Source organism: Triturus cristatus, chromosome 1_2, assembly GCF_964204655.1.
Source record: "Triturus cristatus chromosome 1_2, aTriCri1.1, whole genome shotgun sequence".
Lineage (NCBI taxonomy): Eukaryota > Metazoa > Chordata > Amphibia > Caudata > Salamandridae > Triturus > Triturus cristatus.
In genome coordinates this window covers 922,497,534-923,074,249 of record NC_140580.1, presented here as the reverse complement: position 1 = coordinate 923,074,249, position 576,716 = coordinate 922,497,534, and the positions used below count along the sequence as shown (strand labels likewise).

General features: G+C 46.1%; 4 protein-coding genes across 8 annotated transcripts; 2 read left to right on the top strand and 2 right to left on the bottom strand.

The window, feature by feature from the left end:
- Positions 1-5,096: 5,096 nt before the first annotated feature.
- Positions 5,097-22,914, bottom strand: RBP7 (retinol binding protein 7). Its single transcript, XM_085609793.1, has 4 exons — positions 22,528-22,914; positions 14,968-15,146; positions 13,728-13,829; positions 5,097-5,408 (listed from the first exon to the last, which is right to left on the bottom strand). The coding sequence occupies exons 1-4, from the start codon at positions 22,610-22,612 to the stop codon at positions 5,358-5,360; spliced, it is 417 nt and encodes a 138-aa protein (XP_085465919.1). The 5' UTR covers positions 22,613-22,914; the 3' UTR covers positions 5,097-5,357.
- Positions 22,915-159,813: 136,899 nt separating this feature from the next.
- On the bottom strand, positions 159,814-420,257 carry NMNAT1 (nicotinamide nucleotide adenylyltransferase 1). Of its 4 annotated transcripts, XM_085609794.1 has the most exons (7): positions 420,105-420,208; positions 339,403-339,452; positions 339,186-339,257; positions 298,380-298,541; positions 248,109-248,292; positions 233,369-233,505; positions 159,814-161,390 (listed from the first exon to the last, which is right to left on the bottom strand). In XM_085609794.1, exons 3-7 carry the CDS (start codon positions 339,226-339,228, stop codon positions 160,993-160,995), a joined length of 924 nt encoding a protein of 307 aa, XP_085465920.1. In that variant the 5' UTR covers positions 339,229-339,257; positions 339,403-339,452; positions 420,105-420,208; the 3' UTR covers positions 159,814-160,992. The 4 variants fall into 4 exon arrangements, with proteins under 4 accessions (XP_085465920.1, XP_085465921.1, XP_085465922.1 ...); XM_085609795.1 differs by lacking the exon at positions 339,403-339,452 and having other exon boundaries at positions 420,105-420,213; XM_085609796.1 differs by lacking the exons at positions 339,186-339,257; positions 339,403-339,452 and having other exon boundaries at positions 420,105-420,257.
- Positions 298,984-356,800, top strand: LOC146868336 (uncharacterized). 2 transcript variants are annotated; one of them, XM_085609800.1, is made up of 7 exons: positions 298,984-299,040; positions 299,249-299,383; positions 301,294-301,356; positions 305,724-305,803; positions 307,382-307,512; positions 337,169-337,235; positions 355,216-356,800. In XM_085609800.1, exons 2-7 carry the CDS (start codon positions 299,259-299,261, stop codon positions 355,344-355,346), a joined length of 597 nt encoding a protein of 198 aa, XP_085465926.1. In that variant the 5' UTR covers positions 298,984-299,040; positions 299,249-299,258; the 3' UTR covers positions 355,347-356,800. The 2 variants fall into 2 exon arrangements, with proteins under 2 accessions (XP_085465926.1, XP_085465924.1); XM_085609798.1 differs by lacking the exon at positions 298,984-299,040 and adding an exon at positions 299,043-299,147.
- Positions 420,258-420,304: 47 nt separating the features above from the next.
- LZIC (leucine zipper and CTNNBIP1 domain containing) lies at positions 420,305-538,899 on the top strand. Its single transcript, XM_085609802.1, has 7 exons — positions 420,305-420,426; positions 484,218-484,327; positions 514,496-514,631; positions 517,714-517,812; positions 536,254-536,349; positions 536,443-536,524; positions 537,021-538,899. The coding sequence occupies exons 2-7, from the start codon at positions 484,227-484,229 to the stop codon at positions 537,077-537,079; spliced, it is 573 nt and encodes a 190-aa protein (XP_085465928.1). The 5' UTR covers positions 420,305-420,426; positions 484,218-484,226; the 3' UTR covers positions 537,080-538,899.
- Positions 538,900-576,716: the final 37,817 nt, after the last annotated feature.

Sequence of the window (576,716 nt, the reverse complement as noted above, 5' to 3'; positions counted from 1 at the left end):
TGCAGGGTCTTTTAGGGTCACATACAGGTATTATTCATGCGTCAAGTGATGGGGCGTTGAAAAGGATCCAGCTTATTTGAATAAAGATGTCCACTAGCCATTGAAGGCAGTTATCATAAATGAACAGATTCCCCAAAAGCTCCAAATACACCCCATAATTGCAGATGCACCAATCCAGGTGTATTTACCTTGTCACCTTATGCAGTGTGACAGTTTAGTTGTGATTAGGCTCCTTTTCACTCGAAAGAATGAGTGCCTGGCATGAAGCTAGATTAAACCTGCAAAACAATTGTTCCAAAATATTTTTCCTTTATGCAGTGTAAACCATTCTAGACTCACTTGCTTCATCAGTTGCAAAACAGCATTCTCTACTATGAATAAAGTGGCAGTAGACTACTCATTTGAAAGAGTCCACTCTCCCCCTTACTGTTGCCTCATCTAGTATGAATCAGCATAATAATGCTTACTGAAGCACCCAGCGCCAGATCAAGACAAACATAGCAGCTTAATGAAATAGGCCCTTTTTAAGTCATGCCTAAGAAGTGCATGCACAGTCTAATTGAGACATGACGTATTTACTTTGTGGTCTTACGTTCTTCCCATTGGCTTTTTGTTGGTTACTAATATGGTCTTTCCGAAATGCTTGCTGGATACTGGTGAATCCTACCTCTCCTTTTAGTCTTTGGTTTCCTTCCACAGAGCAGGGACCAAATACTGTATCTTTACACTTTGGTTGTTTACCTTAGTTTAGGGGACTATTTTTCCTTTCTTTCCTGTTAGTGTTACCGCTGCATGAGCACTGCCTTTTCCCCAGGTAATTTCACTTTCCGCACTTCACTGAGGCCCTCCATCAACAGTGTCCCCCTCCCTTTATTGGTCTCTAGTCCTCACAGCCATCCTTCGGCATGTGACTATTACAGGCAAAAAGCAGCCAGACAGATACAAGAGTCAATAACAGAAGGAGACCGCTATGTTGGATGAGATGTGCATCATTCAAATATTAGGCACTTTCAAGTATTTCACTATCAAAATTGTGTGGTTTTTGTTACTGGTCTTCAATTTCTTATTTTGCAACCATTTCTTTATTTAAAAAAAAAAAAAAAAAAGAATATCCTCCCACTTATTTCATAAAATGCCATAGAACTATTTCGTACCCAACATGAAACTACTCTTGTTGCTTACATTCGCTTTTTCACTTGTCACTTCAATTTTTTTTTCCTTTATAACATTTATTTCTTTGCAGTTTTTAAATTGTATTCTGCATGTAGACAAAGAAGTACTACTTAATAAGATGTACACTGCCTTTACGTTGAGATTAAGTTGTAAATGCCTGCTGTTTTCTTCTTGTCACTGTCATCTTTTTCTGAAGTGGTAACCTGGCAGGAGACACTGGCAGTGCAGACAGCTGTATGGAAACCCATGCAAGAGGTCCTCGCCTTTAGGAGGTGCATTTCATGCCTCGTTTTCAGTATCTTTGGGTCACCTTTTTGTTTGGCTAATAGCAGCATGATAGTGTTTGAGGAAAGTTTTTGTACTTCCATGTATCCACTACAGCAGTGGAAGGTGGATCTCTGTGCCACAGACGCCTGGGGCACGGTAGGACAAGAGTATGGTTGCCTGTAGTGTAGTGTGGACAGTTGAACACCCACCATAAGTATTAATATGTTTCGACTGACCATTTCCTTGCCAAAAAAATAAATTAACGCCAAATTTCAGTCTGGTAGTTCCTTACACAAAGGCAATCTAATTGCATCAATAGATCAGATCAAAGGAATGGTATATAGATCAGATCAAATGAATGGTATATGTATACTGATCTGAAGTAAACACTTTGGTAACATTTCCAGACTGCCAACCAACAAGGTGTTTTACGGTTTACTCTTAAAGCTGCTGGAATCGACGATTGCGTTTTTCAGTAAAAAGGGGCTCAATCAAGAGTGACCTTACAATGTGAAAGCCTTGGCTTATTGTAGAGGCCACTATTGGTATGCCAGAGAGTGTCTAGATCTAGGGCCTGATGCTTTTTGTAGACACTAGTCAAGTACCATATTGAATTAAATTGCAAGTTGATGCTGTATATTTTACAGGCTACTTAAACACAATGTCAGCTTCTGAGTCAAGCCAAAGTATTTCAATTTTGATGTATTGCAGTTATTGCATCTTGTTCACGGGCAGATGTAATCCACGTCTCGTGACACTGCCACTGTCTGGGAAAACTACATCATTCCTATCTTGTTAACAGGAACAGGCTGTGGACAACCAGAATGGAACCCACAGGCCATCCCTCTGCTTCGCTTATGGATACAAGGCATGTATCACGATAGTCACATACAGAAACATGCACAGCATACAATTGGATGGAATTAGGTAACAAAACATGGTATAAATCTGACTGCACTGGCAACACGCTCCGCTAATGCCAAATATCACATTTAGTGAGAGAGTGAAATCCTTTAATTTACTGAGTAGTGAGGCAAGATCTTTAAACGAGACCTTTTATTTCCGTGCCAGCTCCCCTTATGCAGTGTACAGACCCTGTACCAAGGTTAGGACTGACTATTAGAGCAATCCTAGAATTGGCACACAGCAGGCTAGGATTCTTAATGTTTTTACGTTCACATGTTTAAACTGTCTGCCCCCATACAGAGCACTATGTATAATGTTTCTTTCTACAGCTTACATTCGCTGATTGCTTGCTATCTCAGTTAGACTTCTATCACTATACTCCTAATATCCTGCATGAAAAATTGACATACTTGCTCAAAGTGATCGTATTCTTACCTTCAATCCTCTGCACACCTTCCATTATTAACATAGCCGCCTCGGTCTCATGCTTGCCTGCCTCAATTCGTTTAGCTGGAATTGGCTTCTACCTAATTTCATGGATCATAATCCCTCTTCTTCAAAACCCTATCCCTTTAATCTAACATTACCGAACCACCACCAGCCTATCAGTCTCACTAACCATTCACCTGAAGCCACATAGCCCCTACTAATGTTCACATCTACCTGGTATTAATAGATCACAAAGTTAATTAAATAAACATATGGAGTTTATCTTGAGAGCACATGACTAATCGCAATAACAAACGTTAACCACTAATCTTGGTTTGCTTAGAGTAGCATGCTACCCACGGTCAGGGGTAGTAAGCACTATATAAATACAGTTACAATACGGGGAGGACCAGTTTGACAACCTGCATAGGTTCACAAATTGCCAATTAAAGCTATAGTGGTCATGTTTCCTCATGTTCGAGCATGCTTTATCAGGTGAGAGCCTTGTAGCGATTGAATAGGACCGCTCTATTCATTGTACAAGGCAGCATGCGGAAAACAAGGTTGTTGTTACTACTTCCTAAACTCAATAGTCCCGTTTATGTAATACAAAAGCTCTCTGCATGTGACACCTATGTAAAGTGGTCTGAAGATGTTCTATGATCAAGGAAAGGACCAGCAATTTTCTACTTGAGCATAAAAAAAAAAACATCCATCTATCAGGCCTGTGCTATAATTTGTATGTGCAACGCAAGAGCATAAATCCATTCTACCCAACATCCCCATTCTAAGTTTAAAGGGGTCCCATCATCCCTTGACCGTCATCTGGTACCAAAAATCTTAAGGACAACAGAGGAGACCTGGACAGCTAGATCAGCTTTGCACCCTTGCCAGAAATATCTGCCTCACTGACAGACTAAGAGGCAAAACAGTAAAACCCTTCAGCCTCAGGTTAGCATTGTAGTAGATAGCATCTAATGTTAGGCCAAAGTACCCGAATTGTTTGGATAGAGCCTAACTTACACCGTAATTACACTTGCAGTCTTACCTTCTTCTCCGACTGTATCAGCACCTTCTGATTTTTCTTCCACTTCAGGATTTTAAATGCCCTCTCAAAACCAGTACCATCAATATACTATACATAAGAAGCCCTCACAGCTAGACTGTTGCATATCACTGTCACCAACAGCCTGTACCATTTCATGGAGTTCCTTTACCTGCACTTTATGGTACAGTTCGAGTGGTCTCAATTGGATAACGAGAGGATCGCGTCATGAGAAAGTTCTGTGGAACTATAGTTCTGGAATGAAACACTTGTCAGGAAGAAATCTATTGGAATGCATTTTATACTGAAATAAAATTCCATCTGAGCATATCTAAAAAGGATTGTATTGTTAATTATGCTGAGATAGATAGATATCTATCTATTTTGAGGAATGAATTGGGAATTAAAGGGGGACCACTCTTGTACACTGCTAGTTGGAAAATGTGTCCTTGCCTGGAAAACCTAGGCGATCCGAACAACTAGATATTTGAGGCAGCCAAACATTGATAGCCAAACAGCACCTGATAATGTTGGATGAGAAGTGATTTATGTATGAACTGAAGTGTGCTGTTTATTGCCATCCATGAAGGCTGCTGTCCAGCAGCACTCTACCTCCAACAACTCCAGCTTCAGGGACTCCCTCCCAGGCCTACTTACCCCAACCATCTCCCAGATCGTAGCCTGTTGCAATGAAGGGTTTCACGTCTGCAAAGTGTTCGATCCTGTTTAAGAGCCATGTTCATGGTATGTTCTAGTGGAATGGATTGAGGATTATATGGGTTTCCAGTTATTCTGTCAGGGTCCTGTGTAGTGGATGGCAGTGTCTGATCTCTTAATACAACAATTTCTCTTCCTTAGTGCAGTCACATCTTTACACTGGCAGTGAGGATGGGAGAGAATACTCTTTAGCCCTCCCCACCGAGGAGGTAACTGAAATCTAATTTTCTGGCAACTCAGTTGTGGGCCCTCAAATGGGTGGTCTACTAGCTTCAGTGGGACTGTCCAGATCTTCAATGATCCTACTGTTGAAGCATCCTAAAGGGAAAGAGGGGAGGGGGGGGGGGGGGAGAAGGCAGACCCTTCAATAGCAACAAACCCTAGGGAAAGGGAAAGGTATGCAATTCTAACAAACTCTCAAGCTGCCTACACTGCAATACGTTCTATCCAAATGTGTGCAAAGCACAGGTGTATCCCGATGCCAATGTGTATATAGATAGCTATTGTACATCTTGAAATAAGACAGTTACTTACACTCAGAATGAACCCATAACAGACATTCAAATTCTCTTTGGTGTTTATTTTCAACAGATTTGTTGGCCAGGCCAGTTCAAACCTCAGCCAAGGCAGACCATAGATATATGATGCGCTAGTCTGCAGTCTCATCCGTCCGGCCATCAGCAAGGTATGGGTTCCTTCAGACGTGGCAGGCATGTTCGTTGTGCACTTTCAGTGTGCTGGAACATCTCAACCTGGTGATACCAGAATAACAGTTCAGAGTTCATACGCAGGCTTTAAAAAAAACCTTGAAGCCAAGGCATCACACTTTCTGGAACACCTGCTTGCACACTTGATCCTCGCAGCGCAGTTCCTGCATAGTGAATGAAAGACAAATTCCAGTAAGAGGATGGATAACAAAGTTGAAGTTTACACACCAAGCATCAACTGCCGATTGACTGGACCAGACTGAAGCCCTGCCCTGTAGACTTCTGAGATCTGCCACTTTCACTTAAAGCTGCCCCTCACCGCTGTGAAGTTCCATCCCACAGCTAGGTTAGAACTCGAAATGCTTCACGCTGCAGATATGCTGGAATAATTCCTTCGCAGAGCTGATCATACCCATAGGCTGTCCAGTGCTTTACAGAAGGAATAACATAATAGAAACATTCATTGTTCTGAAGGGCAAGATTATATGACATTGACACGCACAACTATAGAGGTCTCATCAAGACTTCAGAGAAATGTCCACATTAACAGAAATTCAGGAAGTAAGGCAACAATTAATTCTGGACATGGCAATGAAATTAATTTTCTATGGGAAGGCTTTATTTTTCTTATTTCTGGGGAAATAAAGTTCCGGAACTGCAAAGAGCTTCCTTGGCAGGGTTCCGAAAATAGTATTTGAGGATCACCCTTTCCAGGAGAAGAGAGCCTTCCGATACCGGTCCTAGGATGCTTGGTTCCAGTCCAGGGAGAACCTCACCCGGCAGTTTTGGGTTGACTGTTCCCATGAGGCACAGGGTCAAGAATGATTTGCATATGGGTTCAAACTGGAATGGCATGATGAGCAAATAAACGATGGATTTAGGCCCAGATCTCTGTACTGGGGTGAATGTATGACATTGTTCTGCATTCTGTCCATCAATTGTTCTTTTTGCTACTGTCACAACCTAGGCATCGGATTGCATTAAAGTCATTGATATAAGTGTTTGCTTTGCAATACTTACGGAAGCATATGCTTCCAAAGAACCCGCACACCAAGAGCTATAGGTCAATTTCCTCCTTGGCTGCATAATCTTACAATATATGTACCCACATAGTATTTAGTCACCATAACCTAAAATATTAATCCTCTATATTCAGCCGTTTAACTAGCATTCATGACCAGATTATACAACCATTACTGCAAAATACTTTAATATATTTAATGAAGTACAGAGTAGTGAAGCAGCCATAGTGTCCCAATAGCATCACAATGCATGCAACAAATCATTCAGAACCAACGACTTGTACTAAATTTAAAGCTGTCCTTGTAATTCTCTCAAAGTTGTGGCGTGTGACACAGGCGTGGGTAGGGGCTGGTATCAGATACAGCAGTACAGGCATAGGGAGGGGAGGAATTGTACACTTTCCCAAGAGACCCGTTCTTCAGAAATCCGAAATCCCTGAAAAAAGTATCCATTTGTCCCACTTGGTGCTATGTAAAGAGGTAGAAAAACATTGTAGCGATAATCGCCTCAGATTATGCCAGGCTTCATGTGAGATCAGACTCCAGCAAGGCTGCAAACATGCAACTTTGATGGCACAGGACTCGGAACATAGCAGGATTCAGAGTATTGCAAATCTCTGAACATCCACAGGCTGTGTGGACGTAGAGACTCCTTTTATAAATGTGTTTAGGCTAGAAGTATTACCACAGTAAGGCTCTAAATATGCCAGTACTTTCATTATTATGAAGTTCTCAGGAAAGTTTGTGAGCAATAACTGGATTTCATAAAGTATAACTGGAAAGAAAAAAAAAAAAAAGAAATTCTACTTGGTCCAGTGGCTAGGTCACCAACCAAGGATGAAGAAGAGCGCCACTACTCATCCCCAACCGAGGATGAAGAAGAGCGCCACTACTCATCCCCAACCGAGGATCAAGAAGAGCGCCACTACTCATCCCCAACCGAGGATCAAGAAGAGCGCCACTACTCATCCCCAACCGAGGATCAAGAAGAGCGCCACTACTCATCCCCAACCGAGGATCAAGAAGAGCGCCACTACTCATCCCCAACCGAGGATCAAGAAGAGCGCCACTACTCATCCCCAACCGAGGATCAAGAAGAGCGCCACTACTCATCCCCAACCGAGGATCAAGAAGAGCGCCACTACTCATCCCCAACCGAGGATCAAGAAGAGCGCCACTACTCCTCCCCAACCGAGGATCAAGAAGAGCGCCACTACTCATCCCCAACCGAGGATCAAGAAGAGCGCCACTACTCATCCCCAAGCGCCACTACTCATCCCCAACCGAGGATCAAGAAGAGCGCCACTACTCATCCCCAACCGAGGATCAAGAAGAGCGCATACAAGTTTAGCTTCCACCAGCATACGTTTTTCAATATTCAAAGAGTCTGGCATAAAGGAGCTGGAAGTAGGTGCAAGCAGTCATTCCTGGGCTAGATTGCCTGGCTAGTTGGGGATACTCTTGGAAACTTGTGGGTAGGCACAAATCTCTCCAACGTCTTCCCACCCTAAAAATGTTCCGAAATTTGCTACTCCCAGGTGAAAGAGTAACTTGAGGCTTTATTAGCAGACAGTCCCCTTGTTATAACATGCAGACCGGTTGTCTTTAACCCGAAAACAACGTCCTTGGCTCTAGGCCAACAATAAAGGACAAATCCATATTCTTCAGCATGATAAAAAATAATCTTAATACAGAAAGACGGTCAAAGATTAGTCACATTGAAGCAAAGCCAAACCATAAACGTTTTCCACTATAGCACCCCCCAAAAAAGATAGGAAAGGTTTGTGCAATCTTGTGATAAACTGCCCAGCATAGAGTACGCTTCTACATTTTTGGTGCACACTTGGGTGGAGAACGCCTCAAGCTGCTTTGTATACACTTGAGATTCCTTTGTTTGAGGAGTGTCCGTGAGAAGAGGCGGGATACTGGCCTCCACTCAATGAGCAAAATAGTAGGGGGAAAGTGTCACCCACATCTAGGTGGAAGGGCGTTGTTTGAATTTGGCAGAGCATATCTGGAACTTGGAACCAGCAATTCCATTTGTCTTTATGTACAGCATTGTATTGGTATGTCGAAAGACAGAACGGATCGACACTTTACGGGGCATAGTAGGTAATTTACATTCAACAGTATAAAATAAATTAATTTCAGACCTGTTAAACGTTTATTTACAACAAAGTCGGTCATTTAGTCCTCTAGAGTTTAAAACACACGGGTTTGTTAACCAACTTTCCGACATAATTCCCCTTCGCCCACTTTCTGATCTCAGCCACGCATCATGTTTGTCCATCTAGGCACTTAAGCGGTTAGAGCATTCAGCGGTTTCTCAAAGATCGCTGGTCTTAAAAAAATCCCAGTGCTCCTAAATTCAGAGAAGTCTTCGTAATGGTAGGGATTGAAAATTGGCCACACGGTGGCAGCACTATTTATTGAAAGCCCTGGTACTACACTGGATATGGTGTGTGATCTTTTCAAGAATTAAAACACACGTATCCACTGTGCTACAGATGGGAGGCTCGTTTTCCACTATGCTACAATTAATCTTTTGGCTCCACCTGTAATTTATCCCCACCTTCCTAAATAGTGGGCCCTATATGTAGCAGGATAAAGTCCAAGCTCTAGTGAATCAGTATTCTTATAATTTTACCTATATGGCCCAACACTTCCTTTCAGTAGATCTGGACCGATTTACACTGCCACCATATACTGCATCGGCCTCGTGTTCTTGCCAAATCACCGATTGAGGTGCCTGGGTAAGTAGATTGTGCTGTTTTAGGAGTCAGAAGCCATCTCATCCTAATCTTGTATGGTTTCTTTAGGTTGGAGGATCCCATGATATCAGGGAAGGCTATTTCAACCATTTTTTCCATTGGGTCTCTGGAACTCCCACCCTGTTCCCCATACGTTTAAGATTCCTTTTTTACGCTCACCACCAGTGTAAAGTATGGTGTAAGTGGTCCATAGGAACCCTTTCATAGTCTCCACTCTAGCACTTTTCAAGTGGCATTAATGGTGTCATGGCTGTTATTCTGTTAGTTCATTGGCAGTGAGAAATACAGTGGTTACCTTACATACATACAGTAAAAGCAGCTGCCTCGGCACTTTTCTCCTGTATGCTACCGGAAGACTTGGCCAGGTTTGGGAGATACATGGCCGTGCTTCGACTCGGGCTTATGGTGGAAGAGGGGCCAGGCAACACGAAAGTCAATCTGGTTCATCAAACCATTAAGTCTCCAGACGTCATTTTTAACTATTAAACTATAGAACCTGTACTAAACTTGCAAAAGATCGCATTGGCAAATCTCTTGCCGTTTATGTTTTTAATAATGTTGTATGTAAATGCATTTTATAGGGTTCTTTTAACTCTTTTAAATTGTTTGTAAATCATATTGCAAATGGTTTTAAGTAACTGTGCAATAAATAAAAATTCATTCATTCATTCAGTGGTTACCTTGGGTAGATCTAGTTTTGGAGAGACATACACCACAGGTCTTTGCCAGTTTAATTGTAGAATGCTCAACAAGGTTGACGGTACCTACATCTGCCAGAACAGTGTGAGGTGTGCCCATACAGTTCTATGACCCTAGTTTAAAAAATCCTTTAGGGGTTATAAAGGGATCTCTCCCATGAGTTTCAGGGCATTGATCATTGGGACTCTCACCCAGAGTAAGGGTACATCTGGGTGGGCTCACCCTGGTCAGGAGCTCTATTGTGGGGATCATGTATATAAAAAGATCTAGGTAACAACCCAAATCTATGACTATTATTGGTTACTATGATAAGATTAAAAACAGAACGGCACAGATTTGTACCGTGGTGGATGCTAGGAGACTTCTAATGGCCCTTGCGTCGTTGGTCTGGCCTTCAAACCTCACCTGTGGGATTAGCCCCCCTTAATCATGACCAGAAAGAGTTCCTAAATATGGTCTAAATACAACTGAGGCAGTGGTTGCCATTTTCTAGGTGTAATTGCAGACTGGGACTTTTGGCTAATGTAGGACTACAGAGCCGATCCCACTGTACACCCTATGGGGCAATAATCCAACCTTTCCTGGAGGGACAGTATTCCAACAAAATGTGTGGTAGGGAGAGTATGCATGTGGTTTATAAAAGGATATTATGGGTTAATCACAATATGATTAAGAAATTTTATATCTGCGCCCCCCCCCTTGGTGGTCGCACCAGACGAGACTATGTCCCCTTGACTTTGATGTTCCTGGTCGCTTTGCGGGATTGATGACCGCTCATCTCCCGGCCCCCTGCCCCCTTCTTCACACGAATATCTGTGTAATTGGCTGAGTTGTCGCTGTTGTCCCCCGCCCATGAGAGAGCAAGTCCCTATTCATGGAGTTCTTTTGCCTGGTATAAGTTTCTTTTTGTTGTTTTCTTTATAAAATAGTTAATAAGAAACCTTTCTGTAGTACTAGGTTCAGTTGTGGGCGGCTGCAGCCGTTATGCGTGCGGCTCGCTCCGACTCTTGTGACTGCTGTATTATTGTCTTACATTAGCGGCCGGCCCATGCGGTTGTAGGCCCATGACTGAATATTCGATGTGTAAATAAAGGTTTTAAAAAAAAAAAAAAAAATTTGGGTAAAGACCTTGGCAAATATTTTGGCCTAGGATTCAGAAGTGGAATGGGCCAATGGGATTTACAATCCTCTAGGTCTTTCCCCAGTTTCAGAAAGTGTAATTTCTGCTTCACTGCGATTCCAGAGGCTCCGTTGAAATAATTAAACTAGGTTGTCAGAGGGCAGATTAGCAAACCTTAATTTTCTCTAGAAAGTCACTGGAAGACAACCCCACGACAGGGTCTTATTCGAACTCATTCCATTTATAGCCGACAGTACCTCCTGTGACTCAATGGTGTTATTCATTTCTAGTCTTCACTTCTGGAAGAGCTTTGCATCTAGAGCATGGCTTAACAATTGTGATCTCATCCTTCCTTTCTCAGCTGTGTTGAAGGATTGGTACACCCTGGTAAATACCTTCCTTGTGCAGTCATCCATTACTGTTTTTCAATCTTGGGCCCGGATTTTGTTTAGGGTAATTAGCGCTAAAGCGTACATAGCAACTTCACCACTAGAAGTATACCAATTTTGCTAAACGTCTCATGGACATTGTTTAAGCGGCTTAGAGTATATCCCACTTCTTAGAATCTGTAGTTGGCCTTTGACTATGGCCATGTCTTTAGCCATCTCTTGTGATATTGTGGTCTTATGCTCATGCCCAGTTTCTTCTAGTTGTAGGAGTAGCTTAAGCTCTGTTAGACTTTCACCTAGACTGGCTCTTATGGTTATTGCCATGTACCTTACCATGGCTTAAATACATCAAATGATTATGGATTTGTATCCAAGATTTAGTTTACAGCCATATAATTGGAATTGCCCGACAAATCACATTTATTGGGTCTCTAAAAAGATGCATGCATGTCCTCCCTGTTCAGTGTGCGTTGGGTTTTACCTCCTCATTCAGTTGCCAAAAATGAAAGTTTGGGTTGTGTCCCCTACCATCTGAGCTTTAAGGAGCCTTTCAATGGGAGGTTATGGTCTCTTCTACTGTACATGGTTTTTTATCTGTGGTATAAATGTCTCCAGGCATAGCTTTGTGTGATGGAGGTTGGGCACATCAATCTAAACTTGGTCCCGGACCTGCTTTAGGTCCCCTTGTATAATTAGGGTGCTACTTGCCAGACCTGTAGACTGCTCCCTTCTGGGACCTGGCTGTGGCTCTACTAGGGTTTTTGCTGCTGCCTCGTATGGTTAGGTCCCCCTCCCTCCATTTTACCCTCACTTTGGGCAATGGCTACTGGGTAGTCCCATACACAGCACCACCTGTTCTGCAAGCTAGTCCATGGAGAAACCAACATGCCCCTCCATACAGTAGGTGCTTCGCATGTGGAGGTAAGGGGGGCAAAGGACTCCATGGTCAGAAGCACAAGCGCCATCCTCCCCACCCCCCCCCAGTCCATGCCAGCTGATCACCAAATCGTGTCTCATCCTCCATTTGATCTTTCCAGCACAGCCGGTGGCCCTGGTGTCCAGGCCCAAAATGTCTATGAGCCATTATCCAACACATTCTCCAGTCAAGCAGCCCTCTACTCCTCAAACACACTGGGACCTATTACCCACATACCACCTTCCGAGGGTCTTCCTGCTGCCATCTAGGAGCGGAGTCGGATTCCATCCTTAAAAAAGTTGCATGGTTGCCCATCCGTACTGCTTTGAGACTTTAGCTTATGGGACTGAAGTATGGTTGTGTAATAATGCATAAAAGGCCCTTCAGATCATAAGGAACTTCTTTAGTGTGCTTGGCTGCTTAATATGGGGGTAGAGTGCTGAAGAGTGGGGATGTTTGGATAAGCTCAGTTTTATCCTGGTGGGTTCCGTCTAAGTCTTCATGTGTTTAATGTAGCGTTTGAATATATGTTGGGCTGCAAGATTTGGCATCATGGCAGTTTGGCATAAAACGCTGAAGGTGGCTTCTGTACATTGGGTTTCTGAATAAAGACTTCTTTATAATAAGCCCCTCTCTCCAGTGTTTTTACGTATCTACTCTTGAGGGAAGTGGTGGATGACCAAAGGAGCCACACATGAGCGAGTGGAAGTCTGCCAGCGGCTATGCGCGTCTGGTGAGAGCAGAAGAGAACATAGTCATGGAGCTCCCCGGTTGTCAAGGGCTAGAAGGCTGCAGAGATGCCAAGTGATGTCATAAATTGACCACAGTAACTGAGGCAGTGAATATGATATTCTGTGTTGATTAGAACAGAAGGCCCCAATGATGGCCTAAGGGTGAAGTGAAGGACACTGCATACTAAGGTGCTGCGACAGAAGTCTTGGACTGTTCCTGAGCTAGTTTAAGAGGTTTAATTGAGTGGGTTCTTTCTGTATATATAATAGTTTCTGAATTTATAAATATGAAGCCTTTTTTAGAATCTTTGTTTGTCCATTTATTGACAAGTTTCTCAATGCTGCAAGATCCTTTGAGAAGATTGGATGCTAGAATTTCAGAAGCCGGGGTTTTCCGAATGCAAGAACCGGTTGCAATAAAGCACTTTCCATCACAACTGTTTCCTATCGTTATCCTAACCACTCAAAGTTAGAACTTGGCGCACTATGACCGGTGTCGGGTCCGGCCTCGTGGAAAGCCAGTTAAACATACTGGGCCCTGAAGCCTATTCCAGGATATATTTGATGATTTATTTGGAATTGTCTTTGGACTGGACAGCCTGCCAGGCACTAGGGACCACTGTGTGCATTTTGTGCCTTTAGGGCCAGAACGCACACACAGACACGCACACCCACAAAAGATAACTTGGTTGGGGTTTGTTGCATTTTTGAGGAGTGCAGTTAACTAACCTCACGAGCTACAGGCCACAGATTCAAGGTAGATTTGGCAAGAGAGCAGTATCTACCACCAGTCAAGCAGCACAGTGGCTTCTCCATTCCCCACACAGCCCCTTACCAGGTGCAGCTTATCCCCTTCAAGCCAATGAGTCCAGCCACGGTTCTTCTTCTCGCCCTTCTGCACACAGGTCAAGCGGTCATTGTCCCAGGAGACTGTACTCTGTGCAGAGTAGAGAGGGGGGGAAAAGAGCATACAGTTTCTCAATGTTTCCACTTTAAGAATTTCAGTAGGTAGAAACACTCCTCTGGAGATGCAAGTGAACTTAACATCAATAGGAGGTGTGGACTGTTACCGCCATTACTACACCCCCCCTTCCACCCCTCCTCCCCCTGGCGAACTCCTCCTCATACAATCACAAGCACCTCCATTTCAGATTCAGTTACCTTCAATGAGGATTTGTTTAAGGTTTTACATTTTAATACACAGGAGGAGGAGAGAGGACTGAGGGCATGCATTCTTGGAAGTTTTACAAAGCAAACTGTTTCTTCTGGCAGTTGGGTAAATGCAGGGAGATACTGGAACCAAAGCTCCGCTGTGTGTGGTTGTAGGAGTCTACAGGCAAGGCTAACGTGCTCTCCATAGACAATGAAAACCCTCAGGCATTATCTGCCCCTCTTCAAACCACTCCCCGCTATGGGTGTATGAAAGCCCACAACAACAAATGATAAGATTATGTAAATGTGGACTTGCCAAGGTAGTAAGTCTTACCGAGAGGTTCTGCACCCCACCCAGGAACAACACTAGAGACCTCTGGCTTCAGCTACAGAATCATGCTGAAACTTGTTTTATCTAGAGAAAAGATGAAATATGCAAGCCCTCTGGAACTAAGCCACAGAAAGCCAGGGTTTAATATAGACATTTGAATGTATGAGCCCATTGTTATTTCCTACAATTCACTGAAAACTCAGAACTGTAAAACTTGTCTAAGGAACAGACTGCCATCATAGGGCACACATTTGTTTGCTACCATCTTTAACGTGCTTGCTTTAAGAATTAAGTGTTTGAGTATCTGTATTGTCAATTTCTTACAGGGAACTGGTTGACACCCCGTGCTTTGCCATGTGTGGTTCGTTAAATTCACTTTCAGCCTCAAAATAGCTGGTACCAAGCACAGCCATAACCGAGGTTACCGAGCGAACAAGGTCAGAGGTCGCCAGTCTTGGCTTTGGTGAACCTAAAGTTGTAAACCGGGAGGAATCCAGCTTTCTAGAGAGTGGAAGGCTTCCAACTACGGCACCCACAGGCGGCATATCGAACACCCATCCAGGCTCTTTACAAGTTGATTTAATAATCATACCGTGCATTTCCTGTTGTCCAAGCCTTTTGTGTCCTCTTCAAACTCTTTGCCCACTGTGAACTCGACCAGGTAGTTCCGGAGTGAGCTCAGCGTGCGCATGGTGAAGCAGTCTCCGTTCTGTTCAATCACCTTCTGGGGCTTCAGCAGTTTGGCGATTTTACGTGTGGCAAAATCCACATCTAGAGAAATAACAAGTTCCAAATGCAAGTCAGTGGCCTACAAATAGCTGGAGTGTATCGCTGGAAGACAGCGCAAACATTGGCCCAGGGTTCGCATGCCCTAAAAGCTTACATTTGAGACGGGCCAGATAGTAAAGATGGGTCCATTTGCTCATGGCTCTGCAGTGTCTGAGAAAGTAAACGTAAGATAACAGGGAGAAACGTGCAACAGACCAACAAGCCACAGCAACGCTGACATTCAGGGGGAGGGGGGGGGGGGGGGTCAAGGAAAAGAAACCCTACTTCCAAGCCCATCCAAAGGTCATCACCACCACTACCTTTAAGATACTTTTGAACCCAAAATCAAAGCCCTTCAGAGGTCACAGGCATCCCAGGCACCCCCACCAACCTCCTTTATCTGCCTCTGGCTACAGGACATTCAAAAGGACTCTGAACTGTCTGGGAGGGAGTGGTTGATACGGTCTGAGAGGCTGCAAGCTAAAACCCTCTACCGGCTCTTGCCATCATCTCCAGAGGACAATTGTTTGGGTCACAGATCTCCACTACAGGGCAGGGTCCACCACACAAGAGGTGCTTCTCTACAGAATCCTACCCCTTTCTAAACTCTTGAAAAATCTCCATCAACACCCACCCACCCATTACTATTTACACTGGTCATTATCTCAAAGCTGTTCAACCCCCACTTGTGCCCCCAAACTAGCCAGGACTGGAGTTAAAAGTACTTATTCCAGTCAAAGTCATGTTAAGTTTGACGTAAATGGAACGGGGAGTTGGTGCCAGTCAATATCTTAACCACCATCCTTTAAATGCCTTCCAGTTGGCCGTAGAGCCTTGGATCCATGGAACATGGCATGCGAGTATCAAAGTCCCTATGAAAACGAAATTCTGTAGAACACCAAATTCAGGGAGTTTAGCAAAGTGGCACTTGTATTTCAAGAAGGAGTAGTTTAAACTGTTGCTAGAGAAGGCCCAATGATCCAGTTAAACATAAAATAAAGCCTGGAGGAGTTTAAGAACTTTCTACTCAGCAAACAAACATCAGAACAGACTATCAAGAGAAACGCCCCTTAAAGGAATTGAGAAACTGAGACAGGGCTGTCAAATCTATGCTCCGAGGTACTCCAGTGTGACGGCGCAAGGATTCCAGCATGCAATAGTGTTCTTCCGCAGAGAACCCCAGCCAGGTGTCGCCTGTTTTGCAGTCAGCTCAGCAGGAATCAAAGGCAGTTTCCCGGAGCCTTTAAAGGTGGCGTGTCCGAGTCCTAGCCCTCTAGCCCACCACTTACTTGTCAATAGTACAGCATACCCAGAAAACAAAATAAGCTATAAATGCATTACTACCTTGCTAATGGCTTGTAATCTGGTATTACCGAGAACACTTTCACGTTAAGAGGTGCTTGTTTTTGTCTGTCACGGGAGAAGGTAGTTTGTTTATTTTCAGATCTGCAAGTTGGAATAGTTCTGATTTTAAGGTCTAGCAAGAGACCGCTTCTTTAGCAACTCACTGGCCAAATACGGTATGAGGTCACTTATGGAGCGAGGCACCCTGGTCTAGCTACAGACACCTTTAGCACTCGACCCGAGCTCACGCGATTATCAAGAATAGAGGGGTTTCTGGTCTGCGACCAAAGCACCAGCAATAATCTCACTATGAACAGCAACAGAGGTTACAATGGCATTGAAGCAACTACAGCTTCAGTAATTACAAAAACAGCGACATTTACAACCACAGAATTAACCCCAGCACCCACAACACCAGGAGCAACATCTGAAGCACAGCAGGAACCATGGCTTCCACCATAGCTGGACTGCAGTAGTGACCACAGCTTCCATCAAGGTAGGTACAACAGCAGCAAAACATTCATCACCACAGCAAAAGATGCAAGCAGACGAACAACAAGACAAGAGAATGGAATGCCTGAATGAATCTCAACCATTAATAATTACTCTGGACTGCTTTACATAAAGGCCATTGCACCAAGAGAACATTAAAACCAACACTGCAAATCTGGGGTTACTTCAGAGGCAAACCGAAGAGTTACAGCCTAGATGTGCTTCGTCCTCGAGGTACAGCTCAAGTTTTAGTTGACAGAGTACAGGCACCAAGTATGAATATCCTTTGGGCTTCGAGCATCTCACAGAAGAAAAAGAACAAGTACTGGTAATGCCAATAGGTCTGGCTTTAATGTGCATATTAACAGAAGCATGAACATCTTCGGGCAACCCTGACCTGCCTTTGCAATCTGACTGACAGTGGATAGGACGGGACGAAGGGGAGTAGGGCCCGAATGTAGAGGTGCGACTGCTTGGAAGGTGGGAGCGCCCTCCCGAGATAATGCATTCTGCTGATCAAAGGAGTAGGAGGGGAAAAGTGGAATGAGGGGGGGGCGGAATACAAGTTTGGAGTTCAGTGAGCCAAAAACACCACCTGTATATCAACTTCCCCTGACATACTGTTAGGGCTTTGGTACTATGACTGCATAATGTTACTCCATTTCACTTTGTAGGACCATATTGCTCAATGTAACCGTGGATTGTATGGCTATCACTGAAAGCAAACTCCCTGTAGGTTTGAAAATGACAATAAAATCTGTTCAAAACAAACATCTTTGTACAACCTGCCTCATCAGGTCTCTGTTTGTGCAATGTTTATATTTTTCAAGTGTGTGGTTCCATGCAGCAGTCTGCATATTGCCACGGCACAAAGTTTGTGTATCTGAGCAGGCAGCGTGGTGTTTGCCAATTAAAACAAGACCAACTGGTTTTGCTAATGCTTGATTTTATTAGAAGAGAAGCTAATTGGGGACAGGATTTGTCCAGGGCCCACTATGATATATGGGAGTCTGCAGTCACTGTATAAAAGCCAGTCTCGAGTTTCCTTATTACAGGAGACTTGTGACATCCCTAGTCACCTGTGATAAAGAAATAGTGTAGCTGCTCTACTGTTATATGGCATTACAATTGAGTTCAGAAGTCAATGCCTTCTACCAGCACCAGCAGCCGAGGTGAAAGACAGGCCTCCGAACACAGTTTAAGCTGCACTTTAAAGACTAAAACCAAACAAGGCCTTTTCTGCGACAGCGGCTTTTAGATGTACAGCGATAAGTAGCAAGGATATATTCATTGCTACATATAGTCTACGCTTTTGGTTATTATAGGAAAACAGAATCTCACTGTGCGTTTCTACACATTTAAAGCAGAAGTTTAGTCTCTTCCGACTAACGATAACATGGTACGTATAATTTTGCACTGGAGATTCTAACTGGGTTCTTCATGTTTTGTATGAAAGAGCACCACACCAAGGATTTAAATGGTGTGTGCCTAGGGTTATGGTGCGACTATAAGGAATAAAGTATCCCTACTATACATTATAAGGATATTGCAAGTAACTTTGGAGTTCAATAACCTTATAAATAGGGCTCCTGGTTTTATGGTATTTATTTTGTCATTTCCGTCTATTTATCCATATTTATTTTATCAACTTTATCTGTATTTATCCATATTTATTATGGGATTTGTGAAAAAAGTAAAGCTGAACTGGTAAATTTCCACATGTATTTAACCAATAAATATGCAGTCATGGTTGAATGCCTGTCAGGTTTGAGTAATATATACACCCGCAGAAGATAAATCAGTGCACTCATATGAAAATTTCAGTATTAGCCTTGTGCATATCTACTTCTGTTTAAGCCTCTTTACTCGCATGTCTTTTCACCCCCTTACCTATCAATCCACACAGTTATTGGCCTAGCAGCTCCTGGAGGGAGTGCTGCGGGGCGGTGCGGGGGTAGTAAACTCCGTCAAAAGGAGGAGGGACAATGGGCTTTTGAGGAGGTCCAGACGTACATGCCCTAATATACTGTGAAAAATAGAGTACGAAGTGCCTCAGTGGGTCATGGAACATAAATGAAGGGGATGTATGATGAGAGGTTGGTCGGAATTCCTCAGTGGAGGGGAATTCCTCCTTTCGAAACTAGAGCCCTCACACACCCAGCAAGCTAGGTGGCATGCTTCATTATATGGGCCTGCTCCTCGTCGGGTCGGCACTGCAATACCCGACAGGCACCCCTAAAGGGGCTCTTTAGCGGAGATCTTTTGTTGCTTGCCGTATAGGTACTGTGGGTGTAAGGGGCCTAGTGTGTGTAGATGTGGAAGTGTAAAGTGCAGGGTAAAACCGGGTGGGATTCCTCTAAACTTTATTCAGGGAGGACCCCAGCCTGGTTAAAAAGAACAAAGGAGAGGCGACAATCTGGCTATAATGTGTTGGAAATGCGCTCTACTCCTAGGTGGTCTTAGGAGTAGAGCGCATTTCCGACACAGCCATCTACACACACTAGGCCCCTTACACCCACGGCGCCTATACGGCAGGGAACGAAAGATCTCCGCTAAAGAGCCCCTTTATGGGTGCCCGTCAGGTCATTTATGTTCCATGACCCACTGAGAACTCCGTACTCTATTTTTCACAGGGTAGTAAACTCCGGCATACCGCCAAACCGAGGTAAGTACGTATATAAATAAATCAAACAAATTACATTGCGCACGCTGCAACGCCAAATTGCGATGCAGCATGCGTAATGTAATTAGTTTTATTTATGTACGTACCTCGGTTCGGCCGTATGCCGGATTTACTACCCACCACCCTGCCCTTCCCTCGCCCCACAGCACTCCCTCCAGGAGCTGCTACTGGTCATAGCAAAGTGTATTTAGAATCACTCAAAAAGCACCCAATTTTCGTTTTTATCCACATTTAAAAAAAAAATACAGACAAGAAAATAAATGGTTTTCTGTCTCTTTTTATCTGCAAAAATGGGAAATACGGAGCCTTTCTTATAAAGGAACCCTGCGTTCGGCCTTGTTCCTCCCTCATGACTTGTAATATCCTCATGTACAACAGGGGTACACTATTCCATATATGCATGGCCACTGGAATTAAGCAGCAGCAGAGCTGCAGGGTTAAATACATTATGCTGCAATAAAAGACAAATTATGCTGCAAAACGCGGCACATTTCTTTTTAAATCTTACTTCATTCTTTGGTAATTTGTACACGTGGTAATACTGTCTGGGTTAACATTTCACCCCGTTAGTACCAATTTAACAAGCAAATACATAAATAAGCAACTGAAAGATGACTGGTTAACCTTTGCACAGGTTCTTCCAACAAGCGTGACACATTGCCACATTTTATTAACTTTTGATCCATATGAGCTAGAATGTTTTTAGCTTAAAATATACAAATTATGCAGCAGGTGATCGATTATGTGGCATATCCTTAATTATGTGAAAAAATCCATTGTTTTGCATAAACCCAGAGACCCTGCTTATATGTTACTAACCTGCCCCTTGTCAGCAGCCAACATTTTCGATCTGTATTTTGCAGATCCCTAGAGCACGGTTAGTTGGCACTGGACACCTGAAGTTTGCAAAAAAAAATAAAACCTCTGCAGGAGACCCAATAACCCCAGGGACCCATCTCACAGGGGTAGGAAACTACAACTTGCACTCAATACCTGCAGCACGGACTTTAACTTGAGATGCCATCACATTGGCGTGGCGACAGGTAACCTTCAGAAGTCTTTCCGTGTTGCCCAGGTCCATGCTCGAGTAACTGCTTTAGTAAAACTTTTCCTCAACATCCTATCACGTGCAGTTTTGCTTATGCCATTATAAAACCAGGACCACAAGCACCAGAACAAGAAAACCCTGAACTTGAGCAGCTAGTCCCACACGGATTTGGACATTAGCCAGCTATGCTGCTGGTTACTCATCTCTGCAGCAAGTGCACTACTCACCAGGGGCTAGGAGCGCATGGGCCGTCAAAAGCAGGGAGGATTCACCACTGGAGTGGGGGATGGGGGCAGACACTCTTGGAGAGTCATTTTTTTGTTTATTTATTTTTTTAGGAGGGGACCAACTAGAGGACTGATACTCAGAGTACGGCCTGGGGGCCCCATGCCCACCTCCTGACCTTTACATGGGGCTCCCCAGGTCAGCAGCCTGTTAACTCGACTCACCAGTACCATTAAAATGATGTTAAATAAACAGGCAAGCATTTATTTAAGGGGTAAGCTAAAGAAAGGAAGTGACTAGGGTGTCCTGCTGTTGCACCTCTTAACTTAAGGAACACCTTTATTTTTAAACACATCTGGCAGCAAATGTGTACACATTTTATAAAGTCTCTTCAAAAATCATAAAGTGTATTTCATTAACATGCAGGACCATTTCTCCTTAGTACATCAGATTGTATCAGTGCATTGAGAAGTATTGGTTTGTTTTAAGTGATAGTTTCCCCAACATGAAATTAAAAAAGTAGAAGTGTGGCTCAATGATTGGAGCGGCAGACCCTGATGCAGAGGTCTAGCCCGGGACCAGGGTTCAATTCCTCGCCTCGGCAGGCGGGTCTTGGGCTCAAAATTCCATGGACCTGATAATTCTCGCCTCGGTGCCATTCCAATCATGGAGTCCCACTCTGGGCAATAGCTTGCTTAATCTCCACAACGGCCCCCACAACGCTAAGGATGCCTGGCCTCCACCTTGGGGGTGCCCAGGAGTGGACGCCTCACAGGGAAAGCCAGGATGGGTTCCACAGCGGTATTCGTACAAGCGCCTTGAGACCCTTGCAGGTGAGTAGTGCGCTATACAAGTATCAATTTACATTTTTTTACAAAAACATTCATTCCCCCCCCCCCCCCCACCACCACCCTGACAACGCCAAAACTGAGCTAAATTAAGTCAGTTATGTGCATCCTCTGGGTGGCCTGTGGTCCTATGATACATGAACAACATTATAATTTATTAAATCAAACACTGGAGAGGATTTTGCAAAGCACACATCCTGAAGTCACATGTTAAGCTCTTCCTTTGTGTGATTATGAAGAAAAAGAAGGGAAAGCTGAAACCATTGCCATGGATCATATAATTTGGTAAAGTAGAGAAGCCGAGATATATCCCAGATTTTCTGGTTATTTAAATCCAATTAAAACGCCCAGAAGGTATTGGGTTGCTTCCCCTGGAAACAGTGTCCAGGTGACAGGAGAAATTGTCATTGTGTGGTAAATATCCCAGGTTGTCTTTTCATGTGTGAGTAAATTTACTTAGTACTATAATTTAAGTTGCATTCTGGGACTCGTAGTTTCACTTTCTTTCCCGCAAGACTACGAGTACCAAAACTCTAACCAGATATAAAAATAGGACATGCTTTTGAACTGGGGGAATTTATGGTCTATGGGCTGGAGAGAACTCTGAGCGTTAGACTCTGGCCGGAGACCCTAAGAGAGTTCTCGTTCCTGCTGGGCGAGGGGGTTGGGGGGGGGGGGGGGGGGGTGGTTGGGGGGAGTTGGTTAAAAACTGCAGATACAAAGACGGATGAGAGCCATACTCACCCAGCCGCTGCATATACGGCTCGAAATTGTCGTTGCTGACCATGTTCCATGTGCCGTTGAAGTCGGGTCGTGTCGGAGGAGCCATGCTCGGGGGCGGGGCAGCGCTCAGTGTCCCACCAGGGTCCAAAAAAAGTTCCTGCTGTTCGTGAGCCGCCGCTGCTTAGTGTGAGCTTTTATTAATGGCCGGGGGCGGGGCTATGGCGAGCCTGTCCAAGGACAGGTCACGTAACGGGGAGGCGGGTCAGAGGGATGTGGCAAGCTGGGGTATGTCACAATTGGCCCAGGAAAAAGGGAATCTGGCAAAGCACGCAGGAGCATGCGGCTAGGGCACACACAGCACGAGAGGTGTTAGACTGCCTAGAACCCGCCCCAGCACGTTCGGTACACCGCGCCCTGGCACCGTTTATGGCGCCTGCACTAAAGTTTCAGCGTTGTTATGTTTCTCTTTAATTATGTATCCGATCAACTCCCTTTAAGGGAATGGAAAAGAGAGATGGACCGGTAGGTGCAGGTAGGCGATAGGAGCACGTGTGCATTTTCCCCTCGCTTTATCCAGTGCAGGTTGGAAATTTCAGACTTTGGCAATTGCTGCCTTAGACATTCCAAACCACAAACGTGTTTATACGCGACTTTTGAAGGTGGGCTGCTGCATAGGGCCAGTGTACTCTTCCTGTAATTTATTTATTTATTTATTTATTTATTTAATGCGTTTTTATATAGCGCGGACTTTACCCGAAGGTGTCAGAGCGCTTCACAATAGGAGCAGAAATGATACATAAGGAGAAAAATTACAAGTGACATGTTACAAAATCAAACGTTACGGTCCATGAGGCAATAGTGACATTAATGCAAGTATCAGGAGCAAACAACATACAAGAGGTAGCAAACGATACGTTACAAAAGAAAAAAAAAGTGACGTGTGCAGGTTACAAGAGCATACAAAGTACACAGAGGTCAATAAATGGCAGACACTCAAAACACTAAAACAAAAGTTACGTTACATGAGGCAGTGGTGGCCGTTGTGCAAGTATCAAAAGCAACCCAAAATACAAGAGGTAGCAAACGATATGTTACAAAAGGAAAAGTGACGTCTGCATGTTATACAAGAGTGCAAAGTACAAGTAGAGGTATAATACTGCACTAAATGGCAGACACTCAACACACAAAAACACACTGGGAATGCACTTCTATAGGCATGGAGAACAGAATTTCCTAAAACGGAAGGACTTCCTTCAGAAGATAGAGCACGTAGATTAAATTTGGAAGTGTCTTTGAAGGAGGAGAGCTTTGAGGTCAGTTTTGAAGGCCTGGAAAGAGGTGGTGGTCCGGAGATGAGGCGGAAGCGAGTTCCAGATTCTCACCACGTTGCCTGAAAAGGATTGGGCCATCGATCTTTCCTTCTTGAAAGTGGGAGGTTCAAGCAATACATTTTCTGCATTACGTGAAGGTCTGGAGCCTCCAGAGAGTTTCAGTTTATTCGCCAGGTAGCGAGGGGAGGAGGAATGCAAGGCTTTGTGAGTGATACAGGCAGTCTTGTAGATAGATCTTGCCTCTATGGGAAGCCAACGGAGGGTGGATAAAATGGGTGTGATGTGGTCGCTTCTTTTGGCCCCATAAATGAAACGAGCTGCTGAATGGAGAACAGACTTCAGAGGGGACAGGTGGGTTTTGGGGAGGCCAGTAAGAAGAGAATTGCAGTAGTCCAATCTGGAGAGAACCAGCGATTGGACCAGGATTTTAAGGTCGTGCTCCGGGAAGAAGCGACGAATCCCCCAAAGAAGGCGCAGTTGGTATCGAGCAGACTTTGCAATGGAATCGATGTGGGAGAGTAGATTGAGTTTTTTGTCGAGTATGACACCAAGGGATTTTGCGCTCTCGACAATGATGGGTTTATTGTTCAGTAGATTAGTCTGATCCATCCATGATTGCACTGGGGGAGGAGAAAGTGAGGAGGAGAGGAGGAGGAATTCAGTTTTGGAGGGATTCAGGATCAGTTGATGAGTTAACATCCAGTTTTGAATGGAGTCCAGAGTAGAGCTTAGGAAGGAGAGATCGTGAGTGGAGGCCACCTTAAGGTAGATTTGAGTGTCGTCCGCATATAGATGATATTGGATCCCGGATTTACTCAGGAGATTTCCCAACGGCTCTAAATAGAGATTGAATAGTGTGGGTGCAAGTATAGAGCCTTGAGGGACACCTTGACTGACCGCTAAAGGAGATGAAAGACTGTTCGCTATTTTGATCATTTGGGATCTATCAGAGAGGAAGGAGGCAAACCATTTGAGCACAGTGCCCTCCATGCCCATTCTCTGTTGAAGAGTGTTAAGGACAGTGTTGTGATTGACAGTGTCAAAGGCTGCAGAAAGGTCAAGAAGAATTAGAAGACAAGACTCCCCTGAATCGAGTATCCGCAGCGCGTCATCAATCACTAGCAGCAGGGTTGTTTCAGTGCTGCAGTTTTGAATGAAGCCGGACTGGAAATTGTCAAGAAGATCATTGTCCTTGATATGGCGAGAGAGTTGTTTCGCTACACATTTTTCTGTGATTTTCGCAAGAAAGGGTAGGTTAGTGATGGGACGGTAGTTGTTGGGGTCGTTCGCATCAGCGGTGGGTTTTTTAAGCAGAGGGGTGACCTGTCCAGTTTTGAAGGAAACAGGAAGGGAGCCTTGACTGAGGGAGAGGTTGACCAGAGTGGTCCAATAGGAAAGAGAATGGGTATAGAAGTCAATGGCAATGGCACTAGGGATGGGGTCAAGAGAATGGTTAGAGGGCTTTGTATCAAGGATGCATTTAAGGAGGGCATCCTCAGAGATGGGGTCAAATTTTTGCCAAATGGTTAAGGATTTGCGCTCCTCTGTAGGGGTAGGATGAATGACCTGATCTACAAGTGATTTCACCTTTTTGTCAAAGAATATAGCGAATTCCGCAGCTTTCTTTGTGGAGTTCTCCAATTTGGAGGTTGGGGGAGAGCTGTTAGGGTTCTTGAGGAGGTCGAATAGTTTTTTGGGTCTATTTTTGGCTGAGTCAAGGAGGGATTTGAAGTGCGACGCTTTTCCAAGGAAGATGTGCTTGTGGTACTTGGATCTTGCTGAACGAAGCGTGGCCAAGTTTTCGGTGGAGGGCGCTTGTCTCCATTGTTTCTCAAGGACTCTTAGGTACTTCCTTTCTTCATAGAGGGATTTGTTGAACCAAGGTGCTGAGGGAGTGGGCCTTTTCTTTTTGCTTTGGAGAGGAGCGACATTATTGATTTCGACTGTAAGGACTGTAAGGCATTGGGAGGTGAGTTCGTTAACATCTAGGTCCGGGTCAAGCCTTGGAAGTGATAGCAAGGCAGAATCACAGAGGGTACTGAGGTCAATATTTTTAGTGTCACGGAACCAGGAAGTAGCCCTCTTAGGCTGGCCAAGAGTTATAGAGTGTGATAGGTGAAGAGAGAATGGGATGAGGAGGTGGTCAGACCAGTCTACATGAATAGGGGTAGCGATGGTCAGCAAGCCTGCTTTAGAAATAACAAGGTCCAGGGTTGAGCCTTTAGAGTGTGTTGTTTCAGTGCAGTGTTGGATAAGATCGTTTGCAGAGAGGAAGGTGGCCAGCGAATTCGCAGAGGTGTCTTGAGGCGAGCCCCAGTGGACATTGAAGTCACCCACGAAGATCTGATTGTCACTTTGCGAGTATTCGGGTTGCGCGCATTTTGATCACAGATTGAAGTACCGTGCTGCGATCTTTAAGTGTTGTTAACTTTAAATCGAAGAAATTATGTACGTTGTATGCGATTAATATTATAGGGTACTATACATAAACTAAATACAAATACTGCATTATTAGAGTTGGAGTATGGCTTTACACCCGCCACATACATCAGTGAGTGAGTATTGAAGTACCAGTCTGCCTCCAACTTTACAGGGGCACGGGTAACCAGTATTTTGCTTTGAATGAGACATCTGGACACCTAGCTTGCCCCTTGCCTGTGGCCTCCAGTTCCTGCTTGTTCCAGACTGATCTAGTGACACCGCAGCTGCCCGGGTTGTCCCGCTGGGGTTCTCCTGATCAGGTTTTCCCATTTAGCGTCCTTCCTACGAACAGAAGCCCGCCCACCCGAGACCTACCTAATACAGGCTGCAGCACGACCACACCGCTGGCGCGCCATGATCCCTGGCCCTCCTCTCGAAGATACACCAACACAGAGCTCGAAGCTGAACGCCGCCACAAACACTGCCTCCGCGCTGACCCGCGCTCCATGGTAGGACCTTTCACCTGCACCCACTGCCACTTCACCTGCCACTGCATACACACCAGCCCATCGACCAGCCTCACCCCGAACACAGCACCACCTGAACAAAAAAATCAACTTGCATGTGCCCTTCCCAACTCACGCTCACAGTGCAAGCATTCCACTGAATTATGGGACCTCGTCACCACACTCACACCCGACATAGTCTTCCTCAGTCCCACATCTGCCCCAGACATTGCCACAGCAATGCCCAATGGTTATTAAAACACTCACCAGGACCACACCGACAAGCCGGGAGGAGGAAGAGCTATCATCCACAAAGGGACCATACAGTGTACCACCATCACCCCCATGGAACATCTCCACTTTAAGCTCCACATGGCAGACAAGCCAACCATTGGAGGCACCCTTACATACTGACAGCAGGCCCGCGCTCCACCTTCTGCAACACCATTGTAGACTTTATTGCGCCCCTAGCCTTAGACTCCAAGGACTGAATCTTACTCAGCAACCTACACTTCCACAATGATGACCCCAACAACAAAAACACTGCACACTTCCTCGACAGTATGAGCAGCCTCAGATTGACCCAGTTCATCCATGACCTTACACACTCCCCAGGACACATGCTGGACCTAATTTTCACCTCCAGCAACCACGTCAAATACAGCCATGTCACAGAACTCACATGGACTGATCACTCCATCGTCCACTTCAGTATCTCCAGTACCCGCACAGCCACCCCCAACATGACCAACACTCCCCACCGGAGGTGGAACAAAATCTCAGAGACCATCTGGGCGAATGCCCTCAACACCTCCAACCAGGAACAGGGAGTGAAAAACCTCAATGCCTGGATGATCAATGGCACTGACTGCATCGTCCCCATGAAGAGCAACATCCGGAAAAAAATCTTCCAAAAAGACCAGCTGGTACACCCAAGAACTCAGAACAGCGAAATGAGACAAGAAACAGTTGGAGAGGAGATAGCGCACTAGCAAGGACACGTCTGATACCACCGCCTGCTGAGGGCAACAAAGAAGACAGCCCTTGCCGCGTGCATCAAACCCAGCACCAACACCACCAGGGAACTTTTCAACATCCAACATGGCTGCCAGCGAAAACAACTTCACACCTTCACAGGAGCTGTACGACAACCTCCCCCACTTCTTCCACAACAAGATCGCAACCATATACAGAAACTTTAAACCCCAGCCCAGACCTATGGACTTTCTCAACAGACATGCCACCACCATAATCAACAAGGAACACACACTGATCATCTGGAATATCCTCTTCACCCAGAACACCACCTCCACCATGGAATTCATCCACTCAAGAGCTCCCACAGACCCATGTCCACACCACATCTTCAAACTCGAAAACCAAAGGATCGGCCAGGAACTCACCACCTCTATCGTCACTGCAACATTTCCTGACACCTGGAAAACATGCCAAAGTCAGACGACTATTCAAAAAACCCTCCATCGACCTCAGCGAACTCCCTGCTCCTATTCCCAGAAAAGGTACTGGAAAAGATCAATAATCAACTCATGACACACCTGGAGCAGAACCAGCTACTCAACGCCTCCCAATCCAGCTTCCATACCAATCACAGCACCGAACCCACCCTGATTGCAGCCACCGACCACATACAAACCCTCCTCGACCAAAGAGAAACTGCTGCTTTGATACTCCTCGACCTCTTGGCAGCCTTCAACACCATATCCCACCACAGACTGATCAAAAGACTCCACCACATCGGCATCCAAGGGTACGCACTCCGATGGATCACCACCTTCCTCATTGGAAGAACCTAGAAGATCCACCTACCACCTTTCACCTCTGAACCCAAGGAGATCATCTGCAGTGTCTCCCAGGGCTCATCAATCAGCCCCATCCTCTTCAAGGCATATATGACCCTGCTGACCAACATCGTCAGATCTCATGTTCTCAACATAATTTCCTATGCAGACGACACCCAACTCTTACTCACCAACGATCCCACCACCAACAGAAACAACTTCTACAGATGCATGACAAACGTTACAGACTGCATGAAGAACAACTACCAGCAGCTGAACACAGACAAGACGGAAGTACTAATCATTGGCAACAGCAGCAATACATGGAAAGACTCCTGGTGGCTATCGGACCTAGGACTCCCTCCAACCACTCAAGAAACCTTGGAATCATCATTGAGAACAAGCTCACCATGAAATCACAGATCATCTCCTTCATCTGCTTCCTCACTCTGTACAAGCTATGTAAGATCTTCAGGTGACTACCCCTACACACGACGTGCACTGTGACACAAGCCTTCATCACCAGCCAACTGGACTACGACAATGCCCTTTACCTACGAATTGCCACACACCTCCTACAGAGACTTCGGACCATTCAGGACGCCACAGCCAGACTCATCCTAGGCCTTCCCCGACGATTCCACATCACACCCCGCCTCAGGAAACTCCACTGATTCCCCATCCAGAAGAGATGCCAGTTCAAGATGCTAACCCACTCATACAAGGCTGTACACAACCAAGGACCTGCCTTCATAACCACCGCCTGAACTTCCACCAACCGTCAAGAAGACTACGCTTCAGCTACCTTTAACTTACCCGTACTCTCCGCATCTACCAAAGCAGAAGTGGAGGACGATCCTTCTCCCAGATCGCAGCAAAGGCGTGGAACAGCCTCCACCCCATGCACCTCTGGACTATCACCTCACTTCTAGAATTCCGATTGGCCCTCAAGACCTGGCTGTTCGAATAAGCCTCTGGGACCTGCAAGCGCTTAGATACCCTATCAGTTGATCAGCTGATTGATTGATGATGTAGCAGGTGACTGTAAAGTAATGACGTCTGCTCATTTTGAGTGTTCTCTACTAATTCTTGAACCACGATGTGAGTGCCAGATAGAGAATACCTAGTGCACAACTTTAATAGAATTAAATGAGTGGCGTGGTCTAGAAATAGTTAATTTTGAAAAACTCATGCGAAACATTATTTTACATGTAAAAAAGACTTCCCTCCCTAGAAAAGGGGTAGTGGTGCCTAGTATACTACGCATCCTGAACAAGGAAATAAATAAACTAGTCCGTGAGCAATATCTAGATAGAGTTATGGAACGAGAAAAAGAAATTTCTAGACTAAAAAGAAAGAGATGCAGACTAAAGGCGAAAATAAAAAAGGAGAAGGAAGATACAGTTTGGATCAACTTGAGGGAATCAGTTGTTCATGGTAGGATTAGAGAATTTTGGGCAATAATTGGGAAGGGATGTGGTACTAGAATAAGCCCTTGCCCCATCCTCATAGCTGAAGAGGTATGGATCACTTATATTCGGGACCTCTATGCAGGGAATGGTATTACAGGTGAAGATATTGTCCTAGATGCAACGCCCGAAGGACTCATTAATTATCCCACAGAGGAAGCAATTGAGATGGCTATAAAAAATATGCGTGCCTCTGGGGCAATGGGTCCTGACGAACTCCCTATGACACTCCTGAAGCAGGATCCTTTAAGGTGGAGTAAAATCCTGTATCCATTGTTTAAAGCCTGTTTCTTGTCTAAAACGGTACCTGCCTCCTGGAGGGGAAGTATCTTGGTCCCTATTTTTAAGAAGGGAACCAGGGATAGCCCCAGCAATTATCGTTTGATAGCCCTCCTCGACTCTATCGGAAAGGTCTTTGCGAAATGTCTTTTAAATTTCCTCTCCGACTGGGTCGAGGAGAATAATATCTTGCCTCTTGAACAAACTGGCTTCCGTAGGGGGCATGGTACTTTAGATAACCTCACCGCTCTCCATGTGGTTACTGATAAATACGTGCAGGTGAGAGGGGGGGTGGTGTATACGGCTTTTATTGATTTCTCCACAGCGTTCGATAAAGTAGATCGTAGAACGCTGTGGAGAAAATTGGCAGCTCTTGGTGTTCCAGCTTATCTATTGGAGCTTGTTCGGACTCTCCATACAGAGACTTGGTGTAGTGTCTTGCAAGGGGGCGAAAGGGGGCTCTCCCATCAAATTTCGTCCTTGAATGGCCTTAAACAAGGCTGTTTGTTGGCTCCCCTTTTGTTCTCCTTATATACTGTAGACCTACCCGCCGCCTTGTCTGCCAGTGAGGGTATTGCTCCGGTGATGGGGGGGACCCCAATATCCTGCTTGATGTATGCCGATGACGTCCTTATTCTAGACTTGACTCCTAAAGGACTTACAAATCGGCTACATGCCCTTCATGTTTTTGCTGCTGCCCATTGCATGAAGATTAATATATCTAAAAGTAAAGTTATGTGCATAGCCGGTAAGAAGAAGTGCCGATCTGTAAATTTTGGATGGTATATCGGCGGCCAAAAACTGGAGGTTGTTAACTCCTATACCTTCCTGGGGAAAATTATCACGGCTAACTTGAGTGAGAGGCCCCATATTGAGCATAGTTCACGCAAAGCCCTCGCCCATGGCAAAGGTTTAAACTCCCTCTATCAGGCTACGGGGAAAAGGCACTTTTCGTGTTTACTGGAGGTGTACAGGTCTAAAATCCCCGCAACGATACTGTATGGTATAGAACTTATAGAGGTGAAATATTGGGACTTTTGCCATAAGATTGAGGGGAAACTCTTAAGATCCCTATCTTCTCTGAATACTGCGTGCTCTTTGGCCGCTTGTAGGCTCGATTTCGGTCTCAGGAGCAGTTGGGTACAGGGACTATGTGCCCTAGTAAAATGGGTGGCCTGCCTGGCTAGAGCTGAACTAGGGACGATGAGAGCTCTCCTCAGAAGTGAATTACTGGGTAATTTCAAAGAGTTTTCACAACTTGTAAGGAATTTTAGAAAAGCCGTAACCCTTCTAAAATTAGATGAAAACACCTTGTTTTTGTATTCTCCCTTACAGTTAAAACTCGTATTAAAACAGGCCTCGTGGGAACTATGTTTTCAGTCTGATAAGAAGTTAATCTGTGAAAAAAGGGATGTAGACCTTCTCCTTAATTCTTATGTGATGAAGTTGGCCCAACCCTATGTCACATGGAACTTGCCGCATGGTATTCGTAGATTCTGGTTTCTTTTACGTTACGACCTAGTACCTTTAAATCTACTTTTATCCAAATGGTACGGTTCTTCTCCTATGTGCAATTTATGTAAACTGAGTACCCAGGATTGTATGCATGTTTTATTGACCTGCCCTGCGCTCCGTATATTGCGTCTCAGATGGTTAAAACCTATTTGTATCCGTCTGGGCATTTCCACTTTGAACGGCTTTCTCCAAGCACTTTATTGGCCTCCTAATGAAATGTTCTGTTTCTATATTTTTAACTTTTTTAAAGGTTTTTTAGCTATTTATTAACATGCCTCTGGAGATGTTTGACATTGCTTCCTGCTGTAGATCTGTCATTGTATGTTATTTTTGTACTTAAATATGTTTCTCAAATGTCATAATCTTGATATGTACTTGTCTTCTGCTTTTATCATTGTAAACTTCTATGTGGCCCTCTTTTGAGAGCCAAAACATAATAAATAAATTGAATTAGTGCACAGCGCATTTTTATAGTATGTTAGATGTGTTTACTACAAGTTAGTTACACTTGTCCCTGGAGAAAGTCAAATTGAATCTGTGTCATTTTACACAATATTTCAAAATATGGTATGTGATAAATATTACCTTCACACCCTCCCAATATAGTGGGAGCCATCTCAAAATACAGTTGCCCCCCCAGTGTTTTAAGTGGGCTGAGAAAGGTAGTACAGGGGTCTCTCAGTGGAACGTGCCAAAGTGGTGTAAAATAAATTGATGCCCCCTTCCCCACATAATGTGAAGATGGGCCCCTGAGTCTTACATATCTCACAGATTTTCATTGGCTTTTGGGGTGGAATGTAGCCAGCCTGTAGGATTGGGGGGCCCCTAAAAGGGTGGGAACCCGACTGCACCACGTTGCGTGGCACCCCTGGAGCGTGGCCGGAGAAGCATAATAAGAAGCTCCTATCTGAAGCTTGGCCCTAACTAGTTGTGGCTTCTAATACATGTGGCTTCAAATAATTTCTGGTCCTGGTGGTCCTCGTCTTCCTAATAATCCAGGACTTGGTTGCTTCCTCCTGATGATCCTGCTTCTGGTTGTCCTTTTGTACCTCATTCTCATTGCCTTCAGCATCCTGCATCTGTGACTTGTGGTGCGCTTGGATCTTCAGGAATTGTAAGTCATAGGCGTCCTTCTGATCTGCCCCAGTGTCCTCCTCCTGATGTTCTCCTTTGTCCTGTTTCTCGGGGTGGTCCTAAAGTTCTCCTTTGTCATAGTCCCCGTGGTGGTCCAGATTCTCTTTTCCCTCCTTTTCCTTCTGGTCTTCCTTTTCATTCTCACGGCCTAAGAAGTGTTACTAGAAATCCATTACAAAAGGCGTGACCTATATCAAGAAGGTCGTGGCTTAAAACATTTAAACCAAAATTCTGTATTTCCCATAGAGTGCCACCTGACTGTGAGCTTTCTTATTGTATCCAGACACATCATGTAATAACAGACATGCACCTAAATCAAGCCAGATCTATTGCCTTTGCCTATGCTTATTAACAGTATATTTCTATAATATAACATTTGTCATTTACAGATCTTAAGATATACAGTTTGTCGTCTAAAAGAGAGAAATACAGTAGAATATGCAACAATACAATCATGTGTTACGGTGTCATAATTTTCTTTGTGACATTTCAAGTTCTACAGTTGGTGAAATGCATAGTTCTCCCTGATAGGCATTCCAGGCCCCTCACTTCTTATCCCACTTCTTAGGGCATCCTCTGGTTTTGTAGACTTCTTTTTCGGCTACCATACATTTGGCCATTTCTGCCACCCAACCAATTAGCAACGGTTTGTCTGCAGCCCCCCATTTCATAGCAATGGCTCTCTTAACCAGGGTGTACCCCAGAGTGGTGAATTGTTGCTCTATGTCTGTGAGATCATTTGCCTCCCAAACGTTCAGGATTCCCAGTGGGGGTGTCAGCACAAGTGGTTTTCCCAGTGCCTCTTGCATTTTACTCGTAACCCGTGCCCAGATGTGCCGTATGTAGGGGCAGTCCCATAATATATGATCCTTATTTTTTTATTTTATTTTTTTGTTTTTTTTTTAAACCGTTTATAACAAATCTCGAGAATATACAGGTATGGGCCTACAACCTTCCGGCCGGCCGCTAGGATGACATGAGCATATATCATACGTTCATAAAACACTTGGTGTTGCAGAGGAGCATAATCAGAAGGTATCGATGCCGTAAGCCATATCAGTCAGACCCCACAATACGGTTTCATTTTATATAAACAACAAGAAAAAATCACACCCACAAGGCAACCCGCAATCGTCAGTAGCAGCACGTGCTCCCCGAATGGGGGACCCCAAGTAGCCACAGGAGTCTAAAGAGGGGAAGGGAAACAGAGCAAGGACTGGGGGAACCCTGTGCCCGGAGCTGGGGGAAGGAGTCAGCTAAGGGGACGGGGCCGGTGAGGCAGCAGGCAGCAGTGGTGGCGCGCAGATACCCCCACGATAGGCATTCCAGGGGCCCCATACTTTCACCCATGTCCCAGGCTTACCCCTCGCCACATACACCACCTTTTCTCGAAACATGCACCAGTCCATGTGTTCTGTCCAGGCCGACACCGCCGGGGGCTTCTGGGATCCCCACAGTTGAGCAATATCACGCTTAGCTACCATATATCCCAGAGTCACCCACCACATCTGCGGAGCCGTGTAGTCAGTCGGTTCCCACACATTCAACAGGCACCTCCTCGCTTCAGGCAGCAGCGCGACACGCGTAACCACTCGCAGGACCTCGTGCACACCACGCCAAAATCGCTCCACCTTCGGACATTCCCACAAAATATGCATAAAGGTCGCCAAAGCACCACACCCACGCTTACACAGCCCATCCTCAGCATAGCCCATACGCAGAAGCCTTGGCCCCGTCATGTAGACCCGGTGGAGTATCTTAAGCTGGACGAAGCGAAGGCGAGCCGGTATGGCCACCTCCTTCGGAGAGGCCACCGCGGAGGTCCAGTCCTCGTCGTCCAACTCCAGCCCATCGGCAACCCAAGCCTCTCGGAGGCCGGTTAGTAAGCCCGAGCGGTCATTAATCAGCTTTTTGTAAATAAGGGAGATCGTGCTGTCTGGGACATGGCCATCTAGCACTCTGTCCTCCAGAGGGGAAGACTCCGGGATGGAGGCAACGTCTGGGAAGACGGAGCCCAGTGCATGACGGACCTGCAGGTACCGAAAGTATTCACTGTCCTGCAGCTGAAACTCCGTCTGCAGCATCTCGAATGTTTTAAATCCCCCCCTCGTCCAGAGATCCCCGACTTTACTGATGCCTATCATGTCCCACTTCTCGAAGCCCTTCGAGGTCCACAGGGAGCCCAACCTCTCAGATGCGTACAGCGGTGACGCCCGGGTCAAACGGTCCTTCCACCCCATAGCTGCATTAGCCGCGTGCCATACTCGCACCATGACACGCGTAGGTCCCGTCAGGCGAGCGTCGCGCGCGCCAGAGTAGAGCGCTCGATTGTAGTCGCCACCGGGCAGTAGCATCTTGTCCATTTCAAAAGCCGGGTTCAAGGCGGGCCCGTAGAGGCCATGGTTGATTGCAGCTAACTGGGAGGCCCAGTAATACCGTTTAATATCCGGGAGGGCAATCCCCCCGTCATACCATGGGAGCGTCAACTTCGCCAGGGCAATACGCGGCCTCCCGTCCCAGAACAGGCGGCGCTGTAGACTCTCCACCTCACGGAAGTAACGCGCCGGGACTAAATCCATAGTGTTCTGGAGAGCGTACAGGAAGCGTGGCAATGACATCATTTTAAACAGCGCCGCCCGGCCGTGCGGCGAAAGCGGCAGGCGCCGCCAGCGCGCGACGTCCTCCTTCAAGCGCTGGAGGGGGGGAAGCAAGTTCCGCTCATAGCGGGCTTCCGGGTCCAGAGTAATGTAGACACCCAGGTACCTAAACCCCTGAGCGGCAATCTGGATCGGACAGCCCCGCGGGAGGACGGGAGCCTCCCCGGAGAGCACATACACACATGATTTAGCCCAGTTGATGACAAGGCCTGAGTTGCGGCCAAATGAACGTAAAACATCAACCAGGACTATTAGTGATTTACGTGGGGAGGCTAGGTACAAAAGGATGTCATCAGCGTATAGGGACACGCGGTCCTCGTACTCGGGGGTCCAACGGAGACCACGGATGGAAGGCTCCCACCGCAGCCACTCCGCCAGGGGCTCCAAGGCCAGCGCAAACAGGAGCGGCGACAAGGGGCAGCCCTGCCGCGTGCCCCGGCCCAGCTCGAATGGGGCCGATACTCTTCCGTTTACCGCCACCTGCGCCAATGGGCCCGAATACAACAATTTGACCCAACTGATGAAACCCGGGCCAAATCCAAACTTCGCCAGCATCGCCCAAATGTATGGCCACTCAAGCGTGTCAAACGCCATGGTGGCGTCTAAGGACGCCAGTATGGCCGGCTCCCGCACGAATGGAACACGTGCGAGCACCCCGTGCAAGCGCCGCAGATTAAGGGCTGTGTTGCGATGGGGAATAAAGCCGGACTGGTCTTGATGGACCAGATCGCCCACCACGCCGACCAGCCGATTGGCCAGCACCTTGGCAAGAATTTTGGGCTCCGCATTTAAGAGCGAGATAGGCCGATAGGATGTAACCCGGTCCCGAGGTCTCCCTTCCTTGTGGATCACCACGATTGTAGCCAGACGCTGGTCCAGCGGGAGGGAGCCCAACGAGTGGGCCGCTAGGAACATCGCGCGAAGGTGGGGTGCCAATGCATCCGGTCGCAACTTATACAACTCGATAGGGATGCCATTCGGGCCCATGGCCTTGCCAGAAGCGACCGAGCGTATGGCGAGGGCAATTTCGTCGGAGGTGGGAGCGGCATCCAACGACACCCTGTCCTCCTCCGAAAGGGAAGGGAGCGCGATATCCCTAAGCAGGGCATGGGAATCCTCCTCCGAGCAGGGAGAAACCGGGGAATACACTTCACGGAAATAATCCGCGAAACAGGAGACAATTTCTTCTGGCTCGGTTACACTCACTCCATCCATCCTCTCAATCAGCGGGACCACACGATTCGCTCTCTCCTTTTTATCCAACCACGCGAGCAGTTTACCAGCCTTATCACCCACATCATACAGTCGCCCCTGTTGCTCCCTACTGAGGCCCCTGGCCGCCTCCGTGACGAGGGCCCTGTAGGCCGCCTGCTTAAGCTGTAGGACATGTAGCGCAGCATCTGTCACCCCACCCTCTAGATCACCCTCCAATTCGACAATTTCGGCCTCCACCCGGGTCACCTCCTCCCGCTCGCGGCTCCGGGCATGGGAAATAAGGGATAGGGCCTCCCCTCTGAGAACTGTCTTGAAGGCTTCCCACAGGGAGATAGCCGAAGAGACAGACCCCACATTCTCATCAAAGTATCGCTGTAAGGATTTAATCAAGTCAGCGCGAATGATGGGGTCGCGCAGGTACCAGGCATTGATTGGAGCTACCCTGCCCTCACCCCTCGGGAAGACATCAATGTGTAACAGGAGCGGGGAGTGATCTGAAATACCCCGCGCCAAATGGCGCACCTCTCCTACCCTCCCAACATAGGCCGCCGGGACAAGGACATAATCAAGCCGTGAGAGGCTACCATGGGCCCCCGAGTGGAAAGTGTACTGCAGCTGCGTGGGATGTTTTAAGCGCCAGCAGTCCACCAATCCCAGTGTATCCAAGAGGCCGGACAGCCACGCCTGTGCCCGGGGGAGGTCCCTAGGGGGTGACGATCCACAGTCCCAGAAACCACCGCATTGAAGTCCCCCCCAACCACCAGAAGCCCCCCCGGAAGGCCAAGGAGAAGGCGCCCCAAGTCTGCAAAAGTGGTCGACTGTAGTCCCGGTGGGACGTATACTGATACAAAGACAACTACTTTGCCCTCCATTCTCCCCACCAAGACAGTGTAGCGTCCCCTATCATCATGAAGCACCTCATCAATTTCCAACGGGAGCGAGTTCTTCACCATGATGCCCACACCCCGTGAGCCCGACGTGAAGCCCGAGTGGGCCACTAAACGGTAGCCACGCCGATTCATGGCACAAAAAGAATTACCAATAAGGTGTGTCTCCTGCAAAAAGACTACATCGGGTGAGATTCGTTTCAAATACTGCAGGACCACACCTCGTTTGATCCTATCCCCAGTCCATTAACGTTCCAAGACAACAAAGTCAAGTCCCTACCCCCCATCACACACAAAAACCATCATTCGTCCCCCGAAGAGCACCTTAAGACCAATACAAAAAAGGGTTTGCCTTGTGGTAAAAACGAAGAACACCCCACCACAACCCACCCACCCCAACAGAACTCCCCCCTCCCTGCACCCCTGCATGAGCCCAAACAGCCCCCCCAAAGTGCAGTGTGCCTGTCGCCCCATAGATGGTTAAACTAACTAAGCCCCCAGAGGAGGAGGGAGAACCCCCAAGAGACCCCACACGACCTCCACAGGAGGGGAACTTACTCGAACAGACGAACAGTCCAAAGTGACATCAATTTTGTCCAGAGCGAGGCCTAATATTAGTCCCTCAGTCCTGATCCGGCGAGCCCTCTCCCCCAACCGCTCCCCCCCCCGCCCCCCCCGAGCCCGATCCCCAGGCAAAGTATCCAGCCAGTCCCCAGCCGCTTCGGGACGATCAAAAAAGTGCGTGCGGCCATCCACCTCCACCCGCAACTTAGCTGGGAAAAGCATCGCATACTTGAGGTTAAGGTCTCTTAGACGACGTTTGACTCCGAGAAAGCTCAGTCTCTGTTTTTGGACCGCTGGAGTGAAATCAGGATAAAAATTAATGTCCATGTTGTCGAGTCTGACCGGTCCCTGTAGTCTGGAGGATTGCAGAATAGCATCTCTGTCCCGAAAGTTGAAAATCCGGGCGATGAGAGGCCTCGGAGGGGCTCCGGTCTTAGGCCTTCCCCCGGGAACCCTGTGGGCCCGTTCCACCGCGAAGAATTTACTCAGCCCCCGGGGCTGGAGATGAGTGAAAATCAAGTCCTCCACGAATAGGTCCGCCGCCGCCTCCTCACGTCCCTCAGGCACCCCGATAATGCGGACATTGTTCCTCCGGGCCCGACCCTCGGAATCCTCCAAGCGGCGGTCCATCAGCGCACTCGCCTGGCCAAGCCGGCGCACCTCCTTGTGGAGGGTCGCCACATCTGTCGTGAGGCCCGATGTGGTGTGGGCCAAAGAATCGACCCGATCATTGGTCTTGGATAGATCGGCCCTCACCAAGCCAACATCCACGAGGACCGAGTCTATCTTCTGCGCCAGTGTATCAAAACGCTGGCTCACCGAGGCCTTCATCTCGGCGATAGCACCCATGACATCCCGCAGGGTCAGATCCGCGGGCAGGGCAGGAGCATCAGTCGGGCCCTCAGGGGACCTACGCGGCACTTCAGGAGATCCCTTCTGGAGGGTGTAGCGGTCCATGCTGTTAGACTGCTGGGCTGCGCCACGTCGGGTCGATTTCACCTTTGCCCGGTCACCATCTTGCTTTGTGGACATGGTTCCAGTCCCCCGATCGTGCCAATCACGTCGCAAAGGGCAGGCAAGCCGGTTCACGGGCTCCGGGGGGGAGCCACCACAGACCCGCGGGGTGGATCACAGCCGGCGGGCCGGCAGGGTACCCCAACGAGGCCACACCACCTCACAGTGCCCCGCAACCCAACCTCGCCAAGACAGCAAGGAGGGTGCAAAAGCGAAAGTGAAAGTGCGGGGTACGCGAGTCGCCGAGCCCTGCCCGCCGCTGTTGTTCACTTTGTCTCCGGATAGCCCCACAGATCTAATCCGGGGTTCGGCGTGGAGAAGGCCGCAAGCCTCGATCGATGTTTCCGCCGGTGTCCGAGGTCCAATTTGGAAGCGGAAAACGGGTGCCGCCTCAGCTCGGGCTCACCAAAACAGTCCCCTCATCTAGGTCAGGATATTTTCAGGATATGTGTAGGAGGTCACGGAGGTCCTCGGGAGCCTCGCACCTACGCGGCCATCTTGGTTGCGCGCTAGGCTCCTCCACCTATATGATCCTTATTAACAGTATAAAATAAATAAGTAACAATGATTTTGTTGTGAACAATTACAATTAAAAATGTATAAATTCTGAAATATGAGACTGAATGAAATATTGCTAAGGTCTGTGAAAAGGTAGTGATTTTTGGAGTGCTCAATCTCTCCTGTCCTCCCCTTCACACCACTTTTTCTCAGCAGTCTCTGGCTATGTCAAACACTTACAGCTTTTCTCTCCCACACTTTCTGAAATCCTCCATCTGCATATCTCACACCTCATCTCTTTAACCTTCAGCATCTTCTTTACAACTCCTGCATGCACATCTTGCATTCCCTTCACTTCACCATCACCCCACACACAACATACCCACTCACCTTTAAATACTATGTTTTTTACTGAAGTCCTTTCAATATTTCGACACCTTTGCACCTCCTTCGCCTACTTTTGCATGGGATCACAATTACAGTTGCCACTTGTGACTGTTGCTGTGTGCCCTCTACAGAGAGGAGGGGGATTGGATGACCATGTGTTTTGAGCACCTCTATGACCCCCTGATAGGCTCTGTGAGAAAGTTGCACTGCCATCTCCATCAGTGCGGATGTGTCAGAGCACGCACCCACAACCTGAACCCACAGAGACGCCTAATGCCTGAAACAAAAAATACAGAAACACAACATCCTGTAAAAACCAAACACTTACTGAAAGCAAGCTTAAGTAAAAGGCGTGAAATGCTAACATAAACTCCATTGCTGACATTGCCTTAACAGTTTTTACAGTCATTGTTCAGAAATGGACCAGAGTTTGTTCCTGTAAAGCTAGGATCATGAATATAGCGCCTGGTAGGGACCAGTTTCAAGTTCAAGTATTAATTACTGCAGAGTCTGAGAATTAGAGGGAGCTGCCCAACTTATAACCCTGTCTCAGTCCTTTTCCTGGCTGTCCTCTTCACCTTCTTCCTCCTTCTCCCGATCTTTATGTTTAGGGGTTCCTGGTCCTACCCCTCTGCCTCACCATCCTCTTTGTCCTCCTCGTTCCCCTTCCTCATCCGCCTGGTCCTCCACGTTGCCTTGCCTGCTCCAACACACCTGCCGCACCCCTGCTGCACCCCCTCTTTCATCTAAAGCCAGCAGGGCCTGACCTCGAAGGAGGGCCAGACTGGTTTGTCTCAATGTCTTTCTTGCAGCTGTGCCCAGCAGTGGTATAGCAAGGCTGGCATGGGCCCTGGTGCGATCAACAAAACATGGGCCCACTAATCAATGTTTGGTCGGTGAAGGCACATAATTGGGTTGCAGTAAGCACCACTCCCTCCTGGTCCCCAATGCTACTGCACCTTCTGCACGGTTGTTTCTATGCAGGTGAAGCACGCTGTGAACTTTGGATGTGCAGAGGTGCATTTCTTGTTTACAAGGTGACAAGATAACTGGGAGACTTGTGCTGCTAAACACAGTTCAGGGACACATTCCGCTTTATTAATCTTAAAAAGGAGTGTGAGCGCCTACAGTGCAGCAGCTCAGAGTCAGCAAAGGAGAGACCTCCATAGTAGCAGTAACCAGAGGATGCATATGGCCTATCTACCCTGCATTCTTGTGATTAATATTATGAGTATTTTTTTTTACAGTCTGTCAAATTATTACTGTGAGAAGGCCTGATAGCGACTCGACTGAACCACATTTTTAGGTCTGGCGTTTCACAGTGCACATGTCAAAGAGGCCTATTGCTTACAGTACACATACACAAGAGTTTGTGTCTGTCTCTTTTAGCCATTGGCTTTTCTCGAGCAGCCTTTGGCTTGAGACTTGATTCATCTTGTTTTGGCTCAGTCTAATGGAGTATTCATATCTCATGAAATGCTATCGGCTGTTTGGGTGTATCCTTCTTAAGTGCTTGCTTCCCTCGAACTGCACGAGGGACTATTTTACAACTATAGTAGGGTGTATCTTTCAACCCTCTGTTGAGTGCTTGTCTTTAACTACATGAGAGTCTGCTTTACAACAGTAGCCTTCTGTCTGCTCATGCTGGCTGTTTGCTGTTTTCCTCACTCTAATGTACTAATGCTGCACACTAAACACCGATCTGTTCGAGGATTCAAGGTTGTTCCTTGGAGAGTTTTTCTACTTGTTGCTTACAGGTTGGTTGGCTGGGTCTCCTCTATGGGATAGATTAGAGCAGCCCATAGGAGAGAAAGGAGTTTTGAAACAATAGTCCAAGAGGGATGAAGCATTGCCGCATGGGTGTTTTTCCCAGCTTGGAGGCGGGGGGGGGGGGGGGGGGGGGTTACTGAGGGACATTAGGATGAAAGGAATGCATTAGGACAAAGACCATGGATAGGGTGCAAGATGTGGGACAGTTTAGGAAGAATGGTGAAGGTTTTGAATGAAGGGGTTTGTTGTTTGGGCAATGCTGGAATGAAGGAGAATCCAGTTGGATTCCAATCCAACAGCTATTACTGAGCTGGCCCCCAGTGAAATATGCTGAATTTGTGCCGGTGTAAGTGGTCAACACCGGTACACAATGCAGCAGTACCCATACATCTGTTTTCTGTTCATCCATCACTTTTTTGTATATTTTAGTGTGTCGCTGTAAGTGGTAAGGGTGTGGCCAGGCGATGGTTCCATGCAAACTTTGCCACTGGAATTCAGCTATACTTGGCTGATGAGCACTAACTAGGGTGAACTCGGTACTGGGTTGCTGGTATTCCAGTTCTGGGAGGACCTGGCCTGGTAATTTGAACTGGAGGTTCCTATTGGAGCAGGGTCAAGTCTGATTTGCAAATGGCTGGGTCCAAACTGAGGTGGCATGGTGTACAGAATAACGATGACACCCGCAGCACCGCCGAACACCTGCACTTCCAGATCCACACCGACCCCAACACCACCCTCAGAGGAACCCTCATCTACAGACCCCCCGGACCCCGACCACAGTTCAGCGACTCCATCACCGACTTCGGCAGCACACACGCCCTCGCCTCCACAGACTACATCCTACTCGGGGACCTGAACTTCCACCTCGAGAACAACAACGACATCAACTCCACCATCCTGATCGGCAACCTAGCCATCCTCGGACTCAGACAACTCATTACAACACCCACCCACTCCGCCGGCCACACGCTCGACCCCATCTTCTCCGCAAGTTCCCACGTCTCCTTCAACCACACCACTGAACTCCACTGGTCCGACCATCACTGCATCCACTTCACCTTCCGGAAACCCACCACGCACCACCGCACCCAACAGATGCCTCGCCGCTGCTGGAGCAAAGTCACCAAAGAACAGCTAACCACCACCCTCGCCCAGAGCCCCCCGCCGACCCCACCGACCCCAACACCGCCGCCAGCAACCTCAGACAGTGGATCGACGACTGCTCCAACACCCTCGCCCCGGTCAAGAAACCCTCCAACAGCCACACCAGCAAGAAAGCCAGCTGGTTCACTGAAGACCTTCAGGCCTCCAAGCAAACCTTCCGGAAGCTAGAGATGAACTGGCTCCGAGAACGAACACCGGACAGCTACGCAGCCCACAAGAACGCCACCCGCAGACACCATCACCTCATCAGAGCCGCCAAAAGAGCCTCCTTCAAAGACCGCCTAGACAACAACGCACACAACAGCAAAGAGCTCTTCAACCTTGTGAAGGAACTCTCCAATCCCAGCTCCAACACCAACGACATCCCACCATCGCAGGACCTGTGCGACTCACTGGCCACCTTCTTCCATCGCAAAATCGCAGACATCCACGACAGCTTCAACGCCACGACCGCCCCGACAACCACTGAGACCTCCGCCCCCACAACCACCAACCACCTGCTCTCCTGAACCAACATTAACGACGACGACACCATCAAGATCATGAACACCATCCACTCCGGATCTCCGTCAGACCCATGCCCTCACCACGTCTTCAACAAAGCCAGCACCACCATCGCACCCCATATCCGGAAAGCCATCAACATTTCCTTCGAGACAGCTACCTTCCCGGAGAGCTGGAAGCACGCCGAGATCAACGCCTTACTCAAGAAAACCAAGGCGGGCCCCAAGGATCTCAAGAACTTCCGGCCCATCTCCCGGCTCCCGTTCCTGGCAAAGGTCAGCGAGAAGACCGTCAACAAACAATTGACCCGCTACCTCGAGGAGAACAGCATCCTGGACCCGTCCCAGTACGGGTTCCGCAGCAACCACAGCACCGAAACTGCCCTCATCGCCGCCACGATGACATTAGGACCCTGCTTGACAACGGAGAAACCGCAGCCCTCATGCTCCTGGACCTATCAGCTGCCTTCGACATGGTCTGCCACCACACACTATGCACACGCCTCCACGACGCCAGTATCCAAGAGAAGGCCCTGGACTGGACCACCTCCTTCCTCTCCGGCAGAACACAGAGCGTCTGCCTCCCCCCCCCCCCCCTTCTGCTCCGAAGCCACCGAGACCATCTGCGGCGTACCCCAGGGCTCATCCCTCAGCCCAACGCTGTTCAACATCTACATGGCACCGCTCGCCCACATCGCCCGACTGCACGACCTCAACATCATCTCTTACGCCAATGACACCCAGCTGATCCTCTCCCTCACCAAGGACCCCCACACCGCCAAAACCAACCTCCATGAAGGAATGAAGGCTGTCACCGAATGGATGAGGAACAGCCGACTGTAACTGAACTCGGACAAGACGGAGGTCCTCATCCTCGGTCCCACCTCCTCGGCCTGGAACGACTCCTGGTGGCCGACTGCACTAGGAACAGCAATAACACACACCGACCTCGCATGCAACCTGGGGGTCATCCTTGACTCCACCCTCTCTATGACTAAGCAGGTCAACTCCGTCTCTTCCTCCTGCTTCAACACCCTCCGCATGCTCCGCAAGATCTACAAGTGGATCCCCACCGACACAAGAGGAACGGTCACCCAGGCCCTCGTCAGCAGCAGGTTGGACTACGGAAACGCCCACTACGCAGGAGCCTCGGCCAAACTCCTGAATGGGCTTCAACGCATCCAGAACGCTTCTGCGCGCCTGATCCTCGACATCCCTCACCGCAGCCACATCACACCCCACCTGAGAGACCTGCACTGGCTCCCCGTCAACAAGAGGATCACCTTCAAGCTCCTTACCCACGCACACAAGGCGCTCCACAACACCGGACCAGTGTACCTCAACAGACGACTCAGCTTCTACACCCCCACCCGCCAGCTCCGCTCCGCCAACCTCGCCCTCGCCACAGTTCCCCGCATTCGAAGAGCGACCTCCATCGGCAGATCGTTCCCCTACCTCACCGCCAAGACCTGGAACACCCTCCCCATCCACCTTCGGCAGACCCAAGACCTGCTGTTCTTCAGAAGACTCCTGACGACCTGGCTTTTCGAGCAGTAGCAGCACCTCCTACCTCCGGCGCCTTGAGACCATCACGGGTAAGTAGTGCACCTTACAAATGCTATGATTGATTGATTGATTGATTGATTGATGAACTGGGCTGGGCCCATGTAATTACCAGTGGCTGAAATTAATTCAAACATTCTATCCATCACTTTTTTGTGTACTTAAGTGTCTTGCCCTAAGTGGTAGCGGTATGCCCAGATGTGGATCCCATCCACACTGTCACTGGAAATCAAGCTATATTTGCCTGATGAGCCCTAACAATGGCAAAACTGGTCCAGGGTTGCTTGTGTTCTGGTTCAGGCAGGACCAGGCCTGTCCTTTAAGGCTGGACTGCTCCCATTGAAGCAGGGTCACAACAGATTTTCATATGGCTTGGTCCAAACTGAGGTGGCATGGTGTGCAAAATAATGATAGACTGGGATGCGCCCGAGTAATTACCAGTGGCTGAGATGAATTCAAGAATTCCATCCATCGCTTTTTTGTACACTTCTTGGTGCAGCAACGTGCAGTTGACTAGGAGCAAGTATAGATGTTCAGTGGGAGCTATCTGCAGCCTAACTAGATGCCAATACAATGAAGGGGGGAAACAAAAGCACACATCTTGTTTTCACTTCACAAGTACTTAAAGAGAAACTAGGATTTGGGGGCAAGCTTTTGACTGTGTTCACTTCCTGTATATAAGAGATATGCATGCAGTGTGAGAATATCAGATGCATTGGTCTTTACGAGTATTTACTTAAATAACAATTTTACATACTCATTTTTTAAATTAATTCTAACACTGCTCATCCAAAAGTAGGGTGTCAGAGCACTTTTCATGACGAACGCACAATAAACATTGACAATAAATCATCCAAGTGTGAACAAGAAGTGTAAATCAATGTACAGGATGTTCCATTAGAGAACGAGGGTTTCAATGAGGTGTAGGGGTCACACATCATCTTTACTAGTGGGGATTATATGTTAAGAGCACACGACGGGGATATTCACAAAGTCAGGATATAAAAGTAACAGTGCTTGAGGTTGTCTGTACTATTAAGACGTTATTACTACCCAGGGAAACCTCACAATAACAGATTGAAAACCCCCCAATTAGGTTCTAAACCCATGTCTTGCACTTTGCAGGCAGGTCCTTGATGCTGGTTCGTAGCTCGCTGTGTTATATTAGAACGACTGCAATTCATGAACAGCAAGTAAACCGAGGATCTCTGTGTCAAAAGCAGTAAATCACTTATCTATATAAACTAAAAATCTCTCATCTGCATGTTACACGATGTGCTTTGCAGCAGATACATTAACCCTTTATGCTACTCATGAGTCAGAACTGTGACAAGACAGAACACAGATCTCTCTGGCAAGTGCATTATCCACCAGAGTTATCTTGCCATAATTATTGTACACTGATATTTACAGGGCACACAAAACTCTCTGCAGCAGGTGCCTAAACCCATGAGATATTTTAAAATGCAGCCTTTGCATCCAATTGAGCAAGGACCGATTTACTGTCTCGTTTCTCCTTGTCGCCAATGTATGTGTGGGAGAGTTTGAAAAACATGAATGTATTAAGTTGACTGGCACACTGCATTTCATGACTCCGCTCCTCGTGACCCTACCCCCTTTTTTGTTCCCCCACCTTGACCCCCAATTTATGGGTTCCCTGAGTAACGTTTTTCTCGTTCCAGCGCTGGGTTTGGGTGACGTTGGTGCTTGGTAGGGGCGGAGGGCGTTGGGTGAGTGGATGTCAGGGTGGCGTTAAAGGCGGTTGGAGCCAAGGTTACAGTGTTTGTATGAGCGAGGTCGGAGAAATGAGAAAGCGAGCGTTCTCACTGCGCTAATCTCTGCCCTCTGATCGCCAGGCCTCTCGCCCGATGCACCTTGGCACACTTGGCTGTCTGGGTAGGGAATGGGCACACAGGGAGAGGGAGTTGGTATGAAGCATTTGTAATCGCTGCCGTTATTTCTGGAACAAATGTCACTGGGTTGAGAGTGAGTGTGGCTGGCAGTGAGTGACCGTCCACCATCGGTGCCTCCGCGGGATCCCAGAACCCACCGCGCCGATTCCGGCAACTACATTATACATGCATTAATGTTAGGATATATTGGGACATTCTGAACAGCAGGGTATGAGTATGTTTTATGTCCCAAATGTACCCAAGAACCACGCGTTGCACTGCCCTCTACACAGACCGACGGCTGTTCCAAGACGTTCGGATCTACGGCAGGTGCCTCCAGAGGCTTCTGAGCGCTAGAGCCGTCAAGGTAGAGGCATTGACAGCTGCGGAGGGAGGCGGCATGCGCTTAAACCCGTGCATATCATTGGTGAGACGCTGCAGTCACACAGGGGGCTGTGCTGTCGACCAGCTGTCCCCACACAGGGAGGGCTGGAAAGATTCCCCAGTGACTGAGATCGGCGAAGATACAGAAAACAATGTATGGATATCATTGCTTTTGTAGAGTGCCTTCTACCCCCTCTTATAGTGTCGAACACTATGTGTGACATTGGATACACTAATACATTTCATTTTGGCCATACAAGTGGATTGTTTAATGGATCTAGTGGGGCGCGTGCAGGGTCCAGAGAGGGGGTGTTGTTAGGGTGCCGAATCCCGTTTGGCCCAGAATGTCTAAACGAGGTGGCGCTCGAGCATGCCACCAGGGCCTCCATTTGCCTCCAGGAAGAAGGAGATTTCGGGCTATTTTTCGGGGTGTCAGACTAGCTTGTCTGAACAGAGCAGTTTCCGGGTGTTTCCAGCACGGGAGGTAGTTTAGCTGACACTCCTGGGGCGCGGTCAAGGACGCCTGCCTCGGCCTCGTGTTTGTTCAGTCTTACACTGAACCTGCTAGTTTAGGCCAGGTTTCCGGCGACATGCTGTGAGGTGTCAAGTTTCCACGGGTTTCACCGGAAGTCCTTTCCCGCGGTGCATGATATTTTTTAATCTTGTGCTGTATTTCACCAGGACCCTGTGGAGCAATACGAGGGAGTTTTGTCTGTTTGGTTCTCACCCTGGCCCGGGCCAGTCTGCTCGCTGGTGCTGTACTAGTAACTGTGGCGTGTCTAGTGTGCGACCTGTGCAAATTAAAATATGTACTGATCTAGCAAGGAGTGGCACGAGGAGACACGGGAGAGTCTGGAAACAGAGGAGTGAGTTTGCGCTGCAGCAAGTTATTCAGGAAAGGGCTCGACTGACTAGATTGAACCGAAAACTATGTTCTTGTCGTCTCTTTTGGGCGTGGTGGGGGTCTGTTCTCCGGGGGAGTGGCCACTTGAAGGGGGAGCTTTCCAAGCATCACCTGCCATCAATACCCCTGCTTTAGGCTCAGCTCATGCAGAGGTGGTTTATTTTTTACCATTTAATACCTCATCAACTAACTTTCAGACAGCTTTAGCTCTACTTCCAGTGCAACAGTTTAAGCAATACTTACATAAATAGTGAAAGTAAGCTTTGGGCCTGCCTCTTGATTTTTTTTGATAGTTTTATTGACTATTTTCATTCTTTGCTCCTGATTCAATGTCTTTCCTCCACATTAATGTTTTCCTTACACCCTTGTAGCATTAAGGTCTTAGTTGTAGTTTTGGTTGGTTCAGTGCAGTGGTGCTGGAACAGTTTTCAGAGGGGGTGCTGTCATCAATTACATCACCAAACTCATAGGGACTGTGAAAAACCCAAGCGTGGCACAAAGAAGTCTAGCAAATGAGGCACGCCCATTCAGCAGGAGAGCAGTAAGGATGTGGTACGTAGTCGGTGGTGTATATAGGAGCAGGCTGTCACATCCATATAGCATAGCATCGTTTTTTATACACCGCACATTTTCCCAAATTTCCACAGACCTTCAGTTCTAGTGATAAAACTATAGAGCTCACAAAAGACAGTGTGTTGAAATAAAGCTTCAGCGACTGTCCTTTGCACATTAAGTAAAGTGACCATGATTTATTTGGATCCCACTAAAAATCTTTGTTTCCATCACACATCAGAATTACAGAAACCGTTCTTCATTTGTGCTTTCTTACCTCTTACGTCTTTTGAGATATGTGTACAATACATTTACATGCATTTTAGCTTTTATTGTGTTTGAACAAATGTGACACCCTGCAGCCTTTTCTTTCACACTCCTTGTGCTCCAGCAAGATTGCCACATAGTTCACTCTACAGTCAGAAAAAGAAAGGTAAATATCAATCTATAACCAGCCGAATAAAGTTGGTTTGACTGACTGACTGACATGTGAAACGAACAAGCAGCAAGTTGTCAGATGACGTAGGCTGGACATTTGACTTCTGGCTTTGAACGCACAGCAAATATAAAAAGATAAAGACAAAATTACAAGGCATCTTTATTGCTCTTTCACATTCCGAATGTTAGCATGGTTATTTCAGGGGCTGCTGCAGCCCCCCCCCGCACCGCTACTTTCAGCACCCATGGTTCAGTGTATCCTTTCACAGCTGAAGTCAGGTAACTATTTCGCTTTGTGCTTTTCAGGTCCAGCCTGGGCAGCGCAAGCGTTGCTCTGCCAGGCATGCTGTATTGGAGTATGGATTTAAAGCCCCGCCCACTCTCTGCCCATATTTGTTATTGGCTTATGTCGTTGTCCTTCGTAAATGCTGGCTTATGGTTCCTTAATAGGCTTGTTAGTCCCTCCTTAGTACCGTCTTGTTTTCATTTGTAACCTCCCTTGAGGACTGGCTATTTTACTTCGGTTGTTACACGGGATGTCTTATCTAGTCTGTAAGCACTATTTTGTTTAATGAGTTTCTCTTACTGCAGGCACTACATGCTTTCCTGCAACATTCTGCGCGCCACGCGTGCTTTCACAGGGAGCTTTTACAAAAAAAAAGCATTTGTTTGTCAACTTGACAAACAAATGCTTTTTTTGGTAAAATCGCCCCATACCGTGCTTTCACTTTAATAGTGGCCGCAAACCTTTCTTTAGAGATGGCTCGTTAAAAGAAAGGAGCGTGGCCTCAATTAACGTGACAGCGCAGCATGGGGTGCTTGTAAACAACAAGCATTAGCAATGCAATTGGTCTCGCATTTTAGAAACTTTTACCTATTGATATTGTAAATGAAAATGCCTTTTATTATTGCAGGTTCTTTAAACGAATAAATAAAAGGCATTGTCATTTATAATGCCAATTGCTCAAAATCTCACAATTACAAGACCAATAGCATTGCAAATGCTTTTTTTTCTTGGTATGTGTGATTGAACACTCAATGGATGTCCATGTCCTGCCCCCTCTCTCTTTCTCTCCCTCCCTCACATAACTCTCTCTCTTTCCCTCTCCTTTTTCTCTTCCCACCCTCCAGTCAACCTCTGTTGCCCTACCCCGATTGCTTCTATATTATCCTCGTCTCCCTCCCTGCCACCCTAACACTGAGCACAGCAGGGGCTCCGTGGCCCTCTCTTCTCCCAGGCCCACCTGCTTCTCTTTCTCCTTCACCCCCCCCCCCCCTCCCCTCCCACCGCCTTTGCTCATCGGACTCTGTTATTGTCTTTCCCTGTTCTTGTGAAATGATGCTGGCATTGGCAAAGGAAATATTGGTGGGCGGCCATCTTGAAACAGTGTTTTCTGTCCTTCGAGATAGCTGTCAGATTGTGTTTACGAGCAATGTGGCAGATGTTTTGGAAGTATAGAAAATAACATTCCAAGATGACTTACGATAGCAGTAGAGCTACCAGCTCACATGCTGCCTCCGTGTGCCACACAATTTCAGAATACTTCAAACGACCACACAGTGAAGAGCTGATATGACACATTGAGCACAGGGTGCACTATAAGCCCCTATGCAGAGCACGTTTGTTTTAGGATAGTTAGCTTCAAAAAGCTGTTTTCTTCAAAGGGCAATGACATGAATTAGAATGTTCAAGTTTTGTTTACTTTTCATGAGTAAATAGTTGATAAAACAATAGACAGTGACGAGGGACAGTGGTTTGATGCATTTTGTGGCTCCAGAGTTTACAGCATAATTAAGACCTCAATATATTTGCCACATGATTCGAAGATTTCACACAAATGTTCCTGGCTCAAAAGAATGAAAATAATACTGCCAGGGAACGTGTAGCATAATCCTAGAACCCCACAATGGCAGAGCCCTGCAGAAAGGTTTTAGAGGCTGTCATGAAGATGAAACTCAAATTTCACTCGGAACTGTGAAAGGTATTCCATTTTCACAGTTACCTGTGAAATATGGGTTTTTTATACCAATGCATTGTGTCCAATTAATTCACCCAAGCATGCAAAGTAAATATAGCCATATAAGGAACATATGTATGTGTGCAGATGAATTTGGGTATGTGTGCTTTATATTGTAATTACTGGCATGGACCAGCCTTCTTTTTTATTTCTGGTGATGTGTATGTGATATGATTTGTAAGACTACGCAGGCACTAAGTGGTTAAACTTTAACCCAGACAGTTACTGTACTCAACATAGAGGGAGACTACAAGGTCACGTCTGGTGTTTGTTGAGCAGTCTGCATTGGTGAGCTTGGGCCAAAGCCAGATGGGGCTGGCATCAGGACAGTAGGAGGGAGGGCGGGAGTTAGTTGAAGGGTCATGTCTAGCTGTGTCACTATGAGTTGGAATCTGTGTTAGAGGAAATAATTTATTAATGATTACACGTAGACATGTTTATTACGTAATTGCATAGGTTCCAGATCATCAGTCGTGAGTCTTTTATCTCAACACTGGTGTCAGAACCACTTTCAGAGGGCCATGGGGCAAGCAGCTGTTACTGGATCCAACCATGGCGATTGTGGCCTTTACCTCCTGCTGTTCCGGGGCCTGACTTACTAAGGGTCTTGAGTAACTGGGCCAAGTACTACCCCTTTCAGCCCTTGACTCTCAGCGGTTGCCAGTGTAGAGCAGTCAAAGGCTGTCTCAGGGGAGGCAGATGTCAGGCATACTCAGGCGCACGGCTCAAATTATAAACGTAACTGCAATAAGCTGATTGTTCAGTCAAATACTTGATTCTATTAAACATGTAGTATTTTAATATAAGCACAACAAGCATAGAAAGGGTATGCTAAATAATATCCACAGTGTCTTAAGATCAGTAGCAGCGTCGTCCTGGGCAGTATCCTTGAATCCCTCTTTCCCTTCTAGCCGGGCTGGTTATTCCACATTCGATAATGGAGGCAACTTTCCGTTGTGGCACATGCTAGTCCCCACTCAACAAAGACTAAGTTTGGCCTTAAGAGTTCACTTTAGAAGCACTATGTGCAAAGTTCATGGAAGTCCCTGGCAGGCTTGACGCAATGCTGAGTGCTGGAGGAGATGCAGAGTGCTGGAGGACTAGGACATGTCTTTGCGGGCTCCGATCTCACAATGTGATAGATTGCGATTTTGTGGATCACAATTCGCATGACCTTGCCCAGAGAAAGCCTATGTTCAGGCGAAACGCATTGGCCGCGCTTGCTGAAAAGGAATGCAATAAAAAAGAAAAAAACACTATCAGTGACTGACTTGCCTTGTTTTCTCTAGTCCTATGTCTAAATCATTGTTTTTTTACACTTTGATCTTTTGTTGCCTCTCTTCTATGTTTTAAAGTGTCTAATGTGCCCTTTTTCACCAGCTTGGTCCCGAGCTGCCTTCAGCAGCAGCGCTGTTTGACGCTTTCAAGGCATTCGATCTGTTGAATAGGCATACATGTTCACGGTCCTCCGGCGAATGGGGTTCCCGCAGAGCCATCTCCGCTGGATCCAATTATTATATAGCGGACCGGTTGCGAGAATATGGGTGAATGACATTACAACGGATGCTTTGAGTATCAATAGGGGAACTCGGCAAGGTTGTCCCCTATCACTGTTGTTGTTCACGTTAGCTCTTGAGCCCCAGGCATGCAAAATATGGCAGTTCCAAGCTGCTGCCGCACTTTAATTCTGGACGCGGCCTATAGGTATATCACTATATGCCGACGACCTGGCTCTGTATGTTTGCAACTCAGAAGAAAACCCAATGCCCTTGCTAAGGGAATACATCCAATTCGAGAGGTACTCTGGATTTTGTATGAATTGGTCCAAGTCGGCAGTCATCCCGCTCACGCCCTGTCCCACGCAGTTCCGTTTTGAATTTCCACTGCTTTAGCAATCAGACCCGGTTAAATATTTATGAATCTGGATGCATAGAGACCCAGAGCTGGTGGTCCGGGAAAATTATAGAAGCGCTCTCACTAAGTTAAAGCATCAGGTGGTCTGCTGGATTGACTACCATTGTCTTTGGCAAACTGCAGAGCGATCCAAACAAATGATAATTTTGCTGCGTTTCTTGTACCTATTCCTTACCATCCCTATTCCTCTTATGCAGCTATTTTTTCGACAATTACAATCTGAGCTTAATACACTCACTTGGGCAGGCAACCAAGCGAAAATTAGTTGGAAAGAGCTATCACGCCCCTATGCCCAAGGGGGATTCGGAGCTCCAGACCTACAATTATATTATTTGTGCGCCCAAGCACACTATGCACACTATTGGTTGCACCCGCATAACTACCTCCCACACGTTGTGATTGAAAATGACACTACGCATCCCACCCCTCCTGCAGCCCTCATTCCACAAGCGAACACTGGGGTAGCCAGGGCAGAGATAAACCTGGTTTAAAGCACTATAGCAGCCTGGCGAACACTGGGGAGACAAGCCCAAAAGCTCCCACTCTACCCCCCGGCGCACCGGCTAGCACAATACCCAAATATATCTGTAAAACAGAAGCCGAGGACAATTTTGGCTGAAATTGGCTTGGGCACCATGGACGACCTGTTCCATGAAGAACAATTTGTTAATCCCCCAGTTATTGCCCAGGACACTACGAATATTCCCCTGACTATCTTCACCTACTTAAGACTGCGCCTGGCAATTAAAAACCTATATCATAATTTCTTCGGGAGCCCCCAATACTTTACACCCTGCAGACACTGCTGCAAGCACCCACACGTGGCCGCCTCATCACAAAAGGTTACATTACAACACAGCAAGAGCAATACAGGCAAGTTGAAAAAGCGATGGATAAGTGGAATATCATGTTAGACACACCAATATCAGTTTAAGATTGGGTTTTCTGCTGCTCACTAACTAAGATACTCACACCTAACTGTAACCTGCGCATTATCCATTTTAAATTTCTGCAGCAAACATACTACACCCCAAGGCAATTGCATAAATATGGCTTTTGTGTGAACCATACATGCACGAGCTGTGCAACTGCACAAGCAGACTTTTTGCATGTAGCGTGGGCATGTCCTACAAAAAAGAAAAATTGGAGTGAGGTGCTGAAGGTACTGCAGGGTATGCTGTCAGAATCACTAACCAACACTCCGCAACTCTGTCTACTGGGATTGTTAAAGGTTAAGTCATTGTTATTCCGTCGCTCTTCTACTGGCCAACCGACGAGTTGCGATGAAATGGGGTAGCAGGAAAGCTCCCACTGTTAAGGACTGGATAACCGACTTGATATATTGCAAAGAGAAGTTAACAACATATGCAGAGGAACTACCAACAGCCTTGCGACCAAAAGACATTTGCGCGCCTCTGAGGCAATATTTACAAGCACAGTATGTGGTCTAGGAAGAGAAGGTGGGTTGGGGCCGATTGCATGCTGCCTGCTGGTATGATATGTATGGTGTATGTGGGCAGGTTCGGTACAGAATGCTACTGCCTTACGTTCTCAAGATGTATCATAATATACAGTGAATGTAATAGTGGTGCAGAGGTATGCATTATTGAAATGTGTTAATAATTAAAAAAAAGCTGCAAATAAAAAAAAAAAACACTTGGCATGAAAGTTGAAGGGAAAATAAGTGTCTAATGTATGGCCAGTTGGTAGCTCGTCATTTTGAGGTGGGCAACTTGGCTTTATAATTGGTGATTACTTCAGGTGGTGCAGTGATAGGTCCCCTGGCTGCCAATATTTATTTACATTTTTCTTCTAACACTCTTCAGTCCAGATAATGTTCTTGGGCTGTTTCTTGGAGGGAGCTCTGTCAGTGGTGCTACAATAGAGTCATACTCTTTGACAAACCTCCTGTAGTATGCTGTCTGGCCAAGAAAGGCCATTGACTGGTTTTGGGAGGCTCTCACACCAGAATTGTCTGGGTCTTGGCCTGGAGAGGCTGTACATTTCCTCCACCTACGCGGAAGCCCAGGTACACAACAGTCCCTTGCCCTATTTAACACTTCCGTGCCTCAATTGGCAGGCCTGACTGCTGCAGGGACTTAAGAACTTCCTTCAGGTGGGTCAGGCGATCTTGCCAGGTGGTGCTACTTACACCACTGTCATCTAAATATGCTTCCAGCCCAGATGGAACCCGTTACACCAACCTTTGGAAGGTGGCTGGGGTATTCTTTAATCCAAAGGGCTTCACTGTAAACTGGAAATGGCTCTTGGTTGTGGAGAATGCAGACCTCTCCTTGTCTCCTTCTGTTAGTGCCCTGAGGTAAGGTCAAAAGTGCTCATGCATTTGTAATCTCCAATTTTGTCTATGAGCTTATCAGCTCTTGGGACGGAGTGGACAACATTCTTGGTTAGTGCACGGAGTCCCCTGTAGTCCACACAGAACCTCAGGTCTGGCTTCCCACTTTCTGAATTAGGTTTAGGCACCTGCACCACTGGTCAGGGCCACAGACTACTGGAGCGCTCAATTACACCCAAATCCAGCATCTTAGCAGCCTCAGCTTTGATGCTGGTCAGACAATCAGTAGAACTGTCTTTTAACAAGATATTATGGAAACACCTCTAGGTATAACCTTGTGTTGAAGAGACCAAACCAGAAAACAGTTCCCACAACTTTCCACAGTCCTTCTGCTGTTGCTTTGTCAGTTTAGTGGAGAGCACTACTCCATCCACTAAGCCACCATTGGCATTATGTGGCAGGAAGTCTGGGTGAGGCTCACTTTCCTCCTTCTCTCCTCCGTCTGTCACCATGAACCTCATCATATTAGCCCTATCATGATCAGGTTTTAACCTGTTTACATGGATCACCCTGTGAGAGTGTCTGGGGGTGGCCCGGTCTACTAAGAAGGTGACCTCCAGCTTCCGCTCCAGTATTTCGTAGAGCCCAGTCTCCTTGTCCTGGATGACCCTGGGAGCCATAGGCTCTACTACTAACACCTGGCGGGTACACAACTTAGGTAGATTTCTGATCATACCAGTGCTTCACAAGCTCCTCGCTGGCCTCCAAACTTTTATTTGCCTTCTCCATGTATTCTGCCTTGCTTGATCACAGGCCCAGTACATAGTCCTGTATAGGTATGGTGGGTAATAAGGCTTAGGAGGCTTGTACGGTTCATTTATGATGGTTTTATTTAAGATAATAAAAGAATAGGGATAAGTAGACTGTATGAACTTTGGCTTGTTGTTATAGTCTCTCCTTAGGGCAACAAGATATAGTAATAAGCAGTTATCCCCCTTGGATATGTCGCCTGATAGGCTGTCTGCAGTTCTCCGATTAGCAAAGGCCCCAAGTATTGTCCCCACCAAACTGCTGCCCAGGCAGCAGGGCTAAACATTCAAAATTTTAATAAAAAAAATAATCAGGATCATCCCCTCATACATACTTCTGTAACACAACGAAAGGTAGGGCTGCATGTCCCTGCAATTAACCCATTACATTTGCCAATTTACTGATTCCTGCATCTTAAGTTTGGGACACCTTTTCCGTCTCTAAAAATGAACTCTGAGTGGCCTTAGGGAAGGATTGTTGTATGACGAATGATGGGGAAAGCGCACTCATACGTTCAAAATCTGAATCTGAATCTGATTCGTGGGTGGGGGCGTGGCCGAGCCGAGCCGCAAGATGGCCGCCGTGTAACGGGGCTCTGCCGGCTGAACACAGAATCCGTAGGCCCATCCGAACACACCTCCTTGTCTGGGCAGCTAAAGTTGCGGCGGGAGGAGCTGGCGATCCGGAGACCCGGCGAAGGCAATCGCGGCTGAAATTGGTGGCGTACTTCCAGAGATCCGACCCTGCGCTGCGCCGGCGGCCCGCCCACGTCATTCCTGACGGCCTTTGCCGCTACGTGAGTCCCCGGTCACGGGCCTGCGGCCTGGCGCGGGGGCCGTGACCGCCGTGGAGACCTCTGGGGGTGCAGCGGAGACATCCTGGGCAGCCTGATCGCGGCTGCGAGACACCAGAAAGGCGGTGAGCGGACTGTCCCCGGTGGTTGGCGCTAAGCGGAGAGAACCTGCGAGGCGCACTGATGGGACCTGGGCGATGAGGCTGCGCCCGTGACGGTGGTCTCTGCTGGCGCTCCCGCCGAAGTGTAGAGACCTGCCGGCGGCGCCCGCGGTGGCGGAGACTGACTGGCCGGTGTTGTGAGGTAATACTCGGCTGCCCGCCCTCCACCATACCCCCCCCGGAAGAGGTGCGCTGCTGGTTGCTGGGATTGGAGAGACAGCAGCCCGGGGGGGGGGGAAACAACACAAAGCCTTACCTGGGGCAGCTGCCTGCATTAGCTGAAGACCAAGTGCACGTTTTTTCGGCGGTGGATCTAACACACACCAGCAGTTGGAGTAGGCTGGCGGCCTGCTGGGCCTGGCAGTTTGACTGACGCTGCAATCGCGACGGGGGCTGCGGGGGCTGCCGGTGGAGGCGTGGCTGCGGAGCCTGCGGGGCCTGCCTGTATAGGGGTGAGCCGGAGCCCGGGGTGAGACCCCTCCGGGAGAGACTTCCCCTGCTGGAAAATGGGAAAGCCGGATGCCAAACAGCCGAGGCTGCAATTCGAAAGGAGAACTACCCGGAATGTTGAAGTGGAACCGGCATCGGAAACGGTGGTACCTGAGACACAGATGGAACCCACGCAAGAGGATGATATTAAAAGTATGTTTCGCGATCTCAAGGGCTGCCTGAGGGAGATTGACAGCAAATTAGACTCCATGGCACAGCGAATGGAGGGCATATCGCACACAGTCGACCAGCATGAGGAGAGATTAACGGCAGCGGAGACGCGGATTGCGGAATGCAAGGAGAGCCACAGCGACACTCGGGAAAGGCTGCTCCGTATGGACAAGGTCCTGGAGGTGATACGTGGGCGCAACGAGGATTTGGAAGCTCGGTCCCGCAGAAATAACGTCCGTATTATTGGGATTGCGGAGTCCACAAACATTGGTAATATGGAACAGTTCGTTGAGGGTATGTTCCGCGAATTGTTTGGAGCAGAGCTGTCGACAATGTTCCTGGTCGAGCGCGCGCACCGAACACTGGGCCCGCGCCCGGTGCCGGGGGCGCCACCGCGACCGATCCTGGCCCGAGTTCTGAATTACCGCGACCGCGACACCATACTGCGGCTATCCCGAGAAAAAGGCGAGCTCACTTTTCAAAACATGGCTGTTTCCCTATACCCTGACTTTACGCAAGCTGTACAAGCTGCACGGCGCGAATTCATTCCGGCAAAGAAGATCTTCCAAAAAGTGGGGACCAGATACGCCATGCTGTACCCTGCAAAGTTGAAAATCCATCACAAAGGGAAGCCACTGATTTTCACGGAGGCGAAGGAAGCGTTGAAGTTTGCAAAAAAAGCAGAACGGTCGCGCGGGGAGCTTCGTGATGATCGTGTGCCCCCCCCGGCGGACCAGCTCAGCGATGTTGAATGAAACACCAAACATTTCTGGAGACTATGAACTCCTGAAACACTGTGAGATGCCCTGGACCTTTGCTGATAAGTATATACTGCTCTCCTTGTTGACCATGTCCTGTTCACTGGGGTGGGCGAGGGATGGGGGGGCTGACGACGAAGGCAGTGAAGCGCGGGTCAGGGATAGCCTTGACCCAAGGATGAGCTCCACTGCTGCACTGGGTGATACGTCAGAAACAGCATGCTATGTTTAGTCTGCGTATGACTATGGGAGGCGGGAAATGTTCGGCCACCCTATCGACTTTAGATGGGGTAGTAAGCCGGTAACCCCACGCCCTCGAAGGGATGATTCCCATGCTAATGCTACAGCAGGACTGTTTTTGGGTTAGTTCTGGGAGGGGGAACATATCTCAACCTGATTGGGGGGTTGGAGTGGGAGGAGGGGGGTATGGTTTGTTTTGGTTTGTATTCTTGAACTGCAGCATGTTAATGCACAACTACATGATGACACGGTAATATCCCCAGCCACGCACATATTGCTGTCAAGTGCGAGACGATATACGCAAGGCCTTTTGCCGTGTGCCCCACCCCTTACACCTCACACCAATACACCGCTGCGTACGACCCATCACCACATACATCACTGACCGGACTGCGCTGCCTGACATGGAACATTCGTGGTCTTAATGACCATCGCAAGATCCGATTGACTCACGCGCACTTAACCAGGCACCACATAGACATATGTCTTTTGCAGGAAACCCACCTGCTGCAGAAAACTGGGGAAAGGCTACGCCATGCCAGATGGGGTGAGGTACACACTTCCGGATGCTCCAACTACTCTCGGGGGGTGGCCATATTAATTCGTAGGGGCCTGCCCTGGCAAACATTTAAAGTGCACGCTGATCCGGAGGGGCGGTATCTAATATTGTTGGGGAAACTGTTTCACAAGCAGATAATACTCATTAACACTTATGGCCCTAACACAGATGACCCAAGTTTTTTTAGGACCGTGTGGCTTAAAGCACAATCATTGGGCGAGGGAGAGTACATATGGGGAGGAGACTTCAATGCTGTGCTTTCGCTGGAGCACGATAGGGAGGGGGCCGCGCGCACACATCACCCACGTACGGCGGATTTTCTCCAAGGCCTAATGGAGGAATGCAATTTGCTAGATTCGTGGCGGATACTGCACCCTGAGGGGAGGGAGGGCACCTGCTTCACCCCACACAGTAAAGCATGGTCCAGATTGGATTTTTGGCTCCTAACCCCGCATATACACGCTTGGACATCCGAGGTCCACCACAGAGCGCGCACACTATCTGACCACTCCCTGGTTGAACTGGTGCTCCAGGTCCCAAAACCATATATCACACCATTCACGTGGAAATTGCCGGCGCAGGCCCTGTTGGATCAGGTATTTCACGAGGAGGTACACCAACACATACTTGACTACTTCGACCTAAACGCGAATTCGGTAGCGTCTGTGGGCACCCTATGGGAGGCGTTCAAGGTGGTTATCAGAGGCCACTGCATAGCGGGGCAAGCCAGAGTGCTGAAGGACATCCGAAATACACTCAGGAGGCTGGAGGACCGCTTACACGCCCTAGAAACACAGTATTGCTCTGACCCCTCGGTGGCGGTACTGGCGGACACGCGCACCACACTAACGGAGTACCAAACTGAGGCGGACAGGGAACTCAAATTTTTACATAAACATGCGACGGCGCGCCGTTATGGAGAGGGGGATCGCTCGGGCAAAACGCTAGCCCATGTGTTGCGATCACAGAGAGCTTCCTCTTACATCCCCTCAGTCGAAACATCGCGGGGAGAAAACGCGTGCACACCTCCGGAGATCCTGGAGGCCTTTCGGTCCTTTTACAAGGACCTGTACCGCTCCCGGGGAGTGCCCACAACGGGTGATCTCTCCGATTACCTGGACACGATTCAGCTGATTTGGTTCAACGCGCACCAAAAGGGATACTTTGATCGCCCCTTCACAGTAGACGATGTCAAGGAAGCAATTGGGTCCCTAGCAGCCGGCAAAGCGCCAGAGCCGGACGGCCTGCCAGCGCAGTTCTACAAAGAATACACTGACCTCCTGGCCCCCCGGCTACTGGCGGTGTATGCTGAGGCAGTTGAGGCGGGTATACTCCCAGAGACAATGAGAGAGGCTGTGATTATTGCCCTCCTAAAACCGGATAAAGAAGCCCAGAAGTGCGATTCCTACCGGCCACTGTCCTTAATTAACACTGATGTGAAAATCTTCGCTAAAATGCTCGCCCTGCGGCTACAGCCGGTGCTGCCGCTCATGATCCGGCCGGATCAGTCGGGATTTGTGCCTGGCCGCACAACGGCCCACAACTTACGAACCCTCTTTGGGGTACTACACTACTTGGCCCCTCACGTCCGGGCCGCGGTGGTGCTCTTGGACGCCACAAAAGCGTTCGATTCCCTGGAATGGGGGTTCCTATTCCCTTTGCTACAGCGAATGGGGATAAGTGAAGCCTTTATCCGATATGTTAAACTGCTCTACACCACCATCACTGCCCGAGTGCCGGTTAATGGGCTTGTCTCTGAGCCCTTTGCCATTGGCAGAGGCACGCGACAGGGGTGCCCCCTATCTCCCTTATTATTCGCGATTGCCACCGAGCCTTTAGCGGCCCGGATTAGACAGCACCATGCGGACAGAGGCATCGGGTTTTCATCCCGGGCACTGACCGTCTCGATGTACGCAGATGATATTACACTCTACGTAATTGACCCGCAGGATAATCTGTCCCCCATGACGAGGGAATTGATAAATTATGGCCTGCTGTCGGGAGTGACCATAAAATGGGAGAAATCGATCATTCTGCCTCTGACAGCTGGAACGCCACGCTTCACTCCAGATTGCCCGCTGGAGTGGGCGACCGGTCCGATACGCTACTTGGGTGTATGGATCAGCACGGACATGCAAACATTATGGACAGAGAACTATGGGCGGGCGCTACGGTGGATAGAGGAAAGGGTCGGCCGTTGGAAGCACTTGCCCTTGTCACTGGCGGGTAGGATAGCTGTGGCCAAAATGGTCATCCTGCCCAAACTGCTATATTTATTTGTTAACGTCCCACTCCCCCTGACTACGCGTTTTCTGAGCAAGGTACGCTCGCTAATGATCGAACTGGCATGGGGGGGAAGCAACCGAGGGTGGCCTGGGAGACCCTTACTCTACCACAGAAACAGGGTGGTATGGCGGCGCCGGATTTCGCGCTGTATGCTTATTGTGCACAGGCGCAATTCCTGCACTATTGGACGCATCCCACGCCGTTTCAGCCGCATGTGGCGGTGGAGGCGGATAGGGTGGCCGTGTTACCGTTCAACACTGCCCTATATGCGCCGCACAGGAGGAGGTGCAACAACATTGACACGGTGCATGCACTTAAGTGGGCCTGGGACGGGCTACGCCGCCGGGCCAAGCTGGACCTACTCTACACTAAATCGGTGCCCCTGCGTCTGAACCCTATGTGGCCCCCGCTGCAGCACATGAAAACCGGAGAACGCGCGGCGTTGCGTGGCCTTCACACGGCGGGGGACATCTTCCCTGACGACATTTTCATCACGATGGAGCAAATGTGCACGACAGAGGCCCCGACGATGCTCGATACCCTGCTGTACTATCAGCTTCGGCATTCGTGTCAAAAACAATTTCCCACGTTTACGGCGCCGCCGCCGAGCTTACTGGCCCTAGAGAATGTACTGAAGGTGGACTCGGGGCGCAAACTAATTTCCCGATTATATGGGCGCATGCAAAGCGACCATCCAATAGTGGTCCCAGCGGCGCGTAGAACGTGGATCACTGAACTGGGTACTGAAATCACTGATGATCACTGGGACATCTGCTGTAAAATGCTTGAGACCCTGTCCCCTAATTATCGGCTCCGGCTGATACATTTCAAATATATACACATGACATATCGCACCCCTAGCAGGCTCCATCGTATCGGCTTGAGAGACACGGACAACTGCTGGAGATGCAATGCACGCTGAGCTACTTTCTTGCATATGGCATGGGAATGTCCCATGCTGTCCTCCTTTTGGGCCGAGGTCATGGAACTAGTGTGTATAATCACTGGACTACATATTCCACGCACTCCGCAGACTGCACTATTGGGGATCTTACACATGGTGAAGCCTAACCACCGTAGACTGCCGGCCATGCTCATTTTGCTTGCCAAACGACAAGTCGCGATGCACTGGGGGGCTACCACCTCACCCACCATTAGGGAATGGATCAAAAGTGCTGTGTATTGCCAGACGCAACTCACTTTATATTGGGAGCTCATGCCGGCACGTTCGCGGCCACGGGATATATGGGAACCATTCACACAGTGGTTAGCTCACACAGCGCTTCAAACACTGTAGCACAATGCTTTCTACTGCATATGGCTGGGGGGAGCGGGACACCAAGTGGACCATGGGGCACCGCGATTGATGCTTGTGGTGCGGGAGATGATCGAGGTGGAGGGGGGGCTAAGACGAAGTACTTGTATGACTATTACCGAGCGCTGACGGGTAGAGACCGGTCGGTCCTATGGATAGCTTTGAGAAGTTGGGGAAATGTGTCGCCAAGAATGTATCCTATGTTAACTGCAGTTCATTGTGGTTGTTTTGTTGATGAAAATGCAAATAAAAAGAATTTAAAAAAAAGAATCTGATTCGTGGGTGCAGTCGAGTAAATCCCCCTGAGTAGGGATAAACTCAGGTAAAGTCACGTTCTAGCTGAGAGCGTGTAACTCGAATTGCACTCCAATAAAGAAATTGATTCTGCGAGGGTAAAGGTTGAACATTTATTCTTGTAGATCATTCAAGTGAACATTTCTTCGGTTCAATACATTAGAAGGTTACTAACGAGTGTATTTCACATCATAAGTCGATATCTCACCATCGTAGCTCAATATAGCCCAATGCATTTCGGGCCAATTTGGCCCTTCATCAGGGGCGGCTCTAAAATGAGAGGATACAAGGAATCAGCCATACTGAAAACATTTCAGGATTTCTACAAATACTTCAAAACTGTACATGCGAAAGTGAAACAAAAAATTGGTGTATACCAAGTGTGTGATGTTGTAAAGATGGGTAGGTAACCCGAGTGAAAGTGGGAACTGAAAGGTGAATGCATTATCAGAAAAAGCGATCGTGTTTGCCACTGTTACTGCGGGTATCAAAAGTATACATAGCGAAATGATCCCAAAAATGCTGATAAAGAGGGGTGAAGTGTGCTTCAGAAAAGGCGTGTGGAATCCAAGAAATAAAAAAAAATCCAAGAAATATATAAAAAAATCATGCAGGGTGCCAAGCGCCATAAACAACACAGTATGCCAAATAAATACGAGAATCTGAGAAGTTAATTAAGCAAGCTAGGATACGGAAAACACCACCGGTGAAACGAGGTGAGTCAGAAGAACTGAAGACTATGAGGAATGCGAAATGTGGAGTCAGACACTTACGTGACGAAAGTTGAGCAGGTCGGTGAGCTCTGTAGATTGAGAAGGGTTTGCGGCATATTAGGGAATGCTCAAAGTGTCTAGCTTTTAAATGTGTTCGATACTAGCCGTAGCGAATCGAATGGGGTTGGAGACCCATCAACCAATGGTGAGTACTGACGTAAAAAAATTAAAACCAATCAGTGTGCGGGTAGCTAAAGAGGAAAGTGATACGTCAAGAGAGACTACGATCCAATCACCGTGCAGTGAAACGAGCCGGATGTAAAACGCGTGTGGCTGAGTAAACGTGTGTGTACGGAAGTGGAAGGGATACGGAAGTGAAAGGGAACGCCCATGCGGACTGCGAAGAAAGCAGGCTCGTGATGCGAATGGTAGTGTACATGGAGAGTGTAAAGGAGCGGCGGAAAAAAAAGAAGAGATAGTAGTTCAACGGGCTTAACGCATATGGAGTAATCGTGAGGATAGATCCATGAAATAAAGCTGTATCCAAAAGTACGGACAACAGCGTGTGGGATGTGTGTTAGAAATGCCAGAAATCACATGCATAAGAAGCGAAAAAGAGCAATAGCCATGGTATAAGGAGAGAAAAGGTGTGTAATAACATGTGATAAGTCCAGTGTAAGAAATCAAATATATGTGGCTAGTATACACAGTGGAAACTGTTCTATTTGTCACATCAGGGGACATAAGGTTATAAGAGCCCAGGTCTATAGGGAGCGAACCCATGAGGTTAAACATGGAAAACATAAGAGAATGTTAACAATACTGTATTGAAATCAGTGGATGTTTACAAAAAACAACCTAGATCATAACGTTCGTTAAGCCCTTTTGGGTGAATTGAATCCAATTTGTTGATCCAGAATACTTCACGTTGTAGCAGGAATTGAGTGTTATTGCTTCCTTTGATCAATGGTACTTGTTCTAGAATAAGAAAACGGAGTTGTCAAATGTTATGTTGGAAGAGATGAAAATGATTTGCAATTGGTGATCTTATCTGTGAAGTACGTATATTACTTTTGTGTTCGTTAAGTCTGATACGTAGTTTCCTCTCTGTTTTCCCGACGTAGACAAGTCCACAAGGACATTTCAGCATGTAAATCACATTTTGTGTGTTGCAGGTAGCAGTGACCATCAATCTGATTGGGTATCCTTTATGGGGATGTGAGATGCTGTTGCCTTTGATAATTGAATTGCAAGGATCATCCCCTCATACATACTTCTGTAACACAACGAAAGGTAGGGCTGCATGTCCCTGCAATTAACCCATTACATTTGCCAATTTACTGATTCCTGCATCTTAAGTTTGGGACACCTTTTCCGTCTCTAAAAATGAACTCTGAGTGGCCTTAGGGAAGGATTCCCGGCCCTCACTTGCCACTATCATGAATTTCTCTAGCACTTTCTCTAAGCACTGTTGATAGCTTGGCATGTTTGCCATGCCAGCCTCCATTTCCTACTAGTGACACCATTTCGTGGCGGGATGGTTGGAAATAAGGCTTATGATGGCTTTATTAATGATGAAAGAAAAAGAATAGGGATAGGTAGATTATATGAACTTTAGCTTGTTTATGGTGTCTGTTAGACCTGGCACCTTGGCATGGGTCTCCCTTCCATTTTTTCTTGTTGCCTCAAGTGTTTTTGCTGGTGTTAGATGCTTTGGACACTGTGCCACTGCTATCCAGTGCCACAGTGCAAGTGCTCCCTGTTGTAAATTCATGTATGGATTAGTGATTCCATGATTGGCTGGTTTGGCTTACCTGTCAGACCCTAGTACAGTGTACCAGGAGTGCACAGGGCTGGTAATCCAAATGCTGCTAGTGAGCTTGCAGCACTGGTTGTGCCACCCACAGAAGCAGCCTGTTAAAATGTGTCTAAGGCTTGGCATTGCAGGACCTGTGTGCAGTCTGGTACTGCCATGCTGACTGGGCAAGTGCACCCACTTGCCAGTCCCTAAACCTACCATTTTCTTCATATCAGACACCCCTATGGTAGGACCAAGGACAGGGCGCATTGTAAGTCTCAGGGACAACAGACTTCACCAACCAGCTCCCCAAGAGTTCTTTGGAAGTGCCTGCTGTTTTGCGAGGCTTTCTGAGGGACTGCGAGTCGCAAGGAGCTTGGAAGCGCAACTCACGAGCAAGAAGCGTCTCGCCGAACTGCCGCTGTCGCTTCACAACGACAAAGCACCTCGCATCGCCGGAGAAGGTGATCGACGTCTCATCAGACGCCGCCTTATCACCGGGAAGCATGTCGCAGGGCCTGTCGCGGCCCAGAAGAATCGTTGAGTCATCGCAGGGTCCCTAAAGCACCTAGCATAGCCAGAGAAGAGGATCGACGTCGCATCAGACACTGGCGCATCACTGGGAAGCGTGTCGCAGGGGCTGTCGCGGCTCGCATCGTTGTCACAGCGTCTCGCATCACCGGAGAAGAGCATCGATGTCACAGCAGATGCCGCCGCATCACCGAGAAGCGCGTCGCAGGTCCTGTTGCGGTCCGCATCGTGTTGCATCAAGGAAAAGACACCATCTTTGTTTCATTGCACCGGATCTTCATCACATCACGGCGTTGCGTGCCGCATCGCCACGGAAGCGCAGTAAGGAACCGACGCATGACCTCCCCTCACAGAGAAGAACCGACGCATCACCGTTCTTGCGTGTAAGGAACCGACGCATCACCTCCTCTGCAACACTTTCGTTGTATAGCGTTTCGCAACTTAAGGTACATTCAACTCAAAGTGTTGCATTGTAACATCTGAAGAGAACTAAGCTAATTCTACCATTTTAAGTACAGTATTGTGGATTTTTGTTGTTTATGGTCTTGTGATAAGTCTATATAAAGAATACTTATTTTTGATATAAAACTTGTGTGGTGTCCATCTGTAGTGTTGTCACTTGGTTACTGTGTGTGTTCACAAATGCTTTACACGCTGCCTCTGAGATAAGCCTGTCTGCTCTTGCCAAGCTACCAAGGGGGTGAGCAGGGGTTATTTTAGGAGTGTACCCCCTTACCCTGACTAGACGCAAGGGCCCCTACTTGGACAAAGGTACCTACCTCTGCCAACTAGAGACCTCCAAATCTAACATTGGTGGTCAGCGGTGAGGATTTGGACTTGCATTTGTGACTCATATACAGTGATTGGTGAACACTACTAGTGAGTGCAGACCAAAACGCGACCACATACTTTTGGTAGATTGTTTTTTCTGGGACTTTCTATTTTTGCAAAGAACTGCTAAGTTTAACCATCATGAGTAAAGCAGCATCCATAGCATCTGTTGATTATGATTGGGAAGAGGAGAAACTCCAATGCTACAATGTCAAGTAGCTGAAGCACTTTTGCAGGAGATTCAAAGTTGCAATGACCGGTCTCTCCAAGAAAGATGAGTACCAGAAGGCACTAAGGGCCTGGGTTGCAGCAAGGAGTACCCCTGAGGATGTGGAAGGGGTTGAGAATGCAGAGGATCAGCTGGGTGGGCCATTGGGTCCAGGGGGGAGGAGAGTAACTTCCCCAATAGGTAGCAGTGTTTCTGCCAAAGGCCTGTCTCCAGAGGAGTTGGAGGACAGGGAGAGGTGTAGGGTGCATGAGATGGAGTTGACCAAGCTCAAGTTAAGTGGGCAGTTAGAATTGGGGTTGCAAACTTGGCCCTGGAAGAAAAGAGGATGCAGTTTGAGCATGAGAAAAGTTTGAGGGAGATGGAATTGAAAGTCAGGAGCTTAGAGATTACTCCCTCTGGTGGCAGCACACCGTCAATGCCTGTGGAAGCTAGAGTGTATATTCCCAAAGATGTGGTAAAAGAGTTTTACAAGAATGATGACATTGGGCAGTGGTTTAAGGCCTATGAGGTAGCCACGTCTTCCTACCGGATCCCTGAGAAGGATTGGGGAGTGGGGTTGTGGGGGCGGTTCCTTAGTGAGGGGCGGGATACACTGTTAGACTTGCCCTCTGAATGCCATAATTCTTACAGCCACATGAAGGAAGCATTGATGTCCTGGTATGGGTTGACTCCTGAATTGTAAAGACAGAAATTTAGAAATTGCAAGAAGGTGGAGTCAAGTACCTGGGCAGAGCATTGGATGGTTGGGTGAAGGATAGCAAAGTGAATGATGTTTAGGGGCTCTTTGATTTAATTGCATGGGAGCACTTGTCAAGTAATTGTTTTCCAGAGCTACGTCAGAACCTGATTGATAATAGGCTGACTAATCCTAGGAAGCTTGCTGAGGAGGCAAACCGCTGGGTGAGTCCCCGGGTCCACAAGGGTCACGTGGGAGACTCAGCCAAGGGTGGGCAGGGTCCCCAGCAGAAGAGTGGGGGGGACAAGGGTAAACAGAGGGAGTTCCATAAAGGGCCCCAAAGTAATTCCCAAGGGAACCAAGGAAAAGGTTCCCAGCCTCCCCCTGAGAAGAAGCACGGGGCCCGACAGGTAACCCTGTTCCTAAAGGACCCCTGAAGTGCTACAAGTGTGGAGGGATGGTCCATTAGTCTAATGATCCCTGGTGCCCACAGTTTGGAAAGACAGCACCCACTGGTGCTCCGCCCCAGCAGATGGCGAGTGTAGCCCTGGGGGAGGAGAGGGGTGTCCAAGGTGGGTGGGGGCCAGCAGAGTTGTCCCTTGTCTCTTTAGGAGACTGTGAGGTGGTCCCCAGGATCCAATTGCCTGATAACACTAAGAAGTACAAGCAGTGGGTGACCATCAATGGCCATAGAGTGGAGGGTCGTAGAGACACAGGAGCCAGTGTGACAGCTGTCAAGTGTCACCTGGTGCCTCAAGAGCAGGTTGTCCCCAATGCATTCTAACCAGTTGTTGCCGCTGACAACACAGAGAGCCACTGCAAGGTGGCTCAGGATCCCTTTGAGTGGGGGGGTCTCTGGTAATCTTCAGGTAGCTGTGAGGCCCGCCATACATGTTGACTGTTTGTTAGGGAACGATTTGGAGAGCTCACCTTGGGCGAAGGTGGAGCGGAGTGCTCATTTGGAGATGTTGCGTCTGCCTGACTGGGCGTGTGTCACCACACGGTCCATGGCAGCCAGTAAGGGTTCTCAAGAGGACCTGGAGCCTGAGAGGGAGACCCAGGTGCCTGCCTTAAAGAGAAGAGGCAGGGGGCACGGGAAACCAGCCCCCGAAGTTCCCACGGTCCAGGAGGAGGTAGACCATGAGGGGGATGTCCTGGAGCCTACCGGGGAACAGGTAGCTGAACTGGGGGACCTGCCTGACCCATTGGCAGCAAGAAGGAGGACCCTCCAGGGAAGAGTTCTGCAAGGAGCAGAAAGAATGCCCTTCTCTTGTGGGTTTGCGGCAGCAGGCTGCAAGCCAGGCAGCAGGTGATCAGTCTGTTTCACATTGGATCTACTGGGAGAATGGTCTCCTGTATAGTGAGCCTAAGGTTGCTGAGCCTGGGTCAGCCCGTGTGCTGGTGGTACCCCAGCGCTTCAGAGCCTTCCTACTGGGGCTGGCTCATGATGTGCCTTTGGCAGGACATTTGGGGCAGGACAAGACCTTTGAGAGGCTTGTCACCCTCTTTTATTGGCCCAAAATGCGCAAGAGTTCAGACACTCATTGCAGGACATGTCAGACTTGCCAGGCAAGTGGAAAGAGTGGGTGGAAGCAAAAGACTCCTCACCAGCCCTTCCCTGTGGTCAGCACCCCCTTTGAACGGGTGGGGATTGACATTGTGGGGCCACTGGACTCCAAGACAGCCATGGGCAACAGGTTCATCCTGGTCTTGGTGGACCATGCCACCCGGTACCCGGAAGCCATACCTCTGAGGACAGTGACGGCCCCCGTGGTGGGACGGGTACTGATGGGAATTTTCTCTCGAGTAGGATTCCCTAGAGAGGTAGTGTCTGACCGAGGTACAAACTTCATTTCCAAGTATATGAAGTCCCTGTGGCAGGAGTGTGGGGTAACCTACAAGTTTACCACTCCTTACCACCCCAAGGAAATGGGTTGGTTGAAAGGTTCAACCGAACCCTAAAAGGCATGATTATGGGTCTTGAGGAACCTATGAGGCGTAAGTGGGACGTCCTCTTACCATGCCTGCTGTTTGCATACCGTGAGGTGCCACAGAAATCTCTAGAGTTCAGTCCCTTTGAGCTTCTCTATGGTCATCCAGTGAGAGGACCTCTGAGTCTGGTCAAGGAAGGCTGGGAGCAATCTCCCAGGAAACCTCCCCAGGATGTATATAGCTACATGCTGGCCTTCAGGAACCAGACTAGGCGTTTCAGGCAACTCGCTGAGGCGAATCTGGAAACCAGCCAGGAGGAGATGAAGCAGTGGTACGACCAGAATGCCACTCTGGTAGAGCTTCAGCCTGGTCAGAAAGTGTGGGTCATGGCCCCCGTGAAGCCGTGTGTGCTCCAGGATAAGTGGACCGGACTATTTGAGGTGGTGGAGCGCAAGAGTCCGGTTACCTACTTGGTGGACTTGCGGTCTCCCAGGAACTCCTTGCGGGTCTTGCATGTCAACCGCCTGAAGCCCCACTTGGAGAGGTCCGAAGTGGGCATGCTCTTAGCGACAGATGCTGGAATGGAGGAGGAGACTGAGCATCTCTTCCTTACTTCCTATTGGCGACAGAGCAAGATGGGTCAGTGGATGGTGTAAACCTCTCTTCCACCCTGACCCCTGAGCAACAGAATGATTGTCGCCAGTTGCTGGCACAGTTTTCTGATCTGTTCTCCCTGATCCCCAGTGTCACGGATTGGTGCATCCATGATGTGGACACTGGAGATAGTCCTCCTGTGAAGCACAAAACTTAGAGGGTTGACTGACCGGGTGAGAGCTTGCATCAAGGAGGATGTCTCCAAAATGCTTGCGTTAGGGGTGATTGAGTCCTCTAACAGTCCTTGGGCCAGCCCAGGTGGTCTTGGTCCCAAAGGCTGCCGCACCGGCTGCCACGCCAAACTCCAATTCTGTGTGGACTACCGAGGGCTCAATTCAGTCACGAGGACTGACACGCATCCCATCCCCAGAGCTGATGAGCTCATAGATCGGTTAGGGGCTGCCCGGTACCTCAGCACGTTTGACTTAACGTCTGGGTACTGGCGAGTCGCTTTGACTGATGGGGCAAGAGAGAGGTCAGCATTCTCCACACCAGATGGGCACTACCACTTCCGGATGATGCCCTTGGGGATGAAGAATGCCCCTGCCACCTTTCAGAGGTTGGTCAACCAGGTGTTGGCTGGACTGGACTGGAAGAGTTCAGTGCAGCCTACCTGGATGACATTGCAGTATTCAGCGCCAGTTGGGAAGAACATCTGCGCCACCTCTGGGAAGTGTTGATGTCGCTGCGGAGGGCAGGCCTCGCGATCAAGGCAAGCAAGTGTCAGATCGGGCAGGGTTCCGTGGTGTGCTTGGGACACCAGGTTGGGAGCGTCCACGTGGCGCCCCTACAGCCCAAGATTGAAACCATCCTGGCTGGTTTGGTTTACCTGTCAGACCTTAGTACAGTGCACCAGGAGTGCCCAGGGCTGGTAATCCAAATGCTGTTAGTGGGCTTGCAGCACTGGTTGTGCCACCCACAGAAGCAGCCTGTTAAAGTGTGTCTAAGGCTTGCCATTGCAGAGCCTGTGTGCAGTCTGGTACTGCCATGCTGACTGGGCAAGTGCACCTAGGACACCGGCTGCAAATTGCACACAGCCGTGGCATCCCGGCGATCCATTAGCCTTGGATTTATTCCAGTTTCCTGAACCTTTTACCTCGCGACAAGGTATCGTGCCGAACCTTGACAAAACTGATCAGGGTCGTAGCCCTGCAACCGTTCTTGCCTTCCCTTGATTGTTACCCCTAACCGATTTCTGCTGGATGATTTATTCCTGACGCCCAGCCTAATTCTAATTCGACCACTCAGCGGTTGTTTTCAACTCCCCATTCCCACTTCTTCTGCGCCAGTACCTAATTTGACGCGCATCACCACTCCCCGAATAGGCCACCCAGGTCCTGAAGATGATCCTAATTTAATAGGATCGAAACGCCGTCGACCCTTGCCCACCAGCCTAAACGTTTTAGGCGCACCTTGAATTTTGGTTCTTTAACACAATGAAAATTATGAATTATGTATCTGAAGTAATCTATGTGTGAACTTTTTAATCTTGTATATATATTGTATCTTCTCTTGCGCCGTACGCTGTGGTTGTTTCACGTTGTCACTTGCGCCGTCACTTCTTTGTCACGAGCACTATGTGTACTTTTCTTTAGGGTTGCCTTGGCATGTATGCCTAACAGTGCTGTAACAACTGTTATGTGTATTTTCTGATCTTCTAAAAAAATATATGATGCCCAAGGGCACATTGAACAAATATCTTGAAGCCTCTCGTCTTGTGTTCTTGAATTGTAACGTCTTGTACATACAAATATAAACAGTCTTAATAAATCCGGCTGAGATATTGTTGTATTTATATTGTTAGTGGGCTTGCAGCACTGGTTGTGCCACCCACAGAAGCAGCCTGTTAAAGTGTGTCTAAGGCTTGCCATTGCAGAGCCTGTGTGCAGTCTGGTACTGCCATGCTGACTGGGCAAGTGCACCCACTTGCCAGTCCCTAAACCTTCCCTTTTCTTCATATCAGACACCCCCTATGGTAGGCATTGTAAGTATAAGGTGGGACATGCCCTGGTGTGTGTGGCATGTCCTAATAGTGAATTACAGCCATAGGCCAGAATAGGCAGTTTTATTATTACATCTTATAATCCTAACTGACTCAGGGAACATGGTAGAAATTCAAGTTTAGTATGCCTGAACTCAGAATGATAAAATACATCTTTTATTGAAGTTGGTTTTAACATTCTTTGTTTGAAAATACCACTTTTAGAAAGTCGGTATTTTCTTGTGTAACCATCCAAGCCTGCCTCTGCTAGGTTGTGTATTCCTTGTCTTGAGTTTGAGTGACAGGGGCTGGGGGATTCCAGGAGACAGGGTGAGTCAGCACAGGGCTGAATAGAGAGATCTGCATGCAGACGGGTGGGAGGAGTTGCACCTGGGACCTGAATAGGGCTGTGCCTTCCTTCCACAATGCTGGCTCCACCTCCTGTGGTGCGTCTGATGTCTCTGCCCTGCACTCTGAAAGGAAAGAAGGAGTCTTGTCAACAAAGTGCTCCAGGACTGACCAGAACAGGTTTGGACTAGGCAAAGGCCTCTCTGCCTTGAGAGAACAAAGACAAACTGAGTATACATATTGGGACCCAAACCCAAGAACTGTAGATCACTTTGGGAAACAAGAAGAAACCTTTGCTGAGGAGAGGAACCAGAGAGACTGAGGAGAGACTATCCCTAAGCTTGAAGGATTGGCCTTCAGTGGTTGCCTGACTGCCAAAGAGAGGAGAAGGAACTTTGTGTATACTTTATTTAACTTGTGAAGTATCTCCAAGGGCTTGAGAAAAGAGATTGCCTCCTGCTGAAGTCTCAGGGACAACAGTCTTCACCAACCAGCTCCCCAAGAGTTCTTTGGAGGTGCCTACTGTTTTGAGAGGCTTTCTGAGGGTCTGCGTGTCACAAGGAGCTGGAAGCACGACTCATGAGCAAGAAGCATGTCGCCGAACTGCCGCTGTTGCTTCACAACGAGAAAGCGCCTCGCATCGCCGGAGAAGAGGATCGACGTCGCATCAGAAGCCGCCGCATCACCGGAAAGCGTGTTGCAGGGCCTGTCACGGCCCAGAAGAACTGTTGAGTCATCGCAGGGTCCCTGAAGCACCTCGCATCGCCAGAGAAGAGGATCGTCGTCGCAGCAGATGTCGCAGCATCACTGGGAAGCGTGTCGCAGGGCCTGTCGTGGCTCGCATCGCTGTCACAGCGTCTCGCATCACCAGAGAAGAGGATTGACGTTGCAGCAGACGCCACCACATCACCAAGAAGCGTGTCACAGGGCCTGTCGCGGTCTGCATCATGTCGCATCAAGGAACAGACGCCATCTTTGTTTCATTGCACCGGATCTTCATCGCATCACGGCTGGCATGGCGCATCGCCACGGAAGCGCAATAAGGAACCGACGCATCACCTCCCCTGGCAGAGAAGAATCGACGCATCCCCTACGCAGCAGTAGGGACCCGACGCATCACCGTTCTTGCGTGTAAGGAACCGACGCATCACCTCCCCTGCAACACTTTCGTTGCATAGCGTTACAGATCTTAAGGTACATTGAACTCAAAGTGTCGCATTGTAACATCTGAAGAGAACTAAGCTAATTCTACCATTTTAAGCACAGTATTATGGATTTCTGTCGTTTATGGTCTTGTGATAAGTCTATATAAATAATACTTACTTTTGATATAAAACTTGTGTGGTGTTCATATGTAGTGTTGTCACTTGTTTACTGTATGTGTTCACAAATGCTTTACACACTGCCTCTGAGATAAGCCTGCCTGCTCGTGCCAAGCTACCAAGAGGATGAGCAGGGGTTAGTTTAGGAGTGTACCCCCTTAACCTGACTAGACACAAGGGCCCCTACTTGGACAAAGGTACCTACCTCTGCCAACTAGAGACCCCCAAATCTAACAGCGTCTCTTTAGGGCAACAAGGTATAGTAATGGCTCCTCTCTTCTTTCTTTTCCAGGTCCTGGTTGATGTTCGCCTCGAGAGCCCCTCAAGAAATAGAAAATATGCAGGTAAGTTTCATGTTTATGATAAATTAACTTTCACCACACTATGGAGTGGGATAAGCTTGCATTTTTTCAGTTATCACCGTGACATGGGTTTGTTTGACCTTAGTGCTCCCTTAACGATCAATCGTCCTTTGCATCGCGCATTGGTCTACTCTCTTTTAGATTAAGGTTTCTACTAAGTAATTCCTAGGGCCCAAATAATGGTGCTCACAAAATGTTATGACCACTTTTCCCCGGTCTTTACTTCCAGTGCTCATAGGTCAGAATTAGGAGTGCTCCAAATTCTAAGTTAGGAGGTTTGGGAGCGGGAGTCGTTTTCCCCATTTTAGCCAACTGGTCTCTGGTTGATGTAAATGAATGCCTTTTGATCTTTTGACTCCAGCTTAGGTGACCATTTGCTCACCTTTAAGGATAACTTCCATCCCCTCCCCTCACCCTGTGTTCCCAGACTTCCCCCTCCCCTCACCAATGTCCTGCTTTGGTTTTGTCTGGGAAGTGCTCCCAACCCTCTCTCACCTTTTAGGCAAATAGCAGGTACGGTAGAAGAACATCCCACCTTCATCTGAGGTTGTCAGGCAATCCCATAAGCATGCCTTTCAATGTTTTATTGAATGTCTCAACTAAACCATTGGTCTGGGGTTGATAAACATGTATGTTACCCCACACTTATCCCACATAGCCTTAAGCTATACGGACATGAAGTTTAGCCCCCTGTCAGAGATTTCTTCTCTAAGAAACCCCACTCTGATGAACACACCAAGTAAGGCTCTGGCCACTGAAGGCACAGTCACAGTAATTAAGGGTATTGCTTCTGGATATCTCATGCATTGTCCACTAGCACTAGAACAAAGCTATTGCCATAAGCAGTAGGAGGATCTAGGGGGCTAATAATATCAATCCCAACCCTCTTAAAGGGAGTACCACCGAGGGTTGCGGACCTAAGGTAGCCTTGGATTGTTCCTCTGCCTTGCCACTGGCTTGGTACATGGTGTAGAAGTGACAGAACCCATTTACTTTCTCTTGCATCTGGTGCTAGTAAAAGTGGCTGAACAACCTGTCCCAGGTCTTGGTCTGCCCAGCAAAGGGTGTTTCATGATCTAGATTCTGGAGAAATGCCATGTTTTGTTGGGGGACCATCAGTCTACTGGTTGTACTAGGTTTGAGGTCCCTTGCCCCCCTGTGTAAGACATCATTCTCTCACTAGACGCTGTGGGCACCACTGATATCCCCCTGCTCTTGGGGATCATTCTCCCCGAAGACCCTGTGGGTACCATTGATTTCCGCTGCTCTTGGGCTACAGCCTTCTTCCTAAGGCCCTCAAGAGTAGGACAGGTCCTCTGTTCTTGACAAAGCTCCCCCTGGAGGGTCCTCTGGCCGCTTGCAGCTCTCTCTATCTGAGGGGTGCTTCCCCTTCAGGCTCCAGGTCCTTCCCCTGAGGGTCAGACTCCTTCTTGGCCATGAGAATCTCTGGGTGGTTTCCCCAACTTCTTGCTCTTTCCCTTGAAGGATGAAGGGGCCTGGTGAATTATTCCAGGGTCCCTTGACATGCTGTTTGGGTCATGGTGGCCAAACACACACCCACCCACTCAGGAAGATATAGCATTTCTGCTTGAGTCTTCTTTTCCACATCTGACCAAGCAGAGGTTTCAAGATCAATTCCCAGCAAACACTCCACTGGGATGGCATGGGGCACAACTACCTTCTTCCTGCAAGTAATACCTTCCAACTCAAAGTTAAACATTGTCATTGGGTGGAACTTTACTTGACTGTCAACATGAACTATTCTGGTAAAAGATCTGGGATTATCTGCTCTGGGGAAACCAACTTCTTCACCACAGTGGTCATGCTACCTACTGTATCTCTTAATCCTTTACTTTAATGTTGTTGATACTTAGCTATTGTCTTTACTTCACCATGCCGGGAGGTAAAGCAGCCAGGGTCTCAACATCCACCAAACCCACTGATACTAAGGCAGAGGTTGGGACCATGGAGTCATGGGAAGGGGGTCACGCATTCCGGGCCTCACTTCTGTCTGGACTCTCGAAAAAGAAAATCCTTCTCTGGACGGTTCATTTTGAAATTAAAATACTAGTAGTTGCAATGCCATTCAGGGAGTGTTCGTTCTCTTGTGCTGTGAAACCAGAACTGATCAGACAGCTAAACAAGGTTTCCTTCCAGGATGCCTGCTTGCCTGAAATGAATGGAAATATGTGCTACAAGTTAATCTGAAAATGTAAAGGGCAATTTGTAGCTGTAAAGAATTCTTGGGAGCCGGTACTGGCTTCCATTGATGGAATCACTGGCAGCTTTCTTATGAGCTGTGAAGTGCGTGCTTCTAATTGTGACTATATTTACATAGCGCATACTATCCCGGAGGAGATGTTGAAGGCCACCAAGAAGCAAGAAAAAAAGGGAAAGCCATGGTAGGGTGGGCAGGCTGAAAAAGAAATGGTGGTGAAATGTGTTGGAAGAATAGGAGTGTTTTATACCCAGAGAAGTGCCCAAACACCTGGTAAAAAGCATTACAGATTGCTGCTGTAAACTGTCACTCACCTGGCAGGTACATTGTAAATTCCTATTCTGACTTTCCTGTAGCTGACTTTATCAGCAGATCAGTAGCCCTGATGCATTTTATGGGAGCTGACAATAAAAAACAAGTTGCTTACCTGTACACTGTGGTTCTCCAGTATTGATATCCTTCATAGATTCACATGCTTGAATCTTCCCCGTCGTTGTGGTGGGAGTCTCACGGTAATAAAAAAATATAGCAGTATAAAAAAACTGCATACAAAACCAATACAAATGCATCATTTGGTAACCCATCACCATTATTATATGGTCCAAAAGTCAGCCAATGAGATGCCAGCCCTGAGCTCACAATCCCCAGCAGAGCCACCATACCTCAGATTTCCAGCACCAGTGTGAGCCAAGGATAGTATCATGAGGTAAAAGTGGTCTACCTTACAAAACGGGGAGGTGGGCGGGCTGCATGTGAATCAATGAAAGATATCAGTACTGGAGAACCACAGTGTACAGGTAAGTAACTTTATTTTTCCTCCAGCATTGAATCTTTCATAGATTCACATGCTTGAATCAGAATAGAAAGCAGTATCATATCCATGAAAAGCGTTCTTCTAGCTTACATAGTGGATTGTGTGTTTCAGAATGTCTATAATAACAAAGACTACATATATACATATGAAATATCATGAGAAAAACGCAAACATCTCATGTATTACTTCACAAACAAAAGCAATCTTTTAAAATAGAAAATACCTTAAAGAAACAGTCAGCGCAGCAGAGCCTGTCCCACCGCTAAATCTCCTTTCCATGCTGTGTCCAGACAGTAGTGCCTGGTGAATGTATGGACATTTGCGAACATTGCCGCTCTGCAAGTGTCTGGGAGCGATACTCCCGCGAACAATGCGGCAGAGGTAGCCATCTTTCTTGTCAAATGTGCTCTAACTTTTGCAGTTAGAGGCCTTCCAGCTTTGTCATGACGGAATGCGATTGCTGAGGATATCCACCTGGAAATACCATTTCTGGATAATGCCAAACCCTTCCTGGGAGTGGCAAAAGCTATTAACAGTTGATTTGACTTTCTGAAAGATTTTGTTCTGTCAATATAAAATCTTAAGCATCTTCTGACATCCAGTGTGTGAAGAGACCTTTCTGCCATAGATGTCGGAATTTTAAAATATGTAGGTAGTATCATAGGTTCGTTCAGATGGAATGACGTCAGCACTTTCGGGATGATTTTGGATTCGTTCTCAGTACTACTTTGTCCTTCTTGAACTTCATAAAAGGTTCTGATATGGAAAAAGCTTGAATCTCACTGACTCTTCTGGCTGATGTCAGAGTCAGGAGTAGAGCCACCTTCCATGATACAAATTTCAGATCAGCTTTATGAATGGGTTGGAAAGGAGGCTTCATCATCTGTGCAAGGACTGTGTTAAGTTGCCAAGGTACTGACGGACTTTTTACTGGATGGAACACTCTGAAAAGACCCTTCCTAAACACTTTTATTAGGTCTTGCCTGGCGTTAGTAGCGCTCATGCGCTGTCTCGCTATGCGAGGGCCTTTTAGAATTAATACACATTCCACGCATATGGACGGACAGAAGATGTGCACGCGCTTATCAGCGTCACCCTGCTGCTGGCATGGCAGTGCCCCCTCCTGGCTGGCACCATCGTCTCGTCTTAACTGTTTTTTTTTTTACATTCAGAGCAGCACTTCCCACTTAGTGTGGCTCCCGATTCACGCCACCGCCGCGCTTAAATGTAATAGAGCCCTTCACTCGTGGCACACACTTCAGGGAGGCAATGTTCTTTTAATTTATGCACAAGCTTTGCGCCATGTTATTTTTATTTATTTAAACTTTTAGGGAAGCTCAACACAACGTCCTGCACACGGCTTCCACGCTTCTGGCACACGATTTGCACAATGTTATTTTTATTTATTTTTCATAAACATTTTGGGAAGGCTCAGCCCGGGGCCTGCTTTATGGCCCCCGCGCTTTCTGTGCTCTTTCGCCCCCTGCTCAGTGCTGCTCGCCTCAAGGTCTCCACATTCTTCACCCAGACTCGGGAACGCCCAGGTGGGGCACCAGGATACCGTCCGCCTGGGCCGTTTTCTATAGCTGGAAATTTAGGCTCTCACTAATGCCTACATTAATCTTTCTCCGACTTGGCTCCTTACAGGAATGTATGTTGCGCTAAATTCGAAAGATCATTCAAACATGGTTGCCTCTCGCTCCTCTCTGGAGTACATCTTCTTTACGAAGCTCTACGGCTGGAGCACAGTAGATTCAGAAGTCTTAGCCACCTAAAGACCATAACAATGTCCCTATTTTAATGGTATACACCCCCTGTTACACTCAGCACCACGGCTTCATGGTGCACCATTTCCGATTCCACATGAGTGGGCAATTTGAACTTACTTCCTAGCAGGCTTTTTATGTGCGAGAAAGATCGGCAGAGCTGGGTGGTGAAAAGACAACAATCTGAAAATGCCTGGCTGCAGGAGCCGCAGCGGAGGCAAGGTGAGGACAGAACTACAGTTGTTAAATTAGAAAGGACTGATGTTGCAATGGATTTTCCACGTAAGTATTGTTGCTGTATTGGATCAGATCTCTTTAATTGTACCTTAGCTGGCATAGTGCAATGACATGCCATCCCTGCATTTGATCGGAAGGCAAACATGCACCACTGCTGCCATGGAAGGGTTGCGTGTGATCTCGCTGGTATCATAGACCATGCCGCTTCCTACCCGCCCTCCATATTGCTTCCCCCACCCGTGCCTTCTGTGTTGATTCTGCCCCCAGTCCTCCGTGTTGCTTTGCTTCACCCCTATTATGCTTTATTCCCCACCTGCAGCCTTCGTGTTCCTTCTCCTCACAGGAGTCCTCTGTGTTACTACCACCTAAAAACAGCTTTTTCTTTTATGGTATTTTGTTGGTGTTGAAAGCAGGCCTGGGCCCTTCTGTTGAGGACCAAAAGCACCGGTAGCAGCATGCAAGGAAAGCCCAAAGCATTGCACTGGGGTGTAGGAAAACACTACATTAAGGGCAGTTCACAGGAACCCTAGTGCTGACCTGTGCATGCTAATGGGATTGTCCAGCTTTCCGGCAGCTGCACCTTAACCCTGTGTGATGGCTCCCACCTGCTGGCACTGCATCTGCTGATGTAATAAAGATGTTCATACACCTAAGTGGAATGCTTTCCACTGTAAAGGAGTCGGTGCAGAAAAATGTGTAGCTCTACTTCAGAGCTTCGAAGCGCATAGCACGTTATTGAATAACTTTTGCCAGTGTCGGTAACCAGTCTGCTGATATGCACCTTGTGGCAAATATTATAGCAACGATGTTACATTGTGCAAGATCTAAGATGTAGCTCTGGAGAGTATATCACCTTGGCATTGACATATAAGTCTAAACACGTTCAATATTGGCAACTATTTATATACATTTATAGTTCTAGGCAGCCTGTGGAAGAACGTGCCTCATTAAAAGCTTATATGAGTGAATGTGACAACGGTAAAACAGCACTTCAAGCCAAATTGCGTTGGAATACTAAAGTCCTACCCACATGGCGGTACACATAGTGCATAGCGCTATGATGTCACTGCCTCAGTCCCCCTTACCATATTAGAAGTCAGACTCACTGCAGTGTTCGGCACTCGAACATGGCCGTTGCTCAGGCCCGCTAGGGCAGCCGAAGGCCGCCTGCAGCTCTGTAGATAGTGAAGGGCTGCGAGTTCAGGGAGTCCTCAACAGACAAACACCTAGGTGTGGTCGTGGCTGGCTTGGTCTGAGAAAAGAATGCAGTTTCCCTACTCACATGTCTACAATAACATTGCCATACATGGATTAATAATGTGCATGACATACCTGGTGTGGCTATTTTGGAATTATAGCTAGAAATAAATGCAGTCTCTGCATGCATAGGTTTAAAATAACCACATCTTTTATTTATTATGAAAAGAAAAACAAAACACCTTGGTGACTTCGGACCTGATTGGTGTGAGAAAAGATTGCAGTCTCCCACTCACAACTGCCTAGTAGAAAAATACCTTGTTGAGTTCAGGTCTGGCTTGCAGGAAGGATGTGTCTGAATCTGAGGTGGGCACAAAAAAAATCCAAACCGCAAACACACACTCACCTCTTCTTCTTTTGAAATCTTCTGCGTACACAAACACATCCTCTTTGTGCATCCATAACCTTATCGCCCCTTCTTTATCTTTTTCTCACACACTTTTTCTCCTACTCTATCTACAGTTCATTCACCACTTCACACACAAACTACCTATCCCTCTCATTCTTGCTTTCTATTTATTTTACACAGCTCTCACCCTTGTCTATTCACCATACCACATAATTCCACTACACAAATACACTACAAACCACACAATTCCACAACTAAGAATTCCAATGTAAACCACATAATTCCACCACAAACAACACATACATCCCACTCCATTACAAACAAAAAAAAATAGTAAAAAACAATGCCAGAAACTCGAACTTTCACAAATGTGAGACCAATTGCATTGTAAATGCTTGTTTAACCAGTGCCGCTGCCTGAACAGCAGGACTGTGGACAGAGATGCTGCAGAAGGAATATCGGATTTGCATGTCGCTCAGCATAGAGGACGTAAGATGGCACCTCTAACGTAGCATCGTGGGTTAACCGCTCATTGCTGAGATCCTTGTGCAAGTCAGTCTTTTGAATCTCCCTGCGGCGACTCAGCCTTTCATCCTTCCGAGGAGGAGTGATGCAGCGGTAATTTCATGGTAATTTCTCAATGCAAAACCTCATTTACCTCTAATTTACCGCTGTACAGGTACTGGACCCTTGCCACTGTATATTACCTTCAGGAGACTTTACATAAACATGAAAAATCAAAAACGCCTTTAACCCTTTCGATGCGTTTTTCAGCCAACGGCCATCGCGAGCACTACCTCTGTAGTGCTGCGCATGTCCGTTGGCCGACGCGGCCCCGCCCACGCACGGAAACGCCCGCACCACCGCGGGGGATTTTACGCCGCGGTTAAAGGTTAATATTTAAGACAATAAAGAGAGTTGTGAGTATTTTTAAAGGGTTTTATTTTCTAGTTAAAAGCTAAAGTTCTCTGACCCTTTATTCATTAGTCAAATATCAGTCAGGTTACAGAATTGAAAATAGGAAAATAGAATTAATAATAATAATCATCTGGCATTTGTAAAGCACGCAGCTACCTACCAACGGAGGTGTCCCAGCACTGTACTTATACCGCAGAGGAACCCATCCTGGTTTTCCCTGTGAAGTGTCCACTCCTGGGCACCCCCAAGGTGCAGCCAGGCATCCCCTGCGCTGTGGGGGCCATTGTGAAGATTAAGCAAGCTATTGCCCAGAATTGCAGAGTGGGACCCATGATTAGAATAGGCACCGAGGCGAGAAATATCAGGTCCGAGGAAATTAAGCCCAAGACCTGCCGAAGCGGGAATTGAACCCTGGTCCTGGGTCAGACCTCTGCATCAGGGTCTGCCGCTCTAACCATTGAGCCACACTTCTCCACTAATACAGAACATATTACAGCCTGCATATAAAGCATCATATGTAGAAAAGAAAATGTGGCGCAAAATGTCAGTCAAAACTCTTAAAGAGTTTCTAAGAAAAGAGTGAGTCTTGCAAGGCTAATCAATAATTAATAAATGGCAAAAATCTCCCATAAAGAGAAATAAATGCATAGGACAAATGCATCTTTTCAAAAGCAATTAGTCAAAGCATGAAATGTAAAGTTTAGCACCTAAAATCTAAACCTGTTCTGATCCTCTCGGCTCTCTCTCTGCCTCGCTGTGCTGTTCATCTGTCTTTCAGTCTCAGGAGTTGCAAAATAGCCCCCACAGACGCAGCCCCTCCTTCTCTCTCAGTGGCTTCCAGTTATCTGTCTAGAGTCCTGCCTGGCGTTCAGGACCAAATGAGCAAAAAGCCACCCCTCCCACTTGTAAGCCATATTTCAAGCAAAAGTCAACATGCTTGGTCCTCGTAGCTGGTCCAATCAGAACTTCAAGTCACATCGTCTTCCCATGGGCTGACTGGATACGTCATTAATCAGGCGTGTTCCTCATTACATGACTTCACATCCTTTTACATTTTAAAACAATTACATTTTCTGTAACAAAAAGTATTAATTATGAGGAAACAGAAAATACATTTTATAAGAAAAATGTGTGCTCTGCAGTTTTTCTCTTCACTCCACTGTTTAAACAGGCTACAAAAAATTAAAAAAAATATGCAACATAGTGAAGGTCGAAGAGACGGAAACAGGCGAGCGTGATTTATCAACAAAGCCCTTTCATTGAAAGTTGGGAGAGCACAGAACACACATTCCATTTTCCTTCTCTCAAGGCTAAAGAGGCCACAGTGAGCCTTCGGAAGGAAACTAATCACAAGCTTTTTCTACACTGCAAAAATGCGTGTTAATTCAGCACAAATATGCTAGTTCAAGACACATTTTCTAAATTAATCTAAATTAAATATATCAAAACACAAGAAAAGAAGCTATTACAGCACAACCATTTAACCTCATTAGTTTATGAAACCAAGAACTGTATTGGTCATAGATTAGAGTAATCCCATAATGCAGTATTGGATCTCTGCACAGTGAGGACGATGAAGAAACACCAATCGGTTCAAAATAATCCAATCAAATCATCATCTTGTATCCTTTATTAAAGTCCAAAAATTAAAACTCCCAGCACACGATTAGCCGACACGTTTTTCGTCTGTTACACAGACTTTTTCAAGGCATAAATTGGGAATGTAGACGAGTTCTAGTGTATAGACAAAACATCACTGTAGCACGTCAAATAAGACTGGGACCAGGATCCAAAATAAGAATACAGTGATGTACAAGATCAGAAATCCAAGATGTGTGAATCAACGCCAGCACTGGCATTCGGCCATTGGGTGCAATCCCACGACCACAGGGCTACACTCTACCCTGAGCTGGCCTAACTCAATTGTACCAATCCTTACGTGTAGAAGGCGAAGACAAGTACAATTCTGAGCTGATAAGTCGGCAATGGTAACAGTCCTCGTGGTAAGGTAAGGCACGTTTTCTCGCCACTACGGATACGACTGCGGTTGTGGAGAAGACGGAATTGATACGAGGGCTCAACTTATCAGGGTTGTCCCTTACAGTGTCCAGGTGATATTTATCCACGAGGACCATTACCATTGCCGACATATAGGCTCAGAATTGTACTTGTCTTCGCCTTCTCCTTTTATAAGGAGATATAAAATCTCTTTCTTTAGAATGGATAGATGTTGATGTTTTCTGGGAATTGGAGGTCGAGTTGGTGGTTTTTGAATGAATTATAGGGTGTGACCCTGATGTCCAACACCCATCTGTCTGATGTTATTGACAACCATTGCTGGTAAAACTGAGAGAGGTAGTGGTTCTGATGAGGCTTGATGGTTGACGAGGTGGTTGACGCCCTGAGAATGCCACTGTCTCCTACAGTTGTCCTGAGAATTTCCTCTGGCTGATGTTTTCCTTCTGTTCGTCTGTTGCTGGTAAGACGTATTTGACAATCGAAACTGCTGTTGGTTGGAAAATTGTCGATACCCTTGTTGCTGGTAGTGCTGGAGCAGGATTTTCTGATGAAAATCTATTGGGTTTTTAAGCTCTGGTTTGTCTATTTGTCATAATTAAAATTACTAATTATTAATCACTAATTATTTGTTTTGTGTATATGTTTAAACTTACCAATATGAGCTAATGAGAAGAAAACCGACACGAGGGAATGCTTTCGTATTGCTATTTAATAAATGTGCATGTTTTATTAAATAAACGTTGCTGAGTGCTGTTTATTTTAAAGCACGAAACGCTTTTGAACTAATGCTTTTCTGTGTTGCAAAAGCTAGATAATTACATACACATAAGGGTATTAGTGGGGTTAACACTGTTTAATCACTATGCTGTGGTAACGTTGTTTTTGTCTCTTTTAATTAAGATGGTCCATTTTGGCCTAGCATAAAATGTCCGCCGTTTGCAGCCTGGCCTCGAGTGAGAGATTTGTGATGAGAGGGCCTTGCTGAATATGGTTGAATCATCTGACCACAGTCTTCGCCCGGTTAAAATTTTCCGTGAGGACAGCAGTAGTGCTGGGCAAGTCTCCAAGAACCAAGAAATATCTGAATAACCTTGGAGGACAAAGGAGCCATAAAGAATGAACTGAATGGACTCTGAAGTCATCATGTTAGTTCTGAGGAAATGTGGATGTTGAAAGATACATTTTTTAGTTCCTGTTCTGTCTTTTTATTTTTGTGATTTTTCCTGAGCGGAGATTTTCCAATGTAGCAATGCTACATCCTTTCCTGCTCGCTCTGCTCAGCGGTTCGGCGGACGTGTAGAACATTTAATGTTTCTATAATATTGCAAGTTTCATTATAAATATTGTTAGCCTAGAGAGGGTGGAAGGCCACTTTGCCACTTCTTCCCAAACCTGCGTTGGTGAGGATCGATGCTGTGAGGACGGTGACTCGGGAGACTTCTACTGAGAGACTTGTCCTGATGACCCATTCTGACATTTAGCTAGAATAGGTAATTATGAGAAAAATGATTTACTCTGATTAATTTTTTGACTAATTTTAGATAAAGAATCATAATCTTAAATACGGTGTTGGTGATTATTTCTTGTCAATTATTGAGTACTCTATTTGATTATTGATGTATAGATTGTTTAGATTATGACTCAGGACAATTACAATAACTAGGTCTTTTCGACCTCAGTGTAGATGTGGGGTGTTTAGGAGTTTTCTTTCCACAGGTTCAGTGTTGGTGGAGTATTTGAGTGTATGTTAGTGAAATGGGCCCTAGTGTATGGTGAGTGTATGTGCGTGTAACTGTGGAATTACTCTATCCGTGGAAGTAGGGAGATTTTGTACACCCCAATCTGCATCAATTTCCTGGTAGCAGAGGATGGTTATTGATGATTGTCTTGATCTGATTAGATTGCTTGTACATTAGCTTATTGATTATTGATTGATGTTGGTATATGTACTAATACTATATGTTGGAGTCGTCATGTTGAGTTATATGTAGTGCTTCTGGAACTTGGGAGCTAGTAGCAGTTCCGTAGTAGGGCAGAGGGAAGTATATGCTGCTCTCGGGAAAGACGGGATTGTAGGAAAAACGTGTGACAATCGAAGTTGCGCGTCACATTGTCTGGGTTCGGAATCAGTGACATTGTCGTATGTTACTATTAGAAATAATTCTGGTATATAAGGAGTGCGTATGGTAGTGAAGGTTATCTGTGAAACTCTGGTCTTAAGTCCCAGGGATCCGTAAGGTTCGCCGTTAAAGCTTATCGCGGGAGAAGTAATAGGTATTCTCTGAGCTTGTTTGAGAAACTGGGCAGAGGTAAGCTGCTTGGTTAATGTGTGTTATAATTTTGTAGTGGAGCAGATTGTTCGCTGTTCTCGGGAAAAGCAGGATTCTGTGTGTATGTACTATATATTTTCTTGTATGAATGTGCGTGAATGCTCATATATTTAGTTGATTGTAAGACTCTTTGGACAAGTCCTAGAGGAAACAATTAATGAATGTATGTTAGAAGGGCAGAGTAGAGGGATGTGCTACTGTGTCAACGGGATCTTTGTGAAATAGATTTTCTTTACTATTCTGTGGTTAGCGAAGCAGACAATGGAGATGTTTATATGTTGTAACTAATAGATTTTGTAAAAATTTGACACGGAGTCTACTGAGAAATTTTGTAAAGGAGGGGTAGACGAGTGACAAGAGACAGGAGACAGAAGCGACTGCAGCGACTGCTGACGTCAAACAGACCGCGCTCTGATTGGATATTAGATCAGAATAGTGCTCGCGCTGAGATTGGTGCGTTGGTGTGAGCCGCGCAAGGATTGGAAGAGCTATTCTAGTGACGTAAACGCTTCAGGATTGGTGCGTTAGTGTGAGTCGCGCTGTTATTGGTTAAAAAAATCATATTGTGCAGTTGTATTACGGAAGGGATTAGAGAGTTTTGGTAAACGTTAATATGTATTACCAAGAAGAGAAAAAGAAAAAATCTTTGTTCAGAAAGATTAAAAATTGGTTCGACAAGGATAAGGATGTTAAAACGAGAGAGGGTGAATTGTTACCTCCATCGAAAACGCCTGCATCCTTCATGGCTGCGAGATATGGGTATCATACCTGTATATGGTTGGAGAATTGGGTTAGGTATACCAAGGAAGATGGAGTTTTAGCATTTCCAGAACATGGTTCATTTAATCTGGCCGTGTTGAAAAATTTATGGGAAAAGATGTTATGTCTTGACCCAAGACCAAGGCCGACACAGTTTGAGGCTTTAGTGGAATGGGAAGAGGAAGTACATGAGCGAGAGAAACAGAGGTCTGGAGGACACTATAGGTACATGTTCGGGAGGAGACATGGTCGTGAAACTCATCATGATCGAATGACAAGATGGCGAGATGCTAGTATGTCAGAGGGATTATATCCTATGAGAACCGTTGAAGAGGGAACAGAAAGGGTTCCTGAGGCAGAAGTGAGAAGATATGGAGTTAATGAATATGAGGATGAGGTTTTAAATGACATGATTTACAAAAGACCACCTCCATATAGACCGGAACCAGAAGAGAGTACACCAGTTGTTTCTCCGATAAGAGATACAGTGCGTATCATTGAGACAGAAAATGTGACACCTGAGTTAAGAAGTGGTAATCCTTTCAGGGAAAGAGAGAATAGAAGCAGTGGCGAAAATACGAGAGAATTAGCCAGAACTACATCGGAGTTGACTGAAAAGATTAAAAAGCTGGCAAAGAATCTAGACGCTGTTACGGTGCCCGTAACCATAGGTCCGGTTATGCCTGTTTCTGATAAGCAGAGGACGGGTGAGAATGGTTTGGTGATTCCATATGTTGGGAATAGATTGACAAGTTTGGCTGGTCCTTCAGGAGATTCAGGAAAAAGGGCAGGAAAATTCAGACATGACACATGTAGTGAAGGATTAGATTTACAGTCTAATTCAGGACTGGATGCTGGTGAAGCTAGTTGTTCAGGGATGCCAATTTTAGAACCGCAGAAGAAAGTGGTTCCAGTGAGAAAATCTACTGAAATAACGGCTGAAGATTTGAATGAATGGATGAAAGTTCTTCAAAAGAGGGATAAAGATTCACAAGCAATTGATGTTGCTAGGTTACGTGTAGAATTAGAAGAGCTTGTTGCAGGGACAGTTCCAACAGAAATTCTAAAAAATCATCATGATGGTGAATTGTTGTTTATGTGTAAAAATATCACCTGGAGAGCGAGAAATACACATGACAGATTAAGAGCAATAGCAAATGACTATGGAGTTGACATTGATAAAGTGAAAGTTTTGCAGAAGTCTTACAGGATGGATTTCACAGATAAAGATATTGAAAATTTGAATGGTACTGGTAGAACAGGACAGATTAAAGAGATGATCGCTTTATTGCGAAAATGGGGTGATGTTGAGAAGTGGAAGGATAGGTGGTACAAAAAGAGAGAAGAATCAGGGGATAGGACTTATTCAGCATTTCCTGTGAGAGAAAAAGAGAAACCAGTGGATACTTATCCTATGAGAGAAATACCTGGAGGAGGATATGTACATGTTCCATGGACCAGACAGGATATTTTATCATTTACGAATGATTTCCCTCGATTGAGAGAAAAGCCCGTCGAGTGGTATAGGCAGGTAGACAAGTTTGTGAAATTGTCAAAAGTGCTGTGGATTGACCTGAATAGTCTGTTTGATATAATTGTTCCAGCAGACTTGTGGGCTGAGTGTAAAATAGTTGTGAGTTGGCCTACTGAGGAATATCCAAGAGATCAGAGAACAGGAGCACCAGATCCAGAAGTAATGAGAAAGTATGAGCAGGTGATCGTATACCTGAAAAATAAAGTACCTCCAAAAGAGACAGACTGGGTTAAAATAGATCGAACACATCAGGAAGCAAAAGAATCAGTTCATGCTTTTTACGAGAGGCTGATACTGGCATTTAAACAATTCAGTGGAGATGAACACCTGGGTGACAAGGATTTGAGTCATTTTGTATACAGATTTGTATATGGCCTGAGACCTGAGATTAGTGAAAGAATTCGTGAGCATACTGTGGATTGGCAGAGTAAGAAAATAGATGAGATTCTGAGACATGCAAAATACTTCAGTGATGAGATTGAAGCAAAACAGAGAAAGCTGAAAGAGAAAGCAATGTGGGCACAAGTGAAAGTTGCGGAAAGACAGGAAGCACAGTTGGTGGAACAGGCGAATAATGCAGGAAATAATGCAGGGAATAGACCTAGGTATGCAGGGAAAGGAAAGGGGAATCTTGAGGAAGCTAAAAAAAAGTTCCCATGTCACAACTGTGGCCAACTGGGACATTGGAGATCTGAGTGTACCAATCCACCATTAGTGAATAATGAGGGAAAATCCTTAAATCAACAGGTGCAGAACGAGGGGAATAATCAACAGCAGCAACAACAGAAAGTTGTGAGACAGCAGAGTCAAGAGCCAAAACCGCCCTTGCCGCAGAATAGAGGATCACAAAAGTATAATCCGGATTCGGGATTCTACAATGATGAGCAGGTAAACAAACCAAGGCGTTCTAACCAGGTACAACAGTACTTGTTAACCCCTTCGCTGCTGCGGACATTCCGCTGCAGCGCTGGGGGGGGCAGGGGGGCAGCGCGGTGGGCCTGTGCTCATGACGGAGCCGCTCCGTCATGAGCCACAGTTGAGCTGTGCTCATGACGGAACGGTTCCGTCATGACTCCGCCCATTTGCGTTGTCCCCCCGCACAGGCGGGGAAACAGCGCCGCGCAGGCGGAGCGGCCGCCAACGGGAGTGTCATGACTGAACCGTTCCGTCATGAGCACACGCCAACCGTGGCTCATGACGGAACGGTTCCGTCATGAGCAGGGAAGGGGTTAAAGAATGAAGGGAGTGAGTCTGAGGGTGATTATTGACGGTGCCGAAGAGAGGAGGAAGAGTGCATACTTGGTGCAACTCTAGAAATAGACCAGGCAGGACCATTTGTGGATGGAAAAATAAATGAAGAAGGTGTTACTTTTTTGGTAGACACAGGTGCGACAAGATCAACTGTCAGGTCAACAGATATTAGAAATCTTCCTCTCTTGGATGAAGCAATCCAAGTAGTTGGTGTAGCCAATACACAAATAAGGACACGTCTTACTGAACCAGTAAGAGTACAAATAGGGAAATTTTCAGACATGCACAGATTTATCGTCTGTGACACAAGTCCAGTGAACCTGTTAGGTAGGGATCTACTTTGTAAAATGAATTGTACAATTTTTTGTACACCGGATGGAATAGCTTTTGAAACACCAGATGAGGATGTTTTGTACCGAATGACTAGAAAATAGAGAGAGTGAGTTAATTGGTGCATATGCTGTGTTTGATCCGGAGGATTTGCCTCAAGAACTGAGAGACACAGTGAAAAGGACAGTTTGGGATTTTACTGGAGAGGATGTGGGATTGATGAATAATGTAGATCCTGTGAAAATTTCAGTGAAAGAGGGAATTACTTATCCTAACATTCCTCAGTACAAAATGACAACAGAAATAATTGAGGGAATAACTCCTATAATTGAGAAAATGATTCAGCAGGGAGTTCTGAGAGAACTACTGAGTAGTCCGTGTAATTCACCGATAATGGGGCTAAAGAAGCCTAATGGGAAGTTCAGGATTGTACAAGATTTGAGAAAAGTTAATCAAATTGTGGTGGCATGTTGTCCTATTGTGCCAAATCCATCAGTGATTTTGTATCAGATTCCACATGCTGCTGAGTGGTATACAGTGATTGATTTGTGTCATGCTTTCTTTTCAATTCCATTGCATCATGACAGCCAGCCGATTTTTGCATTTAGATTTGGCCAGCGTATTTTAGCATGGTGTCGTATCCCACAGGGGTATACAGAGAGTCCTTCGATATTCAATCAGTTATTGAAAAAGTCATTGGAGAGTTTGATCATGCTTGAAAACTCAGTACTAGTGCAGTATATTGAAGACCTACTTGTGGCATCAAAGACACGTGAAGCTTGTGAAGTAGATACTATAGCTTTACTGAATCATCTGGCAGATGGAGGGTTAAAAGTATCTCCAGCCAAATTGCAATTCTGCAAGAAAGAGGTGCATTATCTTGGACACAATATTGAGAAAGGTCTGAGAAAAGTGACTGATGACAGGATCAAAATTATCAGGGAAATGAAGGCCCCAAAGACCCAGAGGGAAGTAAGAATGTTTCTGGGTATGGTGGGTTATTGTCGTCAGTGGATAATTAATTTCTCGCTGATAGCAAAGCCACTGATTAAGCTGACTAAAAGTGAGATGACAGACCCATTAGAACTAGATGGAGAACAAATGGCAGCATTTGAAGAGTTGAAAAGCAGAATGTGTGAAGCCCCTGCTTTGGGTATGCCAGATTATGAAAAGGAATTTGAATTGTACTGCAGTGAGAGAAATGGATGTGCACTTTCAGTGTTAATTCAGAAGCATGGATTACTGAGAAGGCCTATTGCGTACTTCTCATCGACACTTGACCCTGTAGCTGTAGGTTTACCAGGTTGTCTGAAATCTGTGGCTGCAACATGCAGAAGCCTAGAACAGAGTGAGGGAATCATAATGGGATATCCTGTAAGGGTATTCGTACCTCATAATGTGGCAATTCTTTTGACAAGAAGCAGAACTCAGTACATGTCACATAGTCGGTTGACTAAATATGAGAAAGTCATTCTGGGAGCATCAAATGTGACTTTGGAGAGATGTGTGAATGTGAATCCAGCGACATTGTTGCCGGATATTGAAAATGTGGGTGTGAAAACAGAAGATGATCACAATTGTTTGGATGTGCTTGATTACTGTACAAAACCGAGACCAGACATAAGGGATCTTCCCTTGCATGAGAGTGATCATGTGTTGTTTGTGGATGGATCATGCCTGAGGAATGATGAGGGTGTGCTATGTGCAGCATATGCAGTGTGTAAGGTTTCAGAAGTAATGGAAGCATCATCATTGAAAGGAGTGAAATCTGCGCAAGTTGCTGAATTAGTGGCTTTGACAAAAGCTTGTGAAATTGGGAAAGATTTGAGAGTGACTGTGATGACTGATAGTCAGTATGGATTTGGAGTTGTGCATGACTTTGGCCAACTTTGGCTACAAAGAGGTTTCTTGACGTTGAGTGGGACTCCAATAAAGAATGCTGAAGTGATTGGGAAATTACTTGAGGCGATACAGCTGCCTAAAGAATTAGCAGTTGTGAAATGTGCTGCTCATGGACAAGGAGATGATTTTGTGACAGTTGGCAACCGATATGCAAATGACATTGCTCAATATTGCGCCAAGAATAACCAATCAATTAATCGGGAAAGAGAAGGTGAAATGTCTTTTTGTTCTGTGATGTTTACTAATGTCTTAGAGACGTGGGATGAAGTGAAACAGTTGCAGGATGAGGCAGAAGAGGAAGAAAAGAAAGATTGGATCAAGGCAGGTTGTGCCCCAAGAGAGACAGATCATGTTTGGGTCTATAGAGATGGCAGACCAGTAATGCCGAACTCCATACTGTCAGCAATGGCAAGGATGTATCATGGCCAGGGACATTTGGGAAGGGATGCGATGATCAGGTCTTTTAAACAAACCTGGTACAATGCAAAGTTCAGGACAATTGCAGAAAGTATCTGTCAAAGATGTTTGATTTGCCAGCAATTTAACACTAGGAAAAAGACAGTGGTGAGTCTGGGAACAATAGGCAGAGAAGGAGGTCCTTTTACAAGAATGCAGATTGATTTCATTGAAATGCCCCAAGTGAACAGACTGAGGTATGTACTAGTGGTAGTCTGTTTGTTTTCAAGATGGTTTGAGGCCTATCCGACTAGGAGAAATGATGGAGTAACAGTGGCAAAGTTACTGTTAAGAGAGTTGATTCCTAGGTACGGATTTCCGGTAACGATTGAGTCTGATAGAGGTGGACACTTCTATAATGAACTCATGAGTTTGATTTGTGAAGCATTAAGCATACAGCAGAAGCTACATTGTGCATACAGACCAGAGGCTTCTGGTGTTGTTGAGCAGATAAATGGCACAATCAAGAACAGGATTGGTAAGATGTGTTTAGCCACTGGTATGAAATGGCCGGATGTCTTGCCTCTAGTGCTAATGACTATTAGATCTACTCCAGATAGAACTACTGGTTTAAGTCCGCACGAAATCATAATGGGACGTGCAATGCGACATGCATATGTACCTGTCAATAAGTTGATGACAATAACTGATGACATGATTTTGGATTACTGTAAAGGCCTGGCTGACGCAGTTCATTCTGTGTTTCACCAGATTGGAGAAGAAGCTACCACACTTGAGAAGAAGCAAGCTCATGATCTGAGTCCAGGAGACTGGGTGAGGATTAAAGTTCACATAAGAAGAAATTGCTTGGTTCCAAGGTGGGGAAGACCAAGACAAGTCATTCTAACTACGACAACTGCAGTGAAGTGTGCTGGTGTGAAAAACTGGGTACATGCGAGTCATACTCTGAGAGTTCCAAACCCAAAGGATGGGACTGGTAGAGAGTATTTTGAAGAGTCAGATTCCAGTGATGATGAAGACCCAGAACCAGTGAGAAAAAATCAAAGTTCAGGAAAAGAAGCAGAAAAGGCTTCAAGAGAACCATTGAGAATCTCAGAAAGGAGATCAGATTCTGTAAGAGAGCCTGAAGTTCCAAAAAGCAGTGGAGGAAAAAGAAAAGAAAAGAGCAGTTCCACAGAAATTACTCCTGAATCAGGGGAGGAGGAGATTGAAGAACCACTTGAGATTATACCTGAAGAAGTAGGGTCAGAAGAAGATAGAGAGGGACAGATTGCGGAAGACCCCCGAGGAGGTGTAGGGAACATTCTTGACAAGCTAGGTGAAGGGACAAGTAGACAGCAAGAAGATTGCGTGTCGGAGACCCGAGGAGGGACAGAAGTAGGGAAGTCTCAAATAGTGGTGAAAAAGACTGTGGAGCAAAAGAAAACTGCTGAAGAACAAGAGGCATTTGAAACAGAATCGGATGAATGTGAGAATGGAAAATCAGAGGGTCGAGTTCTGAGAAAGAGAACTTGGATTGGAGAAAGAAATAATACAGAAACGAGACCGAAAAAGGTTGTAAGAGGAGATTTTTGGCCTAACAACAGAGTAAAGAGGCTGAGATACAGACTAATAAGAGGAAATACATCGAAAGCTGAACAAGTGAATGAAGTGTCGAGTCAAAACGAAGTAAAGAGGAAGGAGCAAAAGGAGTCAAGAGAACCTGAGGAGATAAAGAGAATTAGAAGACCCAACCAAAAGTACAGATCACCGGAATGGTCTTATGTGGCACTGTCTGAAGAAGGAGAAGAAGAAACAGTGAATCGAGACAATCCGGAGGGGATCTTGAGAAAAGTGGTTGAGGAAAAGGAAGAATCTGTTGGAATCTTAAAAGTTATCCTGACTGACATTGGAGAAGAATCGGATGCACAGGATGTTGTTGATGATCTGATACAATTTGATGTTGCTGAAGAAGAAGGAGTGAAAAGTGATGAATATCCAAATTGAGTGAACAAAAGAAATCACTTGGAGAAAAGTGAGAAGGAAAGTCTGAAATTCAGCTGTCTGAAGTAATCCAAAGTTCGAGAAAATTTCAGTAGTGGAGTAGTAGAGGCTAAGTCAAAAGACAAGGTCAAAGTAGTAAAATGGCTAACATAGAGAATAATCAAAGTAGATGTGCCTTCTTAAGAAGATGGTGTAGAATGTGCTGCTGCTGTACTGGATTATTAATGCTACTATGGGGTGTTTTAGCTTTATTAGTTACATTTAGAGTTTCAATTGGTACATTTGAAATAAATACTGAAAATGAGACTAATGTGGAGAAGAGTTCGCAAAAAGTAGTTCCAACTAGAATTAGTAATACTTACATGCATAAAGATAGGTCAATTAATGATTTTTCTAGTAATGTTTTTTCAAAGTTGCTATACGAATATGTGAAAACAATGGAAGTTAGGGATTGCTATGTTTGTATGCAATTACCTGCATCTGTTTCAGAGGGTGTTACTTATCACCATTTACCAGCTACGTATGGAATTTCTTGTAGTGTATTAAGTAGTGTTTTTCATTTGCTAGGGAAAATAGATTATAAGATGTCTAACAAAGATAGTATTTTTGGGCACTTGCCAATGAACAAAGAGCTGAATCCAGCTAAAGAAGCTAACATTTTTGGTGAGATTTTTATTGAGAAAGAAGAATTAACATTAGATTACATTTTTAAGAATAATTTAACTTGTAGTTTGGAAGAAGAGGAGAAAGCTTTCCTAAACATGGTGGAGGAAAGGAGATTGAGTATGCATGAAAAGGCAGGGAAATACAAAGTGAGTGAGACAATTTGGGACATTGAGATGGGAAAAGAATTGAGAAATGGAGCTAGTCCAACTTTAGCTTTAGATGCACCACAGAAAGGTAAGCTGTGCATTACAAGAGGGAAATCCCAATATGATACATATTTTGTTGGGACTAGTGAGTGTCATGATACATACTTCATTGCAACAGGATGGGGTTTTAGAGGAGGAGAGGATCCAATTTTCTCAGGAGTGTATTATGTTTGTGGGAACAAGGCTTATTACAAGTTGCCTGACCATTGGTATGGCACGTGTTATGTGGGTCTGGTTTTTCCAAAGATCTCTCATATAGATAGAATAGAAGATGTAGAACATATTAATTTACTAATGCGCTTCAAGAGGGAAACTTGGTCTGAAATAGTGGGTGACATTTTTGGAGCTTTAATTCCAGCAGTAGGAATTTCTTTGAATGCTTATGGGATTCGGAAACTGTCAACAGTGGTGGATCGCTTATCGACAAATACCGCTGGAGGGTTTCTTTTGGTGAATACGGAACTAATTGCCGTACGTGCCATGTCTATGCAAAATAGACTTGCTCTTGATATTCTATTGGCTAAGGAGGGTGGAGTTTGTGGAATGCTGAAAGTTCAACATTGTTGCACTTACATTCCAGACGAAAGCAAAGACCTGAAGGTCTATATCAAAAATATTACTGATTTGCATGAAGAATTAGTACCACTTGAAGCTGAAAGTATTTGGACTAAAATAGCTAATAAAATAGTTGCTGTTAAGAGTTTTATTGCAAAAATAGGTAGTACTATTATAGGTAAGATATTGTTTCCTTTAACTTGTATAATTGTTGCTTTATTGATATTGAGATTGGTGTGTTTGTGTTGTAAAAACAGGGGAGGGAAAAAGAAATTAATTAAAAGAAACAATGAAAAGAGAAATAAAAGGTTGAAAAGAGAACCACAAGAAATTGAATTAGAAGAATTAAGGGAGAGTGTCTACTTAGAAACAAAGAGGGATGATGAAAGAGTGTCTGGTGTGTAGTGTTGTGTAAGGAGAAAAAGACATTTCCAATTTCTCCTAAAATGGGACTAAATTTCACTAAATTATTATTATTTTTTTGGGGGTTATTTGGTGATAAAATCACCAAAGGGGGGATTGCTGGAGCAGGATTTTCTGATGAAAATCTATTGGGTTTTTAAGCTCTGGTTTGTCTATTTGTCATAATTAAAATTACTAATTATTAATCACTAATTATTTGTTTTGTGTATATGTTTAAACTTACCAATATGAGCTAATGAGAAGAAAACCGACACGAGGGAATGCTTTCGTATTGCTATTTAATAAATGTGCATGTTTTATTAAATAAACGTTGCTGAGTGCTGTTTATTTTAAAGCACGAAACGCTTTTGAACTAATGCTTTTCTGTGTTGCAAAAGCTAGATAATTACATACACATAAGGGTATTAGTGGGGTTAACACTGTTTAATCACTATGCTGTGGTAACGTTGTTTTTGTCTCTTTTAATTAAGATGGTCCATTTTGGCCTAGCATAAAATGTCCGCCGTTTGCAGCCTGGCCTCGATTGAGAGATTTGTGATGAGAGGGCCTTGCTGAATATGGTTGAATCATCTGACCACAGTCTTCGCCTGGTTAAAATTTTCCGTGAGGACAGCAGTAGTGCTGGGCAAGTCTCCAAGAACCAAGAAATATCTGAATAACCTTGGAGGACAAAGGAGCCATAAAGAATGAACTGAATGGACTCTGAAGTCATCATGTTAGTTCCGAGGAAATGTGGATGTTGAAAGATAAATTTTTTAGTTCCTGTTCTGTCTTTTTATTTTTGTGATTTTTCCTGAGCGGAGATTTTCCAATGTAGCAATGCTACATCCTTTCCTGCTCGCTCTGCTCAGCGGTTCGGCGGACGTGTAGAACATTTAATGTTTCTATAATATTGCAAGTTTCATTATAAATATTGTTAGCCTAGAGAGGGTGGGAGGCCACTTTGCCACTTCTTCCCAAACCTGCGTTGGTGAGGATCGATGCTGTGAGGACGGTGACTCGGGAGACTTCTACTGAGAGACTTGTCCTGATGACCCATTCTGACATTTAGCTAGAATAGGTAATTATGAGAAAAATGATTTACTCTGATTAATTTTTTGACTAATTTTAGATAAAGAATCATAATCTTAAATACGGTGTTGGTGATTATTTCTTGTCAATTATTGAGTACTCTATTTGATTATTGATGTATAGATTGTTTAGATTATGACTCAGGACAATTACAATAACTAGGTCTTTTCGACCTCAGTGTAGATGTGGGGTGTTTAGGAGTTTTCTTTCCACAGGTTCAGTGTTGGTGGAGTATTTGAGTGTATGTTAGTGAAATGGGCCCTAGTGTATGGTGAGTGTATGTGCGTGTAACTGTGAAATTACTCTATCCGTGGAAGTAGGGAGATTTTGTACACCCCAATCTGCATCAGTAGGACTGGTACCTCTAAGATTGAAAAGACGGCCTATGTTGGTAATGGCGTCTTCTTACTCTGCCTCGAAAAGACTGAAACCTTTGTTGTTGAAGAGTCCCTAAAGCATGTGCTGTGTCTGTATCGGTTTTAATCCCCTGAAGGCCATCATCCACGTGCTTGCCAAAGAGATTTTCTCCATCGAATGGCATGTCAATAATCTTGGCTTGGATTTCCAGCCGGAACGAGGTGGCCTTAAGCCAGCCCTGTCTGCGAAGGGGGACAGCCCCTGCCATCTGTCTAAAAGCCACCGCAGAAATGTCCATGGCTATGTCGATCATTTCAGATGCTGTCCTGGCCCCATCCTGAAGAATTTGTGTGGCCTCTTTCTTCTTATCCTCAGGAAGATGAGATAAAAAAGGCACTAAATCAGACCACATTTGTCTGTCATACCTGCTAACTATGGCCAGCGCATTTGAGGCTTTGATGGATGCGGCCGCCATCACAGCAAAACATTTTCCTGCGCCATCTAGTTTTCTCCCTTCTTTGTCTGGTGGAGGAAAACATGAAGCTGCCAGGTTCCTAGAGCGCCTCTGTGCCGCTTGCATGACAACTAATTCCGCTCTGGGGTGATGTATCAGACATGCCAGAGATGGTTCTGGAACTTTATATTTCTTTTCTATTCTCGGGACTGATGATAGAAGCTGGACTTTTCATGATTTTTAAGACTTCCTCCCATATATAGTTCACTATAGGGAACGACTTTCTAGCGGAATCTTTGAAGTCATATAAGAAACAGTCTGCCTGTTTCACCGGAAGAGGAAGATCAAACCTTTTTGAGGCGCTCTCCATTAGCTCGTGGAATCCTCCGATATCTTCGGGCGGAGAATTTGCTGCTGAAGGCGAAGGAGATGACTGTGCAATATATTGATCCCACTCTTCGTCCGCAGGCTCATGCTGTGTCAACTCTCCTTCTTCTGGCTGTTCTTCTAGATCGCTCTCAAAATAGTCATCTCTGATGGCTATTACTGGTGGAGGGCGCGTTTTCTGTGAGGATTGCGGTGGTGCTGCCTTCTCAGGAGTGGGTCACGTTGCGTTTTGCTTGGGGTGTCAGGCAAAGGGGCATTAGTTTCTGGAAAGCGCCTATAGTAGTCCGTTATCAAGTGCCTCAGATCCGTGACCAATGAAAGTGGCACTGACATTTACTCTTCTCTGGCAAATGGAGGGTTGTCCTCCTCCTAGTCATAAGTGTCTTGAAAAGATTCATATCTTCTTGAACTTGAAAGAGGATGGTCTTTAAAAGAGAATTCCTCCTGTACCAATTCGGATTTGTCATGATACTCCTCCTCATCCGTGTCTTGACTTTTTATCTTAAGTTGAGAGGAACTGTACGCAACTCCAAAGGAACCTTTCTCCTCTGATTCCTGCATTTCCAAAAGATGGGATGGAGGAAGCGGTGAAACTTTGCTCCAAGATGTCAATTCTGATGAAAACTTTCCTGCTTCAGGCATAACCAAGGACCTTTTCCTTTCCATCGATGAGCCCGTCGATGGTGGAAACCTCTTTATAGAAACAGTCATCAATGATCTTTGCGAAGTTGGTGACTTGAATGCCATCGTCGACGGAACCGTCGTCAACGAGGTCATCGTCGAAGTCGTCGTTGGGGTCTTTGTCGTGCCTGCCGTCAACAAAGCTGTCGTCATTGGAGTTGCCGTCGAAGACACTGCCGTCGTCGTCTTCGTTGGCATAACCGTCGACGATACCGTCACTCTCATCGACGGAGTTGTTGTCGACGGATCCGTCGACGGGGTCTTTTTCGCCGTAGACTTCTTTTTTTTTTTTTTTAAACATTTCTATTCGTTTTCAAAGGAAAAAGCAAACATTACACCATATGCGCAGCCCCATGGGCAATATAGGTAAACAGGAGGAAGGCAATATACATTGCAATTACAGCCAGTAACAACTTGAGGCCCTCCCAGGGCCGGCTACCGGTAAATGTTCTGATCCGGAACAAACCCCTTTCTGGCCTTCCCTCCCTCCCCTTTTTAGTCAAAGCATCATATGGCTCGGTTTGTCTCCGCACTTGTTATGGTCCAAGAACAAGGCCCAGTAGATGGCTCCCAACATCCCTCCCTCCCCTCCAGCTCCCAAACACCCCAATGAATTCCCCCCACCCCATCCACCCCCCCAGGCATGCCGTTGGCCCATTAAAACATTCAATCTGTCTTCTAACGCACCTGCTTCGTACATCAGGGGACCTGCCACACAGCGCCCAACTTAATGCAGTCCAATAGCCCTGAGGGAATCACTGTTCGACCCTCTCCAGTTCTGTCGCCTTCTAACCCAGTCAGGCATCAATTGCTTCCATCAGCCCATTCGCCCTCCCCTCCACCTGGCCCTCCCCCTTCATCTTCAACCAGGTGTTTGACCAGCTCCACCAGTGCCACCCACGCCCGGGCCATTTCTAGTGACTTCTCGCTCCCATTGCGCCTGGCTAGGCATACTCTGCAATTCCCCTCACTCTCTGCCCACTTCTCAAGTTCCCTGCGCCAGTGCATGAGGATAGGCCCCTTCTGAGTCTTACAATGGGTGGTAAGTTCTCGCTTCGCAAGGATCAGCCCCAGATCAATGAACTTGCTGGTAATTTTAGTCTTAGCAGTGTGGGGAAACCAGTGCAACAAGCAAACCCCCGGTGTCATAGCTATCTCTCTGTCCGTCACAGTCGCCAGGGTAGTCGACATCCCTCGCCAGTAGTCCTCTAAATACGGGCAGTTCCAGAACATGTGAAGAAACCCCGCCCCCCCAGCATACAGCGGGGACACACAGACGATGCCCCAAAATAGTCGTTTATCCTGCTGGGCGTTATGTACGCCCTATGCAAGACGTAGAATTGGATCAGCTGGAAGCGCACGTTGCGGGAGCACTTCCATGCCCTCTCAACAACCTCCCCCCAGGGTTTCTCTTCAATAGGCACTCCCAAGTCTGCCTCCCACTTAAGTCACAACGCTGTCAGGGGTTGACGAAAGTCTTGTGTATTCCGCCGGTAGAGGCAAGTCACTGCTTTAATTGTCCCCGCGGCCATTACTATGTATTGGCAAGTGTGAGATGTACTAGGCTCCACCATCCCCCGCCAGTGCTTCCTGACTGCTGCTGTGAGGGCCGCATGAAATAGAAAGTCTCCCCTCAGGAGATCATGGCATTCCATGAGATCATTAAAAGGAAGGAGGTTACCATCCTCATACAGGTCACCGTGAGTGAGGACCCCTGCTTCCTCCCAGGACCGCAGTTTGCTCCAGTCGCCCACATGGGGCAGCACCTGATACATCCCCAACGCGATCTCTGGCGCTTATGGGACCCGGACGCGTGACCTCCTCACCAGCCTCGTCCAGCATCGCTGCACCGCCCGCAAATCTGGCGGCACTGCCCCATCTCGCAGCGGGACCCGCAGCAGAACGCATGACAACATTCGCCAACTCGGATCTGACCCATCCAAATCCCCCAGCTGCCTGATGTGACCCGCCACCCATTTCGTAAACCACTGGAGCTGCGCAGCATGGTAATAGGCCTCTAGATCCGGTAACGCAAACATCCCCTCCATTCTGGGCCGCTGCATAGTGAACAGGGCAACCCTCCTTCTCCCGGTCCCCCATAAGAACCCTGTAATCATGGTGTTGAGCTGCGCAAAGAATTTACTCGGTATCCATACAGGGAGTGTCCCGAAGTAATAGATGAACCTCGGTAGAGTGATCATCTTCACCAGGGCAACCCTGCCCGCTACTGTTAGGGGAAGAGTTCCCCAGAAGTCAAAACAAGTCTTAGCACTGCGCATCGCTCGCCCCACATTACCTTCTAGGAGGTCCCCATAGTCATGGTAAATCTGGGCCCCCAGATAAGGAAAGCAGCGGGCTTCCCGCGGGACTCCCCCTACACTTTGCAGGTCTGACCTGCCTGGGCTGGTGGGGAACAAGCACGACTTGGCCCAGTTCACACAAAGCCCCGATACTCTTCCCAATGTCTCCAGCAAGTCCCGCGTTCCCCGAAGCGCCCCCGCTGAGTCGGCCAGGAACATAAGCAGGTCATCAGCTTACAACGCTATGTGCTGCACCTGCCTGTCCACCAACAATCCAGAATAATATCTCCCAGTCCCTCTGGCCACCTCGCAGGCAGCCGAGGTCAGGCCCCCATCCTGACCAGGGCAGTGGAAGCAGTGGAAGCACTGTACAACAGTGCAGTCCATTGGACAAAGGTATCCCCCAGGCCAAATTCCCGCAAAACATAAAAAAGGTAGGACCATTCAAAGGCCTTTTCGATGTCAACTGCAAAGATGCAGGCCTCTTCCTTATCGTAAGTGTTGGACCCCAGGGCGTGCATGAGTCTGCGTATATTCATAGCTGTGTTTCTGGTTGGTTCGCCGTAGACTTCTTGTGAGGAGTGTGAGGCACTGAAGAAGCCTTCTTAGAACACCTTCAGGAGGTTGTAGCTCCAGTCCCTTGTCCTTTGACTTACTGACCTTCAGTTTTTAGAGTCAGATTTAGAAACAGAAGACTCTAATTTTCTTTTTGGGGTGGAATGAGCCTCTTCCTCCTCAGAACCAGATTCAGATTTTGAATTATTTTTCTGAAGCCATAGAAGCAAACGTGCCTCTCTGTGCTTAAGAGTTTTGGAAGAGAAAGTCCTGCAATGCTTTCACTCCCTAGGGACATGTTTAGGATGTAAGCAATATAAGCAATCTTTGTGGGGATCTTCAGAGAAGAGTCTGGCCTTCCAACAAGATCTACATGGTCTGAAAAGCCTCTTTTTAGAGCCTTCAGACATTTTGGCAAATGAAGAAAATCACAATACCTCTATTCCAGAGAAAAGAAAGAGATGAAAGCCAGGTCCAAAGTTCACGACAGAGAGAAAAACTGAGCAGAGCTCAGGGAGACTCCTGCTCACACGACGGTTAGAAATCAGAGGTATGGTGGCTGTGCTGGGGATTGTGATCTCATTGGCTGACATTTGGACCATATAATATTGGTGATGGGTTACCAAAGTATGATGTATTTGTATTGTTTTTTCATGCAGTTTTTCTTTTATACTGCTATATTTTTTTATTACCGTGAGACTCTCACCATGACTACGGGGAAGATTCAAGCATGTGAATCTATGAAAGATTCAATGCTGGAGAAGTTAAAATGTTGGGGGACTTCAGTTTCATATTCAAATTAATTTTCACAGAAAGTATCAATGTAGTGAAAGACCTTACTAGAAAAGGTGTTCCTGAATGGACAACTGAGCTCTGAAGTGATTGCTTTTAATTGTATTTACATAGTGCTTACTATCACTGAGGAGGTGTTGAAGGGATACAAAGAGTGTTGAAGGGATGTACAAAAATTGCATTGCGTATGGTCTGGGTTTTACTAAAAATTATATTTGGAAGCACCATTTTATCTTAAAAGGGTTTGCACATTTTGTAGCAGTACATCTTGTACTGTATGTAATGCAAGTATACTAATGACTTACATATTTACAGTGCTTTCTGTCACAGGCTGTGAAGTGGGAGCACAAAAAATACACAAATCACTATTCTCCATTCACCAACCACGATTTAATTCTGTGGCTCTCTAATTACACATAGACCGTTTAAGGTGGATTAACTACTTGAGGTTTAAAAATGTACTATATTGCATTCCCTATTGAGAGGCACTTTTTATTTATTTTTCATTTAAGCTGACCTTTAATTTATATGTAGCTACCTGACGGTAAAGAACCTAAAAACATACAGAATATTTTGTTTTTAGCCAAACCTTGGACCCACCCAAGCGGTCACCCTCTCAAGGCCCTCCAGCCTCTCCCTAAACATGACTGAAGTCAACAAAATAATATAACCAGAGTCAGTTTTTGCTAAAATAGAAGCGTCAATTTTTATTATGTTAAAAATAAAACTTTTTAGAAAAACAATGTGAAAGAAGATTAAGGGACCCCTTACTTCCATGGTATTAAAGAAAGCATCATACTTAGACCTTACAGTTCATCATTAATGATTGTAAATGCTATGTTTTGATTATGATGAATGATGTTCAGCAACCTCCAGTTCCATGCAGCTGTAAAAGCCAAGCCATCAGCATCCCATGAAATATAGAATGGTTGTCCACGGATGCCGTGTACTCAAGTTGCAGCCCATGCATTACAGCCATTATACCCAGGGACACTGGGATTATGCGATTGTGCAACTGCAGCAATTTTCACATATTATAGACTTGCCACATAGTCAATCATCTGCCACATAAGCTGCTGATTTTAACAAAAAAATGTGTTTATAGCTCAACCGGTTTACTAGTTACTAAAAGGCAGCAACATGTTGCTGCGCAGTAAGGGCCCTTTGCAAAGTTGGACTGGTCACTGTTTTATTGCTTATTGCTATATTTTGGTGTTAAACTGATATTTATGAGGTGCAATCACAGATTGACTGTCTCTCAGGAGAAAAACAAGCACCCTCATCACTTTACTTCAGAAAAGTGTTATCATCCAAATAAGTTTTGCCCAAATATGTTTTATTTGTGGAAAAGTACCATTGTGAATTTTTGGGTAATTCTTTTTGGAGACTTTTTGTTTGAACTGTGTAGTAAGCCTCCTATACCAAACCACAGTCACCCACAAACCTTTGGTTTGCTAAACACTGTTTAATATTGTTTCCCCACCATAAAAATTATTTGTCATGGGAATTGGGGACTTTTATGGTTGTCGGATGAGGAATGCCAGGTTCTAGAACTTTTTGTCAGTAGGGGGTCCTTACGCCTAAAAAGGTTTGACAGGTGGATCTCATCATCAAAAAGTTTGAAGACCTCTGTACTAAGGTGATGTCAGTATACCCTTTGACTTTTCCTGGGCAAACTTCCATCCTAATCCCTACACCAGCAATCCTTGAAGACTGCCCACCTCTGAGGGGAGTCTTATTGGGGCAAGCAGCGTCTCCTTTCTTGTGCCCAGACTGATAATAGTCATAGAACACCCCAGTCTTTGATCGGTCAATATTATTTCCCTGCTGCCACCCGCCCCCTTGGATGGGTCATGGGACTCCCCCTCTTTGGCAGACTTTTGGAGCCCTTTAAAGGACTCTCGTTTGTCCTTGGTGCTCCCTTCTTTCCCCTTTTGGGAGGTCTAACTCCCTTTCTTAGGATCAACCCCTGGCAATTCTTGGTCACTAGAGTGTGTACCCACTCATTATGTTATCTTACTCAGCTGACTGAGGCTGGTTGGTCAGCTAAGAATCTATTAGATGCTGGGGTAGCATATGAAGAACAATTGGGTAAAATGTGCTCCTTTACAGTTAAATTGTACACCCCATCACGTCTTAGCTTAATTGCCCTTCAACCAACCTTCTAGTGCCTTTATATGCCTATAAAGTCTACCCAAGATTGCTGTGCATCTTTGTGAGTGTCCCTACATTTTTCGGCATTCTTCTTGGATTAGACCAGATGTTTCAAGTAGGCCTCCTCTATGTGGGGGTAGGACTCTGCTACTTCTACCTCAAGGGAAGCCTATCCCTCGCAGTGAATGGAATCAGTTCCTACAATAAGAATCTTCAGTGTTGGGTGACCACCTTCCTATTTCTTAGAACTCTCTCAAAGGAGGCAAACGATTTATCTAGGTTGTCCCCAACCCCATAACTATGCACAGTCTCTTTAGGAAGATGAGATTCGTGCAACCCCCCCCCTTTGTGGATACCTGTTTGCTGACACCATCTCTCTTGAGCTCCAGGCTCAGTTTGACCCTCTTCTCTTCAAAGGCAATCTCTTTTACTCCAAAGCCAGTATGACCATTTTGACATTTAGCTCTTTGTGGGCCTTGTAAGACTGGCTGGGCTTCCTTCACGGCAATTGTCCTCTTCATCCATGTCCTCCAATAAAGTGATATTGTTTCCTACTCCCCCCCCCCCCTCACCCCATGGCTTATTTTGTTTCAGAAGTATCCCTGAGTAAATAGGCTTAATCCCGGGCCCTTAGTATCTCTGTTGCCTGTCTTGAGGTTCTTTTATTTGCAGAGAGCCTTCACTACTCGGAGGAACAAGTTGTACAGGTTAGCCAGGTTTGGCTCCATGGTTCCCTTAAACCTTTAAGTAAAGCAAGAACTGGCATTGAATGTAGAAAAAAATATAAAATGACCCAATCAATGACTTAATCTATAAAAATCAAAAACAACGTTTGCCTTATATCAATTTAGGGACATTTCATTTTGTAGCTTACTAGCTGATTGGTACTGCTAAACACAAGTTCTGGATCCCACCGCTGAAATACCAATGTCAAAAAGTGGATTATTCGTTTGGGTGGTTGGGAAACCTCACCAAGTAATGTCACTTTTTTCTGTATCATGTCCAGTTAAGTTACTTTGATTAAAAACTTAGCTCACCTCTGGCTAGCTTTGGCACATAGCAGTCAGCCTGAACTCAACCGAAAACAAGTGTAATTAGGTTAAAGGTACCCACTAAAGAAAATTGCAAGTCCTTGTCATAAGAGGTTTATTCATGACAATTGCGAATCCAAGTACACGTTTAAAGCACGATATTGATTAACATTTCATATGCAGATGAATCTCCTGAAGGTATCTTTGGTCCCTCTGTAGCAAGTGCACTAGGGGCTTTAGGCTTTTTCAACGCACCACACACTATTCCTACTCAAAATAATCTAAAAAAAAAAACACACAAAACAAGTAAGCAAACAATAACCAATCCTAGAGACGTTATGCCAAAGGTCAACCAATTGCAGCACAACTTTGACAGCAACCGACCAATGATAGCTTGACTCTGTGGTGACTTAACAGTCCTAACTCCTCAGCTGAGTAACGAATCACACCGTGTTTTCTCCATAAATGGAAAAACATGGCATAAGCTTTTAACCGATTGAGTGCTAAAGACATGGCGGCGCTGTCCTCAGCAATGGTGCTCAGATGCTGAGGACGGCCCCAGCACGTCCTGGAACCCACCCACTTGGGAAGCGCTGGCTCTTTTCCAGCGGGCCCCCCTGCCACATGCCCCAAATAGGGATAGCATCAGAAGCGCTTCTGCTCACACCCCCTCCCCAGGTGCAATAATGACGTCAGTGTACCCACAGCATGCCAAAGTCCTCATAAGGAACCAGGACAAGCTGGAAGCCATTTGCTTCCAGTGCGTTGTGCGTCCATGACCTTTCTCCTCTAGGTCCGCTTGCTGGGGGAGGGATCAGAGTTGAAGAGACACACCGGGAGAAAGGAAAGAGTTTTTTCTTTCCTCCAGTGTCTCTCTTCAGTTAATTCCTGCTGTAGGATCGCAGCAGGGACCGAGATCGCACAGCAGGATTGCGCCTAGTAGACACTAGGGATGTCTTTTTGGTGCAGGGAGCAGCGCCTTGATCAGGTGTTGCTCCCCCAAAATATTTAGCGGGATGTTTTGGCTGTTCCTGTCCTCCCGAAGGCAGATTGGCTGGATTTTTGTTGGGGGTGGGATGGAAACCCAATAGACACCAGGGATTTGAAATGAATGCATGTATGCTGGAGCAACATGACTCTGTGTGTGTGTGTAGTGTCTTGCTGCTTGTCACTACACACACACTGTTAGCCAAACACCAGTCAACACACTCCGCCAGTCCACACACTCCACCAGCAGTTAGGTGTGATTGCTGTCAGTTATAATTTATTATATAGAATTAAATCATCTGTTTGCTCTTACAGATTGTTTTATAGTTTGTTAATTCTGAAGTATAGGCAGTTCAGGCTTGTGACTTCCCACGGAGAGAACCATTGTTTTTCTTCATATTAATTGACCCAGGTTCCCAGGGTTCAAGGGCTGTCCCTTCCATATTTGTGATGTCAGTCCTGTGAGCATATGAAAACGATGGGGCCTTCAATTGCGCAGTTTGTTGATGTAAATGTTGTAATGTGTTGGGCCCATGGCTGGCAGTGTGAATGGTTTTGTGTGTGATGTATGAAAGGTGTGTGAATGGCCTGAAAAGCAGGTGGTGCCTTCTTGTGGCTTTACAGCTCACGAGCCGAGTCACTGATTGTCTTACAAAATGTAAATTACCTTATTAACTGTGATATCTACATTTTCATGAAATCTTTTGTAAATAACATTTACATTTTTAACTTTTTTCTTACCCTCCTGCCAATTCCAACCAGTGTGTGTATGTACTTGAGCAGTCGATGGCTGTGCACAAATATTTGTCTTTTCTGACTTTCATTGCTAGGGTGTACATTGTCTCTAGGGAAAACCTACCAACCCTGGATATGTTTGTAAACCAGACACCAGGGGACTCCAGGGTGGTGTGCCTCAAATGGAGCTCACAATGTTTCCTTACCCAAATGTCTTTGCAAACCTCAAACATGGGCTAAAAACATGCATTTCCTTCATATTTTTGTTAGTCACAGTACTGGAATCTGCGGGGAGCCACACATTTCCTATCACTCAGCATTCCCACATGTCAACCAATAAAGATGGTACCTCACCAGTGTGGGTGGGAATGGGGCCCGCTGAAGGAAGGGGCCCAAGCCGCAATGTGCCAACATCAACAAAAGGAGTAGCTGCGGTTTCTGGGCTCGGGCATGGTGGCCATCTAGGGAAACCTTCCGAACCCAGACATTTCTGAAAACTAGAAACCTAGCGGAGTCCAGTGTGTGTGCCTCGCATGGATCCCACAAAGTTTTCTTACCCACAATGCCCTGTAAACCACAAACTTTGCCACAAATTGTCAATTTTTGTTGCATTTCATTGACGTAAGCTTCCGAAATCAGCAGGAATCCACAAAATTCCTACCACCCAGCGTTTTCCCACTTGTCCTGATAAAATGCTGCCTCACTTGTGTGGCTGGCCTGATCTCCTATTGACCTTAATTTGATCCATTCCTGTTGCGGGCACTAGGACCAGACACACAAATGGGGCAGCATTTTCATCCGTAGCGTAGAAGGTAATGGACTGGCCTACGTGAAACGGGGTTACCACCTTCGGTAAGAAGGAAACTCAAGATCAAAGGAGAGACTAAACACAAGCACCTGAGAAAGAGGTGCAGACAGGGTCCACATGTTAGTCTGTACACCAATGCCACAAACTCGTTTGACAAGTGGAGGCACGTTCAGCTGGCAGAATGACATTCCTGACTTCAGGCAGAAGGTTGAAATGTGTCAACTTTTACCACTTAATCTTCACTCAAGAAGTTGAAGCATATACAGGTTCAGGTGCCGAACCCTGCCCTGCTGGTGCCACAGAAGACCCTCCCAAAGAGCCAGCCTGATTAGCAGACTGATGCTCAACAGCTCGAGATACCAGACTCCCCATGCCCAATCCAGAGCCACAAGGGTGACTTGGGCCCAGTCATTTCTGATCTTGAGAGCTCTGGGCAGGAGTGGTATTGGCAGAAGGGCTCACAGGAGGTAAGAGCGCCACTCGAGACAAAAAGCATCTTGGAGCGAGTGCAGTCTTGGAAACTTCAGTACACTAAACTGCTAACATTGCACATTCTTGGCGGTGATGAACAGATCTAACCTTAGCTTTCCCTACACCTGAAAGAAACTTGGCACCGGATTGAGACCCCATTTGTGATCTACTAGGCATCAACGGCTAGGTTTGTCCGCCCACAGATCCAAGTTGTACACCAGGGAAATGTCCTGACATGCCAACTATGTCCAAAGGTGCAGGGCCTCTTAACAAGGGTCTATGACCCCACCCCGCTAGGTGAACACCCGAAGGGCACTGCAAAGGCCAAAGGGGAGCATGGAAAACTGGAAGTGCTTTTGGCCCACCGTGAACTGCAGGTAACCTCAGTGGGTAGGCAGGCAGGATGGGAAAATATTCATCCGGCAACCATCCACTCTGTCTGATCAACATCAGACAGAACTTGCGCAAGCTGAGCATTTTGAATTTCTCCCTTTTTCAGAAAGAAATTGAGATGGGGCAGGTCTAGGATAGTATGGGAGCATGGCCTCAAAAGGCATGCAGTGTTCACTGACCGCAGTGTTACGATGGCAGAAGAGAACATCCTCTTCCCAAAAGTATCCAGTCTTTTGGATTCACTCTCCGGTGGGGTTGTAGGGAATGCACCAGAATTTACTTTGAAGGTGGATGCTTGGACCACCAAGTTCTCCGGGGTCAGTTGTTGGGTGAGGAAACTGGTGTCTTCTGGGTAGATCGATGGCAGCGAGCAGCTGTTCTATGCACGGGAATCCCTGTACAGGGCTTGAACCATGTAGGAAGTCTGTGAGGGCTTCATTAAGGGGGGGGAAGAGGACCAGATTGGATAATTTCCTGCTAACGTACCTCTGTCAAGACGTTCGTCTTGACACTCACTGAGGGCAAATAAAGGTCCAGTACCTCAGCTGCCCTCCTCACCATCACTGCAAATGAGACACGCTCCTCCGTAGTCACAGTAGGGGGGAGAGACCAAGCCAGTTTCTGAGGAGGTGTCCGGTCCGCTTGCATCCACCAGATCCTCATACCAACTGTCCTCAGGGTCTTCTAAGGGTTTATTCAAGAGGGTCCACTGGCCCCTACCTTTCATCACCCAATTCAGATCCATAAGAATAAGGCACTGGTTCCCATCTGGGGAGTTTACCCATCTGGGGGGGTCTGTCATCAGACGATGCCCATCGGGCTCGGTATCAGTCAGGAATGACATTGTGGATGGTGCCACCACTAAGCATCGCAGGCGCCGGGGAAGGCTGAGGTTACTTGACCAGTGCCACTCAAGATCTGACAATAGATTCCTAAGTGCCCGACTAGCACCAAGGAAAAACATGCCTGCGGAAGACCAGTAGGGCCCCTCATGGACCCATGGGGGCCCGACAGCTCTCCAGAGGGGTCAGCTGCCTAAAAATGAGAAACATGGCCTCAAAATTCTTTACGCTGGGGGTCGCTTCAGCTCCTAGAAACTCAGGGAGCTGCAGAGAGGGTCCAGGCGCAGCCTCCACCAGAGCTAGGCCCCAAATACCACCGGCCCTGCGCATTGTCTGAAGATGTAGGCGGTGAAGTCGAAGACCTCTTTAACTTCTTTTTCTTCTTATGGGACTTAACCGGACTTACCCGATGACTTTGAATGTGATGAGGAATTCTGGGAGTAGCTTCTCGAACGATCTTGGGACCTTCCTCACATCTGAGACCTGGACCGTCATGGAGTTGACCACTGTCATGGGGAGAGAAGCTTGAGGGACCTCTCTCTCAGAGCCTTGGGATGCATGGTGCGGCAGTCCTTGCACGTCTTGGGAGATGTGGTTACGCTCCAGACACGAGAGGCAAACCAAGTCCAGATCCATCAACGAAATCTGCCGATCATAGACTGTGCACGGTTTGTAAGCTGCTTTCCTGGTGGACATCCCTATCGCACTAGGAGACAAAGTCTGGAAAAAACCTTTGAGAAAAGGAAAAAAAAATTAAACTGTCATCAAAAAAATTACTGGGGGTTTATCTTCTCTAACTCTGTGCTGACTAGCATGGAAAGAAAATAACTCCCGTCAACACTCTAGGATGGCGCTTATACAGGGACCGCGCATGTCACTTTCGGTGTGGGTGATGCCAGCAACACAACCTGCCGTTGTGCAGGGGTACTGCATGTCAAAAGTTTCCGGATTCAGTCTGACACCTAGGGAATATTCTACGAGAAGTTTTCTTCAAAACAACAAGAACATCATCAATGGAAATAAACAAACATGTCTTCGCTTAACTGTGTGCTGCAGAAATAAAGAATAGTGAACATGCAGAAGGAGATATCCATTTTGAAAAAGGTGTTGAGCCCCGAGGCCTTGTGAGTATAATCCAGAAAAGGCACTCTAACAAGTCATAGCAAATTGATTTCAAATGTAATATCACCATGTCAGAGTGTACGTGTAAATTAAGGGAAAAGTCCAAATTCTGCACGTAGTTAATTATGCACAAATTTATAAATGAACAAAAATGGCCAGAGCTGTCGACTTTGGGAATCAAGTTCGGGCCTCTGCGTTGGTTCAGCATCCTGTGATTCTGGGCAAATCACTTAATCTTCCCGTGCCTACCAAAAATGAACGTGTCCTAGTGTGTAACGTAAAAGGTGCTCATGTAAAGTGCCCCAATACCTTCCAGTCGAGTTTGCGCTATGTAAATCTGCAAAAAATAGGGCACAGATCGCTCAAGTTATCAGCTAATTTCAGGTTTTTAGTTCAATTTAAAGTTGTAATATGAGCGCCCTCTCTTGACCATTGATCAAAACAATCTTACAACTATTGTTAACTGACATTTATAAAAGTTACAGTTTCTGTCGAACAATCAGATTTGGTGTAGTGAAATAATTGTTCAATTATTTTAAAAATACAAATAGACCCTTGAGACATAGAGCTTTATTTGGTATTTTGTTACATTCGAGACTCGACCAATAAATCCATCTGGGTTAATTAGGGCGTAATTCCAGTTCTCTGTCACCTGGACATATGTAAATCACAAATTAAGTAGCCACTTTCAAAAGAACCAAAAAGAATAATTTTCACAGTTTGGTTCATCATTATTATTGAACTTTTTTGATAGCAATACAAGCATAGTAACGCATAATAAGTTTCCGTTTACTTCATACCGAAGGGAGCATCGCTGCACATCTGTGACCATTTACCCCTCTCCCTATCGCTGTTAAGTAATAATGCAAACCGGGTGCATTGGCATTTACTGCTCTGCCCACAGATAAATACTCCATGTACCAGCGGTAAGATTTAAGATTGCATCCTGCCGCTTCTTGTCTGTAGAACTGGTTGGAGCCAGGCACACAAAATACCTTAAGTAGATGGTCCATCTTGTGACAACTAACAAGCCCATTACCATCGACAACGATAAATGTGATTGTTGGCAAGATGTGAGCTTAAATGGGTTTGAGATTAACAGTAAGTGTTTAAGTACCCAGAATAATGTGCTGCATGGGTAAATACTTATAAGGTCCCAAAGGTGAGACCTATTGGCTATGCCAATACTTGTTCCTTCAGTAGTCCTCCTATGCACAACCATTGTTGCAGGGATTCTGCACATATACAGAACTATGCACAGGAAATCAGGAGTTTGGTGTATTATGGTGTACCAAAAACATGCCTCAGTGCCCAGAACCCCTATCCGGCTAGCTATAGTATCCCATTCGTTCTCCGTACTACAGCGGAGCTACAAATGATTGGATATCCTAGAACAAGCGACTCGGGGCCTCTCAGAATTCGTGGGAACAAATCACTCTTTCGCTTAGATACTCATACCTGTTCACAATGTGAGTAACCAGAGACACTGTATAGTTTAAAACGTTTATTTCAACTAACATGCTCTGTAATGCAGTACACGTGCTAACACTAGCAAAGAAATGCATAGAAACAATATAATCAGCATGGTTACAATTCCATATAATACGAACGGGGATAGCATATTATAATGACAGTGGATTAAGCCTTATAGTGCTGTACCACCCTCCCCGTGCTACAAGCTATGTTTATTATATCAGTGTGAGACCTCTGGGCTTGGACAGCGGAACCCCCTACCTCAAGTCTTAGATGATAGGATTTACATCTCCGGACAAGCACAGCTCTTCCTCTGGAAAGGTTTTCTCCAAGTGTTGTTAACTTGCATCCCTTGCAATATTAAAAGCACCCAGAAAGTCAGAAGCGCAGTTGTGTTTCATGTTATGTCTATATATGTGTGGGACGGACCAAAGCCGATTAACCAGTGGAGTTTGTTTCTGGCCTTGAACACGAAGTACAGACGAGAACTCAGAGCACAACAGAAATAGTGAAAGGCAGACAGTTCCCAAGTGAAGCAGCACGGGAACCAAGGCATGTAGTGCCGTGTGCATAAGCGGCAAGATGACGGGGATGCAACGCACAAACTAATGCTAACTTAGCAGCGTCTGCTGGCACCCCCAAACCCTCACAATACCCTCCCCTTGGGCAGTCCTAGGCACAGTGATCGAAGCAGAACACAGAGTTCAAAAAGTCTGCGCAACAAGAGCTTATGCGACTTGGAAGTGAAGAATGTCAATAGGGTGAGAAATATGGTATAGTTCTGTTCGTTAAAAAAAAAATATATCATTGTCATCGTCTGAAAATGTAGATGCCATCCAGTTAAGTAATTCAAAGGAGCAAACATGCTCATTAACGATGGGTGCTTCCAGCACCATCGGTGGGCAACTTGCATGGTACTCGATGTAACTTTGTTGCAGGAAATCACATGCTGCTGCACCGATGTCCCACTGAGCTAGTACTCCTAGCGCAGCCGCAAATGCCATCAAACCCATACCGGAACAGTCCTGCTCATGAGACACTAGTTGGCCCATCAGTAAGGCAAAGTCCGGGTCAGGAGACGCTGTATTTGTGAGGCAGAGATCCAAAGCCCATTGAAAAAGACATTTCATGCAGGAGAAAACTGGTTGCACGCAAGTGTACCATGGAAATCGGAAAGACAGATTATAAGCCACGCCTAGAGTGGCCAGTGGCAAGGTACCGTATCACTGAAGCATGCGGCTATGAAGCAGCTGCAGCCGGGCAGGGTTGTGTACAACCACAAGAAGGGGCAGCCATTTCGGAGCAGGCAAATCACTAGGAAGACCCCGGCAGTTAAAGCGAGTATTAGTGGCAACCCGCCGAAGGCGCTGGAAAAAATAGAATGAATGAAAGCCGGGATCACACCAAAAATAGTTTGAAAAGATGTTACCAGGCCAGAGCCCACAGTTTAAAAAAAAATAGCCACCCCGTTGTATGCGAAGCATTGAAGATAGAATGAATTAGCTCACCAAAATGTTATGGGAGGTCAGAGTTTAAAAGTGCTTGAACTTCTGTTCTTGTATTTGCCACCTGCAGGACATAGGTCTCACGGGCAGAAGTGAGAGAAACTTCTTTCTGGGACAATAAAGCTCTTATTTGGCTCAGCTTGTCGAACTCTGCCTTCAAGGTCGGAATGGAAGGCCAAATTGAGATATTCGGGACTCCCACGAGGTGGAGCAAACAGCACATTTTTGCAGCAAACTACACGTTGTGACACAGTCATAATGTATGGTATGCCTATTAACATGCCACAGCATTTTTCATTATTCAGAAGTAAATAACTACTGTTCGACAACAGTGTGAATGTTGGTTTAATCGAGGGAATGGGCTTTCCCTTTAAAATGCTCGCTAAATTAGGCGCCTCTAAATTACAGGCGTCGTGCAATTGTATATTTTTGCACACAAGGGAGTGTCCAATGGAAGAATCGCAAGATTCACCAGTCAAATACACCTCTGTGTCACCACGCAAACATCTAAACGTGAAGGGGAGTGACCAAACTTCACAAAGGAACAAGTTTCCTAATGGTTCATAGTGACCTAGGGGAAAATGTTTCATACATGATGTAAATTTAAATAAGGAGAACAGCAGTGTTATAACCCCATGAACGAGCCAAAACAGCAGAGTTTGTTTCCGCTACTGTGAATGGTAAAGGGTCTAATATTTTGTTTTGTAAAAGGGTATAGGTTGCATCTTTCATGGACATAGACTGTTGTCTGTCAGTCAAATTAAAAGGTAAAAACAAAGATGACGAGTTTACATAGTACTATGGCATGCGAACCAGTTTAAGCGTCTGCAAGGTCAATGCTAACTGCATAATAGAGCGCAATTGGTTCTATCATGATATAATACAGATACATCATCCTGTACAATATCAACAACAAAAGAAACAATATTGTCCAAGGTGTATATCCTGGAAGAAAGGGTATTAATACTGTTGTCTACTACAGCAAGAACTTTTTCAAGATTAGCTTGGTCTATAGCCCTTAAACGTGAAGCGGCTTCAATTTGAGACAATTTCGAAATTTCATTGTAAACAGCATATATCCATCGTTTAGGCCTAGGGCCAATCTGGCCTTTTATGAAATCTGCTAAATCCACATCATTCGATAACATTGACAAATACTGTTTAACAGAAGAGAAGGTAGAGAGTTGCAATCAATTTTGACATAATTTACCAACAGAATACGTTGCAACAGAATGTGTAGTCAAAAATCGTGTATCAGGCCTGTACTGTTTGTAACCTGGAGCCCTGTCCTGGAAATGCATTTGGCATGTATCTGCACTGGTCTGCCAAACCAACCACCCCATAGAGTCAAATTCAAAGTTCTTTATTTCGGTTCAAGATAAAACCATAAAAGATACATCATAAATATACACATACAATTGTATAATATAAATGCAACAATAGTGATACAATTACTGTACCACAAGAATACTTTTAAAATATTTAAATATATTAAAAGCTAGACAGAGTTTAAAAAGAATTTATACTGTATGCATAAATCATGTTCATTAGTCTAATATAGGCATATGTACCATTATTTAAAAATCTCAATAGTATTTCCACGTAGTCATTCAAGCTCAAATACTTTACAGTACAATAGTAAGTTCATAATTTGTTTTTAGCATCATAAGCCATAAAGTGCATGTGCATAACTTAAAAAGGCCATAGATAGAAAAACGCAAGTACTCAAAACATTATCTTTACAGTCTTAAACCAACTTTGGCCCTTAAAAGACTCACATTGAATAAGAATCTACTGACACTAAAGACAATTTTTTGAAATGTGGCTGTTTTTAATATTCTTCCTGACTCTAGGCAAGCTCTAATGTTCACATTGCGGCAAATGGGTTTAATCCATTTATTCCTTGTTTTGCCATATGCCGGGCAGAAGAATAATATGTGTAGATCATTCTCCTTCAACGCATTTTGACATAGTTCACAAAATTCATTGCTGTTCCTACCACAGTTTGTAGCCCATTTTGATGTGTTCAAATTAATTTGTAACACGTCATATCTGAACTTCATATACAAGGCTTTAGCTAGTTGTGGACGTATCTCATCCAAAAAGGATTCAAAACTCGCTACCTCCTTAAAAAGAAGAAACTTGGCTGGTACTGTGCTATTATCTGTACTATATAACACATTATTTTGAATATAAGCCCAAAAAGTGGATTTTAACAATTGTTTACTAAAAGTGGTCAACTGTGTCGGAGTTTCCCAAAAATGACTCGGGCCCAGTTTCTCAAACCAAGAAAAAACATGTTTGAGCCACGGGATACTCCTGCCCTTGTCAACCTCTAAGATCTCCTGTAGACCATCCTTATAATAAGTCAATTTAGGAGTTGACCAGAGCCGTGCCCAGAATAATAAGGGTCTTAATATTGCATGATGATCTGTTCGTTTGACGTTTAAATCCATGAAAACAGGAATTAAAGGTGTTCGCTCTGGTAAGCTTAACACTCTTCTGAAGAATTTGTTTTCTCCTAATTCAAAACACTTTTTGCAATGGGGCCCCCATATTTCAGCGCCATAAAGAGAAGCTGATTGCACTTTATGTTTAAAGACCTCCAGAGCAGGAGTCAACGCCTTCGAGATACTACTCCCATGCTTCTTTATTATTGGTACTGAGTTTTGGAGTTGAATAATCTTGTTTTTTTCTAACTGTTGCTTCCAAGACAACTTTGTGTCCAAGGTTATACCCAAGTAATTAAAATGATGTAGATACTTTTTTAAAAGACTTATGTGGATTTATTGCCATTTACTTTGTTTTGCTGGAGTTTATTTCAAGGCCCTTTTTTTACAGTAGGTGTTAAAAGAATCCAATAGAGATTGTAGACCTTTAGGGGTTTGCGATATTAATATGGTGTCATCGTCAAATAAAAGTGCTGGCACCGGATTCCCTCCCAGCTTGGGCGAGTCATGTGTGTGCTGGCACCGGATTCCCTCCCAGCTTGGGCGAGTCATGTGTGCACCCAAGCAAATAACTTGGGATATCATTAACGTATACTGAAAATAGGGTAGGCGCCAGTACACACCCCTGGCGTACACCTCTTTTTACCGGGATAGCTTTAGTTAGTTCACCCCTCGGGCCCCATCTTACTTTGGCAAAAAAAACCTCATGCAATCTTATTATTTGCATGAGTAGTTCATCAGGTACACCTTGATGTTTCAATGATTTCCAAAGTAGGTTCTGTGGTATGAGGTCCAAGGCGGCCTTTAAGTCTAAAAAAGCAATATACAGATGGCCCTTTTTTATATTTATGTATTTCCAGCATAAACATAAAAATCTAAAAACCTGATTGATTGTGCTTGATTTTATTCTAAAACCCGCCTGGAATTTTGAGAGCACACTGTTCTCATCAAGCCAATCATTTAATCTCATTAAAATCTGCCTAGCATTTTTTTTTTTTTGTAAAAGATCAATTAAACTAATTGGTCGGTAATTTGCAGGGTCACTACGATTGCCTTTTTTGAAAATCATAACAATTTCTGCTCCTTTCCATGATTCAGGTATTGGCGAACCTGCAACTATTGCATTACATAAACAATTTATATATGGGCCCCAAAACAGTACAATCGTGCCTCAGCAGATCTCCTGGAATTTTGTCGGGCCTGGAGCTTTCCCTGGCTTAACTGCATTTATTGCCAGCAGTGTCTCTTCCAAACTGAAGTGAAGGTGATTACTATTACGATTAAATACAGGTGTTACAGTAGGGAGTGTTTCTACCACTTGTACATCCGCATAAAGGCAGGAAAAATGGTCCTGCCAAGTTTTAGCATCAAGGAAGAGATCCTTGTCATCCCTACCTGTCTTATTGCTCTTTGCTATTAAACGCCAAAAACCTGCTTGATCTTTGGACTTGGCTGCTTCAATTAAATCTGTCCAAATATTGTCATCCCAGGTTGTTTTTTTTGCATGGGCAAGGGTTTGCTTATATTTAGTTCTTTTCTCCATTGTAGCCATTATATCATTCTCTTTTATTGACAATATGAGGTCACCCTTTACTTCACGACACTCTCTATTGTACCATTGGTTAGCTCCTATTTTTATACCTTTTACACTATGTTCCCTTGGTAGACTACTCACAACCTGTACTAAAGCATCCAGCAAAGCATGATGTGCAGCCAATATTGAAAACTCTTCTCCTGGTGAATCTAAATGGAGCGAAACAAGATCTGCAAACATTCCCTAGTATATGCGGCCATTTTAAGGCCCGGCGGTTGTTACTAACTAGATTATCATCAGTGGAGGTGTTGATATCCTCATTATCCACAGTAGTACCAAGGAAGAGATCAGATATTAATGACAAATGTAAGGGACGGTGATCACTATCGGTTCTATTGTCAGGTCATATACGTTTGGCTAAAACTCAACAGATTCCAATATATAGTCTATGCTACTCTTGTAATTGCCTCTACAAAAGGTAGAAGCATTTGGTCTATGCGAAGGTAAGCGGCCATTACAAGCTCTAAGGCCTTGTGCTGTTATTAATTTAATAATTTGTGCAACTGCTGTGGTAAGGCACTATCGGACTACTTTCTAGAGCGGGAATATTATTTGCTATATCTTCCTCTTCTAAGAGATTATCGAAACCCACCACTGGTTCAAATTTACAGTTAAAATCCCCCCCTAAAATTACCATTGCACCAGGCTCTGTTAAATTAAAAAATGAATCAAGTTGTTCTATTATTAAAGATTCTTTCGTGGCTGGACTTGGCCTATTGTAGATATTAATTAGATATATTACTTTTTATCCTGTGTTTTAATTTTTACATCAATCAAATCCTGAGACGGTACGTACAGCTCAGTTGATTCAATTTTAAGGGTAATTCTAATCCATATGATAAGACCCCCTGAAGGCCTACCTCTCGCTGACGGAATAGCATTTACACTGAAGGTCTTAAACCCGACCTTATGGGGGGCTTCTAGTGCCCAAGTCTCTTGTAAGAGGCAAATATCACTTTATTCTATGTATTCCAACCATTCTGTGTCCCTAAGGTCCGCTATATTCCAGGAAGGGAGTCGTGCTTTTTTCTGAATATTTACTCCTGTATTTGTCATGTTTAGCCTATGTAAGTTATTCATTAGATCAAAAGAAGCTTTTGAGGACCTGGGTAATAACCCTTGCTGCTCCGCCGCCTCAGATTGCACATCCAACTCCGATGTCTTGCAAGAGATTGACCCCCCCTGTATCTCCTCTAGATGCTCTATATTTAGAAGACGCATCTGTTCCACACTACAATTTATCTCAATGGTTGCAGGAAAGAATGTTTCATCAGCTACAGGAGTTGGTTGTCAATCCAAGGCATCCAAAGCAGATAGTGCCTGGAACCTATTTGGGGATAATACTGAAACTTTATCATGAACAAGTGTCCCGGGGTATGGTTTATAGAAATACCCCAAGGGGAGAGCACAAATAAAAATATTTTGAGAAAAGGTCTCCTCTTGCATATTTAGTAATGTTCGAACCATCTGAGGACGGCGAAAATGTACTATTATACAATTGCCGTCTATCTTCTTAGTGGAATCACCAACCCACTCTACTCTGTGGACCATCAAAATTTCATGTTTTGTGGACTAAAGTCTTTATGCTTTGTCAACCAGTCAACGGTCTTATTTTGCAGGATAGACCAGGATTCGCTCTGTCCCTTTTTTAAGGCCGGAAACCCCTGCTAAAATTAATACGTAGGGACATGAGGCAGGTGGTAATCTTAAAACATCAGTACTTGCATTCAAACTTATACCTTGTGAATCTTTTATTCCATCATACCTAATCTTTTTATGGGCGAGTTTGAAACTCTATGTTTGGGATCCATGACATGTTTTCCCTTTGTTCTATCATCCCTATTCTGCACTTTTTCCCGTGTGCTTCTTTCTCTGTTACCTTAATCGGTTTTGCCACAGGAATATCCTTTGTCCTACTGCTCGTTCCAACTGAGCTAAGACTCCAGGAGCCCTCTAAATGTCTTGAATCACCCTCCCTTTCTATGACGTCAGGGTAAGTATTGTCTATTCTACCTCTCAGATTTCCTACAACAGTATGTAGCTGGTCAATCTTTTTATCCAATAAGCCACATTTTTTGTCTATTAAATCATTTATCTGTGTTAACATAGACCCGAATGCTGATTCTAGTAACACAGTAAATATGCGATCATGATCCCCAGAACTTTCTTTCACTATTGTGGGGATAAGGCCGGGATCGGCTTCTGTCTGTGTACTAGTAGTTTTTGTCAGCATTATAGTTTGTTCCTCTACGTAGGGGCTTATCTGAGACTTGGACCTTGGACTACCAGCTTTCTTAGTTTTTAAGAGGCCCGTAGCACGCTTCTGCTTTGATCGAGGGACTTTCCCTTAAGACACTTCTATTGTTTTTGGGGCTCGAGATCTAGTTCCTATACCCAAACTATTATGGTCATCTGATACTGAGTTTGAGGATATAGGGGATGCGTTCGGCAGAACAGGTGTCGTTGGTCCTCTTTGGACTATTATTCTAGGGCTTAAGGGAATCTGTTGAGCAGATTTGTTCGGCTCTATGGAGTTTGCGTCTTTGTGCGTTGTAAATTGCATAGGATCAAGTGACAACCGCCTTTCTGTGAGTTGGATTTCGTGTGTCAACAGGGATTCTGCTCTAGTTAAAAAGGCGTCTAAAGTGCCTACAGCACCTTTGCGCTTACTCATGTTCCTTGACTATATAAACAACATTAAAACAACAAAAGGCAAAAAGGGAAGCTTTTTAAGTACTAGACAAACACTGCGGGGATATGATACTGTATAATCAATCTTACCAAACAGTTATATCATAACCCCAATTTCACAGAGGGGTGGCCCAGCCCAGCCTCTTCCAGTCGCTGCGGGAGGTGGGTGTGTCTTTTATCGCGACTCGAGACGCATGTGCAGCGTCAGGGTGGTCCGAGGCTGCTGGGAAATGTGGTTCCAGCCGTTGCCCTCACAGGAATGCTTTCGGCAGTTCCTGGCAGCAAAACCACTTTCCAAACTTCCCCGTGCTGCGGGAGGTGGGTGTGTCTTATCGTGCCTCCGGGCGTGTGTGCAGCATCAGGGTGGCACGAAGCTGCTGGGAAATGTGATTCCAGCCATTGGCCTCACGGCGCATGTATGGCAGTGATGGCCATTTCCCTCACAGCAGAAGGTCTCAGGTAGGTGCCATTGCCCTCACAGCAATGCTTTCGGCGGTTCCTGGCAGCAAAACTGCTTTCCAAACTTCTCCGCGCTGCGAGAGGTGGGTGTGTCTTGCATCGCGCCTCCGGGCGCGTGTGCAGCGTCAGGGTGGCACGAGGCTGCTGGGAAATGTGGTTCCAGCCGTTGCCCTCATGATGCGTGTATGGCAGTGGTGGCCGTTTCCCTCACGGCAGAAGGTCTCCGGTAGGTGCCGTTCCCCTCACGGCAATGCTTTTGGCAGTTCCTGGCAGCAAAACCGCTTTCCAAACTTCCCATAGAGTCAATATGAGATAATAAATGTTGCATTTGTAAATAGAGACTGCAACTCCTCAAATGTTTAATTGGTAGTAACATTCCAGTCTGGATATTCTGCAAGGGAAGGAAAAGCAGGAGTCTTCAGTTGTTTAGCCCTAGCTAAACCCAGACAAGTAGTCTGATAGATAGAATCGTTCAAGAACAGTATTTGTGTTGGTATAAGTCCTGCACGATACAAAGCTTCTGTGCCCTGCACCTGCCAGGTTTTGGAACCCCAAACTGATGTTAAATCAACTGTATTTTTCCAATGATCATAGCCACCCACCACCAATTTAAGGATAAAGGAATCAAAGTATAACAATTTAGTGTGGGTAAGCATAACTTTCGTATTTGATTTAAAATGTAATTTAAAATAGTAAGATTCAGGGTTTGAGTAATCAAAACTCGTAAAATATGTAAATGTATTCAACAGGGTCTTTGAACTCCCACTTGGTGGGGCGGGACAGTGTTCCCATTGTGTGTAATTGAATACAGCTCGAAAAGTAGTTGCTTTTAGCAAATAATCGTGGCCATAATGCTGATAGCAAAATAAGTCAGCATAATTTGCAGAATTCAAATACAAGTCTTCAGCATCAAATGCTGCATAGTATTTTAAATCTGAAAACAGAGATTGTATTGCTCGCTTATATTTAACCACATCACCCATGGAGACACAAAGTACATTTGGAAAATTAACAATCTGTCGGACCATGAATTTGAAATGGGACTGTATCCCAAACTATGCCATCCGTAACTGGCCAGGCTGTAATGTGGACGAAAGTCAGGTCCCTCTTCATGATGTGCGATGAAAAATGCGGGGCCAAAGTTCCATCTACCAGTTCTACAGCAGAGCGTTCTTTAAGGTAGTGTTCATTGATCAAAAGAAAAAAATACTGTCACAGATCTAATGGATATGAATAGGGAAATAAGGATGAGCACCAGCCAAATATATATCCACGGGGGAACCAAATAAGTGCGTTTAAACCAGGAGATAAAAATAGCAAATTTTGATGGGGTCAAAGTCGCTGTTGAATGAGAGTGAAAGGAAAAACGTGACTCTTTCCTGGCTGCAGCATTCAACTCAGGCAAAGATTCACTGGTAGGGTAAGTATATTCTGGTTCCTCATTAGCAGATGAGGATTGTTGGACCAGCAAAGGATTAGCAACAGAGTCCATCTCTATGGCAGTGTCAGGATGTCCTGGAATAGTGGCATACGATGAAGCTGGAGGCAAACCATTCAGAATCGGCCAGATGGTGTAGCTTGACATGGTCAATTGAGACATATCTGTTGTCTTTGCGTCCTGGAAGTGGAGGTAAAATAACTGTACAAGTTCCCTGCACGCCCAGCACTGGAACCGGAGCTCAATAGGATGGATCAAATTCTTTTTTGTTCTCCATCTTCTCTCTGACCAGTTCTCCAACTTTAGGCAGCCAGCCGATCGCTGGAATCAGCAGTGCCCCATCCGCGGCTGCAGGTAAGTGGTCTTTTGCTAGACTGTCGCTTGTGTCTTGTAGGGCCTGTAATACAGTACAATGTTTATCTACGTCAAAAGGGACGGCAGCATCCACCAAGTCTAGACCATCAAGGTCTGGCACAAACATTTTCATGCCAAAGAGCAATTCGTAAGGGGTCCGCCCACCCAGAGGTCTTCTAGGGAGATTATTAAGTGCACGTTGTATGCTACACAAATGGGCGAGCCTGTTCCTGCCAGTGCCTAGGACTCTAGCTGTTAAGGATTGCTTTAAGTCACGGTTCCTTCGTTTTACAACGGAATTGCCCTCAGGCCGGTATGGAGACGAAATTTGACCTGCACACCCAAAGACCTCATGGATTATTTGTACGCCTTAGAGGCGAACGCCGGACCCTGGTCCGAATGTAAGGTGCCCACTGCAAAAATTCCCACAAAGACATGCAAATCCCTGACTACAGGTTGAGCATCAGCGCTGTGTTGTGCCCAGACCCATAGAAAACGTGTGCACGAATCAACTGCAACTAAAATGTATTTATATGCAGTATTAGAAGAAAACGGACCGCAGTGATCCAAATAAACACATGCAAAAGGTCTATTGGATATGCATAACGGTGTTTGTGGTGGCCGGGTCATAGTAGACAGCTTGATTTGCTGACAAATGCCACAAGAAAGTGTGTGTTTGTTTATATAAGCCATGCCACCAGTAACGTTGTTGCAAGATACTGACTGTAGCAGACACACCAGCATGCGCCGAGGCCATGCCCTCGTGTGCCGCGATTATCAGTGTAAGCCTGTGGTCCGGGTTGGGAATCAACCTCTCACCAATGTTATTAATTATCACTAAGGCTCCCGGTTTTCCGTTTAAATGGATTTTTACACATAAATACAGACGGAATTTTTTTTTTTTCCGTCTGTATTTATAAATAGAAGCGGGAAAATACAACCAAATTGGATTCCGAGAATTCTTCGGCAATCCGTGCTCCAGCCCAGGGTTGGCTGTCATGCCCCTCTTCCTGATTGTGGTGTATGCCTGCCCACATTAACACCTGCTGGGCCATTAATCTCTGGCAGGCACCTGGTTAACACTTAAATGGTCTTTTAAAGACCCATGAAGTACTGGGGTGCAGCTGCGATAAGCTCATGTTTGTGTGTGCCTGGGAAGCTCTCTCAGCCCGGGCTGACACACAAGGGATGTGGGAGGGGGGAGGGGGGTGCTGAAGCCCTTTGAGAACACTCAAAAATTAGGTGCCCAGGTCTGAGCCCAGCAGCCTTGAAGAGGAACGCCAATTTCACCAGGGCATTCATTTGCGCACCTTGAGGCAAAGCCTGTGCCCTACAATCGTGGCTGGTGGCGCCAGGGGCAATCTGCTGCTACCCACCTAGTAACTCCCCGGGCAGCTGCCTCGTAGTGCCTTACAGCAGCATTGCTCTGGAAGCGCAGTGCTGACAGGCACACGTGTTTGCTGCCAGCATTGCACACTTTCACTGATGCCAGTAGTGAGCAGTGGTGCACACAATTACGTGTTCTCTCCTAATTCAGAGTTTAAATGACATTAAAGTTACGTAAATGTGCCCTCTTGGGTTCATGGGCGCAGAGGTCGAAGCTGCTGATATGAGGGGCCCCCTCTGCTTGGCTCGAGGGGCCCTTGCACTAGTGACAGGCCCCTCACCTTGTGAATGTTCAGCCTTTGTTTTCTGAAAGCAGAGACAACCAACGGTGTCAAATATGAAGGCGATGAACTGAAAGCGCCTTTCAGCACATCTAACCTGGGCCAAAGTGGGAACACATGTTATGTGAGTGCTCTGTGCCCCAGAGGGCAGGTGCTTTCCACGCTCGTGTGCAAGTAGCTAAGGATTTCAGAGGCGAAACTACAGTCACGTCGTGTCCTCTACAGGCCACCGTAGTTGGCAGAGGCGCAACTAACGCCAAATTTCGGGGGGGGGGGCTAATTTCAGGCCACTGAAAGTGCACAGGTGCACTTGTCTAAATTCTAAATGTGTTTACATTTAATAATCATGGCTAATGGCAGTGTTTGCAATATTGTAAAGCAGCAGCAGCTCACTAATACTGTAAGTAATCTGTGGCAAAGTTTTCAGATGACTGTATTGTGTTTCCTTAATTTGGCGCATATATACATGTAGCTAAACCTATAACAACCGTGTGCACTGTCTATTTAAATAAATGTGGAAACATACTAGCTGCAATGTGTTTTTTTGCTAGCGACAAAAATAAATACAGATATATACAGATAAAATGACAAAAAAATAAATATGGATAAATACAGACGGAAATGTTAAAAAAATAAATACCATAAAACCGGGAGCCCTAATTATCACATAGTGAACGTTATCAGGGTTTAAATGATAAGAGTATTTGGAAGGGAATCCTTTCGTTATAATTACCTCCCTTCTTTGTAGCAGTTATAGCTGCCAAGATGTCATCATCAATCTTACTCATGGATCTTGTAACCGCTGCTACTAAGCACGTGTCCATTGCTGACTTAGCTGCTTCATCCACTAAGCTGTTACCAACCGCGTGTACTCCTACACGTTGGTGGCCAAGAGTATGAATTACCTGTGTGAGCGTCAGGCGTTCCGTTAGCTCTGCCACTCGAACCCATAGCATCTTATGCTTAATTGTCTTGCCTTTGGAATCACGGTAGTCATTTTGAGACCAAAAGAATAAATTGTCATTGAAGTATGGCACAGTAATAGGAATCGCTTACAAAGTAGTCACGTTAGGATCTGCAAACTCCAGTGCGAGCACCAAAGCACGCAGCTCAGCCAATTGGGTGGTACAGTCGCCGAGCGCCTGTGTGTTAACCACACAGGACTTAAACTCGCCGTTCACTATGGAACCAGCCACAATCGCACAGGCTGCAGAATAAGAATGTTTAGATCTAATAGCCGGTTGCGCCGGACCGTCGGTGTAAATGATACAACGGAATTCCTCGAGGGGGAGCATAGACAGAGGAGCTGAATGAACAAATTCATATTGCAGCGACTCCTGAGTCTGTAATGAGGTATCATAGATAAATGTGACATCCAGGGATGTCAACGATGTAGCCCATTGTATCCACCGTGGATGTAAAGCTTTGGAATTAGGAACACTCGCCTTTGTCACTGCAGGATATGGTGTTACCACCAACATGTGTTTTCCTTGCGCCAGGGCACGTTCTTTTAGAATCGCCATCTGGACCGCTATCAAGACTTTTTCGACAGAGGAAAACCTCAGTTCTGCTGAAGTGTACAAGTGCACCTTGTAAGCAATAGGGACTGTGTCTCCTTTATTAAACGTCAAGTATGTGAAACCCACCGCACCTGGGACGATTCGTATCACCAGGTTAGTATGGTTGTCACGGGTTAACAAGAGTTAACCCGTTAGCTCGTGACTTTCTTTCCTTGCCGTGAGGGGAACGGCTGAGTTCTTGCATCGCCACTTCACTCCCAGTTTGCCAGCCTTCAGCCTAAGGCCGTGAGGGGAACGATACCGCCAGCAAATCAACCACCAACTACAATCCCCAGAGGCCTTAGCACTCCCAGCTCGAAGGGCGTCAGCTGAGGGCAGGAAGCCCTCTTAAGCCCGGTGTGCCTCCCGCAGCGCGGGACGCGCGCGGGCAGCGCCCGGGCGAAGCCCGGGCCAAGGGCGGGCCCGTCCTTGCCCGTCATCGCCAGAAAGAGGCAGGGCTGGGCCCCTCCTCCAACGTTGCCGGTACGCAGGTGCCCTTTAGATACTGCTGATCAGCTGTTGTTGGCGAAAAGGCCGCCTAGCTGTGTCGCCCATTTGCTAAATCATTTATTATGGGGAAAAGGATTCCAGCTGCGCCCAGAAGAAATGGTAAGCAGAAACTACCTGTATCAACTCCTTCTACACCATTGCCAAGCCTGACAGCCATAGACAAAATGTTACAGAAGACTATCGGCGTTGTCGCTACGGCTATTCAGAACACTGAAAGGCGCCTATCACTTCCACCAAGTCTGCCCCTATTTATGCCCCAAGAAAACTCATTGGAGTCCCTGCTTGCTACATCCTATGTGGGGCTCCCGGGTGCAGATATTAACGAGAACCGTACAATCGTAGATACAGCTTCTCATGGACATTTGTCTATGGACACCAGGCTTTCGTCAACTCCCACTATGTTAAGGCCAAGTATGATTAGGGACTCTAACTTCTTGTCACCCCCAGTTAACAATCAGTCAAATTTAGAGGGGATAGAATTAAGCCCCAACTTTGATGCATTGGTCATAGATGGGGATAAAAGCACCAGTGTATCGATGCGAACTAGGGGGCAGAAAGCTAAGAGGCAAAAAGCCAAGAGTAAACGAAAACATACAGAGCCAGCACTGAATAAACACAAGGGTGGGTATAATCAATTATGGAGGACTGCCGCTCCCACAGAGCAAAATAAGGATAAGGCGGATGGTCAACTTGGCGAGGCGGATTCCCCAACTATAGAAGCCAATATGGTGCCAGAGAATAAGGGTTTTGGGGGAGACTGGAGACATTGATAACTACCCTTTTAGGACCAATAAATCAACAAGTCCTGAATATAGAAAAGAGGCTGAGAGCATTAGATGATCATGTAATAAAATTGGGTACAGGGCATAATCAGAAAACTACATCAAACCTGGGGGTAACCATTGCAGATAAACCACAAACAATTGTGGATAATACGAACAATAAAGCCCATACTAACGCCCCCCTGCCATCACCTAAACCAAGTACAAGTAAAATTTCATCAAATGCGGAATCCTCAGCTAAACGGGTACTTAACTCAAAAACAACCAAGGCTGCCATCCTTGAAGGTACGGATCAAATTGCTCCCAAAACTAAAAAGGCACAATTTAGACAAGATAATACCGATGCGCGAAATTGTCCAACTTCCCCTTCAGCTAACCCGGCTCAACCTATACTAACTAATACAAGACAGATCCCGGCTCGTATTAGTTTACCCCCAGAGTGTGGAGCCTATGTATTGGTTTTAGTTAATGTGCCTCAATTAAGGAAGGACCAAGAGGAAAATTTTACAACTCTTAAAAATAGAACCCTCCACTGGCTATCTAGAAATTGCCATTTTCCGATGGAAGGTGCAGGGGAGATTATTCATACCCAAAGAGTGGGCTGGGTTGGCCCGTTGAGAAAAAAGTTCGAGGGGGACTGTATAATTATAAATTTTAGGTCCCCGCAATGGGCACATTCCACGCTCGCAAAAGCCCCACAGCCCTCACCATGGGAATATAATACTACTCTCCTTCCTCTTGGATACTTCTATAGGCACCTAATAGATCCTAACCCTAATTTTGGGATCAATTTTTTAGGTTATCGATCGGACTCAAATTTTAATATTAGAAATAATAGTCGTCCGTACCAGGATCAAAACCCTAACTTTAGGATTGGCCACCCATTTTTTCCCATCGTGCCCCAGTATACCCCAAGGGAGAGGCCCCATGTAGGGACTAATCAAAACTTTAACATGACCCAGAATGAGCCAAGGTACATGTATAATATCCCAACTTACAATCGATTTGAACACGCCTTCTCAAACCTAGAAGATCAGGACTGACTGGGGAATAGTGTAAGCAATACTGAATGCGTAGAGGTAGCTGATGCTATTGGGGAACACCCAGACTCAACACAAATTAATATTACCCAGTCTATGGCAGCACAGGATGTTATCGCTCTATCCTCAGTTATATGTGAGGATACAACAACTTTGCTAACTCAATCCAAGCAGAGCACAAGGGATAAGCTTTTAGGTTCCCCTAGTGGTTCTGATTTGTCAATCCTTAGCTGGAACGTTGCCGGCTTAGAATCAAGATTGTCTGACCCTCAATGGGTCCAGCTATTGGATGGCAAAGACATTATCATGTTTCAAGAGACTTGGGCTGTGGGGAACCTGCACTTAGAGGGCTACCATTGTTTTAGCGTGACTGCATCCAAGCCTGCTTTTGGCCGTGCAGTGGGAGGACTTTTCATTGGAATCAGGATATTGGCGGGTGGTACCATTAGGGATTTGTCAGAAGGGAACCCAAATATTCAGGTTCTTGAATATAAGAGAAAGACTAAGATCTATTTAATTAATTTTTATAATAATGATTTTTATTCTGTACCGAATAGGAACTATACAGCACTTTCCAAAACTTTACTGCACCTTGAAACAAATATAGGTCTAGAAGAGAACTCAGGGATCCTAATCGGGGGAGATTTTAATGCGAAAATCATAAAGAAATATCGGCATGAGGATAAAAATTATTTGGATCAAGCATAACGAAGGGGTATCGAATTAGTTAATATGCTAAGTGAACATATTCTTAGCAATGCCCTGGAAGTAAGCCAAACCCCCAGGATGGCTTGTGCCCCCACGTTTAGAGGGAGGGACTCTTGTTCAACCATTGATTTTATTTTTACATCCCCCTATCTAACAGACCGTGTAATAGATTATAAAGTGGTAGAGACACTATTTGGAGATCATAATCCCCTTACAATTATTTTATACTTAGGCCCCAGTCCGGTATATGTTAATTTAAACGGAGCAAGAGATATTATACCATCTGGTGATGGCCTCCGTTTAAAATGGAGGGGAATTGACTGTGGAGCCATACTCAATAGTGTTAAAAAAGATCACTTTGAATTAATTAATTCCGGTTTATTACTTGATGGGAATTGTCATAGAATAATCACAGACTTTGGCAAACTGTGCCTGGTAATAAAAACTTATTTGTCTGTCCCACTACCTACGAAAGGAAAAGACCCAAGGTGGTTTGACTCTGCTTGCTCTATAGCAAATAGGGAATTACGCAGGGCACTAACCACCAAGCCAAGGAACCCAGTAGAGGTACAGTCAGCTAGGAAACATTATAAATTAAAAATAGCTGAAAGGAAGGCCGCACTATTGATGGAACAGTGGGAATTGTTGGTTGGAAGTGCCAACCTGAAGACTAGTGGCCCATTTTGGTCTGCTGTTAGAAAAATGCGCAATTTGGGCAAACATTTATCCCCAATCAGCTGTAACATAACTAGCAGCACCTGGGAGGCTCATTTTTCTAAAATATATGCTGCCCCGACCAAGGATGTAATTACCCCAGACCTGGGACAGCTGCGCAATTTGCAGATTGATCTTCATGAGGTAGAAGTAGCCATTAGAGAGAGCCTTGGCAACAAGGCCCCAGGCCCAGATGGATTCCCTATAGACGTTATAAAGCATAGCCCAGATTTATGGGCACCAATCCTTCTCAATGTTTTTAACAGCCTGTCAAAAGCGCCTATTCCTAAGACGTGGACCTCCAGTATCATAGTCCCAATTTACAAAAAGGGTGACAGATCAGATCCAGCAAACTACCGCCCAATCTCGCTCTTGGACAATACTTTAAAAATACTCGGGCGAGTTATTTATAACAGGGTGGTAGAGTGGACTGAAGATTCAGATTTACTGGACCAGTGTCAGATGGGATTCAGGAGCAGGGTGGGCACGGTCGAGCAATGCTTGAATTTAAAACTGACAATTGACAAGTATAACGTTGCTCGATCGTCTCCCATATACCTCGCTTTTATGGATCTTTCAGCTGCTTTTGATTTAGTCAACAGATCTAAATTGTGGACCATGCTTCTTAACTATGGTTTGGATGAGGCCCTCGTACACTTCCTGGCTTACCTTCATACTGATCTTAATGCACAAGTCAGGATTGGGAGGGGCAGCGAAGTATCCGGACCCATAAAGATCGGTAGGGGGGTCAGACAGGGGTGCGTTTTAGCACCCCTGCGGTTTATCATTTACATTAATGGTATAGCGAAAGCATTAAAACAAGTCACTAAAGATGTCCCAATTATTCAGGGGCATCCTTTGCCAGTATTACTATACGTAGATGATGCGGTCCTTATGGGCCGCACCCCAAATGCCCTCCGTTTGCTTGTGGAAACTTTTGTCCACCATATGGAGGGCCTAGATCTGCGTGTAAATTTAAAAAAATCTTTTATCATGTCATGTGGGCCTGGGAAACGGAAGTTCAATACTATACATATAGGGTCAGATAAACTAGATTCTGTAAATTCTTTCCCATACTTAGGGTTGGTTTTCGCTGCGAACGGCTCATGGAGTGGGCACCTTGCCCATGCCATGGGCAAACTCTCGAAAGCCACCAATTCAATATTGAGCTTCTCAAGCCCAAAGAAATTAGGTGCCATTAGAGCCATTTTAAATTTTTTTAGATTACAGTGCATTCCCGTTGCCACTTATGGGGCTGAGGTTTGGGAAAAAGTCCCGGTATTCAGCGCGAAGAGAGTCGCTTTTGTAGGAAATTATTGGGCGGCCCAATCTCTTCCTCTGAATTTATTTGCCACAAAGAGTTAAACCTCCCCTATGTCTGTGATTTTATCAGATCTAGACCTGCTCTATTCTGGTTGAGGATTTGGAGGAATAACTCAGCCACTTTAACGCAAGATATAATTAAAGACTGCCTCAAATGTGATCACGGCTTATCAATCCCCTAGCTCGCTGGAGTCCAAAAAATATTGGGTACCGTGAACAGAGGCGATCTTTTCTCCGACCCATCCAGAATTGAACCTAAAGATAAGGCAGAGGTCAAACAAGCACTATATGCACTTTTTGATACAGAGAGAATGGAAAGGGAAATATCTAAACCTACCATTGCCAGATATATGGAGAATGACTCGCGTAAGCAACCATTTCCACTTTATCTTACCCTTCCCATGTCTAACTGGGAAAGGTCCCTGTTATTCCGTTTAAGGGCAGGTTCTGTGAAATTTTTATTGGGTTTCCCGTTGGGCTACCATCACTCAACAGAATACAATCCTTGCCCGTGTGATGGTATCAGTACACAGAATGATTTGCATTTCCTATTCTTCTGTAAATTTTATTTCAAATATATTAATTGGCTTTTAACACCTTATTTCAGGAAACAAAGACCCCTTTCATTGGGGGTGTCCCGTTTAATGTTATTCTCCCTGGATACGGATGAACTCATTTTTCGCACCAGCACGTTTTTGAGACTTAGAACACGTGCACGTAAAATGATGGAAAACCCCTGAATGACAGCTGTATTGGTTTTTAATAATTATGTAATTGTATTTTGAAATATTGTGATAATGAACTGTTCTTATGTGTGTACTTTTATGAAATTCGAATAAAGGTCTTTTGATTGATTGATTGATTGACTGCAGTATATTTGTATGTCCCGGAAGCCAGCATGCTTTCGCAAATGTTGGTTGTATCAAAGCATAAAGAGACTTGATACGCTGGGCATACTCTGGTACGCAAGTGCGACCAAAGTTCAAGAAACCCAGCAAAGATTGTAATTTTTTCAGGGTTGTAGGAGGACGCAAACGTGCGCACTTCTCTAGGAAGTGCGGTGCCAAACGGCGTCCTTCACTATTGAGCTCATAGCCCAAGAACAACACTGCGAATTCAGCAATGTGTGATTTTGCCAAATTAAATTTGTAACCGTAGTCCGCAAACTCCACAATGATATGGTCCACGCGACAAAAATGCAGATATAATTCGTTGTCCGTAAGATAAATGTCATCTACATACGAATATGCATCAGGGTCCATTGTGTCTAACAATGAGACTCGGCGAAAACACCCGGGCTGTTCTTATAGCCCATCGCCAATCTTGTAAAATGTTTTTGTTTGCCGCCAGACATGTTGTGGCTAAAAAAGCCATTGGATATGTCTAGTGTCGTTTTATATATTTTCCGAACCAGACTGTCCACTAGGGCTGAATTATGGGTATTCTGTACCGCATTCGTCCGACAATGAGAGTTCAAATGTCGGTAATCCAAAATTATGCGGTACGACCCGTCTGGCTTGGTCACGGTAAAAAGAGGGTTATTCATCGGTGACACGCATGTCTCAATTACCCCTTGATACTCTAATTGGTCTAGTATTTCCGCTACAGAAGTCTTTGCTTCCCTATGGATGGGATATTGGGCCTGTGGCATGGACCGCAATGGAATCTCGTGATGGGGAGATGTTGTATCCCAACCCACCTGAGTACGGTATAAAGCCGGCGCAAGCGCCGATGCCCACTGTTCTGCAAAATGTTGCGCATGCTCCTTTGGGACACTGTGTGAAAAACTAGGGAAGATTACCTCCTCCCCTCTCGGAGCTGCTAGAACAAAAGGCGGGGGCCAGTCTGCCTCTGCTAACAGGATGTCATATGAAGAAGTCAGATTTTCCCCCCAAAAAACGTTGATAATGCGTTTTATGCCACCTTCAATGAGAATACTAATGTCATATAGTCTGTCAGGGGGAGCCACTCAGGTGTCCGCTGTTTCAACTGTGATGAAAGTATCAGTTGCTGTCGCCTCCAGAAATGGACGCAGTGCTTGCGCACTACTGTAACCTCCGCTGCGCTATCTAGCAGCGTTACTGCCCAGGTTTGATTCCGGAGCTGGGTCCTCACCATCCGTGGCATACCTCGCAGTTAAAGCGGCCACTTTTTTTCTTTTGAAAAGGGGGGCACTGATGAGGAAAGTCTTCTTGTTTTCCCTTTCCGTCACCAGCCTGTGGCTGCTCACGTCCCTGCGGAGCACCTCGACTGCACTTCTGGCGATCACCTCCACCGGCATATGAGCCTGATGCTTCCTGTGAAGAACGAGGAGAACACGTATTAGGAACCTGAAATCGATCAGGAGATTTAATTCTCGCGCGGTCACGCAGTTCATAAGTGCGTTCTGTGACCGAAGGTGTAGGGGACGGTGCCCTCCCCCTTGCTTTTGTTGCGTTTTCCCCTGTTTGTTATTCTTCCAATTCTTTTTAGGGAATTGTGGACGGCCTCCTTGATCATTTTGAGACGTCCGCTGTGCCTGTGGTTGTGCAGGCACTTTAGCAAAAGGCTTAACACCCAAACTATTACGCCCAACTGTTTTATATGCCTGGGCAATAATCTTAGGTAATTCGCGGGGCTTGTCCACATCTGGGACAAGCGCCAAAGCTTTAGACACCTGAAAGTTGACTGCATCACCCTTAACATTAGCAAGGATTAGATCAGCAACCACGTCATACGCTCCAACTAACCTCATCCCCACTTCAACTGCCGCATCCTGTCCGTGTTCATCTTGAACACGTTTTATTACAGAGGGGAGTACTGTCATGGATGGTGTGCCAAAACACTTTGCATAAACTGCTGAAAATATTTTACCCCAACTCTCACAATCCGTGACTTCGGGTACTAAGTCTTTCTGCAAACTAATTATCAAAATTTGGTGCTTATCCACAGGAGTGGTATGTGGAAAGACTGCTTCCAGCTGGTCAAATTTGTCAGCAAGCCAATAAGGTAAATCCTCCTTATTTGGGGAGGCTTGCCCATAACTGAATTAACCATTACGGGGCTAATAGTAACATCGCCAGCACCAGCTGGTTGCTGTGTGTCATACGTCCATCCAGCAGCATCTCCCCTCTTTTTCATCCCGAAGGCAAACTGAGATTTAAGATGCTGCATCGATTAGAGAGCATTGAACGCCATAACCATAAGGCACCAATACCCGCTTCCATTGATCCCTGTGCTCCGGGCTGCGGTCATCTACACAAAGCTAGACATGAGGGGGGCATATCATTTGGTCCGAATGCAGTTCTTTCTAAATGAGGTCCTCAGAAAATACCTAGAGCTCTTTGTCGTGGTCTATATAGATGACATCCTCATATATTCCACGACAGAGGAAGAACATGTGGTACATGTGCGCCTGGTATTGCCAGCACTGCGGCACCACCGTGTGTTCTGCAAAATCCCAAAATGTGAGTTTCATGTGACCACAGTGGAATTTTTAGGGGTTATGCTCACTCCCTCTGGGCAAGTCATGGCAGAGAGAAAGGTGAAGGCCATCGTTGACTGGCCCTGTCCTCGCAACGTAAAGGAAATCCAGAGTCTGCTGGGGTTCGCAAACTTCTACCGAAGATTTATACGACGATTCTCAGACATGGTTGCGCCCCTCACCAGATTGACCCGGAAAAAGACCCCGTTCCTGTGGACCGCAGAAACACAAAAGGTGTTCGATCTCCTAAAACAGTCATTCACGTCCGCTCCGATTCTTACTCATGGCAACCTGGATCTACCATTTATCGTTGAGGCCGACGCTTCCGATGTAGCAGTGGGAGCAGTGCTCTCTCAACAGCATGAAACCACTGGGTGTCTTCACCCCCATTGCATTCATATCCCGGAAGTTGAACGCTGCAGAACAGAACCACACGATCGCAGAAAAAGAACTCTTAGCGATCAGGGATGCCTTCCTGGAGTGGAGGCATTGGTTGATGGGGGCGGTGCATCGGGTAACAGTCTACTCAGACCACCGTAATCTCCCGTTCATGCGGGCTGCTCGCCATCTCACACCTCGTCAGCTTCGGTGGATGTTATTCTTCGCGGAATGGATGAATGCACGTTCCTGTTTCAGGAGTGTGTCTCCCTTTTGCACTCAAAAATAAATGTTCAATTCTTTTATCGCATGTCCAAATAAACAAGTTGAACGTTGGATTATCACAAGTTTCTTCTTTTTATTGGACTTTGCAAAGATATTTCAGTCATATATTTGCTTTTATAAATTCCGTATGTAAGCTTGAATAACAAATGTATTCCAGTTGCCTGGTTGCCCAATGCATTTCGGGCTATAGGAGCCCTTCATCAGGGGTCAAACTGTAAAAAAGGAGACAAGGAATCAGCCTAGTACTTGATGTGGAGTGTATAAAATATACACAGATGGTGACTGTTACGTGGCTACCGTGCTAAATCGAGCTGTGATAACTGTGCTCCATAGTGGTCACGTATATCGTTCGCAACTGGAATAAATTTGTAATTCAAGCTTACATATGGAATTTATAAAAGCAAATATATGACTGAAATATCTTTGCAAAGTCAAATAAAAAGAAGAAACTTGTGATAATCCAACGTTCAACTTGTTTATTTGGACATGCGATAAAAGAATTGAATATTTATTTTTGAGTGCAAAAGGGAGACACACTCCTGAAACAGGAACGTGCATTCATCCATTTTCATATCCCTACTCAGGGGGATTTACCCAATTGCACCTACGACCCCTCAGCAAGCCAGTTGGCCAAGCTGCTGCGAGTCAACATCGTTCAGCTTGATTATTTTTTTTAATAAAGTATTTTATTGAGTTTTTCCAACCAACGTACCAATAAATCACTGTTACATACAGTAGCATCTTATATAAGACCCAACCATCAATGCGCATATCAGGAGAAACCAGTTCTTCAACAATCGTTCAGCTTCATGGCCTTCCTAAAGTCATCGTTTCGGACAGAGGGCCCAATTCACTGCGAGTTTCTGGAGAACGTGGTGCTCTGAACTACAGATAACGTCTTCACTTTCTACGAGCTTCCACCCGCAGACCGATGGTCAAACCGAAAGGCTAAACCAAACCCTTAAACAGTTCCTTAGCTGTTACGTTGATACTAATACTGATGCGTGGGTGGACTGGTTGCGGGTGGCGGAGATTGCATACAACAGTGCCAAACACTCCTCCACACAGCTCACCCCATTCTACAGCACATATGGGTTTTACCCTCGGTTCACTTCCTTAATTGTCCCTAGCACTAACACCAGTCACCCAGACTTACGCAAAAGATTACAGCTTATGCGCAAAACACTGCTGACCACGCGTAACAACCTGCTCAAGGCTAAAGAAAGATATAAAGCTCAAGCCGATAAACATCGCAGACCGGGTCCTTTGTACAAAAGAGGGGGTTGGGTTTGGTTGTCAACACAATACATAAGATTCAAAAGGTACAGCGTGTTTAACCCCAAGTTCATTGGCCTTTACAGAGTGGTTAAGCTTATAAATCCAGTGGCAGTGAAAGTGAAGCTGCCAACCGATTTCCGGATACATCCGGTGTTTCACGTGTCCATCTTGAAACCCTCACATGGCCCGGTGAAGAAAAAGCCCAATCCTTTTTGGGTACAGGGAGAACTAGAGTATGAGGTCCGGAGTATTCTTGATGCCAAAAGAATACGGGGCAAACTGTGGTACTTGGTGGCCTGGAAAGGCTATGGTCCTGAGGAAAATTCCTGGGAACCGGTTAGGGCGGTGCACGCGCCTAGATTAGTGGCCAGGTTCCATCGTTTACACCCTGAGAAACCCACGGGCAGTTAGTGTTCCCGGGGAGGGGGGATGTACTGTCAGGATCATGAACGCCGGTACACTGCCTGCCCTCTTTGCTCGGACCGTGTGCGACACCCGCGTCACAAAACTACACCTACCGGCATGCAATGCGAGTCGTGCATCACGTGACTCTGACGCCTCGCCGGAAAAAGAATAAATTCGGCGGAAGCCTGAAAGCGCCGCCGATTTTTCTCTACCCGGGATGCATATTTGGGATTCCTCCTACGAACCTACAGGCCAAGACAGGCGGTAAGAGTGCTAGCGCACACATCTCCGAGCCGCCATTGTAGCCATCCAAACGGAGATTAGTTCTCTGTTCATCTCCACGGACTCCCCTGTTGGACGAGACACGCTGTTTCAACCCGGTCTCTTGAGGGGAGTTTAGGTGCCTGACGAGGCGCTTGGGTTGCTCGTTCCCTGTTGGAGAAACCGAGAATTACATTCCGGTTTCATGCAGGGAAAGTAAGCCCCCGCGATAATCCAGGCATTTGACATATGAACATACTATATATTTATGGAAAGCCCCGATTTGTGGACATTGTTTGTTAAAGACTCTCTGAGACATTGCAGGGGCTAAAATCAAGCCGTGTTTTCTTATTGTTTGACATTTCTTTTTTGAAGCGTGTACTTGCTGGCGAGATGCTAGGATCATGTGATTGCTAACATTCCTGGGCGCTCCACTCTAATGGTTTAAGAAGTTAAGCTTTGTTTGTCCAGGGTCCAAAGTACACCTCTGATTTGTGTGATTTGGTTGTTCTTTCTTTATATTTTTTAGTCCCTTCAGAAGAGAGATCGGATAGAGGGGTCACATCTTGGCATCACAGTGTACGAGACACATGACCTTGAAAGGTGTTCTGCAATATGTCATCACCCTCTGCTGTCTTCTGAAGTCATCGTTTTACTTTTCTTTGTTTCAGGTAGGGGTTGTAGTGTAAAGGAATAGGTGGTAAAGTGATAAATGACGGGGGTAAGGGAAAGCAGACCGAAGAAGACTTACGTTGTTTTGTCTCCTTCACAGATCTCCCTCCCTGCAGTTCCTACCCTTTCCTTCCCCCGTTCAATTACCCCAACAGTCTGAGTGTATGACGCTATTCCAGACTAGGGGTGGTTCAGAGGTGGGCCCCCTTTGAGCAGCAGCACGACCCCGAGGAATTGGACAGAGAATCCTGACACTGTGCAACTCCAGGTGCTCCCGCCTGGATGTTGCGGTTCACATACTGAACCAATGCTCTATACACACGGATTAGTGTAGTGTGCATGAGACGGAGGGCCACTACATCGCTCATTAATGCCGTGGATGCGGTGTAAAACCCAACACGGGCCAAGTGGCCCCATCAATCGACAACGGGCCAGACATGACAGGTGTCAGGGGTACGGGAACGGCGCCATCAAACCAAATGCGATGTTGCCATGCCGTCAACGGAACTTCTAGAGTTCACAGCAGGAAGGGCGGAATGGCTGTATTTATGCCATAAATTATCCGCCCCCTCAATTGCTGGAAATGTCACCCAGGAATAAAACACCTCATATGTGTAGACTGGGTCGGCTTGGACCACAAAGATCAGATTGACACCAGCATCTGGCACTCCACATGCTTGCAAATGCTGCCTGACCACCAAACGGCCTTGATGTCAACTTCCATATAGAAACTCAAAAAAGAAAACACTAAGGAAAAAGGCAGCAAGAAAATGTTGGGTCGTAATTCAAAATACGAACGATACCTTTTGTAAATTTCAAGCTTGAATCACCTATAAAAGCGACAATATAGGCAGGTAAACCGTCACCAATGTTTTCCTGAAACAGAGGCGAGGGGTTTGTGAACAAAGTACTGAGAACTACTAATGTGCCTCGTAAATAAGTACCAGACCAAACGTTAGGTGCGCCATGTTGCAGGGATTCTGCACATATACAGAACTATGCACAGGAAACCAGGACTTTGGTGTATTGTGGTGTACCAAAAACACGCCTCAGTGCTCAGAACCCCTATCCGGCTAGCTATAGTATCCCCTTCGTTCTCCGTACTACAGCAGAGCTACCAATGATTGGATATCCGAGAACATGCGACTCAGGGCCTCTCAGAATTTGTGGGAACAAGACACTCTTTCGCTTGGATACTCATACCTATTCACGATGTGAGTAATCAGAGACACTGTATAGTTTAAAATATTTATTTCAACTAACATGCTCTGTTATGTAGTACACGTGCTAACACTAGCAAAGAATTGCATAAAAACAATATAATCAGCATGGTTACAATTCCTTATAATACGAACGGGGATAGCATATTATAATGACTGTGGATGAAGCCTTATGGTGCTGTACCACCCTCCCCGTGCTACAAGCTATGTTTATTATATCAGTGGAAGACCTCTGGGCTTGGACAGCGGAACCCCCTACCTCAAGTCTTAGATGATAGGATTTACATCTCCGGACAAGCACAGCTCTTCCTCTGGAAATGTTTTCTCCAAGTGTTGTTAACTTGCATCCCGTGCAATATTAAAAGCACCCAGAAAGTAAGAAGCGCAGCTGTGTTCCATGTTATGTCTATATGTGTGTGGGACAGACCAAAGCCGATTAACCAGTGGAGTTGTTTTCTGGCCTTGAACACGAAGTACAGACGAGATCTCAGAGCACAACAGAAATAGTGAAAGGCAGACAGTTCCCAAGTTAAGCAGCCCAAGCAAAAGTGTTTACGGGAACCAAGGCTTGTCAGCCAGATGGTGGTGATTCAACGCACAAACTAATGCTAACTTAGCAACGTCCACTGGCACCCCCAAACCCTCAAAACACCATTTCATTCATCCTGTGCCCCTTTCTGTCAATTTGGTTCTTCTATTTCCTTATGCTCTGTATGTATTTTCCTTATAATTGCCCATTCTTTGTCTCGGTCTCTGTCTGCCAATGCTCAGTCTATTGGTTCCCTTTCCTTCTTTCTGTAATGCTCCTCTTGGGGGCAAGAAGGTGCAGCATGTTGCAGTGGGAAAGTCAATGTGACTAATTTACAGCTCTCACTGCTAGATACAGTATGGTGTGGACAAATACTGCCATAATCTGAAAACCTACCTCTACATAGTTCTCTTTCTTGGCAGAGAGAGGGTGGATAAAGTTGTAGTAATTTGGGGGTGTAGTGGCCGAGCTCTGCGAGTCCTGCAGCTGAAATAAGAAGGAGTTGCTGAAAGTGTAGAAATGAGATGTATTAGCATAGTTGTGAATGGGTCTGAGACAATGGATATCATGAGGAGCTCTAGGTCATAATTGAAGGGCACTAACAACTGTGGATCAGTGCTTGAATGGAAAAAGTTTCTGCTGGTCAGGATCTTCCTCTCTTCCAAACCATTCTTCTATTGTAAGTGTTCTTCTAGCACCCTTTGCTCTTCATCACCCATAGCAACCCCTGACTAGTCCCACTCCCCTTTTGCTCTCTTCTGTCCCTTCCCTTTTCCTCCTGTAAGCCCTTCCTTTTGTTTTCTTATCTCTCAGCCTCTCCTCAGTACTCCTCTTGCCCCCTGCCTGCTCTCCACCCTGCCCTCCAGCCAGGGATGTAGCTAGGTCCGTGAGACTCACGTGGTACGAGTCTCGCATTTCCCGACAAAAAAAAGCCAGTGGGCTGCAGGGTGGAAAGGTGACGTGACAAAGGTTCGGGATAGTCTGCTTCTCTGAGGAACAGGGTCAGTACAGATTTGCTTTAGGTGGGCATCTGTCGAGTTTAGCACGGTGAGCGAAAAGACAATAGGTTGGAATGGTATGTAGTGATTGCCAACGGTTATACTATTTGCAAGTAATAATTTTCTCCCCTTGTAGGTGCTTGATTACTAGTAGTATGCTGGAAACCGGAGAGTGGAACAGCAAACTTTCCTTAAGGAAGATTCGTACATTTACCCGAGGTCAGAAGGAAGCAAGTAACCGAGATATGGTATGGGATCCATGTGTAAAAAGTTGTGGATTGTTCTTCTCATGTCTCTATGATCACATAACTTCACTGATGTATGAAGTGAAATGAAATGATACGAGTGACAGTTGCAGATGTGATTGTGCCTACGACATTTGTAGAAGGAATGTATATTTCAGATCCTGGCTGTTTATGGTGCCAAACCATCTGTAGAAATTCTACTTGAGATGGAGACTGGGTCTGTTTATTGATCATTGTGATGCTTCATCAGCTGTAGGTCTTTACCTCATACCATAATTCATAATTCGAAGTGATCTTAAGTATTTCTATTTTGCCGGGAGGCAATTCCTCAGTTTGCCAGCTACTCATACGGAGAATTATATATTTGCTCTCAAGGGGGAACTGGATCACCAAACGTGCCAGTGTTGAGAAAAGTCTTCTGGTCTGGGAGTATCTTAGAAGCTTCTTTTGGAAGAAGCATGGGTCCTGGCAGTGTATGAGCCTGTGGACATTGCACCCAGAGTGTGGCAATATACCCCAGTTCTAACTAGGCAGGCCCCATCCATTTGCCACTTCCGGAGAGAAAGAAAGATCACATTCCCCTTCTTGAGCTCTCCTGGCAGTATCTCACTTCTCTCCCTCACTTCTGAGGTCCATCCTCCTCTGCTTCCATCGCAAGATTCTCACACTTTCCAGCAGTGCCTTCCTTTCCTATTGCCCAACAAGGCCAGCTTGTTACACTGCTAATGAATGAATGACTACCCACCAACGCTATCTTCTTAAAATGTCCAACCCCGCAGGTATCAAAACTGACTGGCAGAGAGGAATGAAAATTCAAAGCCCATATTGTCCCAGCCTCTAGCCGAAGTTGCTAAAAGAAGTTCCAATTTTAATAAGAGTACAGATAAGTAACAAAAGTCTTCCATCAAATAAATCCTAGACTATTAGGAACAAAGACACTCTGTAGAAGGGTGAAAACGATAATCTCTGCATTTCTAGGCTTAAAAAAAGGGGAGGCAATCTGGGTATATAAACACAATGTCAAAGCACAAACCAGGCCAACTTTTCTTAAAACAAATCAAAACAGGAACACGCATTTCAAAGCCAACAGGTATAACATATGCGAGAACTGTTGGCTTTGGCAATGTGTTTTAACCATTATGTACACCAGTGTGGTTGCTGTTCAGCATGGCTAAAAGTTAGTGGAATGGAGTGGGGTGGGGTAGATTGTCATAGAATGGAGTGCGGAGAGAGTAGGGTAGATTGGAGTGGGGTAGATTGAGTGGGGTGGATTGAATTGGGGTAAAGTGGAGTAGACTACAGTGGGGTAGATAGGAGTAGAGTGGAGCTGAATATATTGGGGTATATTGGAGTGGGGTAGACTGGAGTGGGGTAGATTGGATTATAGTAGGGTAGAATGGAATGTAGTGGGGTAGATTGGGGTGGGATGGAGTGGGGTAGATTGGAGTGGGGTAGACTGGAGTGAAGTAGACTGATTTGGGGTAGATAGGGTGGATTGAAGTAAATCGGGGTGAAGTAAGGTAGACTGGTGTGGAGTGGGATAGATTAGAGTGGGGTAGGGATTAGTGGGCTATATGGGGGTAGACTGGAGTGGAGCGGGTAAATTGGGGAAGAGTGGAGTGCAGTGGATTGAGTAGACTGGAGTGGGGCAGATGAGGGCGGAATGCAGCAGAGTAGAGTACATTGGAGTGGGATTAATTGGGTGGATTATAGTACGGTAGATTGGCGTGAAGTGGGGTAAACTGCAGTGAGATAGAGGTGGCGTAGATTGGAGTGGAGCATGATTGGAGTGGGGTTGACTGGATGGGGTAGATTGAAGTAGGGTAGTTTGGGGTGGAGTAGGTCAGAATGGGGTAGAGTAGAGTTAGATAGAATGGTATGGGGTCGATTGGGAAGGGGTGGGGTAGACTTGGTTAGGGTTGGGGTGGATTGGGGCAGGCCAGAGAGGAGTAGATTGGAATGGGTTAAGATTGGAGTGGGGCTGACTGAATGGGGTAGATTGGAGTAGGATAGTTTGGGGTGGAGTAGGTTGAAGTGGGATGGAGTGGGGTGGAGTGGGATGGAGTGGGTTATACTAGAGTGGGGTAATTTGGGTGGCATGTGGTAGACTAAAGTGTGGTAGAGTGGAATGGACTGGTAGAGTGGAGTGGAGTTGACTAGGTGGGTTGGAGTGGAGTAGGATAGACTGGAGTGGAGTCGAGACTGGAGTGGGATAGATAGGGGTAGAGTGGGGTGAGGTAGATTGGGTGGATCAGAGTAGAGTAGACTGGAACGGAGTGGTGTAGATCGGAACGGAGTAGGGTAGATTGGAGTGTGATATGGAGAGGGGTAGATTGAAAAGAGATAATTGGAGCGGGGTAGATTAAAGTGACGTGGGGAATTTTGGAATGGAGTGGGTTGGATTGGAGAAGGGTGGATTGGGGTGCAATTGTGTGGGTTAGATTGGAGTGGCGTGGATTGGGTTAGATTGGAGTGGGGTATATTTGGGTGGAGTGGGGTAGAGTGGACTGGGGTAGATTTGGGGGAGTGGAGTGTGATAGACTGGATTGGAGTGCGGTAGATTGGAGTGGGTTGATTGTAGTGGAGTGGGGTAGACTGAAGTGGAGTGGGGTAGATTGTAGTGGAGAGGAGTTGGATAGATTGCAGTGGAGTTTGGAGTGGGGTACTGTCGCCGTCCAAGTGTCCTCAGAGTCGCACGATGCTGTAAGGGGTCCACCTCCCGATAACCCCTTGGTCTGATAGATATATAACAGACACAGAAGGGTGATCAGGCGAGGTAAGGAAAGGAAGGGGACAGCTGGGAGGGAGATCTGAAAGAGAAAGAACAACATGCAATGGTTACATCAGCCCCTATCTCTCTCGCTATCACCCCGCTCTTCCCTAGCTCCCCCTTTTACCTGTAAAAGAAAGAATGCTCTCGGGGAACAGGAGACTGGAAAGACCTGCTCGCAAGGCAACTGGAACCCTACAGACAAGATACTAATCAGCAGAGGTCGTAGTATGCAAGCACCCTCGTAACTCCCCTCAGCTACAGGACCTACCATGAACTCAGGATTCTTCTCAGTACAGGGGGGAAGGACGTATGCCAGGAGTCACCTTTCCACCCCTGTATGGAGTACAAACGAACACACATAAAATGCAGCAGGGCAAGGAACAGGATACTTCTCCTGGTCGCCCCCACGGGTTCTTAAGACGAACCTCAGTCACACTGTTATACTACCAGCAGGCAGAGTTCACTCCCTCAACACAACGCGGAATATCGCTTTCCGAAAGTTAAAGCCCTCCGCCCTGTTGTTTGTCAATTGAGAGCAATGACCGGAGTTAACACCGGACCTAGGTGAGTGCGACCCCGCACGCCGCAGTACGGCTTCCAACGGGGCCACGGAACTTTAGGACTGGGAGAAACAAAGACAAGCTCCCCTTCGCGAGGAGTGCTGGACCAAAACCAACACGGAGAATGGCGACCCCGCACGCCTCAATGTGGCATCCAACGGGGCCACTGTAATCGGACCCTGAAAGACAAGACGAACCTCGCCTTGCTTCAGCAACAACAACCAAAGAATGTCTGGACGACAGAAGCCAGCAAAGAATCACAGTTTTGGTGCAGAGCACCCCTACCCGAAACGCTGTTCTCTGCTTGCACTTCCGACCTGGATACAAAATAACCGGCACCTGACTGCAGCCGGATGTTTCCTTTTCTTCGCCGGAGCGTCCAGCGTGCTGACGTCACGCACGTCAGCACGCATTGCCTCATGGGAATGGTAGTTCCCGTCATGTCCGCCGACCGCGGGTGGTTCCCGCTTGGACTGGCAGTGCTCTCTGGCGCACCCTGTGAGCCACAACAGTACATCCCTCCCCCGAAGAGCACTGACATAAACAAGCCTTTTTCGGATATTTCTTGTGGAATTGAGCCACCAGTGCAGGAGCGTGGACACTGGAAGCTGGTTCCCAGGAGTTTTCCTCCTCCCCATATCCCTTCCAGGCCAGCAAGTACCACAACCTGGAGCGATGTATCTTGGAATCCAAAACCCCTCTCACCTCGTACTCTGCTTCGCTATTTACAATGACTGGAGCAGGGGCTTTATTGGGCTTCACCAGCGCTGGCTTCACTAGGGACACATGAAAAGCCGGATGAATGCGCAAGGAGGAGGGCAAAGAAAGTTTAACCACTACCGGAGTCACCAATTTCACCACCCGATAGGGACCTATGTACTTGGGGTTGAATACGCTATAGCGTTTGAACCGGATGTTTTTTGTGGATAACCACACATAATCTCCCACTTTATATACAGGTCCCTGCCGTCTGCGTTTGTCGGCGGAAGCTTTGTATCTGTGCTTGGCCTCTCGCAGATTGTTTCTTGCCTTCTGTAAAGTGGTGTGAATGCGCTCTATTCTACTCTGCGCTTCTGGAACCTTAGTTGGTTGTATTGGATTAAGGAAGGGCGAAAACCAAGGATGGAACCCATATGTGCAGTAATATGGTGTGAGTTTGGTGGATGCATGTGATGCGCTGTTATACGCCACTTCAGCTAACCATAGTAAGTCCACCCAATCGTTTTTTGAAGCGCTGGAGTAACACCTTAAGTATTGCTTAAGGGTTTGATTGACCCTTTCGGTCTGTCCATCCGTTTGCGGGTGAAAACTAGTGGAAATGTTGGATTCTATCCCTAACGATGAACACCAGGTCTTCCAGAAGTTTGCTGTGAATTGGCTTCCGCGGTCTGAGACAATCCTCCGGGGCAGGCCGTGTAGGCGGACCACGTTCACTAGTAGTATATGTGCCAACTGTCCTGACGTGGGTATTTTCTCACAGGCTACGAAGTGTGCCATCTTTGTTAAATAGTCCACTATGACCGTGATAACGGTACATCCCTTGTTGCTAGGCATTCCCACGATGAAGTCCACCGAAATGTTTTCCCACGGGAGATTAGGTGTGGGGAGCGGTTGTAGCAAACCTGCTGGTTTGGAATGGGAGGCCTTCATTTGACTGCATACTCTGCACTCCTTCACCCAAGTGCCCACATCCTCCCGTACCGAAGGCCACCAGAATTGCCTTAGGACCCTATCAAGGGTTTTCTCTCGGCCGTTGTGACCTGCGCAGGGTAGAATATGACACCATTTGAATGCTTGAAGACGTAAGGCCCGAATGGGCAGAAGTATCTGCTTTCCCCGTATCGGTATGTCATGAATCAAGCTCCAGCTGGGATTGCTTCTCAGCCAGGTTTTCCATCGGTTTGTCTGGACGTTCCGGGATACACTTCTCAAGAACGGATCTGTACACGTCGCCCCTATCACGTGTTCAGGGCTGATGATGGCTCCTTTAGGTGAAGTAGGGAGAGCGGCCTGGGAAGCTTGCCGGGATAAAGCATCTGCTTTTTTGTTTTCCTTTCCAGGCCTATAAGTAACAAGGAAGTTATATCCCGCAAAAAAGAGAGTCCACCTTAGTTGACGGGGGGTTAGGTGTCTCGCTGCCGTCATGAACTGTAAGTTCCTGTGGTCGGTATATACCGTAACCACGTGTCTGGCACCCATGAGATGATGCCTCCATTCACTGAAGGCGTCTTTGATGGCGAGTAGTTCTTTTTCGGCGATGTTGTAATTGCACTCCGCGGAATTCAATTTTCGTGACATGTATGCCACTGGATGCAGTTGCCCTGTTTCGACATGCCTCTGTGATAACACCGCTCCCAATGCTGTGTCGGAGGCATCGGCCTCCACGATAAATGGATATTCAGGGTGAGCATGAGCCAACACCGGGGCCGTAGAAAACGCCTCTTTTAGCTCATCGAAACCCTTTTGGGCCCCAGCGGTCCACTGGAACACCGCCTTCTTGCGCAATAGCTGAGTGAGAGGGGTTGCCAAGTCTGAGAAGTGGTGGATAAAGCGACGATAGAAGTTGGCAAACCCCAAAAAACACTGTACATCTCTGAGGTTGTGGGGAGTAGGCCAGTGTTTAACTGCCAATACCTTCCTTTCTGACATTTCCTGCCCCCAGGGTGTGAGGTTCACCCCTAGAAACTCCACAGACGTCACCCCAAACTCGCACTTACTGATTTTGCAAAATAAGTGGTGTTTTCTTAGAGTTTGAAGGATGGTTTTCACATGTTGCGTATGTTCCCTGGTGTCCTGGGAGTAGATTAAAATGTCATCGATGTACACTATGACAAAGTGGTCCAGATATTCACGGAGCACATCGTTTAGGAAGAATTGAAAGGCCGCGGGGGCATTGCATAGCCCGAAGGGCATAACCAAGTACTCATAGAGTCCGAATCTGGTTTTAAACGCAGTCTTCCATTCGTCCCCTCTCCTCATACGGACTAAATGGTATGCCCCCTTCAGATCTAATCGCGTGTAGATCGCTGCCTCTTTTACCTGCTCCAACAGAACGTTGATTAGTGGTAGCGGATACCGGTTCTTCACGGTAATGGCATTTAACGCCCTGTAGTCCACGCACGCGCGAAGTTCGCCATTGGCTTTAGGAATGAAGAAGAGAGGCGACGCTGCTGGGGATTTTGACACTCTTATAAACCCCAGGCCCAAATATTTATCCAAATACTCCCTGAGGTACTTATGTTCTGGCTCCGTTAGGGCATACACCCGTCCCGCGGGAACGACCGCCCCAGGTATCAGGTCTATTTGACAATCGTACGCCCTGTGGGGAGGCAGGACTTCGGCGTTGTCCTCGTTGAAAACATCGTTGTATTCTTTATAGACCTCGGGTAATGTTACTGCTTGTTCGACTGCGGTCGCCACCTGGTAACAAGTTGCCAATGACATGGCAGGGTTTCTTGCGGAAACGTTGCAGTTCGCTAGACAGTAGTCGGAGGTAAACTGCAGGGTTTTTTCGAGCCAATTTATGAGAGGGTTGTGGAGGCACAACCAAGGCAACCCTAGTATTACTCCGTAATGGGGTGCTGGAATAACGTTAAAGGAAATCAACTCCTGGTGCGCCGTCCCCTGTTTTACCGATAAAGGTCCTGTATGGTATCTCACCGGTCCTGAATCCAACATTTTTCCATCAACCGCAAACACCATCTCCGGCATGCTTTTCTCCTGTAACGTTATTCCGAGCCTTACCACCTGATCTTGGTCCATAAAACACCCCGTGGCCCCAGAATCCAATAATGCCCGGACTGGCAACCACCTGTCTTGCACCAAGATGAGCACGTCCACATAAAAATGGCTTCTTTCCTTGGTCTTCAAGTCTTCCAACGAAGGGATGTACAGTGCGCTCAAAGGATTCCCTTCATCCTCCTTTAAGCTGGAGCGTTTCCCGCCTCCGAGAGGGTGGTTCTTGTAACCGCAGCTTTCTGATCCGATCGTGGAGTTTTGGGCCGCAGACTGCATTCGCGAATGAAATGCCCCTTCCGTCCGCAATACAAGCATAGGCCTTTCTTCCGCCTATACTCTCGTTCTTCGGAGGTGAGCGGGGAACGGACGGCTCCAATTTCCATAGGCTCGGTTTTTGAGGAACCAGGGTGGTTCGCTGCCCTAGTAGGTTCCACGGTAGGCACCGGTCTCTCCCGCCGTCTGTGGTCCCCTTTTCTCATGCTTAGGCGATGATCCAACCTTAACACCAAACTGATGAGTGCGTCACAGGTGACCGGTTGTGGGTCGATCTGCGCCACCACATCCTTCAAGTCTTCGCTTAGCCCTTGATGGAAAAGAGCCGCTTGCTTCTCTTCTGGCCACTCGGTTTCAGTGATCAGTCTCCTAAAATCGTTAATATAGGAGATAACATCCCTATTGCCTTGTCGCAATTCTAGCAGATCTCTGTCGGCTGAGAGCGTGGCGGCTCGACGGTTGAATGTTTTCTCGAATTCTTCCAGAAATGCATTCCAATCATATAGGAGCTGATCGTCTCTTCTCACCAGCGGGACTGCCCATTGAGCTGCGTCCCCAGATAAATACGAGAGAAGAAAGGCTACCTTTGAATGGTTTGTGTTAAACGCCCTAGCCCTACAGGTAAAATGTAACATCACTTGCGTGAGAAAGACTTGCAACTTCCCGCCTTCCCCGCTGAACCTTTCAGGAGTAGCTAATTGCACTGGCGTGGGAATCTCCACAACAACGGGAGCCGTAGGGGTGGCGCGGGGTAAGCCTGCATCAAAGGGATTGCGTTCCAAGCGATCTACCTGCGCCTGTAGTGTTGCTGTTTCTGTTCTAGAGGCAGCTACCTCAGCCTGCAACAAGGCCAACGCAGCTATAACATCCTCAAAGGTGGCCATCCCACCGTGCGACTGGGAGGACAGTTATCCGTGGGCCGGTTATTCTGTCGCCGTCCAAGTGTCCTCAGAGTCGCACGATGCTGTAAGGGGTCCACCTCCCGATAACCCCTTGGTCTGATAGATATATAACAGACACAGAAGGGTGATCAGGCGAGGGAAGGAAAGGAAGGGGACAGCTGGGAGGGAGATCTGAAAGAGAAAGAACAACATGCAATGGTTACATCAGCCCCTATCTCTCTCGCTATCACCCCGCTCTTCCCTAGCTCCTCCTTTTACCTGTAAAAGAAAGAATGCTCTCGGGGAACAGGAGACTGGAAAGACCTGCTCGCAAGGCAACTGGAACCCTACAGACAAGATACTAATCAGCAGAGGTCGTAGTATGCAAGCACCCTCGTAACTCCCCTCAGCTACAGGACCTACCATGAACTCAGGATTCTTCTCAGTACAGGGGGGAAGGACGTATGCCAGGAGTCACCTTTCCACCCCTGTATGGAGTACAAACGAACACACATAAAATGCAGCAGGGCAAGGAACAGGATACTTCTCCTGGTCGCCCCCACGGGTTCTCAAGACGAACCTCAGTCACACTGTTATACTACCAGCAGGCAGAGTTCACTCCCTCAACACAACGCGGAATATCGCTTTCCGAAAGTTAAAGCCCTCCGCCCTGTTGTTTGTCAATTGAGAGCAATGACCGGAGTTAACACCGGACCTAGGTGAGTGCGACCCCGCACGCCGCAGTACGGCTTCCAACGGGGCCACGGAACTTTAGGACTGGGACAAACAAAGACAAGCTCCCCTTCGCGAGGAGTGCTGGACCAAAACCAACACGGAGAATGGCGACCCCGCACGCCTCAATGCGGCATCCAACGGGGCCACTGTAATCGGACCCTGAAAGACAAGACGAACCTCGCCTTGCTTCAGCAACAACAACCAAAGAATGTCTGGACGACAGAAGCCAGCAAAGAATCACAGTTTTGGTGCAGAGCACCCCTACCCGAAACGCTGTTCTCTGCTTGCACTTCCGACCTGGATACAAAATAACCGGCACCTGACTGCAGCCGGATGTTTCCTTTTCTTCGCCGGAGCGTCCAGCGTGCTGACGTCACGCACGTCAGCACGCATTGCCTCATGGGAATGGTAGTTCCCGTCATGTCCGCCGACCGCGGGTGGTTCCCGCTTGGACTGGCAGTGCTCTCTGGCGCACCCTGTGAGCCACAACAGGTACATTGGAATGGACTGGGGTAAATTAGACTGAGGTAGATTCTAGTAGAGCTGGGTAGACTGGAGAAGAGTGGGATAGATTTGAGGGCGTGCAGTAGATTGGGGTGGAGTGGGGTAGATTTGAGTGGAGTACAATAGATTGGGGTGGAATGGGGTAGACTGGAGTGGAGTGGGGTTGACTGGGTTATATTGAAGTGGAGGAGTGTGGAAGATTGGATTGTACTGGAGTAGACCGAATTAGAATGGGGTAGTTTGCAGTGGGGTGGGTAAACTGAGATAGGGTAGATTGAAGTGGGGTAGCCTGGAGTGGAGTAGATTGGAGTGGGGTGAAGTAGGGCAGATTGGTGTACACTGGAGTGGGCTAGATTAGAGTGGAGTGAAATAAGTGGTGTGAAGTGGAGTGGCGTGTAGATTGGAGTGACATGGAATCGCATGGTGCAGATTGGAGTAGCATGGAGTCGTGTGCCTTAGAGTGGAGGGTTTTAGAGTGGCCCGTTGTGCCTTGAATGAGTGGCATAAATTGGAGTGTTGTGGAGTCGCGTGTCGTAGAGTGTCTTAGATTGGGGGGGGGAGCAGAGTCGAGTGTCATGTTGTAAAGTGGAGCGAAGTGTCGTAGAATGGAGTGGCATAGAGTGGAGTGGCGTAGTGTCACGTATGCATGGTGTTGTAGTGCAGTGCCATCACACACAACACATTTTCAATTGAAATTACCATTTACATTTGCGCCGAAATACGGTTTTACTGCACACAAAATATAATGTCTGCAAATGTCATCACCTACGGTACTGAAGTGTTTTGATCGTATTTACATATTTGTTTTCACCACACTTCAGAATTAGAAAAAAAATGTGCTTCATTTGTAGGAATTCTGATAAATTCCGAAACATCAGCACAGTTTTTTTTGTTGTGTGCTAGAAACTAGAAAAACATTCTACGCTCTCTCCTCTTATTATTATGAAATCTGTTTATTGGCATTTCGTTAATATAGACATAGCACATGGTACATATGAAGTATCACACAGGCAATGAGTCAGTCACTCTGATTATACTCCACCAGTCGTGAGCATGGCGAACAACAGGATCAAGCGCCGCCCCCATGTGCTAAGCAAGATAAATCTTGTGGGTCTCCGGACCACCGCCCTTATCTAAACAGTTCCATGAAACAATAAAAAGAAAGAGGCAAAACAACAGAGGCCCCAGCACAACAGCAGCAGGTTCGGTCTTTTACCATATGATCCCCAAGGTACCTCCCCCGGCCCGACCCCCACCACCCGCTCCCCACCCTCCGGTACAAACAGTTCCATTAATGGCAATTTTCAGTGTCCGCACACGCCCCCGGTTCAGCAAGGGCCTCCGCAACAGTCCCCATGTTGGACCCCCGGGCCTCACCTCTGTTCCCCCCCTCCTCAGGGAGTGCCTCCACAGTGCTTGTCCCACAGAGCCCCAGGGCGTCCCCATCCAGCTGCATCAGGGTCTGCAAATGTGTGCCCCACTGGTTCGCTATGGGCGTGCACCTGAGGCCCAACGTTTCTTCCCGCAAAAGGGCCGTACCCTCCGCCCCCGCCCACACCAGCAGGGAACTCCGCCATGCTTGCGCTCGGGGGGGCTCAGCTGCCTTCCAGCGCTTGGTGAGCAACCGCTTTGCCACCACCAAACCCAGGTCGAAGAAACGAGAGGCAAACTTCGTGGGAGGGAGTTCTACGAAACAGGTGCAGCAAGCAGGCCGGCCATTCCCGCGGCGCCAGTGGGCCGGGGCATTTACTTAACGCTCCATGCACCGTCCGCCAATAGGATTCTAGCGCCGGACAACTCCACAACATGTGCACCGGCCCAGCATCCAGAGCCCTGCAGTCTGCATCCGCGCGATGGAAATATCGATTTATAGAGTCAGAAGTGAGATATGCTCTGTGTAGTATCAAATATTGAATTTGGCGAAACCGCAAGTTTCTGGGAACCCGCATTGGCCCCCGTAGCGCATCACTCCATTCCTTGTCAGCCATGGGGCGATCCAAGTCCGCTTCCCATTTACGGCGCAAAGGAGCCAGGTCGGTCGCCACCTGTGTACGCAGGGAGGCCGCGAACCAACGGATCATGTGACTTCCCCGTCCCATGACATGGAGGTATTGTACACGAGGTGCTGCGCCGGTTCCTCCTGAAGAGCTCCCCACCGGCTCGTCAATGTCGTGATCAGCGAGCGGTGACGGAGGAATTGGCCGACTGGTAACCCCGTCTCCTCCTCCAATTGGGCGAATGGGATAATCGCACCATCGCGGTAGAGGTCCCCCAATGTGCAGATGTCCGACGCGTGCCATTCCGTAAGCTCCGTCGAGCGTAGTATCCCCTGCCCACTAGGAGAACCCTCAATCGGCATGGCGGGGGCGTAAGGGACACTCGACCGGGTCAAGTAAAGGGCACGCCAATAGCATTTGTAGGCCACTGCCACAAGGAGGGGACCCGGCTTGACCACTCTGGCCGTCGGGTGGAACGACGCAATGATATCCGCCAGGGGGAGAGGTGGCTCCGCGGACGCCGTATCATCCCTCTCCCTATCGGCCAACCACCTGGCTACCCACTGCAGCTGCGCTGCTAGGTAAGAGTGCGCAAAGCACGGCATCGCGAGTCCCCCTTGACCCGTAGGAAGGTATAACTTAGATAGTGCCACTCTGTGGCGCGCAGTACCCCACACAAAGTCCTGGAGTGAGCGCTCCAGGGTGGCAAAGAAGGATGCCGGGATGTAGATCGACAAGTTAGCAAAATAGTAGAGGAGCCTGGGCAGAGCCACCATTTTGACCAAGGCAATGCGTTCTGTGACCGCGAGAGGGAGGGTACCCCAGAAACGCATCTGTGCCCTAATCGCCGTTACCGCCCTGCCCAGGTTGCCCTCCACCAGGTCAGCTGGTTGCCTATACACTTGGATGCCCAGGTAACGGAAAGTGTCCGGCTGCCACTTGACAGGCACACCCCCCAGATGATACTGGGGATCCAGAGCATCAGCGCAGAACGGGTAAAGGCACGATTTGGCCGCATTCACCCGCAACCCGGAGAGCGCAGCAAATTCCGTTAGGACTCGCTCCAGGTCTCCGGAGATGTGCGCAACGTCTTTAATGAAGACCAGGAGGTCATCCGCATATAAGGAGACCTGGTGCGTTGCGTCGCCCATGGGAATACCGTCCGTCAAAACCTTCCGTAGGGTGGCCGCTAAAGGCTCTATGGCAAGCGCAAAAAGGATAGGCGAAAGAGGGCACCCCTGCCTGGTACCGCGGCCAACTGAAATGGCATCAGAAATGTATGGGCCAGTTCTCACCCAAACCACAGGATTCTTATAAAGAAGCTCCGCCATTTGGAGGAACCCGAGGCCTAGTCCATAGTGCGACAACGCTGCCACCAGATACCCCCATTCAAGGCAATCGAAGGCCTTTTCAAGGTCCAATACTAAACAGCCCGCTCGCGGCCAATGCTGTGCGCCATGTGCGGAACGTGGAAGAACCGACGGAGGTTAAGTGAGGTGCTGCGCTTCGGCACAAACCCATTCTGGTCTCTGTGCACCAGCACAGGTACAGTGGGGGCCAGCCGTTCCGCCAGGACTTTGGCCAGAATTTTATAATCGGTGTTGAGGAGGGCAAGGGGGCGATAGGACCCCAGATTAGTAGGGTCATGTCCTGGCTTGGGTAAAGAGATCAGGTAGGCCTCTCTCATGTAGGCGGGCAGGGTAGCCTCCTCAAGGGCCGTGAGATATAACGCGTGCAGTCTGGGCACCAGGGACTCTCGATATGCCTTATAGTACTCCGCTGGGAGACCATCCGGTCCAGGCGCCTGGCCAGAAGCCAGTGAGGCCACCGTTTCCCCTATCTCCTCCATCGTGAGGGGACCTTCTAATGTTTCCTGGTGGGCATCCGGAACCGTGGGCAGGCAGGCGGTCTCTAGAAACTGATTCAGATCCTGTGCCTGTCGGCGCCCCGTTGAAGTGTACAGGGCCTTCTAATGCGCTGTGAGTATCTGATGGATCTCCTGTTGCGTATGTACCAGTGTCCCATCCGATCCACGGATAGAGGCTATTGGTGCGTAGCCCGACTCCTGCCTGATCAACCAGGCCAGCAACCGCCTCGCCCTATCAGATGTAGCATGGACCCGAGCCGAATGTGCGGCGTAGTTGTGGCACCGCAATCTCTCCAGCAGCTCAGCGTGGCGCGCCCGGAGCCGCGCCAGCCGGGCCGAGTCCCGACCCCCTCCCTCACCATGGCGCTCACACGACAACAGCCGCGATTCTAAAGCGGTAAGCAGCAACGTAAGCTGCTTACGAATATTCCCTGTCGCCCCTAGGCAATGTCCCCGTATGGTGGATTTGTGCGCGTCCCATTCCGTCAGCACGCTCCCTGCTGTACCCTCGTTTAGATCAAAGAACTGCTCGACCGCTGTGCCGAGCGAAGCACGAAACTCCGCATCCTCAAGAGCGGCCGGCTGCAGACGCCATGTGGGAATGGGGGGCCTCCCCAGGTCCCAACAGAGACGCAGCCGAAGAGGGTTGTGGTCCGAGTGGGTCCGGCCCAGGTATTCCGCCTGAACTATCAATGGGTCCAGCGAAGGAGAGCCCACCACCCTGTCAAGGCGGACGTGAAGGTCATGTACCGCCGAATAATATGAATAGAGTCGGTCAGTGGGGTGTAAGGTACGCCATACATCATGCAGGGCCCATCGCGACTGCCAGTCAGTAAGGCTCCTCGCGTTCGAGACTGCCTGTGTGCTACGGAGCGCCGGGTATGACCTATCAAGGCTCATGTCTAACACCGCGTTAAAGTCCCCACCCAGTAACCAGGGAAGACCCACATACGGGGTTAAGGCCACCGAAAGTTGATCTAGAAACGACGGCTGGTCGACGTTCGGGGCATAGATGGATCCCAGAAGCATAGAGTGCCCGTTGAGCCTCCCCCGAACCAGTGTGTATCGCCCAGCAGGATCGATCACTACTTCGGAGCATGTGAAGGGTGTACCCGCCCGTACCCAAATCAACGTACCCCGAGCATGCGCAGAATATGTGGTCCCAAAAAGTTGCCCCCTCTACCGAGCGCGCAATTTATCCAATTCTGGCCGTGTCATGTGTGTCTCCTGGAGAAGGGCCACTGCCACCCCATGCCGCTGCAAGTAGGCAAAAACAGAGTATCAGCGGGCCGGCGTGTGCATGCCTCTAATGTTCCATGTGACTATCGCAGTGTCAGCCATCAGTGTTGAGTGAGGACAACGCGAGGCCCACGGGCAGGAGCGGGCCAGCCAGGGGGAGGAAGGGGACCAAAATCACAGTTGCCCAGACCGCCTGCTGCAATAACATGGTGCACAAAAGAACTGCAGAACACTGCGGAGTGTAGATAAGCAAAGGTAAAAGTAAAATTAACAAAAGGAATTCCATAACTGCAAGGGCAAACCCCAGAACGGGCATTCCTCCAAACGTGTAAAACTCGATCGCCTGTGAACTACCAGGCCAGATATGTGCTAGTGGGTGCCAAAGGGCAATACTGTTGGTCCCGGTCTGCAAGAGCCCCATGTTACCCCCGTCAAAGCCTCGTGTGCCTGCAGAGTTGCCAGCCGCGCAATCGCTCCCCAGAGGAGCGTGTGTGGGCATCGCCGCCACCCCGCACCCCCGCGACCAAAGCATGTGTGGACCCCCCGCCCCATCCTGTGTGCAAGGGATCCCACACTGTCCCGCCAGCCCCCGTGACAACAGTGGCACCCCAACCAGCCCAGTCGTGTAAGCATAAAGAGCCACAGTACCGCAAACAAGGAGGCAACAAGGGCAGTAACCCCCCCCCCCCAAGAGCAGTCCGCAGCAATCAATCCACCACCGCAGGGCACCTACATTGAACACTGTGCAATCAGACAAGAGTTCACCCCATAAGGTCGGCCGTCTGAGGAGTCACCACTGGTAACACCTGGTCCTCTGAAGGTATGATGGATGGGGAGGAGGACCGGTCAGTCTCTGTGTCACTATGGGCGCGGACCACCACTTCCCCTTGACTGCTCACAGATCCCAGGGTGGCCACCGCCTCAAGAGCCTCCAGTTGTTCCATTTGCATCCTCTCCGGGCTCGGGCCGCGGGAGGACTCGGCCCCGATCCACCGCGTCGGTCCCTCTGCCTCCGTCGTCTCAGTCGTTTCTCCCGTCGCCCCACGAGGCCCGGGTCTGCGGACCTGGGGCCACCATGTTGACCCGTTTCCTCCAGCCAGTCCCAGACATCAGACGGGGCGTCGAAAAATCGTGTCCCATCCTTCGTGACCACCCTGAGGCGCGAGGGGAACAGCAGCGAATATGGGATCTGCAATTCACGGAGTCGGCGCTTCACCTCCAGATAGTTACTCCTCCGCTTCTGAACTGTCGCAGTATAGTCCGGAAACAGCATCACTGCGCCACCCCCTACCGTCAGGGCACCCATTTTCCTCATTTCCCGGAGGATCACGTCCCTGTCGCGGTAGTTGAGGAGCCGAAACAGGAAGGGACGCGGCCGTGCCCCAAAGACAGGTCTCCGCATCGGCACTCTATGCGCCCGCTCCACCACAAACTGCGGGGAGAGCACCCCCGGAGGGAGTATGTCCCGCAACCATCCTTCAACAAACTGCTCCGGTTGTCGTCCCTCCTCACCTTCCAATAGACCCATGACGCGTATGTTCTGGTGCCGAGAGCGGCCCTCTGCATCCTCTGCACGGTCCTCTAGAGTGTTAACGCGGTCCATCAGGTCCTGTAAAGTTGCAGAGTGGTTGCGCACTATCGGCTGGACATCCTGTAGCGTCTGACATTGGCTGGCAACAGTGTCCGCCAGTTTACGATGGTCAGCGTGGAGCAAAGTGAAGTCAACCGTGACTTTGTCGATCCGGAATTCCAATGAAGCTCTGGTTTGTTCTAGCGTGTTGCCCAGTCGGTCGACCGCTGCCAGCATGGCATCCATCTTGGCTTCCAAAGTCGACGCAGGCGGTGCTGCAGTCCCAGCAGAGCGCCCCGGCGCCGAGTCAGGGCCCTCCGCCGGCTCTCAGCGTGTTTGTTCCGAAGCCGCCCCATGCCCAGTTACTGCGTCGACGGCATTCGGAGGGTCCAATGGCGTGTCGCGATCAACCGGGACCCCGGGCACCACTAGACGCCGGTAGCAAGGAGCCCAGTCTCGCCACCGCGAGTGGGGGCCCCCCCCTCGCAGTCGGGCAAACGCCAGGGGTCAGGGCGCAAGGCAGCTTCACTGGTGGGGGAGTTCGTCGCGGTCTGTTGTTCAACTGGCAGCCGGTGCTGAGATCACGCCCAACCCCCAGTCCGCGCACCGCCTAGTCCACAATGGCCGGACCACGGCAACGCGCCCAGCAGCGGGCAAGCGACCAGCCACCCCAGCTCCACACGTTGGGCCGGTCCATCCGGTTACTCCCACGGCGCTGCACTCAGGGCCACAGCACGCTCCCCAGGGTCGCCCCCGCCGTCGCAGCAGTCCCCCTCGCTCCCGAGGGCAGAAGCCAGGTGCTCACCAGGTCCCCGCTCACAAGATCACAGCCAGAATGGGGCCTCTCGCCAGCTCACTCACCGAGCCATCAGGCGCTGCAGGGTCTCATGTCTGCCACCATCGTCCCCGCCTGTAATGGCCGCCGCCACCTTTCACCACAGTAAGCGCCTCCAGGCTCAGCGCTCCCAATCAGGCAGGGCCACTGTACAGCCGGTCACCAGCTCCTCCGTGTCCCGCCGTCGCGCGGGAGCCCCCCGCAAGCCGCCAGTCAGCCAGCCGCCGATCTCCAGCGCGTTGCGCGGCCCAGCCCCCTCGTGGCAGGCCGCGGTGCAGAGTGACCACCGCGGCCGGGCGCCGCCTCCAGCGCGTCCCGCACCTCCCGCCGGGCAAGTCGTCAGGGCGGCGGCACGCAGTCGGAGGCCGCCCCCGCTCTCAAGTTGGGCCCCACAGGGCCGCCGGGACCTCACAGGCGGAAGCAGGCAGCATCGGCAGTCCCGGGGCACATCCCGGGCAGGAGAAACTAAGGAGAACGGCTCTGCAGCTCGGGAGCCTCACACGAACACAGCCATCTTGGCCACGCGCCCTCTAGCGCCCCCTACGCTCTCTCCTCTTATATGGATACTCAGCAGGATGGTCACATAAATTCGCTCACTTTGAAGTCACAGAAAGAAAAGTAAACACCAATCTCCCTTGGAGGAGAGAGCTTGACATTTGACCTCTGGCTTAAAATTACCAGCAAATGTGACAATATAAGACCAAGATTTAAAGACCTGTTTACAGAAAGCGAGTTTGTGGAAGAATACAGTAAACTAGATTCGGACAATGGGAGGGACAAACTCAAGCTGGACAACCTAAAGTCAATAAAGTCTTTTTGAACGTCCCCAGGATTTCTTTAGCGACTCCAACCTAAAAAGCAACATGTGAAAGCCATGGGTGTGACATAACAATACTGAAGTTAGGAGGGAGCCTTCAGCAGTCAGAAACAGTGTAGATGAAAAATACTTTATTTCTGATAAACGAAAATCATAACAGGCAACAGACATCAAAACCAGCAGATTATTCAAAAGACCTGTTCTTTGGAATTCTGGGGTTCTGCAGTCACAAATAGGCTTGGGCTCATTAGCAGTACCTCCTCCATTATGTGCCTCTAGGTTACGTAGTTGGTGGTGAAAAGTTAACCTAAGATGGAGAGGGTCCAGTTTTATTCTCTATGGCTTCCAACCAATGGGAACCGGAACTAGAAGTGCTGTGGTTGCTGCAACATCTAGGTGCTCAGAGTACTTTTTAGGCTGTCATTTCTGTGTTAGTTTGCAGTTTACTCAAATGATTTCTGAAACCTCAAAATAAAATGGTTACATCCCCCATACTGAAGCCTGCCTGCAAGAGGTGACTGGGATGGCGAATGAAAGCACACACACCATATAGAAAATAATCAAATAACTTTCTCTAGTGCTTTGAAGTAAGTTGTGTATAAGATTTCAGGACAAAGTGTTTGTGCATCTGCTTCTGAACTATTTGCAAATTTGGTCAGGGGACCACAAACATGATGGCCTGCTTACCATAATCTAAAAGTATTCCTTAGTGTGTGAGGCTGCACAAACACTACCCATCCAACAAATATCATTACACTGCACAAGACATCATATTGCGATATTACATCATGCATATCAAATTTTAACAAGCAATTCCAAATGTGAGTAAAATGACACCACTCAAGTTGCTTTTCAAGAGCTTCGGTGGTATAGTGCAGCAAGCTGAGACAGGGATATCATAAGACATTGTCTTTTTGGAGATGGGGAGAAAAGAAGTGTGGCTTGGTTGTGTTTGTACAGTCCCATCACACCCTTTATATTTAAGCCAGAAACCTTTCAGATTCATACAAAGTGATTCTTTTCAATAAAAGTGAATTTGTTGAGTAGCCGTTTAAGTGCTCGTAATACCTATACCCATGTCCCGCCTAAGTCTGCTCTTCTGGTTTGATGGTGTTCTCAAAAGAGGGTCACTCACTTCTATTGCTGACCCTCAGTCCAGAAATGTACCTCTGTAGACAGACTGATGTTTGTTTTAACATTATTTAAAACCCCAATTTCTTTTTGGGTTTTGAAAACTGCCAGGGCTCTGGGTGTCAAGGGTGTTAAGCGCAAGTGCTGCCATGCTGAGTGGGCTCTTATTGGGGCCCTTTAGAGTATTTCTGGATAGGGGCCAGGATGACCCCAGTATTTCTGTCCTCACTCTCGGTGTTATAGAGCTGGTGCTTCCGGATGTACTCCAATACAGAGTCAGGCACCAGGTAGCGCACACTCTGTCCTCTCCTTAATGCTCGGCGGATCTTGGTTGCTGAGATATCATTAGTGATCCACTCAGTAACAAGATGGATGTTGTCTCGGTACGTCCACAGGATGTCGGACTCATAGATGAACTTGTCAGCTTCTGCTCCCATCCGGCTTATGCACACCAGGCCATAGTCTGATACAATCTCTGTAATGTCCTCCACCTTCCAGAGGTTTGGGGTCCGGAAGGACTCCAGCAAATCCGCTCCACAAAGCAGCTTAAGTTTAGGAGTCCCTGGAATAGAGGTTAACACTGTCAGAGTGAGTAGATTTATTGCTCAGGCACCTTCAGCCCCAATAGAACATAAATCATCTTGATTAAGAAGAAAACATTAACAAGGAATCTTCATTCAAGTCATAAATACCAAATAGTCCCACCAAAACACAGTATCCCTTAGCCCTTTTTATAAAATATATATTAAAAACATTTCTTCCGAAAAGCCATTTAAAAAAAAGTAAAAATAGCTTTTTGTAGTCTCTCTTTAGAGAACATTATCGGTATGTTGTTTATATTTTTTTTTAAACACCAATTTCACCTTAAAGAAAAGCATTATTACAAAAGCAAGTGACCAGGTGTACCTTTCAACAACATTTTGTAAAGAAAAATAACAGAAAACATGGGAAAGAAGCCAGACGGTCTCCAGAAAGTGAAAACTCATTGCTCCTCTAAGGAAAGCGACACCAACAATACCCCACAATGCCCTTGAGTGTCGCTTACCTCAGTTCATTTTTTAGGCAGCCTATGGATATTTTGTAGCATATCTCTTCAGGTTCTATCTTTCTATCTATCAATAAAAACTCTGAATTTTACTTGATAATTTCCCCCTGTTTGACAGATTGCCATAAAGAACAAGTTACTTACCTTTGTTAACGCATTATCTGGTAGAGACTATCTAGCTGCAGATTCCTTACCTATGAATTTCCCAAGCGTCAGGCTGGATCTGGAAACTTTAGCTGAGCAATACCCCTTAAGCATGCCGTGGGTGGCTCCTTTCGGCTCCCTGTGACATAGTCGGAGTCATTAGCGTTGGTTATGATGTTGCAGTACCTATATAGATGCCACTCTGGCGTGCAGACGTCAGTACTTTTCGTTTTTTCCTCCCCCAGAAGCGCAGAGCAACAAAGTAACTGACATAGTTTTGTGGCTAGTGCCCTGAAAAGGAGAGTTAACCCTAGCCACTAGCAAAGCGGGGAGGCATGGTTGGGGCTGTAAGGAATCTGCAGCCAGATAGAGTCTCAATCTGATAATGCGTTACTGAAGGTAAGTAACTTGCTCATCTGATAGAGACTTCTAGCTGCCGATTTCTTAGATACCCAACCTATATCATCCTGGCGGTGGACTGCGGACCAATATCCTATACTAGGAAGTCCTGCAGGACTGAGCGGGCAAAATGCCCGTCCCTGTGGACCAGACTGTGCAGGCAGTAATGTTTGGCAAACATGTGCAAGGATGCCCATGACGCTGCCTGACGTCTAGGACTGGGACACCCAGAGCCAAGGCCGTAGTCGCAGCCTTTCCCCTGATGGAATGGGCCCTTAATCCCTCAGGGGGCTGCTTCTTCACCAGGGCATAGCAGATCTTAATGCAGAGAACGACCTAGCGAGAGATGGTACTTTTCTGCACTGCCCTTCCCTTCTATGCTCCCACATACCCTAGAAACAGGTGGTCGTCCACCCAGAACTCTTTTGTATGGTTAAGGTAGAACGACAACGCTCTTTTTGGGTCCAGTCGGTGGAGACACTCCTCTTCTTTAGAGGGATGTGGGGGAGCAAAGAGGGTGGCCAATGTGATGGATTGACCCAGATGAATTGGGGTCACAACTTGGAAAAAAGGAAGCACGGGTGCGAAGCACCACTTTGTCTAGAAAATACATCAGATAGCGAGGCGAGCAAGATAACGCCTGCAACTCACTCACCCTCTGGGCAGATGTAATCACTATTAAGAAAGCTGTTTTGATGGACAACAGCCGGGGGTTGGGGACAATTATGTAAAGGCTCAAAGGGAGCACACATCAGGTAGGGGAAGACCAAATTAAGGTCCCACTGTGCCATAACAAAGGGCATGGGTGGAAACAAGTGAGCCAGCCCTTTTAGAAACCTATGTACAATTAGAGACTTAAAGAGAGAGGGCTGGTCTGGCAGCTGCAAAAAAGAAGACAGAGCAGAAAGGTAACCCCTCAAGTACCCAAAGCACAGCCATGCTGGGCAAGGATCAGAATGAATAAAAGGACAGTTGAAAGAGAAGCAGAAAGAGAGTCAATAGACCTTTCTGTACAGTATAACACAAATTTCTGGCAACAGCAGGCGTATACAGACTTGGTGGAGAGCCATCTTGCCGCCAAAATATTGTTACATACTTCGGTAGGAAAGTCAAAAGCCATCAACTGTCGCTGCTAAATCTCCACGCATGAAGGGGCAGAGTTGACAGGTCTGGGTGGAGGACCCTCCCCTGCGACAGAAGATCCTCCCGAAGGGGCAGCCTGATCAGAGGATCGATGCTCATTTTCATAAGCTCTGTACACCAGACTCTCCTCGCCCAGTCCGGAGCCACAAGAATGACTTAGGCCCGATCGCTCCTGATCTTCTTCAGAACCCTAGGCAGGCGAACAAATCTAACCAAGGTTCTCCCCGACTGGAGATGCCATTCTTGATCTGCTAGGCATCGACGGCTGAGTTCATCCGCCCTGGCGTTCAGAGAACCTGCCAGGTGTTTATGCCCTGCTGTTCCAGCCATGTCCAGAGACCCAGGGCCTCTCGACAAAGGGTCCATGACCCCACCCCGCCCTACTTGTTGCAGTACCACATGGTGGTGGTGTTGTCCGTTACTACCTGCAGCAACTTCGCCTTGACAGAGGGAAGAAACGCTTTCAATGCCAACCGAATCACTCAGAGATCCAACAACTTTATGTGGAGCCCCGACTCCGCCGGGAGATCAGTCCCCTGATCTCCACCTCTCCCAGATGGTAGCCCCATCCCAGAAGTGATGCATCTGTCACTACTGTGAGATCTGGTTGGGGAAGGGAAAGGGGTCTGCCGTTGACCCAATCGCCGTTCGTCAACCACCACTGCACATCTTCGCAATCCCTTTTGTGATCGGAACCACATCGGTGAGATTTCCCTGATGCTGTGTGTTAGACCTGTCAGCCCTTTGGGTGGTCCCTCCTCATCATTATTTATTTTGTCCCACTTTTGCCTCAAACCCTGTTTGAATTTTTTCCTTTTTGGGAACCACCAGACTTTTTCGTGTTGCTGCAGATTCAGGGAGCCATTTTAGCTACCCCTGAAACTTCTGTCTGAGGGCCTGGAGCACAAGATGGTGGCCACCTGTGACATCACCAGCATCCACTGGAACCTACCAGCACCTTCCAGAACATTCCAGGAGATTCCAGAACTCTGTGACAGTTGGAGACCGTTTAGAATGTTGGGAGGATAAGAGAGGCAGTTGGCAGTTGGAGCTGGCAGTTGGCACCTGACTGGTGAAGAGAGAGGAGCACAACAGTGAAGGAGGAAGGAGTGAAGCAGCAGGGGTGGAAACTTGTGCCTGGAGTGGGGTCCATAAACCCACCCTTGATACTTGTCCCTACTGATGGATCCCAGCCTATAGCCCTGTGTGGGAAGAAGACAGAAGAAACTTATCCTAAGGACCTGGACAGCAGGAACAGGCCTTAGAACCAAGAAAACAGCAAGATTCTGACCTGAGAACTGGTTTCCCTGGAGTCCGGCGTCGAGTAGCCTGAAGACCTGGAGCCCGAGGTGGAGAAGCGGCGCTGACTGAAGTAGCAGACGTCGTACCCGGAGCCGCCTGAGGTCGTGAGAGGGCGCCGACGGAGGTCGTGAGGAATACCAGAGGTCGAGGAGGGAGTGAACCGAGGTCGAGCGAGCGGCGTCATCGGAGGAGTGAAGTCCGCCCTCCGGAGTCGTCGGAGACCGAGGTAGAGGTGAACCGGAGGTCGGGAGTGAGGATCGCACTCCGGAGTCGCCCGGAACCTGTGTGGAGGAGCACCGGAGGTCGGGGGTGAGGATCGCACCCCGGAGTCGCCGGAAGTCGACATCGAGGCCAGGCCGTCCGACGTCATCGGAGCCGAGAGCGCCATCGGACCGGAGCCGCCCGAAGTCGACATCGTGAAGAGACTGCCCGACGCCGTCGAATCGGAGGTCGAGATCGAACCGAGGCCACCGACATCGGACCGGAACCGCCTACCGGCGTCGTCAAAGATCTGACATTGTGCCGAGGCCGCCGAGACCGAACCGGAACCGCCTCACGGCGTCGACACGACTCCAGCGGCGTCGGAACATCAGAAAAAGGGCAGTAAGTGGAGTAGAGGGCGCCTAAGGCCCTGTGGAGACCTGAGAGACTGCTCTAAGGGGCTAGGGAGGTGCTGAAACCAACCTGACTGTGCAAGGGGTGAACTGGGACTAACCTAGAGAGGTTGTGTGGAGAGAGAAAGCCAGGGCACTGGTATTCCCCCCTTTGATCTACCTCAGCTTAGGCCTCAGCCTTGTCCCAGCCAGGGAGTAGCCCCCCCTCAAGCCTTCCACAACCCTACAAGCTGTGCCTGGGCCAAATCAGCCCTTAAGAATTGAAGTGTCATCTGATTACATGAGTGTTGCTGTATACTTTTAATTATTTATTGGGGGTACTGTATTTATTGAATTTTTACCTATTTATTGCTGCACTATATTTATAGGTCCACAGGACTTGATGGTGTACAATATTTATTGGTACAGTATTTATTGCCTCAAAGTATTTAATTGTCTGTATATATTGCACTTGTATTTATGCCCTGTTATTTATGATCACACCTATTTATTTCATCAAACAGCCAATATTTATTTGACCTGCACTAATTGAAACTTGTATATTGTGATTGACCTATTTATTTTTCCAATCAGCAACTAAGAGAAAAAGATAAAGAAAGAATATTTTCATAATTTTTACGGTGTAGAGTCGTTTTTGGAACGGATGCACGCATGGTTCTTGTATGGGTATATTGTATGCTTAGCACTGCGCCTGTTTCCTGACCACTCGAGCCAAGCTACCACAGTGTGTTCGGGGAGTCCACCACCACCCTGCGGAGTGGGAGTGGGCGTTTCCAACATAAATTGGTGTTCAGTGGTGGGATAGAGCTGTGCCTACATATACTCAACAATAACTGTGGGTAGTCCATAGGCCTACACCGGGAGTTTTCTCACAGCGGCCTTCCTAATTGTGGGTTTTTGTTTTTTCCAAATTTACTCTGGTGGTGGGAGGAGGTATTACTAAAGGTACCCCCCTACATTGTTACTGCACAAAACCTGTCCTCTAACCTGAGTGGGCAAGATGGAGTTTGTACTGGAAGATTTAGAAACGTACACTGTGGCCCAACTCGGGGAGTTTTGCCAGCGGGAGGGGGTGTACTGTCCCCCAGGAGCAAAGAAGGGTGCACTCCAAACCAGCTTAAGGGCTTGGGGGGAGGCACGCCGAGAAAGCAAGGCTGAGGAGGAAGACAGGGATGGAGAGCCTGACCCCGAGGGGGCTGAGATGTACCAACCTGAGGTGGGGAACCTGTCAGCAGGGCCCAGGACACTTTCTAGGAAGGGCAGCACTGTCTCTAGCGGGGGCTTATCCAGCGTGGAGTTAGCAGATCGGAGAGAGAAAAGACAGCTCACATGGGATTTAGCAAAGCTGGAGAAGGAGAAGGAGGAACAGAGGTTGGCTCATGAGACGGAGAAGGAGAGGATGGCTCATGAGATAAGACTGAAAGAGATAGAGCTTCAGATCCTAAGAATTGGAGCACCAACTGTTCCTAATGGTGGCAGCCAAATCCAAGAGTCCACCAGGGAACCCAAACCTTACCTGCCAAAGGACATAGTAGCTAGCTATGGGGCGGGTGACGACATCGCCAAGTGGCTAGCAGCCTATGAGGTCTCGTTGAGGGCCCATGGGGTTCCAGTGAAGTACTGGGGAGGGGGATTGTATAAGTACATGCCTCCAGCTGGTAGGGATGCTTTATTGGCCCTCGAAGAGGATGAGCAGACCCACTACCCCACCATGAAACTGGCGCTCATCAGAAAGTTTGGACTAACACCTGAAAAGTACAGACAGAAGTTCAGGGGTAGTCACAAACTGGGCACACAGAATTGGGTGGACTTCCTGGACTATGCAAAGAAGGCACTGGAAGGTTGGATTCAGGGCAGTGAAGTAAGGAACTACGAGGAGCTGTTTGACCTAGTACTGAAGGAACACCTACTCGAGAAATGTTTCCCTGAACTGCGGCAACACCTGGTGGATAGCAAGCTGACCAGCCCCCGGAAGCTTGCTGAGGAGGCGGACATTTGGGCCAGTACCCGGGTGTCCACAAGGGGGACTGGAGGGGATACTCAAAAGGCCGGACAGGGCGCCCCCCAGAAGAAAGAGGGAGGGGAAAAGAAAAAGGAGTTCTCCAAAGGCCCCCAAAATAACTTCCAAGGGAAGGGAACAGGATTCACCTCTAAGGCTAACCCACCCAGAAACCCTAATCCTGGCCAGAGCCAGCAGCCAAGGGTTGTCCATTGCTACGAGTGCGGTGGCGTTGGACACTATAAAGGAGATCCGAAGTGTCAGAAACGATCACCCCCTCCCACTGGAGGAAAGCCCCCGGAGTAGCTAGTGTAGTGCTCGGGGAGGAGATGCCCTTAACTAAGGGAAGGGAGTGGGCGGGTGTCACTTTAGTGTCCCTGGGAGAACGGGAGATGGTTCCTAAGATCCAGGTGCCCGCAAATACCGCAAAGTATGGGCAATGGATCACCATCAACGGCCAAAGAGGGGAGGCTCTGAGAGACACAGGAGCCAGTATGACTATGGTGCGTAGCCAGCTGGTGTCTCCAGAGCAGGTAATTCCCGATGTACTCCACCCAGCCGCGATGGCTGACGGCAGAACAGGTCACTATCCAGTGGCCGAGGTTCCCTTTGAATGGGGGGGGGTTGCAGGTTCACTTCGAGTTGCCGTAAGCCCTGCCGTGCCAGTCGATTGTCTGCTGGGCAATGACATGGAGCACAACGCTTGGAAGGAGGTGGAATACCGGACTCACACCGAGATGCTGGGTACACCTGACTGGGCCTGTGTTAGCACAAGGTCCGAGACTACCCGAAGAGGGAGTTCATTCCGGCTGGAGCCTGGAACAAAGGCCCAGCCAGCTGCCAGTCAAGGGAAGAACCGAGGACAGGAGGAGCCTGCCTCGGCGTCTCCACCCCGTAGGACGGATAGGCCACCGGAGGTGGTGGACCAGGAGTCTGCGGAGGGGGACGTTACCAACCTGGAGGACCTACCCATCCCGGCCGAGTGGCACGTGGAGGGAGGCCCGTCCAGGGAGGAATTCTGCCAGGGCCAGAGGGAGTGCCCTACCCTTGAGGGGCTGAGGCGACAGGCCGAAGCCCAGGCAGCAGGGAACGTTGAAGGGAACTACAGTGTTTACTGGGAGGATGGCCTCCTCTACAGTGAACCCAAGGCACCCCTACATGGATCGTCACGAGCCTTGGTAGTTCCTCAACGTTATCGAGCCTTCCTTTTGGAGTTGGCTCACGAGATACCATTGGCAGGACACCTGGGGCAAGACAAGACCTTCGCCCGTCTTGTCCCACACTTTTATTGGCCTCAGATGAAAGTGTCGTCCGATACCTACTGCCGGACATGTGTGTCTTGCCAAGCCAGTGGGAAAACAGGGGTGAAGCTGAAAGCCCCCCTGGAACCACTTCCTGTCGTTAGCACCCCCTTTGAAAGGGTGGGCATCGACATTGTGGGTCCATTGGATCCACCGACTACAGCTGGTCACAGGTTTATCCTGGTTCTGGTGGATCATGCCACACGGTACCCAGAGGCAATACCTCTGAGGACCATAACCGCACCTGTTGTGGCAAGGGCCCTGATGGGAATCTTTACCCGAGTGGGTTTTCCCAAGGAAGTTGTGTCCGACAGGGGGACCAACTTCATGTCAGCGTATATGCGGGCAATGTGGAAGGAGTGTGGAGTGACCTACCGGTTCACGACTCCTTACCACCCCCAGACCAATGGTCTGGTGGAAAGGTTTAACAAAACCTTAAAAGGCATGATCAGAAGTCTGCCTGAAAGCCTGCGGAGGAAACGGGACGTCCTCCTACCCTGTTTACTTTTTTCCTACAGGGAAGTGCCACAGAAGGGAGTGGGCTTCAGCCCCTTCGAGCTTCTGTATGGGCACCCTGTACGTGGACCTCTTAACCTGGTGAGAGACGGATGGGAAAGAACTCCCAGAAAGCTCCCCCAGGATGTGGTGAGCTACATGCTGGCCTTCCGGAGCCAAATGGCTAAGTTGTGGAAGCAAGCTTCTGACAACTTGGAAGCCAGCCAAGCAGTAATGAAGGCGTGGTATGACCACAACGCTCACCCGGTGGAGTTGGAGCCTGGCCAGAAGGTGTGGGTGATCGAACCAGGAGAGCTTAGTGCCCTCCAGGATCGCTGGTCAGGACCCTTTGAGGTGTTGGAGAAGAAGGGTAAGGCTACCTACTTGGTGGACCTGAAGACCCCTCGTCAGCCCCTGCGGGTGCTGCATGCCAACCGCCTCAAACCCCACCACGAGAGGCCCGAAGTCATCTTGATGATGGTGACTGACGGAGGAGAGGACGTGGAAAGCGAGCCTCTCCCTGATCTGTTTGCGTCTCAGGAAAAGGATGGGTCGGTGGAGGGAGTGATTCTCTCCCCATCTCTAACTCCTGAACAGCAGGAGGACTGTCGCCAGGCCCTGGGGCAGTACTCTGCGTTGTTCTCCCTTGTCCCGGGTAGGACTCACCTGTGCGTCCATGACGTGGACACAGGAGACAGCCCACCTGTGAAGTCCAAGATCTACCGGATGTCAGACAAGGTGAAGGCCAGCATTCATAGTGAAGTCACTAAGATGCTGGAGCTAGGAGTGATTGAACCTTCTAGCAGCCCCTGGTCCAGTCCGGTGGTGTTAGTACCGAAAGCTGCACCACCGGGTGCCCAACCAGAACTGAGGTTCTGTGTGGACTACCGGGGACTGAATTCAGTGACAAAGACTGATGCACATCCGATCCCTAGGGCGGATGAATTAATTGACCGGCTGGGAGCTGCCCAATATCTAAGTACCTTTGACCTTACCTCTGGGTACTGGCAGATCTCTTTGACTGATGGAGCAAGGGAAAGGTCAGCCTTCTCCACGCCCAATGGCCACTACCAGTTCTGTGTGATGCCCTTTGGGCTCAAGAACGCACCTGCCACGTTTCAGCGCCTGGTAAACCAGATCCTCACCGGAATGGAGAGTTTCTCTGCTGCTTATCTGGATGACATAGCCGTCTTCAGTAACAGCTGGGAGGATCACTTGCGTCACCTGCAAGCTGTTCTCCAGGCCCTGAGACAAGCTGGATTGACGATCAAGGCCAGCAAGTGCCAGATCGGGCAGGGGTCGGTAGTGTACCTTGGACACTTGGTGGGTAGGGGAACGGTGCAACCCCTCCAGGCGAAGATCGAGGCCATCATGGCCTGGGAACCCCCCAAGACACAGACTGAGGTCCGAGCATTTTTGGGCCTCACGGGATACTATCGCCGCTTCGTGAAGGGGTACGGTACCATCGTAGCCCCTCTTACGGAGCTCACGTCCAAGAAACAACCTCGACGGGTAGTCTGGACGGAGGCTTGTCAGCAAGCCTTTGAGAAATTGAAGAAAGCCATGTGCGAGGCCCCGGTCTTAAGGGCCCCAGACTTTTCCAAGAAGTTCATTGTCCAGACAGATGCATCAGAACATGGCATTGGGGCAGTGTTATCGCAACTCAACGAAGAGGGTCTGGATCAACCCGTGGTCTTCCTATCCAGGAGACTACTTCCCAGGGAACAGAAGTGGAGTGCAATAGAGCGTGAAGCCTTTGCAGTGGTATGGGCTCTGAAGAAGTTGCGGCCATACCTGTTTGGCTCGCACTTCCTAGTTCAGACCGACCACCGACCCCTTCGTTGGCTGATGCAAATGAAGGGGGAGAATCCCAAGTTGTTGAGGTGGTCTATTTCCCTACAGGGGATGGACTTTCAGGTGGAACATCGGCCTGGAGTGGACCACGCCAATGCAGACGGTCTCTCAAGGTATTTCCGCCTTAGTGATGAGAACTCCCAAGGGGTTGGGTAGCTCTCCCCACTTTCAGCTGGGGGGGACGCGTGTTAGACCTGTCAGCCCTTTGGGTGGTCCCTCCTCATCATTATTTATTTTGTCCCACTTTTGCCTCAAACCCTGTTTGAATTTTTTCCTTTTTGGGAACCACCAGACTTTTTCGTGTTGCTGCAGATTCAGGGAGCCATTTTAGCTACCCCTGAAACTTCTGTCTGAGGGCCTGGAGCACAAGATGGTGGCCACCTGTGACATCACCAGCATCCACTGGAACCTACCAGCACCTTCCAGAACATTCCAGGAGATTCCAGAACTCTGTGACAGTTGGAGACCGTTTAGAATGTTGGGAGGATAAGAGAGGCAGTTGGCAGTTGGAGCTGGCAGTTGGCACCTGACTGGTGAAGAGAGAGGAGCACAACAGTGAAGGAGGAAGGAGTGAAGCAGCAGGGGTGGAAACTTGTGCCTGGAGTGGGGTCCATAAACCCACCCTTGATACTTGTCCCTACTGATGGATCCCAGCCTATAGCCCTGTGTGGGAAGAAGACAGAAGAAACTTATCCTAAGGACCTGGACAGCAGGAACAGGCCTTAGAACCAAGAAAACAGCAAGATTCTGACCTGAGAACTGGTTTCCCTGGAGTCCGGCGTCGAGTAGCCTGAAGACCTGGAGCCCGAGGTGGAGAAGCGGCGCTGACTGAAGTAGCAGACGTCGTACCCGGAGCCGCCTGAGGTCGTGAGAGGGCGCCGACGGAGGTCGTGAGGAATACCAGAGGTCGAGGAGGGAGTGAACCGAGGTCGAGCGAGCGGCGTCATCGGAGGAGTGAAGTCCGCCCTCCGGAGTCGTCGGAGACCGAGGTAGAGGTGAACCGGAGGTCGGGAGTGAGGATCGCACTCCGGAGTCGCCCGGAACCTGTGTGGAGGAGCACCGGAGGTCGGGGGTGAGGATCGCACCCCGGAGTCGCCGGAAGTCGACATCGAGGCCAGGCCGGCCGACGTCATCGGAGCCGAGAGCGCCATCGGACCGGAGCCGCCCGAAGTCGACATCGTGAAGAGACTGCCCGACGCCGTCGAATCGGAGGTCGAGATCGAACCGAGGCCACCGACATCGGACCGGAACCGCCTACCGGCGTCGTCAAAGATCTGACATTGTGCCGAGGCCGCCGAGACCGAACCGGAACCGCCTCACGGCGTCGACACGACTCCAGCGGCGTCGGAACATCAGAAAAAGGGCAGTAAGTGGAGTAGAGGGCGCCTAAGGCCCTGTGGAGACCTGAGAGACTGCTCTAAGGGGCTAGGGAGGTGCTGAAACCAACCTGACTGTGCAAGGGGTGAACTGGGACTAACCTAGAGAGGTTGTGTGGAGAGAGAAAGCCAGGGCACTGGTATTCCCCCCTTTGATCTACCTCAGCTTAGGCCTCAGCCTTGTCCCAGCCAGGGAGTAGCCCCCCCTCAAGCCTTCCACAACCCTACAAGCTGTGCCTGGGCCAAATCAGCCCTTAAGAATTGAAGTGTCATCTGATTACATGAGTGTTGCTGTATACTTTTAATTATTTATTGGGGGTACTGTATTTATTGAATTTTTACCTATTTATTGCTGCACTATATTTATAGGTCCACAGGACTTGATGGTGTACAATATTTATTGGTACAGTATTTATTGCCTCAAAGTATTTAATTGTCTGTATATATTGCACTTGTATTTATGCCCTGTTATTTATGATCACACCTATTTATTTCATCAAACAGCCAATATTTATTTGACCTGCACTAATTGAAACTTGTATATTGTGATTGACCTATTTATTTTTCCAATCAGCAACTAAGAGAAAAAGATAAAGAAAGAATATTTTCATAATTTTTACGGTGTAGAGTCGTTTTTGGAACGGATGCACGCATGGTTCTTGTATGGGTATATTGTATGCTTAGCACTGCGCCTGTTTCCTGACCACTCGAGCCAAGCTACCACAGTGTGTTCGGGGAGTCCACCACCACCCTGCGGAGTGGGAGTGGGCGTTTCCAACACTGTGCCCTCTGGAACTTCAAACCCCACTGCAGAGCCCGCATACGCCACCAAGAGAATGCAGGAGGCCATGAGGCCCAACAGCCTCAGAGTCAGTCTCACCGTAATCCGGGATAGAGGTAGAAATATCAGTATCAAAGCCTGAATATCCTGGACTCGCTGCTCGGGAGGTTAGTCCCGAAACTGCACTGTCTCCAGACCAGCTCCGATGAAAGGGAGCGTCTGAGAAGGAGGTGTGACTTCGGCATTTTATACAGAACCCCAATGAATGCAGGAGGTTCGCCATAGTCTAAAGGTGGGCAACGACTGCCTGGGGCGAGGATGCCTTCAACAGCCAGTCGTTGAGGTAGGGGAAGACCGATACCTCTAACCTGCACAGATGACCTGCAACCACCGCCATCACCTTGGTTAACACTCGAGGCGCGCTGGTAAGGCCGAAGTGGAGCCCAGTAAACTGAAAGTGCTTACGGCCTACCTTGAACCACAGTTAACGCATGTGGCCCAGCAGAATGTGGATGTGAAAATACGCATCTTGCAGGTCCATCGCTACCATCCAGTCTCCTTGGTCTAGGGCTGACCAGACCTGAGCCAGAATGAGCATCTTGAATTTCTCCTTCTTGAGGAAGAGATGGACGGTCGGAAGATCTAAATTGAGCCGCAGCCCTTTCTTCTTCTTAGGAATCAGAAAGTAGCGGCAATAACAGCCACGGCCTACTTCTTAAACCAGGACCCTTTCTATAGCTCCCTTGGCCAAGAGTACTAACTTCCTCCTGGAGTAATTTTAAATAATCCTCCATCAGCAGTTCCTGATTTGGCAGAATGGGAGGAGGAAAATAAAGGAGGAGATTAGCTCTCCTGAATGATCTGCAAGACCCACATGTTCGATGTTATGGACCTCCAGAAAAGGAAGATGGACTCTTCTGCTAACTGGAGTGGCGTGGTCTTGCAGAGTCAGACTAGGAGTGCTTGGAGGCATCGGCTGTCGAGGGCAGGGTGGCTAATGACTTCTGGCTTCCATTCCTAGGTCAGAATGAACCGGGCCCACGTCCCCGCACAGCTTGGGAAGCCTGCTCAGGACGGTGGCTGGGATAGGGCTGACGCGGCTGGAACCCCTTCTGTTGCCATGAATGGAGCGAAAGGTAGACTGGCCATGAGGAGCAGTTCAGCGGTCCAAGGATCTGGCCGTAGCTCAAGAGTCCTTGAACCTCACTAGGGCTGAATCTGCCTTTTGTTGTAAGCCAGGCGTTGTGCCTCAAGGCCACTGTTGTGAAAATCGATCTGCCCAGCAAATCCGTTGCATCAAGGCCACACCTGATGGTGAATTTTACTGCATCTCTCCTGTTCTTAACAGTTTGAGAGAGCACAGCTCGTGCCTCCTCCAGGACTTGTGACAGGACTTGAGCAACCGTCTCCAAAAGGGAGTGGGAGAAATGGCCCAATGAGCATGCGGTATTCATTGACCGCAATGCTAAGCTGGAAGAAGAAAACAGTTTCTTGCCAAACGAGTCCAGCCTCTTGGATTCCTTATCCGGAGGGGTTGGAGGAAACGCGCCCTGGAAACGTAGAGGCATGCTCCACCACACCTTCTGGGATGGGTTGTTGGCTGAGGAACTTTGGGTCGCCTGTAGCTGGGAGATGGCGGCGTGCAATTTGATTTGATTTGATTAGGTACTTATAAAGCGCATCTGTCACTCCGCGAGGAGTATCCTGGCGCTGAATTGGTTTGGAGGTGAGAGGGGGCCATCAAGATATTAGATAAGAGCTAGGCATGCTTCATCTGGGGCACTAAAAACCCAAGTCTTCAGGGCCTTTCTAAAAAGAGTTTCTGAATTAAATAGCTTTAGATGAGATGGAAGCAAATTCCAAGCTTTTGCCCCAAGAAAGGCCACTGTCTTCCATCCTTTCGATTTATATTGAAAAGTGGGGAGTTTGAGTAGATTCGCTGAGGATGACCTGAGAGATCTTGTCGTGGTATATGGAGCAAACCGTGCTGCTAGATACTTGGGTCCCAAGTTGAGCCTGGCTCTATAGGTGATCAGGAGAATTTTAAAGAGGATTCTCTTGTGCACTGGGAGCCAATGAAGACGATTTAGGCTGCGGAGGCTGAAGATCTTCGTGGGAGTTTAAACACTAACCGCGCTGTCGCGTGTTAAACCACCTGTTGCGCTATTCCCAGGAGCCCCTGTGCTAGGCTTGGACCACGGGCCTTGAAGGACATCAGTAAGTGCTTCATTAAAGGGCAAAAGGGATTTGGAGGTAGAAGCCCCAAGTTGAAGCACTTCAGTCAGGTGATTACTCCTGACCTCCACTGAGGGCAGCTCCAGGCCAAGGACCTCAGCTGACCTCTTAACCACCATGGCATAAGATGACCCCGCCTCCGTAGCCACAGTCGGTGGAGAAAGCATGCCAGTATCTGGAGAAGTATTCAGTTCACTGACTTCGCCAAGTTCATCATACCAGTCCAACTGCTCTGCAGAGTCATCCTGATGATCCAGAGGGTCCTTAGACCCCCTCCCATTCCTCTCCCGAGCCGAACACGTCCACAAAGTGCTCAGTCGACAACATAGAACCTCTGGGTTCATTTGACGTCTGAATCAGTATCTAGCTACGTCGTTCCGGCTCGGTGTCATCAGGAATGAGGATGCGGCTGGCACCATTGGCACCGCAGACACAGACTTCGGGTCCGCCTCCGGAGAAGGTCACGGTGGCATGACCAGCGTTGACCCGGATCAGATCCCTGAGGCTCCACCGGCGCTGTGGCTGGAGCTCACGACACCAAATCCAACAAGTCCACTGCTGACCCAGCTGGGAACTAAGGCTCACCAGAGGGGTCGGCCCATTCAAATACCCAGCGCATGGCCTCGTAAAACTCTTTAAACTGACCGGGGTTCGCTCCAGCTCCCGGAAAGGGGGGAAATGGCACAAAGTCGTCCCTGGCTCCGGCTCCGTAGAACCGTGCCTAAAGCATTGGTGCTCTTTAACCTCATTTGTTGACGGACGACATTCGAGGTGAAGACTAAGTCCGCTTGGACTTCTTACTCTTCCCAGAGTTTCCCGACGACCTAAAGTAGGATGAAGAGGACTTTGGGCTTCAGGAGCAGTCCCGCGACCTCCTCTTCCTCGATCGGGACTGGAACCTCAGCAGAGTCACGCTCGAGACACCCTAGGCAGACAAGGTAGGGATCGTGACAGACATCGTGCTGAGGCAGGCCCCGCACGGCTTAAACCCTGTCTTCCTCTAAGACATCCCTCACACAGGATGAAAAAATACAAAAGTTGACAAAACGTTGAGGAAAAAACCTGTCAAAAAGCAGAGGGGTAGCTGCTCCCGGATCTGCGCTTCACTGATGCGTAAAGAAAAGAACTGACATCCACGCACCTGGGTGGCACCTATATAGGTACAGCGATGTCATAACCAACACTAACGACACCGATATATCACAGAGCAGAATGGAGCCACCCAACAGCGGGCCCAATGGGTATTGCTCAGCAAAAGTTTCTGGATCCAGCCTGATGCCTGGGAAATTCAAAGGTAAGGAATCTGCAGCTAAAAGTCTCTATCATACACTTTGCATCGGTCCCAATGTAGAAAAAGCAAAGGTCTGCAAAGTTTAGCGGTGATTCCCCAATGCATTTTGAATAGACTTTATTTTTTTTCTTTCCAGACAGCTGAAGCGCCAAAACGGCTGGATGGATTTGAATGAATTTGGAAGGATTACACATTACGGTATGCAGATCACCCTTTTGGGTACTACAGGTAAGTATTGCTTTTTTACTTTATAAGGTATTTTAACTTGGTAATATCTGTAGTTGCGGTATTCTCGTGAACTTTGTCTGTATTTCTCGGAAGTACATAGTGATGACAAGTCAGGTCATTATGTGACTGGCTAATGACTGTCTTTACAAAAGTTAAAGCCAACCAATTGTTTTTAGATACACTTTGTCCGTGTTCTGCTTTTCGCCCTTAGGTGTAGGTAAGAACTAGGTGCGATATTTTTCCCCTACTTATTGACACTTTTTGAAATGGTAATAGGTAAGGAAAAAATCTTTATTTGTTTCAATATATTACATTTTTTAGGTCTTGCCTGGCGTTGCAGCGCGCATGCGCTGCCCACTCTGCGAGGACTTTTTGCAATCGATACGGATTCAGAAGGGACTTGAAGCCCCGCCCCTGTTTCCCATTGGCTCGCGTCACCGTTTATGGTAAACAGTGGTACGTGATTGGAAATCTGGCTTCTTGGATACCGCCTTGTCCACTTTTAGGACAGCCCATGTGGACAGGACGACGCCATCTTTGTTGGGCGTGACATAGGAGGGTGTGCTGCTAGTGGAAACGCTGGCTCCTCATTGGGAATTCTACCAGCTCCTCCCTCCCCTTCCCCACATTCAAAAGCAAACTCCCCAGAGTTGCGCTGTTCATGGGCTTACATTGACTTACTTGCAGTTAGCTACAGTGAGTGTAGCAGTAGTTCGTAATACCGAGGCTTCCATTTTACAACGCTGTATATTAAATGGGTGCTGCAGGATGTCAGTGTGACGCTTAACAGCACAAGCTGTCATTCTTTAGCTTGTCAGAAATGTAAACCTAGCCCCCTGCTACTGTGGAAGATGCACATATCACAAATATACACTAAATAATGCAAGGCTAGAATACAATACCATTAGCAAAGCAAATGGCTTTAACTTAATCAAAGGTGTGACCTATTGTATTTTCAATGCTTGCTTTTACTGAGGTACTGCCTGTAGTGGTACAAAAAAGAAATGAAAAAAAGTTAAAAAAATAAAAAATACACTGTTGTACCCTATATTTTACAAATAAAGGGTACAACAGTGTATTTTCCATTTTTAACATATTTAAAACCTTCTATAAAAATTCTACAAAGTAATGCGGTAATACCTACAAACTACTGTGCTACCTAAATGAGCAGTTCTCTCTAAACTACTATAAAAATAACTAGAAAATATAAATACATTTCTCTACCTATTAACACTAATAAAGCGGTAATAGTTAGAGAATAACAATAAAACCCACTACTTACCTAGATCTAATACCCAAACCCATAACATAAACAAAATGTGCTGAAAACAAAATAGCTGCCTTTTACCTTTGATAAACACAGTCATTAGCCAATCACATACTGTTGTATCATGATCATGTATAGCAGTATACTGCTGTACAATACATATATACATAATATTTTAAAAATGATTACTTTAAAACTAATCAAGCTAATCGCACATAATAGCGAAAATTACCATTTACACTAAATAATATATTTTAGTGCCACATTACATTTATATCCATTAACATACTTTCAAGATACGGCTGTTTCGATTTCCACACTCCAATGTATGCCACTCCATGCCACTATTCCACTCTATGCCACTTCAGTGTACACCACTTCACAAAACACTATCCCTGTGCACGGCACTACACGTTATGCCACTCCACTCTACGACAATCAACTTTACTCTATTAAAATGTACATCACTCCATTCTACAGCAATACACTCTATGCCAATCTACTCTATCGTACTACTCTCTACGCTACTCCACTCTACTCTACTCCACTATACGCCATGTCACTCTACGTCACTACATTGTACACCAGTAACACTTAACGTCATTCCACTCTATACCACTCCAGTATATACGCTACTCCACTTTATGCCACTACATTCTATGCCATTCCAGTGTACACCACTCCACAGTACGCTATTACACTGCATACCACTCCACTGTACCTCACTTCGCTATACCCAGCTCCACTGCATCTCATCTTACCAGCATTTTTCAATCGCCATCCTATGGATCCTAACAGTTATTGCCCAATTTCTCGACCTCTGTTTCCGGCTCAGATCGTGGAAAAGGCCATGAATCAGCAACTTGCCTCCTTCATACAGAGAAACCATCTCCTGGATTCCACTCGTTTTGTATTCAGGAATGGCCATCTCACTGAAACTGCCTTGATCATGGCGGCACAGAAAATTAGGGCAGCTCTTGACAACAGAAGGAGAGCAGTCCTTATATTGCTGGATCTATCAGCATCATTCAATACAGTCAATCACTATCTATCTGTTGCTTGACCGTCTACATAACTTCGGAATCAAAGGGGCTGGGTTGGCCCTCTTAAGATCTTTCCTTTCTGGGCAAGAACAATCTGTGGCATTAAAAAAAGTTTGTTTCAGAACCCTTCTTCTTACCCTGTGGGTCCCTTAGGGGTCCTCCCTGAGCCCAACATTGTTTAACGATTATGTCACCTCTCTAGCCACTCTTATTAGATCATTTGAATTCTGTGCATCTTTAACATAAGAGTGTATGCCACTCCAATCTTCTCTACCCCAATCAAGTGTACGCCATTCTACTGTACGCCACTCCACTCCACTCTACACTACAGTATTCCAGTGTACACCACTACATTGTACCTCACTCCACTAAGTCAGTCCGCTCTATGTCACTGCACTGTACACCACTCCACTGTATGCCACTGCACTGTATGACACTCCAACATAAGCCACTCCACTGTACATCAATGTACTGTATGCAGTTACACTGCACATCACTCCACTGTATACCACAAGACTGTACCTCCATCCACTCTATGGTACTCTAATATACACTATTTCAATGTATGCCACTCCAGTATACATCACTCCACTCTAATCTACGCTATTTAACTGTACCTCATTCCACTCTACGCTAATCCACTGTACGCCACTGCTGTCTACTCTAACACACTCCAGTGCACGCTACTGCACTGTACACCAGTCCACTATTCCACTGTATGCTGCTCAACTGTATGACTTTTCAGTCTACGCCACTCCACTATACGCTGCTACACTGTATGCCACCCTAGTGTACGCTACTCCACTCTACACTATTCCACTGTACCTCACTCCAATCTACACCAGTCAACTCTATAACACTCTACTGTATGCCACTGCACTGTACACCACTACACTATATACCAATCCACGCTACACTATTCCACTGTACGGCACTTCACTATATGCCACTAATATATGATATTCCACTGTACGCCATTGCAATCTACGCCACTTCACTGTATGCCCCTCCACTGTACACTATTCGACTCTACGCCACTCCACTAATCTATTGTACTGTATGCCGCTACACTGTAACTCACTCCACTATTTGCTGCTCCACTCTTTGCCACTGCACTCTACACTACTCCTCTGTATGCTACTACATTCTATCACACTACACTCTGCGCCACTTCACTGTAAGCTATTCTAATATTCTACTGTATGCCACTCCACTATCCGTTTCACCACTCTACACCATTCCACTGTACCGCACTGCACAACACTCCTGTCATGTGTCTCAGTTAGGCCCGGTAAGAAACACTGCCATTTTTCGAATATACATGTTTCGTAAGTTGCCTTCTCTTTTACACAATTACTTTTGACACACATTTGCTTGTGTGACAGTGCAAGGCTAGTTTCTTCAAAAGTACTTTACTTACAAAATCACTTCACAAAAACACTATAACGAGACCTTGAACATTTCGTCTAAGGCCCTGACATAAATTGTGCAAATGTTGTTGTTTGCTATTTCGTTCATAAGGAGACTTTGCTACGAAAGAGACAATACAGAATGCCAGCTCAGCTGGAGGATCAACGCAGAAGCATGGATGCTATTGTTATAAATACACACACGCTTCCGCACTCAGATGTGGAGAACTTGACTGTCACTTGCGAAGTCGTTACTGTGGTCACATTTCAACAGTGGAACTGTTCATTCTCTTCACCATCCTTATACTTATAATTATTTTTATTTCCTTCTGTATCTCCTTCTGTCTATTGATCCTGGCAGAACATATTTTTTATATTCAAGAATTATGATGGTTAAATAAATATTGAAAAACGCTCCTTTGTCTCTTTTGTTATCCCTCTCTGAGAGTACACGAGTGACTGAGCGAAAAGGTGCTAGATCTGTTACGATTCCTGGGAGGGATCTGGGTTGTCTTGTTCTGAGGTTGCATTATGATAAGAAAGGTGTGCTTTAGTCCCCTTCATGTGCTGTTTAATGGTTAATTGCCCTCATTGATGGTTTGCACCCAGGAAAACAGTGGTTAAATCAGAAAAACTGACGAGTACTACCATATGCAAAGCGAAACATCTGCATTCTGAAAGCGAGTTCATTTCATCTTGTCAATGAATAGCGCCACAACTTTGACATTTAAGTTCTGTAAACATTGTTCTTTTACATGTGAACAATTATTTTATTTTCACATCGCAGTACATTAGTTAATGTATGTGTAATTATAGGAGTTCTATGTAACATTTTGTTTAGGGAAATTTAGTGGGTGCTGGGAGTTGAAGTTTGTGAAGCTGTGGTGTTTGGGGAGTGGTGGGAGTGTCGGGTATTCAATTAGCATATACGTTGGAAGGAGGGGTTTGTTTGATGGTTTGTGATTTAAAGTGGAGGGTTATGCGGGGGAAGAAACACTTTCATGAAGGAGGATGCAGAGTTAAGAGCGGGATGAAGTATTCACAGGTATGTGATGACCTGTGGCTGAGACGGCTGGAGTATGCTGTGAGCGAGTTAGATTAGAAGGAGATTGAATGCGGGTGGTCGGGGAGACTAGATAGTGAGAAGTAAGGGGAGAGGATTGAATTGGGGAGTGTGAGATGAGAAAATGAAAAGGGCGTTATGGGGATGCCAGATTGTAGGTGGATGGAGTGTGATTTTGAGTTTCGAGGTGTGAGTGCAAGATGGGACGTGATGGAGAATACTTTAGGGGAGGGGAAGGGGCGTAGCTAAATTAGAATGGCACGTGGGGGATTTATGTTGGGTTTATAAAAGAGAGGAGATCGACAATAAACAAATAATCAGAGGGGAAGGGTTTGTTTTTGCATGTCATCATGGTTGTATTGGTGTATTAAGGGGAATAAGGGTTATGTCACATGGTACACGAAGGACTATGTAGTAATGGCGTTAAGCCCGAAATGCATTGGGTTGGAATGAAGAATATTGCTTAAGTAGTATCATGCGTTTTTGCCGTGTTCTTGAAAGAGGTCTGGATGGGCACATCTTGAGCACCTGAAGCTTTTGAAAAGGCATGACACCTTGCATATGGAATAAAACAGAATGAGTTTCAAAAGGATTGGAATAAATTCAGTTAAAACGGAGTAAAGAAGATGATTGAATTATATTGGAGTAGCAATGTATATCGATGATTTCATTGTGCGACCGGGATTGGGGCATAATGACGCTCCACACAGCACTGAGGTTGCCTGAACTATATGCCGCCCTTCTAGGTTGGGGAGGGGGGCCTATTGTGGCACTGTGAGCTAGGTGGTCTCTAAGACAGCATATCCTGAGAGGGTGCGTGGTATCAGTCTGGCACCAATCCCAACGTTTATGTTGTCCAACACACAGTTCCGACTGGAAAAGTGGAGACTGTACGCCACACCACTCCACTCTACATCAATCCACTATACACTATTCCATTGTACCGAATTCCACCCTACTCCACGACACAATACTGTAGTAACCAAGTCTGTAGCCAAGGTGTCGTTTCAGGTAGATTTATTAAGTTGTAATAACAAGTTGTGAAGATCCTGTAAACAGCCCAACTAGGAGAAGCCTCCCTGCTGCTCAGTCAATCTTCAACTGTCAACACTCACACCAGGCACCCAAGCATTCCACTCATGTCCATCACACCAACATTCCACACAGAACACTCACACTGGCTGAGCAACTAAGAACCAAGTAACAAGGGAACATTATAAACACAACAGGAAGATACCACAACTACTTTATGACAGTAGACTTTACAACACTCTCTCCTCCACTGTACTGTACCACACTCCACTCGACGACTATAAACTCCAAGATTTCAATTTTTTTGTATTTGTTATAGTTAGGAAAACTTTTTTTTATTCTTTCTATCACACCAAACTGAAAATACACAAACATTAGAAGTGCTTCAGTTATACATAACAGTTATAATTTAAGCACCACCTTTACATTTATATGACTTTATTTATTGTTTAGCTACAAAGAATAGTTCTAGTACACAACATTTACACATTTATACCTTGAATAATTGAAAGCCACACTATATGAACTATAACTCGCAACTGTACCATGCACTGTTTTCTCACAAACTATATAATTTGTGATGTCATAAGCATTATTGTAGATATTATTTTAAATGGTATAACTGATAGAATATAAAAGCGTATAAGCAGTGCATGGAGAAGGCCTGAATTTTAATTAATATAGTGTGGCGATGGAGTTGAATACACTGTGTATGGAGGTGTACGAGTTATAATATTTTGAAGGAGTTCCATAAATTATAAATTAAAGGAATATGCATAAGTTTAGAAATTCATTTTTGAGTACTTTATTCTTGGTAGCTTAATAATGTGAAGTTATATGAATTTAAAGGTGGTACATTAATTATAACTGTGATGTACAACTATAACTGAAGAATATCTAATGTTGGTGTATTTTAATTTTGGTTTGCATAGAAAGAATAAATAAAGCTTTCACAACTATAACAAAGGTTTAACCTTTATTTTGTGTCATTAGAGATGTGTATATATATATATATATATATATATATATATATATATATATATATATATATATATATATATATATATCACTGAAAAAACCATGGGTTTCACACACGTTATAGTTAGGAATTATCATTTAAAAAACCTTTGAAATTCAGTGAAAAAACCATAGGTTTCACACACGTTATAGTTAGGAATTAGCATTTAAAAAACCTTAGAAATTCAGTGAAAAAACCATAGGTTTCACACATGTTATAGTTAGCTGGACATTTTACTCGTAAAAAACCAATGAAATTGCCCCGTTATAGTTAGTTCAGCTAACTATAACTCGCGCGCCCGCAATGCACTGCTGATGACGTCACATATTACATCACTCATGACATGGTCAGTGACATCACTCATGACATCACTGATGACATCTCAAATGACATCACTGATGACATCACTGATGACATCATCCAGTGAATGTGTGTTTTTCTGAAAATTAAATATGTTTTATATATGTATATCTCAAGGTCGATGGAAGAATAAATGGGTATATAAGTGTCTAAATGGATGATTTGTTTTTGAAAAATTGATTGTGTAACTGACTGATTAAGTGTATCATAGTGAATACATGGCTTAGTGAGTAATGTTTAAATATGTAAATATCTGTATCAGTCTCTCACTTTGTGTATAAGTGGCTGCATGGGTTGGTGAGTAGCTACATGGGTGTCTATATAGGTTATTAGTTGGTTTTTTGAGTATCAGTCTGAGTGTCTGCATGGTTCGGTGGGGGGTATTACGTAGTGCATAGGTGCATGAATGAGTGACTCATTGTTTGTATGGGTTGAACACAGCATGTGTGCAGGACTGTATGGGTGGATGAGTGTGTGTATGGGTGTGTTAGTGAGTGAATGACTGTCTCAATATTGTCTTTATGAGTAACTACATATGTTTTAAACTAGTATATGTGACTATTGGTGTATATATGTGAGTATATGTGAGAGTGAGAGATTGAAAGAGTTCCTGTATGAATAAGTATGTGTTTCTATAAGTGATTGTTTAAAAGACTAAGTATGTGTAAGTTTCCGTAGAAGTAAGTGTGGTGGTGTGTGTATAACTGTATATGCAAGTAAATGTATGTTTGATTCTTTGTTAGCATGAGTGACTGTGTGTGAGTAACTCTATGGATGAGTGGCATTGTGTAACAGGATGTATAGGTGTATGAGTACATATGATGAGTGAGTACATGTATGAGTGACTGAATTGGACTGTTGGTGAATGAGTGGATGTGTATGTGGATCTTAGAATTACTGAAAAGGTTGTTTTAACTGGTATTGGTATGTCCATTGTTTTGAACATTGTAGTTTCTATTTTTGAATGTGTGTGTCAAAGGTTATATTAGGGGAAGAGGAGGTCTGCCACTCTATCACAAGGATGATGTCATCAGTGATGTCATCAGTGATGTCATTTGAGATGTCATCAGTGATGTCATGAGTGATGTCACTGACCATGTCATGAGTGATGTAATATGTGACGTCATCAGCAGTGCATTGCGGGCGCGCGAGTTATAGTTAGCTGAACTAACTATAACGGGGCAATTTCATTGGTTTTTTACGAGTAAAATGTCCAGCTAACTATAACATGTGTGAAACCTATGGTTTTTTCACTGAATTTCTAAGGTTTTTTAAATGCTAATTCCTAACTATAACGTGTGTGAAACCTATGGTTTTTTCACTGAATTTCAAAGGTTTTTTAAATGCTAATTCCTAACTATAACGTGTGTGAAACCCATGGTTTTTTCAGTGAATTTGCAAGGTTTTTTAAATGCTAATTTTTTTTTTATTCTTCAATTTTTTCAAACATATTTTTAATTTAATTTTCTTACCTTTTATAAAGACTATGCTTTAATTTTTAAAATCCTTAAATATTTTTTTTTAATATATTTTTTAAAATAAACATGTAAAATTTATTTCCAGTTCTTTTTCTATTTTTTTATTTTTTTTTAGTACGCGTACCGTAAGCTCACGGTAAGCGTACGGTTTACGCAACGCCCGTAATCTATCTACGCTGCTTGCGTATAGTTACGCACTTTGCGTAGCCGCGCGCGCGCTTACGCCACACGCGCACGTTACGCGGAAGTGCCGGGGAGTGACTGTTATGCGCATGCGCGCAAGCGCGTGTCTTTTTTACGCGCACGCGTACTTTTTGCCGTAAGCGTACCGTAAGCGTACCGTAAGCGTACGGTAGGTCATGTGATCTTGAAACACAACTTTTGATTGGTTGAAACTACTTTCAGTTCTAGAACTCTCCTACACCACACCCATTCCCCTCATTTCTGCTTGTGATCCCTTGGGAGAAGGAGCTGGTTTGTCTTTGGGATACGATGGCAGAACAGCAGAGCTCTTCTGAGAGTGAGGCTAGCACTAGCAGCACTGTCTTGAGGCAGAGATCGAGGAAACAAAAGCCTTCTTATGTTTGGGATTATTTTACTTTTCCAGAAGGCCAGCAAAAGGTGAATGCACCCTTAGTTACTTGCAAGCTGTGTCAGCGTGTACTTTCTAGAGGTAATCCTAACAGGAAGTATTCCTTTGGGAATCACACCATGAAGAGACACCTCCAGGATGTACACAGAAGGACACATGGTCATCTTTTTGGAGGTAACTCTTCAGAAAGACGAGCCAGTACATCCACAGCAGCTCAGCCTGGACCATCACCTGCAGGGCTTACTCCTTCTTCTGCAGGTCAGGTGAGCCCTTCATCTGTGGGGGGAGAATCTCCTTTTGCTGGCCCTCTGGAAATGAACCCTCGATTTCGGAAGGTTGATATTCATTGCACATTTTGTAAAGATCTAATTTGCCATAGGGAGACCAGTGTTTCCCTAGTGAACAACAAAATAGATCAGCACATTTGTCGCTTTGAATAATTTTCCCATGCTTCCTTTCCTCTGTCCCTGCATGAACACAACGGTTCTTTTAAGAGCCAACCTTATCTTTCATCTTTTTGTTACATATGTTTTTAAAAACTTTTTTTTATTTTTTTTTTACCGTACGCGTACGGTGCGCGTACTTTTTTTTTAATTTTTTAAAAAAAACACTAAAAATCATTTATCACATTACATTGTCCTTGAGAGACTACAATTATTATTATTGACTTACCATACTCACTGAAAAAATATTTATTCATTTCTTTTTTTTAAAAATAGTTTTAAAAATGTTTGTAGTTTTCGAAAATTTTCTATATCTATCTGGAAAAAAAGAAAAAAGTATTAATATTTTTTAAACATTTTATAATACAGTACACATATTTACATTTTTTACCCAAAAATCTTTTTGCCTTATTTTTGCTGTTTTCAGAATATATTGCATTTCACTATAAATTGTGAAAGCAATTGCATTCATCATTTTACAGCGGGCAAAAAAAAATACCAATCACAAAGATTGTATTAAAAAAGCCCTGATTCTTTTTTTAATTAAACTTAACATTATAGAAATGCATAATATTGTAAAAAAATATCATCTAATACCAATACTTATTTCTTTAAAATACCGTCTGATATGTTTGTTTCAGAACTATAATCACAATATTATATCTCAAATAACTCCAAAATACATCTGATTTCATTTCCTTTAGGCCAAATAGTAATTTTAATTTTTTTTTTGGAATAAATTTCCAACGGAAATCCAATAAAATTCTAAAGTTTAATTTGTCCAGATCTCACCGATTCTCTGTAACATTTTGGTTCACGAAAATTTTTTGAATAATTTATTAAGTCCACAATAGAATTGGTTACTTTTCCACATGGCCAAATAGTAATTTTTTAAATCACAGAGTCATGTTTTCACATTCGTCACAAAACGAAATTTCTTTGCCATTTTGAAAGCACACTTACTACTCTTTTTTTTGGCAAGTGATAAACACTTTTACAGTCTGTCACATTTTGAATCCACTTTTCAGATTCTTAAAAAAGCACATGACCAAACTGCTTTTTCAGACCAGCACCATGTGTAACCTGTGTGACTGACTACACTCCAGCAAGGGCAACCAGCCTTAGTGATGCTGAATGTATTTGCATTACTGACTGAAACCTCAAACCCCACTCGCTTGTGAATACTGTGCATAATTCCACAGGGTAAGCAGCTGGGTGTGTGCTAAGAGTCTGCTTCTGCACAAAAAAATGGCTCCCCCTTTCCATCTAATGCAACTGTGAAATCACCAGAGCAATACGCAATAAATCTCTGCCTATAATTCCTCTATGCACACAGAGTCATGTTTTCACATTAGTCCCAAAACGAAATTTCTTTGCCATTTTGAAAGCACACTTACTGCTCTTTTTTTTCGGGCCAAGTGAAAATCACTTTTTACAATTGGAAATCACTTTTACAGACTGACACATTATGAAACCACTTTTTTTGATTTATTTAAATGCACATGTCCAAGCTGTTTTTTCAGACCACCACCATGTGTATTCTCTGTGACTGCCTACACTCCAGCAAGGGCAACCAGCCTTAGTGATGCTGAATGTATTTGCATTACAGACTTAAACCTGAAAACCCCACTCGCTTCTAAATACTGTGCATGACTATACATGGCAAGCACATGGGTGTGTGCTAAGACTCTGCTTCTTCCCCAAAAAATTCGCCCCCCTTTCCATCTAATGCAACTGTGAAATCACCAGAGCAAGACGCAATAAATCTCTGCCTATAATTCCTCTATGCACACAGTCATGTTTTCACATTAGTCCCAAAACGAAATTTCTTTGCCATTTTGAAAGCACACTTACTGCTCTTTTTTTTTCGGGCCAAGTGAAAATCACTTTTTACAATTGGAAATCACTTTTACAGACTGACACATTATGAAACCACTTTTTTTGATTTATTTAAATGCACATGTCCAAGCTGTTTTTTCAGACCACCACCATGTGTATTCTCTGTGACTGCCTACACTCCAGCAAGGGCAACCAGCCTTAGTGATGCTGAATGTATTTGCATTACAGACTTAAACCTGAAAACCCCACTCGCTTCTAAATACTGTGCATGACTATACATGGCAAGCACATGAGTGTGTGCTAAGACTCTGCTTCTTCCCCCAAAAATTCGCTCCCCCTTTCCATCTAATGCAACTGTGAAATCACCAGAGCAAGACGCAATAAATCTCTGCCTATAATTCCTCTATGCACACAGAGTCATGTTTTCACATTAGTCCCAAAACGAAATTTCTTTGCCATTTTTAAAGCACACTTACTGCTCTTTTTTTTTTCGGGGCAAGTGAAAATCACTTTTACAGACTGACACATTATGAAACCTTTTTTTTTAATTTATTTAATTGCACTTGTCCAAGCTGTTTTTTTCAGACCACCACCATGTGTATTCGCGGTGACTGCCTACACTCCAGCAAGGGCAACCAGCCTTAGTGATGCTGAATGTATTTGCATTACAGACTTAAACCTGAAAACCCCACTCGCTTCTAAATACTGTGCATGACTATACATTGCAAGCACATGGGTGTGTGCTAAGACTCTGCTTCTTCCCCCAAAAATTCGCTCCCCCTTTCCATCTAATGCAACTGTGAAATCACCAGAGCAAGACGCAATGAATCTCTGCCTATAATTCCTCTATGCACACAGAGTCATTTTTTCACATTAGTCCCAAAACGAAATTTCTTTGCCATTTTGAAAGCACACTTACTGCTCTTTTTTTTTCGGGCCAAGTGAAAATCACTTTTTACAATTGGAAATCACTTTTACAGACTGACACATTATAAAACCACTTTTTTTGATTTATTTAAATGCACATGTCCAAGCTGTTTTTTCAGACCACCACCATGTGTATTCTCTGTGACTGCCTACACTCCAGCAAGGGCAACCAGCCTTAGTGATGCTGAATGTATTTGCATTACAGACTTAAACCTGAAAACCCCACTCGCTTCTAAATACTGTGCATGACTATACATGGCAAGCACATGGGTGTGTGCTAAGACTCTGCTTCTTCCCCCAAAAATTCGCTCCCCCTTTCCATCTAATGCAACTATGAAATCACCAGAGCAAGACGCAATAAATCTCTGCCTATAATTCTTCTATGCACACAGAGTCATGTTTTCACATTAGTCCCAAAACGAAATTTCTTTGCCAATTTGAAAGCACACTTCCTGCTCTTTTTTTTTTCGGGGCAAGTGTAAATCACTTTTACAGACTGACACATTATGAAACCACCATGTGTAACTACAACAAAAACAATTCCCATTTCTATTATTCATTTCTTAAGTTACCACATACATCCCCTCTCAAACTGTAAACTCACCTTTAAAATTAGTTAGTTGTGAAAGAAATGTGACACTCAAACAGCAGATTATCAGAGCCAGGATCTCTGTTGTGTTCACCTCTCTCCTCTCAGCAGAACCAGATAATGGCAAACTTTCCCTCTATTTTTCCACACATATACATGTAAGTTTCAAATCTCAGTGCTTCCCCCTTTTTTTCAAATGTAATCACACATTTCTATTGGTTGAAAACCAACCCTTTTCCAAAAGTACCCTTCCCCCAACTTGACTTCTGCCTAGTACCCTTCCCCCAACTTGACTTCTGCCTGCTACCATAGCAACAGCTCATGGAACACTGCTGTGTAGAGTTAGGTCAGAAGTTCGACACACAATGTTTCAATTCCACAGAGCAAGAGTGCTTGACTTTTCAAACCTTACAGCAAATCCATAGTACTGTTCTTTGGTTACACATTTTTTTGTACCAATACAAAACATGCTTCTATTAATTTACACATACAGCCTAGTTTTTATTCTAGAATGGTATGAAACAGCCAATCAGTTCTTTTTGTTTTGAAAACAATATGTATGCCTCCATTTCCAAACTGTCTTTCTTTTCATATTGCCATTCTACTGAAAGACACCTCCTGAGTGCATCCAGTTCTCCTTTGAAGATGTTCACAGTGTGGATTGTAGGGCACAGCTATGTCTTCTGGAGTGAAAAGTTTGCAGAGAAAACAGGTATGGTGAGAGACCTTGCTTTGCCAAATGTAGACATTAAATGGATTGGTCAGAGAGGGTTAAAGTGGCACCAATTGATGCCATTGGTGAAATCCTTCATTCAAATCCAACACCCTGACCTCATAATAGTGCACTGTGGTGGCAATGACCTAGGCACTTTGACTGGGGTAGGTCTGGAAATGCTTATGAAGGACACCTTTGCACAACTGTTTACACTTTTCCCTAAAACTGCCTTTGTGTTTTCCAACATATGCCAAAGGCAAAAATGGAACTGGTCCAATCATTTCTGTCCGCAGATTGACAAAGCAAGAAAGCACGTCAACAAATCTGTTTCTGCTTTCCTCCGTGACTATGGTATGGGTGCCATTTACCACAACAACTTGCGTTATGACCTGCAAGACATTTATAGAGGAGATGGTGTGCACTTCAATGATGAAGGGAACAGAGTCTTCCTCTTGAACCTTAGACTCTGCATCGGTACTTACTTGTAGGTACCACTAAAAAAATGACTTCATAAACACAACAGCTCTTTTTAGAGCTCCCTAATTTCTAAACTCTTAAACCTGCTTTTCATTTATTTATTTTTTTTTTTTTTACCGTACGCTTACCGTAAGCTTACGGTACGCGTACCCCGTGATTTTTTTTAAAATCAATAAATGTTTTTTTTGTACTTTTCTGTCCTTCTTTGACCCCCTTACAAATGTTAGGGGGTCTGTAACTCTCCTCATTGCCCCCTTTCCTTGTTTTCTCTGTTTTTTTTCTGAGTGAAACACACAAAATGGCGGCCGCCGCTTCCTGGTTTCGGCCGATTCGAATGTTTACTAAGATCTATGGGCCAATCAGAATCTCCTTCGCGCACGCCATGTTTCTTCCGTACGCTTACCGTAAGCTTACCGTACGCGTACCCCGTGATTTTTTTTAAAAATCAATAAATGTTTGTTTTGTACTTTACAGTCCTTCTTTGACCCCCTCACAAATGTAAGGGGGTCTGTAACTCTCCTCATTGCCCCCTTTTCTTGTTTTCACTCTTTTTTTTTCAGAGTGAAACACAGAAAATGGCGGCCGCCGCTTCCTGGTTTCGGCCGATTCGAATGTTTACTAAGATCTAAGAGCCAATCAGAATCGCGCTCGCGCACGCCACCGTACGCTTACCGTAAGCGTACGGTAAGCGTACCGTAAGCGGGCTCAGATATATATATTGATTTAAAGGCTATTTTCTCAGAATCTACTGAACAGATTTACACCAAACCTACAAAAGGCACTTCCTTGACCTAGGGACTACCTCTCTGCCAAATTTTGAGTAATTCTGTTCAGCCGTTCGGGCTGTAGCTCGTTCTAAACGTCCTATGGAAAAATGCATGGGAAAAACGCGTTTTGGGACCCCCCTTTTATCTCAGCCCCCGCTTGACGGATCCCCCCGAGACTTTCAGGGTAGGAGCGGAGCGTAGCGCCCCACCTATTTTGAGAAATTCGCGAGGATTCGTCGACCGGCGCCAAAGTTATTCAAAATAGAATGTTGAGGTTTTCCTATGGAAAAGGGGTCCTAACTATAACTACCTACTGGCGACCGCCAGTAGGTAATATATATATATATATATATATATATATATATATCCATGCTCGTGCTTGGTTGGTCGTTAAATTGAAAAGCACTCGAAAAACACCAAGATGTTCCAAGCAAGGCACCTTTATTAAGCGGAAAGGAAAACGTCTCTCTGCGCTTAGCTGTTCCCACCACGTACGCCGACGCGTTTCGAGGCAATCCTCTCTTCAGGGCTGGTAGTGGAAAATTGCACCTCCGACAGTCCCTGCTTAAAAGCACCTTGTGACATGCCACATGATCGTTTGCCACCTGTGCAATAAGCAAAGTGTTATGGGAAATGTAGTGTCGGCTTTGAATAAGAGTGCCATTTCAGCTGAACGGAGCCCCCAATGAGCCCCGGCAGATCGACGTGATCCCTCAATTCCTTGATGCTGATCCCCAATTGGAGGCCGGCAGATGTCAGCCCCCGGGGCCCCCAGGTTCTCGGGGTGGTGCTCTTCGACGGCACGACCGCCGCCAATAAATCCATGCTCGTGCTTGGTTGGTCGTTAAATTGAAAAGCACTCGAAAAACACCAAGATGTTCCAAGCAAGGCACCTTTATTAAGCGGAAAGGAAAACGTCTCTCTGCGCTTAGCTGTTCCCACCACGTACGCCGACGCGTTTCGAGGCAATCCTCTCTTCAGGGCTGGTAGTGGAAAATTGCACCTCCGACAGTCCCTGCTTAAAAGCACCTTGTGACATGCCACATGATCGTTTGCCACCTGTGCAATAAGCAAAGTGTTATGGGAAATGTAGTGTCGGCTTTGAATAAGAGTGCCATTTCAGCTGAACGGAGCCCCCAATGAGCCCCGGCAGATCGACGTGATCCCTCAATTCCTTGATGCTGATCCCCAATTGGAGGCCGGCAGATGTCAGCCCCCGGGGCCCCCAGGTTCTCGGGGTGGTGCTCTTCGACGGCACGACCGCCGCCAATAAATCCATGCTCGTGCTTGGTTGGTCGTTAAATTGAAAAGCACTCGAAAAACACCAAGATGTTCCAAGCAAGGCACCTTTATTAAGCGGAAAGGAAAACGTCTCTCTGCGCTTAGCTGTTCCCACCACGTACGCCGACGCGTTTCGAGGCAATCCTCTCTTCAGGGCTGGTAGTGGAAAATTGCACCTCCGACAGTCCCTGCTTAAAAGCACCTTGTGACATGCCACATGATCGTTTGCCACCTGTGCAATAAGCAAAGTGTTATGGGAAATGTAGTGTCGGCTTTGAATAAGAGTGCCATTTCAGCTGAACGGAGCCCCCAATGAGCCCCGGCAGATCGACGTGATCCCTCAATTCCTTGATGCTGATCCCCAATTGGAGGCCGGCAGATGTCAGCCCCCGGGGCCCCCAGGTTCTCGGGGTGGTGCTCTTCGACGGCACGACCGCCGCCATTGGCAGGGACTGTCGGAGGTGCAATTTTCCACTACCAGCCCTGAAGAGAGGATTGCCTCGAAACGCGTCGGCGTACGTGGTGGGAACAGCTAAGCGCAGAGAGACGTTTTCCTTTCCGCTTAATAAAGGTGCCTTGCTTGGAACATCTTGGTGTTTTTCGAGTGCTTTTCAATTTAACGACCAACCAAGCACGAGCATGGATTTATTGGCGGCGGTCGTGCCGTCGAAGAGCACCACCCCGAGAACCTGGGGGCCCCGGGGGCTGACATCTGCCGGCCTCCAATTGGGGATCAGCATCAAGGAATTGAGGGATCACGTCGATCTGCCGGGGCTCATTGGGGGCTCCGTTCAGCTGAAATGGCACTCTTATTCAAAGCCGACACTACATTTCCCATAACACTTTGCTTATTGCACAGGTGGCAAACGATCATGTGGCATGTCACAAGGTGCTTTTAAGCAGGGACTGTCGGAGGTGCAATTTTCCACTACCAGCCCTGAAGAGAGGATTGCCTCGAAACGCGTCGGCGTACGTGGTGGGAACAGCTAAGCGCAGAGAGACGTTTTCCTTTCCGCTTAATAAAGGTGCCTTGCTTGGAACATCTTGGTGTTTTTCGAGTGCTTTTCAATTTAACGACCAACCAAGCACGAGCATGGATATATATATATATATATATATCTACTAAAGGAAAGTACTACTACGAGTACCAGCATGCAATAATGGCTAATTCATCTGCCGCCCACTGGAGGGCGAAATAAATGACATGCTGGTAACAATGCCTCCCTGTTTGTTTGAGCTCTCATTTTGAACTGCCCCTTAAATGTCCGACAAAAGAGGAGCCTGGTGCCGTCAACGGGCTGGTTTCGAGTGCGTCACTAAACGGAGGTCGTTTGAATATATATATATAGGCGAGGTGGTTGTGAACGGCGGCCAGCATGCGAGTCTGTGTTCCGAAGCATGAATAGCCTTACCTGGTATACTGGCGCCCTTTGGAGACTGGACACCGTAGACGCTGATGCGGAAACGGTGAGGTCTGTCACGGCTTGCTTAACTTGATGTATCTCAGTCTCCCCCGACCTCCATGATATGTTTATCATGAAATTACATTTCGAGCTGCTGCTGAACTCAGGTTTTCATGACAGTATTTTGACATTCCCACGCCTAAACTTTGAACTGAATTTTAAAACACCCGTCTTGATTCGGCACCCTAAAAGAACACTTGCGAATTCAAATCCTCTTTTTGCCGGCTTACACTAACGGACTTTGGTATTCCAAGGCCAACAAAGGGAATTATGGGTCCTGTAGTTCCAAGGGACAGCAAAATTATAGCACCACGGACATTGGACCATCCCCCCTTGTGAGGCCAGCAATGGGTTTGCTCTACAAGTGTATTTGTATGTTACCAATTCTATCATGCTCTACTCTTCTCGGGACTAATTAATTACATCTGGATGGCTGGGTTTTCTGCTGTTTATTTCAAGTATAGCAAGTGTCATAAATCATTGTGCAGCCCGATTTTATATACTGCATTTTACGCAGTTTTCATTTTATTTTGCTATCCATTTCAAATAGGGTAGCTTATGATGAGAGAAATGGCACCACATCTAAACATTTTATACCACCACCCCACACGAACAGATGCTGTCTTTATTCTCCGTGTTATCACACTGTAGAATTGTAATCTGTGTATATCATTCAGCTAAGCATGCTAATGTGATATTGTGCTAGGATCTTCACACATCAGCTGACACTTGGATTACCGGCACTGAGCAGATTCCAGGTCAGACTTGCCAGTGACCTTTTGCATCCAGTCTTTCCACCATGTTTATGCATGTTTGAAGGAGGGGGAGGGCGCTATATATATCCGTGATTTGTTGGTGCCATTTAGATTGATAACGCCTGCTGCGCAGGCGAAACGCGTCTCTCTTCTCTGTGGGGTCGAGGGCGACTTGGATTACCATTAAATCAGCCCCATATCCACAGACCAGTGTGCGTGCCTCTTCTTTGGGGAAGTTGGAGTGGTGATGTATATGTGTGTATATATATATATATATATACATATATATATATATATATATATATATATATATATATATATATATATATATATATATATATATCCACATCTGCTATATAAAATGCTGCTTTACTGATTACTTTTGTTTATTTTCTTTTACTATCTAAACTTTTATTTTCAAAAACGGTTTTGCTGAAATATTAATAAATGTATTATAAAATACTAATATTTCGAATGTATATTATTTTTTATGTATTGTATATTTTAAGAATTAATCTTTTTATTAGTCGCACGTCGTAATGGGAAAACACAGCTTTCTGCCCACATCCACCGGCCAGCAGAGCGTATCTTTTGCAGCAATACACAGCTTTTGAGCCAACAACCCAGAGGCCGGCAGCGTGGGAAATGCGACTGCTTCATAATAATCAACGACTTCAGAGTTTTCATGAGAACAAACATAAGAGACTAAAGGAGGACGTAACAAAAAAAAAAAAAAAGGAAACACTACTAAACAAACCTATTCCTAGACCCCTGTCGCCCTCCCTCACCCCCACCCTCACCCGCACCAGCTATTGCCTCCTACTATATCCCAGGCCCCAGAAAGGTGGGACTGATAGAGTGTCTCCTCTAAATGGTCGGCGGCGGCGCTGCAGCAAGCGACTCTTGTGGCAGCAGGTTAAGGATTTGCAAGTATTTAGGGCAAGTAATTTCTCTCATGTCTTTAGCTAACAACTGCAAGAATGGCGCCCATAGTTTGGGATAAACCTCCCCCTGCCCTCTACCAAAAGGGACATGCGTTCCATAGTCAAAAGATACGACAGGCGATGTAACCAATTCAGTATTTCAGGACTAGACTTCGTAACCCAGTGAGTTAGAATAGCCTTATGAGAGAGGGCAGGATGGCGGCCGTCGTTACGGCAGAGTGAGCTGCTCTCACACTCTCTGCTGCCAATTTGATTATGGAAACGGAACTTGAGCGTTTTATGAACTGAGTGTACTTGCTAAAGTGCTTACCTGGAGGAACACAGATGAGCTGGCGTTTTCAGTCTTGTGTCTGGAGCATTCTGCTCCCGTGCTACCTGACTTCCCTGGCGTCCTCGGGACGGGCGAGCATCCGATCAACCGGCTCCACTGTGGCTGTAGCACAGACCAGCCTGCGGACTCTGACATCTCTCACAATGCCACCAAAGGGCTCCAGTATGGGCGTTAGGGGTAGGGGCCCCCGTCTTCGCCCTCGTCTGCGCCTGGTATTTTGGTGAAGGTTCCCGCTGCTTCGGATCCTCCCGCTGACGGCCGCGAGGCTGACAATCATCGCGCGGCGCAGGAGATGCTGAAAGGCAAAGCCGCCGGCCGGGGGAGGCAGACAGCGACAGCGCTGTTTAAAGTGCAGATTCTGAAAACAAAGCAACCGACTGATTCTGGCTCAATGAAAGTGCCTGTCTCCACTCGGGGCACTGGGGCGGGGGTTACCGGGGGTCAAGACAGCAGTGAGATTTCCATCACAGCACTACCCCCACCTGCTTATGAACCATCGCCCCAGGACACAGTAAACGCTGGCGTAGGTTTAATAAGCACAGGAGTTGTTCTGAGCCCTAGCCAGCAAACAAGCTGCATTCTGGTCAATGGAGTCCTCTCAGCCGGGACACAGGTGGCGGAATGCCCAGACACAATAAAATCAGGGGTTCTGAAGCCACAAAGAGAAGACCTTGACTCTAATAAAGAAGATGACCCGGTAGATATGTTCCCTGTCCGATGTCTCTAATTCCTCTGATGATGAAAATCAGGATAAAGATTGGGCTGGAGACGGCAGCGACACTAGCAGTTTTCACTGGGAGATTGATGGGGATATGGATAATTCCCAACCAGGCCTAGCGACTGTAAAAAAAAAGTGGGATTATCCTCAACCTGTGCTATTCGGTCTGAAAGAGGGGCTCTGTCCTGGGATTATTCATTCTCACCAGGCGTGGGGGATAAAAATAATACAACGGATGGAGCAATTACTGCAAGTACTGCCCCAGTTATTACTGGCTCTGAAGAAATCACGCTTTCAACTATCTACCAGGTGATGATGGCACACAGAGAGGAGTCAAGGGCTGAAAGCTCTCGTACACAAGGGGCTTGCAGGAAGCTTAAAAATTTGTCAGATGGCTAAGACTTGCTCTGACTTTTCCTCAAGAATAGTAGAGGCAGAAACAAGGATTTCTCACCACGAAGATGACCTTGCTCAGCAGAAAACTAAGGTTGAAACAATCCAAACGATCAGGAATGACACTGTGTATAAATTATCTGATTTGGAAAACCGGGCCAGACGCAACAACTTAAGAATTTTGGGCATTCCTGAAGGTCAAGAGGGTTCCAATGTCCGCCAATTTGTGGTCGAGCTGTTTCAGGAAGCATTCCCGGATCTCCCTCAATGGGCTTGGAAGACCCAAATTCAAAGGGCGCACCGCTTTCCTTTTAATCAACGCAACAAAGATGGCCTGTACGATTTGGCCAGGCCTGATCGCAAAAGAATGGGGAATCAATCAATCAATCACTGCATTTGTAAAGCTCGCTACATACCCGAGAGGGTCTCAAGGCGCTGGGGAGGGGGGGTGCTACTGGTCGAAGAGCCAGGTCTTGAGGAGTCTTCTGAAGGCCAGCAGGTCCTGGGTCTGTCATAGGATGGTGGGGAGAGTGTTCCAGGTCTTGGCGGCGGGGTAGGAGAAGGATCTGCTGCAGCTGTGGTTTTTCGGATGCGAGGGACTGTGGCGAGGGCGAGGTTGGCTGAGCGGAGGCTTCGGGTGGGGGTGTGGAAGCTGAGTCGGTTGTTGAGGTAGGAGGGTCCGGTGTTGTGCAGTGCTTTGTGTGTGTGGATGAGGAGCTTGAAGGTGATCCTTTTGTTGACGGGGAGCCAGTGCAGGCCTCGCAGGTGGAGTGTGATGTGGCTGCGGCGGGGGACATCGAGGATGAGTCGGGCCGAGGCGTTCTGGATGCGTTGGAGTCGTCTCAGGAGCTTGTTTGTAGTTCCTGAGTAGAGGGCGTTCCCGTAGTCGAGTCTGTTGGTGATGAGGGCCTGGGTAACGTTTTTTCTCGTGTCGAGGGGGATCCATTTGAAGATCCTGCGGAGCATACGGAGGGTGTTGAAGCAGGACGCGGAGACGGCGTTGACTTGCCTGGTCATGGAGAGAGTGGAGTCGAGGATGACCCCCAGGTTGCGTGCGTGGTCCGTGAGTTCCGGGGCTGTGCCCAGTGACGTGGGCCACCAAGAGTCGTCCCAGGCTGATAGGGTGGGTCCGAGAATGAGGACCTCTGTCTTGTCTGAGTTCAGCTTCAGTCTGCTGTCCTTCATCCAGTCGGCTACGGCCTTCATTCCTCTGTGGAGGTTAGCTTTGGCGGTGTGGGGATCTTCGGTGAGGGATATGATCAGCTGGGTGTCGTCGGCGTAGGAGATGATGCTGAGGTTGTGTTGTCGTGCAACGTGGGCGAGAGGGGCCATGTAGATATTGAACAGCGTCGGGATGAGGGAGGATCCCTGTGGGACGCCGCAGATGATCTCAGTGGTTTTGGAGTGGAAGGGTGGGAGGCGGACGCTCTGGGTTCTGCCGGAAAGGAAGGATGTGGTCCATGCAAAGGGCCTTCTCTTGGATACCGGCATCATGGAGGCGTGCTGATAGGGTGCGGTGGCAGACCGTGTCAAAGGCTGCTGATAGGTCCAGGAGGATGAGGGCGGCTGTTTCTCCTTTGTCCATCAGGGTCCGGATGTCGTCAGTGGCGGCGATGAGGGCGGTCTCGGTGCTGTGGTTGCTGCGAAAGCCGGATTGGGAAGGGTCCAGGATGTTGTTAACTTCGAGGTAGCGGGTCAGCTGTTTGTTGACAATCTTCTCGGTCACTTTTGCCGGGAAAGGGAGCAGGGAGATGGGCCGGAAGTTCTTGAGGTCCTTGGGGTCCGCCTTGGGCTTCTTCAGAAGGGCGTTGATCTCGGCGTGCTTCCAGCTTTCTGGGAAGGTTGCTATCTCGAAGGAACAGTTGATTGTTTTCCGGAGGTGGGGTGCGATGGTTGCGCTGGCTTTGTTGAAGACGTGGTGAGGGCAGGGGTCCGATGGGGATCCGGAGTGGATGGAGTTCATGGTTTTGATGGTGTCTTCGTCGCTGACGCTGGACCAGACGGTCAGGCGACTGGTGCGAGTGGTAGTCGCAGGGGTGGTGGACTCGGTGGTGGGTGCGGGGGGGGGGTCGGAGTTGAAGCTGTCGTGGATGTCGGTGATCTTGCGGTGGAAGAAGGTGGCCAGGGAGTCGCACAGGTCTTGAGATGACGGGATGTCGTTGGTGTTGGAGCTGGGGTTGGAGAGTTCTTTCACGATGCTGAAGAGCTCTTTGGTGTTGTGTGCGTTGTTGTCTAGACGGTCCTTGAAGGCGGTCTTCTTGGCGGTCCTGGTGAGTTGGTGGTGTCTGCGGGTGGCGCTCTTGAGGGCTGTGTGGTTGTCTGGTGTTCGGTCGTGGAGCCATTTCTTCTCCAGCTTCCGACAGGTGTGCTTGGAGATCCGGAGGTCCTCGGTGAACCAGGCGCTTTCTTGTTGGTGTGGTTGGTTGTAGAGGTCTTGAGAGGGGCGAGGGTGTTGGCGCAGTCGTTGATCCACTGTGTGAGGTTGGTCACGGCGGTGTCTGGGTCGGTGGGGTCAGTGGGTGGTCTCAGGGCGAGGGCGGTAGTCAGTTGGTCCTTGGTGACCTTGCCCCAGCAGCGGCGTGGTAGCTGTTGGGTGCGGTGGTATGTGGTGGGTTTTCTGAAGGTGAAGTGGACGCATCTGTGGTCAGTCCAGTGTGGTTCGGTGGTGTGGTTGAAGGAGACGTGGGGGCTTGCGGAGAAGATGGGGTCGAGCGTGTGTCCAGCGGCGTGAGTAGGTGTCGTTACGAGCTGTTTGAGTTCGAGGTTGGCAAGGTTGATCGATCAGGGCGGTGGAGTTGGCGTCGTTGTTGTTCTCAAGGTGGAAATTCAGGTCCCCGAGGAGGATGTAGTCCATGGAAGCGAGGGCGTGGGTGCTGATGAGGTCAGCGATGGTGTCACTGAACTGTGGGCGGGTTCCGGGAGGTCTGTAGATGAGAGTTCATCTGAGGGTGGTGTTGGGGTCGGTGTGGATCTGGAAGTGCATGTGCTCGGCGGTGGTGAGGGTGTTATCGGTGATCGTTGAGATCTTGATGGAGTCTTTGTGGATGATGGCGATTCCTCCTCCCACTCCGTTGGTGCGGTTTCTGCGGGAGATCTTGTAGCCCTGTGGGATGATTATGGCGATGTCTGGTGCTGAGGTAGCGTTCAGCCAGGTCTGCGTCAGGAAGGCGACGTCGGGGGCGGTGGAGTCTAGGAGGTCCCAGAGTTCGATGGCGTGCTTGCGAGCGGAGCGGGTGTTGAGGAGGATGCAGCGGAGGTGGTTGGGTTCTCTGGCTGGTGGTGTGGAGGGTTGGATGCTGGTGAATCTGCAGTTCCGGCAGGTGAAAGGCCCCTGGGTGCGTTTCGGGGTGGTCCGGTAGCAGGGGTTGTCTTGTCTGGTGTTAAGTGCGTGGAGGGTGCTTGTGTCGTAGTGCAGTCGGGGGGTGCGGGGTTCTGGCGCTAGGTGCGGTCCAGCGCGGACGGGCGCAGACGGGCCTGCCTTAGGCGCGCCCGCTGCGCGCGCCCGCTGCGCGCGTCTGCTGTGCGGCCGCTTCGTGGCCTCCATATGAGGGCAGAGGGAGGGAGGAGCAGCTGGGAGGTGGGAGCGGGGCGGCCAATGGGAGTGAAGGGGGCGGGGCCGCAGGGGCTCAGCGGCGGGGGAAAACCCGGGGAAAAAACGGCGGGAAAAGACAGCGGGAGAGGGACAACAGAGCACAGGGGTACAGAAAGCAAAACACAGGGGCACAGAATGAAAAAACAAGGTGGCACAGAAAGCCAAGCGCAGGGGTACAGAATAAAAAAGGGAGCGAGCAGTCAGGCGGCAAAAGCGGCAACGGAGGTTCAACCCACAGGGGGCTGCGTGGCGGATGGGGGGAGCGACCTGCCTGGTGACAGGGTCAAAGGTCGCTCTCTACCACCGCTTCGCGGCCTCCATATGAGGGCAGAGGGAGGGAGGAGCAGCTGGGAGGTGGGAGCGGGGCGGCCAATGGGAGTGAAGGGGGCGGGCCGCAGGGGCTCAGCGGCGGGGAAAAACCCGGGGAAAAAACGGCGGGAAAAGACGGCGGGAGAGGGACAACAGAGCACAGGGGTTCAGAAAGCAAAACACAGGGGCACAGAATGAAAAAACAAGGTGGCACAGAAAGCCAAGCGCAGGGGTACAGAATAAAAAAGGGAGCGAGCAGTCAGGCGGCAAAAGGGGCAACGGAGGTTCAACCCACAGGGAGCTGCGTGGCGGATGGGGGGAGCGACCTGCCTGGTGACAGGGTCAAAGGTCGCTCTCTACCACCGCTTCGCGGCCTCCATATGAGGGCAGAGGGAGGGAGGAGCAGCTGGGAGGTGGGAGCGGGGCGGCCAATGGGAGTGAAGGGGGCGGGCCGCAGGGGCTCAGCGGCGGGGGAAAACCCGGGGAAAAAACGGCGGGAAAAGACGGCGGGAGAGGGACAACAGAGCACAGGGGTTCAGAAAGCAAAACACAGGGGCACAGAATGAAAAAACAAGGTGGCACAGAAAGCCAAGCGCAGGGGTACAGAATAAAAAAGGGAGCGAGCAGTCAGGCGGCAAAAGCGGCAACGGAGGTTCAACCCACAGGGAGCTGCGTGGCGGATGGGGGGAGCGACCTGCCTGGTGACAGGGTCAAAGGTCGCTCTCTACCACCGCTTCGCGGCCTCCATATGAGGGCAGAGGGAGGGAGGAGCAGCTGGGAGGTGGGAGCGGGGCAAACAATGGGAGTGAAGGGGGCGGGCTGCAGGGGCTCAGCGGCGGGGGAAAACCCGGGGAAAAAACGGCGGGAAAAGACGGCGGGAGAGGGACAACAGAGCACAGGGGTACAGAAAGCAAAACACAGGGGCACAGAATGAAAAAACAAGGTGGCACAGAAAGCCAAGCGCAGGGGTACAGAATAAAAAAGGGAGCGAGCAGTCAGGCGGCAAAAGCGGCAACAGAGGTTCAACCCACAGGGGAATGCGTGGCGAATGGGGGGAGCGACCTGCCTGGTGACAGGGTCAAAGGTCGCTCTCTACCACCGCTTCGCGGCCTCCATATGAGGGCAGAGGGAGGGAGGAGCAGCTGGGAGGTGGGAGCGGGGCGGCCAATGGGAGTGAAGGGGGCGGGGCCGCTGGGGCTCAGCGGCGGGGGGAAACCCGGGGAAAAAACTGCGGGAAAAGACGGCGGGAGAGGGACAACAGAGCACAGGGGTACAGAAAGCAAAACACAGGGGCACAGAATGAAAAAACAAGGTGGCACAGAAAGCCAAGCGCAGGGGTACAGAATAAAAAAGGGAGCGAGCAGTCAGGCGGCAAAAGCGGCAACGGAGGTTCAACCCACAGGGGGCTGCGTGGCGGATGGGGGGAGCGACCTGCCTGGTGACAGGGTCAAAGGTCGCTCTCTAGCTCCGGGGTTGTAGCTTCTTCGTGCGCCCTGACTAGTGCCAGAAAACAGTAGAGTTGCGCTGGCATCTGCGACAATTAATGCCAGAATTCCAGGCAAAGGGTGCACAGATTTTTCTTTTGAATCCGGCCAAGCTAAAAGTGATTTATAAGGGTCAAACTCATTTTTTTGAAGCAGAAGCTCAGGCCAAGGAGTATTCAGCATCCCTGATTTCGGGACAAAAAACTTGACTCAATTTCCAGTCAAGAATAGGTCACACATGTGAGATTTGACTGACTGTGCCAGGCCTGAAACTGCCCGGCCTTTTCTTCTCCTTTTTTTTTTTTTTCTCTATTTCCTCCACAAGTTATTTTGGAGTATTTTCTAAGTGTGCAGTAGTGAGAGTGTGAGCTCTTCTAGCTCAGCATCACAAGGGACCGTTGGTCCCCATGCCCTTGATAAGGGATAGTAGGGGTGGGGTATGGGGTGTGCTGTTTTCTAGGGTGGGTATGGGGGGGTCATTTTAAGGGTGGTGGGGGGGGGGTGGAGCACAAACTGTTTTTGGTGAAAACAATTATGGCAGACAACACCAAAATTTCATTAAACAATATTTGGCTAAGTGTATTTTAGACGGTACTTTGATAACAGACAGGTGCCCGATTTGTGTGATACTTATAGGGCTGGTCTTGACAGGTTTTTTTTCAGATAATGGGAAGGCTTAACTTCACTCGAATCTGCTCTCTGAACTGCTGTGGTCTAAATGATAGAAGGAAGAGGGGTATCTTAGCTTAGCTAATTAGGCACTTAGATATAGACATACTCTGTTTGCAGGAGACTCATGTTTCCTGGAACAACCGTGCCTGGTTGAAGGAACTTGGTCTGGATCGGATTGCCTGTTCTCGGCAAACTACAACTATCAGGGGCGTGGCCATCATGGCCAGACAAGGTGTTTGTACCACATAATGTAGGACGCTGGGCAATCGCTAATATTCTAATTAAGGGATCATCATATATTATATGTTCTTTTTTATACGGTTCCAATTTAGATGACCCCGCCATTTTGGATTTCTTGAGTATTGAGCTTGCTCTGTGGCCCTCTCCCAAAGTCTTATGTGGGGATCATAACATTCACTTAAATTCTAACTTTGATCTATACAAGAATATCCCATATTCTGGGAGGAAAGGCAGGACGTTTAAAGCTATTCGTGGGCTTTGTCACGAACATGCCTTGATAGATGTCTGGCAAAGTCTCCACCCGACTGAGCCGGGATTTACTTTCTTCTCAGCTCCCCATAACAAATTTATACGTTTAGATTACTTTTTGTCACGGACCCAATTCTTGAAGGAACCAGCTACGAGATATATCCCCGAGTAATCTCTGAACACAATCCGCTAATTCTACAATTACCGCTCAGTGGTCCAAAACCAGGAATGCCAACTTGGACATTTGAGCGAAAATTACTACTTGATCAAGAGTATTGTAGATATATGTCAAACTGGATCGTAGATTTTTTTCTGAGAAATAAGGGCACAGCTCCTACGTTAATAGTCTGGGATACCTTCAAGGCAGCTGTGAGGGGTGAGACTCTCAGCTTTTCCTTCCACCGTCAGAAGATTATCAAGGAAAAGATCAATAGTTGGGTCAATCAACTTCGGGAAGCAGAGCAAGAGCTTATTCGCGTAATCTGGGACCAGACCCAAAGGGAGAAGTGCCAGCGTCAGATTGCTATAGACAGAAACAAAATATATCAGTTTTTTGCAGAGCAGTTCGTGGCTAAGTTTATTCAGTATAAATCAGATATCTATGAGTTTGGCGAAAATACAGGCAGATTATTGACTAAAAGACTACAGCATAAGGGAGTCATGAATCGTATAAGTCGTATTAAAGATAAATAAGATCAGATTCAGGAACAACCGGCCAGGGTGCTTGAGGTGTTTCAAGAGTTTTATAGGACGCTCTATGCTCCAGATTTGGAAGAGGATGATGCAATTTTACCAGAACAGGAATATCTATGTGACTATATAACATCTAAGGTTACACCGGAGCAGGCGGTCACACTCTCCTCCCCAATAACCAGGCCGGAGCTGGAATTAGCGATTTCTTCACTGGCAGCAGGGAAGGCCGCTGGCCCCGATTCATTACCCCTTGAATTTTATCGAACATTTAGGCATATTCTAATAGGGGATTGGGAATCCCTCTTTGCACTTGCCCAGACCGGTAGGACCCCTGACTCATGGCATAAGACCACCGCTGCCAGCAGTGCTAATGCTATTTTCCTACCTCGCATAGAGCGCAATGGAAAAACTTTGGGGTGTGAGAGACTGGGGAACGGGGTATTGAAGCGTCAAACGTTTCATCTATATTGTCAAGAACCTCAGTCCAGTAGCGCTGCAATTCGGGGCAGTGCCATAACAGGTGAGATAGAGTGTCAGACATCCCACAACCTCTCCAGCAAAGGTCCGATTTGCTCTTGTCCCAACTATAGACTTGCACGGGGGTATAATGCCAATGAGAAAAGACTTTAAATGCGGATTCCGCTCCAGCAGTGTTGTGTGCAGTGTGATGGGTTCTATAAAGTATGAGTTCCCATTCCTTGCGGGTTAGTGGCCTGCTGTTTGGTTTCCCAGCGTGTAGTGAAGGCAGCGATTTAGATGCATACATTGTTATGTTAGCATAAGCGCGTTAGATGTTAGAAAAGCCATCCTGCCACTTTTGGTGCTTTTGCACACGACACTGCAGAGACATGTTATTATTTGAAAAATGCTTGCTTGCCTTTTCTTCACATGAGAACTGTCTGTTGTTCACATCCCTAGACGTGCACTGCGACCTTGGTCTGAACATTGTGTGCAAAACACTCTGAGCTGCCAGACAATGTATGTTTTTGAGTTCAGGTTGATCAGCCCACTCTCTAGCCATAATACGCACACAGCTGTAAATACCTGGGTGTCGAGAGCCTTTAATATTACTGTTTGCATGTGTTAGAAACACATTCTGGAGAAGAACATTTCCAGGCGCAGAGCAAAGCTGATCCTGTGATGTGATTCACCTAAGCTGATCTTTACAGTATGGGGTTCCCCATTCAAGCCTAGAGACCTTCTATTAGTATAATTATACTAGCCTACTAGCGAAGGGAAGGTGACTGTATTCCACTGTCATTTGTAATATGATTTCTCCCTTCATTTTCTATGATATTGTAACAATGCTGATGGTTTTAATTTTAATCATTTGTCTGCTTATGTTAGCCAAAGTACTGCATCTTAGGACACGTAGTTTATAAAATAAACCTTTTAAACTTTACTGTGTCTCCGATTACTCTTGTTGTGGACGGATATGAGAATAATAACGAACAGGTATTTCTGATTCCCACCATTCCTGAGAGTACTTTAAGTCACTTGTTCTGGGTTGTCTATACATTGGGACCTCCGAGAGAATAGAGATTACGAATGGGACACTGATGCTGGTCGGATAGGGGTTCTGGGTACGGAAGTGAGTTTTTGGTACACCACAATTCACTGAGGTCCTGGTTTCCTGTGCATAGTTCTGTGCATGAGCAGAATCCCTGCAACAAGCGCACATGCGCCCTTGTGCATTGGTCGGAAGATAGTGCTGTAATCATGGTGTACAATTCTGAGATGAGACGGCGATCGTCGCGTTTGCGGAGCAACCATCTTTCAAACGTGGTAAGGGGGCGGGACATTTGGGCATAATTGGAAGGCGCTGTGATCCAGTGGTATAATTGGCGATAGGCATAATTATCAGTCGCTAGGAGACCATAATCTTTCTTGAGCTGCTCAAACGTTGCCAGCCCATCTGTGTCAAAAAGGGAACCCACCCTTTTGCAGCCTTCCTCCCTCCAGTGCTGAAACACCGCCGAAGTTGTCCTGGGTGGGGAAGTCCGGGTTATCCACAATGGGGGTCATAGGCGAAGGGAAAGAAGTCCATCCCTTCTTAACAGCCACCATATCCCAGACCTTAAGAGTCTGGGAGGTGACAGGGGAGGAATATAATCCCCTTGACCTGTGCTTGCGGGGCAACCATAGCTCTCTCCAAATGTTGATGCCCGCCACCGTCTGGTCCATAAAATTCCAGTGCTTACCGGACAGGGGTCTGTTCCATTCCACTATGTAGTAGACGCAGGACGCCTGCTAGGAGCAACGAATCAGAGGGAGACCCACCCCACCTTGGTTCTTTGAACGAACCATCTGCGATAGCGAGAGTCGCAAATTTTTCCCTCCCCATACGAATTTATTGATGTGGGTCTGCAGTTGTGCTATAGCTCGCAGTGGGGGTGTCATGGGAATCGTTTGAAAATATAAAGAATGCGCAGGAGAACCGTCATTTTCACCGCCGCAATCCTCCCAAGCCATGCTAGACACAAGCGCGACCAGGCGTCCAGCGCCTTGGTCGTGTGATCTATGAGGTTTGTGTAGTTAAGGGCGAGTGTCCGAGCAATGGTCGGGGCTAGGCGGATTCCTAGGTAAGAGATGTCCTGCTGGGACCATTGGAATGTGAATTGTTGCTGGAGGGCGTCTAACAGGGCCTGGGGAACCGACAAGTTCAGAATATTGGATTTACCCAAGTTGACTTTAAACCCTGACACCTCGCCAAAAGCAGGGAGTTCGTCAAGGAGAGCCGGTAGAGTCGACTGAGGGTTGGTTCGTCTGCATAAAGACTTATTTTATGGATGTCCGCCCCGAATTTCAAGCCTTCTGTGCGCTGGTCCGCTAGTATACGTTGGGCCAAGGGCTCCATGTAGAGCGCAAATAAAAGGGGGGATAGGGGGCAACCCTGCCGGGTCCCCCGGGAAATCAGAAAGGTAGCAGATCTGTTGCCGTTTACCCGCACAAAGGCTGCGGGCACACAGTAAATGCATTGAATCCATTTGATGAAGTTCTCCCCAATCCGAAGCAGCGCAGGTTATCAACCAGATAGGTCCACCCCACCCTGTTGAATGCCTTCTCTGCATCAATGGACAGGAAGAAGGCTGGCCTACCAGACCGCCGTATGCTATCCATGAGGTGGAAGAGGCGTTTAATATTACCTCCCTCTTGTCGCATGGGAATAAAACTCAACTGATCGGGATTGACTAGGTCTGCCATGAGAGGATTTAAGCGCACCGCTAATATGCCGGCAAATATTTAAGCACAAGATTGAGGAGGGATATAGGTCTGTAGGAGCCGCAGTCTCGCGGATCTCTATCAGGTTCTCGAATAACCGAGATTGAGGACTCCGACATGGAGGGTGTTACCGCTCCTGTCTCTAAAAAAGAATTGAACAGTTTGGTTAACAAGCATTGGCATAGCCAATAGGTCTCGCCTTTGGGACCTTTTAAGTGTTTAGTTATCCAGCACGATATCCTTGGTGCAACAACATCAAGTGTTGCATGGCTAAACACTTATAAGGTCCCAAAGATGAGACCTATTGGCTATGCCAATGCTTGTTTTGTCTGTCGCATTTGCTGTGCTTTAAAGACAGAGGTCAACTGTCAGGTTATGCCTTCTGAGAAAATGCTGCTTATTCTTTTAACATGGAGATTGGTGTTTCTAAAGTGGACTATCTGGCAAGCAGGCTGGGGTACAGGGAGTGTGAGAGGAAAGGCTGTACGGGATCAGTTTTTTTCACACACAACATTTAAATACCTTGAGAATAACTATACAAAGAATTAAAAAAGGATATCAGCAGTTAGGATAACACAAATCTAGCATGTTTTTGTAATTCGAGAAACAAGCACTTGAATTGGATCAAAACAAATCAAGACACTTTACTTGGCGTTGTGCAAATGGTAAATATTTGCTGAAAAACGGTTTCCCCAATTTATTGTTTGCGTGCCATATAGCTTTATCTGTAAAACTATATGTCAGTGAGAATTTCGTGGCCAATTCAATGGAAATGTGTTGTCTGTAACTTACAGTTTGCTGCCACATCATGCTTTAGTACTATATTTGCAGCAGTGTCCTCCAAAATGCACCACCACATACATACTACAGCCATACCGCTTTTGTGCTGAATTAGAGTGGCTTATTTGCTATTACTGTCGTTGTGTGATTTCAGTGATGTAACATTGATGCAAGCACACCCAACCACTCACCCACTCTGAAAATCAATCCAGCACCAATGCTGGTTGTGGGGCCGGAAGTATCAGTGACCTGTAACTCCTCAGGTTCTTTGCATGAGCAGGTAGTCATATCTGACGGCCACCTTCTTCTCTTGCAGGGAAAGGAATATGCTACTTACCAGTATGCATCTGTTCTTGGCATGTAGAGCTGCCTACCTGTATCTGTCCCAGTTTATCTTATTTAGATAGCACACACATGCATTTTACAATCCACCTAGCTATTCCTGATTTTGAGATGGGGTTACCCTTTGTGTGGTGGAGAGAAAGAGACAAACAGTTGTTTGGTCTTACGGAAAGGTTGTGTTCTTTGAATGTAGTAGAGTAAGGCTCGTTTGAAATCTAGTGTGTGAAGAGCCCTTTCTGCAACGGTCTGTGGTTGCGAGAAAAATACTGGTAGTTCTACAGTTTGGTTTAGGTGAAAGGGGGAAATGACTTTAGGGAGGAATTTTGGGTTGGTACGGAGAAAAACCTTGTTGTGGTGCATTTGGAGAAAAGGTTCTTGAATGGTAAGTGCTTGTATCTCACTGACCCTTCTAAGGGAATTTATGGCTACAAGAAAAGTGGTTTTCCATGTTAGGAATTGTAGTTCGCATTTGTGCAGAGGTTCGAAGGGAGGCCCCATTAACCTTGTGAGAACGATATTTAAGTTCCACACTGGTGAGGGTGGCACTCTGGGGGGAATTATTCTTTTAAGGCCTTCCATGAAGGCTTTAATGGCAGGTACTCTAAAGAGTGATAGATGTTGCCTGTTTTGTAGGTAAGCTGCAATAGCTGCGAGGTGTAGGTGAATGGACGTATAGGCTAAATTGCACCTTTGTAGGTGGAGTAAGTAGCCTATGATGTGTTGAATGGACACGTCCAGTGGATTGATGGTGTTGTTATGGCAAACAACAAAACGTTTCCACTTGGCGGCGTAGCAGGCTCTAGTGGTAGGGCGTCTACTTCTCTGATGACGTTCATACAGTCAGGGGGAAGATTTAGGTACCAGAATTCTAGGATTTCAGTAGCCAGATCGCAAGGTTGAGCTGCGCTGGGTCCGGGTGTTTGATCTCTCCATGGTTCTGTGTTAAGAGGTGTGGAGAGAGGTGTAGTTTTTGGTGCGGTACTACCGATAGTTCCAGCAGTGTGGTATACCACGGTTGTCTGGCCCACGTTGGAGCTACAAGGATTAGTGTGAGTGAGTGTTGTTGTAGTTTGCGCACCACCTAGTGGGAGAGGCGGAAAAGCGTACGCAAATCTGCCTGACCAGTTCATCCATATCGCATTTCCTTTGGACAATGGGTGTGGGTATCTGACGGCGAAGCTTGGGCATTTGGCGTTTTCGTGGGTGGCGAAGAGGTCTATCTGTGGATGCCCCCACATTTGAAAGTACGGGTGAAGAACTTGCGGGTGAAGTTCCCACTCGTGGATCTGTTGTGTCTGCCTGCTGAGTAGATCTGCCACTGTGTTTTGGACTCCTGGGACATGCTGAGCTAGGAGAAAGATTTTCTGGGGTATTGCCCATCTCCATATGCTCTGTGCTAGTTGAAAGAGCTGTGGAGAGTGTGTGCCGCCTTGTTTTTGAATATAATACATGGCTGTCATGTTGTCTGTGCGGATCAGGACTGCCTTGCCTGAAATTTGGGTTTGAACAGATTTTAGGGCTAAGGAGATTGCTAGTAACTCGAAATGGTTGCCCTGTGTGGTGAGATGTAGTAGATGAGCTCCCCAGCCGGAGAGCGATGCGTCCGTTGTCAGTACTATTTGAGGAACCGGGTCCAGGAACGGTCGACCTTTGGAAAGGTTTGTGGTGTTCCACCACTGCAGAGAGCGATGGGTGCGACCGTCTACCAACACCAGATCTGTTAATTGACCCTGGGCCTGGTTCCATTGTTGCGCTAAGCACTCTTGGAGAGGACGCATCTGGAGTTTTGCGTGAGGCACTATGAAGATGCAAGAGGCCATCATCCCTATTAGTTGCATAAACACTCGAGCTGGAAGGGAGTGTTGTGCTATGAATTTTGTGCGTAGAGCTTGAATGCTTGCAATCCTGGCAGGATTGGGGTAGGCTAGCGCTCTTGAGGTGTCTATGGTGGCACCGAGGTATTGTTTTATGTGGGATGGTTGTAGATGGGACTTCTGGTGGTTTACTGTGAAGCCCAGTTGGTGGAGTAGTTGAATCGTGGTGGACGTGTGTTGTACACACTGATTGTATGACCTGGCTTTTATGAGCAAGTCATTGTGTAGGCGGTGTGGCAGAGTGGGCGTTGTTTGTTTTGCCTCTGCCTTTATTATTGTTACCCCTACAGCCGCCTCTTTGATAACCCCTTGTGAAGGTGGACTGAGTAGGGGATTTGTATGAAGTGGACGCGGTGTCTGAGGAGTAGCCTCTAGACATACTTCGAAAGGAAGAGCGGCGAAAGGAGCGTCTAGGAGGGTGTGACTGTAAGGCTCCCATGGATTTCGCCGTATCCGTATCCTTCTTCATTTTTTCTAGGGCCTCATCCACTTTTGGGCCAAATAGATGTTCCTGGTCAAAGGGATGGTTAAGGATGGAGGCTTGTACCTCCGGTTTAAACCCTGATATTCTTAGCCAAGCATGGCGACGGAGGAGGACGCTGGTATTGATGGCCCTGGAAGCTGTGTCTGCTCCATCTAGGGCACAACGTATGGAGGTGGTAGTAATAGTCTTACCCTCCTGAATTAGTTTGTTGGCCCTAGCTTTATATTTTTCAGGGAGGTGGTGCATTATGCTTTCTAACTCATCATAATGTGCCCTGTCATATCTGGCCAATAGCGCTTGAGTATTGGCGATACGCCACATATTGGCTGCTTGTGACGCAGTACGCTTTCCTGATGCGTCCAGTAGCTTTGACTCTTTGTCAGGTGGTGGTGCTTCGCCTGACGCCTGGGAATTTGCCCTTTTACGTGCAGTGGATACTACTAGAGAATCTAGTGGCGCTGGCCCTCTTGATGTAGGAGGGATCTGTGGGGGCATCTTTGTATTTTTTCTCTATGCGCGGGTTAATGACCCTGGCCCTAACTGGGTCCTTAAAAACTTCTGGCGCATGCTTTACCACTCCTTTGAGCATAGGCATTATGGAAGTAGACCTATGTGTGATGTCGAATGTGTCGAGGAGGAAATCTTCCTCCACGGGGTCGGTATGCAAGTCTACCCCGTGATAGTGTGCCGCCCTTTGTAGGAGATGGTGGAACCCCAATGAGTCTTCCGGTGGAGATGGTCTGGAGGGGTAAAGATCATCTTGTGGGACGTTGGGCATATCAAGGATATTGTAATCGTCCCATGGGTCTGGGGATCCTGTAGGGGTGGGGTCCCCTGTGGGTAGGTCCTGGGGCTCATCCCCTATGTCATCATATGGGTCCCCGTGATCATCATCGTGTGGAGAAGGAGTGGGAGAAAGATGAGGTTGGGGTGGAGAAGGCGGAGGGGGTGGAGGTGGGGAAGGTGGAGGAGGTGGAAGAGGTGGGGAAGGTATTCTGAACGGAGAGGTAGCAGAGTCCTTCCTCTTTGGAGGTGGAGGTGGAGGTGGAGCAGGCTTCTCCAAATGTCTCTTTTTGGTAGAGAGTGTCAAATGTCCAGTTTTTGGATCCTTGGTGAGTGTTTTTTGCAAGGGATCCGGTGTAAATAGGTCTGGTGAGGCTGGTCGGTCCGGAGGCGTCGGTGCCGTTGGTTTTTTAGGCTTTTCTGTGCCGGTTCGTTGCTTGGAACCGGGTTTAGGAACCTCCGGATACTTGGTCGGCGCCGAGATGGGTTTCGGCCTCGAAGTGTCGGTGCCGGTGGCCTTGTGTGCTTTGGTCGGCACCAGAGGTGGTGTCGGTGCCGAAGAACTGGGTTTCGACCCCGAGTGCTTCGGTGCGGGGCTCGGTGTCGATATGGAGGTCGGCTTCTTTTTTGGTGCCGAAGCGTGTTTCTCGGCACCGATGGTAGGCTGGCTCGAGTCCGAGCCGCCGGAAGGCTTGCTCGGCTTCTTTACCGGGCCCGAAGGTGCGGTGTTGGAAGCAGTGTCCTTGGTCTTGCCTAGGCCCGGAGGCGAAGGTGTGACCGGAGCCTTTCTCGGTGCCGGCAGGGGTGTGGGTGGGGGGGGGGGGATGAGTACTCACGACCCTCTGCGCCGGGGTGATGTCCTCCACATCTGAGTCGTCGGCTTTGGAAGCGCTGACGAGGCCCTCGTCGGTGTAGCGCTCTGGAGCGTCGATGCCTTCTTCGAAGATGTCGTCCGGAATCGTCCTCGAGGAGTGCGCCATAGTTCTTCGGGCTTTTCGGTTGCGAATAGTCTTTTTGGACCGGAAGGACTTACACGCCGGACAGTCTCGAGCCTCGTGTTCAGGGGAGAGGCAGAGATTGCATACCTCGTGGAGATCGGCGTGGGGAAATTCGATCGTCGAACTGGAAGCTGTTCTGAACCGGAGCGCGAAGATTACATCCGAGCCCGATGGCGGAAAAAAACAATCTGGGGATGGAGCCGAAGCCCATGTGCAATACGATCCAGAGGAGGAGTCACCAACCTCGTGACTTCCAAAGACTTTCCAAGAGGAAAAACAAACTGCAAACATCCGGGCCCAACACCAGATGGCGATCTATGCACAAGTGTGTAATCTGCAGCTGGAGAGACACCGGATGGATTACACATGAGGGTGGGAGGGCTTTCCTTCTCCTTTCTGCTCTGAGCCTGACCATGGGGGTGGGGAGTAGCCCGCGGCCACTAACACGGCTACTTATACGAAAGACTTATCCCGGTACCTGATGTTACGGCACACTGACATGTGGGTGGAGGGAGGGTGCATTTGCCTAGGGGAGTGTTGGGGGACAGTGCATTGGTAGCTGGAAGTGGTCTACACTGTACTATGCAATGGTTTCTATCTGCGGGAGACGACTACTGATATGATGGAGATTGCGGATTGCAATTGTAACTGAGGAATGCAATCAAAATTGTTTTTGCAACAAAAAAAAAAGTGTGTAATCTGCAGCTCATATGCCTCGAACACACTACTAACATAGCCAGAAATGTGTGCAATACTTTCCTCTTCGTGGGAGTGGCTGGTAATTGCTTGGAAAGTAAACCTTAGTGTGGAAGTTGCTTTGTTGGGGGAAGGAGGTTGCTCCTGAGAACAGAAAGAGTGTTTCGTTAGTCAAATTGAATTTGTTGTAAGATGTCCACATAGTGGTACGCGACAAAGTTTAAGTGCCACATAAATTGGCCATGCCTTGGTTAATCTGTGATTGTATGCACATGGCTGAAGTTTAACATGTTTACTAGGCCTTGTATCCCCCACTATTGAGTACACATTAACTCCTATTAATATCATCTCCTGCAAAAAACACTGACACAAATGCATGGAATGATTTCATTGGGAGAAAAAGGCTAATCCCAATAATCAGGATAATCAATAATCACTGGATTAACCTCTAATCTTGAGGTTCGGAGTAGTGTGCTACTTGCTGTAGAGCACTTCAGTGCCCCTTCAGAGGTAGGAAGTGCCTTATAAATCCAATCACACTTTAATACAATACAGTAACTCAAATAGGTGATTCAGCAACTGCTCCACACAGGACAGCTACCTGACGCAGTTCAGACTTACACCTACGCCCCTACAGTGACTGTTTTGGTTGTTGGTTGGTAACATGCTCAAAAAGTGTTACTTCTTGTAGGGAAAACACTCCTTTACAAAGCTAAAGCTTGGATGGTGCCCTAGCAGAAGTCCTCGTTTGCCAGTTGCTTTGCTCATCACATTGGGTTACTTGCCAGAGCCAAGGGCTGTTCCTGCTGGACATGGGCTGCCTCCTCCTCTGATGAAAGGGTTCCTGGTCTGAGAGGCACATTAGGGTTTCGGTTGCAGACCCCATTAGGAAGCATAGATCCTGGCGACAATGCAGCGCTTTGTTTTATTGTCACTTCCTTTCTACTTATGCGACTCTCACCGAGAAGTCCTTGATGCCTTCAGGGACCCTCGAGGATGCGCTCTGTGACCCTCACTTGCAGAGTCTGAAGCCCTTTGGGGTCTTCACCAGGATAGGATGCGTGCTTGGTTCGACCCTCAGACATGCAGCCATGAGGGGTCCTCGCCAGGAGAGGTTAGAGGAGGCGCTGCACGCCTTGGGGACCCTCACCCAGAGAGACTGCATAACTTGTGGCACCTGAACCATAAGAGGCCATGGCCCCAACCAGGAAAGCTGTGGGATGTTCACCCCAAAAGGCTCCATACTGTGTAGAACCCTCACCAGGAGCCTATCACAGGCCCTCCGGCGCAGGGGGTGTGGACCCTTCAGGGGCCCCTTAATCCTTCAGAAGGGCCCCATTCCACCCAAGCCCAATGGATATTTGTGAGATGTGGGAGACTCTGGGGCCCCTCTTCACATTCTACAGGGGGATCCATCATTTTACGTTATACTGCGCCTCTGACCCTCACCCAGATAGACTGCATATCCTGTCGACCCTCAGCGTGACAGCTAGTGAACCCCTGACCCGGACAGGGTGATGCACTTTCACCCGGAACGGGTACATTCCATGTGGAATCTACAACAGGAGAGGCCGCGTGCTCTGTGGGGCTTCGGCGGGGGAGGCCATGCGCCATGTGTGACCCTCTGAAGGAGAGACTGCACATCCATTGGGACCTCACCCCGCAAGGCTGCGGGACACTCGCCAGGGTTGGCTGAATGCCCAGCGGGTCCCTCCGCAGGAGAACTGCAGTCGTGGCTCCTAATCCTCTCTCCATAGGCTAGTAATTCTGTCAGTGTAAACAAAGCAGAGTTGCTATGGCGACGTAATTGCCAGACGCCCAGAATCAATGGGAAGTGGAAGTGGCAAATCAAGTTATTTATTTTTTTGTGGGTGGGCTGGATCCGCGACTACAGGTGCAGTGATGGCCCACTGTGGTGGGTGTTTAGAAGGGGAATATATGGCTCGCGTGGCAAGTGTCACGAGCAAAATCTTTACCCCGTGCTATGTTCTTCAACAGCGCTGCCGCTGACGAGATTGCTAAGCGCTCACAATCTGACACATGCTTAGATCTGCAGGCGTTTGAATCTAGGAAGGGCCAGCTCACCTTCTATCCTTCCGAGGGCGATAAATGTGGCACCTTGAAATTGGATAAAAGTAACACAATGCTAACGCACATAAATTACAAGAATGTGCCATGAAGCGCCGTTTATGAAATATTGTCATAATATTCATTTAGTAATAATATTGTCCATCCATGATTGAAACGTGTGTAAATACATCGAGGCACACTTAGCAGCACACAAGCCTACGAGCAGCCTACGTCTTGTGATAAATGTGAAACCCTTCTGTCGTGTGCGTGCAATCTAGGTTTAACGAGTGGTGCGCGTGCGCCACAGCGAGCGATCTGTTTTCAATTATCGCGCCCGTGTCTGGGCACGATAATTCAAAACAGATGTCGCCCGTGCGGGTAACTGCAAGCAATAGGCCGTGGGCGGAGAAAGGCGGGAGATGCTCCCTCCTTTGCCCAATTGCGTGCTGTCTTTCTTAGAAAGACGCACGCAAAGCCCAATAGCCTGTGCGAAAAACAAAAACACACACACAAGCGTGTGGTGAGCTTGTTGAGCTTTCTGAAGCCCCTTAATAAAAGTCTCACAAGCAGCGCATGCGCGCTGCTCTAGGCTCGACCTAAAAAGGGAGCCAGTAACTACAAAAAGTCTTATAAAAAGAGGCCGAAAATCCATCGGGCCTGGTGATTTGCCCAGTTTCAACCTGGAGATAGCAGAGATCACCTCTTCTATGCGAATAGGAGAATCAAGTAAATCGGCCGCAGTCTGGGAGCGGGGAGATGTCGCAGGCGTTCAAGTAAGCAAGCGGGTCCCGCGCCTGTGGTTACCGCCCGGTATACAAGTTGCCATAAAACGAGTGGAAGGTGTCCACTATGTGCATATCAGCACTTTGCTTGTCCTCATTGTGATCTCTAATCGATTGAATCAGAGTTGCCTGAGTTCGGGCCCGCAATCTATGGGCCAGCAGCTTACCACACTTATCACTGTTAAGGTAGAATTTGTGTCGGAGGCGAAGAAGGGCGTATTCTGCCGTCCAGGTCAAGATGTTTCAACAGTTGCCTGCGTTTCTCCAACTCCCTCCATACCCTCGGTGCCCCAGTTCGCTTGTGTATAGATTCGAGCTCTTTCACCCCTTTAGCAAGCTCGCTGCACTTCTCTCTCTGGAGTTTATTCTCAGCTGCAGATATAGCGATAAACTCACCCCTCGTGACTAGTTTCAAGGCCTCCCATATTGCTGAAAGCGGTGCGGAACCCACATCATTAATCTGGAGATACTCCTCCAATTTTTGCTTGATGCGTTGGACTGTGTCTGCCGAGTGTAGGAGACTTTCCCGTAAGCGCCACCCCGGGGGAATTGAGTGTGACGCCTGCACACGGAGATGTACAGTGATGAGTGCATGGTCGGACAAGGAGCGGGGCTCGATCGTGGCATTGTGCAAGTGACGTGCTAAGGGAGTGGAAGCCAAAAAATGATCAAGGCGCGCGTACGTTTTGTGGGCTGCGGAGTAGTAAGTGTAGTCATGTAAGCCAGGGTGCTGTGTGCGCCAAACGTCGTGTAGTCCATTATCCGCCAACCACTCCCGACCCAGTGAGGAGAATGCCCCCCGTTTGGTGCGATCGTTAAACCAAACTGTCCAGCTCTGGGTCCATCACTAGGTTAAGGTCCCCCCCATCAGTATCGCAGCATCTTGTGTCGTAAGGACCTCCGTAAGGGCAGTGAGAATAAAGGACTCCTGTTGTGTGTTTGGTGCATAAAGTGAAGCTAGTGTGAAGTGCACCCCTCCCCATTGCACTCTAATCGCTAGCAAACGTCCCTTGATCTCTGCCACAGTCGCTACGACCTTACCCAGGAAATGCGCCCCAACCAGAATCGCTACCCCTTTTTTCTTTGATGGGTCAGCTGACCAAAATTGCTGTGGGAAGCGCCTAGTGCGCATACGCGGGTTATCCTTCGAGGGAAGGTGCGTCTCCTGTAGGAGACAGATATCACTCCCCACGTTTGCGAGTAAGGATATTACCGCTGCTCTTTTGACGGGGTTATTTAGCCCCGCAAGTTAAGGATAACTATCTTGAGGGCCTTTCTCCATCAAGTGAGAGTGATGAGAGGATGAGCTGGTGTAGCGGCCTCCCGCCGTCGTGGCCTATGCCGATCCAAGAACCTCCCTCCTTTGGTAGGAAGGCGGTGCCGGAGAACTAACTGGTGTGGATTACCCCAAACAGAAACCCCAACAACCCCAAAGAGAAAACAAATGGCAGAACATACATAGGAAACAAACAAGTTACTTACCTTCGGTAACGCTTTTTCTGGTGGATACAGTATCTGCCTATGGATTCCTCACCTTGTGAATATCCCCTGCCCCAGCAACATTCGGAAACATTTGTAGCAGTCCACGCCGATGAGGTCGAAGACGACGTCACAGAGACACGGCTCCGCTCGCGACTCCGCTGACGTCACCGGCTCCATAAAAAGACCTCGTCGGCGTGATGACGTCAGTTCCGCCCTTTTTTCCGTGCCTTCGAGGCATACGGACGGACTGACAGCAATATATACACAGTACATAATATACAATGCAACACACACAGTGTGAAGAATAAATAGGAAGGCAAAATAAATAACACAATGCCTTTGACAGTAACAAATACATTTTGAAACATCATCATTAGAATTGTAGGTATACAAGGGTGGACAACGGGGAGGCGGGTGGGTCAGTGAGGAATCCACAGGCAGATACTGTATCCACCAGAAAAAGCGTTACCGAAGGTAAGTAACTTGTTCTTCTGATGGATACATCTGCCAGTGGATTCCTCATCTTGTGAAAACATTCCCACAGCAGTCCCACTCCCGGAGGAGGGTGTCCACCCTTCTATACCAGAAAGTCCTGAAGGACGGAACAAGCAAAATGTCCGTCCCTCCTCACCTCAGAATCCAAGCAGTAATGCTTTGCAAAAGTGTGAAGGGAGGCCCAAGTTGCCGCCCTACAAATGTCCTCCACAGGAACACCTCTAGACAAAGCAGACGTGGAAGACTTAGCTCTAGTAGAATGAGCCCTTAAACCCTCTGGAGGTTCCTTACCGGCCAAAGAGTAGCATATCTTGATGCACAAGACAATCCATCTGGAAAGGGTGCGCTTGTGCACCGCTCTGCCTTTCCTGCAGCCAACAAAGCCCACGAAGAGCTGGTCGTCCACTCGAAAGTCTTCAGTCCTATCAAGGTAGAAGCTCACCGCCCTCTTAGGGTCCAAGCGATGAAGCCGCTCCTCCTCCTTGGAAGGGTGAGGGGGAGGATAGCAGGTAGGAAGGGTAATGGACTGCCCCAGATGGAAAGGAGTTACTACCTAAGGCAGAAAGGCAGCCCTAGTCCTGAGAACCATTCTTTCAGCATGAATGGTCAAGAACGGAGGTTTTGAACTCAGAGCTTGAAGCTCACTTACCATCCTTGCCGAGGTGATCGCAATGAGAAAAAACATTTTGAAAGACAATAGTCTCAAGGGACACTTGTGTAAGGGCTCGAAGAGAGAACCCATCAGATAAGTTAAGACAAGATTTAAGTCCCATTGAGGCACAATAAAAGGAGTAGGAGGAAACTTGTTTGTAAGACCCTTTAGAAATCGTAAAACAATAGGCGATTTGAACAATGATGGTTGATCCGGCAAACAAAGGAATGCTGAAAAGGCTGAAAGATATCCCTTTACAGTGGCTACAGCAAAATCTTGCTGAGCAAGAGAAAGGGCAAACTGAAGAATGTCAGATAAACGAGCCCTCAAAGGATCAATAGATTTCTCCCTGCACCAGAGCACAAATTTAGACCACCTATAGGAATAGATAGATTTGGTGGAATGACGTCTGGCAGACAAAATTACATCTACCACATCTGGCGGGAGAGAAAAATAATTCAGGTTGCCCCGTTCAATCTCCAGGCATGAAGCTGTAAGCTCTGGAGGGGTGGGGTGTAGAACCTGCCCCTCCGCCTGCGAGAGGAGGTCTGCCCTGAGAGGGAGACGGAGCGGAGGGCACGAGGAGAGGTGGAGAAGATCTGAGTACCATACCCTTCTTGGCCAATCCGGGGCGACTTATATTACTTGGGCCCGGTCTTGGCCAATCTTCCTCAGACCCCTAGGAATCAAGGGTATGGGAGGAAACGCGTAAAGGAGATGAGTGCCCAAACTCAACTGAAACGCATCCCCCAATGCCCCCTGCATCGGATACTAGAGACTGCAGAAAGACGGGCAGTGAGTGTTCCCGTGAGTGGCAAACAGGTCCACCCGAGGGGTTCCCCACATCCGGAAAACGTGACGAACCACCTCTGGATGAAGCCTCCACTTGTGGTCGGCGGAGAACTGCCAACTGAGACTGTCTGCACGAACGTTCAGAACCCCGGCCAAATGATTTGCCTTCAGACAAATCTGCTGATCCTGAACCCAGGACCAGAGACGCAGAGCCTCTCTGCAGAGACAAAGTGACCCCACTCCTCCCTGCTTGTTGACATACCATATCGCGGTAGCATTGTCCGTCAGGACTTGAACCGACTGACTGTGAAGAGAAGGGAGGAAGGTCTTGAGCGCCAAACGTATCACTCGTAATTCCAGAAGGTTGATGTGAAGCAACCTTTCCTCTGGAGACCAAAGGCCCTTGATCTCCAGATCCCCCAGATGCGCACCCCACCCTAAAGTGGAAGCATCCGTTATCACTGTGGCCACCGATGGAGGTAGATGGAAGGGCTTTCCTTGAGACAGATTGCCCTCCACGCTCCACCAAGACAGATCCGCCGCAGCTTCTCTGGAGATCCTCACAGACTCCCTGAGATCTCCTTTGTGCTGATACCACTGCCTGCGGAGGCACCACTGGAGCGCCCTCATGTGCCAGCGTGCATGGTTAACCAACAGAATGCAGGAAGCAAACAGACCGAGTAGGCGAAGGACCTTCAGGACCGGAACGACCGGTCCATTGTAAAACAAGGGAATCATTTCCTGTATGTTGAGAATCCTTTGAGGAAGTTGGAATACCCGACACACTATAGTGTCCATTACCGCCCCTATGAACAGGTTGCGCTGAGAGGGCACCAGGTGAGATTTGGGCACGTTTATCGAAAAACCCAATTTGTACAACAGCTGAGTTGTAACCTGCAGATGATGAAGCACCTTCTCTGGCGACTCCGCTTTGATCAGCCAGTCGTCCAGATAGGGAAAAACTGAAATTCCCGACCTTCTGAGATGGGCTGCCACCACGGCCATCACCTTCGTGAAGACTCGAGGTGCAGTAGTAAGACCAAACGGAAGGACCGCAAACTGATAATGTTGCGACCCTACCGTAAACCGGAGATACTTCCTGTGTGACTTCAGGCTGGTGATGTGGAAATACGTATCCTGCAAATCGATCGACACCATCCAGTCCTCCTGATGCAGCGCTTGAAGAACCTGCGCAAGGGTGAGCATCTTGAACTTCTCTTCCTTCAGAAAAAGATTCAAGATCCTGAAGTCCAATATTGGACGCAATCTGCCGTCCTTTTTCGGAATCAGGAAATACTGGGAGTAGCATCCCTGACCCCTTTCCCGCTCTGGAACCACCTCTATCGCACCTTTTTTTTTAGTAATGTCAGGACTTCCTCCTGCAGGAGAAGAAGGTGGTCCTTCGAGCAAGCACCTTGGCAAGGAGGGTAGTTTGGAGGGAATTCCCGAAAGGGAAGGGCGTACCCATTTTCTACAAGATCTAGAACCCAAAGATCTGCAGTAACCGATTCCCAATCTTGTAGAAAATGGGTAAGTCGGCCACCCACAGGACCAGCATGATCCAGAATGGTGGATCTAGGGCTGCTTTGCAGTGGTGGATGGGCTGGGGAGGAGGAGAGCTGTCGACCTCGAGTGCGACCTCTGACTCTGTAGCTCTTATACATAGTGTTCTGCTGCTGTTGCTGCTGCTGCTGGGGCTGTCTGTATGAACGAAAGGTTGACCTTCCAAAGCCCCTGTATCTCCTGAACGAACACCTAGGTGGAGTTTGAAGGCCCAAACATTTAGCCGTGGCCTTACTCTCCTTAAATCTTTCAAGCGCAGCATCCGCTTTTTTGTCAAAAAGTCCAGAGCCATCAGAAGGCAAGTCCAGGAGCGTTGCCTGCACATCAGGGGAGAATTCGGAAGACTTGAGCCACGCACTCCTCCTCGTGGCAACAGAAGAACCCATGATCCTTGCGACCGAATCAGCTGTATCCAAGCCGCTTTGGATTACCTGACATGCAGCCGCTTGGGTATCCGACAGAACCTCATTAAAGTTCATTCTATTATCTTCTGACAGTTTTGGGGCCAATTGCTTTGCTGAATCCATAAGAGCATGGATATACCGGCCCAAAAGACAGGTGGCATTCGTCGATTTTAAGGCCATACTGGCAGAAGAGAAGACCTTCTTAGCCGACTGGTCTAATTTCTTCGCATCCCTGTCACTCGGAACTTGGGGAAAAGCACCTGTAGATTTTCTGGAAGAGGCAGCCTGAACCACCAGACTCTCCGGAGAAGGATGAGATGTTAAAAAGTCTGGGTCCCCTGGAGCTGCCCTATACCTCCTAGCAATAACCTTAGAAACTGCAGGAGCAGAGAAGGGCTTATGCCATACTTCCATTACCGGTTCTATAATGGCGTCATTAAAAGGGAGCAAAGGCTCCGATGCAGAGGAAGGAGAGTGTAGAACCTCTGTCAGGATGTTAGGCTTAAACTCTGCAGATGGCAAATGCAGATCTATAAGTTAAGCCGCCTTCTTAATAATAGCGTAGTATGTGTAGGAGAGTAGGGTCTGCTTTCTAAGTTCACCCCCACTTTTTGCTTTTGCTTCACTGGTTTTCGACTTAGATGTGGCTGTGGGCCTGCTAATCAGGCCCACAGCCCAGCTGTTCTCTCTCTAAACTGATACTATGTACTTTAGGTGCATAACCCAATTGGATAGGATCACCTTATTGGCCCCTGTACAGTGTACCCTAGGTACCCAGGGCATAGGTGTACCCTAGGCCTACCAGGGGCTGCAGCATGTATTATGCCACCCCTGGCCTGGCCTTCCATTATGACACAACTGGCTGATCACTCAGCTGGGGCAAGGTCGTGCAATCACCCCTTGCTTAGGTGTAGTATTCCTATACCTACCTTATATATAGACACATGTGTACCCATCAGCCACTCCTATGGCAGGCCTTAACAATCCTGGAGGCAGAGTGCTTGGTAACATGTGAGATGGTGCTCTAGCATGAGCTGAGCCTGTCTGCAGCTTTCGGAACCATGTCCTTATAGCTGTTCTATGATATAGCCTACCATATACTCTTAAAGTGCCTTATAATCTTAAACGGTTATGGTAACTATGGTTTGGCTTTATGGAAACATGTCGTGTAAGGTGTCTAACACTTTGGAAAAATACCCCCATACCATTTCTGGGGATGAGGATATTATTCCCCCCTTCGATAGGGAGAAGACATGTTGAAACCTACTTACCCGGGTAAAGTTAACCAGAGCCCCAGCATCACAAAATGGATGCTGCTGCCACAGACACAAGTCTGACCTCCTGCTGCTGGGAGTCCTTCCAGCAAGGGAGGCTTGGACAATAGGTTTCCTGCCTTGGGAGGTGCGAGCACCACCCTAGACAGGATTTAGTGTATTGAGGCAGGGAGGGTTGAATGAAACGAGACACTGCCTGGGGCACACAAGGTGTCCCATGCATAGTCCAGTTCAAACCGGTACTGGGGCACTCCAGCCCCAGCTCTGGCACAAAACTGGACAAAGGAAAGGGGGTGTAGCCACTCCCCTTCCTGGTTCCACCCATAGGAGGGACCTTGCAGGTAGTCCAGCCCACTAGCCCAGTATATTAGTAGCTAGTTGAGCCCTGCTAAATTAGATTAACCTGAATCTGCAACTTGAACAGAAACTCTGGACCTTCGACATTCGACCTCAGGAAGAAGACTGAAGAAATCTCCCTTGTGGCCAAGGAGTGACCACCCTGGGCAACCAGGCACCATCCAGCGACCGCTGCTTGCTTTGCGACTGAATCCTACGAGGGACGACTGCAGAGACCGACCAGCGCCGAGACTTCCAGACACCTCTGAACCAGATCCACATCTCCAGCGAAGCTGAGATCCGTGGAGGCGACGAGGGACGTGGGACCGGCGACTTGGGAAAAGTGGCTAGTAACTGACTAGCGCTACTTCTGAGGCTTCCTCGAGGCTGTGCTTGGGGAATTGAGAAGCCCCACTCCCGAGCACCATCTGCAAAGAAGACCAGCTCCCCACACTTCACGTGTTCTGCGTGGGGCCCTTCTGCACCTGTGTTGCTCGACGTGTTGTCCGGTTGCTGGCCCGTTGCCTAGTAGCCTCTGCGACGACGAACCTTTACTTTCATCTTGCTGGTCCGGCTCCTCCAGACTGGCACCCGCTCCTCTGTGAAAGAGAAGCACCCCAGACCTTCCTGGTCTGCACCAGAAGCAAGTCCTCCATCCTGCGTGGGTTCCGCTTGCCAAGGCTTGTTGGGTCCTGACTCAACTTCGACGCCACCGACAGAAAGAGCCTTCGTGGGACAGCTCACCTCCTGGTCCTGGTCGTCCTCGACGTCTCCTGGTACCCGTGGCTGCTGCGACAAGCTTCACCTCTTCACCTGCATCTTCACGACATCGCCTGGTTCCTTCCTGGTTCCTTCCCGGCTCCTGGCTGGTGACCTAGACTCTGTCCCTTCTGCTTGCAGGTTCCTTCCTTCTTGATCCCCACCTTGGAATCCACCGGACACTCTTCACTGACTGCCTGTCAGCAACTTTCCTTCAGGCATCCATAGAAGTCAACGACGAAACCCGACGCAAGTTCACACCTATGCACCCGCAGCCCGTGGGCTAGGTAACTTGAGTACTTCGGTGCTCACAAGGGTATTGACTATCCTAGGGTCTAGTTTCCGAGTCTCGACTTTCTAGCTATTCCAGAAGTGTCCTAAAACTGTTTCATACTAATAATTACTTTTTCTATCGACTTTTACGCATTACGCGTGAGTATTTCCACTCTGCACCTGAATCCCGTAGGCCTCCCACTTCCTAACCTTTGGTAGTATAGTGTAGCCCCAGCGATTCCCTAGGCCTAGGCCTATCCTGTGTTCGTGACAGTGGTTCTTAGACCACTTACTTAGTATATGGTTTGCGTGGCCCCTAGGGCCTAACTGTATTACTTACCTGTGTGACTTAATGTATGCTTAAATAAGACTGTGTTGTACTTACCTCGAATCTCATAAAGAGTGCTGAGGGTTTGACTAGAATAAATACGTTCTATTTTGATATATATCTGTTGTGGTGTCCTTTCATTTGGTATTCAAGGGATTACAAATGGTATAACAGCTGGCTTCACATGCCATACAGAGTTTAGCCTAAGACTGCTCTTGTCCATGCTACCACTAGGATAGCTGGTCTATAAGGTTGACTTTACAACCAATCACCATAAGGGTTGTTTGGACTGATACAAGGTGTACACTAGAATTAGTGACATCATATATCAGGCCAACTTCTCACAGTATGGAGCCACATCCTTTGAAGGAGCATCAGCAGGAGGAGTAATCTCCCATTCAGGCTACAAATCCAGGCCACTAGCCGCCTTCAATTCATCAAACACATTGTCCGACTCCATCAGCTAACCTTCTTCTACTTCCTCCATCAGGTACCTCTGTTCCTCCAGTACCCTTTGGGCCTCCCTCCTAGATCTGATCCTCACAGCAGGAGTCGGCGGCGCCGTGACCGAATCCGACGGCACCGGCGTCGAGCGCGGATCCAAAGGAACAGCCGGCGTCAAATGAGGTCGAGTCAGCGCCGGTGAAGAAGGAAGCGACAGCGATGTCCTCGGCGCCGGAAAAAATGGCATGAAGGGAGCCTGAGGATAAGCTTGGAGAACTCCCAAACTGTAGGCCATAGGACCCATAGGACCCGAAGGTGCGCCAGAGGGGTACAAGGCTCTGGAGAAGACCCCATACATAGCATTAAGATAATGCGTCGGATCTTGACCTGGGCCTGGAAACGATGGGATATGGCTCAGGCTGAGGCATCATTGGACTCGGGCCGACCGGCGCCGACGGTGTAATCTGCGGAGCCAAAGGCTCACCCGGAGCTGGAAGCTCCTCAATCGGAACAGGAGACGAAGCCGGAGCCAGAGATGGAGCCGGCGTCGGAGATGGAGCCAGTGCCGGAGCCGGAGAATGCTTCAGTGAAGCCACAGTTGACGACAGGCCAACAGGAGAATTAGGAACAGGCGAAGGAGATACAAAGTCCTTACGGCGTCGGAAGGGCGAGGTCGATCGCGGAGCCGTATCCCTATCCGAGCGATGTCGAGATCCATGCCTCTTCTTTTTCTTGTGCTTCTTGGACTTAGAAGCATGTCCCGAAGTCGACTTCGATGCCGACCTCGACCTCTATCTTCTCCGGCATCTTTTCTGCTTTTTCATCCTGGCGATGAATAATTTGGCTTCCCTCTCCTTCGGAGCCTTTGAGCTCATCTTGCGACAGGAAGAACATCCATCTACATCGTGGTCCGATGAAAGACACCATACGCAGTCTTCATGCGGATCCGTTATTGACATGTGCTTACCGCACTCTCGACAAGGGTTAAAACCAGACTTCTTCGTCGTCATTTTCAGCTGAAGACAAGAAGAGAGAGAGAGATACTAGCAGAAAACAAAGTATCAAATACAGCTACAGAGAGAGTCCCTTAAACCGTTAGCGTCAACGGCGTGGAAAAAAGGGAACTGACGTCATCACACCGACGAGATCTTATGGAGCCGGTGACATCAGCGAAGTCGCGAGCGGAGCCGTGTCTCTGTGACGTCGTCTTCTACCTCATCGGCGTGGACTGCTACAAAAGTTTCCAAATGTTGCTGGCACAGGGGATATTCACAAGGTGAGGAATCCACTGGCAGATGTATCCATCAGAAAGAGCATGACTAAAGGTCGTCAGGGAATGGAGGACCCAGAAGGTCGTGGCTCGAACAGCAATCCGGTCTGCAGGGAGCCGAAGCCGCCCCCACCCGCCTGCGGAGAGGTTGTCGACGAGCATCAGGGATAACATCCCGTGCCACCCCAGCAGCCCAACATGTTACCCACCATGGTGCAGTCCAAAGGTGCCGCTGAAGGGGTAACAGGATGGTCCGACGGCTGTGAAAGGGAGGAGAGCACCGCCTCCCTCTCTTTGGTCATTGTAGCCTGGTCAGGTTTCAAGACAGTGGCCGACTTGCCCATTCTCTGCCATCTTGGCGCTCGACGAGAGCCCTGATCCTTGGGCTTCTCCACCTGCTCCGCCGATGTGCTGTCGAGGCCGAGGACCTCGAATGCCTCTGTGAGCGAGGGAATCTGGTGCAGCTTCCCGTGGAATTTAAAAATGATGCGGAAGGGATGGCCCCAGGAATAGGGGATTCCCTTCACGCGTAGGTGTGAGGTGACCGCCCTAAAGTCACGTTCCTTAATCACAGTGGAAGCCGCCAAGTCCTGTAAGATGGACATCGCCCGGCCCCGGAACTGGACTGGTTGGGCCTCTTGCGCCCTCCGTATTATTCGTTCAACTGAAAATTATGGACGCACACAAGAATGTTTGGCGGTGGGGCCTTGTTTCCCCATGGAAGACCCACTCTGTGTACCCGATCCATCTGGATATCATTCGGGCCTTCTTCTCCCAGTATCTCCTGAAACAGAGCCCCGACATATGCCCTAAGGTCGTCCCCTTCTCGCCACGGCACACCTCTAATCTGTACGTTATTCCGGCGAGAGCGGTTTTTCAGATCTTCAGCATGTGCCTTGAGATCGAGGTGCTGTTCCTGGAGGCGCAGCATGTCTTGCTGCAGTTGGTGGAGTTCTTCTTCCCGACTGAGCTCGCGCTCCTCTAGCGTAGCCACACGCTCTCCCACCTCATCCAGGTCCCTCCGCACCTCACGAAGATTGGCAGATAGCTGGCCCCTAAGCTACTGAATATCTTCTTTTATTGCAGCAAATAGTTCCAGCATAAAAGTCTTAGTGGCCGGGCCATCCTCTGCTTCCAATGCCCCATCTTGTTTGTCGCTAGTAGAGGCAATGGTCCACTGCTGCTTCAGGAGCATATTTTTCAGTGTCTTGTCTCTCTTATTGCGTGCCACCGCCATGACACAGGGGGTCAACCTCTGAGCCCCACTCGATTCTGGTCTGTGATGAGGGCCCACCTCCTCTCAAACTGTCCACTGCGGAGTGAGGCCCGGCACAGGTCACTGTTGGCAAATCTATTCTTCAACGTCTGCTTGCAGATGTTTATTAGTGGATCCGCCGTACGTATAAGATGGGCCAGAGTCTTACAGACCGGCTATCCGAATCCCTGCGCCGGAGGCAAGGTTCATAATCTTCAGCTTAAGCAGGACACCGCGGGTCCCCGGGTGCCTCACCGTCCCTCCACTAGGGCCTGCTCTGTCGTGGGCACAGGGCTAATATGCAATCCGGTCTGTTACTCTGAGCTGCCTCCGGGGCCCTTCTGCCTCTACACCCACGTGGCGCTCTGCAGCTGTAATCTGCCCCCTCCCGGACTCCAACCAGCGTCCAAGGCCCACCAGACCTCGTGTATAACTCTAGCCCGGGCCGATTCAGCCAGCTGCCTTTGCCTCCGTCAATGGTCCCCTAGGCTGCCGTCTGTGTGTTCAGGGCCCACCCCCCTGCGCTTGTCCCAGTGGGGTGCACTAAAAAAGAGCCTAGGGAGCTTCACGTAGCTTCCGCTCCCCAGGAGTAGCGGGGCGCTCGTCTGCAGCCCGGAATCCGCCAAGTTTGGAGTCAGGTCCCTGATCGCCTCTATTGTTGGGGGTCTCTCACCTCCTTATATGCGGGGAGAGGCCACTTCTCCTTGTGGCAGCAGAAGCTCACAGTGATGTAAGTGCAGGCCGCACTCCGGACCGGGCGATCCGCGGGAGCTCCAAGATGGCAGGTCTGGCAAAATGGCAGGTCCCCAAACGCTCCGCTCCCCGGCTGCCGCGCCTTTGCTTGGCCTCACCTCCTATAAGGCTGCAGATCACAGAATTCTGGCACACCGAGACCCACCCGCTCCTCTGCTATGTCCGCCAGCCAGTCTCTGCGCAGCGGTGGCCTCCCAGCGCTCCGCGGCTGAGCCGCTCCACCCTGCACTCGCTGCTCATCCCCAGGCCTGCTTGCTCCGCCTGCCAGGCCTCCGTTCCGGCACACAGCTCAGGCACCAGCAGGAAGACGTCTCGACCCCGGCCACACAGCAGACAGGTACGGCATCGACTTCTGGAGCCACCCGGACCCACTACAACGCTCTAGGGTACCGGGATGGGGCAGGATTACAAAGCTGAAATTTGGTGATGTCGGAGGGACACGATCCTGCGTCCTACTGTGCCGCCATCTTGGCCACGCACCCAGTATTGTATATCTTAAACAAACCCAACCTTTGCCCTCTAATTTCCTTGATGTAACTAGAGATTTCTCAGACATATATTTTGAGAAAGACTATGTTTATTTAATTATTTTAGAATACTTATGTGTACATACCTGTGAAGTACTGACTGATATAAATGAAGCAAACGCTATCTGCTATTTAATAACTCATAATGTACTCTCTGCGATGTAATGAATCCTGATGTAGTACTGACGAGAAGCTTTGTCAATGAGTTTAAAGGAAGAACCCCTACGATTTGAAAGGGCCACATTTAGTTTCCAATGAGGCGAATGCTTCCTAAACATCTTTCTACATTGCTTGTAGAAAATCCTTAGTCATCACAACTTTGAATAAAGAAGTGCGGAGGACACTTTCTGTACCCCTTAATGGCAGCAAGATTTACCTTAATTGGTGAACCTGACCATGATCATGCCATGCTCAGCATTTATGGGAAAACTGCTCCCTCCTGCCACTTTGTAGAGTTATAATTATTTGCATACACCAGATGCAGAATCTCTTTGACTTGAAGGAAAAAGATGATGTGGTTGATTGACACATGACCTCTTTCAGAATGTCCATGCAGCCTTATAAAAAGCCAAACTAGTATGTTTGAGTGTAAGATCCAGCCAAGAAATCTACAAAGGGCACATGGAGAAAATCAGACAACCACCACTGGCAGTGCCAGTCAGGAGTGATAAGTATTCATTTGGTATATTTTTAACTGACCGGGAGGACCAAGAAAATCAGAGGAAGCAGTGGAAAAGTGTGAGGAAATTTCCCTGACCAGTTGACCACAAGAGCAGTTCCCTTCTTCCTTGTTGGTATTATCTGTAGCGAGGTTTGGGCATTTGCAGTCTGCTGAAATTACTAACAAGTTTACTTCAGGAAAAGTCCATTTTTCAGAAGAGGTTATAGAGCAAATCATGATTTACGACCTATTCATCGCTTGCTTTTGAAAAATCTGCTGAGGGAATCTGGTTCCACATTTTCTATACCTGAAAGATGTGCTGCAGTGATCTGCAGATTTGGGGCTATTAGCCACTCCCAGATTCATTATGTCTTGAGATCTCTTGTGCCACCCTACTTCCTCAGTTTTACACTGCTGTGCCATCAGTCGGGCCAAGCAATGACTCGGTTCTGAAGAGGAAAAAAAACTCGCTACAAAGTAGATTCCCACTTATCCTCTTATGACCTGTAGTAGAATCTCATGCATTTTCACTCCTTTCATTAAATGACTTCGGGGATCCCACCAAAGCTGGCACCGAGGGAGAATGGAGAGGGGAAGACAGAAACATCAAAACATTCCAATGGTATCAAAGTTTACCCTGCCCCAGGGGGGAAAGCCTAAACTTACACCTGGCAAAATAACATCCGCCTTCAAACTTTCAATTGTGCCAACCCTGATCCTTCGTCTTGCTCGGACTTTTTGCAGTCCTAAGATTCCTGAACAGCCTATGGACGAGTAAATACATAAAACTTTTTGCCACATCACTCTGGGTTTTACAGGAAACCAAAGCGGTGCATACCCTTGCAATTCCAGCAGTTCATCCATTCTTTATGTCCTGGAGTTCCTTCTTTTTTCTTCTGTGGGACATAGATATTTTGCACTCTCTAAATAGCAAACCTCTCTTTTACGAAGCTGTCTATGTATCAGCTTTGTGTTCCATGGGGTCATTCAATAAGCCTTGTCCCAACTCTTACTGTTCCTTTATCGGACACACACGTAGGCAGATGCCACACTTTGCGTACCTTCAACACAATCCAACACTCCAGATTTAACATCCCATCAGCAGTGCTTTGGTGTCACACGACTCAAGGACTGGAGGTACTCCTAAGATCCTCATCTTCTTTACCCAGGCTGGCTGTCAGTTAACTTAACCTCTTGTTCCAAGTGCAGTATGGTGAAAACTATACCGTGTTTATGTTTCCTGTGCTGCTGTAGCTTGTCTTTACAGTTTTCCACTCAGTTATGCAATTTAGTCAACTTCTTCTCCAACTAACTCCTCCCAACTCAACTCTTCAAGTTTGCTTTCAAATTTCCACACACTCTTCAATGGACAAGACCTTATGGTCCATGCTCCAAGCACTGGCTCTGAAATCACAGAGAGTCAGAGATTAAAGAATCCCCTTCAAACAGGTCGTACAACCGGAGATCTTCAGATTCATCGGTTTCACAGCGATTCTGGGGAGAGCTCATGCTTATTGAGAGGAAGAATGATTTTATCTCATGGGTTCCCTTACCTTTGGTTTCATTAGGGGCATGACGCCAGCTGGAATTCAATCTAGTGCAGACAGCAGTAAAGAAGCATCACTGGGTGTGTCAGATCAGGGAACTGGCTATTAGGTCAATGTATCTTTACAGTATCTGTAGCTTGGCTATCATGTGCTACCCAGCCTAGACTCGGATCCACGCTTGCACTATGAACAGATTTCAAGGTGGGCACTGCTGACGCACCAGTTATGCAGCAAGGAGGCATGGCCTTCCTGGACCCGATTCATCACAGACCACTAGGACCCGGAAACACTCTTCTAGATCTTGCCCCTGGTAAGATGATGGGTGCACATTAATGGATGCACGGGGCACTGGCACTTATGAGAGATGGGGCCACCATGCTGTATTACACTGTGGTGGTATCTTGAAAGGAGCGATGAAACAGAAGGCATACTGCCTCCTGTTTCGTGGGTATAGTGGAATCCGACAGACATCAAGACAGGGCTTTCCTGCACTTCTCAAGGTGGTTCACTCTCATTAAAGAAACTGCCTCCCACTGTGTGCCCTTGTCGTTATTCCCCGACCTTGATGTGGGAACTGAGCCAGAGCTGTTCGGAATCCATCTGCCCAAGATCCCAACAATTTCGTCCTAACTTGTGATTTTTTAACATTTAAATTGGCATATTTAAAAAAAAATAAAAAATTGGCATATTTAAAAATAAAATAAAAAAATCCAGCCAATATAAGCTGGCAGAAAATAATACTGTGATCCTTTGTATAGGCGTGATGAATCGATGCTTTTGACTAGCAGTGAACATGCGTTGAAAGAGCAGATGTTTTCATCCCCAACCCCTTCAGTGAGGCGGATATATTGAGATTCACAGCTCATTCTGTAATAAATCACTTGGCGGAGGATTCTCTCTTGGCTCCCTCTTTTACACTCTGATCCTGACCTGTACTCCAGCGGTCTCTCTACAGAAAAGGGCTACTATTTGCACATAATTTAACCTCTAAAGAAACATAAATAGCACTATCGTGTCAAGGATGGAAGTAGGTGTCAAAGTAGGATGGCGACCGAAAGGAGGATTCCAAGTAACTCTAAAGTCCCTGCCACCGTTTCCGATACACTGTGGGCACTTTTATTGATTCTAGGTTGCCACGTGCATGTTGGCAATCATGTAATTGACTGTATCTTTGAAAGGAACAACTGAACCCGACCGCAATGTTTGAACCGGTCAATATGTACTTTATAGAATAATTAGGAGAAAATACGTTTGTCATTCTGAGGGACTTAAACGTTTTTTTCTTTTACACAAGGGGGGAGAGAGCGGCATTAAAAAGTATGAAGACCATTGCACTGTTGTCACCTTTTCCGTCAGAGCAAATTCTATCCGGCTCGTCCGCGTGGTTTTCCAGTTTCCTTTTCCGACCCTTCTTTACGGGAGCGCCGCCGTCTGGTGGGGATTTCAAACTTTGTTCGACTTCCAGTTTCTGTTGGTGGTGTCTGTAATTTGGAAAAAGATACAAAAATATTGCAATATAACTCAAGGTTTATTTATCAAGTGAACCCTTGTTGTAGAGAAATAATTACTTGCGCATTCAGATTGAACGTTTTGGTTACAACAGGCCGTGTCTATGGGAATAATTAGGGCGCATAAAAAGTGCTAAATGTTTTTCTGCGCTATCTCCTTAATCCAGGAAACCTAGAGTTTCAACCAAGCTAGAGAAATACTGGTGCAACAGTGACACTTACTGGCTAACGGTAGTACAGCATTAGCCGATGTTCTGCATGGATCAAACTGATATCGTGTAGAGCAGAGGTCTTCAAACTTTTGTAGGTTGAGCCCCCCCCTCCCCCAGCTGAATTTTGTTAAATGTCGGCCCCCCCCACCAACTGATATACATTTCTGGAATCTGGTACACTACATAATCGACCGCCACCCGCATATCCCGGGCCATATCCGGCAAATAACGTTCAACACAAAAAGAGTTTAGTTAACTGTAGGTTTGTGAGTGGGTGTGGTTAAATGACATTGTGAGTGCAGAGTGATCACTGTGAGTGCAGGGTGAATGGTGTGAGTGCATGGGAAACAGTGTGAGGGCATTGTGATCGCTGTGAGTGCAGGGTGAGCGTGAAAGTGAAGGGCGAAAATGAGGAGTGTGTTGTCTGAATGTAGGGTGCATTCCCAGACACTTGAAGTATGTCAGCATGTTATTGTCTGCGGCGTAGGACTTCACATATAGGTTAAACTATTGCTATTATGGCATTAACCAGGGATAGAGGGTGGAAGAAATAAATAACGTGCTGATCCTGCAACAAACTTCCAGTTTTATAATTAGGGTTGCCAGCTCCATATTTTGATGTCTCAGGCAGGACAAAAATAAGCAGTCACCTAAAGCTGTATTTTCACCACTTATCTGTGGATACTTTGAATAGCAAATATAAATATAAAGCACTTTAAATTGTGTTCTAGGGCTGCCTGAAAGATCCATGACTGAAAGGGAACAAAGACAGAAAAGTCACATTCAAATGAATACATACTTCTTTATTGATAACCCGTATTTAGTGCCAAGACAAGCAATTTGCAGGGTGTTTATACAAAACATAGCTGGCATTTTTCTTTTGGCATGAAGCCCTTCTAGCCCTGTGGGTGTTTATGCCTGCCTGTATAATTCTAAAAGAAACTACGTATTTCCAGCTTGCCTCCTGTGCTCTTCTAAATGCAGCCCAAGTGCAACATTCCACACAATTGCCTGGGAGGCCGGTGTAATAGTTGAACTCCAGTACAGGAATATTTTAGAGAAAGTTAAACATTCCCCAAATATTTAACACAACCGGGTTCAGCACTATTTAAGAAAAGTCAATGAGTATATGAAGGAATGTCCAAGACGTCGATGTGATTTTCCATAAGAAATTCTTTTCTTCTTATATGAGGAACATTATCTGAGAAGCCAGTAATCCGATCTCTTCCTCCTGTCCCGATAAAGGTTTCTCCCTACACCAAAAAGCAAACGGCGGGAAGCGTTGAAGAAAAAGCTGCAATACTCGAGTAGCAGGAGTATTGCAGCTTTTTCTTCAACGCTTCCCGCCGTTTGCTTTTTGGTGTAGGGATAAACCTTTAGATAATGTTCCTCATATAAGAAGTCTATTGAAGTATTGGACCTTGCAGTAATCATTGCGAATCACATTGATGATTAATCTGAACACCCTTTATATTGATCTTTGAAGCCCTGAAGAAGTCTCTTTATAAGAGACGAAACGCGTCGACTATGGTTCTTCATGTCTATATATGAAATAAAGAAAATAATTTCTTATGGAAAACCACATCGACGTCTTGGACATTCCTTCATATACTCATTGACTTTTCTTAAATAGTGCTGAACCCCGTTGTGTTTAATCTTATGATAGGACTTGTTCCTGGTTGAGGAGCGTAGAGGGAAGTGCTCCTCGGTTCGTTGCACCATATGATTTTTAAATAAAAACACTATTCATCTGTCAGGTGCGGTATCAATAGCCTTTACCCTCATTCTTTGTTTGTTTTAAATTCCCCAAATATTTACTAACAGGTTTGAAATGGTGTAATTTAGCTTCTCTGTGCAGACCCAGGGGCTGCTGCCCTAAAGGTACCTCTGAAGACAAAAGACTAGGACTATCTCATAACCCACAAAAGTACTTCAGCCCTCAAAGTAAGCACAAAAAGCACTACATATTTGCCAGTGCAATACAGTTTAGGAAGCTAAGCTTATACATACTCTACTGCCTGTATAATTCTAAAAGAAACTTTTTCTCCTTTCTGGGAAAAGCTAATCCTCCCAGGAAGGGGTTAAATTCCTACAGCTGAAATGCTTCAGCTGCAGTGGGAGGCAGGGAGTCTCCTCTGCTAAATCCGAAAGCAAACGAACACGCTTTCGGTTTTAGCAGAGGAGACTCCTTGCCTCCCACTGCAGCTGAAGTATTACAGTTGTAGGAATTTAACCCCGTGAAATTGCATAAGCATTCATGCCCGATCGATTTCCCCTCTCTCCATCCCGCCCCCCCCCCCCCCCCCGTTACAGCCGAATCTCTGCCCAACATCCCCCTCTTCCCTCCATGGACTTATTATGGTTACTGACGTGGACTACAAATCATAATTATGAACCATATGACACGTTTAATAAATCGGTAAACAGAAGGCGGGAAGTGGGTTAATGCCCAAACATAACCCAAACACTTCACTGGAGGATACCTGAAAGTCACATCCTCCCAGGACAGGGTTAAATTCTTACGGCTGAAATGCTTCAGCTACAGTGGGAGGCAAGGAGTCTCCTCTACTAAAACTGAATCGGTTTTAGCAGTGGAGACTCCTTGCCTCCCACTGCAGCTGAAGCATTTCAGCTGTAGGAATTAACCCTGAGGAATTGCAGAAGCATGGGCACGTCTAGCCCCATCGATTTCCCCTCCCCCCAACCCTCCATTACGGCGTTCCGGCGAACATCAGTCCAACATCCACCCCCCCCCACCAATTTCGCCGCACTTCCTGCAATCTCAGTTGCTGTCCCCCTCATTGGTGGAACGTTACTGGTGACGTTCCTACGTTCTAATTGGCTGCTGCTCCGGCTTTCTCCAATCAAAAAATTTCCATTTCAAATGGGTGATAACTTGCGACGTGAGACAGAGGAAAAAGAAGACAACAAAGATAAAGTTTTAGGGCAGAGTGCGCCCCCCCCCCGCTGGGGGTGCGCCCTACAGATTGAAGAACTCTGGTGTAGAGGTAACACCGCCCAGTGTTCCACCACAACATGGCACTGGCTGAGGTACAGACAGTAGCATAGCAATAACAAGTTTCCAGTGACACCAAGTGTCAAACCATGGAATGATGACTGACATCTTAAAGGACTGGAGCAGATAGGCACTTCCACCAGCATACACTCATTAATATCCTTAGAAATAATTAAAAAACATTTTTTTTTATTGTTTTCAAACACAACACAAATTAAATGCAGGAGCAGCAAGTAAATCAACACTTCAACAGCTCGTAAACCAAGCGATTAATTTCTGATATTACACTCATCCCACTGCCCCCGTACTGTCTGCGTACCAAAAGTCCTCTCTGCTTGACGTGTGATTTAAGGTGTGTAGTACTTTGAAATATTTTTAATACAAATATATATGAAATAAGAAGACAAAAATACCTTTCTTCAATTATTGCACTACTTTTATATTTCTTGCTCGCCGTGCCACCAGAGTCAAGCTAGCCTGGCGAATGAGGGGTGATACCCCAAAACCAGTATCAAAACTCTTGTTTCCAGCCCAGGGAGGACCTAGCCTGGCAGTTCGGGCTGGACTGCTCCAATGGGGAACAGGATCAAGACTAATTTGCATATGGCCTGGTCTAAACTGGAATGTCAAGGTGAGCACAAGCATTTGCAATGCAAGAGAGGTGCAGTGAGACTAAAACATACAGGGAGAGTAGGAAAGACACAGCGAAAAGACACAGCGAAAAGACTGGAAAAGGCGACAGCACAGAACGGGAGAAACCGGAGGAATAAAGATGAACAGATATGAAAAAAGAATGGAAGCGAGAAAAAGAGAGACTTGCACTGAGATTAAGAGAGAGACAGTTGCAAGGACAGACTGAGATATGCATAGTATAAAAATAAGTGAAGAGATACTTTTACAGATAGATACAAAGAGAAATGGAGAAATATTGGGAAAGATGAAGTATACAAAGAAGTCAATGTTTGACGTGGGTTTAAAGTTAAGGCAACATCTTAAACGCACTTTGCTCTGGCCCTGTTGGTAGGCGGCGGTACTGACAAATGCTTTTAAACAGGATGGTGGCAAATCAAAATGTTATAAATAAAGTGTTAAAACAAAAACATCTAATCATTATTTTTTATGCACATGCAATGATATTGCATGCTCACTGTGCTGTGTGATACACTCTACTGTTTTCAATGGCTAGATCAGTGATACATAAATACTGCAAATAAAATACGATTGCGACTGTGCACTGTCAGTGTCCTGGCCAAAGAGGACATAAAAGAGCTGAAACTGGATCATAAATTCAAAGCAGTTCCGATCTGGGACCCAGGTCCCCCATCATCCTTAAAATGTCCCTGTTAAAGAGGGATATTTTAACTGGAGCAAACAATCTCCACCACACGTGTTGTGAGGAGCTGCCATGTGCTAGCAACAAATCTGCAGTACTTCTGTTCATTGCCATCAACGTGAAGATGCTGTGTACTCTTGAGTTTTTATGTATGTACGTTGTTTGTCCTTTAGTAGTTCTCCATTTGCATTATATTTGTAATTCACAAAATGTCCATGAAATTTGTCATTGCTTGCTATCCGATTGCTTTGTTTTCATGGCTGATGCCTTTAATCTAATTACACAGCCTGCGGAGGGGGTAGAGACCTTGTGTAAACAACAGGAGACAAAATATGGCCCTTCAGAGCTGCCAACTGGGAAGCCAAGTTGGAGTCTCAGCGTCGGCCCAACACCTAGTGATTCATGGCAAATAAATGAATCTCCCCGTGCCTAAAAAAAACAAGTGTTCCATGGCTAAACACTTATAAGGTCCCAAAGGCGAGACCTATTGGCTATGCCAATGCTTGTTTTTAAAGTTGAGCTTTGCGCACTGATTGAACCAGTCTTCTGCGAATGCTAACTCTACCAGAGACAATGCGTGCAGCGTGGATTTCACTAATCCGGTCAAGATACAACAGCCTCAAACACCGCCAACACAAGACAGCTTGTCAGGCCCTTCCCGGGTTGCAATCCACAGAGATAGTTAAGATCACATTTATTTAGAGAAGATTATGCCATGACATGGCTTCCCACCACTCTGACATGCTCCCGTTCCCCAAGGCCTGGGTGATATTTATATGCAGTATCCCATATTATTTTCCCTGTTGTTATGGTAATAGGAGTTGTGTGTTTACAGTGCTATCAAGTTCGAACAGGCCATGTTGTAGATTCTATATCACCGCCTTGCATTAAAACGGAGCGGAGGGCCTGTGTGCGTGCAAGCCCATTGTGCATTTAATGAGCGCCTCAACCAGCGGCGCGGGAGGGAGTGGGCCCCGGGCGCGCTGGAATTCCACATCGCTCCCCTCTGTGGTTAGCGAGATGCCTTCTCACCTGGAAGGTTAATAGGGGTATGTGCTAAGCCTTGAAAGAGACCAGGAATTCAAGCTGGATTGAAAGCGTCCAAATACAACAAGGCTTATGATGTTTGAAGCCTGGCCGGTGTACTGCTGAAATGCTTTAACGACATGCCGCCTAAACCTTGGTTTAATCCTTGACATCCATACATGCTCACGAAAATCACTCCATCTCCTATTCTTCACTCAGTATTGCCTTCAGCGGGTTCTCCTCGCAGCCTGTTCCTGTATAACTAGAGCACATACCTCGCTGTGCCGGGCAGCACCTCTCTGCTAAACATTGCGGGAAGCGTGTGTTTAATTGGGCGATTCATCGCTGAGGTATTTTTAGGAATGCACGAGCATGCATTTACTTCCAGCATCGCACTATCCAGTAACAGGGAGTTGATACGAGCAGTGGACAGTCAGACATAAAACATTCCCAGCGCGAGGACTGTGGGCCATTATCTCCTCTCAGCGCTGACTCAACCCCTGCTCAAGAAGCGTGGAAAAAATAACACCAGGGTGTTGCTACAACACCGGCTGCGATAAGGCTCCATGGTATCAGGGCCAATAGCTGGATTAATTTTATCTTCCTGGATTACATTTCTAGCTCCGATCACAATAGACAGCACGAAAGAGATGTCTGCAGAGAGAGTGCACAGTCGTTACACCAGCACAACACAGAATGAGTGAAAGAAATACAGTGAAGTGCAAAAAAAGGCCCTGATTAAGATTGAATTAAGATATCGCTCTTGTTGTTGTTCCAGGCCTGAGTTTTTAAGGCAGCTGCAAGAAGATGAAAACTAATTGAAGTCTGTACTGAAAGCAGCTTGGCACTGTAATCGAAACTGAATGCTACAGCATCTCAAACAAGCCCGCGAATGGTGTGCGCGCGCCACAGCGAGCGATCGGTTTTTAATTATCGCGCCCGTGTCTGGGAACGATAATTGAAACCACATGGCGGCCATGCGGGTAACCGCTACCAATAGGCCATGGGCAGAGCAATGTGCCCGTCTTTGGCCAATTGCGTGCTGTCTTTGTTAAAAAGACGCACGCAAAGGTCAACAGCCTGGGGCAAAACTAAAAGCACACACACAAGCGTGTGCGAGCATCTGGTGCGATTTCTGAAAGCCCTTACATAAAGTCTCGCAGCGCATGCACGCTGCGCTAGGCTCGAACTAAAAAAAACAAACTATGGATTTAGGCCCAGAACTCTGTACTCGGGCGAATGCATGACATTGTTCAACATTCTGTCCATCAATTGTTCTTTTTGCATTTATGACCCTGAGTGGGATTGGTATGCCCAGATGTGGGTCCTGTGCTCTCCATGCCACTGGAGTTAAGCTAGCCTGGATGATGAGGAGTAATGAACAAGTTACTTACCTTCGGTAACGCTTTTTCTGGTGGATACAGTATCTGCCTGTGGATTCCTCACCTTGTGAATATCCCCTGCGCCAGCATTCCACGGAACGTTTTTCCCCAGCTCTCTACGCCGACGTGGACGTCATATTGCATCGGCTCTGTTCGCGACTCTGTATGACGTCACCGGAGCCATAAGAAAGCCACGTCGGCGTGATGACGTCAGTTCCACCCATTTTTTCCGTGCCTCCGAGGCGCACAGGTGGACCAATGACAGATTCAAAGTATACACAGTATACAATCAAATATACATAGTACATAAACAAAAGGAAAGCTAAAGAAAACAAGCATTTCCTACCAATGTACCAGAAAGAAAGAAGCTACAAAGCATAACAACATCTCAAACAAGACATCTTTTAAGGTATACAAAGGTGGACAACCGGGAGGCGGGTGGGCCAGTGAGGAATCCACAGGCAGACACTGTATCCACCAGAAAAAGCGTTATCGAAGGTAAGTAACTTGTTCTTCTGATGGATACATCTGCCAGTGGATTCCTCACCTTGTGAATAGATTCCCACAGCAAGACAGAGCGTGCGAAGTGGCCCTCCCTCCTCATCTCAGAGTCCAAGCAATAATGCTTTGCGAAAGTATGGAAGGAGGTCCAAGTAGCAGCTTTACAAATGTCTGCCACAGGAACACCCCTGGCCAAAGCAGATGTAGACGATTTAGCTCTAGTTGAATGAGCCCTAATACCCTCAGGAGGAACCTTACCAGCCAGGGCATAGCAGATCTTGATGGCAAGGATGATCCATCTCGATAAAGTGCGCTTGTGCACAGCTCTTCCTTTAGAATGACCAACATAACCCACGAAGAGCTGATCGTCCGGACGAAAGTCTTTCGTTCTGTCCAAGTAAAAGCTCACAGCTCTCTTTGGGTCCAGGCGATGAAGTCTTTCCTCCTCTTTGGAGGAATGAGGAGGTGGATAAAAAACAGGGAGAGTAATAGACTGCCCCAAATTAAACGGAGTAACTACTTTAGGCAAGAAAGTAGCCCTGGTCCTGAGAACCATCCTTTCAGCATGCAATGTTAAAAACGGGGGTTTAGAACTAAGAGCTTGAAGCTCACTCACCCTCCTTGCCGAGGTTATGGCTACAAGAAAGACCGTCTTAAAGGACAACAGCCTCAAAGGACAACTATGAAGAGGCTCAAACGGAGTCCCCATCAGAAAAGTTAAGACAAGATTAAGGTCCCACTGTGGCATTACAAAAGGAGTAGGTGGAAACCTGTTTGTAAGTCCTTTGATAAACCTTAGTACAATAGGAGATTTAAATAATGACGGTTGATCAGGAAGACATAGAAAAGCCGATAAGGCTGATAGATAGCCCTTGACCGTGGCCACAGCACATCTCTGCTGAGCCAGGGAAAGAGCAAACTGAAGCACATCAGAAAGATGGGCTTTTAAAGGGTCAATGGATCTCTCTCCACACCACTTAACAAACTTAGACCACCTATATGAGTAAACAGACTTGGTGGAGTGTCGCCTGGCCGATAAAATAACATCCACCACATCAGGCGGGAGAGAGAAAAAACTCAGGTTGCCCCGTTCAATCTCCAGGCATGAATGTGTAAGCTCTAGAGTTGGGGGTGTAGAACCTGCCCCTCCGACTGCGAGAGGAGGTCTGCCCTGAGAGGGAGACGGAGCGGAGGGCACGAGGAGAGGTGGAGAAGATCTGTATACCACACCCTTCTTGGCCAATCCGGGGCGACCAATATAACTCGGGCCCGGTCTTGGCGAATCTTCCTCAGATCCCGAGGAATCAAGGGTATGGGAGGAAACGCGTAAAGGAGTTGTGAGCCCCAACTCAACTGAAACGCGTCCCGCAACGCTCCCTGAATCGGAAACTGGAGACTGCAGAATGACAGGCAGTGCGCATTCTCGCGGGTGGCGAAAAGGTCCACACGAGGAGTCCCCCACGTCCGAAAGACATGACGAACCACCTCTGGATGGAGCCTCCACTCGTGGTCGGCGGAGAACTGCCGGCTGAGACTGTCCGCACGCACGTTCAGCACCCCGGCCAGATGATTTGCCATCAGACAAATTTGATGGTCCTGAGCCCAGGATCAGAGACGCAGAGCCTCTCTGCAGAGACAATGCGACCCCACTCCTCCCTGCTTGTTGACATACCACATCGCGGTAGTGTTGTCCGTCAGGACTTGAACAGACTGACCGCGAAGGGAAGGGAGGAAGGCCTTGAGTGCCAAACGATTCGCCCGCAATTCCAGAAGGTTGATGTGAAGCAACCTTTCCTCTGGAGACCAAAGACCCTTGATCTCCAGATCCCCCAGATGAGCACCCCACCCTAGGGAGGAGGCATCCGTTATCACTGTGGCCACCGATGGAGGCAGATGGAAGGGCTTCCCTTGAGACAGATTTCCCTCCACGCTCCACCAAGATAGATCCGCTGCAGCTTCTCCGGAGATCCTGATCGACTCCCTGAGATCTCCGTTGTGCTGATACCACTGCCTGCGGAGACACCACTGGAGCGCCCTCATGTGCCAGCGTGCATGGTTGACCAACAGAATGCAGGAAGCGAACAAACCGAGCAGACGAAGGACCTTCAGAACTGGAACAACCGCTCCATTGTGGAATAAAGGGATCATCTCCTGAATGTCGAGAATTCTTTGAGGAGGAGGAAATGCTCGACACACAGTAGTATCCAGTACCGCCCCTATAAACAGGTTGCGTTGAGAGGGCACCAGGTGAGATTTGGGCACATTGATCGAAAAACCCAAGTTGAATAACAGCTGAGATGTTACCTGCAGATGATGTTGCACCATCTCTAGGGACTCTGCCTTCAGAAGCCAGTCGTCCAGGTAGGGGAAAACCGTAATCCCCGACCTCCTGAGATGAGTAGCCACCACTGCCATCACCTTCGTGAAGACTCGAGGTGCGGTAGTAAGACCAAACAGGAGGACCGTAAACTGGTAATGTTGCGACCCAACCGTAAAACGGAGATACTTCCTGTGCGACTTCAGGATTGGGACATGGAAGTACGCGTCCTGCAAGTCGATCGACACCATCCAGTCTCCTTGCTGCAACGCCTGAAGAACCTGCGCAAGGGTCAGCATCTTGAATTTCTCCTGTTTCAGGTAAAAATTCAAGACTCTGAGGTCCAGGATTGGACACAATCTGCCGTCCTTCTTGGGAATCAGGAAATACCGGGAGTAGCATCCCTGACCCCTTTCCTGCTCTGGAACTACCTCTATCGCACCCTTATGAAGCAAAGCTAGAACCTCCTTCTGCAAAAGAAGCAGATGGTCTTCCGAGCAGTAACCCTGGCAAGGAGGGTAAGGGGGAGGGCGTACCCAGTCTACACGAGGTTCAAAACCCAAAGGTCGGTTGTAACAGATTTCCAACCTCGCAGAAAATGGGACACCCGACTCCCCACAGGTCTCACATGATCTAGGATGGGGGATCTAGGGCTGCTTCCATGAAGCTTCATTGGGAGCAGAGGAGGCAGAAGATGAAGATGGGTTGCGACCAGCACCTCTTTGTCCTCTTTGTCTTCCTCTATATGATCTATAGAGAGGAGTCTGCTGCTGCTGCTGAGGCTGCCAGAAGGAGCGAAATGAAGATCTGCCAAAGCCTCTGAATTTCCTAAGCCCAAATCCTTTAGCAGGAGTCTGCAGACCCAAAGACTTCGCCGTCACCCTGCTCTCTTTAAATCTCTGCAAGGCGGAATCAGCCTTTTCGCCAAAAAGTTTGTCCGTCAAAAGGCAAATCTACCAAGGTGGCCTGAACATCCGTAGAAAAGCCAGAAGAACGAAGCCACGCTTGCCTCCTAGTGGCTATCAACGATCCCATTATCCTTGCCACAGAATCAGCCGTGTCAAGTCCTGACTGAATTACCTGCCTTGCAGCAGCCTGAGTGTCAGTGACCACCTCCATAAAAGAAGCCTTATCCCCTTCTGGCAACTTAGGGGCTAATGATTTCATGGAGTCCATCAGAGCATGAACGTAGCACCATAGCAAGCAGGTGGCATTAGTGGATTTAAGCGCCATGCTCCCTGAAGAAAAGGCCTTCTTAGCTGCCTGATCAGCCTTTTTGGACTCCCTGTCCGCGGGAGTCTGAGGGAAGGCTCCTGAAGCATGCTTCGAGCATGAAGCCTGCACCACCAGGCTTTCTGGAGAAGGGTGAGAAGACAGAAAACTTGGATCCCCAGGAGCCACCCTATATCTCCTTGCCACCTGTCTGGAGACTGCCGGCGAAGAAAGTGGCTTACGCCAGACATCCAAAACTGGCTCCAAAATAGCCTCATTAAATGGCAACAAGGGTTCACTGGTCGAAGCTGGCGAATGTAATACCTCAGTCAGAAGGTTTGGTTTATACTCAGCAGAGGGCAACTGCAAGTCCAGCAACTCTGCAGCCTTCTTTATCACTAAATGATAAGGAGCCAGCTCCTGCGGTGGAGAGGATCTAGTAGAAGAATGCTCCCACTCCGGAGTTGTATCAAGACCACTAGCCTCTTGGATCCCTTCAAAGTCGTCGGAAGATGTATCCACCTCACCTTCTTCCGCCTCCTCCCTATAGCGCTCCTCTTCCAAGACTCTCTGAGCCTCTCTCCTTGAGAGGATCCGAGGAACCGGCGCTAGCGGTGCCGTACGCGGAGTCGTGGAACCGAACGTGGAGTCGGCGTTGTCGGCGGCGCTGGACGCGGAGCCGAGGGAGTCGGCAACGGCGTCGAGAAGGGCTCCGAATAAGGCCGATCCAATCGATGTCGAGATGGATCCCCAGACGGCGCCGGAAACTGCCACGAAGGAGCCATCGGCAAAAAGGGCATAAATGGGGCCTGAGCATAATGCTGCGGCACCCCCAAGGTGTACGCCATAGGACCCACGGGACCAGAAGGTGCGCCGGCAGCCCGTTGAAAAATCCCATACATAGCATTTAGAAAATGCGTCGAATTCACACCCGGAGTCGGGAACTGTGGATAAGGGATCGATCCCGGATCCGGCTGAGGCGTACTTGGAACCAGAGCCGCAAAGTCCTCGACAGGAGCCACAGGATCAGCTGGCTCTGGAGAAGGCTCCTTTTCCTGTTCTTGCTTGACCTCAGAAGCAGAAGACTCCACTGGCGCCGGTGACTGCACCAGACTGTGCCTGGGACCGCGCCGGAGTCCGCTTCGGCGAAGGCGATCTCTCTGGAGACTTAGATGGAGAAGGAGACACATCCTTACTTCGACGTCGAGGAGAAGTCGATCTCGAAGCCTTGCTTTTCGAAGACCGGCGCCGAGAGCTATGCTTCCTTTTCTTGTGGTGTTTCTTCGACTTCGAAGAATGCGAAGTCGACGACTCCGGCATCGATCTCTCCTTCTTCCTACCTCTCTTCTCCTTCTTTGCCTTGGCCATGAAGAGCTTCGCCTCTCTTTCCTTCAAGGCCTTGGGGTTCATCCTTCTGCAGCTGGAACAGTCCTCCACGCCGTGGTCAGAAGAAAGGCACCACAAACAATCTTCATGGGGGTCTGTCACCGACATGTGGCCCCCACATTCCCTACAAGGTTTGAAACCTGGCTTCCTAGTTGAAGACATGGTGAATTCACCAACAGTAACCACTACAAGACTACAAAGTAGCAAGAGAGTAGTGGAAAAACCGTTGCGCGTCAACGGCGCGGAAAAAAGGGAACTGACGTCGTCACGCCGACGTGGCTCTCTTATGGCTCCGGTGACGTCATACGGAGTCGCGAGCGGAGCCGATGCATTATGACGTCCACGTCGGCGTAGAGAGCTGGGGAAAAAAGTTCCGTGGAATGCTGGCGCAGGGGATATTCACAAGGTAAGGAATCCACTGGCAGATGTATCCATCAGAAACCCCAAAACCAGTACCAGGATGCTTGTTTCCAGTCCAATGGGACCTGGCCTGGCAGATTGGGCCGGACTGTTCCCATCGGGAGCAGAGTCAAAACTGATTTGCATATGGCGAGGCCCAAAATGGGGTGGCGTGGTGAGAAAAAATAACATGATGTATTTAGGCCCAGATCTCTGTACTGGGGGTGAGCGTTTGACATTGTTCAGTATTCCGTCCATCATTTGTTCTTTTTGCATTTGAATCCCTATAAGACGGCATGCTTTCTATTGATATCTTTCAACCCAACTAATTTCTGGAATAGAACATTCCTTTACCAAGACTACCATCATCATTTGCATGCCAATAAAGATTGTGCAGTTGGTATCCTCTACAAAATCTGTGTTGGCCTCTCAGGAGTTCCCTTGCCTTGTCTCTCCACCAGTCCAACCAATATTCCCAATAAAGGCATGTTAAAATCCACAAAGAAACAGAGTTTAATGACATTAATATAATCATATTAGACAGACACATGGTATTTTAGTGAGTTTGCAGAAATTAGTTGAAAGATTGAAGAAATGAATATTTGACCTAAATCTCCTATTTATTTGCATTACAAAATACTTATTAGAATATCTTTCTGTGTGCACATTTTTTATTTAGTTAGGCTAACTGAAATTTCATGTGATGTTTATAATATGGAGCAACCGAAATTAATTTGACAATAATAAAAAAATACACTAAGCTCAGGATAAAACAATCAGCAGCTACTAATGCTTCCAACTATTAACAACTCGTTATTCTGCCTATTAGTGCCAACTTCTCACTCTGCCAGCTGCTCACACTGCTATAGGTACCAGCTCTTCAGTCTATTATCAAATGCCAGCGGCTCTCATTGCCCACCACTTCCATCCCCTGAAGCAGCTCCTCACAAGGCCCTCATGTCCAGAAAACCTTATTTAGAAGCTGATGTGGGATGTACACTGTGTGATTGGTCAGACCTTGGCCAATCCACTGAGCAAGAAGCAACGTGCCAATTTGTTAAATTGTTTACGCTAAGGCTTATCCACATTCTAGTTCTCTTGTCACCGTTCAATTAAATTATCCACCCCACCTCCTGTCCTGCTTCCCATATTTCTTTTTGTTACATTATCCTCATTCCTTTCCTTTCTTATCCTTTTACTCTATTATTTCATTTCAGTCTTTTATCTCTACCTCTTTGCTCAAAGTCCATCCTTCTTGATCACTCTGCCATTCTCCAGTTCCGGTGTTTTTCTCTTCCTGTCTCACCCAATCATTTCTCCAGCTCTGTCTCCTCTCTCCATCCCCTTTTCCTCTCCTAGACGTGGGCTGAGGTCCTGAATGCTCTTCTGCTCAGCTCTAACCTTCCAACAAACTCACAGCTGCCTCTACCGCCTGTTACTAATCAAAACAGAGGCATGAGTTGAATGGACATCACAAGGACCTGGCATAGCAACTTCAACTTCTATTCCAAGTGTCCGAGAAAAAGAGTCTCATTTAAGGCTAACCTCATTTTATTGACGTTTGCACTTCCTTACTAAATGCTCCTCTAGCGAGGCGACCAATGCATTTAATGGAAAGGTTGAGTTGGATGAATATACTCACGTTTGTAGACTCTGAAAACTTTGATAGTTTGAGAGGTAATAGCCCCGTGACTGGGTGCTTTAAAGGCATGGTTAGCACAAAACTAAACAAACTTAACTATACAAAAGTCAAAAGATTAGCATTCTCAATGCATACTTGCCGCGTGCTTACCTGAGCACTCGCACAGTCTCCAGCCACTCATTCTGCGAGGACTCCCATGGATCCACTTGCACCCAATCTGAGTCAGCAGTAGCGAGCCGTAGCATGGCCAGTCGATGACAGGCATCAATTAGACCTTTCTTCTTGTAGCTGTCTCCAACTGGAGAGATAATGCCTTTCACCACCCTGTAGTGCCCTGCAGATAGAAAATCAGTAAGTCTAGGAAGATTCTCATATCATACCACAGCATCCCTCAAACTTACAAGGTCATGGATCCAACTGCCAAGCACAGGACCAGTCGATTATTCCTTCTTCTGGAACCCCGGTCAAAAGGAACCACTCACCAAAGGCTCAGTCATGCCCCAGCATCCCTTGTAGAAAGCCATGTGACCTCCTTACCAGCCAACCACATGGCACCTCCTCAGATTTATTAAGACCCACCATTAGGCATTTCATAACTCAGGCATCCTCTGCAAATGGAAGATAAAGGACACTCTTGTTTGGGCCATTTACGACCAAGGGCCACGTCCCTTGCCTGTCAGGTAAGCAGTTAACACCATGTGCCTCACACACCACATAAGCAACCCATACTGACACTTCCAGACCATGCTAACATACCACGCTAACATGCCATACAAGCATCCTTCAAATATTGCTCACTAGCACATACATCACCAACAACACAAACCCTCCAACTCATGCTCAACAATGGACACTGTGCAGTCATCCAAGCACCTGACATAGGTGATGTCACACAGAAACAACCAAGACTCAGTTTTATTACAGAAACATGGCTCACGCCCACCTCTCACACATTCTTGGCATCCCCATCCCCACAGACTACAATATCCAATAAATAGGCTGAACACACAAGAAGGGAGAAGAACTTGCTGTCATCCATAAGTTTACCTGGCCCTGTACGCTTAATGATCCTCTCATTTCTTAAGTTCTCAACAGCCCCTTCAATAGGATTTACAGACCCTCGGACACCCTCCAATGAAAACTCGCCATCTTCTCAAACTCTGTGCAGTCCACATCATATGTCAACACACTTCTTGAAGTATACACACCACAGGCCTGAAAACAAATATTGAACTTAACATACCTCTAAAACATGTTTTTAAACTCAAAGACCCATAATGCACTCAATAATTCTTAAAGAACAAGCAAGAAATAAGCAGACAAACAATAATTAAGCTAAACTAATGGCACTCTTCCATGATCTTTCCCAACTCAAATCACTCCGCTCAACACAAAGGCCTCTTATCAGCTATACCAAAGCCACTGACACTACTATCAAAAAGCAACCAATAAAAGTAGGGCACTCTTCAAACCTGTCAACATGGATGTAGCGTTTCATTAAATATCCACTTATCCAGAAACCTACTTGTTGTGTTAGATAGATAGATAGATAGATAGATAGATAGATAGATAGATAGATAGATAGATAGATAGATAGATAGATAGATAGATAGCATCTTGGCGCTGCTACAGATTAAGAAGATCTCGCCGAGCGGGGGCGTGGCTTGAGCCCGAGGAAGATGGCGGCATTCCTGTGACTCGCTTGAGGTGACGGGGCTTTCTGAGGGATTTTCTGGCTTCACCAGAGTCTTGAAGGTCTGCAAAACTGCATAATTTATGGTCGGAATCTAAGAGCCTCTAAATGGAAGTATTTGCGTCTTCTTTCTGGCAAGCTTTGACCTTTTATTAACCTTTCTGCTCGCTCACGCGCTCGCTGGGAGAGCCCGGTTTCCTTTCAGTTTGCATTTTCACTGGCAGCATAGATTTCTGGAGGTTAACAAATTGAACTAACATGAGAAGAACTCTAAAGTTAAATTCTGCAGTGATTTATTGCCTCACTTTGCCTTTCAATGCCCTTTCTGTGAAACACATGGCTTCCTGACTAACTGAATGAGAACTGTGGATTCAAAGCAGTCTTCACACTGAGGAGATTATTTCCATCGCACTCTGAATTTCTTCAGAAAGGAGCAATGTTTTATTTATTTACTGACCCCGGTTCACTGATTGTGGATGTTTCACACTAGAAGTCATATAGAAAAGTGAATTTGGACATTACTCCCTTGCGCTTGTATTAACAGGCTTTAGATGGGCATTTCAGCAACCTTGTTCCTGTGTTGCTAATATGTGTATGTGCAAATATCTGCATTTCTTAGCTGTGTTTCTCTCAGAACCTACAATGTTATAGGAGTGTACCACGAGATTCTTTATTTAAAGTGGCTTTATTGGATATGGTATTAAGCTAAGCATGTGGTATGGTTTGCTTGGGCATAGACACACTCTTGTAATGTATTGTGGTGACTTACATTTCATACATATATTCTATTCCATTTAAGCATACAGATATCACTTTTATATTTCACTTCATACTTATTGGTAAATGTATATTATTGATATTCTGTCATGCGCCAAATGCACGCAAATTCTATCACAGTGTGCCTTGCCCACTATTATTAGGTGGAATTGCGCACGTAAGTTATACCTTGCAGTTTTACATTACCTTTTCTGTATAGGTTTTAACTCTCCCCATTGCATGGGTAGGTTAAAAAAAGTATTTTCATCGCAAATATCTTCACATCGTAGATTTATTGTCCATTCAAAGTCACGTGTGAACTTCATTAAAATGGAGGACTCCCAAACATCGACGCCCAAAACAGCTGCTTCTTCGAATACGACTAATGGCTCCTCTTCTCTTACTAAAATAACAACTAAACGCCTTAAACAAAATCCACCCTCTCCACCCAAGCCTTCTTCGTCTGTCTCCATGGATCTCCTTCTGGATGAAATTCGAGCTCTGCGGCCATTTGATGAAGAGACAAATTCTAAAATACAAATCTTAACCGATGGATGGGAAAAATTGGAAGAAAGAGTCACCAAGGTTGAACATAATGTTGAAACTCTCAGTGCATATTACAACAAAGTAGACATCTTTCATTCCCAGATTACATCCTTGCAAAAACAGGTTGAAAGTCTTGAAAATAGAAACAGACGCAACAACCTTCGCATTTATGGATTATCGGAAGTCACGGAGGGATCGGATCCCATCTCCTTCTTTCAAAAATTTCTACCGACAGTACTAAATCTACCGGAGGGCACTACTCTCAATATACAACGTGCTCATAGACTGGGCCCACTGCATTCAACACCCTCAAGCACGAAAAGACCAAGAGGAGTCATATTGTATTTTCTTGAGTATACGGACCTCCTCAAAGTGCTTTCCGCAGTTAGGCTCCTGAAGCGTATTTCATTTTCAGGTCATTAACTGTTCTTCTCGCAAGACTACGCCAAATCCACAGCAGATAGACGCAAAGAATTCCTCAATATGCATCCAGCGTTGCGTTCAATTGGAGCTCGTTTCGGATTGCTTCATCCTTGCTTGTTTAAAGTCACTCTCAACAATAACACCATGACTTATGAGGACCCAACAAAGCTGAAGAGTTTCCTCAATGCACAATGCCCAGAAAAGATGGACATTTCCAGCACTCGCTTTAAACAGTTTTTCGTCTGGAATATATTTGAATAGGGATTAAATCATCAGTGTGCTGTTTTAACTATAGAAGTTTAGTATACCTTTTGCCATGGTATAATGGTTTGTTTGATCTCATTAATCTCTAAATAGCTCTTCTTCTGTTATATATTGGAATAGGGTTTAGCTTTTCAGTATGTTGTTTTACTTACAGAATTCTAGAATGGAATTTGTCATGGTATAATGGTCTGTTTGTTCTCATTATCTTCTTCCATTTCACATTATGACCTCATAATGTGTCATGACATATTCCATCCTGTTTGTATTAACCATTTGTTGTTTCTTTTTACACAGGACCTACCCTCATGTGCTTGACCTTTTAGTTTTGAATGTTGTTTACATCTCGAAGTCTTCCCTGCCTTACCTCATGGAGTCTGGGTACGTCATCATTCCATGTGGTCTCCCCCCCCCCCCCCCCCTCCTTCCATCGTTTTGACTTCTTTGTGGATATGATCCTTTTTCTTATATTCTTCTTTACAGCTCTCACCCCTTCTCCTTTTTTCCCTCTTCCTTCTTATCATTCATGTTTCTATCATTTGCCTCTTTTTCCAATCTTGCTTCTTCCTTTTCTTCATCTTTCCCACCTTTTCAGCTTCTCTCAATTGGTTTTAACTTTCAATATCTTCGTACCTAATATAAGGTTTACTTCAATGTTTTTTATAGTTCCTATTGCTGAATGTTTCCCATGTACTATTGTTCATAATTTACGAGATTTTATTGGTTCACTTATGTTTTTATTACTTTCATCTCACAAATGTTTTTGAAAATTGTCACATGGAACGTCAGAGGCTTGAACTCCCCCATTAAGCGACAGAGAGTCTTATCTCACCTCTCCAAATTAGATGTTAATATTGCGTTACTGCAAGAATCACATCTTACCGAAGGCGAATCACTAAAACTCAAAAGAAATTGGGTTGGTGAAATCTTTTTCTCACCAGGAGATGGCAAAAGGAATGGGGTTATAACTCTTTGTCACAAAGCACTGAATGCCAAGCTTGTATCTCAAGAATCCGACACAGAAGGTAGGTATTTTCTCACTAACCTCCTGCTGGGGAAGACTCCTCTGTCTTTGCTTAACATTTATGCCCTACTAGCGGTGATGCCACATTTTGGTCTCGTAAATCTCAATTATTGCTCAAGTACCCATCAGAAAACTTTATTCTTCCAGGAGACTGCAACCAAGTGATGGACCCGTTTATTGATAGAAATTCTAAATCCCCCTTTATCCCAAACACGCCACACAAAGTTTTCACACAAACTATTCAACAAAGAAACTTATTAGACTCATGGCGCCTCTGCAACCCATCCACAAGAGAATACTCCTTTTTTTCGTCTCCACATCAAACACAATCTCGGATAGACCATATTTTTATTTCACGCAACATTTCCCAATCCTTACGTTCTGCTGACATAGGCCCTATACTCATTTCGGATCATGCACCTGTTTCAATTCAATTAGACATTTTAAATCAATCCACATTGCCAAAAAAATGGCGTTTCAATAATTCCTTACTCCTTGACCCTAATTTCAATTCATCTTTTACCTCTTTCGCTCAAGAGTTTTTTCACATTAATTTAACGACTGATGTCTCCTTTCATACAGTGTGGGACGCCTTTAAGGTCACCGCTCGGGATTTCATCATTAGATTTGTGTCAAATAAACGTAAAGTTTCCCGCATATTACATAACAGACTGCTTGCAAAGATTAAAAAACTTGAGCACTCCTTCCACACCTTCAAGTCGAAGGACTCCCTTAAAGATCTCATCACTGCAAAAATCGCTTTTAACGAGTCCACTACCGAACAGGCCTCCCTATACTTACTGAAATCCTCAGCAAAGTATTATGGTGGCCAAAATAAATCAGGCAAACTTCTAGCCAATTATCTAAAGATTAAACAACAGAAACTTCATATTGATTCCATTATAGATGATAGCCAAGCACCGAAATTCAAAGACACTGAAATACTCCAAGTATTTGTACATTTCTATCAATCCCTTTACACACCAGAAAACACACCCTCAGATACAGACATATCCCAATATTTCTCCACGATTCAAAAACATATTAATCCCCAATTAGATTTAGCCTCTTTGGAAGCTGAATTTACACAAACAGAATTGTTAAATGCTTTAAAAACTCTTAAAAAAGACAAGGCCCCAGGCCCAGACGGCTTCACAGTGGAATTTTATTTACATTTCGTTCATCTATTACTCCCACACTTACACACTCTTCTTTCTTCCTTTATCTCTTCCCGTAATTCCACTGGCTCTTTTTCCGAAGCCTTGATCTGTCTAATACCAAAGGCTGATAAGGATTTACGTTACTGTAAGAATTATAGACCTATATCCTTAGTTAACGTAGATTATAACATTTTCACGAAAGCTCTAGCCCTAAGATTAGAACCATATCTTCCCATGCTGCTTGGAAAAGAACAATCAGGTTTTGTCAAAGGTCGCAACATCACTGACAATACACGCTTATTCTTTGACATTTTATCTAAATCATCACATTATCCGGACTCCTTGGCGGCAATTGCGTTAGATGCAGAATTATAGGGTTTACTGGCCTTTTATCTTCCACGCTCTCAAGTGGTTTGGGTTTGGACCGAAAATCATTTCTTTAATAGCCCTACTTTACTCTGAGCCCAAGGCCGCCATATCTACCAATGGCCTCATCTCCCCCTACTTTAATCTTAAACGAGGAGTACGCCAAGGTTGCCCCTTGTCCCCTTTTTTTTCAATTTGGCCTTAGAACCCTTTCTCTCAAGAATTTGCCAGAATAACTCAATCACAGTTTTTGTCTCGGATCCTCAACAAATTAAGCTGGCAGCATATGCTGACGATATTTTAGTTATTCTCTCCAAACCACAATCTTCACTTACAGCTTTCATGGGAGAGATGGAGGCCTATGGATTGGTATCTGGCTATAAACTGAATAGAGGAAAATTTGAGTTATTACCCTTAACCAAATATACCTTTAAGGATGATTTTAAGATCTCCAACTTAACTTGGAGCCCTAAAGTCCAGAAGCAGGCGGCAGAAGGTTAACAGCCAGTGTCACCCTTAAGCTGCTTCAAGCACTGCTGTCTCAGCAAATTCTTAATAAGCCAACCTCGCGCATGTAGGCCGCAGGAGCTGCTGTGTGGGAGAATACACGCGGTGTTTGGCTGTATTCATTTGTGCCCGCTCTCGATATCTGCCCGCAAATGGCAAAACAGGTTTTTTTTTGTGTTTTTTTTTTAAATTTAGAAGCTGCAATCCACAAATATTTTCCTTGCTGCCTAAAAAGAAACCTGGTAAGATGTGTTTAAATTTCTTAAGATCATCCATGAAAATGGCGCTTTACTGTAGCTCATCAGGTGCTGTGTCATCCTTGTCCCACTCCCTGCTTCATAAGGTGTCTACACCCTGAAGAGAGACAACCTAGTGCCTACCTGAACAGGGGAAACATGTAAAGCCGTCACCTCTCCCTGCCTACAAGCATTGGCATAGCCAATAGGTCTCGCTTTTGGGACCTTATAAGTATTTAGTTATGCAGCACAATATCCTTGGTGCAACAACATCAAATGTTGCATGGCTAAACACTTATAAGGTCCCAAAAGCGAGACCTATTGGCTATGCCAATGCTTGTTTTCAAAGTTAAAGTGTGACTTGCAGGCGATCGTTTTTTTCTAAATGTAAGTGGCTGCATGTAAAATGAAGAAGTCTTTGGTATTTGTTTCTGGAATACTCTTCCTGCTTTGAAAATGTCATGTTCATTTTAAATGTTTTTTTAACAGCAAAGAGTGCTTAATTCATTTTCCATTTTGTGAGGTACATTTTTGTGATGCGCATCACACACCCATCAAGAACACACCATCAGTTTCAGATTAAACTGATTATACCACAAAACACACACATGCAAAGTAACCGACAAGCCTTACACAACTAAGAAAACAGCGGAATAAATATGCTCAGCAGACTTTTGCCGAATTAACACTTAGAATAAATTCCTGAAAATATTTCCAGCACCAATCCTTGCATTTTCCAGAGCATGCACTTTAAAATGAAAAATTCACATTATAAACATAACCTCTTCTTTTTACAACAAGCACGCGCAAAGCATAGAACCAAACGCTTGCCCCCCTCAAAGCCAATACAAAAATCGAACTATATATATACTGCAAATATACATGCTCATTGTAAAACAAGCAAATGCAATAACACTGCCAAAACCCAAAATGTCATTCGACACTTACAGTGGGCAACTCTGTACAGGAGAAAAAGGAGACCAATCCAAATTCTTTAAAAAATAATGTCAGCCACTCTCCTCAGACTGCCCATCTGTAAATGGCCACCCACTTGTTGCTGGTGTTATGTTTTACGGACTAGTCTGACTAGGATCCTGCTAATCAGGACCCCAGTCTCTGTGTTTCTTCCCTAAATTGGACATGGTGAGTACTTGGGTACATCCCACATTAGCTACTGATGTACCCTTATAAGTCCCTAATATATGGTACTGAGGTAACAAGGGCATAGGTACACCAGTGGTCACCCAGGGGCTGAAGCATGTATTTTGCCACCCATGAAAGACCACTCAAATTATGACTACAGGCCTGCCACTGCAGCCTGTGTAAGATGGTGCTAGCACCACTTACGGCAGATACAGGTTTCCTTATATCTGAGGTCACTGCACTTAAAACCTATAAGTCACCCCTAAGGCAGGCCTTTCAATCCTGAAAGCAGGGTGCTCAGTATTACGTGCGAGGGTGCCCTTGCATGAGCAGGACACTCATACAATCCAGAGTCCATCCTCCCGGGTTGTAAGTGCATCAGCCATAACGATATATAGAGTGCCCATGCCTCATTACGCGATGGCCATCTCTAGACTGGCTGTAACGAACCCTGTTGTGTTTGGTATCAAACATGTTGGAATCATACCCCAAGACCGTAAATGGTGTTGGAGGTATGATTCCATGCACTGTAAAGCTCCTCTGGGAGGCCCTCAGTGCTCCCGGTACCAGTCTTCTAGACCCAGACAGCAAACTATGGCTGATGGCGACCAGAGACACGATTCTGCCCTTCTGCTTCTGAGCCAAGCTCGAGCTGGGGAAGGCAAGACAATAGGTTTCCTGTCACAGGGAGGTGTGACCACCTCAAAGACACAACTTAGTGTATTGGGACAGGGTGGGAGCGCTTGCCAGCACCACTAGACTGCTTTGAAGGGCACACTTGGTGCCCTCCTTGCATACTCCAGATGGAACCAGTTCAGAGAGCTGTTGGCTCCCGCTCTGGCGCGAAACTAGACAAAGGGCATGGGAGTATCCTCCCCACTGTCCAGCCCCTCCTGTGGGAGGGACTCCTAAATCGTCCCAACCATTTTTTTAGGGTACTTAAGGGCTTACCTGTAGGTGGTTCCTTAGATTCGTTGAGGGACAAGATTCAGATCCGAAACCACTTCAACTTCAACTGCTAGGGCACTCTGGACTTCGCTTTGGGAACCGAGACTGCAACTGGGAAGACTCCTACTGCTCCTGGTCTCGTTGTCCTGCCAGTCTTTTCTGTCGTCTGTGCCTGTACTTCATACAGGTTCTACTAAAGGCCTGTGGACATCCAAGGCACCAGAAGGACTCTCCCTTGAAGTTAAGGAGCCACTTCCCTGCATCTGCAGGCACCGCAACGAAGCTTACAAGTCTGCTGTTCCAAAGCTCCTACGGACTGATTCAGCAACACAGGTGGTGGTTCTGCAACTTCTTCGAGGCCTGCACTGTCTTCACAGCATGTTTGAAGCCAGTATCCCTCGTCTGAACCGCTGGAGCAGCACCCCTGTGTACCGCATAGACTTACCATTGACAAGGCTGGTTGACTCTCTTCACCAGAGATCTTCGGCTCCAAGATGCTCCAGCCTCAAGCATCTCCTGCAGCCAAGATCTTTGCCTGCACCTCATCCTATGCAGCGTGGACCTTCAATCCTTTGGTGAGCTGCTCGAGGTCCTCTTGCGACTCCTGTGCCTTCAGCCTGTGGGTCCTCTTGAGGGTATTCTTTGGCTCCAGTGGGCGCCCCAGCTTCCTCTGGGCCTGTTCTGACTTATCTGTTCGTGGCGAGACACTTGGACCTTGCTGGTCCAGACACTGCACCCGTTTCGATAACTAAGTTGGTTGCTTGTTGTTGCCCCTGCCGGACACTGACCCCATAGCTCTTGACATCCGACATGGGACAGCTTGTGAATGGCTCCTGGTCTTCCACAGCATCGCCTGGTCCGCACAACTGCAACTTCAAGGGCACCGTCAACACCCCTGCAGCTCGGACATCGGTGGGCATTCGTCTTCCGTGCCTCCTGGTCACTCCTGAGTGGTATAGACTCTGTCCTCTCTGCTTGGAGATACCTCTCATCTTGAATCCACCTTTGGATCTCACCTGACTTTTTCACCTTCTTTGCCAGTGGCATCTATTTTGAAGTCCTCCGTTGTGGTCTACAGCGGTTTCCGATGTCAATTCACAGCTATGCACCCGGCTTCCATGGTTTAGGTATTCTGGTTCCTAGGGTATCCATGGGTGGGGGGACTCTCCAACCTTCCATCTTCCACTGGGTTTCTTCAGGGTTTGCTGGGAAGGGTCCTTCTTTGAAACTGCAACCGCGACTTACCCATTGCCTTGTATTCAGTTCATGGTTGTGTTATCACTCTGCACACAGCCTCCATGGAGTTTGAGTACTTACCTCAGGTGGTTCCTTGGGTTACCGAGTCTTCTACGTCTTCTGAGTTTAGTCTCGACTTGGGTTGTGGTTCGCATTCTACTATTTTAGTTTATGGTTTAGTCTCCCCCTGGAAACCACTATGTATTAGCGCTACGTGCGTATTCTTGTATCAAAGTATTGTGTGTATTGTGATTATATCTCCAGGTAGGAGATATTGCCATGTGTCAGTGAGTGTTAATAATAAATACATATTTTTATAACTACACTGCGTGGTTCTTTTTCACTTAACCAATACCATAAGATTAAGTACTGGTAAAACAAGCTGCTTTACACTCCTTCTAGACTAAGCTTGAAGGCTGCTCTTCACAGCTACCACTTAGAGAGCTTTCTAAGGTTGTCTAAGACCACTAAAATCTCCATAAGGTTTGTCTGGATTAGTGCAGGGTGCTACACTTACATAAGTGAGCACCATAGACTAAGCCAGCCTCCTACAGCAGCTTCACACATGCTAACTACTCCCATTATGTGATCTACTTCACACAGAAAACAAAAAGAAATTCAGTGAGCTTCCTTTTCAGAAAAGCTCATTAATGTGTACTAATACACATATCAGGAAAGTAATCCTATGAAGTGCAGTGCAAAGAAAAGGAAACAGGGAGGACTAAAAAAGGTTGTGTAGAGAGGATAGACCTTAATATTCCAAGTGCTCTGCACACCTTGATTAAAAGGGTGTAAAAAAGTTATAGCAGTGCGTTCTGAATAGGGGTCTTGGTTTTGTTACCACCTCTGGAGGTGACCCCTTTCGGATTCAATGCGAACTAGCACAGTTCTTTAGAAAACTAAGGCTCCACCATTTCTTCAGGGACAAACCACTTATGGACACTCCTGAGAATGAGCAAAATACGGGTCTTAGACCAAAATCTACATTTAATCCTCCTACGCATTTGGTCCCACCTCAGGTTTTGACTTTTGAGAAAGCCGTGACCAGTGAGGTCACGGCCATGTGCAAACAGAAGCAAACTAGGTTTAACAACTTACCACGATGTGAGCAACTGGCTCTTACCTCCTTGGCTAAAGACAATGATATTACTATCAAACCTGCGGATAAGGGTGGTTCCATTGTCATTCTGGATACCACCGACTACAGGGCAGAATGCCTCCGGCAGTTGAGTGATCAGAATTCTTACAAAGTTCTGACCCTGGATCCCACTGAACGATTACAACAAATCATTGGGCAATACACCGAAGAGGCACTGAGCGAAGGATGGATAACGACACGAGAAGCACAGTTTTTACAAACTAAGTTTCCCGTTATCCCCTATTTTTACGTCTTACCTAAAGTGCATAAGCCCACAAGACCACCTCCTGGGAGACCAATTATCTCAGGCCAAGGTTCCCTTTTGGAACCACTGTCTACATTTGTGGACTACTTTTTAAGACCTATTGTCCAAAAGATGCCGACGTATCTACAGGATACCAAAGACGTCCTGCGACTGCTTCCACAAATTGAATTCGACTCCGAGACAGATTTTTTAGTCTCCTTCGACGTCGAATCTTTGTATACATCAATTCCCCAAAATGAGACACTGGACACAGTATGCTCTATCTTGGAAGCTACGGATTTGCAGTCCATTACACCCATACACTTCATCATGTCTTTGGCCCGACTAGCGATGAAAGAAAAATTCTTTAAGTTTGAGAGTACCATCTATTTGCAGATCTCAGGTACCAGCATGGGCAGCGTTTTCGCCCCCAGCTTAGCGAACCTATATGTCCATTCTTTTGAGCAGGAACATGTGTTGGCCCCCACTAACCCCTTCCTTACATCTATTCGCTTATGGAAGCGTTATATTGATGATGTTTTGGTGGTGTGGCGGGGTGACCAACAGTCCATTGGCCTATTTCATCAGTGGTTAAATACACGCAATGACTACTTAAAATTTACAGTAGAGAGTGATAAGAAGCGCCTGGCTTTTTTGGATTTATCCATCTTTGTAACACCACAGGGTCTTACGAACGAACTGTACCGGAATCCCATGGCGCGCAATTCGCTCTTACGGTACAACAGCCTGCATCCGAAAGCCCTTAGGGATAATTTGCCCTACGGCCAGTTTTTAAGGGTTCGGAGGAACTGCTCTACCACAGAGGGGTTTGCAAGACACTCTAGTCTCTTAACTGAACAACTAAAAGAGAGACTTTACCCACACAAGCTGGTCAAACGGTCTTATAAGAGAGCTTTGAATAACAACCGCGAAGCTCTGTTAGACCCACCTGTACCTAAACCACATCTCGAACGTTTGACGTTTGTCAACACATTCAGCACTCTATCTAACAAAATCAAGAAGAGCATTAAGAAAAACTGGCGGATCCTAAACAGCTGCAATGAGAAGATTGCTTTGCCGCTGTTTGCGTTTAAAAGATCAGGTAACCTGAAAGACAGATTGGTTCACACACGCCCCCAGATGTGTATCACCAGGCCAGTGGGGACATTATGGGATTTACCGCCAGTTACTGGACACCATCCATGCGGGGGTTGTTCCGTTTGCCCACAAACCACCCACACCATAACAATCGACATAGGATCCAACAGCCCTTGGATCCAAACCCAGTTTACCAATTGCAATAGTAGTAATTTAATCTATCTACTCACGTGCCCGTGTCGCACTCGATATGTGGGAATGACAACCCGCAAAGTGAGGGCACGCATGCTTGAACACAAAAGCACGTTCAGGTGCAAAAAACTGACTACTAGACTCACCAGACACTTCGTAGAGGCTAATCATGCCGCAGTAGATTTTCATTGGACGGTACTAGAAAAACCGATTATACCTTCCCATACGAGTGACATTTCCAGATACCTCTTCATCAAACAACAAAAATGGGTCCATAAGCTCCAAAGTGACACTCTGGGCCTAAATGACGATATACCTTGGACCAATTTGTAGACACCTAGTTTGCAATCTGGCTCTGGTGCGATTTAGGAACATAACCAGTGTTGTCGGGAAAGGGGTTCCTCCATGACTGAATCAGTTGTTGTCTGGAGACATAATACTTTATCCTAGATGATTGCTTCTGAACTTTAGCGTTTGCCCACGACACACCGATAGGTTTCTGACACTATAAACAGACTGCTTTGTGACTGACAACCTGAAGTGCTTGGAAATTACATTGAAAAGCCGCTTACTCCTAGTAGGAGGCTGTTTGGATATAATATACTGGGGATAGAATACTGTGCCCTACATGAGCTTCTGGGTGTTTTTGGGGTTTGCCCACGACACATTTATAAGTTTCTGTTACTTTATACACTTTCCTCTGCTTGTCGACCTGTAGCTGATGGGAGTATTACCAATAAGTTGGTTACCCCAGGGAGACATGATCGTGAAGATGACAGTGGATCAGCAAGACATCCATTGGGCTGTCTAACACTATTTTTTGTGAGCGTGCGCGACCACTTGGTGGTCGACTAAAACATTTAGAGCGCACGAAGTATTCTATATATAAGCGCACCTCAATGGGTTAATTTTGCCCCTTCCATATCAACATTGAGGAGTAAGACACGGACTTTTAGAATGAAAGGCCATACACACATGTATGCGAAGCAGTGCAAGGCCAAGCAACAACGAAAAGCACTAGCTACAAATAGTACAATGTGAATGTGGTACGTGACTCTAACCATGATTCCTATTGAAACTACAACTCTATTTTCTGTGACATCACTTTGTAGTTTCTCGAATTGAGGCAGACATTCGGCGAGTGTGTGGCCGTATATGCGGCCGTCAGACTACCCTAGTGTATAAACATTGCTCCATGGCATGTAGCACTATAGATATTACTTTATACTTGACTATAAAACACTTGTTTGTTGGAGACTTTGTGGTCTATATTTTGGGACACCAACAGAACTACACGTCCCATGCAGGATGACATCATCCTGTAGTCTAAAGCAGACGCCACGTGGACGAAACGGCGTGCGGCCTCAATGGGTGTGGCCTACACCGCTGACTGCTTTCAGCTGAGTTAGACAGAGGGATTTAAGCGCCCGTTCCGGTCTCGTCGCTGCCTCCCATCCAGCTCGGTTAATCCTGGGGCAACGACGGATAGGTAAGCGCTGTTGTCCTTGATGGGTCCAATTTGTGTTCTTTGTCGCTCTGGTGCGTTTTTGGCCCATCATGGAATACACACTAATTTGTTCAGTGTTTTCACTGTTGAATCACAGCCACAAGGATATCTAGTTGTGGTCTTAGCAAGTTGGTTGACATTTGAGTCTGCCGAGACCATAGCCATTAAAAAGAGACCTTGTGTAGATGATTGATGAGAGTTTGGCAGCAAGTATTGTTTTAAAGGAGAGCAGGTTCTAGCGAGAGTGGAGCTTCTTCACTCTGAGCTTCAAGCCATAACAATACCGGGGTATACGAGTGGATTCCTCGGGTAGTAAAGAATAACAAATAAAAATTAAATAAGCAAAAACAGAGTAAAAATGTTTTCTTCTTTTGTTACCCACGATATAGAGCGGGGCCTCCTACACCCGAGCAAGGTTCCAGGGTAGGTGAGGTACAATCCCAGATTACGTGGGGTAAGCAATTTATATATGCTTTGAATTAATGTAAAGACAGATTTATGTCTTAATTACAGCACTTTTTTGATGTGTGTGCATAGATTTTGTGCAACAATTGTTTTATTTTCTAGGTGATGACTACACCCTGCGATCTAGAGGATTAAGATTGTTTAAGGTTGTATTCTTTTCAATCTTGTTCAACCCCATACATGATAGATATGTGTGGTCACTTTTCACGTTTAGAAGTATATCATTTGCAGTAGCATGTTTTAGAGAAACATAGGTCCTGAAGAAAGCCGTGGGCAGTAAAACCCGGATGGCTGAAACATGTTGACCTCTATATAGCAGTCACTTGGAAGCACTGCTATAACTTTGTTACACCCTTTTAATCAAGGTGTGCAGAGCACTTGGAATATTAAGGTCTATCCTCTCTACACAACCTTTTTTAGTCCTCACTGTTTCCTTTTCTATGCACTGCACGTCATAGGATTACTATCCTTGTTCTTTACAATTTTTTGCATCTGGTGTTTCTCTGGCTAACATTCATCAGCCTGATCGAGCAACAGAGCTTCAAACTAGCGAGGCAGTCCCCATGATCAAGGGACACACCTCTGCCAATAGTTGGATCACCAGATGATATAAATGATCATGAGAGCTACTTTTCTCTCACTATTTGTTCCGTTCTTCGAGTAAGATTGATGGTAATCGATGCTCTGCTCTAGGCTTGGTTTGTTGCATTAAGGTTTAGTTCTGTTCATCACTTTTGTGCTGTTTGTCATTAGACCCCCAGTTCTTGTTTTCTGTGTTACTACATTATATCACTGCATTAAGAACCTTTTAATACCAGTGATATTTTAAACACGACCCGGAAAGAGAGGGTCACTCCCCCCACCCAGACAATAATACCATTAGCGAACTTAGGAGCTCATTACGATGGTGGAACGATCACCACTGCCGGGCCGGCAGTGGCGATCGTTTCGCCATCGAAATGAGATTTAACCACCGCCATATTAGGATGGCGGTGGGTATCGCGGCGGATGCAAGGTCCGTCTGCCGCTGGCAATTGTTCCGATTGCCTGCCGGGTGGAGCTGGGCCACTAATATGCTGGCGGTGCCTAGCGGGCACCGTCCGCCACATTAGGATGTGGGAGTTGTAGAGGCCTTTCCATGGCGCCTGGAAAGGCTGGCGGGGATTGCCTTTGGGGGCCTGTTGCGGGCAGCCTCTGTGGGAGGGTGTGGGAGGGTGCACTGGGGGGTACTCATGGTACCCCCCTGCAGGGAAATGCTGTGCATGCTTGCGGACGGTATTGTAGCAGCAGCACCGTCCGCAATGGCAAAAGGCCAGGAAGCACCTGCCAGTATGGCGGCCAGATCCTAATTGCACTCGTGAGAACGCCGCGTGTCTGGCGGGTGGTCCCATCACCGTTATGATGGCGGGCGGACTGATGTCCACCCACCATCATAATGAGCCCCTAAGATACTAGTCAGTTGTCGTGTACACCATATGTGTAGCCTAAATTCCTATTCCTAATATACACGGAGCAAAATAATAGTCTATTAAGTAAACACACTAGAGATTTTTGTACTGCGCTCATACCAAAAGTCACGTATTTTAAGGTGTTCCGATGGGCAATAACGAATAAAAAAAGGAGGCATGGTGAAATGAAACATTGGACCGAGGATCACACAAATTGGGCATGTGGGAACCAGGAATTGATCCTGGGTTTTTAGCATTGCGGACAACAGAAGGGAATTTCTTGTTCTGCTTCAATGGTTAATGCTTTATCTCTAATTCTTGGCAGATGAAAGCTCTAATCGGTTTTAGCTCAAAGGTCCAAGTCGACTTTGAGCCGAGCCGAATCCAGGAACCTGGCACGAGATTGACTGCTCAGTGGTTTACCTATCTCTACTCTCTGGGAAAGTCCCTTATGCATGTCCTGACCTTTTCCAGCGCTCTCTCACTTTCCCTCCATTAGTTTTGCTATGTTCTCCTTTGAGTCACGCTGCCCCTTCTGTGAAAATGTTCAAAACAAAAATGTCGAACAGTGCCCATGTTCAGATCTCCGAAAATACTTTCTGAAATGCCAAACCATTTCTGCGTCCATACTCACGTGGTTGCTCCAATCTAAAATGTATTTGCACCGACCCTTATCCAATGTGCACACAGTCTCAAGTGCACATGAAGACAGAGCTCAAAGTCTGCGCCAACATCCCGGCGCATTGGAAGACGAGTCTCAATAATGCCAACGGGTGCACTCTGGCGCACAGCCACAGCTAGCGCCAGAGCAGCCATACATAATACAGACCTTCGTGCACTTTATCTTCAAGAATATATTAATGCTGACCATAAGGGTCTTACACCAATTCGACATCAATATATCTATCTATCTATCTATCTATCTATCTATCTATCTATATATATATATATTCAGTGAAAAAACCATAGGTTTCACACACGTTATAGTTAGGAATTAGCATTTAAAAAACCTTAGAAATTCAGTGAAAAAACCATAGGTTTCACACATGTTATAGTTAGCTGGACATTTTACTCGTAAAAAACCAATGAAATTGCCCCGTTATAGTTAGTTCAGCTAACTATAACTCGCGCGCCCGCAATGCACTGCTGATGACGTCACATATTACATCACTCATGACATGGTCAGTGACATCACTCATGACATCACTGATGACATCTCAAATGACATCACTGATGACATCACTGATGACATCATCCAGTGAATGTGTGTTTTTCTGAAAATTAAATATGTTTTATATATGTATATCTCAAGGTCGATGGAAGAATAAATGGGTATATAAGTGTCTAAATGGATGATTTGTTTTTGAAAAATTGATTGTGTAACTGACTGATTAAGTGTATCATAGTGAATACATGGCTTAGTGAGTAATGTTTAAATATGTAAATATCTGTATCAGTCTCTCACTTTGTGTATAAGTGGCTGCATGGGTTGGTGAGTAGCTACATGGGTGTCTATATAGGTTATTAGTTGGTTTTTTGAGTATCAGTCTGAGTGTCTGCATGGTTCGGTGGGGGGTATTACGTAGTGCATAGGTGCATGAATGAGTGACTCATTGTTTGTATGGGTTGAACACAGCATGTGTGCAGGACTGTATGGGTGGATGAGTGTGTGTATGGGTGTGTTAGTGAGTGAATGACTGTCTCAATATTGTCTTTATGAGTAACTACATATGTTTTAAACTAGTATATGTGACTATTGGTGTATATATGTGAGTATATGTGAGAGTGAGAGATTGAAAGAGTTCCTGTATGAATAAGTATGTGTTTCTATAAGTGATTGTTTAAAAGACTAAGTATGTGTAAGTTTCCGTAGAAGTAAGTGTGGTGGTGTGTGTATAACTGTATATGCAAGTAAATGTATGTTTGATTCTTTGTTAGCATGAGTGACTATGTGTGTGAGTAACTCTATGGATGAGTGGCATTGTGTAACAGGATGTATAGGTGTATGAGTACATATGATGAGTGAGTACATGTATGAGTGACTGAATTGGACTGTTGGTGAATGAGTGGATGTGTATGTGGATCTTAGAATTACTGAAAAGGTTGTTTTAACTGGTATTGGTATGTCCATTGTTTTGAACATTGTAGTTTCTATTTTTGAATGTGTGTGTCAAAGGTTATATTAGGGGAAGAGGAGGTCTGCCACTCTATCACAAGGATGATGTCATCAGTGATGTCATTTGAGATGTCATCAGTGATGTCATGAGTGATGTCACTGACCATGTCATGAGTGATGTAATATGTGACGTCATCAGCAGTGCATTGCGGGCGCGCGAGTTATAGTTAGCTGAACTAACTATAACGGGGCAATTTCATTGGTTTTTTACGAGTAAAATGTCCAGCTAACTATAACATGTGTGAAACCTATGGTTTTTTCACTGAATTTCTAAGGTTTTTTAAATGCTAATTCCTAACTATAACGTGTGTGAAACCTATGGTTTTTTCACTGAATTTCAAAGGTTTTTTAAATGCTAATTCCTAACTATAACGTGTGTGAAACCCATGGTTTTTTCAGTGAATTTGCAAGGTTTTTTAAATGCTAATTTTTTTTTTATTCTTCAATTTTTTCAAACATATTTTTAATTTAATTTTCTTACCTTTTATAAAGACTATGCTTTAATTTTTAAAATCCTTAAATATTTTTTTTTAATATATTTTTTAAAATAAACATGTAAAATTTATTTCCAGTTCTTTTTTTTTTTTTTTTTTTTTTTTTTTTAGTACGCGTACCGTAAGCTCACGGTAAGCGTACGGTTTACGCAACGCCCGTAATCTATCTACGCTGCTTGCGTATAGTTACGCACTTTGCGTAGCCGCGCGTACTGCGCGTGGGACGCGTGCGCGCTTACGCCACACGCGCACGTTACGCGGAAGTGCCGGGGAGTGACTTTTATGCGCTTGCGCGCAAGCGCGTGTCTTTTTTACGCGCACGCGTACTTTTTGCCGTAAGCGTACCGTAAGCGTACCGTAAGCGTACGGTAGGTCATGTGATCTTGAAACACAACTTTTGATTGGTTGAAACTACTTTCAGTTCTAGAACTCTCCTACACCACACCCATTCCCCTCATTTCTGCTTGTGATCCCTTGGGAGAAGGAGCTGGTTTGTCTTTGGGATACGATGGCAGAACAGCAGAGCTCTTCTGAGAGTGAGGCTAGCACTAGCAGCACTGTCTTGAGGCAGAGATCGAGGAAACAAAAGCCTTCTTATGTTTGGGATTATTTTACTTTTCCAGAAGGCCAGCAAAAGGTGAATGCACCCTTAGTTACTTGCAAGCTGTGTCAGCGTGTACTTTCTAGAGGTAATCCTAACAGGAAGTATTCCTTTGGGAATCACACCATGAAGAGACACCTCCAGGATGTACACAGAAGGACACATGGTCATCTTTTTGGAGGTAACTCTTCAGAAAGACGAGCCAGTACATCCACAGCAGCTCAGCCTGGACCATCACCTGCAGGGCTTACTCCTTCTTCTGCAGGTCAGGTGAGCCCTTCATCTGTGGGGGGAGAATCTCCTTTTGCTGGCCCTCTGGAAATGAACCCTCGATTTTGGAAGGTTGATATTCATTGCACATTTTGTAAAGATCTAATTTGCCATAGGGAGACCAGTGTTTCCCTAGTGAACAACAAAATAGATCAGCACATTTGTCGCTTTGAATAATTTTCCCATGCTTCCTTTCCTCTGTCCCTGCATGAACACAACGGTTCTTTTAAGAGCCAACCTTATCTTTCATCTTTTTTTTACATATGTTTTTAAAAACTTTTTTTTATTTTTTTTTTACCGTACGCGTACGGTGCGCGTACTTTTTTTTTATTTTTTAAAAAAAAACACTAAAAATCATTTATCACATTACATTGTCCTTGAGAGACTACAATTATTATTATTGACTTACCATACTCACTGAAAAAATATTTATTCATTTCTTTTTTTAAAAAATAGTTTTAAAAATGTTTGTAGTTTTCGAAAATTTTCTATATCTATCTGGAAAAAAAGAAAAAAGTATTAATATTTTTTAAACATTTTATAATACAGTACACATATTTACATTTTTTACCAAAAAATCTTTTTGCCTTATTTTTGCTGTTTTCAGAATATATTGCATTTCACTATAAATTGTGAAAGCAATTGCATTCATCATTTTACAGCGGGCAAAAAAAAATACCAATCACAAAGATTGTATTAAAAAAGCCCTGATTCTTTTTTTAATTAAACTTAACATTATAGAAATGCATAATATTGTAAAAAAATATCATCTAATACCAATACTTATTTCTTTAAAATACCGTCTGATATGTTTGTTTCAGAACTATAATCACAATATTATATCTCAAATAACTCCAAAATACATCTGATTTCATTTCCTTTAGGCCAAATAGTAATTTTAATTTTTTTTTTGGAATAAATTTCCAACGGAAATCCAATAAAATTCTAAAGTTTAATTTGTCCAGATCTCACCGATTCTCTGTAACATTTTGGTTCACGAAAATTTTTTTAATAATGTATTAAGTCCACAATAGAATTGGTTACTTTTCCACATGGCCAAATAGTAATTTTTTAAATCACAGAGTCATGTTTTCACATTCGTCACAAAACGAAATTTCTTTGCCATTTTGAAAGCACACTTACTACTCTTTTTTTTGGCAAGTGATAAACACTTTTACAGTCTGTCACATTTTGAATCCACTTTTCAGATTCTTAAAAAAGCACATGACCAAACTGCTTTTTCAGACCAGCACCATGTGTAACCTGTGTGACTGACTACACTCCAGCAAGGGCAACCAGCCTTAGTGATGCTGAATGTATTTGCATTACTGACTGAAACCTCAAACCCCACTCGCTTGTGAATACTGTGCATAATTCCACAGGGTAAGCAGCTGGGTGTGTGCTAAGAGTCTGCTTCTGCACAAAAAAATGGCTCCCCCTTTCCATCTAATGCAACTGTGAAATCACCAGAGCAATACGCAATAAATCTCTGCCTATAATTCCTCTATGCACACAGAGTCATGTTTTCACATTAGTCCCAAAACGAAATTTCTTTGCCATTTTGAAAGCACACTTCCTGCTCTTTTTTTTTCGGGCCAAGTGAAAATCACTTTTTACAATTGGAAATCACTTTTACAGACTGACACATTATGAAACCACTTTTTTTGATTTATTTAAATGCACATGTCCAAGCTGTTTTTTCAGACCACCACCATGTGTATTCTCTGTGACTGCCTACACTCCAGCAAGGGCAACCAGCCTTAGTGATGCTGAATGTATTTGCATTACAGACTTAAACCTGAAAACCCCACTCGCTTCTAAATACTGTGCATGACTATACATGGCAAGCACATGGGTGTGTGCTAAGACTCTGCTTCTTCCCCCAAAAATTCGCCCCCCTTTCCATCTAATGCAACTGTGAAATCACCAGAGCAAGACGCAATAAATCTCTGCCTATAATTCCTCTATGCACACAGAGTCATGTTTTCACATTAGTCCCAAAACGAAATTTCTTTGCCATTTTGAAAGCACACTTACTGCTCTTTTTTTTTCGGGCCAAGTGAAAATCACTTTTTACAATTGGAAATCACTTTTACAGACTGACACATTATGAAACCACTTTTTTTGATTTATTTAAATGCACATGTCCAAGCTGTTTTTTCAGACCACCACCATGTGTATTCTCTGTGACTGCCTACACTCCAGCAAGGGCAACCAGCCTTAGTGATGCTGAATGTATTTGCATTACAGACTTAAACCTGAAAACCCCACTCGCTTCTAAATACTGTGCATGACTATACATGGCAAGCACATGAGTGTGTGCTAAGACTCTGCTTCTTCCCCCAAAAATTCGCTCCCCCTTTCCATCTAATGCAACTGTGAAATCACCAGAGCAAGACGCAATAAATCTCTGCCTATAATTCCTCTATGCACACAGAGTCATGTTTTCACATTAGTCCCAAAACGAAATTTCTTTGCCATTTTTAAAGCACACTTACTGCTCTTTTTTTTTTCGGGGCAAGTGAAAATCACTTTTACAGACTGACACATTATGAAACCTTTTTTTTTAATTTATTTAATTGCACTTGTCCAAGCTGTTTTTTTCAGACCACCACCATGTGTATTCGCGGTGACTGCCTACACTCCAGCAAGGGCAACCAGCCTTAGTGATGCTGAATGTATTTGCATTACAGACTTAAACCTGAAAACCCCACTCGCTTCTAAATACTGTGCATGACTATACATTGCAAGCACATGGGTGTGTGCTAAGACTCTGCTTCTTCCCCCAAAAATTCGCTCCCCCTTTCCATCTAATGCAACTGTGAAATCACCAGAGCAAGACGCAATGAATCTCTGCCTATAATTCCTCTATGCACACAGAGTCATTTTTTCACATTAGTCCCAAAACGAAATTTCTTTGCCATTTTGAAAGCACACTTACTGCTCTTTTTTTTTCGGGCCAAGTGAAAATCACTTTTTACAATTGGAAATCACTTTTACAGACTGACACATTATAAAACCACTTTTTTTGATTTATTTAAATGCACATGTCCAAGCTGTTTTTTCAGACCACCACCATGTGTATTCTCTGTGACTGCCTACACTCCAGCAAGGGCAACCAGCCTTAGTGATGCTGAATGTATTTGCATTACAGACTTAAACCTGAAAACCCCACTCGCTTCTAAATACTGTGCATGACTATACATGGCAAGCACATGGGTGTGTGCTAAGACTCTGCTTCTTCCCCCAAAAATTCGCTCCCCCTTTCCATCTAATGCAACTATGAAATCACCAGAGCAAGACGCAATAAATCTCTGCCTATAATTCTTCTATGCACACAGAGTCATGTTTTCACATTAGTCCCAAAACGAAATTTCTTTGCCAATTTGAAAGCACACTTACTGCTCTTTTTTTTTTCGGGGCAAGTGTAAATCACTTTTACAGACTGACACATTATGAAACCACCATGTGTAACTACAACAAAAACAATTCCCATTTCTATTATTCATTTCTTAAGTTACCACATACATCCCCTCTCAAACTGTAAACTCACCTTTAAAATTAGTTAGTTGTGAAAGAAATGTGACACTCAAACAGCAGATTATCAGAGCCAGGATCTCTGTTGTGTTCACCTCTCTCCTCTCAGCAGAACCAGATAATGGCAAACTTTCCCTCTATTTTTCCACACATATACATGTAAGTTTCAAATCTCAGTGCTTCCCCCTTTTTTTCAAATGTAATCACACATTTCTATTGGTTGAAAACCAACCCTTTTCCAAAAGTACCCTTCCCCCAACTTGACTTCTGCCTAGTACCCTTCCCCCAACTTGACTTCTGCCTGCTACCATAGCAACAGCTCATGGAACACTGCTGTGTAGAGTTAGGTCAGAAGTTCGACACACAATGTTTCAATTCCACAGAGCAAGAGTGCTTGACTTTTCAAACCTTACAGCAAATCCATAGTACTGTTCTTTGGTTACACATTTTTTTGTACCAATACAAAACATGCTTCTATTAATTTACACATACAGCCTAGTTTTTATTCTAGAATGGTATGAAACAGCCAATCAGTTCTTTTTGTTTTGAAAAAAATATGTATGCCTCCATTTCCAAACTGTCTTTCTTTTCATATTGCCATTCTACTGAAAGACACCTCCTGAGTGCATCCAGTTCTCCTTTGAAGATGTTCACAGTGTGGATTGTAGGGCACAGCTATGTCTTCTGGAGTGAAAAGTTTGCAGAGAAAACAGGTATGGTGAGAGACCTTGCTTTGCCAAATGTAGACATTAAATGGATTGGTCAGAGAGGGTTAAAGTGGCACCAATTGATGCCATTGGTGAAATCCTTCATTCAAATCCAACACCCTGACCTCATAATAGTGCACTGTGGTGGCAATGACCTAGGCACTTTGACTGGGGTAGGTCTGGAAATGCTTATGAAGGACACCTTTGCACAACTGTTTACACTTTTCCCTAAAACTGCCTTTGTGTTTTCCAACATATGCCAAAGGCAAAAATGGAACTGGTCCAATCATTTCTGTCCGCAGATTGACAAAGCAAGAAAGCACGTCAACAAATCTGTTTCTGCTTTCCTCCGTGACTATGGTATGGGTGCCATTTACCACAACAACTTGCGTTATGACATGCAAGACATTTATAGAGGAGATGGTGTGCACTTCAATGATGAAGGGAACAGAGTCTTCCTCTTGAACCTTAGACTCTGCATCGGTACTTACTTGTAGGTACCACTAAAAAAATGACTTCATAAACACAACAGCTCTTTTTAGAGCTCCCTAATTTCTAAACTCTTAAATCTGCTTTTCATTTATTTATTTATTTATTTTTTACCGTACGCTTACCGTAAGCTTACGGTACGCGTACCCCGTGATTTTTTTTAAAATCAATAAATGTTTTTTTTGTACTTTTCTGTCCTTCTTTGACCCCCTTACAAATGTTAGGGGGTCTGTAACTCTCCTCATTGCCCCCTTTCCTTGTTTTCTCTGTTTTTTTTCTGAGTGAAACACACAAAATGGCGGCCGCCGCTTCCTGGTTTCGGCCGATTCGAATGTTTACTAAGATCTAAGAGCCAATCAGAATCGCGCTCGCGCACGCCACCGTACGCTTACCGTAAGCGTACGGTAAGCGTACCGTAAGCGGGCTCAGATATATATATTGATTTAAAGGCTATTTTCTCAGAATCTACTGAACAGATTTACACCAAACCTACAAAAGGCACTTCCTTGACCTAGGGACTACCTCTCTGCCAAATTTTGAGTAATTCTGTTCAGCCGTTCGGGCTGTAGCTCGTTCTAAAGGTCCTATGGAAAAATGCATGGGAAAAACGCGTTTTGGGACCCCCCTTTTATCTCAGCCCCCGCTTGACGGATCCCCCGGAGACTTTCAGGGTAGGAGCGGAGCGTAGCGCCCCACCTATTTTGAGAAATTCGCGAGGATTCGTCGACCGGCGCCAAAGTTATTCAAAATAGAATGTTGAGGTTTTCCTATGGAAAAGGGGTCCTAACTATAACTACCTACTGGCGACCGCCAGTAGGTAATATATATATATATATATATATATATATATATATATATATATTTCCATCAAAGTGCGCTTGCGCTCGAGAGGGCACACACGGCATCCCAGCAATTCAGCTATTCTCGCCTCTCTCAGCTCTCATGCTCTTTCTTCAATTGTGTGACCAAATCCCGACGCGTTTCGAGGCTGTTCCGCCTCTTCATCTGGGGACAAACACAGAAGCAGACAGGAAACTCTCCTCTTGTTTCCATTACTTTTTATTGGAAATCACCGCCCTAAGTGGGCGTGGCTCGCCGTGTTCACCATCAAGCATGATGGTATATGTAGTCCCTGAGGTGAGTTGTAAGTCTCCCTATAGTAGGTTGTGTGCTTCCATGTTCAATTTAAGTCCATTTTAAAGCCTTTAGTAGGAAAGGAAGAACGGGGCAGTTGAGCTGTTAGTTGAAAACGGGACGTCGTATCCGAGGGTGATGAGCAGTTCTCCACCACGGTCTCTTTGCCAGCAGTACCGTCCTCTGCAGACAAAACGGTGCACCTCTCCACGACCAAGGGCAGTCGTGTATATATTTCCATCAAAGTGCGCTTGCGCTCGAGAGGGCACACACGGCATCCCAGCAATTCAGCTATTCTCGCCTCTCTCAGCTCTCATGCTCTTTCTTCAATTGTGTGACCAAATCCCGACGCGTTTCGAGGCTGTTCCGCCTCTTCATCTGGGGACAAACACAGAAGCAGACAGGAAACTCTCCTCTTGTTTCCATTACTTTTTATTGGAAATCACCGCCCTAAGTGGGCGTGGCTCGCCGTGTTCACCATCAAGCATGATGGTATATGTAGTCCCTGAGGTGAGTTGTAAGTCTCCCTATAGTAGGTTGTGTGCTTCCATGTTCAATTTAAGTCCATTTTAAAGCCTTTAGTAGGAAAGGAAGAACGGGGCAGTTGAGCTGTTAGTTGAAAACGGGACGTCGTATCCGAGGGTGATGAGCAGTTCTCCACCACGGTCTCTTTGCCAGCAGTACCGTCCTCTGCAGACAAAGCGGTGCACCTCTCCACGACCAAGGGCAGTCGTGTATATATTTCCATCAAAGTGCGCTTGCGCTCGAGAGGGCACACACGGCATCCCAGCAATTCAGCTATTCTCGCCTCTCTCAGCTCTCATGCTCTTTCTTCAATTGTGTGACCAAATCCCGACGCGTTTCGAGGCTGTTCCGCCTCTTCATCTGGGGACAAACACAGAAGCAGACAGGAAACTCTCCTCTTGTTTCCATTACTTTTTATTGGAAATCACCGCCCTAAGTGGGCGTGGCTCGCCGTGTTCACCATCAAGCATGATGGTATATGTAGTCCCTGAGGTGAGTTGTAAGTCTCCCTATAGTAGGTTGTGTGCTTCCATGTTCAATTTAAGTCCATTTTAAAGCCTTTAGTAGGAAAGGAAGAACGGGGCAGTTGAGCTGTTAGTTGAAAACGGGACGTCGTATCCGAGGGTGATGAGCAGTTCTCCACCACGGTCTCTTTGCCAGCAGTACCGTCCTCTGCAGACAAAGCGGTGCACCTCTCCACGACCAAGGGCAGTCGTGTATATATTTCCATCAAAGTGCGCTTGCGCTCGAGAGGGCACACACGGCATCCCAGCAATTCAGCTATTCTCGCCTCTCTCAGCTCTCATGCTCTTTCTTCAATTGTGTGACCAAATCCCGACGCGTTTCGAGGCTGTTCCGCCTCTTCATCTGGGGACAAACACAGAAGCAGACAGGAAACTCTCCTCTTGTTTCCATTACTTGGACTTAAATTGAACATGGAAGCACACAACCTACTATAGGGAGACTTACAACTCACCTCAGGGACTACATATACCATCATGCTTGATGGTGAACACGGCGAGCCACGCCCACTTAGGGCGGTGATTTCCAATAAAAAGTAATGGAAACAAGAGGAGAGTTTCCTGTCTGCTTCTGTGTTTGTCCCCAGATGAAGAGGCGGAACAGCCTCGAAACGCGTCGGGATTTGGTCACACAATTGAAGAAAGAGCATGAGAGCTGAGAGAGGCGAGAATAGCTGAATTGCTGGGATGCCGTGTGTGCCCTCTCGAGCGCAAGCGCACTTTGATGGAAATATATACACGACTGCCCTTGGTCGTGGAGAGGTGCACCGCTTTGTCTGCAGAGGACGGTACTGCTGGCAAAGAGACCGTGGTGGAGAACTGCTCATCACCCTCGGATACGACGTCCCGTTTTCAACTAACAGCTCAACTGCCCCGTTCTTCCTTTCCTACTAAAGGCTTTAAAATGGACTTAAATTGAACATGGAAGCACACAACCTACTATAGGGAGACTTACAACTCACCTCAGGGACTACATATACCATCATGCTTGATGGTGAACACGGCGAGCCACGCCCACTTAGGGCGGTGATTTCCAATAAAAAGTAATGGAAACAAGAGGAGAGTTTCCTGTCTGCTTCTGTGTTTGTCCCCAGATGAAGAGGCGGAACAGCCTCGAAACGCGTCGGGATTTGGTCACACAATTGAAGAAAGAGCATGAGAGCTGAGAGAGGCGAGAATAGCTGAATTGCTGGGATGCCGTGTGTGCCCTCTCGAGCGCAAGCGCACTTTGATGGAAATATATACACGACTGCCCTTGGTCGTGGAGAGGTGCACCGCTTTGTCTGCAGAGGACGGTACTGCTGGCAAAGAGACCGTGGTGGAGAACTGCTCATCACCCTCGGATACGACGTCCCGTTTTCAACTAACAGCTCAACTGCCCCGTTCTTCCTTTCCTACTAAAGGCTTTAAAATGGACTTAAATTGAACATGGAAGCACACAACCTACTATAGGGAGACTTACAACTCACCTCAGGGACTACATATACCATCATGCTTGATGGTGAACACGGCGAGCCACGCCCACTTAGGGCGGTGATTTCCAATAAAAAGTAATGGAAACAAGAGGAGAGTTTCCTGTCTGCTTCTGTGTTTGTCCCCAGATGAAGAGGCGGAACAGCCTCGAAACGCGTCGGGATTTGGTCACACAATTGAAGAAAGAGCATGAGAGCTGAGAGAGGCGAGAATAGCTGAATTGCTGGGATGCCGTGTGTGCCCTCTCGAGCGCAAGCGCACTTTGATGGAAATATATATATATATATATATATATATATATATATATATATATATATATCTCCACAGTTCATGGTTCGAATACACATAACCCTGGCGCTTCTTATTCCGGTGCGAATTCTTGGCAGAGCCACGCCAATGTTTATGTCCTCAAATTCACTTAGAATAGTGAAAACGCACTTGCAGGCTCGTTAAGTTTCCCAATCTTCTTTATTTTCAAAAAAGGAACCCAAGTTGTTTCTTCAACCTGGGTTCCTTTTTTGAAAATGAAGATTGGGAAACTTAACGAGCCTGCGAGTGCGTTTTCACTATTCTAAGTGAATTTGAGGATATATATATATATATATATATATATATATATATATATATATATTACCTACTGGCGGTCGCCAGTAGGTAGTTATAGTTAGGACCCCTTTTCCATAGGAAATCCGCAACATTCTATTTTGAATAACTTTGGCGCCGGTCGATGAATCCTCGCGAATTTCTCAAAATAGGTGGGGCTCTACGCTCCGCTCCTACCCTGAAAGTCTCGGGGGGATTCGTCAAGCGGGGGCTGAGATAAAAGGGGGGTCCCAAAACGCGTTTTTCCCATGCATTTTTCCATAGGACCTTTAGACAGAGCTACAGCCCGAACGGCTGAACAGAATTACTAGAAATTTGGCAGAGAGGTAGTCCCTATGTCAAGGAAGTGCCTTTTGTAGGTTTGGTGTAAATCTGTTCAGTAGATTCTGAGAAAATAGCCTTTAAATCAATATATATATCTGAGCCCGCTTACGGTACGCTTACCGTACGCTTACCGTACGCGTACGGTGGCGTGCGCGAGCGCGATTCTGATTGGCTCTTAGATCTTAGTAAACATTCGAATCGGCCGAAACCAGGAAGCGGCGTCCGCCATTTTGTCTCTCGCACTGAGTGTTATTTATCAAACATGATGCCCAAAAACATGTTACGGGGCTGTTTTGACAACTCCCTCCCACATAGTCATGTTGAGGGAGTCCCCAAACATCCCCCAAGAGCAAAAACGGTTTTATTTTTTTTTCGGCAATTTCGCCGAGTACGCTTACCGTACGCTTACCGTAAGCGTACGGTAAAAAATAGAAATAAAAAAAACACTATCCACACTTACCCCACCCCCTGTGCTTTTGGTGGCCGTAGGCCAGCAAATGTACAGGGCTTATTACATCTTTAAAAAAACTATATTTTGGCAACATGAAATTATAAAATCGAAATAAAAAAAACACTATCCATATTGACCCCACCCCCTGTGCTTTTGGTGGCCGAAGGCCACCAAATGTACAGGGCTTATTAAAGTTGATAAAAACCGTGCACGGAACGCACTGCGTTAAGTGGGCGCGCACGCCTCGAATGGCGTAAAGTAACTTAGCATTTAAAAAACCGTACAAATTCACTGAAAAAACCATAGGTTTCACACACGTTATAGTTAGGAATTAGCATTTAAAAAACCTTGCAAATTCACTGAAAAAACCATAGGTTTCACACGTTATAGTTAGCGGAAATTTTACTGCTAAAAAACCAATGAAATTGCCCCGTTATAGTTAGTGCTGGCAACTATAACTCACGCGACCGCAATCTTCTGCTGATGACATATGTGTCTTTATAAAAAAAAATATTTGTAATATATGTATAGCTAAAAATGTATGGAAGAAGACATGGGCAAATAAGTGTCTAAATACAGTATTAGCATCAGCAGAGGATTGCGGTCGCGTGAGTTATAGTTGCCAGCACTAACTATAACGGGGCAATTTCATTGGTTTTTTATCAGTAAAATTTCCGCTAACTATAACATGTGTGAAACCTATGGTTTTTTCAGTGAATATATATATATATATACGCACATACACACACACAGTGCTTAATGAATTTGAGGATATATATATATATATACATATACACATATATATATATATATATATTATATATATACACACACATATATATATATATATATATATACACACACACACACACACACAGTGCTTAATTTGTGCCGGTGCTTTCCGGTGCTTAGCGCCGGCACATATTTATCAGGGCCGGGTCTACACCGCTACTCCCAACTTGAACTCACATCAAACAGGAAGCTACTAAACTCACTGCATGTGCCGTCATACAAAGTAAATAACTGACTCACTGCAGTGTTGTTCAAACTAGTCTTCCAGTTGAAGAGTGTTGCTATGCTGCTCATTCAGAGAGTTCGACAGGGCCGATAATAAATCCTCCACGTCATCCATTCGTATTTGCCTGGTCTGCTTCGGTTCAGTGTTGCTGGTGGGCGGGCCAGGGCTGTATTTGGTCATGTGGGGGGTAGGGGCAGTCTGCAGCAGCCTGTGTAACCTTTTATTTCAAATTAAATTCCATGTGACCACGCCCCGGCACTCACGCACTGCACGAGTCACTGCGGCCAGAGTTCAGCACGACGTCAAGGCGGGCGCTGTAGTTATTGAAGCAGCAGCAGCCTTTAGCAGGCCTCTTAAAAAGAAAGGCAGTGCCACCGGGAAAGTAAACCTGTAAGTAAAAACGAAAAACCAAGCCATTCAGCGCTGCTTTTTTTCGAGCGTTGGGACTTTACTGCAATGGTCGAAGTGGGCGGGATCGGCAGGGCACGGCGTGCCCCTACTTCTTTAATTCTATTCATTCCGTTTCCCTACTTTTTTATTTTGAATATACTTCCCTGGACGTAAGAAATATCCATGGCCTGCAGAGGGGGCTGGCATTAGTGACTGTTTGGGGACGGGTGGGTGGGCAGGGAAGGAAAGGGTCTCCATCTCTTGCTTCCTGCCCAGACAAGACAAGGACTGTGTCCCCTTCTGCTCTGACGCCAACAGTGCCCCTCCCCCTTTCCCCCTCTCTTTCTTACTGTTATTCCCTCTCTTTCTGTCTAGCCCCTCCTCACTTACCGAATCCGTGACTCAAGAAATGGTTCTCACCCTCTCTTTCTTCCTGTCGTTCATTTGTTCCCCTGTGAAATGGATGCAAAAATAACAAGCATTGGCATAGCCAATAGGTCTCGTCTTTAAGACCTTATAAGTGTTTAGCCAATCAACGGTTGATGTTGTTGCACCAAGGACATTGTGCTGCATAACTAAATACTTATAAGGTCCCAAAAGCGAGACCCATTGGCTACTCCTATCACACAAGATGGTATCACACCACAAATATTCTTAATACTAGGTTTTCTGACTAAGGGGGGGGTGGCCCTACTCAGTCCCAATTACATACTGTCCAAATCCAAGTAGGTGTCCTACAAAACCATACATACACAAATAACATAGTAAATTAAAGGATGTAACAGACAGAAAAAAAGAGTGTAACTTCGAAGAGACTCGTAGGTATTTCACAGTTTCATCATTTCAGAACTGAAACATTTTCAGTATCATATGCACCGAAGTCATAGTTATTACTTATTGATCTTATGCAACAAACAACCATTGACAATGCCAATAGTCCTGGCTTGTCGTAGGTGTAATGTTACTTGTTGTATTCTATATCTGGATGCAATGACAGAAGCAGCAAAATGCCGACACAGTTTGCTAAGCACAGATTTTTAGCCTAGGTGTTTTTAAGCCCCGCCCTTAATTACATAGGCCACAACTCCTCCTTGGGAGACACCCTTCCCCAGTTTTTTCATCCCGCTTAAAACCCTGATCATGACGATGAAGATGAAGTTAATGATGTTGCTTTGGAAAGCAGCAAGGGAAGGACATGGAGTGTTTGATTTGATGAACATAGGGTTTCTCAATGAAAATAGAGACATGTAAAAATGGCTGATGCCTGAAGACAGCCACCTGTAGCTGCTATGTTTGTTTGCTGGTGCTGACTCTGCCCACTGGACGCTTTTACCTAGAGGGAAGAGCTCAAGACGTGGATGTATGATTGCTACTTGTGGCAGGTCCCTTCGCAGCTCTCATGGGCCCAGCTCAGCACCTGGTCGGGTTCTTTGTGAGAAGGTGTCATGGGGTCGACACTACAAACCACATTCAACACAGTGTGAAGATGAGCCTTTGTTGGGGAGCTGCCTCCACTCACTGTGACTCACTGAGCAACAATGCACATTCTTTGCTGATGTAATGTGTACGCATGACATCAGCAAAGAATGCGCACTGGATGACAGAATGCTGAGTACAAGATGAACCGTGGCCTATTGGTGCTTTCTGTTATATTTTTTTAAAATATCTAATGGGGCCTTTCAGTGAATTACGTCACCAGACATCAGCAAACAAAAGTCACTTCTGGAATGTAAAACCCCAGCTCCATAGAGTCAAAGAAGTGCAGATTCAGCCACTTGACGCTTACAAGATACAATAGAAACATCGGCCGGGGAGGCGAAGCCGGACCCGATAGCGACCCGTGTGGAACGCCACCTGGAGGTGGGAACCCCCTAAAGCAAGCCCGCGAAAAAGGGGGGCGCACCGGTTTGGTTGCCCCCCAAACTAGCTGCTAACCACCCAATACTGGAGGGAGATTTTAAGCGATCAGTCTGAAGTGGAATTACCTGGTGCCTGGGATCCATCGTTGCCGAGAGGGACCTGCGGAGGACGGAGCAGCGGTCGCCAGGAAGAAAAAGCGAGGAGCAAAGGAACATGCTGAGGAATCACCAGAAGGAACAGCGAGGTCAGCAGCTCCAAGCAGGGAGTCGTGATCGGGAGGCCTGCGCAGATCAAGGAGCGGAGGCAGCTATAACTGGCGGGAACCGGTCATCGGCGGACAATTGGCTACGAGTGCGCCTCAGAGGTGTTTCCAAGTCCTACATGGCATTGATGCTAAGCCTTTAAGGTGGGTTGCAGGCATGAGATGGAGCCAGCAACGTGAGCAGAAGCGAAGGAAAAGCCGTCTGCAGCAGGAGTGGAACAGTGGTCCAACCTTGCTGAGGACCCAGGAACTCTGCTGCTCACCAGGAAACCACGAGGGAGTCGGGCGCCTCCTACAGCACTGAAACAGCTGAGGGGCGAGCCACAGGAAGCAGGTACGCAGGGTTCGAATGTATCCTTGTGTAGCGTAAGTGGTATTCATGGTTGAGTTTGCGCTATATAAAACGAGGATAAAAACTAGATGCGCGGCCACATTATTTAGTATGCTCAACAAAAAAAATGCCACCGCCATTGTTGCTAATAAGGAGCAGCGTGCCACTGAGGGAGGAATGTAAACACAGAGAAGAGTTAAACACATAGCAAAACAAGCACTGAAAGACAAGGGCCCCGTCGAGCATCGCATACAGGAAAGGGAGTGGCTGCCTACAATAATAAACAAGTGGGAGGGGTGAGGGAGTGCGGCCGAGAGCAGGGGCACGCAGCGTCTACCTTGCAGGAGCGAGCGCGATAATTGCTAACACATGGCGCCGCTGCTCGCTCCCGCAAGGGAAACGCCAAACGTGCATGCGTTGCAATAGAAAGCAATGCAAAGCGTGCACGTTTTTGGCCAAATAAGCTGATCGTTTTCAAGAGGTCCCCTCCTAAGCAGCGCATGCACGCTGCGTAGGCGAGACCTAAAAACAATGCGCTTACTATGCGCTAGGATAATGAGACCGGGCAAGCCAGAGATCCTAGGAGAGCACTGGGGCACACACTCAGCAGGGAGCAGGCGACAGGCCAGCACAAAGAAGTGAGTGAGCTAAGTTGCAGCCTTTCTGGTAGCCCAGCAGGCCACAGGGCAGCACAACAAGCAAAGTCACCTTTGTGGTTCCCTGCCAGCACAGCAAATCTCTGGTCCCACGCAGTGTCTTCTCCAGTTCCAGTCGGTCAAGCAAGAGCAAAAAACATGGGGTCACAGCCCCAATACATATATCAATAAGTGGCTTTGTCCTTCCCTGGCCCAGGGCTCTAATCCCAGTCCAACCAGTTCTAGGGGGCACTTTGCAAGTGCACAACACTCCCCATTGTAAGTGTAAGCCCTGGCCCCAGACACACCACAGGGGAGCGGAGCCATCATTGTCGAAGGCAGACACAGCCCTATGCAGGTACAGGTGCTACTCCTCTCACTTTTCCAAATGCAGACCAGGCCTATTCAGCCTAGCGCGGACTCATCCAGACTCTCCTGAGCCACTGCACCTCCCCAGCCCCTGTCACTCCAATGCCAGACAGTCAATACCCAACAGGCAGGCACAAAGAAACATAGCACACAGAAATGCCTACTTCTAAAAGTGGCATTTCTAAAATATCGATAATAAATCCGGGAACACCAATACGCAATATTTATCACCAATATTCCAAACATACCAAACTTGATCACGCTACTCCTCTCATTTCAGGAATTTCCACTGAAGCACATATCAGGGAATCACCAATGCATCCCTATGAGAGGGCAACCTCACAGTTGTGAGAAACCAAATAGGATGTTTGTCACTACCAGGACATGCCTCACAGTTAAGGCACATATCCTACCTTTCACCTACACCGCACCCTGCCCATAGGGCTACCTAGAGCCTACCTTAGGGGTGAATGATATGTAGAAAAAAGGGAGTGACGGATGTGGCAACCACTTTATGTGCCACATCATTGCAGCAGTAAACTGCACGCGCGGGCCTTGCAGCGGCAGACGCCTGATACAGGTATGAAAGGCTACTTTGGTGAGTGGCGGAAGCAGCACTGTGAGCGCTGCGAGTAGCATTTAATTTACTGACCCTGGGTGTATGGGATACCACTATAAAAGGGACTGACCAGTAAATAAATATGTCAAACTGGTGTAGACCAATCTTACCAAGTTTATCATAGAGAGCACATGCACTTTAGCACTGATCAGCAGTGCTAAAGTGCCCAGAGTCCTAAAACCAACACCAACAGGTCAGAAAAAATACAGGAGGAAGGTAAAAGGTTCTGTGATGACCCTGCGAAAAGGGCCAAGTCCAACACTAAGTGAATATGGCAATACTTCGAGATCTGATACAGTACCCATGAGCTTTGTTTCTTGGCCACGATAAATCGTGTGTGCACAGGTATTCAGAGAGGTGTGCTGCAGACTCGCTTGGAATCCGGGAGCGGTGCTGACAGCCCGTGCACTCCATTGTGTCTCTGTAGGAAGGGGGGCGTTCCATGCGACCAGCATGGCCAGTTCTAACCTGTAGCAAATCGTGTTTCAAGCACCCTGTTTATATGTGCAAAAGATATCAACTCCTTGTGTAAGATGTCAATGCAATGTATCCATGCATTACGAACGCTGTTTGGTCAGTGAGACAGAGCTTTGAAATGTGGCCGTGCAATGTGGAAGCAGACATACATTCATCCCACTTCTGGAAGAATCACATTTTCAGCGTATTTACCGTTTGGTTTTTCAATCAGTACTTTCATTAGGGTTGAATGTTTGGCATCAATTGTGCTGCAGTGTTTGCTGCATTTCCATAATAGCATCAGGAGACATCACTGATGACTGCATCCAGGGGTACCAATGTTCTGTGCGCAGAGACATATTATAAAGCCCTTTATCGACGCTTTAGCGGCAGTTTTCTGCCGCTAAAGCGGCGATAATTTTAATGCCGTGCTTGTTCATATGCCCGTTCATATTATAGCCATTAAGGGATACACATGAGGCCCTTAATAATGGGACCGAGGGACTGACACTGGGGCATCGGCACTGGCATGGGGCCCTTCCTTGGAAATATGAGAAGGACAGAGAATAACAGGCACCAAGAATTATATTGGAGCACTGTCACTGAGGTGAGGATGGTAGAGCAGCGGTGACGGCTCAGGGGGACAGACTTGGGCACCCTGTGACTCTCGCATAAAGATGGGGATACAGAGACACTGAAGCATGCATACAGTGAGTTAATAAGCCTGGGCATGGTTGCCACAAAACACTGGACTGTATCAATGCTTCGCAGTTGGGAGAGAAAACGTGAGGCATCTAGTGGCAGATTTGTACAATGTGAAACCAGAAATCCCAGCTTCCCAGTTTTACCACATTGTGTGATCGTAGGCAAATATATTATTTTCTTGAACCTCTTTTGTCTTCATTATCACATATGAGAGCACCTTCGAATATCTGAGTTAAGGATGCATGCTGCACAAGAGCATCTCAGGTTTGATTTCATGACTAGAATGTCCCTCTATATATAATAAGAATATAGGCCACATATCGCATATACATGACAAATGCCATGTTTTAGTTCACTAATCGCATTGCCATTGGGTACAGGAATGTTTCTAGGTTAATCCTTAAAACCATCCCTTTTAAAAGCTGCCTCTCAACGCAGTGGTGTCATCTGATTATTGTGAAACGCTCCCCCATGTTAAAGAAATGCAATATTTTTCATTCTGAGGAGGCTTCTCATATGTGCACATTATGTTTGGTGCATGATTGATAGATGTGCCAGCCGTTGTATGGCTCGGCTTCTACACGGGCTCTGAGAGCCACGTCTGACACCTGCTTGGATATGGCCTGCTTCTCTCTGATAGTTTGCTGGCTGCCACTTCTAGCTGGCATGCTTTTCATGGACGTTAGCAGTGCCTCTCAGCTGGTGTGCGATACTTTTCAAAGATGCGGCAACGGTCCGAGTACAGTGTTCATCATTTTAGAGGGTAACTTCAGCATTCCTCTGCAGCACTTCCGTGTATTTACTGGACAGAACTAACACTTAGCACAGAAACTGTACCATGTTATTGGAGTGTACTAATATCGGTAAATGGTGGCGGGGTGCACTAACCAGTCCAATGAGGGAGTCTGTTGTGAGTCTGTGCACACAGGTTTGAGCAGTGTGAGATCCCCTCAGCCTGTCATCCTCAGGTCTTGAGTACCATGAGTTGAATACCAATGAGCACCTGCCAGTGGTGCAGGGCACCTCTGGGGGTGAATGTCGCTTAGGCACGTCTCACTAGCTCTGCAGGGTTACACATTCCAGTCAGTGTGGTGCCAAAGGCTCTTCCATGGAGTGCTCCGTTTGACGTGAAGGACTTCCGTTTGACGTGAAGGACACTCACAGTCAGGTGTTGCTTTTAAGCCACTAATGTCCTGCTGTCCCAAGTATGTAAACTGTCTGAGCTGCCAACACGAATCCAGACCGACACATTTTTACTGTGATGTTGAACACACTCAGGTTGGGTGAGAGAGAGTCAGGTTGCACAAGCACGACTGCAGAATGAGGAAATTGTCTTCCCTTTTATTCTTTGCAAACTTGTCAACTTCAGTTTTAGTTCCCACAAGAAAAATGTTACATATGTAAAGTGTGAAATTTAACATCGATGGATGTTTGCCGATTAAATGCATTCAAGCAAATTTGTGACGCGGCGGAGCGTGGCGCGCCCGCTTGGCGGGGGAGCGCATTACAGGCGGGGGAGTGGACCATTTGAAGTACGATGCCAAACGGATTGCATGGCGGCACGATGCACGTGCTCGCCATGCAATCCGCTTTTGGGAGCACTTTTGGGAGCCCCTTACTAGAGTCTCGCATTGCGATTGCTATCGCAATAGCTAGGCGAGACCTAAAAAAACACTTTCCTGAAAATGCCGTTTTTTACATTTTTCTATTCCAACGTGCAGCCTCGGAAATAAACGGTTCGAAGTATGAAAATAAATAACTAAAAGCAAGATAGAGTATTCTTAAAGTGGCCAGATTGGTTTATTCACACCCAAACCCATTAGCATCACTTTACAGAGTTTGCCAGTGAAGCGCTACTTTTGTTTTCTTGTCTTTCTTTTAACAGCATTGTTTACCCCGGGTGGGGAAGTGCATCAGTGCTGGAGGTACTGCAATACCTCGTTGATGGGAGGATTGGAAATCAAAATGTGCACGGCGGCTTTGTGTTCACTAATTTGATCTTTTCAAACCATACTGCTAATGTTTTGTAAGCATATGAGCAGTGTACACTGAAATGGGTCCTTTCTGGGCCCTGTAGTTATGTCCTTAACTTTTCAGGCAAAAATACTCGTTGATTTCTGAATAATGAGTGTAAAAGCGATTTTCGGCAATAATAAAAATGTCATAATGACTCCGGTGAATAAACTTCTTCCTAGAGCGAGATCGGAGATTTGTCCAGTGGAAGTTTTGACTCATGGAAAGATAGCGCAGCGGGTTAATGTGCCTGCTGCAAAACAAATGTACCATGCCCATCACAAAGTGCACATAATTTAAATAGGTCAGTGGGTTACTGCTTTTGTCAGTGAGATGCTTTTGTTACTTGCAGTTTGTAAGTTAAAATCCTAACAAAGAACAGTGAGCTATTTGCCTTTGTTTATCCTAATGTTGCAAAAAGTGTTCATTTGGATAGAAATCGATTATGATTATTAAAGAGAACCCCCAATCATGGTATTAAGTTTTATATTCTGAGTTTGTGTTTCTCCAGATCAATCACTATTAAACTATACTGTCTACTAGTATGGTTGTCATGTAACTCCTACACCTTGTAGTCCTTGGTCTTATGTAACATTTCCTATACAATGATTTACACACGTAAAATTGATTGTCTCTGTGTATATTGCTGATGACAGAAATTCCATGGCACGGAAACAAATGGCTTGTGCTTCCACTTTTAAGCATATTTGGGACATTCTGTATTTAGAAACTTATCCCACTTTGTAAATTTATTTTGATGTCAATAACTCATATTAATCGTTAAATAATCACGTGTATCCATTGGTTGAATTAAATAACATAATAAGCTGTAACTGGTCAGTGAACTGCCAAACAAATACTAAAGATTGGGATGTTTTGCGCATCCTGGCCACACCTCTCACTCCGCCCCATGATCCAATACTCAGGTTATTCCCGCCCTCTAATTCTCCGCCCACAGTTCCCCTACTTTTTTTCCCCACTTCGACCACTGCTTTACTGTATGTATTATTATGAGGAAGATCTGAACTGAGACCCGAGCAAGAATGCGACCGGCGCCGGGCAAGACAAGAAACATTGTGCGTGCCGGGTTACTTCAGGAGTGGTGCTAAAATGAACCCTTTCGTGTTTACCTGCTGACAAGTGCGCCTTTCCATTCCGAGCTTAAAGCGCAGCGGGTGGCTTGTTAAATATGTTACCACTTGCAATGCACATAGCGCTTTACTGAGACCCCAGTGTAAAGTGTGAGTGCAAAAACTCTCTGGCACAAATCACACTTTATAGCAGGTACCAGGTGGTGAGCTATTTGTTGCCAATTAGGCGCCAGGGCTAATAATGGGGAATAATGTTCATCAGTGGTACCGGCACTGTTTCAATTTACATTTTTTCAAAAGTTTTACTCTCACTGTTTGATCACCTGATCAAAGTTGGTGGGAGCAGAGTACCTAAACACGAGCGAGCACCATTTCAGCTTAGTTTCTAGTCAGGAGCAGGGCAAAAAAAAAAAATGGGAACTACTAACTAGCATAACCCGTAGAGTCTAAATGACCGCTGTTAACTCCCTCCCTTGTGAAAATAGCTTGCTGCTGCTAAATGTCTCTGCAGGAGGTTACTTTGATTTCTTGCATCAAATGGTGCCAGCACAGATGCCAGTCTCATGCCTGTCTGTTCCAGGGTTAGCCATGCACCACCAGGCTAGAGAGCCCCCCCCCCCCACCTTTGCACTTTTATTGCAATTTGGCACCACTTAATGGTGTGTGGTAAGGATGCTGCCTTAGCCTCACTTTACTATATGTATGCACTGCCGAACCCTGAGCAGTGAACAGGATATTCGTCGAGTGGTGAGATGGAAAGAAGGCCTCTCTCTCCAAGTTGACCTGAACCTTCACGGTCACGGACGCCTCCTTAGAGGCGGATCTTCTGCATGGTGGCACTAGAAGAAGTGATTATTTTTCGCCGTGAAATGAATGGCATGGTAGGGCTGTGCATGACCACTTTTGAGAGATTGCATTTTACAACTGAGTTTTAAAATGACGTTCAGAAGCCCCAACCTTTCACTTCTGAAGGATATGGAGTCAATTGAGACAAAAAATACTGATTGTAGCACAGAAGTGTGTTTTCACAACAAAGAACGGACGGTACTTGTTCCAGCACTGTAGTTTTTCAGCAAAATTGAGTTTGCGATGCACTCACTATTTTGGAGAGTTCCACCACAAAAGCAAAAAAGCTATGTTAGTGCAGAAACTGTGGCTGTAAAATTAGCATGTTGTTCACCCCACTCACCCACACTTCAACTTTTAGGAGGAACAATGTACTAGAAACCATTCCTCATTAAAACATGAACTCCAACCAGCAATGTGGCGGCAGAAGGCAAGGCAATGTGTGGACTACAAGATTACTGACATGGCAGGCACAAATGATGCGTAAGTCTTTGCACATACATGCCTGGCAGATCTCTTACCCTACCTTTAAAACTAGTGTTGGTCGGAGAATTCCAAATGATAGCAAATCAGAAAAAGACTGTCATCATCATTTTAATGCTGGCTTTAAATACATAGAAAAAAGCCTGCGATGAAAAAAGTAAAGCAATAATTCCTGTCAGACAAGCAGCTTTTTCGGGTGCCATAAGCAGTTGTGTGCGCGCAACAGTTAGCGTTAGGTTCCATTGTAATGCTGGGGACTGGATTAGGTTTAGCACTGGTCAAGTTAGGGGAGAGTGACTGAAATATGTTTTCAGTGTAAAGGAATTTGTTGCAGCAGTTTTGCTTTAGGGATCTTTCTGATGTTAACAAATTGTTTCAGGTTTCTATTCAGATATTTATCTGTGATAGTATTTCTCTAACCAGTTTTTTCTTTATAATAGTGTCTCTCTGAAAGTATTATTTATAGTGACAGTGAGTGAGCCATATGGGTAGGCTGGGCCATGAGTGTATTAGGCTGCCCTGCAGAAGGTGGGTGGACAGATGACAACATTTAACCTTGCTTTGAAATCATTCTTCATAAAAAAATACCCTAGCAAAAGTTTGGCTTAGCTAAGTCCTAGAACTCCCTATCTGTTACAGAGCAGAAGAGCATGCCGGATGCAAGTTTGTCGCACCCATGCTATGGTTCCTCCGCGATTGAGTAGGTGCTTCATTATGGCCAACGCGCTTCACTCCTGTTGCGGTTAGTGGACCTGTGCAGCAAGAAACATTTCGAAAACGGGGCTGAAGCGCAGGCAGAATTAAACATCTATCCAACCCCAAAGGCAGATGCGATGGAAAAATAAGGGGGAGGCAGTGATAATCAAATGCTCAGACTGTTGTACCCTCTCTACAGATTTACATTGACTATAAATTGAGCTTGAGCCCATAGTTTCATCTGACCCCCCTTCTGCATTTGATGATTGGTGTAAACTGAGCTCATCCCCATGCCGATGGACCTGCACTGTTAAACAGTTCAGCATTGACAATAAAGTGAGCTTGATCACCTGGACTCTCCCGCACACCATTTTAGTTTAGGATTTGTCTAAACTGAGATTAAACCTCCAGATGCCCCTGTGCTCTTCACTAGGGCTGGTATTGACCATTAGCTGACCTTGAGCTCCCACATTCATGTGTATGTATTCCTCGCCACGGACTTGCTTTGACCATTGGGTCATCTTGACCCCTAGATGCATCCGCACCTGTCTGACCTTTAGCTCCTCTTGCTCCCCAGATGCGTCCAGATCTCTTGTATAGGGCTAGCATTAAATATTGTTTGATTAGCACAGACCATAAGCTGATCTTGAGCCCCCGATGGGTGTGTATTCCTTGGTATGGGCTAGCACTGACCATACGCTGATCTTAAAACCCAGAAACATCTGAAATCCCACCAGCAGACTAGCATTGACATTAACTGATTTGGCTTCACTTGCAGCTGTTGGCAGATATGGCAGATCCTGGGATGAAGGGACAATCTAGGATAAAGTCTTTAGACACTGCAGGAACAACGAGGAACATCTAGTACTCTGTGGGATCGGGTGATTCTTGAATGCAAGACCGCTAGGGATCTTCAAGTTGAGTTCTCCCATCCACAGGAGGGATATTGGGTCAGCCAATATATCTAGAGTGTACAATATAGAGCTGATGCTCGGTTAATGCGCAATACAAGGAACAGACACACAAGAGAGAACCAAGCTGATCCAAACAGAACCAAAAAACAAATATCTGTAGATCTGAGGAAAAGGGACATAAAAACTGATATTTTTTCATAAAAGAATGTTTTCCTGGGGGAAGGGGAGGCCCCAATACAATCATGGGGGCATATGTACACGCCCCGGCTGGATGCCTATATGTGACATTTCCACGGTTTATGGCCTGGATCATGGATGCCTATGCTATGTGTAACAGTTCCACGGTTTATGGCCAAGCCCTAGCCTGGATGCTTATGTGTGACATTTCCACGGATTATTGCATGGGTGCTTACGTGTGACATTTCCATGCTTTCTGGCCTACGTGCTTATGTGTGATATTTCCATGCTTTCTGGCCTGAGGGCTTATGTATGACATTTCCCCGGTTTAGGGCTTGAGTGCTTGCTTAACTCATGACACACAATTAGACTAATTAGGCTAGATTAGTTAAAAATGGCTTACCCCAGAATTGTTCTTTCCCCAAATCTGCACATAGAGCACTGGAATATTTCACGTGTTCACTTTCAATGCATTAATCATTTTAGCTAATTTATTCCAAAATTGTGCTTTAAATGCACTTTTGATTTACTCTTTTTCAGACATTTTACAGGTCAGGAGAAGGCTCCCTTGCTGAAATTCAGATTGGGTATTACATCTGACTTTCAGCACTGCCAGTTGAGGATGTGGGTGGAGCTAGTGAAGGAAGTGGGTGGAGCCGGAAGTGGGTGTGGCCTCCAACAAACATTTGCACTTGGACTTCATATTTTACAAATTAAGCACTATATATATATATATATATATATATATATAACAAGCATCAAACTCATGTTACCAAACAATGCCTCAAAGAAATGGTATTGAAAGCTGCACAATATTTTAGCAAAACCTTTATTGAAGTTGCAATTTTTACTTTTGTATACAATTTATTTTTCAAGAAAATCACCAGTCTTGCTTTCAGGCTTTGGCAGCATTATAAGTAACGTCAAATTGTTACATTTTGCAAATGTGTACATAAAATACAATACTTGTCACTTGAAAGCGCTCACCCTAATGGTAAAAAGGCTTTGTGTTACTGAACCATATACATCTGATACAACATCCCCACAGACACGAGAACTCCTCTGACTCAACCTGCAATTGAGAATCAAGTTGAAGAAATGTTTTTTCAAAGAGATTTACCAGCCTATTTAGTATGAACTTACTTATTATCCACCTCACTGCAAATAAACTTGAATCGTATTACCAGGCTATTGCCCACTGCCCAGCACTTTGTTGCTCCTCAGCTGGGTTTGCAATGTCTACGTACCAATACACACATACTATGATTGTGTAAATATGTACAGCATCCATCATAACAACAGTTACTGTGCCTGATATACCAAATGCTTACCACATGTGGCCAAAATAGGAACGTTCGCTTTGTCTAGCCCACAGTTCTGAAATACATGCACACAAACCATAGTTGATGCAATAGCGCTTCAGATTCAATCTAGACAGATAATTATTTTTCCCAGCGTATATCTTCTCTTTCCACTCCTCCAAAATGACACATCTGTGTCCTTCCATTTCCAACCAAACCCTCTATAGCATCTACAAAGTTATTGGTGGCATAAGGCCCATATAATTGCATGAGGCCAAAAGAAGTCAGTGTCTAATTTCTAACTAGGGGATTTCTCACCCGAAAAAGTGCAGAAGGCACACTCTCGGAGGAAGAGGGCAGTGAAGAAGGAAAAAGAAAAACTGAGAGAACTAAGAGACAGCAGACAGTGTCAAGTATAGTTAGAATAATTTATCCTACTTATATGACACATACTATGAAAATGCCTCTGGACGCCGAGATGCCTAATTGTGTACAACACATCACCAAATTAACGGAGTGTGTAAGATTTGCAATCAAGGAGAAAAGTGATGGACCAGCATACCAGGAGTAGTCCCAGGGAAGAGTGTTTTTTATCGTCCATGCTAAGGGGGAGACAAGCATTTGCAATGCAATAGGTCGCTCATTTACGCGAATTTAAGCTATTGGCATTGTAAATGACAATGCCTTTTATGTACGTTTTAAAAACCAAAGTTTAAATAAAAGGCATTGTCATTTACAATGCCAATAGCTCAAACTCGCGTAAATGCGAGACCTATTGCATTGCAAATGCTTGTTATACAGTGCTTGTAGACAAAGATGTTCGCTGCTTTGTAGCGCTGTACATACCAGATGTTACAATTACTGAACACAATGGCACTTGTTTTATCTGATCTAGAAGTAAAAAAACTCAAAAACCTCGGTGTTCAAACTAGTGTGAACCTCTGCAGCGAGCGCGCTAACCCCGGAGCTGGCAAAGTGAGCACGTCAAAGAATCAGGGGAAGTCAGGCCTAGGCTTGGGTGCCACTGTGGCCTGTGGATATCCACACACGGGCACCCAGCGGGTTGTCCCTGGACCCGACAACCACAGGGCAGGTGTCCCGTAGATATGCCCTGTTACCACAAGGTGACATGGTGAGCTCTGAGGTAGAAAGCAGCGAGCCGTCTTATGTCTCAGCGCCAGGAAAATACTGCAGGCTAAAGATGCAGAATGACGTAAAGCAGGCCCCTGCAGCGCAGGGGGTCCCTCAAGGAAGGGGGGGGGGGAGGAAACCACTGGGGGGGCGCTAGTGAGACGAAGGCACATGCATATAGGAAACGTAGGGGGGAAGGGGCTCGTCCTATTAAGAGGGGCTTTCATTGTTTGTTACGCCACTGTAGATAACGTGTCAGGTGAGACTGGCATATGGGCACAGGTGGGCATAGCCTGGCATTGGGCATTGCTTCCTGTTATCTCCGGCCCCTTAAACTTCTTTTTACGGTTACAGTGCGCGAGGCAGTCAGGTTACCAACCCTGTTCCGAGTAGTGTCTGCCGGCCAGGAGACTGTATTGCATTCACCCCGTCTGCTCTGTTACTGTACAAGTGTACAGAGTACAGCTCAGTGCAGACCAGCCCATGCATGGGTTTGCCTGTCCCAGTGACCAGAAAGGAGTCCAAAAAGCACGCATTTATTGAACATTTTGTGTCCTTGTGTAACGTAGCTGGTGCTCATGTAAAGCGCTCCAATACCTTCAGGTCGAGTTTGCGCTATAAATAAATAAAAGACGTTCGGCAAATACCAAACATGGGAATGAGTTAAACCTGTTGCTTTCCAAGCTCATGTTCCCTCCCACATTACAAGCCCATTAAAGGTGTTTTTATTTTCTGTGGGAAATTGCTGTGCTTTTTGTGCCTCCAGAAGCTGGACAGATTCTAAGTAATATAGAGGGCAGCGTAGCAAGAGCTCACCAAAAACAAGCTGCACATAAGAAAACAAAAAGCGCGGCGTGGTGTGCGCGCTATTATAAAAGTGAAAGCGGGCATGGCCTGCTGACAACAATAATTAAAAATAAATCCTGCAGCACGCCGCAATGCTAATGATCGGGCGCTGCGTGTAGCTGCATTGTAAAACACAAAACAAGCTGTCACGATTGCGCAAATTAAAAAAAAAAAAGTGCTTACACTGTAATTGAAGGAGACAGTATAACACTGCAAGCGAAAAATCCAGTCGGGATGGGCCGTCCAAAAAGGAGACAGGACGGTAACCAAGAAGCCTCATTTTGAATCGGAGGCCAGCCTTTAGCACAAAGGATGACGCCAGCCAACAGGATTGATGGGTGGGGCTTCAAGTCCCCTTCTGAAATCTCCTCTACCACAATATGTATTGCCGAGCGAGGAGCGCATCCGCACTCCAGCGCTAGGTCTGCGAGACCTAAAAAAGCCACAAGATGTCAAAAGTGCCTAAAACTTGAGATAATGGACTTCCAACCTTTCCTCACTAGAAAGGGTATTCGAATCGTTTGGGTCAGAGATGAGAAAATCCAGTTTCAAGGATTGCAACGTTTGACAGTGGCCAATACCTTATTACCTGCAGGTTAAGTATTCTAGGTCGAGTGTGCACTTTATCAAATAACTGTAGGAAGCTGGCTCTGTATATACTATACCAAAGTGAGGTATAGAGTGCACAGAGTCCAGTGGAACCCCAAAGGTAGGCAGAGGTAAAGTTAGATAGCACCTCACTCTCTATTTGTGGTAGTGTGGTCGGGCAGTAGGTCAGTATCAGAGGACAGTGTTAAACATTTGTTGTACACACTCAGTCAGCAAATTAATTCACACACTCAAAGACTGAACTTCAGACAAATTGTTTTTGTATGAAAATATTCTTTGTTATTTTTGTTTCTAGAACCAAGCAAGCCTGGCACAGGTAAGCAATAAATACTTTACAGTAGTAGTGCAGTTTGTAAACAGTTTGAATTGTAATTGCACTTTGTTTTGACTTACAGTATGACAGCAGAGAAATGCAATATTTTGTAAATACAGTACATCGACTTGAATGGGCTTTTCAGTAAAATACCAGGTAAGTTACTTTTTAGATTACTTTTCTTACTCAGAGTAGTATACCTGGATACTACTCTGGGACATTTCCTGTAAACAGGTAAGTAAAATCGTTTTGGTTAAATAGTACAATTTTGAAGAATTTCTTTAGGTTTTTAAACACCAAACTTAAAAACTTTTCCAAGAAAAACAGTCAATGTTATCCTATGAAGGAAAATAGTGTTATCTGTTTTGAGGTAAGTATTTGTTAGTGGGAGTTGAGGTTCTGGGGGTAGACTCAGGGGTCAAGGATGCACTCTAGTTACACCCTCAGCGGCACTAGGGTGGCCGGGTGCAGAGTGCTGAGGCCCAATGTTATCCAATGGGGGATAGGGGGCCTCCGGTTGGGGGCTGCTGACTAGCAGGCCACTTGAGGGGGATCCAGTTTAGCACACAAAGTGCACCCGCAGCGGCACAGGGGCAGCTGGGTGCTGTTTTGTCGTTGGGTGCCCTGTTTTCAATAGTGATTTTTGGTTTTAGTTTTCAGCTGCAGGCTCGGTCCAGGAAGACTTCCGGGGGGAACCAACAGCTGGGCAGGTGAGTTGGAGGGCGCTGGGGACGTAGGTGCACCTCGGGTTCTTTTCTCCAGGACGCAGGGCGGCTGGATGCAGGGCTGTCTTTTGAGGTTGGATTTCACCTTACCGGGCCACTCGTGGTTGGGAGGGGGGGGGGGGGGGGGTCTCTGTGCAGAGGCTGCAGGTGATGTTGGGGTCCTGGAGGGGTCCACCCGTGGTGGACTCAGACTCTGGAGCGCTGGAGGACCTCGCAGGGACCAGTGGGCCACTCCAACTCGGGCCGTAGGCTACGGGTGCAGTGGTGGTTCCAGGCGTTGTTTTTTTTTTCCTCAGCAGGCTCCTAGACTTTCTTTGGTGTTTCTTCTGAACACAGCTGCTTTTCACAGGAGATTCGGTCTTTGTTGAAGGCAGTCAGTCCTCACAGAGGTTCTGGAGGTCGGTGGCTGCAGGACAAGGCGATTTTTAGCGCAGGATCTCTGGAAACTGAAGGCGGGCAGGTAAGGCTTGGGGCCAAGTCAGTTGTTCTCTGCAGTCTCCTCTGCTGGGCGTCTTCATTCGTCCCTTTTCTTCTTAGGTTGCAGGAATCTGCTTTCTTGGTTCAGGGCTGCCTCCTAAATACTGTATTTAGGGGGCATTTTAGTGGTCTCAAGGTCAGTAGCCAATGGGCTACTGACCATAGGGTGACTACACCCTTGGTGTGCTCACCCCACGTGGGGGAGTGAGCACAATCCCTAATCCTAATTGGGAAGTGCCTGACATCTGCAAGATGGCGGGCACTGAAGAGTGAGCTTCACCTCCCCTCCCCCATCTGAGGGGTGGAGTTGGCAGAGGTGGGCACACCTTCTGGGCTGGTTAGTTTTTCCTGCCTTTCTTCCCGCCGAAAAGGAGGGGAGACAGGAAGGGGGCCTGCACCTGATAGCATGAGGGGCTTGGGGTCGCATTACAAAGGCTGCCAGGCCTTTGAAGCTCCCCTGCCAAAGATGGCTCTTCCTGGCCTGGAGGAGGTGTGAACACCTCCGCCCAGGAAAGTGTTTGTTTCTGGGCTCAGGGAGCGAAGGCTCCTACCTTAGGGGTCCAGAAACATGTCTTGTGGTGGCAGGCTGGTGTGAACCAGTCAGGGTACCCACCAGAGGCTGGTCGTTTTTCAAAGGGCATCTCTAAGATGACCTCTGTGTGCATTTTTCATTAAATCCCACACTGGCATCAGTGTGGGATTAATGTGCTGAGAAGTTTGATACCAAACTTCTCATTTTTCAGTGTAGCCATTATGGTGCTGTGGAGTTCGTAATGACAAGCTCCCAGCACCATATACTCTTAATAGCAGCAATGCACTTACAATGTCTAAGAATGGACTTGGACACTGTATGGGTACAGGGCTCATGCACCTGTACCCTCGCCACTGGCATAGCGCACCCAGGTAGAGGTGTGACTGATCTATGCCAGGGCAGTGGGTTGTAGGCATGGCACACAGGGATGTGTGCCATGTCGACTCTTCACTTTGTTCTGCACCAAAACACGCAGCCTGAAAAGGTAGTGTGTGTAAATGTACAGGGCCTCTAAGGGTGGCACAATAAGTCCTGCAGCCCTTAGAGGTCTTCCCTGGTCACAGTGCCCTGAGTACCTGTGGTACCATTTACCAGGGGCTGACCTGTGGCCAGAGATGCCAATCAGGTTAGTTTTGGGGAAAGAACACAGGCCCTGAAAACCCCGATTGGCAGGGACCCAGGGCACATCAAGTGAAAGTGCATCAGTAGTCTGGCAAAAAGTGTGTGGGGGGTTACTGCAACAGAAACCCACTTTCCTACAATAACCAAGTAATTTTCTGTGCAGGGACTGTTGGCCCAGGCAGATTGTCTTGAATCATATATATATGCTCCTTAATCCTAAAACAGTGAAGATGGCACTCGCCACTGTAAAAGTGGTGTTGTGCCTGCATTTTCAATCTTACACATAAAAGGAAGCTAATGGGCAGAATTTAAACAGAGAACAATAAAAGGGAGAGATAAAAAAAAATTGGAAGTAAACTAGTAAAGTACAGAGGGATGAGAAAGGCTAAGGTGGAGAACGGTGACAGAACACAGACTGGGAGTAAATAGGTAGGCGAACGTAGAGAACCTGCACAGAGTAACAAAAAAAGGAAAGGAGAGGTGACTAAAAACATAGATAGGGACGGAGGAAGGCTAGGGAAAAGAAAAAACAAAGCACAAACAGAGATGAGAATGAATGTAGAAGAGAAGGGTAGGGCAGAAAAAGGAAGGAAGAAATCTAGGACTAAGAGTACAGTGGCTAAGGAAGAAAGCTGTGACTTAGAACATAAAGAGAGGAAGAGATTGGGTGGGAATGAGACTGCACATAGCAAGAGAAAATAAGAGGAGATATGGAACAGAGGAGACATAATATGGAAGAGAGTAATGAAAACATTGGTCTAGAAAGAGGGGTGGAGCACTAATAGAAGAACCCATCCCTCTTCTGACTTCTAACCTCCTTATCTTGTTCACCTGTTATGAAGCCACATATTAGGCATGAACGCTTGCTTGAGTTGTGTGATGCTTAGACGATGTCACAAGAAACACGACACAGGTGCAAACAGGAATCTTCCTGTACACTCACAATATAAAAAACGTACAAAGTTTGTTGTTTTCGCAAATGCAGTTAATCCTAATTTACAGCATAATTTAAGATTATAGCCTAAAATGCTCAAACATAGAGGAGGCAACAGAACCTAGTATTCCAGTCACAAAAGTAGCCCCAGAAATTAGTTCCATGCGATATTTTTAAGAGTTAGTAATCATTTTGAGACTAGCTGGGGCCAGGTGCTCTTGAACAGCTGAGCAATGGTGAAAAGTGCTCTATAAATGCATGCAAGTCACTGAGAGCCCCGGTGTCCCATGTCCAGCACATACCTGGCGTGTGCCTCCCACCCCTGCACAAAGGGCGCAGAGGCACATTATCCCCCTTGGCCTCCTACGTACCAGTCGCGTGCAGGTGGTCTCTGGCCAGCTCGAACAACCTCAGGTGCATGTTGGTAATGGGGTTGAAGGAGCCACAGGCCAGCAGCACCACCTCAGTCCGGTCATCAGACTTCTCCATCTCTGCTGGACGCAGTGGTAGGTGTTGTGGAAGGGTCCACAGTGCTGTAACAGGAAGCAGAGAAAAAAAAACAGTCACCTTTCTGTCTGGTAGAACATAATTCCTAACCTGCTAACAAAACATTCAGAAGCCTGTGGCCTGTCGTGCACGTCTAAATTGAGCCTCTATCTTAAGAGCCTCCTTTAGAAAACCACTAGCACCGAGAGTCTAGCCTTAGTTATTTTGGTATTATTAATATAAATAATCTATTGCCTTGGTTAATCGTACCACAGACAGCGTGAAGTGATCAGGTGAAAGACTGCCCACCGAAACAAGGCGAGGACGGAGTGACGGTGGACAGAGCCGGGTGGTGTCTCCAAACGCACGAGGCGCACACTAGACCGTCAATCCACAGTAATGACAACACTGGGAAGTTACTGGCAGCACGCGACAGCAATGCGCATCATAGGAAGGCTCGCGCTGGAAGTGTCGCAAGAGGATATCCGCACATTAACAAAGACAAAGCCTAGGGGCGGGTGTAGCAATCTTGGCTGGGATCTGCAGGTATTACAGTAAATGGTCAGATTACGAGTTGCAAACTTGATTTTTATCTCACGTTTTACGGTCTGTTTTTTATATATACGCAGAGCCAGCATCTCCCAGTTTTACCCGTGCGTAATTACTATTTTCCAGGCGTCTAAGGCTTTTTCCAATCCTTATCTTGTTTGTACTTTCACCACTACTGCTGATACGGTCTGTTATTTCCTTACAGATGCTGCTCCATGAAGCCAACTGCTGTACCTCAGTGCACAAGAGGACCAACCTGCTTCACAATGATCCATTACTTCATGGCACACACTGCTTGCCACCTGAGCCGCTGCCTGCCTCACCAAGCCCGCTGCAGACTGTGAGTGCGCGGAGGCGTGTGATAGCCGTGCCCCTCGTACCTGGATCTTTCCCACGGGAGCCCAACGAACACTAGGGACGCCAATGTTCCCTCCCCCACCCCCAGGACTGGGACCCAAAAGGCTGTGTCAGAGGGAGTGTCTGTCTACTTTGCACGTCATAGGACGGGTTCTCCGATGGTTCAAGCACTCCTGGGCACCAACATCCCTTGCCTATTCCAGCCTAAGTCCATTTGTTGAGTGCCTCCGTACAGCTCAATGTGAAACCTGCAGTTCGCATATTTGAATCCCAGAGGGATCAACTAAGGTTTCCATCCCTCACGCATTAACATAATGGTAATCAAAGCTGGATACTAGAGAAAACACACATGTTTAACTCCCAAGAGGCGATTTAGTTTGTGCAGCACTGTTATGAATATAGAGAGCAGAGCAATGCAGAACACATCCATTAATATCGTTAAAAAAAAAATGCTGTAGAGACCACAACCTGATGACTTCAATAGTTCACCAAACAAACCTCAAGTAATAACTAACGACCGACCGACCTCTGTCAAGTCCCAGCACCGGATCACTGGTAAAGATAAAATGAGCAATTTAAAACACTCTCTGACACCCCAATATTCAGGAAGTGCACTAGTCGGACGTCGTTAGCCTACTGCCGTGTCTGTTGCAGTAACAACCTGCCACGTAAGCCCCCAAATCAATGTCTTCCTTTCATTTGAGCCATGGAGCAAAATAATTGGTCCAATGTATATGGTATTTCGTCATGCCATAACGATCATGCAAGATGGAATCTCCAAGTTACACAGACAACCCAGCAAACTGCAAGAGTTCCATTCTGCACTGCTCTGGCCACAGAGATCCATCACGCAGATGGTCACAGCCGGAGGTGGAAGAGTCCATCTCTACACGGTGTGCTCTGTATCACCACAGCAGGCTACCCCACAGGTGAGGGTGAACATTTACAGGGGCAGACGTCGCTGTGCACAAAACACTTGGGAATAACTGGGTTGGCAATGTGCAGGTTTTTTGCAGTGCGGCAAATAAAACACTTGCTGATTATACGGTTTGTGTATGCCAGGCGACAACATCAAGTCAAGAATAAAGAACAGCATCTAATACAAAGGGATGTTGCACAGTGTCTGCAGGGCACTCTGCACTCCATGATCCTGAGAAACGATGGTAGTATGGAGGGAAAGTAATAGGTTATGCAGTTCTCTGCATACCCTTTGAGCCGGCTACCCTTTGAGTCCTAAAAGGATTAGAAAATAATAGTTGACAGCTCATCTTTTGGGAAGTCATTTTCATTGCGAGAATGATGGGTTTCTAAATAAGCAATATTTATCAAATACCCACAAGAGTTTCTACCTGCAGTCTTAGACTCACTCTCAGATCTGGTCAAAACTATGGATTACCATTCAACCCCCACCCAGGAGGAAACACTTCACCTTTTCCCCAGGACATGTATGTCCTTGACTTGGCCTGTTCAGACCCCACATGCACACCCTCGCTGTGCAGGAAAATATTATGTTCAGTTTCTTTGGGAAATTTCTCAGTGTCCAAGGTGAGGAAGGAGAGGTCTCAAGAACAACAGGGCATGTTCCTTCAGGCCCCACTTTTAAATAGCGGTCTAAATCTCGCAGGAACACGTTAACACATTTAAACTCAGAGCTATACCTGTGGCATTGGTTAGTGTAATTGGGCATGGCACTGCAATGCCATATCTCTGTATTGTGATTGTCAGGAGAGTGGTTTTGTGACTGTGTGCGTCTGTGTGAGTTAGAACATATCGTCCTGAAGCCCAGGTGCGTGTCTATGTTGGGAAGCTGTGCATTTCAGCCTCTCTTCCCGTAGTACAGGTGCATGTAGAAGGTGGTCAAACATGTATTTATCCTCATCTTTCTCTTTTCAGACTGGTCATCGAGCTGCTTTTGGGGAGCTCCATTCTCGCTCTACAGGTCTACGTGCTGATAAGGTGAGAGAAAAACACCTGATAGACAGTTGAGGTAAACTGTCTTGCCAAACCTCGGAGGTGGGTGTGAGCGACTTGGGTATCTTACCTTCGGTACCTCCTTCAGAAGTGTGCGCCAGGGATCTTGGGAAACATGCAGTGGCAGCCTGCCCCATGCTTTATGTCCTCACACAGAAACGCAGCTGTTGTTCTCTTACAAAGAGCCAACAGAGTGGGCCTGGGGGATTCCCAAACTGGAATTAAGGAAGGGCTCTCTTGAGAAAGGCTGGCGCCATCTGAAACAAACAGGTGGCCAAGCTAGACTCCAACATGTAACTCCAAGCTCCACTACGTTACCCTGCGCTTCAGCAGGTTAGCAACAACTGGTTTGATGATTACCTCTGGGCTCCTTGCTCACCTAAAAGCACAATCATGCAATTCCAGATAGAGTTATCGTTTCATACAATAACAGTAGCCATGGTTTAAAATATTCATTGTCATGTAAGGTGCCACCCGTAACACTGACGTCAGTTCCTGTACTTTTCTTGACACCTTTAGAGGCAAACACAGGACTATCAAAAGTCACAGCAAGTCAATGGAGAAAATCAGCCCGAACCAAGCAACTACATAACAAACGCACCTCAGAACAAGTAGGTGAGCAGTGGCGGTGAGGAATCTGCAGATAGATTGAGTATTTACCAGAAATATCGTTAGATTCTTCACTCAATCAATACCAAACCAGCACCCCAACGAGGTGGGTCTGATGGGCAGTATAGTCAAATAGTGCCACAGGACAGGTCCAGCACTCCACAGATCCCACAGAGAGGTAAAGTATGCTTAAAGACGTGAAGGCAAATCCAGAGACAAGCTAAATCTGGGAAAGCAACCCCAACCAAATGGTAACTACAAGCACCAATGGAAGTAAGACCCTTGGCCCAAGGGCTCTAGCCAGCAGGAGAAATCTAATGCATGCCTAGGGCAAAACAACAGAGAACCAACAGTAATTTACTGGTGCTAAAGTAGAAGAAATTATAGACAGTGATACAAATGCCTTAAGAAGGATTCAAAGGGTGAATAGCGTCCTGGAAGCAGGAGTACCATCTCATTAAACTCCAGACAGAAGCACAATACAGGCCATGATAAGATGCACAGGAGGCAGATGCCATTGCAGCTGATGGCGGGCGATAGCAGATGAGTGTACAGCATGAAAACCAGCAGATTCACAACAGACTGCCACCCAACAGTTGCCAGGCGAAAATGGACCCGCCACACCACCATTTCCAGTAAATCAGGGTACACAGTAATAATCACCAATCAATACAAAAGTCAACCACTGACGACGTGACACCTCAACAGCCTAGCAATCAAGCAACCTACAAGGAGTGCACACAAGGAACAGGTGTACAAGCGAAATATAACCAAAGTCGAACAACCGAAGGCGAGTCTAGGAGTCCTCCCATTACAAAATATACTGTAGAAAAGTCTCCCCCATCCACAATTAGAGCCAAAGAGGAGCCTCCTGATAAAAGGACAGACAACTCAGCAGGGAAAAAAGACACAAGCAATAATGACAGAAAGAAAACCAGATAAGGACTCACCCCATGACAGTCCAACTAGAGGTATTGGGCCAAGTCCAACAACAGTGGGGCGGTATGAAAATACAGATATTGAACCAGACTGAAGATACCCAACACTTAGGCCACTAATAGGCCTTGGCCCTCGAGCAACCATCTGAAAACCCGAGCTGTCCCAGAAGTCAACATGAACGAGGGATTAGTTTCTTAGAATAGACAAAGGACCCCCTGAACCAAATGTCTTGTGGGACACCACAACTTTTACTGCAAACAGGTGAGACCAATTGAAGGTTGAATCAAGTGGGACAGCCCTAATCTAGAAGAGGAGGCCATAGTGGCCCAAATGGGCAAGGCTACACAGGGACACAGAATAACCCCTGGACCTGGTGGCAAAGTATGCCAAATCAAGAACAAATCGGAGAAGCCACCAAAGTGGTCATATATCACCGACACAAAGGGTCCACTTGCATGATGTGGAAAAAGTGTAACTATCTTTTCCAACTCCTTTAGAAGGCATGGGAGTAACACACAGCATTATGAAGGGAGAGACCTCTGACGAGAACACTTTCTTCCTTAATGCATCAATACGCTGCCAATCCTCCTCCAGAGTAGAGGAGAAATTATCAAAGCAAGTGCTGCCAGACCTAGAGACCAAAGAGGAAGGCCATGCTAATTCATCTGTTAAGGCAGCAGAAGACTCTAGTGGGCGATCCAAATACTAACAGCTGGACCCAAGCCAGGGCTGTTTCAATACGGACCCTGAGCCCCTCATGGAAGACCAACAAGAGTTCCAATGAGGAGGAATAAGGTTGTGGGATTTCTTTCAACAAGTCAGTCTCTACTTCCACTTCTACTAGGTGTAATCGAAAGAGCAAAGCTTCCTTTCACAAGAATTTAAGGAGAGGACATCCTCCAAAGACAGGTTGGAAGACCAATGCAGGTGAAATTTAGGCTTGGAGACCATTGGCAGAATGGAAATTCCATTAGAACTATTTCACAGTCAGAGGAAGAAGGAGAAAGGCCTTCTCTCTGCCCGACAGAAGCATCTGAATGCAACACCATGATGTGTAACAGCTCAAAGCTTGTACCGGAGTCAACAAAACACCCAGAGACATGAACACTGGGTAGCATGTTTAGATAGTGCTCATCCACCAAATCTTGACCTAGCCGTTTGTGCCATTCAGAACGGTCTCCCAGTGTCAAGGAACGAATGGTGCTGGAGGTACAGGAAACAAAAGAGGGTGGTGATGGACGGAGCATCAGAACCAATCAAACACTCACACCCAGTCAACAGATCTGGGTTTGATCCATCACCGTTCTTTAGCCCACTCTGCCACCCCAGTTCAGACATGGCCATATGCAAATCAGTCTGACCCTGTGCCTCATGGGAACAGTCCAGCCCGAACTGCCAAGCCATGCCTTCCCTGGACCGGAAACAAGCTTCCTAGGACCGGTTTCTGGCATTTCAGCCGTCTTCAGCCAGGCTTGCTTGAATCCAGTGGCAAAGTGAGCAAGGGACTCACGTCTGAGCATACCCTTCCCACTCGGGGCGACAAATGCAAAAACAACAATTGATGGACAGAATGCAGAACAATGTCATACATTCACCCCAGTACAGAGATCTGGGCCTAAATCCATCGTTTTTTTGCTCACCATGCCATTCCAGTTTGAACCCAGCCATATGCAAATCAGTCTTGACCCTGTGCCCCATGGGAACAGTCCAGCCCGAACTGCCAAGCCAGGTCCTCCCTGGACTGGAAACAAGCATCCTAGGACCGGTTTCGGGCTTTCAGCCCTCGTCAGCCAGGATAGCTTGATTCCAGTGGCATGGAGAGCAAGGGACTCACGTCTGAGCATACCCTTCCCACTCGGGGAGACAAATGCAAAAACAACAATTGATGGACAGAATGCAGAACAATGTCATACATTCACCCCAGTACAGAGATCTGGGCCTAAATCCATCGTTTTTTTGCTCACCATGCCATTCCAGTTTGAACCCAGCCATATGCAAATCAGTCTTGACCCTGTGCCCCATGGGAACAGTCCAGCCCGAACTGCCAAGCCAGGTCCTCCCTGGACTGGAAACAAGCATCCTAGGACCGGTTTCGGGCTTTCAGCCCTCGTCAGCCAGGATAGCTTGATTCCAGTGGCATGGAGAGCAAGGGACTTGCTGCATCCTCGAGCTACTGCCGAATAGCATGTTTACCTTTTAAGAAGGAACAGTGGTGGGTGGAGGATGGCGGCACCCCTCCCAGGGCCAGGGGACAATAGGATGCACGTTTTTCTGGACTATCATAATAACAATAGGTGGGCGAAGGATCTATTTAAGTGATGTCTGTATGCTATACGTCTGTGTTTTACTGTTTATGGAATGATAAAATAATTTTAAAAAGAAATGGGATTTTAAAAATGGACGTCTCTTGTTCAATTTGTATCTCAAATATAGTAATGGTTGACGGTGTATTATATTTAAAATTTGCCTGATTTGAAAGAGGGCCTCTCCCGGGTTATAAAACATAGGGAAAGGGAGAAATATGTGCAATACTTATTGAAACCATTGTCGACTGAGCTCTAGGAAGAATGCTCCTAATGTGTGATATAGTAGTTAACACACGGGATGTAGTGAAGTCCCTCTGTTGCCATTGTACATTGTTTTTTAAACGTCATATATACACACACAAACCCCCTATAAAGTAAAGATTAATATAGCGACACATAGGCAAGCATTTAGGAACCTTGGAAGGGAGTGGCACAAGTGGTGAATTATTAAATTCGTCTTAGAAGTTGAAATATTTAACCAGGCCTTTTTTGTTACAGCCCAACTTCTTCACGTTATTGCAACCAGCCGCTGCTCAATAACTTGGTGTGTCAGATCGGCTTCACAGTCTGCAGCCTAGGTGAGCACAACAGAATCTTTGGCCGAAACGGAACTTGAATGATTTCACGGGTTCCGCTGCAGTGTATTCTGATGGTACGCATTATTGAACATCCCAAGTTCATACACAGTGGAAATCCAGTCTGCTTGGTTGCAGATGCGGGTGTTTAAGGATAATATCATTAATTACCAGGGCAAAAGGACCATTAAAATACAAGTGTCTGGGAGCTGATGGTATTGAACACCTTGCACATGCTAAATATAAAAGCACTCAAACAGCTGAGCACTCACTACGCAGCCATAAGGGTCACCAGCAGATGGATGTTAAAGTATCTGAACATGCAGAGGCACTAAATGGCAGAAGCATTAATGAGAAAATAAGCTATAGCGACACCTGGTCCATGCAAAGAATGAAAAAACACAATCTGCAGAACAGGCAAAGCAGATTACCTGTTTGGGTAGGTCCTTTGTTTGGTTTGTACTGTTATGGATGGACTAAACTTGCCAGAAACATTTTGTAGGATCGCTAGACAAACTACATGGCAGTAGATGGGCGTGTGGATACCTTTTTTCTCTGCACCATGATTTTAGACTAGGACTTCCACGTCCTCCTGCAGTGCCTAAAGATTTGACTCACTCTCTTGCTTTCCTGTTGCTGATGTTAATTTGTTATTTTACCACTTTCCAAAAGTACTTGCTTTTTTGACTTTGTGTTACACACTATTCTGTATCTCTTGGTTCAAGTTTTTTACATTCTTCTACCAGTCTGCTGTTTGGTGGATTACTCTAATTTCATCAGTACCTCAATTACTGTAACGCTGTTCTAGCTTCTTCGGACTACTTGCTCTTCTCCCTCTTTCTGTGTGTTATCTTATACATTCTTCTTTTCCCTTCAACTATCAATGCCTCACGTTTTGACCATATTGTACAAACGCCTCATTTTATTTGGATTAATGACAAATTCCTCTACATTCTACGGGATTGTACAATTGCTTATTGATTTATTACAACTCCTCCTTTCTTCACCACTCTGTGGATGATTTCCTTCCATTCACACCTGTGCCTATTCACTTATTTTCTAGAATCGCCTCTCAATGTCTCCGTTGTTAGCCATTTCTTCTACCTCTTTTCATAATTTAATCTGTTATTGACTAGGAACTGTACTTCCTTCAGCTGATGACTATAGCCTTATAGCCCGCCGTAACCAGCTGTTAATGGCCCGCTGCAGCGTTAAAGGCCCGAGCCGAAGGCGAGGGACTTTAACAACAGCAGCGGGACATTAACAGCGGTATAGCCCTGCTACGAAGGGCTATAAGGCTATTAGAACATTCTGCCACTAGAGGGCAGAATGTTCTACCAAAACAAAGCCCTTCAGGGAGCGCGAGGGGATTGAAATCCCCTCAGGCTCCCTGAAGTCTTTGTTCACAGCCAGAGCTGTGAACAAAGACAATCATTGGACTGTTGGTGCTCCGGGCTTATACCAGCCAGTATTAGCCCGGAGCGCTCCATTGTCTTCAATGGAGCCTCCAACATTCCAATGTTCTAATGGTTCTTATTCCCTCTTTGCCTGTATCTCACTTTTTTGCTTATTGATTCTCAGGGTTTGCTTTGATACTCACTAGGATGGAACATATACCGTGGGGCCTGAAGGTTGTCTTCCACACGTTTGGTGTCAGCTCTCTGTTGGAATGCGTCTGTACTACAATTTTCACATGTTTGGCCTCCCAATGTGTAAGTTTCAATGTGGGTGTTGTTCATTCTCACGTATAGAAAGGCATTACATATTTCCTTGTTTACAAATGCCTGTAAGCAGCTGAGGTGGACTTTACATTTTATACTAATACATTCAGGAATTTCACTGATGAGTACAAGTGAATTTACTGATGAGTACAAGTGTATTTTCAAAAATGTAACCCATTGCACCTTAATGTTTAATGATGTGAAACCCCTTATTCCCTCCCTTTCTTACCCCTACACCGATTACATTCAGAATTTCGCAAATAGGTGGCAAAGGGAGGAATTTTATAATCATGATTTTTAATACAGTGTCATAGGACCAAAACAGGCATACCATTTCATTCTTTTAAGTCAATGCTGATGTGATTTGTGGGTAATCTGCAGGCTACAGATTCTTATATTGGCAGTGCCAACCTTTTATGCTTCTTAACTCAATAAAGATAGATAGAAACAGTAAGCCAAATAGAGAATATTGTCGACAAGACCCCAGAACATTCTCTAAAGCAGAACTCAGAGTTTAGGGATGCGTGCTAATAGGGCGATGAAAGTTGAAACATCCCTTCTGCTCTGTTTATGACTGGATGTGGACTTAACAATGCATGTGTCACTTCTTGCCTTCTAGATGATCTCTCCCATCCCGGAGTACTGCTGTCATGAAGTGCAATAATGATATCCACTAGGAGTCTGTAGTAACGAGGTCCACGCAGGAAGGATGAGTTACAGGAAGCTTTATTGTGGATAGTAACAAGTAGATACGATCTTGTCAAGCAGGTAACAAGTTGAATAGTTCCATACCACAGGTAGTTGCGTTGTGAAGGGGAGCCCCACCAGGAGCAACCTGCCTGCTGCTCAGCCCATGCTCAACTGTCACTTCCAACCTCTCAGGCACCAAACATTCCAAACGCATCATCACTCCAACATTCTATTGACACTGGCTGAGCAGGAGGTGTAAATCACATAACAATAACAAGGGCAGAATACTACAGAGTCCCAATGGACATACCACTACCTACGCTTTACCATCCCCTCACCAATCCAAAGCAGGTATGCAATTGCATTTCCTTTTACTTCAACACTGATCCTATCTGAACCATTCTGTTCATTGTACCTGTACAACTCCATGCAGCAAAACAGCACTTTAAAAAAAAACAATAAACAAGTCAATGCCAAAAAAATACTAGCTTTGGTAATCTAGTAAGACCTGCTATTTGAAACACTACAAATCTGTGAAGGATACAGTACAATGACAATATAACAATTTCACTACCTGTCAGGCAAAGAGTGCCTGCGTGTTGATGGTAAACTGTAGTTTAATTCAGAAATATTGCAAGATCTATCATGGGATGGCAGCTTAGGTTCACTGCAGTCAAGTTCAAAGTAGCTAAATGTTACATCTCAGAGCAGGATTCAAAGTGGAACTCAGTGGCAGGGGCATGCTTCTATGGACTTTTCCTATGCTCTTTCCTCAATCCTGATTCATAGTGGTTTTGGTGAGCTGCTTATCAACCTTAGACTTGCTCTAAACTATGATCTAGAACCATCAAGATCGCAGAAGGTTTTCCCCTTTTGGTCTCTTCCCTAATAACTGGGATCCTCTTAAGGACACACTACACACATTTCCAGTGTGTATTATTGAGCAGGGTAGCACATTGTGTACTGGAAGAAGTAGCTTTTTCCTCTGGCAACTGAGTGGGGAACTAAAGAGACCTTCTTTGTATCCTGTCTTTGACACTAAGACACATAATTCATGAGGAGCTGTACAAGAGGTGAGCTCCGGAAAGTCAAACAGAAAAGGGGTCTTTAGTTTATACCACTGGATTACCTCAAAGTAAGTGAAAGCCAGGGAGGACGAGCTCAGCCGAAGGTGCCTTGCAGATCACGAGTGGTGTCTCCATTCGGAGGTGGCACAAGATCTCTTTCAGTGGTGGGGAGAGCCTTGGTTAGATCTGTTCGCCTCCGAAAAGAACGCGCAATGTCAGCAGTTTTGCGCGTTGGAGTTTCCAAAGGGGCTCCTGCTCGGTGACACTTTTCGCAGCGAGTGGAGCTCAGGCCTCCTATATGCTTTTCTCCTCATACCACTCTTGCCCGAGTGCTCAAGAAGATCAGGAGCGACCGGGCACAAGTTATACCTACGGCTCCGGATTGGGCATGGAGTGTTTGGTATCCCGAGCTTCTAGATATGAGCATCGATCCTCCGATCAGGTTGCCCCTTCGGGAGGAACTTCTGTCACAGCAGCTGGGGAGGGTCCTCCACCCGAACCTGTCCACTCGCCGCCTCCTTGCGTGGAGATTGAGCTGCGACAGTTAACAGCTTTTGACCTCCCTCCCGAAGTCTGTGAGGTTATTGTGGCAGCCAGGCGTCCCTCCAGGAAACCAGTATACGCCTACCGGTGGAACAAATTTTGTAAATATTGTACAGACCGGTCTATTGACCCTCTATCTACATCTTTATTTGATGTCCTCTTGTTCATATTTTCCTTGGCCCAGCAGGGCTGTGCTCTGGGCACCTTGAAGGGGTATCTTTCAGCCTTTTGCTCTTTTCTCTGGCTGCCTGATCAGCCTTCTCTTTTCAAATCACCTATGGTGCAGAGATTATTGAAGGGTTTAACCCATTTGTTTCCCCCTTCACCCTTTATAATACTACAGTGGGGCCTTAATTTGGTTCTCACTTTTCTGAAGTGTGCACCGTTTGAGCCGCGGCACAACTGCCCTCTACGGCTGCTCACCATCAGAACAGCCTTCTTATTGGCAACAACCTCTGCGAGGAGGGTAAGCGAACTGCAGGCACTGTCATCACAGCCTCCTTACCTGATGGTTTTTCTGGATAAAGTGGTGCTCCACACAAGGGCATCTTTTCTACCCAAGGTGGTAACACCCTTTTATATAGGGCAGTTGGTAACTCTACCCATCTTCTATGCACCACATGTGAGAAAGTGCCATCTTTCTTGCATGGTATGACCCCACTTTTTGCAGAATTGCTGATGTACTTTGAGTGTGCCCTGGGCTCCTACCAATCAGGTGCCCATGGCCTGTGTTCCTTCCCTAAAACTGCATTGAAGCCTAAACCCAATTGGCATCTCTGGCCACATGTTAGCCCCTGGTAAATGGTACCATAGGTACCCAGGGCACTGTGACCAGAGAAGGTCCCTAAGGGCTGCAGCACTTATTGTGCCACCCTTAGAGGGCCTGTACCCCGACACACACACACTGCCTTTGCAGGCTGAGTGTCTGGGTGCAGAACAAAACAAAGAGACGACATGGCACACATCCCTGTGTGCCAAGCCCACAACCCACTGCCCTGGCATACATCAGTCACCCCTCTAGCTGGGTGCCCTATGCCAGTGGTAAGGGTACAGGTGCATGAGCCCTATACCCATACAGTGCCCAGGTCCATTCCTGGGCCCTGTAAGTGCAGTGTTGCCATTAAGAGTATATGGTGCTGGGAGGTCGCCATTACGAACTCCACAGCACCATGATGGCTGCACTGAAGACTGAGAAATTTGGTATCAAACTTCTCAGCACATTAAACCCACACTGATGCCAGTGTGGGATTTAATGTAAAATGCACGACAGAGGGCATCTTAGAGATGCCCCCTGAAACTAACCAACAACCAGCGTCCTGACTGAGAGGCTGCCTAGGCTACCACCCAGCAGACATGTTGCTGGACCCCTGGGTAGAGAGCCATCCGGTCTTGTGTGCCTGCAACAATGCACATCCTGGGTGAGGTGCTAGGCCTCCTCCCCCAGGATGGGCAGGGAAGCTTCAAAGGCATGACGCCTTTGTGAGCTTCTCCAGGCCACTTGCTGTACTCAGTAACTGGCCCCCACCGGTTCTGACCCCCACTCTGGCGGGAAGATCAGCGGGAATATCCAAGTGAGGAAAGGAGTTGTGCCAGCCTCTGCCAACCCCACCCCTCAGGTGGGGGAGGCGAGGTGAAGCACGACTCCGGGCTCTCGCCATCTTGAGGATGGGGAGCCCTACCCAATCAGGACTAGGCTCCTGCCCCCCTCTCACTGGAGAGTGGCAGGATAGGGGGTGTATCCACCCCAGGAAAGGGACCCATTGGTCCCTGACCTTTACCTACCTGTAACACCCCTAAATTTAGTATTTAGGGGCACCCTGAACCTTCCTTCCTCAGATCCAGATTTCGAAACAAGAAGAAGAACAAGAAGAAAGAAGACCTGCCGTGCAGCTGCTAACAAGAGGACGACACCAACTGACTTGGCCCCAGCCCTACAGGCCTGTCGACCCTCGAACCTGCTCCTGCTAAATGCCGGCGTCTCCTGTGGTCAGCAACCTCGAAAACCTCAGAGGACCTGACTGCCTTGCTCATCTAAAGACTGGGACTCCCACGAGCAGTAGTTCTGCTCAAACAGCAACAACCCCTGGTGCCAGCCAGGAACTGCAAATCCAGCACACTCTGCACCCGCTGAACCCGGCCTGTGCCTGAGTGAACAAAGACCACGAGGACGTCCCCCGACGACTGTGACCAAGAATCCAGCACCCAAGGACCCTCCTCGACGCTCCGGACGATGCCTGCAGCCTCAACTCCAGGGACCCCCCCAACCGAAACCAGGAGAGGGTAAGATTTCCCGACGCCAAAAGACACCCTGCACCCGGCGCCCTGCGGCCCCCTTGCCCAGCATCTGGGTGCCTACCTAACCTACAGCTTCCCAACTTACCTCTCGAAGTGGTGGGCGCACCTAAAGCATCTCCGTCCCCGAGCTTGCAGCCTTTGTTCATCTTGCAGCTTCTCCATTGAAATACATTGAGCGCCCGATGGCTCAAAAGCACCCCGCACCAAGCCGCCCGAGTGCCCCTGGAATTGCAGCATCTGTCCTATTCTACTTCCCCACTTGCCCTGAGTAAGTGACCAGGAGCCCAGCTCCCACAGCCGCATGGCCTGCCTGCAAGCAGCCACCAACCAAAGGCCCCCTGCCCGCCATAGGCTAACATTGCACCTACTCTCTCTGCACCCGGCTGCCCCTGTGCCGCTGAGGGTGTAACAACTGTACCTACCTGACCCTGGGAGACCCCTGAGTCTATGCCCAGAACCTTAACTCTGCCAGTCGAGTACTTACCTGAAAGCCGATAACCTGCATTTTCTCCATAGGGTAACATTGACTGGTTTTCACTTGGAAATTCTTGTAGGTGTCGAATTTTGAAACTTTGAACTACTCACTAAAAATCACCCGATCAACGAAAACGAAATTACTCACCTGTTACTAGGAGAGATCCCAGTGCTGGATCTTGGTGCTCAGCACTGACCCTGAAAAGTAATTACAACTGCGATTTTCCGATAACCAAACTTTCCTCCATAGGATAACACTGCCTGGTTTTTACCAGAAATTCTTCTAAGTGTCGATCTTTGAAACATACAAATATTCCTTAAAAATCGCCTGTGTAACAAAAACGATTTTTTTCCAACTGTTTACAGGAGATACACCAGGGCTGAATCCAGGATCCAGCCCGGAGTAAGAAAAACCTATGCAAAGTAATTGATATTGCCTTTACTTAAAGATTCCCATTGAGCTCAATGTTATAATTGTGTTTAACTTATGTCGCCTATTGCAACAACTGTAACTATTGCATTTAAAAGTCTATTGCTTATTGAAAGTATTCAACTAGAGCATTTCATTCTGAGAAAGTATTTTGATACCTACTTGTGGTTCTAAAATAAAACAACGATATATTTTTATATACAAAACAATTGGCCTAGAGATCAGTTCTTGAGTGTGTGAGACCATTTGCTGACTCAGTGTGTACAACAAATGCTTTACATTGTCCACTGATACTGCCTTACTGCTCGACCAAGCTACCACTTTAGAGTAAGGTTATATCTAACTTTAACCTCTGCCAAACCTCTGGGGACTGTGGACTCTGTGCACACTGAACCTTACGTTGGTGCAGTATATACAGAGCCACTTTCTTACACCGCTGCATCCTTCCAAGGAAGAGGAGCGTCTCCATTGTCTGGACCTACAAAGAGCATTATCGTTCTATATCGAACAAACCAAAGAGTTCTGGGTGGATGACCAACTCTTTATAGGGTACGTGGGTGCAAAGAAAGGGTGTGCTGTTCAAAAGAGGACTATATCCTGCTGGGTTATCCTCTATCAAAATCTGCGACACCTTAGCAAAGAAAGATCCTCCTGAAGGACTTAAAGCCCATTCCACCTGGGCAAAAGCAGCCACCACGGCTCTACATGTGTGGGGTTCAAGTTTCTGATATCTGCCAAGCATCCACATGGGCATTGCTGCACAGGTGTGCCAGACACTACTGCTTAGATTCCCAGGTTCGCAGCGAAGCCCTGTTGGTCGCTCTGCCTTGCAGGACTTCCTGCAGTTCCAGTTCCGGTGATGGTATTGCTTGAGTATCTGTTCAAAGTTAAGGAATCTGCGGCTAGATGTCTCTATCAGATGGACAAGTTACTTACCTTCGGTAACACCTTATCTGGTGAAGACATGATCTAGCTGCACGTTCCTTACTGACCCACCAATCCTCCCCACACTGTGGAATTGTTTTTAGTGTCAGGTATGTTCCCCTTCAGGGCCCTAGGTGTTCTTGTTTAACACACCATGGTCAGTCACTTCATGGCTCTGTGCTTCTGGCGTGGAAAGTCATGAAAACAACTGACGTCAGCCCGCCAGAGTGGCACTTATATTGATGACACGGACGTCACAACGACGACGAACATGACGTCATGTGGAGTCGACTGATGCCACCTACCGGTGTGCAGGGGTACTGCTAAGTAAAATCTTCCAGATCCAGCCTGACGCCCGGAAGTTCAAAAGGTAAGGAATCTGCGGCTAGATCATGTCTCTACCAGTCCTCCGCTTGAAATCCGGTAATTTGCCATCTACCACAATCATCCTTCTCCAACGTAATGATTGAAAGACCAGAATTCCTGGATATCAGTGTAACAACACCCTTATTCTTAGACAATGTTGGAGAACATGAAGAATCATGCACCCAGCCATTGCGCATAGAAAGCGCCTCTATTTCTGACCCTCGTCTTCTGTAGAAACACTAGGTGCCCAAATTTGCAATATTCAGAAACCTTCCTGTGCTTCACCAGGTGATTAAGCCCTTTCATATTTAAAGAAACTACTTCTGTGTAGAGATAGGTCAGACATATAGAACCAAAATGTGATGCTTGGTGTGAGAGGAAATCATGGTCTATCTAACAACCAAAGTTTGAAATATCTAATGAGGGTGAACATGCACCTGAGAGAGAGAAAACAGAAAAGGATAGAGGGGAGTAAAAAAAGAGATTAGAATTAAAAAAAAAAGAGAATTCCCTGAATATAGGGATCAGCGCATCCACGAGGCAAAAAAGTATGGACCAGGCAGTGGGGCACACATGCAACGGGAGTCCTCCCCACGAACACCTAAATAGCAAAACAAGTTAACCATGATGTTGAATGGCCAGGATGCAAGCATGAAAAACCACATAAGATACGAACCTAAAATACCCACTGAATCGGGAGGACATAGAAAGTGAAAAAATACAAATAACCAACTCCATGCATCCCCATCATTTAAAAGTAATCAAATGATATAACAGTAAAACAAATATTCATGTAGCAAACAGTCCGAGCGGAGGAGCGGACCTTCATACACATAGATGTTGTTATGTCTACTCCCAACCAATAAGAGCCAAGCCACTCAAAACAGCCGGCAGCACAAAGCAGACCTACGCATGAGATCCACCGCCTGAGGAATGTTGAAGACGAATACATTGAATAAACATTAGTACTGTTAAGTTAATATGCTTGAAAGACAAGAGTACCATGAATCTCAAAAACAATTGGGGGCAGAGACCAACCACTCATTAACATACCATCATAGAAATAGGTCTCGTTGGAACAAGTCAGCACTACACAACATGCCCAAATGGAACTAGGATATGAGCTTGAAAATACAGGATGCAGGTAACATACATCTTATAATCAATGAATTGTCAAGGGTACCTAGGGACACTACAGAGCAGCATAGCATATCCAGAAATACAAGAGGGCAAAACGGCCGCGAGTTGGAGGTGTACCTAAACATACTATTGGAGACAAAACGAAAATAATCACAGGCAAACAATGAAGACCAATGCGGGACAGGCGGGTCCCAGTCCTCAAAATCTGTACTAACAAAAGGCATGTTAAATAGTAGGCAAAGAAACATAGGACACTGGATTATAGCATCTCCACTGGACTAGTTCACAGGGGTTACCAAACCCGAGTATTTTGTTTTGTACAAACTTTATTGGGTTTTTACAGCACATACAATATGTTACATTAGTTCAGTTCTGCACATCTAATCAGACCACAAAATTTGCCATGTACATATATCTTGGATATCATTGAATGCAAAGTAATAGCGGGCTTATAGTTGGTACAGGAAACATTATTCGTGCAGTGCTTATATGCACAACATTATTAACCATAAATGTGAGAAACTACAAACTCCCTCCCACCTCCTTCCTACTGGCAATTGCCTACTTTCGGCATCGGGACAAAGGTGAGCTCAGTTACACTGTCAATACCCTCCTGATGGCACAAACGAACAAGTTACTTACCTTCGGTATCGCTTTTTCTGGTGGATACAGTATCTGCTAGTGGATTCCTCACCTTATGGATTTCTCACCTTAAGAATATCCCCTGCACCAGCATTCCGCGGACATTTTTCCTAGCTCTCCACGCTGACGAGGTCGTCACAATGCTGCAGCTCCGCATGACGTCACTGGAGCCATAGGAGGGCCACGTCGGCATGATGATGTCAGTTCCACCCAATTTTTCCATGCCTCCGAGGCGAACGGGCGGGCCGACCATAGAGACAATGCATACATAGTACACAGTATTCACACAAATACACACAGTGTAAAGTGAAAAAGGAAAGCAAAAGAAAGCAAGCATTTCCTATAAGCCTACACAAAGGCAAACAGAGGTAATACAAAATGACAATATGAAGCAACATATTAACCAAAACCTCTTTTAAGGTATAAAAGGGTGGACAACGGGGAGGTGGGTGGGTCAGTGAGGAATCTACAGGCAGATACTGTATCCACCAGAAAAAGCGTTACCAAAGGTAAGTAACTTGTTCTTCTGATGGATACATCTGCCTGTGAATTCCTCACCTTATGAATAGAATCCCACAGCAGTCCAACCCCCGGAGGAGGATGTCCACCCTTCTATACCAAAAAGTCCTGCAAAACAGAGCGCGCAAAATAGCCGTCCCTCCTCATCTCGGAATCTAAGCAGTAATGCTTCGTGAAAGTGTGGAGGGAGGCTCAAGTTGCGGCCTTACAGATGTCCAACACAGGAACACCTCTGGACAAGGCAGAAGTGGATGATTTAGCCCTGGTGGAATGAGCTCCAATGCCTTCAGGAGGCTCCTTACCAGCCAGAGCGTAACAGATCTTGATGCACAAGATGATCCACCTGGATAGAGTGCGCTTGTGCACCGCCTTGCCCTTCATGCGTCCAACGTAGCCCAAAAAGAGCTGATCGTCCAATCGCAGGTCCTTCAATCTACCCAGATAGAAACTAACCGCCCTCTTAGGATCCAAGCGGTGAAGCCTCTCTTCCTCCTTGTAAGGGTGAGTGGGGGGATAGAAAGTAGGGAGGGTAATGGACTGCCCTAGATGGAAGGGAGTTACCACCTTAGGCAGAAAAGCAGCCCTGGTCCTGAGAACCATCCTTTCAGCATGAATAGTCAGAAACTGAGGCTTAGAACTCAAAGCCTGAAGCTCACTAACCCTCCTGGCTGAGGTGATAGCCACAAGGAAGACCATTTTGAATGACAGCAGTCTTAAAGGACAACTATGCATAGGTCCAAATGGGGTACCCATTAAGAAAGTTAAAACTAGATTTAAATCCCACTGGGGCATAATGAAGGGAGTAGGCGGAAACATATTAGTAAGGCCCTTAATAAACCTTAAAACAAATGGAGATTTAAAAAGAGACGGCTGATCAGGCAAACAAAGAAATGCCGATAAAGCCGAAAAATAACCTTTAACAGTAGCCGCAGCACAACCCTGCTGGGCCAAATGCAGCAAAAAGCAAAGAACATCAGAAAGATGAGCTTTTAAGGTATCACTAGACCTCTCTCCACACCGTTTAACAAATCTTGACCACCTGTAGGAGTAAATGGACTTGGTGGAGTGCCGCTTGGCTGATAAAATAACATCCATCACGTCAGGCGGGAGAGAGAATGAATTCAGGTTGCCCCGTTCAATCTCCAGGCATGAAGGTGCAGGCTCTGGAGGTGGGGGTGTAGAACCTGCCCCTCCGACTGCGAGAGGTCTATTCTGAGAGGGAGACGGAGCGGAGGGTGCAAGGAGAGGTGAAGAACGTCTGTGTACCACACCCTTCTTGGCCAATCCGGGGCGATCAAAATAACTTTAGCCCGGTCTTAGTGAATCTTCCTCAGAACCCGAGGAATCAAGGGTATGGGAGGAAACGCATAAAAGGAGTTGTGAGTTCCAACTCAACTAAAACGCATCCCCCAACGCCCCCTGCATCGGAAACTGGAGACTGCAGAATGACGAGAGTGGCAAACAGGTCCACCCGAGGAGTCCCCCATGTCCGGAAGATGTGTCGAACTACCTCCGGATGAAGCCTCCACTCGTGGTCGGTGGAGAACTGCCTACTGGGACTGTCCGCACGCACGTTCAGCACCCCGGCCAGATGATTTGCCATCAAGCAAATCCGACGGTCCTGAGCCCAGGACCAAAGCCACAACGCCTCCCTGCAGAGACAGTACGACCCTACTCCTCCCTGCTAGTTGACGTACCACATCACGGCAGTGTTGTCCGTCAAGACTTGAACCGACTCAAGGCGAAGGGAAGGGATAAAGGCCTTGAGCGCCAAACGTATCGCCTGCAATTCCAGAAGATTGATATGAAGCAATCTTTCCTCTGGAGACCAAAGACCCTTGATCTCCAGATCCCTCAGATGAGCACCCCACCCTAGGGTAGAGGCATCTGTTATCACTGTGGCCACCGATGGAGGAAGATGAAAGGGTTTTCCTTGAGAAAGATTGCCCTCCACGCTCCACCAAGACAGATCCGCTGCAGCTTCTCTGGAGATCCTGACTCCCTGAGATCTCCGTTGTGCTGATACCACTGCCTGCGGAGACACCACTGGAGCGCCCTCATGTGCCAGTGTGCATGGTTGACCAACAGACCGAGCAGGCATAGGAGCTTCAGAACTGGAACAACCGCTCCATTGTGAAACAAAGGGATCCTGAATGTCCAGAATCCTTTGCGGAGGAGGAAAAGCTTGGCACGCAGTGGTATTCAGTATTGCCCCTATGAACAGGTTGCGCTGAGAGGGTACCAGGTGATATTTGAGCACATTTATCGAAAAACCCAATCTGAACAACAGCTGAGTTGTTACCTGCAGATGGCGACACACCATCTCTGGCGACTCTGCCTTCAGAAGCCAGTTATCCAGGTAGGGGAAATCCGGGATCCTCGACTTGTGGAAATATGGATTTTTCTGGTCAGTTATGTCCCCTATCTTGGACCCCAACGGTTTCATGTATAAATCACAAGTACATGTATGTTCCCTCCAGTTCCAGTTATGAAGACGCAAACACATGTGCGTCCACCGCCAACATGTCCTCTTTCAGATCCGCCATGAATGGGCCGGATATTCCATTCCTGAGTACGAAAGGCCACCGGCTTTATATGGTTCACTTATGACATTTTACAGTCCAGGCAAGTAGGCCCTGATTCTGCCATCAAGCTTTTCCTGCCTTCTGCCTCTGAAAGCTCCAGTCTGAGCTCGCATCTGTATCCATGAACTTTGTCCTCATTCTCTGCGAAGCTAACGGTGCCTGACATCAGCCTGTTGCCTGCCATAAACTGTATTTCACCTTCGAAATTATCTGCTCCGCTCCCTACCCAATGCATTCCTGTCTAGTAGTTTAAGTAAACATTCTTCCAGCTACCGAGCAAAGGGCCCGGCTTCTCTGTCTTTATGCAAGTAATTCATAGCCCTGTTACTATGGAAGATTTCTGCCCCCGCATATTGTGTAGACACTTAGACGCTTGTACACGCACTCATAGTCAGTATAGAATAAGATTCTACTCTAAGAGACCTCTCTTTTGGATAACATAGTTCTTTAAACATAGGATGTTAGATATGATTTGGGATTAGGTTGACTTGACTCTCCAGACTTCTGTCGCCACATGTAGAGCTAAATGTCAAGTCCCCTTCACCCCCTAGTTGCACGTCAATCACACGTCATGCTGCTGCGCGCGCATTTCTGCCAAGTATTTCTGCTGACATTGCGAAATTCTTTCATGGAACCACCCTATTATGACATCATACCGGATGACGTTCTTTAGTTACGCCCAGTTACACCCACTTTTGCTACGCATGTATGTTTTATCTTTACTATCAATTGTTACGCCTCCTCCATTTGTTTCACTGTAATGCCTATTGTATAAAAATGATTACTTGTCAATAAAGTAACGTTCTTCACTTCCTGAACCTTCGTGGTGATGGAATATGGAGCTCCTCAATTTAAATTGATTCTGGAATAAAGCCCGTTCCGAACCTCTAATACCACGGATTATGCCTCTTATTTTACTGAGCTATTGTTATAGATTTTCCGCATCAAATTAAGTTCCGGTAATTAAATTATTTACCACATAAATGGCGCCCGAACAGGGACACTTTCTCATCTCACGCGCCGGCGGTGCGTTGCAGGCCCGGTCTCCTGTCACAGCTGGACGGACAACAACGCGTACCCACAGGATTTCCTGTATCTCCCTCCTGCCGAGCGGGGGTAACTGAGGCTGCGATCAACACCCAGACGAGGCGGTGAGAAGTGCGAAGTATCCCGACCAGAGCCTAGCTGAGAGAGCAAGATCCGAGGTATACAGAGGCCCACCAGTTTTCCGAAGTTTCCGAAGTTCCGAGTCGAGTCCAGTCCGGTTCAAGTTCAGTTCAGTTCCGAGGCCTTCCGTTCCGAGCTACCCGGTGAGTACCATTATCGGGGAGGCGTTCTGACGTGCACATAGGTTGTGCCGGTCAAGACGGGTTTGGGTACACAAATCCGGTCTGCACTGTTTCAGCAGTGTATCTGTACTGTTTAGCAGTATATCAAGTATGTCTAGTATATAATTCAGATTTACCTAGTTAGTATCGAGTATTATGCTTAGTGACTAGTTCCCTAAAAGACCATCATTGTTTATTCATTAAATGTTAAATGTTAAAATGTTTTAAATACGTTCTGTATATTGTGGTGTGAATGACTGTTCATTATTGTGTTTTATGGTATTAAACGTGTTCAAAATTAGGTATCAGATCAGTTCTCAATATGCCGCTCTTTTCGAAATTAAGACAGATCAAAACCAGAAAAGGGGTACTCGAAGAAGCTGTTCCCATTCCTCCTAGGGACACTCCAGGGTACTTCATGTATCATAAACATGGCCTAGACGCCATATTATTTCTTGATCTATGGGTAGACTACACCAAGGAATCACCAGAAAGTCAGAGGTGGCCCGCAGCTGGGACCTGGGATGCAGATTGCATTATGAAAGTAGAAGAAGAATTATGGAAAAGGAAAGCTAGACAGTCACAGAAAGATGCCATTGAATTATGGCGTAAAGAATCATATAGACGCACAGAAAAAGCGTTCAGACAGGAAGAGAAAAGTAAGGAGAATTCAAATAAAGTTCGAGAAAGTGTATTAATTGAAGAAGGTACTCGAGTAAAGTCAGAACAAACAGACAGACAAAGAAATGCCCTTGTGAATGGTATGTATCCTCTTCTGGCCGAAGGACTACCTAAGGCTACTCCGGAGATACCAAGAGACTTGCCACCCCCATTGTTTCCGATAAAAGCACATCCCAAAGGGCATCCCAGAACCGCAGAAGATGTTTTTTCTTTCCTCTTATTTAGACGACGCAGCTCCCGAGTATGCTAATGCTGCGCCACATAGACCGCCTGCTGAGGGGGTTCAACGCCAAGACCCTCCTCCGTCTGTACCTCTGCAACAGCAAACTCCGACACAAGTTCCGGCAAGCACATCTGTTTCTACATCCGCATCCACACCTACGGTTGCTATATCCCGTTCAACAAATCCTTTCACATCCAGCACCCCAGGTGGTGCTACCGGAGGTACATCAAGCATTTTTTCTACGCCACCCAGAACAAATAAACTTTCCTTTCAAGAATTAGCCCACCAACGTACGCCCAAACTAGTAACTCCCAACACGCTCAAGGAACTTCTAATAGACTGTAGATATGACCCTGTGCCCGGAAAAGGGGACGAAATGATGCTGGCATCATTACGTATCCGACGAGCTGCAATATATTTAGGGAAGCTACCAGGAATGACTGCACATTTAGAAAATATATATCATTTTGTTCAATCAGGGCGAGATCCTGAGAGTATTAACAGAGCCATGGAGTACCAAAAGGTGGAAATACAGGGGGAACTGTTACGTTTCCTCATAAACTGTGTGATCAGAAATAAAGATCAACCAGGGGTAAATCCGGAAGAAATGCAGATTCTTACCACATGGGGTAAGAATATATCAGAGGGGAGACATGATAAACGATCATGCATAGTAGCTATGAGCCGAAAGATCCGCAAGGAAATAGAACGAATACACGAGGAAAGATTAGCAGTAGACGAACCAGAACAAATCGAGGACGAGGAAGAATTAGAACTGCCCACAGGACAGTTAGAAACAATGGCCTATGTAGGTAGAGGAAGATCTTGCAATAATACTAGATGCTTTACTGATCAGATATGTCCGATACGTCCAGATAATAACAGAAAATTCCAAACTCCTATAATAAATCTAAGGTCCCCCGAACATTCATTCCAAGCCGCTGACAAATTACTCCGAGAACGAAGGGGTTATCATATACTCGATTCTATGGACGAACAAGAATTAGCCAGGTCAGCCGTTCACTGGGTTGACAGTCCCGGAAAATATGGTGATGATACACTAGTACATACGTTTTTGAACCTCGCCCCAGATGAACAGCGTTTAGCTGGTATCTATATGATTCAACAACTCCTTATATTATATAAAAGCCAACACTCCGATCCTGGTCCCTTACCTGATATATTGACTGAATTACTCACGAATAAATGGAGAGGTTCCGGTACTAAGTTAATTAGAGAAATACTAGAATCCAGAAAGCAGTACATCCTTTTTGTATGTCCTGAACATGTCTCACTGCCCATCAAGGAAAGAACGACGCATTACATGGATAGACAGAATCCCTTACGCGAAGTGCACCCGATAAAGGGTGATGACAATGAGTTTAAACGTGTGTTTGTATACACACCCATATCTAAAATAGAACTATTGGAAATGAAGAAGGTGGTACCCAGTCATGATAAAGACCCAGCAGGTTTCCATCGTGAAATTAAAGATATGTTACTCATGGGAGAATATACCTACCCCGACATTATGACAATATTGAAGGTATTAATGCCTGCGGGCATTTACGAAAAACTCAAGGAAAAGGATTGGGAGGTGGGAGACCAGAAGATAGATTGGACAGCATTAGAAAACGAAGAAAAAGCTCGAGGTCCAGGTTCAGGGCTCGGGGACAAGATCAAAGCACTACCAGGTCTACTAGTACAGGTACTGCCACGTTTATTAACTACGAAAAAGGAAGACTGGGGTGCAATCTCAGCCTGTAAACAAAAATCAGATGAAGACACTAGTGATTTCTATTCCCGATTTGAGAAATGTTTTGGTATAAATAGTGGAATAAAAGCAAGTAGCGAGTCATATCCACATCTGTTTGTGACAAAATTGGTTGAAAATGCCTTGCCCCAAGTTAAGAATAGAGTATTGAAGTTCGAGAGTACCTGGCAAGGTAACACTCCGTCACAAATGTTACAAATGCTACAGTACCATCACAATAGAATTAGAGAAGAACAAGAACATGAACAAAGACGCATGAAAGACACGAAAATGAAAATGCTAGTTTCCCAGACAGTGCCAGTTGACGGTCATAAGAAGGGTATAACACAGTCCAGTGTTTCAACAGGTCCTGTTAAAGGGACGTGCAACTATTGTAAACAGCCAGGTCATTATGTACACGATTGTCCCGTTTTAAAACATAATATCGCCATAGGTAACACAAAAGAAAGACCAAGACCACTTAGACAGGATCAGAATCAACAAGGAACTCCGCAGCATGCACAGTCCATGCCAGCTCCGCAACAGTCTATGCCAGCTCCACCACCGCAGCCTATTGCTGCCACACAAACAACGACCCGACAGATGTATCAGACCGCACAGTATGACTATCCTGATTACCAACGATACTCATGAAACAGCCTAGAGAGGGAAGTTGGCTTACCCCTTATTGAGGTCCCTGTAGATCAAGAAGGACCTTATGTACACAGTGAACTGTTAGGTCAAGATAGAAAATTCTTACTTGATACAGGGGCAAGCCGAACAACAATAAAACGTAGTGAAGTTCCAGGGGCACCCCTCTCAGGCTCACAGAATATTTCCCTTGGTTTTTCAGGAAAACCTATCATTAACGAAGTAACACAGCCTCTTCCACTTACGATCGGTCCCTTGACACGAACTACAGATTTATTACTTACTAAATCATGTCCAGAAAACTTGTTAGGCATAAAAACTTTGAAAGCTCTAGGAGCTATTATATGTTGTTCTCCAGAAGGAGTAAGATTATTTTTACGTGATTTCAAAGGGCACTACGTGTCCAGAGACATGGATCACCGACTACAGACTTTACCGACACATTTATGGGCACAAGGCCCTACAGATGTTGGTTGCATGAACATTACACCATATCGAGTCACACTAAAGGCAGGAGTGGTACTTCCACGAATGCGACAATACAAGTTACCCCCAGATGCTGTAGTGGCTTTACTACAAATCATTGACGAGCTTATTACCCAAGGAGTGGTTGTGGAAACTGACTCCAATGTATGTAATTCCCCGATAATTCCGATTCTTAAACGAACCGATCCAACAGCCCCGCCAGTATATCGATTGGTTATTGATCTGCGCGAATTAAATAAATGCATAGTACCACAATACCCCGTAGTCCCAGACATTTCTTCATTACTGACAGCCATTGATTCCGAAGCAACATTCTTTACTGTAATTGATCTCAAGAATGCCTTCTTCAGCGTCCCAATAGATCCGGAAAGCCAATACTTGTTCGGATTTAGTTTAAATGGACGAAGCTTTAAATTCACACGCGCACCTCAAGGATTTACAGAAAGCCCCAGCATTTATAGCCAAGCACTGAAACGAGAACTCAACAGTATCCACATGCCAGTCAACACTGCCCTGCTTCAATATGTCGATGATCTGCTGATCACCGCTAGAAGCGAACCTGAATGTGAGAAAGCCTCACTGACGGTATTACAATTTTTGGCCGAAAAGGGGCACAAGGTGTCCCCTTCTAAGCTGCAATTCTGTGTCCAGCGAGTTGTTTACCTTGGTCACTCGCTGTCCAAGGAGGGAAGGCAGCTTACACCAGATCGCATCCAGCTAATTGCAAATATGCCGATACCCAAGACACAAAAGGAGGTGCGGGCTTTCATAGGCCTCACTTCATATTGTAGGCAGTGGATCCCTCAGTATGCATTTCTAGCAAAACCCCTCATTCAATTGACAACACAGGAGGCAGCCACATCGACTGTTCTCCCTTGGACTCAGGAACATACACAAGCTTTTGAAAGCCTAAAGAAAGCCTTATGCCAAGCACCTGTTTTAGCAACACCATGTTACAATAAACAGTTTACACTCTTCGTTACAGAACGCGAAGGTACTGCCTTGTCAGTACTCACACAGGAACAAGCAGGATCACACAAACCATGTGCTTATTTTTCTAGTACATTAGATCCCGTAGCTCAGGCTTTGCCTGCGTGCCTGAAATCAGTGGCAGCAACAGCTTTAGCAATTAGACAAAGCGATGCCATAGTATTAGGACATCCATTGACAGTACAAGTACCACATGCAGTAGAGGTTCTCTTGAACCGCACACAAACACAACACTTGACTATAGCACGACTTACTGGTTACGAATTAACATTGTTTCAGCCACATATAGAAATCAGACGTTGTAGTACATTGAATCCTGCCACACTGTTACCTATAAATGGAACAGACCCACTTGCACATGATTGTATTGAAATTATCACTATCATGACGAAACCCAGACAAGATTTAACAGACGTCCCATTGTCAGACCCAGACCTGACGTTGTATGTAGATGGTTCATGTATGAGAACAGGTACAGGAGAGCTAGTGGCCGCTTACGCAGTCACAACAGACGCTGAAATCATTGAAACAAATTGCATAAATACCTTGTCCGCTCAAGCCGCAGAGCTCATCGCTCTGACACAAGCCTGTATTCAAGCCGCAAATAAAAAAGTCAACATATACACTGATTCACGTTATGCATTCGGAGTTGTACATGATTTCGGCGTGCTGTGGCGAGAGAGAGGTTATTTAACTTCTCACGGTGCCCACATTCAGCACGGACCCCTTATTCATGCCTTATTAGATGCAATACATTTACCCACTGCAATATCAATTATGAAATGTAAAGCTCATACGAAAGTTACTGATATCATTTCTCAAGGCAATGATCTAGCTGACAGAACAGCTAAACAGACTGCTCAAACTCAAACATCCGACATGACAAAGACAATAGTCCCGACACCAACACATTGCATGATGGTTAAGGATCCCGCTCTTGACGTAATCGACATACAGACACATGCTACACCAGACGAAATAAAGAAATGGACTGAATTAGGAGGGATCCAAACGGATCAAGGATGGATGACGAAGGAAAAATCTGTGTGGTTCCTTCCTGATTCAATGGTCCAAGTCGTTATTAACACTGTACACAGTCCAGCACATCTAGGAGAAAAAGCTATGCTAGACAGCATCCAACACATTTGGTCCAACAAACATTTACGAGCAGCAGCTAAACAAAAAGTTCGTACCTGTATGATCTGTTGTCAGTTTAACCCAGGAAAAAGCATTCCCGTAGAACAGGGTGGATTTCAGCCTCCTGATCACCCTTTTGAAGTCCTCCAGATGGATTATATCCAGATGGAACGATGTCGAGGATTCAAATACGTTCTCGTAGTTGTCTGTGCTCTTTCCCGTTGGACAGAGGCATACCCGGTTTCAGATTACACTGCCCCGACTACTGCCAAACAGTTAGTTCGAGAATTCTTCCCACGGTACGGTTTACCACGTGCTGTCTACTCAGATAACGGCCAGCCGTTCGCATCCGAATTAATGAAACACGTTTCACTTTTGTTAGGCTATCAGTGGAAATTTCACTGTGTCCGACACCCCGAGGCAGCAGGTCTCGTGGAAAGACATAACCAGACCCTGAAAATTAGATTGTCCAAAATTTGTAGAGAGAAAGGTGTCGACTGGGTAGTAGCCTTACCCGTTGCACTCTTTTACATGAGAATGGTAGCACACTCTCGAACAGGGCTATCCCCGTATGAGGTGATCTTCGGTAGACCACCAAATATGTGGGGGACGCCTATACCACGCAAAATAACTGATATTGACTGTAATATGCTGACAGATTACTTGGCTTCCTTGATGTCTGCACTACAATCTTGTCGTTCACAGGTAGCTGCAGCCTTTCCCGACAACACCGAGGTGAAACCCCATGACGTAATTCCAGGAGATTTGGTTTTAGTAAGGAACTTTGATCGGAAGTCTCAGCTGGATCCTAGGTGGAAGTCGCCTCAACTCGTATTGCTAACGACGAGGACAGCCGTAAAGATCGAAGGACGAAAAGGCTGGATACATTCAAGTCATATCAAGAAATTTCATGGACTACCGTCAGACGTAAACGACACACCTTGCGTGTCTTCCCCGAGTGACTCAAAACTTCCTTTGGTTGAACTGAATAACCATGAACAGTACAAACTAAAACTTAGGTCTAACAAGTCAGGCAATTTGATTGTTTAAGTCCTCTCCAAGGTGAATCGGTCGAATTTGTCTCTGACATGTATCCCTTAGACCTGTACAGAGAAAGAAACAGAAGGATAAAGTTGAAACGACATGCGTACTGTAAATCACTGCGTAGTCATTGCACAGTGACGTTATTAATTTTGTTTTTCCTAAGTCTTTTAATAATTACTGCAAGTATATTGTTGCACACATATTATCCTATTTCTAGACATGTTTACAATATTACTGCTGAACATTCTTTTAGTGAATTACCTCCGCATGAATTGTCCTATAGATTTGCGCTGCGCAATAACACGTTTATTAGTATGTTACATCATTCCCATCAGGTTAGCAATGCTACAAATTGTTGGATATGTGGCCGACTCCCTCCCTATCAGAACTATAAAGGAATTCTACCTCTTTTTCCATACCCATTTACACACAATGGATCCTGTGGAGCATGGTTTAGTTTAATTAATTCCCTAGATTCGAATTCTGCAGTTTACCAGGATAACTGGGTATGGGGAAATTTGAACTTAGTTTTACTCAAAGTCTGCCACCCCAACAAGGAGGGACTTCCCAAAAGAACAGGAACTGATCTAGAAAATGAAGTATATGGATTAGGTAATTTTACGCTCAATCTCATGATCTTGAATGTCGAATCCGAAGCTACTCCAATTTTGCCCGCCATGTCAGTATTTCCAGTTAAAGGTGAATTATGTGTAAGAAAGAATGGTTCCATACATATGGGCCATAGTAGATGCACCTCTGTAATAGAATTTAGTGATCAAGGCAAGTCTACATTTAGAGCTTCCCGCCATTCCTACTTCATATGTGGTCAGACGGCATACATACGTTTGCCACTAGATTGGGATGGTACCTGCTACATCGGATTCCTTTTGCCACCTGTTTTCCTAGCTCCTCCTGATTATCACAGAAATACTCATTTAGTACACAATAGAGAAAGGAGAGATCTCCCAATAGTCGATTACACTGAGACAGCATGGGAAAAATACACAGATTTCAATAAAGGTCTCTTTCCCTATATAGGTACAGTTACCAATAGTAAGCTGATACGTAGATTAACCAGAACCCTTGAAGCAGTAGTGAACGAAACTATTTCCGCCTTAGGCAATTTAACAGAAGAGCAGTCTGCTATGCGGATTGTTGTGCTTCAAAATCGTCTTGTCCTTGACGTCATCCTGGCCGATAGGGGCGGAGCTTGTAGGGTCATCGGATCAAGTTGTTGCATTTTCATACCAGAAAATTCGCCATCTGTATATAAAGCCATAACTCGCCTTCATAAGATTGTAAGCCAGATACACCAGAATCCAGGCACCTGGACTTGGTCCGGTTGGTTTTGGAGTGTATTATCTACCTTTGGATGGAAGGTCCTATCCTTCCTAGGTATTGGCTTTCTCATACTATTCAGTTGCTGTCTATGTCTACAATGTGGACCAGCGATCTGTGGTCTGTGTGCCACATCGTGTATTCCACCACCAAGATTTCATTCATCACGGAAGAAGAAAGAAGAACAAATGATGCTATATGAACAGATCGATGGATTAATGAAGATTGATATCTCTTGACGGGCAAGTAGGGGACAAGGAGGGAATGTGGAAATATGGATTTTTCTGGTCAGTTATGTCCCCTATCTTGGACCCCAACGGTTTCATGTATAAATCACAAGTACATGTATGTTCCCTCCAGTTCCAGTTATGAAGACGCAAACACATGTGCGTCCACCGCCAACATGTCCTCTTTCAGATCCGCCATGAATGGGCCGGATATTCCATTCCTGAGTACGAAAGGCCACCGGCTTTATATGGTTCACTTATGACATTTTACAGTCCAGGCAAGTAGGCCCCGATTCTGCCATCAAGCTTTTCCTGCCTTCTGCCTCTGAAAGCTCCAGTCTGAGCTCGCATCTGTATCCATGAACTTTGTCCTCATTCTCTGCGCAGCTAACGGTGCCTGACATCAGCCTGTTGCCTGCCAAAAACTGTATTTCACCTTCGAAATTATCTGCTCCGCTCCCTACCCATTGCATTCCTGTCTAGTAGTTTAAGTAAACATTCTTCCAGCTACCGAGCAAAGGGCCCGGCTTCTCTGTCTTTATGCAAGTAATTCATAGCCCTGTTACTATGGAAGATTTCTGCCCCCGCATATTGTGTAGACACTTAGACGCTTGTACACGCACTCATAGTCAGTATAGAATAAGATTCTACTCTAAGAGACCTCTCTTTTGGATAACATAGTTCTTTAAACATAGGATGTTAGATATGATTTGGGATTAGGTTGACTTGACTCTCCAGACTTCTGTCGCCACATGTAGAGCTAAATGTCAAGTCCCCTTCACCCCCTAGTTGCACGTCAATCACACGTCATGCTGCTGCGCGCGCATTTCTGCCAAGTATTTCTGCTGACATTGCGAAATTCTTTCATGGAACCACCCTATTATGACATCATACCTGATGACGTTCTTTAGTTACGCCCAGTTACACCCACTTTTGCTACGCATGTATGTTTTATCTTTACTATCAATTGTTACGCCTCCTCCATTTGTTTCACTGTAATGCCTATTGTATAAAAATGATTACTTGTCAATAAAGTAACGTTCTTCACTTCCTGAACCTTCGTGGTGATGGAATATGGAGCTCCTCAATTTAAATTGATTCTGGAATAAAGCCCGTTCCGAACCTCTAATACCACGGATTCTGCCTCTTATTTTACTGAGCTATTGTTATAGATTTTCCGCATCAAATTAAGTTCCGGTAATTAAATTATTTACCACAGACTTCCTGAGATGGGCAGCCACCATAGCCATCACCTTGGTGAAGACTCTAGGTGCAGTAGTAAGACCAAACGGAAGGACCGCAAACTGGTAATGTTGCGAACCTACCGTAAACCGGAGATACTTCCTGTGCGACTTCAGGATTGGGATGTGAAAATACGAATCCTGCAAGTCGATGGACACCATCCAGTCCTCTTGTTGCAGCGCCTGAAGAACCTGCGCTAGGGTGAGCATCTTGAACCTCTCCTGCTTGAGAAACAGATTCAAGATTCTGAGATCCAGGATGGGTCGTAACCTGCCATCCTTCTTGGGAATCAAGAAATACCGGGAGTAGCATCCCTGACCCCTTTCCTGCTCCGCACCTTTTTGTAACAAGCACCTCCTTCTGAAGAAGTAAATGATCCTCCGTGCAAAATCCTTGGTAAGGAGGAGGGAATTCCCTGAAGGGAAGGGCGTACCCATTTTCTACCAGATCTAAAACCCAAAGGTCCGAAGTGACCAGTTTCCAATCCTGTAGAAAATGGGTAAGCCGGCTCCCCACAGGACCTTCATGATCCAGAATGGTGGATCCAGGGTTGCTTTGCTGCATTACCAGGAGGGGATGGGGAGGTAGAGGAGGAAGAGGTCCGACGACCTGTTCCACAAAGGCGACCTCTGCCCTTACCCCTGTAGGACTTGTACAAGGGGTTTTGTTGCTGTTGCTGACGGGAACCACGAAAGGAAGACTTCCCAAAGCCACGGTATCTTCTATAGCCATAACCCGTTGCCTGAGACTGTAAGCCCAAGGATTTTGCTGTGGCCTTACTGTCTTTGAACCTTTGCAAAGCAGAGTCCGCTTTTTCTCCAAAAAGCCTAGATCCGTCAAAAGGAAGATCGAGAAGGGCAGCCTATACATCAGGAGAGAACCCAGAAGACCTTAGCCATGCATGCCTTCTCATAGCAATGGATGAGCCCATCACCCTGGCAACCAAATCTGCCGTGTCCAGGCCAGACTGGATGACTTGGCGAGCTGCAGCCTGCGAGTCTGCCATTACCTCACTAAAATTTCCCCGATCTTCTTCAGATAATTTTGGAAGAAGCTGTTTGGCAGAGTCCATAAGGGCATAAATGTATCTACCCAACAAACAGGTAGCGTTGGTGGACTTCAAAGCCATACTCGCTGAAGAGAAGACCATCTTTGCAGATTGTTCAAGTTTCTTGGAATCCCCGTCAGCAGGAGCCTGCGGAAAGGCACCCGTGGACTGCTTTGAAAATGAAGCCTGCACCACCAAACTCTCAGGCGAAGGATGAGATGAAAGCAACACAGGATCCACTGAAGCAGGCCTGTACCTTCTGGACACCCACCTTGAAACTGCAGAAGTAGAAAGAGGATTGCGCCACACCTCAAGGATTGGCTCCGTCAAGGCATCATTGAATGGCGAAAGTGGCTCAACCACAGAGGACGGAGAATGAGGCACCTCTGTGAGCAGATTAGGCTTATACTCAGCCATAGGGAGCTGCAGATCCAAGAGCTCTGCAGCCTTCCTTATCACAGTATGGTAAGGTGCAACTTCCTTCGAGGGGGAAGATTTCTGAGAAGCAAAGTCCCACTCCGGAGAGGTGTCAAGTCCACTTGCCTAACACAGACCCTCAAACATATCCTCAGACTCATAAATGTCACCTTCCTAATTTCTTCAGCCTGGTACTGTTCCTCCTCTAACAACCTCTGCGCTTCTTTCCTCGAGCGCATCTTCGGTTGCGGCGTCTGCGGCGCCACACGTGGTGTCGATGGCTCCAGGCGCGGCATCGAAGGCGGATCTGCAACAGCAACCGGCGCTGAGCGAATCAGAGAAGAAGGTTCGCAGGATGGAGCCGGGGACTGCACATACGGCGTCGACATCCTCAGAGCCGGAAAATGCCAGGTCGGCGTCGTCGGCATGAATGGCACAAAGGGGGCCTGAGGATAATGGTGAGGCACCCCCAAATTAAATGTCAGGGACCCACGGGACCCGAAAGTGCACCAGAAGGGTATGAGGCCCTGGTAAACACACCATACATCGCATTTAAAAAATGTGAGGGATCCAAACCTGGCATTGGAAATTGAGGATACTGAGCCGGTTCGAGATCCAATCGAGGCACCTCCGGAGTCGGAACCGCCGGGGCCACAGGTGGAGCCACAGGAGCTGAAGGAGCCTCAGCATCAGCCGGATCCGACAAACCTTCTGGAGTCGGAGAAAATCTCGGTGTCGGTGACTGCGCTGGAGTCCCCTTGTACGAAGGAGAATGGGTCGGAGTCACTTGAGTAGACACTGAAGGTGAAGGAGAGACAAAGTCCTTAACACGACGTCGAGGAGCCGGAGAAGGCGACCTCGAAACCAGAGGCTTCGACGAATGGCGCCGAGATCCATGCCTCTTCTTCTTGTGCTTCCTCTTCGAGTCATGTGAAGTCGACGACCTCGCCTTCAAACGTTTTCAACCCCTTTTTTCACTTTAGCCATGTACAGTTTGGCTTCCCGTTCATTCAAGGCCTTCGGGTTCATCTTTCTACAGCAAGAACAGCCCTCGACGTCGTGATCTGATGATAAACACCACAGACAGTCCTCATGGGGGTCAGTGATCGACATATGACCCCTGCACTCTTTACAGGGCTTGAAACCCGACCTCCTTGGAGCAGACATGGCAAAACCACAGAAGGAATTAAGCCAAAATACAAAAGTATCTAGCAGAAAGTATGAAGAGTCCCAGAAAAACCGTTAGCGTCGACAGCGCGGAAAAAAGGGAACTAACGTCATCACGCCGACACGGCCCTCTTATGGCCCCAGTGACATCATGCGGAGCCGCGTGCGGAGCCATAGCAGGGCTTGAAACCCGACCTCCTTGGAGCAGACATGGCAAAACCACAGAAGGAATTAAGCCAAAATACAAAAGTATCTAGCAGAAAGTATGAAGAGTCCCAGAAAAACCGTTAGCGTCGACAGCGCGGAAAAAAGGGAACTAACGTCATCACGCCGACACGGCCCTCTTATGGCCCCAGTGACATCATGCGGAGCCACGTGCGGAGCCATAGCATTGTGACGACCTCGTCGGCGTGGAGAGCTAGGAAAAATTTCAGCGGAATGCTGGCACAGGGGATATTCATAAGGTGAGGAATCCACAGGCAGATCTATCCATCACAAAGGAACAGTTACCTAAACACAATATGGCATATAGAAGAATCCAGGCTGCACCCTGTGTGTATAAAGAAGGGGAGAAAATGTATTTAAATACATTGATTAACAGTTGCGTAGTATGTGGGTATGACACCAGCTATCCGAGTCTTTCTAGTGTTCCCCATGTATATAATGGATTCAAGTGCATTAGGTTTAGTGCTCAGGTGTTTAGTAGGTCTGAAGTCTTAAAGGATTCTAGCAGGCTGTCCGACTACATCGCTATCTGTGTTTTCCGTAGTCCCCTGTATTCTTCTCTCCAGAGCGCCCCACTTTCTGCCTTCTGTAAAATATTTTCTCGCCAAAATTACCAAACCAGAGTAAAGGAGAGAAAAACACAAAGCAGTGGAGTCGAGGCTCTGGAAGTCTTTAAAGTAGATATTCAGACAAGGCAGACAGGACGATGTCGGAGCTCATGGCTGATAAATTCCACAGCATATGTGCTTTGTCTAACAAATCGACCAGGATTGTCACTGCTCTCCTCCATCCGAGTTTCAAAAGTGATCTAAACAAAAACTACCAATTCTGCTGGTTCCATGAAGATGTGCAAACATACCTTCACAACACTCCTGAACTTAGCTGGGCCTACGAAGGAGTGCTGGATTGCTCCGTCTACCAGGGACTTCCTAAGGGCCAAAAAAACCTTTCCTCCACGCGACCATATCCCTTGCATCTGAGAGATGGAGATCCTGGCACCCTTCCACTGGACCAACTTGACTTTCCTCATGTGTGCCAAAATCAACTCAGTGTGCTGGTGGCAAAGAGGTTTGAATACCAGAACTTGATGGGACGTAGCAGTCTTGGACCTATGGGTGTGACCCCGGTGGGCGCGTTTGATCTCAAAATCTCTACCAAACGAAAGACTTTGGACCAACAGGAGCCATTTTTCCAGAAATTCCGCTATAGAGGAGGTTCCAGATTCAACATATTCCTAAAGACCAAAAATCCAAAGATTGCCACGCCTGTTGCAATCCTCCAAGTCCATCATTTTTCGTTTGAGAGAGGTTAGCATTGTGTCGGATCTAGCCAGACTCTTATGTTGAGCAGATATATGATCTTCCGCCATCCCAATTCTAGTCTCGCATTGGATACCCTGAGATTAAGGTCTTTAAGATCCATGTGAATGCCAGACTCCTCAACTTGTAAGAGACCGGTATTGGTTTTGGTGCTTTGGGCTATGTCCTGCACCTTATTCAGTTTCTTCAAAATAGCTTCTAGCATAGTTGTCCTATTTTTCCTTTACAGAAGAGGGGATTTGTTTTTGACCTTTTGAGGTTGCCCTTCCCTTCCTTCTTTCTCCTTCTGGTCCTTTGAGTTAGTCATTGTCAGCCCAAAGCTTGTCAAGAAATAGTGTTTTCACACAGTTTCAGAGATATCAGGTTTACACAGGGATGTCACAGACAGTGACCCAAATGGGTGAAAATAAAGCTGAGTCACACAATGGGAGGCTTGGCCTGCAGTGAGAAGAACTGTATCAGCCAAAACCAAATCAAGAGCATGAGAAAAAAAGAATCATCTATTCCTCAAGGTTAAGCACACCTTCCTGACTGTACCGGGGTTGATTGAAGCAGAAAGTCCCCATGCATACATGACACCAGATAGACGACGAAAGTGCCCACAAGTTGAAGGACGATTAGGTGCAAACACGTTACATGGCACCAGGATGATGTGAGGAGATCACTAGTGACAGCATAAAAGTGACTGATGAGTAATCTAGCAAGTGGGTCGGGTGGGAGAAATGTAGTCAAGAGTCATTGAGGTAGGTACAACAGATTGGTGGTTAACCCATGAAGAGAGCAAGGAAGCAAACAGCAACAGACCTGGTCAGGCAAAACACTGTCATGGTGAACAGTTAAAGAAGATTTGTAGAAGGTTTTGCACTGTGCTATCGCCAAACTAGGTGCCACATGTGTGGAGCAGTAGCCACTTCATCAGTATCTGGGTGGGTGAATTGTCAAACGGCAGGAACCTCCAGCACCTCACCACTGCAGTTCCAAAGAATACAGGCCAGTAGAATAATAAGGAAACAGGACGGGCAGAGGATCATATGCCATCACCATTCTCAGCGCCATGCTTATAACAGAAGCCCAGTCTCTGGGCATGCTGCAGTCTTCCAAGCAGATGCAGGTGCCATGTGAAGAGTTGCTGTTCTACCCGCTGGTGCACGCGGCTGGTTTTCAGAGTTGTGTTGTGCCTCCTGGCACCACGCCATACATGGATGCTAGAGATCAGAAGGGAGCAACAGCGCTTCACTTCTTCATTTACCACAGCACTGCCATCTTAACGGTACGGTGCTGGGATCAAGCACAGCAGGCCGGACACGACACACAATACCAAGGGTGCTCTGCTCAGCACAAGACCACAGACTACATCGGAAGGATTAGCGGACCCCTTAAGGACCGAATACGGTCCTCTGTGAATTCCCTAGCTGTCGGATGGCTGTGATGACGGGTAGGGCTCTTAAGAGCTCACAATAGAGCGGCCATCTTCCACGCGGGCAAAAGCACGCCAGCCCCCCCTCCCCACCATATGTTCTAATGAGCAAAGATCACTTTGATTCTGGTCAGTGAGCATCCCAAAACTGTAAAGCATGCCCATATTCTGAAAGCCCTTCAGAACCTTACAATTGGTGGTGGGAGTGAGCACAACAAATGCAGATAACATAACAAAGATCCGAATTTAGACCTAATTACCCAACACACAAAATGTCAAAAAATGTGCAAAGATGATGCTCTCATTACTCTCTTTTACTGACACCTTCAAGTGCTAGCACAAAACTATATATGGAGTTGCAATGAGTACAAATTATGTAGAACTGGCAACAACATTCAGGTTTTTGTCACAGGTGATTACGGTGCCATTAGTTGTGCTGGTACTCACTGTGATAGGTAAAATAACAGACCGCTAAGTGCCAATCACAGATCATTCACCAGTTCTGAACATGCTCATTGTAGACCCTTACACTATTGTGAAGAAATTCGGTGTCTAGTGAATGCTAGATCTGAATACACTCCCCAAATACAGATAGATGCAACATTTTGGAGTGCATACCGTACACAAAATCATGTTCACTGTAACATTCATGTATGTTTTTCATACAACAGCAGACTATCTTCTCGTTGCAATTCTTTTATTTACTTTTTATATATGTATGAGTCTTTGTAGCTTGTGATAGATGCGACTGAGTTGAGTCTCGTTAATTGATTGTCCCTGCTTTGGTGATTGTTTTGTTTTAATCTGTCTTAATAATTTATAATCAAATTTATCATGAATTACCACACGTCACAACTAAAAGGTACTGCTGAACAAGGTCATGAAGTGCACCACAATGGATTTGAGGCCATACACCTCAGCAATATCAGATGTGTGCAAACCTAGATTTTTAATAGCACTCAATAACTTCTTATTGACGGAATTATGAACCAAGGTTGCTATTGTAGAAGCTTGGTGTAGGCCTAACCTCTGAAGTAGTTTAAGTGCCCACTGTGTGCAAGTCTGAGGTGCCCTGAAACAGTATTTGGCACACATGGTGGTGCTATGTCTATCAGGAAAGGTTAGTATAACAAATATATGGACATTGAGATCATAAAAGTATGAACAACACTCCAGGGGAATTACATCTTAGGAACATGAAAGTTGTAGGTATCGGAGTCTTGATTTTTTTTGCATTTCAAAACAAGGACTACTTTCTCTTTTTAATTTTCTTGTGTAGGCTCACACCACTCCTGAGCTGTACTGGCTGTCTCTGGTTCACTCAGTTATCAGCGTTGGATCTACAGGTAGGTAAGAGTATTCTTAACAGCATAAGTAGTATTCACAATACAAGAGCGGCTAACTTATAAGAGTTGTATGAACTTAGATTTAGAAACCTGAAGTTCTATATCAGCCAGTTTCATGAACTACTAAGATAGTTTGGGTAAATGTTATACTCCTATGTAGGGGAAGGCTCTATATCCTTTGAAACTAGTAAATAATGAAAGGTTTTCGAGTAATGTATCACAGAGGTTATTAGCACAAATGCACTGTTTAAAAACACATTTCTTGTAGAACAGAATAGCTGATGCTTCCCATCTGAAGTACAACATTTATTTAAATTCTTCTGGAAACAATCTTGTGGAGCAATGATACAGGGTTGAGCCAACATGTTGCAGCGCCAAACCATATTCAGAAATGGACCAGACAATTGCAGCTACACCCACTTTGTTCTGCGCGAACTTTCCTTTTACTCTCAAGAACTCTTTTACACAAGACTATATATTTACTTAAAAACCCTGAGAAAGCAGCCCTAGGCATACAAGCCACATAAGGTGAAACACGTGTTGGATAAACCTTGTATGGTTGTATCACAAACCTTTTGCCAGAAGACCTGAAATAAAGTTAGTACTCACGCTTAACGAGCATCATCATGTTGTAGAAATAATGCTTTTTTTTACCTGCACCTTTGTACTCGAAAACCTTTCATTTCAAATTGCAAGTGTGGGCCTACAATTCGCAGCATACGTGATACTTTTTGCAGAAAGACTAGGCTAAGCAAAATGTCACATTCAAAACGGACTCCATGTTGAGGGGCAACAGAACAGCTATGTACATTTTTAAAAAACATTTTATTACATGACTGTGCAAATTACTTCATCTGAGGGTTTCTTGGTCGATTTCAAGGGCCACAGCATTTCATGTTAAGCACAAGTCAAAGCAATCAGAATTCAAACTACCTCACCGCTCTGTAATTCAATGACAACATGGTCTCAGTGTGATCAACTCAGCCCTACATTTCGACAATGCTCTATACCATTATCCTATACATTGTCAGCTTTGGACAACTCAAAAACACATGTGTCAAATTCCCTTTGTCCATACCATCATTTCACTGGGAGTAGTCCTTTAGCCTAACATATACTTAAGAACTCAAGTGTATCCACCTGATGTTTAGATCATATAAGAATTTATTTAGACCCATCTATACAACAAGAACATGCCCTTCCATCTCCCTGTTCAATGGTCAACTTCTCTTTACGGATCAGTTTACCAGGAATATCATCATTAATTATCGGTTTGTAGGCCCAGTTACAAAGATGGTAACCTTACAATTTCAAAACATATTCAGTATTCAGCATATTTATAGGGAAAATTACCCCTCTCATTTACTAGAGACATTTCTACTCATTAGTTTGAGCAAGCCGAAAAAAGCGATGATATTTTGTACTCCACAAGATAGTGTTGTAGAAGAGATTTATTGATTTAAAAACGTTTCCAACTAACTGGATTGTGCTCAAGAATTGCGAGTGAATGATTAACATAAACTGCCTCCCAGGGATGAAAGTTTCATTTTGATCCGCTGTGTACCAGCTAGATAGAATGTGTGACAGTGATTCTTTTAATGTAAAGCTGTTAAAGCATTTGAACTTCAGACTCTGTATCACACTGCCATCGGAAGAAGGCGGCTATGTGTCTGTGAAAGAACTGTAGCATGCTGTTTTTAGTAAAACAATAAATAATATTACAACTAAATGATGTGCAGACTGAAAGCTACATGCAAAAATTATCAAACCATGTGTCTTCAACCCAAAATGCCCACCACCTGGAAGTTTGACATTGGTTAGTGAACAGCTGATCGAAGACTAAGGAAGTAGTCGCAGAACAAAGCAGTGGGATTTCTTGAAGCAATTTTCAGAGCCAAAACGCGCAATGCATCTTTAGACGATATCTTCAAGTGTTTACAAAAACATCACCTCTCCAAGCTGCAATGAGAGTTCGACTGTTCCTCCGTAGCATCTCTGTTATTGGCTGTAGTCATACTTTTTCTAAAAAAAGAAAACTGCAATCAGATGTCACACCTCATCTGCACAGTCACTTGTTTAAGGCATTGGTAGCCTGCTACCAGCCCTAAAGAAGGGATGACAATATTTTCTGAAAAATCTCACTGACGAATATTTAAAGAGCCTTTACCTGAGAGGCTATTTCGACTCAATGGGGGCAGCCATCTGGTCAACAAGTCCCTAAAAAAAGGAATAATTCTGTAAGCCCTCAAACAAGCAATAGTAACTCCAGTGAGGAGAAACAAGCTGGATTTGGCAGTTGTAAGAAATTCCCAAACATTTCTAATACAATTCTTCGGTAAGGTATTGAAAAAATCCAATTTCTTAAGTACATAGGGAGATAATCTGTTGAACTCATAGGGATTAGGATTTAGCTACTGTCCTTGGCAAGAAATACTTATTGTCAAAGTTCCAGTGGCCAGTATGGTAATCAGGTTTCCCAACAAGGCAGTGTCTGAAGGGCCAGAATGATTGTGGCAAATAACCTACTTGCCACGTTCAGCCTGACCTGCTGTAGTGTCAGCCTGACTGACGTGCAGGGAGAGCTCCAGATTACCCACAGTTCCCTCTTCCTCTATTAGTGGATGTTTGTGAGCTGCTGCTCACCGCAGCCGAAGAGAGCAAGCCAGCAGATCATATTTTTCTTACCGGTTTCAGCTACTTTTGAGATTGCAGACACAACATCCTAGTAGAATGCTTGAGATATGGGATGAGGACCTCGAAAATTGCTCAAAATGTTCTCTCCACTAGGAAGAGTCAAACAAATTATAGAATGCAAGAAACATGATGCACTTCAGTAAACTATTGTACCTCTCCCTTTTTCCTCTCTTATTTGCCATCCATAAGTGACTGCTAAGGAGGTCATCTGGCTTTATAAACAGAGATATCAAAGGTGTCCGGATGACACTTATCTAGCGGTCAGGACGAACCCCCACAGAGGGGAGCAGCTTCCGCCAACATCATAGAACAAAACACAAAATGGGTTGCGATATCCAGTAATGTTGAAGGGCCAAAACTATCGTGCATGGAATTAGACTGACAATTCTATCAGTAATGTAATTCTGCTGACTCTCAGAGCTCGGTCACCACCACACAGTTCCATGGTTCAGTCCAGACCTTAAATGACAGAAGAAATCTCAAGCTTAAGTGAAAATCAGTGCTGTAAATAAACAAACTATGCATCAGGGTTCGTGTTATTTTCTATCTAGATGAACTGTTGCAAAAGTACAATATATTCGACCATTTATATTAAGTCTGGAACTGAAAAACATCGAAAGATGCTTTACATCTTTGGTATTTTTTAATAACCGTAGTTCAGATGGACAGTTGCAAAACTGTGACAGATGCCCTCTCCTAGCAAAATGGGGGTGAGGCAGTTTCCTTTAAGAAGAAAAAAAAAAATGATCAGTCTACCACCAATGGCACGATGACGCTGATGCCAATAAAGATAAGATGCTTACTTGGTGGGCAATATAATACAACTTAAATCAAGGTCACAAATGCGTTCACTAAATATCAATATATGAAATTTAAGAAAAATTGCATGTTTAATCACCCTAACGCAGTTTGGAAAAATGGAGGGGAAAGTGCATTTTTTAGCTCAATTATCCTAAAGAGAGTCTAACGTCTCTTCTACATTTCACTTCCTTTAATCTATCCTTCGTGCGACTTCCAAGTAGATGATCATTCAAATATCTTCTTTATGCATATCTTTGAAAATACAGTCACCTTCTCTCCAGATATAAGCGTGTTGGTTTAGGAAAATACACTAGTTTGCTGTCAAATTCACTCTAGTTCCACAAAAAATTGCTTAACATTTTAATGGTGCAAAAACACACAATTACTGTCTTCAGATACTTGCTTTTCATTTTTGGTAAATACATGTTTGTTGACCAACATTAGTTTATCGTTTTTACCAAGTGTTCACAAGTACTACTGTTGTGCACGGACCGATTCTGCCTTGCCTACCCATGTAGCACCATCTTATTCCATGGATGTCCACAATATATCAATAACTGCCACCATTTTGCAAGGACCAGCAATATACCATCACCCTGTAGACGTTCACTATAAGCCAGTCATTACCATCATTATACAAGGGTCACTACTATTCTGGGTGTGGTCATACCATGTACCAGAAATCACTACTATAACGTCAGGACTAGCATTACACCAGGGTCAGGATCCCCCAGCAATATGCCAAGAATTATCACAACTATGCAAAGGTGTAGGCACTAGTCTACTAGAGTGGCACTAGTATGCGGGGGCCCAAGATGCTATTCTTCATGTCACAGTGATTGCTGAAATGTAGACTACCTGTTAGCCCAAGGGTCTCAGGCGTTTATACATGACCATCTCTGGCACTCTCACTCAACATTGTCCCTAGATATTATAATAAGTCTGAGTTTGTAACTAGCAAAGAGTAAAAAACACCCAACCAATTTTCAACTGCATACTCCGAATAAACATTCAAGTACAAGAGAGCAAGCTTGCACTACCAATTTGCACTCTTTCAGTGCACTGTTAGTACCATGAAAAGCATGATAATAATTGAGTACAAAGTCAATGCAGGTCGAGTGGGAGTGGCACTAGCACTGTGTATACCTCTTCGTGATTGGCTTTGGCTGATAGCTAACTTTGCCAAGACACTCTAAAAGCATATCCCGGTAATGCTTAACTAAGGCCTTCAAAGCATCGATTCCCCACAAATAGCTATATAGACATCTATAAGTTATCTAAGTTGGCATGGGGTTTCTGGTTGGCTAGGGTATACACCTAAGCCAGGCAGAACCCACCACTCTAGTCAGGGTAAAGTAGGTTCACACCCAAGATAACCCCTGCTCATCCCCTTGGTAGCTTGGCAGAGCAGTCAGGCTTATCTCAAAGGGAATGTGTAAAGCGTTTGCGCAACACACACACCAGTGACACACTAGGCACACCACAAATGAGACTGCACACAAGCTTATATCAAAAATATCCTTTGTAGTCACAAAACACATTAGACCCCAACTCACTTTGTAGTATGAGAAGCACATTAGACCACATCACATAAATCACTGCGCCACTAGGCACTTGTCATAGAGGTGCATAAAAAGTCACCTAAGGCCACAATTACATCAATTACTGTGCCACTAGGCACTGGTCATAAGAATGCATAAACCATAAAACACATACATCACTTTGCATCAACTTAGACAATTGTCACAGCATTACATTTAGTGCACTAGCTCAAATAATCATATGTTGCACAAGTCAGGTAGAAAGCATCACCACTGTGCCCCTCATATCATCCAGAAACTCCATTACATTAGGACATAACATTAGGACATAAAATGCAGCCATCAGGTTAGGAAGGAAAACACAGATTACCAGGAGTCACCATAATTTCTAGCTGGTCATAAATCACCATATGTCCTTACAAACCATAACCCATTTATACAGTGGTCTCCACAGGAACACTCAGGGCACTGGAACACCTGCTGTCTCTTTATCAGGATTATGATAATTTTAGGAAAGTAACTTGGGCAGGGCCGGGACCTCCGTTGTGGGTTTCTCTCCCATGCCGCCACCAAGCACTATTTCCTCAGGGACCTGAGGTTTCTTCCGGCCCCCCACGGTAGAGCAGATGAGGGGGGACAGACACTCACTGCCCCCGGCGGTGGGGAGACCTTCCTGTCTCCTAGTGGTTCAAATGGAATCACGGCCACTGCCTGCTTTTGGGCGACACGTGACTTTTGCCAAGAGGTTTGGGGAAGGAGCCTCACTATGTTTCCAGGGCGTTTGCAGGCCTTGAGCCCTCACAGGGCTCCCGGTCACACAACCAGGAAGGCGAAGGGCAGAGGCACTCCTCCGGCCTCCCGTTCTGCCGACAGCCCTCTCACCTCTCTGCTGAGCCTCCGGTGGGGCTTCCTTGCCCTGGTCGGCTGCTGCATCGCATGGCAACCACGTTGTGGATCCATGGCCTCCTCCTAGCTGGCCCTGCCTTTCTCCTTTGGCTCCAAAGCAGTTGCCAGGCAACGCCCGGGGCTTCTTGCTCACCCTGGTGACACGGCTTCCTTTGGCTTCAACATTTGGCCGCAAATGCCAGGGAACTCTCGCTCGGGGTTCCGGTCAGCGTTGCACGGTAATCATCTGCAACCAGGGCCATGCAGCTGAGCCCCGGCTGTGCACACTGCCGAAAACAGAGACAGATGACGGCTGATTAGCCAGAAACCAGTCCCAGGATGCTTGTTTACGGTCCAGGGAAGACATGGCTTGACAGTTCAGGCTGGACTGTTCCCATGAGGCACAGGGTCAGACTGATTTGCATATGGCCATGTCTGAACTTGGGTGGCCGAGTGAGCTAAAGAATGATGATGGATTAAACCCAGATCAGTTGAATGGGGGTGAGTGCTTGCAATGTTCAACACTCCGTCCATCATCCCCTTTGGTTTTACCAGGGAGAGGGGTAGCACTGCTCCTGTCTCAGCTCCACCCACCCACCCCTAAATAGCCACAGGCAAGGGCAGCACAATAGTAAAAATGAAAGCGCCCCACACGCCCTGAAAAGTGCAAGAAGCGCTTCACACGCTTTCTCTTAAACATAAAGGTAGGAGGACAGTCCAGTTCCTCTAGTGCTCCAGACAGGAGGAGCCACTGCAGGTCAATTCACCCCTCACATCAGGGCAGCGCTCCTCACATAGTCCGCAGTTTCCTTTCCAAGCAGGTTCTCTTTCAAGATCCAGCAAGGACCTTTCCATGAAGTCTTTAATATCCCTGAGCTTTCTAACCGGAGGCAAGCACACACAAGCCCTTGGAGATTCTTCACAAGCAGGATACCACAGCAGGGCAAAAAGAGTAAGTTCTTTTTCTTCACCACAGACAGAAGCAGCAACTGCAGGCCATTCCCACACAGCACACAGCAAACGGGCTGTACTCCTCCTTACAGCTCTTCAGCTCTTCTTCTAGGCAGGGTCCTCCTGTTCCTTGAAGTAATTTAAAGTTCTGGGTTTTTTAGATGTAATAGGTATGCCCCGAAATATCATTGTTCTCTTTGTGCCAAGGGTCTCTGAACCCAGTCCAAACCAGTCCTGTCCTCTCTGGTGCAGCATGACCACAGGGGGCGGAGACAGCATTGTGCAAAAGGAGACACAGCCTGTTCAGGTGTAAGTACAGCTCCTCCCACCATTCTAAATGTAGACCAGGGCTATTCAGCCCTGCGATAAGTCACCCAGGCAAGGCAGGGCACACCTCAATCCCCCCCAGTGACCATCTAGAGTAAATGCACATCTCAGCTCCTGTCACTCACCCACCAGACGCTGAATAAACAAACAGCCAGGGGCACACAGAATAGTAAAGTAAGAAAATGCCCACTTTCTAAAAGGAAAAAAAATTATTATTAGAGAATGCACTCCTTCCCTTATGTATGCTCATTCTTCAAAAAACATGTTTATTGTTATCCATTAATGCGTGCGTGACAGGTGCTGTGTACCGTCCTAAGGCACAGCCTATATAAGCAACATATCATGGGGCGCTTGTGTGCACCCCACCTGCTGCACTGCGAAAGTGGGAAAACTTCCCTCCATATGTCCATTTCTTCCAGCGTTATCCATAGTAATCTTGAGACACCGAAAGTAGTCAATATTTTTAATCTCTTTTCGAATTTCATGAAACACTGCTGAGACGGCATCCTTTCACCTTCCAACTTTATTTAAACATCTTTGACAACATGGCAGTGTACAACTGCGTGCGCAGACACTACAGATGTAGGTCTGAGATACATTTACGGGGCTACTCATGTGGGAGGCACAACCAGTTCTGCAAACCAACTAGTAGCATTTGATTTACATGCCTTGGCACATAGGCGTGTCTAACTGCAGATTACGGCAAACGCGCCGAAACAGAGCTCCCGGACCAGGCTGTGAAATCCTGCAGTAATCAGCAGCGCAGTTGGGTCCTCTAAGGCATCATCCTGCCCCAAAACAAACAGAAGAGGAAAAGAGAGCAGTTTTCAGTGGATCCGCATTGCCTTGAGCAGAAAAACAAGGTGCTACGCACAGGGTGTGCAGCGGACTACGACTACGCTGAATGCACCAGAGTCCCTGGCTGGCTGTGCACTGCCTCTGCGACCCCGGAGACCTGTTTATTATCACTCCCCCACGAGCTAGTGTAGCCTGGAGGAATGAATTGATTAGCCGCCCAGGAATAAATGCAGAGAAGCAGACATCAAACTGCTGATCCGCGGTAAGAGCACCGCCACCATATATGCATGTACCACCGCGAGGCCTTAACGCTGGTTGGGCCGGAGACAGCAATTGAGACTGGGCGCGGTGGGGGAAGGAACTGTACAGACATACCGCACCACAAGCCACGTTCAGGACGCACCTGGGTTGCCTCTCCAGCCCCTACCCCAAAAGCTATACTGGGGCAGTGGAAAGTAGGGACTGTCCCAACCCCATGCGACGAAGGTGCACGGGGGGAAGCTACCAACAAAACTACCGTCCCGGCGGCACGCACAAACCGGCAGTGGTGGGGCCGGCCCTCCTGCGGATCTTCCTTCCGCTGAGCGAGCCCGGAGGACTTGGACGGCGGCTGGTGGACACAGGCTGAACCCTCTTCAGGCAGTTGAGAGGCCGATAGGGGGGTGCGGATCGAGCGCGCTGGCCCCTTGGACCCTGGTGGATGAGGGCTTGGGCATGGAGGAGTGACGGTGGCTACAGCGCACTACACAGACAACCGGTGACCCAGGGCTGACCACCATCCTCCAATCAAAACTGCAACAGAGTTGGCTCCTGATACCTTGAAGTAAGGTGTAGAGGGAAGGACACCGGATACGGGGCAGTCCTCCGGCCTAGACCACATGCGCTTGAAAACAGAAGACAAACAGAATCCACTCACAGTATCGCGGATACAGGTGGTGGGGGAAGTGTCCCCACGGGCAACTTCAGGGGAACTTCCTACCAGTGTCAGGAACTGACACTACTGCATACCGGCTATGCTAGTGGAGGACCCTTTTGAGAGCTATTAGACACCACTACCAAATATGACGCATATCGTAGATCAGCAAGAGTAAAATCAATCCCCCCCAAGAAGTTAAGAAAACACAGGGATAATTAATTCAAAGGCATAGAGACTGTGTTGCACCTGCCCCCCTTGCCACTATCTGATATGAACTGACTGCCCGGGCACTTACCGCAAGGGTTGCCGCTGGCCCACTGATCGAGCTTAAAGTGCCCTAGGAAGGACACGGGGGCCGAAGAACAATTCAACCACTACACAGCTCGCCATGGGGCGCACAAGGGGGAAAGTAACAGAGCCAGCCACAACTGACGGGGCACAACAAGACAAACTCGAGGACTCTACCATAGCGCCCACAAAGGATTGTATACCACCGACAAATATGGATGCAACTCCGGACAAACAAACTAATACTACAGGAGGTTCGGGATTCAAGGAAAGCAATCGAACAACAAATAGGGGTGCAACAACAGGCTTTACATTACTAAAGGCAGACCACAATAACTCCGGGTATCCATCCTGAAGGAAAATGTAGAGGATGCAAAAGGCCGATAACGAAGAAACAATGTTCGTATTGTAGGTATGCCAGAAGGCTGTGAAGGGCCCAACGCAACAAAATGTATTGAAAAATGGCTAAGAGACACCGTGGCCTCAGAGGGACTGATGGACCTCTTCTGTGTCAAAAGAGCACACAGAATTCCTGCGAGAAAACCAATTGTGGCAGCACCACCTCAACAGATGATTGCCCGGGTACCTAATTATAAAGATCGTGATACATTGCTTCATAATGCTAGAGAAAAGTCCCCAATACTATATGAAAATCAGCGGATCTCCCTGTATTGCGACTTCACAATAACAGTTCAACGTCAAAGGGCCTCATATCAGGCAGTAAAAACGAAGCTAAGAGCCCAGAATCTCAAATATTCTTTATTGTACCCAGCCCGCCTCAAAATCATGCACAAGCAAAAGTCATATTTTTTTAGGAACCCAGAAGCAGTTGTTGGCTTGGTGGAAGAGACATTCCCATCTAGTAATTCTGAGAGATCAACGCAAGGCACCTACCAGGTTTCACAGCCAACACCGACCTGGAAAGTGCGCCAAGGCAAATTAACCCAGAAAAACACAACCAAAAACCCATCGCAAGAACAAGTACTCGAAAGTTGAAAGTCAGCTTTAGTTACAGCAGCAACGTTCAGAGACCAAGATCTCCCCACTTCAGCCAAGTCCTCAGAGGACACTATGCACTCGGACTCCGAAAACAGCCTAACTTTATTCCCTCCCATCACTCCGCAAATAGTGAACGATTGATTACCTGGGATAACTTCCTTATGTGTCACCGCTCACGATCTGAACATACCTTAAATGACACGAGCAATATATTCTGATCTAATCCCCATCTCGCAATAACACCCAAGCTTGGTAAACGGCCTAGGTCCTGCCTGTCTTATCACGATAGTAACACTCAAGATCACACGTGATCTACGAGACACAGTAAACATGTTCCCCACAGCGAATGCAAGATGGTTACAGTTGGAACAGTCACTGATTTGGACTTTCTACTTTCCAAGTAGCGCCTACCACCTTTAGATATTTAGGCATCCAGATTTACAGGACACCACGAGACCTATTGGATGGTAATCTCCGGAGGGCAGTCTCCACACTCCGTACCCAAATAGCATTTTGGACGTCCCTTCCTATATCGGTGGCAGGCCGTATCGCAAATTCCAAAATGGTCATGCTCCCATGATTACTTTACTATTTCACCAATCTTCCAATAGTGATCCCGGCTACTTTTTTCGCAGTCCTGAATACACTCCTATCATATTTGACATGAGGAAAGGCTGCAAGAGGGTAGGACTTCCCAAGTTGCAACTGGGGACAGACATAGGAGGCATGGGTGCACCAGATTTCCATGTATATTGCTTCACGGGTCAGCTGCAATGGCTTGCATACTGGCTTGATGGACGCAACTTACATGAACTAGGATTTAGGCCGCAAGCCCTGGCCCAAGATACTCTGCACACCTTACTACTGCCCTAAAGCAAGATCCCACCAACAGCTCCACCATTATTTAAAATAGCCCTCACCTACTGGAGGACAGAACTGCAATACACAAACCAGCTGATCCCATATGCCCCCAATACCCCACTGCTGGGGATTCCTCCTCCTACAGGGTTAGTATTTAAACGTAGCATACACAAATGGGAAAGAGAAGGAGTGACAACAGCAGGGACACTATTTGCCGATGATATGATGCTGAATCTTGAGGACTTTACTCATGAACGGGGAGTTCCAGGATCCTAGTTCATTTTACATGCAAATTTAACTAAATATATCAGAAAACACTGGCACATGATAACACTAATCCTCCTAAACACAAACTAGTTCACACCCTATATCTAATGGGCAACGGTCGTCATTTGATCAATTGGATCTACCGAGTCATTTGCTCACATGCAGCAACACCCCTTACAACTCTAGGAGAGAAATGGGATAGAGATCTGGGCAGGGAACTGTCGGATAAGGAATGGGACTCCCTTCTGGAATACCCTTAAAAAGTATCAAGCAATACTAAATTTAAATTTATACAGTATATGGTGATACATAGGGCTTACCTCACACCACACCGGCTAAACAAAATGTATCCAGGAGCACAAGAAAAATGCCTAAGATGTCACGCGCAGGACGCTGAGTTTATGTACATGACATGGGCATGTCCACGCATTTCTGCCTTTTGGGCTCATGTTATAAGTACAATTGGAACTGTAATGGGGACTACAAACTGGGACACAGCAGAATGTTGTACAGTAGGTCTGCACCAACGCACTAAGAACCGGAAGGTACAGATTAGATTCACAGATTTGGCCTTACTTATTTCAAAATGATCCATTACCATGCGTTGGAAATCGGCCTTGCCACCTACTGCACAAAGTTGGCATGAGGAGGTGATCTTCTGGGGAAGGTCGGAGAGTGCAGTTATACGCAGGGAAGAATATAGAGGCCTAAGAAAAACACCAATTTCAATGGAGTGGGACACGATGTTGGAAACATTCAAAACTACGGAACCCCAGCACAATAGCATGAAATAGGACACTAACACACTCCCTAACCATTACTGAATTTAGAGAATAAAAGTTAAGCCTATAAATAAAACAGACGAAAATGCACAGCATCAGGATAGGATAACCCAAAAATAGCATCTCAACAGAGTTGAAACGTACAAGCCCGGTGCGCTTTGTCTGGTACACCGGGCACGGTTTGGTGGGGGTGCAACTGACGGAAGGGATAGCTTCAGGCTCTACACTCCCTCTCGTGACCTGCGTTCGGCCAGTCTTGGCCTCATCTGCACCCCCAGATTTAGACTAGCAAGATGGGGCGGTCGCTCATTTGCCAACTGTGCAATTAAATTATGGAATAAGCTACCAGTGGCTATGCGACTTCAACATAATTTTGCATTTTTTAGGAAATGCCTGAAGTCTCAGCTGTTTAATATCCACTAGTGACTGTCCCTCTCTCATCGACCATACACACTTCAGCGTCAAGACGCCGTTTGGCATTCGAGCGCTCTACAAGCTTCTTCATACTTATACTTACACTCTCATGTAAATAGTTAAGTGGAAAGGAGGGAAGGGAGTTGTTCTATTGTGTTTGAGATTCCTAAATATGAATGAATGAGTTGTGTTGCATTAATCATGTAATGGACACCTAAGCTACATACTTGCTCACAGAGTATAGCCTTTTCTGTATATCTATCGCCTGCGAACTATAGAAATGCAGTAAAAGGGCAAAATCGTAAGCTTTAATTTGCTGATACAGGTGTTACAATGCATGAATAAAACCAATAAAGTTTGCTAAAAAAAAATACAGGCCCTGGCACACACCGTGCACTTTACTAAGGACTTACCCGTAAATCAAATATGCCAATCCTAGACAACCAATCATATCACAATTTATACAGAGAGCATATGCACTTTAGTACTCGTCCGCAGTTGTAAAGTGCCCAGAATCCTATAGCCAACGAAAACAGTGTCAGACAAATAGGAGCCAAAAGGCAAAAAGTTGGTAAATAAACTTGTCAAAAGAGCAAGGTCTAACACGTTTGTTACAGATTTAGGATTCTTTGGACTTCTATATGTTTAAGCTGTTTCGTAACAGACAGTAAAGATTCATGAAGCAGTGCCATGTAATCACTACAGAATAAGTGCACATTAAGTAAGGATGAGCGATCAGAAAAACTCAAAAACGAAGCACAGTCAAAAGGTACAAAATAAATATTAATAATAATCGTAAGGAAATAGCTACACACAAAATCAAATCAAGGGGTCTCAAGAGAAATCCTGCTCTGTACACTTGGGCCTATAAAATACTTGACTGAGCGTGTTACAAACTAATACAATTAAAATGTGTAAAACAATTGCTTTTCAGTGACATGGGTCCATATGTCTTCATTAGCCAAATTGAGTTAACTATGTTGCAGTAAGAACATTCTCACACGGACTGAACTGGGCTCCTGCATTTTTGTGTTTCTCACACCGACTTCAAAACATTGAGGCATATGTAACAAAACAATAGCTCAAACTGGGGAAAGATAATCTTTTTTCAAAATTTCTGTTTAAGTATTAACGTTTTAAGTATTAATAATAGTTTAACCAGCACTCAAGAGGAGACAGATAACTGATATCTAAGGTTGAGTGGTGGTGTGGAGTTGCAGTGTTGCCCGGTGCTGCCTGTGTTTTTATCCATGATCAAAAAGAACCCCTCAAAGCAAATGGAAGGATATGTCCAATATAGAAACAAGTGGATACCAGACTGTTGCCCTTGGGCTACCATCTCTGTTGGCGATGCATGCTGGAATGGGGGTCATGTTTGTGCAAGGTGTGGGGTTTGGTGCTGCGACTTCTCCCACACAGGTATTCTACATGCATATGGTGTTTAAAAATTGTCTTACCTAAATACTGTAGTCAGCATATCAGCCACCACAATATATTGAAAGTAAACATATATAGTTAAGTAGAAATTTACTATTACTCCACATGCAGGTATGGTGACAATAAACATATATTCAAGTGATGCAGAAGGGAAGAATAGTAAATCTTTACTTACCTATATATACACTCATTAGTCACAACAATGTGATAGTTGATATTCTGGTTAAGAAAGTTTTTAGGAGAATATTTTTCTACACTATAGTCAGGCATACAACAGATTCACATGCCATGTCCATGCACCGACGTGCCGTACATTAGCTAAGAGGACCAGTGACACCTCCTCTGTGCAGGCTACAGTGACTGGGCGGTCATCAAGGTCATGACTAGCACAGAGAAGTACAGCCACAGAGAGACAAGGAAAGGTAGAGCGAGGCACCCTACACAAGAAGGCAGAGAAGGTAGTGTGCCTTTATGGACTGTACCAGATCAGCCTAACCACCAGAATGGTTGTCAGCCAATGGGAGGCGGCTGCGTGTGGGTCAGACTCAGTGTATAATGGTTACTACGCAGAGAGTGACTGTCTTGTAAGGGTCCTGAGAAATAGGTGCTGATGTTTGGAGCATAGAAACCAAAGGCACGAGGATTACTCCAGAAAAATAAGCACTGTTCCCAACCCTGCAAAACACAACCTATCAAGTGCAAAGGAAGACAATCTAGTACATCAAGTACATTGGAAGATAGTCAAGAGACTAAGGGGACCATGCATCAAGTTAGGCAATTGTGATTCCTTTAATAGTGATCATTAAGGAATCACTATTAAGGAATGGCAATTGTCTAAACATGTAGGTTTCGCTAAAATATTATCGATCCCTACACATTCTAATGGTTTCCCATTCATTCCTATGGGACAGAAGGCCCATTGGAATGAATGGGATTGCATTCGCAATTTGTGGGCGAAAGGCCACCCTGATACACCCAATACAGGTAAGTGTGCACATGTGGCACACATACATGCCCTAAGGACATGTGTGTGCGCCACATGGCATTTAGAAAAATGCAAAAAGTAAATTTTTCTAAGGATTTGCAAATTAACACCAACTTGAAGTTGGTGGTAATTTGCAAATCCTAAAAGCAGGGTTGCAAATTTTTCATGCTTCCTGCATTGGATTTAGGGAATTGCAAAATGCGATTACCTAAATGCATTCGCAAAATAGGTAATCACATAAATTGCGATTCCCTATTTTGCAATGTGCTTTGGCCTTGATGCATCCCAAATAGCTCAATACCGGTCGAAAACGGGCCGATTCGCAAATTGTATTTTGCTTGATGCATGTGCCCCTAAGAGTGAAGGAAAGAAAAAATGGTTGAATCAAAATAATAACTATGTATTAAATACCACTAAATGCTCCAGGGCGAATGCAGAAACAGCTAGGTTGCCCTTTACTTAAACTGTTTAATCACAAATGGCTAAATCCAAAAGCATAATCAATTGTTCAATTAGAAGAAAAGTCCATTGATCAATTCATACGCACACAAAAAAGGTTAAAAAAACTAAACAAAGACGGCATTGAAAACAACCATAAAGTCACATTACAAATGTGGCAAAAGCACTAGTGTAGTTCTGGTTAGGTCACAATTTCCATTGAAAAAAATGTTTTTGTTTTCTCATAACTTTGGCGCTGTTTGACTATTCTGCATAAAACTTTCCAATAAAAACGTTTGTCCACTTTGGATTTCGCATGGCAGGTTTGCAGCAATCCATCAAGTGGGGCAAAATATATGAAGAAAGTTGGTCAACAAAGTGACATTTCCCATTTCCATTACAGAAAAAAGGCTGAATGTTATTGCACTAAATTTGTCATGAAGGTGGAACTTTGCTCTACGAGGTGCTGTTGCTTGGTTTGGTGTAAATCGGTTCAGAAGTTTGAGAAATTAGCATTTTAAAAATGTTTAGGTGTGGGCACGAAGAGGTTAAATTATAGAACTATCTAGAATGTTAATTCACAGAGGTCTGTAAAACCAGGTTTGAGGACGTCCAAGAATACACATTTAAAAAAATATTAAAATCTGATTTGAACCCAACCATGATGGTTGAAGTAGTTTGCCACTGATGTCCTGGGGCTTGTCCTACTATTGCTCTGCTAACTGCACCAAGTACAACCCTCTCTATGCTTGATTTTCAAGGTAACAAGAGTGATCACTCACAGGCTTCTCAGGAGGTAATGTAGGGAGCAAGAGCTCAGAATTCAATCAAACAACAATCACAATAATAGAGGATGTGGCCTTATGGCTAGAGTGGTCGACCTCGACTTTGGGGAACCGGGATCGAGTCTCGGCAAGGATGCTGACATCCTGTGATTCTGGGCATATCACAAAATCTCCCTGTGCGTAACAACAACAAAAAAATGTGTCTGTCTGTGGTGCACATGTAAAGCGCTCTGATACCTACGTGTCAAGTTTGTGCTATATAAATAAATACCGCCCAGTCCATTTAATCGATCCAGTATATGGAGTTGTAATAGGTTGCACTAATCAAAAAGTACAACACCCTCCCCTCTTTCTCCCACAAACATCTTTTCTCCCTCTGATGTTAGGCGTCCTACAATTTCTGTCTCGCACGCTAGAGAGTAGGTGAGGATTAGGCTCAGGTGCAGATTGTTCAAAGTTCCCTTGTATCTGTTGGGCAATTTCAGCAAACGTGCAGGTTTATGGTGCACATCTCAGTCGCTCTTATTCCCATGAGCAGCTAGGCGAAGCAGTTACCTGCATTTGCTTGCAGCTGTCTGGGATATTAGCACACAGGTGCGGGATTGGCGCTCCCCGGCCCGTATGGTAGACCTCATTCAGGGCGTGTTCATCACAGAAGCAACTGTGAGCAGGTCGATCCCTGCGGAATTGACTTAGGCAGGCTCAGGCAGCTGCACCAGCTCTTGGCAGCAGGGCCCTTTGTGGTCACTGCTATTTGGTGCTAGCAGGAGTTGCAGCCTCAGGCCAAGTCACCTTCAGGTGAAGAGGCAGTTGCAGCCATAAGGTCAGTTTGAGGCTTCCTGCTTTGATGGCACTTTCATTCTTGGGTCAGCAGCGAGAGCATCGGCCACTAAACCTCACAGCAGGCTTTCCGGTTGTTTGATAATGGCACACTTCTTAAATACTCTCAACCACAGTTTCATCAATACAGCACAGAGAGACCCGGGGACCCCGTCTCAGTACAGATCACTCATAGTCTGATCTTTAAAGTTTGCCAATTTCATCTGGGTGCTCATGACGCCAGAAGCATGTTGGTCATCTCCTTCCTGGTGAGGCCCAGTCCTTCCCTCTGTCAGCAGACACGCTTCTAGGCTTCTTAAGGGCAGACTATAGCCATGATGTTTGCAGCCCAGACTGGACTTACAATGATATCAGCAGTTGTGGTTGCAGCCAGGAGCTGGGATGAGGCAGGAGTGGGACCCACTTGACACAAGTTTCCTCTAGCTCACTTGCATGCAGTCAGCTCTCTCTGGATGTTCCAAGAGATATTAGGGACATGCAGGACTAGTCTCTTCCTAGAATGTCTCTTCTTCCACAGGAGCTAGGTAGACTCCTTCCCTCTCTCAGAAGGCAGGCAGGATTCTGGGTGCTTCTGGTCAGATCCACAGCCCCTCCAGCACAAAGTAGTGGTTTCAGGTGATGCGTACTCATCTCTGAGATAATAGCTGTCGGGGAGATGCCTGCCCTGGATACACAGTGGCTTTCTTAGTACTCTGCGGAGCACTCCTTCCCTTGATAAATAAGAGCTTGGGACTAGCACAAAGTGGGTTGCTTGGATCCATTTTTATATACAATTTCAAGCAAGAAAAAATTTGCAAAGAAGTACTCGGAGTCATTTCAGAGATCAAAAAATTAAAATGTCTAGTCCATGTTGGAATGCTAGATTGCAGGGGGCAAATGATTTAATTTCCCCTTAACTAATACAATGTTAATGTTACATTCTCTGATCAAGACATTTCTAAATTCTGATGCATTTTTTCCTTTTTCCACAGCATTTCTTGTCATTATGGTACCCTTCTGGCTGTTGAACACACTGAATCCAGGCCTAGTGCTAAACAAATCGTCCAGCAGCGGGGCCTGCTTCAAACCTGTCGCTTGTTGCCCATGTCTCTGGTACATCTGAATGGTCATCTTTAAACTTGTGTTCTTTCGCCATGGAGGTTATGGTGATACTCCTTAAGGGCTAAATTGGCAGGAACTGTACCCCTTATTAGTACTCTCTTCCTACAACCTAACTAATTAACCCTGAAAATGTCCATAAAGGAAGAGACCCATCACATGCTGTTAAAGTAGTGGATGCTGAGGGTAGGAGGGCTGATATTAGCAAACAAGAATCTCTTACAGTTTGCTGCAAAGGACATCTTAATTAATTTAAGAAAAGCCTACTTGCGAAACACATGATGGCAAAGAAAAGCTTTGTTTTCATCAGAATACATTCTTAGAATTTATTATCCAAACCAAAATTCATCATAATTGGATGAGAGTGAATTACTGAAATATTTGGTACATGTTTAGCAATGTTGCTTTGAAAATCCACAATTCCCCGGGATTGTGTATTCTCAAACAATAGTTATAACTCATGCAATGCCTTTGAATCATTAACTTACACACCACGAGGAAGCCTCAGAATAAAAATGAAATCACATATTAAAATAGGCTTGCAAGGGCTATCGGTTAGCTTTCTATACTGAAATCGTGGATACTAGTGGCAATAACAAAGCACCTAGCCTTTGACTTCACAGAGGTCAGATCACAACAACCCCGGGAACATTATGCTTAAAATGCTTATTATGAATCCTCGATACACAATTGTATAGTTCCTGTCACTGCGTCACCTAGTCATGAAACAACTATCAGTCACTGCTGGGGACATATTGAGATGAGTTTTTATGCTACAGTGCAGAGCCAAGCACCCGTTTTATGTGCCTGCAATGTGTAAAGTCAGTTCATTTAACATAATATTTCTTTGAGTCGGTGAATGTTTTTAGACAGCAAAGCTCAGAAACAAAACGAGGCAAACCTTGCTCACTGTGTTAGAGTTGCATTATCTAAAAATTATCCTCTGTAGGTTAACCCATTAACAGGGAATCGAGATGCAATCAAAAAACTGATATCGCGGAAAATTAAAAAGAGTGGTCAGAAAATATGATCACAGTAATTGATAGAGCCAAAATATTAAATTCTACTGAAAACTGCAATCACAGGACCTGATAAAAAGCTGGAATATTAAACTCAAAGAAAAACTGCAACCCCGGCACGTGATGACAAAGCTAGAATACCAACTGGTTGCAGAACACTTAAACAGCAAATAATATAATCGCTACATTAAATTGTGCAATGGCATACACATTAAGCAAACATTATTGCATACTAAAAAAAATGAATTTGTAATGTCCATCTTCTCATACAGCATTTGATAATTGTCATCTCCAGCTTTCTTTGCATTCAAAATGTTTGTAAGTGGTCCAATACAAAATGTGCTATTTTGAAGGATGTTCAGATGTGGCAAGACTGTCCTGTCCTGTAAGCGTTACTAGTGGAGTTCTCCAACTGCACTGATTAAAATCACTCTAATGTATCTTGTTTCATCTGATACTGTGATTATTGTGTTATGCTTAGCACCACGGTAGACCTGAATTTGTGTGTCTAAGTACTCCTGACAGTGGTGTTTTGGGATGAATCTCCGACTCGTTTAGGTTATGCCCCGCCGATTTGTGCTATCATCTGTTGACCGGGAGATAAAGTAGTTGTAAGCATGATTGGTTTTAGTTGGAATACTGGGTCTGGAGAGTGCTTTATGTTACTGCAATTTGATGGTTTATTTTATGAAATTAGCAATATTCTCATTTATTCTGTGTTCTCCCTCGTTTGTCGAGTGTTGAAAATATATATGCACATTTAACAATCTTTTTCAATGCAATAGGTCTCGCATTTGCGAGAGTTTAAGCTATTGGTATTATAAATGTCAATGCCTTTTATTTATGGGTTTTCAAAAGCAACACATATATAAAATGGATGGTCATTCCTAATGCCCATAGCTCAAGCTCTCGCAAATGCAAAACTACTTTAATGGTGGCCCTGCCCCTTTCTTTAGATGATGCACCCGTATTCAGGTTACAGTAAGCAGTTTCTAAAGAAAGGGGTGCGGTCAACATTAAAGTTAAAGCACGGTATAGAGCGGTTTCACATAAAAACGAAAAAGCAAGCAAGTTTCTGTAGCGCGGCCGCTAAAGTGAAAGCGGATCACGCTGCAAATTAATTAAATAAAGAAGCGCGACCGCTAAAGTGAAAGCGTTCCCTGCAAATTATTTAAATACAAAAGCACGGCCGCTAAAGTGAAAGTGGACCGCACTGCAAATTAAAAAACAAATACGTTAATAATAACAATGTAAAAGCGGGCGGCGACGTCGTGGGTGAAATAGCGGAAGACCATTACAGAAAATAGTGCTCACCGACTTGATAAAGCAGACGTGTAAGTCCACAAGTAAAATGTCCAGCCGTTATGGGAGGTTACAAATGCAGACAAAGGCGGTACCAAGGAGGAAGTAGTAAGCCTATCTACGAATGAAAAGCAACAATTTTGAAAGGAATGCAACAGGAGCCAATTGAAAAGATGGGCAAAAAATGGGCGGAGCTTTTATTCCATTCCTCAATACAGCATGCCTCGCAGAGCAGCGCATGCGCTGCCCAGGCAGGACCTAAAAAAAACTACTGACACACCTAAATGATCAATTCTGCTTTTGTGGCAAGAATCATTATTTATGACTGAGGGCAAAAATTAAGTATTTATTTAAGACTATTTATTTCCCCATCAAAAGAATTTGGGACTGGTAATGTTGAGGAATTTACCATGAAAATGACTGGTGTTGTTTTGTGAAGATTCAGGATAGACATGCACAGAGTAGGACAGAGAACAACCTGTTAGCACAATTCAAAGATGTAATGTCCAAATGGAGGGTGTAGAATCCTTTCTTTGGATTCTACACTCTCCCTTTGGACATTACATCTTTGCATTGTGCTAACAGTGGGCTGTTCTCTGTCCTGCTCTGTGCGAGTCTGTCCTGAGCAGGATACCACGGAGAGCTATAGAGAGTCCCATATTTTATGACACTAGAGAACATTGAGAAGTTTGTGTGGGAGGTCCATCTAACTATATGAAGGGAACAGAGTGGAGATTACATTCTGCTGTGCAGTGAAATGCTTCTCAGATAAGAAAGTATTTGAAGACAGACAAATGTACCAGAAAGATGAAGAGAGCTGTAGAGTTTAATGTTTTTGCCATGGAGTCCAACAGTAAGTTCTCTACAAGATTTTGTAGTTCATCAGTAGAGTATTTGACTCAACTGGAGATGGGGTCCACTCAAAGTGATGCTTTCTTTAATATTGGTGACAACTGTCCTTGCGTCCAGGCCATGACAAACCAATAGTTGGTGGCAGTTAATGGTAGTCAATGGATATTTTTTTTATATGTGCCCAACGTTACAGAGGATGATTAGTGGCTTTCTCTGTACAAATGGAACTGTTCTCTTCCCTCATACTGTTTCTCTCCCAATGTGCTATACAAATCAGCACAGATCACTATCTTGGAAAAGGCACTATGGCACACAAAGTGTGATATCCTTTAACAATTGTTGAACTCCGCAGTATCACTGCTCATCAGAAACCTATGGATTCAGTTGGGATGAATGAAGGACAGAATGAATCTCACAAGTGTTAGCAACCTAATTCAAAAGACCACAGGATTGATCTGATGAATTATGACAAATCGGCCAAAAAAATATGATTGAAATTTACCAGACAGCCTATAAACAGGGAAAGAAGGAGGAGGAAGCCAAATTTTCTCACCAGGGGCAAAAGGAGAAAAAAATTTTTTTGCAGCATATTCCTTTATCTTGACCTTAGAACTGTGTAAACTTTCAGAAACACACCATCTATACTTTGATTATTGATCAAAATAATTCGTGACCTTTGGAAACAAAGGACCAATATGAGAAGAAAGAAGGTAAAACTCTTAGATGAATTCCTTGCATACAAAAGGAATAGTGAAACCTTGGTGGCATTATGAGTTGCATTATTATGAAAAAGAATACCAACAATTCTTAAATAGGAAAGTTTTTAAAATGTGTTATCTAGCACTCCATATGAGTGCATCAGCAGACCATCTCCTCTCCTGCCTGGCGCTCATCCCACATCGTCCTTGCACCCTCCCCCACTCGCTATTCGTCCTCATTGCTTCCTCCCACCCTCCCCATTGCTTGCCTGTCCCCTAACCACCCTCCTGCCTTGCTGCTTAACTCGGCTACCCACCCATTTCCCCATCACAGCTTGTACATATAGCACTGTCAAAATGACAGTGTTGTTTTTACTTCGAATAAACAAAACAGTTCACTGGACATGAATATAACTTATTCCTGTGACAATAGCTCTGCAGCTGAAGTTGCTGTGCTGTGACTCAGAAGGCACTGACCTGCAGCAGCCAGGATTGGTATGTTGAAAGTATAAGATTATCTCTCATTGCAAAATGCCTGCCTCGGTCTATCGAACCCTCAGACCCACAGCTGAAATGTAAGCTCTGTGTGGCCAACTCGAGAGAAGAAACACCTAGGAGTTGGCTGAGGTTGGTATGTGTACTACTGCCCATTGGGCAGCAGCTTTGCATGGCATTTGGTGTAATCCAGACATTTCTAATAAAAAATGCATATTCCTGCCATGCTCTCTGAACCGTGCTCTTGCCCCCTAATTATGCCAGTTGCTTGCAGATTATGGGGCTCATTGCTGCACTTTCTCGTGTGAGTGCCCCTTCATCTGCCATGTGCCTTATGTGCTTCTTCCACTCCATTTTTAGGTCTCGCTGAGTCAGCGCACGCGCTGCTCTGCGAGACATTTAGTAGGTGAGTTTTCAAAGTGCTACTGGCTGGCCTAGCGCTTGCGTTCACGTGAGCGTGCACGCGCGCAGCCGCCACCTGTCTTTCACGGGTCATTAGCACCACTCGGCCGCACGTCTTGTGGCTTCGTTACAATGGATTTCAGTAACGCTTAAATCCCCCTGCTAAACACTGTGTGGTGCTGTTTGCTAACTTTCATAATCATTTCAGCGTTGATTATTTGCAGTTGCTGGCGGTCCTCGTGGGTTTCAAATAATGATCGTCAACAAAAAGAAAGAACAGCGACTCTTCTTTATTTTTGCTCTGCATGTTTTTCATGGACCGAGGGCAGATCTTCAATTACATGCACCATGCAATGCATGGCCTAATAAATCCACAATTGTATCTTTGATAGCCTTTTAAAAGTATTCAAATTGTTGCCACTAAGGGCTTTCTGTTTATGTTAAACATATTTACTGATTTACAAATGTTATTTAACTATATTTTATTATAGCGTAACGCGGCCGCGCGGCCAATGCTGGTTATCCTTGAAATGCGCTTCTGTTCGTTCGCAGTAGCACAGGTAAGGAGTGGGGGTTGGGGGTCTTCGTCGCAGGTTTTAATTTGTCTGCGTAGTAGGGGGAAGTCTTGCAGGTACATCTTTGAGTGAACCATCCTTACTAATCCTCTTTGAGCAGCCGCTAGCTGGCCTCTGTGGGACTTCCAAGAGGGCAGGTCCTTCCAGAGACCCGACCCATCGCCCTCTCTCTGAGGAGCAGCAGCGGCCTCTTCACCTCTCTCTGTTCCTCAGCGCCTACCCCGTACTTCCCACTTGGCCTCCGTGTGTCTGTGTTATGCCCTTCTCTGCCCTGCCCTGCTCTGCCAGCGGCTCCGAAAACCATGTCATCACCCCTTCCCTACTACCGCTGTGTGCAGCAGCAGCTACTGTGCCTCTTTTGTACTTGGAAGGCTGAAAATACGTGTTCTTAATTCGGTGATGGGACGGTGTAGACAAACGGGCACACAGAACATGTACACCAGGAGCTGCCATGGGGTCTTCACACACAATAGGTGGACTTGGGAAGCACCCTTGCCTGTGCTCGAGTGAGAAGCGGTAATTGCCTCTGTTTAGCTGCGCTTGACTCTGGATTGTTGTGAAACCTCCATTGATGATGCCTGCACTGTGTGAGTGTTGTGAAGGAAGCAGAAGCTGAATCATCTTTGTAGTGAATGTAGGCTTTATTACACATGTAGTGAAGCTTAGTGCAGGAGCCCAGAGGCACGGCTGCTGCTTGCACTCCCAGTAACACACAGTCTGGGAAATTCAAAGCTCAGCAGTCTTAAGGTGAGAACAAAGAATACAGAGCACTCACTCCCGATGTAATAATATGCTGAGACATGGGTTGTGACCTCAATATAATGCAGATACAACACTTTCTGCCCTTAAGTGAGGGATGGTTTGTGCAGATGGCAGGATCACAAAAGTAGAAGCGACTGTGTATCAAGCGGGAGACTACTGTGGAGTGCCAGCTTTGAACCCCTCCTTTATTTGTGCGCCTCGAGGAGATAATGCTAGATATTCACGCAACTTGCACATCTTGTGCTGACCAGATACTGAGCAATCTAGAAACATTACGGATGTGATTTAGGGGGTTTTACATTGGAGGTGGTGTCTGAGTTTGGAAATCTAGGATGGATGGGAAAAAGAAGCATTGGCAAAGCCTTTGAGACCCGTTGGCTCTGCCAGTGCTTTTTTGTTTATGCTGTACAGCGTGAATGAACAAAAGTAAATTAAAAAGATGACACAGCTGTGTGTCATGTTGTACGCATGGGCATTTGTCATTACATATGCTTGATGCAGATGCCATTTTAAATTTTTTTTACTGTGCTGTCTGGTAGGCTGGACCTAACAAGCATTGGCATAGCCAATAGGTCTCACCTTTGGGACCTTATAAGTGTTTGGTTATCCAGCACAATATCCTTGGTGCAACAACATCAACTATTGCATGGCTAAACACTTATAAAGGTCCCAGAGGCGAGACCTATTGGCTATGCCAATGCTTGTTTTATCTCTGGTTGAAATATTTGCACGTGCTCACACCGAAACAGTATTTCCGTGTGAGCAAGTTTTAGAAGGCACACGAGGAAACTGTTTTGTTTGTAGTTTTTCATGAGCACCAGTTACATTACATAAGGACACATTCATTTTTGTAGGCATGTGGAGAAATCACAAGATTTTCAACCGACAACGAAACTCAAATCTAGTTCCCCAGTTCCAAAGTCTGCAGCTCTGGCCATTCAGCCACATGCATCTGCTCTCATTATTCTTCATGTATGATGGTGGTTTGTGTTCCATTTCCAAGTAGCACTATAACTAATATTTTGAAACAAGAACATGTGCTGGAAAGAAAATGTGACATTTTTGCACTGCAGCACGTAAGTGCTGATATCACAGTCTACAACAATGTATTGTCACAATAGAGTTTTTTTCTGAGATAATGTCCGTTGGGGAAAGTTACCCTAATGAGGTAAACAAAATGTGACACTGGCGGCAGACATTCAGCACAGACCACACATTGTTTCTTAGTTTGCGGACAGAATTAAACAATTGGGTCAGAAAAGTGCCACTCTAAGCCACTCCTCTTCAGCCTAAGCCACTCTTCTCCACTTCACTCTATGCCACTTTATGCCATGCCACTAACTTTTAGCCATGCTGAACAGCAGCCATTGGCAAAGCCAATTGCGCTCACATAGGCAATACCTGTTGTTTGTTGTTAAGGGAAAACTTAACTATCAACTACTTGCATTTTCTCTCTTCCAGGCCTACTTTCACAGGCTCCTCTTGAGGCAATGGGTCCTCTGAAACATTTAATCGACCAGAAGGAAAAACTCTGGAAAATTTTTAATTGCTTCCTGCGGATTTTCTTTTGTCTCTCTTGTAATTTATATGACCACCACTACAACGATAAAGATTTAAGAGGTAGTAGGATGTTGCTAACAGACCAACTTGTCCTTAATTTCTTCTTTCAAACCATGTTGAAAAAGAAGCATTTGAGTTCTTTCAACCCACACTTTCAACTGACCTACTTGTGTAAATTACCACATCCCAAGTGTATTTTGTGTAGGTTTGTGTATGGGGCTTGCATGGTACATGCATTGTGTGTATGAGTGAGCCAGACCATTGGAGGTCTGAGGGGGCCCTTTTAATTGCCCCAGGCCTGGCCTTGTATACAAGATAGAACTGAGGATGTTTTACCTGACAGTGAAAGCGTACAGCTCACATGTCTGAAGTTCAAGGGAGAATACCTAGACAGTGAAGTGGGGAGAGAGGAGACAAGTCTCCTTTAGTAATTTAATTAGGCCTTTTGATAGGTGCTGTTGATTAGTCTTTCTGTAGCGCTGCCATTTGGTAGATAGTGGGTGGAAGGGTGGGACTACTCGTTGGTAAAGTTAAAAAGGACCCTCAGGTGAGGCCAGCGTTTTGCATTTCCCCTGAACACTCTTCAGTGTGACTCTTAACAGCCATCTGCAGAAAGTTCACACCTCTTTGTGCCTCTTTTGTAAGTGCTTGAGGCTCCTCACCCTGTTGTGAAGAGCATCCCTCTACACAAAGGCTGTTTCTGGAGAGCAGCCTGAAAGGGACACTTGAAAGAAGAACCACCCTAAATACGAATTAAATGAGAATGCAGTGGATCCACATCTCCTGTCTGGGTCTACCATAAAAAAGTGGGAGCCACTGACCACTTGTTAACCCAGTTACGAGTTATAAATGACCAAAGAAGGAAGTGCTCTCAATAGTACTCAGAAGATTGCTGTGCAGCTAGAATTGGCGTCTTCCTGACACCCAGCTTTCTAGGGGTGAGGGGACATCATCTGAAGTCTTGCTTGCTCGAAGAAGCTGTTCATCTGACCCAAGGTGCCTAGAAGCCAACCTGCCTGCTGAGAAAGGGAAGGAGCTTGCCAACCCTGCAGGAGGTGACTCTCCAGGAAGAGGAAGAAGCAGCAAGAACCTAGGGCTGATCGGCTCTGCCTGAGAAAAGAGGATGGAGGAGAGCGATCTCCATGTCCCTGATGTTGGTGAGCATTAGATTCTCCAGGTAGATGTTACAGCCTGGAACCTCAGAACTGTGGCTGTCAGTGCCACAGCGACCAGAGAAGTGCAAGTGTGGTTTATCCCTTGCTACTGTGACCAAGAAGTGCAACAGCAGCTCATACATCTATGACCCCTAGCCTGGCACTGTCTACTTGTGCTTTCACATCATGACCAGCACCCAGAAGAGGGCAGGAGGGCAACCATAACTAGACCCAAACCATGCTGCCATAGCCACTCCAGGTTACCCAATTCCTGGCCACAGGGCCTCCAGTGTTTACTCCTGACACTGCCCTGCACTGCAACCTCACTGGAGTTGAAAAGGCTGCTTCTGATTGGGAAGAATGTTTTCTCCCAGAAGTAGGAGAGAGAAGGCACACTGTTGTAGGTTGGCTGCATGGATCTGCTCTGCACTTCCGAGACCTGCATTGTGGTAAGATACCAAAATCTATTGAGACCTATGATACACTGAGCACACTAAACATACTGGATGGGGTTAATCTGCACCTGAACCTTCAGTCATGCTAATAAGGACATTCTTACCAAGAGAAGAGAATCACTTAGTTTAAAGGAGGAGGCTAATTTGGATGGACAGGAGTGGATAGCAAACCAAGAAACAGTAGCCCCAGTACCTACTTCACTAAATTGTGCCTTTCACTATTATTTATGTAGTATTTAGGTTTTCTGAGTAACTTAGTACTTCTATTTTATAAAGTGAAAGCACCACCCAATTTGTTATTGCACTGCTGGGTGATTGGTAAATTCGGAGCTTGAGCATCCCCACACTACCTGCCTGAGAAGTCTGACTGCTCGCCATCGCTCAAAGTTAAGTGATGATGTGGTTGCACTTTGACAAGTTTGCACAGCCATAGTAGAACAGAGCCAAAAGACTCAATACCCATCAACTGAGGCCCAGTAGCCTCCGTTTGCCCTGAGAAGGGGGTCTGACATATTAAGCAAGCATTTGCAATGCAATAGGTTTCGCATTTGCTAAAGTTTAAGCTATTGGCATTGTAAATGACAATGCCTTTTATTTACCTGTGTTTATAATACACACATAAATAAAAGGCATAGTCATTTACAATGCCAATAGTTCAAACTCTTGTAAATGCGAGACCTATTTCATTTCAAAGCAGCAGCTGCCATTGTCCCGGGCTGCTTGGAAAGTGAAAGCACGCTGCAGGAAAGCATGTCGTGCCTGCAGTAGGTGAAACTCGTTAAAGAAAATAGTGCTTACAGACTAAGTAAGACATACTGTGTAACACCTAAGTAAAAGGGCCCGACCTCATGGGAGGTTACAAAACAAGACAAGGCGGTACTAAGGAGGGACTAACAGGCCTATTTACGAATCAGAAGGCAGCATTTCCGAAGGACAATGACACAAGCCAATGACAAATATGGGCGGGGAGTGGGTGGACTTCAAATACATACTCCAATACAGCATGCCTCGCAGAGCAGCGCATGCGCTGCTCAGGCTCAACCTAAAAAGCTTTTAATCTCCGCTCCCATTCTGCTAATACCAGACCCACTCCAACCATTTATTTTAGGCTGATGCATTTAACACTGCTGTGGGGAGTGTAATATTACAACAGACCAAAAAAATGACTTATTAGCTTTATCCAGTTAAATACTATTCATGCAAATTCAGTCAGGCAGAGAAGCATTACACAGAGATGGATAAGGAAATATTAGCGATAAAGAAAGCCTTTAATATTATGTGTCATTCATTAAAAGGGGCTCATTATACCAGAACAGTGTTTACTGACCACAAGCATTTACAGTATATTAACCCCATTTTGTGCAGGCGTCAGCCAACAGCTGTGGCCGGTGGGGATTTCTTGCCAAAAATGACCCCACGTTTCAAGGAGACATCGTTTGGGGGACGGGGTGGGAGGGGGCATAAAAAAAAAGGAAGAAATAGCAAATTGTTAGGGGATCGGCCCTTCTCACATACATTTCTACCCTCTTTGGACCTGAAAATAAATAAATTATATATATACACACACACACACACACACACACACACACACACACACATCACCACCTTCGTTCCACTCCGAACGGAAGTGGAACGAAGGTGACAAGCGGGGCTTCACAGGACCTTTATTAAAGAATTCGGCATGACCAGTTTCGGCAATCAGCCTTTCTCAAATGCCTCAGTCCGTCTCAGTGTCCTGGTAATGTTTATAGAGCTCCTCCCACCACAATAGTGAAGGGCCTAGCTGCAGCTCATTATCGTGCCGACGCGTCAGTAGTTCTATCCACGAACCACTGGTACCATCATGCACTTCGCTGGAATACCACGAGCTGCAGTACGAGAATCCGGTGGATTTGCTGGGAATAAGCATCCTTGTGTCCCCTACTTCCAGCCTCCTCACACAAAGGCACCAAGTCTGGAGACACAATTGCAATGAAAGTGCCTCTCCACACAGTGTTGGACCGCACCATGGCAGCAGGTACTCAGTCACCTCCGGTTAAGTAGGCGGGTCACGGAATTCCGATCCCTCGGAGCCATACAAATTCCAAATGCCAGTGTATTTCCGTGACCACTTGATGGAAGGGTCCCTTTCAGTGCACCACAGGCTGTACGCAAAACATGACACCACCTTCGTTCCACTCTGAACAGAAGAAAGGGACACAGCGGGGCTTCACAGGACGTTTATTAAAGAATTCGGCATGACCGGTTTTGGCAATCAGCCTTTCTCAAATCTCTTAGTCCGTCTCAGAGTGTCCTGGTAATGTTTATAGAGCTCTATCAAAAACAGAAGAAGGGGGACCAGAGAGCCAATTAATGGTCCAGTGTCCATGCTCCCAAAATTACATTCCATCAAAAAGAGGACACTGTTCCAGGGCAGGGTCCAGAAGGTAACCCATGTGCCTTGTAAAAAGAAAAAAGAAAAAAGAATCATAAAAAGACGTCCTAAGTAGGATAGGCCTATAAGGCAGGGGAAAGAGCATGTTTTGCCTCTTGTTGCCCTCACACACCCCGAAAGATGTCATGCTTCATCATCGGGCATGTGCTCCTCGTTGGGCCGGCGCTGCAATTCCCAACGGGTCCCCCGAAGGGTCACTTTGTCGGAGATCTTTTGAGGCATGCCAGATGGTGCATGAGGGTGTGTGGGGTGGGTCCTATCTAAGGGTAACAAAAATGCGTGCATAGTGAGTTAAAACTGCCAAGGGGTAAACCTACAAGAGGTTGTAATGATCTGAAGACCCTCTTGGTAGTATAAAACTCTATATAAGAGTATCATCCCAAGTGGCACAATATGCCTAAGTATCATGAAAACGGCCAACATGTTTCGCGCCTCTGTTGCCGCTATGGTCATTGGTGCTTCTTCAGGACCAGGATATAAAAAGAATCTAGTGAAGTGCACGTGAATACAAGGAATAAAAATAAATACCCAGAATGCATGTCAGGGCGGGCCATTATGCTGCTCCTGATCAATACCTAGGACAAGAAAGGAAATAAACAATCAAAAGAAAGTACATAGGACGAGTATTAGACTAACTTAATACAACGTAGTGTGCCACACTCGTGTGCACAACATACCTATGTTAGAGAGAAAGAGGAAAAAGAGCGAGACCAGGTAAAGAATAGGAAACTCCCTCATTAAACTTAGCCCAAAGAGGCAAAACGTGGCGGATCTACTCATCATGGACATCATCTTGCAGAAAGGGTGTAATACATCCCTGTTTATAAAAATGCTGCACAACCAAATATGAGAAACCCCTGTACTTCCTGTAAATCAGAAAGACCAAAGTCCATCATATTAAATGTTAAGGTGGACTTCCATCGTGATATTCTTACCTCCCGTGAATACGAGAGTGGCTCCAGTGGCTATCAGCGTTAGACGCCTGCACCTTTATCGGGTCAGCAGAAAAACCATTTGCGCATGCGTGTTTGTAGCTTCATTTTGCACGCATGCGCTGTTGGATTGGATCGTATGACACGCCCCGGAAGGAGCATTGCCCTAGGCACCTATGAGTACGAGTATTTTAAGCCCCCGTCCCGCTGCCTTCATTACAGTCCTGGCTGGCGGTTGGACGCGGAAGGTGGAAGGGCACTGGTACCTCCTTTAGGAGTGAGTATTTCATAGATTATGGGGAGTAGGTCTCGGAACCTCTCTCCTTTCCCCTGCGTATGTGATGACTGCTTCCAGTGTGTAAATTTTGTTCACCTTTGTAATGTTTGTGTTTTTCTGCTGACCCGATAAAGGTGCAGGCGTCTAACGCTGATAGCCACTGGAGCCACTCTCGTATTCACGGGAGGTAAGAATATCACGATGGAAGTCCACCTTAACATTTAATATGATGGACTTTGGTCTTTCTGATTTACAGGAAGTACAGGGGTTTCTCATATTTGGTTGTGCAGCATTTTTATAAACAGGGATGTATTACACCCTTTCTGCAAGATGATGTCCATGATGAGTAGATCCGCCACGTTTTGCCTCTTTGGGCTAAGTTTAATGAGGGAGTTTCCTATTCTTTACCTGGTCTCGCTCTTTTTCCTCTTTCTCTCTAACATAGGTATGTTGTGCACACGAGTGTGGCACACTACGTTGTATTAACCCCTTCCATGCTGCGCAGATTCCGCCGCTGTGCTGACGGAATCTTGCGCGGGCGTGGTCATGACGGAACGGTTCCGTCATGAGCACAGCTCAACCGTGGCTCATGACGGAACCGTTCCGTCATGAGCACCGAAGGGGTTAAGTTAGTCTAATACTCGTCCTATGTACTTTCTTTTGATTGTTTATTTCCTTTCTTGTCCTAGGTATTGATCAGGAGCAGCATAATGGCCCGCCCTGACATGCATTCTGGGTATTTATTTTTATTCCTTGTATTCACGTGCACTTCACTAGATTCTTTTTATATCCTGGTCCTGAAGAAGCGCCAATTACCATAGCGGCAACAGAGGCGCGAAACATGTTGGCCGTTTTCATGATACTTAGGCATATTGTGCCACTTGGGATGATACTCTTATATAGAGTTTTTATACTACCAAGAGGGTCTTCAGATCATTACAACCTCTTGTAGGTTTACCCCTTGGCAGTTTTAACTCACTATGCACGCATTTTTGTTACCCTTAGATAGGACCCACCCCACACACCCTCATGCACCATCCGGCATGCCTCAAAAGATCTCCGACAAAGTGACCCTTCGGGGGACCCGTTGGGAATTGCAGCGCCGGCCCAACGAGGAGCACATGCCCGATGATGAAGCATGACATCTTTCGGGGTGTGTGAGGGCAACAAGAGGCAAAACATGCTCTTTCCCCTGCCTTATAGGCCTATCCTACTTAGGACGTCTTTTTATGATTCTTTTTTCTTTTTACAAGGCACATGGGTTACCTTCTGGACCCTGCCCTGGAACAGTGTCCTCTTTTTGATGGAATGTTTATAGAGCTCCTCCCACCACAATAGCGAAGGGCCCAGCTGCAGCTCATTATCGTGCCGACACGTCAGTAGTCCTATCCACGAACCACTGGTACCATCATGCACTTCGCTGGAATACCACGAGCTACAGTAGGAGAATCCAGCAGATTTGCTGGGAATAAGCGTCCTTGTGTCCCCTACTTTCAGCCTCCTCACACAAAGGCACCAAGTCTGGAGACACAATTGCAATGAAAGTGCCTCTCCACACAGTGTTGGACTGCACCATGGCAGCAGGTACTCAGTCACCTCCCGGATTGTATTAGTCAAATAGCACATATGTGGCAGAGCTCTGTAACCCAGAGACTTCTGTATAATAAACGTAAGGCATTAAGACTTTGCCATTTTCATAATAAGATCAAGGAAAAATAGAGAGCAATGCATATGAAAGAAACAATGTGAAAACCCCATCCCAACAACCCCTCCCCCCCAATCGCACTAACAACCTCCCAAGAGCGGTACAGCAATAGAACATGCATCACAATAAGCGATTTCAGCACACGAATACACAGTAATCCACCGTTGCACCAACAAAGTAAAACCTACACTGGATTGATGGGCCCTGTTGTAGAAACGGTCTCCAACTCCAAGCCTCGATAGTCCGCACATAGCTTCCAAATTTTTTAAATGTTTATGCGGGCACCCTCTTGCAGTAAATATGGGCAGCTCCAAGCCCAAGCAAAAGTCTAGGCCATTCTTCAATGCGGACACTGGGGGTGCCACCGGTGCCTTCCAGGCCCTAGCAATGTCTCTTTGCCAGAACAAACCCAAGCAACATGAGATGGCGTTTATATATGTTGCCCCAATCCCATCCATAACATGTAGGAGCACCAGCTTCAGCGAGTGGGGAAGGTCCCAACCCAACACCTCAGAGAGGCAGGCCTTCACTTCCCTCCAGAATCGTGTCAAGGAAGAACAGTACCAAACTGTATGCATCAGGGTACCCTCCTCCCGTTCGCACTGGAGACACACCAGGGAGGCTACCAGTCCCGTCTTCCACAATCAAGCCATTGTGAAATATACCCGATGAAGATATTTAAACTGGACCAGGCGCAGTCGTATCGCTATAGCCGCCCCCCGCGGGGAAGCTAAGGCCTCCGTCCAGTCTTCCTCATCAAGTTGGCCAACGTCTCCCTCCCAGGCCCCTCTAAGCTTCTGCAGTGTGGGAGAGCAGTGAGTAACCAGGGATTTGTAAATCTTAGAGATCTTGTGATCCTGAAGATCACCCATAAACACCTTCGCTTCTATCGGGCTAAACTCCGCCAGTGACTCCAAATCTTCCAGGCTAGGGGAAAGTGTGTGCCGAAACTGGAGATATTTATAGAATTGGGTTTTTGGCATGTGGAAGTCCTTTTGTAGGTCTTGAAAGGACTTCAGGACCGGCCCCCGCATCACATCCCCAGGGTAGAGATGCCAATGCTATCCCATCCACGAAACCCAGACAGAGTGGCTAATTGTGGCGAATGCCCGTTGTTCCACAAAGGGGCCTCCCGCGTTAGTTTATTCCACCACCCCATCCTCCGTAGGGCCTGCTGCCAAATTTGGAAAACGACTTTCGTTGCTGACGGCAATGAATTGCTTATCAGTGCAGAGTACAGTATTGTGTGTAGGGAGGAATCCCCCATACGGCGGCGCTCAACTGCACAGGCCGGGTCGTCCCTATCCCCATACCACCACTCATTCAGGACGAGGAGGTGTGAGGCCATATAATACGAAAGAATATCGGAAGTCGCAAGCCCCCCACAGTACGGAGAGAGGAAGCATGTCCGTAGGGCAACTCGCACCGCTCCTTCCGCCCATAGAAACTGACCCAGGGCGGAATTAACCTGTCGGAACCATCTGGGGGAAATCGGATAGGGGTGATTCTGCGATTGATATAATAGACGGGGGAGCGAGACCATCTTGAATATGGCCGATCTACCATAAATTGACAGTGGCATATGGGACCAAGTCTTAACATCCTCCCGCACGCGTTCCCAAACCGGAACCAGGTACCTATCCCAAGACACAGTAGGTGAGTCTGATAGGAATACTCCCAAATAGTTCATCTCCCCTGTAACCACTCGAACCGACTAGCCCAAGAGCCAAGACCCAATGCGTCCCCAAAAACCCACAAGGTGGACTTGAGTAGGTTCAGGTAGAGACCCGACGATTCCCCGAAGATCTGCATGATGCGGAGCAATCTTGGCCCCATCTTATCTACATAGGTAAGGAAAAACAAAATGTAATCGGCATATAGCGCAATGCTAAAATGGTAGTGTTGCCCCGATTTTTATTTTTGTTCTCCAATATCCCGATAGTTCTGCCACGTACCTTCTTTGCCAGGTTGAATAGGTCTCTGCTGCGGTTGGCTTGGGCGGGGAAGCAGGCGAGGGTAAGCTAGAGCATCCTGACGCTGCCATACCATATGGGGGGCCTTGGGGCGCCTGATATGGAGCTCTACTACAGGGTCGCACAGGGGGCGCAGGCGCATGCCTGGGTACACGGTGATGATACGATCCCATACCTAAAACTCGAACGGTTGTTTGCAGCGCCGCTCCCGTTGCCTGCGGTGCTGTTCGAGCCGGCCGACCGCAGGACTGGCTTCTTAGATTCGCTAAATGCCACTCGGCATGCATGGAGCTGGCTACTTGGGCAGACTGCGGGGGCGTGGTTATATTCTCCGGCCATGCCCCTTGAGTGCGCGGTTTGGCTATCCCCGTGCAGGGACGGTAGCGTTGTGCGGTCCCTGCGGGGATTGGGCATCCACTTGTTGGGTGACTTATTTGCCGACGGTGTCGCCAAAACATGGGATGACGTGGAGTCCACACCGGAGAACTACACTCTGCTGCAGAGATTTCAATTTCATAGAGTCAGAGGCGCGTGGCGACGACACTTAGGTGTGGATATAGCTGAACCACCCGAGGTCCGGGAATTATCCCATATACTTAAGCACAAAAGCCCACACACTATACAGCATAGCTATGTCACAGAGATCCCAAAAATACACTAAAGCTCGTTTGGCCTGGCAAAGGGACCTGGACACATTGATAGACGATGCCATGTGGACTTATTGCTGTACGGGTATACGTCGGATCTCACTGCATGGCAAGCATAGACTTCTTCATTTCAAATTCATTAATATAATTTATTACACGCCGGAAAGGCTGCATAGATACGGCCTGCGGGAGGGGTCAACTTGCGAGCGGTGTGCGCATCCGGTGACAGACTTTATGCACTTGGCGTGGGAATGTCCCGGCGTGGGCAAATTTTGGGAGGCAATATTTCGCAAGATCGGAGAGATAGCAGATTTGGAATTGGTTCCGGACCCTGCGATAGCACAGTTGGGATACTCAAGGGGACTCCCAAAGGCGTCGCGCAGACATGGGCATGCTGATTGCCAAGCGCAGGGTAGCTATATGCTGGATGCGGGGCCCTCTGCCCACGTTGGCGCAGTAGAACCGGGACGTGCTCTACTGCTGTACGCAGTCAGAAACGTATAGCGAACTGCTTCCACCAAGAAGCAGGCCAAAGAACTTTTGGGGACTTTATGCGGAATACCTCGGGAGGGATGGGGCGGGGGAGACGGCTGGGGACAAAGTAGCGTCATCCCTGGGCGTGGAGGGAGCTGGGGCGAACTGAGACAAGCCCCACTGCAGCGGGTGGAGATCCGACCAATTTTGCAGACGGGGGGGGGGGGGGGGGGCGCGCGCTTCGGGACACGCTCCAAGAACTTGTGGTCACCTAGGCTGCCTGGCACGTCCAACTATGAGTGTGTGGGTTGTACACAGGGGTGCTTGCTAGGGAGGGGGTCAGATGCATGGACTTCCGGGTGGGGAGGGCCCTGAGAGCGACAGGTGGGACTTTTCGACAGGGGCGGGTGGGGGGAGGGGTGTTTTGTGGTTAAGGTTTTTTTTGGTCACTTAGGAACGGCAAGTTGGGCTATACACCATAATAGAGTTGCCAAATTCCTGCATAGGACGACAGCGATGCCCGGCCCCCGGGATGTGGGATAAGCTGCAATGTGTAATGCCTGCAAGAACTGAACCAGCCGGCCTCCGGGTTGTAGGCGAGTAACGGTGTATGCCTGTGCTACTGTACGTTACGTAATAAATAAATATATATAAAAAAATTTAAAAAAATAATATAGCGCGATGCGATCCGATAGTCTGTGCGCCCATTCAAATCCAGACACCTGCGCATCAACATGCACCCAAGCGGCCAGGGGCTCCATAGCCAATGCAAACAGGTATGGAGACAGAGGGCAGCCCTGCCGGGTGCCCTGTCCAATGGAAAAGGTGGACGAGGTAGAGCCGGCAACGCGCACGGACGCGGTGAGATCAGTGTAGAGCAAAGTCAGGTAGGACAAGAAGCGTGGTCCGAAATTCAGCCTGAGTGGCAACGCAAAAAAGGGAATCGAATGCCCTGTCTAAATCTGCCAATAATAGCGTCGCAACAGCAATATGTGCTCGTCGAATATTGTGTCGCGATCTCCTTTGGGGCATAAACCCTGCCTGATCTGGGTGCACTAAAGTAGTAATATGGGACTGCAGGTGATTGGCAAGCGCCTTGGCCAGAATTTTGGCTTCGACGTTCATAAGGGAAATAGGGCGGTAGGAAGCGTGTTGATCAGGGGGTTGGCCAGGTTTATGAAAAACCACTACCTCTGTATGTCTCCAGTCACGAGGTGGACATCCCCGCTCGCGGGCCTCCTCTACCACCCTGAGGTAGAGGGGCCCCACCTGCAAGAAGTATTTCTTAAAAAATTCACAGGGAAACCCATTCGGCACTCAGGCCATCCCAGAATTAAGGTCCACTAAGGCGGCACCCAGTTCCTCCTCTGTATGGGGGAGGTCCAATTCCTCACTCGCCTCATCCTAGGCGGGAGGTAGTCGAGAAAATGGCCTATCATATCGTCACGGAGACACTCTCTGGGGGCGTACAACTCCGTGTAATACGTAGCAAAACTTTCAGCAATCTCTGAGGGGTCAGTAATGGACTCCCCGTTTGAATTTGCTATACCAGAGAGGGCCTGGGAAGGAAATGTCCCTTGACACAACCGATGGAGTTGCTCGACTTATCTCCCCACTGGTAAACCCGACTGCGTTTTGCCGGCCAGGCAAGGCGGGCCTCATCCAATAGGAGGGCGGCTTAGTTCTGTTGTGCCAGCAGCAATTATTGACGGACCCGGTTGCCCCCGTCGCTCCTGCTGGGATGATCCAGATCCGTAATATTGGCCTCCGCTTGTAGCAGAGCTTCCCTATGCGCTCTGCCACACAGAAGGAGATGTCGATACCCCGTAAAGTGGGCTTCAAGGCCTCCCACAGGGGTTCGGTCCCCGAAACCGATCCCACATTGAGGGTCAAGTATTGGTCAATAGCACCTTCCATGCGTTCCCTATAGTCTTCCTTTTGGAGGTTCCAAGCCGAGAGGCACCAGCAGAAAGGCTGTTTCGCCCGGCCCACTTGTAATGTAAGGGCTATTGGCGAATGATCCAAGAGGCCCCTTGGAAGATTATCAGCCCCAACCGCCCTGAATGCCGCTACCCGGGGAACAAACAGGTAATCGAGGCCAGAGAAAGAATCGTGAACCGCCGAGAGATAGGTGTACCCCTGGGCGTTACCATGTAACCGGTGCCAGGGGTCCTCCCAACCAAGCCCCAACACCAGACAGTATGATTTTGCGGGCCGGCGAACCGCTATATCCCCCCCAGACCTCCACCGATCCCTGATCACATCCATCACGTCATTCCAGTCCCCCCCAACCACAAACACGCCCTCTGGTATATCTGCCCATAGCTTCATCAGTCATTCTACTAGACCCCACGAAAGTGGAGGGAGGGCGTAGACACAGCCCAACACCACAGGTTCCTCCCAGATGATGCCCTGCAGGAACAGGTACCGCCCCTGAGTGTCCACCCACGTCTTAACATGTGTGTATGGGACCCGGCGATGAATCAAACTGCCACCCCCGTGACCCCCTCACAAACCCCGCGTGAAACACCTGAACGTACCCATAACGCTGAAAACAAAGTGCTTTTGATCCCATAAGGTGTGTTTCTTGTAGTACGAGTATGTCAGCGCTGGCCCTCTTAGCCTGTTGAAGTATGGCCCCACGTTTAATTTTTACAAGAGTCCCCCTGACATTTCAACTCACTATTCAAAGGGTACCAGAGTGCCCCGGGGAACTATCGAGCGAGACTGCCATGAAAGATTATGGTTGCGTGTGCTAGTGTAGAGAAAGGTGTGTGCTGTGCGTAAGGAGGTAATGTTAGTGTAGAGAAGGGTGATCTGGGGATAAAAACAATAACAACCCAACCAACCCCCTACCCTATACCTCAACAACGATGAAGTAGTCGCAGCGGGTGTGGCCTGCAGACCCCAACGGGGGGTCTCGGCACAACCGGTCCAATGGATCTCCAACTTACAGCCCATTGTAGACAGGCACTCTCTCTGTCAGGGAAGGTCCAACAGAGAAACCCGCCCACGTACGGCTTCTCCGATCAAAGCGGCAATGTCCAAGACTCATGGGACTACAGTCACCTCCTCCAATCATGAGGCCGAAGTAGCTGCTGAGAGGGCGAGCCAGCCCAGGAGGATTCACTGCATGATTGAGCCCGACATCTGGATCTGGAGCATCTGTGACCCTTAGATTTCAGTTGAGGCAGCTTCCAAGCTGCCTCGCTAGATGAGGAGTTAGATTCCCTCCTAGGCGGTGTGTGAGGATGCAGCCGCACCGTCTCGTCTGTCCAGTGAAACACTTCTTCCGGCGAATCAAAAAAGTGCGTGTGGGACCGATACACCACCCGCAACCCGGCCGGATACAGCAGTGAGTATGGAAGTTTCAGATCTCAAAGATGGGCATTGGCCGCCAGAAACAATTGCCTCCGTTGCTGAACCAGTTTTGTGTAGTCTGGAAAAATCAATATACGAGCATTATCAATAAGCAGAGGTTCCTTGGCTCTGGCCTGCTTGAGAATTACATCGCGGTCATGATAATTCAGCAGCTTTGCGATGACTGGCCTCGGGCAGGTCCCAGGTGGAGGCTTCTGCATAAGAGCTCTATGTGCGCGCTCCACCACAAAGCAGCAAGACAAGGACTCCGGGGGGAGCCAACTCTACAGTCATTGAGTAAGAAACCGCTCCATATCTCCCCCCCCTCACAGCCCTCCGGAAAGCCTACAAAGTGGAGGTTATTGCGCCTGGCCCTTCCCTTGGCATCCTCCACTCGTGCTGCAAGGCCACGCTGAGCTGTCTCTAGTGTGGCCACCCGCTTCTGTAGGGTGGTGACCTCATCTTCCATGCCAGAAATTCGGGACACGGCTTCCGTGATGAGAGCCACCGCGTTCTACAAATCCTGCCGTAGGAGCTTGACATCGGAGCCGACCGCCTCAATTTTAGCATCCAGCATGTCCCTGGACTGCGTAATAGCAGCCATAAGTGCGGTGTTGTCTGGCATGTCCGGCACGACCCCCTGTGCCCCCCCCTGGGCACTGCCACAGGGGTCCCAGGGCCTGTAAACTTGTTGAGTGTGCTCTGCTTGGCTACACCCCCACCTGCCTGGTCTCTCGTCATGGCGGCCACCGAACCCTCAGACACCCAGGATATCTTCGAGCCGACTCACCAAGCAGCTTCGTCGGAGGACTGCAGGCCTGTCTGGGCCCTGGAGTGGGAGAGCACACTCCCTCGTGCAAGTTGAGAGGGGGGGCCGCAGAGGTGTAGACCCGCGGTCCACGTGACTCAGTCTGGCCACCGTCTGTGAGACCGCCAGTAAGAGGGGGGAGGAAAAAGAGGAGGAGGAGGGGCCCGGGGGCACCCAGCCCCGGTCAGAGGGTGTCCACAGGCAGCCGTCCACTGTCACAACGCAACAGCACTCTGCCTAGGCCCCCCCGCGCTGATCACCAGGGTGGCCGCCCTCACATGGGCGTCTACTGCTGATAGGGCTCTTTGGTAGGGAACCAGAGGGATCCCCTACTCACTCCCCGTTGTTCCCTCAGGGATCCGCCTCCAGGGTGCGCAGCAATGCCCAAAGACCGCCGAGGCCCCTGACAACCCCGCAGTTCGTGTGCACCACAGCGAGCTCGCGCGACCCGAAATGGCTGCTGACACGAGCGTGTAGCGCAGCCAATGAAGGTAGGGGCGGTTCAACAGACGCCGGAGAGCCAAAGATGCCTCGGACCCAACACCAGCCCAGCAGTAAAGAGGCGGCCGCCACCCCCCTACTTCACTCGCGACCCGATGTGGCCGCAGATAAGCCGGCTTCTGCCCAGGAGGGGGAGCGAGGAGGGAGACGGCCACACGTCGGGCGTCCGTAGCTCAGACCCACCAGATACAGCCCCTCGAAGTTCTCACCGCGTGGACGGCCACAGCAGGCTCACTAGCGCCATCGTTGCTCTCCGCCGAGGTCCCCAGACACGGCGCTCTACAGCATATTTTTTTTTTTTATTATTTGTGTTTTCTACTGGGGGTACGATAACACTCTGCAGGAAAAAGCCCATTGTAAAAGAAAATGCTGTTGTTGGAGGGGTGGCCCTCTTGAGATATGGTCCGATCCCCTACACGCCCATTTTTTTCATTTTTTAAATGTGTGTTTTCCACCTGGAAAACACACGCTTAAAAAATACATATATATTGTTAGGGGGTTGGCCCTCCTGACATAACAGTCAACCCCTTTGGGGCCCATAGGGGTTTGTAGACAGCCCTCTTCATTCTCTGGGTTGTAATCAGCCCTCTTCATCCATTGGTCTTTTGTGTCATTCACATCATTCTTCCACCCACTGCAGCATAAGGCCATAGGTCAGCCTACTTCTGCTGCTGGCTAACTTCACCGTGAGTGATAGCATTGTGAATTTCCACAAGGAGCACGCAAGCACACAAGATAGGAGTCTTCAGTTATAAGTGCTACTATGTGAACATATGCTTCTTGTGATCATAACTAGATTTTTGCCCTCATTAAATTATTTGCATACTGGCAATGACCCAACAGCTCCACCAACAATAACATTTTACAAAAGCCATAACAAAACAAGCGCAGACAAACAGGTCTGACGATCATGGTCATCTTTTTGGCTTTGCAAATGGCTGTTTAGCTATCTGATTTGCTAATAGGGGGACAGACCCGTACTGTCTTGCCCAAGCCTAGTTTTTGGCCCTGCCTGACACAGATATGTTTTTAAGCTGTCTCTACTGCATGCCAGTGACATAATAAATTAATAGTGGCTGCAGGTGGCTCACCCATTGTACTTTGAAGTATGCGGCAAGGTGAATTATTTTTTATCTTTTTTTAGTCTTTGTAAAAGCTACATCGATAAGCTACGTGCCTTGTTGCTTTTTCTCTGTAGCACACATCTACCACTTGCACACACCCTCTGACTGATTTAGAACCGCACTTCTGCTTTCAATGTAGTAGAGTGTTGGCAGAGTCCATCCAATAACTTGTGTTCCAGTTATTAGGAGGAACATGGCCACAGCAGTCATGATGTTCCTTCGCAAGCACAATCTGTGCACCAAAGAGACAGCAGCAGGGTATACTAGCCCAGAGAGCAGGCACGTGCAGTGGCAAGCACAGATCGAGAAATCTCTAGGCAGCTCCCCCCCCAGTCAGAGCAACCCCAACTTCCTGAGTTCACTGCATACACTGGATGCAAAGTCAATACAGCAAATCTTTTGCCTGTTGACTGCATCCATCTATTGTTGGACATTGACTACCATGAAGAAATAGTGCACCAAACAAATTGACGTGCCAAATAGTTTCTGAGGGGGCATGGAGGCACTCTTACGCTTCATTCTAGGGCACACCGGTGGACTCCCACTTCCCTTGGGAAGTTGAAGAAATTTCTGGGCATTTCGCACAAAATGGTATAGTCCTATGGGCTACTGACACAGGTCTATTTTTGCTATTGCAGGGTTTGCTGCAATTTCAATGATAACTCTGCTGTTTTGCCCCAGGACCGTTCAGACCATGGCAGGTTCAACAAAATTCAGCCTGTCGTGGAACATTTGTATGCCAGGTTTCTAGAGATTTATACTCCTGAAAAGAATATAGCCATTGAAGAGTCCTTGGTCCTTTTCAAAGGGTGGCTGTTGTTTAGGCAGTACATACTGACCAAAAAAGCGTGTTATAGCATCAAAATGTACATGTTGTGTGAAAGCTCTACTGGTAATGTATAGAGCCTGATAAATGAATACAGAGTGCGCCCTTTCACACTAGAACTCACAGCAAAGATTGTATGGAAGCTTGTCCAACCACTTCTTCATAAAGGTTATAACCTTTATGTGGACAGCTTCTGTACGGAAGTAGAGCTGTTAAACAAGCTGTACAAAGCTGGCACTGTGGCATGCAGTATAGTTTGATGTCACTGTCACTGCAAAGGGTCCCCGCACAAGCCTGTTTGTAATATGCTCCAAAAATCAGAGTACTATGCTGCGTTCCAATAAATTGATGAGAGTACTTCGCCAGTCACGATTTGGGGTCAGTTGGCTGAAGTTCACAAGCCCTTTTTTATACTTTATTACAACAAATACATGAGCAGAGAGGATAAGAATGACCAGGTACTTACGCCATACAAAGCGAGCTGTAAAACTTGCACGTGCTATAAGAAGCTGTTTACCCACCTGATCCATTTGCCAATATAAAATACGTATGTTGTTTACTGTCAGACCACCACAGGAAGACCAAGGTCTTTTCTTAACTTTCAGAGGACTGTCATTGAAAGTCTTACTGCTGAAACAGCAGATTTATTTTATCTGCTGTAAAGGACATGGCAAGGCTGCAGGATCGGCATTTTGCAGACCACTTTCTCGCAACAATGAGAAAGACTTGACCATGTAATTCCTGCAGTCTGCTCTAAGGAAGGACAGGGGCAGAAGATTTGTGGTAACTGTCCCTACTGCCCATCTCAGCCAGGCCTATGTTTCACAACTTGCTTTATGTTGTACCATACAGAAGTGAAGTATTGGGAAATTGCTTAGGTGGCTGTTCCAGAATATACCTTTCAATGGCTGTACATGAACCATGCCTTCCATAGGCCACTACTTCACTACCAGCCTTTCAAATAATTTCCTCTAGTGGAGAAATTTTTTGTCTAGCTTATGAGTTGCTTTACAACTTTATCCGTTGTCAAAACAAGGTAGATGTTCTGTGTGCCGTATGACAAGTGGATTACAGTCACTGCACTTCAAATAACGATGGACAGAACATAGCCCACACTATCACAGAGTACTATAAGCAGCACAACCTAAAGTCTTTAGTCGTTTTTGAAGTGCTCTTTAGAGAATTTAGGACAGTCTTCCACAGCATTTTTACCTTAGTTTGAAAGGTAGATATTTGCACTCCGTTCAGGGAACCTAGGCTTTAACACATTCCTGGACACTCCCCAACTCACATGCACAGATTGGAAGGAGTTGGATTTTGCACAGTGAGTGCACTAAAGGTTCATGAAAGATATGTATTATTCAGCTTTAGGTATCTGCCATGGAAAGACTTAGTAGAGGTTCACTTGGCAAGTATACAAGATTAGTAAGGACTTTGATGGAGACAGACACATGAACAGGTAGGAAAAGCTTAGGCTAGATGTGCTTTAAAAGGGATATTGCATAGGTAGAAGGCAGATAGTCAAGGTAGTAGAGATACACATGCCAACACTTCATCTTAACCAAAGGCCTCAACCCTATCAGCGTCGAACACCCAAATACTCAGCCACTCCCTCACTTTACTAAGTAGATGACTCCAAACCATACAGAGCGCAGAAGCCAGGCTCCCCCTCAACCTCCCACCACGCACACATCCTTCCCTGGTTCCACAACCTCAGCTCTCTTCCAACTCCTAGCACACACAGTCAAAGCCTTACACAACACTGGCCCATCATACCTCAACAACTGCCACAGATTTCAGAAACCTTCCAGACACCTCTGTCCAGCCGGACTCCTACTCACACACATCCAATGCAAACACGGCACCAGAACAGGCAGTAGTGCTTTTTCCTACCTTTCTCCAAAAGCCTGGAACGATCTGCCCATACACATCTGCGCTGCCTCAAATTCTTGCATTCCGAAACTAGCCATGGATACGCCCAGACTACTCCTGAGTTGGCGGTAAGATACACTCCCAGGTAAAGGAAGCTTTACAAATACACATGACATTACACAGAACTCTGCATCCAGCACTACATGAATGGGTCACAATGCTTGCCATGTTCATCTCCAGTATAACATGGTGATGCTCTCTTCACCGTATGACAAGTGCATTACAGTCACAGACCTGCATATAACGGTGGTCGGGACAGATGCCACGTTGTCATGGAGTACCTTGTGTGCCAAAAGCTAATACCCTTTGTAGTTTAGAACATGCTTTTTAGGGAACTTGGAATTGTCTTCCCCAGCCGGGTTACCTTATTTTCAAAGGTACATATGCTCCCTCATTTTGAGGAATCTAGGCATTGATGCATTCTTGGACACCCTCCAACTCACATCCATGAACTGGAAAGAGTTGGATTAAGCACAGTGAGTGTGCCTAAAAGTGCATGAAAGATATGTTATCCTAAGCCTCATGTGGCTCTAATGGGAGCCATTAGTAAAGGTTTGCTAGGCACGCATTCAATAATGCACAGAGCGTTGACAGAGGTAGATTCTTGACAGCTAGTAAAAACTAAGTCAAACTTTTGATTTCATTTCTGAAGGTTGTTGAGGCACGAACAGTAAACATGTTTGGCTATACATGTATAGAGAGAGGTTTGCTTGGGTTATGTTTGCATGCAAGTTGATTGAGGACTGGGTAAGAGGTGTTTTGATTGGGGGTTCCATCCTGTGGCATAAGAATGTGATGAGCCCTTAAAGGGCAGCAGTATATTGATGTGAGTGCACTGATTTGTGTTGGATTAGGCCTGTAGCTGGCAGTATGAAATGTGTGTTTGTGGTGCCTGAATAACATGTAAACGGTCCATAAAGTGGTTGGTATCTTGTGGTTTTATGGCTCACCTTCAGTAGTCTTGGCTTCAATATTCTGATACGATGATTAGTATTTGTTCTTTGAAGCTTGCACTTCTGGAGGGGCCAAAACCAACTACTGCAAGTGGTGGTTTAACTTCAAAAGTTTAGTAACAACCCTGCATGTTTTTTGAGAACTAAACACCCGGGGTGTCCAGGGTGGTGCACCTTGCATTGATCCCATTTGCTTTCCCATAATGCCCTGCAAACATAGCTAAGATCACTAATATATTTATATTTTGTGTTGGAAATTTCTGCAATATAATGTGATCCACAAACTGACAACCACCCAGCATTCCCACTACTCTACATAAAAAATGAAACCTCATTTTTGTGGGTGGCCCAAGCACCCATGATTGGAAAGGGCACATAACCCAGCATGAACACACAAAACGTTTACCACTGAAAACCGCCCAGTTTTCGCAATGTGGGTGGCTGGCGATTTTAGGGCTCATTTGTGCCCCCACTCAGGGAATCCTACCAAACCCACACATTCCTGAAATCTAGACAATAGGGGAGTCCAGGGTGGTGTGGCTTGCATGGATCACACAAGTTATTTTTACCCAGAGCCCTTGTAAACCTCAAACTTTGGCAAAACACAGACTTTTGTCACATTTCTGCGCAAGAGGTCAGGAATCTGCAGAGATCCATAAATTACCTACCACCCTCAGTTCCCACAAGTCTCAAGATTACAATGGAACCCCACTTGTGTGGGTGGGCCAAGAGACAACAACAGAAAAGGCTCTAAAGCTCTAATTAAAGAGGACTCGCATTGACACTAATTTGATCAGTTCCAGACGCGGGTACAAGGCCTAGCCTCACAAGTGGGGCAGCGTTTTTTACCAGGACAAGTGGGGTAACGCTGGGTGGTAGGAATTTTATGGATTCATGTTGATTGTGGAAGTTTCAATCACAGAAATAAAAGGAAAATTCAACCGGGTGTCCCAAAATTGTGCAGATTTGGAACGTTTCCCTAAGTACAGGCTGAGCTAGGACCCAAAAGCCACAGCTAAATAAATTGCAAAAACAGGGTATGTTCTCAGTGGAAAGAGGTGACGTGTCCATGTTGCATTTTAGGCTCTTTCCTGTTGCAGCAGCTAGGCCAAACCACACAAGTGAGGTACAATTTTTTTCAGGAAGCTTGGGGGAAGGCTGGGTGGTGAAATGTATGGCTCCCTACAGAATCCCAAACTTTCTGTCACAGAAATGTGAGGAAAATGTGTATTTTAGCCAAAGAGTGAGGTTTGTAAGGCCTTACGCGTTAAATTACCTAGTGAGAGCCACGCAAGTCACACCACGCTGGACTCTGCCGGGTGTCTAGGTTAGTTAAAAAAAGTGGTGTTATTTAAAAATATATAACAAGCAGTGGCATAGCCAATAGGTCTCGCCTTTGGGGCCTTATAAGCGAATAGCCATGCAACACTTGATGTTGTTGCACCAAGGATATTGTGCTGATAACTAAACACTTATAAGGTACCAAAGGCGAGACCTATTGGCTATGTCAATGCTTGTTTATATAGTACGTGTTCCTAGCTAGAGAGTCGATTCATTCTATGCACACCTTCTCTGCGGTGCCCCTTAGCACTTTACTGTATCATTCTTGCCCAAGATTGCTGTAAGCTACTGCTAACAGTGATCTTTCTTGTTTTCCTTACCCTTTGTGAGACTTCCTATTTTTATGCTCATAGCTACTGCTGTGATTATTTATTTTTACCTATTTTATGGTTGTTACGGCAGCTGTTAGAGAACTCGACTGAGTTTCTGGAACTACTCTTTATGGGGAGTTTGATTCTTCATAGCTATTAGTCTTTTTAGGTCTCGCCTGACCCGGCGCATGCGCTGGTCTGGCGAGACTTTTTGTGAGGGCTCAAAAAATGCTACCATGGCCAGCCTAGAGCTACAGTGCATGTGCACGGGTGTGCACTTAGGAGCAGAGGCTGGCAAACCTGGTCATGCTCATTAAGCGCCTGCGATCACTTTTGCGGCGCCCCTTTGATGTTCTCGTTCAAAGAACATCAAAAAACATGTTTTGTTAATGCTTTGCTGCGCCCGTTTGACTTACAACGTGCTTTCTCTTTCCACAACCTCGATGTTTGTGTTCCTTTATTGTGAGATGCTTTTAGTATTACTGTTTTGTGACTTAAAGAACATTAAGGAAATGTTACTGTGAAACTGGACAACGTTCACAGTGTTTATTTCTGATCGCAGCGACTGCTTCATGTTTGTTGCACCATTCAGGGAGTCCTTTCGTTGGCGCTTTCATGAGGACATGATAAGGAAGCTGGAAACTTTTGGCCCATTCTCTTTAAAAGTACAGCATGTTGGCGAGTGGTTAATCGATTAGACCTATGTAGCGCTTTAGATCTCAAAGCTCTATGGTGGGTGCAGCAGTTAAAACTCATGAAATATGGGGTGCAACTCACGAGGAGGTTTGAGTGCACATTGGCTGCAATCGAACTCTTAAGATGATGGGCTGTGTGTATCCATTATCAGCACTCAGTCTTCGCAAGTGATCTTGTTTGTTTTGTTGTTGTGTTAATGCTTTGCTACACCCATTTGACTTACAACGAGCTTTCTCTTTCCACAAACTCGATGTTTGTGTTCCTTTATTTTGAGATGCTTTTAGTATTACTGTCACACACACACACACAACCACACACACACGACCACACACACACCACACACCCAACCACAGCCACACACACAGACAACCACACACACAACCACACACAACCACACACACACAACCACACCAAGCATTGGCATAGCCAATAGGTCTCGCCTTTGGGACCTTATAAGTGTTTAGCCACGCAACAGTTGATGTGGTTTCACCAAGGATATTGTGCTGCATAACTAAATACTTAGAAGGTCCCAAAAGCGAGACATATTGGCTATACCAATGCTTGTTCTAAATGTTCTTGCTCTTTTCCAAAGAAACTCTTTATGGGTTCCTGCAGGGATATGTTAGGTCATTTAGATTATGATAGAGACAAATTCCTTAATGGAGCACACTGTTATTCTGTATGCTAGCTTTACTAAAAACGGTTAAATATTTCTGTAAACAGACTTATCTGGCTAACCTGAATAGAGGAACAAAAACACAAATCAAATCTCTTTAATGAGAAATAAAGCTTTTAAAACTCCATCAAACCTCTCATCATTGACTGAACATTAGATGCTGTAAGTTGATGATTATTTTAACAATGTATTCAGGTTCTGCTCCATTTTAACAGAGTGGCAAAGATTCGGTGACCGAGAGAAGAAATATGTGTGGAAATTGGAGTTTCACTAAGTAAGTCTTAAAGTGCAGCTTGTTATAATTTTTTTTATGAGATTTCCGCACTTGCAGAACTACCCAGGACAAGAAGAGCTCCAGTGAGGATAAATGACTGAACGTAGTTGAAGTAAGGAGTAATTGGTCTTTTCTTTCATCAATGTCTGTTAGGCTATAAGGTGTCTCTTGGTGCTTCCTCATTCTTATGTGGTGTTTTAGTACAGTTATATTAAAGACAATAAGGGCAAGGGATGTGTTTTATTTTGAAAAGTATCATGGAATCCTGGGATGTTTCACATTCTATGTTTACTTTCCTAGTTGGGGCCTCTATGGTGTCAGTGGGAAGCTGTCTGACTTACTGAGTACAACCAGTAGGTTATGTCTCCAAATAAACATTTCTATTTCATCATAGAGGTCCCAGAGCATCTTTACAGCAGTAGGCAGTAGGGTCTATAGGATGGAGCGCAAAAGAAAAGACCATTACAAGATAAATGTTACCATCTTGCACACTTTTCTGACTCACTAATTCTAGATACAGGTATGCTATCCTATTTGAGCCTCTTAGAAGCTCAGGAAATTAGTGGGTTGCAACTGAAAGTTCTGGAAAGTGCACAAGAGACTAACAGCAGACACGTTTAGAGCTTCCCTTCCCTCTCTCTCTCATTCCAAATTCCTCTCACATACCATGTCTTTTACCTTCTCCAGTTAAAAGTATTGACATACCCAACTATGGTTAACCTTTGTCAAATGATCAGTGATCTCCACCCTACCAAGCATTGTAGTTGGTCTCAATATATAATAAAAGTGAGAGTTAAAGCTTGTCAGGGCACCAAAACATACATTGTTTTGTACCAGTGAGATAACTAATGGATAAACATTGCTATGGGTACTAAATACTTGTCTTGGTTCCAATTTGTAGAGCTCGGTCCCAGCACACCTACTCGAGAGCACTGTGTGATCTTAGGCGAGCTCCTATCCTAAGCGTTCTGAACAGTATATTGTTCTGCAGTATAATGAGTGCTTTGTACTGTGTAAGGTTACACATTGCTAAGCAGTACAGAAAGTACTTTGTACAATGTGATTACACATGTTACATGAAACACACAAAAGGTGATGGGGAGACGTTGCAATAAGCCTAACTGCTGGCAATCGTACAGGGTCTCATTCCAGCCCATTGTTCTTTTGCCCACCATGCCACCTCAAATTCCCAAGTCAGGTCCTCCCTGAATTGGAACATAAGCAACGCAAGACCGGTTTGCCCTGATTGGAGCTCTTCAGGAGGGTGTAGCTTTGGTTCCAGTGGCACAGTGAGCACAGGACCCCCGCATATAGTGCGTTGAATGAAACACACAAAAGGTGGTTGGAGGATGCTTCCAAGCTCTGGCAAAAATAAGAATTATGCTCTGTAATAGGATATCACTAACATCTTTTGTCATTGATATCCTAACCGGGAGTGTGTGTCAAAGGGGAAGGGATTCCAAATATTCTTCAAAACACCCATCCACACACTGTGGGTACTGGTCATTGATACAATTTAATAGAATAATTGTGAAAAACTTTGAAGGGGGCCCGATGATTTTTTATTTCCACTGTGGGGTGGGGGGGGGGGGGGCAGCATTAAAATGTTTGAAGACCACTGCTTTACAGTATACAAGTACAAAGTTCATATTTTTATACATGCCATAAATTGCGAATAGAAAAGGGGTAGCTTTAGAAAACAAGCATTGGCATAGCCAACAGGTCTCGCCTTTTGGACCTTTTAAGCGATTAGCTATGCAGTTCGTATAAACATGGCCTGGCCAATCGCAGACCAAAGAAAGGACAGGTTTTCACGCTAATGGATGGTGAATTCTACGTTTATATTGTAAAGTTATGAAAAACGTGGGAGTCACAGAGGTCTTGAAGACAAACGATTCTTGTTTAACTGTAAAGGTTACAAAGCTTGCAAAAAACATTTTCAGATCGATGCACAGAAAAAACCCATTTCCGATAAATAGAAAAACGGAAGCATTTACTATGACACATTCCAGTAAACACCGCACAGATTGTTGGAAGTAATAGAAATTCAGGGCTCGAAAACTCTGGAAAATGATACTAGTCCTGCAGGTCTAGTACCTTGAAAAATCTCCTCGACCTAACAGTAACCTACCTGACCTCCGTCTCTGAAAGCGGAGCAAATGTGACAAGATAACAAGATTTAAAGGCATCTTTATTGCTCATTTGCCTTGTGAACAATAAAAAGGCCTTTAAATCTTGTTATATTGTCACATTTTCTAAGTTTTCAAAGACAAAGGACAAAAGTTAGTATGTTTTCCTACTCGCCAGAAAGGGCGAGTAGGACCTAAAAATAGCTCAACCTCAATAAATTTACCTCGCAAATGCGAGCGGTCGAGTGGATTTGTCGAGCCCTGAAATGGAAGCATTACAATAAGTATGTAGGGCAATATTCGCTTACAAGGCCTAAGCCTAAAATGGAAAGACAATCAGCAGATCTTTCTGGTAATTCCTGGCTAATACAGCATTATACTAGCTATTGTAATTCGTAGAGGGTCAGACACCGACACATTCATCAGGATACACTGATTTTTCAGACGCAAGCAAACGGAGGAATTAGTTAAACCGTTCCTATTGCACAGAAGGAAAATGTTCTGTATCCCCAAGGCTGCATAGGCTCAGACAACCACCCTATACATCAAGATGTTTGATTTGAGATTGCAAGATCCAAACAGCACAGCTACCGATTTTACAAGCTCAGGCAAAAAGCCATAACTTGGGTGTACAAAGGGCAGGAGATCCCCCTTGAAACCCACCGCTCTTACAAGCTCGGGTTTGGAGCACTTTCAGGAAAGGGAAATATAATAATTAAGCTGAACAGTGCATCGCTCTGTCATTACAGGCAGTGTAGGGCACCGCAACAGCTCGATGGCAAGGAGGCAGCCCGGGGAGTGAGCGGTACAAAGATCCACCGTCCCACAGATGGGAGGGCCGGGGTTGCCTTCTAAAATCCCCTGGGCACTCTCCGGCGCTGCAGCCCATCTGGGATCTTTACGAGAGGGCAGAATTTATCGGACGCAGGGGTAGCGCGCTTTGTGCCGGACAAAGGGGCCAGCGGCAGCAGAGGGCCTTTCGATCTGGACACAGCATATGTCGGGCTTGTCACAGAGCAGGTGAAGGGGAGGGAGCCAAACACCGCAACACTCGCAGCCACAAGCCCCTGAACACTGCTCCACGGCCCCCTTTGTTAACTAAAATACTGCTGCTCTGAAAGCAGCGCTACTACAAACCGGCGTAGATCAGATTTACGAGTGGCTGGAGTATTGCATAATGTGGTGTGCTTAATCCTGGGAAAAACAACGCCGAACCCTGTGTGGCGTTAAAAGCCCCGGATGGCGCTCAGGGCACCCTCGGTCGGCACAAGAACCTTGTAATGATCAAGAAGGGCAGCTAGAGTGTAAGTTTAGAAGCCTTTAACCGAATGCTGTCGGACGCTGGGCACCCTGTAACGTTCAGGGCCGCGCAGCCGCAAAAGTGAAAGTAATGGGGAGCGATGCGGAGGAAGAGATAAGAAAGGCAGATGGCGGCTTCGCGCGTGCACGCAAGCTTGAGGCCAGCAAAGGCTTGTGGGTAGCACTTTGAAAACCCACTTACTAAAAGTCGAGCAAAGCAAGCAGCGCATGCGCTGCTCTAGGCTCGACCTAGAAAGGGGGGGGACGGGACGTGTCCATTTTGCGTTTTTGGCCCTCTCCTGTTGTGGGAGCTAAATCCACCCACACTAATGAGATATACATTTTATTGGGAGACTTGGGGGAACGTTGAATGGCCGGAAATGTGTGGCTTCCTGCAGATTCCAGATTTTTCCATCACAGAAATGTGAGGAAAATGGGCCTTTTTAGCCAAAGTTAGAGGTTTGCATGGGCTTCTGGGTAAAATGACCTGGTGAGAGCCCCAAAAGTCATGTCACCCTGGACTCTTCTGGGTGTCTAGTTTTTAGAAATGACAGAGTTTGATAGGTTTTCCTGTGTGGCAGCAGAGAAATAGCCCAAAGTCCGCAGCTACCCTAGTTGTGGAAAAAAAGCATAGAATCCGCTGGGCAAAATAGGATGCCTCCTGGTCACGTTTTGGGGTGTACTGTATCGCAGGTTCTTAGCACAGCCACACAAGTGGGGTACCAATTTATTGGGAGATGTGTGGCACTATAGAATAGTAGAACATTTGCATCTGTGCCTACCAAATGAAAGCCAGTGTGTAAAAAAGAGGAAATTTTAGCAAAATGCCCTCTGAATCACATGCGAGTATGGGTATCCACAAATTCAGAGATGCACAAACAACCACTGCTCCTCAAATCAGCATCTTTCACTCTTTATATCTTCCTATATGATTTGCTCTATAGGCGGTACACAATAAACAACCATTGTACAGTGCAGCTGAGCACTTAGCTCCTGGTTCCTCTGGAACTTGGCAAACTTAGAAACCTAATCTATCCCCACGACCAAAAGTGTCTAGCGATGTACCAATGTACTGCTTTTTTCTTACCCATTTTTCCTACTTTTTTTTTTCAACAGTTCTTTGGGACACTCTTAAGGAAGCTACACAAATGACCCTTTGCTGAATTCAGAAATGTATAGCTTTACGCCATCATCCATGGGTTTCTCATCGGGTCTTGAATTGTAGTCTGAAAACCTCCACAATCGCGCATCTCCAGTGTGCCAGCTTGTAGTTACAATTTCATGCCTGGTTCAATGACTATAACCATTCTACTTCAACGTAGATTTCCATCAATGTGTTATAGAAGTCTGTTTTGAATTCTGCTTAAAAGGATAGTAAATTCAAGTTCCAAGAAACACAGAAAACTGATATTCATATTCAATTCATATATAAATAAATGTAACCCAGATCACAAATACATCATAGATTAGCATTCTCATCTGGGTTTCGAACCCCAGTCAGAGCACCTCCAAAGTCTTGTATCTCTACAGTGTGCCACCTTGTAATTAAGATATCATGTTCGATTAAATAACTGGAGTGATTCTACTTCAAAGTAAGATTCTACAATTGTGTTTTTTATGTATTTGTTTTCATGAATATGTTACAATTGATGAATGTTTGAATATTAATTTTGTAACCATCAGTAAATTCTTTACACTTGTTTACTAAGTACTTTCAACATGGGAATCTTCTAAAGTTTTTTTTTATGTGGCAATTCTTCCTGTTGAAAATACGCAGTAGACAAGTGTAAAGAAGAACAACAACTTGGCTTTTAGTTACCATCCTGAATCAGCTGGCCAAAACTAGCCTTTACATCAAACTTTGGGGCAGTACTTAGGATGCTGTTACAAATCCACACAGCAGTTGGGTAGATACATTTTGGTTTTCAGATGTCTCCCTTTTTCTGCAATTATTCGCATCAGCCTAGGATGCATCCCTTTTGTCAAAATATACAATCCTGTTCTCTAGTTCATGTGTGACATATAGAGATTTATGATGCACTCTATTTTCCATGACAACATTTTCTGATGGTTCAAACATCAGTAAGAAATATGTGGGTCATTAATTCAGGGAAGCACCACATTATAGGATAAGAGATAATGTGTTTGTCCATTGCACATTTGCATTTGAAGGGATTGAGGCAATCTAAGCCTAGAAGTATAGATCTTTACATCATCGAAAAGTTATTAATCCTGGTGCTCTTTGTTTTTCTTTACCACGTACATTAAAGATTCATCCTGTATTTCACGTTGCTTTATTAAATTATGAAAGTCCTCGCTTCCAACAACAACAGGGTCTATTATCCAGTGAGGTTATCTTGTGAGTTCATGACATTGTGGACTCACGCCCTTCATGACGACGTAGTGTACTATTAAAAAGACTACAGTACTGAAAGACGCACATGTTGGTTTTTGACAGAAAAATTATGGTTTGGTTGCAATGTTCCCTCTATTTTTAGGTCTCGCCTGACCCAGCGCAAGCGCTGGTCTGGCGAGACTTATTGAGAGGGCTCCAAAAAGTGCTACCAGGCCAGCCTAGAGCCACAGTGCATGTGCGCGGGCGCCGCGCTTTACTTTCACTTTCGCGGCCGCTTGGCATGGCCAATAGGTCTCGCTTTTGGGACCTTATAAGTATTTAGTTATGCAACTGTTGCATGGCTAAACACTTATAAGGTCCCAAAGGCGAGACCTATTGGCTATGCCAATGCTTGTTTTCCTTTGTGTGCGGCAGTGTAAGATCTCTGTGCGCTGCAGCCAAGGCTATGTGCACCAAGCATGTGAGCGCAGCATGCAAATATATAAATCTGTGGCAATTACCACTCAGACTTTTGTTTACAATGAGATTGAAAACAAGTGCATTTCATACATATTGCTCTATTTAACGGGGTCTTGAGACAGTTTGGAATGTGGATAAAGACCATCATGACAGGACTTGTTTCCTCTAGTTGCCCTTACACACCAGGTTTAGAAAAGGACAGGTCTCAGATGGTAGCACCATTTGTTTTTTTATATATATTTTTTATTAATTTAAAAAAACAAGACGATCTGTCATTTTCAGGATACATCTTTTGCAGGTGCACATCTTTCAGCAAAATACTCTGATGACTCACATATACAAGGTGTATATCCGTGAGCTACATTTATGTACTCCATTCCACTGAATCAGAGCACCATACAGGCCCCTGGAATGCTGTGGATCAAACACATTAATACCAGACAGTTTGCAATAAGGCCCAAACAAATGGTGCCTAAGCCTCACGCTATAAGAAACAAAACTGAAATATTCCCCCACCCTCTTACCCCCCCTTCCCCGGCGAGTCCCAGGAAGCAGGATACTATAAAAACAAAAGGGAGAATTGCAAAAGTCTGCCATATAGCTGCCATACATTGCATACCAGGAACTTCTGCAGCAACAAAGGTAAGGGCAGTCAGGGAGTCATTAGTGTTAGTTAGGCAGATACAGGCCAGGTAGCCATCAGGGCAATACCGCCGGCTCGCTATTCAAAGACTCCACCTCCGAGTCAGCCTCTGGAGCCTTCAATTACAGCACCAATGCTTCCCATGCCCTAGGAGCCTCCAGAGTTTTTTCGGTGCACGCGCGGCTAGAAGTTTGTAGTCTAGTGGTGCCTTCACATTCTGCCCATTTAAGAAAAACAGTTCTCCACCTCCGAACACTCGGGCCCTTCTTAGACTTTCAGTGCGCTGTAATGTCTCTTTTGGCCAGCAGAAGACCCAGATCTAAAAACTTGCTAGTTATCTTGTTCTTGGAGTTGTGGGGGAACCAGTGCAGCAAGCAAGGGCCTATATTGGGCTAAATTCCCCTCTCAATAATATCGCATAACAGAGCACCACCTCCCCCCAATATGCCCGAGCTGGGGACAATCCCACATCATGTGACGAAAATCTGCACCCTCCAAGTTGCATCGCAGGCAGAGCGTTGTGGTCGTGTTGAAATATTTGTTATTCTTCGCCGGGATAAGATACGCCCTATGCAAAATAAAAAAACGGACCAGCTGAAAGCGAGCATTTCTAGTGCTTTTCCACGCCCGTTCCACCAGCTCAGCCCACGCCTTCTCAGGGATCTCAACACCTAAATCCTCCTCCCACCTCTGTTTCAGCCCAAGCAAGGAGTCAACGTCTCGTGCGTCATTTGCCGATATAAACAAGTAACTGCCTTAATAGTTCCTTCTGCTAAAACTACATATTGACAAGCCATGGTGGTATGTGGCTCAGAAATCCCTTCCCTCCAGTGCTTCTGGATGGCCGATACAAGAGCCGAATGAAGCAGGTAGTCCCCACGAGGCAGGTCAGATCTATCCCGCAAGGCATCAAAAGGCAAGAGGGCATTATCCTCAAATAGGTCCCCAATTGCAGAGCCCTCTACCCCCAGTCAGCTAACGCCTCCCAGTTGCCGCCATGTGGCAGAACCCTACACATAGCCAAAGGAATCTCAGGCGCATAGGGACGCGCTCTCTGTGCTCTCCGCTCACTCCTATTTCAGCAAGGCCGGAATGTCCTTGATTCAGTAGTGAGCGTCTTGAGCCACAAAGGCAGCTGTAAGATAATGCAAGATAATTTCTTGCCCAGGTACCCGCTCACCCACTCCTCAAAATTCCAGCGCCACTGCCTAGGTAAGTCACTCTAACTGGGCCGCCAACTAGTAGGTCTCAAAAGTCAGGAACCGCCAGACCCCCTTCAGCTCTCGGGCGCGTGAGAGTCCGCAGGGCCACCCGGCGCCTGCCAGCAGCCAAGATAAAACCTGTGAGCATCGTTTGAAGTCATTTAAAAGTCGACGCAGGGATCCAAATTGGGAGGGTTCGGAAATAATACAAGAGCCTAGGGAGGGCTACCATCTTAAGAAGGGCCACCCGGCCCGCTACTGAAAGCGGCAGGGTACCCCAAAACTCCATACTGCCCTGAAGGCCCCAGGTGGCTCTACCCACATTACCCTCTAACAAGTCCGCTTGCGTATGATAAATACGGGTCCCCAGGTACGTCAAACAACGATATTACCATTGTACACCAGCAGTAATTAAGGGGCCCCCATCTAATGGGGTAGTGAGGAACAGGCATGACTTCGCCCAATTGACCTTAAGTCCCGCAACAACCTCGAGTAATCGCTTCGCCCCAAGGAGGGCAGCATGCGTGTCCGTTAAAAACATTGAAAGGTCATCAGCATAGAGCGCGATGTAATGAGTGAGGCCACTCACACATCGGCCCGAATACCGCCGTCGCGTCCGGGCCTGGGCCGCTAAAGGCTCCAAGGCCAGCGCAAATAATATAGGGGAGAGTTGGCATCCCTGCCGTGTCCCTCGGGTCACTTCACATGCTGCCGAGATCAGGTCACCCGTTTTAACCAGCCGTGGAATCTCGGTATAACAACGCCGTAAAGTCCACAAAAGCATCCCCCAAGCCAAAAGTGTGCATGATCTGTAACAAGTAAGGCCATTCTAAGCTAACGAAAGCTTTTTCGATATCAACCGAAAAGATGGCAGCAGATGCCTTCGGATATGTATCAGCTTCCAATATGCGGTGCAGGCGCCGCACACTGACGGCAGTGTTTCGCATCAGGATAAAACCCGCCTGATCTTTGAGTACCAAGTGGACCATATGTGGGAGCAGCCGGGTCGCCAAGATCTGACTTAAAATCTTATAATCAGTAGTAAGCATTGACAACGGGCGATAAGCGGTCCTGTCGGTCGGCGACTTCCCTGGTTTCAACAGTGGAATAATTACAGCTTCGCGAGTAGTGACTGGGAGTTGCCCCACGCTCTTTGCCTCGTTGTAAAGAGTCACTAATTTTGGAGCTAGAAGATCAATATAGGTCAGGTAAAACTCAATCGGCAGACCATCCACTCCGGGGGTCTTCCGCCGCGCCATATGCTTTATCGCCCCCTCTAACTTCCCCCAGTGTGATATCCTGGCCTAGCAAGTCAGCCTGCGTTCTATCAAGCTCTGAGAGATCAGCCACTGTCAGAAACTCCCCAAATGCGTCCCCATTCAAGGTCACCCTGCTCTGATAAAGCTCCATGTAATAGGCGTAGAACTGATCATTAATCTCCTGCTGCATATGGCAAAGCTCCCCTGTTGGGCTATACAATTTGATTTGATTTGACGAAGATTTATATTGCGCAGACAATAACCCGCAGGTATCAAGGCGCCTATCAAAGTGAAGTATCAGTATATCACCTTACGCATAGGCTTGCAGGAAGAGGCAGGTTTTAAGGGCACCTCGAAATCTCTGAATGGAGGGTAATGATCTGAGATCCAGAGATAGATCATTCCACCATTTAGGAGCCAGGGTAGAGAAAGCCCTACCGCCCCATTTAGCTTTTCTTATCCGGGGGATTGTCAGAAGCAATTTCCTGGAGGACCGCAAGTCCCTTCCGGGAGTGTAGTGAGAGATGATAGAAGCAACTCCCATATCATTATTCCTTGCAATGGCTCTGTAAGTCATACACAGGACTTTAAACCGTATCCGGTATTCAACCGGTAGCCAATGCAGTGTTCTCCTCGCCAAAGTGGCCGAGGAGCATCTAGGAACATCCAGGACAAATCTGGCAGCAGCATTCTGGACTACCTGCAAGCGCTGCAGCAGGCCTCTATTCATCCCTGCATACAGCGCATTGCAGTAGTCCAGTCGGGAGCCGATAAGGGCGACCACTACTTGCTTTCTGGACTGAAGGGAGAGGTACTTCCTAATTTTACGTAAGGTATAAATTAGGCCCCAACAAGAGGAGATGGTTTTACTGACCTGTCCACCCATACTAAGGACAGGATCTATCATCACCCCCAGATTTCTGGCAGACATCGTGGGGGAAGGGCATAGTCCTAACGAATCAGGCCACCAGCTGGCTGACCAAATATCCTGACTCCCTCCAAACACCATCACCTCAGTCTTCTCCCCATTCAGCTTAAGCGAATTTTGGACCATCCACTGACCAACTGCTTCCATACAGGATCTAAAATTGGAAGCAGTTGGTACGTCTGAGTGGGAGAGAGAGACGAGGATCTGGGTATCATCTGCGTAGGAGATTGCCTCCATCCCGAAAGATCTGATTAACCTGGCCAGTGGGGTCACATAGATGTTAAATAGGGTCGGACTAAGGGCCGACCCCTGCGGGACCCCACACAGCACTGGTCGGGATGGAGATAGGAACTCTCCCAGCTTGACTCTTTGTTCCCTGCCATTTAGGAAGGAGGTCATGAGATCCAAAGCTGCGTCCTTAACCCCCACCTCCCTCAGGCGATGTATAAGTATTGAGGGGGAGAGGGTGTCAAAGGCCGCGGTTAGATCCAAAAGGACCAGGAGGGTGGTCTGGCCCCCATCCACTCGCGTACGGATTTTATCAAGCACGATGGTGAGGGCCGACTCAGTGCTGTGTTCCCTCCTGAATCCATGCTGGGAGAAGTCTAAACAGCCCGAGCCTTCCACAAAGGCAGCGAGATGCTTGTTAAGATGTGCCTCAAGCATCTTCGCAGGGGCTGGAAGCAGGGAGATTGGACGGAAGTTTTTTAGAACCTCCGGGTCGAGGGAAGCTTTCTTCAGCAGTGGTTTGACTACTGCATTCTTCCACTCCATGGGGAAGATGCCCTCTCGTATACATCGGTTCATAATTACGAGTAGAGGTGGTAAGAGAGATTCCCTACACTGCTTAATGATCTTCAAAGGGCAGATGTCTAATGGGGAGCCGGAGTTGGTTTTATCAAGCAGGATCTCCAGATCTTGTAGGGCCAGCGGGGGAAAGGAGTCAAAAGTACTCAAAGGGGAGACACCAGAAGTGGTGTTGTCCTCCTCAGCCAATTCGGAGGGCCTGCTGATCGTAGCCTTTTGTACCTCAAGCGCTAGATGGATGTCTTGTATTTTAGTATGGAAAAAGGAAGCAATTTTATCACACAGATCTTGCGAGGGAATAACTGGGTCAGATGTTTGAAGGTTGACCAAAGAGTCAACGACTCTGAAAAGCTCCTTAGGCGAAGAGAGGGAGGTAGTTATGGCCACATAATAGTTTTGTTTGGCCTCCATTATCTCAGCCTTATATTTCCTAACTAAGATCCTATGGGCTTCCTTATTCTTAAAATCCCAGCTAGCATGCCAGAGCCTCTCCATCCTCCTGACTTCTTGTCTAAGAAGTCTAAGGGAATCTGAGTACCATGGGGCAGAGGGTCTCTTCCTAGCTTGACGACGAGTCTGTAATGGGGCCAGTTCGTCCAGGGCCTCAGTAATAACCCGGCCAAAATGCCCTACCGCAGTCTGAACATTATCCAGGTCCACTGTGGAGAAACTGCCGGCCCAGGGAGTAAAGGAATCAGGTCTGATGTTTCTAAAGTTTCTGCTAGTCCCCAGGGTGTGTTTCCCTGTTTTACTACCCTCATTCTGGGGGCATTCCAACAGGAACGGAACCGCAAGATGATCAGACCAAGACAAGTGTACCGGGTCCTTAACAATCAGACGGGGGTCGTTGGAGAAAATACCATCTAGAGTATGGCCTGCATGATGGGTAGCCCCGCGGACTCGCTGCGTGAGTCCACAAGACGCCAGAGCATCAATAAGACAGGAGGTATCTGTTAAATCATACCTTTCTAAGTGGTAGTTAAAGTCCCCAAGAATGGAGAAGTTGTCTCGGCCAAAGTAAGGCTCCAGATAGTGCAGAAGATTGCCCAAGAAGTTGGCCCTGGGGCCGGGAGGTCGGTACAATAATATTCCATTGAAAAGGGGGCGACGCCCTTCCTTTATCCCAAAGAAGAAAGCCTGTACACCATCCAGGAGATCCGGTGCAGGCACAATGTGACATTGCAAGTGATCCTGATAGAGAATGGCTATCCCCCCTCCCATTCGTCCCTGTCTGTCTAATCTGGCCAGGCAATATCCTTCCGGGACTGCGTCAATCAGGTCAGGGCCCGATGAATCTTTAGCCCAAGTTTCAGTAATGAATACTAATGCCGGTTTTCTATCTAAAACCATCTCTCTGAACATTATTTTATTCTTGACCAGCGAACGACTATTGATCAATATGCCATCTACTCCCACTGTCCTAGTACCACCAGCGGCAGGGGGAATACAGGAGGGACGGCAGGGGAAGGAGGCAGATTTACCCAGTGAACATGTATACTGACACTCACATGGTAAGGGGCAAAGAAACTCGTCAGGTTCAGAGATGTGTGAACATCTCTTGTAACGAGGTTTCAAGCGCAGCATCTCCTTACGCGTATATCTCCGTAAGGGGGCCTCAGCCCCGGTCGCGTCCCGGGTCCAGCCGCCCAGCCCGTCCTCAGCGCGGACGGGCGCAGACGGGCTGGACTCTGGCGTGACTCCGGCGTCACTATGGCGTCCCCGATGCGCGTACACGCTGCGCGTCATGGCCAATCAGACAAATAGCGTTCTGGCCCGATCACGTGACGGTGCCAGCGAATGGCTGCAGAGTGCTTCCCACCCCAACTCAAAATGTCGTCCCAGATCAACAAAGCGCGGGGACCGGGCCGCCGAAATGGCGGTGAAAGCAGCCAATTTTAAATGCAGAAATGCGGTCCGGGAGTAAGAGCACAGGTAGGACCAATGATATACTGTTATGCGCGGTTTAAGAAATATTAAAATACGGGTAGAAGTGAGTCAAATAATAATTAAATTAGAAGACAAAACGAGGGAAATTAAAACAGTAGCAGCGTCTGCCGGGTAGCGCTATGCGCAGGTAATGTTAGGAGCGAAGTGCTCCTGGACCCACCTTAAGTAAGCGCTGTAATACAGCCTCTGGCCCGATCACGTGACGGTGCCAGCGAATGGCTGCAGAGTGCTTCCCACCCCAACTCAAAATGTCGTCCCAGATCAACAAAGCGCGGGGACCGGGCCGCCGAAATGGCGGTGAAAGCAGCCAATTTTAAATGCAGAAATGCGGTCCGGGAGTAAGAGCACAGGTAGGACCAATGATATACTGTTATGCGCGGTTTAAGAAATATTAAAATACGGGTAGAAGTGAGTCAAATAATAATTAAATTAGAAGACAAAACGAGGGAAATTAAAACAGTAGCAGCGTCTGCCGGGTAGCGCTATGCGCAGGTAATGTTAGGAGCGAAGTGCTCCTGGACCCACCTTAAGTAAGCGCTGTAATACAGCCTCTGGCCCGATCACGTAACGGTGCCAGCGAATGGCTGCAGAGTGCTTCCCACCCCAACTCAAAATGTCGTCCCAGATCAACAAAGCGCGGGGACCGGGCCGCCGAAATGGCGGTGAAAGCAGCCAATTTTAAATGCAGAAATGCGGTCCGGGAGTAAGAGCACAGGTAGGACCAATGATATACTGTTATGCGCGGTTTAAGAAATATTAAAATACGGGTAGAAGTGAGTCAAATAATAATTAAATTAGAAGACAAAACGAGGGAAATTAAAACAGTAGCAGCGTCTGCCGGGTAGCGCTATGCGCAGGTAATGTTAGGAGCGAAGTGCTCCTGGACCCACCTTAAGTAAGCGCTGTAATACAGCCTCTGGCCCGATCACGTGACGGTGCCAGCGAATGGCTGCAGAGTGCTTCCCACCCCAACTCAAAATGTCGTCCCAGATCAACAAAGCGCGGGGACCGGGCCGCCGAAATGGCGGTGAAAGCAGCCAATTTTAAATGCAGAAATGCGGTCCGGGAGTAAGAGCACAGGTAGGACCAATGATATACTGTTATGCGCGGTTTAAGAAATATTAAAATACGGGTAGAAGTGAGTCAAATAATAATTAAATTAGAAGACAAAACGAGGGAAATTAAAACAGTAGCAGCGTCTGCCGGGTAGCGCTATGCGCAGGTAATGTTAGGAGCAAAGTGCTCCTGGACCCACCTTAAGTAAGCGCTGTAATACAGCCTCTGGCCCGATCACGTGACGGTGCCAGCGAATGGCTGCAGAGTGCTTCCCACCCCAACTCAAAATGTCGTCCCAGATCAACAAAGCGCGGGGACCGGGCCGCCGAAATGGCGGTGAAAGCAGCCAATTTTAAATGCAGAAATGCGGTCCGGGAGTAAGAGCACAGGTAGGACCAATGATATACTGTTATGCGCGGTTTAAGAAATATTAAAATACGGGTAGAAGTGAGTCAAATAATAATTAAATTAGAAGACAAAACGAGGGAAATTAAAACAGTAGCAGCGTCTGCCGGGTAGCGCTATGCGCAGGTAATGTTAGGAGCGAAGTGCTCCTGGACCCACCTTAAGTAAGCGCTGTAATACAGCCTCTGGCCCGATCACGTGACGGTGCCAGCGAATGGCTGCAGAGTGCTTCCCACCCCAACTCAAAATGTCGTCCCAGATCAACAAAGCGCGGGGACCGGGCCGCCGAAATGGCGGTGAAAGCAGCCAATTTTAAATGCAGAAATGCGGTCCGGGAGTAAGAGCACAGGTAGGACCAATGATATACTGTTATGCGCGGTTTAAGAAATATTAAAATACGGGTAGAAGTGAGTCAAATAATAATTAAATTAGAAGACAAAACGAGGGAAATTAAAACAGTAGCAGCGTCTGCCGGGTAGCGCTATGCGCAGGTAATGTTAGCAGATGGTAGCACCATTATAAGATTTTACTGAATATTCTTGATTGGAGTACTGCTCATTTAGTGGGGCCATGCTGGAAGACTATACAATAGTATATACATTTAGCATGTTGACAATTACATACCACAGTTACATTCTGATGTACAACCTAATGATTAATGTCCCTGCTAAGAGGCAGTGTGTGAACTGTGCATATCCAGGCCAAATATAAACTGTGGGAAAGGGTGGCTCAGACATGTTCTGTGCTGTCACTAGCTGTGTGACATATTTGTTTCACTTGTCGGACCTTGCCTTTCTTCCAGTGCTGATAAACTCTGTCAAGGTTAACTTTGCTATTCAAGAGGTAGGCCGGTGTCCTAATCAGCATATCCAAGTAATTCTCTTCCAGTCTAGTACTCGATTTAGAATTGATAGTATTCAGAAGGCTCAATCAATGTTCGCAGATTACACTTAATGCTTCAGATGTTGCACAGACATCTACAAGTTGAGATATCAAATTATACTTAACAGCATTATGTAGAGTGAAGTTCACCATGTCTTGAAAGGTTGTAAACAACCCTCCTTTTGCATGTTCTGCCACAAAATACTTATATTCTCTGTGCTGTTGACAAACATTGTCAGGTGTTTTACAACCTCCCAGGACCAAGATATTCTTCTACTTTTCCACAAGTTTCTGTACATTCTCAGTCGCACAGTCAAATTGTGATTGTATTAGTATTGTTTTGAATTCAAAGAGTGTCCACTCCTTCAGTTCATTCACAGGGAACCATTTTTAGGTCGAGGACCGTCCGGTCTGCCGAAGGCAGAACCGGAAGTCGGAGATTTAATGTTTCTGAGAGTGGCTCCTTAGCCCGCCTCTCTTTTTGCCTCTCCTCCATTGGCTGGCTTCCTAAACGGAGGCCAGCCATTGGAGGAGAGAGCCGTCCCTCCAAATAGGCTCCGTCTTTTCAGATTCGGGGGCGTGTTCCTTGCTGTTCTTTCCACTTTTTAGCCACGCCCTTTTAGAACAGCAGGAACACGCCCTCGAATCCGAAAATGTTTGGAAGCTTCCATCCGCCATTTTTTAGGTATCGTCTGGCCGTGAGGATCTTCTTGCTGTTGTGCGTACATTTCAGCTAACGCATCGATCTTCTGGCCGCCAAAAAACTTCCTGAATGCGCCCACAGCCCGACCTCAACCCGCAGCGCTTTATCTGCCACATAGAGTGCAATGTATCTGTGAGTCTTTACCTGTAAAACACAGTATGGGTTTGCTCCGAATTTGCACCTCTCTCTATGGCGCAGCTTCATCAACCCCCTTCCAGCATTAACAGACCGGACTCATACTCTGACGCACTTTTTTTTGGTTTACATTTCAGCTAACGCATCGATCTTCTGGCCGCCGAAAAACTTCCTGAATGCGCCCACAGCCCGACCTCAACCCGCAGCGCTTTATCTGCCACAGAGAGTGCAATGTATCTGTGAGTCTTTACCTGTAAAACACAGTAAGGGTTTGCTCCGAATTTGCACCCCTCTATGGCGCAGCTTCACCAACCCCCTTCCAGCATTAACAGACCGGGCATGTAATAGGAGCTTGCACAGCGCCTGGAGGACGAGCGCACAGGTCAGCAGCACATTAAGTAGCTGCACGAGACTCTGGGCCGGTCAGTGCGAGAGTGGCATTAAACACTGCCAGCTCGGGATGCCAGGCTTGTAAGTCGACAGGGGCCAGTTTGTTCAGCCAGCACACGGCACTCCAGGAGCTATGGGCACGATTTGCTCCGAATTAAACGACTGGACAGGTGCACCTGAAGTAATAATTTACACGGAGAGGATGTTGCATAACGGCCAGAGTGGTCCAGCTCGAAGCTGGGGAACCAGATTCGAGTCTCGGCAGGGACACAACATCCTGTGATTCTGGGCAAAGCACTTAATCTCCCCGTTCCTAATAAAATTATGTGGCTCGACTGTTGTGCCACTGGCTGTATTACATCCTGTTAGGAGCATAAAGCGTAGGGTAACGCAGCGAGAGGTGCAGGGTGCGATGTACCGCAAGCTTCCCAGACTACCTCTGCCAATACACCTTAATCCCAACCAGCAACCCCTTGCCCCTCCCCGCTGAGTGCTTCAAGTATGTGAAAAGTGGAGGTATCCATCAGTGGATTAAGGAGTGGGAGTAGCCTACGGAGGTCTTCTTGTGAAGTAGAGGTCCCGGCTTAGTACTGAGGGCTAGCTAGTCTCCTGTGCTTCATAAGTACGTCAACTAAATCATTCTGAAGACAGAGAACATAAAAAAGTCCTTTTTCCCCCTGCTCGAGAAGCTAATAGTGGTTGCCCCAAAATTAAGAGGCCTTTTCAAGGCATGGGTGAATAAAGAGAAGAAGTACTATTACCAGCAGGTAAGGTTAGTGCCAACTTTCCAAATTGGTCGACAAACGGTAGAGGTAAACACATTTCTTGAATCAAAATTAAACCTCTCTTTCGCTCTCAAACGCTCACCTCCTCTCTATTGTCCGACCAGTCTGACGTAATTGACCTCTGGAGCCATAGCCTGCTCGATCTCATTCCTCACGCTTCTGCCTGAGCTCATCTCATGCCCAGAGGGGTAGGAACATTCTCCCAGAGCAGAACCTGAATGGCAGGTTCTAAAAGAACTAGTCCTCATTATCTTCATCGTCCTGCCTACTATCTCAAATTCTTTATTTTCTTCCATACTTTAAACAACTCCCTCCCCTCCCCACACCACTCTTACTCGTGCTTTCTGTACTGCATGTATGTTTGTGTAGTAGTGGTTTGTGTTTGCCTGCTTTTAAAACCCAATAAGAGACCCCGCACACATGTTCATGGAAAGTTAGAGAAGTGAAGGAACCAAGTGTTGAGATGTTGTGTCCACTCGATGACCTGTTGGTAATCTTCCAGCCCCTTCTCTCTTTTTTGGTAGTTCTTTGAAGATGTCATGGAGATGCAATAACTTTTCATGCATGGATTTGGTTACCATTTTAAACTCCCTTCTCGTTCTTTTTGTCAAACTACCAAGGCCTTACCTTACGTTGCGCAGGTTTTAGCTCCCACTCTTAGACCCACTGCAAATGACATATGTCCCTGTGTAGTGCACACAAATTAAAGTGAATCAAAAGAGCCGATTTTGGTGGAACAAGGGCCGTCACAATTGAGGCAAGACCAGGGCACGAGTCGGGGTTAAACGCAGGTACACGGCGTCCACTCTATATTGCACTGTGTGAATGTATATAGATCTGTGTGTACACATGTGTCTGTGTAGATTGCTTTATGGCTAAGTGTCGCTATTTAGAAGTAGCTCTGTCTGTGTCTACCTAAGTTTAGGCTGGATATTTGTGTGTGGCTCTGTGTGTAACTGTGTTTGTGGCGCTCTGTGTGTGTGGCTCTGTATGTGTTGGTGGCTCTGTGTGTGTGTGGCTCAGTATGTGTAAGTCTGTGTATGTCTGTGTGGTTCTATGTGTGTAGCTGTGCGTGTGTGTGGCTCAGTGTATGTGTAGCTCAATAAGTGCATAGGTGCCTCTGTGTGTGTATAGATGGCTCAGTATCTTTATGTGGCTAGCTCGGTATGTGTGTTAAGTGACTATGTCTCTGGCTAGCTCTGTATGTGTAAGTCAGTGGCTCTGTATGTGGATGTCTGTAGCTATGAATATTTGTGTGGATAGCTCTCTATCTGTGTCTGGCTGACTCTGTATGTGTGGCTCTGTATGTATGTCTGGGTGATACACTTTGTATGTGTGTGGCTCTGTGTGGGTGGTTCTGTATGTGTGTGGGGTTGGCTCTCTCACTACGTCACTCTCTCTCCCTAACTCTCTCTCTCTCTCTCTCACTACCTCACTATCTCTCTCACTACCTCACTATCTCTCACTATACTACACTCTCTCTCACTAACTCTCTACCTCACTCTCTAACTCACTACTCAACTCTCTCTTTCTCACAGCAACACAATATCACTACCACAGTAACTATCTCTCACTCTAACACACTACTTAAAAACTTCACTCTCTCTCTATCTCACTACCTCACTCTCTATCACTACATCACTATCTATTTGTATCTCACTCTCACTACCTCACTATAACACAACACACTCTCTCAAAACTTCACTACATCACTCTCACTACCTCACAACTTCACTCTCTCTTTCTAACTCACTAATTCACTCTCTCTATCTCACTACCTCACTCTCTCTCTCAAATACACTAATTCACTTACACTCACTCTTTCACTACCTCACTCTATCTCACTACTTCACTAAATCACTCTCTGTTTCGATCTTAATACCTCACAACATCCCTCAATACCTCACTCTCTCTCTCTCTCTCTCTAATGCCAATAGAAATGACAATGCCATTTATTTAGGGATACAAAAATGATAAAAAAATAATGAGCAATAGCTCTACCTATAATATTGCCGAGACCATTGCATTGTAAATGCTTGTTGCATATCCTTTAAAGAAGTAAAACAAAAGGAAAAATAGACCCACTGTCGAACTGTCTTCCTAGTACAAAGTGAGAAGATCTCTTTCTGTGCTGCTCCAAAAGACTGTGTTGCCCAAGTACTGCCCCTTAATTTGGCCAATCTTGGCTCCGGCTTGTTGAACAGCTTCAACAGTGGTCAATGACTTTTTTTTCGATACAGCGTGAAAAAAGTTGACCGTTCAGCTACAGCGTCATTAAGTGATGCAAGGAAAATATGGTAGTTTGCATCAGACTGCTTTTTGCGGCAATCTTAAGCAACTGGATCATTTTCCTCAATTTTCTTATGCTCAAAGTACTTGAGTACACGCTAATAATTATGCATTAATGCACTTGATGCAAAATGCCTAGAAAGCCATCACACCTCATTAGGTGGTTCAAACTATACCACTTTGGATTCAGTTACTGATGCGATTTCATTCATCTTGGACTTCCTTGTAGGAGATCAGGAGAACGCAGTGTACACTGTCCTCACCAATGTCTCCATTTCTATGAGCATCAGCCCCTTCTTCCATGCCCCATCAATTCCCAATTTCTTTCCGTATGCAACACAATTCTGCTCTACTTGATTGAGAATTTGCTTAAAGTGAGCAGCAACACCATTATTTTTGCCCAGCATCACGGATGCACCATCCGACGTACACATGAACATTTTCAAAATGTCTAGTTCCCTGAAAGGGAGTCATTTAGGGTGCATTAACAAATGTTTACTTTATTTAAAAAAAAAGAAAGGTACAATGGCCTGGGGAAAGGTCAACGAGCAGAGGTGCTCTAACCCTTTAGCAAAGTGTATTGTCTATGCCTCTAACGTTTTATAGGGGAGGGCCAAAAGAAGAAGCTTGAACTCCTTTGCAGATTGCTGCATATTAAACCTTTAGATAAGTTAGATAGCTGGGACAAGGTCACCTTGCTTTAGACCTCTGCATTACTTAGGACGCTTATGGTGCGCGCCTCCACCGATCTGTGGGAGAAGGCGAGGGAAGGAAGCTTGCAATACGATTGGTTTGTGGGTGATCCAGGCTTTAAAAATATTAACTGAGTTAGAGACCGGTAACAATGCAGTAGTAGGCTTCAGTAGAAATAACACTAACTGTGTTTATTCTTTAGTTAAATATTTACTGCCATAGAATATTTTAATTCATTATAAGACACAGCAAGGTAATAGTTCCCAAGTGACCACACTCCTAACTGCAGTGAGAAAGCAAAACTGTGAGCTGATAACTGAAAAGCAATGCCTCTGTTCCTAAGTTTAGACACCGTAGCACTCCTTTGCAGATTAATGTTTATGAATGCGTTAGATAAGTGAGGTGTGATGGAAAAAGGCACATTGAAATAAGATGTAAGACTATTAAAAAATGGATAAATAATGTGCGGTTGGAAGATAAGATGCAAAAGCCTTGGTAACACCAAAAACTTTGGTTATGCAAGAAACAAAATTAGCAATAAGAAAATGTTTGCAAATAACCCCAACTGTTTATTAAAGTAAAAACATCTGGAAAATGCCATGTTGCCTTTACGCTAGCTGTACCCAAAAAGCGGCTTACATTGCACTGATACCTTTTTTTTCAAATTTTTTCAAATAAACAAAGAGTCTGGGTTGGTGTGAGCCTTTTAATTGAACTTCTCCTGAAAGTGGACACCAACAGTACAATAAAGATAAAAGTGGCCTGAGAGTACATATTGTTATCTTTATTACAGTGACATGTATGGAAAGGAGATTAGATACTGTACCTTAAACAGCCTGATGTGACATTCCCGATAAAAAACAAAATGTAGTCATAAAACCTGAGAAACCATTTGTTATGAAGGAAAAAACTACTCAGCCATAGAATCATAAATGCACTTAAATGTACACCAAGCATGATAGAATAAACTGTGAGGAAATGTTGGGGTCTGTTTGTTTGTAAACACAATGGAAACGCAGTGTCCAAAGAGCATAACTAAAGATGCTTCTGTTGAAAATGTTAGCGATGCGACCGGGAGGCTTTAAAGCAAGCAGTTGTGCGCATCAGAATTAAAAGTTCCTCGGATTAAAAATAGAACTAGAGTGATTGTAACCGGCCAGGTTTATTGTTTGTAGAAAACTGAGTAATTAGCTAAAATATATTTTTGCTTTGGATAACGAAGCCGACTGGAAGCCAGAGACAGCATTGAAATACTGCGTCTTGTCACAGCAGGTCTGTCTCCATTTGGTCGCACCATCCCAAAACCTACAAAGTGTGAACACTAAATAGTAAAGTGTGTTTAACATACCCAAGGGGCGGGCTGCCATATAATGCTTGAATGTAACCTCGTACTACACCCCTAATGGGCTATTAACAATGTGAAAAGTTTGGTTTGAGAAGATTTCAGAATGAACTGTGGGGAGATCTGGGAGGCTATTTGTCTTTGTACACTCAGGAAAAACGCTGCGTCCAAAGAGTTATAAATATACATTAAAAAAAATAATAATAAAGATACCAAGCGGACTAATTTTGAGCGCATTTTTTAATTTTTACTTTTGGAAAAACAAAACATGTAATCTTGGCTTGGAAAAGGTAACCTTGCAGCCATGCTTTGACCCTTCAACAACGAGTATTGTGTATACATTTAACTACTAGGGGGCAGTGATTCTATGTCAGGACCGGAGGCTCCGATTATGCTTCTCATTTCTTTACTAGAAATTTGCTCAGCAGCCAATCATATTACAATAAATAAAACTAAAAAACTACAATACCCATGAACCCACTGGGTACGATGTAATAACCATAGAGTATGTTCGTATAAAAGGTCAGCAAGAGAATACCACATCCTCTTTCTTTGCTGCTCCGCAGCCAGTTAAGTGCATTTATCTTTCTATTCTAAGATATTTCTCGGTTTTATCATAGCGACTGTGGTTTTTTACTGTTTCTTCTGCTTAGCGTTGCATTGTTTGCATTCTTTAGCGCTGTGTGCGTATCGCGGCTATATTTACTGGTGTCTTCACTCGTTTTTGTTGCCGGTGTGTCACCGCTGCAGGGAGCGCGTGTCTGCCTCCCCGGTTCGGGCGCTGTGCGCCCGCGCCTCATTATTAGTGGAGCGGGAGTAAAACAGGGCTGAAAGGCTACGCGCGTGTTGCGTAGGTCTTTCCTTCTAGAAATTCAGGCGGTCGTTACCACGCATGCGCGGCGGCCATTTTCCTTGTTGGTAAACACTGTTTTCCTCAGGAATTCAGCGCGAGAGCAGCGCTCCCTTTGCTCATGCCCACAGCCTGTTTTTTCTTGCCCCTATTGACGTCCTACTGCATATTGACTCAGTTGGGCTGTATAATTTTGCATAGGCATTGCCTAGAGTGGCTTTTTAATAATTTGGCAAGCCCTCCCTCCACATTTAAATATTTAAATATTTCAGGTTATTTTTTTGCCTGTTTTTGTTTAGTCTTGCCTACGGGGTTCTGCCGCTCCCCCTTTATTGTGCTCTGGCATACCAGTTTTCCTGTTATTATTCCTTCCTCTTGTGGGCTTTATTTACACCAGGTTCTGCCATGGCTGATTATTTTGAGGAAGATGATTACTATTACTATTATGAGGATGAGGCTCTATGGAACAGGATTTAGTAGAGGCTCTTGACTTGGGTGTACAAACGTCTGTGAATAAAGCGCTGGTTCGCGCTATTACACCATTGAAGCGTCATTTATCTCAATATGCGGTGCAGCAGGGTTGGCTGCCTACGTCCTCTAAATCTTCGAAATCATCTCAGTCCTCCAGGTCATCTAAATCTTCCAAACTGTCTAATCCACACAGGTCTGATTTTGTAAAGCTGGCTAAGGCCCTTTCTTCAGAGCATTCTTATGGTCAACCTCCCAAGGAGCCTTCATCCCCTCCAGCTCATCAAACAGATGATGACGGTACCTCTCCTTCTTCTTCCTCGGACCATGGGGTCACTTCTCCTCCTGCTCGGAAGGAGCATTTTGTTGATGCGCCGTCGCATCCCCAAGTTCTTACGTTTGAGCCATCAGACATCATACATCCCAATTCTTCTTCTTGGCTCCCGTCTCAGGAGGTGGCGGAGTACGTCCAGACACACATTCGTCAACCTTTTGACAAGGAGGTGCGTACCCGTCTTCGATCTGAGTGTCCACGACCTGATTTGGCAGATAAATTAGTGGACACTCCTGAGGTGGATCCCACTAAGGACCCAAAAAGGGGCATTGATAGAGCATGGCGCTCTTGTCAGGATAAGCTATTGGATTTACTGGGACCGCTCACAAAAATTTTGGATTTAGGTTATCGGGCCAAGGAGTCTTGCTCTGCCATTGACCCTGATGACCTGATTGGTTGGGCTCAAAGAGCTATTTGTCAATTGGGTAATGCCAATTGTGCTATGTCTTCTGAACGCAGACGTTCTATATTATTGAAGTTGGACCCAAAATTAGCTGAACTCTCTACATCTGAATCTGGTCCTTTGGCACAGGGATTATTGTTTGGCCAATCTTTCCTTAAAGAACTAACTAAATTTGTGGCCACATTTAGTGGTCTTGATAAGGCTCAAGCTTCTATTAGACGGGCTTTTCGCCCGGTTTTTGGAAGGGCCGGACGATATAGGGGACGATCGTTCGGCCGCGGTTATAACCAGTCTAACCAGCGTGGTTTTCAGTCCCACCGTGGAGGAGGTCAGGACTAAACTACTCCAACAACAAACCTTCCTTCTACCCTTCCCTTAGAGGTAGACACCAATTCCGGAAAGGACGTGCCGGCGGTAATCAAGGAGGACATCACGATTCCTCCGCTTCAGGTGAGTTTGATCTCTGCTTCGGAGGTCATGTTGGGGGGCAGAATTCAGTTTTTTCTTCCCAATTGGCAGTTGATCTCCAGCGATGCATGGGTGTTGGAAACGGTCAAGGGTTTCAGAATAGAGTTTTTCAGTTGCCCAAGTCAACCTTTCCCTCCTTCTCCCTTGGTTTTTTCCCTTCACGATCAGGCGATTATTTCCACAGAAATAGACTCCCTTCTGAGAAAAGGGGCGGTTGTCCGGTCTTCCCCTCCTCCACAGGGTTTTTCCCAGCCACGTCTTTCTAGTTCAGAAAAAAGGAGGCGGTTCCAGGTTAGTTCTCAACCTGAAAGAGTTCAACGGCTGGATTGTCTATCGCCACTTCAAGATGGAGGGCATCCATCTTTTGAGGGATCTTCTTCAGGAAGGGGACTGGATGGTTCGTCTCGATCTGAAGGATGCGTATTTGTCGATTCCCATTTACGGTCCTCATCGCCGGTTTCTCCAATTCCAATGGCAGGGTGTCTGGTACGAGTTCAAGGTTCTCCCGTTCGGCCTCTCGTCAGCACCCTGGTGCTTCACGAAACTTCTGAGGCCTGTGGTGGAGTCCCTGCGATCTCGGGGGAATTCGTCTGATAATTTATCTGGACGACATTCTTATCATGGCTCACTGTCCACGTCTGTTAATGCTCCATTTGGAATGGGCAATAGATCTTTTACAGTCTCTCGGTTTTCTAGTGAATCCTCAGAAGTCTTTTTTCCGCCTTTCGCAGTCGATAGAATTTCTGGGTTTTCTGATCAATTCCCTCTCTTGCCAACTGTTCTTGCCTCTTCAGAAGATCAGGTCGATCAAACGGGAGTTGAGATTGATTTTACACAAACAGCTTGTATCATTGAGGTCTATAGCTCGGATTGTCGGTCTGTTAGCTTCTTCAATTCAGGCCATCTTCCCGGGTCCCCTCCATTATCGGGCACTTCAGCGACTCAAAAATCCGACTTCTCCAGAAAGGCCTCCGATACTCAGATCAGATTCCTCTTTCAGAGGAGGCGAGGTGGGAGATGTTGTGGTGGTTGGAACACATGGAGTCCTGGAATGGCAGAGCCCTGTTCGGAGTGTCCCCGGAGGTGGTGATCGAATCCGACGCCAGTCGGTGGGGATGGGGAGCCCGTTGCGGCCCAATGTCCACGGGAGGCCGGTGGTCTTCAGAGGAATTATCTCTCCATATCAATTGTCTGGAGCTTCTGGCGGGGTCGTTTGCGATCCGTTGTCTGTCTCCACGCATGACGAAATGTTGCATTCTCCTGCGCATGGACAATGTCTCAGCGGTTCGATATGTCAACAAGTTAGGGGGGACACGTTCCAAGATTCTGGCAGAGATTGCCAAGGACTTTTGGCACTTTTGTCTTCAGAGAAACATCACGGTGATTGCGGAGTACCTGCCGGGTCACAGCAATCTGATAGCCGACTGGAATTCTCGGCATCTTCGGGATTTCAGCGACTGGAGATTTCACCCTCGGGTGTTCAGATCTCTGTCTCGAATGTGGGGCCCCTGCCAGATCGATCTTTTTGCCTCTCGCCTCAACACTCAACTTCCTCGGTTTTTCAGTTGGCGTCCGGATCCGGAGGCTCTAGCCACGGATGCATTTCTCCAGACATGGTCGTCTCTTCTGTGTTATGCCTTTCCCCCGTTTGTCATGATATCCAGGGTTCTGGCACGCATGAAATTCTATCAGACGGAGTTGATTCTGATCACCCCTCTCTGGAGGGCTCAGGCTTGGTTCCCTGTTCTCCTGCAGCTGTCCTGTGCAGTGCCAGTTCTTCTTCCCCAATTGTGGAATCTGTTAATGGATCCGCTCAACAATCCTCATACTCTAATAGAGTCGGGTCAACTCTTTCTGGTGGCATGGCGGGTTTCGGGGATCGCTGGCAGATCTCAGGCCTTTCGCGAGACGCTTCCAGATTATCAACGAAGCTTGGTCTCCCAACACACACAAACGTTATGCCGCAGCATGGAAACGTTGGTGTGATAGGTGCGCTCAACGGGAGGTGGATCCCTCTTCTGCAGATGTCACTTTGATTGTAAATTTTTTAGCTTCTAATGCCTCCTCTGGTCTTGCATATTGGACTGTCAACAATTTCCGTTCTGCCATCTCTGCGGGGCATATTCCTATTAATAGTAAACCTGCAGGTGAACATCCTTTGGTTTCCAAATTACTCAGGGGTATCAGATTGGTTAAACCTCCTTGTCCAAAATATGTTGCGTTATGGGATGTGTCTATTGTCTTACGTTTTTTGTAGGCTTGGCCCTCCAACGACTCTTTATCCCGCAAACAATTATCGGCAAAGTTAACTATGCTGTTATGTCTAGTCTCTTGCAAACGTGTATCTGATGTTCACGCGCTAGATCTTGCAGGTCGTACTTTTTCTCCTGAAGGAGTTACTTTTTCCATTTCCAGACGTACTAAGTGTAATACTGCCTCAGTCACTTACCCAAGTTTTCCCAATAATCCAAAATTCTGTGTAGTGCAATGTATTAAGGATTATGAGGTAAGTACTGCTCAATTTCGACAAGATATGCATGGTCAATTGTTGATTGCGTTGCAAAAACCCTTTCACCCTGTGACCCCGGCTACTTTAGCTAGATGGGTCAGATGGCTCATGGGTGAAGCAGGTATTGATGTTACAACATTTGGTGCACATTCAACTCGTGGAGCAATGGCTTCCAAGGCCTTTTCTATGGGTGTGACCTTAATAGATATTATGAAAGCAGCTGATTGGTCAACTGACTATGTTTAAAACTTTTTATTTTAAACCTATTCTGGATATTGCTTCTGTTGTGGTGGCTCAGCTTTGAACAAGCATAATCGGAGCCTCCGGTCCTGACATAGAATTCAAAATTTGCGAACATACGTGACAAGAATTTTCAATTCTATTAAGGACACGGAGGCGAGGATTATTTTTTCTGTCATGTAATTTTGCACATATATCTTTGCATATGATAATTTTTCAATTATATATTTCTGGTGTATTGTTATGATATATTTGGATGAATTCCTTGTTTTTTCTCTTCCCTCCCTAAGTATCTATACCTTTTTCTTTCATTTCGGAATGGTATATTACGACTTTATATCTTTTTTCAGGTTCTGATCCGAAGTGAGTTGCGCTACTCTATTTTTTCTTGGATTCTCTTTTGGATACCTGCTGGTTCCGGTTTTGAGATGTCGATTCAAGCATCAAGTCAGCTGTTCCAACCTGTTGGTCTCCTGTTGCTGTGTTCGAGCTCTGATTGTTTCTTCCAAGCTCTTTCCAGTCGTTGCACTATTTTCTTCTTCTGACTGTTGCTAACTACCAAAGAAAGAGGATGTGGTATTCTCTTGCTGACCTTTTATACGAACACACTCTATGGTTATTACATCGTACCCAGTGGGTTCATGGGTATTGTAGTTTTTTAGTTTTATTTACTGTAATAGGATTGGCTGCTGAGCAAATTTCTACTAAAGAAATGAGAAGCATAATCCTCGCCTTCATGTCCTTAATAGAATTGAAAATTCTTGTCACGTATGTTCGCAAATTTTGAATTAATGCGGGGCCACGCTGTATAGCTAGCTGGGATACAAACGGAAGCGCATCTAAAAACAATTTGAACGTGTTAAGTAGACTGGGGAGAGGTCTGTATAATTAAAACATCCTCAATGGAAAATGTAAAAGCGCCTCCCCCCCAAAAAAAAAGCTAATCGTGTGGCAAGCGTGAAATATATTCGTTAAATTTGCGACAAAAAAATACTATTACATCCTAGTACCCAAACAGAAAACACACCGGTGTGCATTATATTTACAAACCAAGGTGTACTGCAAAATGAAAAAGCGACCATCCTTAAAAAAAATAAAAAAACACACTTGGCCGCATTATATTTACAAACCAAATCAGACCGCAAAACGTAAACACAGCATCCGCAAGTCTTCCATTACCAAAACAAACAAAAAAACACTTGTGCGCATTACATTTATAACAAATTCTCTATGCAAATGTGTAAAGGCGGCCTTCTTTAACAAACCATCACTGAAAAAAAAAAAGTAGTGTGCAAAAATCCACATTAGTCAAAGAACGTGAAAAACTACATGTACCAGGGGCAGTCCGCAGGGACGATCAAAAACAACAAAAGGGGGGAGGAGCCAAGATGGCGACCGGTACGGCAGCGTAGGCTCCCGGCTCCGTGAACCTCCACATCCCGCACAGATATCCTGCATGTGATCCTCAGCCTGCGCTACATGCCCGTGTTGATGATTGAGAGCGGCAACCGATCGTGTGATCCTGAAGTTTCTAGCGGCGGTGCCGCCCGAGAAATGTTCATTTGAAGTTTGCGGCCTGTGCAGCCCTGGAACCGGGACCTCGGGTGGACAACATGGCCGGGCGGCAGTTCAACAACAGCGGCCATTGGTGACCGGGTGGAGTCGGAATACCGAAGCGGCGCGAATATTGGCCTGAATCTCGCAGTGGTCGCTCCTATCACCGAGCGTAGCGTGACGGGTGCATACCCGGGGTGACGATTCCAGGGGTTTATCAGCGATCGCCTGGACCCTCGCCAGTGAACTGATCGGACGCGGCCTGTGGCTCGTCCCGATTTGCGCGGGCTGCTCCCGGTTTTCGCGGACATTGACCCAGGGGGAGAACGACTGTTACCTGTGGCCACACACTGGATACACATTTTGCCTGCCTCCGGACCCTTGTTTGCAGGGACATGGAACTTGCTGCGCCTGTGCCTGAGACCCGGTTCCCATCTGGGGTGGCCCTGCCCTGCGGCCATCTTGATGGGATGGACTCTATCATCCTGTACACTGGGTCACAGCAAGATTGGGAGTGTGTGGCGCAAAGGAGCGTAGCGGAGCGAGCGCGGGGGACCGTGCTGGGGTACGGTGACCTTCTCGATGCTCTCGGAGCCCTTCATTCCACCCTGGTTCACGGCGCCCGGGTATTGGGGAGGAAGCTTGATGGTATTGCGTCAGCGTCGGAACAGTTGCGGTCTGCCTGTCCCCAGGTACATAAGGCTCTGTCTCACCTTCCACAGGAGGAAAGTGCCGTGACCGCCTCTGTGAATAAGGGACAGATGGGAACTTTGGACACTGTGGCAGCGTGTGGTCGGCTGGCTGTGGGGTCGGTCTGTTCCGGAGGTTTTGGACTTGAGCAGACGGTGGTGACTTTGTCCCATGCGCGGCCTCCGGCGACCCAGGCAATCTTCACGCAACGGTCGCCTGCTCTGGCTGATTCCTCCTTCCTGGACCTTGTGTGCGGCGCAGGCCCTGGGGCAGTACTGGGAAAGGTGATCTTCCATGACGATGACTGTGTTGGTGTTCCGAAACGTCCTCCCCACATGTGTGTGTCCCTTCCTAGTCTTCTCTGGACGCTCCTCTCCCTTGTAACTTTGGACATGATGGTGGGTCGATGGGTATGCATTGGTGGATTCGCAAAGAGTGGCCAAGGATAAGGCTGATCCTTCAGAGGTGGTCAATTAATAGGCGGGCGGGCTTGGGGGTTGTGTGCTTTCACGACGTAACTAATAGTGTAGCCGGTGCATAATGCTCCCCATTTCTCTTAGATATGGCCGAATTTTTGCTGTTTACTGTTTGCGCTGGGGAGGAATATATTGTGCGGGAGGGAGAAGCCGGGGGCATGGTTGAAGGCCCTCCTCCAGTTTATTATTACTCTCTCCCCTTTTCTGTTAGGGGGGGTTTCCTCTCTTTCCCCTTTTTCTCTGTTTCTTCTATATTTCGGGTCTGGTTCTGGGGCGATAGGCACACTGCGGGGGGGGGGGCCGTAGTCATCTGCAGAGGTGCAGGGTGGGGGGTTGGGGGAGGGGCTTCTTTAGTCCTTTACTTTGTTTCTATGGCCTCCTTTTTCTTCTCTTATTCTTCTTTGTCTTCTTTTCTGGGGTCAGTGCGGTAGGTGTCCTTCGTGGCCAATCATTGTTTTTCATTTGTGCCTCATTTCCGTGGGGTTTTCTGGGTCCTGGGGCAGGAGACTGCAGGCGCAAACGGCTCGTGATATTCCTCCACATCCTGAACCTCCTGTTTCAGCGCCATTGACTTGATAGATTGCTATTTATTGTTGACGTTCATTATTCTGCCTGCCATTTTTCGCTGCTGAGAACTTGATTGGCACCTGATCCTTCTATCCCTTATTGTAAAATGAAAACCTTTTATATCCTGGTTTCCCTCTTGGGCTGTTCGGTGGACAAGAGAATACTAGCATGGAGAATCTGCTTCCCGAGGTGCTGCATGTGATTAAAATCTGTTTGCTGTTACTTTCACTGCTTAGCGGCCGGCCCCGAGGGTTGTAGGCCCATACTTGTCTTATTTGCAATGTCAATAAAGGTTTTTCAACAAAAAAAAAAAAAAAAAAAAAAAGGCGGAAGGAATTAGACATGCTAACCAAACAGAAGCATGCATTTCTAAAAGGCAGGCACCTGAACCAATTAGAGAAAGAGGAGGGGATTTAAGCCACAGTATTCATTACAGCATGCCTCGCAGTACAGCGCATGCTCGACCTGACAAGCATTTGCAATGCAATAGGTCTTGCATTTATGAGAGTTTGAGCTATTGGCATTGTAAATGATAAAGCCTTTTATTCAGGTGTTATTTTTAAAACAGATAAAACAAGCATTTACAATGCAATGGTCTCGGCATTGGTAAAATTAGAGCTATTGGCATTGCTCATGACATTATTTTTGTTTATGTTTTTGTTTTTAAAACATTTAAAGAAACGGCATTGTCATGAGCAATGGCAATAGCTCCAACTTTAACAATGCCGAGACCGTTGCATTGTAAATGCTTGGTTTTTCATTTGGAGACCAACAATAAAGCTTCAGCAGTAACAATATACAAAACTGTTTGTGCACAGTAACTGATAACTGCCAGAATACGCAGAGAAGAGTCCTCAGAGCCTGTTCTATGGAATGCTAGTCTAAGCGAAGTTAGAAAGCTTGGAACAATGGCATTAACTATGAGCACCATCAGAAGAAAGTTGAAATCCGGACTGCCAATTAATCTATTTCCATCCACTGCTATCAACCTTGTATATAACTACATCTTCACTACTACCCAATTAGCCTATTATTTACATGTGAAATATCCTTAACCCAACACCATGCCATTGCCTCACTACAGATTTTACCTCAATAGTTAGCCGTAATCTTTAACCTAGCTACTAACTCTACAATAACTTTACTGTAACCTTGCCATAATCCCCACCCTAACCCCATCACCAGCCCCAAACTGAAACAAGTTTATGGAGCCTAATGCAATGGCACGAGGAAACAATAAGTGGCGAAGTGAAAAGAAGGTAATGGTATAGCAAGGTAAAGTCTACGAAATAAGGGCAGGACAGCTCAGTTTCAAACATGGGCAGTTACAACATTATTTTGCCAGCTCAGAAAACGATGTGTAATTTCCAGTCCCTGTTCCAGTGGCCTGCTACTGTGCCCTAACCTCCTGAAACTGCCAAGGGACAGCTCTTTCCAGCAGGTTTGTCCTTTGTGTGTGTTATGCACACTCCACAGAGAAAGATTTGAGGGTTAACATGGTGCACTAGGAATGCCAGAACCTGGAGGCAACGGGAACGTTTTTCTCCGGAGTGGAGAACCGGGGGTGATGCTGTTATACCGGAAGGCGAAAACACAACTGATGAGAAGTACATGAAAAAGAAGTTGAGCAGAAACCGTAATCACACCGACAAGCACAAAGTGAGGCAGACTTACTGGGGAAGCTCCCTCACAACCTGGACGCCTGCCCGAGTCCGGTACGACAGTACTACCTCCCAAATAGAAAGAGAAGAAAGACCAACCATAACAAAACAACACACTTCGCTTGAGACAGGATTGCGCGTTCCGCCTTCCTTCCGAGTGCACACCGCCGTGTCAAGAGCTCTTCCATGCTGCGCCCCGAGATTGCAGACTGCTAAGCACTCGAAATTAGGCGAGCCAATTCAGTTAATGTCAAGTGAAATCTCGAGATATTTCTTTTCATCTAAGCTTTTAATTGAAATATTTCCCGAGCGCTGTGCCACGGGTGATGGTTTCCGACAGCGGTCTGCTCGGCCTGCTACCCTCGCTTCGATACGCGAAAAATGTCATTATTATTTTTGGCAACGCTAATAACCTGGTAATGATCTTCGGTTCACCTCCGACCTGCCCGTTAAACCTACACAGCGGCCAGCAGAAAGAGGCATTTGTTCCTGGACTCTGTTGCGCACTTTCGGTTGGGGTGTCCTGCACGACCCTTTTGTCCGAGTCAGTGTTCTGTCTAAATGTCCCGGAAGTACAACAGGCATATCGTAGAATAGACTGCTGGGTCAGTACTTAACCAGTGCTGTCTGAGCTTGCCGAATTTAAAGTTGCACTCTTACCTAGTAACGAAGTCGGATTCCAGGCACGAGTTCTAAACAGAGCAGCAGCCGGACACAGGGGGAGCGGACGATCACACCACCGCCTTTCTCCGAGGCAAAGCAGAAATGCCTCGGAGAAAGGGAGCGTCCTTTTCGGATTCGGGGGAGTGTTTTGCTGTTGTCTCCTCCCTGAGACTTTTCGCAAAAAACACGCCCCCCGATCCGAAAAGGACGGGGCATGATTGGAGTGACGGGACCTCTTCTCCAATGGCTGGCCAGCATTTACTAGGCCAGCCAATGGAGAACAGGGGAGAAGAGGGGCGGGTTCAAGCCCCTCTTCTCCCAAGTCATTATCTCTCGCGAGCGAGACTGCGCAAGCGCAGCCATCGCTAGCCGAGACCTAAAAAGCAGTCATTTACAATGCCAATAGCTTAAACTATTGCAAATGGGAGACGTATTGCATTGCAAATGTGTGCTATAAAAAAATTAAAACGCGTTAGGAGAGAGCGTGTCCTAAAGCATGTCCTGCCTGCAGCAGTAGGCAGGACAAAGCTATTTTATAAAATAGTGCTCGGAGTCTGTAATTAAAGCCGAAGGGCAACAACACACTTAACAAAGGATGTAGCCATGGTGGTTACAAAATGAGACAAGGCGGTACTAAGGAGGGACTACTAAGCCTTTGAAGAATGAACAGCCACCGTTTACAGTGGACAAAGACACAAGCCAATGAAAAACAAGCATTGGCATAGCCAATAGGTCTCGCCTTTGGGACCTTGTAAGTGTTTAGCCATGCAACAGTTGCATAACTAAATACTTAGAAGGTCCCAAAAGCGAGACTTATTGGCTATGCCAAGCGGCCGTGCAAGTAAAAGTAATCGCGGTAAAGCGCGGCGCGCGCACATGCACTGTAGCTCTAGGCTGGCCTGGTAGCACTTTTTGGAGCCCTCTCAATAAGTCTCGCCAGACCAGCGCATGCACTGGGTCAGGCGAGACCTAAAAAGAAAGAGTTTTTTAAAGGCCTGAATTTAACACAAGAACGAAAAAGACCTGAACGGTAACTCACGCATGAAGCGCCTTTTCTGAGGAAACTATATTTCAAATAGCGGGGCCAACCTGGGCGCGAAAGTGAAAGTTACCGCGGTAAAGCACGGCGCGCGCGCCCGCGCACGTGCACTGTAGCTCTAGGGTGGCCTGGTAGCACTTTTTGGAGCCCTCTCAATAAGTCTCGCCAGACCAGCGCATGCGCTCGGTCAGGCGAGACCTAACGAGACCTAAAAATGTGGTCGGAGCTTAAAGTCCCTACCTCAATACAGCATGCCTCGCAAAACAGTGCATGCTCTGCCCAGGGTCGACCTATAAACTTCATGACTCTGAGAGATTAACTAACATAGTCCTTCTTCCCTGTCATTGAGTGCTGTCAATGTAGTTCTTCTGTGTCTATAGTTGGGGGCAGCATTCTACACCAACGTCTATATCTGCTCCTATTCGGATTTTTTGGTTTGAAAAGCCATACTTTACAAAAGACCAACATTCCCTGCTACTGCTTACTTCTCACGTCATTCCTCTGATCCTACACATCTCCGTTCAAAACGTGCACCTCCTATCGTTGACCATTATCACAATAATTCGGTACTTTAATAATATACCGACTGACAATATGACGATAAGGAACTTACAGTTACTAGCGCCAGTGAAATCCCGATTAACGTTGGACAGCGGACAGAGCTAAACTTGCACGTGCATGTTCGGAGGTTTTACCAGCAATAAACAACCATCCCCTGCTGTAAAAATACGACCAAAAAATAACAACATACTAAAAGGACGGCTACTGGTTAGATATCCAAATTAGCCTATTACAAACTGGACACCGAGAAGATTGTAGTCCTTTCTTTATGTCTACCTCGCTGATTCCTCCTTTGTTTCGTTTCGGGCGGAAGTTTTCGGACGACTACCGGAAGTAATCCGATGTTTCGTTGACCCCCTCATACACCGCAGCAGGTAGGAGGAGCGTTTTTTTGTAGGGGCATGTTAAGAAATTGATACCTGAGAGGTGACGGGTGTTAAAGTATTTTCAGGCTCCTTGACACGGTGATGATCCTCCCAAAATATGCGAGATTATACCAGCCCTACTCTACGAGTTTGACCCAAGAATTGGACTCCTTGAAAGAATATCGTTGCTCCTTTAAAGCCAATTCAGTGTGCCAGAATTCCATCCTCAGTTATATTGGAAGGTACCTGTACCTATGCCAATATAAAAGCTGATCTCAATAGATGTACCTCCAGAAATAATCCCCGTTCAAGCTCAGTAACACGAATCGCAACGTTTTATTGCAGAGTAGCTCATATGTGACTCCTTGTCACCCGGACACTTTTTCCACTCCTGGGATTTGATACTAGTAAGCCGGTTACAATAATACACATGAACGTGATTACTGGTAAAAGAAAAGCCCATAGCTGGGAAAACAGAGTCTTGTTGACATGGAATCATCTGTTCAACCTAAGCATGAGATTTAAGTGTGTGATCTAAGTCCTGCCAACACTGATTTTTTGCTGCACACAGCCGATGTTTTTCTTAATTGCAACGTGACTTTGTTTGACCTTTCTGTCATATTTGTGTACGGGTAGTGGTGTATAATGTAAAATATCCTACCTATTGAGAAGGTAAGTTCTAATTAGATTAAGGACACAGGCGAGGATTATGCCTGTCTTTCCTTGGTAACAACTGCTGTTAAATGAAACTAAGTACATATTCCAAAGAACACGGAAATAATCATGCAGCACAGTAACCATGCGTTCCACCAAACACAGTAGTCCTTGCATCTCATAATTCCCCTGTCCAAATCATAATGTCTTATTTTTTCTTGCGCGGAATTCTTAACCTCCCTTCGACTCAGTGTTCATTCCTCTGATCCAATCCTAGTAAAAAGATACAAATCCATAACCCAGTTCTTTCAGCACACATATATCCATTCAGTTCTCATCTTTAATAAACACATTATATAAAAACATTTTTTTTACTCTATATAACATTTAACATAATAAAACATGATATTTTCATGGACTTATATTGCAAAATGCTATCACTGAATTTTAATAAACGTATTCTTAATGAAGTAACTCATGGTGGGAAAAATCTTTCCCATAAGTTTCCTGGGAGAAATAATCCTCGCCTCAGTGTCCTTTGAAACAATCCTTTTGATGGCTTGAAAATGTTACATTATGTGTCAGGGTTAGAGGAGAAGAATATGCATGTTCAACGCCAACTTATCACTAAGGACAGCGCTTTGGACATGAGCTTGAAGTAAAAATTTCTCAAAGGTTGTTTCTAACGACCAGTCTTTTGCATTCATAATAGTCTCCATTTGCCGTCCCACTGTGACAGCTTTGGAGGCCATAGCGCCTCTTGTTGAATGTGCTCAGAAGCAGACCGCATCTATGCCTGCATCTGGCATAATCCACTTTACCCTCCTAGCGATGGAAGGAGATTGAAACCTTTTTGAAAGGTTTATTTACTACTATCAGAAGTTGTCTTGTCCCGCTGTGGTCCGACTTCCATTGCCATGTGTTTATAGACTTTATCACAACATACCACACACACTTTGTTTTAGACAACCACTAAACATGACAACCCTGATCCCTCAGGGATCGTGCTAACAGATCAATACCCTCTCACTCAGTCACTCCTGCTCCTTTGTTCTCAGAAAAATATACAGAGAATACACACTGGGACGTTTTAAATATATTTATTGAACCAATGTTATTCTTGTTTAGAATACAGGTGCTGCGATAATCAGTAGACAGAAGCAGATAAAAGTGATTACAAGCACCAAAAGAGTAAATAGCAGATATAGTTCTACCATAGTGCTAAAACAGTGCATATATGCAGGCATATAAAACAAGGTAGTAATCAGGTCTACTACTATGCAAACACTACTCTGTGTGTCTAGAATGTGAGTAGGTGTAGAATCAAGAATCTCCCCAAGGGATGATCCAATCCCATTATCTTGTGGGAGAGAATGTAGGACCCCGTCTTGGTCACAAACTGGCCACCCCTCACTGAGATGTCAAACCGCCACGTGGTGAAGTCTCAGCATGCAGGGATCCTCGGTGTCAGCCGAAGTGCCTCCTCTGCTAATTCTCCGAGATGCTCATTATTTATAATGAAAAGCATCCTTGCGATGTACACATTAATTAGCAATGTTATAGATTTGTAGATAGCCTTGTCGTCCCGTGGATGAAGATAAAACGACATTTGTACATCATGCATAAGTACTTGGTGTTTGAGGCATTGTGATAATGTTATGTGAAGCCAGATGTGTAAACAGAAATAGTTTCAGAGAAATGAATCCAACGTTGTCACACACGTACATATGGGCAAAAGGTCACAGCAGTAATGTTATTGTGCAAAAAGAGGACAATGTAAGTGAATATGCAGCTTCACTACATGGGCCTAACCCGGACACATAATCTGGGATAGCGCTCTCTGGCTGCCCATGATTGAACCAGTAGATTTGGGAACCATGCTTGTGATCTCCAAATGGGGAGTCACAAGAATCAGATCTCCTGTGTGTTATCTCACTTGGGCCGAGAACCTGGCAATCATGATGAACAGTGGAAATACAGAAGTCTGATTGCCCAACAAATCACGCAGGAAGTCATCCATTGTTGCCACCCATGGATGTGGTTTTCAGCTCAAGTAATCTGGAAGCTGATTATTGATGCTGGAGTAATAAGGTCAGTTTGGCAAGGACCCCATCTGGACATCAGTGTCTTCAAGTCTTGGCATTTTAGTTTCCAATTGCTTGAGTCCCTCCTGAATCTCAAATTCCATTCTACTACTTTATTTTGTTTTTCTGACAAGTATTTATCTTTCACCAATATTTATCTCTCCAGACAGGTGCCAGAAATCGGTCGCTAGTTCTGCCAGGTTTCTGAACTTGCTGTCTCTCCTGGTTGTTTGATGTTTGTCACTACAGATGCATTGTCCGTTTTCAATAGTACACAGAAAGACACCTTGTCTTTCATGAGGGATTTGATAGCAAACAGGCCCACTAGAAATTCCAGACAATTTATGTGGAGTTTCGACTTGTCCCCATCCATCTTTCTCACCTGAAGAGTTCTCCATACCTGGCTCCCCAACCCCATTGACTAGCCTCTGATTCTTTAAACATGTCCTGTGAGGCTCCAGAGATTGTCTTACCATTCCACACTTTCATATGATCCAGCCACTACTAGATTTCCATTCTGGCTTCCAACAATAGCTGCATGATTTTGAGAACTTTTCTCATCCACCGAGATGATTCGCCTTCAATCTCTGAAGAGCTCTGTAGTGAAGGCAATCTGGGAAGATTTATTGACGCTGGCAGACCCCCCTACTATTCAGGATAGTTGTGTGAGGGATCAGGGATTGTTTGGCCCAGGAGCACACCGGCTTATTGTTTATGACACACCACATGGCCTGTAGCAGAGCAATAATCATGTTCCGAACGGATGAAAGTTGCTATCGATCATCCAAGTATATGATCAGTCTGATGCCTCTTGTCTTCAAGTATTCCACCACAGAACTTATAAACTTGGTACACTATCAAGGGTCTGAGGACAGTCTGAATGATAGGGTTTGAAATTCGTGCAGCTGGTCCCCCCCACCAGAATTGAAAACATCTCCTGTGTGGGTGTAAGATGGGAACCGTTCAATAGGCATCCTTCACATTGAACCTAACCATCCAGTCCTCCATAACCAGCATATCAAAACAAACATTTGCAATGCAATAGGTCTCATGTTTGTGAGAGTTAGAGCCATTGGTGTTGTAAACGAGAATGTCTTTTAGTATGTGTTTTGGTTTGGAATGCAGTGGCCTTTGGGACCTTCTTAGTGTTTAGCAATGCAGTATATCATCCTGGGTGATGTGCCACCAGGGATCGAATAGCTATGGAATTACTATACAGTGGGTCATGCAGTCTGAAACAGAAATACATGCTTGCATCTGGAAACATGTATGGACACATTTCAAGGCTATTAAATGCACAAACAGAAAGGCAAGTGTCTTGATGCAAGTGAACAGCACTATAACATTTTGTGTGTGACTGCCTAGCTAGAATATTGAACAGCTTTTAGAATGAGTGTGAGGGTCACAATAAGATGACAGATTTAACACACCATGCTCTGAAAAGTATGCACTGAATTTAGAAGCACAATTGTTTGAGCAGTGTATGAACCTTGCTCTACTGGAATTCATGGACTGCCTTCATTCACTGTGTTGTATTGCAGTCTTAAAAAAATATAACTGCATTACCCTTTCTCCATTTTAAATAAGGACCTGTGATGTGCAACTGAAATGTCGATCCTATATCGCCCTCCCCGGCTGTAGAGGCCATAAAATAATGCAAGCATTGGCATAGCCAGTAGGTCTTGCCTTTGGAACCGTATAAGTGTTTAGCTATGCAGCACATTAAACCCCACTGGGCAACTTCTGTAATTGAACTTTATTTGCACTATATAACAATGCAAGAAATAATAAGGAATGAAAGGAGAAATGCTTGCAGGTTTTTGATGTGGGGGAGCGATTAAATAAAGCATGTTTGTATGTGAGGACGTACTATCCGCTCTTGCTTGTGTATTTTTTGTTGGTTCTTAATTTTCATAAGGTTGATGCTGAAGGTCACACTTTCTAATTCTTATGAACCACTCCATTTATTAAAGTGTTTAAAAACCCTACTATTAATCCAAAATAATGTTACTGATATATCTCGGGTGATTGTGATGCCTGTGCCTCTGAATATCGAACCCATAGTTTTTATAGGATACAATATCAAAGATAGAATATTAAAAATAAAATGTCAACAGATAAGTTTACTGTGCAATAGAAACGTTCTGACACGCAACTGGCTAGGTCATCTGTAAGGGCATATGGTCCATAACCCTTACACTGCAGTAGCTCACTCATATTAAGTTGATGGCCACATGACTTGCACCATATATAATGTGTAGTGTCCCTCTGCTTCTAACAAATATTCTTTGCATATATGTGTGCACACACAAACAGCTTCTTATACAGACAATGTCACGATAGAGCATCACAGTCTCTTTTTTAATTATATAGTTTTTTAAAGCGTCGTGTTTCAGTTTATGGTAACATCAGAGCACTAAGATAGAACAGCAAAATAGAAATAAAGTCATAGGAGTAAATTAGAGTCTAGTTAGGCTCAGAGGGTCCCCCTGATATAGCATTCTCCGCTGGCTGGCACAGAAAGAGTTCTTCAGTTGAAAGACTAATTGAATAGATTAGTGTGGAGAAGTTTCTTGACTAGGAGACAGTTTGCTTCTGCTCCTAGAAAGGTACCTGAGTGTTCCGGAGTTTAGGACCCTGCTCTGCTGGTGATCATCCACCATAATAGTGCCACTTGAAACAGCATTTGTGAATCAATGAGAGATAGTGGGCTGAAGGTTCTTGGCGCAGAAGAAAGCATGCCTTTAAAAGTGGGCAGAAGCTTTGTTTCTAAAGGCCTAGTGAACAATATAAAGTACTTGAACCCGATCCTTGATTCCACCGGTAGTGATTGGAGCGCCTGCATAAATGGATGTAAGGGACCATCCTAATAATCATGTCACAAGGAAAAACCTCAAGAAGCACATTCTAGAATTCTTAACATTGGTAATTGTTGATGGAGCAGTAGTGGCCACATACACTGCTACTTTATTTTTTCAATGACAAGCCCATTTAAATGAACATATTTTCACAGGTTTAGGTATTCTCAGTGTGCTGAAGCAGGTATTCGATGAAAGTGCTTAAGTATTGAAACAGACACAGGTAGCTCCTTTGAAGACAAGACAATATTTAATTCCTGTTAATTTTAGGCGGTGTACACACACTGCATATAGCACTGGGCAGTGCACATACTTGCATACATTTATACATTGTGAACTGCACATGAAGTACATACAGATTGCCCAAACGCCCTTCTCTGGGTGCCAACTCCATCCGCGGGTAATTTAAATGTAAACTGTACAAAGCAAACCTGCATTTCTAGGAGATCTATGGGCACTGGATAAGTCCGTAAGCAAGGACACCAGCAGCAGACAAGGTCAGCCTCTGTGTCAGGGATTCATTGCCTGTGATGGTGTATCCTGTGGTTCATCTGTCCCATTGTGTGCTCCTGAATGAATCATTTTTACTCGGTGTGCAGTGGCTACGTTATTAGCAAAGATTGTGAGTGCATAAACACAGTACATAGTCCAAGATGATGTCAGGATTTTGTGGCACAAAAAAAACAACGCACAATCAACAGAAACCATCTGATTTTATGCAAGTTACCAGGAAAGTACCTTCTAGCATCCATCTTGGATTTGGAAGATGGATTCTGTGGTACGTGATGCAGGAAATAAAAGTGACTCTTAAGTGAAACCGAAGTCTCCATAATACTTATGGTTTCGATATGATTGCTCGCCTAGCTCAAAGTAAAAGAATGTTTGTAAAGCACCAAAAAACAGAAACAATCACCCAGCAAACGTGAATTACTGTAACACCTACTACACTACGGTATTTGATGAAAACGCATTTCCAGCTTCCTCCTCATGTCATTAACAGGGAGAGGGCGTTTGGAGGAGGAGTTAGCTGCAGCCCATGAGAGGAAGCGAAGAGCAACTGCTCAGAATACAAACAAGCAGTTGCAAGGAGCAGGAGGTGTTGTTCTGGGAATGACACAGGAGATTAAGTGAACTGGGAGCAGCAGCGAGGACAGAGCAAAAGACAAAGTAGTGCAGTGAAGGAAAATATAAGGCCCATAGTAAAAGCATTCATGTCGCAGGGGCTGTCTCCAGGGTGGAACAAAAGGAGGGACACTAGGTGTATTCACCAATGAAAAGCTAGCTTTTCCAAAGGACAGTAAGAGCAACCAATGAAAAAGATGGGCTTTTTTTTAAGCCCATATCCTAGAGACAACATGTCTCTTTGAGACAGGGCATGCAGTGCATATGCAACCTAGGCAAGACCTAAAACGAGGCCCTCCATCTTGAAGTGGCAGTAAGCCACCCACTTGTTGAATTCATTTAGGTTTATTACTGGATGAAAACCTTTGTCTTTCTTCCTGAACAGGAAGATGTTGCTTAGAACCCCTCTTGGGTTTATTACCGACCTCTTAATTGCACCTTTTGATTTCCATCTTCTTCACCTCTTTATCGATGAATATGATCTCTTGGCCTGAGAATCTCAGAGGGACAGGACAACAAATCTGAATTTGGGTTTGACAAAATTCTAATGGAAATTCTGAACCATTTTGAAGACCTATGTACCATTCTTCCGTTCTTCCCATCTGCTATGGAATCACCGCAAACATCACCTATGTCCAGAAGGGAAAAATGGATAATGCATACCGGGAAATCCCCCTGGGGCACTGGCTCCCTGCATGATCCTCTTCTGCCTCTGGAAAAGCCTTGTGAGGGGAAATTTTTTCTTGCTTGACAGGTTATCTTGCCATTCATTATTCCTATTGTTCTGTCCTTTGAAGAAGACTCAATTATACCAACGGCCGAAGGTGCCTCATCTGGCCCTGGCTAAAACCTTCCTGGGGAAATTTTTCTGAATGGATGGCTGAGCCTTGCCTAGGGATGAAAAAGTTGCCACGAATTTCCCAGCTCCTTGAAAAAAGGGTCCCCAAAAGGTTCCTTTGAAGGGATCCGCATTTTTCCACGTATAGTGTGCAGTTGATGTTGTTCACGTACACACACTGCCTGAGGTTTTTGGCTTCCTCAGCTAAGAATTTTGTTAGAGTGACAGCCACATCTAGGAGTTTGTCCTGGCAATCCCTCCACAAGTGATTGATTCCGTTCTTTGGATCTTTCGTATACTTGGAGAGGAAAAAGATGCACATCTTAGAAGTCTTGCCCTCCAAGGATTTTCTGGGGCTTCTCTCCTCAGTCTCGTCCTAACTTCCTTATTTAGGGACTGTCTGATTTTTCTGGCCACATAATCCGCTACCATAGCATACAGAACCCATTCAGCTGATGTAGTGTGAGGTATCTCCTTGGTTTCAAACATGTCCTACCCTGCAAGTTGTCAGGTCCAAAAATACTACAAATTTTGTGGCAACAAACAAATACTGTGTACAGTAAAGATCGCAATCAATCCACATTACAATGCTAAATAGAAAAGCAAAAGACGTAACTTAACTTTTCTATGAACAGTGAAGCATTTGGACAGGGGACTTGAAGATGCAAGGGCTATTGTGATTGGTGAATCAAGCAGTTACTTTGGGCCAAATTTAGATTTTGGAGGAGGGGAATACTTTGACACAAATGTGGCGGAGATCCCGTCTGCAGTATCATGATCGCATTAAATCCTATGGAGATTGTAACATTTGTAACTGAATATTCCATCTGCCAAGATCTAAATAAAGCTCTAAGTTTCTTGGTTATATGTTTGTTGGGAAATGTAGTTATTGTAACAGAAAAGGAATGCACTTAGTAATGACTGCTGTTGAATAAAAGTGCACAATCCTTGCCATTGTTCCTAACATAGAATCATCTTTCTCATCAATTGGAGTATTTTATAAACTTTAATTTTAGTATTTTGTTATATTTTAATGAATTAGCATTGTTCTAATTCATGGCCTCTGCTGTGTTGTACTCTTATCTGCTGGCTTAGAAACTATCTGCAGGGAGACTGGTCAGAACCGTGTTCTTTTTGGAAGTTTTGAAACTGTTCATACTAGGACGGAAGACAAAGAACTGCGAGAGGCATCTTTCTTTGCAATCATTTAATGAGTCTTGGCAATTGGTGATCACAGTAAATGCAAGGCATAAAAGAATGTGGGCTATATTCAGCCAAGTGAAAGGAAAAAAGTTTTGTACAAAAGCATTTTCATGCTGAAAAATGAAAGGAGTGCAACTTAACTACTCAGTCATAAAATGAGAACTATTAGCTTGTGTCTGGACAGTAAATATATTGAATACTATTTTGTGATATAGACCATTTGCAATACGTGCTGATGATAAATCTTTAGTGAATGCTGTAATGGGTGATGGATCTGGAAATGTTTCACTATGTGTTGTAAAGTTAGTGTGTACATTGAATGGCTGTGTTTGTGCTGCTATCACAAAACAGAAACAACAAAGAAAAAGTGTTTAACAATTTTGGGCTTATCTTTTTGTTTGTCTTTTAATTTTGTATCAATGGGTCTAAGCATTTAAAAAGAAAAAACTTGTTCATGCAAGTAAAATAGTCTTCTTCCTAAATAGGACATGTACCATGAGGTAGGACACTTATGGTGGCCACCATCAAAACACTAGAGAGGTCTGACGGCTGTAGATCAGGAATATTACATTTCAGTCCTGATGAATTGCCACTGATCCCAGGTAGGGGCACCAAAGCAAGAAACATGTAGACTCGGAAGTGAACTTGAGGATTAACCGTAACAAGGACATCCATTCACAATAAAAATCATTTGGATAGCCTTAGTTCACTTTAATCTGATTATCATTCCTTCCAATCTACTTCTACCTTGCCCATAGGACTTAGAGGCAATTGTCGGGTGGCTGAGTAGTTTCAGACGCATTGCCTGAAAAAAGATAACCTGCAAAGAGCTCCTATACGGGCGCCATTGGGCATTGCAGTGCTTGCCCAATGAGGAGTATGGTTCCATGATGAAGCCTCCCACCTTGGTGGGTGAAGGCCTGTGCATCCCAAAAAGGATACTCTGTTTTACCTGAAGAGTTACTTAGACCTGAATTGTGTCTTTTAGAAACTCTCTCGGAACTGCACACCTTTTTTATTGGTCAGGGTGGACATGTGCTGGACCTGTATTTCTTTAAACAAAATGTTTTTATTGGCATTTCATTAAGATAACAATAACAAGACAACCACTCCCGAAGGGGAGGAGAGGTGGGACAAGAGGAAGGGGGTGAGAACAAGGGATGGTAATGCATTCATGTAAATACAACAGTAATCATTATAGCATCGCCCCCAGCAGAGAAATGATTCAAACAGCAGGAAATTAATTGTAATATATTGTAGATCATTGTATCAACATGCAAGTAAAGAAATTACTAATGTACAGAGGCACTGGTCATCCAATCACTTGAGAGCACATGGTGTTGGGGTGGTCTAGAGCTGGACCGCCAAGAGGGCTGGCGGCACCTTCAGGTAAAGCAGAGAGGCCAGCTTTCAGCGAGTCCCCCGCAGCATCAGGCAGTGGAGGTATGTCTCCCTGTCTCAAGTATGTCAGCAGTGGTTCCAAAATGTCCTTTGGGTAAGATCCTAGGGACATTGGTTCCCAGTAGGTACAGAGTTGTTCCTGGCAATAAACCGCATTGCTCAACCAAGTCTCTGCTCTGGGCGCAGGCCACTGTCCTCAATGCACAGTGACCTGCCATTTAGCCAAAAGCAGGAGTATGGCCGTCAGGCACCAGACCTCAGGAGGGACATCTTCAGCGTATCCCAAGAGACCAACCAGTGCGTTCTGTGTGAGTGATTGGCCAGTAATCTGAAGCAGAACCAAAAAGACCTCAGACCAATGGCTCGCCACTCGTGGACACTCCCAGGAAAGGTGTAGGAATGAGGCTTGCAGGACATCTTCAACTAACCCTATGCAGACTAGTTGCACCAGGGTGCTATATAGCCTGTGTAGGAATTCAAAATGGATGAGCCAAAGTCTGTAGTTGGGTGAAAGGGCTGCAGTTTGTCCACAGTAGTATGCCCTTTGAGCGTCGGTGATTGGGAGGGTCCGTGTCAGGCTCCCAGGCTTTGCGGGCAGCCAGAGTGTTTACCAGCACCTTATCCTGGATCACAGAATACAATTGAGTGACTAGAGTACGAGGTGAGCCGTTGGTTAACATGTGTTCAAGTGTTTGGAGTGTGTGGAAACTTTCATGTAACTCACGGCATGTAGCTCGGAGCTGATGATAGAGAAAGACACTGTGGGGCGGAGGGGGGGGCGTTTCGTCTGCCATGAACTGTATTTCCCATAGTAGTATGAGCGTTTGCCAATTATTTTTTTGTTGCTTCTTGTATATGTGCAGCAGTTTTAGATTTATGAAGGAGAGAATTAGCCACAGTTTGAACACTCTGATGCAAGAATAGTGTTCCTGCATCTAACCTGTCAAATATCAAAAATGATCTTCTCAAATAAGTTTGAGTCATATGTATATTGGTGATTTATGTTTAGAAAGTTGATATCATAGGAGCCAAACCTGCCCTGCCTAACAATACTCCTTTCCACATTATCTCTGCTTACGGTTATAGGAATATAAGAGAAATCCCTTTGTACTAATGGTTCTTTCTGTAGTGCGCCTGAATTAGGGCCAGAACCATGGAAATAAGGGACCACACACTCTGATATATCGTTGGTGGTCCAAAACCTAACCACGCACCAGCTCTGGGCTTTTTATTAACTTGTCAGGCGCATATGCTGATACTTTCATTACACCTAAGTACACAGGGGTGCATGCTTCCCCCCCCCCCTTTGTCACAAAAAACCTAGTGCTGATGTCCAGCCTCCTGCAACACTACATCCCTCCTTTACCATAGAATAAATATATAACAAAATTTCAAAACTCACAGTATCATATTATTCCATTCCACCAATAATAACAAAACATTCCCTCCCCTTCTCATTACTTCCAACACTTCAGATGAGGTGGGCCTACTCACAATTGATGCAACGCCTCCAGGCCCTAAAGTCAATCACACACAAAGTCAGCATATCATTGAGACGGCTCGGGTGGGACTTCAACAGATAATGTTTATTGCCACCCCTGGCGGCCAAACTTGGTGCGGTCTCTCTCGATGCATCAGCAGCCTCTTGATTCTGGCCGCTGGCCACTAACAGTGGGTCAGATGCACCTGGTGATGAAACAAAGGGAGACGCTGTTGCGTTTCTTCCCACTCAGGGTGTTGTGGAATGGTATCAACCACTGTCCTTCCAAAACACAGTTTACTTGGGGAGATCCCAGTCATAGAGTGGGGTGTGAGTTGGTTCTGCTCTAGGAAGTGGTATAAAGCGCACTCAACTTTGTCTGCCTCAGCCACTGCAATCTAGAGCACTATTGTGAGGGTTCTCCTCAGGCGCTCCACCTCCCCATTGTTTTGGGGGCAACACTGGGTTATGCGGCTATGCTTGGTGTCCTTGAAGAGTAGATACTCGGCCAGCTCTGCACCATTGAAGGGGTGCGCCCGTTGCCCATGCAGATTTCTCCCAAAAGACTGTGGGTGGCCATGACACAATTTGACACAATTTCAACCTCCGGGTAGCGGGAGTAGTCGTCTATCACTACCAATATGTGGGCACCATTGGGGAGACTGCCGAAGTCCGCACTGACTCTTTGCCAACAGGCACTAGGACCTTCTTCTGTAATGACCATCGAGGGATGGTCTGGCTGGCTGGTAGCAAGACAAACGGGGCGATATCACAGAACTGCCTCAACTGATTAATTGAGCCCTGGGAACCAAACCTTGCTCCGGAGTCTGTTTTTAGATTTGACGATGTGCCCCGTGTGCAAGGATGGCTGCTTTCTGCGTTAGGCTTCTTGGTAGCCCCAGTCATGGGACTCGTGACAGGCAGCCCTCCCCAGTAACAGAACCGACTTGGCCTCTTCGGTGCGGAAAGGAGAGGGGTTCAGATGTGGTAACCAGTCTCCTGTCATCGTGGCTTTGACGGCTATTTGTAAGCAGTCATCAAGGTAAGTAGCTTCCACCACCTCTGCTAAATAGAGGTCTGGAACAATCTACAATGAATCTGACGTATTCTTCAGTCGCCAGAGCTTCTGCTGTCTCGGTATTCGATGGAGAATTGGAACTCCTGCAAAATCAATTTCTATCCTGAGGGGAGGCTTCGAAGATGATCCACGGAATAGAGGAATCAACGACTTGTGATCTGTGACGATGGTAAATGGATGGCCTTAGTGATAGATGTAGAAATATCAGCAGCCCCACAAGACAGTGATTGCCTCCTGCTCAATTTAGGAATAACGCTGTTCCATGGACGTGAGCGCACGGCTGGCGTAGGCTACTGGGGCTCATTCTCCGCACCCTTGCCGTTGGGCCAACACAGCTCCGGGGCCCGTAGGGCTGGCGTCTACCACCAGTTGAGAGTCCAACTGTGGGTTGAAATAGGCAGCGCAGCTTTGGTTTGTCGCACGGACCCTTCTTGCTCTGGTCCCCACACCCAGGGGCTAGGTGACTTTGTGAGCTCTCTGAGTGGGCCGGTGATGTCTGCCAGGTTATGCATGAAACACCCACAGTACGTCACCATCCCCAGAAAGCTGTAAACTCTGGATACCGAGGCTGGAGCAGGGGCATCTTGTATGTCTTTCACCATGTCAGGGTCGGGCCAAATGCCTTTGTCTGAGAAACGGTATCCAAAGAAACAGATGTCCCTCCGCATTAAGTCACACTTTTCTCTATGAAGTGTTAATCCTCGTTCCTTAAGTCGCATGAAGACCGTGAAGGAAGGTCAGGTGTTCGCCCAGCATGGGAGGGTGTACGAGAATATCAGCGCTCACATTCAGCACACAGGGCAGGCCTTGTAACACACACGTCACAATGTTCTGGAAAACTTCGGCTGCCCTGGAAATACCAGAGTTTAGCTTGGTGTACCTCTATAGGCTGGCATGGGTGGAAAAATGTGGTGATGGGGCGTTAGTCTGGGTGTAGCGGGATTTAGTGGTATCCTGACCACAGGTCCATTTTAGAAAACCACCTGGATCCTGACAGCTCACCAATCATGCCATCTATGGTTGGCATGAGATGACGTTTGCGCTTTATAGCCTGGTTGGGAACTCTTATGTCCACACAGATGTGGACAGCATCTGGTTGCTTGGGCTTCTTCTTCGCCACCACGATGGGTGCCCTATGAGGAGAAGAACGTCTGCATGCCCCCAATTCGTAGAATATGTACCCACAGAAACTGAAGTCCAGCGTGTCTCCTGTAACAGTGCTAGCTGTGTTTCAAGTCTGCTCAAATATACAAGAATCCAGTTAGATTGCCAGGTGGCAGTGTGAATGTTCAGTGGCTAATTACTGGCATCATTCCATTGCCTAAGCAATTCACTTGTTGACACTCCCCTGTCACGCTTTTAGTTCTTACACATATACTCGAAAAATCTGTCCCACAGTTCACCCCTTGTTGAACTACAATCATAGCATAATAAAACTACTTCCCTCTAAACTGGACAGCTAGCATTCCACACTTCACATCAGCACCCTCCTCATCCAAAAATCTGACCCTATGCAACCTGCATGTGGGCACATGTCAGTTACCGCTACCCCACAGACTTGACCATTTTAGAAGTGTTGACCCTCAATAAATAGCCATTGCAATCATATCAACTACTTTGTTGTGGTAATAATGCCTTTAATTGGCAGCACGCATATATAGCGGCACCTAGTCATCTCTGTTAATCAGTTCCTGGCTCCATTATTTTATGTTTGATTTGTTTGTTTCCCAAAGTTTGTCATTTGCTAATTATATCACCAGCTTGTGGTCTGTGAAGATTGGCAGTTTCCCCCTGGCAGGATCTTCAGTTTAGCCAGATGCAGCATTGCATATTTCATTTTTCTGTCTCAAATATTAGCTGGCATGAATGCCTTCTATTCCTTGGGGCAAAGTCATGATAAATCAAGAGCACTGCATCTTTTCCTCACACCAGGTACAGTATTTTGTCGCACTTATGATAATTCACTACTGTACCTGTCATGGGCTGGGAGGGGGAAAACCTGACGAGTTGTGGGACAAATGACTGAAGCTCTCTTTCTATGAAATTTCCTAAAAGTTTGCACTGATGAAAATGTCAGTCAAAGTTTTTCTAAAAAGATTACAGAATTGCACAGCACTTTGGTCGTTGCAAGTCCCAGGATTCTGACATTTAATTCGCCTAGATTTGACTTCAGGTCTTTTTTAGCACAGCTCATCTTCAGTACTCACTTCATTTGGAGGAGATTTTTCATTCTGGCTTGAGGTTGAGTCTTCTGGATCTGAGATGCACTGCTGAGCCATGTCTACCTGTGTGTGTTTATCAGCTTTCTCTTTGACATCATCCAGCTTATTGGACAGTGTGTCAGTTTTGCTGTTGAATGACTTGAGCCCACCATTCATTTCTAGCACAAGTGTCTTTGTGTCTACATTATCACATGATTGTGGAGCCTGAGGTGGACTTTATGCCTCACAATTCAGGCTTTTGCCATTTGATTGGTAATTCTCTGAAGTCTTTCACTTTTCTTCACCATACTCGTCTTTCACATAATAGCATTGTTGTGCAGCAGGGTCACTACTCCAAAGAATATAGAAGTACATTTGATTCCTGTCTAGACCACCCATGAGCCCAGCCTGTGCTGCCAGACCTGAGCAATTGGGACATGAAAGCTCCAGGACACTGTAATGTCCACCAATTATGTTTGTCAATGAGCAGCAGCCAGTCTATGTCAGTGCAGGCCAATAGCCTGCATTGAGTGTGGCAGAGCTACTAACTTATATTGTTCTCTGCAGCAGACTCTGAATCTGGTCAGAGAATATGCAACTACGTGTTGCAATTTCAGCGCTGCCTAGATGGCGCCCATGCTATCCATCCATCCTTTGGATCCTTTCTCTGCCTTTCTTCTGACATCAGGAAGTTCAGTTACGGGCGACCAGCACACAATGCGAGCAGCAGACGCATCAGAGTGTGTGAACGGCCCCCCAAGCTTACCAGTGACCCCTGTCACCACTAACCCTCTTAGGGACCATGTTGCACCTTCATCTGCCATGATTCTAGTGGTGTTTGCCACTCACAGAGTATACTAGTTCTCAGGGTGCAGGATAATTTGGAAAGATTGTGCTGTGTGGCCTGGATGCTGACCATGCCCAAGCATCTTCATTGGTCCTATGAATGTGTTACCCAGTGCCTTGCGTTTTGTGATAGTGGTCCTAGATTATTTATTATAGTAAATGGATTGATCTGAGATTTGTAACCAATGCCAACTTTAGGAAACTAGTTGAGTTCCTCAGGCTAGTTTTAGCAACTGAAGGGTTTCCTAGGGAAATGGTGATTGAGTACAGTTACATTCAAGAGATATGATAATATTATTGAGACTGATTGTTATTGAGCACATTAAGTACCCACAAGGTAATGGATTAGTGTAATGGATAAACAGGTTGACCTAAAATACCATATAGTTTGCAAAAAATGAGTGATGTCTGTTTGAGAGGCATTTAAGATGCAGTTCTGGCCATATCGCACTGCTCCACACAACACTTGCATAAGTGCAAAGACACCTTCGGTGGGTGAGATGCGAGCTATGCCATTTTAATTGTGCCATCCAACCAGCTATGCCATTTTAAACATACCATCTTAAAAGGAGACCCCCCCCTTCCAAAACATCTGCTGCTTTGGTGTATGTATTCCCCTGTCTTCGTTATTTGTTTTCTTCTGAATCCTCCATTCAGCCTTAAAAGCCTGTGTTAGACTTGGCATCTTTTGGTGTGTTTCTCCTGAGTTTTTGCTTTCTGCCCTCCCTGTTTTGACTCTGTTTTTGCTGGCATAGTGTTTCTGCGCACTTTTCTCACTGCTGATCAGTGGTAAAGTGCAAGTGCTCCTGTGGTAAATTGTGTTATGGATTGGTGTTTCCAGAATTGGGTATTTGATTTACTTGTTAGTCCCTAGTAAAGTGCACTGAGTGTGTAAATCATATGCTACTAGTGAGCCTGCAGCACTGATTGTGCCACCCATGTGAGTAGCCCTAAAAAGGTAACTCAGACCTGCCATGTCGACTTGGCGAGTGCACCCACTTGCCAGGCCCTAAACCTTCCCTTTTCTACATGTCAGTCACCCCTAAGGTAGGCCCAAGGTACCCCTGTGGGCAGGGTGCATTGTATGTGAAAGGTAGGACATGCCCTGGTGCATGTGGCATGTCATGTTAGTGAATTACAGCCCATTTCGTTGTTCACTATTGCAAGGCTACCTGTTCCCCATAGGACAGAATGGGAAGTTTGTTTATAGCTTCTTATAAACATGACTGGCCCTGGGAACTAGGTAGGAAAATAAAGTTTAGTATGCCTGAACTCAGAATCTAAAGATGCATCTTTTATGAAGGTGATTTTTACGTTCTGTGTTTGAAAGTACCACTTTTAGAAAGTAGGTATTTTCTTGCACAGTCATCCCGTGTGCCTCTCCTGGAATGTGGATTGCCTGTCTGGGTTTTGGATGACAGAAGGCTGGGGAGCAGGAGTGGCTCCAGATAGTCTAGGTAGGGTCAGGAAAGGGATGAATAGACCTGTGCTGCAATAGGGGAAGGGGGAGGAGATTTCCTTGCACCTCAAAGGGCCTGGTCTACCTCTGACAATGCCGCCTCCACCACCTGCCAGGAAATCACACTAGAGAAGGCAGAACTGGTTCTGGCTGGGCACAGACACTCTGCCTCAGGGATCAAAGGATTTGGGGATATAAATATTGGGGCTCAGACCCCTGAACTATAGAACTCTTTTTGATCAAGAAGACTGCCAAGAAGAAGAGCTGGAGAAGCTGTGAGGGGGAACTTCCACTTTGCTGTGTGCTTTGCTGTGTTGGCCTGCAGTGGCTGCTTCTGTCTTGGGCAGTGAAAGGACTGGACTGAACTTTCTGCAATCTGCTTTGTGAGTTTCTCCAAGGGCTTGAGGTAGAGCTTGCCCCTCCTGTTCAAGAAGTCTCAGGAACAAAAAAGACTTAAAGCTCTTCTGCCCGCAGCACTGGTAACTGTGTGTTTTGTGCTGCAACAGAGGAAAAGCAACTCGACGACGTCTACGACACTGCTGCCGACTCCGTGTCCTGACGGCACCGCAGAGGGTACTGCCGCACCACGACTTTGGTCTCACCGATGACGACGCCACCGAGCCGCTGCTCGCACTGCGACCTGTGGACACCACACTCCGCACCGCCTCGCATCATGACGACGCCTTGGCATCGCAGAGGGCACTGCCGCACCGCGACCCTGGTCTCACCGACTACGTCTGCTCACGCCGCCACCAAGCTGCTGCTTGCACCGCGACCTGTGGGCACCGCACTCCACACCGCCTCGCTTCATGAAGACGCCTTGGTATCCCCGACGACGATGCTCCATGCCGAATTCGACGACACTGCTTGCACCGTGGTTCAAGGGCACCGCTCGTAAAGTTACACGATGCACCGCCCTCATCCGGCACCGCAGCCTTGGCCTACCGACCCCGGCGCCATAGACTCCAGTTCTTCAGCCGACAACAGCGCTTCAGCAACGAAGACGCCGCTGCTTGCACCTTGACCTGCACCGTGACGAGCACCGCCTTCATCTGACACCGCCACAGAGCTGCTGCTCACACTGCGACCTGAGGGCACCTCACGCTGCACCACTGCACTTCGTACCGCAGCACCCGACGCCTGCCGACGCCAGCACTCCTGACTCCAACAGAGAGGAGATCGACCTGCAACCCGTGTGACTTCGAGGGCCCTAACTACTCCTGCACCTACCTCTGGAACCGACACCTGCGGAAACGTGTTTTCGGAAGCTCAACGAGAGGCCGCCGATGCTCTGCATTTCTAAAAGGTACTGTTTGTGGGTCTTTCTGACACCGTAGCTGGCCCGCGACGCCGCGGTCAGCCAGAACTGTTTGGATTTGTTTGATCACGACGCCGTGATAGTCCCGGGCGGAGCTATCGACATCAAGGAACTGTTTTTAAAGCTTATTTTGACAATTGTAGATTTTTAGGCACTGTATTGTGGATTTTTATCGTTTTTGGTCTGGTCTTGAGGTATATAAAAATATTGGCTATTTTTCTAAACTGGTGTGGTGTCCTTTTGTAGTGCTTACACTGTATTACTGTTGGATATGTGCAAATGCTTTACACACTGCCTCTAAGATAAGCCTGACTTTGTGCCAAGCTACCAAAGGGGTGAGCAGGGGTTATTTTAGGAGTGTAACTCCCTTATCCTGACTAGGAAGAAGGGTCCCTATTTGGACAAAGGTGCAAGCCCTTGCCAACTAGAGACCCCCATTTCTAACAGCCTGTTACAAACTAATAAGTCTCTATCACTTGGATGGAACTTGACCTGTTGCCTTAGACAGTTAGAGTTTGCATTAGTGCATCATCATTATAAATGTGGCACCATCTTATCGCCATTCTATAAATGGGTTGGACTGTGTATATGTTTAACTAAGGTTTGAACCCTGGAAGTTACTGGTTCTTTCTGCTGAGTGCCTGGCACCTTGTGCTTGGACGATTTATGCAGTAGAGCATAATATGCACTTTAAACTCCTTTTCTGTGTTATTGAATACCATTCAGTTGATTTTAAAGCACCTGTTGTAAACTCAAATTGAAGTTGCCATTGGGAGCTCAAAACTGCCTACTGGTCCTCGTGCTGAAATAGGATCCCTGCATAATGCCAATCTTAAATAGCTGTGCTTCACTGCTGCAGTGCCACATTGGTTCTGTTCAAAGCCAGAGTGCCCAGTTTCCAGTACTCTGCTCAACTTACAAGATGCCATCCCCCATATACATGTTTGATGTCAAACTTTCTCAACTACAATTAATTTGTTGTTGAAAGTCAGGGTGTGGACTTGAAGCACAGTACCAAATCATGAACATGCCATTTGACAGCAATAATATATTTGACAGGGAAGTGAATGGTACATTCATAGTGATAAATAATGACAGACATTGCATTAATAAAGTAAAGGTTTTCTTTTAATAGAGGCACATCGCAGACCAGAAGACTATCAAGTTCCCAAAGGCAGCCCCTTTCACAGTTACATGTAGAAGCATGGTACACAGTAACTCACCTGTATGGCAGTAGTCGGCCAACTCATAAGGAGGCTTCATTAGAGGCAACACTGGACAAGGTGATGCACAGCCCAAACAGTGACAGATGGTACCCTTGAGTGCGGCACCCCAGCCTGTTCTATTACATGATTTATTTCTATAGATATATAAAATTATATTCTAGAGAATGAGATTTAACTCTATAAACCACTTTTCTTTTCGCCAATAGTACTTTTTATGGTTAGATTGTTTTTAGGTCTCGGCTGTCGAAGGCATCCAATAGCTTCTTGGAATCAATAACGATTCCGAAGCTCTCGGAGGCGGAGTTGAAGCCCCGCCCATCTTTTCAATTGGCTAGCGTCAGCTTACATGCAAAACGCTGGCTTTTGATTGTAAAGGAGGCTTCTTAGTCCCCCTTGTTGCCGCCTTGTCTCCTTTTGGCTACGCCCACCAGGATTTGATCTTTTACTGGCGGCGTGACACTCTCTCTTTTATTTGTCCCCACGCACTTTTTTCTTCTCACTGGGACTCACAAGCGCATCTCGTGGTGTGTTTTCCTGAGGTAATAAACGTGAATTGTAAAAGTGCGCGGCTTGCTAGCCTGACTGCATAGCGCCTGGCTTCAACTGTGGGAACTGTGTGGGGTATCTGAGGGGTGTGTGCTGCATGGAGAGGCTGCCGCCCTGACCAGCAGCATAACCTGAAAAGCAGCGTCCTCCGGAGCACGGACACACAAGCGCCGCGAGGGCAGGCTTCAAGGCCTGCTTCTGAGCGCATCGCGTGGTGTGTTTTCCTGAGTTAATAAACGTGAATTAGAAACGTACTGTAGATAGAAATGTGTGTTTTCATCACTGTAAAGCTTAATAAAGATAAAGTGTCACAAAAACAATGGGGGGGGGGTGGCAACAATTGTGCAGAGGGAAGAGACAGTATGAAGCCATTTGCCTCGCAGCCTTGCTAAAATACAGGGGTCGCATGGACAGCGCGACACATGCGGACAATGAACCGCATTTATAGATTTGTTTTTTTTTGTCTAACATAGCAAAAACAAGGCCCATTTGGAGTGAAAGTGCTTTATATAGAAGACCTAAAACAGTAGTAACACAGTAGGAAGTGAAAAAGGGCATAGTAGACTCTTGGGTTAATTTCACAGGGTATGATAAGAATACTAACTTGTTGTTTGCATAGTACTGCAAACCACGCTTCAGCGGTGTCTAAGCACTACAAGCACCTGGTGTTACTGTTGTCCAATGTAATGGTAGTCAGTTTACCAGTGTCATTATTAATATGCACATATAGCTGGAAGAGCCTGTGTGAGGGCAGGGAAATGGAGGAGATATAAATGGAATGGTAGGAAGGTGCGTAAAAACATTTGAAATATCTCTACCCTTTGTACATTTTATATTAAAAAATAACTTAAGAACAGAAAATGCACTCCTGTAACAGGAGAGGTGCAGGTCTGACCCACTTGGACAGCAAACACCTGCCATGTTTAATGGGAGTTTGAAGGTGGGAGCTGTGGGTATGTTGTAGTTAGAGTCCTGAGCACCTGGCGTCGTAGACTATTACTAGCAATTCCCCTATATCCCTGCTCATACACAGAACCCGTTTATGCAGCTCCTATATCTATGACTCTGTAACAGAACCCTGAAAGAGATATCCATTAAGAGCTGTGTGGAAATACAGGTAAATTATGAAGAATTACAATGCCCAGTAGGTCTATTTATCACTGGATCCTTCCATCTATGCATCCATCCATTCATTACCCATCCATGAATTAACTATGCACCCACCCACCGAGACACAACTCGATAAGGCTCTTTGCCCCACTCTATAGCCTAGCATCTCCTACTCCGCCAGGTTTGTTCCTCCGTCTTTGCTCCCTCCAGCCAATTGGCAGTGCCTTCAGCCTGCCATTTCTTAATTTCTGTTTCCCTCCATATTTGCTTCCTCCAGTAATTTAACTATCTTCTTAGCTTGTATCCCTGCCTTTCTTTATCCCTCTTCTCCACCACTCAGCCACCCCCATTCTACCTGGCCTCACCCACTCCCCCCTCTCTTCCAGTGTTACCCCCTCCCTCGTACTCTGGTGTCGTAAGAGACCCCCTCTGCCACGACCGCAGGTAGGGTGACCAACTGGCATTGGTTCAAATTCAGGACGGTGAGTGTAAAAATTCAGGACAAAGGGTCAAAATTCAGGACACAAATTCAGGACAGGAGGTCAAAATTCAGGACAAAACTTCAGGACAATAGGTAAGTTTTACAGACACATCAGAGGAGGTCACACAATAGTATATAAGTAAGCCCAGCCATATCCAAACATATTCAACCATTTGCAAACCTATCATGTATCCTTCCATCTATCATTTCACTCATCCATCCCTTCAACCATTCTTTCACTCATCAATCCATTATCCATCCATCCATCCTTTCACCCTATCCATCTCTACACTCATCCAGCCACTCTTCTACCCATCCATCCATTCACTCATCCATCCAGCCATTTACCCTTTCACCCATCCAGCCATCCTTTCACTTACTCATCCATCCACCCAGTCACTCATCCTTCCACCCTTTCAGTCATCCATCCATCCTCCCTTTCTCTCTCCATCGACCCTTTCACTTAGCCATCCTTCCTTCCATCCATCCACCCACCCATCCATCTACTCATCCACTCATGAATCCATCCATTGACCCTATCACTCATCCATCCTTTCTCTCATCCATCCACCCTTTCATTCCTTCACTCATCTATTAATCCTTTTGTCCATCTACCCTTCCTTTCTCTCACTCATCCATCCTTACATCCACCCTTTCACTCATCCCTCCATCTACCCTTGCACTTATCAATTCATAAATCCATCCATCTTTTCACTCATCCATCCTTTCACTCATCCATCCACCCGTTTACCCATCCAGCTACCCTTCCACCCATACATTCAGCTATTTACCTTTTCTCTCATCCATCCTTCCACTCACTCATCAATCCATCCATCCTCTCTCATTATCCATCTATTCAATCGTTCATTCATCCATTCACGCTTTCACCCTTTCACTAATTCATCCAGCCCCATCCCTTCACTTACTCACTCGCCCAACTTTTCATATTAATTTTGAGCTGAGCCTTTTTGAGAAGAGGCCCATCACGAACTTCACCCTCGCTGCAGGAGCCACTCCAGGACTGGGACAGAAGCCACTCAGGGCGGAGACGGAATCCACCACAGGGGGGGCAGGAGCCATCACAGGCGGGGGGGGACAGGAGCCACCACATAGGGGGACAGGAGCCATCACTGGGGGGGGGGGCAGGAGCCATCACAGGAGGGGAAACAGGATCCACCAGGGTGGGCACAGGGGTGGGCATACAGTATTCTAGTATCATCTTGGTCTCTTCCAGGGTGGGGTAGGGCTTCTCACCCCCTCTTGGACAGGACAACGAAAATACAGGCTCTCCTTCCAAAATGTTAGTTTGCCATCCCCCACTGTGATGTACAGTACTTAAAGGAGATACTCCAAGAGAACTGATTTAACTGATTGTCCTCCATACTTTGTTAATCAGTGTGGGTGCGATTGTGCCATTTCTTTATTTTATTACATTATAGACTGCATGTTTGAAGAACCGAGATTTGCTTACAATTTAGTAACAGTAATTAAGCTCTGTGAAGAGAACCACGTGCTGCCTGGTGTAATCAGGACCGGTTCTATGATGTTTGGGGCCCTGGGCAGAAAGGGAATGTGTGAGGCCCCTCTAAGTTGCAGAGACACGAGGCATTCAGGGCTGTTTGCATCTGAATAGATGCCCATGCGCCTGAAGCTGCAGCCCCTCCCTTTCAGTCACCTTCAAACACCTCTTAACAGCTCAAGGGCTGAATGTGTGAGGGTAGCCATCCTGCTGTGCCTCTCCAATGCTGCTGGGATCTGAGCTTTGGTACTGCATCGGAGTCTGTTACACCCGACCTCAGCTGCATCGGAGTCTGTTACACCCACCGCAGCATTATCGGAGTCTGTTACACCCACCTCAGCAGCACGGGAGTCTGTTACACCCGACCTCAACAGCATCGGAGTCAAGCAGGGAGGTGGGTGGAAGCTGTGACGGCTTTAGGGTGGTGCGATCGGTGCCCGGTTAAAATTACGGACAAATGGCGTCCGTTAAAGCATCCTTCACGGACAATGGACAGACGGCCGAAATTACGGACTGTCCGTGAAATTTACGGACGGTGTGTCACCCTAACCGCAGGGCCGGGCCCGCTTCCCAGGCTCACACCTCTGCCTCCCCTCCAGCTCGTGGCCTCGTCGCCTTCTGTTTATGACTATTACCTCCTGGACTTTGAACCCACCACAGTAACTGTGAATATATGCGCAAGTGCCCGGGAGAGGTGCTCGCGCGGGGAGGCGGCTCTTTGATCTTCATTGGACCCCCGGGGGCTGCACGGGAGGGAGCCAGAGCAAGGACGGTAGACGCGGGTCAGGCGGCAGGCCTGAGGCTCAAACTTTCCCAGGGTGTCTAACCATGCAGTTGGGTGTGTGAGCACCGTGGGTATGAGGCACTGCCCCTAAAAACATATTAGCAATTGTTCCCACTCGCAGCAATCTTCATCAGTATTGAATATCACAGAACAAGCAATATTGGTAATACATCAGTATGATAGCGGCTTTAAAGCATGCAGTTATCACATGTGCACTGTCTGCAAGGTGAGGGGTTAGTGCAAGGGCATAGCATGGGGTGAGTGGAGCTGCTCGTGTCAGGGAGGATTGAGGACAGGCTGGGGCTGTTTGACCTTCTTAATAGGGTACAATTAAACAACAAACCTTACCTCTAAAGGGGGGCAGGCAAATGTTGAGGGAAATGTCACTGTCAGGGAGTTTACATGCGAGGCATTACCGAAAGGAATAGACATGCCAGGCTTGTGGTGAAATGTCACTACCTGAACTTATCCAATACAGACATTGCCTAAAGCAGTGATACTCAAAGTATGGCCCGGAGCTGCTTGGGGCTTTCCTGGCCTTCACATGTGGCCCCTGTTAACAGCAGCACTGGGATGCTGTTTACATAAGTGAGCGCTATCATTCAACAAAATAAACTGGGAAGCGTGCACCCACTGGACACCCTCCTCCTTCTAATCCCGGCTTCTCCAGTTTCATCATTGTGTTATCCTAGCCCAGTGCGTCATTTCGCAGAATAAAAAATTAGCTAGCATTCGCGCCAAGAATTTGCAATTCTATTAAGGACACGGAGGTGAGGATTATGCTACTCTTTCTTATTTATTGCTACTCACAGCAGCCAATGAAAACTTATCTTATGTAAAACAAACTACATTTCCCATGATGCAAGCACCACATCACTTCCTGCATAGCCCCATAAGAGCCAGTAATACCGGAACCAGTCCTCTTTCTTTGCTCCGGATGTTAAAGTCCAATAATTATAGCAAAGTTCAACAACAGCTTCCAATGTGGAAGAACCAGACCAGCTGGGAGGAACGTCAACTTTAAGCAGGATTACGACTAATCCATCTTCTTTTCGGATCCTGAAAAAACAGAGATAGAACAACCCGTAACTTCTGTATAACCAGAATATATATGCAAAACGGGTGGGCAATCATTACAATACTGTCATTTAACTGGGTGGGATAAGCCTCGCCTCCGTGTCCTTAATAGAATTGAAAATTCTTGGCGCGAATGCTAGCTAATTTTTTATTCTATTACAGGACCGGAGGCTTCGTATTATGCTAGTTTAACGCTGATTAAAAACAACAGAGGATATGTCACCCACCGGTTTATAATAAAACTGTTTAAATGTTGACTCAGAAGACCAATCTGCAGAATGCATGATATCCTGTACAGTAGAACCCAACATGAAGGTCTTGGAGGCCCTAGCGCCTCGAACAGAATGTGCACCAAAGACCTGAGTATCTACACCCGCCTCCTGCATAACATTTTTTAACCATCTGGCTATAGTAGCCGCAGTAACAGGTTTGTACGGTTTCTGCAGAGCAATCAACAATTGTACCACACCATCAGGCCTGGTAGACCTGGTACATTCTTCATAAGCCTTAAGGCATTGGACCACACAAAGTTTAGCATTGTCGGGAAAAGCATGATAATCTACACTGCGTGACATGGTTTTGGTTCTAGACGTAATATTAAACGAAACTCCCTCCGGAGTAAATACTCTACCTGTAATATCAAGAGCCTTAACATCCGAGGAACGTCTACAAGCCGCTAGGCATAACAACATGGCCAGTTTGGTCGATAATTGTTGCCTGGACAACATATTGTTGGGCCATCTGTTAAACAGTGAAAGAACCAGCGAGACATCCCACAAGGAAGAATACTTTGGTTTGGGTTGATTAGCTACTCTGATACCCTTTAGGAGTTTGCATATTAAAGGGTGCATTCCGACAGGTTTGCCCTCGATCTGAGAATGGCCCGCCGATATGGCGGAACGGAAATTATTAACAGAGCGATACGCTAAACCTTCCAATACTTTTTCTGAGAGGAAATTTACGATAAAGGGTAATTCTGCCCCCACGGGATCCACATGTTGTCCCATGCACCAACGAACCCAGCATCCCCAGGCTGAAGAATATCGCTTCCTGGTAGAGGGGGCCCACGCTTGGTTGTTGAAGCCTGAAGCTTGTTCCGAAAACCCTGGCATTTGCCAACGCTGCCTGAATGTCTCCAGGCCATCAGAGACAGATGCCCCGATAGAACCATCGAGTGCTTCTCTCCGTGAGGGCCCTGGAGCATTGTCGAGGACCATGGGATCCTCCTGGGGAAGTCGCAACTCGCCTCCAGCAACAACGGGAACCAAGGCTGCGACTTCCACAAGGGAGTCACTAGTATCACTTCCGCTTTCTGGCGCATCACCTGAGTGAACACGCGAGGAATGAGAAGGAAGGGTGGAAACGCATAATTCAATTCAAAAGTCCACTCCTGTGCACAGGCATCCGTCGCCAGAGCCAATGGGTCCGGCCTCCAGCTGAAAAACTTCGTCATTTGACGGTTCAGCCTGGAGGCAAACAGGCCGATCTCGCAAAACCCCCATATCTCCTGCAACCACTGGACCACCCGTGGGAGGAGTTGCCAGTCACTGTAGTCCTTGAGGTGGCGTGAGTTCCAATCCACCACTACATTGGACTGACCCGGAATGTATTCTGCTATGACCGAAATCTGATGACTCAGGCAATAATGCCAAAAGGCCTTCGCTATCTCTACCAGCATTGAGGACCTCGTGCCCCCCAGTTTGTTGATGTACCGTACCGCCGATATGTTGTCCATCCGAAGAAGGATGCAACATGAGATCTGCCTGGGAGATAGTGTCCGGATCGCAAATGATGCTGCGAGGAGTTCTAGACAATTTATGTGAAGATTTTACTCTTCTAGGGACCAACCTCCCCCTGTGGAAATATTTCCGCAGCGCGCTCCCCAACCCCAACGGCTGGCGTCGGATTCTATGACCACTTCCAGTAGAGAGCCGAAAATCGCTCTGCCGTTCCACGCCTCTACGTGGGCCAACCACCACTACATCTCCTCCCTCACTTCCTGGGAAAGAGGGACTACGTCCGTGTATGACAGACCCTTCTGCAAGTGTTGAATTTTGAGTCGTTGAAGGGCCCTGTAGTGTAGGAGTCCCGAAAATATTGCTTGAATGGACGACGCAAGAAGTCCCACTATCCGGGCAATCACCCTGAGAGAGACCATTTGTTTGGTCAGGAAGGAGCGAAGCTCCTTCTTGATATCCCGAAGTTTGGAACTTAGAAGACTGAGCTGAGCCGTCTGAGAGTTTATGACGAACCCCAGAAAATCTATCGTCTGCGTGGTGTAGTGAGTTCTTCCTGAATACGCACATACATTGTTAAGTTAGCATAACCACGTTAGATGTTAGAATGCCATCTTTCTGCTTTTGCACACGACACTGCGTTTACATGTTATTTCTTAAATAAAATGCTGACTCGAGACTTGCTTCACACGAGAGCAATCTGTTGTTACCATCCCAAGCTCTGCGCAGCGACCTTGGTCTGTACATGGTGTGACAAACAGTCTGGAATATTACACAATGCATGTTTTCCACTCTAGGTTGATCGACCCACTATTTAGCCATAACACACGCGCAGCTGCACATACCTGAAAGTTGGTGCTTTTAATATCACAGACATCATGTTTATTATTCAGACCGAAGACGAGCCTTCCTGCGAGAAGTCTCCTGATGCTCCTGTGATGTGATTTCACTAAGCTGATCTTTGAGGTATGGGGTCCCCTATTCAAGCCTAAGAGACCTTCTATTAGCATAATAATAATATTAGCTTCTTAGTCAAGGGAAGGTGGTAGTATCCACTGTCATTATAATATGATCACCCCTTTTATATTCTATGGTATTGTAACTATGTTGCTGGTTTTGATATTAATCATTTGTCTGCTTGTATTAGCCAAAGTACTGCATCTTAGGACACGTGGTCTATAAAAATAAACCCCTTTTATTTACAAACGTGTCTCTGTTGATTATTGTTGTGGACTGATGTGAGAATAATATACGAACAGGTATTTCTGATTCCCACCATTCCTGAGAGTACACTGAGTCGCTTGTTCTGGGTTGTCTATTCATTGGGATCTCTGAGCTAAATCTTGGATAACGAATGGGACACTTATGCTAGCCGGATACTGGGTTCTGGGTTCTGAGGTGAGTTTCTGGTACACCACAATTCACTGAGGTCCTGGGGTTCTAAGCATAGTTCTGTGTATAAGCAGAATCCCTGCAACATGGCGCACCTAACGTTTGGTCTATGAGTTGAAACGCCTTAGTAGTGCTTACATTTAGTCCACAGCACCCTCATTCTTGTTTCCGGATAACAAGTCTGACGGATTTAAACCTACCTAGTTCTATTGATATAGGTTCCTTCAAGCTTGATCATTAAAAAGGTTATTGAACCCTTGTGCTACTGAATACTTGAAGTATAGCTTGTCCTTATGGCAGTAGACATTGCGGCGCATAGCCGCGCGGCACTGAAACGTCATTTGACGCAGTATGGTGTGCCGGACACGGGCATGGACGTCATCTTTGTGGTGGGAGCCGATGCGGCTCACCCATTTGAGTTATTCTATTCTTGGGTGACGATTCCGGCAGTCAGTGGGGATGACGATACCTTTCATTCTTACACTGCTACTGCCGTGCCTGCTAACTATGCACCGTATAGGACACAGGAGATACCAATATCTGCTTGGCAACATCAGATTTGGTTTAATGGCGCCCTCCCCCATGTGGTTATACCGCCGAGAATGGGCCCTTTATCAATTGCAGGGGCCACTTGGCCGGTACTAGCCGGATTTACGCCTCATCCCCGTTACCTCACGGTGACGGTGGCTGAATTGCGTGTACTACACACTGCCCTTATATCAGTATATAGGGCGTTGGTGCAGTATGTGTCGCGCACTGTACAGGCGGGGGCGCCTGTTAGTGCGGGACAACCTAGTGATCGTCACGCGGTGGTCATTAGTCCTGTTATGGTTAATTCTGTTATGGGCAAGCGCCCCCTCACAAGGGATGATTATCCTTTTTGGCTTGCTGAAAAATTTGACCAAATAGAGGCGGTTTATCCGCATACAACTCCTGTGGAGAAACACAGGATCCTCACCATTAGTTTGCCTAAAGACTTAGTTCCCCATATGGATGATTGTGTATCCTGGGGTAAGATTTTTGCTGCGACGTACGCGCAGTGCTTTGGCACTCCGTCGATGTTGCAGCTGCCCTCCATTATTAAACAGGTTCAAGAGGACCATGGAGCGGAGTCTGCGATAGAATTGGGGATGCGGCTCCTCGGCGATTTTGGCCTGGTGGCTACCATGATAATGGGAAACCTTAAGGGTGATGCGTTGCACTTTCAGGTTCGTAATGAACTGAAGAAAGTTGCTGAAGAGGACAAGCCGCAGGAATTTGCAAAAATAATTTCAGAAGCATATCGTGATTTGGGTCGTAGCTCTTTAGGAGTTAAGCCTGTGATCAAAAATCCCGATTCTAGGCAGCAGGGTAAGGCAGAAACTTCTGGTAAGGATGGTCGGCCAATTTTTCCAAAACAACCTTGGCGGACTAAACAACAGGGAAAGCAGCAGCAGAAACAGGGCTCTCGGCCTGCCTCTCCCGTACAGTCAAGTAGTGAACGCACTTATGATCTGCGCGATCGTGCTACTATTAAGTCTCCTGATAGATTTCAGGTTTCTGAACCGCGTTCTCCTCGTTCTTCACAGGAAACATCGGCTACACAGTCTGGTGGCGGAGGCGGTGGCAAGGGTCGGGGTGCTCCACAACAGCGTGACCAACCCCGACAGACTGAGGGTAAAGGCAAGCAGGACGAGTTTGCTCGACAAAGACCCCCGTTTCAGAAGAAGAAAGTGGCGGCTCTGACGGCAAAATATGCCTCAGATAGTGCGGACACAGCTTCAGAACCGGACATGGGCGCTGACGCTACTGGACAGCGCGGCAGAAATTACCATAGTCCGTCAAGCTCTGCGTCCATTTCTGGCGGCGACAGCAACTGATGTATTAGTTACTGTTGAAACAGCTGACACCAGAGTGGCTCCCCCTGATAGACTTTATGAAATAGTCTTATTAATAGAGGGTGACATACAACGTACTATAAAAGGGATTTTTTGGGATAATCTGACCACCACCTATGATATACTCCTAGCGGAGGCAGATTGGCCCCCAGCATTCATTTTGGAAGCTCCTAGAGGGGAGGAGAAAATCCTCCCGTCCTTTGCGCACACGGTGCCTAAGGACCAAGCTGAAATGTACGCTGGTGAGTGGGCGCTGGCGCTTGCGCCAGCGGTATATCGTACTCAAGTGGGTTGGGACCGGTTGTCCCCCTGCCATGAGATTCCATTACGGTCTATGCCCCAGCCTCAGCCCCAGTATCCCATGCGTCGTGAAGCTCGACCCCACGTCGCGGCGATCCTTGAACAATTGGAATATCAGGGTGTTATTGAAACTTGTGTGTCCCCTATGAATAACCCTTTATTCACTGTAACGAAGCCTGACGGCTCGTACCGTTTAGTTTTGGATTACCGGCACCTAAACTCCCATTGCCGGACCTGCGCGGTACAAAATACACATAGCTCGGCTCTAGTCGACAGTCTCGTGCGTAAAAGATTTAAAACGACACTTGACATTTCCAATGGCTTTTTTAGCCATAACCTGTCCACACTGAGTAGCCAGTGGACAGCGTTTACTTCGGGCGGGAAACAAAAACAGTTTACCAGATTGGCCATGGGGTACAAAAATAGCCCTGGCGTCTTTTCCGCTCGCGTGGTTTCTCTCTTAGAAAGAATTGACCCCGAGGCATACTCCTATGTTGACGATATCTACCTCACGGATGATGAGCTGTTGCCACATCTGTCTCGAGTCGACAATATTATAGTGAGTTTTGCTGGCTATGGCTACAAATTCAATTTTGCGAAGTCTCACATCGCGGAATATACGGTGTTGTTTTTGGGCTACGAGCTCAATAATGAAGGAAAGGGGTTAGCTCCCCACTTTCTGGAAAAGTGCGCATGCTTGAGTGCGCCAACGACGCTAAAGAAATTACAATCTCTGCTGGGCTTTCTGAATTTCGGCCGTACGTACATTCCTGATTATGCCCAGCGTATCAAGCCGCTTTACGCCTTGGTACAACCCACATTTTCGAAGTCTAGCTGGCAGCTGGATCATTCTAAAATTTTACAGTCTTTACAGGCTGACCTTCTTGCTTCACAATATTTGCTGACACGTGATAACCGCACTAACCTGGTAATAAGAATAGTGCCAGGCGCCGTGGGTTTCACGTATTTGACGTTTAATGAGGGCGATACAGTCCCCATTGCGTACAAATCCCACTTGTACACCTCTGCTGAATTACGTTTTTCCGCGGTCGAAAAAGTTCTGACTGCTGTACAGATGACGATCCTTAAAGAACGCGCACTGTCACATGGGAAATAGATTCTGGTTGTAACACCCTATCCTGCCTTAGAAGCAGTGACAAAGGCAAGTGTACCAAATTCTAAAGCTTTGCATCCTCGGTGGATACAATGGGCCACAACACTGACGTCGCCTGACGTCACCTACATCTTTGATGCCTCATTACAGACTCAAGAGTTCTTGCAGTATGAATTCGTTCATCCGGCACCTCTGTCTTTGCGCCCGCTCGAAGAATACCATTGTGTCATATACACTGACGGGTCTGCGCAGCCCGCGATTGGATCGAAGCACGCTTACTCAGCGGCTTGCGCTATTGTCGTAGGTACATTCGTAAATGGTGAATTCCAATCTGATGCAGTGCATACGCAGTCATTGGGTGATTGTACCGCGCAATTGGCGGAGCTCCGGGCTCTAGTGCTTGCACTGGAGTTTGCTGATCCCCGAGTCACTACTCTTATAGTGAGTGATTCCTTCTACTGTGTCCAGTCCTATAATGACAATTTACATTTCTGGTCTCAGAATGATTATCGAGACACAAAAGGTAGCACAATTAAGCATAAAACGCTTTGGGTTCGAGTGGCAGACTTTAAAGAACGTCTCCCTCTCGTGAATGTTATTCACACTCTTGGTCACCAACGACTTGGTGTCCATGCTGTCGGTAACAGCTTGGCTGACGAGGCAGCAAAAACAGCAGTGGCTACGTACTTAGTGGCAGCAGTAACCAGATCAAAAAGTAGGATTGATGATGACATCTTGGCAGCTATTGCTGCTACAGAAAAGGGAGGCGATTACCCGAAGGGTTTTCCTTCTCGTTACATTTACCATTTAAGTCCTGATAATGTCCCATTAGTGAGGATTAATGACGTTGGTGACAGAATTATTCCCAACGCGGACTGCAGGCCAGCACTGATCTTGGCTGCACATGAGGGGTTGGCGTCTGCCCACGCCGGTGTGTCAGCTACAATATCTCTGCTACAACAACGTTACTGGTGGTTTGGTTTATATAAACAAGCGCGCGCTTATGTTCTTGATTGTGACATTTGCCAACAGATTAAACCTTCTACTGTTGCGCGCCCACCACAGACACAGCTGTACATCTCTAATAAGCCATTTGGTTGTGTTTATTTGGATCATTGCGGTCCTTTTTCCTCTGATACTGCGTACAAGTATATCTTGGTTGCAGTGGATTCGTGCACACGTTTTCTATGGGTATGGCCACAAAGGAGTGCTGACTCGCGGACTGTCATCAGGGATTTGCGTGTCTTTGTGGGAACTTTTGCGTGTGGTACCTTCCATTCTGATCAGGGCCCTGCGTTCGCCTCTAAGGCTTACAAGGAGGCTATGAGAAATTTGGGGGTCCTAGTCAAATTTTCGTCCCCCTACCGACCTGAGGGTAATAGTGTGGTGGAGCGAATGAACCGTGACTTAAAGCAATCATTGACAGCACGTGTTTTAGGCACAGGCCGGAACTGGCTAGCCCATTTGTATAACGTCCAACGTGCACTTAATAATCTCCCTAGAAGGTCTCTGGGTGGGCGGACCCCGTACATGATGCTCTTCGGAATCAGAATGTTTGTCCCAGACCTTGATGGTCTAGACATGGCGGCGTCGACCGCACCCTTTGACGTAGATGATCACTGTGCTGTTTTACAGACTCTACAAGAAGCCAGAGACACTCTTTCGAAGGAACATTTGCCCTCCACATCTGAAGCTGAAGTTCAGGTTCCGGTAGTCGGCTGGCTACCCCGAGTTGGAGACCTGGTCCGTGAGAAGGTGGAGAACAAGAAGGAGTTTGGCCCCTCTTATCGTGCACCAGTTCCAGTGCTTGGAGTGCAGGGTACAAGAACAGTCATTTTACCTCCACTTCCTGGTCGCAAAGAAAACAGGTACATCTCTATTGACAATGTCAAACTTCAGCGAGTGGCCGATACTTCTTAGTATGACTCCAGCAGTTTCATGCCAGACGATGCAAAGAAATTCAATGTTGACTCTTGCTTCTAACACCTTGCCTGAGGTGGCCATCGAGATGCAATCTGTTACTGATCCCTTGTTGATACCATCGGCTGGTGGTTTGCCCGAAGAGACTGAGTATGCTTATCCTACACGTGGTCCCTCGCCTGTTTTACAATCTACAGCACTTGGCCAGTCCCGTTTCTCTTTTGACACTAACTCATTACCCTCGACCCCCCCATCAAACATTGCTGTTTTTTTCAGCTGGTTTAAGAGTCATTTTTTGATTGCCCCTTGGACGTACATCTGGTTGATGCTTTTTACTATTTTTTTGTTTATGTCAATTGGATTTGTAATAGTTTTTTTCCGTCTTGTGGATGGCCACTATCTGAGTGAGAGATCGACAATTAGACTTATCAATGGAACTTTGGCCCCCCAATCCTCGTCCCACATCATGAAAAGGGACCAGACTTTTGTGAATATTACTGCCTGGCCCGTCTTGGATGGAATCGCATGGGATGCTGTTAAATTCCAAATTCATGGGCCTACAGAGGTCATTAATGTACCTAATGTATTTCGTGTTTCTATGGGTGATGTGGTTAGGCAGAACATACGTTCTGATGATTGGGATGTACACGCCATTGAATCACTGTTTTCTGATTTGAAATATTATGCCGCTTTTGATGCTGAAGATTTATATGAAAATGCGGCTAATTATGCGGAACAGTATTGTTTTCAACATTATGGCAATCATTTCCTGCATAAAGCAAGTACATTTAGAAATTTTGTTAATTTTACCCAATGGGAACACTGTCCTACTCCCGAGTTCGGAAGTTCACAAACACTAGTTAACAAGTATTCTTATTTTACTGATTTCAGTGTTTCCGACCCGGCAGCGTTTTATTTTAAGGTGCTGCCTGAGTCTGCCGCAAAGGTTAGACTGACACACACTAAGCTACTTTATTCTAAGTCCTTTATGGACGAGTTGTCAATCAAAGGTTATGATGTATGGAAGGCTACTATTGATCTAAAGTCGGTTTGGGGTTCCAAGCCGTGGCAGGTACAGGGTACAGAGGCTTTGCATCGTGCTTGTCTTATACCAAATCATATTTTATTTTTAAATTCATCCATCTTCCAAACCACCTGTTTTGGATTGGCTACTTCTAAACAATTAAAGTCACCTTCTGTGCCGGATCTGGGCGCTTATCCCAATTGGGATAACCACACAGATCTATCCCTTACTGCTTTGCAATCCTTAGTTTCAAATACATCTTTCAACATTTCGAAATTTCATAGTGAGGGTTGGTTAGTTTGGCAAAGCAGTTCAGACGCCTGTCAACGTCGCTTTTTGGGACTGAAACCGGGGTATACTCAGGAACGCGTAGATCCTCGGTTTGAGTCGTCACATACTGTAACTACATACTCTGTGGGCAAGTTATGCCAATCTTGGCTGCGACATTCCACCTTGGCGTCTGTCAAAGTTCATTTATCACAATTACATGACAAAATAGATTTGAATGATTTTGTTAAGGGTCCTGTGGGTGGCAGAACAAAAAGGTGGGCGTAACGCGTAGATCCTCGGTTTGAGTCGTCACATACTGTAACTACATACTCTGTGGGCAAGTTATGCCAATCTTGGCTGCGACATTCCACCTTGGCGTCTGTCAAAGTTCATTTATCACAATTACATGACAAAATAGATTTGAATGATTTTGTTAAGGGTCCTGTGGGTGGCAGAACAAAAAGGTGGGCGTATGCTATTTACAACGAAGTCTGGAAGTTGTCGCAGATTGAGGCAGCTTCCAGGTTGAGAGCTATTGACCAAGCAAACATGGAGAAGGTTTTAGCCGTTATAGATAATAGCATTAGCACTCTCTCTTCTAGGATTTATACATTAGATAATATTGTTTCTTCTGTTGTTGATATTGTGCATGATGATATGTCTGTGTTATATCATGGTCAAAACCAGTTGCGTTCTGTTATGCAGTTTGCATGGACATTGCAGACGTTAAAGGCGGGGAGAGTCCCTTGGGACTATCTTAACACTACATCGTTATTTCTTCCCTTTAACCTTACTGACAAGCAGCGATTTATGTCCATGAAGGATGCTACATATTCATTGTTACATATTGAAAAATTAGAACCATTGCCTTTTTCTGTAGCGGAGATCAATTCAGCTACGTGGTTAGTCCACGGATTGATAACTCTCCCTTTCGCGCTTTTTAAGTTCACTTCTTGTATGAAACATTATGCTTTGGGTAGATATGAACCGCTGGGCACCGCTTTCATACATGAGGTTTGGTCCCTCCCCTTTACGTATAGATGTACTAGGGACGGCACTGAGGTTTATTTGAAAGGCGAGGAATGTACCACGACACCAGACCATTCCTTGGTATGTAGGCACATTCAATTACACGGCGCATGCAATGTACAAGCACCGAACTTAGCCTGCGTCCTACGAGGTATCCCAGTGCCTGTGATTACGCCTTCTTTCACGCTGCTTGCAAACGGTAGTTATTTAATTTTGAATAATGAAGCTTGCTGCGGGATGTTAGTGGGAATCCCGTACATAGTAACTGTCTCGCAGAAAGTTGTCTGCTGCAATAATGTTCTCTTTCCACCCCCGCATGGGCAGCTGGATGTTTCAATCTGGCCTTCGATTCCAACCTTGAAAGCAGAGTTCAACAAGTTGAGCAGAATAACAGCTCTATTGTCCCAAAAAGAGGTGCCATTGACTTCCTCTCGTGAAACATTTGTCCTTCACGTTGCTAATACGCGCACTGAGGTACAGGCGCTTCTGAATACTGGCCTCCCCCTACATTTCGGCACTTTGATCCAAACTATTTTTAATGCCTCGTCCACGACCGGCCTGGCTCATTTTTTTAAACTTGTGGGCTCGGGTCTCGTGACCTCTTTCAAAACTATTTTTGGTGTGATTCCGGCATTTTTTCATTCACTTTTCTCGAGCATCTTTGGAGGTGTTCCGCTGCTTCTGGCGCTGGTGGCAGGTGTGCTGCTTTTACTTTTCATACTACGGAATGGCTGCTCCTTCTGTGCCACACGAGCGCCTGTCCCGCCTGCATCTTCTTCGTGATAGGATGCTTGACTTTTATGGAACTCTGCCGTTGGCGACCTTAAGCCTGGCATATGGATTATCCTTCAGGTATTCCTACTTCACCTGCGTGCAGCCTGTGTTTCACTGCCTGGATTGTCCCTTTGAATGGCCTTTGGATTTGTGCTTGACCAACCTGGTGTCTCCGGTGCCGGATTTCGATCGACTGATGAGGCCCTTAGTGTCTCACGAGTTGGCCTGTTCTGGTGTCCGGATTATGGCCTGTGGTGCGGCGCATGGTATCCTGGGTAATTGGGACATCTCAACAGCTGCCTACAACTTCTTGGCTATGAGCTATTTGGAGGAACATTCCGGGTGCCCTCTGATCGTGCTAGAGGCTCCGATGGTTGATGAACACGTCTGTTCCTTTTCGTTGATGGATTGGATGGCTGAGACTTTCAGTGGACCTGCAAACGATTTTTTGTTGGAAGCAGTGGCCACATATGCTGCCTATACATTCATGGATTAACTGGACAGTCGTCCTTTGCGCCTGTGCTATTGGACAGCACTCTAGCGCACCATTTCTTCTTTTCTTTCTCTTTTTTTCCTGATGGTCGTTTTGAGTTTTTTTTTACCTTCCATTTTTTCATTCAAAAAAGCCCTGGTTTATATTTTTTGTAGTTTCGGACTTTGGCGCATTCTGAAACTCTGCATTGGTTACGCCTTGTTCTGCTCTGACGACACTGAACTCTGCGTTCTCTCTTTTCTTGCCTATTCAATAGTGCTTCGATCAAGGGGGCGTGTAGTGAGTTCTTCCTGAATACGCACATACATTGTTAAGTTAGCATAACCACGTTAGATGTTAGAATGCCATCTTTCTGCTTTTGCACACGACACTGCGTTTACATGTTATTTCTTAAATAAACTGCTGACTCGAGACTTGCTTCACACGAGAGCAATCTTGTTACCATCCCAAGCTCTGCGCAGCGACCTTGGTCTGTACATGGTGTGACAAACAGTCTGGAATATTACACAATGCATGTTTTCCACTCTAGGTTGATCGACCCACTATTTAGCCATAACACACGCGCAGCTGCACATACCTGAAAGTTGGTGCTTTTAATATCACAGACATCATGTTTATTATTCAGACCGAAGACGAGCCTTCCTGCGAGAAGTCTCCTGATGCTCCTGTGATGTGATTTCACTAAGCTGATCTTTGAGGTATGGGGTCCCCTATTCAAGCCTAAGAGACCTTCTATTAGCATAATAATAATATTAGCTTCTTAGTCAAGGGAAGGTGGTAGTATCCACTGTCATTATAATATGATCACCCCTTTTATATTCTATGGTATTGTAACTATGTTGCTGGTTTTGATATTAATCATTTGTCTGCTTGTATTAGCCAAAGTACTGCATCTTAGGACACGTGGTCTATAAAAATAAACCCCTTTTATTTACAAACGTGTCTCTGTTGATTATTGTTGTGGACTGATGTGAGAATAATATACGAACAGGTATTTCTGATTCCCACCATTCCTGAGAGTACACTGAGTCGCTTGTTCTGGGTTGTCTATTCATTGGGATCTCTGAGCTAAATCTTGGATAACGAATGGGACACTTATGCTAGCCGGATACTGGGTTCTGGGTTCTGAGGTGAGTTTCTGGTACACCACAATTCACTGAGGTCCTGGGGTTCTAAGCATAGTTCTGTGTATAAGCAGAATCCCTGCAACAGTGGGACACAGAACCGATTTTGGTACATTGATCACAAACCCCAGGTTCTGCAAGATACGAATGGTCATGCGCAAATGCTGAACAGCCAACGTCTGAGACTGCGCCATGATGAACATGTCGTCTAAGTAGACAATCATTCGAACCCTTGTTCCCAGAGGTAGGGTACGACAGGTTTCAGAACCTTGGTGAAGCACCACGGTGCTGAGGAAAGTCTGAAAGGAAGGACCAAATATTCGTACCACCGGTTCCGCCATAGGAAATTGAAGGAATCTGTGATGGGTACGATATATGGGAACGGACAGATAGGCGTCCTTCAGGTCCAAACGGACCAACCAGTCCCCCTGCTTCAGTAGGTCTGCCAACAGATGGATGCCCTCCATCTTGAAGTGCTTGTAAGTCATGTAGTGGTTGAAAACTTTACAAATTGATGAACCAACCTGTAACCACCGCCTTTCTTCTGCACCAGAAAAATATTGCTGCAGAAACCGCGAGGGCCCTCGTCGCAAGGTGCTATCGCGTGTTTCTGCAGCAATCCTTCTATTTCTGAATCTATGAAATCGCACTCTATTTGGGAAAAAGAAAGCTGTCTGGGCCGATGAACCTGACAAGGAGTCTGGAAGAACTCTAGAAGGAATCCCTGAACTGTCTGCAAAACCCAGGCATCCTGTGATAGTTGAACCCAATTGTGATAAAACTGCTGAATACGTCCCCCCAATGGAAGAAGAAATAAGTCTGGAGCTCTCACCTGAAGACTCGGTGTTCTGGAATCCTCCCCGATAGGATCCCTTGTTAAAGCGTCGCTTGTTGAAGCGTTGCCTGGTGGGGTAGAAGGTGCCACCGTAGGTAGAGTCCCACTCTCCCCTGCCGCGTCCGAAGTCTCTTCGCTGAGGACCTTGGGAAAATTGACGGCCAAACGAGCGTCCCCGGCCTCGTCCGGCCCTGTTGAAAACCCCAGCCTGGAATACACGTTTGATTCCTGTAGGAGAGTAGGGTCTGCTTCCTATGGTCACCCCCACTTTTTGATTTTGCTTTACTGGTTTACGACTTAGATGTGGCTGTGGGCCTGCTAATCAGACCCACAGCCCAGCTGTTCTCTCTCTAAATTCCTACTATGTACTTTAGGTACATAACCCAATTGGTAAGGATCACCTTATTGGACCCTGTACAGTGTACCTTAGGTACCCAGGGCATAGGTGTATCCTAGGCCTACCAGGGGCTGCAGCATGTATTATGCCACCCCTGGCTGGCCTCCCATCATGACACAACTGGCTGATCACTCAGCTGGGGCAAGGTCGTGTAATCACCCCTTGCTTAGGTGTAGTATCCCTATATCTACCTCATATATAGACACATGGGTAACCTATCAGCAACTCCTATAGCAGGCCTTAACAATCCTGGAGGCAGAGTGCTTGGTAACATGTGAGATGGTGCTCTAGCATGAGCTGAGCCTGTCTGCAGCTTTCGGAACCATGTCCTTATAGCTGTTCTATGATATCGCCTACCATATACTCTTAAAGTGCCTTATAATCCTCGCGGTTATGGTAACTATGGTTTGGCTTTATCAAAACATGTCGTGTAAGGTGTCTAACACTTTGGAATACTACCCCCACACCATTTCTGGCGGTGAGGATAGTATTCACCCTTCTAGAGGTGGAAGACATGTTGAAATCCTACTTACCCGGTTAAAGTTAACCAGAGCCCAGCGTCACAAAATGGACGCTGCTGCCACAGACACAAATCTGACCTCCTGCTGCTGGGAGTCCTTCCAGCGAGGGAGGCTTGGACAATAGGTTTCCTGCCTTGGGAGGTGCTAGCACCACCCCAGACAGGACTTAGTGTATTGGGGCAGGGAGGGATGAAAGAAATGAGACACTGCCTGGGCACACAAGGTGTCCCATGCATAGCCCGGTTCAAACCGGTGCTGGGGCACTCCAGCCCCAGTCCTGGGGCGAAACTGGACAAAGGGAAGGGGGTGGTCCCACCCATAGGAGGGACCTAGCAGGTAACCCAGCCCCCCAGATTAGTATAAGAGTGGGAGCTGGCTAGTAGCTTCCAGCGCAGCTCCTGAGGCCTCCTCGAAGTTGTACTCTGGGGATTGAGAAGCCCCAACCCCGAGCACCATCTGCATCGAAAATCAGCCCTCCATACTCCACGAGTTCTGCGTGGGGCCCTTCTGCATTTTCCTGCTCGACGCGTCTGTCCGGTTGCTGGCCCGTTGGCTAGTAGCCTCTGTGACGACGAACCTTTAACTTTACACTGCTGGTTTGGCTCCTCCAGACTGGCCCTTGCTTCCCTGTGAAAGAGAAGCACCCCAGACCTTCCTGGTCTGCACCTGAAGCGAATTTCCCTTTCCGCGTGGGTTGCCTTTGCCAAGGCTTGTTGACTCCATTCGGGACGTCGACTCCGCCATCAGCAATATCCTTCGTGGGACAGCTCGTACCCTGGTTCTGGTCGTCCTCGACGCCTCCTGGTCCACGCAGCTGCAGAGACAAGCTTCAAGACATCACCTGTGTTCTGCACGACATCGCCTGGTTCCTTCCTGGTTCCACACGGTCACTGGCTAGTGACCCAGACTTTGTCCCCTCTGCTTGCAGGTGTTCCTTCTTCAAGATCCATCCTTGGATCCACCGGACATCTTCCTTCTGGCCGCCTGCCAGCATCTGTTCTTCAGGCATCCATAGGATCCAGCGACGACACCCGACACATCTTCACACCTATGCACCCGTCTCCTGTGGGTGAGGTAACGCGAGTACTCCGGTGCTCCAGTGGATATTGACTATCCAAGTGTCTAAGTCTTGAGTTGCTTCCTCCTTGCTCCTTCGGAAGTGTCCTTATCCTCCCTATTTCTAACTGTTACATTCCCATTGACTTTAATGTAACCCGCGTGTGTGTTTCCACACTGCACACGCTTCCCATGGGCCTCCCACTTCCTAACTCTTGGTAGGGTAGTGTAGCCCCAGCGATTCCCTAGGCCTACTCCCTGTTTGTGACGTGGTACTTATACCACTTTCTTAGTATATGGTTTGCGTGGCCCCTGGGCCTAACTGTATTTTCCTGTGTAACTTAACGTATGCTACTTAAGAAATTGTTTGTACTTAGACCTCTGACCTCATAAAGAGTGCTGAGGGTATATGCTAGAATAAATACACTCTAACTTTATATATACTTGGTGTGCTGTCCTTTCATTTGGTATTCAAGGGACTATAATGGTATAACAGCTGGCTTCACATGCCATACAGAGTTTAGCCTAAGACTGCTCTTGTCCATGCTACCACTAGGATAGCTGGTCTATAAGGTTGACTTTACAACCAATCACCATAAGGGTTGTTTGGACTGATACAAGGTGTACACTAGAACTAGTGACATCATATATCTAGCCAACTTCTCACAATTCCTGCCTGAGCTTTGTCCAGGGTCGTGAAAGTGCCCACGTATTTCGCCACATCTTTGACGAAGCTTGTCGCTGAAGAGGTTTCCGTCCGCCAATGGGTCAAGCTCCGCCGCCGCCAACTCCGTAAGGTTAGCGTCCATGCGCATCAGAATGGACTTCCTGCGCTCCGTGGAGATTGCGCAGTTGGCATTACCTAATAGGCAGATTGCCCCCTGGGTCCAGCCCGCCAATACATGGGAATCAACAGCGGTTCCCGATTCCTGCGCCTCTACAGCCATCTCCAATATCTTGGCCAAGGGACCGACCACATCAAGAAGCTTGTCTTGGCACCCTCGCCAGGCGCGATCAATACCCTTCTTAGGGTCCTTGGCGAACTTTTTAAGGAAAGTTAGTAGACTGGAGTCAATTTCCGGCGTTTCAGCCACCTTGTCCGAAAGATCCGGTCGGGGACATTCAGACCGCAGTCTGTTGCGCACCTCCTTGTCAAAAATTTGCGCGAATTCTCATGCAGGTACGCCGCCACCTCCGGGGCAGGCAGCCAATCAGAGGACCTAGGATGAACAATATCCGAGGGGTTGAACGTGAAAGGCGTAGAGGCCGTCTGTGGAGTCTCCACATTCTTAGCCTTCCTAGATTTCTTCTTGGGAGGGGAATCATCTGGGGTGTCCGATGAGGTGGAACCAGGTTCCGAGTCGGTATCCTGAACCCTCTCTCTCTCCGTCTCAGGACGTGGAAGTGACGAGTAAGAGGCAGAATGTGGCCAGGGCTTAGGCTGTGGCCCTTCTGCCGGAGCTCCTGCTGGGCTAGTGAAGCCATGATGCTTCGCGAACTTCTCCAATTGCCTAGTAATAGGCTTCAATGCAGTCGCCAATGCCTGCTGCACAGTTCCCGGAACTGCCTTCTCCAGGGCCTTGTTGACCGACCGACTCCTGCAAGGAAGCGTCCAGGGCCTCAACAATATTTTCCTCGATGGAAGGTGTACCTACTTCCTCCTCATATAAGGTGTCATCCTCCTCGTAGTACACCCAATTATCTATTGTGGAGCTAAATTTATAAACGTACTTGCTCATAAAGGCAGCAGTAAGGAGGAGTAGGGGGGGGAGCCAACCCACAGCACAGGTACCTAGCTCCTCAGCAGCAGCTGTGTCCCAATTATTACAGCCCACAGGGCGTAGTGGAGCCAAAATGAGCAGAAATCCAGGCCCAGGTCGTTTTTGCAGCCAGCCAGGCGTCAAACAATGCTCTCTGTGGGAATCCGAGATCACAATGCGAAGAAACGAAAGAAAACGATAGAAAACGATAGAAAAACGGGCTGTAACAACGTGCGTAGCCCAAAGCCTACCAAAATAGCCCAATTGGGCTACGCACGTGGAAACTTAAATGCAAGTAAAAGTTACTGGCTCCAAGCGCACCGGCATATAAGGGGAGCCTTCGCGCCAATTTAAATCGTTAATTTCACCCGCCGAAGGCGGGGCGGTACCTGTACACACTCCCTGTTGAAGAGCTGAACACGCTGGGAGACCACCAACGATGCGGCCGAGCGCCGCCCTTCGCGCGTCGATCAGCGCGCAACCAAAACCTTCGGGGAAGACCCCGTTCCACACAACGCGCTCCCAGCTGGAGCCCCGCAGCGCCAAGGTATATATTTTGACAGAGCAAAGCGGCGTTCAGTTACGCGCTACTATTAAACACAAAGCGCCGCTTGAGCAGTCATAAATCACAACATCCAAATAATGCAATGCTAGCGATATAGATAGATAGAAAGCTCTGTGCAACTTAACTCTCTGCATGAGCAGCAAAGAAAGAGAACTGGTTCCGGTATTACTGGCTCTTATGGGGCTATGCAGGAAGTGATGTGGTGCTTGCATCATGGGAAATGTAGTTTGTCTTACATAAGATAAGTTTTCATTGGCTGCTGTGAGTAGCAATAAATAAGAAAGAGAAGCATAATACGAAGCCTCCGGTCCTGTAATAGAATTCGAGTGCCTTTATCAGACTGCTCAGATTTAGAGACCTCCGACTTGGACCATTTGCAGTAGTATCAGCTGCCCGGTGTAAAGTTTTTTTTCCCAGCAGAGGTTTGGTTTTCGGACTCGCACATATGCACTGCTGCAGCAGTGAGCTTGGCGCCGTACTGCGTGGCAACCTGTTTCGAGCAGATTTTGCCCAGGACACCCTGTGGCGGCGGTGCTACCCCTCTGCCCCGGGGCAGGCTTGGAGCCCGGCCCTCCCTGCGCGCACACAGCATCATCACGGGGCTGCAGACGAGCTTGTGTGTGTGTGCCTGCTTCCTCTCGGAGAAATGGCTTTTAAACCCCCTTTGTCATGGAGGGCGGGCAGCAGCGAGCCCACGGGTTCATGCCTGCTGACGACTTCCAGCCCTGGTGAGTAACATCCAAGGAGCGGGTGTGGGGCCCTCTTCCCTTTGTTTATGGGGTTCACTTGCAGCGCAGCTGCACGTTGACATATGCGTTTGCCTCCACACGGGTCTTGCACGTGGCAAGGGTAGACTGGTGGGGGGGGGGGGATGTTACAAGTTTACATGCTGTGGCACTTTTGTAAACTTTGTGTGTGTATTCTGAGAGCTGCAATGTTATCACACTGTATCTTTTGCTGTGTTTTAATTTTTTCTAGTCGCATAGGGATTTTTATTTGTTTTGTAGACTTTTTCCTTTACCCCAGTCCCCGCTTATTCCTCATGTTGGATCGGAATATCTGTCCTGTTCTTCCCCTTTGCATTGTGGTACTTGCAGTTTTGCTTCTTTGTAAGTGCAGAGCAACCAGTCTTAGAACGCACTCACAAGGAGCTAAACAAGCTAATTAGCCCTGACATGGGGCAACGTGAGATCTCTCCTCTCATGTGTGAACGCATTGTGTGATCCTTGTCTGGTAAGGACTTTATCTCCCTGTCTCTCAGTTCCCTTGGATAACAAAACAAGAGTAGTGAGAAACACCCTGAGGTCTTTGCTTGCCAAAAAGGATCTTATTAATACTTACCCGCATTAGGGCTAGGCGCATTCATTCTTGGAACTATTGGCATTTTCCACTCGATCAGTGCCCTCTCTACTTGGCTTCAAAAACTGAGGAGTGAAGGGAACGGCCTGTATACATGGAAGAGACAGACCGCTGCCCCGTCTGTCCTTGGTGTATCCTGACCAAAAGGGACTATACTCTCTTTCTGGAGAACGCCCCCCCCCCCCCGCAATTAAAAATGTTATTAGTCTCGCCTTTGATTAATTAAAGCCATTTGCTTTGCTAATGGTATTGTATTCTAGCTTTGCATTATTTTGTGTATATTTGTTATATGTGCATATATTTGCTCTCCCCTCGCCCCTTTCCTCGGCCTCATGCCATTGTAATTCTCACTATACGAAATAAACACACATACTACTTGCTAATGGTATTGTATTCTAGCTTTGCATTATTTTGTGTATATTTGTTATATGTGCATATATTTGCTCTCCCCTCGCCCCTTTCCTCGGCCTCATGCCATTGTAATTCTCACTATACGAAATAAACACACATACTACTCTTCAATTAATTTCACTCCCAAATCTAAAACACTGCTGTTTTCCTACTAACGCTATGCTTTAAACTACTATACAGCTAACAACACAATTATAACTACAACATATCACAAATGTAAACTAAATAAAGCAAAGCTACAATGCAATACCATTAACAATGCCAATGGCTTTAACTTAATCAAAGGTGAGACCTGTTGCATTTTCAATGCTTGTTATTACCAGCAGAACTAGCCACATAAAAGAAATCCATAATTGAAGCAACACCCACTAGTCTTGTGTAGTTATTCAGTGAGTTAGCCTGCAACTGCAGCAAAAAATAGTACCACCCCCTCACAATTTTACTGTTAGTGCAGTACTCCAAGCAGCAGGGTGACATGCCTAAGACTTCTCAGAGAAGCATGGAAGAGGCAGGGAATGGGAAGAGAAGTTGGGACACCAGATTACTGATAAATGTTGAGCCAGCTGCTGTATACATAAGAATGAAACACCCTTTTACTATAAACACAAGCTGATTCAATGTAAAGTCTTGCATCTATACTACTACACCCCATTCATAATGGCCAAATTTGCTCCTAATGATACTGCGAAATGTAAGGGGTGTGGGCTAGTAAAACCATGCATTGGCATAGCCAATAGGTCTCGCCTTTGGGACCTTATGTGTTTATCCAGAACTTTTGGCTATGTTGTAGAGCATTTTGGCTGGTGTGGATTATGTTGAAAAGTTATAATAAAAAGTGTTAAGCATTTTTGTTACCTTTATACAAACGAAGACGACATCATATACAACTGTAAAACCTGATTAAAAAAAGATTTTAACTTAAAAAATGTCTTCTAGTTTTTTTGTACTTGCACTGCTGGCAACTCCTTCCTGTCTGTTCTCATGCTTGCTTGTTATAATCTTTTTTGTTATGGGGTACCGGGACATAAATAACGGGGGAGTGGAAGTTGGAAAACAGTACTTTAATTAGAACACAAGCAGCGGACGGACACAAGGGGAGAATCAACAGATGCCAGATTCCAAGGGCAGACTGACGTGCTGCTTAGGTGGTGCGCTGATGCAAAATGGTTGCGGTGAATGATGTTTGGTGCTCAGGTGGTGACACTATATGGTGTGGATTGGAGGTATGTTGTGGATTGTGGAGGTGTGGAGTTTAAATATGTTGTTTGCTGTGTAACTATGCAGTGTGTATTGGTATGTGTGGAGTTGAAGTGTGTGGCCTGGAACTGTGGTGTTGAGTGAAATTATGCTTAGTGAAATTGTGTCATGGTGTGGAGTGCATTTATGTTGATTGGTGTTATGTGGTATAGAGTGCATTTATGTGGCGTGTATTTATGTTGCATTGAGTACGGTGCAATTATGTGGTGTGTAATTATGTGGCACTCAGTGGTATTATGTGGAGTGTATTTATGTTGCATTGAGTAGAGTGCAATTATGTGGCGTGTAACTATGTCACACTGAGTGGTATTTTGTGAAGTGTATTTATGTTGCATTGAGTAGAGTGCAATTATGTGGCGTGTAACCATGTCGCACTGAGTGGTATTTTGTGGAGTGTATTTATGTTGCATTGAGTAGAGTGTAATTATCTGGCTTCTAATTATGTGCCACAGTGGTATTATGCGGGGTGTAGTTATGTTACATTGAATAGAGTGTAATTATGTGGCACTGAGTGGTATTATGTTGAGTCTATTTATGTTGCATTGAGTAGAGTGTAAATATGTGGCATGTAATTATGTGGCACTGATTGGTATATGGAGTGTGTTTATGTTGCATTGAGTAGAGTGTTATTATGTGGCTTGTAATTATGTGGCACTAAGTGGTAATATGTGGAGTGTATTTATGTTGCATTGAGTAGAGTGTAATTATGTGGCTTGTAATTATGTGGTACTGAGTGGTATGTGGGGTGTATTTGTTGCATTGAGTAGAGTAATTATGTGGCATGTAACTATGTCACACTGAGTGGTATTATGTGGAGTGCATTTATGTTGCATTGAGTACAGTGTAATTATGTGGCGTGTAATTATATGGCACAGTGTTATTATGTGGAGTGTATTTATGTTGTATTGAAATCTTTTACGATGTAATATTTACTTTTATCTGATATATTTGCAACCTAAGGTACAATTTAATGGAACTTTACAAACAAAATTGGTTCTGAAACCTAACCCAGGAGATTAGGAGTTACACTACCTTTGGTCCTGAAGAAATGCCTTTGACTCTCTGGGTAACCAGGGCATGAAACATGTTTATCACACAGTGAAACCAAGGGCTCCTTACTATGCCCACTTGGTTCACGGTTTGTTTTTAAATTGGGCATAGACATTAGCCAGGAATAAGACGTATAGAATAGGAATTGCCCAGAGACAATTTTAACCACACCACCACCGCTCCCTTCAACCTGCATTGAAGAGCATTCTTATGCACCATGGCAAACACCAGGCCAGGATAAAGTAAAAGGATACCCGCTTGAGTTCTGCTTTTGGAGGCTTTCTGTGTACTGCAGTGACTGCTCAGCGAGGAGCAAGCTTGATGATGAAAAATGCCACCTAGGTGGGTGAGGGCGATTGCATCCCAAGAATGGGACCATCCATTACCAATTGGTGATCCTGACTGCACCATTTCGACTCGGAATACAGTGTCATGGAGGAGCAGCACACTACACCTATTTATGGATTTATCTCTGGTGAAGACGTGCGCTGGACCGTGTCAAATATTTATTCTTTTTCCTCTCTTTGGTTATTTAATTATACCTATTAATGGACATGTTGCTGTGCACGTGGGAGATAACAATATGAGCACTGGCCATGTAGTAGTTAACTGTACTAGAGGAGGCCTTCAGCCTCACAAATTAAGTGCGGGACTCGCAGTTTAAAATCAGTTCAAACTCTCACTACAACAAATGTCACACCTGGTGATAAGGGCTATACCTTATCACCATGTTCTAGCCCTTCAAACCGGATGTGGCTCTTCAGTTCATGAGTGCCAAAGGGACAATTCAGCACGCACTAGTTAATGGACACAAAAGTTCAACCCTACTCAAGAATAATACATTTCCATACTTGATCTCGACAGCTGCCTCCACTATATACCAGTGAAATATTTTATCCGCTGCTGAGAACTGTGAAAACCTGCGAACTCTCCTATACCCGTTAAAGGAAACCTGGAACGCCGCGCTGGCGCAATAAGGTGTTGGGTCAAATGAAAATAGGATACGCACTTTTCGGAAGAAAAGCTCTGAACATACATTTGAGCTTTGAAGGTGCAAGACAGCACGAAACTATGGAGTTGAGAGCAACATAGGGTGTTGGGGCTACGGTGGATGTTAGAGTCGAAACGCTGCGCACAGCTTTTTCTGCATCAGCACTTTTGTATTAGGATTGGCTGTGGCAAATGCTTTTGCCGTGGGATAGGTCTAAATAATTAAGGATTAGTGAAGCTAGTGATTGCGCTTGTATTCGAGGTGGGAGCTATGGTGGCGACAGTGTCCACATGTCAGTCGGGGAAGGTGGCAGTGTTTGTGCCGAGCCTGGTGGTCATATTGTTTATACCACTCATGTTTTTGCGCAGAAGAGAAGTGTGTTGTACACTGCTGTGTGTAGTGGCCTGTAAAATGATGGGATGTGTAGTGGCTTGTGAAATGATGGGGTGCATGGTACTGGCCCACCCCCTCCTCGCGGGCTGTTCTACCTTTGCGCAGTTCACGCTCCCACATGGTGACGATGAGTGGAGAGTGCTTTGGTGGATGAGCCAAAGGGACAACGTCTGCACGCTCTGCTGAGAGTTGCTGAGCTCCGACAGCTTCTTCTTCAGCACCGCCTCTGATAACGGGGACATGCTTTCTCCCTTGCCCAGCGCCAGCGCTCAGGCAGCGAGCTCTGTGAGTGCGCAGCTCCTGCTGGGGTTCTCCTAGACTTTCTCTGCACAGGCAGAACGACCCCGAGACTGTAGCAGCACCTGTTCCTCTCCCTCGGCCCCGTACCCGCAGGCAAACACCCTCCCGCTGCCAGGTTACAGCCCGCTGTCAGCTACGTAAAACACCGGTACCGGTAGATATGGCGGCGGAGACGTGCAAAACGGCAGTGACGTCACAGGCGAACTCTCCTGCCTGCTGCGCCGAGGCAGCCCAGCTCGAGCCGGCAGCACCAGGAGACTGCTGCCGCTCACAGGAGCTTCAAATACTGTCCGATTAAACGAATGAGCCTAACATTTTTCTTAGCTAAAATTACGTTTTATTGTGACCCCGACATCCATATGGGGCATTTGAAATCATTCATGTTTGTCAACTGTATTTCTGACTAATACGTCGGGTTGCTACTTTTCTCAGACAGAGATACCAGCGACTTATGTTTTCTGATTCTGCCAGCCATCTGTTTCCAATTAATGTGAATGCGAGACGCGTGCGCGATAATTGGAAACAGATGGCACTGATGCTCGCTCTCACAAGCCCTAGGCCGTGGGCAGATGCAAAGGTGGGACAAGCACCACGTTTGGCCAATTGCGTGCTGTCTGAAAGACGCACGCAAAGGCCAATAGGTTGTTAGCAAAAAAGAAAACACATGCACAAGCGTGAGGTCCCAGTTGGAAGCCCTTACAAAATGCCTCGCAGAGCAGCGCATGCGCGCTGGCTCAGGCGAGACCTATATATATATATATATATATATATATATATATATATTCACTGAAAAAAACATAGGTTTCAGGGGCGTTATAGTTAGGAATTGGCATTTAAAAAACCTTAGAAATTCACTGAAAAAACCATAGGTTTCAGGGGCGTTATAGTTAGCTGGACATTTCCCTCATACAAAACCCTAGAAATTCCCCTGTTATAGTTAGTTCAGCTAACTATAACTCGCGCCCCCGCAATGCACTGCTGATGACGTCACATATTACATCACTCATGGCCCTCCTCCCCAGGCCATAATTTGCCCGGGGACCCCATCCCCCGGGGCATGACCCCCTATTTTACATAATCAGTGCCCCGGGGAGTGGTGTCCCCGGGGCTGGGGGGCCCCTCTGGGCCCCCCATTATAAATCCATATTGCCCCCAGGACTTTGCCCCCCGGGGGCTAAATCTAAACGAAGCGCGGGAGTCCGCGCTTCTTTTTTTTTTTTGTTAGCGGGATGCGCTTATCCTGCGATTTAAAAAAAAAAATTTTTTTTTTGGGCCTTGGGGGTCCTTGTGGGACCCCTTGAGCAGGCCTAGGGGGTCAGGGGGTTTCTACCCTGCCCCCTTGTTGCGTTTTGCGTCTTTGTTTTTGTGCTTTCTTGTGCCTTGGTTCTACCGAGGCACAAGATGGCTGCCAACACTTCCTGATTCAGAGTGTTGGCAGCCAATTAGCATTCAGCTCGTGCTCGGGAGGGTTCGGGGAGGGTGCGTGGAGGATCCGCCGATCCTCCGCGGCCATAGATATCACTAACTTTTTTACCATAATTTTCTCAGGAACTACTGAACAGATTCACACCATTTATGCAAAAGGCACGAGTATGAACTCAGGACTACTTCTTTGCCAAATTTGGTGTCATTCCGTTCAGCGGTTCGGGCTGTAGCTGCGACAACAGATCCTATGGGAAATTGCATGTGTAAAACGCGTTTTGGGGCCCCCCTTTTTTCCCGCCCCCGCTTGACGAATCACTGCGAAACTTTCAGGGTAGGAGCGGAGCTGGCCAAAAGTTTGGAAAATTTTGCGGAGATTCGTCAATCGGCGCCAAAGATATTCCCAATAGAATGTTGCAGATTTCCTATGGAAAATAGGTCCTAACTATAACTATCTACTGGCGACCGCCAGTAGATAATATATATATCTATCAAGCCCCCAAAGTATTTACCCACTGGTGTACTACTGATCATGCTAAGGATCCATTTGTCGCCCTCGCCAGTATTTACCATATTAGGAGCCACAACAGACCTATCTGAATCATCTTCCTCACTTCGTGTCCATTTCCCTGGTACTAGCGAAGAGGCATGTTGCTATGGTCTTGATCCATAAGAAAGCACCCACAACGGATGAACATATATGATTCATTGCAGCGATCATGCAAAAACCTGTGGTGCTGACGTGCACCTTGCAGCCCGCCCGAAAGGCTTTTCAGGGGCACTTTGGGCTTATTTATTACAAACTGTAAACAACATTGAATTCTAATATATAAAAGTCTATGAATTATTATGTGAATGTTGTATATATTCTACTGTTGTGTTCTGTCTGCTGCACTAAAATATAAGTATGTGTTCAATGCGGAACAATCTGTATAATATGGGACCTGGGCTTATTTATGAATGCACATGACATCAATTCATCTGTTGTAATTTGTTTTGATATAAAATAAAAATCTTCAACAACAAAAAATACGGAAGGGGTAATTCATAGAAAGGCGGAAAGGGAGGTTTTCAATAAGGGAGGAAAGGGGCTAACGAGGAAGCAACATGGGATGGACATGAAATCCTTCACACTATCAATATGACCTCATGGCCCAATGAGGGAATTATTGCGCGGTCCTCATAGAGCATGGCTTATAATCACACTCTCGGCATCACAGTGTCAACGACTCCGTTTTCCTCTTTTAATGTAATTTATAAGGAACAAGTGCCTTGGCCGGAGTGCAGATAAATGATTTGTTATTGTGCACTACCTTCATGCTTGCCAGGTAGCAGAGTGAGGATGAGCCATCCAGGACGAGGAGTTGGTTTCTTCTTTCATGAAACTCTTTCTTTCTTGCTTGAGTGAGTGTGAATTTCAAATGTGTCTCCATTTTCAATATAGTATCATGTAGATCTGAGTTTTTGAGGACCACAAAGAGGATACCTTCACTATTGGTATCTACAGATCTGTAGAAACGTAAAAGCAGCCTTTAAGCTTTCTTGACAAAGTCAGAATCACCATGTCTGTGGGAGCCAATTGCACAGTAAATAATGACTGCCTCTTGTCACTGACACATCAGAAGGAATTGCTGGGCTTGCCAAGACTTAAACATGCAGTGCAAACCACACATTTTCTTGTGTCTACAAAGTGCCAGTGAGCACAAGAATTGCTCCCTGACACACTGCCTTCAAAACTGATTTATTCTAACGTCTTTTCCTAGGGACACACTGTGCGCCATACGTTGTACTTTCATGTCTATCCCCTTTACAAAAGGTTCCGCCTCTGCCACCTTAGTCTCCTCATGTTCAAGATTCAACCACAACTGGAATAATCAGCATTTTTTCCTTTTTTTTAAAAAATCTTCTCCACTGACTCTATCATCTCTGCTTAATCCTCTGTCATCCTGCAGCTATTATCATCACCTTTTTGTGGACTTGCTACAGAAAGCATTTGCTGTTGTCGCAGACAGCATTATAACCAGTGCTTTCACATGTACATTAAGTGGGCTTTGGGTCTACCCTTTGCTCATGATTAGATGTTTTTCTTGTCTGTTTAAATTCTCTATCCCTGTTTCAATGGCTTCCCACCCTATTTTTGTGTATGTTCTGCCCTTGGAGTGTTAGGCTAAACCTGATTTTTATTCTTGGGTGTATCTTTTTACTGCTTATTCAGACAACTGTTTTGTTCCTGCTTTGCTTCTGCAACGCTCCCCTGCCCTCATAAAGAAACCGCCGCTGCTTGTTGGCCATTTTGAAAGTATAGAAAATGATGCCCCAAGAATGGACAGACTCAGCTATCGGCTATTGGCTTTGTCAATACTTGCAACAGGGCAATTTTGAAATCATTGGCAAAGCCAAGAGCAGCAGCTGGACATTATGGAAGGTTTGTTTCTCTGTTTCTAAAATGAGTCAAGACTTCCATCAGTCTTTGTGTTACTCACTCTCTAGCGCAGTGAGCCCAGAGTCCCCACCTAATTCCTAACTTCAGGTTCAGCATTGTACATCTCATCAGCATTCTGACATCACGATTTTGATACTGTCAAACTGAAACGCATTTTTTGTTAGGCCCCCCCCCCCCCCCACCCCCACCTGATGCATGTTAGCAGTTTTCAAGCTGTACTTCTAATGTTTTAGTCTACTCCATTCAATCATGATTTATTGCTAGACACACCTTTTTCTGCCACAAATCCTGACCTCCTCATTTACTTTATCAGTGCTAGAACCTCAGCCAGCAAGGCATGTGTATCATAGAATTGTTGAAAGCCAATTTCCTTCATTTCTTTAACATAACCTAAACCTGGCTTGCTAACCGACAGCTTGGCATTATCAACAGCCTGACCCTCTAAGTTTCCGATGACAACTTCTAATAGATAAGGATTCACAATCATGCTGATTGCTCCTCAGTTCATGCCCCCTCACACCCTAAAAACCTCTGACGTGATCACTTAAGCACATCACAGTAAATGCCAACTTGGCAATCATATCATGCTAATCCCGAACTACCTTTACAGACTTCTCGTCCATGGCGTGTTATAGCATGGCTAGAGTTGTTTGTCTGTTGAGATTTGTCACCAATTGTACAGAATTGACCCCCTATATTGAGAAATTGTTTTTAATGCTAATCAGCACTGTTCCTTCAGTTAGGCCATGTTCTATCAGCAGTAAACACCCATCCTTTTTTTGATGAACTGCCATCTCCTGTTAATGACATTTTGATCGTAGGACACCAGACCCTCATTACAGTGATTTGAACGTCTCACATTTAAGTTAGTGCTGGTTTATCCTCTACTCTTGAGTCCAATCATATGGACACCTGCATTACTCATCTCTGTTGTTCTGCTCATCGAATGCACCGTTTACTAGACCTGGTTTTCAAACATGATGTAAGCATCTCACATCTATGCACCATATCAATTTCCAGGTCTGATCATCCTTTCACCTGCTTCGCTGGTCCTCAGGTCCTCAATAATCTGATTCTTTAGTCCGCAAACTAACATTCAGCGCTTGAAATTGGCCAACCCATCTCAAACAAGACATCCAATATCTGGGACTCTCATCAGACAGTTTCACTTACCTCGTTACCAATAGTTAAAGTGGCTTTTATAGAACTCACCTATTGAGTCAAATACGTTATTCAGTCGTTAATTCTTTGAGTATTGTGACATTGTACATTTATTTTGCTTGCAGTTGGAATAATGCGACTGGATATTTTTCAGTTGTCAGCATATTAATTTGTAGTTGAAGTGAATGAAGGCTTTTCCCATAGGATGCATTATGTACTCTGGTAAGATATGGAGTGTGCCTCAGAACATTGCACATAGTGCTGAGATTCCAAAATTAGGCCAAGCAGTCCTGATGTTTTGCAGTCAGATGTAAATAGCTGTAAGGTGCCTTCGCTTATTTCACTGTGGAATCTACATAGGAACTTAGATGAATGTTTAGCAATTATTTAAGGATGTATTGGTGAACTGGGGAGCAACAGAGCTCTGTACATTGTAATATTTCAGAAGGTAAACCCTTATCATCGCTACTTTCCTCTGAAGTTATCAATTCCTGGGGGGGAGCTTGCCACGAAGCGAGATGGCCGCGTCCCAGGCGAGCTCCTCGCAGATGCCCTAAAAATCCTTCACAATCCTGCATGATGGAAACTTGACTGTGGCTGACTGGTGCAACCTGCTACTACTGATCACTGGGCACCCGTTCATATCGGGAATTTGCAAACTGCGGCATTTTTAAAGCCCGGAACACGACGCAGAGTTCCTGCGGCCTGGCCGGGAAAAATCGAAATAGAAGCAGCGGCCTGCCGTGAGGAACGTGGCCAACACGCACAGCACGCAGCACGGCCCAGGTGGAGCTCCTTGCCCGGTGCGGTCGGAACTCCCCCCTTGGAGGCACCGGAGACAAAGAGGAACAAAACGAAAGGACGGAGGTGAAGCACCTGCGGAGCGAGTAGCGGCGACAGTACAGGCGCAGATAACACGGGGAAGGCACCATTTGAATTGAAATACACGGTTGGGGAAGAAACGCCATGGTAATCTAGTGCAGGCCCCGGCTCTCGGATAAACGGGATCTGGAGACGCTGCGCGGCTGGGAAGGATAACACGCACAGTAATTACGATCCCCCCGCCCCCGGGGGGGCTATATCGCGCTGGATACTGGAGGTAGAAGAAGAAGCAGCGCGCATCGGCCAAAACACAGGGCGGTGACGGGCACAACAGTTTCCTGCGCCTGGCTGCAGAACTTGAACTGGCAAAACCCCTTCATGTTGTATCTGCGAACCATGATCCTGGCGCAGATTCTTTGAGGCATGGTCTTGTGCTTGCGCAGGTAGCACGGGCCCTTTCTCCTACAGTCACCGGTGGGGGCCTGGATGCTGCTGAACTGCACCCCGCTACCTATATACTCACAAACATCGTGTGACCTGAGAGTGACAGATTTTAAGGGCGGCACGGTGGAATGATGGTCATACCCTCACTCCCATAAAACTCATCGGGGGAAGACAAACAGGTGCCCCAAACACAGGAGAGAAGTGCTGGGATATCGGTCGCCTAGAGCAGGAAGTGGTGCATACCGGACATACTAGGCCTTCACACTGCACTAAAGCGACGGTGAAGAGGGACACGACTGGGGCACGGTGACATCCCGGAATATTAGCCTGCGAGCAGAGGGATACACAGCGCTTGGGGTCCACTTGCATCGCTTGTCTGCCCGTACTGGTGCTTGACCTGCGCCGTTGTGCCCCACACCATAAAGGGGGCATACCCGCACTGTGACGATCTCTGAGGCGCCGACGGTACGTTCCTGCTCGACGCCGCTCTCCTCCGAAGCACCTGGCACGGAGGCCGGACGCAATCGGTAAATATGGGCAAGACGGATAGGAATCAGCCCAAAATAACTTTTGAACAAGCAAAAAATCAAACAGACCAGGGTGCGGAGGAACTGTCACAAACGCAGGCGGCGACAGGTGCCACGGGAGGGGTCACCAACGACTATGTGCAAGCCATGTTTACTATGATACAAGCAGCTTTAACCAACATTGATGGCAAAATTGACTCTCTGGCGTACCGGGTTGACTAGATGTCTGAGCGCTTGGACAAGCACATGGAAAGACTTGATATGGCCGAGCGCCGAATATCCAAGACCGAAGATGCTCAGGTACAGATGGACACGAAGCAGGTGAAGATGGACAAAGATCTGGCGGCTCTAACAGCAAAAGCAGAAGATTTGGAAGCGAGATCCCGCAGAAACAACATCCGCCTGACGGGCATATCTAAAACAACGAATACGGGACCTATGGAGAGATATGTAGAACAATTGCTCATCTCAATGCTAGGACGGGAGACGTTCTCCGAAATATTCATTGTCGAGAGAGCGCACAGATCATTGGCACCAAAGCCACCAAATGGCTCGAGACCAAGGCCGATCATAGCGCAGATATTAAACTACAGGGATCGTGACGCAGCACTTCGGAAGGCTAAAGAGTTGGGGAAATTGAACTCCGAAGGTATGGATATATCCATATATCCTGATTTTACTGTGTCTGTCCAGGAGGCAAGGAAGAAGTTTGGCCCAGCAAAACAAAAACTGAGGGACTTGAATATACCATATGCCATGTTGTACCCTGCCAGGCTCAAGATCACGGACGATGGAAAGACAAAGATTTATAATGAGCCAAAGGATGTGCCGAAATTTCTCCAACAGAAAGGGCAACGAGGACCGAGAAGGAAATCCCCGAGCTGGGATCAGGACGAACAATCTACTATGTCAGAAGTCGAATAGCCGGACATTGAAAGAGTCAGCGGGCATCCTAACCAGCCAGAACAACGCTAATCAGAACGCACAGCCCGGATCTGATAGCCGAGAGAAATTGCTGCGAGCTACAGGAGCGTTCCCTTCCCTACACCAAAAAGGAGGGTTCAACGAAAGCAGCAGTCGATCACAGTGTGGAACAGTGTGGAACGCTTTTCTAGATGGTCCCCGGGAAGCTGTGCCTGTCGATAGACACTGGTCGAGGATCAGGACTGCTATGTACCTAATACAAATAAGTCAGATTTCCGCATAAATGAGTACCCAAACACAATGCTGTGCTGTAAATTGTGAAAGCACATGTTTGGTCTTAGACATTTTTATGGTATATCATAATATCGCTAAATAACTCACCTGATGAAAATGTGTAAGTACGATATGCTATGTTAAGTTTCTTGATGCATACGTTCACAGGACATCCGCCCATGTGGGGACAGTCCACAGGAAATGGGCTGGCAGTTCTCGACCTTCTGTGTGCACCACACCGGTTTACTGTTTGGGGTTTTTTGTTATATGTAGGGGAGGGAGAGGTAGTGTGACTTTATGATACGTCGATCTGGGATTGACTCCGCCAAAGGGGATGGGGCGAAGTGGGTGGGGGAGGTGGTTGGGGAAGGTAGAAAATGTCTGGTCAACACTGCGAAATTGTACACACAGTTTTTGCTTTACACCTGGAGCTTGCGGTGGAGATGGTTACCTTATATAGGGAAAGACGAGTATGGCTGACACTGACAAGAATACCCGAAAACTAACGTTCATAACGTGGAACGTTCGCGGGCTTCAAAACCCACAGAAAATACGTAAAGTATTTGCATACTTTGACAGACATGGTATAGACGTGGCGTGTATACAAGAAACACATCTTACCTCTATTACTGAAACACGGGTGGGTAATAGATGGGCATCGTACCGCATGGCGTCCTCATACTCTACGTATGCCAGAGGTGTCTTACTGTTAATTAGGCGAAGCACCCCATTCCAGCTTATTCGCACAGTTAAAGATGACCACGGCCGTTATGTCATAGTGCAGGGAAATTTCGGAGGCACAGTACTAATGATAATCACGTCCTATGGTCCTAATTCCGACGACCTCGGTTTTTATGCAGATATATGGACTAAACTTAGGGAATTCCCATGCGCGCCAATAATATGGGGCGGAGATTTCAATACATGCTTGGACCCAGCCCTAGATAGGTCGACCGGTAATGAAAGGTACAGTAAACAAGCGGCCAAAGCACTAAAAGACGGTATGGAGATGTGGGGGGTGACGGATGTAGGGAAGGAACATGTACATCAACGACACATAACACATGGTCACGGAGAGACTACTGGCTGATTACGCATGAAGCATGCACGTGGACGAAAACGATCAGACACCTACCCAAGACACTATCAGACCACTCCCCGGTCTGTCACGCTGGAGGTCCCCACATACATACCTAGGCATTTCACATGGAGGTTGCAGGGAAGCGCCCTTTTGGACCAAGTGTTCCATAGCGAGCTAAGACACGCCATAGGGGATTATTTTGATTCAAACTCCGGATCAGTGGATAGCGCAGGAACGTTATGGGAGGCATTCAAAGTCAAAATTCGGGGTCACTGCATTAGTAAGCTTGCAGGGATCTTGAAGGATATTCAGCAGCAACTAAACATAAAATAAAGGGACATTAGCCAACTTGAGGCGGAATACACACAGACGCGGAATCCTACTTTATTGGTAATAATCAGGGAACGGATGGACGACTACCAGAAATACGCTGCGCATGACATAAAATATAAATCACGACGATACACAGTGCGGAATTATGGAGAGGGAGGCAGGCCGGGACGCGCCTTGTCCAGCAAAATTAGACCATCACTCACAACGTCATACATAACACAGATTAGGGATGACGAAGACCAAACGTTATACGACACCACGTCTATTTACTGTTTCAAGAGCTATTATTTTCAACTCTATGGGGAAAAAACAAATACCACATCAGCAGACGTTAACCAATATCTTCAGGAAATAGCTCTTGCATGGTTATCAGACACTCACTGAAAGTTTTTAGGCCATCATATCACTAAAGATGAACTTATAGACGCAATAAACTCCTTGCCCAATAACAAAGCCCCTGGTCTGGACGGGCTACCTGGGGAGTTCTACAAAGCATATAAGGACTTATTGATACTATATTTACTGCAATGTACGAAGAAGCATATGCAGAAGGTAGACTTCCTGCTTCACCGAGGGAAGCACTTCTAGTGGCGCTCCCAAAACCGGACAAGGACTTAACCAGATGTGAATCCTATTGCCCCTTGTCGTTAATCAATATTTTTTTTTTTTTTTTTTTTTTAAAAACCTTTATTGACATTTCGATCATTGACAAGTATGGGCCTACAACCCCCCAGGGCCGGCCGCTAAGCAATCAGAGCAATAAGGTCAAATATAAGCACATGCGGCACCTCGGTAGCAAAATCTTCATACTAAGATAGTTCGGCCCGGGAGCCGCGCAGGTAGGACACCAGGAGAAAAGGGGTTTTTCATTTTATAATGAAACAAAACAGTAGGATCAGGTGCCAAACCATTTCCCAACAGCGATAAAGGGCAGGCCGCATGATAGACGTTAGCAATAACCAGCAATCTATTGAATCCATGGCGCAAACACAGGAAATGATGGGGAAGAATATCAAAAACAGTTGCGCCTGCAAGCCCCCATACCTAACGCCCAGAGAACCCCCGGAAACTGTGGCACACACAGAGAGGCAACGGTTCACAGCAAAAGAGGCGTACCACGCTGATCCCAGAAAGAAAGAAACAAGAAGAAACGGAGAAGAAAAAGGAGGCCATGTAAAAAGAGAGGAAGACTGAGAAAGAAAAGAGTCCCCCCCCCCCAACCCCCCACCCTGCACCTCTGCAAATGAGTATGGCCCCTCCCCCCAGCAGTGTGCCTGTCGCCCTGGAACTAGACCCGAAATGTAGAAGAAACAGGGAAAAAGGAATAAGAAAGAACCCCACCAGGCGGGGGGGTGGAGAAAATATAATAAACTGGAGGAGGGCCTCCAGAACATACCCCCGGCTCCTCCCTCCCGCACAGTAAGGTATCCCAACAGCAAACAATAAGTAGCACCAAATCGACCATAACAAAAGGGGGAATGGGGAGCATTGCGCACCGAATATGCTAGTAGCTATATCCTGGGAGTACACAACCATAAGTCCGCCCGTCTACCAGATGACCACCCCAAGGGATCAGCCTCAACCCTGACCACTCCTGGCGATGCTGCCCATGCCTACCCCTCGACCCAGTGCCATGTCCGATATTCCAAGGTGAAGGGATGTCCCAAAACAACCTGGAAGCGACGCACACAGGTGGGGTGGAGGTCTCAGAACGCCAACACAGTCCGCATCTCGGAGGGACGTCTTTCCCAGTGCTGCCACAGGATCTGCACTGCACACAAGGTCCGGGGAGGCTGAATCATCCAAAGTAGACAGACATTGCTGGTAAAGTCCCTGGGTCACCGGAGGTCGTGCACGGGACGAGGCCACCACCTTCCACTCGGAACCACTACCTCCGGAACAGATCAAACCCTCAGTCAGCCGATCATACGGTAGCATACTGTCCGGAGTGTCCGGCTGCGCACTAATCGCAGGGATGGCCGCGACATTATCCTCCTGTGTGCAGTGTAGGAAGTCTCTGTGTAACTGTGGACCAGCATGCCGCCATTGTCCCAACGCTGATGCCACACCGTCGATCTTACTCCCCAAGACCTCGATGCCACGAGCCAAGGAGAAATGAAGGGCACCAAGGGCCTCAAGGAGGTCGCCGTACCCCAGCACTGCTCCCCGCGGTCGCTCTGCCACACTCCCAAAAGTCACACACTCCCAATCCTGCTGCGACCCGGTGGACAGGATAGTAGGCTGCATCGCAACAAGATGGCCGCCGGGGGAGGCCCGACTCGTATGGGGGCCGGGACCCAGGGACAAGCACCTCTGGATCCACGTCGCTGGAGACAGGGGTCCGGGGGCAGGTACAAATTCAGCCGTTGCGTGGACTCGGGCAGCAGTCGTCTCCACCAAGGACCAGCAGCCGCGAAAATCCGGGAGCAGTCTGCAAGGATCAGGGCGAGCTAGGGGCGGCGTCCGGGCAGCTCACCGTCAAAGGCAGGGGCAAACACCGAAGAGTCTGAGAACTGCACCCCCGGGCATGCCCTCGATCCACTACGCTTTAGCAACGGGTGCGGCCGTGGCGAGATGCAGGCCGGGGGCAGCACCGCTCCGGTGGACCGACTCCACCCAGTCACCACAGGCCGTTGTTGTTAAACTGCCACCCGGCCAAGGCGTCCACTCGAGGTCCCGGCTCCGGGGCTGCACGGGCCGCAAAGTTCATCCGCAGATTTCTCAGGCGGTACAGTAGCCAGAAACCCCGGAGTCACACGATCGGTTGCCACTCTCCTTCACAAACACGATCCCATGGCGCAAACTGAGGATCTAGTACAGGATATCCGTGCGGGATGCGGAGGTTCGCGGAGCCGGGAATCTACGCTGCCGTCTCGGTCGCCATCTTGGCTCCTCCTCCGTCGTTAATCAATATTGATGTTAAAATCCTAGCACAGGTTATTGCTACCAGGATACAGCTACTGCAGGAGAAGCTAGTATTACCTGACCAAGCAGGATTCGTACCAACTAGATCCACTCAAAACATACATACCATATTTGCACTGTACCACCACCTGGATCCAGAGTTACCGGCGTCAGCGGCTTTGTTAGACGCTGCGAAAGCTTTTGATTCAGTGGAATGGACGTACATGTTTGCAGTATTACGCAGGATAAGCTTTCCGAAACAGTTTTTGAAGTGGATAGAACTTTTATACAATGACCCCACGGCTAGAATTAGAATAAATGGGTAAACATCTGACCCCATTAGTATAGGCAGAGGGACGAGACAGGACTGTCCGCTCTCGCCAATCTTGTTCACGCTGGTCTTGGAGCCATTAGCTTGCAGAATCCGTCAGCGCCACCCGGAAGCTCCTTTACAGTTTAACCTTCGCCCCTTTAGCATTTCACTATACACAGATGACATGGTACTATTCACTCGCCACCCAAATCACATTTAAATAGCCTTATAAGAGAATATATCCGCTTTGAGCAGTATGCAGGGTTGCGAATAAATTGGGACAAGTCAGTGATCATACCTCTTACGTTGGCCACCACCCAGCCGAAATTAGACTACCCCCTAAAATGGCAAACTGACCTAGTTAAATACCTGGGCATATGGATACATAGGGACCCGGAACTAGTAATAAGGGAAAACTATCGAAGGGCGATGACTAAACTTGACAAACAGATAGCTAGATGGATACGGATGCCCCTATCATTAGCAGATAGGATAGCTCTGCAAAAAATGATTGTCTTACCCAAATTTTTATATTTATTTATTAATATTCATATCTGGTTAACGCAGGCACTGTTCTGTAAACTAAGGTCGGCAATGCAGAAACTAACATGGGCGGGAAAACAAGCCAGAGTAAGTTGCAACATACTAACGAAACCGTATCATAAGGGCGGTTTCGGGGCACCAGATTTACAATTATATTTCTACTGCGCACAAGCGCAACACGCTCATTCCTGGACACAACCACATGCGTATATTCCGCATGTGGCAGTAGAAAAGGATAGTGTACAACCTACTCCACCGATAGCCTTTGTGTCCGACCCAAAGTCCCACACAAATAGGGACACGATCCAAACTGTGCACTGCACTTCCAGAGCATGGTATATGCTAGCACGCCGAGCTAACAAACTACCTATTTACGCCCCATCGCTCCCTGTCGCGAACCATCCAAAATTATCGGCAACACAAGAGAAACAAGCATTGGTATGGCCAATAGGTCTCGCCTTTGGGACCTTATAAGTGTTTAGCCATGCAACAGTTGCACAACTAAATACTTATAAGGTCCCAAAAGCGAGACCTATTGGCTATGCCAAGCGGCCGCGAGTGATCGCGATCAAACATCAAAGCGGCCGTGCGGCCACGAAAGTGAAAGTAATCGGGGTCAGGCGCGCGCGCCCGTGCACAGGCACTGTAGCTCTAGGCTGGCCTGGTAGCACTTTTTGGAGCCCTCTCAAAAAGTCTCGCCAGACCAGCGCATGCGCTGGGCCAGGCGAGACCTAAAAAATGACACTTCTGCTAGCGAACATGAAGCTTTCCACATAAAAAGAAAAGAGAGAAAAATAAGAAAAAAAAGAAGTTATCAATTCCTGAAAGTGAAATGTTAGTGTCTGCTTTATTATCCTATTTTAGCTGGGTTTGTATTAACCCACCCAACCTCCTAACTTTGTTTCTGATGTTTTTATTATTACTTCAATTAAAAGTGAGTATAAGGACAAATTCACTTTAAGTATACATCCCTAGAGTTTTTCATTATTGTAGATGTGTAAATTCAGGAGTGTGGAAAGAAAATTAGTCTTTCACGAACCTGTAAAGTTTGTTCTAAAACCGCAGTATCAACTCAGATGATCTAACCACTAAGCCATACTGATTCTGTGTTGTGCAAATTCAGGCTATGAGTAACCCGTTTAAATCATACCTAAAATCGTTAAGCCTGTAGTATCGATAACATACTGTATTTTCAGAGTTGGATTTCAGTGCTCTGCTCTACATAGGCCCCTGAGTCTCCTAACCTGCAAAACAAATTCAATTTCTTGATGCAAATTCTTAGATCATGCCAAACATAAAAATCTTTGAGGCAGTTTGTCTAATATAAAATTGTTTTGTCATAGAAGGATTTAAATAATTTTTTTAATTACATTTTAGATTTGAAAAATGACTTCCCGGGGAAAGACAGAGACCAGTAAACTGAAGCAAAACTTGGAGGAGCAGTTGGACAGACTAATGCAGCAGCTGCAAGATCTGGAGGAGTGCCGGTAAGAGACCCTGCTTCCAGCTCTGCTGCAGACGTGTCAGGCATCATGTTATATGGCACTGTGTTCCAACAGTGGCACCTGCTCAGGTTAAACCTTCTTGAATGAATGGCATTAAGAATTGGTATATTATTTCAGCATACAGTTTGATGACCTAATGAAGCTGTGTTTGTGCTAGAGTAATGTTAATATACACTAAGAAGCACATTTATGGTGATTGTAACCAGCAGCTCATGGACTGAGATATGTTATTTTCGGTTCCTGCCTAGCCAGAGCGTAGAAGGGCAATGGGGAGAGAGGAGCTCGAGGTCCAGGAGCACTCATGAAGTCACCAGGCAACCAGAATCTGCAGACAGAACCAGACCAAGTGGCATCTCCTGGAACCTAAAATGTGGAAGAACTGGCACCAGTGGCTCCCTGAGTCCTATGGAAGGATCACCGCTTTAAACAAGCTTGCGGGCACAGTGCAGTGTGTGGAGCAATTGGGATCAACCCTGGACCACTGGTGGGCAACACTCAGGCTGGGTTCTGGGGATTACAGTGACTTGGCGGCAGAAGAGGCGAGGTGGCCTGTGCCTGATATCACCTGGGCAGAACACGCAAGAAGGACCACAACATGACTTGGAGCCCTAAGTTGGATCTACGGTTCGACATTATTGAGCAGCTGCTCCTAGAAGTGAGACTGCAGTCTTTTACGATCCAACACCAGAAGAGATGTGTGTCTCCAGCAGGTGCAGCAAACTGAAGAACCACTTCTGTGATCAACCCATTATTAAGAGGAGAGCCTAGAGAACAGCAGACCTGAGGATCAAGAGAGTGCTATGGACGTGGGTGCAAACAGGGTCCTGGAGCAGCAACATACATCTCCTATCGCTGAAGCCTAAGGTAAAAAAGCAGGAACAGGTCGACTCCACAAACGTAGATATTGGGGCATGTAACTTCACTTTAGATGGGACTTCTGTACTGCTCACCCCACCATAGAGGCAATTGATGATGTGTGATGAAGTACTTCCCTGTCCAGAATACAGAGAATACTGGAAGTTTGTACCAAGTCCAAGTGAATCACCAGGCTGCATTTAGAGAGTGACACATCTTGCCTCCACCTTCCTCTTTAACTATCTGGAACACAGCCCTTCAGGCCCATTTTAGCAGAGGAGAGTCAGTGTCGGTAGTTGGCAATAAACCCAACACAACTGCCCAAGACTGTTGAGGTTTGGAATGAGGGAGCAGTGAAACGGACACTGAAATAACAAAAACACAGATATGATGCATAAAGGGGATCAGGTGAACACTGGGTTCAGGAAAGGTTCAACCTCATGGCCCAGAAACAAATTACTACCAGGCAGAGGCCCAATGCAAAAGCCCTGTCCTAGATGAACTAGCCACCCCTTCAGACAAAGTAGGTAAATTCTGTGATTGAAACCACCTGAGAGGCACTAGAGGCTAAAGTTGACACAGTTACTGTAGACATGGACCAGTGAAAACTGATGGAGAGGGTCAAAGCCATGGATGATGAAATCAGTAAACCACTTCCCGTCTCAAGAACACTGCGGGCGCAGATTGTAGAACTCGCAGAGAAAATTAGGTGAAGCTACAGGATCAACAGTAGAATACTGGGAGGGCATAAGGCAGCTGAGGAAACTGATAAGGTGTCATTCCTCAAAGTGGATAACAGGGTTGCCTCCTCAAGGCTCACAAGTTTCTTTGTCCAGGACATTGCACCTAGAAGACAGCCATCAGGTGCTCTCCGCCAACCAATCGTAGCCACATAGTTACTCTAACTAGACCAGGACACAATCCACCAGAAAGCCAGTCTAACTGCCCTTTTTAAAACTGTAAAGCAATCTGTCCTGATATTTCCATATTACACAGTTGCTGTTCAGTTTGAACGCGGCTCCCTCACAGGCGTCAAAGTCCCTGAGAGGTGGAGATCTGCTACATGTTGCTGCCCTGTCAAATTGAAGATTATGATAGACGGCATTTAATTATTCTTTACTGAGCCTTCTGACTCTTGTGAACAATATAGAGCTAGCAACGACTGGGAGAAATTACAGTGACCAGCATCACAGCGTTGAAAGCTACACAAACTACAATCCAAACCAGGAGCTGCTAACCGTCCCACAAAGCAACAAGTTGAAGCAGAGAGGGCTGCACTGGTGAAAATGATGCAAGGTGAGGAGAGAACTGTTAGTGTGAAATCATCCACCACTGGTAGCCCAGTATAACTGTAACTCCTTTGAGAACAAGATCATCAAATCCGATGGCCTGTGACAGCTGATCTACCACCATGTCTATATAACATGCGATTTAAACTCATGGGTAGTAGATCGTGATAATGGGTATCTTTGGTCCCTGCAAGTGGGGAGCAGGACTTGGAGCTGATAGACTAATTGTGCAAATTCAAAGTGATTACACATGGAAGTTTTAGATGTGCTGGCCAGCAGAGGCACATCTGAAACAATCGGGCACACCTCTGACCCCTTCATTTTGTGGTTTGAGCAGATCACTGTTGTGAATTAGTTCTAGGAGAATGGGAGTTGGAGTTAATTATGTTCTGCTTTCCAGCGATACCATCAACATAGGTGAGGAATCGGGTGGCTTAACAATGGAAACCTGAGACAGAGCACACAGAAGTTTTACTACTTTGTGACAAGATGTAGGAACCTACATCATGGCTTGCTTTCTGGGTTCAATGCAATGCAACGCAATGCCCTCACTAAATGACTACACTTTCCTTACCTTTAATGTACGAGGGATGAACTCTTACTAAGAGGGACAAGATACATGTCTATTTGATTCGGAGGGCTATGCTAGTGACCTTGCAGAAAACACACCTGACTAAATATGAAGAAACGCCACTGGCAGGGTCATGTGTTCGCCACATGTTTCTTTGCTTGGGCAAGGGGAAACACTTATTAGGATTTGGTCAGGGGTGCCCTAAGCTAAGCATGGTTGGTTGGATGGCCTCAACATGCTGCAGAGCAGCCTTTACGCCCCAAGCACCTACGAACTTCAGTTTATTTATACTATTTCTGACAGGTTAACCTGGCCCCTAACTCCTATCATGGTTGGTGGGACACCAGTTAAGTTTTAATCATAGATTCAGATAGATCCCAACCACCATTGACGAATAGACAGTCTTTGAAGGTAGCACAGAACGTTGCAAAATGGCACTATAGTGTGTGTTGGCGGACTTCTGAAGACGGACCCACAGGACTCATAGGGAATACACTGGTATACAACCTACATGACCACCTCGGCCGATTCATGGTTTCCGCTGCCATAGCCACGGCCACATATTTATGGAGAATCCTATTGGATCACAATCTGTTGCTACTGAAAATCCAATGAGGAAGACACCTTTTGCCAAGCGCAACGTGGCTAGTCCAGGGTCCTGCGCTAGAGGACCTTGCACTCAATGAATCTCTTAATGAAGTCATAGAAAATTTCTTTACTGAGAACCAGGTGACTGCCACCAACACCACAGTTGAGAGGGAGTCATTTAAGACGGTACGCAGGAGTTTCATTGGACAACTAATGGGTAGTAGATCATCAATGACCAAGGAATTGATTAACATGGGTGCATCCCTGCAAGGGAAATAAAAACACCCCACAAAAAGCAAGAATTGTTGAACTTTTTTCAAAAATAACACTGCTCTGGTTGTGAAGGTGAGGTGCCTTGACCATGGGTTGTACGCCACATACATGCAGCCACCGGGAGACTTTGAACCTCTGAACACTTGGAAAGAGGTTCGATTAGTGGATCGGGAGAGGAGCCCACTCTGTGTTTTAGGAACGAGGTACAGTGAATTAGGACCACTAAATAATGTCTATAGGACGTATATGGGTTAATAAAATAAATTAGAGTGATGGGGATAGAGTTATGGCTGTGGAGAGCCCTGATGAACTCTAATGCCGAATCACACATTGGCTAAACTGGAACATCCGAAAAGCTAGAGTGAATCAAGTCTTATAAAGAAGATGGAACTCCATCGGTCTTTGTTCTATTAATTCACAACTAAAATTAGGATGTGGGCTCAAGGGCATTTATTTACTATTGGTAACTTTGAAGTTCTTGAGGAGGGTTGGTAGGCATTCCTCCTTTTTTGGAGTACCGTCAATTTACTGTGTGTGGACATGGAAGAATTGTACCTGGAGTGTGCACATATTTTTGCTTTCCTGGCAACCTGATTTCAGTTGTTTTTTTTTATATACATAAGAGATATACAAATACACAGTGCCCAGAGAGCATACCCTTTTTAAACTATTACCGAAGGTATAACATGGTAGACGAGAAGTCCCAGCATCTGAGATAGAGGATTACCTAGAGAGACTGACCTTGAAAACTGTTTCAGAAGCTGCATTTGAGAAGATAGGGGGCCCCATTACTGGCGGAAGGATTAAAGAGTCGCTGACTCTGCTGGTCAGTGGGAAAATCCCTGGTACTGATGATCTACCAACCAAGTTCTACCACACATATACTGATGTATTGATGCCTCAGCTGCTCAAGTCTACTTTGCAGCCTAGGACGCTGGCAGACTCCCTGAAACAACAAGTGAATCATTGATCATCCCAATTCCCAGACAACGTAGCGCTCCAACCAACAGATCCTTATATAGACAAATCTCAATACGGAAACTAGATTAGAAGATTTTAAGTAAAGTTGTGGCCTTTAAACTGTACCCATCTATGACGCTGTTAATACACAAGTACCAAAATGGTTTGGACCTTCTACCAATACCTCCATTAACATTAGACGACCTATGTAAATAATGGATGAAATGCCAGCCAAAATGCCATAGTTTTACTGTTGATCTAGAAAACCAGATTCATATGCTAAGATTGAGATTTTCATTTGGGGAAGTCAATCATACGTGGGGGAACTAGGAAAAGTAGATTACTCTCCTATATAATAGCCCCACAGTAAGAGTTAGAATAGGGAATGTGATTCTTCATGATATTCAGTTTTCCAAGGGACGAAAGAATACTGCCCACTATTCCCCATGCTCTGTGCCTTGATCATAGAGCCGTTTGCTGAGATACTAAGGCTGGAGAAGTGGGACAGGGGAATTGCCCAGTCGGACGTCAAAAGCTTTATCCGGATGACATGTTGTTTCTGAGTGATGGGTACAGTTTGGTACCTACAGGATTTTGGCAGACCGTCAGACCTGCATTCTGACTGTCCCATAGAACAATGTGGCAGACAGGGTGGATACACTGACCCTCTTGGGTGTCCCCTGGGAACAATATACACAATGATATCTGGGGTAGGGATATATCAGAGGCCTGAAGACATTATCTTGGGCAACCTGGGAGTGGCACTGAAAAGTCTGATAGGCACTGTTAATTTTTGGAAGATCCTGCAGCTATCACTGATGGGCAGAAACCCTGACCAAACTAGTGATACATCAATGGTTGCTTTACTATTTCAGTAATTTACCTATATTCGTGACATCAATTGGGTTTAGCGATTTGGAGTTAATCCTGTTGGATTATATATGGGCTGCTAAACGGTACAGGGTGCTTCTGAGGTGCCTAAAGCTACCACTACAGGAAGTCGTCCAGGATTTCCTGACTTCGGGCTGTGTTATTTGGCAGCTCAGATCCCATGGAGAGCTAGGTGTCTAGATAATGGACTTGCTCAGGAACTGTGCAACATAGGATTTGTGACAGCTAGAGTTGATTTGGTGACAAAACTCTGGACTTAAGGAGTAATAGCAGCACCCCAGTTATCTTGGTGACGATCCCCGCCCTCTCCCCCATAGATACTGGGCAAGATGCATGCAGAGTACGGTCACCAGACTGCTCTGTGCCCCTCCCATCCCTCTGATAGGGATCCCAAATTACACTGGTTGGTAACGGGTCCTTGTTCTGATCCACTGGACAGAAACCAGACTGTTCATGATATTTTATGATGATGGAGACCAAATTCCACTAACTAGACTGATGTATGATTTTGGTCTCCCAGCATCCCAATTTCTGACCAGTGGGGCCATAATTCATCATGTTAAGCATAGGTGGAAAGCATTTGTGAGCGAGACACCCATGAAGTTATACAACTACTGTTCACGGGAGGAAACGGCCACAAATTGGTAACCTGATTTTACTAATCCCTAAAAGTAATGTCCAAATGTGATCTGTTATGACTTAAAGCTAAATGAGAGGTCAGCCTGAGCTGGGCCTTTAATAGCAAGGAGTGGAAAAGTGTCCTAGAACGCACACACGCGTTATGCAGAACGTTGAGACTCAAATACACTCCACTGAATCACCTACACATGACCAACATGCCTCACAAAAGACTACATTTCATATTGGGAAAGGAGGATGTTAAATGCCCCAGATTTGATTACCATAGCGCAAATTTGTATCATATGGCGTTCGTTTTCTATGATGTCGACGTGTTTTGTAACGGTGTAATTGAGCAATTAGAGAATGTCCTAGACGGAGAAAGACTGCTCTGGCCAGATGCCTGCCTCCTGGACTTTTACCCTAAACTAAAGAAGGCTGGTAAATGTTACATAGTTCTGGCGCTAATTCTAGCCAAATGACACATAGCAAAGCACTAGAGGGCTAGATCGCTCCCCTTGATTGGTAAAATTAATTGTACCTTTTTCTTTTGAAACAGCTGTGATTCCAGAGAGTCGGCCAATTCTCTAGGGTCAAGGCTAGGCATAATCGATACTTGGGGACTATCCACTATTTAGCTATGGAGTAGTGGATAATTCTGCTCAGGAATAGATCCCTGCACTACCAGTAGATAACATATTTCTAACCCTCTGAAAAGAGGTGTTTATTGGTTTATGCCCTCTTCCCCCCAAACTTCTCACCTATTTGTGATTTGTTAATTAAAAGACACTCCTTTCCTTATGAAGCTGTATCAACATGACCGATGAGCAGCACTGTTGTGTTGCCTTGATCTCAGCTGGCAGATAATTTCCTCTGAATGCCACCCCCAACTCCGCCACCCCCTCCAATTACCCATTTGTCTCCAACCTTCTCCACCCAGTAGATGGTTTTTCTACCTATTGCCAGAACTCAGTCACAATCTTCTCCAATTTATTTTTGAGGTCATACCTTGTTTTCTTTTTTCTCTTTTATGCCCCTAGAAGAACGTCTTGCTATTTACATTTGTTATGAGTACATTTGAAGTTGCAGTGCTTGGGGTTCAGAGCACTGAAAGACATTTCTGTGCCTGTTGTCAAAGTTCCATTAGAACGAAGCTTGGAGCAGCCACACTTCTGAAGGAAATTTGCCACCCTTCCCTACAGAATATTGATATGCCATTTACCAAATTCTGTTGGATCTCTCTTGTTTAACCTGAGAAATATCTCTATCGGTTGACGCCAGCGTCCACCCAGCTACTGTGTAGCACCTGAAAATGTATTTCCTCTTTTTTGAAACACAGATCATATTAGGATGTGAAATTTAAGTCTTTCAAGAAAAGCCAGTACTCCAGTCGGTACCAGAGCTGGTTTGGGACAAGCCCCCTTTGGTGCAATCATGTAAAAATCCAAAAAAGAAAGAGCAAGGGAAATAAAAAATAAAAAACAAGAGTGAAATCCATACTGGAATCTGCACCAGGTTCTTCCCATATAGTACCTCGCGTAAAATTTGAATTCACGTCCCATCTGCTCTTGAAGGCAGCTTCAGCGTTCAGGAGCTTTGTCGTGGGTTGTGGGTGTAAGCAATAATTTGGTGCAGTAGGACATCCTCCTTGGTAGATGCTCATGTAAGAACACTTAGTATTCAAACCTCCGCCCTGGGTTCTTCCCATTTTGATTTTGGGCAAGGCACTTGATTGTTGCGTTATTGAGTGTCAGTGATCCTAAGCATTTACCATAACATTGTCCCCTCCTTGGCACCTGGTCTTATATTCCTACTCATTTCACAAAATAAATAGGACCTGCTTCAAAGTCATCATGAGGAATCTGCTTTAATACCATTAGACCCAAGCTATGGCATCACTAAAAATATAATAAATCATTATTAAAGACAGTCTTGTCCTAGGCTTTCTTGAAGGATTGCTGACAAACTCAAAATGCAAAAACAAGATGCATTTACAACAGCAAGGCTCTCCAACAATATCTGCTCTACATTCTATATTTTTGTATTGCCTGCTACTGAACCAAATCCTTCGAACCCTCTGGAGGATATGGGTCCCTAACCTAACCCTTCTAAAGGTCTCAATTGAAACAATCATTGATTTTATTGATGCTGAATATTAATTTGATTGTTTACATGCACTCACACTAGTAATGTGTAACTCTGAATGCTAAGCCAGCCTTGGATCTAATGCCATAAAGTGAGTATGTATCTTCTGAGCTTTTTTCAAGATTGACTTCTAATTGTCTATAAAAACCAATACCAGGTATGGAATTTTTAACAATTAAAGCCCCCATTGAGACCTATCTGTACCTAGCCTTTTGGGAACAAAGCACCAAGTTGAGAGCATTCCACTGTTATGGGAGATCTTCCAACCCAGTTGACTGTATGAATAGTTCTTGTAGGGAAAAGGAAAGGCCAAGGCCCTCTGTCATCTGAGTTTTGAATAGAAAGGCTAGCACTTGGGAAATTAATAAAACCTCTGTTACAATGCCACTCTTTTCTTGAGATAATTTGGCACAGTTACTTTCATGTTTTGTTATGATCTCTAAAACTGGGGCAACCAAGAACAGACCTCATTGCCAGGCCCAGGAATCGTCCCCCCCGCAGCAGGGATGTTTTACAATGCTGATCATTGCTTCACAGTGACCACAAGTTATTGGAGATACCATTTGATGATAAGACTGTGATGTCAATGTCCACTGAAATGTAAAAATGTATAATAGAAGTGAGTTATGGGAAGTGTCATTTCTTATGGTCTCTAAACAAAGCTTTTAAAGACTAGCTGCTTTTGAAAGCATAACTTTCTTGCTGTCCGTTAAGAGTGGATATTTCATATCAAGCCAAAACCAATCAAGACTCAGTCACAAAGTTGGCCTGACTCCACCTGGTTTCTTTGAAGCGTATTGTCATGACTAAAATGAATGCATTTGTTTCTGTACTAAGTCTCGATTACGAGTGCCCGGTGTAAGATGCAATAACTATGGGATTTATCTGGTATGCTAATTATCACCTGTTCTGCATTTTGTTATTATAAAACGGGTGCATGTTGCCCTCAAACATATTGATAGGTTTGACCTGCCGAAATTTATCAGACGATGATGATTTTAGGGCACACCGTAATTCTATGTCAGGACCGGAGGCGAGGATTATGCTCTGCTTTCCTTCTGTTATTCCATACCAGCAGACTTCAACAAACAGTCAAAAACACTAACTTTCCCATCAGGCAGGAAGAAAACTACAACAGTTAAGCCAATCAGACTTACATTCCGCCGATATAGGTAGACATTCCCTGCATATCTTCCTCTTTCTTTCCTGCTACCAGCAGCCAAGTACCTCTTTACATTCCTCTTATATTTGTGGCATGTTTTTAGCTATTATTTGCTGTTAACGAAATCACAGCTGCTCGCTGTCTTTGTGTTGCCACAGAAACACACATCATCTCTCCATTCGTGGCATTAGTGAAGCCTCAGTACTGCATGAGTGCAGGGATGTCGGCTGCCTCTAGAGGGCGCGTGTCCCCACTAGGATGCCTCTCGTTGCTCCACGGGGATGCTCGTCAGTCAGATTCAGGGTAACTGACGAGTTTGCATCCTCGCAGAGTTCCTGCCTCCCCCAAACCGCCTGCAAGCTCTGACGCCCATTTTTACAGATCAGTAAAATTACAATTAGAAACAGCTTGACGCCCTTGAAGCGGGTCAGTATCTCTTTCACATTTTAAGCAGCAGTGTTTCCTCATGCTAATACTGTGCTGTTTCAGGTGCTGGGCACAGGCATTTCATTGATCCTCAGAACCATTGGGTGTCCTCCCCAGGGCATCGAACCTATCTTGTGCTCAGGATGACCAAAATCAAGACTGCCTCATCCTGTACCATAGAGATATCTGTAGCCCCAAGCTGCACCCACCTTTCTTGCAGGGCTTTCCCTGTGACCATGCTGTTGGCAGGTCCCTTGCTGTTGTGATACTGCTCCTTACGCTAACCCTGCGTATTTAATATCCTGCAATCCCCATATGGGACATCTCAAAGGTAATGGAAAAGGAGTATATGGAGGAAGAGTCCCTACAGTCCTTCCCATGGATGATTAAATTTGCGATGCGGTAGATGCCTCCATTCACCTGTCGGTGGCATCCGCAATGGAGCCCCTGGAACGCTGCTTAATGGAATTGACTTATGCTTGCCTGAGCCCCCTAAATTTGCTGGATGACTCCCGCTCTGTACTGGAGCACCTTCATGCATAAGTGTGCAGCTAAGTGCAATGGGCGATGTGGGAGTAGATTTGGGCACTTTTGAGTGGCTTAAAGAAGCTTTCCTTTTGTGCTCTGTGCCCCCTGCAATGGGCGACGCTTTTGGCGCGCCTAATGATACGCCTTTTCCCCTCCCTGCCCGGAAGAAGCTAATGATGGGAACTCAGCTGACGAAGCAGGCCCCTTGCGGCCTTGGTGCCCTTCCCTAGTCCCGACCCAGAGGATCTCATTTACCCCTGCTCAGCGGAATGGGTCTCATTGGACAAAGTCACCAACTATGTGGCGAGCCGCCTTCTGATTACATTAGATAAAGAAGTCCGTTCGTGTCTGAGGGCTGGATGTCCCCGTCCCTTTTTCCCAGGCAAGGTGGCTTTCAACCCAGTGTTAGATACCGATACGGCCACCTTCTACATTAGAGAACAAACTCTTAGATATCAGTGGCTCCCTCACCAAAATTCTTGACCAGGCAGAGGCCTTTCGCACTCCGATCTCCCCAGATGCCCTCTCACGCTGGGCACAGCATGCAGTGACATTCCCAGGAAACACAAACTGCACCCTGTCCGCCCAGAGGCACCGCCCCCTTTTGATGAAAGTCTACCCCAGGTTGGGGAACCTGTCGACCACAGTGGCATAGGGCAGGGTCTTGGGGAGACTTTTATCAAAGAGCTTAGCAATTTCGTTGCCACCTTCACCTCCCTGGACAATCTATTAAAGTAGATCTTTCACCCCCAAATTTTTGTTGGGCTGGCCATTTCAGAGAGCGCTTGGCTGGCCGTTTCTATACCCAAGGGCCTCCCAGAGGCTTCAGGAAGACTCAGAACCAGTCCAGACAGGGAGAGTTATTCGCTACATGCAGAGGACGCCAGGGACGTAACTCCAGAGGTTCTTCCAGGGAACAGTACCAAGCCCAAGCAGGTGAGAGTTCCCCATTCTTCCCGACTAAAGGTGGGAGGCAGATTGGCCCTGTTCAGTCAAAATAGCGAGGAGATAACCTCTGACGCATGGGTTCTGCAAACCATCAAGGGTTCCCACATAGAGTTCTACGGGACCTTCATTCAGAATTCACAGCCACGTACACTGGTTTTTACAGAAGAGCAGGTGGCCTTGGTAGAGTAGGAGGTTGCGGATTTGCTTCAAAAAAAGGCGATTACCCAGACCCACCTCCATCTTCAGGTTTTCCTCAGCACATCTTTTTGGTGGAGAAGAGAGATGTTGGCCAATGACCAGTGATCAACCTTAGAGTTAAACGGTTGGCTGGTTTTATCGCCACTTCAAGATGGAAGGAATCCATCTCTTGCTCAATCTCATCCGCCCGATGACTGGATGGTGTGCTTAGACTTGAAGGACGCATACCTGACGAGCCCCATATTTCCTCCCCATCGCAGGTTCCTCCAATTCCAGTGGTGAGAGCAGGTCTAAAAGTTCATGGCCCTGCCGTTTGGTCTTTCTTCCGCCCCCTGGTGCTTCACCTAGGTGCTCAAAATTGTGGTGGAGAACCTCAAGTATAAGGGATTCCGTCTCATAGTATATTTAGATGATCTACTTCTTCTGGACCAATGTCCAAAACGATTGATGGAACAGTTGCAGACAACAATCCACTTACTGGAAAATCTGAGCTTCATCCTCAACGGCCAGAAATCTCTTCTGGTCCCGTCCAAACAGAAACCGTTTCTGGGCTTCGTCATCAACTTAGTAGAAAGGACATTAAGCCTCTCCTCCCGGAAGATAGCCAAGATTCGCAGTGAATTGAGGAGGACATTGTCCAGACCAACAACCTCTCTCCGGGTGGTCCACCAAGTTCCCAGATATATCAGCTGGGATCCGGATCCCCTTGGGACAGCGACAGATGCCTTCCTCCAGGATTGGTCACTGGAGAAGGGATATACGTTTTCCCCCATTCGCCATGATCATGAGCTTATCCTCTCAAGTGAGAAGACAGAAGGCGAACCTAGTTTTGGTCTCTCCATGCTGGAGGTCTCAAGTATGGTTTCCTGTTCTTCTGGAACTTTCCTGGGATTCTCCAATCCTTTTACCGTGCGCATCAGATATCTGTTGGGATCCCCAGGGCAATTATCACCCGCTAGTGACCCAGATACGCATGCCCTTCATGGGTTGGCGGATTACCATCAATGCTGACAAGTCCCAGGACTATCGTAAGAGGCTGAAGCAATGCTGGTCGCAGCCTGGGCGAATGGAACCTACAAGCGTTACAGGTCCACATGGTCCAGATGGGTTTGTTGGTGTGTTAAAAAAAAAAAAGGTCAGGATCCCATGGGGTGTGAAGTGGTCCCTACCATGAATATCTTGGAGTCTCTAGCATCCCAGGGATTTGCTTATCAGACAGTAAACTCCTACAGATCGGCCATTTCCACGGGTCATATTCCCATGCAGGGTTCTCCCGTGGAGGAACATCCTTTGGTGTGTAAACTGATGAGGAAGATATGCTTGGTGCTGCCTCCGGAACCCAGATAGTCATTTCTATTAGATGCTAAAAAAGTTTTATATCTCTTTCGCTCATGTCAGAAGAATGAATACTTATCACGCAAGGAGCTCTCTGCAAAGCTTACCATACTGCTGTGCTTGGTTTTCTATCTTCCGATGTCTGAGCCCTAGATATCACTGGTCCGATTTTTACTCCATAAGGTGTCAGTCATCTTTTATAACTCGAGACGCACAAAGTCGAATTTGGACTGGATATCATTAATGCGGCGGACTGGTCTTCGGACTCCATGTTTAAACAGTTTTATTTTAGAATTAAATCAATTTTTATTCGCAGAACACAGGAAGTAAAGAACCAAGAAGTACAGTAAATCTGTATAGGTTAAGCACACAGTAAGCTGCCTGCAACTCAACCTGGGCGGGCCGCGTCAACAAGGGGGAACAAGAGCAAAAGACAGTCAAGGTCATGCATAAATCAATATTAAAGGAGACCTGTTGAGTGCGATGCATATTGTTCCAATAATAAGACCTAGGCCTGTTACAGCAAGTCCAGGGCCACTGAGTCTGCCTTTTCCAAAACAAGAAAACAAAAACCCAACAAATAGAGAACATTTAGAGGTCCGTACTAAGAGGACCTAACCCCCCCCCCCCCAAACCATCTCTAAGTGATCCACGAATTACAGACAGTGACTCTGGTATGGCCATGCATAGAGGCCACAAGCAAGACACGCCCCTGAGTGGACCCATTGGAGGCCAGCTCCCAGAACTCAATAGAGAGAATAGAAATAAAGGGGGCCATGTCTTTGCATAATCTGATTTATCCTCCAGGGTGGCCATGGACAACCTTTCCATACCTAAAAGAGTCCACAGCTGGTGAAGCCATTGGGTGTGGTCCGGGACCCTTATCTGTTTTCCAACCCGAACTTGGTGGGCGGCATTTAATGCCAGGGTGATCTGCCTGCCTTTAAGAGAACGCAGGGGAAAGTCAATGCGTTGTGCAATCCTTAAATGGTGTATGCAGGTTGCCTGGGAATAGTGGTGTTCAAGGCCTTGTCTATCTCATCGAGGATTCTTTCCCAATACCTCGTAAGTTTCGGACAGTTCCACGGCAAATGAAGGAGGGTACCAGGGCTCAGGCACCCCCGCCAGCAGAGACCATCGCACTGTGAGTTCCATTTGGTTAAACGAGCCGGGGTGCAATACCAATATCATTTAATTTTATATGATGTTTCTGTGTGACCCATGGAGTGTGTAGTGTGGTGAGTCCTGTGGGAAATATCCTCCCATTCCTTGTCTGATAGTGTACGCCCAATTTCAACCTAATACCGCATCTGCCCCGCAGTTCAATCCCTGCGAATACCTTGAGAGAGAAGCAAGTATATTTCCGAGATGAGTTTGTGGTCATTCTTTTTCAGAAAGAGCCAATTTTCGAATGGGAGCATTGGCCTGCTCGCCAATGGGCGTATATGAGAACCCGACACCCAGTGCAGCATTTGTATGTGGAGGAAGTGGTTTGAAGGGGAAAGGTTATAGTCAGCTGCAAGCTGATCAAAGGGAATATAGCCCTCGAGGTCAAACAGATGACTTAGACGCTTGCAACCATCCGCCAACCGAGGCGAGCCCGCCCCCTTTACCATTTCCGGAGGGAAATCAGGGTTCGAGAAAATGGGGGACATAGGTGAAGGGAACGTTGTGAAGTTAGCTGATGAGGACACCCTGTCCCAGAGTAACATGGTAGGTCGCGTGACCGGGGACGAGTATAGCCCCCATGAATGCGGGGCCCTAGGCAGCTACGCCTCTCTCCAGATATGACACCCAGCAACAGTCTGATCCATAAATGCTCAATGTTTCACCGTCATCGGTCGGTTCCGCTCTACCAGGTAGCGTAGGAGAGAGGCCTGAAAATATTGAGTACTATTCAGCAACGCAAGGCCACCCTCGCTTTTGGGGCGCAGCTGCAGCGTCTTCTGTAACCTAGGAGAAACCGGGCCCCAGGTAAAGCACTCTATCTCTTTTTGAATACTAGGGAGCACACCTGGGGGTGGCAGCAAGGGAAGGGTTTGGAGATCGTCGAGTGCCCGTGGTAGAACCTTCATCTTAACCGCAGCTAGCCTACCAAGCCACGACAGTGGCAGGCGTTGCCAGTGGGATAAATCTTTGCGAATGAAAGAAAGTAGGGCGGCGTAGTTAGCCTCTGATGTTTTATTGAGGCTCTTGTGAAGGACCAGTCCCAGATAAGTTATGCAGTCTGCTACCCAGTCAAAGTCGAACTGTGCACGCAAGGTGTCCACCGTTGACTGAGCAGTGATCAGGTTTAGTATTTGTAATTTCTGCAGATTCATTTTAAATCCAGAGACCGGACCAAAGGCCCCCAGATCCGCTTCTGTATCCGGCAAAGAAGTCAAGGGATGAGCTAGAGAGAAAATAACGTCGTCGGCATATAGGCTGATCAGATCGCGATCGGCTCCAAATGAGATGCCCTGCGCGGCGGGATTGTCCCATAGTCTTTGAGCCAAGGGCTCCATGTAAACGGCAAAAAGCAACCCTGCCTAGTCCCTCTCCCAACTGCAAAACCATCCGAGGGTACCCCGTTCACATTGACCGCAGCACTTGGAGTGCTATATATACTCGCTATCCATCTGCGAAACCGCATGCCCAAGCCAAAGCGTTCCAGGGTGGCAAACATGTACGTCCAGTGTACCCGGTCGAATGCCTTTTCTGAATCGAGCACTTCCTCCTTATAGTGCTGCACTTTATCAATTAAATTACAGATCCGCTTGGTATTGTCCCCGCATTGTCGGCTCGGGATGAACCCTGCCTGGTACGGGTCCACCAAGCCCAGCATCAGAGGATTCAATCTATTAGCCAGAATACTAGAGAAATGCTTGGCATCGACATTTAATAATGAAATCAGGCGATACGAGCTACAGGACAAAGGGTCCTTTCCGGTCTTGGGTATGACCGTGATCAAGGCTTGGAGCACTGAGTTCGTGAGGGGGCTGTTGCAGGGATTCTGCACATATGCAGAACTACCCGCAAGAAACCAGGACCTTTGTGTACAGTGGTGTACCAACCGCCCACCTTAGTGCTCAGAACCCCAATCCGACTAGCTATAGTGTCTCATTCATTCTCTGTACTACAGCAAAGCTACCAATGATTAGACATCCTAGAACTTGAAACTCCACCTCTCTCAGTAATCGCGGGTGCATGAAAACTCTTTCGTTAACTCACTTATACTTGTCAACAACATAAGTAATCAGAGACACAGTATAGTTTAAAATGTTTATTTTAACTAACGTGCTCTATAATGCAGTACACGAGCCAATACTAGCAGCAAAATGCATAAACTCAATATAGTGAACATTGTTACAATTCCATAAAATATGAACGGGGAGATCATTTTATAAAGCTAGTGGAAAAAAGGGCTAACGAGCCTTGCCTCCCTCCCCGTGCTAGGAACTAGTTTATAATAATTATAGAACACCTCTGGGCTTTGTCAGGGGGACCCCATACCTCCAGGTTTAGATGCAAAGATTCACATCTCCGGACAAACACAGCTCTTCTCTTCTGAAAAGTTTTCTTCGAGTGCCTAACATGCCTTCCAAGCCATATTAAAAATCACTTGATTTTTAGTAGTACAGCTGTGGTTGTATAATGTCTAACATGCGTGGGACTGAGCAAGGCAGATTAACAGAGCACATTGTTTTTTTACCTTGAACACGCTGTGCAGACGAAGACCACAGAGTTCAGCAAGAAACGTGAAAGGCAGACAGTTCCCATGTGAGCGGGCACACGCAGAGAATTTGAGAAAACAAAATCATGTAGAAACGTGTGCAAAAGCGGCAACATGGTTGCCAAGCATATACTAACTTATGCTAACTTAGCAATGTACGCAGTGATTCCCATAGGCTCACTACAGTGCCTGTATCCCCAAACGAATTAAACAGCCGAGTGAGCAGGAGGGCTAACTCAGCACAGAAGATCTTATAAAAAACGCACTGAATCCGTCTGGGCCTGGCGCCTTCAAGGGTTTCAAGCGGGTGATGGTGGATATGTTATGTTATTTTAATTTATTCAGCGCACAGCTACTCGGAAGTGTCCCGGCGCTATAGACCGCTGGGGAACCCGTTCTGGCTATCCCTGTGAGATGGTCCCTTTCTGGGTATCTCCAAGGTGAAACAAGGCATCCCCGGAGTCTGTGGGAGGCCGTTGTAGAGATGAGGCAAGCTGAATGCCCAGAGTTGCCGAGTGTGTTCCTGGTTAGAGTAGGTACCGAGGCGAGAATTATCGAGTCTGTTTTGACCCTGGTCCACGACCCTGCCGCGTCGGGAATTGAACCCTGGTCGATTCTCTGCTTACGGGTCTGCCGCCCCTAACCAGTGAGCCACACCTCTCCACAATATCACCTCCTCGATTCGTATAGGTGCTTCTAGACCCTCAGCCTCGCTGGACGGCAGGGGGCGACAGCAGCCCCGTTAACATAATCATGGTGGTCCCCGAGGGGAAGGGGCTCAGCAGAATAGAGATCCGAGTAAAAGGCCCGGAAAGCTACAGCAATGCCCGAGTCATCGGTGATCTCAGATCTCTGGGAACAGTTTTATTTTAAACCAGTTCTGTATATGGACTCTTTAGTGGTGAATAGGCTTTGAACTAGCATATTCCTCACCTCTGATCTTGACATAGAATGAAATATTTCCTAGTAATCATAAAGGAAAATTTCAATTTTATTAAGGACATGGAGGCGAGGATTATTCCCACCCATGGTTCTTAAGAAGTCTTCCCGACCCAAGTAAATGTAGTGGTTTATTCATTTTCTCTACAGATGTCGTAAGGTCTGAGTATTTGTTTAGAACACGGTCATGGAGAGGAGGTTCTGCCAATGTTGGGTTATCAGTTTTTACCTGTTTTCGTCCTCCAAGAATGTCAATATTGGTAAATTTGTTAAGTATAACCTAGTATGTAATTATGGAATCTGAGTTATCAAGTACAAGTTCGTGGCTCCTGTTTATGACTTATTTCAGGTTCCGATGGTAATAAGCGTGACTTATGCAAAGTGATGCAAGTCCTCTTGTCGCATTCAAGAAAGAGGAAGATATGCTGGGGATGTCTGCCTTTATGGGAGTAACTGAAGGCTGATTGGCAGAACTGTTGTATTTTCCCTGTGCCTGCTGGGAAAGTTCTTTTTTTTTTATTGTTGAAATCTGCTGGAATAGAATAAAAAAAAAAAGCGGAGCATAATCCTTGCCTCTGTGTCCTTAATAGAATTTAAACTTTCCTTCATGTTTTCTAGGAAAGTTTCCATTACGGAGTGAAATCCGCACAACTCACAAAACTTTTGTTTGCGTACCAGAACTTGCCACAAATATAGACATTTACTCATAATTGACGCCTTACATGACTATGTGAACAGGACATAGTTTCCAGCCCTTACTCTAGTGAGTCTTCATTTGATGTGCAACACTCTTCAGAGCGTAGGCCTCTCAGTAATACAGATGTAAACATATTTGATCTGGCCCTTCTATCCTAGGAATGAATTACTGCTTTAAATCGGACAATTCAGTGGTAGTTTGTAAGCCTTTTATTGTTTTGTTTCCAAAGATACCACAACATGCATGAATGGGCCACCACCCCTAAAGAAGGGAAAGTATGTAGTTTCACATCGAGCAGCCACTGTTGCCTGTCTCTGGCAAGCCTGATGTTTCCCCTATCTATTTCCCCGTCCATGGAATCCCGATTTTAGTCTCTTGTCAAGGTAAAGACAATTGTTGTTTGGTTGCAGCATGGATATGCAAAGTGTTTCTCATCCTTGTTCCACTTTTCCATCCCCCTTTCTACTTCAACCTATAGAAAATCTCTTATTTTTCTGAGTCATTGAAAATGTAGTTGTTTTGTCATGTACCACCCTATATTTGGCTGCGTAGAGCAAACACATCTGCATCACGTTTGTCAGGTATTTTTTTCATCATTAAAAGTATGTTATTTCTCTTTTCTGTAGTCTCTGGAGCTAGGTCCGGGACTTAGGATTTGACCTTTGTATTGAAATTCCCTTGTCAGCTTCTCAAACGGCTAGATCATATCCTCATCTCTAACATACCTGACCAGAAAGGTCAAAGTCAAACCCCCTCCTCTATTTTATTACCTCTCCCTGTCTTGATCCTACGGCATTTTATCCCTATAAATGTAATCCTTCTCTTAGTCTGATTCATTTTTCACCATTCACTGTGCTATATAGACAGCGTGGTCCTCCCTTTTTCCACTGCAGCACCCTAATCTGGTTTTGGCATATTTAAATCTCTAGGATTTTAATCGTGTATGCTAGGGATTTGTTCTCCTTGATGATCCCAAATATTTATCAGGTCAAATTGGAATGTTTTGAGCCATCCCTTGCTTGTTCCCTAACAGTCTCTCTTTCATTTTATTATCTAATGTTCTGGTTCTTCCCTGCATTGGGTGACACATTTGTTCTCTTAGTCAAATTTTCGAAAATTAGATATATGTTTTTCTATTTGGTCTAGGGCCACTGGTCCTGGGTTATTGTTTAGCGATGCAGAGAGGTGTGGGGGCTGGTCTGTGTTATGAAGTTTGTTTGGAACCCTGTTTCCATCCCTTATTCTTTCCCTTTGCAGACACCATCCTCTGAAGATTCTGTAGAGCATATATATCATTTTCACTCTCATGGTTGAAATGCACCCTACTACAACATGAATCAATAATGCCAAGTGTAGCTCATGGCCCACCATCCTCAAGCCTATCTACCTGAAAATGCTGCTTGATCTTAATATGGCCACTTCCTCTGCAGAATAGTTTGACTTGTTTAAGATCAGTCAGACAGATGTTTCTCTCAGACAGATTGCAGCCCTTTGTTTAGGGGCTGAGGACCGGCATCCAAGCCTGCCTCCAGGCCACTGCACAATAGCCATTCCCTGTTCGGAGTCCACATAGCGTATCCTGCCTCAACTTGCCCTACCACTGTAATAATCTATTTTTAAACTGCACCTGAGAGTTGTTGGCACATTGTAAGCGGGTCACACAGAGGACACGAACACGGGAGGATGTGGTGAGGTGTTTTATTGAAGGTTCACAACAAAGTTCGCGATCTGTTCTCCCTCGGTGGTGGGACGTCAGGGTCGGGGTCGTGTTCTTGGTCCTCGTGGGCTAGCGTCCCTCTTCTTCCTGGCGCCTGGCTTCAGGTACGGAGGGCTCTCGCCGCGCCAATGTAAATAAAGAAGGAGAGGTGGCTGTTAGGAACGAGTGTTCTGATTACCACGATATGTAAGGGAGGGGAGTGATGGTAACACACTGGTGATAGGGTGCACTTCAACGAACGGTCGTGAAGGGGGTGAGTGAAAGGGAGGACGTGCAGCTCTAGGTACGGCGGTAAGCGGCGGCGTTCAGTGGCGCGCTCTCCTCTCCCGCCTCCCGACCCAACCCGTGAAGCGATCCCGTACCTGGGATAGCCACGCACCTCCTCCTGGGGCGTGGCTCGGCGGAGCGTGAATGCCGCGGTCTCCTGCCTCCGGCCTCCGTTCCTCCTCGCGTCCTCTGCTCCTCTTCGGTCCTTCGCTTCGCTCTGTCCCACCGTCCTCCTCCTGTTCACCGTCGTGCTCTGGCTCCTTCCGTCCTCCGGTGTCGTCACACGCCATGGTCTTCACTTCCTGGGTTCTTATTGGCGACCGGCCGTCCACGGTGGAGTAGAGGGCGGGGCTATCCTGGAAGGCGTCCCAATTAAAGGTACAGAGTCCCGTGCTAGTGCCGTCTGAAGCCTCTGTTGGCCACGGGTCGTCCTGAGGGACACAAAACAAATCATTGGTCAGTTCTGGAGGGGACCACCATTCTCCTCCTTCAAGTACGGAGTCCGGGTGGTCCCCGTGACACTCCTCCACCCCTGGATTCTCCCGCTCGGGGAGAGGGGAAGTCCGTGAGAGATAGTCAGCGCTAGCATTTTCAGCCCCCTTCCTATGCTTTAAGGTGAAAGAAAAGGGCTGGAGGGTGAGAAACCAGCGAAGCACCCTGGGATTGTTTGAGAGGTTCTGGCTCATCCATTGCAGAGGGGCGTGATCAGTATATAAGGTGAAGTGCCTCCCCTCCAGGTAATATCTGAGCTTGTCAACGGCCCATCTAATAGCGAGGCATTCCCGCTCAATCGTGGGGTATCTCATCTCCCTGGGGAACAGCTTGCGACTTATATAAAGTAGGGGGTGCTCAATACCATCGGCTGCTACCTGGGATAGGACCGCCCCCAGGCCGTGATTAGAGGCATCCGTATGCAGGATGAATGGCCTGGAAAAATCGGGAGAGGACAACACCGGGCTGGAGGTGATAATGTCTTTCAAGGTCCGAAAGGCTTCTCTCATTTCGGGGGAGGGGGTTTGGAAGACATGGGGTTTTACGTTCTTCAGAAGGGTGTCAGTTAAGGGCGCAGCCTGCTCTGAAAAGTTAGGGATGAATCGCCTATAGTAGCCGATCAGGCCCAAGAACGCCCTCATCTCTTTTTTTGTAGAGGGGAAAGGGGTGTTGTGAATCGCCTTCACCTTCTCGGTCTGGGGGGCTATGAGACCATGACCCAGTACATAACCCAGATAGTTCACTTTCTGGAAGGCGATCCTAGACTTCTTAGCGTTGACGTGTAGTCCAGCCTCATGCAGGGCGTTGAAGATAGTCCGGAGATGTTGTAGGTGCGTTTTCCAATCAGGACTAAAGACCACGATATCATCGAGATAGGCTGATGAATAGGGCTGATGTTCCCGTAACAAGTGATTCATTAGGCGCTGAAAGGTGGCCGGGGCTCCATGGAGGCCAAAGGGAAGGACCGTAAATTCGTAGAGGCCGTCTGGGGTGGAAAAGGCGGTCTTCTTGCGGTCTTCTTCCCTTAAGGGCACCTGCCAGTACCCCTTGGTTAGGTCTAGTGTGGTGATGTACACGGCTTCTCCCAGCTTCTCGATTAACTCGTCTATTCGAGGCATGGGGTAGGCGTTGAAGGTTGAGATGGTGTTGAGAGCCCTGAAATCCATACAGAAGCGGACGCTTCCGTCCGGCTTTGGCACCATCACTATTGGCGAAGACCACTCACTGCGGGAGGGACGTATCACCCCCAGTTGCAACATATCCTGGACCTCTTGTCGTATCGCTTCTCTACGAGCGGCAGGTATTCGATATGGCCTTTGTTTGATGATCGCCCCGGGCTTGGTTTCTATACGATGTTCTGCTAGGTGAGTACTTCCAGGAATGTTGGAAAAGAGTGAGGCGTGGAGCTGTAGTACTTCCCTCAAGTCTTTGGCCTTGTCTGTGCCTATCTCGTTGTTGATGACCAGCTGGTGAAGAGTCTCCGGATCTTTCTGTTGCGTGGGTACCGTTAGGCTGGTGGTTCGGGGGGGTGGCCCTATCCACTTCTTCAGCAGGTTGATGTGGCACACTTGGGTCCTCCGGGGTGTGATCTGCAATCTGTAGGTGGTTTTCCCTATGGTCTCAATAACCTTATATGGACCCTTCCACTCTGTCTGGAATTTCTGGGAGGCGATCGGTAGCATCACTAACGCCCAGTCGTTGACAGCCAAAGTTCTCCATGTCTTCCCTCGATTGTAGAAAGACGCCTGTTTCCCTTGTTGTCTCTCTAGGTTCTAGGTTAGAATAGGCCAAATCACGAAGCTTCCCCAGTTTGGATTGTAGACTCTGGGTGTATTCCAGCATCTCTTGGGTCTCCACCTTCTCTTCATTTTCCCATGCTTCTTTCGTCATGTCCATTAAACTTCTGGGCTGACGACCATAAAGCATCTCGAAAGACGAGCAACCGAGGCTGCTTTGCACCTGGCTTCTGATAACGTACAAAGCCAGTGGCAGTAGCTGGTCCCACTCTCTTCCTTCTACGCTGAGCATCTTCTTGAGAGTGGTCTTGAGGGTTCCGTTGTATCGTTCCACCAACCCGTCCGTTTGCGGGTGATAGACTGATGTTTTTATCTGACGGACGTCGAGCAGTCGACACACTTCCTTCATTAGGCGAGACACAAACGGGGTACCCTGGTCCGTAAGAATTTCTTTCGGAAAACCAACTCTTGAAAACAGCTCCAGAAAGCGGTCGGCGATGTTACGGGTTGTGGGTGACCCTAAAGGAAAAGCCTCTGGGAACCTAGTGGCGTAGTCAACCACCACTAGGACAAACGTGTGACCCCTTTTTGTTCGAGGCAAGGGCCCTATGAGGTCCATCCCGACTCTTTCATACGGGGTTCCAATCACCGGGAGAGGCTGAAGGGGAACGGCTGGTGGTACTCGTGTGTTCCTCCGTTGACAGACCGAACAGGTCTGACAGTGGTCTTTGGTATCCTTATAGATGCCAGGCCAGTAGAAGTGTCGGAGAATGTTTTTCGTGGTTTTCTCCGAGCCTGAATGTCCTGCCGTAAGGTGGGTATGGGCAAAAAACAGTATCTGCTCCCTGAAGGATAGGGGTACCAACAGCTGATGGGGCTCAGAGGGACCTCCCTGTCGATATAGCAAATCATTTGTTATTAGGAAGCGGGATAGGTATAGGGACCTCGTTCGGGTGCACTGTGAGCTTGTTCCCAGGCATTAAAGAGTGTAGTGTCGTTGGCCTGGGCGAACCTAAAGCTCCGGTCCAACACCCAGGGTGTGGGGGTTATCAGGGCAGGCGCTGTGGGGACCCTCTTGCCTTGGGGCGTCCTCCCCCCCCCTGGGACTCGCTTAAGGCTAGGCGAAACATGTCTTGGAACGCTGGGTTATCGGTTCCAATGATGAGGTCCTCCGGGAGGTTATCAAGGACCCCAACTCGTACCGGGCGATGGACCCCAGAGGGATGAATTACTGGGATGTCGGCCACTGGGTAAGGTTTGACATCCCCATGGACGCAGCGAATGTGGACCGAGGAGTCCGGTACTATCTGCTCCGGGGACACCCACATGCTTTGGATAACCGATTTCCTACACCCTGAATCTAGGAGGGCCTGGAGGGGGGTCCCGTTTACCTGTACCTGGACGTGATATGCGGACCCCATTTCAGCAGTGTAGAGGATCGATTTGGGCACATATCCCACTTCCATGGGCTCCTCTGTGTGTCGTTTCTTGGGGCAGGCTCGGGCGATATGTCCCCACTCTCCGCAGTCGAAACACTGTGGGCCCTTCAGGACGGGGACTTCATACCGCTGGGGCCGGACCTTTGGTTGCTCCAAGATTCTGGGTTTCTTATCCGAGCGTAGGGCCGGGGTTCGCTGTCTCTCCTGTTCCACTACAAACCCCTTCGGTTGGGCCCTGGAGAACGTCGTGGCCATCTCTACCGCCTGTTCAGCGGTAAGATGCTTATGCTGCCTCAGCCACCTTTGGGTGTGATAGGGTAAAGCCTCCAGGTACTGTTCTAGGTAGATCTTCTCCATGATCTCCTCCTTTGTGCTGGTACCAGGGCTCAGCCACTTGTCGGCCGCCATCTTAAGCCGGAAATACAAGGTCTTTGGGTTTTCCCCGGGCGCCCCCTTCTCCCTTCTAAATCGTACCCGGTAGGCCTCCGCATCAAGGCCCAGATGGTCCAATATGAGGGCCTTGATGAAACCATAGGGAGCGTCTCCGGTAGCGTTTGCCACCTGATAGGCTGCTTGGGCCTCTCCAGTCAGGAGAGGGGCCAGAAAGAAGGGCCATTTCTCCAGCGGCCAGCTACACGCCCTGGCGACCCTCTCGAAGTTCGTTAGAAAAGCGTCCGGGTCGTCCCCAGACACATATTTCTGCAAGGATATCCCGGCTGGGGTGGGGTGACTGGGCCTTATTTCGTGTCCTGAGCTGGCGAGGGGATCGGCTACCACCTTATGTAGCCCCTCCAACTGTGCGGCAATGGTATCCTTAAAGACCTCCCGGTCCGCACTGGCGGAGGACATCTGCCGTTCCACGGCCCACTCCAGCTTCTCTTGCCCCTTGATCATGTGTTGAATCAACGCCTCCATCTTCTGTGTACAGATGGGTCCTCTATGCCCGCATTCTCCACCACTGTAAGCGGGTCACACAGAGGACACGAACACGGGAGGATGTGGTGAGGTGTTTTATTGAAGGTTCACAACAAAGTTCGCGATCTGTTCTCCCTCGGTGGTGGGACGTCAGGGTCGGGGTCGTGTTCTTGGTCCTCGTGGGCTAGCGTCCCTCTTCTTCCTGGCGCCTGGCTTCAGGTACGGAGGGCACTCGCCGCGCCAATGTAAATAAAGAAGGAGAGGTGGCTGTTAGGAACGAGTGTTCTGATCACACTGGTGATAGGGTGCACTTCAACGAACGGTCGTGAAGGGGTGAGTGAAAGGGAGGACGTGCAGCTCTAGGTACGGCGGTAAGCGGCGGCGTTCAGTGGCGCGCTCTCCTCTCCCGCCTCCCGACCCAACCCGTGAAGCGATCCCGTACCTGGGATAGCCACGCACCTCCTCCTGGGGCGTGGCTCGGCGGAGCGTGAATGCCGCGGTCTCCTGCCTCCGGCCTCCGTTCCTCCTCGCGTCCTCTGCTCCTCTTCGGTCCTTCGCTTCGCTCTGTCTCACCGTCGTGCTCTGGCTCCTTCCGTCCTCCGGTGTCGTCACACGCCATGGTCTTCACTTCCTGGGTTCTTATTGGCGACCGGCCGTCCACGGTGGAGTAGACGGCGGGGCTATCCTGGAAGGCGTCCCAATTAAAGGTACAGAGTCCCGTGCTAGTGCCGTCTGAAGCCTCTGTTGGCCACGGGTCGTCCTGAGGGACACAAAACAAGTCATTGGTCAGTTCTGGAGGGGACCACCATTCTCCTCCTTCAAGTACGGAGTCCGGGTGGTCCCCGTGACACACATGTTGTCATCCGAGCGAATGTGGTGTCCTTCAGCGGCTCCTGTGATCTGCTGCTCCTTCTTTTTCACTAGCAAAGTAGTCTTTGGGAAAGATTTGGTCACCATGTCTTCTCTTCCTGTGTGTCCACCACCATTTTAAGGTCCATTATCAACTCAAACCATCTTCTTCTTCCGTCTCATAGTTCTGTTCTTAGCACTCAGATTAAGGGTTGCTAGTCGTGTCTTTTGTTTACCCCTTTGGCCACCACACTATCCTTTGAAAGCACCTCTTCAACAACCCTGAAGTGTATACTATAAAGCACCTTTAAGCCTAAGTAAAATAGAAAATTATATTAAATGATCTATGAAAACAAGAATCCATGCTTTGCAGCAGAGTTAACTTTATTTCTGTTCTGCCTGGTTCTTTTCTCTTCGGGCAGGTTTGTGGACTTTGATGTTTCTGTTAACATACCTAGTGAACTGAGGGCGTTTTCTCTAACTTTTCCAACGTCTATTTGTTTTTTAATCATACCCTGGAATCGTTCATCTTTTATCTGTGTTGTTTACTGCTAAAATTATTATGCCATCCAAACCTCAACTTTTCCACCTCCTTCTTATTTCCAACAAAATAACGTAAAATATCTGAGTCATCCAAGCTCAGACTGTATTGATATGTGTGTAATCTGTAGCTCAGAATTTTGAATCCTAGTAGACCCAACTGAATCCTTCAGTCATTCAAAGGAATTAAAAGGGGAGTCTTTAGAACAGAAATTAGCCCACGTCCACAGTCAATCAGTCAATCTGATAGATATGTTGTTAGAGGAAGTCATTCACTGAGGAGAGTGGAGAAGGGTGTTCGGGAGGTGAGGTAATCACACAATCACCATTAGCCCACTGACTGAAAAAAAGAAGTATTTGTCATTCGAAAATGAGAATTATTTGGTGTTGAGCTAGGAATGTCTTAGCTTGGGCCCATACACACACAATATTTTTCAATAACTTATTTTTGCTTTTAAATAGTTGAATACAACATCATCATACAATACATTTTTGAACAAGCTTTCATTTGGTATTTTATCACAAATACGCATTCTCTGTTCAGCCTTTAGGCCCACTACGCCTCAGAAATAAATCCACCATATATCCCAAACTTTCTGATATTTTTGGGTACATCCCTTTGACTTATATACATATTCCTTTTCTGTGGCACACCAGTCCATACAATGAGTCCATTAATGGACAGAGGGAGCTGTGTCAGTTTACCAGTAACGTGCAATGTCTCCTTCAGCAATTAAATAGCCGATTAAACCCGGATCCTAGGTGTCCATGGTCTGCCCGACCTTCCATATCCATCCATTAAACCTACTACTGTCATCTTTGGGTCTGATATGATTGTTTTAAACATGAAATTGGACCTCGTGAGAGTTAAGCTGTAGGATAGGACATCCCCACGCCGCATGATAGAAGGTGCCCACTCTGCCCTGCATCCAAGACAGTGGGGGTCAAGAGTCCCTATCAATTTGCTCAGTCTAGTTGGGCTATAGTCCGGGCCACTGAAATTATGCAACAGGAATACCAAAATATGTTGCAGTGTTTACCAAATTTGTGGTGAGAAAAGGCAAATTATGCGACATACTGCAGCATATTCTGTGATAGTATTACTTCCTTATTTTGTCTTTTTTGCACATGTTAACTTGGTCTGGTGATAGGTCACCCCATTAGTACCAATGTAACAGCCAAATGCACAAATAGGCAACAGAAAGGTGACCAGTCAACATTTGCAAAGGACCTTCCACTGCACAGCAACACTTGTTGCCACATTTTAGTAACTTTTGATCTGTTTGAGCTAGAAACATTTTTGCAGATTGTGCATCAGATGATGGATTATGTGGCAAATCCATAAATATACAGAAAATGCCACAGCTACAAAACAGCATAATTCCAGTGACCCTGGCTAAAGTATACATGAAGGAGGTATTTCAACTGGATAAGCCACAACTGCATGGGCGCTGCCTGTAACCAAGGGGCCATCTTCGACACACCCAGTCTGCATCATCTAAGCGGCCGACATCCTGCTCCCATATGTCTCATAGCATTGTCAGTGGGTCTGGTCTGTTACTCACCAATGTGCGATATGGTTTACATATGCGCTCCTCTTCCAGGGCTGACATTGTAATCTGTCTCGATGGGGTTATATTCTGGAAGGGCATCAAGATCCCTCTGATGTACTTCTAGAGCATGACACAGTTGTGGATACCGGTACAGCTGTGAGTTATGCATGCCGTATATTTCCACTAAATTGGCAAATGTTCTAATATGGTCACCTGAGGCAGTTACCCGTCCAGGCGTAAATGCGTTCTGATCATAGTGTATCAGGCTGCGAACTACGACCACCGCCTGCTGACTGAGAACTTTGCTAACATCTTGGCTTTTAAGTTAATTAAGGATGAAGGGAGATATGAGCGACAATCATCTGAGGATCTTCAATGGCTGAACTGTTACAGATATTATCACACCTCTTAGATTATATGGTATGATTCAGACCTCTTCATACGTAAGGAGGAGTGGAGTATTAAGTGTGCTGCATATCTTTGGAAAACTTTGAATAGGAAGCTGTTTGCGCCTGGGATTTTCCCAAAAGGGAGAGCAGCTAGTGCTTCAGAGATCTCTGTTCTCAGAGGTTCGTCTAGCTTGTGACAATCCAGGTCGGGGAGTCTGGATGCCATCAGTTCTCCTTTGATCAGGTTATCTTCCTCCGATAACAATAACATCTTGACTGGGTACAGAAAGCTATAATAGCTAGCAAACTCCTAGGAGATGTGGTGGGGATCTGTCATGAGCTGCTTAGTGGGAATAACTTGGTTAAGTATGAATCTGTACTCCAGATCTCTATTGGCCAGCCACTATAAGAGCTTTTTTGCTTTATCTCCAAGTTCATATATTTGATATTGCTTTGCTGCATGTGGAGAGTCACTGGGTCTAATAGTTTCTGCCTAAGCATGAGTCGTAGTGGTTAGAGACTGTGCTATAGCTGGTCGTCTTGGTGGGTCTGGCAGTCTCTCCTCCACATAGCTGCTTCTTTTAGCAGAAGTGCTAATGAGAAACTAGAAGACTTTGGTAAATATGGGTTTCTTTTCAAAGAGGTTAACTGATACATCTACAAACAGGGTAGCCCGGTGACACTACACAGTACAAAGTTAAAAGACTGGTATTACAGTACACACTAGGGAGGTTCATTGACTCTGAAAATAAAGATATGGACACTGGCTGACTGATACTGGGGTAGGGGTAGGGAGAAACGTAGGTGCTATCTGGGACAAGATGACACTAACGCTGGCTGGGCAGAAATGGGACAAACACTTGAACATGAGGACATAGTGGGACAAGTAACATATAAAATAAGAAAGGGAAGGGGAACACTTTGTGACCAAACGCAAAGGACATAGTGGTGAGTAAATCACACTAGGACACCAAGAAAGGGAGACATTGTCACAAAGGAAGACAGACCAGTATATTGTGACAAAAAAGCATGGACACTAAGAAAGTGATAATTGGACATAGGGGCAAAGTGACACAGACACAAACATACACGCCTACAAAGCCCTCCACAACACCGGACCCCAATACCTCAACTAAAGAATATCGTTCCACGCCCCCAAGAGAAACCTCCACTCCGCCGACCTAGCCCTGGCCGAAACCCCCTCATCCATAGAGCCAGAATGGGAGGCAGATCCTTCTCCTACATCATGACCAAGACCTGGAACGAACTCCCCCTCAGCATCAGACGAAGCCCTACACTGCAAGCCTTCAGAAATGACCTCAAGACCTGGCACTTCGGATGACATCTGAGCTGCCTGAACCCCCTCCTCCCAGCGCCTTGAGACCCTCACGGGTGATCAGTGCACTCTAAAAATCCCTGATTGATTGATTGATTGACTTGATAGGGAAACGAGGAGACCTGGAAGATGAGAAAGGGATACATGAAAACTGTTACAGGGAAAGATGGAAACAAACAATAGCAGACACAGACTCTAGGACAAGGAGACATATACTGAGACAATGGGGCTGGGGACTTGAACACTCTGCAAAGGTACATCGATACAGGGAAAAGCAGAAATGGACATGAAAATCAGGGCAGAGACATGGTCACCCACATGAGGGTGTATCCTGCAAACTGCATAGCCCAGATAACCGTCAGTGCAAGAGGTCAATGCATTGGCGAAAGTTGCACATTACAAGTTTTAATTTACCTTCCTTAGCTAGGAAAAGGTACATATCTACATTGAGTCAAACAAAACTGGTAAAAGCTATTTTAAAATATTTACATTTTTCTAAGGTCAGTTGACAACAATATCTATAACGTAAGCAATGTGGTATACTTAATGTCATGTTATGTTGGATATTTATATAGGATCAATCACTCGATCAATTTAACCGATCAATGTTATTAATATTATGCCTTTTTCCAACAATCTATTTTTTTCGTAAACCGAGTTATGCAAAAGAGAGGTCTAAAAGAGCAAAATAAGCACTGGATGGCATTCCATATCAGCTTCTGAACTTCCTCAGACCCATGATCTTGGTAGTGAAATGCTGCTATGTTTCTCCCCTCTTTCAGAGATGACCTGGATGCTGAGGAATATGAGGAAACAAAAAAAGAGACCCTAGAGCAGCTGAGCGAGTTTAATGACTCGTTGAAGAAGATAATGTCTGGAAACATGACGCTGGTGGATGACCTGAGTGGGATGCAACTGGTGAGCACTGTTTAGTGCTTTCAAACATGAATCTGAACTCTTAAGGTCCAAAGCAACCCCCAACAGTGTATCGTTTGAACAATGGAATATATAGTACCAAATATTTCACCTTACTGATTATACAGAGCTTAGTGGTCCCTTTTGTGAACTTGGATGCATTGGATAGTTTTTAGGACTAAATATGTTTCTTCACAAGATCATAAATCTGTGGGCTGGCCCGTTGGATGCCACAGGTAAAACCATCAGACTACAGGAATAAAGAACAACTTACAGCCTAGGATAGTTAGTGACATGAGCTGGGGGCATAGGAATGTGGTTGTCCTGTAAGGTGTGCAGGATTTCCTATTATAGGACACATCTTCCTGTCAGTTTCGACCTCTAACACCACAATGCAGAGAGAGAAGATAAGATGAGTCTTGGGCCTCAGGAAAAAGAGCATGAAATATCAGCACTAGGACCGCTGGCTGCATAGGAGCACCTTTTTGATTACATTAATAACCACATCCAGTCAATCCTAGAGGTGGATCCAAGTTGCCAATTCACTTAATTATTTCCTTCGTTTGGATGAAGTCAGGAGAGCAGTTGCTCCAATCCAAAACAAACATTTGCAATGCGGTAGGTCTCACATTAGTTAAATGCAGAGCTATTGGCTTTGCAAATAGTCTGCATTTAACTGATGGGAGACCTCTTGCATTGCAAATGCTTATACTGGAAACAATGCGTGCTCTGGAGGGTGCACACAGGCGGTGCACTGAGTTGGAGAAGAGGAGCTGTGGGAGGAAGAAGGGGGCGTGTGGGAAACAGAATAGGAGGAGGCCGCGGAAGTAGGGCGAGGGGAGAAAATAAGCAAAAAAATAAATGAATAGAAAAATACCTTCTCGGGCGGCCACGAATGCTGTCTCCTGCGCGGTGCTGATATCGGTAGAAACCTTCACGTTGACCATAGAGCGTGCGAGCAGGAAACGAATAAAAAAAACAGTGGGTGCCGCCATTATGACTCAAACTCTTGCAAATGCGTGACCTATTGTTGTGAGCGGCACCGAAAAAATGAAGGTGATGCTTGCCAAACTATTTTTTTTCAATATTTTATGGTTTTAGTAAGCAGCGCAGTATGCCGCCTGTACCGCGCTGCTTATTAAAAGCATAAAATATTGAAAAAATTGAGGTCAGTGAACCGCACCTTTAGCTGGAATGGGGCGGGGCTTGCGAATGATCAACCGAGTTTGTCGTGCGGTGCAAAATAAAAGAAAGGTGCAGCTCTCCAAACTCTATTTTTAAATATTTTATGCTTTTAGTAAGCAACTCAGCATGCCGTCTGTGCCGCACTGCTTATTAATTTTTGTTAGCTATTGAGCGGCTCACATAGCGGCACGGGCACATACCACTCACGTCCCGCATGATCCTATGCTTGTTGGTTCGAGTGACTGAACGCGTTCATTGCTGGCGGATCCCCTATCCCGTGGATCCTTCCGCATCATCAGCAATTACTCAGGCATGTAACCCAATATCCTGATGATGATCCTCTATTTATGTATGGACCGAAACGTCAGCAACTCTCCGACACCCTAACACGACTACGATTATTATTTCAATGTGTAATGGTGTCTCCGTTCATTTGTGCTTTCCGAATTGTTGAAAATGTAAGCACTAAGTTTTGCCTGAGCCTTTCTGCTTGTTTCTTGCTTGATGCAGGACTTCATTCTCACTTCATTGTTTTCCTAAGTTTACTACATTAAAGAGATTCCTGTCCAGCTGAACAGCATAATATAGATCAAATTGCATTATTCCTGTGAGGGACAACTGTGTTCACAGCGCACTGCTTATTAAAAGCATAAAATATTGAAAAAATTGTTCGCCGAGCCACGCCTCTCACTGGAGTGGGATGATGATTATGTAGACGAAAAGTAAGGTAAATGGCACACGTTTTCTGCCCAAATAAAAAACTACAATGGTGCAAAACAAAAGTTGCACGTCCACCATTGCTAAAGTCCAAGCATGCTTCATTTAAAAGAAAAAAAAACATTAAGTTGCAGGGGAGGATTCATGCCTGAAGCAGCAGGCAGGCAAAAGGCTTGTAAGAAAATAGTGCTGGAAGACTGTAAATAAAGCATACAGAGTAACCACACGTGTAAAAGTGCTAGTCTTTCTGGGAGGTAACAGAGACAGGAAGGTACTAAGGAGAGACTAATAAGCCTATCAACAAATCAAAAGCCAACATTTACAAAGGACAGTGACAGCAGTCAGTTAAAAAGATGAGCAGAGAGTGTGCGGAGCTTCAAGTTCATACCTGAATACAGTATGTCTCGAAGTGATAGCTCCAGCGCTGCTCAGGCGTGACCCAAAACGAATGTGCTTCTGCTGAGTGATTTTGTTTGCCGTGAGCTATGGATGAACAAAGAAGGTGGATGCTGCAGCCAAGTTCATGCAGATATGGTAATAATTGAGCTGAGAACATGGTGAATGAATCAAGAGTGTTGACTGGTTGAGGGATTTAGTAAATATGAGATTTCTAAATTAATTATTCCTAGCATTCATAGATGGTGGAAAACGAGCTTACAGTACCCTGCAACCCTATGAAATTATTTTTAAGCACTGAGGGCTTATCACACTCCAAGACTTGTCGAAAAGGAATTAGGAGCATCCAGAAATGCAGATTACAAACTGACAGTATTGTCAAAGGTATAGAGTGCTTTCATAATATCAAGAGTTGATTGACAACGAGCGACAGACATTAGGAACTCAAATATGATTAGTTAAACGTACTCAAACGTGTGCACGCACTCACAAGCACAGGGCATCGAAAGACTGCCTTAAGAATTATCTTAAAGTGTCTAGAGCTGCTTAACGCCGATGTCATAGTCAGGTGCAGGTAAACAAGTACATAATTACCCCACTGGGCTATTGGAAAATGAGCGAAGAGCCTCAAGAGTTCCTTCTGGTCTATTTACATAAGAGTGACAGATGGTATAGAAGAGATCATTTGACTGCTCTGTGAGTGGTTAGAGCTTGACAGGGGTTCAGAGTACATGTCAGCGAGTGCCTGCAGATCTGCTGCATTAACTCTCTGATTTTCTGTTTTCAGGCAATTCAAGCAGCAATCAGTCAGGCCTTTAAGACCCCCGAGGTTATACGAATGTTTGCAAAAAAACAGCCAGGGCAGTTGCGCACAAGGCTGGCTGAGGTGAGTTGTTGCTGCTTCTTTTTCTGAAGGCTTATGGCTCCAAACAGAATTGTCCTCATGTCACAGACATTGTTTAGTTGACGTTGCTTTTTCTTCAAGAGAAAAAGTAGAAAGTGAAGGGTGTAATTCTTGAATTGTTATCAGCCATGTAGTTACTGTGGGAAGTATTCCAGCCTGTTGTTTTTCCTCACTATAAAGCTACACACATGGGGACCACTCATATTCAAATCAGCTACTCCCTCCTGAATTGTTAAGCTATGTTCCTTCTATACAGTAACAGAAGCAATCCCAGATACGTTTTGGCCTAATTGGGCAACTTTAGTAAGGTGCAGCTTCATTCCTGTAGCACACTGAGTTGTTAGAGCTTTTCTTTAAATTGCTTCTCCAAACCTCCATATCTCTTTTCTGATGCCAATTTGGCTGGGACCCTTAGCCTGTGCTTGGGGAGGGGGAGGGGGGGAGGGGGGGGGGCACCAGGAGGGAGGGACGGCCTGGGATGGGTGCTTCTAGGCAGGGATATAGATTGGCGTGATTAGCGTGAGCTCAGAGCCAAAATCTTTTCTCAGTCTTTTTCAGCACTGAATGTCAGACATGAAAGGAGCTTAGTACATAAGACGTAGTACGTAAGATGTTGGGGTAAGTTTAACATCAGATAGAATTGTGAGCAGTAGGTTTAGAGAATTTTTTTCCTCAAGCTGCTACTTCTCACTGCCTGCATGTTGATGCCTTGCGTGCAAAATGACTATTGTGGCCCTGATCTGCACTGAGTTCCATCTCAGCAATTCTTGTGTTCAGAAGTGTCTGCAACCACTAGTGGTGTGAGCCATGATGAGCTGCACCACATTTTACCGTGAGCACCCCATGGTAAGTTATCTTCAGCTTGTATCCTTCAGCTTTTAGCCGCACTGCCACCTGCTTTGTATCTTACGTCGCCCTTCAGCCAGTAACAGGGACCATCTAAATGAATGGGTCCAAGCAACAAAATCTGGCTGTTTTCCTATGTGCTGAAAGAAGGAAAATCACAAAACTTAAACTAATATCTAAATGTTTTGCCCTGATATCACTGAGGTCTTTGTATTTGGATCTTAACTTAATCAAATGGAAGACCACCTAATGTTCAGATTTTTCACCCACTATGTGTAAGTGTAAGTAATGTCCTACATAGTTTGCATTGGAATGAAGCTTAGATCAGGGCAGCCTTGTCTACATAGTTTGGTCTAATAACAGTATAGCTTGCTTTCATCCTCAATAAACTTTACCTGCCCTGCACGTTTTGGCTGAAGAGATACACTACTATGTTTTCAGTGGCAGCAGAGTGCTCTCCTTAAATGTCACCAAATAGACAATTCTGGTTGACCTCAATATCTTTAACAGTAACCTCATTGAGTCAGTTGGGGATCATGAGAGGCTTCTGTAAGGAGTGAGCCCCACTAGTGTTGCTAGGGCTGAAAGTTGGACAGGGCTACGTAGAATACTGATGGAGACTCTGGCTTGGTTTTGCAACCATGCTGGTGATGACAACTTCACTTCTTGCCGTACGCCTCTCCTTTGGCCCTGATTACAGATTGTTGCCTTAGTGCAGCTCACTAAATCACTGCGAATCTTATATGCACCCTGAGAGGGCATTTTATCTATTCTGGTGTCATCTTAGACCACGCTTTTACCAGGGTTAAATAATACACTACTCTAGGACATCACTCCTGATTTGGCTATGCATGCTAAATCTGTGAATCTTTTCATAACCCCTCATTGAGGCACACAACAGCTACAAAAGTGAATATGCAACTTCTTTAGAGTGAATTAATGCAAGATGTCAGTACAGAAAACAGATTAGTTAAACCAATAGCTTACTTGAATGGACATTTATCAGTCCTCCAATGTGATATCTCTGGGTCATGAAGATGAAGCCAGTGCCTGAATGTCCGTGTGCTATACTTGGCAGAATCCAGAGCTCACCTGGCTGTTTCTCTTGATTTTTAAAAAGAGTTGATGAATCCTTTTTACAGTGTCCCGGTGCATGCTGTGTCACTGGAATCAAGCTCTACCCGGCTGATGAGCTATAACTAGGGTGAAACTGGTCCTAGGCTGCTTGTGTTTCGGTATAGGGAAGACTCGCCTGGCAGTTCGGGCTGGACTCTTCCCATTGCAGTAGGGTCAAGACTGTTTTGCATCTGGCTGGGTCCAAATTGAAGTGGAGTGGTGTGGTGTGCAAAATAATAATGGATTGGGTGCGACCCCTTGTAATTTCAAGTGGCTGTGTTTAATTCCAGGAGTCCATCCATCACTTTTTTTGTATAAAATATTGTAGTAATACACTTTATTCAATGTAATTAAATTACGTTTACTTAATTCTATATATCACTTCTAAGAATTATTAATGCATTATAAACCAACAACAATTGGAATTTCTTTTTTATTTAAACCTCAGAAATCTAATTTTAATTTAATGTATTATATTTACATTAACAATTTAGTTAAAATTTTTGTTAATTATACTGTCGTATTTGTTTTCTTCAGTATTTGAAGTAAATATTTTAAATTAATTTACGTTACTAGTTATTATAAAAATATTTGTAATTTTTTTTCAAGTTTAATAAACTTTTATATTTTTTTCTATTCTTAACCATTGGCTAACGCTACAGTTTGAGTGGAGATCTCTGCATGTTAAAATATAAGAAACCTTTCCCCATACATTACCATATGGAGATCGATGTCCCGACTGCGGAGACCTCCTTAAAGGAAAGTATAGGGAAAACATAAAAAGTTTATTAAACTTAGAAAATATTTGGAAAAGTATGTTTATGTTAAATATTATTGTATGTTATTTTTAGAATGGAATGATTGAAGTCCGCTGACTTTTGCAATTGTGTGCAGACACGCATCCTAGCAATGCCATTCAGTGGGCAGACAGAACTTAGTTGGAAAGAAAAAATAATGTCTATAATAAGAAAAAAAGAAAGCTAAGGCCATGGCAAGTTGTTTGGGAATATGAGCTTGGTCTGGGTTTTAAGGAATATGGCCTCAAATCCTAATCTTCCTCCCCCAAGTTTCCACCATGAAATCCTATTCCGAAACACCCTATTTTACTATCAATACTAACTAAACTAAAATACAGTTAGTAAATATGTAACCAACTTCAGTTAACATTATTCCCCTCCTTACTATTTATTGTTTCAGCTAACTGTGAACACTATCCAACATACACTAACAAAGGAGTGAGAGGTACTACACTTCCTTTATCCTCCCTATATATATATATATATATATATATATATATATATATATATATATATATATATATATATATATATATATATATATATATATATATATATATAGTGGCATGCTTCATCATAGGGTGTGCTACAACACTCTGGCTCAGATCAATGCTAAGGGTAGACCACAAAACATTTATCTTTTTGGGGCAAAAATGGTCCCTCAAAATTGAGATCCTCCACACACATGAAACCTTAAGACTACCTAGGAGAGTACCCCCTTGTTATATTCTGGGCCTCACTTGGCAGTGTTAAAAGAAATTCAGTCGGGGTATACCTGGACAGTTAGTACCCTATATCCCTAAATATCATATTCATCCACATGTTTTGGCCTTACAACTCCCCCTAAGGGTCGACTGCCTTTTTCAGGATGAAGATCCTTGTACTTACCTTCTTACTACCCCCTTTCCTGCCCAATGCTATGTGGAGCTAGGGGATCCATCACCGGCCATACTTGCCAATTACAGACACACACTCAGGAACTAACTTAAAAAAAAATCTTAAAATCATTTCCATACCACTTAAGGGTAGGCAGCAGGTGCTAGCCACATTACAATTCATACAAGTAATACACTGATCCATCTTACACACCCATCGTGTGCAATAACAAAGTGGAAGACACACACGCAGCCACCTATACCACCTCCATAAAACCCATCTCTAGACTCCTTACCTAAGTTTCACTAAGTTCCTTCTAAAACCGTGGTAGGAGTGGGGGTGTCTCATTGTAGTCACACACTGCATGGGTACAATAGTAGATCAGAAAAAGAGAGAGGGACCCCATTACACCAAAGGGGTAGGATACCAGTGGCCCAAAGTAAAAAAAAAATCCCCTTGGGAACAAATATTTGACCGCAACTACTACTTCTCACATACACCACCAATTATTCTCATTCAACCAGGTGCAAATGTGATGAACTGAAGAATCAAACCAGTGCAAAAGTGTATAGTAATAATTTTTACTTATTCTTACAATTTATTAAAAAATATATGTACATATAATACCAAATCCCAGAATTAAAAATCATACATTTCAAAGACAGGTTTAATGCTCAAATATATCATTCAATTTAAAAACAAATAATCACAGTAATAAATACAAGTTAAAAACCACAACAGCAAGTGGGACAGAAAAGCAGCAAGAAAAATGTTTTCAGATCAAGAAGAAATCACGATAGTCAGACAAACAAATTAATAAAATTTAAATGCACACAACCAAAGCAACAAATTCTTATTAAACGTTAATCATAAAGTGATGCATTTGTCATTGATCCATGATGTATTCCAACACAAAGAATCAACGCATTTTGGTGGGTCCAACGTTATATCACCCCCACCTTCTTCAGGAAAGCAAAATTCTTCCCACCTCGTTTCAATAAATCTCTAAATGAAAGTACTACCCGAATCAGGTGCACTAAAGAGACGCAGACTATAATCCTCACCATACAAGGTTTATTGAAAGATAGAAAGCCCTCTCGCTTTTCTAAAAGGCACACAAGCTCTTTTTCAAACGTTTGCTTCCTTATGTTAGTGATTAACAATATAAAGGATATTCTCCCAATCTGTTAAGTTATAAAAATATCCAGGCTACTATCGTCTCTCCCTCACATCCAAAGGAGGGGAGGCAAATTCTCGCTCCGCACAGTGCGTTCAATAGAGCATGTCTGTCAAGTGGAAACACGTTCCTTGTACCGGGGATTCAACACGGGGTACTCTGCCTCCGCATGCGTGACATGCATTTCATGTCTATTCTGGGGTCCAAATGAGAGAGTAATGGGTTATCCTAAGGAGGCACCGGACGCATGAACTCAACCACCACTGTACTTAGTGATACCGTAGTAAGACACTATGAACGAGGTTTGGGGTATATGTGAGGTCCCAGCGTTGATGCAAAGTAATTAAAAATTATACAGAGACGTTACACAAATAAAGGAAGGGTCTAGCACCAATTGGTCTACAAATAGGAAAGTGAACATTTGTTTATGCGAAAAAGGGCCATATATTTTGGTGTTCTACTATTGTACCCATGCAGTGTGTGACTACAATAAGCTGCTCCCACTCCTACCATGGTTTTGGAAGGAACGTAGTGAAACTTGGATAAGGAGCCTAGAGATTGGGGTTTTTTTGGTGGTGTGGGGGTGTGTGTTTGCCTGTGTCCTCCACTTTATTGCGCATGGTAGGTGTGTAAGATAAATCACTCGATCAGTGTATTACATGTATGAATAGTAATGTGGCTACCACCCGCTGCCTACCCTTAAGTGATATGGAAATGATTTTAAGATGTTTTCTTTGCTGGTAGTTCCTGAGTGTGTTTCTGGAATTGGCAAGTATGGCTGGAGATGAATCCCCTATCTCCACATAGCATTGGGCAGAGAAGGGGGGTGGTAAGAGGGATCTTCATACTGATGAAGGTCGTCAACCTTTAGGGGCAGTTGGAAGTCCAAAACATGTTGATGAATATGGGATTCTAGGTTATAAAACAAGGTGGGAATCTCTTAGGTACTTCTAAGGTTTATTTGTTTGAAGGATCACATTTTTGCTCCAAAAAGATAAATGTTTTTTGCTTCAATCTTAGTGTTGGTCTGTGCTAGAGTGCTGTAGCACACCCTATGATGAAGCATGCCACTATCTAGTGGGTGAGGGCAATTTTAAAATCACTGAGGGTTTCCATAGAGGACTGAGGTTTATTTGATTTTCCCCTTCCTTTTTTTGTGTGTGTTTAGAACTGCGAACACTAGTCAGAAGACCACTGCCAGGGATTCTCACATGGATTTCCTTCTGTTGCAGAAAAATCTATCCTACCATTTTCCACTGTAATATGTTTCCTCTATTCATAGCCAGTGCAAATAATCTGGCTTCTCCTTTTTAGGTCTCGGCTCGCGAAGACTGCGCTTGCGCAGTCTCGCTCGCGAGATTTAATGATTTCAGTACAGGGCTTGAACCCGCCCCTCTTCTCCATTGGCTGGCTTCCTAAACGGAGGCCAGCCATTGGAGGAGAGGAGCGTCTGTCCATTTAAGCCCCGTCTTTTTCGGATTCGGGGGCGTGTTTTTTACTTTCTTTCTCTCCTCTGGAATGTAAACATTCCAGCCAATGGCAACAGGAGAGAAAAAAAACACGCCCCGAATCCGAAAATGCCGCTGCGTTTCTCCGAGGCATTTCTCCTTGACCTCGGAGAAAGGCAGCGGTGTTCATGGCTCTGTGTTTGGGGGAGGAGTTACACCTTATTCCTTTGTGTGGCCTTTATCCCTTCGGGCCCATGGGAGCCTGCTCTGGTCAATGTACAGCAAAGTTCAATTGTTAAACACCCATGAGTTGTCAGGGCCAGGATACTTCGCCTTTTGGGATTCTCCTTCTGTGTCTTCCCCCGGGCTCTCCCCACAGAATGCCGACCCCAGCACTCCCGGTTCTTCCAAGCTCTGATAAGCCCCGGGTTTCCTTCCCGCCAGGACCAGCGGTTACACGTACCGGTATGGTGGCAGCGCTTGTGAACCGACCTTCTGCTTTTGCATCTGAGGGGGTCGCCCTTCCACCCTCGTGCGGTTCCCCATTCTCGTCAGGTCGGGGAGGACCGTCACAGCCCTCAGCCAACCAGTTTGTTTGTTTAGCCTCCAAAAAGATGAAGTCGAGCCCGCGGTTGCTCCAGCCTTCAGGTACCTCCTTCTGCTTCTTCCTCTGTGTTCTGCTGCTCTGGCTGCTCTGCCGGCTGTATTCCACTCTGTGTGTCCTGACGTGCCTCAACCGGGGCGCCTCCTGGGCTCTGAGCGATCTCGACCTTCAGTCCTGTTAGGGCCGGCTACTTCTCTAGCCGTTGCAGTCCCGGCGTATGCGAGCCAGCCAGCCGCTACCACCACGACGCCAGGGGTCCCACGTATGAGGCCTGCAGTGGACCAGACTCGCCCAGGGGCTCCAAGGAGGTGGGAGGCGGCCCGGGGTGCCTCTCGGGTCCACTTGCTGCTTCCCCCCTGGTCCCCGCACGCCATCTCTACCTCCGTGCATCTTGGTGGGGTCTTCATCGGACGGTCCTCCGGGCCCGGATCCGTCCCAACTGCCAAGCTGCTTTCGGGCCGGAGTCAGTCGCAGCTCTCTGTACGCCTCGTCACTTTGGAGCCTTGGAGTGCTTCAAGTGTGCACGCTCCTTCCCAGATCCAACAGCTCCTCGGATGAGAGGGCAGCTCTCCGTGCTCTGACTTCTCGGTGTGAGTCTTCACCGCAAGAGGGGACGGACTTGGGAGTGACACACCTCGGGTCTATGGTTCATGGGCCATATTTGTCAGCTCGCCTGTACGAGGCCCCGAGCCGTCCTTCTGACCCCCTGTGCCGCCGTGAGGGCCCCGAGATCCCGCAACAGGGCAGTATAGTGCCTCAGCAGGGTCCGGCTCTGTATGGTGCAACTCTAGGCGGTTGGGCCTGACGGCAGGGAGCTGAGAGAATCAAAAACACATCTCAACCGTCTGCTATTTTGGCCACGCCCCCATGATACAATTTTAAGGGTTCCTGATGCTTTACTTTATCAATAACATTATATTGTTTCTGCCAAGTACGTTCCAGGCACTCACAGCTTTTCTTTAGACCTAGAAGCTCCTGCCTAACCCATGGTGTGGGTAGGTGAGTCTTGCTTTTGAAAGCCACGGCCGTCTGAAGGAGAACATCCAATGTGGACTCTACCCAATGATCAACCCCCATCATGCAGTTGCCAGAGCGCTGTTCGAAGGAAAGCTGAAAAAAGCAGTAGTGTTAAGCCTATACCAGCGACTCGGGTGGCTCTGTGTGTGTGTGGTTGGGGGTGGGTGGCTCTGTGTGTGTGGCTCTGTGGGGGAGGGAGGCTCTGTGTGTGTGGGGTGGGTGGCTCTGTGTGTGTGCGGGTGGGTGGCTCTGTGTGTGTGGGGGTGGGTGGCTCTGTGTGTGTGGGGGTGGGTGGCTCTGTGTGTGTGGGTGACTCTGTGGGTGGGTGGCTCTGTGTGTGTGTGGGTGGGTGGCTCTGTGGGTGGCTCTGTGTGTCTGTGGGTGGGTGGCTCTCTGTGTGTGTGGGTGGGTGGCTCTGTGTGGGTGCAAATGCAATAGGTCTCGCATTTGAGTGATTAAGCTATTGACATTGTAAATAACAATGCCGTTTCTTTAAATGTTTTAAAAACAAAAACATAAACAAAAATAATGTCATGAGCAATGCCAATAGCTCTAACTTTAACAATGCCGAGACCATTGCATTGTAAATGCTTGTTTATCTGTACTATGGCTTCTGTCCTGTTGTGTAAAATGAAATCTACTGTATGAACCTGCCCTGTCTCTTTCTGATCCTATTCATATTTGACGATCTTTCCAATATACTATACTTTCTATTGCACAGCAGTGTTAATTTATGAAATAATTGTAAGTAGAGGGCATAGCCAGGAGCAGACTGGAGTAGGATATATTTTCCTTTCCTTCATACTGTCCAGCCCCAAAACAGCTCAACTGGGGAGGTGATGGGATGAATTGCAGCTAGAGAGAAAGGGAACCATGGCCTCAGGCTGGGAGCTACCATAAGGCCTACCAGGCATCCGATCCAAACCATAGTGAAGGGAAGCACTCAGTAAAGCAGAGGTAGGTGTAGACCCAGCAGGCTAAGAACGGCATGCATTGAGCAGTGCATAGAGGACCTGAGCACGCCCCGTTGGAGTGATGGATGGCGCAAGATGACCAGTTGCAGTGATGGAGAGAAGTACACTGGGTGAGAACGAATCAGCCACTGTTGTTGACATGAAAAACACTGATGGCTGATTCAAAGCTGGGCTCAGCCCAAGTGCCTGGTAGCGGATGCCCAGTTAAAAGGCTCCAGTTCTGCTTGGGGGGACAGGGGCACCTAGTGCAAAGAAGTGTCCAGTTGCAGAGAACAAGGTCAGGAATTAGACCACCTGAGCACAGATAAGCAGAAGAAAAGTGTTCTTGGACATAAACTATGGAGAGTTTAGGAAAACCAAAAGCTGATTGACCTATAACTGGCCTGGAGTCCCTAGGGAACAGGGTGCGGAACAATCCAGCCAAAGAAATATACATAGTAGTAATGGAACAGGAGTAGAGTGGGCGAAGGCCAAATTAAACAGATGACATCCAGCCATAGGAAGTTCATAGATGTTCTGAAAAGGTCAACTGTGACCCCTAAACCAGTAGCCGGATATTGGCAAAACAGGAATTCTGAATCAAGACCACTAAGGACCTACGTGTAATATTGAAAAAACACATTCAAATTAAGGAAGCAGATCAAAAAAACACAGTCCTCTTGTGGCATGTAATCTAATGGTAGCCTGTTGACCTCTGCAGAGCCAAAGACAGGTCCCGTGTGGGAAGCTTATGTCAGGCTTCTGAGAGGGTGTGGGATCAAATTCATAGAATTGGAGTGCTGGAATCACTCAAAGGGTGAAGGCAGGCAATAGAAGAGACTGGGTAAAGGTGTTTTGGGGGTAAGAATGTAACCTACGGAATGGAAAACTTGGAGTCATTCTCACTCCCATTGTGGGCCTCCATGAATGGGGAGGACCTTGTTTGAAAAGAAACATGGCAACTGTAAAAGGGAAAAGAGATCACACCATCAAAGACGTACTTGTGTAACGCCCTGCACAGAAAAGGAATGCATGCTAGAGAAGTAGACTCATCCACAGGTGCAGGATTTGCCCACTCCAGAGGTGAGTGCAGTTGACTCCAGCATCACAAACCCATTCATGGAGTAGCTGCTCAGGGGTCTTAAAACGGACTTTTTTGCTTTGAGATTAGAGAAGAGACATCAACTCACTTGGGGAAGAGACTGTTCTCCATAGAGGAAAATTAAGCCAACAGTGTTGAAGAGTACGAATTCTAAAGACAAGAAGTCATTGTACTACATTAATAAAATAGCACACTCCAAGCAAAGTTGGAAGACTTGGAGAACAGATCCAAGTGCAATAAGTATCCGGTAGGGTGGGAGGAACAGGAAGGGGAGGTACTCAAATCTCAAAGGAAAGTAAATTGAAGGCTATAATCTATAGAATGTTTAAAGGAGTTCATCAAATCCTAAACCCATTGAGCTAGACAAAATACACTGGAGTTCAAACTTCTCACAGGTGAAGTACTCGCCACCTGATATATATTGACTATTGTCCACAATTTCAAATCAATGAAAATATAATGAAAGCAGTGAGGACGAAGGAAGACAACGTCTTTCATAGGTGCAAGATCTTACCCTTCCAAGACCTCTCTATATTGACACTAAAAAGAGGAGGTCTTTTTGATGGGTGACAGACTTCCACAGAATGACAAATTCTACATATTGATGAGATTACATGTTTTCGTTAATTTTCACCGTACAGGATTTGTTACACCAAGTACAATCTCTAGTGGAAGCTAAGAATATTTTGAAACTGGATGATGAACAATGCAGCATCCGAGGAGAAGCAGTCCTAGCACCTTAAGGCTATCCACAAGACTGTGAAAAGAGTCATGGAAAATGCTGCCAAAGCCTGGATGTGGCCCAAAACAATCTGCAGAAAATATTGAAATAGAAGTAGGGTCAGACTGGGACTGGAAATAGAGCCCCAAAATAAAAGTGGCCCCATTGGGAAATTAGAAAGCTAAAAATGTGGCCCATGTTGGCAAACTAAAGCAGTTTTGAACAAGACATGCTTTGTAAGTGTTTTGCAAGGAATGGAAGGCTGTATTCATTTGAGCTTTACTGCAGGCAATGTTTGTTTTAGAATCTCGGAAATAAACAGTAAAAACTGTCCCAGCAGACCATAGAACAGGCCCACAAACAGCCCAAAAAACAGCCCACACACTGACCTGTGAGACCAGCCTGCCGGGCACTGCCTGAGTGCCCAAAATATCAGTCCAACCCTGCATAGAAGGAAGGAGCTCAGAACTTCGGGAAACCAACAAGAAGCCCTGATGTATCGGGAGTAAGCATAAACTGAATGGAACATATTATTCTTTAATGCATTGGGCTAGGTGTGAGCCAAACTAATAGCATAATGTTGGCGGGGGTTGGGACAGAGGGCATGGTGAGAAAGGATGGGGGGAATATGTGTATGCTCTTTTCACTTCTGAACAGACTTGTTAAAATCTTTGCAAAAGTACTGCAGGCCAAATTTGGGGAGATACTGCCTCAAATAGTTTATCCAGACCAGTCCGGGTTTGTGGTATGGTACAAGGTCAGTGACAGAACCAAAAAATTGACATATCTATGTGACGTGGCCCCTAAGGTTAAAGGGGAGACCCTACATCTTGCTCTGCTGAAAAAACATGTGAAAGGGAGGAATGAAACTTCCTCAGCGAAGTGGTACACGGTTGAAACTTTGGACGTAGCTTAATGAACATAATATGGGCTGAATATGTATTTCTGATGGTGATAATTGGATTTAATAGCATTGATTCTGAGTGGGTACTAGTAGAGCAAGGCCCCATGTAGAGCTTCCATCTCACCCTTCTCTTGCTCCTGTTGACTCAAAACCTCTAGTGCAGGGAACACAACATAATGTTTTGATGTGAGGATTCCAGCTTGGGCTCAATATGTGTAAACTCGTCATGCTTGCTGGTCCCAGTGACTGACACCCTTTTCGGCCCTGTTAAAGGAACTTGAAGAAATCCAGAGGGTATAGAAAAACAAGATAAACATGACCAAAACGAATATGATTAACCTCATGTTACATGGGAATAACCTTGGTCTCCATACAGTATCTGGGTGTTAACCTTACCTCCAGCGTCCAAGGATTATATGCCACAAACTACTGGCCACTACTAGAATCAATGCCAAGAGACTTGCAAACGCGGCACAACTTTCATGCAGGACAATTTAGCATCTGCCTAGCTGACCATCCTGCTCATTATAGAACTCCTTTTTTATACCCTGCATATTCACATGGAGTACCCGGGATAAACTCCAGAAAAGTTGCACTGAATTGAGGGCCATGGCCATGGCGAGGTCTCAGTAAGCTCCTTGTCCTCGAACCCGGGAGTTCGCTTTTAGTGGCCATCATGCTATGCCTGATCTGGTCTCCCATCAGGAGGCCCATCTGCGAACACAATAGGCGAGACCTGCTTTGAAGAAATGGTTACAAACCCTCTCCCTTCAAAGCTTCCATCCCGGGAAAAACAAGCCCCGGTTTGTGGGGCTAGGGGGTGGATATTGCAGTTTTTCTGTGTAGCACTGCTGATGGGTGGTGCCCCGTATTGCTTCACCTCAGACCATTTGTGGCGGCTGCGCCCAGTCCCCGCCACCCCCTGGACTGTGAATCATTGGGCTGGACCGCCTGTTGCTGCATGTAGTGGTTTGATCCTGCCCCATGTGTTGTGGCATCGGCTAGGAGCTTCACATCTGCATAGAAAGATCCCAAATCGAGAGAAGAACCCGGAAGATCAGCTCAGAAGCTGGAAGACTTTAGGTACCCGAGGCCTGGCCAGGCAACGCAATTGAAGGAGAGAGTCTTGGAGATGAGGTGATGGACCGCCCTTGAGACAGCTTGCTATGGTGTTACAGAGGCTCAGTCTCACCCATAGAAACAGAACAATAACATAATGTTACAAACATAAGGGTGAAATCATTGAATCCAAGATGCTGTATGCCTCTTGTTGACTCTGAAGGTCATCTTTCTTATCGCCTGGTGGAATCTCAAATTTAATTATGTAGAATTAAACTCGAAGCACACTAAAACCAACCAGGGCAGCTACCACATAACAGCGCCTCATAAATTGTGATTTCCTAACCCATGAAAGTGGCTTTCCGCGTCAAAACAACATCTAGGATCAAGAATGCATTTAAGATAGCCAACTCTTCATACGATTACACATTTCATGTAGTAATGGTGATTCCGTATTTGGATCTGCCTTGAGTGTTCCCAAAGGCTGGCGTCTGTATGTGTCGGTAATTAAGATCCCAAAGCGTGTGCGCTGTGGCTCCTCACGGCAGTATGCTGTGTTCCGAGTGTGGACCTCCACACATACAGACTCACGCCTTCGGGAACACTCACGGCAGATCCAAATACGGAATCACCATTACTATGGTGCATTTTTTACAGACTAGTCCATTTTCACAGGACTTCTACTTAGACAGCCCTGAGGAAGTCGCAGAATTAATTTCCATTTGCGACGAAACACGTGTTGGCTGGTTTTCTTTTTGCTCAAATAACATATGGAATAAAGACAAAGAAACTTTCTACCCAACAAGACAACTGATTTTTGCTTGCGATTCCAATTGAACTGTGTGGATACATTTCCACTGTATGATATCTTTTTATGTGTGTCCAAGACTTGGTTGTAAACATAAGCTTTTGAGTGCAAGTGTAAACACATACATTTTGTGTGAAAATGTAGTTATTTCTCTTAATGGAATTGTGTGTTGTTGTGAGACAGTTTGTTTGTGCATTCAACGTAATTTATTACAAGGTGTACAAATGCTATATGTTTTAATTTTGTGGAATAAAAATGAAACTCTTATAAAAAAAAATCACCAACTTTATAATGGTAAGGAGACTGAGAATAGAATTGCAGCAAAGTTATCTTCGTTCCAGAAAGGGAGGCCTGGGTGCCTGCTATACGGTGACCTGGATAACATACAGGTGGGAGCGGTCAAGTTAGCAAACGGAACAGAAGTGTTGTTTGATGGACCAGATGTTGGCAGGTCGGACACTGCGAGAGCTCCTGTGGATAGAGCTGCAAAAGGGAGCTTAGAAGTCCTAGAATCCCAATTCCTAGGTGCAATATTGACAGTGTTGTAGAGAATAAGAACAAAGTGAGGATTACCAAGCTGTTTGCCGCTCTTCACCATTCTGTTCAGGAATTCAAATTCCCAGCCTTGTGAGATAGAAAAGCATTCAGACTTTGGGAAATGAATAGATGTTGAAAAAAGCACGTGCATTATGTGGCAAGTGCCTATTTGACTTGGTGCCACGAAGTATATCTAGCTTTGCTAGTGTACCATATTGTCCTCTATAGATATGTTATTTGTGTTATCTTGAATTTAGCATAAAATGAAACCTGCCAAGTGAATATGAAGCATATTCTCATTCCATATCCTTGCATTCCACATGAGTTTACTATTTCCAGAGTTTGACATAATCCCCGTAAAGTTCTTAAAAAAACCTCCAATGTAATGCCAGGTCCACTAAAAGCTAGTCACCGAGTGCCCTTGTCCTCTCACAAGTATTAACTCTTTAGGGGAATGAACTTCATCTTTTTAACTCTCTCTCTTTCACAGTCTCTAGTCTTTAGAGCTAAATTAATCTGTTAGTGAGAAGTAGCAGGAAGAGTGTGGGTGCAGATAAATGTAATGACCACTGTCCCCGCAGTCCTTCCTAGGTAGAATTCTGAGAACATGCTAGCACTGGGGCAGCGACTAGATTGTCATCCGACCAGAGATTGAGGCAATTGGCCAAACACTCACTTGTGAGAGACAGCAGATGCATCCCATTGTCAGTGAAGACAGCAGAGTGATCTCTCACTTTTCATACACAGTAAAGTTACCCTTCGCTTGCCACAGTCATTATAGCTAAAACTTCTTTGCAACATACAAAGCTGCACCGCACCCTTATCGCACAGTCAGCTGATTGAGCTGTTGCTCAACCCAGGCTACAGAGCTATCCCTCGCTTCTTGCAGACAGCAGCACAATTCCTCATTTGTTTCAGTTAGGCTTTTCTCTATGATTCATCCCTGGACCTCTGTATTCCTGGCTCTCAAATGTTTCTGTCTAATTTGTTTCATTTGAAGTTTAGAATAATTTTGACAAGGCCCTGAATAATCCCTTTACATTTACATGGATAAGCCAGTTACAAGGCTCAGTGGACGGAGTTCCTGCTGCAAAGATTTCTGGGTTATTTGCAAGCCATAAGTTTAAAGGCCAGCTGGGCGGTAGCCACATTGTTTCCTCTCTCACGTTTGTTAGCCAGGTTACCATTGAGTTCACTAATTATGCATTATTTAAGTGCAGTGATGATTTATGTTTGTGATGTGCTCTATTATCATTATTTTAAATGTATATATAGGCGCAACAGCTACCCAAAAAGGGTTTCCTGGCGCCCGTCAGAGACAGCAGAAAAAATGAGGACGAGACTTACTGATTGAAAAGCCAAGTTTTAAGTGACTTACGAAAGAGTTTAAGGTTAATCTGGGTGCGAAGAGACAAAGGAAGAGCATTCCACAGTTCAGGGCCCAAGTAAGAGAAAGAGCGGCCACCCATACGGGATAGTCAACCCTAGGCACCTGGAATTTAGCCTGGATAGTAGACCAAAGGGTACGTGTAGGGAGGTAGGGGTGAGCTAAGTTTTGCAAATAAAGGGGAGCTATGCCAAGTTTAATTCTGAACATATAGCTCAGAGCTTTAAACTTGATCCGGTTTTCAATCCTAAGCCAATGAAGGTCCCTCAGGGGGCCAGAGATAGAGGCTGTTCTGGGAACTTGGCAGAGCAATCTGGCAGCGGAGTTGTGTACCAGCTGTAGCTTATGTGTTACATCTTTATTGCCTCCCAGGTAAAGAATGTTACCGTAGTCCAGTCTAGAAGTAACAAGAGCCTGGACTACAGTTCTCTGGGTAGGACTGGGTAGCATCCAAACAATTTTTCTTAGCCATTTCAAAATGGTGAAACATGTTGCAGCAACCTTCATGGCTTGTTGACGCATAGATAGTAAATCATCAATAATAAAGCCGATGTTGCGAACATGATGGGAAGGTTGCGGCAACGCACCCATTTCTGTAGACCAATGTTGTGGACCCCAGAGATTTTATCTTTACCCAGTACAGAGACCTTTGTTTTTGCACCATTAAGCTTGAGAAAATTGGCATGCATCTATGATGCCACTATGCTAAGCTCAGTCCGAAGAGCAGATTGCTCTAAAGCTTTTCCGGCAGAAAGAGAGAAAATGATCTGGGTGTTGTCGGCATATGAAAATAACGACAACCTAGCCTCTTCAACGATCGTTGCCAGGGTCTAACATAAAGGTTAAATAGCAAAGGACTAAGAATAGACCCCTGGGGAACTCCATAAGGAGAAGAGTAGGTCTTAGAGTTAGCTATAGAGGAAAAGACCTAAAATGTGCGATCGGTGAGGAAGGAAGTTAGCCAGCTAAGTGCAGGACCCGTAACTCCTATGAATTGTAAGGCCTTTATCAACACGGCGTGTGACACCGTGTCAAAGGCCACACTTAAATCCAATAAAATAAGAGCTACTGTGTCACCTGCATCCAGACTCTGGCGGAGCATTTCTGTAACGCCAAGAAGCGTGGTCTCCGTGGAATAGCTGGTCCTAAAACCAGATTGAGATGGATGAAGAAACCTATGAGTTTCAATATACTGGGACAATTGGCCATTGATATGCCTCTCTAGAATTTTAGAAAATACAAGAAACAGAGAAATTGTCCGATAGTTCGAAGACAGCGTAGGGTCAGAGTTGGCTTTTTTCAGAAGTGGGATGACCATTGCTTGCTTCCATTCAGAAGGAACAAAGGACTCCTTTAAGGATGCATTTAAAAGTTCCATGATAGTTATAAGTACCGGTGGTTCAAGCTGCTGCAGTACTGTGATCGGAAGGAGGTCACGTGGAGAACCAGATTTAATACTACCTAGCTGCTGTTGGAGGGTAGTAATGTCTAGTGGTGACCGGTTTTCCAATTTATTGATGGAGTCCATAATATGTGCGTCTCTGCAGTCAGACAGAGAGCTTGACTGGACGTGGGTGGATAGTAGCAGGTCAGAATAGGAAGACTTATATGTGACCAAAGCGGAATATATTGCTTCCACTTTGTAATAAATTGAGCAAGGTCCTCGCATTGCATTTCATTCAGACTGGGGGAATTGACTGGGTTGCAGAGCCAGATAGTTCTTCAACCATCTTAAATAGTGTTTTGGAGCAATTCTTAGCATCCGTTATAGTTGAGGAAACATAGTTTGCACGAGCAGCCCTACAAAGAGAATGATACTCCCTTTTAGTACGTAGATAGGCAAGTTTGGCATCAGGTGCATAAGCCCTTCTCCACCGTCTTTCCATATTCTTACATTTAGTTTTCTCGACTTTTAGCTTGTCTGAGAACCAAGGGGCAGGGGGACGGTGATTGTTTACCTTCTTAAAGGAGGGAGGAAGGCAGATGTCTGTGGCTCTCTGAATCCAATTTTGAAACGCCACTAGATCAGAAGCAAACATATTTTAAAAAATAGGGGCGTTAATAGAAAGGAATTTCTTAAAATTAACAATATCCAACTTTTTCCAATTTCTAGTTAATTTTGGAGCACCACAAGTCGCCACGTGCGAGTTTTCTGGAATCACTAGCCTGAAACCAACCAAAAAGTGGTCGGACCAGCACAGTGGAATAGCTGTGGAACATTCAATATTGGATAAGTTGGAAAAAATGGGGTCTAATAGGTGTCCAGCTTTGTGAGTAGGGCCAGAATTGCAAAGCAAAATATTTATTGCTGCCAAATCTGAGATGAAGGTATTACTAATAGTACAGGCGGGATCCTCCAAATGGAGATTAAGATCTCCCAAAATAGACAAATTCGCCGAGCTAAGAAGGAAGGGAGTAACTAGGTCTGGGTAGGTTCTGGCGCAAGGGCCAGAAGGCCCGGGGGGGGGGGGGGGCGATAAACCAATATCCCTGGCAAAAGTCAAAGGAGGGGTTAAGGTCAGTTTAAACACTGCCGCTTTGCAACCAGTGATCAGTAAGCCATCAGACTTACAGCCATATATGTTTTTATGGATTATAGCGATCTCTCCACCTATTTTGTCCTCCCTATCTTTCCTAACTATAACATAGTTAGGTGGCAGAGCTATGGCTACATCCGGGCCAGAGCTGGTATTGAGCCATGTCTCTGTGAGAAAGATAGCATCAGGTTGTTTGTCAATTAAGAAATAAAAAATATCAGCCTGGTGTTTTGGAAGTGACCGACAATTGATGTTGAAGAAGGAAAATTCATTCGTAGGTGACGTCTTACTTTTCGTGTGCAGATTTACTTGCTGTTTGGTAGGAGTATTAGATATTAAGACATTTGGTGCCCTACATAGTCCTATGTGCACTGTAAAGTTACATCCCAAGTATGAATCAGTAGTTCCCTCTATATGAGGATCATTATTAGTAGTAGTATTCTAAGGGTTTCCTGCAAGCCGAAGACCCTATTAACTATGAAGTGTTATTTTCTTCCTGATTTGGATATTAATTTGCCTGCTCTTTTTTTCCAGATGGACCGAGATCTGATGATAGGAAAGCTGGGAAAGGACCTACATACAGAACAGAAAGTGGAAATTCTTGGCGCCCTTCGGAAATTAGGGGAACAGGTAATGTCTGAGGTTATTTAGGCCACTGCACCTTTCCAGAGCCAGGAGAGGGACCATTAGAATCCTCTCAACGCCTTGTTTTCTATCCTCTAGTTAACTACTGAGGAAGAGGCCTTTCTCATGGCCAACGCTGGAGCAGCCCTCAGTCAGTTTGAGTCAGTGTCTGAAAACTTGGGTAAGTGTTCTGCTGGTCTGATGTAGGCCTTTCTTTCATCATTTAGATGAGTGAAATATTGACCCCTTGCTAGATGTTCACACTTAGCAATTTTGGACAGGTACATAGGGACATCTAAAGATTTGACAGTCAGTCTGAGCCCTTAGTAGAACTGATGGACTAGGTACATGGTCATATAACATGGGGGGATTTCACACACAATCCTTCTATTTTTCACATGAATAACAATGCGTTCATATATAAAAATGCTCAGTTTCATACAAACTCACAATCTCACACATGCACGTACCCAACCATGCACAGTGCCCAACCATGCACAGTGCCCCTGGTTTCTCACTAGCATGTTTTGTCTCACACATGCACACAATATACATCTCAGAGGCTCTTTGAAACACCTCACACAAGTTCTCTCTCTCACTTTGACACACACAATCACCGTCTCCCTTTATCCCCCTATTTCTCATTCACACCGTCTATCTCTCGTTCTTTTTCACAGGTTCCGGAGACAAAGTCCTAGCCCTGGCAAGTGTTGAAGTGGAAAAGACTAAAAAATGACATTGAGTGAAAACAAATCTGACTCCACTGAGGTGCTCATGGACTAAGGATACTCCGTCCTGCATTCACCATTTCTTTGAAGTTTCCGTTAACTAGATTGGAAATGAAAACTCTGCAAAGTGCAGAAGATCTGAGACAGTTACCTGTGTGAAATCATAGAATGAGGGTCTTTTTATGACGTTTTTGTGATTGTGTAGATCTGTGATAGATATGTTTTGACTTATCGAGCAGGGCTGTTAAGGGAAAGTGGTGCTTGTCATTCTCTATATGAAAAACGCCTTTATGCTTGGATGTACTGAAATCAGAAACCGCGCCTGAAGGGGAAACCTTCCAACCAAAGCATTGCTTTCCTTTCATATATGAATGTGCCCAATTTTTCTTGTGCAGTGTGCAGTCCATCTGCATCTGATTTTGTTTTTTTACCAACATGTATTATATATGCTTTTCGGCAGGGACAGCACATCGCGCAAAGCCATTATAAGCAGAGCCTAAATCCTAGGGACTAGAAGGACCTCTCTGGTTCATCGTACATTTTGTAAAATTATTTTGTGGAGAGCATCATGTACCCAGACATACTCTTCTGTCCTGGCCTTTGACTTGATCTGTTGCTCACCTGCAAGTGGGGATGCACAGTAGTGTTAATTCATCTTCCAGACCAGTGTAAAAAACTGTGACCATCAGTAGGTAAATAGTGTTGTTTAGAACATAGCAAGTGTCTGTCTGACCTGCATGATGGGTAATTATTGCTGGCAGTTTATCCTTCCTTTTTGTGCGTTGTAATAGCATAAAGTTACTCTTGGTGCTTGGTAGGATAGAATTGTGTACAGCTAATTATCTCTAGGGCCTGCTGGGAAGAGTTATTTGAATAGAAACAAGGAGAAGCTATTTCACTCTTGGAGAGGATATAGCAGCGCCATCTAGAGCCAGTACCAAGTGCAGTCAGTTTTTTCCTGAAACAGGAACAACCTTAGTTAGGGTAACCCTGATTGGAGCAATTTTTTCTCCAATTACTAGTAAAGGGGTTTCTAACCCCAAGTCTACTATTGAAGGGGGCTTTTGAGGTGCCTGGGATGGAGCTGTGTTACAATGAGAATTGGCGTTAAGTGATTTCCTATTTGTATTTGTGATATAATGGCACTTTTGGTGTTCTCTGTGCACCCATTTCTTTCCTGAGGCTTGATGAGTGATAACTGCTTTGACCATCTTTAGGTTCTGCCAGTTTTTTCTTCTCTGTACATTTTCAAGAAGACTATTAGGGGTCTGGTTGGTGTTATTTAATTTCTCGCACAGCAGGAGATTGCTCCTTACACATTGAGTGCAGCATTTTCTCTGCTTGCTTCCAATTAAAAGATGTTTCTCACTTTTTTTTTTAGAGGAACCCTGTGGGAGCAATTGGGTGGGCTCTTTCGTATGACATGAATTAAAGAGTCTTCTTGGAGGAGAGGGAGAGTAGGGTTGCAGCGTGGTTTGGTTGCAGCTGTTTCACTTTCTGGAGGCTGATAGAAACCGCTGTCCATTCCAGTCTCTCCATTTTGTGGTTTGCATGGGAAAAGAGCTCTGCTTGTTGCTATTCATTGTGAAATTCATGATGTGGAAGAAGTCAAGCTGATGTAAAGCCTTGGGCTTTGCTGTCCATGTTTATTTACAGGTTCTACCAGCAGGGTGAGCCGATGAAATGGTTCTGAGGCTAAGGCATTCTTTCCATAACTCTCCCCTTGGGTAGACCAGTCAAGAACCGTACTTCTCCCAATGACTGAGCTCTTGTGTTTACTTATCTGTATTTTTGTTTTATATAAATGCCAATAATTACTTTTCATTAAGCTGGACAATGATCCCTTTATTGGTGTGTATTTTGAGCAGACATGCAATTGACTTTAGTAGCATCCAGCACAACATTCGCATGATATGTGGCGAACTGACAAGGTGGGCTTCAGGGTGGTTGGACAGACGAGAGGCCCTCTAGGGCTAGAAAATTTTACCAAGTCTGTTGATTAGCATTGAGGCCCTCAAAATGTATGCAGTGTGATTCTACCAGTGGACTAACAGGCAACTAAGAAACTAAAAAAGAAAACACCTTAAAGAGCTTTCACCACTGTAAATAAATTCAACTTTCTGGTAGCATTTTCCCTTCAGGGCAGTGCTTGTTGAATGATATTAAGTACAGTACAATGTGAATTGAACAATCTTTACAGTAGACAGTTTTAGAAAAGTAGAACTATGCTCATTATTTTCGGAAAAGTACTGTGCAGTTTTATCACCGAAGTCCGGATCAAAGTATTCAACATACTACCATCATAAATAAAATGCAAAAAGAGAAGATTAGAATACAGAGACATATAGGAAGATGCTCAGGTACTTAACAGGCTGTTAGTATTCACAACTGTTAGGACTTCTGGTGAATACAAGAAGTTAGGAGCACATTAACGGTCATTACCAATCAGTCAATCAATCAGGGGTTTGTAAGTCACAGCTACTCATCTGTGAGGGTTTCAAGGCGCTGGGGGAGGCTGCTGATCCGTCAGGTGTTGAGGTTCAGTCGAAGAGCCAAGTCTTGAGGTCCTTCATGAACTGGGTCAACGACACAGATTGCCTGAGGTGGAGGGGTAGAGTGTTCCAGGTCTTAGCGGTGAGGTAGGCAAAAGATCTTCCTCCGGTCCTGGTATTGTGGGTTCGTGGGAAGGAGGCCACAGTGAGTTGGGCGGAGCGGAGTTGTCTGGCAGGTATGTGGAAAGCGAGGCGATAGTTCAGATTTTCTGGTTGTGCATCTTGGAGGGCCTAAAGTTTCAAATGTTTATCACTCACGAAGATCAAGTGTGAAAAGAGGCTCTGGAGTTTTGATTGAAAACTTATGTCCTCAGCTTTTAAGTTTTATTTTCTGAAAATGGCTTGGCTCCTACTAGTTTCCCTCTGCGTTGACTCTTGCAAAGTCTAGTTGTGCCCATGCCTTGATACTGTTGCTTGGTCATCCACCCTCCTTCAGTGCCTCACTGGTATTTGACTTTTTTCTAAAGACATAGCTTAACTTTTTATCTTTCAAGGCTGATAACTTATGCGTAATTGATTGGTCACTAGTAATACATATTTAGCACAGTACAACAAAACACAAAAGCTGTGGTAGCAAGCCCATATTGGGAAAATAAATCACATATAGGATTTTCTTTACCATGGAAGAGGGTCCACAGCACTGGGGTTATTTTTTTACTATTCCCCACAGGATTCGATTACTTTAAAAAACAAAAAAATTTAAAGAAACCTTGTTTTGTAGAAAGGGTTGTTTCTGCGTTGCAGGAAATAATCAGACTGTAATATAACTTTTCCAGTGAAAGATGCTTTTCCAACATCTGTTTCATAAATTCACATTGTTTGCTTCCCTTATCATGGGCTTGATTAACTCTTCGCCAAGAGAAGAATTTGTGCCTTCAGTTTCTAAAACAAAGTGGTAAAAGTTCAGCTGCCTTAAACAACGTTGACCAGACCACTCTCATCCACCCCCTGAAGTCTCCAGTGGTATTCACTGCAAGATCCATCAATCCTTCTCCTCCTATATACCTGACCAACACTAGTTTATTCACATGGGCACCAGCAGGTCCCAGAAGATCCTTATCACCAGTGAAGTCCCCAAGGGATCCATCTTATTCTCCCTCATTTCAGCCCTTTTGGACTCTACTCATTGATAAAAGCATCAACAATATGCCTGCAATGTACAACTCCACTTGTAACTCTCCTCCACTCTAGACACACTACACCTCATACTCTGCCTGCTCCTCATCGAGATATGGATGTCCAGCAGCTACCTAGAGCTCAGCTTCACCAAAACAGAATTACTGTTATTTGCAAAGAACAGTAAGCAACAACTAGCTCAAATCTGGCTCATTTACATGGATTTGGATGAGCTCAAATCCAAACTTTCCAGCACCTCCTAGTCACTTGTATGCACTCTGCATACCAATCTCACCATCAAGGAACACATAAGAAAGCACAGCCTTCCATGGCCTCCCTGTTTCCACAGTGGCCCCCGTTAATGGAGTCTCATCCAGTTTCTAAAGAAATATGACTACCTCACCCTCCTGATGGAAACCCACTGGCTCCAGTTGATCTTCAAAATCAGCTGCCTTATTTACAAAGTCAGCACGACCAGCACCCCTGCATATGAGTATAGCACACTCCCAATTTCCAATGGCTCTTGGCACATCCACAGCCAGGAACCCATCAGAAAAGAGGCAAAAAGAGGAAAAAACAAAACAGCAAGCCTTCTCTGTTTATGCACCCAGGATCTTGAACAACATCCCTGCATTCATCAGGACTCACCAACTGTACTACAATTTAAGAAAGAGCTGAAGATGTGCCTTGTTAAGGAACACTCATCACAGTGCCGTAACAGTCTAACTCTGCCTGAGAACGCATCTGCCTCTTCAATCACTCTTTGACCATATCAGAGTTTGACACAGAAAATCATTTCTCTGACGTGGGCTAGGTTCAAGCTTTACAAATACTTCATACTTACATACAAAAACTTCCCTGATAAAAATAAGCTGGGCTTCTCTACTTCCAATAATGTTCACCAGAACTGTTGGCATGTCAGTTGTGAGCAAATAAGGTTTGACCCGACTAGTGTTTTATAGCCATGGATGGTATTTTTCATGCTTAGGCCAATAACAATATTGGGAAAAGTCATGAAAACCGGTATTTTATTTGCCATTGCAACATAAACTTAAAATAGCAAAAACTGTATTAGAGATGCATGAGTTATGTATTGCTAGCTCATTATTAAAGCAAATAGAAGTAGAATATTGGTGTTTAAAAAAGAATAGAGATGATTTTACACAAAGTCATATTTGAATACCACCCCTTGACCCTTCCGAAATCTCAAAACATGAACAAATGGGTGGTATTTTTGTATGAGTAAGGCCACAACTCGAGGATTGGAAAAAAACAATTGCAAAACAATTACAGATGCACCATGATCGGTAAAGCACAAATGATATGAATCAGACTGGCTTCTGTCCTGCCATTTTACAGAGACAGCTCGGCTTGATTTTTTGACAACTTGTTAAGCAATGAGGGACTACCCTGATGCCACATGGAAATTCTAAGACTGATCCAAATTGTGTTGGTTTTTAAGGATTTTCTCAACTGGTTGCACACTTTTTTTGCCACTTTTAGTCGGGCAAGATAATCATTTCATTTCCAAGCCTTACTTTTTAACTTATGTCCCTCAGGAACAACCTTTATCACCTTTTTTGTTTAGTTTCCGTTTTCACATTTTGATTTGGTAAAGCATTGTTCTCAGTGCCTCCAGCCCGTATACTGAAGACATTGATATCATCATAAAAGACTTTGCAGACTACATTAGTGTGACAATTTATCAGCCGACTTGCTTAACATTGAAATGTGAATGAGAGATATAGCCACAATTAAATCCCATCATGCTTGAGGTCATTATTTTCATCCTAAAAATACACCATCTAAAGCTGCTCATCTCTGTACAACACCCAAACTCTTAAAATAAGTGATTTTTATTAGTAAGATGAAAATAATCTAGGGGGACTCTGGAAGTAAAGTTACTTCTATGTTATGTTATGCAGATTTATAATGCCGACTTTCACCCGGAAGGGTATCCTCGCACTGAACAGGTATGAGTCTGGGCACACCTAGGGCCTAGTGGAAATACTTGAAAAGCCAGGTCTTCAGCTTCTTGCGTAATTAGAGGAGGAGGCTCTTATTTGTAACAGCATGTTGTGCCATGCTTTAAGAGCGATGTAGAAGAAGGCTTGCCTGCCAGATCTGGTTCTATGCATGTAGTAGTCCATACGAGTGGAGGTGTCTGGAAGGCTTGTGAAAGCAAATGCGATTGTTGGGGTTATTTAGTGCCTTGAAAGTGTGAGTGAGATGTTTAAATAGTGCTAGTTTGCGAATGGTGAGCCGGTGGAACTCCTTCAGGTGTAGTGTGATGTGAGTCTGGCATTTAGGTTTGAGAGTGATTCTGGCCACCAAGTTCTGAATGGTCTGCAGCATTCTAGTGAGTAAGCAAAAAAACACACAAAAGGCAGTGCCTCAAGATTTTATTGTAGAGTTTGTTCTCTTTTTCTCTTCTCGCCTCCTTTCATGAAGTACACATAGTTCAATGGTGTCAATATCAATGTACTCTTCTCTAATATCAAAATAACATGGGACCCGTGGTATGAAGTCTCCAAAAACTTCTCTTTATTATTCTTCAATACATCAAAGAAACAGCATGGCCAACGCGTTTCGTCCTCCGAGAGGACTTCATCAGGGTTAATCTATTTCTTTACAGCAATGTCACATCAAAGTCTAAGTATAAGATGGATCAGTTCTCCCCGACATTCTTGAAACACAAGTACTGCTTCTATATGGTTGTTGGGAAATACCAGTTCGGACTATTACAAAATATCAGTGACAGTGGTGACATGTCGTATTATCCGGTCTGAGCCTATAGAACCCAATGGGGTGTGGATATTAAGCTGTGATATTTATATATGGTCTGACCTGGAGAGAAGAAACAAAGAGGAAAAACTCTTAAAGCACTCCCTTTTGTATGTGTTTTCAGTTTTAATGTATTTATCATTTTGGAGTAGTTTGACCGTTAGAGGGTGAGTACAAACCATTGTTATCTTATACAACTAGCAGCTGTCTTAAGCCAGAACTACTCTTGCTTTTGGATTATTAGCATTCTAGTGAGTATTTTGTTGACCCTGGCATAGAGGGGTGTTCTCATAGTCCAGCTTGCTTGTGACCCGGACGTGTGTGACAGTTTTCCGGGTGCTGATTGGGAGCTATTTGAAAATCTTCCTCTGCATCTTGAGGATATGGAAGTAAGAGGGTAGTGGCCGCTCTGACTTCTGAAGTCATGTCACATTTGCTGTTGTCTATGATCCTAAGGTTCTTAGCATGGATGGTGGTGGTAGGTGTTGGTACTAGTGCTGCTGGCCACCAGGTGCAGATCAGCATTGATGTGTTCTTCCTGAAGATCACAATTTCGTTTTTTTGGTGTTGAGCTTTAGACAGTTGGTCTTCGCCCAGTGGGCGATTTCAGTCATGCAAACATTGAATTTGATCCGGGTCCTGGGTGTCTTGTCCGTGAGGGGGAGAAGAAGTTGCTTGTCATCTGCTTAGGAGAGGACGATATCTTAAGAGCAGATGATGATGCTGGCTAAAGGGATCCTGGATGCGTTGAAGAGGGTCGGGCTCAGGAAGGATTCTTGCGGAACTCCGCAAATGAGGTTGCAGGCGTTCAAGGTGTATGGTGCCAGGCTGACTGACTGGGTCCCTACAGTCATAAAGGACCCGATCCAACGGAGTGCATGTTCTTGGATTCCGATGCCGTTTAGGCATTGGATGGGGACAGGGTGGAAGACTGTGTCGGATACTGCAGAGATGTCCAGGAGGATGAGGACTGCTGTGTCTACTCCAAAGTAATATCGATGTCATTCGTGGCAGCGATGAGGGCTGTTAGTTCGTGCTCCAGTTTGATCTGAAACCCGACGGAGTGGTGTTGAGTAGTTGGTGGCCCTTGACGCATTGGGTGAAGTGTCTGTAGATGATTTTCTCTAAGACCTCAGCTGGAATGGTAGCAGGGAGATCGCCACGTATTTGACAAGCATTGAAGGGTCAGGTTTCTTCAGCAATGGGAGGAGAGTTTGATGTTTCCAAGCATTTGGGAAGGTCGCAGAAGAAGCAGAGCCATTTAGAATGGGTCTGAGCATGGGGCTAATGGGTTGCAGTCCTCTGGAGTAGGCTTGGTAGGGGCAGGGATCCGATGGGGCACCTAAGTGAAGGGACATCATGGTGCCATATGGTTAGCATTAGTTGTTTGGATAAGATCGGGAGGCATTTGTCGAGGTCTGTTGTGTTAGTTGTGGACTGAAGTTGCTGTACATGGCAGTGATTTTGTTGCTAGAGAATTGAGAGACATTTTTCCAGAGGATCCTGCGCCTGTCTGCATTGTCTTGGCTCATTCTCCATTTGCGCTCCAGTTGTTTGCAGTGGTGTTTCATAAGTCTGTCTGTGGATTTTCCGAGTTAATGGTGAAGAATGTGTTTAACGTCTTGTAATGGAGCAGAGTCCTTGACAGTATTAGTAGACGTCAGCGTTATTGTGGGTAACTCATATTTTTGCAGCGTGAATCTTTCTGGATTCACTATGCTGTGCATTATTCCGCGATCTGGTGGTTGGGTCCGGATTCGTAGTCTTTTTTTTTTTTTTTTTTGTGTAGCCCAGGTGGGCGTCGACGTCCCACCATTTGGTGTACCTCTCGTGACGTCGGCATGCTTCCTGCGGAAGTCCCACCTTTGGGGCACCATCTTCAGATTCTTTTTTCTGCCGTTAGGTCTGGATCGTCATCGAGAAGCTCCAGAGTTTTAAACGAAGGAAGAAGGAAAATATGCGAGTTTCATTGAAGGAGAATTTACAGAAGACTACAGAGAGGAAGGAATTACAGCCGGGACGGCGAAGAAGGAGGAGATCCTCAAAATTCTTCGACGCCCATAGGAAAATGCGCATTCAGGGACTCTGAGCGCAATGGACAAGACACCATTTAAATTCTGCCCTAACTGCCACCACAAGTACGCGCAGAAGGACCAACATCCGGTCTGCAACCTTTGCCTGCCGATCGACCACGAGAGCAAGGACTGCAACGCCTGTTCCGCATTCACGCCGAAGACACTCCGGGTGAGAGAAAGACAGAGGAGAGCCAACTTCAACATGGAAGGCAAGGGTAAGGCCCCATCGCTGTACGATCTGGGCCTCTCCACCAACGATGAGGACAACATCGCCGAAGGACCTGATGTCTTCACCGTAACAGAGACCGATAAGAAAACGCCTGACGAGGTAAGAGACACGTCGAGTATGAAACCCCCGAAAGGGCCCCGAAAATCTGAAAGTGACTCTCGAAAAACAGAGTCAAAGTCCTCAAAAGGAACACCGGCACCGAAAAATTCGACGACCGCGAGTGGATCCACGGACAGAAGGCCCAGCGGATCCTTCGAGAAGGACTCCCAGGTGCCGAAGGCCGCCGAAAGACAGAGTTCGTCGAAGCAGGCCCATGAGGTGGGGCGCTCGGCAACGAAAGACAAGGCCGCGTCGACGCAAGCTCCGTCGAAGAGACCTGCGGTCGACGCCGAACACGTCTCCGAAATAGAGAAGAAAAAGAGAAGGCTCGAGGCGGAGATGGAGAACATCCTTCAGAGGAAGATGGAGTTCGACGAAAAAATGAAGAAATTCAAGATCCCAACGATCCCGTCAACGGAGGTCATCGAGGAACAGGAAGAATTCGACGCCGAAGAGCTGTCGAAGGATCCGGAAGAGGAGGAAGAAGGCCCCTACTATGAGGGAGAATATGAAGAAGAGGATCAGCAGTCGATCTACGGCTCGGCGCCGTCGACGACTCAGGAGCTGGAATGGCAGGACATCGACGCCGAAAATCCCGAAGAGCCCGTGGAGACTTATCCTTCGAGGCCTTCGCCGCCAGACGACATCGGGGCATACAACATGGTCGTCAAGAGCGCTGCAGCAGCTTTTGGGGTGAAATTGGACGAGGAGAAGCCGAAAGCAGATTTCCTACTCGAGACTCTGCTCCCCATCCAGACGAGGAGCCAGTTCCTCCCCATGCTCCAAAGCGTGATGAACCAAGGGAAGGAGGCGTTTAAGGACCCAGCAACATGCCGGTCCATCACGCCCAGAACGGAAAAGAAGTACAAGCACTCCCCGCAGGATCCTCCTTACATCAAGGGATCGGTCACTGCCGACTCCATCATTGCTTCCACGGCCATGAAAAGAGCCAATGTGCCGGCGACCTCGGGACCACCTCCTGATAAGGAGAGCAGAAGGATGGACCTCACTGGAAGGAAGGTAGAAAGAAATGCACTGGCGCATGGCAAACTCTAATGCGCTACTGAACAGGCACCAGTACCAGCATTGGGATGAGATGGGGGAACTAATCAAGCATCTCCCAGAAGAGTACCGACAAAGGGCTTCCCATCTAGTGGAGGAGGGGAAGAATATCGCCAACTCATGCATTAAGACTGCATTGGACGGGGCTGAGACTTCGAGCAGACTAATGGCCATAGGGATCACTGAAAGGAGGCAGGCCTGGCTCAGAATTTCTGGATTCAAACAAGAGGTCCAGAACAACATACTGAACACCCCTTTCAACGGTGAAACGCTGTTCGGGGCACCGGTGGACGAGAAGCTCTCCCAACTGAAGAAGGAAAATGAGACGGCAAGGTCCATGGGGGCCCTGCAATTAAGAGGGATGAGAAGAGGCACCCCAGCTCGGAGACCCTACGGAAGGGGAGGTAACCAGCAGGGAACGTCACACCAAGCATTCCAGCAAGGACAGCAGGGTGGCAGTCACAGCCAACAAGGACAGCAGAAGCAGAACTGGCAGTACCAGCCTCAAGGCCAGTCCTTTCGCGGGAGGGGAAACGGACGTGGCCAAAGAAGAAGAGGGGGAGACCAACCCTCATCTAAGTGACTTTGCACGCAAGGAGACGCTCACCCCCAGCATACCCCGAGGGGTGAAGCGCAAAATAAGCACAGTGAGGGGGGTACACAAAACAAGCGCCTACGAGCATACAACACCGGTAGGCGGAAGACTGGGGCTTTACCTTCAACAATGGCAAAAAATAACATCAGACAAATGGATACTCAACGTCATACAGCACGGATACTGCATAGAGTTGGAGAAAAGGCCTCCAAACAGGAAACTAAAGAGAAGACAACGCTCTGGTCAAGAGCTTGCTCAACTCAGGGAAGAGGCGCAACAACTACTCCAAAAGGAGGCCATAGAACCAGTGCCATGCAGAGAAAGGAACAAGGGAGTGTACTCAAACTACTTCCTGGTCCCAAAGGTGGACGAAACACTAAGACCCATCCTGGATCTACGATTCCTAAACAAATTCATAAAGACGCAAAAATTCAAAATGACATCGCTACAAGAAGTGCTACCTCAAATACAAGGCGGAGACTTCATGTCCACCGTGGATCTCAAAGATGCCTACCTGCACATCCCGATGAACAGGCGCCACAAAAACCTGTTAAGGTTCAACATCAACCAGAATCATTACCAATTCACAACCCTGGCATTCGATCTAAAGTCCGCACCAAGGGTTATCACAAAATGCCTTGCAGCAGTAGCAGCGTACCTAAGGAGGGAAGGGATTCATGTGTATCCTTACCTAGATGACTGGCTAATCAAAGCAAGTACTCGCGACAAGTGCGAGGAGCACGCAGAGCGGGTGACAAGAACACTAAGAAGCCTGGGGTTCTCGATACACTGGGGGAAGTCATCAATGGAACCAGAACAGGTGAAGATCTTCCTGGGAGCGCAGATCAACACCTTAGACAAAACAGTCATGCCCAGCGACAGGAGAACGATAGCCCTGATGAAGGAGACGCGTCTCTACCAGAAGGGGCGAGCTCTGACAGTGAGAACAGCGAGCAAGATCATGGGCATGATGGCGTCATGCATTCACCTAGTCCCCAATGTACGGCTTCACATGAGACCGTTCCAGGAATGGCTGCAACAACAATGGTCACAAGCGAACGGAAGTTGTGAGGATCTAGTGGTTCTTACGCACGCAGTGCAAGAGGAGATAGCATGGTGGAACAGGGACAACATAACTATAGGAAAGCCCTTGACACCACCAAGCCCAACTGTGACCATTACCACAGACGCATCCTAGATAGGATGGGGAGCGCACATGAACAAGCTCAGAGTGAGGGGTCTGTGGACTCCAGCAGATGCGGTCAGACACATCAACTACCTGGAATTGAAGACCGTACTGCTAGCCCTGAAGACCTTCCAGAGGCAGCTATACAACCAAAAAGTGTTGATACAGACGGACAATACTACCACAATGTTCTACATCAACAAGCAGGGAGGAACACAATCGTTCCCCCTTTCAACTCTGGCACAAGAGATTTGGAGATGGGCATCCCACTCAAAATAGACCTGCTGGCGATAAACCTACCAGGGAAAGACAATGTGGAAGCCGATTGGCTCAGCAGGCAGACCTCAGCATCCCACGAGTGGGAGCTCAATGGACAGGAAACGCAAAGGCTATTCAAAAGGTGGGGTACACCGACAATAGACCTGTTTGCAACACGCCTGAATGCAAAATGCCGAAACTTCGCATCCAGAAAAACAGAAAAACAATCCCAGGGAAATGCCCTATGATTAAGTTGGTCAAGGACATTTGCATACGCTTTTCCACCAATACCACTGATACACAGGGTACTCAACAAGTGCAAGACCAGCAAAATGACAATGATCCTGGTGGCACCACAGTGGGCAAGACAGACATGGTACTCACAAATAGTGGAAATGGCACAGGGACCTCCACACAAATTCGCAAAAAGAAAGGACTTGCTCTCCATGCAGAACGGAGAGGTTCTACACCCGGAGCCAGAGAGCCTCAGACTGGCAGCTTGGCTCCTGAAGACAGAGTTCGCACACCTTAAACTGGCTCCAAGCACTATGCGAGTGCTGTGGGAGGCAAGAAGACCAACAACACGGAAATGTTATGGGGAAAAGTGGAAAAGGTTCACAATGTGGTGCAGCAAAAATAAACTGCAAGATAAAATGACAAAGGAATCAACGGTGCTTAGATACCTCACACACCTTCTAAAGGCGAAACTTTGCTCATCGTCGCTGAGGGTCCACCTAGCGGCGATCGTAGCTTACACACCAGGTGAGACAGGAGGAAGCTTCTTTACGTCACGGGTAGTAAAGAGATTCCTGGAAGGGGTAAAAAGAATAGTGCCCCAAAGAGGATGCCGCCTCCGGCATGGAACCTCAACATAGTCCTGACGAAACTTATGAAGGCGCCCTTTGAGCCCATTCACAAGGCCTCCCTCCAAATGCTAACAATGAAGACAGCCTTTCTGGTGGCAATAACCTCACTGCGCAGAGTAAGCGAGCTGCAAGCGCTAACGCTGCAAGAGCCCTACATCCAGATACACAAGGACAGAGTCGTAATGAGAACGGACCCACACTTCATGCCAAAGGTGGTGTCAGCATTCCATTTAAATCAATCAATTCAAATACCAGGTTTCTTTGAGAACCCAGCAACAAGCGCAGGAAGGGCACTGCACGCTCTAGACGCTAGAAGGGCGGTGATGCACTACATCGAGAGGACAAAAGAACACAGGAAAACCAAACAGTTTTTTGTGTCCTTCGCAACGAGCTTCCTGGGTAGACCAGTGACAAAAAGCACCATTGCACGATGGATTGCACTAACAATACAATTCTGCCACAAACAGGTGGGGCAAGAACTATCCGAGGGGCCACGGGCCCACTCCACAAGGAAGAAGGGAGCAACAATTGCCTTTCTGGCAAATACACCCATTCAAGACATATGCCTGGCGGCAACATGGGCTTCAGTGCACACGTTCACCAAGCACTACTGCGTGGATATACAGATGAACAAGGAAGCACAAGTAGGACAGAAGGTGCTTCAACATATATTCAACGACCAACGCTCATCTTCCACCCAGCCACCACAGAGATAACAAACCGCTACAAATCTATGCACAGCATAGTGAATCCAGAAAGATTCACGCTGCAAAACGAATAGTTTCTTACCTGTCGGTGTAGTTTTGCAACTTGAAGATCTTTCTGGATTCACTAGCGAACCCACCCACCTCCGCCAGGAAGATGAGGCAGGAGATAAAAGGGTGGAAGGACAAAGACTGAAATAACAAGATAAAACTGAAAGGATATATAAGGAAGTTACTTAACGCCTAGGGTTAAAAAAAAAAAAAAGAGAAAGAGAAAGGAAGGGGAAAAAAGAACCCGAAGATGGCGCCCCAAAGGTCGGACTTCCGCAGGAAGCACGCCGACGTCACGAGAGGTACACCAAATGGTGGGACGTCGACGCCCACCTGGGCTACACAAAAAAAAAAGAAAGACTACGAATCCGGACCCAACCACCAGATCGCGGAATAATGCACAGCATAGTGAATGCAGAAAGATCTTCAAGCTGCAAAACTACACCGACAGGTAAGAAACTATTTGATACCTTCGGAAACTAAAGGGATGGGAGTGGGGAACTAATGCATTCCCAATAGATCTTATCTACACTTATGATCTTTCTTTAGAAGAGACAACTTAAACTTTGACCTCTTGCAATGTACATGGCTTCAGTAGGCCATCTATGCCTGCTACCTATGGTGCCAGTTGCAACATGTGCTTGGAAGTTGGAGGTGGGGAGAAATGAGTGAGCAGCAGGAAGGCACAGGACGATACACAGTTCATGAGTAGAGACAGCAGAGAATAAATAAACAGATGGGAGCAGTGGATCAAGGAAGATCAGAGGAGCAGAAGAGAACAGAGGAAGAGTGAGCAGCAGAGTAGGGAGCACAACAGAGAGGGAGAAGGCACTGAATGGAACAGATACTTCCAAAGTGTCATCTTATACAGCCAACAAGCCACCATCAGGCAAGAGAAGCATAGTCCCCTGCAGCCATGATCCCATGGAAGGGACTTCGCTTAAGAGAAGCAATCAAGGCCTGTTGGGAATGGTTGAGAGGTGCACCTGTTTATAAAGAGTGAGTATGAGAGAGCAAGAGTACTGCACCTAAAAAAAGAAAACAGTGACACTTCAACCATGTGGCTTATTATATTAGCACTGGGTTTTTCATGTTTTGGGTCACTAATGTATTATCTTCTTGTGTGACCCGACTGATTCTTAACCTCACAATACTTATCTACACTTTCTTTTGAGGGGCGATAGTCTCCTGGTATGACTTTCTTTGATTTGTCTATGAGTACCAGAGTAGAGCCCAATATGAAAACTTAACATAATTTTCTACTGCCACATGTTATGTTAACTTGGACTTGTAGAGCGCATAATCACCGGCAGGTCTCTTAGCGCTTTGAGAGAGTGGCCAAACCCCACCAGCAGTCACAGATACAACGCTTAGAGAGCCTTTATGCCATGTCCAGAGCCTCCCTAAACAGAAGAGTCTTGAGTCATTTCCTGAAAGGGAGTAGTGCGGGTTCCTTGTGTAGAGTCTAGGGCTGTCGACTCCATAGTTGAGGGACTAAAACAGAGAAGGCTCTGCCGCCTTTAGATGTAGTTTTGAACCGTGAAAAGGCCAAAAGGCCTGCCTCGGATGACCGAAGTGTACGTCCCGGCACATAGTTCCCTAGGCGCTCCTTGATATAAACTGGGGCCTGACCGTGAACGTCTTTATGGGCGATGCAGAGACCTTTGAACTTTGCTTTCTGTTTAATGGGTAGCCAATAGAGCCGCTGCAACAGGGGGGTGGCATGAGCCCATATGGGAAGCCTGAAGATCAGCCTAGCTGCATCGTTCATGGTCACCTGCAGCTTACTGATAAGTTTCTCGGGGAAACCAATATATAAGCTATTGCCATAATCCAGTCTAGACACTATCAAAGCTGACACGACCATCTGTAGTGTGGCAGATGAGAGAACAGGGGCAAGTCTCCGCAGCTGTCTCATTAAGCGCACACAGGTTCCGACCACGGCATCAATCTTGATGCCTAAGCTTTTTACAACCGGAACTGGCGTTGGAGGGGTGCCAAGCTCTTGTGGCCAGAAGAGGTCATTACAGGGGTTGTTTTTAATGGAGATGACGAGGACCTCAGTTTTATCAGGGTCGATTTTTAGCGAATTAGCTGTCATCCAGTTGGCTGTGTGTCTAAGTATATTTTGCACATGTGCAGGGGCTTGAGGGGAGTTATCAATCTGGAAGATTAATTGTGTGTTGTCTGCGTAGTTAAAGACTAGGCAGTCCATGCGGACCAATGCGGCCACTGGTGGCTGGAGGTAGATGTTGAAAAGGAGAGGGGACAGTGCTGAGCCCTGGGGAACAACACAGGTGAGTGCGCCAATGTTCGACACATGCTTGCCCAGTTGGACCCTTTGGGACTGACCTGATAGGAAGGACTCAAGCCATTGGTGTGCCAACCCACGAATGCCCAAATCAGAGATCCGGGCCAGAAGCTGTGCGTGGTTGACCATATCGAATGCCGCTGACAGATTTAATAGGACCAGGTCGCTCGACTTTTTGTTGTCGGCCATGAGCCTAAGTTCGTCCAGCACTGACAGCATCACCAGTTCTTGGCTGTGGTGGGCCCTAAAGCCAGCCTGCCGCACCTAGAGTAGCTGTTGATACTCAATAAACAATGAAAGTGTTTTGAGGACATGTTGTTCCACTACTTTCGCCAGGAAAGGGATCTGGGAGATGGGCCTATAGTTCTTAAGATTAGCTACATCTGCCCTTGGTTTTTTCAGTAGGGGGAGGACCCTGGCTTCCTTCAGGTTGGCGGACATACAACCTGTCTCCAGAGAGCGATTAAGTAGATCAAGGATCTCCCTCTCTATCCCAGGAAGGGCCATTCAAAATACTTTTGGAGGGCAGGGGTCCGCTGGTGAGCCTGATTTGACCCGGTTCATCAGGAGTGACAGGGAGGCTATGTCTAAACAAGGTAGAGAGGTGAGTTGCTTGCCAGGGATGCGGGGGGCTAGATCCCGTTCCAGGGGGCACTGGCTAATTGGAGTGTTGTCAATATCTGCTAGAATGTTTCTGACTTTATGGAGGAAGAAGGCCTGAAACTTGTTACAGTCTGCCGGCTTGGGTGTTTATTTCTGCTCTGATTTCTGGCTGAGTTCTTTCAGGATTCTGAAACTTTCTTTCTGTTTATTTGCGGCATCCGTAATTCTTGCCTCATAGTATTCAGCCTTCCTAGTCATGATGGCTTTTTTATATGTGGCTAACATGCTTTTGTAGCTAGCAAGCGTAGCTGGGTCGTATGATTTGCACCGTAGCCTCTCAGATTGGTAGAGCGTTTGCTTTCTTCCCTCAGGTCCTCATTGAACCAGGGGGCCCATTTACCCTTGTTCCTAACTCTTTCCCTGCGGGCAGGTGCCACCTGATCTATGGCTTCTCGTAAGATGCCGGTAAGGGCCTCACTCTCCTGGTCGAGGTTGCCTTTCACGTAATTTTTAGGTGGGATACTAAGCAAGGTACCCACTAGTTTGCCTGCCGCGATTTTGTTCCAGCCTTGCACCACTCTTCACTCTGGGGTGGTTGCGCCGGTTGGCTGGCCAGCAGAACCTAGCAGTTGATTAGTCAGTGGTCTGACCAGGCGCATGGGCTAATGTCCATTAGGCTGGCCGGTGGCTGAGTGGACCAAATGAGGTCAAGGATGTGTCCCTTCACGTGGGTTGAGAGTCAACCAGCTGATGAAGCCCCATCGAGCTCATGGCTTCCTCAAACTGACTGGCAAGCGACTCTCTTGGTGCTTTGTCCCAGTGGTAATTGAAATGGTAATCCATTTCCAGTGGTTTCAGTCAGGACAATACTAGAATGAGTTCAAATTGTGCTTTACTTTTGAACATGGAAACCGCAAATGTATCTTACGGTGGTAGTGCCACTTATTATAATTGACACTAGTCCTTCCTGGATTGGAATGGGCTCCAATTTTCCGGAGGACAATTTAGTACAGACAATTCCAAATGTAAACAATATTTTAAGTCACCATTATCCCCACTGTGAGAGTGAAGACAAGGTGAAAGGATGCTGCTTTCCAGGAATATGATATTGAATGGCACTTACTAAAAGTCCAGAAAACAGAAATGAAAAGATGCTTGCATAAAGGAAAGGAGAAGAGGTTTACATGGGGTCCAAGAGCAATGCTACCGGTTCCTATTCCTCTTTGACAGATTGTACTTGGAAACACTTTCACAGTTTCCTGGCTATCCAAACTGCAATGCAGAAGGGCCCACTGACACCTTTTTCATCTTAGGGTAAAATCTTCTTTTTTCAAGGAAAATTAATTCTTACAAGGAATAATGTTTTCCATATCAACAAAATCTAAACAATTAGTTGTACCCCAACCCTTCAGATAACCTGCGTGCAAGAGGTAGTCTGGTTTGGAAACAAAGATTTCTACTTTAAAGATTTTTTTTTCCTGAAATATTTTCGACAATGCAATGTTCAATCAAATAACCCAGCACAAGTATTTAAAACACATTTACAACCTCTTTATCAGATGCTCTATGCAAGAGTGGGTAATAAACACATTTTCGTAATAGTGCATTACACTACCCTAGGTAGTCACTCCTTTAAATTCAGTGCAGACTACCACAGTAGCCCAAGACATGGGATCCTTCTTGTTTTAGGCAGCTATCCCCAAAGACCTCTTTATCAACCAAGGAGCACCATTTGTATTCAGAATAATGGCACAAATATGCCATCCATTATGAATTAAGCAAAAGCCTCCATATATCATTTGCAGACAGACTGCTTAGAGAAACAATATAACACTCAAGTCATTGTTGCAAAAGTCCTTCCAGGTTCATGGAAACAACAGGGCAGGAAGCTGCTGTTAGGTTTGTAAGCTGTTCGCAGTCATTTCCAGGATTCTGCCAGGTTTTCACCATTTGAACTTCTGTTTACTTGACAGTTCTGAAGTCTCTCTAAGATATGAAACTCAAATTTTGGGAAGACCAAGACAATGACGTGATGACATTTATTGAATTTGCCTTTCTATTGAGAACCTTAATAACCTTTGTAACCACACGAATAAGCCAAGTGTGAATTACAACATAAATATTAACTATACAGCAAATTGGGATTTTCAATTAGATTTTGCTCTTGTTTACCTCTGTGTAGAGTATATTACTGGCATGTCTGCAGGATGTTTACAAAATCCTACATATGATTACCTCCGTTATCTGCAATATAAAACATCCTCAGAAATGTAGAACACAAAAACTTCACAAGAAAATCCTGTAAAGAGGTAGGAATAGCCTGTAGACGCTTTAACTGATTCAGATATTTTGGTCATGTGATATGAAATGATAACTCAGAGGCGTAGAGCATCCTTTCCTTCAAGTTTCACCCAATTGCACTGTTTCCATAATAGAATGTTTAACAGTAAGCCGACAAATAGTCTTCCATAATTTAACCTATAGTACTTGTCCAAAAACCTAAGGGAATTATTCACGTCTTTCTCAAGGTTAACTCAGTCACTCAGTTCCGGACATACCCCAATCCCAGAGTGGATGAGATGGTAGACCTGTAGGTTAATGCTCTTATCTCACCAGCGTGGAACACCAAAGGATGCTTGCAGTTTTCACCACCCGCCTCTGACAAAGAAGAAAATAGCCTTTTACAGTCCATCCGACTTGTATCAGTTCAAGGCCCTCTAGTTTGAAGTACACGGGGCACAAACCAAATTTCTTCTATTTTTAACTGCTATATTTATTTGGTCTCACAGCTTATAGTTCCATGTTTTGCACAAAACATAGTAATTACATCAACATAAACTTTTCAATTCATATATATATACAAATATTTCTGCCATATATAACACATCATCGAGAAGCAAAGATCTAGAGTGTAGAAAAATAAATGTATCACCCATGTCTTAGAGTCTTTTCCTCCACTGTGGACTGGTCTTTTGCTGAAGAAACCTCGCATTAAATGAGAAAATTGAATTGTTTTTGACATATAGTTAAGGAAATTGTCATAAGCTTCCTTTTGTTACATATGTCTTGAATAGTTGCCATATCCCTTCAAATTTGTGTAGCTTGTCATTTACCAATGCTGTGATTCTCTCCATGGTGCTGATGTTTCATATTTTTACCCACCTCTACCCATTCAGGATGTAGCCGGTCCTTTCCAAAATTAGCTACTTTTAACTTAACTGCCAACAATAGGTAGGATATCAGTTTGCCTAAATATATCCTTTTGAGGTATATCTGGTCCTCGTACGGGGCTCTAAATAACATTATGGTAGGGTCTAGCTGTAAGTCAACTCCCGTTATCTTATTGATTCTAGTTAATACTGTATTCACAAGCCATATTTCAACGCACTTATGGACCTTTAATGGAGCCTACTTAAGAAATCCCCCCCCATTTTTTTTTTAAGAGAAGCAAACAGGGAGATATCAGTACAGTCATAAATACATTATGCCACTTTTGTGAAACTTGACATTCAGTTGACCACAAATACAAGGGAAGGTAGGTACACAGTAGAAAAAACACATCACTGTGGAATTTGTCTAGCACAACATTTGTAATACTTTGACATATTACACCAGGCAATCTGATATTAAAAGAGAGGACGAAGGTTCCTGAACACAACTGTTAGTAAGGAGCATTGGCGGCAGTGGTCGGAGATCTTGCGGTTGCAGGCACAATTATGTCTCTGGACGGTCGGTAAGGGGAGGGAGCTCATGATCGTAGATAAATTAGAAGAGGCTCCTAAATGTCTACTGGGCGGAAGGTTGGCAGCATTAGTTTTCCAGTTGCTCCTGCCAGTATGCAGCGTCTTGCAGCCAGGACTCGCCTTTCGGTGCAAGTTTCCTCCCCCAATGCTTGGCTATCTGATGCTTGGCCAGGAGCAAGAGCATGGCTGTGAGGCGCTATTGGACTTGGCCCTTTTTGCAGGGTCATCCCTGGAATTTTTGCCTTCCTCCTAGTCTTTTTACTGACCTGGTGTTGGTGGTTTTAGGACTCTGGGCACTTTAGCACTGTTGTCCAGTGTAAAGTGTGTGTGCTGTCTGTGGTAAGAAGCTGTGCGTGGTTGACCATATCGAATGCCGCTGACAGATCTGATAGGACCAGGTCGCTCGACTTTTTGTTGTCGGCCATGAGCCTAAGTTCGTCCAGCACTGACAGCATCACCAGTTCTTGGCTGTGGTGGGCCCTAAAGCCAGCCTGCCGCACCTAGAGTAGCTGTTGATACTCAATAAACAATGAAAGTGTTTTGAGGACATGTTGTTCCACTACTTTCGCCAGGAAAGGGATCTGGGAGATTGGCCTATAGTTCTTAAGATTAGCTACATCTGCCCTTGGTTTTTTCAGTAGGGGGATGACCCTGGCTTCCTTCAGGTTGGCGGACATACAACCTGTCTCCAGAGAGCGATTAAGTAGATCAAGGATCTCCCTCTCTATCCCAGGAAGGGCCATTCAAAATACTTTTGGAGGGCAGGGGTCCGCTGGTGAGCCTGATTTGACTCAGTTCATCAGGAGTGACAGGGAGGCTATGTCTAAACAAGGTAGAGAGGTGAGTTGCTTGCCAGGGATGCGGGGGGCTAGATCCCGTTCCAGGGGGCACTGGCTAATTGGAGTGTTGTCAATATCTGCTAGAATATTTCTGACTTTATGGAGGAAGAAGGCCTGAAACTTGTTACAGTCTGCCGGCTTGGGTGTTTATTTCTGCTCTGATTTCTGGCTGAGTTCTTTCAGGATTCTGAAACTTTCTTTCTGTTTATTTGCGGCATCCGTAATTCATGCCTCATAGTATTCAGCCTTCCTAGTCATGATGGCTTTTTTATATGTGGCTAACATGCTTTTGTAGCTAGCGAGCGCAGCTGGGTCGTATGATTTGCGCCGTAGCCTCTCAGATTGGTAGAGCGTTTGCTTTCTTCCCTCAGGTCCTTATTGAACCAGGGGGCCCATTTACCCTTGTTCCTAACTCTTTCCCTGCGGGCAGGTGCCACCTGATCTATGGCTTCTCGTAAGATGCCGGTAAGGGCCTCACTCTCCTGGTCGAGGTTGCCTTTCACGTAATTTTTAGGTGGGATACTAAGCAAGGTACCCACTAGTTTGCCTGCCGCGATTTTGTTCCAGCCTTGCACCACTCTTCACTCTGGGGTGGTTGCGCCGGTTGGCTGGCCAGCAGAACCTAGCAGTTGATTAGTCAGTGGTCTGACCAGGCGCATGGGCTAATGTCCATTAGGCTGGCCAGCGGCTGAGTGGACCAAATGAGGTCAAGGATGTGTCCCTTCACGTGGGTTGAGAGTCAACCAGCTGATGAAGCCCCATCGAGCTCATGGCTTCCTCAAACTGACTGGCAAGCGACTCTCTTGGTGCTTTGTCCCAGTGGTAATTGAAATGGTAATCCATTTCCAGTGGTTTCAGTCAGAACAATACTAGAACGAATTCAAATTGTGCTTTACTTTTGAACATGGAAACCGCAAATGTATCCTACGGGGGTAGTGCCACTCATTATAATTGACACTAGTCCTTCCTGGATTTGAATGGGCTCCAATTTTCCGGAGGACAATTTAGTACAGACAATTCCAAATGTAAACAATATTTTAAGTCACCATTATCCCCACTGTGAGAGTGAAGACATGGTGAAAGGATGCTTCTTTCCAGGAATATGATATTGAATGGCACTTACTAAAAGTCCAGAAAACAGAAATGAAAAGATGCTTGCATAAAGGAAAGGAGAAGAGGTTTACATGGGGTCCAAGAGCAATGCTACCGGTTCCTATTCCTCTTTGACAGATTGTACTTGGAAACACTTTCACAGTTTCCTGGCTATCCAAACTGCAGTGCAGAAGGGCCCACTGACACCTTTTTCATCTTAGGGTAAAATCTTCTTTTTTCAAGGAAAATTAATTCTTACAAGGAATAATGTTTTCCATATCAACAAAATCTAAACAATTAGTTGTACCCCAACCCTTCAGATAACCTGCGTGCAAGAGGTAGTCTGGCTTGGAAACAAAGATTTCTACTTTAAAGATTTTTTTTTCCTGAAATATTTTCGACAATGCAATGTTCAATCAAATAACCCAGCACAAGTATTTAAAACACATTTACAACCTCTTTATCAGATGCTCTATGCAAGGGTGGGTAATAAACACATTTTCGTAATAGTGCATTACACTACCCTAGGTAGTCACTCCTTTAAATTCAGTGCAGACTACCACAGTAGCCCAAGACATGGGATCCTTCTTGTTTTAGGCAGCTATCCCCAAAGACCTCTTTATCAACCAAGGAGCACCATTTGTATTCAGAATAATGGCACAAACATGCCATCCATTATGAAATAAGCAAAAGCCTCCATATATCATTTGCAGACGGACTGCTTAGAGAAACAATATAACGCTCAAATCATTGTTGCAAAAGTCCTTCCAAGTTCATGGAAACAACAGGGCAGGAAGCTGCTGTTAGGTTTGTAAGCTGTTCGCAGTCATTTCCAGGATTCTGCCAGGTTTTCACCATTTGAACTTCTGTTTACTTGACAGTTCTGAAGTCTCTCTAAGATATGAAACTCAAATTTTGGGAAGACCAAGACAATGACGTGATGACATTTATTGAATTTGCCTTTCTATTGAGAACCTTAATAACCTTTGTAACCACACGAATAAGCAAAGTGTGAATTACAACATAAATATTAACTATACAGAAAATTGGGGTTTTCAATTAGCATTTTGCTCTTGTTTACCTCTGTGTAGAGTATATTACTGGCATGTCTGCAGGATGTTTACAAAATCCTACATATGATTACCTCCGTTATCTGCAATATAAAACATCCTCAGAAATGTAGAACACAAAAACTTCACAAGAAAATCCTGTAAAGAGGTAGGAATAGCCTGTAGACGCTTTAACTGATTCAGATATTTTGGTCATGTGATATGAAATGATAACTCAGAGGCGTAGAGCATCCTTTCCTTCAAGTTTCACCCAATTGCACTGTTTCCATAATAGAATGTTTAACAGTAAGCCGACAAATAGTCTTCCATAATTTAACCTATAGTACTTGTCCAAAAACCTAAGGGAATTATTCACGTCTTTCTCAAGGTTAACTCAGTCACTCAGTTCCGGACATACCCCAATCCCAGAGTGGATGAGATGGTAGACCTGTAGGTTAATGCTCTTATCTCACCAGCGTGGAACACCAAAGGATGCTTGCAGTTTTCACCACCCGCCTCTGACAAAGAAGAAAATAGCCTTTTACAGTCCATCCGACTTGTATCAGTTCAAGGCCCTCTAATTTGAAGTACACGGGGCACAAACCAAATTTCTTCTATTTTTAACTGCTATATTTATTTGGTCTCACAGCTTATAGTTCCATGTTTTGCACAAAACATAGTAATTACATCAACATAAACTTTTCAATTCATATATATATATACAAATATTTCTGCCATATATAACACATCATCGAGAAGCAAAGATCTAGAGTGTAGAAAAATAAATGTATCACCCATGTCTTAGAGTCTTTTCCTCCACTGTGGACTGGTCTTTTGCTGAAGAAACCTCGCATTAAATGAGAAAATTGAATTGTTTTTGACATATAGTTAAGGAAATTGTCATAAGCTTCCTTTTGTTACATATGTCTTGAATAGTTGCCATATCCCTTCAAATTTGTGTAGCTTGTCATTTACCATTGCTGTGATTCTCTCCATGGTGCTGATGTTTCATATTTTTACCCACCTCTACCCATTCAGGATGTAGCCGGTCCTTTCCAAAATTAGCTACTTTTAACTTAACTGCCAACAATAGGTAGGATATCAGTTTGCCTAAATATATCCTTTTGAGGTATATCTGGTCCTCGTACGGGGCTCTAAATAACATTATGGTAGGGTCTAGCTGTAAGTCAACTCCCGTTATCTTATTGATTCTAGTTAATACTGTATTCACAAGCCATATTTCAACGCACTTATGGACCTTTAGTGGAGCCTACTTAAGAAATCCCCCCCCATTTTTTTTTAAGAGAAGCAAACAGGGAGATATCAGTACAGTCATAAATACATTATGCCACTTTTGTGAAACTTGACATTCAGTTGACCACAAATACAAGGGAAGGTAGGTACACAGTAGAAAAAACACATCACTGTGGAATTTGTCTAGCACAACATTTGTAATACTTTGACATATTACACCAGGCAATCTGATATTAAAAGAGAGGACGAAGGTTCCTGAACACAACTGTTAGTAAGGAGCATTGGCGGCAGTGGTCGGAGATCTTGCGGTTGCAGGCACAATTATGTCTCTGGACGGTCGGTAAGGGGAGGGAGCTCATGATCGTAGATAAATTAGAAGAGGCTTCTAAATGTCTACTGGGCGGAAGGTTGGCAGCATTAGTTTTCCAGTTGCTCCTGCCAGTATGCAGCGTCTTGCAGCCAGGACTCGCCTTTCGGTGCAAGTTTCCTCCCCCAATGCTTGGCTATCTGATGCTTGGCCAGGAGCAAGAGCATGGCCGTGAGGCGCTATTGGACTTGGCCCTTTTTGCAGGGTCATCCCTGGAATTTTTGCCTTCCTCCTAGTCTTTTTACTGACCTGGTGTTTGTGGTTTTAGGACTCTGGGCACTTTAGCACTGTTGTCCAGTGTAAAGTGTGTGTGCTGTCTGTGGTAAGAAGCTGTGCGTGGTTGACCATATCGAATGCCGCTGACAGATCTAATAGGACCAGGTCGCTCGACTTTTTTTGTCGGCCATGAGCCTAAGTTCGTCCAGCACTGACAGCATCACCAGTTCTTGGCTGTGGTGGGCCCTAAAGCCAGCCTGCCACACCTAGAGTAGCTGTTGATACTCAATAAACAATGAAAGTGTTTTGAGGACACGTTGTTCCACAACTTTCGCCAGGAAAGGGATCTGGGAGATGGGCCTATAGTTCTTAAGATTAGCTACATCTGCCCTTGGTTTTTTCAGTAGGGGGATGACCCTGGCTTCCTTCAGGTTGGCAGGCATACAACCTGTCTCCAGAGAGTGATTAAGTAGATCAAGGATCTCCCTCTCTATCCCAGGAATGGCCATTCAAAATACTTTTGGAGGGCAGGGGTCCGCTGGTGAGCCTGATTTGACCAGGTTCATCAGGAGTGACAGGGAGGCTATGTCTAAACAAGGTAGAGAGGTGAGTTGCTTGCCAGGGATGCGGGGGGCTGGATCCCGTTCCAGGGGGCACTGGCTAATTGGAATGTTGTCTGCTAGAATTTTCTGACTTTATGGAGGAAGAAGGCCTGAAACTTGTTACAGTCTGCCGGCTTGGGTGTTTATTTCTGCTCTGATTTCTGGCTGAGTTCTTTCAGGATTCTGAAACTTTCTTTCTGTTTATTTGCGGCATCCGTAATTCTTCCCTCATAGTATTCAGCCTTCCTAGTCATGATGGCTTTTTTATATGTGGCTAACATGCTTTTGTAGCTAGCGAGCGCAGCTGGGTCGTATGATTTGCGCCGTAGCCTCTCAGATTGGTAGAGCGTTTGCTTTCTTCCCTCAGGTCCTTATTGAACCAGGGGGCCCATTTACCCTTGTTCCTAACTCTTTCCCTGCGGGCAGGTGCCACCTGATCTATGGCTTCTCGTAAGATGCCGGTAAGGGCCTCACTCTCCTGGTCGAGGTTGCCTTTCACGTAATTTTTAGGTGGGATACTAAGCAAGGTACCCACTAGTTTGCCTGCCGCGATTTTGTTCCAGCCTTGCACCACTCTAAACTCTGGGGTGGTTGCGCCGGTTGGCTGGCCAGCAGAACCTAGCAGTTGCTTAGTCAGTGGTCTGACCAGGCGCATGGGCTAATGTCCATTAGGCTGGCCAGCGGCTGAGTGGACCAAATGAGGTCAAGGATGTGTCCCTTCAGGTGGGTTGAGAGTCAACCAGCTGATGAAGCCCCATCGAGCTCATGGCTTCCTCAAACTGACTGGCAAGCGACTCTCTTGGTGCTTTGTCCCAGTGGTAATTGAAATGGTAATCCATTTCCAGTGGTTTCAGTCAGAACAATACTAGAACGAATTCAAATTGTGCTTTACTTTTGAACATGGAAACCGCAAATGTATCCTACGGGGGTAGTGCCACTCATTATAATTGACACTAGTCCTTCCTGGATTTGAATGGGCTCCAATTTTCCGGAGGACAATTTAGTACAGACAATTCCAAATGTAAACAATATTTTAAGTCACCATTATCCCCACTGTGAGAGTGAAGACAAGGTGAAAGAATGCTGCTTTCCAGGAATATGATATTGAATGGCACTTACTAAAAGTCCAGAAAACAGAAATGAAAAGATGCTTGTATAAAGGAAAGGAGAAGAGGTTTACATGGGGTCCAAGAGCAATGCTACCGGTTCCTATTCCTCTTTGACAGATTGTACTTGGAAACACTTTCACAGTTTCCTGGCTATCCAAACTGCAATGCAGAAGGGCCCACTGACACCTTTTTCATCTTAGGGTAAAATCTTCTTTTTTCAAGGAAAATTAATTCTTACAAGGAATAATGTTTTCCATATCAACAAAATCTAAACAATTAGTTGTACCCCAACCCTTCAGATAACCTGCGTGCAAGAGGTAGTCTGGTTTGGAAACAAAGATTTCTACTTTAAAGATTTTTTTTTCCTGAAATATTTTCGACAATGCAATGTTCAATCAAATAACCCAGCACAAGTATTTAAAACACATTTACAACCTCTTTATCAGATGCTCTATGCAAGGGTGGGTAATAAACACATTTTCGTAATAGTGCATTACACTACCCTAGGTAGTCACTCCTTTAAATTCAGTGCAGACTACCACAGTAGCCCAAGACATGGGATCCTTCTTGTTTTAGGCAGCTATCCCCAAAGACCTCTTTATCAACCAAGGAGCACCATTTGTATTCAGAATAATGGCACAAATATGCCATCCATTATGAAATAAGCAAAAGCCTCCATATATCATTTGCAGACGGACTGCTTAGAGAAACAATATAACGCTCAAGTCATTGTTGCAAAAGTCCTTCCAGGTTCATGGAAACAACAGGGCAGGAAGCTGCTGTTAGGTTTGTAAGCTGTTCGCAGTCATTTCCAGGATTCTGCCAGGTTTTCACCATTTGAACTTCTGTTTACTTGACAGTTCTGAAGTCTCTCTAAGATATGAAACTCAAATTTTTGGAAGACCAAGACAATGACGATAAGACATTTATTGAATTTGCCTTTCTATTGAGAACCTTAATAACCTTTGTAACCACACGAATAAGCAAAGTGTGAATTACAACATAAATATTAACTATACAGAAAATTGGGATTTTCAATTAGTATTTTGCTGTTGTTTACCTCTGTGTAGAGTATATTACTGGCATGTCGGCAGGATGTTTACAAAATCCTACATATGATTATCTCCGTTATCTGCAATATAAAACATCCTCAGAAATGTAGAACACAAAAACTTCACAAGAAAATCCTGTAAAGAGGTAGGAATAGCCTGTAGACGCTTTAACTGATTCAGATATTTTGGTCATGTGATATGAAATGATAACTCAGAGGCGTAGAGCATCCTTTCCTTCAAGTTTCACCCAATTGCCCTGTTTCCATAATAGAATGTTTAACAGTAAGCCGACAAATAGCCTTCCATAATTTAACCTATAGTACTTGTCCAAAAACCTAAGGGAATTATTCACGTCTTTCTCAAGGTTAACTCAGTCACTCAGTTCCTGACATACCCCAATCCCAGAGTGGATGAGATGGTAGACCTGTAGGTTAATGCTCTTATCTCACCAGCGTGGAACACCAAAGGATGCTTGCAGTTTTCACCACCCGCCTCTGACAAAGAAAAAAATAGCCTTTTACAGTCCATCCGACTTGTATCAGTTCAAGGCCCTCTAGTTTGAAGTACACGGGGCACAAACCAAATTTCTTCTATTTTTAACTGCTATATTTATTTGGTCTCACAGCTTATAGTTCCATGTTTTGCACAAAACATAGTAATTACATCAACATAAACTTTTCAATTCATATATATATATACAAATATTTCTGCCATATATAACACATCATCGAGAAGCAAAGATCTAGAGTGTAGAAAAATAAATGTATCACCCATGTCTTAGAGTCTTTTCCTCCACTGTGGACTGTTCTTTTGCTGAAGAAACCTCGCATTAAATGAGAAAATTGAATTGTTTTTGACATATAGTTAAGGAAATTGTCATAAGCTTCCTTTTGTTACATATGTCTTGAATAGTTGCCATATCCTTTCAAATTTGTGTAGCTTGTCATTTACCAATGCTGTGATTCTCTCCATGGTTCTGATGTTTCATATTTTTACCCACCTCTACCCATTCAGGATGTAGCCGGCCCTTTCCAAAATTAGCTACTTTTAACATAACTGCCGACAATAGGTAGGATACCAGTTTGCCTAAATATATCCTTTTGAGGTATATCTGGTCCTCGTACGGGGCTCTAAATAACATTATGGTAGGGTCTAGCTGTAAGTCAACTCCCGTTATCTTATTGATTCTAGTTAATACTGTATTCACAAGCCATATTTCAACGCACTTATGGACCTTTAGTGGAGCCTACTTAAGAAATCCCCCCCCCCCCCCCCATTTTTTTTCTGTAGAGCTGCAGACAGGGAGATTTCAGTACAGTCATAAATACATTATTCCACTTTTGTGAAACTTGACATTCAGTTGACCACAAATACAAGGGAAGGTAGGTACACAGTAGAAAAAACACATCACTGTGGAATTTGTCTAGCACAACATTTGTAATACTTTGACAAATTACACCAAGCAATCTGATATTAAAAGAGAGGACGAAGGTTCCTGAACACAACTGTTAGTAAGGAGCACTGGCGGCAGTGGTCGGAGATCTTGCGGTTGCAGGCACAATTATGTCTCTGGACGGTCGGTAAGGGGAGGGAGCTCATGATCGTAGATAAATTAGAAGAGGCTCCTAAATGTCTACTGGGCGGAAGGTTGGCAGCATTAGTTTTCCAGTTGCTCCTGCCAGTATGCAGCGTCTTGCAGCCAGGACTCGCCTTTCGGTGCAAGTTTCCTCCCCCAATGCTTGGCTATCTGATGCTTGGCCAGGAGCAAGAGCATGGCCGTGAGGCGCTATTGGACTTGGCCCTTTTTGCAGGGTCATCCCTGGAATTTTTGCCTTCCTCCTAGTCTTTTTACTGACCTGGTGTTGGTGGTTTTAGGACTCTGGGCACTTTAGCACTGTTGTCCAGTGTAAAGTGTGTGTGCTGTCTGTGGTAAGCATGGTAAGATTGGTCTACACCTGTTTGGCATATTTAATTTACCTGTCATTCCCTCGTAAAGTGGTATAACAGAGACCCAGGGCCAGTAAATTAAATGCTACTGGTGAGCTTGCAGCACTGATTGCGCCACCCACCAAAGTAGCATTTCAAACCTGTCTCAGGCCTCTGTGATTGCAGGGCCTGTGCGCTCAGTTTACTGCCGCTGTGACGTGGCACATAAAGTGGGTGCCACATCTGTGACTCCCCTTTTTTTTACATATCAGTCACCCCTAAGGTAGGCCCTAGCTAGCTCTATGGGCAGGGTGCATTGTAGGTAAAAGGTAGTACATGTACCTTAAATGTGTGACATGTCCTGGTAGTGACAATCAGCCATTTTGTTTTTTCACTGCTGTGAGGCTGCGCTCTCATAGGAATGCATTGGGGATTCCCTGATAAGTGTTTTAGTGGTAATTTCTAATGTGAGAGGAGCAGCGTGGTTAAGTTTGGTATGTTTGGAATAGTAATAATAAATGCTGCGTGATGGTGTACGCAGATTTATTATCACTATTTTAGAAATGCCACTTTTAGAAGTTAGCATTTCTGTGTGCTATGTGTCTTTGTGCCTTCCTCATGTGTATTGCATGTCTGGCTCTGGAGTGACAGGGGTTGGTGAAGTGTGTGGCTCCATAGGGGCTTGGTGAGTCAGCGCTAGGCTGAATAGGCATATCTGCATTTGGAGTAGTGGGAGGAGTAGCCCCTGACCCTGAATAGGTCGGTGCCTGCCTTGTACAATGCTGGCTCCTCCCCCCTGTGGTGTATCTGGGGCCAGTACCGATTCTGACAATGAGAGTCAGTGTTCAGCGAATATGAAACACCTCGGAACCGGAATGCTGCTCAAAGTGGTCCACCTCCTGACATCTCCAACTCTATGGTTATATACAAATACATAGAGTAGTGAAGTGGTCAAGCAAGGGATAGGAAATAGGGAAGGGAACGGCAGGGAATTGGAAGCTGTGAAAGGAAACATAACACAATAGTGAATAGGGTATACAACACAGTCTACTCTCTTTGAGTCTCGCTAAGAACATGGAAAGCTATATACCTTCAAACGTATAATCACCATCTCCTAGGTGAATGTCCTTCTGGACTAAACCATCTCCATTCGTTTCTTCCTGTATGTTTCTGCTAAAGTAAGAATACGAAGCATCACCTCTATAATCCTGTCTCGTTCATGCATACCAATCACTCCAACTCTAAGGTAGTAAAGTAATCACACATCGTACATACCACATGCTGGAAATGAAATAACAAGAATTAATCCCAAATTGGTTGTTTCAATAAAGCATTACTGCAGGGTCCCGAACAACCAGACCATAGCCCAATACAAGAACCAGTAATCCCAAGAAATCTTCACGTTCACAATGAACGCTAATCCAAATGACACGGAGGAAACAGAAATGTCTTAAGGCAAAAACAAACGTGAAAACAATATCCAACCTAAGGTTATGTCACCAGTAGGTAAAGAACTATGCTGAATATCCTTCCCAATTACCAAGTTGAAATGGTCACTAGGAATTGCCACCCAGCACTCCTCAGGAAAGGCAGCCTGCTGCCCAGTTTCTGGCCCGCCTACCCATAACTCTAAGCAGAATCCTCGAGGTGGATCCCGTAGCAGCCAATGCGGGCGGTGATGCCGAAAACCGGAAGTGAATTACGCACGCCGGTTACGTGCGTTTCCTTCCTGAAATACCCATGCGCCCATCCAAGCATCATGGGATATATGTAGTTTCTTTTCCGTCCGTTACGATATGGTAGGTGCCTAAGCCCACTGCGCCTGACAATGAGGGTGTTTGTGGCATGTAAACAAAGGTTGGAGTACCCCCCAGAACCGGTTTGGACTGGGCCTTGGCCTGTGCCAGTGGGAGAGAACAAAGACAAACCTGGTATAAATATTGGGGCTGTGACCCCATGTCTGTGTGCTTTTTGGGTGCTTACTTGGAGCAGTGTGCCTGCTTGGACTGCTGGGCCCAGGAGGAACCGCCACGAGGAATTGCCCATCTGCTGGAGGGCCTGTGAGCTGGCCTGCCTGGGCCTAGCTCTGCCCCTCTGGACCCTAGGGGGTGATCTGCCGCAAGTGCGTGGTGAGCACTTTGTCTTCCTTGCCCTTCGAGTCAAATTCAAATTTATTTTATTTGATTTAGTTCTCTACTGAGAACAACAAATAATTCAATAAAACATTAAAATTACATTAAACACTGATGTTAATACAAATTTAAAAAAGTTTAAAAAAATGTAAACAGGTTATAGCATACAAATTCATTTGGGGGTGATTTGAGGATGGAAAACAAACTCAGTACATGTGTGGAATTACACTTTGTTTGAATTGGATTTAAAAATCGCTTTCTGGCGACTACTACTGTGGAAATGGGACAAACGAACAAAATGTGCATCAAGTCTTGAACTCCTCCTTTGCAAAGGTCACATAAGTTACTAGAATTATCATCATTTGTCCATTTACAAATTAAAGATTTAAGAGGGAGAATCCCAAACCGAAGTAAGATCATACAACGCCGGGCACCATGTCTTAAAGTAAAAGTAAGGTATTGTTGCCATTGTTTAAATACAATTGAATCAGCATAGACCTTGTAACATTGCAATTTTGTACAGTGCTGGAAGTCGAGATCATAAGATATCCTTAGAGTCAAATGTTTTAAGAAAAGTTTCAAATGTGCCGGGGTCCAAGTTCTCAACAGATCAACTGTACATTCGGACAACTTCAATGCAAACATTACATTTTGATAAAAGACATATTTTGAAGATCCTTCGTCAAAGATTTCCAGTTTTAGTAGAGCTCTTAAAGTACCTTGTTCAGCATGTAAAATGTTATATGCCCATCGAATAATACTAGTGATTCCTCTAGCGTATGTGCTGGTTAGAGAAAACTCAAGGCGCAGGGCCTGCACAGGTACAGCTTGAGACATTTTGGTTAATTTCCGAAGAATCTTACTTTCTTTGAGTTGTATTGGATGCCAATGATTTATTGGAATATGCTCAAGGACGTATGAAAGAACTGGAGGGATCTTGGTACTATAAACTTGTAAGAGGGTTGAGAAGTGCCTATGCCCAGTGGAAGAGTATAATCTTTGGAGTGCCCCTGCGTGAGCATCAGCTTTGTTAGCCAGGTGCTGGAGATGAGAGTGATTTTTTAAAGTTTGAGAAAAAATACGACCTAAATAGATATATTTGTTCACTATTTCTAACGACTGCCCTCCTAAGGTCCAGTTGTATTTGACATATCTTCGTCTTCCTCGAAAAATAACTATTTTTGTCTTTGTTATATTAGGAACCAATAAATTTTTGTCTGCATATGATGCAAGTGCGTGTAAGTTCCTTTGGAGGCCAAATGGAGTAAGATCAAAGATAATCACATCATCTGCATACAACAGAGTATGAATTTTGTGTTGTGATATTTTCGGCGGAAAATTAGGTATCTGCATAAAACAATCTGGGAGATCACTAAGGTAAAGGGAAAATAATAGAGGAGCTAGAAGACACCCTTGTCGTAGGCCATTTGATGTTTTAATTGGGGATGTGAGGCCCTTCTCTTTCCCCAATAATACTTGACACCAGGTTTCGGAATGGAGTGACACGATGATATATAATAAGTTATCCGGAATTCCCAGATTTTTTAACTTAGACCAAAGTGTTGGTCTGTCCACTCTGTCAAATGCTGTTGAAAAATCAACAAAGACAGAGTAGACGACCTGTGTTTTAGAAACCACATATTTATCAATTATTGTTTGTAACATCGCGATGTTATCAGTTACCGAATGTTTTTTGCGAAACCCAGCTTGGTTAAGTGGAATTGCTCCAGTTGAAAAGGCCCACTCCTTAAGATGGTCCAACACACAGGCCGTGAAGATCTTTCCTGTCGCATCTAGCAGTACGATCTGTCGGTAGTTGCCAGGGAACAATCAGGAGCCCTTCTTATAGATAGGGATAATTATACTTCCTTTCCAAGATTTGGGAATTTCGCTAGTGGTGAAGCTATGGGAAAAGAGGCGTGCTAAAAACAAGCTCCACTCCTTTGGATTCTTTTGGAGCACCTTTATTGGGATTTGATCTGGACCCATTGCTGCAGATGTTCTTTCATTTCTTATATGTAGTTCGATTAGAGATGGTGAAGGGGCGAGATCATCGAGATTAGTTACCTGGATCTTATCTGAAGGTTGTAACGTGATTTCTTTCCTCCAGTTTATTTTGTATACATTTTTAAAATACACTTCCCATTCCCTTGGGGGGACTTGTGAGGCTTGTAAAGGTTTTTTTGTGCCTGTTTCTTTTGCAATAAGAGTCCAGTATTCACGTATGTTTTTTTGTTTAGCCGCTATCTGAATATCCATCCATTTTCTATCCTGCTGCGCTTTTCTTTGCCTTTCTTTCGCCCTCCTTTTACGATTTAAAAGTATTTTAATTTCCTGTTGTCTGCTGTTAGAATAACATAGGAATTGTGCCCGAATTAATATGTTAAGCAATATTACATTTTTATCTGGGTTTTTGTTTTTGTAATTTCTTGATTGAGAGGTTCGAAGGTTAAATGATTCTTGCAGGAATTTCACCAATTTCTTTAAAACAACTTCAAAATTTGTTATTGGGTCTGTAGAATGTGTAGTATCGAATATTTGCATAAGTGCCTTTTCTATATTGTTATTATCGAATGCTCTCGTATTCCAAATAATTCGTCTTTGTACTTGATTCACGAGTGTAGGGCTTTGTGAATAGATGTTATAGCCCGCAGAGGCAGTCTTCACAATTAGGCCAGTTGTAAGATTAAGAATGGCATGATCACTTTCCTGGTTGAAAGTAATATTTAAGTGTTCTATCTTCCTAAATAAATCCTGGCTACATATCATGTAGTCTAGTATTGAGGAGTTAAATATTCCAGTTTGTGTACCTGTTGCCGGTATGTCTCCTTCTGTGTTACCATTTAAGACAACTCCATTGAAAGCTGATAATGAGGAAAGTATCAATTTCCCCCGTTTATCAGCTTTGATCCCTGGGGGAAAAACTGGTGTTGGAGTTAACTGGGCCTCATTGTGTACTTCTGATTCCCATTTCTCCAACAAGTCATTGGAAATGTTCCCGTTAAAGTCTCCCATTAGGAAGACTGACGGGAATCCTAAGGTTTCTATCACTTCTTCTAGTTCTTCAAATATTTGACACATAAGGAAGTCCAGCTTAGAGCCAGGCGGAATATATAAATTAAAAATAAGTAAATCCTTTGATATATCTGCTGGCTCATTCCGGCATTTAACCTTTATACATTGGCTGTATGGTGTTTTCATAGAGATGATTACCTGATCCCATAAGAAATCTTCGCTTAGAAGTAGTGCTAATCCACCCTTAGCGTGTCCCCGACTGACTGGTTCCCCTGGGATATCATATACAATATAATTATCTAGATGAAAAGTGGTAGTTGACCACTTTTCCTGGAGTGCCACGATCCCTGGGTCATCTTTCATAATTTTAATGAGTTTCTCCTGTGTTTTCCCTGCGATATTCCTTGAAGTAATACTCAGACCTTGGTTAAAAAGGAAGTAATTTTGCCCTTCCCTAGGATTTACCATTTAGGTTCTCTGCAATCCAGGACCAGTGCTTTTCATCTGTGTTGGTCTCCACTTTGGGGATGGAATTATTTCAGATCCTTCTTTCACCGTTCCTGATTGATATTGTTAGATTTTCATTTGTAATTGATTTCAGGTTAGTATGACCATTATGGCCTTGTAGGAGTGTGTAGTTTTTGATATCAATACTCTTTTTGGGATTAATCCAATTGTGGGATTCCTTATGGTCAACTGGTATGACATCATTTCCGTTTTTAAACAAGATTTCTCTTTCCTTTAGAATAATGCTCGGGATCCCCGGCGACCAAAACTCCACCACAGCTACCGTAATTTTGCATTTTAAGGGAAAGTGTACTAGTTTCATCTCTGCACTTGAGAACGAGTGTAACACATGAATCTTTTGTATGAGTTTTGTTATTCTCTCCCGGTTAAGAGGGTCATTCCCTGATGGGAATAGATCAGTGAACTCTAAGGTATGTAAGTGAGTCTGCTCTTCGCAAGGAGTCCAGAGTTTTTCTATCGTTTGTGTGGGCGCTAGGAAAGAGAAATTATTACGGCTTAAGGCAGTTGAAAAGCTAACTGCCAAAGGGTTTAATGCTTTGTTGGTTTCTTTTACATGTGTATCAATGTGCTCCGTTGTGTCTTGATTTGGATTATTTTCCAGAGGATTCTCCTGTTCAGATGAATGAGGTTCGGCAGATAATGAGTTTGGGAATTTTAACACTTGTAATTTTTGTTTCATGAATCTTCCTGATGTTCTTTTCTTCTGCCTTTTCTTTGTGTTCTTAATAATTCTCTTTTCCTTATTAGATGAGAGGGTATTCGAGGGAAGTAAGACTGAAGATGTAGACGGTTTTGACCTTTTTTTAATTTCAGTAGTAAAAGATTTTTTTGATTGATCTGCTGCGACTTTGGTAGTGATCTGATTAAAGATTGGATAGTAGGGTTTAACCTGGATTGAAACTTTATCATTGTCTAATTCCTTAAAGAGTTTATTAAGCGAGAATGTTTGAGTGATCTCAGACTTTTCCTGTGGTGCTTTACAGTTGTTCCTCCCAGTTTGGGTTGATGTTTGCTTTGTCTTTAATAAAGTTTCTTTAATTGGAAGAGTGTCCTTATGGTTAGGAAGATTGTCCTCAGTTTTTCCCATTCCTTTTTGCGGTGGTGACTGGCAAATACATTGCTTTTTCCTTTTTTCATCAACAAGATATTGCAGCATACCTATTTGTGTATACAACATCTGATCCGAGTTATCCATCATATTCCCCAAAAGGTTAAGAATTGATTCTAAAAAATTTTGAAGAGAAAATAAAGAATTTGATATCGGAGTAGACCCCTTTGGAGATTGTAAGTGCATGGTAGAAAGAAATTCTGGTGATAGGGTGAGATTCCCTAATGAAATTGGATTTGAGTTTTTTTGAGGGGTACTGTTTATAATTATCGAGTGGTCCTTCATCTCTCTAGGCGCTTGGTTCGCAAGAGAGACATTGATGTCCGGTAAAGTAAAATCAGTAGCAGGAATTTGTTGTAAGTTATGTTCTAAGGGGGGGGGGTGATGTTTTTACATGATCGTGCGATGGTTCGATAGTTACCTGATCTTCAGTGGTGGAATTGCTGATTTTTTGCCCTTTAAGGTTATTTTGAGCTTTACTAAGATCAGTCTGAGTCACTTCATTGGGGTTTCCGACCTGCAGTGCATTTCCTTGGTCGTTAGGTTCAATCCTTTGTGCATTATGATTTATTTTTGGAAAGAATGCCGTTATCTCAGGGGTCCCTGCCATATATCCTACATGGACTTTCTTGCATGCCTTTTTGCGTATGTCTTGCTGTGTTCCGATTCTTCTCGTAACAATTGTACGGGAACTTAATTTTTTGTAGGTCATTGTGGAGTAGATGATTACGATAGTTTACTTATAGGGAGTTTTGGGGGGGAAAAAAATTGCTACAGGACTGCTGTGCTGTGCTCCGCGAGGGCCCTCAGAGTTCACTCCTGCAGTCTCCCTTGGAGATACACTGAAGGCTCTGGCTCTAATTCAGATCATGGGAGTAAGGCAACTGCTGCACCTGGCGACGGACTTGTCAGACCCGTCAGACCCGGTCAATCGCTCAATCTCTCCGATGGCCAGTCACGAAGACAGATAGTTCTCTTTAGTCGGGTTTGATACGTTTAAAAGTACTTGGTGACTCCAGTGATGTTGATGGCTATTGGTGAAAGGGCGACTGGTGGCGCCTGGAGATAGTGCTAACTGGAGCGTCTAATCCACTCTAATGGCTGTCAATGGCCTCTGTCTGTGGCCAGTATCCGGCCCGTTGACTAGTGGTGAGGTAGGTGGGAATGGAGGAGCGGGTGGGTTTTTCCCCTCCGATCACAGGAGGGGGGGTGAGTAGATGAGGAGATAACAAAGAAGGGATCAGGAGCAGGGCACACTGGGGCACCACAGCCGCACCCAACCTAGTTGGGGCGCTTCTGCAGCGCACCCGGGCACAACACTTTGCAGCCTCCAATATCAGAGGCCACACTCCTGCCCCTGCTCTGGGCCCCAGCCCGTCTCCTGATGGGCGTGCTCCCCCCTTACCACAGGTTGCTGGGTCCGGCGTCTGCTGTCTTGTGTCCGGTAGGTATGGGTGCACTCCGTATCTCAGGCCTCAGTTCACAGCCTCGACTCACGGATTTCGCGGATTCGGAGATTCACGGCGTCCACGGTGTCCTCGGGCAGCGGCTGTGTCTACCGTCCGCTCGTTCGCTTACTCGCTCCTCCTTCTCACTTCTGGAAACCACCTTCGCCCTCCGTCCTCGCTCGCATCGAATCCCAGCGGGGACCTCAAAAATGCCCTTCGAGTCCTAGAAGTTGTCTCTTGCTTGCTGGTGCAGGGCGAGCGCTTCTGATCTCGTTTTGTCGGAGCCCCAGGTGTGGGCTCGCACCGCCACGGCGCGAGTAACGTGCCAGGAGTTTGAGTGCTTGAAAGCGCTATGTTGCGCAGCCCGCCCCATCGTGGAATTCTCTTGAGAAGGAATCCCGACAGGGGTGATCACTTCCTGAAGCCCCGGTGTCCCGGAAGTCAGGCGAACTACCTGGACGTGGGTGGAGCCTTGCCCGAGGAAACGGGAAGAAGCAGCATAAGACAGGAAGTCAGGCATCTTGTCCCTGAGTGTGGGCGAGGCTCCCGTGTATGGCCAGTAATCTGGTGAATGGTGCAATGTGTTTCTCGCCAGAAGTTAGCTACTGCGGGACACTCACAGGTTAAATGGAGAAAAGAGGCCTGCGGCGCTGAGCATCATACAACATGAACTTCTGCCCACAGGCCATGCTATGCAGCTGCACCGGTGTGTGGTACAGTCTATGTAGAAATTTTAAATGTATGAGTCGGAGTCTATAATTAGGCTAGAGGACCCCAATTTGTTCACAGCAATAGGTCCATTGCTCTTCCATGGGTGAGGGGGGGTCCAATTCTGCTGGCCAGTGTGTCAGAGCCATAGGGCTGCTGGCGGGTGCTTTGTCTTGCACGATAGCGCATAAGCGCGTGACTAGTCTCCGGAGGGGATGCGTTAGTCAGTATGTGTTAGAGGGCATGCAGTGTCGGAGGGGGTTCAGGAAATGTAGAGTATTGCGCTCGACAAGTAGCACAAATCTGATAATAAAGTAGTTTATCTGACATGATGGGATGCGGGGTTTCCTTCACAGTGAAAATCAACTAAGAAAGACACCTGCCTGGTTTATTTAGTTGTGGGCCTAGAGCAAAGGTCCCTGGATAAAGAAATCACTACCTGGAGCTGTATCGGCAAAATGTTTACATCATGAAATCACAACATTGTTACATAGAAAAATATATTTCTTTTTATTAATAGAGTTTTCAAAGGATTTTTTTTATACATATAAAAACATTAAATAATGAGAAAGGAAGGATATACAACGTATTTGTTATACAAAATATTTTACAATGTCCCACACATCACTATATTCATGCACACATACATTCATTCCATCAACAATCGCACTATCGTATAACGGTCCTGGTGGTAAGACTTCCAGATGAGATTATATAGGTGGTTTGCTCATATATCGTCCTGTTGGAAGATAGCGATAATATAGAGTGAAATATGCCGAAAGTTCAAACGCCAACGCGCATTTCGGTGTCAGACTCAAGACAGGGCCCCACCTTCATCAGGGCGTAGACCGGTAGATAGTGGGGGACATAAACCAAACTTTAAAACTAACTCCAGGAAGGTATGGATTTATGTATGCATCTTCACTAAATGGGCCTGTATATATTCAAGGAGTTATCTGGCCGCTT

Excerpts from the sequence above, each read along its gene's own strand:
- RBP7 (XM_085609793.1), bottom strand. The coding sequence starts at position 22,612 with ATGGCTCCTCCGACACGACCCGACTTCAACGGCACATGGAACATGGTC. Across the intron at positions 13,830-14,967 it reads TGGACAACAGGAAATGCACG|AGTACAGTCTCCTGGGACAA; the intron begins GTATGATTATTA and ends TACTCTGCACAG. Across the intron at positions 5,409-13,727 it reads AAGGGGATAAGCTGCACCTG|GAACTGCGCTGCGAGGATCA; the intron begins GTAAGGGGCTGT and ends TTCACTATGCAG.
- LOC146868336 (XM_085609798.1), top strand. The coding sequence starts at position 299,053 with ATGGTCAGATTACGAGTTGCAAACTTGATTTTTATCTCACGTTTTACG. Across the intron at positions 301,357-305,723 it reads CAGGTCTACGTGCTGATAAG|CCCAACTTCTTCACGTTATT; the intron begins GTGAGAGAAAAA and ends TTTTTGTTACAG. Across the intron at positions 337,236-355,215 it reads TATCAGCGTTGGATCTACAG|CATTTCTTGTCATTATGGTA; the intron begins GTAGGTAAGAGT and ends CTTTTTCCACAG.
- NMNAT1 (XM_085609795.1), bottom strand. The coding sequence starts at position 339,228 with ATGCTACGGAGGAACAGTCGAACTCTCATTGCAGCTTGGAGAG. Across the intron at positions 298,542-339,185 it reads TCTCATTGCAGCTTGGAGAG|CACTGTGGACCCTTCCACAA; the intron begins GTGATGTTTTTG and ends TTCCTGTTACAG. Across the intron at positions 248,293-298,379 it reads AGACCACCTGCACGCGACTG|GGCACTACAGGGTGGTGAAA; the intron begins GTACGTAGGAGG and ends TTCTATCTGCAG.
- LZIC (XM_085609802.1), top strand. The coding sequence starts at position 484,227 with ATGACTTCCCGGGGAAAGACAGAGACCAGTAAACTGAAGCAAAACTTG. Across the intron at positions 517,813-536,253 it reads TGCGCACAAGGCTGGCTGAG|ATGGACCGAGATCTGATGAT; the intron begins GTGAGTTGTTGC and ends CTTTTTTTCCAG. Across the intron at positions 536,525-537,020 it reads GTCAGTGTCTGAAAACTTGG|GTTCCGGAGACAAAGTCCTA; the intron begins GTAAGTGTTCTG and ends TCTTTTTCACAG.